This window comes from Pholcus phalangioides, unplaced genomic scaffold, assembly GCF_987345545.1.
Source record: "Pholcus phalangioides strain wild (caught in Gottingen) unplaced genomic scaffold, Ppha-v1.0 ptg000028l_1, whole genome shotgun sequence".
In the NCBI taxonomy this organism is placed as follows: domain Eukaryota; kingdom Metazoa; phylum Arthropoda; class Arachnida; order Araneae; family Pholcidae; genus Pholcus; species Pholcus phalangioides.
Genome location: NW_028301618.1, coordinates 1564273 through 2033055, shown reverse-complemented (window position 1 = coordinate 2033055; position 468783 = coordinate 1564273). Strand labels below are relative to the sequence as shown.

Below are 468783 nucleotides of genomic sequence, written 5' to 3'. Positions count from 1 at the left end.
TGCATGAACATTTCCTAGGTGAGGGGAATTTTCGGTTCGTCTGAAAGGCTCAGTATATTCCAATTGTTAAACCTTCTTCCGAACCCGCATCCGCTCCGTGTGAAAGGCCTCTGAAGTGCGGGCTCCGCATCTGCACATACAAGTTTTGTACATTAGGTTATTCGGAGCTATTCACACGACGCAGATGCTGGTCGAATTCGTCCGCATCTTTGGCTACTTTTTGAAGATGATTTTGCACGGAATATTTTTAATTATTTGCCATAAATGCCCTTAAAACACCATATGAAGGTCCCCGTTCATCAATAGGATGCACCCACATACGTCTATCCCTCCATTTCCTTCTGAGAGATGGAGATATTATAGCAACTTTAACTGCCTTTTGTCCATACTGTACAATTTTATGCAAAAGCCTGTCAACGGCCACTGACGAGACCAAAATTATAAGTCGTTCTGTAATACATTACGAATATTTTTTATTGACTAAATACCTTAATAACTTTTAAATGTACTGTAATTAAATAATTTTTTTAAACTTGAAAAAAAATACTTTTATTAAACAATGTTATCCACGTACGGCGTCCACTTTGGGCCGGATTAAGACGTTTGAAGGCCCCAAGCACTTGAATAGTTTTTTGGTGGTTCCCCCGATACCTACTAGTATATTTTATTCTATATTGAGTCCATAAACTAAAAAAAAAAGTGAAATTTCAGAAGTGACTAAATCTAAGGATCTGATTTCACTTTAAAAGGTTTATGGAAGTTATTTTATAAAAACAGCCAATAAATTTATCGGTCGCATTCGAGCAAATGCAACCGATCAGCTTATTGGTTGCATTTGTAAAAGAATTATAATAAAAATTTTATAGTGTAATCCCGGCCTAAGACAGAATTGTGATGTGAATATTTCTAACACAGCCATTTTGAAAGTCTTCACCCCCTTCCCCCTTTTTTCTACTTTGCAAAGTCTTTGATATTCAGGGCCGCAACTAGGGGGGAGCATTCAGGTCTCGTGCAGTGGACCCGAGTGGGCGCAAATTTCATTCTGAAACACCTCCTTCAACATTACAAGGGTGTCAAAATGCGCGCCTGCCCCGGGTGATATTTCCTGGGATTTTTTTTTTGGAACATCATTGGATGTTATTGGAATTTTTCTTTCATATTTTCCAAAAAGATAATCTTAGATTTTCTTTTTCAAAATCTTTTTTGAAGATATCTTAGGATATTTTTTCCCATCGACTACGTGTGAGGATTGCACTGAAGGCATTATACCCATATTCGATGGGACTCTAGATTAAACTACCAAAGAATGGCTCTAGGCTGCCTATGATGGGCACTGAATCAGAGGTGGAGGAGAAAAATAATTACAAAAATTAGTTTAAAAAAATAGTTTTTATGTACGAATTTCAAACTAAAGATGCGGGCGGCCCGCATCTGGTCTTAGTCGTCCAGTGGACGGTTTCCAAAAGCATTGCCTAAACCAGGGGTTCTCAAACTGTAAGCCGCAAACCTTCATCACCCTGACATTGGGTTTTTCGATTTTTTTCGAGCAAAATTTCGTCAGCAGCTTAGAATATTTCATATCTTCAAAAAGGGTGGTTGATGACGTAAGCAACATTCAAACCCCGCTCACCCCCCCCCCTCGATGCTGACGTAATACTTGAATGACTCCTGTGGGAAAACGCGTATAAGGGTTGATTAGGGAAAGGGGGTGGAAAAACTTTCAGAAACCACTTGATAATCGTTTCTACGGATACAGATGAGTTTTCATCGAAGATGGTCTTGGTCGGAGCGTATAGATGACGTATTTTCGGAGACTTCTATGAAAATGTCCAGTTTTTGAAACGTGGACTCTTGATTTTTCAGCCAAACGCCAGGCCGTCTAAAGACCATCATAGGGTCCCACATCTAGCTAGAAATGCCTCCCTACCAAATAACATGCGTACTCCCGAAAAAAAAAATAAACCAGATCTAATTTTCCTGATTAACTGGAAATCTTTCACCCAAGTCGCAAAAGCCCCCCCCCCATAGGCGGCGATAGACTTGGAAGTCTGGGGGGGGGGCAAGATGATGATGATGACAATTCATATATGCATATATACATTAGATCAGTCGACTCCACGTTTGACGCTGTGGGGGGGGGGGGGGGAGACAATGCCCCCCCCCCCTAGTCGGGTTGCAATTTCAAAGAACAGTTCCACTGAAAGGTGTAATTGACAAAAGTCTGGATCCAATAATCGATGATCCCCGTAACGGTGCCCCGCCAACAACGGGTCACGGAACTTCCCAGGTACCATCCAGTTCATGGCCCGGGGCCTCCCAAAAATAAGATCTCGTTGAAATTTTCGAGAATTTGCCATATAAGGACATCAGAAAAATTACTTGGCCCGGGGGCCCGTGATGCTTTTAAGACGGCCCTGGTACCATCGACTCAATCATATTGCAGCCACAAATCTCAATACGAAAATCAGAAAATAGCGCGACGCCCAATTACATAAGAACGCCAGTCATGCCATCCCCCCTCTTCTTTCCGTAAGATCGTTGAACCATTTACCACGAAAAATGTCTGTGTAAAAAAATTACATGACATACCAGCAACGTGCGTGGGTTCAAGAAACCCCGTATTATTATTTTTCGATACGGGCTATGACTCGGCGCGTCAAGTGAAAAACCCTTGTCTTGAAAGGAAGAAAAGAAATAATAAAACTCTCTACAGTGGGTCGATAGATGGAGTCACGCAAGGATCAGGTATGGCTCCCGTAACGGTTCTTCACCCGAAGGCGTGCTCTGATTTCGCGTTTTTCTGTTTTCCTAATCGTCATTGGAAAGTGTTTATGAAAGTAAAAATCGACTGATCTCGTCTGGAAGATTTACTCCTCGAAAATGCTACGACCAGGCTCTTCAAAACGACCAATTCATGGATGATCAAAGGCGATCTGCAGAATTTTTCTCCAATGGATTTCCTGTGACGAGGTTCTAAGGGTCGATAGATCTCGAGCAAAATGGGGGACGAATTGCAATCGTCGAGCTGTTGACTTTTGAAAAACGGGTAGCAACTGTATCTTCCAACACGCGTAATCGTGAACATTTGTTAATTGCTTGCCTCTGAGGTGACCCTAAGGGTTTAAATGCAACCTAAAAGCAGGCTGAACTAACAAGCCATGTGTGCTTCAAAATTTTAACCTTGGATTATTTAAGAAAGTTCAAAGTCTACCAAGCAAAATGCCGATCGCTAGCGGAACCGAGAAAATGTCTCATCATAAATTTGTGCATCCTGAACTTTCGCGCTGTACACACGTCTTCGTGCGCCGCGACGCGGTACGCAAACCTCTACAACCAACATACGACGGCCTTTTTGAGATATTAAAAAAAAAATGACAAATACATGTTTCTCAAAATTCAGGGAAAAGAAGAAGCGGTATCTCTAGATCGCATTAAGCCTGCCTTTTTTGTCGCCGAAGAGGACAGTCAACATAATGTTGAAGCCCCTGAGTCACCCGTGACCACAACAACTCGCTCCGGGAGACATCTCGTGTCCTACGACACTGGAGGGGGAGTACTGAGGTGACTCAACGGTACATGTAGTCTATCCATAATGTACGTGTGGCGAACTCTTGCACCTGCTTCTTGCTTGCACCTGCTTCTCGCTGGCACCTGCCTAGTCCAGCAAGCGACAAAAGATGAGGACACTCACACACACTCTCTTAACTGTCTCGAGACCAGTCGGTCACATTAACCAGCTCATTATTATATTTAAAAATGTTTAATATTCCTGTGAAACAAATTGTATTAAATTTCAACTTCAAAGTACGCTATTCAAATAATGCGTCTCCTCTATCTTCAACAGATGACGCCATAATAATGACTGAACTTTCGGTATTCTTTTCCAGTGCTTCGATTGCTTGTATAAGATTTACTACTTCGATGACACAAGAAGCTATTTTTGTGTGAGGAATTAGACATCCAGTTCATATTTTGAGGAACTTTCATAAAACAAGCAGTATGCCAGAAATCAAATGAGAAAATTTCATTGTAGAAAGCGAAACTAGGAAATCCGTTATCGAAAAAAAAAATTTGGTTGCGAATTTGGCGACGTGACGTAACTATACTTTGATCATAGTAATCAGGGCCACCCTTAGGGGGTGTGCGACAGGTACGGGACCCGCTCTCACAGTAAATTATTGGAGGATCTTTCACCAATTCTTAAATTATTTCTTCCTTTTAATTCTGGATTGTAATCAATTCTGGAATTATTATTATTTTAATCAATTCTAGAGAAGTATTGTTCTATTGTTCAATCCTAGGATTACTTCTTTCATTAAGTCTGGAATTAATTCTTCCATTAGTTCTCAGCTTTCATCAGTTTTTCAGAATTATATCTTCCTTTTTTTTTTAAATTTCAATTTCGTGCTGCAATTATTGTTTTCACAATTATGTATAATTCATCACTTTCAAAATATCTATAAGTTTCTAGAGAATTGTTTTTCTCATCTGTTTGAAGTTACCTTCTTTAAATGCTGAATTTTCATCAATTCCTGTGTTAATTTGTATTTAATTGTGTGTTTAAAAATTTTTGTAGGAATATTTCTCAGTATTTCCGTATATTCTGGAATAATATATAGATGCTGATCCCCCCCCCCCACTCAAAATATATAAAATCGGGGTAAGGGGGGGGGGTGTCCTGAACATTTTTAGTGCCCCAAAAATAAGGCTTTTGAATAGACGTCATTATCACTTTGAGGGACAAGCACAAGATGTTCACCATAGAAATCAATGTTAAAATTGCCGATTTTAGCATAGAAATGCGGAATTTTACCGTTGAAATACCGAAATTTAGTAGGGTTTTCTGCCACATCAATAATTTTAAAAAGTGAATTGAATTCTTGATTTCCGAAATATTGAGTTCGCTTAGAGATATACGAAGCCCAGGAGTTTGAATATGAAGTAATTAGCCGGACCCCCCTACTTTTGAGTTGGATATCCACACACATGCTTGATTTCAACTTTTTATTTATATCTTCTCAAGTACGAAAATGAAAATTAATGTCTCCGTATTGTCTTATAATATCCAACTGCGTCAATCCATAATCCATATAGGTTAGGATGTTATGAAATTAATTATGAGCCCATCAATTAGATTGAAGAAATTCCGCAGCAAGTCTTTTTTGAAGCATAAACAGGCAAATCGATAACTTGAAGAAAAGTTTCTAGCGCCTATCAAAAAAGAAAGAAAAAACAATTCATTTTTACGTTTCTTTAATTTAGATTTATGTCTTCCATGAGTTGCGCAGGAAGTCGCCATATTGGTTACCTTGTCTACGGTTTGTATGTCCCTCAAGAAACAGGGAGATATCACGTGATCCAAAATAGCCTCATTGGTGAGATGCACTTGGCCCCGCTATTATTTTGGCACCGGGCTCCGCATTTGATAAGGGTGGCTCTGATAGTAATGACAAGTTAGTTGGCTAGCTTGATGTCCCGCTTTAGTTGCAATGAAAAATGGACATTTATAGGTGTTCCTCGTCTGAACTTTCGATAGAGTTCGAAATCTCAGAACCCCATTTTGTGTCTCTGGCAGTAACCAATAGTAGCGGCAGTGACACCCAAACAACGATAGGTAGAAAAATTTGGGGAGAAATGTTTTGTCAGTAAAATTCAGACAATGTATCGGATTAATTAGCAGATAAAACTGTAATTTTTGATGCTTAAATATGGCGTACACAATTGTGAGTTTTCTGGGTCATTCTTGTACATGTCTCACGATTGTGAGAATTTTTGTCTCGAGCCGCCCCTAATTAGCACAGTTACACAGCATTAAAATATCAAGCATTCACCATCTTCACTTCGAAATATAGAAGACAGATGGCAGTACCAACAAAAACACAACTCTGACACCATAAATACGTTGGGAGACACTCATACTATATCAGTACATATATTCCGGCACGTACCAATTCATTATAAAAATAATGTGTACCGGAGCAGTAGTACCATTTGGAGCCGGCACAGCTGGTAGTTGCAAATACTCGCGTAAGAATTCTTTCTTTGAAATACAGGACGGACAAGGGGTCCCGTGTTTGAACAATTTCATTTAAAGACAGTGAAACGTTTATTCAAAATATACGGGACGTGTGCCTGGAAAGTCAAGGAAAATGAAGTCGCAAATTATATCCGATAAAGTTCAGCGGATGCGTCAACGTATTAAAATATGAAAAAAAAAAACACTTCGAAATGCAAACAGAGCAGGGGAAGCGCGGAGAGTATTTATGACTTCTTTTATGAAGTTCGGGGAGAAGGAAGATAAAAACTTTTATCACGAGTCAACATTTTAAACACTATTTTTTTTATTTCTTTTCGTGTTTGTGGCGTTGCGCTTTCCCTTAAATGACCTGCGATCGTCGTCGCTCTATTTGTTTCTTCCGCATTGCCACCACTTTTATATTAAAAGTGGCCTCTGGCGTGAACGAGGTCACAGATGCCGTAACCTCGTCTCTGTTTTTCTCTTCTTGTATTACGATTTCCATATCCCACTTCCCCAGACACGCTTCCGATTACAGTTACACGAAATATTCATTTTGCGGATGTTCATAGGAAGGATTTTTTTAAGATAATCGTGGTTGCAGTTTATATTATTTGAATTTTTTTTTTTTCTCAACCGTAATAAAAATTTATTAAAGTTTTTGACCCGTAAGTATCAGTAATTTACTCTAAATCTATGGAGGGAGTCTTCTGTATATTTTATACTAGTGTTAAGCGATGACCCAGCGATCCGCAGTTTGAGAAATGTTTTTACGATTTTTCCGTTCAATTTGTTTTCGCCAGGCTGCTTCTTCATTAAGCACGATTCGATCTTCCCAAATCAAGTCGATAATGAAGCTGGGGTTTCCTAAGAACGAACAGGTTTTTTTTCTGTACCGCGTGCAACGTGAATCGCCCAGCGCGACACGCCGTCCACTAGCCTATAGGAAAAGCGGTACGACTGTTTTCCTACAGAGCGCAATTCACCTCACGGCAGCGCTTTACGTAGGGGGTGATTGGCCGACTGCTTCTAGAGGAGCCACTGTGGTGGTCGAGTGGTCATAGTGACGGATTCGCTTCGCGAGGTCCCGGGTTCACACCCCACCGTCGCCATAATGATGGTCGGCTGAAGTTGGTTTTCTGTGGTTCCCAACTTCAAGTCGCGAATGCGCGCAAAAAGTCTCGCCACAGAGAGCAACAGCCTACAAACAGTACAAATGTAATTCAATCATAACACATCACTCACTTCACTTCTGAAATATAGATGGCGGCACTGAAAAATTAAACACAGCACTATACACACACACATACCAGGGCCGAATTAACCCATATGTGAAGGCCCTAAACATTCAAGTGATTTTGGTGCCTCTTCTCCCTACTTTTAACCTTAACGCACGCCCCCTCTAATACAAATAGATTTGTTTATAATTTTCTAGCATAAGTATGCAAATTGGTAAGCAGGTATTTTTAGGTGATGCAGTTGGGTTCAGATGAAATAATTTTTTCTGGTGTGTGTGATGCCACGGCTGGGAAGATTAGAGTTCCGGGAAGGCTTCATAACAATTTGATCTGGTTAGAGTTGTGGAGAGAGTGAGTATGCAAATTGTGTGTGGTAGACAGGTATATAGATAGGTAGGGGGCCTCAGAAAAATTTGTTTTACCTGCGGGGGTTAATGCTGTTGAGACGGGCTTAGTTTATGGAAGCAAAACAAAATCTCAATAAAAAAACAGAGCATTTAAGCGAGTTCTTGCTTGAAATTAACTTGGTTTCTCTGCTTTTGTGCCAACCTTAGGGCCGCAACTGGAAACGAAAATTTACTGTCGCTTTTGGAGGTGTGTACCTACATTATTATTTTATCATACTTATGTGTATTTTGGCACAACCCTCGCCCCGTACATTTTAACGTAAAAAGAATAAACTCGACGCCCTCGGGAAACAGACCCTCCCTTGCCTTCTTTTAGTTTCGGCCTTGGTCAACCTTTCGATAAATCTTCAGCTGTACAATCAAGTGTTGTTTCAAAATTTTAGGATTTTCTACTGCGCTAGGACAATTTCTTTTTTTCATTTAAAAAAAATGATCTTTTTTTTGTGGTTCCCCTGATGCCCTAAGCACGTGCTTATTTTGCTTAATGGTTAATCCGGCCCTGCTTTGATCCCTGTAGCCCGACACAAAAGAAATAAAGGAGCATAGTAGAGCGTGGTTTCGATCCACGGACCTCTGGGTCATGGGCCCAGCACGCTTCCACTGCGCCACTCTGCTGTGATAGGGGACCGAAAACTTTATCTTAGCGCTCAATCAGTTAGTTTCATCTTGGGTTCTAACCCAGTGGTTCACGGACCACTGGGTTAGGCTCCTTTCACACGGAGCGGATGCGGACGCGGGTTCCGAAGAAGTTTTAACAATTGGAATATACTGAGCCTTTCACACACAGACGAGCCGAAATTCGCCCGCATCTTCGAAATGTTCATGCGGGTCCGGACGTCGTCCGCATGTGTCAAAACCTAAGTGCGGGCTCCGCCTATCGTCTTGGGGAGAGGACTGGCCCCACTATGTTCTCTCCTGCGTGCTCCTCTGGTCACAAAAGTATGAACTCAAGGATGTCAGTTCACTAGAAAATTTCGCAGCAACGTTTATATAAGAAAGTACGAAAAACTTATCATTTATGCTACGCAACATAACAACATATAAGCAACATAAAGCGGAGAATCAGGATTTTGAAAACTAGGAAATAAGGAGAGTGATTCTTGGATGTTCAATAAATAAATTTTGTTTTTTTGGATTTGGAATAAATATTAATTCATTTATTTTCATGTTTTCTCATAAAAGTGAGCAAAAGCACATTTGGGATACTTGATTGAATAAGATTTTTCTTCAAATCATTTTTAGTAAATTTTATGTAGAATTTTAATCCGTTATATGTGCCAAATAGCCCAATTAATCCTTTGAAGGGCAGACATTTTTCTAAAATACATTGGTGAAAGGTAAACAGGTGGACCCACTATACGACCCCCTCCTCCCTCTCCTCAAAGAAAAGATTTGATATATTTACTCTCATCAGGATATTTTAATTTAGGAAACTGTCTCGCGACATCTTAAATAATCAACATTGCACCCTCCCCCAAGGGGGTTGTGACCAACATTTTGGGAAGCACTGTGTATCAACGTAACAGAGGTGGAGAAAGAAAAATCTTTTCAGATAGTCGTACCTTAAGGGCGGCAAAATATTATTTACCTCAGGTGGCAGAATTTCTAGGACCGGCCCTGTCTACTGTAATTAAGGTCATTCATAATTGTGGTTAGCTATGGCAACCCTAACGATCAAAAGAATCGGAATATGCAATCTTTGGTCGGCATAACCCTATAAAAATTTTAGAAGAGTTCTTTTATAAAACTTGAAAAATGCAACCAATAACCGTCTCGGTTGCAGTCGCTCGAATGTAACCGGTGTGCTAATTCATTGCTTTTTCAAGTTTCATCCAAGAGTTTTATGAGTTTCAAATTGAGTTCAAGTTTTACAAAACTTTTATAGACTGTAATCCCGGCTTTAGAGGGGTTGATATCGTTATTATAGGAATCTCCAGCCACTTTCGACCTATGAAGTTCTGTCAATGAAAATTTTTCCGAATTTCGGATAGGGGGGGTCAACTCGAAACATTTATAAGGCCGGTATTTTAAAGTTCGATGAATCTATCTATATATATAAAATTGATTTTCTGTGTGTGTGTGTGTGTGTGTGTGTGTGTGTATGTATGTTCTCTATACAAATCTACAATTTTAGATCGATCGTCGGAAAATTTTGCATATATACCAAATGGGACCCGACTTGAACGATAGGCTACTTTAAAATTTCGTCAGCCCAGGGCAAATGCCCTAAATGGGCAAAAAACTGTCCGGCTACAATGGGTTTTGGGCCTCAACAATCACTTTCCGAACGTTTACTTTGGTTGCCGTGGTTCCCTAGCAATGCGTTTCAGACGTGTATATGCCTTTACAACGGTTTGTCACTTCTTTAATCCTGTTAGTATATGTATGATAGTTTATGCCTTTATAATGGTTTGCCACATTTTCAATATACTCTCAGTAATGAGGCTTTTTGAATAGACGTCATAATCATCATTAGCATTGCTTTGAGAGTCAGGAAAAGGGTGATCGTCATAGAAATCAGTGCTAAAATTGCCGATTTTACTGTAGAAAATCGGAAATTAGTGGGATTTTCCGCCCCATCAATAATTTTAAAAATTGTATTGAATTCTCGGTATGAAGTAATTAGCCAAACCTATACTTTTGAGTTGGATATTCGAGCAATATCATTGATTTCATTTATATCTTCTTAAGTATGAAAACTAATGTCTCCATATTGTCTCTTTTGATATTTATTTGCATAAATTCATAGGGTTTAGGATATTTTAAAATTAATTATGAGCCCGTGAAAAGTGCATCGAAAAAATTCCACAGCTTTAACTAAGGATTTTTGGAAGCTGGAACAGACAGATAGATAACTTGAAGTTCAGGGGGGGGGGGGATCGAAATACCTGGCGCCCCTTAAAAAAAGAAAAATATATATTCATTTCTACGTTTCTGTGTAAATCTAGATTTGTTTATTTCATGAATCGCGCAGGTCGCCATATTGGTTAACTTGGACACGGTTTGTATGTCCCTCAAGAAAAAGAGAGGGAGATATCACGTGATCCAAAAAAGCCTCATTGAAGAAAACCCGGGCAACGCCGGGTATTATAGCTAGTGTTATTTATAAAACTTGAAAAATTCAACCAATAATCCGGCCGAGAGACTTATTATTAGTTGTTTTTTTCTAGTTTCATAAAATAACTTTTGTGACACTTTTATAGTGTAGGACTAATACCGGCTAAAGGAATTTTTAGCAATTTCACCGACGTTTGGTGAGAATCGGCATGGCCGGATCTTGAATCCTGCAAAATACGCGACTGCAGAAGGCGTCAACTGAAGAGGAACGGTGATTTTTTGTCTAACCAAGATATCGTTCGCATAAGTCGGGTTCTCCTAGGAGCAGGTTTTCTGTGGCGCGTGCAACGTGAATCGCCCAGCGCGACACGCCATCCACTCACCAATAAGCAGCATGGCTGCCTTCCTAAGGGCCGTATTCACCGACATGGTTTAAACCTGTAGTTACAATTTTTGGATAAGAGATCAACATAGATTGGTTAAAACCCTGAATTTAACCAATCCGTGTCGATCTCTCATTAAACAATTGTGACTATAGCTTAAACCATGTCGGTGAATACCGCCTTTAAGAGTGCAATACAGCTCACAACAGCGCATTACGTCGGGGGGTGATTGGCGGACTGCTTCTGGAGGAGTCAAATGCGTCGTGCACCGCATGTTTCACCGACCTTCTTTTCATTTTTGTAGTATTTTCTTTCCCTTCCCTTCAAACCGGAGCATGCAGACGACAGAGTAACTGATGCCAGGGTCATATACTATACAGGGTGGTAACTATCGACCGCCCAATAATTACACACGTGATTCCTTGTGAAAAACTAATAGGGAAAAGTGTTTTCCGTTTTTTGATCTGACTCATAATTAATGAGTTATAACGCTTTAAAAATTGATGACGTCACTTAAAAATCCGGCCAAATTCCCTATGCGGCATGTGTATAACTTGGCGTTTTAGACAATGCTGAAAATGTATTAACCCTGCTATACAGAAAACGAAAGAGATATAAAAACCAGTTCTCAGAAAGCTAGCTTCACAGAGGTTATAGATAAGCGTTAGTCGTTTTGTTTCATTTTCCAGAAAGTACTGCGTCTAACTATTCATTGTTATAATTTCTAATTTGATGGCATTCAGCATACAAGAATATTGTGACATGCACTTTATATTAGGTGAGTGCTACGGATCAGCCTTGCAAGCAGCAAGGTTATACAATGCGAAAGCCTTGTAGACCATAAAGTTATTTTGCGACTGGACCGCCGATTGCGCGAGTCAGGGTGTGTATTAAAACAACCAAACGTAGACGCTGGGCCAGTATTGTCCGTAAGAACACCGATAGATAACGTGTTGTCTGGTTGAATCGGATCCAACGACCGGCAGTCGAGAGATCGCACGAGAATTAAATTCAAGTCACGTAACGATCTTAAACGTTTTGCACGATAAGTTTTTGCATCCGTATCATTACACACGGGTGCAAGCACTTTCATCAGAAGATTATCCGCGAAGGAAAGAATTCTATCAATGGCTGCTTCAACAGCATTCCAATGACAGCACTTTCCTAAATAGGATTCTATGGACTGACGAAGCAACATTTACTCGTGAAGGTGTCTTTAACAGCCATATCTGGGATTTTTCAAATCCATATGCAACACGTCCAAATGCTCATCAGGTTCGTTGGGAATTCATGTTTGGTGTGGAATTATAAACAACAATCTTCTGGGACCATATCTGCGTCCACAACGTCTGATTGCTGAAAACTACCTCGTTTTCTTGAGAGATTGCCTCCCAGACTTCCTTGACGACCTTAATTTGGCTATCTTGCGAAATCTTTGGCTGCAGCATGATGGGGCACCGGCCCATTCCGCATCGAATGTCCAAATCGGTGGATTGACCGCGGTGGCCCAATACAGTGGCCTGCTAGATATCCCCCGACTTAGATCCTTTAGATTTTTTTTATAGGGCCATCTTAAAGCACGTGTGTAGCCATACGCTTGACTCGCAAGAAGACCTCGTAGCTGCCTTGCATGCGGCAGTGACAACAGTGACACCATCCATGCTGGAGCGGGTTCAGCTCTCCATCCCACGCCGTGCTTCTTCATGTATCTCAATGGACGGAGCACAATTTGAGCACTTACTAATGTAAGATGCAATCTTCCTTTTTAGCCACTGTAGTGGTTGAGTGATCATAGTGACGGACTCGCATCACGAGGTCCCGGGTTCAAACCCCACCGTCGCCACAGTGGTGGTCAGCTGTAGTTAGTTTTCTGTGGTTCCTAACTTCGAGGTGCGAATGCGAGCCGATTTCCCGTTAAAAAGTCTCGCAAAAGATAGCAACAGACCTAAAAAACGGTACAAATATTCAATCATTACACCTCACTCACAATTTGAAATATAGATGACAGCATTGAAACGTCAGACACAACGCTAGATACTCAATCAGACTGTCAGGCACACACACACTCACATTCCCGGCAGAACTCACTCGGTAGTAAATTGGCCATAGCGATAGATCGAAGTTTTGTTCGGTTTGAGAGAAAGAAACTTCCTCTTTCCAAACTGACCTTAAAAAAATTTTGAGAGTGATGAAATTATTCTTCAAAGTTGTTTTTTCGAATAATACTGGCTCTAATAACTGCCATAAAACTAAACGTTTGGGAATTAAACGTTGTGATTAAAATATCAAAATTTTAGGCCTGAAAATAAAACATTTTTTATGTTTCCAAGGGAATTTTAATGGTTTTTGGGGTATATTAGGGGGCTGATTTCAAAACTGCTGATGGTTTCGGTACAGTATCAATATTTCTCAATAGTCTGCAGCCACTAATTTTTACGTAGAAATTTTTCTTTCCAATTTTTATTCACTTTCCTATTTTATTCAACACATCATCACATTTATATCATTACCAGACATCAGTGATATTTATGTATTGATATTAACTTTAGTGGGCGCGGTAGCCCAGGTCGATAGGATACTCGCCTAAAAGTTCCAAAGGATGTTTAGAGGTGTCGCGAGTTCGATAGCCGGTTCGTTCTCGACAGAAACTTCCCTGACGCAGGGGTGCAACAGAAACGGCGACATGACCACAGAAAAAGATTACTACCGCAGGGAGTCCCACATCGAGGGGTTAGCGCAATAACCTCTTGGTGAGTATATAAAAAAAGGCTGCCCATAAATTGCCCGGTCTAATTAGCCGTCGTATGCAGAAAATGACCGTGGTGCGACAAAAATGATCAAATGATGATTAAGTTTATAAATGATTCTCTCTCTCTCACACACACACACATATAGTACAGTTCCAATGTGATTTGCATGCTGGCTTATGACCTGAGCGGATCGAGAGCTCGCTGTTGGGAGAGGAGAGGGGGATTCAAAAATACGATTTTTTTATGATATTTGATTATATGATATTTGATTATATTATATGATTATATATGATTTTTATAAAAAATAAAAATAAATAAAATGAGCTAGTCACTGTGAGTATAGGGTGACCATACCTCCTTCATTTTGTCTCGTATTTTCCGGAATAGTCTCGTTATTTCTGTTTTTTTCTCCGTCCCGAATTTTTTTTAAAATAAAAATGTAGTGGTGTTTCCTATTTTTTAGTCAAAGTTTTCTTGAATTTGTTATTTAATCAAAAACGTTGATACAGGTAATTTTCAATGGATTGATTGAATGCAATATTATCATGAAGAAGTTCCGAAAATTTCATGAATTATCGCATTTTGCTTCGCCCCCGGTCCCAATAGACACGCGTTTTGCTTATGGTATTACCATCGAAATTCAACTTTCATTCACCCAAAAACTAGAGCCGATCTGATAAAACCAATGTCAGATTCAGAATCAGTGCTCGAAAAACACCCTAAATCACTGAAAAAAATATCCTTGAGAAATAGAATCAGAGTTGAATTGTGTGAATCAACAGAAAAATTCAAAACCAAAAATTATTTTGAATACGTAAATTCGTAACGTAATAAGTTTGATTAAAAGTTTCTGATTAAATCGTTGTTATTATTTTACTGTTTCCACTAAGTCACACCTTCGTCAAGCTACCATTTTTACATCCCTCGTTGACCGTATTTACAAGTAAGTTTTGATGAAAGTTCAAAAAACTAAAAAAAAAAAAAAAAAAATACTGCCCCTTTATTGATCAACATTGTAATCTGATTAAAACAACAACGTAAAATAATGATCGCGCAGTAAACACGTACGCACTGTATGCACCTTCCCTCAGACTTAATAGTGAAGGTAAAGAAATTGCACATTTTGGCAAAAAAGTATTGATTTGGTTAAAACAATTTTCAAGCAGATCTCATTTGGCTAACATGGTACAAATCTTGCGATAAATTTGCCAACATAGAAGACGAAGCTAACACGTAAGCGATACGTAATAGCAAGGTATTACGTTTTATCACACTACATGGAGAGAAAAAGTGCCAATCGTGAAGGAAGAAGGCCAAACTTGGCTTCTACTGGGATTGAATATTTCAGTTCATTTTTAAGAAGTGACAACCCGCTGCTGGTGGAAAAATGCTTTTTGGTTCGGTGTTTGGCATATAACTGACCATTAGAAAAATGACACGTCACCAAATTTTAAAAGCTTCGTCCGATCGAAAAACGGAAACACTTTTCTATATTAGTTTTTCACAAGGAATCACGTGTGCAATTATTGGGCGGTCGATAGTTACCACCCTGTATAACTGGCCCGAGCTGATGTGCCACGTTAGGAAAACACAAACACATTGCGTGATTACGTAACACGTTTCTGCCGACGCGAAATAATCCAGTTCGGTTCTCGCGGCGCAAAAAGCCTCCTCCTAGGAAAATAAGGCTTTAAGTCGGGTTTTCCTTGGAGCAGGCTTTCTGTGGCACGTGAATCGCCCAGCGCAACATGCCTCGCGCCAGCGCTTCACGTCGGACGTGATTAGCCGACTCCTTCTACAGAAGTCAAATGCGTCTTGCGCCGCGCATTTCGCAGATCTTCTCTTCACTTTTGTGTTGTGCATTCTTTCCGTCTCTCTCTTTCATTGTGCAAAAATATGCGGATGTGCAGACGACAGAACAGATGGTGCGCTACTCTAGAAAAACATGAACGCGTAGCTTGATAAAGTTACACGTTTCTGCTCACGCAAAATGGTCCTATTCGGTTCAAGCGGAGCAAAAAAAAAAAACTTGCTCCTCTCATAAAACCCGGCTTTAACACTTGAAAAATGTCCCGAATATCAGGGGTGTTGCCAGAAATTTCTTTCGGGGGACCACTTTCATTTCGGGGGGGGGGGGGGACCAAAATGATAGAACAATCGATTTGGCCATCTTTTTCGCATTTTTTGGTAATTTTCTGCTATTTCGGGGGGGGGGGGCAGACCTCTAAGCCCCCCCCCCCTCGCTACGCCCTTGCGGAATAGGCTGTGAAAGAATTGGCTATTAATTATCCCAATTCGCCCCTTTTTTTAATCAAATATGCCCCCCCCCTAATCTTAAAGAAATAGAAACTTCACGCACATTATTCGACTGCCACTAATTATAGTTTTCGTCGAAGAAAGATCTAATAAACGCCAACCTTGGTTATAAAGAGACCCCGGTTGTAACGAAACCTCGGTTATGACAACGAAATTCCTTGTAATCTTCCATGCCGTTATAACCGAGTTCGACTATACTTATCCTATCACAATACACGTTTTACCAGCAAATATGCAAAGTTAAAAATCAGAAATCTCTCCTGATTCGCTGAAATATCAGACGCGTGTCAGTACACAGCAACCCCAAACGGCAGATGGTTTCGATCCGTAATTTGGGAACTTATCGCAGTTGGGGTGCCGTTTGGCAGAGTAATATTAGATGAGAAGACGAAAGTCGTTACACCTACAAAGGTTCGATCCCTCCGCGTATTTTTATCTTCAAGTTTTTAATGATTGAATAGGTGAGCCATTAAACAATAATTTTCCTCATTAAATGGCGGTTTATTATACATTAAATTAATTAGATCTTTGTTAATTAATGCTCGAATATTTCTCACTATCCAATGTTTTTTTTTTTAAATGTTGCGGAGAAGAAAAACTTTCTCGTTACCCAAAATCGGATTTCGTTGTTTTCCCAGTGACGTAAGCATGAATAAACAAATGTCTCTCTTTCCGTAATATTGAGACATTTTCATTTCAAAATCATGTTATTATGAGGATAAAATGGATATTATTGGGTATTATGTGTATATGTGATTAAATACGGGTCATTAATAATAGTTAGTCTTAGGGGTTCTAGAAGTTTCTGTGCTAGATAGGGAAAGTGGGGATTAAGGGGTAGTCATCAAAGTGTAAACAAAGGTGCTCTCCGGCACTGTTGTGTTGTATGTGATTATTATATTACAGCTGTTTTGTGTGTGTGTAGATGCTTTATGGTGGGTATTTATTGCTTTGATATGATTGGGGCATATATGGTCTTCCCCACATTATTATTACCCAAAGGTGTATTTACGGTGTTTGCCGCCCTTCTCTCGTTCTTGTTTAATTTTCTTGACCACTTATTCCTCAAATTCGCAACCCTGTGCTATAACCCTTTTTGCTCCCCCCCCCCCCGCACTGCCAGTAAACATGTCTGTGTCCCTAAATCCTTCTTTTGGCCACTCACATGCTTGCATACTTATTTGGTCACCCATGTGCTTGTGGACTCTCAGTCACTCACATGCTTGCTGACTCTTGGTTAATAATGTGCTTGCATATTTTTTTGGTCACTCACTACTTGCATACTCTCTTGGTTACTCCCATGCTTGCACACTGTTTCAGTCACCCATATGCTCACACATGCTCTGAGTCACTGTTTCAGTCACCCATATGCTCACACATGCTCTGAGTCACTCTATCAGCCATTTGCATGCTTGTACATCTAAGTTACTTTTTTTGCTCACTCATGTGTTTGAACACTCTTGCGTTTACTCACATGCTTGCTAGCTCTCCAGGTTACTCTCACTGACATAGGCCCCGGCTCTCTGGGCAGAGGCAGATTCAGGGTTATAAAATTTTGCCACCCTTCTCCCGTTATTTGATAATTTTCTTAGCCACACATTCCTGAAATTCGCTGCCTTGGGCTATAGCCCGCCAAGTCACCCCCTGTAAATACGCAAATGTTACTACCTGCTACTTAGAGATGGGTTTAAGTATTTTGCAGCCCTCTAAAATGTTGTTTTTTTTTCAATCTTTGAGTGGCCAGGTTTGCACAAGAAAAACGTATCAAACTAAAATATTACTATTAGGAGTTTTTATCACCATATAATTTAGTGATAAAAAGCCATTTAGCAGTAAGAAAAAAACCAATAGCACCCACCACCCCGTGAGATTAAATGTGTGGCCCCGGGCACTTAAAGGTAGAGTCTACAATCATGGCCCCTGAAGTACGAGGCTCACAAGGTTCCAACCCCAAACGATTCTTATTTTTTTTATTTTTTCACCCTATTAATTCACAATTGAAGGGCCAGTGGTAAAATCTGTCCTGAGGGCCCAATTTTTCATGTCTTCCCCCCCCCCCCCCGTAGTGAATTTATAGGGAAACCTTTCTCCATTATGGCTTCACATGGGCTGCTTAAATTTCCTCTGGGGACAGAATGGGAACTATATTCTGTTTGGAGTGTCCCGGGAGCCCCACCAAACAGCACAGACTAGGGAAGCACAGCCCACATCTATACGCACCAGAGGCGTCGGAAGTATTTTTGACTTGTGGGTGCTTGACTTGGTCTCTATTCTTTAGATAGGTGATTTTGATTTCTGAATTAATTCTAAAGGTACTCAACCCTGTGCTGCAAGTGAGCTGAGTGATGCTCAAGCAACCTGGTACCGGTCGCCACTGCAGGGTACCACCATGGAACGGCTGTCAGGGCTAGACAATCACTCCCAGTACATAGAACCGCAACTGAATATTCTTTCGGGTGGAGCAAGCATGCCACCTGTTGTTAAAGGGAGAATCCAGTGCTCAGGGTGCCAAATTCACAAACACTTTTATCAATGCCTAAATTTAAAAAATTATACGAATTTCATTCAATGATTAAAATCGTCCCAATTTCATGCATACATTTGTGAAACTTGCCATAAGGGTGCTCCTCTTTTGATGATGCGTACAGGCAGTGCTCGCAACTGGGATGAAGGTTTAAGACCTCTGCTCTAAGTCATGTACGTTTGGGGAGTGCGGGCCACCCCTGTCATAGGTGTGAAACATGTCGGAGGACCACTTAAGTGATCTCGAATGTGCTGCAAACAACTTAGGTGATCTGCACCACAGGTAACTCAAGTGACCTAAAAATGTGCCACGGCCACTTAAGTTAATGGTTCCCGAACTTTTGTCCTCCACCCCCATGGTTTCCTTGCTCTGGTCAACTTTCATCCACAGCTCTCCAGAATAGTCAAACAAAGAACCCGCTCCCTCCAAAGCACTGAATAGGCACACATCGGCTCTTTATAGAACAATGCAACAACAGGTTTTTGACGTTTGGTAGTTTTTGTCTGTTTAAACTTTCCAAAAACCTATTAACGTTACTTTTCAATATAAAAATTCCTGTTGAAAATACACACATATTGATTACATGTAATGTTTGAAGTGACTGTCTTTTATAATATTAAGTATTTATTCTTTGTATAATAATTCTTTATACAGAATTTTTTTAAACAATATATAGGGCATTTTTTCATGTAAAATATATAATTTGAATAGATCATAGCATAAAAGCTGAAGGAAAAACTATGGAACTATTTGTTCTCTAATTCAGCATGATTCTCGACCTTCCAAAATCTCTTCAACTGCTTATACAGTATTTGTGTATTGATATAAACCATCTGTTGTACTCTTTTCATAGCAGATAGGTGTTTAAAAACTTCTTTTACACCGTATATGTGATGTTGATTTCTGTTATTAAATTATCTAGATCAGCGGTTCTCAACCGTTTTTTGACTCGCGGAGCCTGATCCAGTATATAATTTCTATGGCGCAGCCCTGTTTGACTCGAGGAGCCCTTTTCTGTACATATTTTTTATGGCAGAATCTTGTAGGCCTCTTTTATTTATCTATCAAATTTACTGATTTATATTATTTTCCTTGAGTCACCACGAACCCTTGGGGCTCCACGAAGCACCGGTTGAGAACCCCTGATCTAGATAATCTCTGATATTTAAAACGCTATCGTTTTTGTGGATAACATTAGAATATATCTAGCAATAAAAATACTAAATTGTAGAACTAAAATATCCTTTAATTTGGCAGTAACAAATTAAGTGCAAAAGTACGAATGATAACATTCATAAGTTTTTGACTGTTTTAATACTGAGTCAGTTTCTGAGGCCAAAAAAAGTCTAATCCTGTGATCTCCTATATACACATATTTTGAATAAACAGCTCTATTTCGCTTTGTAAATTGAACACTGGTAATCAGTGGTTTAGAGAAAAAAGGGACCATAAAATTATATATTATCTGCTCTAGAATTTGTCTGTTGAAAAAGTCAAAACTTCAAATTGCGATTAATATTTTTTATTTATTGTAATAAATTAGTGTTTAAAAATGAAACGTCATGTACAAAAAAGTAAGTTTCTCATCATGTAAACACTGTGTAATAAAACACTTGTCTGAACAGAGGGGGCATCTTAGGTGTTTCTGACCTCTGGGCAGAGCTGCTGGATTTCACGGCTATCACACGGCTTGTAAATTGCCGGTGTTCATTTACTGCCATCAACTTAGAATAAAAACTTGAAAATAAGAAGAGAAACATTGAGTTTGCTGTTCTTCGTTGCGGCAACTATTTTTAGAAAGGGATTCTAGTCCCCATTTCATCATAAAGCTCTTGCGACATCTCGCCTCCTAAACTCTAGGCTTGTAGCCTATGTGAAAGGTGGTCAAAAACCATCTAAATCTTAACAAGCAAACATGGTGGCCCGTTCACATTGAAAATGTTTTTATACACATGTTTAACTGTAAAACAGCTGGTAGATGATTCAATCACCACAAAAATTTTCTCTATGCATAATTATGCTGACCATATTTCATAGCAGAAATTACAAAAAAATTGGGATCTAATACACTGGAAAGTAGTGGAGATCGCCAGTTTTGGGAAAAAGTATTAATTTGTTGCTGAAAATTGTCAATGGGCAGGAAATTGAGGGCTACTACGCATTTCAGTCAATTAAAATGATTTGACGAATAAAAAAAGTTTAATATAACAAAAATGTCCAGTAAATATCAAAAATGCATGGAAGCATCGGTGAAAAACTGGACATTTGGAATAGTAGGACATGGGTATTGATAACTATAAATACGTGGCTACCAGGTGTACAAGTTTGAAATGCGGATTTTTTTTCAAAAAAAAACCACTTTAAATTCGGAAGAATGATAAAAAGTGCTTTATTCAAAGTATGCTCCATTGCTTGTTATGCATTTCCCCCATCTTTCCTGAAATTTGTGAATATCACGCCAGTAAAAATCTTCCCCTTTTGCTGCGAACCATTCATCGAGCTATTTTTTCACATCTTCATACGAACCACAGCGTTGCTCGGAAAGTGTGTGACCCATCAATGCAAACAAGTGGTAATCGGAAGGAGCCAAGTCTGGTGAGTAAGCAGCATAGGGTAGAACTTCCAGCTTAGTGCTTCCAATGTGCCGCTTTTGCTGTATGTGATGGAGCATTGCACATTGACCATTGATAAGGAGCATTTCACGTTGTCATGGGGCATTGCGATTGGAAACAGCTTGTTGACTAACGCCCAATTGCTCTGCGAGTTGTTTTTGTGTCTGTGTAGTATCATCTTCGTCCAACAATGCTTCCAATTCCACATCTTTTTTTTTGGCGGTTTTCCATGTTCCTTGTCTGCAACATCGAAGTCGCCACTTTTGAAACACTGAAACCATCATTCACACATATCTTGCGATGGAGCATGTTCACCATAAGCTTCTCGAAGTAATCGGTATGATTCAGCAGCAGTTTTCTTCAAATGAAACCAAAAAAATTAATGCTGTCCGCGAATGCTCTTTGTTCAGTATAACTTTCGACATATTGAACACAGCAATACAACACTATGCACACACTTTTCCAATTTATCACTCGTGCGCATCTGACACTTGTTGATGACACAACAAAATGGTGCAGTGTCAAATCTTTATAGCACAAACTGCATTGGTGCACCATCTGTTTTCTGAAATCCGCATTTCATACTTGTACACCTGGTATGTTTTGTGAAATTTGGGTAGTATGGTCACCCAATGTATTCTTATTATGCCCATAACATTTTTTTAACGTTCAATGGTATGTTTGCTGGATTTTAAAGTGAATTTCAGGATTTTTGTAAGAAAGTTTATCGATTTTTACCTTCTCATGGTTGGCAGGTCCGCCTCTAGGTGCTTGTCTTAAGTTTCACGTAGGAAATTTTTATTTCTGAATCTATTCTGAGGACACTCACACACTCAAGTTTCCATTGGTTTCCGAGCACACACAGCATTTAAGACACAGCTGTGTATAAACAATGAGTTTGATTTTATAAAATTCTGTTTGTGGTCGCGGGGCCACATTAGTTTGCAGTGAAGTATTTTTGTATTATTTGTATTTTGTGTTGCTGAAAAGAAACTTTTATATTTCATCGCAGGAGGAAGATATTTCATATTTGAGCTGTGCGACCGTCTGTAAAGAAAATCTTGATTAATGTTCGGCTGACGTAGTTTTCTCGGAACTGACCTTCGAAAAGTCGCTCATGATGGGAGAGTATTACGATGCGCTCGAGATTCCCCGTACAGCCACCCAAACAGAAATTAAACAAGCGTAAGTGTGCGATTAATATGTGCTACTTAGTTACTTTTGAAGCACGAAAATCTGTTCTCAGGGGTTAATTTATATCTTTAATTAGTTTTATATGAAACCTTGAAGTTGTAGAAAGTCTCCTCGATCTCTGCTTTACAAAACTCATATTCACAGAATGCTAATCATCCTGAATGAGACCCCTCCTGAGGATGGTAGGTGCTCTTCCCCAAGGGAATAGACAACCTTGGGGAGCAATCACCTAGCAATTGCAAAAGAAAAAGTCTCTACTTTTTGATATACTTACCTTTGAAAATGTTCCGAAGAATTTGTCTCAATTGTACAATATAAACCAGTTGTGTTCTTGGTTTATTTTTTATTTTCCCAAAAGTTAGGTCATTGGCAATGAAGGGGATGGCAATAAAAAATAACACTTAACATAATTTTCCACTTGAAACATTTTGGCGAGTTAATTTGAGTTGCAAATAAAACAATTTAGATTCTTTCAATAACATAATGCTGTAAATTTAGTGCTAAAAATATCTCGCATCTGTCACAGATAGTCAAGGTACGGCGATTTAAATCAGCTTGATTTAAATCATGATTAAAATCGCAATTTAAATTGTTTTTTCTGTACATAACTTTAATGATATTGAAGTAAGAGTAACCTAGAATGGTATGCATGTCGCTGATATATGGTAAAGTTAGTGATTAAAATAAATATAGAAGATCTTTGGGGGCAAATATAGACTTGAACTTAATCTCTGGATGCAGTGCAGAAAGAAAGTTTCTCTATTTCTAGATTTTGTGCATGGGAAAAATGGCAGAAAATATAGGTTGTTGAACTTAGCTTAACCACACCAAGTATTTTCAATTACAATGTGGCACTAGGGTTCCTCTGATTGAAAAAAAATAAAGAGGAATTATTTTTTGTGTTAATCCTTGAATTCTATGCCCTAATTCCCGATTCAAAATAATACATGCTGTACAGGCATAAATATTGTTAAACTTTAGTTTTTTTTTACTTTTCGTGTTAAAATTTCTAGTTTGCTCTTTTTTTTTTTTAACCAAAATTCATTAAATCCGTGAAAGAATAAAAATGTGTGAACTATATTAAGCAACACCATGTAAGTCAGAAACACATCCATTAATTGTGCAAGAAACAATCTTGTCAATAGAATTTGTTTTATTTGTAAGTCGAGTGAATTGAGATACCTGCAACATATATATGTGTGATACTGAGTTGCCACCACTTCTTGACTTTAATGGGGGGGGGGGGGCTCATGAATAAAAGCACTTTTCTGTATTTAAAAAAATTAATACATTAAGGTAATTGGGGGCTCAATGACAGTTCATGTTATATTAACAAAATTTTTGTGTTCATATTTTTTGCTTGTAGTTCGTTTGTAGTTTATTCATTAATGCTTAATTAAATTTGAGTGATTAGGAGAAAAAAGCAGTCAGGTGATATGAAAATATGCATTCTTAATGATTAACAAGATTTGTTCTAATTAATAAGTGGTCAGTTAATTTTAATCAAAAAATCTGATTTTCTTGATTATTTAAAAAAAAACATGATTTTTTCATACCCTGCAGTTAGTAAATTAGATTGATTTCACCCGATCGACATCTGTCCAAATATAATATTTTTTTTCAAAAAGTCAGTTCACACTGGAATCACCTTCCCGTGGCACCACAGCCACGTCAATCAGCTAGGAAGTCCATGCAGGTCCATATCTCCTTTCCACAGATACCTCAAGTAACATCAGAGCATACTGTTGAATCAGTTCGAAAAGAGGCAGAACAGAGGCAGTCACATATCAGAACTCCATTGCAGTGGAGGCATCGGAAGGATTTTTAGCTAGGACGCTATATTCCTTGATCATCAAAGCAAAATTGGCGGAGCTACCACAAAGGCAAGATTACAGCATACTATTCATTATTGCTTCCTAAGGATCAGAGCACCTTGCTTTCTCTCAGATCATGACCAGGAAAAAAACACAACCCGTATTTAAAGGGAAATTATCTGGGTCTCGCATGGCCTTCCCAACTTTGAAGCACAAATGCGAGCTGATCTCCCTGTTAAAAAGTTTTGCCACAGAGAGCAACAAACCTACAATGATACAATTATTCAATCATTACACTTCACTCATATTTTGAAAAATTGATGGCAGATGGCAGCACTATAACAAACGTTACACAGAAATAAGCTTCACAATACATACACACACATTTCCCAACATGACCCAGGTCTTCAACCACCTGCTAAAATCTCTTCATTCAAACAGAGCGACGGACTATGATCTGGTTAGGAGGAAGAGGAGGTCTCTTATTGCCACAGGTGCCAATCAGCTTCGAGATCACTTTTTCAGCTTCGAATCTACTTTTTTTGAGGACGAGAATAGAGGCTGTTGGCAGAATTTCATTTTTTCCTCAAAGTGAAGTGACTTTTGAAATTTATTTACTGATGTGTGTCTTAATCGTGTGTTTCTAGGTATAGGAAACTTGCACTCAAATGGCATCCAGACAAAAATCTCGATAAAAAAGAAATCGCAGAGAGAAAGTTCAAGGAAATAAGTGAAGCTTATGAAGTTCTCTCCGATGGTGAGTTCTGTATTCAACTTTTTTTTTTGCAAATCACCATAATATACACTGAGTGGACACTTTATTATGACCACTTTGTCAATATTTTGTTGGTTCACCTTTTGCCTTTAATGTAGTGTTGATTCTTCTTGGCATAGACTCTACGAGATGTTGATAGGTTGTTAGTGTATCTGGAAACCATGTGTGATGAATAGCACTTTCCAATGGTGTTAGATTGGACGGTTGTGGATCTAGATGCCTGATGGCTCTTTCAACCTCATCCTACAAATGCTCAATGGGATTGAGATGGGGGGAGGGACACCTAAGCAAAGTAAACTGTCCTTCATGTTCCTTGAACCAATCCTCTACAATATCAGCCTATGGCAGGACAAGTTATCTGGTTGAAAGTAGCCATTACCATTTGGGATAAACCATCTTGGTCAGCAACATTGTTTAGATATTATGTATTTTGCAGATGTTCATGAACACAAATTAGAGCCTCAAAGCATGCCAGGAAAACATTTTTTAAACCACCACATTAGCCTCCATCAGCTTAAAGGGTTGTTGCAATGCACTTTACACCCATGCTTTTTTCCCATTTCTGCCAAATTCTCTCACCCACCCATCTGCATGGTGTAACTAAAAACTAGATTCATCAGACCACATAACTTGTTTCCAATTATCTACTTTCCAATCCTTGCGCTCCTGAGCGAATTCGGGATGGTTTTTTTCTTGTTAGCTGCAGACAGCAACAGTGTTTGAACTGGCCTTTGGCGTCCTTATCCTATATGAAGCCTTGTACGGCAAACACTGCATGCATGCATCTTCTAAGACTATCCTTGATTGAAATCTACTGCACTGTTACCATTCTTTCTACCAATCTTTCACAAGTCGTGGAGACTCCGTTCTGCCCAAGCATTCAACAGCCACAAGTTGCATGTTGAGACCCATTTTTTGTCTGACAGTCTAATCTTTAAACACTTTAACTATAGCTGCTCTTGAATATTTTGCAAATGCAGCGGTTTCGCTTGTACTCACTTTATGGTTCAAATCTTCTACAATTATCCCATGTTTAAAGTCATCAATTCACATTTTTCCTCCCATACAAAATTTTTTTATCTTACTATCCTGGCACTGTAGCAGCAACAGTTTGATACCATAGCTCAAAATTCTGAAGAGGAATGTTTATGAGGCGCACATGTACGACTTAGTAATAGTAATGATTAAGCCACAGCAGGTGATTGCCTGAAAACATTGCTGAAACAGGAAAAATAAATTTAAATAAAAATCTTCGTAATATAAATATAGTTGCCTATAGTATTAAAATACAGCAACCCAAAATTAGGAATTAATTTACCAATGACACTTGGGCAAGGCCGTAACTAGGCGGGTGTAACAGGTGCACCTGCACAGGACCCACTTGGAAGGGGGCCCCAGAATGGGCCTATATTCGCCAGAAGGGGCCTAAATTCAAATTCTTCCACAGGGCACAGGGATGGCTAGATACAGCCCTGCACTTGGGTACTATGCATAATTGCCGGTAAAAGTGATAAAATTAGGGAAATTTATCAAATTTACCAAAATGTTCTGCGATTATGGATAATAACGAGATTTATAATATTTACCTTAACAGGGTGAACGTGACCTGTTCTGCTAAACAAAAGGGGGTGATAGACGACCCCAAGTGGAGCATAAAACATTATAAAAACCCCCTCTAACCATTTTAGTTACTGTGGATAATCGGTTATTGAAGAAAAAATGTATGGAATCTGAAAAAAAACCAAATTGGTGAAGTTTCTGAAAGACCTACACACAAAGTGTGTGTTGTACACACAAAGGCGCGAATGCGAGCCGATCTCCCCGTTAAAAAGTCTCGCCACAGAGAGCAACAGTCCTACAACGGTAAATCATTCAACCATAACACTTCACTCATAGTTAGAAAAACTGGGGGCAGATGACAGCACTACAGATAACAAGCATTACACAGAAACAAACTTTACGTCAGGTTGCACTACACGTACACGCACATTCCCGCATGTACCGATTCGTTGGGGGGTTCCGCGGGGGAGGGGGGTGCATGTGTGGTGTAGCAGTAGTAGGTAGGGCCTCCAAAAAATGGCTCGATGATCCATGATGTTCTTAAGTCAGCCACCTTGTTGGGCAATTTGCCTGTTGTGGCGTTGTATTTGTATTTGTATAAACTGAACACATATTTGGAAAGAGCAGAAAAAATCTCATAAGATAACACCAATTTCACCGGAATATCTGGATTTAATGTGACAAGCTATAAGCACTGAAAGATTGACAAAGTTCGAAATTAAATTGTTACCAAAATTTTTTATTGCTAATTCCACAAACACCATTCTAGCTATAATCAATCAAATTTACCAAAAACTTGTCCATCGCACCATCTTTTGAAAGAGCCTACAATAAACCATATCGGTGATCTAGTTCAGGGGAAATTTAATCTTTTGTCTGCAATACATCACTGAAATCAGCGTTTGTCAAAGTAGACACCTTATAGATTTTGGGGACTGTTTGATTTTTTCCACTTCACCAATCTCTCAGTGCGTGTAGCTCGGCATTAAATCCAGATATCCTGATAAGGTGAGTGTCACTTTATGCGATTTTATGTGCGAAATTTAATTGTTGCTAAAATCTGTAACGGCCAATTCCAAATTTTTGTCATATATCTAATTTGACAAATGCTGATTTCAGTGATGTATTTGCAAACAAAAGTCTGAATTTCTCTTGAACCAGAAAACCGATATGGTTTATTGTAGGCTCTTTCAAAAGCTGGTGTGATGGACAAGTTTTTGGCAAATTTGACTGACTGTAGCTATAAGGATGTTTGCGGAATCAGCCATTAAAAAATTTTGGCAACAATTCAGTTTTAAACTTTGTAATCTTGCAGCTCTTGTAGCTCCCCATTGAATCCAGGTATTTCGATTAAATTGGTGTCACCTTATGGGATTTTTTCTGCTCTTTCCAAATATGTGCTTAGTTTACATGCAGGCCTTTAACAAATTCTTTGACACATTTTTTTCCTATAATCAATTATCCACCATAACTCAAAAACAGTTCAAGGCGTTTTATGGCAAGTTGTTTCATGTTTCACTTGGGCTCATCTATCACCTCCTTTCGTTTGGAACAGCAGGTCACGTTCACCCTCTATACATAAAAGAAAAATGCACTGCCTATAAATATACAGCAAAACCTTCAGTTATCTGAGCTAACATAGACCAGACTTACCGCGGATGATTCAGACCTTAGAGAATTTTGGCATAAAATAAAATGAAAGTCTTGAATGACGGAATTTACATTTTCACAAAAGTTATTTTTAATCACTGTATAGTGCAAGTAAAATGATGAAATGAATATATTGAAGTTACTTAAAATACTTTAACGTATTTACAGTTTACAGCATTTCAAGTATCTCACACAAAAATAGTCTTTCAATGTCTTGTGCCATAGAGCATTATTGAATGCTTGAGGAAGCACCATGGTGTTCTCGAGCAATAGCATAGCTGCCAAATCTCCCGGACTCGCGAAAAATTCTTATATCTCCTAAATTTCAACCGTGGTTGTAAAACGTCCTCACTTTTGGGAGAAAAAAATTCCTAAGGAATTTACCCGGAAAAAATGCTTGCTTTTTTTATGCCCCAAATTATATTCAGTGTAATGTAAATTGTCGCCATTTCATCAAAATCACAAAATATTTCATTTTTTTGGGGGGGGGGGGATGAACAAAGTTTGCCAAAAAGCCAGCATTAATGCAGCCTTTCCACTTCCAAAATTAGAGAGATTTGTATCTGCTTTGCTGACTATATTTCCTGTTGAGTCTGTATATGTCCCATTTTAAGCCAGATGATGTGTTTTTTTTTGTTTGCAAGATTTTATTTGAGAGTTGTAATGACAGGTACTTAAACCTACTGGTTGGCCATGATTGAGGACTTGGCACTAATCAGTGATGGTTTGCATGGTATCACGTTTTTGCAAAGGCAAAAATTCCCTACAATTTTATTTTTATTGAAGAAAAATCTCTATTGTTTTTGAAAATCATTTTTATATTTACTTTTGTGCAGAATTTGGATGCGCGTAAAAACATTCAGAATTCTCATTCTCCAAAGTTGGCAGTTATGCAATAGGCTTAAGATGCTTATCTACTGAAGAGTGGCCTAAGAGTATTTTTCTAAACTGCTATGTTTTTAAAATTTTATTAAACATTATATTTTTGTAAACAGCTTATGAAATTTTGGTCGTTTATTATTTTTATGCAGAGAAGAAGCGCCGGATGTATGATCAGTATGGCAAGGATGGCATGAAGAATGTCGCAAAAAGGCAGAGGAGGTATTACGATAGTTCCCCGTCGATGTTTGATGGTGGCTTTCAACCATTTTTCCAATTTTCATTCCGTGATCCTGAAGAGGTTTTCCGAGAGTTTTTCAAGAATGACCCATTCGAGGACTTCTTTGGAGCATCTGCTAGCCATGCCAGGGGACATCAAAACTGTATGTTGATATGCTGTGTGTTCTCCCCTATTAATTATAAGTCAATGTGCATGCAAAGTGGCCGGACATTTCCTTATTTTAAATGGTTTGAGATGTGTGATTAATGGAGAATAAAAGATTGAAAGCTTTTTTACAAATACACTGAAATGTCGATACAACAATACTATGCAGACCAAGAAAAACTCATTGTAGAGGGATTACCGTTATATCGAGTATCATTGTAGTGAGGTTTCACTGTAGTATTTTTTTTATTTTTAATTTGACTGAATCAGCCCTGATACAAGAAGGGAAAGGCTTACTTCAGGGCTTGACGAATTGAAAAATGGTTTGGGCACCAGCCAAATTTCTTAGAAACCAAGCAGGTTTTTATGGTTTTCTAGAAAAATTAAGAGATCCGCATGTGATTATGTTTCCAGTCATTCCTTTTTTTTTAAACTTAGTGATGCGAGATTTGAATATTAATATTCTCTCATTTTCTTCCAGACTTCACTTGTTAAAAATTTAAAATCGCATTGAACTAGATGCACTTCACAAGCTATTTACATAAATTTCCTTCATTACCGCAATTTTCTGTATAGATTAATGTATGATTTATTTTGCAGCTTCTCCAGGTCAAGAACTGGCAAGTGGTAATTTATTTCCTAATTTTGCCTTCGGATTCGGAAGTATATCGCCATTCTTTGGACCTAGTTCCTTCAATGCAGAGTAAGTACTTGTGTCCTTTGTTTCTGAATTTAATCTGTCTGCTTTGACAAAGTGACTTGTCATAAATCCTCTGATTAAAAGTATGATAAAAATTACTTCTGTGGTAAATGCTGTCGAACCCTGCTTATAAGGAACCTCCTAAAGAATTTTTCTTCCTTGGAACGTTATGGATGGCGGTAGCGATCAACTAATAGCTCGCGAATGACATAGGCCAACAGATGCATGGGCGGAGATATGCCCCCCCCCCCCAGCATCACAGGTGGAGTCGACTGATCTAACGTATATATGAATCGAAATCATCATCGTGCCTCCCCCGCAGACTTCCAAGTCTATCTCCACCTATGACCAGATGGCGACAATGTAGAGAAATATGTCCTCTCCAAAATATGTCCAAGGAAGAAAAATTCTGTTTCCCATAGCTTAGGGGTCAATTTCTATAGTAGCTGCATGTTTTCCTCAATAGATAGCAGCACATTTGTTTTGAATGTGTGGGAAAAAATTTGCTCAAAAAAGAAAACAGCAATGTTTTTCGGCCATGTATTTCTTTAAGTTACATGCCTAACAGGGCATGCAAATGTTTTAGATTTGTCCAGCCCTGATGTACACAAAATAATTTCGAAAATGTACAAGAGAGCTTATGAACTACATACAAAACTAATATACACAAACTGAACGATTTTTCATCAAAACCTATGAGGAGGAAAAAAATCTCATTTTGGTTAACGTTCGTGATTCTGGAACAAATTATCTTCGTTAACTGTGGTATCATTGTTCATGTTTTGTGTTAAATTTTTTTTCTCATTTGCATCTTTTTTTTTGCAAAAACTGTTTTAGTTTCCTGCTTCTAATAATCTGAATAACCTTACAGCTTTGCAAATTTCTCGTCATTCAACAAGAACCTAGCAAAAGGTGGAGGAGGAGGTGGGAGTGCAGGAGGCAATGTCCGGAGAACCTCAACATCTACGAGATTTGTCAACGGCAAAAAGATTGAGACCAGGAAGTGAGTATACATGTGCTGTTATGAGGTGAATTTTTTTTCACTAGCTGCCAAAAAGTTTTGATTTATCTTGGTCTGTGTTTCCCAAAGTGGGTAGTGCCATCCTTTGGGGGGGGGGGGGCAGGTGAAACTACAGATACAACATGGGGATCCTATCGTATCCCATAATTTGCAACGATAGGTATCAAAATTAATGTATCCTTTTATGAAACACTTTCAATGAATTAAGAGTGTCTATGAGGGTGAATGACTGTTCTCAAAGCTCATGGACTTATATCATTATCTGAGCCATTAAGAGAGATTTTTTCTCAATTTCTTTTATGGGAAATGTGACTGCTACTATCTGTATACTGTTGGACTGATGTGGTAGCTTCTCAAATGCAGAAAAATAGGCTGCAAAAAGGTTGCTGCTTATTTTTGAAAGTCTGTAATCTAGTGAATATGGTAGCTTTTGTTAGCGCATATGGGAAAAAAGAAAATTGAAATTACTTGCAACTCAATGAGTTGCTGTCACCAGCAGAACATGAAATTATATTGTACAATTCTTACAGCATAATTACGTTAGGGCCACACTCTCTAGGAACACACGTTCTGGCATGTGGTAATTCATTAGAAATTCTGTAGATGAATGTGTACGAGGTGCATGTACAATTAATTAGTAGTAGTGAGTTGCCGTGTGCAATCCAAATGACAGTCTGTGTAGCCAGCCTAGATAGTCCAGTTTTAACAGAATTTACGTAATCTGGAGAAATTCAAAATTTATTTTTATTTATTTATTTATCATATACAAAACCTGTGCAAGGCCAGTAGGCTCTAACTCCACGGGTGCACAATTCAAACATCAATAAAATTGGAAAGAGACGGCAGGGAGCATCAGTAAAAGCAATAACATAATCATCACACACGAATATATGCAAGAAGAGGAATGCATAAAAGATGACGCTAATATATTTAAAAAAAAAATAAACAAATAAACAATCCTCACATGTAATTCCAAATTAAAATAATCAATAGAACTGATGAAAAAAAAAATTATATAAATAAAATAAGCATATATGCACCAATAAAACCCGACATGAACTAAAATGCACAGCACATTAAAAATGTTGAAAGATCAGAAGCATTGAGAGAGTGACAGAATCTGTGATATGTAGATGAACATACGAGATCTGGTGGTAATCTGTTCCATACTCTTCCAACTCGGCATCAGAAGTTATAAAATTTAGCATTATTTCTGGCAGTTGGAATTTTCATTTGTAATGAATGTCTTCTCAGTGATGGTCTGGGATTGATTTCAAAAAATGGAGTTGGCTGACCAGTATTTACTAAGTTGTGTACAAGTTTGAAGCACAGCTTTAAGTCGGCTTCAAGAGTGGACGCAGAGACATCTGAGCCTTTCCTCGTATGGGCGATGACGCAGACTACAAAACTGTTTGGTAAATGACTTCTGGACCTTTTCGATGAATTTTATATCTTTCACTTTGTACGGAGACCATATTTGCGAACAATACTCCAGGATTGGACATATCAAAATGGTAAATGCGTGCATGAGTGTAGCGGTATTACATTTTCCATACACCTTCCGTAGGACATAAGAAGCACGTCTCGCTTTACACACTATATTCAAATAATGTAAGTCAATTTCCGGTATTGCGAATGGTGATCCCCAAGTCAGTGTAGGAAGTGAACTTCTGGAGCTCTTCACCACCCATCGAGTAGCTTGGATTCATTCTGTATCCCCCTATGTGCATGACACCACTTTTGTTAACGGAAATTGGAAGACGATTGACTACAGTCCAGTTGTGGAGACGTTGGCAGGCAGAATTAAGCTCTGTGTGTTCAGACGTGGGAAAGAATAGTTTAACATCATCAGCAAATTGTACTAGTGGAATTGGATGAGTGTAAAAAGCAATGTCATGCGTGAATAGTACAAGCAACAGTGGACCCAACACAGAGCCCTGAACCACACCGCTAGACACACATTTTTTCCCAGAGAAGCAATCTTCAACACGAACCTGAACAGTTCTAGAGCTCAGATATGACTGCAGTATTCGGCACATCTTTTCTGGCACACCCAAGTTCAATAGCTTTGTGATCAGAAGAGAGCGGTCTATTTTATCGAATGCTTTGTGAAAATCAATAAGCAATATATCAATTTCGGTTTTTTCTTCAAAGGCATTTGTCCAATAGTCGTGGCAAATTCGTTGTTGGATTAATAGTGATAGACCAGGAACAAAACCAAATTGAGATTAGATGGTATAAACCCTGAATTGATAGCAAATGTAAGAAGTTTTTGGACCAGACATCTTTCGAATATTTTAGAAGAAATATCAGTCAATGATACCGGCCTTTTTACCCTCTTTGCTGCAGGAACCATTCACATAATTTATGTTAAAATCCACTGGTTGTCCTCCCCAGGGTGAAAAGGGATGGTTCGCAGGCCATGTGACAACACAAGGCATCACTCTAGGAGGGGACCCAAATCAGAAAAGACAAAAAGCTTTGTTGACCAGAAAAAATGTGGGGGGGGGGGGGAACACACACCAAAAATAGGTCCCACACGGATACAGATTTTTCTAGAGTCTTCCCTCTTATAGGTTAGTTCTGCAGCAGGGAGGGGGATCTAAACCTAATGTGGCCTGCAGAAGGTGCTTGTGAAAACAAGTATCAATCCACACAGCATAAGTACATTATATTGCTCATGCAAGTAATAACCATCTTGCATGTTTTTCCTGTAGATTGAAAATGTTTGTGGGACCCCAATCTACATGCTGCTTATAAACTGTTTTGACAAAATTTGAGGGGTAAAGATGCTCACAGACTTACCAACTTTTTGGGTGTATATCCAGGGTAATCCCAGATTTCATTGCCACCATAAAAAGTACAAATTTGACAAAAATGAAAAAGACATCTACCAGATATCCTGCGATCAAACAAATAAGTCAGTCATCATATTTTCTAAAATATTCCACAGTGAACTATTCTCACGAAGGCGAACAAAATTTCAGAATGGAACACTAGGCTGTATTACACTCCGAGTGCCAGAAAAAAAGTGACTTCAAAACCCTGAATTTGAAGAACCAGATGCACTTAGCTCCCATCACTTACAGAATTTCAAACTTTCTAGAAGGATGTATGCAACTGGAAATTCGCAGTCTCAATATCGTGCAGAGAAAACATCACCATCATTCAGCAGCAGAAGAGAACAAAAAATATATATCTAAACATCAGTTAATCTTGAAAACGTGCTGGTAAAATCTAAACACTTTGTGGTCCTCTGGCATCACCGCCATGGATGACCGTGATCCTGTTATGGGAGGGGGCAAGTAACCATCATGCTGTTTGTTGTTTTCTTCTTGGTTGCGTTCTGGGGGTGGGGGGGGGTGAGTAGTCTGAATCACCTTGTGCTGCTGCCATTGAAGAACCTGAAGTGAGAGGTATTCAAGCCTTTTCTTCATGTGAACATGAAGAACATGGCACAAATTTCTACACTTTGAAACATTGCCAACAAGCACAATTCCTTACTTTTGTCTTGCTGGGAAAACTGGAAAATCTCCAGGACACCCATAGACTCAGCTGAAGATCTTGTTGCGAGAATGTTGTTGCAGAAAAGAACACGTGGTGTAAGGGATGAAAAAAAATAGGAGTCTACTAGAAGGTGAGAAAATACGCCAGTCTTTCATTCGCAGGGAACAAATTCTTGTTGCAAGGAACAAAAAACATAATAGCAGGAGTCTACGAGAAGATGTGTTAGTCTTTCATTCGCCAGTGTGAACTGTGTAACAGCACCCTTGAATGCGGATTTGAGCATTTACTTTGAGTGTGATTTGAATGGGATTGTGCAACAGAAGTTTTTTTTTACTGTTGAAAGGACTATTTTTTTACTGCTTGCTTGGACGATGGTCTGTGTGCTTTTTGACTTTCGGAGTGGAATGTGACTCTACGTTTGGGTACCCTATCAACCCCTCTCATTTTGTCCAAGCAGTTTAAGAACACCCTCTGTATGGGGGGAGGGGGGGTGGTAATGCTGCTTGCTTTTTTTCATTCTTTTGTTGTTTGCTTTGATTTACCCGATTGGTATAGCTGCCAAGTTTCCTGGATTTCTGGTCTATCTCCCGGACTCCCAAAAAATTCTTTTATATCTAAAATTTCACCTGTGATTGTAAAAAATCCCTACATTTAGGGGAAAATGTATTCCCCAAGAATTTAACCAAAGATATATATATAGACAGATATTTATATATATCGATATAAATAATATCTTATATTATTTATATCGACCCCCAATGCTTCATAAACATTGTATAAATTGTCACCATTTCATCAAATCAGAAAAAAAAAAAAAATTATTTTTGGGGAGAAAACAGAAAATTCGCCAACCAGCAAGCATCGATCCGGCCTTTTGAAATCCAAAATCGGCACAATCGCGTTTATCTGCTTTATCCATGTTAAGACTAAAATTTTTTTGTTTGCAAGGTTTGATTTTTGGGTTAAATTACCCAAGGACTCTAACCTACTGGTTGGCCATGGCGATGGCTTGCATGGTGTCACGGTTTTTGCAACAGGAAAATATCCCTAAAATTTCCCTTTTACTAATGAAAAATTCCAAAAATGATTTAAAAGATCCCTTTTACATTTATTTTTGTACAGAATGTTTGGATTCACCCAAAAACCTCCCAAATTCTCATTCTCTAAAGTTGGCAGCTATGCATTGGAATCTTTCATTATTACACAAGCCTGATGGTTGGGCAGTTTTGAAACACTCAAATTAAATTGTACAGACAATCTATTGTCTAAAATGTCTGTCATGGCTGCCCAGTCTCGTGGATTTTCCAGGAGGCTCCTAAATTTCTACTCTTATCTTCCAGACTCCAGAAAAATTCTTATATCTCCTGAATTTGAACTGTGATTGTAAAAAATACCTACTTGTAGAGAAAAAAAAATAAATTAGTCCCAAACTATTTTACCCATAAAAAAAAAAAGGACCATAGCTTTTGTCTTCAACCTTTCAGATGTTGCGGGCCAAATTAAATTTTCACGAAACCCGCAGACCACTAAGCCATACTGTGGTATTCTCGGTTATTAAACAGGGTTCTCTCCCCAAATTTATTGAACACTTTTTTTTACTCTGAGTTTATTTCGTTAATTAAATTTGGATTCTTATTTACTTTCGAATGATTTTCGTTAATTCTTTACAATTAATTCATTCTTTATTTCATTTTAATTGATTATTTTTTTATTAAATCTGAAATTTGCCCGATAAACCCGAAATTATTTTTTCATTCATTTTAAAATTTTAATTTATTATGTAATTTTCTTATGAAAATTCCTAATTTTTTTCCCTTAAGTATTACTTTTAATGATTCTGAAAAATCTCACTCCTTGTAATTCTGAAATTACTCTCAATAATTCAGCAATTATTTCTTTCAGTAATTCTAAAATTATTTCTTTCATTAAAGGATTTTTTTTCGCATTCGGGCTCCCCCACCATTTTAATGTATCAAATGCACGGCTTTACTATTGAATCTGGAAAGTATATCACGGTACTTAAATACAGCAGTATTGATTTTCTGCGGCTGGAGCTCTTTATCATATTTATTTATTTTTGGAATTTATTCATTTTTCTATATAAAGTAGTTACACCTTTGTCACAGTGGTGGTCGGCTGAAGTTTGTTTTCTGCAGTTCCCAACTTTAAGGCAAAAATGTGAGCCGATGCCCTTGTTTAAAAGTCTTGCTACAGAGAGCAACAAGTCTACAACCAGGGTTGGCAAGTTTTTGATTGTTTAAATCACTGATTCCCAACGTGGGCGTTAATGCCCCCTGGGATCCGATGGAATGTTCCAGTGCTGTAACGGGTAATTCAAATTGTCGGCATTATGTCAAATAACAAAAAAACCATAATTTTCGACAGGAAGAGACGAAATTTGCAGCGTCAATTTGGCTTTTCAACATCCGTAATTGGCGAGATGTGTATGCACTCTGACCATATGCCCCATTAAATGTGTATGTCCCGTTTCAGACCTGATGCTGATTTTTTTTGACGTGATTTAATTTGAGAGTAGTAATGAGAGGTAATTAAAATTACTGGTTGGCAATAATCTGCAATATCTTATGTGATGTCACATTTCTGCAAATTGTTTTTAAAAATCCTGTTTACATTTATTTTTGTATTGAATTCGGATCTGCCTGAAAACCTCACAAATTTTCATTCTCAAACGTTGGCAGCTATGGTATGTGCATGTACTCTGATTTTTTTTGTTAGTTTTTATTTTTTGGTTTCTTTACACACTCAACTGATACCGTTCATATTTTTCAGGGTTCTGGAAAACGGTGTGGAGACCACGACGGTATATGAAAATAATGAACTGAAATCGAAGACTGTGAGAAAGCTCCAATAAAATAGGAAAGAGGGAAAAAATACCAGTTCTGGAGAGTAGTGAGGAAAACGGATGAGAGGCCGGAAAAAACTTTTGTGCTTAAATTTTGGATTTACTTTTTGTGTAAATTTGATTATTTTATTTTTGAAAAAAGTCTTGATGTTAGTGATGTTAGTCTCCACGAGTTGTCGCAGAAAGTGAAAAAACCACACAGCAAACAAAGTATGTTTAATTGTCATCCCTGCCGTTATTTTTATCATTTTCATTGGTTTTTTATTTATTAAAATAAGATAAATTTAACCTGCCGCATGATTAGCGTTTTTGCGAGTTGAGATACTTACCACACGAATGCTCTAATTCTGCTGCTATTATATCAAGGAGTTTTTAAAACAAAGGAAACTATCGGGAGCAGGTGGCCACTAATTTATGTACATATCGAGTAAAAGACTAATCAATGTCATTTATATATATATATAATATAGTCTCCTATAAGGCGCATGAATTACATGTTACGGAAAAAGCTGTATAAATTCTTTTGCTGATGGATGTCACGAATTATTTGGTGTTGTAATTTTTATGTATGTTAAGTGTTATTTCTCTCTCGTTCATTCACCCCTTCCCTTTTACCCGTTAACCCAATGACTCTGCAGCCGTTGGTAGGCAAATGTCGTCGTTTCATTCTGTATCGCCTGTTGGAGGAAAACATGGGAAGAAAATTGTGCATTTAGGTGTGTTGTCGGACGTCCCCACCCCTGTTCTCAGGTGTTTTATTGATCGGCTGTCTGATTGGCTGATTTTTTTTCTCTCTTTCTTTGTGATGCAGAATGTTCTCGAATAAAGACTTTTGTGCTGCTAAATCATTGCTTTTAATTGTATTATGTGTCGCTGTGAATGATTTTTGTGTAAATGTTGTGGATGGGAGATAGGTTGTTGGGTGTTTGTGGGAAATGATTAATGTTGCTTCGATATGTCTCTTTTTCGTTTTTTTAATACAAGCCTGTTGCTACTTTAGGCTCACAATTTTGACATAAGCATGGAATGCTAAACACAGTACTGATATAGATTATAGTGTCGTTTTTCTTCTGCATTGTAAAGCCTGTTTGCATGGAAGCATTTTTAGCAATTTACAGCTTGGAGGGAATATTGGCTTTTATTGCAGATGGTTCCAAGGGACTTGATACAATGACCATGAGGAAGCGCCAGGGAAAACTAGTATAGCCACTCTTGGTGAATTTCTTCAAATGCAAAATTGTGAGAAATAACAGATCTTCGATAAGCATCAGTGTGAAGACAGTGTTTTGTTCCATCAGTAACATGTAAGTTTGACAACTGCCCCCTCAAACCAATAAAAATGAAGGCTGTGGACAACTCATCAATAAAATGAAGGCCACAGATGCTTCTTACCAATAAAATGGAAGCAGTGGACCCCTTGCACCAATAAAATGAAAGCTACTGACTTCTCATGCCCATAAAATTAAAGCCACAGACTCCTTGTACCAATATAAAATTAAGGCCACTGGTTTCTCGTACCCATAAAGCTAGGGTCAGGGCCCTCTCTTACAAATAAAACTAAGGTCACTGACCCCTTTTCACTGATAAAATGAAAGCCACAGATACCTCATACCTATAAAATGAAGGCCACAGCCCATCGTACCAATAAAATGAGGGCTACAGACTTATACCAATAAAAAAACGAGGGCCACGGATGACTCCTACAAATGAAGAAAATTATTAAGGTCACTTCCCCCAGAGCAGAATATATGCCAAAATCTTTGACATTACGTCGCAGAACAACAATCTCTAAGAATTTTAAAAACGCTTCTGCAATAGAAAACACTATAAAGAAATATTTACCGCCAGAACATTTTTAGTTAACTGAGCGCTTGTCTCAGAACAACACAAAGTGTTTTGCTTTGGGAGATGTCACTTTTCTGAATAATATTCAGCATACTAAAAACAAAATATATTACATTCACAGACCTTCCCCGAAAGCTTCCTAAGGTGTCAAGAACCACTGCCTTTAACCTGAATACCACAGCTGAATGATACACGAGACAGATTTTTGTGCCTTGTTCAGGCTTAGAAAGTGAAGTCACAAAATTACCGATATAGCAGTTGAAAACAATCGTCTTTAAAGGTCACTTTGCTTAACTTGACCCGCACGTTAATGTATATGCGCCTTTTAAGAATTTACTTTTCCTGATGAATGGAATTCGTGATTCAAAACAAATTTACCTTTCTGAATTTGTCTATTCTATTCTTTTTTTTTCTGATTTTTTCCACCTTCTATGCTTTTTTTAACTGAAAAGCTTTCGTTTTTTTCAATTTTTACCTCCAGATATTTTCCGAGTTTTTGTCCCCCCTTACTTTCCTTTGAATTTGTGTCCTAGTCCAGGCAATTTGTGGATGAACCCTGGCAAAATTGCAACAGAAGCTTTGTAAATTGTTTCTTAATCAGAAATCATTACCAAACAACATATCCAAAATCGGACCACAGGAACATTCCTAAAACCGGATTTCAAAATACTATTTACGTGTGCAAAATTAGGGGTTTACCAAAACAGCTTTTTTCCCCTTCGTGGGGGAAAAAGATTTACACCCTATTAGTGGATTTTCGCGGTTTTTGCTCCTTCCCCATAATCCTTCGTGATTTTTCCCTATTGCCAAGAAAAACAACCCTATTTTTCCGTATTGCGAAGTGAAAGAAACCAATTTTTTTCCGTGCTAGGTTGTGTTTTTCAATACTCTTGAGAGTTTTTTCTTAAATTTTTTGCGCGTTTATAACAACTTAATTTCTTGCATAAATTAGACAATGAAGCAGTGCACTACGTAGCCCCAAGAGACATTGAAATTAATGTAGTTTTAGTGACATTTTTTATTTAGATATTGTTCGCGCATATAGGACGACCTAGGTTTTCGTAGTAGTGAAAATTGAACACAACAACCTCGTCCTGTAGTGAATATAATAAGCGGACAATTTTCCTTGGTATTTTTTCTCGCCTAGCTTTTGGGCTTTCAATGCTCTTTTTATCAGTGTACATGTCTTCCAACACAAAACGTGAACACTTATTCCAGCAGTTGCAATTACATCGTTCTCACGCGTCCGACTGGCTTCATTTGTACGATCTCCTTCATTTGAGACTTTACGTTCTGCTTCATTGTCTAATTTTTGTTCACAAATCACACACATATCAGTATTGTCCATTTTATGCAGGAAATTATTTGTTATAAATACGCGAAAAAACTCAAGAGTATTGAAAAACACAACCTAGCACGAAAAAAACTGGTCTACTTCAAGTGCTCAGGAAATGTGTCCGGACCTCTTAAGCGCTCTGGAACTGTGCTACCGCATCACTCAAGTGATCCGTAATTATGACAGATCACTGTCTGGAAATGTTCCGCGGGTAATTTGACTGATGTAGAACCGCTCTGGGGGGCCGCTTAAGTGCTCCAAAATCGTGCCATATGTCACTCAAGGGTTCTCTAAATGTGCCACGGATCGTTTAAGTGTTCTGGAACTGTGTCGCGGGTTACTTAAGTGATGTCACGGACCTACTTTAGTGATAAAAAAATGCGCCACGGGCCATTTAAATGCTCTGGAATTGTGCCACGGGTCATTTAAGCAATCTGTAAATGTGCCGCTTAGTTAATTTTTACAATAACCTTCACGGCCACATTTGGTCCATGGGTCAAGGATTTACCATATATGGCTAGAAGGGTGGGTCGCAATGAATTCCTTAAAGAGAAATTTTGAGTTAAAAAATTAATTTTTTTTTCTTCTTCTGGGGGGGGGGGGGGGGGAAGGCGAACCAGCCCATATGCTCCCCACTCACGCGTACGCGTTTCCGATCCCACCAATATGTGTTTAGGAGGTAGGGGCAGTGCTGACGAAATTTTGCTGGCAAGGGGGATCAAAAATGGCTAAAAATTTTCTGACGTAATACTTGAACGGACCCAAAGCAGCAAAATACCGCGAAAATCCACCAATAATAACGTGTAAATCTTTGTTTTTCCTTTTCCCCATGAAGGGGGGAAAAAAGCTGTTTTGGTATCCCTAATCTTGCACACGTAAACAGCAATTTCAAATCCGGTTTTGGGAATGTTCCTGTATAATTTGGAAGAGTAATTTCACACTCGTCTTCCAAATTATAAGAGGTATTTTTTTTTTTATCTGTGACTATTGAAGAAAAAATTACCTAAACTTTAGTAGGATTAATTGAGTATTTTTCACTCAACGAAATTTGGAGGAGTAAAATTGAATTTTGATGCGTATTTGTAAACACTTCCTCTATGCCCTTTTTTCTGAATTTTCCGCCCCGTCTTTGCCCCCTTTTCCCTCTTTGAATTCATGTCCTGTGTGCCTTTTTTTCTGAATGTTCGGCCCCGTTTTTTTTGCGATTTCCTCCCTGCAATTTCCGCGATTTTTGGCCCCGTCTTTGCCCTTTTTTTCCTGAATTCATGTCCTCTCTCAAGTAGCATAAAGATATAGATCTATATCGCAAAATTTCAGTTTCCAATATAGATCTATATCGGGCCACGATATCGTTCTGGCTAAAAAAAGGCATAGTCAGAGATAAATAGATCTATATCGTGAATGTGATGTATTCAAATACTTCAAATTTCGGACGATAGATGGCGCCCTTTCATAAGAAATTTTAAAACTGTAGGTGGGAGGGGTGGTTTGAACTTATGCACCCGGAACTCTTTCCATCTCTAACTCCGTATCTCACCAACCCACCACTACAGCACTGGCACTGTCTTTGCCCTTTTTTATCCTCTTTGAATTCATGTCCTCCGTGCCTTTTTTCTGAATTTTTAGCCTCGTTTTTTCCGATTCCCTCTGCAATTTCCGTGATTTTTAGCCCCCGCCCCTTTGCCCTTTTTTTGCCCTCTTTGAATTCATGTCCTCCGTGGCTTTTTTTGAATTTTGTACCCCGTTTTTCTGCTAGCGCCCTTTGTTTTTTTTTCGGTCTCTTTGCATTAATGTCTTCAATTCATTTTTCTGAATTTTTGGCCCCCTTTTTTTTCCAATTTCTCACCTGCAATTTCTTTTTTGTACTACCGCCCTCCTATGCCATATATGCTTGAAAAATGGCCCTTGACACCTCAAACCTAATTTTGTAAAAATGAAATAAGGGGAACATTTTTTTACCGGGTACCCAAGCTGCCCTTGCTAGAGTTTCACGTCATTCAACTGGTTCGCGGCACACTTGGTATAATTCCAGGGTACTTGAGCTGCCCGCGACACATTTCCAGGTCACTCAAGTGACCCTTGACACATTTACACTTGAGTGACTCGCGGCATATTTCCAGTTCACTTAAGTGGCCCGCACACTCCAAAAGGTAGCGTCCGCTTGTGTTATGCCGTTTTCTAAAATTCTTCCGTTTTGGGCCGGGCCGTAACTAGGATTTTTGCCACCCCCCCCCCCCAATTTAAAATTCAATAATTTTGTAATGGTGTTCATTGTTTTCACCTAAAATTCGCAGCCCGGGGCAGTTGCCCCCCGCCTCCTCTAGTGTTCCGGCCCAATCTTTTTTTTTCTATCCAACCTGCCCCCCCCCCCCCGATAGTTTCTGAATTTTGGTCCCCTTTCTATTTGAATTCGTATCCCCCCCCTCCCGTTTCTAAATATATATACAGTGAAACCTTTTTACGGACACCGGCGGGACAAAAACAAATTCGCCCGTAAACGGTTAATGAGACGTTTGAAATGCATACTTTTATTATACAAGGGGGAAATTTTATTATTTGGCCGTTAAAGAGGGGTGACCGCATCGGTGGGGGTGTCATCCATTAAGGGGGGTTTTACTGTATTTGCCTCCCCCCCTCTTTTCTTAATTCTTGTCCTCTTTATAACTGAATTCAAGCTCCGCTTCTCGCTGTTTTTCTGACTTTGTCACAGGGACTGTTCCTCATAAGTTCGGGCCCTGTGCAAATATAAATTTTTGCCCCCCCCCCCATTCCCATATACACTGATTTCCATAAAAATTTGCGCACCAAGAAAGAGTTGTCCGAATGGAACGAAATTTTATATATGTGAGTACAACGTGAATATAAATAAGTGATTACATAATTGGAGCAAAAGAATCATTTGTTACACAGGGGTGGGAACTCTGCGCTGCACTGCGCCGAATCTTGCGCCATCCTGCTCCAATAGTGTGTTTTCGTATTTTTCTGCGCCAAATAGCGAATTTTGCTTCAGTATGTCCGGAATTTCGGAAAGGACGCCAAAAACTTTTTTGTCCCTGTTTGCTGCGAAACGATTCTTTCTGAAAAGAGCGTGTTTTATTCCACTGTATTTCAACTATCGCCTTTATTTAAACTATCGGAGCATCATCGGGCTTTCCATCGACGCATATAACGGGGCGCAGCGCAGTGCGGCACAGGTCGAGAGACACTCAAACCAATAATCAAACGTCATTAAAGATAGGGAAAGAGAAGAGCATCGGTGACTAACTTGGTATGTCCAAACTATCAACCAATAAACTGCTTCCTTCTCACGTGGGAGTAAATCCATCACCCGACAGCAAAGTCAGAATTTTACAGATTAACATGGACCATGCTCGGAAGGCCACAAACCAACTGATGCAAACAGTGGCAGAACTCCGGGTGGACATAATCCTCGTTCAAGAGCCATGGGAAATTAAAGGGGATCCCGATGGCTTGGCAAAAATGGTCCTCTGCTAACCTAAAGGCTGCCATATTTATTCCAAATCCAAATATTAGAGGAGCAACGCTGGCGGTGCACGACCACACGGTTGCAATAAAAATCGGCCTGATGGGGAAAGAGCATATCCTCATCAGCAGCTACTGCTCTCCAATTCAAGACATCACGCCAGCATTGGAGGAAATTTCAACAATATATAGAAAAGCAGGCTCTACACCTACGCATACTGCAATGGACCTGAACGGTAAAAATAGTTATTGGAACTGTAAACGGGAGGACGATAGGGGACAGGCCATCTTGGATATGGTCATAGAGCGAGATCTGTATATCCTCAACGGGGATAACATCAGACCGACATATCAGCTCGGGGACTCAGAAGGATGGCCAGACCTCTCACTAACGAATACGAGACAGGAAAGCCCAACTAATTGGCAGGTAGGGGAAGAGGTCACACAGAGCAGCCACAAGTATCTTCACTGGTGGCTCAATGACGCCCCTCCGGTGGAACACAGAGTAAAGTTTAGTTCCTCCCAGAGAAGACTGAAAATATTTGCTAACAAGTTCGGGAAGCAAGCCACAGACTGGCTAGACAAAATATCAAATTGCAACAACATCGAGCAACTTGAGCATCCCACCACCTCTCTCATGCAGACGTTGAAGTTAATTGGCGAAAGAACACTCCAATCCCAACACAGACTGGCTAATAGAGAGGTGAGGTGGTGGTCACCTAAGCTGGCAGAAGAGAGAAGAAAACTAAGGGCCCTGCACAAAAGATGGGAGAAATCAGCCGATGCGAACAAGGCAGAAGCCCTAACCAAATATAAGAAGCAGAAGGCCATTTACACCAAACAAATGACAGCAGCAAAAACGGACGCATGGCGCGCATTCTGTCATAGTGCAGTCAACCCATTTGGCGCTGTCTACAAGGCTACGGTGAGAAAGTCCACGCTCCCCCCACAAGTGCTACTCCTAGGTGATGGGAAGAAAACGATCCTCGAAGCAGTAGAGGCCCAACTACACACACTATACCCAATAGATGAGAGCGCAGATCTGGCTGAATATATATCTAACGAAGATGAAAATGTTTCTCACATCGCAACCAATGACAATCCGGAACCTAGCATTACTAAAAACGAAATCGAGAGAGCACTAGCGAGAACAGGCAAGAAAGAGTCGCCAGGGCCTGACAAAATAACGATCCCTATGCTGACCATTATACACGAAAAATTTCCAGATATCCTCGATGCCCTATACAACAAATGCCTCAGACTGAATTCAGTGTCTGCGGCTTTTAAAACGGGGCAGGTGTTAATGTTCCTTAAGAATGGCAGATCCCCCGACAACTTGGCCTCGTTCCGGCCCATCACATTGCTGCCACACATGGGCAAGATTCTGGAGCGAATTCTGGTGCAACGTCTCACTTATCACCTCGACAAAGTGAATTTTTTTCACCAGCACCAATATGGCTTTCGCATGGGCCGCTCCACAGAAGAGGCACTCTGTGACCTGCTGGACCCATCGATGGAGCAAAAAGAAGCAACCGCTATGTGGCACTTGTGTCCCTGGACATAAAAGGAGCATTTAATTCACTGAGATTCCCCATTCTCCGAAAGCTCCTAAAATCAATTCCGGCGCCACGTGAAATAACAGCAACTCTGGAGAATCTCCTGTTGGACAGAGTTATAGGCATGGAGACACAAGGACAGTTCGTCTCTCATCACCAGACCAGAGGCTGCCCGCAGGGGTCATGCTCGGGCCCCATGCTATGGAACCTGGTGGCAGATCAACTGCTCAAACGCAATTGGCCGGAAGGAGTGAGAATACAAGCGTATGCAGATGACGTCCTCCTCCTTTTATCGGCCCCGAAAATTAATGGCGTGACGGCTAGAGGGGCGACTGCGATGAAGATAGTCAGTGATTGGTTAACAGAGTACGACTTGGAAATTGCTGCAGACAAGTGCCGGTACATTTGGTTTAGTGAGAAATCCCGTCCCACTATCAAACTGAATGGGGAGCCAATTAGACATTCTGCTACCCTCAAGTGTCTAGGTCTAACCATAGATGGCAAACTAAATTATTTAGCACACATGAAGGAGCAAAAGGCAAAGGCAATGAGGACCCTACAGCGAATGCGGAATGCAGCGGGACCGCAGTGGGGCCTCAAAACAAAATACCGAAGGATTCTCTATACCCAAGTTGCGGTTAAGATAATTACATATGGAGCAGCCGCATGGGGGTCCTCTATGACGGTTAGAACGCAGCGCATGCTGAATTCCGCACAAAGAGGATTTCTCCTGTACATGACTAGATGTTACCGCACGACGTCTACCATGGCAATGCAGGTGCTGGCAGGTACTCCTCCGTTGGCCTTGATCACGCAATTCCTTGCAAAATCCGCCAGACTCACCAGGCTGGGAAGAAACATCACGTCAGCAGGAATACACCTTGACTCAACCAATTATGAAAGAAATGCGATAGGATGGACCCAACACCCTGCCAGTGAGCCCATCGATGCCCAGATAATAACCGATGAGCAACTCGTGGACCCCAAATGCAAAGCAATCTACACAGACGGCTCCCAAACAGCGGACGGCACGGCAGCAGCCCTTATATGGCTGACTGATGGAATCACTACCAATCAATGGGCCGCGAGGCTGCAGGACGGTTGCAGTGTCTTCCAAGCGGAGCTGTGGGCCCTCAAAATGGCTACAGAGCAAGCCATAAAAACAGAGGACAGAATAAGGATTTACACGGATAGCAGAGCTAGCCTGGAAGCAATAAGAGACCCGCTCACACGACACCACAATGCCAGACAGATCCGTAACTACCTGAGCACCAACAGAAATGTCAGTCTGCACTGGGTGCGAGGTCATTCTGGTATCCATGGCAACGAGTTGGTGGATAAGCTCGCCAAGAAAACCACCAAATCTGCTCAGAGCGCAATGTTAATTAAGCTTCCCCCTTCCCATGCCAAAAGACTTCTGACAAGTCACTTATTAAAAATGTGGCAGGAGGACTGGGACGAACCTGAACACCCAGGCAGACTGATTCACGATATCCTACCTCGAGTCGGATGGAGGGCTGTGGGATGGTCCCGAGCGAAAGCCATTTTCTTTACTGGTCATGGACCATTCCCCAGCTACCTCGAGAGATTCAAAATATCTAACAACAACAAATGTATGTGCGGAGAAGTCGGCACACCACTCCACTATGCCACCAGCTGCCCTTACGCAAAAGTCTTCCACCTGATCAAACCAAGGCAAGAGCTGGCGAAGGAGTGGTTTAGGAGGATGAGCCGGCTCGAAAAAGAATCACGAACTCTTGAGAATCTCGTGCGCTATCTCGAAAAAGAGGGCATTGCAAAACTCCACAGGAGGAGAATAGACATAGGCAACCACACAACTAGACCAGAGCAGCCTACGAGAAGATCCAGCAGACTGGCAGCACAGGCAGCAACACGGCACATTGAACAATAAGTGAGCGACCAAGTCACGGCCCAAGAGACCCCCGGGACAAACTGTGATCAGGGCTATGAATGGTTGTGCATAAGGGGAAAAAAAAAAATGTCGGTTTACATAGCGGCATGAAATCTTTATGTATATAATGTATATATCATGTACATATTTTTTTGTCTTGCTTTGTAAATATTTTTTCATAAACAATAAAAAACCCGCATTAGCCCCCCCCCCCGAAAGGGATTCGGCAGTAAATTGTCCCTAGACGATTTGCCGGGGCTATTGTCGGCGAATTGAATTGAATTGGGCTTTCCATCGCGAAACCCCGATAATATCCGTGATCGTGCAACTAAACATGGTTTGCAATGGTCTTTCAGCTTTAAAGCGCAAATGCGAGTCAGTTTCCGTTTTCAAAAAAAAAAAGTCGCCACTGGAAGCAGCAGAGACTACTGTAGTCGATCGTCATTGCGCCAAATCCCGATATTTCGTGAAAAAATTTTTTATTCCGTGAGTAAAAAGAGCACGTCCGCCGAATTACGAATGATAATTTAGAAACTTTGCCGAATAACGCGTTAAATCGCCAATGAATCGCCAATTAATGCCGTATCATGTGCGAAACAGAAAATCTGCTTGCTCCTAGGAACACATGGTTTAACTGAAAAATACGGCTTGTCCAGAAAAAAATATGCCGAATAACGAGTGTTAAATCGCCAATATTGCCAAATAACGAGTGTCAAATCGCCAAATAATGAGTGATGAATCGCCAAACGTGTTGATGCTTCCGAAATTTTCTCCCGTTTTACAACAATTTCTTTCCGAGTTATAAAAAAATTGAAAACTTGCAGAAAATTTTAGCCCATTTTAAGTGCTGCTGTTCCAGACAGCAAATACCGTAGTGCCTGCCCTCAGTAAGCAAAAACCATCTTAAATAGACTGGTGCGAAAAACTTTATGACAGCCGCTCTTTCAAACAAGGTATCAAAAGCCTGAAACACCAAAAACAAGATGATGAAAAGACTTTTCACAACAAAAGATAGTGCAGTTGTTTTATTTTGTAAAGGGGTGGGAGTTAACGAATATATTCTTGTTAGTTTCGCTGCTCCAAATTATAAATATCTACTCCGAATCCTGAATTTGCTGCTCCAAAACCTGAATTTTGCTGCTCCGACTTTATCACTTCCCACCCCTGGTTACAGGAAAACTACAAATGAATGTTGGTTTTAGCACCCTCTAGTTTGAATGCACGATGCGATATGGGGAGGGGGTGGCATTGAGGCATACAGGTCCCTTATGGTGTCCTGCATTATCTCATTCCACAGTTGCTGTACGCGTGCCTCTAGTTCAATCAAATTCCTAGGCTGCCCAACTTGCCGTCCCAAGCGATCCCAGATGAGCTCGATTGGTGACAAATCTGGGGATTGGGCAGGCCAAGGAAGGGTGTTAATGTGGTGGAGGCATTCCTGCGATACCCTTGCTGTGAGTGGTCGGACATTGTCCTGACATGAGTGGCAACACATGTGGCTGAAGTATGTCACGAACGTACCGCTGGGCTGTCGTGGTACCGCGGATGAATATTAGAGGTGACCTGGTGTCGTATGCGACGGCACCCCATACTATCACTCCAGCTGTGCGAGCAGTGTGCCGCCTTATAATGAAGGCGACGGCAGAATTGAGGTGTCCGTCACGAGGTTTCCACACACACGTACACGTTTGTCATCACTGCCCAAATTGAATCTCGATTCGTCGCTGAATACGACCTGGTTCCATTCGATTGCGGTCCAATCCCATCGAGCCATTACCTCTTAGATACAACCTCTGGGAGGTAATGGTCGAGCTCGACACCACTAAAAACGGAGGCGATGGCGAGTGGGCATCATTGATAGCAGGGCCGTAACTGCCCCGGGCGGCAAAATTTAGAAGACGGCAGTTTTAGGTGGGAACAAAGAACGTCATATTACGAAATTATCGAATTCTAAAGTTGTGGGGGCGGCAAAATAATGTTTGCCCCCGGGCGACAAAAATCCTAGTTACGGCCCTGATTGGAAGCACACGTAATGGTCACCGCAATACTAAACGAATGTTCTTCGGCAAGGCGCCTCGCGACGGTACGAACAGACGCAAGGACCAGTAGTGGAACTGCTGCTTTTGCCCGAATAGCAGACAATGATGCAGTTGGCGCTGTGCGTGCTTGTCGAGTGATATAGCGGTCTTCTCGACTATTGGTCTGCCGTGGAGCGTCTTGAGCTTGGCCGTCGTGCATGCGACGGTAAGGTGAAGTCAGATCGGCCTAAGTGGCGGGTTACTCGCCGAGCTGACCACCCGGCTTCCATCATCTCGATGCTTCCTTCCCCCCCTAGAACTCTGACAACTGATCACATTGTCTTCGATGGTGGAATAACGGAGCATCCCTAATGAAAAAGCATCCCTCTGCAACAGACTAAGTACAGGCAAAATTCCTCTACGTACCTTTTTTATACGCTAAGGACAACGAAGTTCAACGCCCTCTGGTGTTAACACACATTGCACAATCACGCTGTGCATCTAATCATTTGCATATCTGCCAGACACATATCTTCATGCCAAGTTTCGTTGCGATCCGACAATTACTTTTTGATGAGCAAATTTTTATGGAAATGAGTGTATATATACAGGGTGGGCAAACATTTTTTCCGTAAAAACTTTAAAAATGAATAAAAACAGGAAAAAAAAAAAAGCCGAAATAAAAAATGGTTTGCAGGGTTAGCATCGCTATGTCACGGGAATTTTTTTAAGACGGGGAAAACAGCCGATAGATGGCGCTGGTACGAGTGACTTCGGTAGAAATATGCAAATGAGACGGTTATAAGAACTTGCGCTCCTAATCCACAATCAGTTCACCGTTGTAAACCGTGTATGTGAACAAGGATGCTGAGTGCGAAGGATAAAGTTTTGTTTGTGAAGTTGTTTTACGTGAACCAGGAACCAGTGACCATTGCCTTGCGTAAATTTCGATTTCAGAAGAATGTAAGGACTGGAAAAGGGGGCTTTTTTTAACAGCGACAGGCCTCATAAAGCTTGTTTAGCGGTTTGAGGAAACTGGAGGCAGGGCCGTCTTAAGAGCATCATGGGCCCCCGGGCCAAGTGATATTTCTGAGGCCCTATCGGGCAAATTCTCGAAAATTTCAACCAGATCTCATTTTTGTGAGGCCCCTTTTCTCTTGAGGCCCCCGGGCCGTGCCCGGGTAGGCCCATGCCTTAAGACGGCACTGACTGGAGGATCGCGTAAGAAAGTCGGACGACCATATTTAAGAAAGGCACGTTCGACGTGTGTTGCAGTCGAAATGGAAGCGCTAGCGTCCGAATCAGCTGCAGGGACCAGCAGTGCTCGTGAACCTGCCAGACTGGGGGGTACCGCCATCCTCGATACGCAATATTCTTAATGGAATTCTTGATCTGTACCCCATACAGATTGCATTCGTGCCATGAACTTTTACCAGCGAATACCGTACAGAAGGAATCATTTGCGAGGTGGGTGTTTCTCCATAATCGAACAGAATCCCACCTGGGTCCTTAACACATTTGGGCAGATGAAGCTCATTTTTCTCTTCATGGCGACGTTAATACCCATAACTGTCGCATCCGGGTGACGTCTAATCGACGTGAGTACCCGCAGAAACCATTGCATTCCCCCAAAAGTGACAGTGCGGCGTGGGTTCACAGGTTCGTTCGTCATAGGACCCTTCTTCTTTGATACGCAGTGCCCAGTAAAGTATATGGGGGAGAAGGGGGAACAGCTAATGCTCAGCGTTATTTAACGCTTCTGCGCGAGAAGGTCGTACCATGTTTGCGTGAAAGAGATACGCTTTCTACCGTCGCGTTTATGCAAGATGGAGCAACTAGTCACACTGCTGCTCCGGTCAAGGCATTCCTGATACAGACGTCCGGGAAAGACGAACTCATTAGCAGGCATTGCAGGTTCCCATGGCCTTCTCGGTCTCCAGATTCGACACCGGCAGACTTCTGGTTACGGGGATATTTGGAATCCCGGGTGTATCGATCCGGTCCATCCAATCGGTCGGAACTGAAAGATGCGATCCGCCGAGAGGTGTCATATATATACATCCGGACCTGCTGCACTCTGGCTTTGCTGGATTTGTGACTCACCTCCTGCAATGTGGTGGTGGTGGTCATGTGTAACACGTATTGCTGTAATAAACGAAAATTTGTGGGCGCTCCCCCCCGTTTCTGCTGCCCATTTCGTACCGAATATACCCCTGGCTCTCTCTGAATCACTACTCTCCAATTTCTGACCACTCGTCGTTTTACGTGATTTTCACCAGTTAGCTTCTTTCGCATTCTCGTGACATTACCCAGAACCCCCTCCCACGGCACCCACAAGTGACCGGGGTGGGGGACTCAAGCCCTGGGACCCGTGACAGTTACCATTGTTATTTTCATGCTATAAATTTACCATAGAAGGGTCTGGGTGCCCTGCTGTAAGATGTGGGGGGGGGCATGATCAATCACTCCCCCCTCCCGGGCTTCACATTCTTACATACCTACGATCCCTTATTATTGATCAAATTAAGTAAAGATCTAACCATAAAAAAAACCAAGAAAGCTGGTAAAGGGCCCTACTCCGGCAGTGTAGGCCGTCCTGGGCTCGAATGCCAGCCCAATGTAACTGTAGGCCGTAAAAAAAAAAAAAGCATATATGTAATTTACTGGTAATACGGGTGGGGTCGGTCTCCATCCCGGTTAATTGGATCGAACCTTATCGGAAGTGTTCGAACCTTTCTATTTATGGGATTTGTTTTGAAAGCGGGAGAGAGAGAGAGAACCATTTGTTAAATGCGTGTGTGGGCGGAATTGAGATAGAGCGGGGAGGCCCCGGGCGCCCCACTCCTCCCGCCTAGCAGTGATGTGTGTGTGTGAGTGCGTGCATCTTGTTATGTATGACCTTCGGTTTCTATTTCCTCCTCAGCTTTGGAGCTAAAAATAAACCGTTTGCAGCTCCCGAGGCACATCCCGGCGCATGCGCGGCTGTGCCCGACTTCCTCGGCACCCTCCCCTCCTCTGTCGTTACACTGGGGCCCCCTCCCCCCTCACGACAAACCGCAGTCTGTAGATTACCATGGTTGGCGAATCATCCCGCTTCTGTGTCGTTTACGTACGTATTAAGGATTTTGGTACCCTGCCGTTTTTTGGTACCCAGACGTTGCCCTTATATTATACAGCAAAGCCTCCAGACTGGAATCTTTGCAGACAGCTCCTCTCTATAGTGAATTTAGGGCGTGAGGAAAAACAAAATTGATTGAGAATCGTCGAGGCCCCGATGACTGGAGTCCTTTCAGCCCCTCTTGTGGGGCCATGTCCTAAGAGTGCCGGGATTAGGGCTCCACACAAGACAAAGGCTGATATGGCTCCATCGGGCCCGGGACGGATATTTTTTTCGCAATATAAATTTTGTATGGAGGGGCTCCCGTGAAAAATATCGCCAGTCTTCTGTGTTCTAGCCCGGTTCCAGAATTTGTGGGGGGGGGGGGCGGCATGGGGAGTACAGGACCCATTACCAGGTTGGAGCTGACAGGACTCCGACCGGGTGGATTTTATCATTTTCGTTATTTTTTACACTACTTTAGATGGGCCTGTGAGAAGCTCTGGCCAGGAGCCCTTAGCAGGGCAGTCATAAGCTTCCGGGCCTCTATAAATGTTGCATGGAGGAGCCCCGTGAAAAATCCTGCTCTAAGGGCTGGTCAAAAATTTCAACTCTTAAGAAGCCCATCTCCAGGATTCCAAGGCCCCCTAAACGTATGTTGTTGGGACATACAAGCGGGGGGGGGGGGGATTCAGCTTTGAAGCCCGGTTTCATGATTTAGGGGCTTAGATCCACGGAAGGGGTGGGGGCATAGAATTGTAAAGAAAAATATAGATGTGGAGAAATAAAACAGATACGTGAAATAATTGAGGAGGGTGGGGGTCCCCTATCAAAGAAATATTAGAATCCCCCCCCCCGGGTTGGGGGCTCCGGTCTGATTGACCTTCTTTATAAAAATATTTATACTATAAATTTATTTATGTATCATTTGAAATGAAGGGTCATGACGGGGTCATTACTCTTATTGTGGGGGGGGGGGGGGGGTCGAACGATTTTTGGGCCTTTGAATACGAAAATGTGTCTATAAAATATTGAAGATTTTGGTGCGCCCCCCCCCCCCCGGCAACAAACCCACCTGTTGTGGATCTGTTGTTCTGTTGTCGCAGCAGAAAAAGGCGGTAAAATTGGTAAAGCTCCAAGGTGGGAAAACATTAATCCCCCCTGCAATTGAGGGTTCCGGGGAGTTTCCGGGAGCACGATCGTGTGTGGCTCGCCACTTTTCTTCATCCAAGTGCCTAAAAATGCCTCGGAAGAATTTATTGAAGAAAAAAACGGGCTTAAAACTGACCCTTGTGGCACCCCTCACGAGAGAAAAAAAAATCACCGAATTCGGTTGTAATCAGCCCCCCACAAGGGCAGAGCCACCCGGGGGCCCTCATATAAGTGAGATCCGGTTAACATTTTTTACACTGAGCTTTTAAATTGGTGGGAAAATAATTTATATCCTGATAGGGGGCCTCAGAAAAATTACTTTGCACGGGTGTGAGGGGCTGACCAGATTCCCCTCCCAAGATTCTATCCTATGTGGCCCTCTACTGTAGGAGGGGAGGGCATGATATAATATACTGTATAATAATAACTATTCCAATTTCGGCACCATTTATTCATTCATCCATTGTCAGGGCTCCATTCCAGGATTTGTACTGGCTCCCTAAAATGGTTCCTGGGAGGAGGGGGGACGAAGGGGCATTGCCCCTCCCAGTATTCATATCATCATCATCCTGCCCCCCCCCCCCAGACTTTAAACCTATGCTAAAATGACGTAAAAAAATAATCTGATTCATCTCGAGGCATGTCCCAATGGTGGGGCTGACAGGGCCCGATACAATTATTATCATTCCTCTATAGAAGGCCTGTGAAAAGTCTGGCTTGGGGGGCCCACGAAGATTCCACGCCAAGGACCAGGGCCGTAACTAGGCTCGGGCAACCGAGGCCCTGAGCCGAATAGAGGGCCCCAAAATAATTTACACTTATTTTGCATAATAATAATAGCCCTTTCAAGAAGGGCCCCAAGGCCAACTCTACCCCAGGGCTCCGAAAAACACACTATGGTCCTGCTCCCAAAAGTGGAGGATCACAGGGTTCCAGCCCTGGGGCTCCCGAAAAAATTATCATAATTTCACTATAGGCTCGTGGCTTGGGGGGGGGGGGTCCCACGAAAGATTCCACGCCAGGGGGGGGGAGGCATGTCTCGAGGGCCCCTGTCAGCTTCCCTCAGGGGAGAACCGTCACACCACCCGCACAACCCTTTTTTTCCCTCTTCAATTAACCTTAAATTATTGATTATTTAATCAAAACTTTCCTAATTTAGGTAGATGGGGGGGGTGGGGGGAGGAGAATGTAATTTCATTTCCGATATCTGGCGACTAAAGACATTCCGGATCTCGCCAAATATCCGTGTGTTTGGCGTGGTAACCCCCGACGCTCTTTACCCTTAAACTCCGGAATCGCACCAGTGCATATCTGTCTATAGTAGTGTTCGTGTCTTGTGTGTGCGGTGAGAGCGCGTTCAGTTCGGGAGAGACATCGAGAGGAGGAGGATGTTGTTTACATTTTCTGCTGCTGTAAAAACTGAGACAGCAGTTTGTCGTCTGCGTGGTTTGGTTTCCCTCGGGAAAAAAAATTTGGTGCCGCGTTTTTTGGTTCCTTCAAGGATCTCTACCTCCGGTGGTGCCGGGAAAAAATTGTGATTAAGATGTGAAAGGGCACTCTTTTTTTGTTTGTTTGACATTTTTTTTTCCAGGGGCACCTTTTCTTAATACTCAGACTTATTGAAAGGATTATGGAAGACATTCATGCGAGTTATTATGGATAAGGTAAGAACAATTTCCAATGTTTATATAATTTCCTAACTGCCTGCAATTGCACTTCCCGATGCGTTGACTTATGGAACCCAGGGCCCCCTTCAGTGATGGGGGGGGGGGGTCCTGGGCTGAGATATGGGGGTGTGCACAGGGCTGCAACTGGGGGTGGGGAGCAGGTGGGAATGGTGCACCGGACCAGAGGAGGCGCAAATTTCACTCTAACTCTCTCCTTCGACATTATAACGGGTTGGGGGGGGGGGGAAATTAAAATGCGTGCTTGCCCCGGCTGACCAAGCAACTAGTTGCGGCACTGGTTTGGACCCGCATGACTCTCACATTCTGCATCATGCTGCACCCGGTGCCGTGAATTCGATATGTGTAAAAACAAAAATGTTCAAAATCGTAACATCAGCAAACCCAGATCAGGTGGGGACCCGGGCTGATCTTTTTCGTGGCCCCCGCATAGTGGACCCACACACGTTTTTTGGGCCTCTCATAGCCCTAGATCTTGCACCAGGGTCCCCCAAATGGACATGATTTTTCGCATCCCAGCCAGATTTTTTGCCTCTTCCCCTATAGTGAATTTACTGTGTGAAAAACAAAATGCGTTAAAAATATCGGCGCGTTGACCTATGAGACCCCTGAACTCCCTCCCCCCCTTCCCATCACGGAAGAGATATTTAATGGTACCTACACGCTTCCGCCAGTGGCTATTTTTTTTCTCGTATCAGCAAACTGGGGCACATGCCCAGGGCCTACAAATTTTCAGGGTCACAAAACTGGCTGGGCAGTCAATTCTGCGTTATAGACAGGGGATATAATTTATATCCCCCGTCAACCCTGCATACGCCACTGACTCGAAAGAGCAATATGTATAAGCGCCCCCCACCCACACGAGTTCATATTTATTTGCCCATTGCCGAACTTATGAGGAACTCTGCGAATACCCCCAGATCCTACATACAGCACTGTGACCATAGGCTTTGATTTTTTTTGTGCATACATTTTACGCCCCCCCCCCCTTTCGTGAAGTTACTGTAATAAACATAACTCTCCCGTTTAGAAGTCCCTCCGTAGAGAGCAACAGGCCTACAACAGTAAACTCACCAATCATTACACTTCACTCATAGTTAGAAAAACTGATGGCAGATGTGCTACACGCATAACAAGCATTACATAAAAACGAACTTCACTCACATTAGGTTCACAACCCGTACACGCACATTCCAACATTAACCAATTCATTAGAAGTTTCGTAGAGGAATATGGACGAGGTGCGTATGTGGTTTATTAGTAGTGCGTTTATGTGCCGATCACCATTCGAAAAAATCGAAACAGGTCCTGCACGAGTTGTTTCGAAATGCTGTTTTGTAGTGAGAAAACTGGTCCTGAACGAGTTCTGCGCTGATCAGCTTCGATTTGTTTCGAAATGATACCGTTATGATGTGAGAAAACCGGTCCTGAACGAGTCGGGTTCTGCGCTAATCAAGTTTTGAGCGAACGAAATGAGTCGAGGGTTTTTGTGACGATCACCATTCGAAAAAAACGAAACAGGTCCTGCACGAGTTGTTTCGAAATGCTGTTTTGTAGTGAGAAAACTGGTCCTGGACGAGTCGAGTTTTGCGCTGATCAGCTTTTGAGCGAACGAAACGAGTCTGGTTTCTTCGAGACGATGACCATTCGAAAAAATCGAAACAGGTCCTGCACGAGTTGTTTCGAAATGATGCTGTTTTGTAGTGAGAAAACTGGTCCTGAACGAGTTCTGCGCTGATCAGCTTCGATTTGTTTCGAAATGATACCGTTATGATGTGAGAAAACCGGTCCTGAACGAGTCGGGTTCTGCGCTAATCAAGTTTTGAGCGAACGAAATGAGTCGAGGGTTTTTGTGACGATCACCATTCGTAAAAAACGAAACAAGTCTTGCACGAGTTGTTTCGAAATGATGCTGTTTTGTAGTGAGAAAACTGGTCCTGGACGAGTCGAGTTTTGCGCTGATCAGCTTTTGAGCGAACGAAACGAGTCTGGTTTCTTCGAGACGATCACCATTCGAAAAAATCGAAACAGGTCCTGCACGAGTTGTTTCGAAATGATGCTGTTTTGTAGTGAGAAAACCGGTCCTGAACGAGTCGGGTTCTGCGCTAATCAAGTTTTGAGCGAACGAAATGAGTCGAGGGTTTTTGTGACGATCACCATTCGAAAAAAACGAAACAGGTCCTGCACGAGTTGTTTCGAAATGCTGTTTTGTAGTGAGAAAACTGGTCCTGGACGAGTCGAGTTTTGCGCTGATCAGCTTTTGAGCGAACGAAACGAGTCTGGTTTCTTCGTGCCGATCACCATTCGAATAATCGGGACAGGTCCTGGACGAGTTGTTTTGAACCGATCATCATTTGAACTGACAAAAAAAACGTGTGTTTAATGAATAAAATTCTTCAGAGCCTATCACATTGTTTGAAAGGGAAAAACGAGTCCTGGCTATAAAGTAGTGGGTGAACAGGACTTGGTCCTAAAGCCTTGAGTTGAACAGCTCCCCCCCCTCCCCTAAATTTTTGCTGATTCCTATGAAAATATGTAAATGAAAAATTTTTAATACGCAAATAAGCCTCAAGGGTTTCCTTTCGCTTCGAATTGTTAAGATGAACTAGGTTCTGGGCTACTGGTTTCAAACTCGTACCCATGGTTCCCCTACAAAGGTATAGCTGACAGGCAGAGGCGTATGCAGGGGGATGGTCAGGGGGTTCGCGCCCCCCCAAGCAGAACAATAATTTAACAAGAAAATTATATATTTCTGTGAAAAAAATTAAATATCGAAAAAAAAATGTTCTTTATACGTTATATTAGCAAATTTCTGTTCAAACAACCCTTTGTTGTTCCACTTCACGGAACACCCAACTTGACTAACTTCTCAAACCGTTAAATTCAATTATAAATGGATAAAAAGAGGTTTACCCCCCATGGCCGTCATTTCAACTTTTTCCGGGGGGGGGGGCAAACTTTTGCCAGGATGGGAGGGACAAAGAGCATGTACTAAAGGTACGCATATATATATGTTTGTATATATATATATACCATTTGTAGTGTATTTTCAAAAGCCGGGGGGGGCAACGGAACCCCCCTGCCTCCCCTAAATGATGGACCTGGGTTTACCATTTACTTTGAGCTTTAGTCTTCAATCACAGAAGACATCACCAAACAAAGCAATCCGTGATGTTCAGCTGTGATGCGTTATTTAAAATCCGCGTATTTACAAGAAATTTTATATATTTTTTTTTGTGATTACATAATTATACCTGCGTACTTCTTTAGGCCTAAGTAGAAAGCCTACAACTTTTTTTTTATTGAAATTCCAACTTTAAAGAGTTGTGTGCCGTAAAGGGTTAAAGGCGGCAACTCAAAATTTCTCGGGAAGACAGTTTCTGTGCACCTAAGCCTTTTGTGCCCCTCCAAAGGTCGATCCTGTGTTGGGCCCTGCTGACAGGGCTCCTGCCCGGGGCCAGAGACAGTTATAATTTTTTCTTGCTTTAAATTCACTATAGAAGGGTCAGGCTTGGGGGCTCGCCAAAGATCCCAGAGGGGGGTGCCCCAGGCCATGAGAAAACTGGTCTTCTGGGGGGGGGGGAGGGGAGGCGCTCCGCCACTAGAAAACTGGTCTTAGTCGGCTTCCCTATACGTTAAAGGTTCCATAGGAATAGTAACGTGGGAGTGTGTCTGGTTTTTCAGGTTTCAGGTCTTAGTCGGCTCGGTAGAGGGGAGGGTTGAACCCCAAATTCCCTTTCTTGCGTAAGCTAGTAAGTGGAAGGCTTTGCGTGTGAGTGATAACTCTAGTAGGTACTGCCATCTATCTACCAAATCGGTTAGAATCAATCAACTCTTTGAACGATGCAGTCCAACATCAATGTGAAGAACAAATTAAAGCAAAAAAAAGAAACACGACTCCCCCATGACGAACACTCCCTGTTTGCGGACAAAATGTTCGGTTCCCCACGTGTGTCCGTTATCGAGAGGCTCTACTGTAGTTAGAGCTATCACGCAAGTGTCCACTTTAAGCCCTCGACTATGAACGGAACCATAAGGGCCCACCAATCAGGAATCCTCAAGGTCTTTATAAGTTGTTTGTTTGTTTTTCGACGGAATGAAGTTGAGTGCGATGTGAATCCTATTTTTGAAGACACTTCTCACATATTTATCTGTCGTGAAGGAGCAGAGAAACAACCAGGACAAGGCCGCGGCAATAAATCATTGGACCGCCATCAACAAACAAATCAAATTCTTTTTTTTGAGAGAGATGCCAAAATCGTGTGACGTATTCTTTTGCCCATGTAGCTCTCGAACAGTGGTTCTCAACCGGGGGGTGCACCCCTTACCGCAAATTAAAATAATAAAAATTTCATTTTCCAATCCTAAAAGTATATGAATCATACCGATATTTTGACGCCCCATCTTCTGACTTCTGCTTACAGAAATGTGTCAAACGAATTTTAACGTTGCAAAAATTTCTTTTTCGATTAGCGATCGTACTTGTTTTCCGTTTTGGTTGAGAAAAAAAATACCATTATTTACTTAAACTGCTTCGTGGTTTGTTCGCATTGGTACCTCGTGTCAGGGCCGTAACTAGGATTTTTGCCGCCCTCACAACTTTAAAATTCGATAATTTTATAGCGGAGTTCTTTGCTAGCACCTAAAACTGCAGCCCGGGGCAATTTCCCCCTGCCTCTCCGCTCTAGTTCTGGCCCTGCCTCGTGTTATCAGCATGTTGTGTTTAGATTTGATACTGTCGTCAACACTCGGGGAAAACGTCACAAAATTCAGCCAAGTGTCAAAGAAACGTTAATTTTGCACTTGTTGCGGCTGGAATCAATAAATGAAGTATTCGATGAATCTTTTTTTCCAAATCTCAAAAAATGTAAAAAAATTGTGTTTTTTTATTGCAGTTTTTGAATTAATTTTCAAAAAAAAAGAAGAAAAAATGGAGCCAAAATTAAATATTAGCCATAGCCGAAAAGATATTAAGCAATAAGTAAAAGAATTCATAGCAATTAATTATTTGGATACAACCTGAATTTTCTATCAGATAATAAAGGTGTTATCCAAGGGGGGTGCGGGAAAGAAAAAAGGTTGGGAAACACACACACACACCGCTCTAGATGAATTTCCACGAATCAAAATTCACAACGTGTCTCTGACATGACGTGAAATCACGTCGCGTCAGTGTAGTGTGTTTTTTGCCTTTAGAATAACGATCCTCTCTGAAAAAGGGGAAAAAATCGACTCATCCAAGACCCGTTTAACCCATTCCAGGACCGCAACAGGAAGGGCGGGAGCAAAGAGGATAATTGCCCCGGGCAGCAAATTTTACACTGTAACGAAAACACCGCAATAAAATCATCAAATTTTACAGTTTTGGAGGCCCAAAATCTTGTTTGCCCTCCTCCCCCTACCCCCAAGAAAAAAAAATCCTAGTTGCGACCCTGACCACGGCTGACTCAACACAAGGCCAACGAAGCTAAAGATCACGTGACTTACAATACTTAACGGGATCCGTACCTGTCTAGGGAATACATTCTCTATAGATACGAATATATATTACCCTGCGTTCATACCCTACGCTGGTAGCGCGTCAGCCGGGAATGTATCACGTGACGAAACACATCGAGTCGGTCATGAGCCAGAGGTTGGACGGATAAAGTCACTTGATCCCTAGCTTCGTTGGCCTTGTATTAAGTTGACCGTGTCCTGACCCATTCGAACGGTGACCAGCGCCATGTGTCCGGGATCCGTTTGTTCCTTCGAATGATAGTCAGTTGGGCACGGTAGCCCAGGCCGATGAGATATCAAAGCCTAAAGTATCAAAGGATGTTTAGAGGTGTCACGAGTTTGATACCAGCTTTGTTCTTGTCAGCAACTTTCCTGACACGGGATACAACAGAAACGGCGACATGACCATAAAAAAAGATTGCTACCGCAGGGAGTCCCACATCGAGGGGTTAGCGCACCAACCTCTCTGTGAGTATATATATATATATATATATATAGAGAGAGAGAGAAAGATTGCCGTTCGGAATCGGCAATAAACTGCATGTCCCGGTCTAATCAGCCTCGTGTGCAGAAAATGACCGTGGTGCGAAAAAAAATGATTAAATGAATGATAGTCAGTTCGTGAATACAAAATTGTCCAGGACCGGTGATCGGTGCGAAACCACTCGCTCAGGACCCGCAATATCCGTTTGAATTCGCTCGAAAAAACTCGACTTATCCAGATTTGGTTTTACTCATTCGAACGGTGTGACTAGCGCGATGTAACTATATTCGTTCAGGATCCGTTTTCTTCCTTCGAGTGATGGACAGTTCGTACATTAAAAAAAAAAAAAATTGTCTAAGATCTGCTTCATCCGCACGAACGATGATCGGTGGTACCGAACAACTCGTCCAGGACTTGCAATATCCGTTTGAATAACGATCCGCTCGAAAAAAAACTCGACTCCTCCGGGACGCGTTTTCTCACCCAAGAATATAAATTAAACATTTAAAACAAATCTTTTCAAGACCCATTCGGATGCAGAATCCGTTTTTTTTTTCTGTTCCGAGGAAGTGGGGAGCGGTTTAATTGTCCCATTTTTTTCAAGAATTCGATTCGTTCAGGACCCGTTTTATTCGTTCTAATGAAGTTTTTAACGGTTCTTTCCGAGCCAATTTCGCCCGTTCCAACGGGGAAAAGTAAATAACTTAAGGTGATTAGTTCGAAACAAGTCGGGGACTCGCTTAAACAGTGACGACTTGGAATAATTCGACTCGTTCAGGAACCGTTCTAACAGCGATCAGCACGTAAGGATCCGGCTCGTCCAAGACCCGTTTTCTTCATTCGAACGGCGAACAATTCAACTTGTTCAGGATACATTATGCCTCAATCGAACGTGATTCATCACTCAGGGTGTACCGGATACTGGTTCGTTGTCAGGAAATGATTTTTTTCCCCCCCGCAAAATATTTTCCCAATTCCGATGGTTGGATCTTGATTGGTTGGGAAGGAACGTGATTACAGACCTTTTTTTTTTTTCCTTCCCAAAATCAATGAAATCCAATGGAAAAGGAAAGAGGTCGACACACACACACACACGTGCACGTACTCACCAAACGATCATTTTTCTCTCGGTACAGGTTCAAGGTCTCTCTAATTTTCACTTTTTTCTCTCTGCTGCTATTGGATTTTTTCGACGATCATCACGTCATGTTCTTAATCACGTGATTATGGGATGATGATCAAATCGTTATTCGTTTCTTTCCAAAAAAATAAAACCTATCGAAATTTTTCTTCATGATTTCACCATTCTTGGAGCGTTTAGATCCAATTTTCCTAAGATCAGATGAAGGCAAGGGCATGGAAAATAATCTTCGAAGCTCACAAAAAGAGATTACATTTGATATGCGACGCTGATAGCTTCAAGTCGAATATTCTTCGGCATATGTGTTGGCATATATGGATGTTGAATAGTGTCCCATATTAACAACCGACCTACATCGACATGCTTTCAATTATCACCTTCAGTACTAAACTGAAGAGCCAAAAAAACTGGTACAGGCATGCGCATGCAAATAAAGAGATATGGAACCAATCAGAGTACCAATCAGAGATATGGGCTTTGGAGCCGAAGGCCCACTCGTGTACCCTTGATGACTGCACGACACAAAGCTTTACGCCTCGCCTGGGCCCGACAACACCGACATTGGACTGCTGAGGACTGGAAACACGTTGCCTGGTCTGACGAGTCTCGGTTCCAATTGCTTCGAGCTGATGGACGTGTACGGGTATGGAGACAACCTCATGAATCCATGGACCCTACATGTCAACAGGGGACTGTTCAAGCTGGTGGAGGCTCTGTGATGGTATGGGGCGTGCGCAATTGGCGTGATATGGGACCCCTGATACGTCTAGATACGACTCTGACAGGTGACAGGTACGTAAGCATTCTGTCTGATCACCTGCACCCATTCATGTGCATTCCGACGGACTTGGACAATTTCGGCAGGACAATGCGACACCCCACACGTCCAGAATTGCTACAAAGTGGAACACTCTTCTGACTTTAGACACTTCCGCTGGCCACCTAAATCCCCAGACATGAACATATCTGGGATGCCTTGCAACGTGCTGTTCAGAAGAGATCTCCACCCCCTCTTACTCCTACGGATTTATGGCCAGCCCTGCAGGATTCATGGTGTCATTTACCTCCGACAGACCAGTCACGACCCAGGCTCTGTCCCTCCCGGGATATAAGCCTTTTACCCTTACGGGTTGGGTCGCGCTGGGGAAAAAATGTCATTTACCTCCAGCACTACTTCAGACATTAGTCGAGTCTATGCCACGTCGTGTTGCGGCACTTCTGCGGGCTCGCGGGGGCCCTACACGATATTAGGCAGGTGTACCAGTTTTTTGGCTCTTCAGTGTATATCGGAGCATGACCAACTTGAAGGGATTCAAAAACCTAGTTCGGTAATTGGTGTACTTGCTGGCTACTTGAACGAGTATCACCGTTCTATGGAAGGAAACTTTATCGAGACGAATCCAGTTCATTGCAATCACCACAAGCCGCAATACCCGACTTACGCAATTTTCTACGATAAATGTCTAGTCCTTGAATTTGAGCCATAAATAAGAGCCTGCCTCTTAGTCCAAAAGATGTTTGGCCTCAACGAGCAGCACACCCAATTCATTATACGCAAAATATTCAACACATTCAAATACAAATACAACGCCACAACAGGCAAAATGCCCAACCAGGTGGCTGATAAAAAGATGCCCATAAAAATATGGATGTCATATATTTCAAAAATATAGCAACCCAATTAAAAATGTAATTAACACAAATTATAAACAATATATACACATGAAAAAATATTATACAATGCCCATAAAGAATAATTATGGTTGTCTTATTCTAAGAATGGATAGCTTCTCGATTTACCCCAACATGTTTATCGTATTTCTTTTTAAACGTGTCAATTGTGTTACAATTTACTACCTCCGGGGGTAAGCTATTCCATTTATTAACAACCCTATTGGAGAAAAATTCCCTGCGACACCATAACCTTGCATTGTCCCTCACCAATCGATACTGGCGTCCCCTTGTAAAAGCAGTCAATTGGCGGTGTACTAAAAGTTCATGGTCCATCCTATCCATCCCATTGAAAATTTTGAACACTTCGATCATATCTCCTCGACACCTACGTTCATCCAATGTAAACATATTCAAAAAATGAAGTCCCTCTTCATAACTCAAGCCCCGTGTGCCAATGAGGACACGCGTAGCTCTTCTCTGCACCCCTTCAACCAAGTCTATGTCCCTCTGTAGGTATGGTCTCCAAAACCTTACAGCATACTCCAGTCCAGGACGAACTAGAACCTCGGAAAAGCGAAAGAATGACTTTAAGAGACCTTTTTGAAAATGAGACCAAGCATTCTATTCGATTTTTTGACCACCGCTGAGCAATGTTCAGAAAACCTAAGTCGCTCGTTAATGAGAATTCCCAAATCGGTGACCCTAGTTGCATTCAGGATAGTGACACCATTCAACTCGTAAGAGAACCGTGGGTTGTTCGAACCAAAATCAGCGACCATGCACTTATCAACACTAAACGTCATGCTCCATTCATTTGCCCATGCTGCAATCCTGTTTAAGTTGGTCTGGAGCAACTCCCTATCGCTTTCATTCCCGATTACACCCATTAGCTTCACATCATCTGCGAATTTGCTAGTAATTCCATCCATACCCTGATCGAGTTTATCGATAAAAAGTGAAAAAAGTATGGGGGCCAAGTACACTTCCCTGAGGGACTCCACTTGTGACGTCTGTCCAACCTGAGAATTCCCCGTTCACCATAACTCGTTGCGACCTATCTCTTAACCACGATTCTATCCAATTCAGCAAGTTGCCCCCAATTCCAAGCTCTTGTAAACGCTTCAAGAGTTTGCCATGTTGGACCCGATCGAATGCCTTCTGGAAATCAAGGTAAACAACGTCTACATTTTTGCTCTTACCCAAAGCCATAGTCACGTGATCATAGAAGCAAAGGAGGTTAGTTACACATGACTTCCCCATCCTGAACCCATGCTGATTATCCGACAATACATTATTCTCGTCCATCCACTTCATAAACTGCCTTTTGATGATAATTTCCAAAATTTTCGAGAGGGAGCTCGTCAAACTCACTGGATGATGATTTGACACCACTTCTCTACTACCCTTCTTAAATATCGGAACAACGATAGCAAGTTTCCAATCTCTTGGGACGATACCCTCAGCAACACTACTCCTGTATATTTGTGCGACTGGCCCCAACAATTCATTAGCACATTCCCTGAGGATCCTGGGATAGATATCATCTGGTCCTGGTTCTTTGCTTGCACATACATTTCTTAGAAGATTTAGGACCTCCACGTCTTCCACTTGAATATCGTTGAGGGTTTTATTACCCCATGCAACACCCGTATATCGAATATCATTATCTCCATTAAAAACCGACGCGAAAAAGTCGTTGAAATATGCCTACATTTACACATGCCTACATAGCTCTCTGCCCTAGAGCCTCCTATCGAGAGGGGGGGGGGAGTTACATGCGAAAGAATATTCACTCAATTTGCCGGTTTCACACTTAGCATTGCAAAGTATTACACAGCTCAGGTGACAGCACCTTCTAAACACATACATGTTGAGCTGGTTGCAAATACAACACAATACTGACACAGACGTAACCTTCGAAACTACTAAGACTCAGTTTTCGAAATTTGCGACACAGACCACTTATTCTATCGAAGAAAACGGGTTCTAAAGAGTCTGGTTCTCTGCACCGATAATCGTTTGAGCGTACAAAACGGGTCCTGGTTGTTACCTTCCGATCAAATAAAACGGATCATTCACGAATCGAATTCTTTTGCACCGATAGCCGTTCGAACTGAAAAAAACAACAGGTTTAGACGATTCGTTATTTTTAGATGGAAGAGAACGAGTCCGCTGAGTCCAATTTTTCCACACCGATAACCGTAAAACCGATAACCTCGGACGAGTCATTTCGAACTTACCCATTATTCTACCGAAGATAACGGGTCGTTAACGAGTTAAGCTCTTTTGCACCGATAACCGGTCGGACAGACAAAACGTGTCTTCGACGAATTGTTATTTTTCGTAAGAAAACGGATCCGTGTAGAGTCCAAATTTTCCCGACCGATGGCCGTTTGAACGCACAAAAAAGCTCCAGGACAAATTGTTATTTTTAGATCGAAGAAAATGGGTCCGTCGAGAGTCTAATTGTTCCGCACGGATGACCGTTTGAACGCATAAAACAGATCCTGGACGAAAATTGTTATTTTTAGATCGAGGAAAACGGGTCCATAATGGAGTCCAATAGTTCCGCACCGATGACCATTTGACCGCATAAAACTGCTCCTGGACGAAAATTTTTATTTTTAGATCGAGGAAAACGGGTCCATAATGGAGTCAAATTGTCCCGCACCGATGACCGTTTCATAAAACAGCTCCTAGAATGACCGTTTGAACGCATAAAACAGCTCCTGGAATGACCGTTTGAACGCATAAAACAGCTCCTGGAATGACCGTTTGAACGCATAAAACAGCTCCTGGAATGACCGTTTGAACGCATAAAACAGCTCCTGGAATGACCGTTTGAACGCATAAAACAGCTCCTGGAATGACCGTTTGAACGCATAAAACAGCTCCTGGAATGACCGTTTGAACGCATAAAACAGCTCCTGGAATGACCGTTTGAACGCATAAAACAGCTCCTGGAATGACCGTTTGAACGCATAAAACAGCTCCTGGAATGACCGTTTGAACGCATAAAACAGCTCCTGGAATGACCGTTTGAACGCATAAAACAGCTCCTGGAATGACCGTTTGAACGCATAAAACAGCTCCTGGAATGACCGTTTGAACGCATAAAACAGCTCCTGGACGAATTGTTATTTTTAGATGGAAGAAAACGGGTCCATATAAGCCCCGTTCACATGGGAAATAGAAAAATCGGGTTTAGAACACGCTTCAAGAATTTTCATTAAAAAAAATGACTGCTCTCCATTTCTTTCTTTACGAAGGAAAAAAGTCCTCAAGCAGGTGCTTGGACTCCAATTCTACCGCAAACTATGCAAATGTGAACGGGGCTTTAAGCCGGGTTTTCCTAGGAGTAGAATTTCTGCGCCGTGGGCAGCGTGAAAACGCCGATTGGTTAAAAACTTAAAATTCAGGTTTTTTTTTACCAATCAGAGTTTTCACGCTGTAGGCGCTGTAGAAACCCGCTTCTAGGAAAACCTGGCTTTAGAGTCCAATTGTTCCGCATCGATGACCGTTTGAACGCATAAAACCGCTCCTGGACGAATTGTTATTTTTAGATCGAAGAAAACGGGTCCGTATAGAGTCCAATTGTTCCGCATTGATAACCGTTTGATGAACATATAAAACAGGTTTTGAACGAGTTTTTATTTTTAGATCTGAAAAAAAAAAAACGGGTTCGTAAAAAATAATCTTTTCGCACCGATAACCGTTCGAACATTACAACGGATCCTAGACGAATAGTTCCGAAGTGATCACGAATGAGAAAAAATACTCTTGGACGAAGCTGGGGTCAATAAACATATCGGGAAAAGATTCGTGGATCGCCGCGCTATTACGAATGAACTTTACCGTAAAGTTGTTTTCACGGCAGATGGCGTCATGCATTGCGGTCGAATCCGACTCCCTCCGGAAGATTTCGACCCGAGAAACTGCCTTTGGAGTTTTGATTATTTGGATCAGCTCCTCTATTGTCAACTCTGGAGGATGTGCATGTGTGTGTGTGTGTATTATGCGTGTGTTTAGGTCGGTCCATGACCTTCCCCTCAATTGTTTTTACTCCTCCCTCTGGGCCACAATTACCACCTATACGAGTAGTTGTCATCACACTATGTTCTTAAACTGTCTCTCTCACTCTCACAAGAGAGGAACTTAATTCCAAGGTCGATTCTTGAAGGAATTATTCTTGTTTCTTCCCGAATTCCCAACACCACGTGACCCAGTTAAGCTAAATATAGCGTTGGAAGACAGCGAGAGAGATAGAGTCTTAGGTAATCTCTTGTGGTGGTGTTGATGATGATGGCTGCTGGTTGGTTCTGTTCTTCGCAGCTGAGATTTAAACACATTCAACCTTCGTCACTTTTCTCTCCTTGCCGTGTCAGTCACATTTTAAGAAACCACGGGGACGTTCCAGAGTTTCATTTTCTTTTCTGGAAGAAGAGGTTGGTGGTGGTGGTGGTCTGGGTGCACATCGTAGCAGCGCGCACATACACAGGCCAGAAGCTTTCTCCTCCTGGCTGCATGTGTGTTGTTGCTACCCGATGTACGTACTATTTTTGTTCTCTCAAAGCACGGGCTTCACTTGTCAACCATGGACTTGCGATGAGGCTGAGTTTCTTGTTTATAAAACGGGAGCCCCACACACACACACACACTGAGGGGGGGGGGGGTTCCTGCTGTATCGGACTTTCTTATTATTACTGTTATAATGGTGGTGTTTATATTTGCCTCAGCGTGTGAAGAAAACAACTTTACTTCAGTTATACCCCCCAAAACCTCAGCACCCAAGTTGTTCTTCGTCTATCACTAAGCATGTGTGATCAGTACAACCTCCTTATTAAAGCTGTGTGGTTCGGGTGATAGATCGTTGTGGCAAAGAGGTGTCCTTCCAGTGACCATACAGTAATTGAAAGGAATAACAAGGATTTTGCGCCTTGCTTTGTTTGCAGTCGATTCGCTAAAATATTGAAAGATTTGCCAAAAGATTGAAAGCGAAATCGAGACGAGCGCGAGCCGGTCGAGCACAAGCAGTGTGTCCTCACTTTTAGATTTCTGTGAAAGGGAATAAATACCCTGACGTAATTTGGCTCTTCGTGGGGGTTAAACGGCAGTAGTTGCCTCAATGCTGATTCAACCCTTCAAGCGGCATCGACGAGATATCTCGCCTCCTTAAAACCCTCTTATTTTAGGATTGACAAGAGCAGATAGCAGATATTTTTTGAAGTGGAATTCTCAATGGAACACTGTCCCCCTACACTCTTTAGTTTGCACTTGCTTAAAATCAGAAGGAGCGAAAACCTGCTTCATTAAAAAAAGATATTTAAATGGGTAACAGTAAACTTTTAAAAGGTTAACAGAAATTCGTGTGAACAGCAAAAAAAGAAGTAACTTCATTGTGTCGATTTACGACAAATGTAGATGTGTACTACATTCCAACTCAGAAATCTACGAGTTATCAGTCATTCGGATACACCAGGAACGTGGAAGTTCGACACTGAGGACCACTAGCTTGCCGGCGTTAGAAACAAGAGATAGAAACCTCCTAACAACACAATGGGGTTCCCTCCCCCCCCCCAAGCCAAGTTATTTTCTAATTCTGGTCTCCACAGTCTCGCTTAACGCTAAGACCTGTTCTAGTCTAAATGGAAGCTGTGTACAAGGAGTGACAAATCTTGTGTTCAATGTGTAACATTATTCAGTATAAAATAGCGGTGACCGCTATTTTTTAAAAAATATTTTCTATGTATCTATCTATATATATAAAATTGATTTTCTGTGTGTGTGTGTGTGTGTGTATGTTCTCTATACAAATCTACAATTTTAGATCGATCGTCGCCAAATATTGCATATATACCAAATGGGACCCGACTTGAACGATAGGCTACTTTAAAATTTCGTCAGCCCAGGGCAAATGCCCCAAACGGGCAAAAAACTGTCCGGCAACAATGGTTTTTGGGCCTCAACAATCACTTTCCGAACGTTTACTTTGGTTACCGTGGTTCCCTAGCAATGCGTTTCAGACGTGTATATGCCTTTACAACGGTTTGTCACTTCTTTAATCCTGTTAGTATATGTATAATAGTTTATGCCTTTGAAATTGTAGGTTTTTATAGAGAAAACACACACACACACACACAAAAATCTTTAAATTTCATGTCGCCGCTGTGGTGGTCGAGTGGTTATAGTGCCGGACTCGTGATGCGAGAATCCGGGTTCGAACCCCACAGTGGTGGTCGGCTGAAGTTGGTTTTCTGTGGTTCCCAACTTCAAGGCGCAAATGCGAGCCGATCTCCCCGTTAAAAAGTCTCGCCACAGAGAGCAGCAGTCCTACAACGGTAAATCATTCAATCATAACACTTCACTCATAGTTAGTAAAACTGGGGGCAGATGACAGCACTACACATAACAAGCATTACACAGAAACAAACTTTACATTAGGTTGCACTACACGTACACGCACGTACCGATTCGTTGGGGGGTTCCGTGGGGGGGGGGGTTGCATGTGTGGTGTAGTAGGTAGGGGCTCGGGGATCAGCCACCTCGTTGGGCAATTTGCCTGTTGTGGCGTTGTATTTGTATTTGTATTTGTATTTATAATGGTTTGCCACATTTTCAATATACTCTCAGTAATGAGGCTTTTTGAATAGACGTCATAATCATCATCAGCATCGCTTTGAGAGTCAGGAAAAGGGTGATCCTCATAGAAATCAGTGCTAAAATTGTCGATTTTACTGTAGAAATGCGGAAATTAGTGGGATTTTCCGCCCCATCAATAATTTTAAAAATTGTATTGAATTCTCGATTTTTGAAATATTCAGTTCGCTTAGGGATATACGAAGCCCAGGAGATTAAATACGAAGTAATTAGCCAAACCTATACTTTTGAGTTGGATCTTCGAGCAATATCATTGATTTCATTTATATCTTCTCAAGTATGAAAATTAATGTCTCCATATTGTCTCTTTTGATATTTATTTGCATAAATTCATGTGGGTTAGGATATTTTAAAATTAGTTACGAGCCCGTGAAAAGTTCATCGAAAAAATTCCACAGCTTTAACTAAGGTTTTTTGGAAGCTGGAACAGACAGATGGATAACTTGAAGTTCGGGGGGGGGGGGTCGAAATACCTAGCGCCCCTTAAAAAAAGAAAAATATACATTCATTTCTACGTTACTGTGTAAATCTATATTTGTTTATTTCATGAATCGCGCAGGTCGCCATATTGGTTAACTTGGACACGGTTTGTATGTCCCTCAAGAAAAAAAGAGGGAGATATCACGTGATCCAAAAAAACCTCATTGAAGAAAACCCAGGCAGCGCCGGGTATTATAGCTAGTTTCTAATAAAATACATTTTCATATTTTATTAGAAAATATTTATATTTAATTTATTCACGTGAAACCCTGGAAGGCATGAATGCATTTACACTCTGGGAATACACACGAAGTGTAATAAAACGATACCAAAAAAAGCAGCCAAATTCAAACGAATTCTGTTACTGAAAATTAAAAATCTATATATATATATATAAAATTGATTGTGTGTGTTCTCTATATAAATCTGCAATTTTAGACTGATCGTCGCCAAATTTTTGCATATATACCAAGCGGGACCGACAGGCCATTTTAAAAGTGGCGAAATGGGCGAAATACTGTGGGGCAACAATGGTTCTTGCGCCTCAACAATCGCTTTTGGAATGTTTATTTTGGTTACCGTGGTTCCCTAGCAATGCGTTTCAGACATTCATATGCCTTTGCAATGGTTTATCATTCCTTTAATGTGATGCCAGTGTTATGTATAAAATAGTTTTTTTGCCTTTATAATGGTTTGTCGTTTTTTCAATCCTCCCTGTAATTGAAGAAAATCCGGGCAGCTCCGGGTATTATAGCTAGTATATAATAAAATTGATTTTTTGTCTGTGTGTGTGCGTTCTCTATATACAAATCTATAATTTTAGATCGATCGTCGCCAAATTTTGCATATATATCGAACGGGGCCTGACTTGAACGATAGGCTACTTTAGAAGTTTGTCAGAGCTGGGCAAAAACCTGTCGGGCAACAATAGTCCGTAAGCCTCAACAATCACTTTCGGAATGTTTACTTTTCATTCACATGCCTTTGCAATGGTTTTTCACTCCTTTAATGATGCCAGTATTATGTATAAAACAGTTTATGCCTTTATAATGGTTTTTGCTACTTTTTCAATCCACCCAGTAATTGAAGAAAACCCGGGCAGCGCCGGGAATTGTAGATAGTATTGAAATAAATAAACGAGTAAAATACTAAAACAAGTAGAAATTAAAAAAGCAAAAAAAAAAAAAAAAGAGATGATTAGGAGGAAAAAAAGTAAAGTGAAAAGCTTAACCCTTACAGCGGCAGTGACGAGATATCTCGCTTAACTTGATGCCTTATGTTTCAGCAATTCTGAGACATCTCGTTTCCTTAAAATCCTGTTATTTCTGGCCCAGATACCGTTGTAAGTTTTCTTCTGCTAACATGTTTTTAATCCGCCCCCAATCGGTCACATCTAACTGCTAGTGGGCGGAGCTAGCTTTTATGCAAAGTTTGATAACAGGAGGAAAAACGGTGGTTTTTTTTTTTGTTTCGCTTTGCTTCTTGGTAGTATAGGAATATGCGTTTAGTATAATAAATAGTTGTTGGGGAAGGTACTTTTTGTCACTTGCACAAAATCGTAAGGAAGCCGAAAATATGGCATACACCCGTGAGGGAGGGGGGGGGGACAGTGATCTGCGCTGTGACTTTTCGCGCGAGCGTTGTTATGGTGTGTTACAACGCGATACTTTGTTAGTTTCTAATGAATACCATCGGGGTTCTGATTCGATTAATCGAGCCTGACATCATGAGGCTCTCCGAGACCGTCCAACCATTTGGGAAAGAGTGCAAACCATCCCAAGGTGGTCTCTCTGGGTGGTCAGCGGTCATGCCTGTCTGTACAAAATCGAAAAAAAAATATTCTTGAAAAAAGATGTGGCATTTTGTGTAGGATTTGGTGATTTCCACTGTGGCAGTTATGATGCGGGTCAGGGAACTTTTCAAAACCACTTTAAAGGGTTTAAAAATAGTTGAAAATATTTAGATAATAAAGAAAGCACTTCATACGGAGCTAGGTCAAGATTTTCGATTACGGGAGTGAAGCCTGCTCATGTGGCTCATACGAGATTTGATGGGAGGCTTTTCCCAGATTCCACTGCACAGTGTCCATACCCGCGAAGAAAAGTGTCCATTCCCTTCTGGCCGTTGGTATTTTTTATTTGGAAGTGATGGTTGGCTCATCTGTCCATAATCTCGAAGAATGGTTCTCCATGTTCCCCAAAAATCTAGCTGCTCGCGATAAGATGAGCCACTCACGTGCCAGGTGTGCGTTTGGTAAAGGAACTCTGTGGCTTTTCGAGGAGTTTTATGTCCTTGATTTAGCTCAACGTCAATGCTCTTAGTAAGAACTCAATGCTTGTGAACAGAGTCGGGCGTCATAAGCAGAGAATGTCAGGTTCCCCGCGGTGTCGTCCAGGGATCAGTTTTAGGCCCGATCTTATTTACTTTGCACAGTTACGATATGGGGGGGGGGGGGGTTATTCAAAAAGTATCCGTCCATAATTTTTCGTGCATGAACCAATGAATTTATGGAGGCGGAGTTTGGTGCACTCATGTAGGCGTTCCTAGTGAGCATGATTGAATTTTTAAATGCCTGCAGAAGCTGCCAGTCACCGGCAGACTGCCGATGAGTGAGGAAGTGTTAATGAGCGCCATCGCGTTTTCGCTTTTGACAAAATGACAAGAAAAACTTGACTGCATTAAATTTTGTGTGGCTCTTGGTGATTCCCGAGTGGAAACGTTCCACAAGATTCAACAGACCTTCACTTCAAAGATGGCCGCACATCAGTGGGGAGTAAAACACGTTCTGGTAGAGGCCCTCAACATCCAGAAATGAGATCGTCATTGACCAAGTGAAGACTCTGGCGATGCAGAGGATCATCGAATCATAATCAGAGAACTTGCAGACGAGGCGGTCATTGGCAATGGATCCGTTCATTCCATTTTGACTGACGATTTGGTCTTCAGGAGAGTCAAAGCCATGCTGACCATCTTCTTTGACTCCAGTGGCGGAGTTCATCACGAGCACACAACCATCACCAAGGAGTACTACAAAGATTTTCTGCTTCGCAACGGGCAACTTAATCACGATTAATGCTGTAGCATTGTTCAAGTTTTACCTGCCAATTTGTCAAAATGGAAAGGCGACACACGTTGCTGACTTGCGTTTCCTCACTCATCGGCAGTCTGCCGGTGACTGGCAGTTTCTACAGGCAGGGATAAAAAAAATTCAACCATGCGCGCATCAAACCACGCCTCCCCAGCTTCACTGGTTCAAGCACGGATTATGGTCGGATACTTTTCGAGCAAACCTTGTATATCGTAGGTGCACAAAGTAAATGATATTCGGCCCTAAAACAGATCCCTAGATAACAACGCTTGGAACTTGGCATTCTCTGCTTTTGACGCTGGTTACGCGAACCTGATGAATTCTCTGTGATAACAGAACCTGTCAGGAAAGCCCATGTCAACAACCAACTCCTGAGTAGCAATTGTAAGTTGACTTTTGTCAAATTCCTTCCGGAAATCGACATGAACAACACCAGTCTCTTTCCCTGAGTCAATGGCACTCGCCCATATATCATCTGGGGGAGAAAATAGATATCTTTCGCGTCATTAGCATGATCAGCATGGTTTTAAAACAAGCGTTGAATGTTGGAATCAGCAGTATCAAAACCCATGATCACAGGCCACCATTAGCAAAGCGTTTCAAATACGCGATGGGTGTATCAGCAGCTAAGATGATAAACGTGTCATAATACCTTTCCAGCTCCAACGTGGTGACCTTCGTTGGCTGAATGAAAGTCGGGGAAATCCATCTGATGGGAGACTGGTAAAGCGGGTTGGTGGGGGGGGGGGGTAATCCATGGATCTGGAAACTCTCGAAATATTCGTAGCTTGAAGCTGTAAAGTCTCAGCTTATTTTTCTGCGCAAACAGACTGGCTGGGATAGAAAGTGGCGGTGATGGAAATGATCAACATCCGGTCTGGCAAGCCCCGAAGTTGCATTTCATCTTCTTCTATGCAGTATATCTATTTTTCCCATCCACCATTGAAGTTGGCAAAGCTCCTGACAGGCTTTCAAGGGCTTCTCTGACTCTGAGACACATTTAAAAAATTTCAGAAAGGGGTAATGGCTGTCATTATATCTTCGTTATCTCTCTCTTTCTCTCTCAGTGAACACATATATTGCATCAGTTGGTGGCAAGAAGAAGAGTCAAGATGATGCTCGTTTTATTTTATTGAATGTTTTTACGTAAGTCCCGCGATGTTTCTATTTTGAAATGTCGCGAGAGACGACGAGTTTATAAATATGCAAAAAAAGAGAGAGAGTGAAACGGACGCCAAACTTTCTTTAATTCTATAGTGAGGAATCAATGGGAATCTTTTTGGATTCGGGCAACAGCAAGAATGAGATGCGTTGATGCTTCTTTTGGCACTCGCTGCGTGCCTTCCTACCTGGATTTTGCCGAGAGAATCTCGATTAAAGTCAAGAGAATTTGGCAAACCATTAGCAGTACCTGGCGTTTTGTCTCCCCGATCTCTCGTTTGGCTCAACAGGGAGTCGGAAATGCGATCGTTCCCCCCCCCCCTGAAATCTTGGATATTCTGAACGTATTTATCTCTATCGTAACTCTTGTAGGTTGAGCGCTGGTAAATATTTTATGTCTTCGGTGTGTTCAATCTTTCTTGCCTAATAGGAGTGTTATATATGCATCATTTGGTCGCAGCTTATTGGCGACAACGCAATTCGCGAGCTTGGAAATAAATGCACGCGCTGTTCGCTTTGGTAGCCATTGTAGTTGGTCGTATATTTCTGTGGCTCTTTGTGTTAATGTTTGTAGAATGAAGCTCGTTTATACTATTGTGTAAGTCGGAATGCACCTTCAGTCTGACCTGTATTATAAATGTCTAGAGAGTGAGAGAGAGAGAGAGAGACATTTCAAGGGGTCGAAAACGCGATCGTCTGGCTGATTTTCCGGACATTCTTGAACATATTTGTCTCTCGTAAGGGGCCGTTCAAGTATTACGTAAGCAAATTTTTTAGCCATTTTTGACTCCCTTCCCCCTCCCCCTTGTCAGCAAAATTTCGTCATCAGTTCTGCCCCTCTGAATCCTAACGCATATTGGGGTGGGATCAGAGACGTACACGGGGGTCGGGGGCTCGTGCCCCCCCCCCCCCCTACGATCAAAAATTTATTTTTTTAACACAAAAAAATTTTTTTTTTTAATTGAAATTTTCGGAAGAGAAAATACCTTTATATGTTATTATAATCAATTTCTGTTAATTTCAATGTTATTTGAAGGCTATGAGCTCAAAATTTATCTTTAATAAATTCGTTGCGACCCTCCCTCTAAGCCATACAATGATAAATCGCATAAAGGTCCTTGGCCCACGGACTAAATATGGCCCTCGGGGGGTTATCTGATGCGGCCTGCCCTCCTCAAACCAACCTAATTTTGTAAAAATGAACTAAGCGGCACATTTACACATCGCTTAAGTGTCCCGTGGTACAATTCCAGAACATTTTAGCGGCCTGCGGCACATTTTCAGATCACTTAAATGACCCGTGACACAGTCCCAGAACACTTGAGCGATCCGTGACACATTTAGGGATCCCTTGAGTGACATGTGAAGTAGTTTTAGAGCACTTAAGTGGCCCCCAGTGCGGTTCTACACCACTCAAGTTACCCGCGGCACATTCTCAGATTATTTGAGTGATCCGCGGCATATAATTACGGATCACTGGAGGGATGCGTATCACAGTTCCAGAGCACTTAAGCATCCCGGATACATTTCCAGATCACTTGGATCCGCGAAACATTTAGAGATCACTAAAGTGGCTCTATAGGGAACTTATCAATGGGAAGGGGGATGTTACTTCAAGTGCCTACAAACTATCGAAATGTTTTTCTCGATTTTGGCGCACCGAGTAAGATGCCATTAAAAATATTTTATATTTTTATAAAATAAAGGGTGGTTGATGACGTAAGCATTATCCAAACCTCCCCCACGTCATCAAAAGTCAGCAAATCGGAAACCCCCCCCCCCTCCCCATCGATGATGACGTGATACTTGAACGGCCCCTAACTGGTAGTATTACAGTTACGGTAAAACCTCTCTTTTGCGGTCACCGGCGGGGAAAAAAAATTCGTTCGTAAAAAGGGGGGGGGGGAGATTGACACTGTTAACCTTTTCAAGAAAATATTTTCTGAAGGGCGGGAGGGGGCGGGGTTTGCATATTTCTCCGTAGTAAAATTGAGAGTATTTTTCCGTATGGTTTGAGTGCGGGGCGTTCGTGTAGAAACTGCGGACGATCAGTATTAGTTGGCAAGCCTGAATTAGACAGCCATTTTTTCCTACGGACCAAAATACAGCAGACGCCGCTTAATGTGATCACACCGGGGGTTTGATAACAAGAACCGATTGATAACTATATCCGACATAAATCCTGGTCGCAGATACATGACCATGTGTTCCATCTCGTCGAACGGGACGTGTGGTAATCGCACTTGAGGTCCCGTTGCAGGGGATTGATTCTTAACCTTTTTCAGCCGTGATCCAAAATCAAAAAAAAAATCTATATATATAAAGTTGATTTTCTATCTGTCTGTCTGTGTGTGTGTTCTCTATACAAATCTACAATTTTAGATCGATAGTCGCCAAATTTTGCATCTATACCAAATGGGACTCGACTTGAACGATAGGCTACTTTAAAATTTCGCCAGAGCAGGGCAAATGCCCCAAATGAGCGAAAAACCGTAGGGCAACAATGGTTTTTTTGGGCCTCAACAATCACTTTCCGAGCGTTTACTTTGGTTACCGTAGTTCCCTAGCAATGTGTTTTAGACGTGGATATGCCTTTATAATGGGTTGCCACATTTTCAATACTCCCAGTAATGAGGTTTTTTTGAATGACGTCATAATGATCATCAGCATCGCTTTGAGGGTCAGGAAAAGGGTGATCCTCATAGAAATCAGTGTTAAAATTGCCGATTTTAATGTAGAAATGCGGAAATTTGGTGGAGATTTCTGTCGAATCAATAAGTTTAAAAATTGTATTGATATCTCGATTTCTGAAATATTGAATTCGCTTAGAGATATACGAAGCCCAGGGGATTAAATATGAAGCCGGACCTACTTTTGAGTTGGGTATCCATGCAATAACATTGATTTTAACTTTTTATTTACATCTTCTCAAGCATGAAAATTAATGTCTCCACGTATTATCTTTTAATGTTCAACTGCATAAATTCACATATAGTTTAGGTTGTTTCAAAATTAATTATGGGCCCGTAAAAAGTACATCGAAGAAATTCCACAGCTTTAATTAAGCATTTTTTGAAGCAGAAATGGATAACTTGAAGTTCGAGATGAGGAATCGAAATACTTAGCACCCTTTAAAAAAAGAAAAAAATACATAATTTATTTTTACGTTTCTTTTCGAATCTAGATTTGTTTCTTTCATGAGTCGCGCAGGAAGTCGTCATATTGGTTAACTTAGACACGGTTTGTATGTCCCTCAAAGAAAGAGGGAGATATCACGTGATCCAAAAAAGCCTCATTGAAGAAAACCCCGGGCAGCATCAGGAATTATATCTAGTAAATAAAATAAAGAATAACGATCAGAGCAAACAAAAAGCGACCCACGGGACTGCTTGTTTTTCGAAATTAGTGAAAATTTATGACAGGGCTGTAAGAGTAGATTTTCACAACCCATCTCGGAAGCCCTGGGAATCAAATTTGTGTAGCGACTCATAGCCCCAAGAACCCTCTGACTGTAAATGGATTTGTACGAACTTCTCAAAAGAGAGACCCTGAGAATCAAGTTTGGGTCGTGACCCATAGCTGGCTGTGAGTGGATTTGTATTTATGACGATTTGTATTTATTGTGAATGGCGGGGGTGACGCTTACATCACGAAGACGGGGAAAAGAACACAAACAAATAAACATACAAAGGAATAAACTAAAATAAACAAGCGTGTAAAGAGAGAGAGAGAGAGAGAGAGTAAAAGGGGGAAATAAAATACACACAACTAATAAAATAGGTGTATGTTAAAATTACATAAAAGAATATAGTGAAAAGTTGAAACCACACAACGACATAAGGGGTCATTCAAGTATTACGTTAGCATCGAGGGGGGGTGGGTTTGGATTTGCTGACTTTTGATGACGAGGGGAGGGGTTTGAAGGTTGCTTACGTCATCAACCACTCCTTTTGAAGATATGAAACATTCTAAGCTGCTGAAGAAATTTTGCTGACAGTGGGGAGGGGGGGGGGTCAGTGTTTTGCTTACTTTTGCTGACAAGGGGGGGGGGTCAAATTGGCTGAAAATCTGCTTACGTAATACTTGAATGACCCCTAACAGAAGGATGTCGTTGATGACCCATTTCGGAAGCCACTGAGTATCAAACTTAAGTGGTGACCCCCATAGATCAAGAATCGACGTCCGAGTGGTTGTAAGATGCTCGTCTACCACCCGAAGGTTGCTGTCACGGTCCCGGGTTCGAACCCAAAAGGGAGGATATAGATAAGGTATTTTCCCTAACGAACTTGAGGCGACCACCGATATTGACAGCATCTTCTCATTTCCAGCCAATCTCATTAATGGCAGTAAATAGCGATATGACCAGAGTTGGTGAAGTAGTAGTAGATCAAGAATCCCTGGCTGTGTAAATAGATTCATACGACCCTTAAACGGCTGTAAACGGATTTGTACGACCCTTCTCGAAAGACCTGGTAAATCAAGTTTGGGTCGTGACCCATATCGCTGTACAATCATTACACTTTACTCAGTTCAATTCTGAAATATAGATGACAGCACTGAAAAATCAGGCACAGCACTAGATACGCACTCAGACTGTTAGGTACACACACACACACACTCTTACACTTCCGGTACAACTCACTAGGTAGTAAATTGCCCATGGGGCGATAGACCTGAGTTGTGCTCGATTAAAAAAAGCACAAGAGACCCTGGGTGTTGGTAGATTTGAACGACCCATCTCGGAAGACCCATGTGTGAAGAACCCCTGGTCTAGTTTGCACCACGAATTACGATACCTTTTCTAATGTACGGTACAGGTTCGATAGAAGTCTTAAACTGTGAACTGAACAACAGAAAGAAACTGACCTGAAGAGGAAAAGGGAATTTTTTTTTTTCTTTTCAATCATGCATTTGCTTCTCACTATAGGAAATCCAGTACAAAAAAAAAGTAGCTTTACGCGTATATGGATCATAACGAATACTACGGCCCGATTACGACATCAAGTAAGGGGTCATTCGAGTATTACTTAAGCAGATTTTCAGCCATTTTTGACCCCCCTCTCCCTCAGCAAAAGTCAGCAAAACACTGACCCCCCTCCCCCCTGTCAGCAAAATTTCGTCAGCAGCTTAGAATATTTCATATCTTCAAAAAGTGGTGGTTGATGACGTAAACAACCTTCAAACCACCCCTCCCCCCTTGTCATCAAACGTCAGCAAATCCGGAACCCCCACCCCACCTCTCGATGCTGACGTAATAGTTGAATGACCCCTAGTCACACATACCGTACAAAATCTTGGGGTGCCAATTCAAGTTTAGACATCATGGGATTTGTAAAGTCCTGCTCATGGGCGGAGATACGGTGATACTCCGCCATAGAAATTATACACTGAAAAGGGCTCCGCGAGTCAAAAAAGGTTGAGAATCGCTGCTCTATAACAATGGTTATCAATTTTCGGAAGACCGCGGGTTGGTTGATTTCTTATTGTGAATCGAGGGCCTGGTCATGTGTGTGCAAAGGACTAACAGAGATAAATGGGTAAAAATGAAACTGAACCATTCACGGACGGTTTGAATGATGTCATTGCCCGGCGGTTGAGAAATACTGCTGTATAGAGCCACATGTAATATCTAAATGTTCCGCGGACGGGGGTGTCACCCAGGGATTCGGGCCACGTGTCACTGAATGTGCCATTCAGTTCATTTATACAAAATTAGTTTTGAGGTGGCGGCCCAGATCAGATAACCCCCATGGCTACATTTGGTCCAGCGGGCCATGGTGGGTTTATCATACATGGCATACATGGCATGTCACAATGAATTTCTTAAAAAGAAATTTTGAGTTCTTAGCTTTCAAATATCATTGCTATTAAGAGAAATTGATTATAATAACATTGATTATATTGATTCAATTGATTATATAACAAATTTTTTTTTTAATTTTTTCAGAAATATTTTTTGAATCAAAAATAAATTTTTGAACGTCTGGGGGGGACACGAGCCCACCCCCCGGTACTGATAATGCGTTTTCCAATATGCGTTAAGAGGTGGGGGGGAATCTAAGAGCTGACAGAATTTTGCTGACAATCGAGGGGGGGGGGGGAGTCGAAAAGGGCTAAAAATCTGCTAACTTAATACTTGAACGGCCCCCCCTAAGTGATTAACGGGTCATGTTTCTTGGCCGAGTTCAATCTTGTTCGGTTGAGCGGAGACTGAAACATAATCGGCCGTATTATTTGGTGGGATTTAAACAACAACAGCAACAATAATATGATCGAGACGTTATTCGCTCCTACAACAATACGTATCAAGACGGAGACGATACGGAGGAAAAACCAGGATCCCTATTTTATTTTGTCACGTGTGTTAATTTGATACGCTTGCAACCTGGAATTTAATTGGAAATGTATTTTGTTACATACCGAGTCGAAATGGACCCTTTTTTCTTTGCTGCGGCTTCATAATAAAAGAAGAAAACATTAATAAATATCAATGGAAAAAACAATAGTTATTTGGGAGAGTTAATAAACATGTTTACGAAAATTCAGAAATATTTTAGATTTTTTTTCTCCAAAAACACACACGAATTGATATTGAGAAAAATGCTATTGCCGAGAAAAAAATATCTGTACTGAATAATATAAAGGAAAATATCTGAACGAAACATGTTTAACCTTAGGGGGCCGTTCAAGTATTACGTCCGCAAGTTTGTGGCCATTTTTGACTCCCCCTCCTCCCCTCCCAGTCAGCAAAACTTCGTCAGCTCTGCCCCCTCGACCTCCTAACGCATATCGGGATCAAAAAAGTACGCAGAGGAGGGGGAAGCACGACTGTGTCGTATGCCCCCCCCCCCCCGACGACCAAAAATTTATTTTTTTGATGCAAAATCAAATATCGGAAGAAAATACCTTTATATGCCCTGGGGCAGCAGCCCCGGGGACGGGCCCACAAACCCGAGGGAGCCCCACCTACTGGCCGATCACCCCCATGCATATGGCATCTTTTCTGGGAATGCCAAAAACAAGAAAAACATTTCGCTAGTTTGGGTTAATCGAATGGGGAGCGGAGCGCGTCTGGTAATTAAGTGAAAAAAAAGTTTTTGGGGCAGCTGAACTAGGTTCCTATATTAAACACAAAGCTTCTACCACCCCCCCCCCTTCCGGGAGCGATATTGCCCACTATGGGAAACACTGGCTTAGAAGGTGAATCGCAGTGAATTCCTTGAAAATAAATTTTGAGTTGTTAGCCTTCAAACAGCATTGAAAACTAACAGAAATTTATTGTATTCTGTTAGTTTTCAATGCTGTTTGAAGGCTAACAACTCAACTTTTCTAAGCCAGTGTTTCCCAAAGTGGGCAATATCGCTCCCGGAAGGGGGGGGGGGTGGCGGTAGAAGCTTTGTGTTTAATATAGGAACCTATGGGTCGGCTTGAGATGGTGGGCGAAGATAAGGATTTTAAAGAAGGGCGGCGATGGAACAAAAAGTTTGGGAAACTATGCTCTAAGCCAGTGGTTCTCAACAGGTGCTCCTCGGAGCCCTTGGGGCTCCTTGTGCACTCTCCAGGGGCTCCGCGGCCGCTCGAAGAAACTAAAAGAATCGGTAAAATTAAAAAAAATAGTTATAAATATTTTTAAATAGTAAAAATAAGCCAGTAACTTTGATGAATAATTTAAAAAAATGGTCTACGGGGCTCCACCATAGAATTCTTTACTTGAAAGGGCTCCGCGAGTGAAAAAGGTTGAGAACCGCTGCTCTAAGCCATACATGCTAAACCCATGGGCCGCGGGCCAGATGTGGCCCGTAACCTCAAATCTAATTTTGTAAAAAGGAACTATAAGTGCCACATTTACAGATCGCTAAAGTGACTCTATAGAGGACTTATCAATACGTAGAACGTAAGTTCAGCTACCCCAAAAACTTTTTTTTTCACTTAATTACCAGACGCGCCCCGCTCCCCATTCGATTAACCCAAACTAGCGAAATGTTTTTCTTGTTTTTGGCATTCCCAGTAAAGATGCCATTGGCATGGGGGTGGGCTGATCGGCCAGTAGGTGGGGCTCCCTCGGGTTTGTGGGCCCGTCCCCGGGGCTGCTGCCGTCGCCCCTTAAGGACACCCTGAAAGACCAGGCTTCGCGCTTGCAGCTATGACTTAGACAGAGGGTCGGGGTGTCGGTAGGGGGCGCTTTCTGGTGACTCACCGACGGGCGCCCGACCCACCCCCCTTTCCTTTGCCATCAAAAGTCAGCAAACTCAAACCCCCTTTCCTCATCGATGCTGACGTAATACTTGAATGACCCCTTATCGATTTTGAAACCTAAGTAAACGGGAAAATAATTGATTAGGAACATGCTTATAACAATTATGGATGTTTTTTTTAGAAAATATTTTCCCTTGATATCATATATACACAGGTAAGGATAATTGAATATATTGTTTCGAAACTTTCTTTTTTGTTTTAAAAGTCGGTTGTCGTAAAATTTAAAGAATTGGTCTCAGAAATTCTTCCTTTTTTTTTTTAAATATCAACGTTATTTTTAATCAATTAATTACGTTAATTATCGAAATTATTTTTACAGAAATTCTAATTAAGAATTATATTCAAGAGAAGAATTTTGAAAAGAATTTCCTTTTGAAAATACAAATTTCAAAAACAGTTGGAATGTTTAGTTTCCTTTCATTACTAGCTGTAATAAACGGCGCTGCCCGGGTTTTCGTCAATTGCCGGGAGGATTGAAAAAGGGACAAACCATTATAAAGGCATTAATTATTGTACATATAGTGACAAACCATTGTAAAGGCATATGCGTGATTGAAACGCATTGCTAGGGAACCACCGTAACCAAAAAAATAGTGATTGTTGGTGCTCAGAAACCATTGTTGCTCGAAAGTTTTCCCGCCTATTTCGGGCATATGCCCAGCTCTGACGAACTTTTGAAGTAGCCTATCGTTCAAGTCGGGTCCGGTTTGGTGTATATGCAAAATTTGGCGACGATTGGTCTAGAATTGTAGATTTGTATAGAAAACATAGAAAGACATAACAGAAAATCAATTATATATATATATATAATATATGGAACGATGGATACAGATAAAAATTATTACGATTGAAATTCAATATCAAATTGCTTTTAAAAAAAAAGATCTTTGACATTTTTCCTATTTATTTCAAAATGGAATTTTCGTTCGAAAACGTCGTAAGTGCAGCCGATTCTTTTCTCCGTTGCGTAGAGACTCTATTGCATGTACTCTACGTATATTCATGTTTGAGATACTCAAATTCCGATTTCGAATTTTCCACTGCAGATTGAGAAACATTCGACTATCGATTAAGAAATATGAATGCATCGATTTTCCATATGCAGTGAGTATCTATATCTATTCAGATATGTTCAGGCATTGATGTCAGATATTAAATTATCGATGTCATGCCAAATACTAATAAAGTATCAATTGAGAAATAACCGAATACACGTGGATTTCAAATACTCAAGTACCGATTTCTAAATGTTCGCGTACTAATTTTAAGTATCAATTTCAGATAATAAATTATCGATGTCAAATAATGTGTCAACTGAGGAATAATTGAATATCGGTTTCAAATACTCACGTATCTATGTATAAATACTGACATCGATTTGCAACTGTAAAGTAGCGATTTGCACCTACAAAGTATCGATCTGCAACTGCAAAGTATCGATCTGCAACTGTGAAGTAGCGATTTGCACCTGCAAAGTATCGATTTGCAACTGTAAAGTAGCGATTTGCACCTGCAAAGTATCGATCTGCAACTGCAAAGTATCGATCTGCAACTGTGAAGTAGCGATTTGCACCTGCAAAGTATCGATTTGCAACTGTAAAGTAGCGATTTGCACCTGCAAAGTATCGATTTGCAACTGTGAAGTAGCGATTTGAACCTACAAAGTATCGATTTGCAACTGTAAAGTATCGATCTGCAACTGCAAAGTATCGATCTGCAACTGTAAAGTAGCGATTTGAACCTACAAAGTATCGATTTGCAACTGTAAAGTATCGATCTGCAACTGCAAAGTATCGATCTGCAACTGTAAAGTAGCGATTTGCACCTGCAAAGTATCGATTTGCAACTGTAAAGTATCGATTTGCAACTGTAAAAAGTATTAATTTAATACTCACGTACAGAAGTCAGAGGCAGCAGGGCTGAGAAATAATCGAATCTTCATTTATTTATTTTTTGCTTTTCGAAATTACTTTTTCCAATTTATTCATTATTTGCCAGTCCGCAATTTTTTTTCTATTTATTTATCATTTACCGGTCCGCAAATTATTTTTTCCTATTTATTCATTATTTTTTTTCCCGTCCGCAAATTATTTTTTCCTATTTATTCATTATTTTTTTTCCCGTCCGCAAATTCTATTATGTATTTATTTAGTTTTTTTGCTGACCAACAAATTATTTCTCCAACTTATCAATTTTTTGTTCCGGTCCGCAATTTATTTCCCCTACTTATTATTATTTTTTTGAACGTCTGCAAATTATTTCTTCAATTTATGTATTTTTTGCCGGTCCGCGAAATAGTTGAGCTACTTTCACCGGTCCCTCGGGTGTAAAAAAAATAAAGATGAAGACCACTCTTAGTATTGAGCATTGATTTGCCTATTAAAGAGGTCTTCAACCTTTTTCTTGTCGCGAGCACTTCCTGTACCCATCATCAAAAAGAGAGCACCCTTAAGGCAAGTTTGACGTACAAATGCACGTAATTTGCACATTATGTATGATAGGAGTGTTGATCAAGTGCTCGCGAGCACGAAATAGAACATGAGCATTGAGCACTCTTGGTGCTTCAGCGAGCACCGTGGTGAAAATGAACCGGTTCTGAACAGCTGGATAAAAAACTCCCGCCCATCTGTGATTCGAACCCTGACTGAAAATGGTCTTTACATACCAGAATCAGAAGATGAGACGCAAGTGACTAGCTCTTAAATCGGTCTATAAGCTGGCTTTAGCTGCAGATGCAGAGCCTTAAGGGGTGTGCGAAGGTGCGGTCGCACCGGGCCCCGCGATTTGGGGAGCCCCCCCCCCCCCTCGTACTTAATGGTAATGACAATTTCTTTCATAAATTCTGAATTTTCATCAATTCCCGAAATCTGCTGATTAAACTAGATAGAAATAATTCGGCCATTACAATATTTCTTTCATTCACTCTGAATTTTCATGAGTGTGCTGGAAAGTTATTTACTTATGTCAATAATTTTTTTCTTATTTTCAATTCATGAAATTCATGAATTTTCATTAGTTCTTTCATCAGGGTCCCAATTTTAATGGATTTGTAATTTTTTTCTTTCATCAATTTAAAGTTTTATTCAGTTCAAAAATTCATTATAATTTCTTTTTTTTTAATTTACATTTCATTGTGTCTATAATTTTTTTCAATGGATAAATGGAACTATAATTTTTTTTTGCATCGCATTCGAGCGAATGTAACCGATGCGCTTATTGGTTGCATTCTTTACGTTTTATAAAAGATATTTTATAAAACTTTTGTAATGTAATTCTCCGGCCGTAGGCTGTTCACCTCTCGTCCAGGGGGGGGGGGCCTGCTTGGGTGTTAACGAAAATGTCAATGAAAATTCAATGATATCATTCATTTATATTTTTGTTTGATAATAAATAATATCAAAACCATCAACATTATATAAGCTGAAGAGCCAAAAAAAAAACTGGTACAGGCATGCGTATGCAAATAAAGAGATACGGAACCAATCAGAGTACGGCGCTGCTGTCGGCAACGCCTACATAACACAACAAGTGTCTGGCATAGTTGTTAGATCGGTTACTGCTGCTACAATGGCAGGTAATCGAGATTTAAGTGAGTTTGAACGTGGTGTTATAGTCGGCGCACGAGAGATGGGACATAGCATCTCCGAGGTAGCGATGAAATTTGGATTTTCACTTACGACCATTTCACGAGTGTACCGCGAATATCGGGAATCCGGTAAAAAATTAAATCTACGACAGACATCGCTGCGGCCGGAAAAAGATCATGCAAGAACGGGACGACTGACGAGAATCATTAAACGTGACAGACGTGCAACCCTTCCGCAAATTGCTGCAGATTTCAATGCTGGGCCATCAACAAGTGTCAGCGTGCGAACCATTCGACGAAACATCATCGATATGGGCTTTCGGAGCCGAAGGACCACTCGTGTACCTTTGATGACTGCACGACATAAAGCTTTACGCCTCGCCTGGGCCCGACAACACCGACATTGGACTGTTGAGGACTGGAAACATGTTGCCTGGTCTGACGAGTCCCGGTTCCAATTGCTTCGAGCTGATGGACGTGTACGGGTATGGAGACAACCTCATGAATCCATGGACCTTACATGTCAACAGGGGACTGTTCAAGCTGGTGGAGGCTCTGTGATGGTATGGGGCGTGTGCAATTGGCGTGATATGGGACCCCTGATACGTCTAGATACGACTCTGACAGGTACATAAGTATCCTGTCTGATCACCTGCATCCATTCATGTCCATTATGACGGACTTGGACAATTTCAGCAGGACAATGCGACACCCCACACGTCCAGAATTGCTACAAAGTGGCTCCAGGAACACTCTTCTGACTTTAGACACTTCCGCTGGCCATCTAAATCCCCAGACATGAACATTATTGAACATATCTGGGATGCCTTGCAACGTGCTGTTCAGAAGAGATCTCCACCCCCTCTTACTCCTACGGATTTATAGACAGCCCTGCAGGATTCATGGTGTCAATTACCTTCAGCACTACTTCAGACATTAGTCGAGTCCATGCCACGTCGTGTTGCGGCACTTCTGCGGGCTCGCGGGGGCCCTATAGGTGGACCAGTTTTTTTGGCTCTTCAGTGTAGTTCAGTACATCCGTAATGTGTTGCAATCACATATTTTAGCTAGGGCTCATTTTCGGGGCTTATATTAGAAGCATCCTGTGAAAAATCATGCTAGGGCTTATTTTTGGGGAAACGTGGTACGTAGGGCAGAGGCGGCCCACGCAATGGTATCAGGAGCGGCACGTGAACGCTTTCCAAAAATTAATGAATTTCTATTCCATTTTTTCAATCAAAGAAATTCTCTCCAACTTTTAAACAACCCTTTTCTTATGAATAATTGTCTTGTAGGGCCGCCAGACTTGTATTTAGTATAGTAGGTACTCTTAAAATAATAATTATGTGTGATGACTTTCTATTCAATGCGTTTCTCTGTTCGGGTTTTCATCTTTGGGTAGAGTTGCTGGACGTCCCGTGTGTACGAGATTCAAAATTGGCCACATGCATTATATAATACAATTACATTCTATATACATGAATTCTTGGAGGTGGGGGGCTAAACCCTCTTACACAGTTTATTGGGGGGGGGGGGGGCAGACACATTGAGTCCTCAGGTTCCTGTGTCTATGCCCAACATGGTGCAGGTAAGATGAACTTTTTTCTACCGATATATACGGTAGAGACACAGTCTGCATTGCGATAATCGAATTTATGATTTCATAACAACAACGTAGTACTCAAAAGAGTGACAAACTTAACATTTCTACGAAAATAGGGGAACAGCCGAACAGTGTTTTTCAGAAACGGGAGAAAATACCCGTGTCCCTTATAATCGGGACACATGGTCTGTTCGTTGAAATCCGTAGAGTGGCACGTCCATCGAAAATAATTTTGATTGTTGCGCGGCTTGGAAAAAGGTTGGCAACCCCGACGTAGGCTTACGCATACGACATGCAATCACAGCAACACGTTCCTATTCGTTAGAGATTCCTCAAGAGGAATGTGTACGAGATACATTCATGTATATGGCTAAGTAGTTGATACTGTATTAGCATGTTAATACAGCAAAGAAAAAAATTTGTCTCCTGGGTTTTTGTTTTCCTTATTGTTATTATGGGGCCATTCAAGTATTGCGTAAGCAGATTTTCAGCCATTTTTGACGCCCCCCCCCCGCTTGTCAGCAAAAGTCAGCAAAACACTGACCCCCCTCCCCCGTCAGCAAAATTTCGTCAGCAGCTTTGAATATTTCATATCATCAAAAAGGGGTGGTTGATGACGTGAGCAACCTTCAAACCCCCCTCCCCCCCTTGTCATCAAAAGTCAGCAAATCCGAAACCCATTCCCCCTCCCCCCTCGAAGCTGACGTAATACTTGAATGACCCCTATACAGTCCGGACATTTACAGCGTATTCGCGTCAGAGTTATAAAACACACATACAGAGGCGATTATATAAATCTTTAAAAACGTGCCAATATCGGAAGATTAATCGATAAATGCAAGAACGATTCTAATCGATGATCTCATCCACACCCACACAATGTAATCTTCCCGATATCGATGACTCGAGGTCAGCTGAACAAATAGACAGCTGGCATTCCATCCACGTACGTGTCGAAGGTTTTGTTTTTCCTGGAAAATGTCCGCCCGTCCAGGAAAGAGCGGGAAAGCCAATACATTTGCATCAATTTCCCACCTTGACCTCGTAATGGCATCAAGAATGTGTAGGTACAGTAAACGTCCGTTATAACGAGTATATCTCGCTATTACGAGTAATTCGCAAGTGATTTTCAAGGAGCTATGTTACAGATACAAAAAAATATTCGCTTATAGCGAGTTATTTATGAATCCCATTCGCTATAACGACGACAGAAATTCTCAGAAAAAGTATGTTTCCCCCCCTTTCTTTAAGAATTACACATAAAATGGACTAAAAAGAGTGGCGTCTCTTTACCCTATTCACAGATGTTTATAAACGGGGCATATCAGTCCCATAGACAAGAAGACCTCACGTGCTGTAACTTACCTTATTATCTATAAGGGAGGTGGCAAAACACTGTCTAAAAAAAATCGGTAGATGTGTTGATTGGGCAGTTCGGGCACGACCTCTGGTTTTAACATCGTTGCTACTTCCTTTGGAAAATCTGTCCTCCCCCCCCCCCTCTCTTTTCTTGGAATCTTCTATAATTAGACACCCAGGGTAACAGGTCAATCATTCTCTCTGCATGAAATGTTATTGGACACATTTATAGTGTGCAACGGATACCAGCGCCGTCTTAACGCATGGGCCCACCTGGGCCTCAAGAGATGAGGGGCCTCAGAAAAATTAGTAGTTGAATTTTTCGGGAATTTGTCATTTAGGGCCTCAGAAAAATCACTCGGCCCGGGGGCCTATGATGCGCTTGAGACGGCCCTGACGGATACTCCAGCTGTAGAAACTGTGCTGCATTCCTTAACGTGCAAAATTTTGGTATATGTATGCATGTCCCCCCCCCCTTCCCACAAGGATGGGGATGACAGGGCTCCAGCCGGGGGGGGGCCCCCTCGACGAATCTTACAATTTTTTTGTTTTTTCACATGTAATAAGTTCACTACTTTGGGGCCCGTTGTCAAAAGTTCCAAGTCTTAATATAAAAACTGATTCTCAAATCGCCTCTCTTAAAAAATCAAATTGCCCGGTTGTGGGGGGCGTAGGTTGCATGTCACCCTGCTCTAGATGCATATTTCAGCGAAAGTAGTTCAAAATAAAGGGGGGAAATTATCAAAAAAAAAAGTGAAGTTCAAAATGAAAGGTAAATTTATCTACAGGGTGGTTACAATTGAAGTTCCCCCCTCCCCGCCCCCCCAAAAAAACTGCTTATCCGCGTACAGCCAGATTTTTAGGTGATCTTAATGAGACCATGGGAGAGATATTTATGAAATAATAAAAATAAAGTTCAATTTCGACCACCAGGTGGGAAAGTGACGCTGTTTTTTTTTTACTGAATTTTTCTTTTTCACATAGACCATATAGCGTACATACCAAGTTTCAATGAAATACGTCCTCCAAAACAGGCGCTACGTAGGCCGAAGTAGTGTCAGTATACCGACTGGTACTACATTGGTCTGAATAGTGTCAGTATACCGACTGGTACTACATTGGTCTGAATAGTGTCAGTATACCGACTGGTACTACATTGGTCTGAATAGTGTCAGTATACCGACTGGTACTACATTGGTCTGAATAGTGTCAGTATACCGACTGGTACTACATTGGTCTGAATAGTGTCAGTATACTGAAACTACTCAGACCTATATAGCGCCCATTCTGCTAGACCTATTCCATTGAAACTTTGTTGGTACATACGCTATATAGACCATGGGAAAATGTAAAATGCAATATAAAAAGCGCCACTTTTTAACCTGGTGATTAAAAAATTGAACTATTTTTTTATTGCATAAATCTCTCTTCCCTGCTCTCATTAAGATATCCTGAAAATTTGGCTGTATTCGGATTAGCAGTTTTTAAGAAAAACTACTCGGAGTACACGGGAACTTCAATTATAATCACCCTGTAGTATGTTTTCCTCCCCATTTATATGTTTCTACAGTGCACAAAAGTTAAAATCCGTTTACAACGAGAAGTCCGACAATTTTCCCCTCTGATTGCGAACTGTCGTTATAACGGCCTCTCGCCGTGTATATTAATAAGGTTAAAAAAAAAACAAAAAAACTTATTTCAGCATTATCGTGAAATTACTATCCGCCATGAAGATGAAGCGTTTATGAATGGATGTTCATGTGCCAAATGCGTCATTGGGGGAGAAAAATAAATGGGGAGAGTGGAAGCCGGAAATTTCATGGAATGTTTGGCTCCGATCCCGTCATTTCAATCAAAATACGTTTTATTATTATTATTATTTCAACCTGTAACGCGTCTTCGTGGTTGTCATGTTGCAATTCAGTTTGAAAATAATTTCGCGTCAAATAATCCCAATGATGCAACAGTTGGCGCGTTCCGATGCCACGTGATGAATGCGAAATTCCAAAATGGAAAAGATAGAGGGGTGTAGGGGGGTTAGTCTGGGGTTTTTTTTAGAGTGAAAATTAGATGGAATAGATTCAGTTCCGTACTCATTCCTTCTGGATGTCAAGAAATAAATCTATCTGAATCGAGTGTAGTTTGGAGGATATTTACGGTCGCAGAAACTCAAAATCCAAAATATACGGTCTCAGTAACTCATAATCCAAATTCAGGGTTTCTAAAAAAATAAAAATTCAAATTTACGGTCTCGGAAACTCAAAATCCAAATTTAGGCCCCTTTCACACGAGCAAAATTGAAATTCGCGCATAAAAACTACTATTTTCTGGGAAATATGAAAGAAAAATTCCAAAAACACATCCAATTGATGTTCCAAAACAAAAGAAAATTCAGGAGATATCAAAGACTTTGCAAAGTAGAAAAAGGGGGAAGGGGTGGAGAGACTTTCAAAATGTCTGTGCTTAGGAATATTCACATCATTATTCTGTCTTGAGCCCGGATTACACTGTAAAAATTTTATAATGGTTCTTTTATCACAAAAAATTAGAAACTTTGCCTGGTTTTAATTTATACAATGTCTTGAAAACGTGGCAATTTTTGTATAAATAGTTCTTTTACAAATGCAACCAATAAGCTGATCGGTTGCATTAGAGCAAATGCAACCGATAAATTTATTAGTTGCTTTTTTCAAGTTTTATAAAATAACTTTCATAAACCTTTTATAGTGAAATCCCATCCTTAGATTAGTCACTTCTGAAATGGAAGTTTTAAATTTTTTTTTAGTTTATAGATTTAATAACGAGTAAAATATACTTGTAGGTATCGGGGGGGACCAAAATTATTCAAGTGCTTGGGGCCTTCAAACGTCTTAATCCGGCCCTGAGTGAACGCCGTACGTGGATAACGTTGTTTAATGAAAGTGTTTAGTTTTAGAAGATAAAAAAATTAAGATTAAAAATTTAAAAAATAAATATTTAAAATAATTTTAAATATTTAAAAAGAAAAAAAATTAAATTTTTAAAATTAAATTTAAAAGTTATTAAAGAATTTAGTCAATTAAATATTCGTAATGAATTACAGAACGGTTTATAATTTTGGACCCGCCAGTGGCCGTTTTGTTGTATAAAATTGCAAAGCATGGACAAAAGACAGTTGAAGTTGCTATATCTCCCTTATTCTCAGAAGGAAACTGAGGGATAGACGTATGTGGGTACATCATACTTGATGAACAGGGACCTTCATATGGTGTTTTTAAGGGTATTTATGGCAAATATACATAATTAAAAAAATTCCGTGAAAAATTATCTTTAAAAAGTAGCCAAAGATGCGGACGAATTCGACCCGTATCCGAGTCGTGTGAATAGCACCGAATAATCTAATGTACAAAACTTGTATGTGCGGTTTGAGGTTTTGACACATGCGGACGACGGACGTCCGGACGATATCCCAGGGCGATATCCCGTTTTTTCGTGAGATATATGGTCAACCTAGGTATTCATCATGTGTGCATTGATACCATTCTACCGGGGAAAACTTTCGTGGGCAGCACGGGCCGCATCCCTAGCGGGGCAGAGCCAGGTCCCTGCCTGGTACTTCCGGGCCGGATGTTGTTCCGGGCCCTGCTTAAATAGATTCAAAGCAGCTAATTTACATTCATTCCCCAGGTGATGAATTGGCGACGCACATGAGGCGCCAAACCCGCCAGGCATCCAACACGTGGAGTTTTTCCTCCCCAAGAGAGAGAAAGTCAGCGAAAAGAGATCAGCACAGATCAGAAAGTGTCTCGCATCGGAACGGATCGTCGTTTCTACTCGTTCTTTTTTGAAGGAAAAGAAAGTAATAACAATAATATAAGTGAAAAGAATGTAGATGTTGTTTGTGCTGTGTTTTGGCGTGTTGTGCGTTTGGAAGCTGTTGTTTTCTTTTAAGTGCGTCGTTGACGTGAAAAAGTAGAAGTGAACAAAAAGGAAACCAACTTTTCGATTTAATTATAGTGGATTTTCGTAAAATTTATTCATAAAGAAGATCTGAAGTGAAATATACATATTAAGGAGAGAAAAAGAAAAAAAGAAGAGGAAGCCATTTTTGATGTGTTTTGTGGAAGTTGTTGTTTTTGTGTCCTTCAAAGGATGGGGTTGGAGTGGAGAGAACCTTTCGGTGAGTACTTTTTTTTCCCCCACAGTTTCAAGCTTCTTCCTCCTCTCCCTGTTGTTTATGTAGTAATTTTTTTTTTCTCCACATTATTGCGCAATAAACAAGTTCTTGTTTATAACCGAGTCGACATCTTGATTGTGCATACACGTGAATGGAATCCATTCCTACAACAATAACAAACAGTTTCAAAATAACTGGAGATTTTTGGAACTAATAATTAAGTTGAACTCACCGGTTCAGGTTTGGTAATACAGTATATACGTGCTTGTAACATAGTGTTTTAAGATTCTGAACGATTGTTCATTGGAGTTCATGAAAGAGGGCTTTAACCCGTTGGCAATTAAAAGGCTGGAGAAACCAACACGTGGCCCTCGGGACCCTGTGAAGAAGGGGGAAAAAAGACCGTGTCAAGTGCGTAAGTGCAGATGTGTGTTATGCTTGAGAAAAGGATAGAGTCAAAATCAGTAATTTGACAAGATACAAAGTCAAGTGGTCAAGTGTTTTAAGACTATATTTCATCAAGCGTTTTCTTCAGAGTGTGCCAAACCCCACAGACCAAATTACAACAGTGTCTTGGCAGTCAAAAAGTGTTCCAGTCCAAAATAAAAGTCGTCATGGAGTTAAAAAAAAAAAAATACATTTTTGATATAAGTAGGTGTCAAGAAATGTATGCGACACTAGCTATAATTTTTCCCTCCATAATACCGGTAGAAGTAAAGAAGTTTCAAACCATTATAAGGGAATGAAATTGTCGAAGACGTATTCTTGGGGAATCACGGTAACCAAAGTAAACATTCCAAATAGCCATAGTTGAGGTCGAGCCATTGTTCACCGACTATTTTTTTGCCCATATCGGGTGTTTTCCAGCACTGAGGAACTTGTAGTGTATCTATCGTTCAAGTGAGGTCCTGCCATGTTTTATACAGTCAAACCTCGTTAATGAGTCACTCTCGGGAGAGCAAAAATATGACTTGGTAAGTAAGCCATAGCTGTGCCAATTCCTGCTTGAGGACAATTGGGACTTCCAGAAAGTGACCCGGTAAGCGGAGTGACGTATTAACCGGGTGACGCACTAATGAGGTTTGACTGTATATGTATACGTAAAATTAGGCGGCGATTGGTCTTTTGTATAGAGAATATACATACACAGAGACACAGAAAATCAATTTTATATATAGTCGAATCCCGTTATAACGAACTCCAAGAGAAGAGAGAAATCACTTCGTTATAACGAAATTTCGTTATAAAAAAATTACAGGTTTATGCATTGTCCCAATAAACTTCCCTAGAGTATTAGAAAAGTGTTCGTTAAAACGAGATTTTCGCTATAACGGTATTCGTAAAAACGGGATTGGACTATATGTAGATTAAATATAGGTGCTAAAAATATATGCAAAATAAATACGTACCGTCAGTGTAAATAAAGTATATTAAATGCGATTAAAAAGTTATATAGAAATTGAGAAACATGATATACAGCCGAATCCCGTTATAACAAACTCCAAGGGACCAGAGAAATGCTTTCGCTATAACGAAATTTCGTTATAAAGGAATTCCAGGTTTTTTGCATTGTTCCTATGAAAACTTGTCGGGGGGGGGGGGAAATTAGAAAAATGTTCGTTAAAACGAGATTTTCGCTATAACGGTATTCGTTAAAACGAGATTCGACTGTGTTACAATTGTACGAATTGATTTACAAAATAAAAAAAAATAGATGCTAAGGTGCAATTTGAAACTTACACAATTACGTATATTGGAAATGATACAAGCCTTTCTCTAACACATTGACTGGTGGGGGTTTTGGCAGAAGTAAAGAACCTAAGGGCGGCTCTGCTCTGTTAATGCGTCTTTTCTTTTTTTTTCAAAGTGCCAGTTTGAATTTCTTGGAGAATGGCCTAAAATGATACAGTCGAATCTCGTTTTAACGAATACCGTTATAGCGAAAATCCCGTTTTGAAGAACACTTTTCTAATCATCCCAGATAAGTTTACATAGGAACAATGCAAAACTTGTAATTCCTTTATAACGAAATTTCGTTATAACGAAGTGATTTCTCCAGTCTCTTGGAGTTCATTATTAACGGGATTCGACTGTATATACACTTTTATACAAAACAATTTTCCATAATTAACAAGTGAAAATGTGCTATAATATTTAAATGACAGATTTAGGGAAAATATATTTAAGAGATGTACAATATATGAAGTGGAACTTTTCTTTTTGGCAAAAATTCGTAGTCCAAAGTCACTGGACAAAAGTCCGAATTATCCAATTAATCTATCTTCACTTGTAAAATGACAACAAATTGCAAACTTAATCATCAACATTCACTTAGTCTGTTACGAAACTGTTTCCCAAATTTTTATAATTTGTAATTATTAATAATTGATCTTAGCTGCTGCTTCATTCTGCATTATTCCACTGTTCTGGAGAGAATCGGCATCACTGCAGAATTTCTTGACCTTGCACAAGGCCTGATATACGGAAAGAGTTCATGACCATCCGTTGCGAAACTGTTTTCCAAATTTTTGCTTATTAATTCTAAATGCTCTATCATGGAAATATAACGTACTTTCATTAACGTATTACAAGTTTGTACTAGCCGATACTTTCCCTACTCTTAAATGACGATAAAAAGATTCAGATTTTCAATGTTGTACACCCTGATCAGAAAAGCATTGTCGGTATTAAGTGGTACACAGTCTCGATGCGCTCTAGGTGAACAATGTTAAACTGAGCATCAACTTATCAAAGAAAGAGTGGAGAAAAACTTAATTTTAAAGCTATTTTATTTGTCTTAGAAGACTGTTTTTGTTTAACAATATGGCCGAGAGAAGCAAAGTCTGACTGCTTGTAGAATTTTTCCAAACTAAATTTGCACATACAAAAATCGATTTTTTTCCCTAACTTCGAATTGTCCAAAACATTCGAAAGAAATTCGAATTAAACAGGAAGAGTCTAAACGTTCAATTAAATAGAAAACTCAAGGGGAGTTCGAAAAAGTTCGAATTATCCAAGATCTACTGCTTTTGGATTGACATCATCATCCTGCCCTCTCCCCCCCACCCAACATCATAATCGTGCCCCCTTTGGGCCTTTAAAGTCGCTCGTCTATGTGCCGGGCCTCAGCTGCATACCACCGTGGTTCCCCGAAAATAATACCCGGTCTTATATTAATTTTTGCTCCAAATAATAGGGCTTATATTAGGGGCATCTTGAAAAACCATGATAAGGCATTTTTTTGGCAGAATATTTCTTTTTTAGTGTATTTTTGAATGATGGTTACACAAAAATCGACAAAAAATTGCGCAATCGCTGAACTTCATAAAACTTTTGGGTGTCGTCGCTTGAATTACACAAGAAGTTCAGTTTATACGTAAGTTTCAAAATCAACCGCGGCGATGTGTTCGTTCGGTCCTCAGCGTAGAACTGTAGCGGTTGTTTACTAATGACAACTGTATTCATTGGGTAGCCAAAATACGTCATATATTGCTTTTTTTAGTTATTGTTAGAAACGACGTGGCAGTAAATCACTGTTATCGAGCGATTATCAGGATGAAACCGTAATGTGTAATGAAGCCCCGAAGAAATTTTCAAGATCTTCAGCAGTGCTCAAAAGTGAATTAGACTGGGTGGATTGAACTGTCTGAGCGGAATGGGTTGCTCCTCCCTTTTCTGTCATACAATCCTTGATCGATCAAACTTCTGACTGCGCCTTTTACGATGTGATTTCAAACAACTTTCTATAATTGTATATTATTGGTGCAGTTGCACTTTGACTTTCAATTGATTCTTCAATTTCATAATTTTAATTACAATACACTGTATGTTACCTTTTACGTATCAATAAATTATGGTTTTGCCAGAGATGTCCGGGTCCCCCCCCCCATTCGGGGTTGAAGTGCTTACGTTCCTTCTTCCGACAGAGCTTGAGCGTCTCACGTTTTCTCCAGAAATTTTCTTCATTTTGCTTTGATAAAAGTCAGTCTCAAATTTTTCTGTTTACGCAGGCGTTCATCTCTCATCCAAGGATGCTGATTGAGTATTAACAACAATTAATTATAGTTTATATTGTAATTTATTTCAAATGCAGTAAAACCCCCTCTTGATGGATACCCCTTTAGGCCCCTTTCACACGGAGCGGATGCGGATGCGGAAGCGGGTCCGCATACCCTTTCACACGAGCACTGAAGATGCGGGTGTTTCGCCCGCATCTTTAGGTTGAAATTCGTGCATAAAAACTATTTTTTCGCAATTTTTGTAATTATTTTTCTCCTTCACCCCTGATTCAGTGGCCATAGGCAGCCTAGAGGCATTCTTTGGTGGTTTAGTCTAGAGCCACATAGAATATGGGAATAAAGATGTCTTAATTCCGATCCTCACAAGTAGTGGATGGGAGAAAATGTCTTCAAATATTTTCAAAACATTTTGAAAAAAAAAATCCGTCTTTCCGGAAAAATATGAAAGAAAAATTCCAAAAACATCCAATGTTCGAAAAATCCAATCCAAAAACATCCAAAACATTCGATGTTCCTAAAAACAAAATTCAGGAGATATCAAAGAATTTGCAAGTAGAAAAAAAGGGGAGGGGTGGGAACGTTCAAAATGTCTGTGCTTAGAAATATTCACATCACAATTCTGTCTTAGGCCGGGATTACAGTATAAAAGTTTTATAAAAGTTAGTTTATAAAACTTGAAAAATGCAACCGATAGGCCGATCAGTTAAGTTCGCTCGAATGTAACAGATGTGTTTATTGGTTACATTTTTCAAGTTTTATAGTGTAATACCAGCCTTAGGCCGGGATTACACTATAAAAGTTTTGTAAAAGCTCTTTGATAAAACGTGAAAAATTCAACCAATATTATCTTATTGGTTGAATTTTTTTAATACAAAATGTGTGTGTGTGTGTGTGTGTGTGTGCACCGGTTGCATTTTCTTGAATGCAACCGATGCGCCTATTGGTTGAATTTTTCAACTTTCATAAAAGTTCTTTTATAAAACATTATAGTATAATCCCGGCCGGATTACACTATAAAAATTTTATAACAATTATTTAAAAAAAAGCAAATAATAAATTTATCGGTTGCATTTGCTCTAATGCAACCGATAAATTTATTAGTTGCTTTTTTCAAGTTTTATAAAATAACTTTCATAAACCTTTTATAGTGAAATCCCATCCTTAGATTAGTCATTTCTGAAATATAAAATTTCATTTTTTAAGTTTATAGACTGAATATCGAGTAAAATAAACTTGTAGGTATCGGGGGAACCACCAAAAATATTCAAGCGCTAGGGTCTTCAAACGTCTTAATCCGGCCATGAGTGAACACCGTACGTGGATAACGTTGTTTAATAAAAGAATTTTTTTTTAAGTTTGAAAAAATTAAAAGATTAAAAATTTAAAAAAATAATAAATATTTAAAAAAATAACAAATATTTAAAATAATATTTCAAATATTTATAATTTTTTAAATAATTTTAAAAATTTAAAAAGAAAAAAATTAATATTTTTAAATTAAATTTAAAAGTTATTAAAGTATTTAGTCAATTAAATATTCGTAATGAACAGAACGGCTTATAATTTTGGTCCCGTCAGTGGCCTTTGTTGGCAGGTTTTATTGTATAAAATTGTGAAATATGGACAAAAGGCAGTTGAAGTTGCTATATCTCAATCTCAGAAGGAAACGAAGGGATACACGTATGTAGGTACATTATATTAATGAGCAGGGACCATCATATGGTGTTTTTAAGGGTATTTATGGCAAATAATTAAAAAAATTCCGTGAAAAATCACCTTCAAAAAGTAGCCAAAGATGCGGACGAATTCTCTCCGCATCCGCATCGTCTGAACAGCTCCGAATAAACCTATTGTCAAAACTTGTATGTGCGGATGCGGAGCCCGCACTTAGGTTTTGACACATGCGGACGACGTCCGGACCCGCATGAACATTTCCTAGGTGCGGAGATTTTTCGGCTCGTCTGAAAGGCGCAGTATATTCCAATTGTTAAAACTTCTTCCGGACCCGCATCCGCATCCGCGTCCGCATCCGCATCCGCTCCGTGTGAAAGGGCCCTTAGATGCGGTCACCCTTCTTTTACGGCAAAGTAATAATTTCCCCCGTATAATAAAATCATGCATTTCAAATTCCCGATTAACGGTCACCACTGTTTCACTTGTCACCGGGAAGCGGTCCCCAAAAGAGAGGTTTTACTGTATTAATTTGAATGAAATCGTTAACATTTTTGTTTGATAATAAATAATACATCATTTTTTATGGTTCAAATAAATCCGTCATGTGTTGCAACGACGTACTAAATGCGTTTGGTTGACTATTTTAACTGAGGCCTATTTTTCCGGGTTGGGCTTATAGTGGGAGAATCCTGAGAAAATCATGCTCGAGGGCTTATTTTCGGGAAAACACAGTAGTCAGTGGGCATTTTGTTGCCGTTCTTGCAAGTGGAAGGGCCGGTGAAAGGGTGGATTAGTCACCCAGGTTTGGTCCGAAGCACCAGCCTCACCTCCTTGTCTGAAGAGGAAAGGCCTCTTAATTATTGAAAACTTTAATTAACTGTGAATTTCCGTTACATCTGAAATCATTTACTTCATTAGCATTCTGGATTTCTAACAAGTCTGAAATGTTTTCTATTCAGTGGTTCTGAAAATTTATTCCCTTCATTTATTTTTTGAATTTGCATTGATTAAGTGTTCTCACGAGTTTTTACCCCGTCTGCTCCTCTATTTTGGTTTCGGTATTTTCAGCGTTTCTTCTCTCCCACACTAAATATTTTTTGGATTCGACTCGGAGGCCTCTGAAAAATATTTGAATCTCGGACCACCTCGTACTCATTAATACGCCACAAGGCATCTGAAGACGCTAACCCAGTGTTTATTCGCCAATACGCGTCAAAATGCGTGATTCACGCATCAAAATTAAATTTTAATCCTCCAAATTTCGTTGAGGAGCGAAAGTATTCATATTTCAGGTAAATTTTTTCTAACACTTATTTTTAACTGATGTGAAAAAAAATATCCCTTAAAATTTTGGAGAAGAGTGAAGTTACTCTTTAAAATTACATTTTCGGATAACATTGAGAGATGTGGGGAATAACTTCGAGCTTCAGACGGCCATTAATTTAATTTTTTGTCATCGATTTTGTGGTTATTGGGAAGCTGGGTCACGTGTAAAGAAAATTTCATGACAGTGAGAGATTGTTCCCAAAAGTAAAGTTTTTCCCGCAAAGCTTTACTTTCCAGAACAATTTTACACTGTCATGAAATTTTGTTTAAAAATAATAACGAAAAAAAATTTCGCGGCAATGTTTGAAAAATTTTGAAGCGTTCAGAAAAAATTTGAAATTTCACTTCGATGAAAAATGGTTCAAAACATAAAATTTTCACAGCAATGAAAAATTATTGAACAAAGAAAAAAATATTTTTCACGGCAATAATAGGCAACCAAAATTGGGAAAGTGAAATTTCGCGACGATGGAAAAAATCTTTCGAAAACTGTTCAAAAAATCAAATATTTATTGCAATGGAAACTTTTTGGAAAGTAAAATTTCACGACAAAACAATGAAAAACTTTTCCCGAAAATAAAATTTCCCGCCAAAACAATGAAAAACCTTATCGGAACAAAATTTCCCGCCAAAACAATGAAAAACTTTATCGAAACAAAATTTCCCGTCAAAACAATGAAAAACTTTTCCCGAAAATAAAATTTCCCGCCAAAACAATGAAAAACTTTATCGAAACAAAATTTCCCGCCAAAACAATGAAAAACTTTTCCCGAAAATAAAATTTCCCGCCAAAACAATGAAAAACTTTTCCCGAAAATAAAATTTCACGACAAAACAATGAAAACTTTATCGGAACAAAATTTCCCGCCAAAACAATGAAAAACTTCATCGAAACAAAATTTCCCGCCAAAACAATGAAAAACTTTTCCCGAAAATAAAATTTCCAGCCAAAACAATGAAAAACTTTATCGAAACAAAATTTCCCGGAAAAACAATGAAAAACTTTCCCCGAAAAGTAAAATTTCACCACAAAACAATGAAAAACTTTATCGGAACAAAATTTCCCGCCAAAACAATGAAAAACTTTATCGAAACAAAATTTCCCGCCAAAACAATGAAAAACTTTTCCCGAAAATAAAATTTCCAGCCAAAACAATGAAAAACTTTATCGAAACAAAATTTCCCGGAAAAACAATGAAAAAATTTCCCCGAAAAGTAAAATTTCACCACAAAACAATGAAAAACTTTATCGGAACAAAATTTCCCGCCAAAACAATGAAAAACTTTATCGAAACAAAATTTCCCGCCAAAACAATGAAAAAATTTCCCCGAAAAGTAAAATTTCACCACAAAACAATGAAAAACTTTTCCCGAAAAGTAAAATTTCCCGCCAAAACAATGAAAAACTTTTCCCGAAAAGTAAAATTTCACCACAAAACAATGAAAAACTTTATCGGAACAAAATTTCCCGCCAAAACAATGAAAAACTTTATCGAAACAAAATTTCCCGCCAAAACAATGAAAAACTTTTCCCGAAAATAAAATTTCCAGCCAAAACAATGAAAAACTTTATCGAAACAAAATTTCCCGGAAAAACAATGAAAAAATTTCCCCGAAAAGTAAAATTTCACCACAAAACAATGAAAAACTTTATCGGAACAAAATTTCCCGCCAAAACAATGAAAAACTTTATCGAAACAAAATTTCCCGCCAAAACAATGAAAAAATTTCCCCGAAAAGTAAAATTTCACCACAAAACAATGAAAAACTTTTCCCGAAAAGTAAAATTTCCCGCCAAAACAATGAAAAACTTTTCCCGAAAAGTAAAATTTCACCACAAAACAATGAAAAACTCTTCCCGAAAAGTGAAATTTTACGACAGTGAAGAAGAATGTGCCAGGAATTTTCAGGAATTCGTGGGAGAAAAAGTGAAGTTTTACAACGGAAACTAAATTCTAAAGAACTGCTGGAATTTTTCCTAGGTAGAAATCACGGTGTTGTAATTTAACGCGATCACATTTCGAGAAATACTGTACTACTGAAATAATTTTTCGCATTGGAAATTAATTATCTTGACATTATTTCGTTACAGTCCAAGATAATTTCTCATGGCAATGAATGTTTGATCCATCTCCAAACTGTTCCGACAATAAAAGTTGAATTTTCCAGAAAAAAGTGGCAATAGAAGAAGTTTCAATTCAAAAAAATAACGCTCTGCTCTGTCTCTGGAGGTGTATGCAACACGTTTGTACGTAAAAATTCAGATCTGTAGATTGTTCTCTCGAGCACTATGCGGCCACTTTTATTATTTGACAACGCATTCGTTTTTTTGACGTCATCATGGAGCGATACCATTCTGTCCTTACGCAATCATATTACGTAAATATGACGAATATAAATGCTTTAAACAAAAAGAAGTGAAAGCGCTCGTCTTTTATTACTCTCTATATATTTTCCCATTGTCTAGTTTGCATGAGGGGGGAAAAATAGTTTTCATAATAATAGAGTCATTTTCTGATTATTATGATTAAATGGTTTAATCAATTTTATTTTAGAGTACCGGAAACATGGCTTCTTAAATTAACCCACGGGCCAGATGTGCGGTATTTTTTCCGCTTGCGGGCCAGAAACTTGTATGACCGCACGATCCATATTTAACGGGACATTCCTGTAATTTCGGTCATCCATGCCAACATTTTTACAAAATGTCCCGTTTTTTTTTCTCCCTCTTGTTTTCAACGAAGCTTACTGAATTTTTGCAATAAAGAATCAAGATTTTTTTTTATGATTTATGATACGACAATTATCACTCTGTCGTATTCATGATTCAAATCTCCCCATATTTGTGAAACATTTACTTTTTTTCTTATGAACGGTTATTCGAATTACATTTTTTTCCATTACATTGCGACTTGGAGTAGGTCTCCAATGTCCGCCATTGGCTATTTCTCAGCAGTTCTAGACATCGTTGGCAACTTGCCTTCGACAATTTTTTTTGGCTTAATTGGCAACTTTACTTGCCTTTGGCCATATTGTAAGACTGTAATTGGCAGCTTTACTTGCCTTTGGCCATATTGTAAGACTGTAATTGACAACTTTACTTCTTCCGACAATTTTTTTGCTTTAATTGGCAACTTTACTTGCTTTGGCAATATTGTAAGACTGTAATTGGTAACTTTACTTGCTTTGGCAATATTGTAAGACTAATTGGCAACTTTACTTGCTTTGACAATATTGTAAGACTGTAATTGGCAACTTTACTTGCGTTTGGCAATACTATGAGACTAATTGGCAACTTCCGGCAATTTTTCAGCTTTTATTGGCAACTTTAATTTGTCAGGTGGTTTTTGGCTATATATCCCGATCTCCCGAATTTTTATGGACGAATTATATGGTCCGCCTGGTAGGTATTTATCGTGTGTGTGTGTGTAATTTACGTACCGGTGCACCTTTCGTGGGCCGGAGGTTATGTGCCCCCGGCGTAGAGGTTTTTTGGGATCTATGAGCGGGAAGTTGTTTTTTTTTTTAAATAATTTCTTTTTTTTTCGTTCTTATTGTACACAGGGTGTCCCATAAATTCGTAAATAGTTTAAAATTTCATAAAAAATGGAGTTGGTACATTTGAATGCGGTTTGTGAATATGTTATTCCCACAGAGGGGATTTTTTTTTTGGAATAGAAAAAAAAATTCGTTACAATTTTTGTCGATAGAGGACGGTGCATGTCAGTCCAGCACGAGTGATTGGACCTGAAGAAACATTCGTAAAGCTGCCGATTGTGGCTGAGGTAAAACCATTTCACCAATAGTACGTTGTCGTTGACAATTTTTCTGCTGCAATTGGCGAATTCGCTTGCATTTGGCAGTTGTTGGCGGCATCCCGTATGGATCAAAAAGTTTCGGCTTTAATTGGCAATTTTATTTGACTATAATTGGCAACTTGCATTTGGCAAATTAATTTTCTTGATTACTTTATCCTTGAATTCGCCACCCTGTGCTATAACCTTTCGGCCTCCCCATTCCCCACTCCTGCAAGTACACTGAGTCTCCAAAGCCACTCTTTTTAGTCATTCACATGCTTGCTCACCTTCCAAGTCACTCTTGCTCACTCACATGCTTGCACAGTGTTTTGATAACTGACATGTTTGCACACTGTTTTGATAACTCACATGTTTGCACACTGTTGTGACAACTCACATGTTTGCACACTGTTTTATAACTCACATGCTTGCACACTGTTTTATAACTCACATGCTTGCACACTGTTGTGGTTAATCACATACACGCTTACGCTCTGTTGGTCACTCTCTGTCCTGGTCCCTCGCGCTGTAGGTTGCTCGTGTGGTCATGCACATGCTTGTTCACGCTCTATGACTCTTTTGCACACTGTTTTGGTCACTCAGATGGTTGCAAAAAGTTTTTGTCATTCACATACTTGTACATACGTTATAAGGTCACTCACTGATTTGGTCCCCCACTCTGTAGGCCATTCACATGCTTGCTCGTGCTGTGCCACTCCCCTGACCTATTCCCTTGCTGACTGGGCAGAGGCGGATTTATTGGAGATTATGCAAATTTTTCGCCGTCTTTTTCCCCCATTATACTAATTTTCTTGGCTACTCATTCCTCGAATCTGCCGCCCCTCTGAACTTGCCATCTTGGGCTATATAGTCCGTTAAACCTCCTCCCCCCACCCGTAAATACGCCACTTCTAGACGGGCCGGAGGTTGTGTACCTCTGACGGGGGTGTGGGGGGGGGGGATGATTTTGATCGGAATTTATTTTTGCCCATGTTATTTTATATATATTATCAATAGAAATAATGATAATATCGTAAAAAGCAACTGTTGTTTACGAAAAAAGAGAAATCACCGTGTGGCACTATGCCATCAACCAATCGCAATTCACCAGAAAGATTGTCGACGTCATCATTGACGTCATATCGATACCAGTTTTTATTTTGCTCCCTTCGTGAAAGAAAGATTAGAGATATGTTTATTATCTCTTTTTATATATATTTTTTTCTGTGTGTGGGAATCATTTCCTTTCCCTTCTATCCGTGGGGTTTTTTTTTTTAAAGTTTATTTTCTTGGTTTTTTTGCTTTTTTTTTCATTCGAGGCATTAATGAATCGGATTTTGGACGTGTGTTTAACAGTTGGAAGAGAAGTTTGTGTAGAGATGAGATGACTTTTCTACGAGATCACTCTCCAAGGTCATACGAGTTTTTTTTCTTTCAATGTTTATTTGGTAGTTTTTTTTTTTTTTTCATTAGCTTGTCTGGCCTGTTTTTTATTTTGTTAATTATGTTGCATATGCTAAAAGAATAAACCCTTTGATGTCTATTGAATCCGGGGATTTAGACTTTCGGTCTTGAAGCGATAATTAAACAGGGTATCCTGTAAGTGCTAGCACGGCCTTTATCTCATCGACCGTCCCGTAGTAGAAGTACGATTCCAATTTATAAAGTGCTCAACGAAGCGTTCAAAAATTACCCTGTAGCAGTTTTGAGAGTGGAAATACAGTGTGTGTCACAAAATAAAGAATCTAAATTCTTATACGGTTCCCCGTGTGCTCGACGGTTCCAACTTCCAGTTTGGAAGTTGTTGTCCTGCCTCTCTTGATGCCAGCAGAAAAAAAAAAATTCCATGTTTCTGAGTGCTATATTCACAGAGATGTTCTCTCGAATTTGAAGAACGAAGGAAATTTGGGAAAGAACAGCGTCAAATGCGGAAAAACCGTATTACCCACACTTAACGCTTTTCTTTCTCGAATTCCTCCGTTTTTCGAATATCTCGGTGAATCTTCCCCTTAAAAACGTGGATTTTCTTTTTTCTTGGCATCAGGAGAGACAGGGCAATAACTTTCTAATTAAGAGTTGGACCGTATAAGAATTTAGATTCTTTATTTTGTGACACACTGTATTTCCACTCCCAAAACTGCTACAGGATAATTTCTGAACGCCTGTCGAGCATTTTTTAAATTGGAATCGTGCCTCTACGACGGACGTTTGCTGAGATAAAGGCCGTGCTAGCACTTCCAGGACACCCCGTATATCATTATTTTCGTTGTTGATGTTTTAGAATTTGGGTTGTTTTTTGTTTGTTCACCCCTCGGAGAAAGTCTTAGTAGATGTTGTTGTCTGGAGAGTAATTTGATGGTTTTTATTTGGAACAAATTCTTATTTATAGTCTATTTTTCGTGGAAGTTTCACTGTTAATTATTATTAATTATTTTCTATCTTGTTGGAATATTTCAGGTACCAACTTGGATTGATAATTTTTTAACAATAAAATTAGTTATTATAGTTTTTGAAAAAGTCAACAGTTACATATTAATTTATTGTTCTTAATAGTACAAGTTGATTGCGAAAAAGTTTCATTATGGATTTTTCGAAACTGTTTTAAGGCCGGAATTACGCCATAAAAAGTTTAATAAAATGTCTTTTATTGAGAACTTGAAAATGCAACCAATAAGAGTATCGGTTACATTCGAGCGAATAAATTGGTGCTTTTCTTTTTCTCTTCAAGTTTTGTAAAAGTTCTTTTATCAAACTTTCATAGTATAATCTTGGCCTATATAATATTGAAAAACAGTTTTACTGAAAGGGGTTTTTTTTTTGGAATATTTTTATTGCAATTTTCTTCGTGAAATGTTTTCAATTTTCATCGGGACACGCTTGCGTATTTTCTTCGGTACGCCTTTGAGATTTTTTTCGGGACATGTTTTGCAATTTTCTTCAGAACTGGTTTAGAATTATGTTTGCAATAACTTTGTTTGAATTTTTTTCGTGATATGCTTGCAATTTCCTACGGTCGCGCAAATTTTTTTGTGATTTTTTTTTTCACGACGTATTTGCAAACATGTCGAGAAGAAAATTGAAATTTTCTTCGGAACATGTTTGCAGTTTTTGGAATATTTTTGCAGTTTTTATTTGGAAAAGTTTTACCGAATTTCTTTTGGAACATATGGGTTGCAAGGTGGTTTTTTGTAGATAGATATTATCTTACTCAATATCATATACTACTTTGGTACAAAAAATCAAGTTTAGTTATCGATGGATGGTAACAAATGTGAGTTTGCGAGCGCATCGGATGTGTAAAGGAAGTGCGTATTCAGAGCCGTCATGCAAACAGGCTAAGAATTTTTTTTTTTTTTTTAACATTTTCAAACATCCATTGTAATCATTCATCGCTCAATAACGGGATAAACTTTTAACTAACATTATGGAAAGTTCCGATAATTTTTTATCACGATATTTGAAATATTTTTCTCATAGTTAAAAAGTTGAGAGCTTCGTTCAATTTCAATATATTTGTATATGTTACTGCCAAAGCCCGAAATTGGCCAATTCGCGGTCACTTCGTGAATTGGCCAATTTCGTTGAATTCGGACCCGGCCAATGTCCGAATTTTGGATATCCGCCGGCCAGTTCGCGTAGTGGCTGGTAAAGCCTGGCCAAAGTCCAAAACAAAAGACATGATTCGGGGATTCATCGTCGAGTTGGCGAATTTATTCGTGATATCATGTCCACGTTAGTTATGGCAACCCATCAAACCGCTGTTTTTTTTTACTCTCGAAAATTAGGGAGAAAAATTATGTTTATATAATGATTTTTTATAGTTTTTCTCTCAAATTTCAATTTTTTTCTCTCGTCACATGGGATCCAATCCAATACAGCTGCTATGTATAGACATTTATCACACGTTGATAAATGTCTTGATATGATACGCGATTGGAAAAATAGTTTTGGCTCTCTCTCCTACCGCGCCGCTTTACATCAGCACATCGAGCTTTGGCCAGGGATTTCCGGCCAATTTTTGAAATAACCGGCCAAAGTCCGAATCATTTGTGTAATTCAGACTTTGGCCAATTCCGTCCTCGTCGCGAATGTGACACCGTTGATTCTGTGACACCGACCTCGTCGCAAGTCTCCGTCGCAGCTGCAAACGTCCGCGAAATGCCGGGTATTTTTTGAAAGGGTTGGACAATCAATGCGCCGCCGTTGTGAAGCGTGCATAGCTGTGGATGGTTAAGAACTTTGAGCACTTGTTGCGAACCTTAACGTGTGCACATACTGTCCCCGTGTGAAGTATCGCTGAATAAAGAGTTTCCTCCAACCATTATTGGCTTGTCGTTTCAGCATCTACGATTATTCTCTAACTGCAGGTTGGGGGGGGTTTCCGGTCATACATTCCTATGCGATTCTGTTTTGTTTTTGTGTTTTTCACCTCCACTAAAAGTTTGTACGTTGAGTTTGAATTACCCTGTATACATGTTACTGCCCAAGACTCAAACTGGCCGATTCGCGACGGGACCGGCCACTTTACGAATTAGCCAATTTTCTTAAATATTGACCCTGCAAATGTCGGGACCGGCCAGTTCGTGAAGTGGCCGGTGATCCCCGGCCAAAGTCCGATAACAAAATACATGATTCTCGATCATCGTCAAGTTGGCGTATTTTTTCGTGATAATTATGTCCAGCCCATCAAACTGCAGTCACGACGCGGTAATAATTATTTCTCTCTCCAAAACTTGGCAGGCAAAAACTATATATATATAATTATTTTATAGATTTTTCTCTCAAATTTCACTTCTCTCTCTCTCTCTTTTCTCTCGTCACATGGAGCTAATCCAATATACAGCTGCTGTATGTAGACGTTGGCGAGGAAAATGAATTTGGCTCCTACCTCTTACATCTGCACATCGAGCTTTGGCCAGCGATCTTCGTCCACTTCGCGTAATGGACAAGAGTTTTGGCCAAAGTTAGAATTGCAGAAATGATTCGGACTTTGGCCAAAACTCTTGGCCAATTCACGAAGTGGCCGGCCCCGTCGTGTATCGGCCTCACTTCGGACTTTGGCAGTGACATATATACACAGTAACATGGTAGTACCCTGGATACTCGACAATAATACGCGGAGCTTCGGCTCGAGAGCGACTGAACAGACTTTCACATAGAGCAAGGGTGCTCAACCTTCTGGAGAGTGTGGGTCACTTCATTGGGTTTGAAAACGTTTCTCGCAGGCCACATAAGTGATCTGTAAATGCTCCGCAGGACGTCCAAGTAATCTGGAAATGTTCCCGGGAAACTTAAATGACCTGGGAATTTGCCACGGTGAATGATCTGAAAATGTGCCGTTCACGTGATCTGGATGTATGCTGCAGGCCATTTAAGTGCACTGAAACTGTACAGCGGGTCACTTAAGTGGTGTTTCATTCGTTGCACCGCGAATCACTTAAGTGATCTAAATATGTGCCGCGGGCCGCTCACGTGCTCTAGAACTGTGTCGCAAATCACCAAAGTGATTTATAAACGCATTACCGGTCATTTAACCCTTTAAGTGACAGATATCTCGTCATATTAGTACTGACAAGGCCAGATATTTCGTAAAGTTGATTTCTCAGTGGAAAAATTTTCCCCCTATTATAGCCCTTAGTTTGCATCTGTTAGAAATCGGAAGAAGCACGCACGCACGCACGCTCACTCACTCACTCACTCTGTGCTGCAGTGCAGGCCGCTCAAGGGATCTGAAACTGCCCAGGTCATTTAAATGATCTGAGAATTTGCCGCGGGCCACTTGAGGAATTTGAAATGTGCCGCGGGCCGCTCAAGTGACCTGAGAATGTTCCCTTGTAACTTAAATGACCCGGGAATTTTGCCACTTGACGAATCTGAAATGTGCCGCGGGCCGCTCAAGTGTTCTCAGATCACTTGAGCGGCCCGCTGCACATTTCAGATTCCTCAAGTGGCGAATTCCCGAGTCATTTTCTCAGATCACTCGAGCGGCCCGCGGCACATTTCAGATTCGTCAAGATCTGAGAAATATGCCTAAGGCCACTTAAGTGCACTGGAACTATACCACGGGTCACTTAATTGACCAGGAATGGGTCGCAGGTGACTTACTTGAGTGATCTATAAATGCGTCTTTCTTACAAAAGCAGGTTCGAGGTCGCGGGCAACGTGACATGACTATAGTTGACTACTCCGAGGGCCATACATTGAGCATATGTGAGTGACACAGAGGAATTCAATCAGCAATGCTTGCTACCTATTGCTGTGGTGTCTGAATTATTCATGAGACCCTCCCGAAAGCGACGTATTTCATAAAGGAAAGAAGTGAAAAGAAGAAAGCACTCGCTTTTCATTCTCGAGAATCGCTTTCTCATTTTAACCTCATAATATAGAATACATACGTCCTCCGTGTTGTTTCCGAGCTGGAAATATAGCGGCAGCTGAAACAGCGATTTTCGGCTGTACAAACAACTCTGACGTCACGGATAGCGATTCCGATGACTTCATTAGAGACTCTTTCTCTCGGAACTACCGTCAACGGTGTGATATCGCCATTTTTGTGTCCTGGCTATATCCGAAACCCTCCAAAAACAACACGGAAAAAGGCGAACTGCCCTGCCCATTGAGGAACTATCCGTAGTGACAACTGTACAAACGTAGCCAAAATGTCCTCGACTGGAAATGGGTGTTTTACCTTGAAGGTATTGGCGGTGTTTATATTGACCGGGGGGGGGGGGGGATTCTGCTTACGTATATATGCCGAGAAATTTTGTTTAAAAAAATAATTCTTTTATTGTGAATGTTGGTGTATTGGTTTGCATCAGGCCTTGACAAATCGGGAAAATATTTAGGCGCCAAGCAAGGGTGTACCCAGGATCTGAATTGGGGGGGAGGGATTCACCGATACTAAATTGATACGTCTATGCTGTGTACCAATTACTGCACTTTAATTTCACTTCTAGGGCCCCTTTGCCCCTCGCTGGGTACGCCCATGGTGCTAAGTATTTTTCCTCCCGACAAAATTGATCCAAAACAGTGTATCCTTTGACTTCTATGTGACGTAGGGACCCTCCTCTTTCCCATGCTAGCAGACAGGCTGACATAATTTCAGAAAATTTTGTGTTCCTGAGACTTCAATTCACACATTAAAAAAAAAAAAAAAATTGCCGCCAACCTCAATTTTGTATTCGCCTAGGCGACCTGACGCCTTTGATTTGTCTAGCCCTAGCTTATACACGGGTCTGTTCCTGGAAAGAGAGGGGAAGAAAATTCAGCCCGAGAGGGTTCGAGATTTACGAGATGGGTCGTTCATTTACAGCCAGGGATTCTTGGGCCAGGGATTCCAGGGATATTGGACACGGCCCAAACTTGATTCGCAGGAGCTTCCTAGATGTGCCCATACAAATCCACTTTACAGCCAGAAATTCTTAAGCTGTGGGTCGCGACCCAAACTTGATTCACAAGGGCTTCCTATATATCGGTCGTACAAATCCACTTGCAGTCCTAGTCCTGTGAATAACGCACTTATTGCGTCGATGATTTCACAGGTTTCTAAAAACAAACGGTCCCATAGGTCACGAAGCTGAGATTTTTATTGGTTTTGGGTCGCGGCTGAAAGAGGTTAAAACCCCCTGAAATAAGGCCTCCTACAAGTCGGACATGTACCAATCGTTCATGCATTCCGGCATGTACCAATTGGTTAGAAATTCCGGTAGAAGAATGTGAATGAAGTGCAAGCGCGGTTAACTATAACTACCAAAACTACAAGTCGGACACAATCACTATGCAAGGTCATCTAATGCCCCTCTTGTGCAAAGGAACCACCCAGGTCCGCAACTGGGAGGGGGGAGCAGACGGGTCTAGTGCCCCGAGCGCCAAACCAGAGGAGGGGGCACAAATTTAACCTTTTAGTTGTTAGATCGGTTACTGCTGCTACAATGGCAGGTTATCGAGATTTAAGTGAGTTTGAACGTGAGTCGGCGCACGAGAGATGGGACATAGCATCTCCGAGGTAGCGATGAAATTTGGATTTTCACGTACGACCATTTCACGAGTGTACCGTGAATATCGGGAATCCGGTAAAAGATCATGCAAGAACGGGACCAACGACGACTGACGAGAATCATTAAACGTGACAGACGTGCAACCCTTCCGCAAATTGCTGCAGATTTCAATGCTGGGCCATCAATAAGTGTCAGCGTGCGAACCATTCAACGAAACATCATCGATATGGGCTTTCGGAGCCGAAGGCCCACTCGTGTACCCTTGATGACTGCACGACACAAAGCTTTACGCCTCACCTGGGCCCGACAACACTGGCATTGGACTGTTGAGGACTGGACCCTACATGACAACAGGGGACTGTTCAAGCTGGTGGAGGCTCTGTGATGGTATGGGGCGTGTGCAGTTGGCGTGATATGGGACCCCTGATACGACTCTGACAGGTGACAGGTACGTAAGCATCCTGTCTGATCACCTGCACCCATTCATGTCCATTGTGCATTCCGACGGACTTGGACAATTTCAGCAGGACAATGCGACACCCCACACGTCCAGAATTGCTACAAAGTGGCTACCGCTGGCCACCAAAATCCCCAGAAATGAACGTTATTGAACATATCTGGGATGCCTTGCAACGTGCTGTTCAGAAGAGATCTCCACCCCCTCTTACTCCTACGGATTTATGGACAGCCCTGCAGGATTCGTGGTGTCATTTACCTCCAGCACTACTTCAGACATTAGTCGAGTCCATGCCACGTCGTGTTGCGGCACTTCTGCGGGCTCGCGGATGCCCTACACGATATTAGTCAGGTGTACCAGTTTTTTTGGCTCTCCCGTGTACAATAGCTTATGCCATTGTCACTTTTTCAATCTGCCCAGCAATTGAAGAAAACCGGGTATTATTAGCTGGTATCTGTTAATTATAATTAATATCTATAATTCGTAAACATGTTATATCTCATAATTGTCGGCAGTAAAGAAATAACCATTAAAATAATTGTTCATAATTTATCCTGTTCAGTCAGAAAAATTCTGGTTTTTTTTCTCCTTCAGTAGGGTTTAATTGAATTATTTTTTATGTACTGGCTTCATCCAAATTTTGCGGGATAAATTCATTTCAGTTTCATAAAGGAAATTTACTAATTGACATTTTTTAGATTGGGGGCCCGTATACACATTTTAATTTTGGTCCCCTCCCAGTAATGATTTTTTGGGCTGGAGGGGGAGTTCAACTATATATCATAAGGAATCTATGAATGAATGCGATATAGTGAATTTATCAGTGACGAATTCCGTACGGAATTTATCTATTACTAGGTGATACCCGGCGACGTTGTCGCCCCGTAAAAAAATTATATATATATACTAGCTATAATACCCGGCGCTGCCTGGGTTTTCTTCAGTGAGGCTTTTTGGATCACGCAATTTCGCCTTCTTTCTTTGAGGGACATACAAACCGTGTCTAAGTTAACCAATATGGCGACTCTTGAAAGAAACAAATCCAGAAACGTAGAAATGAATACATTTTTTTCCTTTTTTAAGGGGCGTTAGGTATTTTGATGCCCCCCCATCCCCCCTGAACTTCAAGTTATCGAGATCTGCCTGTTTTCAGCCTCCAAAAATGCTTAATTAAAGCTGTGGAATGTTTCGATGTACTTTTACGGGTTCATAATTAATTTCAAATAATTAATTAATTTTAATCAAAAGACATTAATTTTCATGCTTGAGAAAATATGAATAAAAAATTGAAAAATCAATATTATTGTACGAATGTCCAACTCAAAAAGCCGGTCCGGCTAATCACTTCATATTTAATCTCCTGGGCTTCGTATATCTCTAAGCGAATTCAAAAATCGAGAATTCTATACAATTTTTAAAATTACTGATGTGGCAGGAAACCCCCACTAAATTTCTGCATTTCTGTATTAAAATCGGCAATTTTACAACTGATTTCCATGAGGTCATCCTTTGCCTGTCCCTCAAAGTGATGCTGATGATGACTCTGACGACTATTGAAAAAGCGGCAAGCCATTGTAAAGGCATAAACACGTCTGAAACGCATTGCTAGGGAACCACGGTAACCAAAGTAAACGTTCCGAAAGTGATTGTTGAGGCCCAAAAACCATTGTTGCCCGACAGTTTTTTTGCCCATTTGGGGCATTTGCCCTACTCTGACGGAATTTTAAAGTAGCCTATCGTTTAAGTCTGGTCCCGTTTGGTATATTTATGCAAAATTTGGTGACGATCGATATAAAATTGTAGATTTGTATAGAGAACATACACACACACACACACACACACACACACACACACACACACACACACACACAGACAGAAAATCAATTTTATATATATAGATAGTTGAATCCCCGAAAAATCATTATTGGGGGAAATACAAAAATAAATAAACAATAGAATTTATTAATATTAGTTTATTAATTATTATAGAATTTATTCCTTTTGTTTGATTATGGCGAAACTTATACTTATAACCGTATATACTAGCATTTTCTCAGACGTGTTAAATTCTGGAGATCTTTGATTCCCTTCTGTGTTGCTAAGGGCCAGCCACTGCGGGCCCAGCCTCGAAACGCCATCATCCATGTGCGTTTTGTGCCATTCGATACCGCAAAGAAGCGAAGACGTAAAACGAAGCCGTTTCTGTTTCTTTCGGTTTTCGTTTCCTCGTTGTTGAAAAGTAAGTCGGGGACAAACTTCTCCCAAACCAACAAGTGGAATGAAAAACTTGAACGTCATCATATTTTCGTCCTTCGAGAAGTTGTTGCTCCGATAACAAACAGAGGCCGTCTTTGTCTGTGTTGGTCTGGGACTAGGAATACACAGCTGTGTTGTTGGGTTTCGGTTGGTGGGAGGGTGGCAATCCACAGTAAGCCGCCCCATGACACATATTAACTCTGCAATGAGCTTTCGTCTCACATACAAGGGGTTCCGTTCTTGTGGAGTGGAGGAAAAGTGACTCGTGAAACGAGAGATGATGATGAAGCCATCGACTGTCGTTTGGTGCATCGTTTCCTCATAAAGAACTGAAAAAAGAAGAAAAAAGAAGCTTTCAAAAATTTCCACGACCACCACGACTTACTTCAAGTGCTTGCTTCCTAGTGCTCTGGGAACGAGCGTATCTACAAACGCACAGAGAAAGGGGAAAAAGAAGCCATTAGTTTTGTACCTGATAATGAGCCGCTTCACCAAATGACTGACGCAACATTTTTTTTTCATCCTTTCCGCACCCCCCCCCCCCCCTTTACCCGTGATTATTCCGAGAAATAGTGCGGTTTTCGTGGTTTGGATCTACCGAAAGAATCTCATTTGCCTAATGTGTCTCCCGATTATAGCATATCTCAAAGAAGAGTCCTATAACCGGATGGGGAGGAAGTGATCGTCATCGAAGCATCACGTGGCGTGTGATGATAGCTTGCGTTTGTCCTGTGCCGAAGATTGGTTTATCAATGGGTGCGTCATCAGGCCGAAGAAGCTGACCACAAACTGTCTTCAGAAACCTGATTGAATGTCTTTTCCTCAAAGGTTAATGGATAGTGCGCATGCGTATTGTGAATATGCAGATGTAGTGTGTTGTTTTCAGGATTACCTGAGCGTTCTATCTGCAAACCATGCTTGGATCCAGGTGGGGGGGGGGGGTGTTCTTTAGAGAAGGAATAAAGACAATATACACTTCCTCTGAGTATATAGGCGATTGTCTCCCCCCCTCTGAAAATGGTGTGTATTCTACATTGATGAATTTACACTTGGGTAATAGGGTGACCATACGTCCCGTATTTCCCGATACACTCCCGATTTTATCCGTTTTTTTCGCTGTCCCGACTTTTTTTTTTTTTGCAAAATTGCCCAGCTAAGTCACGTATTTCCAACGAAGCCAACTTGACTTTTTATGTTTCAAATCAACGATTGAAATTTCCAACTCAGACATTGCATTACGACCACGAACAAGAACATTCATCTCATAGATTTGTCATTGGTTTTTTTTTTAATTCACTGCAATTTGAAGTGGGGCTTCATTTCCCTCGACTGCCGACATACCCGTGATTTTAGCATGCGTTGGCGACTTTTTTGCCAATTATCACCAAAAAATGATGCCAAAAGTAAGCAATGTCCCGTATTTCGAAGCCCAATTTCTTGTATTTTTCTCGAGCGAATATGGTCAGCCTAGTTAATAAGCAATTCATTGAATTATCTGAATTAGATTTTTCCCCAGACGTTTGCAGTTCCCTTAATTAATTTTTAGGGACTGTATAATTTTTATACAGTCGACGCCGCTTATTGAAATCTCTCGGATATTGGTATCACTTTTTCAAAGACGGAACGATAGATATCATAAGACGGGGAAAAAGTCGGTTTTTTTTTCGGGATTTCAGCTTATGTTATGAGTTTTTTTTCCCCGTCGACTTTTTGCGAATTCTGAAGCTAAGGTATAACCAAACTTTTTTTCTTTCCCTGTGAGATATAGTTATCATGCAAGACTATTTATTAGGCTAGAAAGTGTTCTCTCCTCCCTCCCTTGTTGACAAACATTTACGTAATCGGTTTGTAGTAATCGCTGTGATCCATGTACGTCTTCCTTTCTTCCAAACCGGCACAACTCCGGTCTATCGCCATAGACAATTTACTACCTAGTGAGTTCTGCCGGAAATGTAAGTGTGTGTATCCAACAGTCTGAATCAAAGCTGCATTAACTTACAAGCGGCTTTGGTCTGAATGCGTATCTAGTGTTGTCTGGTTTTTCAGCGTTGCCATCTATATTTCAGAAGTGAAGTGAGTGAATTGTAATGATTGGATATTTGTACCGTTTGTAGGCCTGTTGTTCTCTGCGGCGAGACTTTTTAACGGGGAGATCGGCTCGCATTCGCCCCCTTTAAAGTTGGGGACCACAGAAATCAACTTCAGCCGACCACCACTGTGGTCCCAGTGGGGTTTGAACCCCGTGATGCGAGTCCGTCACTATAATGACTCAACCACCAATGGCTCCATGTACGTCTGGGGCTGCTTTTGCTAGGCAATGGTCTTCCTATCGTCATCACGAACTCGCATCACGAGGTCCCTGGTTTGAACCCCTCTGGTGGTCGTAGATTAGTGGATTCAAATTCTTCCTTCCGTTCCTTATCAGTTTCTTTCAAGTTGACCATATTCGAATTTCTTTTCCGAGAGGCTTTCTAAAGGGATCAATTGGATGCACAGTGTTATAACAGCGCAGCCAATTACAGGCTGGCACTGTGACGTCACAAAACTTGCATTCGCGTGCGCAATATACTCTCGTGTAGCCAGGGGGAATGCGCAGTTAAGGGGAAGGTGGTAGCGAAAGATCATAAACTCTCCATAAACAAACCGTCCGACCCCTCCCGCACTTTATTTTCTTACACGACCGAATGTCTATTTACATCTGCCCCACCACCACAACCCATCTGGTTCTCGGGACTTCATCACACAATCAGTTATTCTATTTAATGGGTTTTGAGGAAAAAGAAAGTGTTTCACTTTATGTGACGGATTTTCTTTCCCTCACATACTTTCAGTCTTACGCCGCTATAGAAGTTTCACTTCAAAAAAAGAGCAAAAACAAACAAAAACGAAACGATTAAACATTTCGCAACCAATCATATAGAAAAGAAAAACAGTTGTCACGTTTTACCGAAACCCGTTTACCATATGTCCCATTTGACCAAACGGGTTGCATATAGTTGCCATTCGATTATTGCTATCAAAAAAACCTGAGTCCCGATGTGATCACATTAAGCGGCGTGGGGGGGGGGACTATATAATTTTTTTTTCATTTCATCTATTGCAAACATTCATCACAAATTGTTAACAAAAAGTCCTGATTCCAGACCAAATAATTCACGGAAGTTTTTCATTCAATTTCCTTTCGAATTTCACGCAATTACTGTGTATGAAACTCCTTTCAGAAATGTTAGGTACTTTTATATACAGCGAATTAGCAACTCCAGGAGTGCGTGCGCACCCGGTTAAGAACTACGGTACTAACATAATGAGAAATAATGGTTTTGTCCGGTGAAGTACGGGACGCATAACCAGAGGCGCATTTACGGTTTTGTTACGGGCTGCACGAACTTTGCCGCCCTCCTCCCATTCTAGTTTAATTTTCTTGACTGCTCTTTCCTCGAATTCACCACCCCCTGTGCTAAAACCCGCTCTTGCCTCCCCCCTTCCACTCCTACAAGTAAATCCGTGTGAGTCAATCACTCTGACATGCTCATACACATTTTCACTCTTTTCGTCGTTCACGGGCTTGCACAATGTTTTGGTCACCCTCATGCTTGCGCACACAGTTCCGGTCACTCACATGATTTCAAATTGTTTTGGCCATTCACATGCTTGCACTCAGTTTTGGTCACTCACATACTTGCACACGCTCTAGGTCGCTATTTTGGTTACTGACACAGCTCTTTGCTTTATGTGTCACTCTTGATCATTCACACATTTTCTTTCTCTCTCTTTTGGTCATTCATATGCTTGCACGAACTCTGGGTCACTCATTGACCTGGTCCTTCGCTCTGTAGGCCCTTAACATTCTCGATCACGCTTTGCCACTCTTTCGCTCACTCACAAATCGTGATTGCAAACTGTCTTGGTGACTTTTTCGGGCACTCACTCGCCTAATCTCTAGCTGGCTGTCCAAATTTTGCCACCCTTCTCCTATTCTACTAATTTTCTTGGCCACTCATTCCTTAAACTTGCCGCCCTAGGACAAAGCCGCTAAGGCCCCCCCCCCCCGTAAATACGACACTGCTCATACCTCTCTCTACCATAGGCGTACGTAGGATTTTCTCAAGGGGAGTTCATAATTTTTTCCCTTACGACGGAAAGGGGAGTTTTGCGTTTTGTTTTCTGCAAATTTACATTATAATCTCGGGGGAGGGTCTGCATACGCCAATGCTCTTTACTCCCACTAATTCATCTCCTTCTCTTCTTGAAGTACTTTTGGAGTTGAAAATAATTGACAGGTTAGAAACACGCCGCGAGTACACGATTCAGCATGCGTTGACAATTCTCTCGCACCCTATTTGAATAATAGGGTACGTGTAATTATACGTATTCGGAATCAACAACTCTCTGATGCCATGGAAAAATTTCCCATCCCGCACTCCCTTAAAGTTGTTTTCTCGCACTTCCAGGTGGTGCTGATGCATCTATCTTGCCCGTAAAAAATGTCTGAAACAATTTTACGCACCCCTTGTGTCCTGTATTACGGGACATTCCTGTAATTTTGGTTCCGATTTTTTTTTCGTACTCGATTGTACGATTTGTCTTTTCATCGATGCTTTCATTTGAATTTGCAATATTTACTGAAGTCGTGAATACGCAGCGTTTTTATAATACAGTGTATAAATTTTTTCCGCAGTTTTTATGAGCAATTTTGGTAAAAAGAATTAGTGATTGTGCCTACTCCCGGCAACATTTTTGATGACAACTGGTTATGTCCCGTATTTTACCTTATTTAAGATCCCAGTTTACCGTATAGAATATGGTCAACTGATCATTTGCATATTTTTTTCGTGAAGTACATTATGTTTACTGTGATTTGCAGCAGCCCTTCATTTCCCCCAGTAATTTTAGAAACGATTAGAAAATTGCCTTTAAGGGAATAAATTTATATTTTTTTTGGCAAAATTTAGCCATATCCCGTCCCGTATTTACGATCACAATTTCCCTCATTTTCCTCGATGATGTGAAGCATGAAAGTATATTTTTAATTAAACCCATATGGATTTAATTACAAATATCAATTCCAACGATTAATGAAAAATTCAGTGAGAATTAAATTGGTCTGTCTCTGCGAACCACTCATGCTGTCGTCGTGGACCGCTTCGCTGCCCATTGGTTGAGAAACGCTGATCCACACCAAGGGAAACCTTCAGGAGAGTGCGGGACACTTCGTTGATTAGAAAACGTGCCTTGGGGCCACTTAATGTGATATAGAGCAGCATCGCAGGTTAATTAAGTGGACTGGAACTGTGCCGCAGGTTAATTAAGTGGACTGGAACTGTGCCGCAGGTTAATTAAGTGGACTGGAACTGTGCCACGGGTCACAGATCTGGAAACTGTTAGTATTGTAAAACTACTGCGAGCCAATTAAGTGATACGAAATTATGCCACGTGTGACTCAAGTGATCTGTCAATGTGCCACAGGTCACTCAAGTGATGTGGAACTACACCGAGAGTCACATAAGTGATCTGGAAATGTGTAGTGGATCACTCAAGTGGTCTATAAATTTTCCGCAGGTCACTTGAGTGATATAGGAATATGCCATGGGTCACTTCAGTTATCTGAAAATGTACCGCGTGCGAGGTGAGTGCTCTGGAACTGCACCGCGAGTCACTGAAGTGATCTGGGATCTGGCAATGCCCCACTTAGTTGATTTTAAAAAAAAATTTAGGCGCGAGGTCGCCGGGCCACATCAGATGACTACGAGGGCCACAGGTTGAGCACGTACGATCTATACCAAATGAAGATGCGCACTTCTCAAACATCAGTTGGCTAAGGCCCCTTTCACACGGAGCGGATGCGGATGCGGAAGCGGGTCCGCATACCCTTTCACACGAGCACTGAAGATGCGGGTGTTTCGCCTTAGGTTGAAATTCGTGCATAAAAACTATTTTTTCGCAATTTTTGTAACTGTTTTTCTCCTTCACCCCTGATTCAGTGCCCATATGCAGCCTAGAGGTATTCTTTGGTGGTTTAGTCTAGAGCCACATAGAATATGGGAATAAAGATATCTTCATTCCGATCCTCACAAGTAGTCGATGGGAGAAAATGTCTTCAAATATTTTCAAAAGATTTTGAAAACAAATCTGTCTTTCCGGAAAAATATGAAAGAAAAATTCCAAAAACATCCAATGTTCGAAAAATCCAATCCAAAAACATCCAAAACTAATATGTTTCTAAAAAAAAAATTCGGGAGATATCAAAGAATTTGCAAGTAGAAAAAAAGGGGAGGGGTGGGGACGTTCAAAATGTCTGTGCTTAGAAATATTCACATCACAATTCTGTCTTAGGCCGGGACTACAGTATAAAAGTTAGTTTATAAAACTTGAAAAATGCAACCGATAGGCCGATCAGTTAAGTTCGCTCGAATGTAACAGATGTGTTTATTGATTACATTTTTCAAGTTTTATAGTGTAATACCAGCCTTAGGCCGGGATTACACTATAAAAGTTTTGTAAAAGCTCTTTGATAAAACGTGAAAAATTCAACCAATATTATCTTATTGGTTGAATTTTTTGAATGCAAAATGTGTGTGCGTGTTTATGTGTGTGCACCGGTTGCATTTTCTGGAATGCAACCGATGCGCCTATTGGTTGAATTTTTCAACTTTCATAAAAGTTCTTTTATAAAACTTTATAGTATAATCCCGGCCGGATTACACTATAAAAATTTTATGACAATTATTTAAAAAAAAGCAACTAATAAATTTATTAGTTGCTTTTTTCAAGTTTTATAAAATAACTTTCATAAACCTTTTATAGTGAAATCCCATCCTTAGATTAGTCATTTCTGAAATATAAAATTTCATTTTTTCAAGTTTATAGACTGAATATCGTGTAAAATAAACTTGTAGGTATCGGGGGAACCACCAAAAATATTCAAGTGCTAGGGTCTTCAAACGACTTAATCCGGCCCTGAGTGAACACCGTACGTGGATAACGTTGTTTATAAAAGTATTTTTTTTAAAGTTTAAAAAAATTAACAGATTAAAAATTTAAAAAAATAACAAATATTTAAAATAATATTTCAGATTTTTATATTTTTAAATAATTTAAAAAATTTAGAAAGAAAAAAATTAAAATTTTTAAATTAAATTTAAAAGTTATTAAAGTATGTAGTCAGTTAAATATTCGTAATGCACAGAACGGCTTATCATTTTTGTTCCGTCAGTGGCCGTTGTTGGCAGGTTTTATTGTATAAAATTGTAAAGTATGGACAAAAGGCAGTTAAAGTTGCTATATCTCAATCTCAGAACGAAACAAAGGGATAGACGTATGTAGGTACATTATATTAATGAGCAGGGACCATCATATGGTGTTTTATGATGGTCATTTTATCATTATGGCAAATAATTAAAAAAAATTCCGTGAAAAATCACCTTCAAAAAGTACCCAAAGATGCGGACGAATTCGCTCCGCATCCGCATCGTCTGAATAGCCCCGAATAAACCTATTGTCAAAACTTCTATGTGCGGATGCGGAGCCCGCACTTAGGTTTTGACACATGCGGACGACGTCCGGACCCGCATGAACATTTCCTAGGTGCGGAGATTTTTCGGCTCGTCTGAAAGGCGCAGTATATCCCAATTGTTAAAACTTCTTCCGGACCCGCATCCGCATCCGCTCCGTGTGAAAGGGCCCTAACTCAGTCAAGATGTGGGTTCGTATTCGCTTTCTACATTCGAACTATCACCGACCGGATATTCCTATGCTAAACGCGATGAGATGACAGATCAGTAACAGGACCAGGCTGTATTTCATTTGAGATGGACAGACCAATCATCACCAGCGGGATATGAGTCAGTGTTGCGATCGTGGACACGTTAAGCCTTTCGAAGAAGCATGGAAAAAAGTTCGTGGCCGAGCTCTTTTTTTTATTATTTTTTTTTATGAAGGTTTCCTGAACCCGTCCTCGTCGTAACACCAGAACCCCCTGTTTCGTTTTACTTGTTTACTGCTTTGTGTGGATGAAACTCATTCGAGAGACTTGTTTTTAAGAGTTTTGGATGGGAGCCCAAAAAAGAAAAAGAAAACCCAAGTAAAGACGCGGACGGCACAGCAGCTGCTTGTTTTGCTTCCCCCCCCCCCGTACCAGGAGGAGAATCACATGTGTCTTTGTGTTCGAGGGTTGAAATAAAAATAAAAGAACGCGAGTTTGTAGATTTCAACCAGTTCTTGCAATTTCACTGATGATAGGAGACGAAACAGAGCAAAAAACAAGACCATTGAAGAGAAGAAATCTTTCCAAGAGCAAGCAGCCACGGAATTATCAAGTGTTGGACTGGCTCGAAAGAAAAACCCCATTGCTTTTATTTTTGTAATCGCAACTGTTCTCTCATCTACGTAATAGTTCCTGAACTTGCCACCAGGGAAGCGAGAGGGTCTTCAAATAGCGGGCAGGATAATTAATTTCCAGCCTTGATTTCTCATCAACATGTCAATCGTTTGTCCTTACTTGATTTCCACCTCTTGGTTTTAGGTTTTGAATTTTGATGCTGACTTCCATCGCCTTATGCGTTCTTACGGATAACCAACCTGGGCCTACTTTGTTGCCGATCTTATAATTTTATGCATTCTAATGGGTTATAATACACTGGGAGCTGAAGGTTGTTGCCGGTTACATCATTTTGTGATCCATACTAGATCGACAAAACGGGAGCTACAGGTTGCCGATTCCACCGTTTCATAATTCATACTAGGACGATAAGAACGGAAGCTTCGGGTGGTTTTCGATCAATAATAGACCAAAGAGAACGGGAGCTAAAGGTTAGTTACGACAATCCACTCCAGGAGCGACAGGTTTTCAATCCTATCGTTTTGTGATCCATACGAGACCGACAAGAACGTTAGCTACAGATTATTGATCTCATCGTTTTATGTGATCCTTACCGGACCAAGAATGGGACCTACAGGTTAGGTTACCAAAAGACAATCCAGTCCAGGAGCTACAGGTTGTCGATCCCATGGTTTTGTGATTCCATACCAGATTCACAAGAACGGGAGTTATACACGTTATCGATCCCATCGTTATGTGTTCCTTATGAGACCGACAAGAACAAGAGTTACTACAGGTTGTGTGTGTGTTGATATCCCACCCTTATATAAGAGATTCATACTGGATCGGGAAAAAAAACTGGAAGCTACCGGTTGTCGATCCTATCTTTTTTGCGATCTATACGGATCTAGAAGAACGGGAGCTACATGTTGTCAATCTTATAGTTTTGCCATTCATGCTTTGCTAACAAGAGCGGGAGCTACAGGTTGTCTATCCCATCCTATTATGATCACACGGATCGACAAGACTGGAAGCTACAGGTAGTTGAGCCTATCGTTTTGTGATCCATATGAGACCAATAAGAACGACAGCTACTACAGGTTATTGATCTCATCGTTTTGTTGACAACACAGCGCGAGCTACAGGTTTTCTATCCCAGTGGTTCTCGACCTTTTATTGGGGGGAAAAAGGAAACGGTCAATCACTCTCGGCCCATCAGGGCCCGGCGGTTGCGAAACACTGGTCTATCCCATCGTTTAGCGATCTGTACCAGACCGACAAGAACGAGTGAGCTACAGGTTATCGATCCCATCGTTTTTGCGATCCATACATAGCCCTCGTGTGCAGAAAATGACCGTGGTGCGACAAAAATGATCAAATGATCAATGAGCGATCCATACTAGACTGAGCTACAGGTTGTTGATCCGATCGTTCTGTGATCCTACAGGGCCGCAACTACGGGGGAGCGGGCGGGTCTCGTGCCCCGAGCGCTGGACCCGGGGGGGGGCGCAAATTTCATTCTGAAACCTCTCCTTCAACTTTACAAAAGGGCGTCAAAATGCGCGCTTGCCCCGGGTGACCAAGCACCTTGTTGCGGCCGTGGTGAACCATACCGGTCCGACAAGACGAGAGCTAATGGTTGTTTGTCCCGTTGTTATAAAAAGACCCATTACGGACCGACAAGAACCTACGATTCCATCGTTTTTAGCTGAAGTTAATGAAAGAAATACGTTCAGAAATAATGAGAGATGTCCAGAATTAGTGAGGAAAAAAAAAAAATCATTCAGAATTGAATAAAACCCAGGAATATAAATGAAAATACATAATTATTGGTGTAAGAAATAACTTTAGAATTGAAGGAAACCTTTAATTGATAAAAATTCAAATTTGGATTTGAACTCAACCGTGTGAATCTCATCGTCGCTATTGCGGAGCCGATAGCAGCCAGTTTGATCGCCAATTGATCGGCCTTTTTTTTAAGCACGACTCCACGATCTCTTGATAAAGGTTGAAGAAGCCGTATGAAGACCTGCATGGAGATGGAAATTTCTTTCACCATCAAGATTTCGGCCATGTCTAAGAAGCTGTATCGATGCTGCAGCAATTCACATAGTAGGCAAAATCTTGTTACTGCTAATGAAATTTCCATCTCTTCATGCAAGTCTTCAACTTTTCTGAAATGAGAAAGTGTAGAGTCTAATGTACACCTGCATGACCCGAGAAGTCTTTAGTTCATTGGCCTCTTTTTTTTTTTATACTCCAGCAGCTGAAGACTTACTTCATTTGAAGATGTAAAACGCATTTCGGATCAAGAATTTGCCAACGTCCATCAAACATCATCGATACTTCGGTGGTTTCGTGATACCTGATGTGTTGATCTTATCAAGAGATTGCGGAGTCGTGCTAAAAAAAAGGAATAGGCAGTGCCGTAGTTATTTTCGTGGAAACGTCCCACTCGTGCTTGTACAGTAAATTTATATTAAAATTTCCCTACTATAAAATGCTGCTATGGGGGATCTTAGCTTATGTTTATATACGTCAGCAATGTAAAAAAAAGAAATGATTCACATCTATACTTGACCCAGGCTCTCTAGATGTCGCCTTAGTTGTCCGAGCACGTTTACTTTGCATGTCTTAAGTCCCTTGACCGCAAATTACTGGCTGACCGTTGTTCCTAGAGACATACTTCCAATTAGAAAAAAAAGTATCCAAATACCACGTTGATTTCAGATACGTCATTCATAATGCAAGGGTTGTACAGTTATTAATACAAAACAAAAAAAAAACCGAAAAATTAACTTTCTATATTGATACCCTGTCCGGTAAAAAAACAATTAAATAGATGTCGCCCCGCTTCATCCGAAGTGGCAAGAAAAAGTTTTGAGTGCAATCGACATTCGTTGAGATATACACTGCTGGCCACCCAAATTGCAACACCAAGAAAGACAAGAGATATCGCAACAATATTTATTTTGTAGATAACATGTTGACCAAGCATCAAATGATTAAATTTATAGACTTCTGTGAAGTGTGGTTCCTGCCAAAATCAGTAGCCAGAGTAGCCGCCATTGTTGGAGATCACCGCCGCCACACGCCTCGGCATTGATTCAAAGAGACTTTGGATGTATTCTTGGGGTACAGCAGACCAAGCAGCTTCCACGCGTTGCCAAAATTGATCTGGTGTGGCAGCTGGGGATGTAATCTGGGTCAATCGTTGAGCAACCATGGACCACATGTTTTCTATCGGCGAAAGATCCGGAGAGCGAGCTGGCCAGGGAAGCAATTCAATCTGGCGATTGACGAAGAACCTTTGGACAATGCGTGACACGTGTGGTCGCGCATTATCCTGTTGAAATATGGCTGTGGGCAAGCCCTGAAGGTAAGGAAGGACAACTGGCTCCAACACCTCGGAGATGTAGCGCTGGCTCTTTAAAGTACCGGCAATGCGTACTAGAGGAGTGCGAGAGTGATATCCAATACCGCCCCATACCATAATACCCGGTGCAGGACCAGTGTGGCGGTGCATAACGCAGCTGTTCAGCATCCTCTCTCCACGGTGTCTCCAGACTCGAATCCGACCATCGTGGTGTTGCAGACAGAAGCGTGACTCGTCAGTAAAGAAAATTTCATTCCATTGTACCGTCCACATCCTTCTTTCATCGCACCATTGGCGGCGGAGACGTCTGTGGTTCTGCGTCAAGGGTAGACGAAGCAATGGACGTCTTGCTGACTGACCACTCTGCTGTAAACGGCGTCGAATGGTACGTGCAGACACTGGATGATGCGGTACAGCAGACTGAATGTGCTGTGCTATGGTTCGTGATGGGGCTGAGCGATCCGTCACTGCCATACGCACAATACGCCTGTCATCACGTGAAGTGGTGCACTGAGGTGGATGCGATCGAACACGTCGGTCCGTCGTACCCTCCTGCATCCAACGATCACATATCCGCATTACAGTTGTTTGGTTTCGTCCAACACGACTACCGATTTCCCTGAAAGATAATCCACAATCTCGGTAGGCCACTATCCTTCCTCTGTCGAACTCGGATACTTGATCAAAAGATGATCGCTGTTTTCTACGAGGCATAATTGATCGTTTTTTTGAAAAAACCACAAGAAAAACACAATTGCCGTACTTCAAATCGTCGAAATCTCCAAGCCTTAAATAGCGCTTTGAAGTGGCGCCACAGGCGCGCGTGATGTGCGTCTGCGCTGAAATTCTAATCATTTGCATATCTCACCTCCGCTAATGCATGTTGTAAATTTCATATTATTTGCATGCTTCCTTCAGGGTGTTGCATTTACCGTGGCCAGCAGTGTAGTATATAATCACTGGAAATGACGGGAAAGAACGGCATGAACTAACGGATAAGCTCGCTATGCCGTTCTTTTCCTCATTTTGAATTGAAAAATATCTTAGCTAATATATTACACTTAGAGACGTGGATTTTTTTTTTTGTTGCCGCTGTGGTGGTCGAGTGGTTATAGTGACGGACTCGCGATGCAAGGATCCGGGTTCGAACCCCACAGTGGTGGTCGGCTGAAGTTGGTTTTCTGTGGTTCCCAACTTCAAGGCGCAAATGCGAGCCGATCTCCCCGTTCAAAAGTCTCGCCACAGAGAGCAACAGTCCTACAACGATAAATCATTCAATCATAACACTTCACTCATAGTTAGAAAAACTGGTGGCAGATGGTAGCACTACACATAAAAAACATTACACAGAAACAAACTTTACGTCAGGTTGCACTACACGTACACGCACATTCCCGCATGTACCGATTCGTTGGGGGGGGGGGGTTCATGTGTGGTGTAGGAGTAGTAGGTAGGGGCTCGGGGATCCATGATGTTCTTAAGTCAGCCACCTCGTTGGGCAATTTGCCTGTTGTGGCGTTGTATTTGTATTTGTATTCAGGAGAGACAGAGTAGCCAAATAGAAAAGGTATTATTTTAATTTTAATAACCCTCCCGCAATATGAATGACGGGGCTGGAATTGGATACTTTTTCTAATTGGAAGTATACACCTTCTTTTTTCTTTTTCTTTCTCTCAAACCGAGCACAACTCAGGTCTATCACCATTTATGGGCGATTTACTACCCAGTGAGTTGTACCTGTGTGTGTACCTAACGGTCTGAGTGCATATGTAGTGTTGTGTTTGATTTTTTAGTGCTGTCATCTATATTTCAGAAGGAAAGTGAGTGATGTGTTGTGATTGAATTACATTGGTGCTGTTTGTAGGTCTGTTGCTCTCTGTGGCGAGACTTTTTAACGGGGAGATCGGCTCGCATTCGCGCCTTGAAGTTGGGAACCACAGAAAACCAATTTCAGCCGACGGTGGGGTCCGTCACTATGACCACTCGACCACCATAGCGGTTGGAAGCATACCTGTGGAGATCAACGGTCTGCCAGTAATTACGGCGGCCGAAGGACTTGAGGCATCACCCTGTATATTCGCTACAGTACTATGCGTTGGCCGGGCATTTTCGGCGTCATTATCTTTCGTGCTCTACGCGTTCGTGCTCGATTTTTGTAGATCGTGCTTTGCCTTCATGTATCGCGACATTTTGAGAAAATCCGAAAATTTTGAAACTTTTTCAAATTTACAGCCTTGTATCGTATTAAGTTTTTAAGGTGCAACTCATTTAATATTTAAAGTCTGTAACACATACACTTTTCTTTATAACGGCACTTGGTTCTCGGATCGAATAATTAGTCTCTGAGATGTGATCCCGTTATGGACACTTGCCGTGAATCCGAAAAGTCGAAAATCGTGGATTCGCTTTGCGCGTGCGCAGATCGTGATGTCCGACTACCACGAATGACGCAGCAATACCAACACAAACTTTCATCTTTTTCCTTTAAAACGAGACCAAGATGGTGGCTCTACGTCTATTTTTTTGCCGAGTTATTGAAGTTTGAAATTACTTCGACAGAAACTGGCGCTTATTTGGGCACGATTGCTTCCCCGACACCCCTACATCGATTTTAATGACGTTTTCACGTGAAAAAGCTTATGATTTGTGAACCATCTGCTATTGGCTCTACAATAGTGACTATGGTTGAATTCCTGTTGTAGGTCCACAATTGCTGGAGACTTATCAATTCAATGTCTTGATGCATAAAATTCTTGGTCAAGGCCAAAGATGGCCGCAGTACAATGTGTTCGTACGATATCAGCACGCGTTTTCTCATACTGTCCAAGCGAATGCACATGTTATTTTGCGTTTGCAGTAATGTTCCGTTTTTCTACCAGTAATTTTATGATGGTGTACATCAAAGGTACTCAACCTTTTTGAAGAGTGCGGGCCACTTCATTGATTTTAAATCGTGTCGTGGGCCACTTCATTGATTTTAAATCGTGTCGTGGGCCACACAAGCGGTCTGGGAATGTTTTGTTGGTTATTTGTGAATGTGTTGCGGGTCACTTGAGTGGTCTGGGAATGCGCCGCTGGTCATTAAAGGAATCTGGATATGTGCTTAGTTCATTTTTGAGGTCGGCTGGCCATATCGGATGACTTCGAGCGCCACATTTGTCCCACGGGGCCATGGGTGGTTGAACATGTATGGTTTACATACATAACCAGGAAAGACATAGCACTCATTCGATCAAGTTTATGTAAATTTGCCCGAAAATATTCCGTTCTAAGTGAAATGCTCTAATTTTTTGAAACGACTTTCGTGATCAAGGAAAGAAATTTATTTTCTGGATATTTAAGCCGAGGTGAACGGGAAAAGAAAAACAATCTGGTTTCAACCAGGACACGGACCCAGACCCTCCTGCAAACCGGGCAAGCATGCTACCATCTACACCACTGAAGACACGACCCTGCCTTCCTTATTTCACGCACACTTTCCTTTCCGAGTTCACCTCGGCATAATATCCAGAAAATATTCGTTTCCTCGATACATTGGCTGAGAAAAAGGCCGCCTGTCTCTTTCTCTATACTTTCGTGATGTTATAATGCTTTAAAACAAAGAGGGAAAAAATAATTTGGCATTGTAAGAAGCATTCAATCCATTTTATGCAATTTTTTTTTGCCACCGATATGCTCAAGAAGAACCTCTTAGAAGATAAGAGATGCAAATTATACTGCCGCACTGTGAAAATTTCGGCTTTCCAGCATTTCGTGAACCGCGCTCGTGAATTTCAGCTACGTTCTAATTTTTTGGAAACAAACGTGTACATCTTATTTGAGATGAGAGAAAAGTCTTTTAATCCTTATTTATAAATAAAAAAAATCGATATATTTTTCCAAAAAGAAAGGCATTTCGCTTTCGAATGGGAAGACCGACCCTCCGTGATTGAGCCGTTTCTTCTCTCGCTCGTTGCGTGTCCGATTCCTATTATTAGCCATTTCATTCTTTTTTTTTTGACAATGGTTTCTTTTTAGTTAATATATATTTTTCTTTTATTATTCGGTCGTTTTTTTAATGTCAGGGGTGAGATGACGAACGACACACACACCGTTCAGTTGAGTCCACTTCTTCTTATTCTTGGAATCTCTAAAGTCTTTTGAAGCTGGAGGAGAATGAATGGATCTGAAAAGGTTAGAGTTGAAAATGATTGCCAAGCGTCTTTTTTTTTTTTCTTTTCCTTCTTCTCTCGGGCGGTGGATCGAACATGACACCAGAGACACGACATCACGATCGCTGGTTGGCGTGGATGGTATTTGTAAGAGATGATGGACTCTTTTTTTTATCTCCCCCCACTCCTTTTTTTTTTTACCCTGGGAACTAGGTCAGTGAGATTTTGGGAGAAAGTCTCGGTTAAGCTGAAAATGAAGTCCCGAAGTTTTTATAGCGAGTGGCTAGCCCACGGGGGTCTTAACTTTTTTTTTTTCACCACGACCCAAAATCAACAACATGATCAACTTAGCGACTCATCGATCTATTTTGTAATTGTAAAAGCAAATGCAATAGCAAAGTCTACGTCACTTTTGGAGTTTAGACACTTCCTCGAATTTCTAGAAAAATACAGGGAAAATCGTTCTGAAATTTTCGGTCACGTGAACCCTATGCTTGCACTCACAACATCCAGTGTTTTCGATCAACTCCTGTACGATAAAAAACTGCAAATGATTTGCAACTTTAAAAAAAATATGTTAATACTAATTTTGTGCAGTACTCTCTCTCTCTTGTGTCACTATATGAACCAAGCGTGGATCCAGAGGCGCGGGAGGGGGGGGGTGATAGGGGCGATCGCCCCAACCAAGAGCCGTATGATGCATAGGGGGAAATGTTTTCTGTCCTGTAAAGTACGGGATGATCCGATGCACATACACAATGTGTGTGTGTGTGTGTGAGTGTGAGAGAGAGAGAGAGAGAGAAAAGACTGCGTCCGCTCTTTTCGCAGCTGAAGATACCTGCCTCCATTCCATTCGTAGCTGAAGATGTCTATTTAGGCTTCATTCGCAGCTGAAGATAATCTACCTTGGCTTATTCGCATTCGATTATATCTACCTTGGCTTATTCGCATTCGATGATATCTACCTTGGCTTAATCGCTGCTGAAGATGCTTGCCTCCACCCCGTTCACAGCTAATGCCTTTCGGTCCATTCGAATGTGGTGATGTCTCTTCTGGAAGCTGCTCCGCTTCATTCTTTCCTGCTGCATTCGTAGCTGAAGATGTCTGCCCTCGCTCTACTCAAATCTGAAGTTATCTGGCTCTGCTTCATTCGCAGCTGGTATCTACCTTCAGTACATTCGAATCTGATGATGTCTGCCTTCGGCCCATTCGAATCTGATAATGTCTGCTTCCGCTTCATTCTCAGCTGAAGGTGCTTGCCTCCACTCCATTCACAGCTAAAGATGTTTGCCTTTCGGTCCATTCGAATGTTATGATGCCTCTTCTGAAGCTGCTCCGCTTCATTTTTTCCTGCTTCATTCGTAGCTGAAGATGTCTGCCTTCAGTTAGGCCTGAATTCAGACGGTATTGGGGGTGGGGGAGGGGTGATAGGAACGATCACCTCCCCAATAGCCGAAGAATATGGGGAAAATTTATGTGTCCCTTGAAATGCGGGACGATCAAAATAACTTCACATTTCGCCCCTCCTGTCACATTGTCCTGGATCTGCGCCTGATATGGACAAAGAAGTACATGCGACATTTTTTAGCAAGTGCCAAGGTACCCAGAGGAAACAATCCTCACGTGGACGCCTTCTTACGTCTTGTTATCGGTCGCGCTCTCTCTCGTGTTAAAAGCGGAACTTCCCCCCCCCCAAAAACCGTACGTTATCTACGAAAACCAACAACTGATAATTATGAAAGGCGTTCTTATCTAACTGTTGGGGGAAAAGAAAAAAGAACCTAACAAAACAAACATAGCAGTGGCGTAGAGGAAGACATATTTCCTTGTTTCATGCGAACACGATAATGATAACAACAATAATAATAACAAATAATTTAAGCTCCTTCTTGGGGCTGTAATTGTTATTATCATGTACACGTGGGTTATCTCTATTTCTCTCTGTTTGGAAATGATTTGTGGCATTTCTGTCTTGCGTTCTTTTCTTTCCGTTTGATGCACTTGCTTTAAGATTTTAGGTCCCCGTATCACGTTTTCTTTTTAATTTAATTTTTTGTTAATAATTCCTGTTTGTTAATGTTAGGCTAACGTCTTGGGACAGCCATTGAAGCTAGTTGGAAATTGAAACCCGCACTGTTGGAATATACGTCAGACCGCGAATCAAATTGACGTTGTATGGCTAGCTAATCTGTAGCTCTGTCCACGAACCGCGCCAAATTTGGCGAGTAGACACGCCAGAAATGAATTTTTGAAATCAAATTTATGCCTACGCTATTTCAGGCGTGAATCCTGAGGAAGAGGCAATGGTTGCGATCGCCCCTACGAAGAGCTGTATAATATGGGGGGGGGGGAAATTTGTCTGTCCCCTTAAAATAAGGGATGACGCAATGCACACACTTACACAATAAGTCACTTCTCCAACACTGATGTCTGCATTCACTCCATTTGCAGCGGGAGATGCCTGCTTTAACTTCATTGGAATCTGAAGATGCCTGCCTCCGCTTCATTTGCCATCGAAGATGTCTACCTTCACTCCATTTGAAGCTGGAGAAATGTGTGCCTGCACTCTATTCGCACCTGAAGTTGTCTTCCTTCGCACAGGTGCGAATCCAGAGGGGGGGGGGGGGGAGGATAAGAACGATCGCCCTTTCCAACAGCCGAATAGTATGTTACAATTTTCTGTCCCATATAATACGGGATGATCCAAGGAACTTACACAATTCGTCTCTCCCGACACATCGTCCTGGAACCGCGCCTGCGTTACTTTTTTATAGTATTGACGGGACAGTCGGCCTTTTTATGAAAAACAAAATACCATCGTCGAAAACGAGTTATCCATTTGGCGTTCATATCTCCCAGTTTGTCGATACACAACTGGAACTGCACTAAATTTGGCGAGGAGGCTAAAGAAGATTTAGAAAGCGGAGGGATTTCGAAAGATTTGTGGCCTCCCTTGTTTTTGATAATTCGGACTCAGCTTCAAAGAATAAATTGTGCATTTATAGTTCAACATCGACGGAAACTGCACTAAATTTGGGCACGAAGTCTAAATTTTGACTCTTGTTTTTGTGATGACGGGGGACATCATTTCATGTCCCTAGCTAAAAATAGCTTTACCAATTGACCGGAATCGTGCTAAATTTGGCAGAGATTAACGAAGACGGGCGGAAAAGGGACTTTGGAAGACAATGACAACACTTTACGACGTTATCGTTTGTGACCCCCCCCCCCCCCAGCTCCAAAAAAGCTAAACAAGCTATACATTTGGCGTCCCCAACCGGCTCGATCCATTTACTATATCAAGTTAGGCGACGAAAAGATGTTTCGATTTATTTGTGACGAATTTTAGTTTCTTAAAATTTGGATTTTCAGCACCAAAAAACAGCAAACGAGTTGTCTATTTAGCGTCCTTAACTGGCACGATCAATCTGCTATGCCAAGTTTGGCGACGAGACAAACACGGAAAAAGCTATTTCGATATATCTTTGCGATGGATTTTGGTTTCTGAAAATTTGGACTCTTCAGCACCAAAAAAAAAAAAAAAAAATCCCAAGCAAGTTGTTAATTTGCGTCTAGAACTCCTATGACCCATCTTCTGGAACTTACTAACACCCACAGCCCTGGCCTATCGCCACAGAAGCGATTATCTACACAAACTTCGCCAAATTTGGCAATGAGACTAACGCGCAAGGAAATATTTCGAAAGCTTTATTTTGGCATCTTTTTCGTTATTTATATCTTGGACTCCTCACTTCAAAAAGAAAAAAAAAAGACACCCAATGGAGAGTCATTTATTTGGCGTATGCGATTTCCATTCTTGCCAATAAGACGTGTTTCAGCATTCTAATCGACTCTCGAATTCCAAATTAACTTTTTTTGGCACCGAAGCCAAAACAATAATGAATACTTACTTCCCTGTCAAAATGAAGAGCAATGACTATGCGTTTTATTTTCGTCTTCGTTTCTGATGGCCATTGTTAAAATTTGGCAAGTTTTGATGGGCATTTGGTTGCGATTTTTCTTATATTGATTTTTTTTTTTTCAGAGGGTCTGAGCCTGGGACAGAAACACACGATGGAGATCAACAACCATTTCAGTCACCTGCAGCGGAAAGGTGAGTCTGTTTGCCACCGTTATTGTTTGCCGATCAGTCCATGTTGGCATGTTGATTTCGAACGTGGACATTAATTTGGTGCCTTGTCTTTTTCTCCCGTTCGCAGTCGGCGTGACGTCCGGTGTGTCGTTCGGTTCGACACCGACCCTGTCGGTGGACTCCTGCATCACCTCAGCGACGACCTCGCTCCGGGACCAGCATCTGCAATTCCAGCACCAGCTGCTGCAGCTAAAGCAACAGCAACACATCCAACAGCAGCTGCTGGTTCAGCATTTCCAGCAACAGCAGCAGCAGTTGGCCGAACAGCACCAGAAACAGTTGCAGGAACGCATCAAGGTGACCATTCGCACGTTCATTAAAAAGTGCATTATCTCCGTTATAACGAATGTCTTTGTGTTCTTTTCCAAACGGTTGCAATGAACAGAATGACTGTTGAACATTGGGTAAGGTGGGGACATTGTTGAAAATCATCACAGATACATAGTTAAGAAAATGTCTGTTTCGGTTATCTTACAGCACGATTCATGAAAACATTGCTCAAAATGCTCGAGTCGATGATCATTGTCGAAATTCGAATCCCATTACCTATTGTTGAAATTGGATCCCCATTACCTATTGTTGAAATTGGATCCCCATCACGTATTGTTGAACATGGCCACATTACCTATTGTTGAATTTGTGCTTAATCATCTAATCGCATAAACGTTGTTGCTGTGGAGTGTTATTCGTTGAAATTGAGCCCCATTACTTATTGTTGAAATTGGACCTTCCCTATTACATACTATTGAACACAGGCCACATTATATATTGTTGAGCTTAGGTCCAACAATGTTAATTGTTGAAATCAGGTCCCATTATTGAAGTCGGTTATCTATTTTGAGACTAGGATTATTGATTACTTTTATTTTACTCTTTTGTAAACAACTGCAATTACATAATGGCTGTTTGACCATTTAGCTAGGTGGAGACATTGTTAAAAATCATTACTGATGATTGGCATTGTTTAAAATTTTCTGTCCCGGTTCTTGCAACACAATTCACGAAGTTATTGTTAAAGATGATCGAGTCGGAAACCATTGTTTTGAAATGAGAGTGAGTCCCATTGTTGGATATTCATTGTTGAAATTCGGTCGTATTATATACTGTATTCAAGTTGAAGTAGATTTATATAACTGAATTTGAAATCAATCTAATTTGAAAGCCATTGTTGATATTGGTTTCCCATCCACCGAATTCACCCACGCATTGTTGAACTTACGCTTTATCATTGAATTCAATAAACGTTATCAAACTTTGAAATTATCATTGTTGAAATTTGGTCCTATGAGGTCTTACACCAGAGTCGACTTAGAATTCGGATTCTGTCACCTGATTAGAAAGCCATTGTTGAAATTCGGTTCTTGTCACATTTTTGACTAATAGTTAAAAATCTGACATACATTTTTAAAATTTGGTTTCATCATACTTATTGTTAGAATTGAATTTCATCATTGAATTTAAAAATATTGTTGGGATCAGATTATCCATTGTTGAAATTGGGTCTTATCATATGATTCGAAAACCCATTTTTGTGACAATTCATTGTTGAAATCGAATGCCAATATTAAAGTCGATCGTCCTCTTGTTAAATTTGGAACAAACAATTTGAAGCTATTGTTTTAGAATAAGAAATTCATTGGTGAAATCGATTCTCTTCACTGAAGTTGGTTACTTCTTAATGTCAAACTAGAATTTTATCATTGAGATTAGAAAGCATTGTTAAAGTCAGATATCTGTCCACGAAACCAGGTCGTATCATAGTATTCAAAACCACTGTTGCAATAACCTCCACTGCTGTAGTATTCCATTGTTGAAATCGAATGCTGTTGTTGAAGTCAGTCCATCTGTGTTAAATTTGGATTAAATTAATTAATGCGAAAACCATTGTTGGAATCAGATATCCATACTTGAAATTCGGTCCCATCATCACAAGAAAACCATTAAATATTGGTAGGATATACATTGTTGGAATCGGGTACCATAATTGGAGTCAGTCACCTATTGGATACCATCGATAAATATGAAAACCACTGTTGAGGTTGAAAATTGTAATCTAAAACCCGTTATCTATATCGAATCAAACATTTACTTTGTATTGTTTTAAAAATTTCAACAATACCTGCGTCAGTATTGTTGACTCCTCTATCTTGTCAAATTCTGTCTGTAATACAAGAATTCGGTGTGTGAATTGTGTTATTGTCTTGTTGTTATATTTGATATATCATTCTCATACGTAATCTGGTATGTATATCTATGCATGTAACGCACGCCACTCACATTGTTGCGTAACAATGCAGGAATATCTGGAGCAACAGAGAAAGATCGAAGAAGAGAGGAAAGAAACTCGCGACCAAGAGAGGCTGGAACAGTTGAAGAAGAAAGAGAAGCACGAGCAAAGTACGTATGTTTTGTTGCGCAACGCGATCAACAATCATTATTGTAGCATTTGTTTAAACAATGGAAAATTTGCGATTATATTATTTCTCTATTGTTAGGCGCAGTCGCGTCTTCGGAAGTGAAGCAGAGGCTGCAGGAGTTCGTCTTGAGCAAGAAGCAGAGAGAAGCTGCTGCTGGAGGCAGTGGCGCAACAAAGCCATCACCCGGTTATCACAATTGGTAATGATTACTTTTATGGTTACACTTGTCAGCAATAGCTTCAATTTATGTCAGATATACAAGTCTCTAGAACTCTACCGTGCCAAAATAGGAGGGGGGGGGGGTAGTGATAGAGAACACGCGAAATCAAACAACTTCTGCAGTAGAACCCACACACACACAAGGTTGTAATCTACTTTTTTGGTTTCCTGACACAGGGGTACGACAAAAATGGCGACATGACCGCAGCAAAAATTGCTACCGCAGGGAGTTCCGCATCGAGGGGTTAGCACACCAACCTCTCGACGAGTATAAAAAACAAGCCTGCCGTTCGGAATCGGCAATAAATTGTAGGTCCCGGTCTAATTAGCCCTCGTGTGCAGAAAATGACCGTGGCACGACAAAAATGATCAAATGATCTACTTTTTTGGGGTAATACGTGCACTAAATAACTTCAGGAATCGCCAAAATATGGCAACCCTGCTCACAGCACGAGGACTGACAGGGAAATTTCTTACTTCTAGGGACAGGCAATTACAGAGGGGGGAAAATATTGTCTCTTTTTCTTTTTCTGCGGGTAATAATATGATAATATTGTAAATATTTCTTTCTCTTTCACTAGCGGGGTTAGTGCAAGACCTTTTTTTGGCGCGATTGGCTTAAATTTCATATATTTACATGCGTTAAATAAAAAAAGTCACTCCCCAGCTTCCACTGAAATTTTTTTTTTCTTGCGTTCTTAGATGGATTTATGGTTTTGCCGCCTACGGGCATCACAAATTTTGCCATCCTTCTTCCGCACCTCCAAACTTGTAGCCCTGGGTTATATATATCCTGCCCTTACCATTCGTCAATATCTCTCAATCTCTAAGCCGGGGCCGTCTTAAGAGCATCATGGGCCCCTGGGGCAAGAGAGTTTTTTAAGGCCCTCCATGACAAATTTGCATGCTTACTCTCGAAAATTTCAACCAGATCTCATTTTTGGACCCCCCCCCGACTAGGCGTTAAGACGGCACTGCTCCAAGTCACTCTTTTACTCGTACACATGCATGTTGAACATTCGCGTGATCACTCTTTTGGTGGCTCGTTGACCTGGTTCCTCATTCTCTAGGTCACACTTCTGGTTATTCACATGCTTGACTCGCGTGCTTGCACACTGTTTTGGTGACTCGCGTGCTTGCACGCTGTCTTCGTGACTCACGTGCTTGCACGCTGTCTTCGTGACTCTGTTTTGGTGACTCACGTGCTTGCACGCTGTCTTCGTGACTCTGTTTTGGTGACTCACGTGCTTACACGCTGTCTTCGTGACTCACGTGCTTGCATACTATTTTGGTGACTCACGTGCTTGCACTCTCTAATTCGCTTTCTTGGTCGCACACTGACCTGATCTTCCATTCTTAGGGGTCATTCTTTTGGTCACTCACATGCTTACACACACTCTGTAGATAAAGCTTTTGATAGCTTGTTGATCTAGTCTCTTGATCTCTTGGCAGAGGCTGATTTATGGTTTGCTGCCTTCTCCCATTGATAGTCTGATTTTTTTGTCCATTCGTACCTCAAATTTGCCGCCTCACCGAATTTGCTGCCCTGTGCTATTATCCTTCTTATTTTAGCGATCGAGTTAATATACAGGGATACCCTGCATATAGGTCAGCCAATATATACAGGGCATCCCTGTATATAATCCCTGACCTAATCAAACTTGGTCCAAGTCGCATGGACGTCCAATAATGCATAATGCATCTCATTTGACTAAAACATGATTACCTCATGGCCCGCGTATCAAATGTGGCCCTCGAAGTCATATGATATGGCTCACGGCACTCTTCCGGGTTACTTCAGTGTCTCGGGGAACATTTCCTGATCATTTAAGCTACCAACGGCGCATATCCAGATCACTTAAGCGACCCCACACACACATTCTCAAATCACTTGAACGACCTGCGGCACACCTCCAGTTAACTTCAGTGATCTAGAAATGTGCCGCCAACCACTTAAGCGACACGATTGTATGTGACACGCGCGCGTTGTATGTGAGTGGCACTCACATACAACTTTTGTACATTAGGTTATTCGGAGCTATTCACACGATGCGGGTCGAATTCGTCCGCATCTTTGGCTACTTTTTAAAGCTTATTTTGCACGGAATTTTTTTAATTATGTGCCGTAAACATTCTTAAAAACACCATATGAAGGTCCCCGTTCATCAATAGGATGGACCCACATACGTCTATCCTTCCGTTACCTTCTGAGATGAAGGAGATATTACAGCAACTTCAAAACTGCATTTTGTCCGTATTTCACAATTTTATACAATAAAACCTGCCAACAAGGGCCACTGACGGGACCAATATTACAAGCCCCGTTCTGTTCATTACGAATATTTAATTGACTAAATACTTCAATAACTTTTAAATCTAATCAAAATTTTTTAATTTTTCTTTTTAAAAAATATAAATATTTAGTTATTTTAAATATTTATTTTTCATTTTTTTAATTTTTAATTTTTTAAACTGAAAAAAAAGAAGCTTTTATTAAACCACGTTATTCACGTACGGCGTTCACTGGGTGAAAACAAAATCGGTCTAACGATGCGGGCGAAACGCCCGCAAATATATGTTCGTGTGAAAGGGCATGAGGATTCCGGACTCTCGTCCGCATCCGTTCCGTGTGAAAGGGGCCCTTAGGTTCTGACTTTTATGAGTTCATACACAAAATGGCGAAATTCTGCGCTGAATTGTTTTTTGGCGTTCGCGTGGCAAATAACGGGAATTCGATTGCGACGTAATCGTAATTTCATTTCTATCGATATAATTTTGGTTTTTTTACTATTTTTTTGCAGGCAAAGTGTCCTCGGGAAGTACGACGACGATTTCCCTCTTAGAAAGACAGGTAAATATCGCAATTAGATACTATTATTATCGTATCTTGTGCCATTTAACACCTTTTGATACTAATCGCATGTGCGCGCGAATTATTTTGTTTCCTTAGAACCGTGTGGTTGTTGCGTGCATTTCATTGTTAATCAGAAATTATTCCACTTTTGGATAATTGAGGGGGGAATTAATTATTAATTGAATTAATTTAATTTGCAGAAGTTTAACTAAACACCCCCCCCTCTCTCTCCCCCTCGAAAAATTAAAGAAGGTGGTATTTGCCCTCCCCCAACCTACTTTACGATTAAGGTGTTGCTTTAAACATTAACTCTTGCCATATCACTGTATTGCAATTTAACGCCGTTAACGAGTTGGGTTGGAAATGGAGGGCCATCTATCGGTGGTTGCCTCAAGCTCGTTGGGAGAAAAAATATTTTGCTATATATCTATATAGTATATTCTTACTCCGGTTCAAACACCTGACTGCAACCTTCACGGTGGTAGACGAGCACCTTGCCACTCGAGCGCTCATATTACTCCAACCTGGGAGGCGTTAGAAGCCTCGAATACTACAGCATAGGTTCGCTTTAGATCACACATGCCGAACCCATGGCCCGCTTGAGAAATGTGGCTCTTCCTCCTAGTCATCTGATGTGGCCCGTGATCTCAAATTTAATTTTGTAAAAATGATCAAGTGGTGCATTTACTTATCACTAAGTGACCTGCGACACTGTTCCAGATTACTTAAGCGTCCCGCGGTACATTTACAGGTCCCTTAAGTGACCCATGGTGCAGCTCTAGATCACTCAATCTATCCGCGTCACATTTGTAGATCACTCAAGCCTATAGCAAATTTTTCAGATTACTCAAGTGTCCCACGGCACAATCCCAGATCGTTTGAGCGACCCCGCGACACATTTATTGATCACTTAAGTAACCTGCGGTACTCTTCCAGGAGGGGCCGCGGGACATTTTCAAATCATCGAAGTGGCCCTCACTCTCCTAAAGGTTGAACGCCCTCTCTTTGGATCAAGGGTATTCAACCTTCAGGAGAAACCTTCACTGATTTCAAAACGTGTCGCGGGCCACTTAAATAAATGATCTGGAACCGCGCCGCGGGCTGCTTCAAATGATATGTAAATGTTATAAATGTGCTATGGGCCACTTGAGTGCTTCGAAACTGCTCTGCGGTGATCTATAAGCGTGCCGTGGGTAGTTTCAGTGATCCAGGAATGCACCACGGGACACTCAGGTCACTCAAGCGATCTGTAAATCTACCGCGGGGCTGCTTGAGTGATCTGGGATATGGATGAATCGCATTCCCATTGGAACTGATATGCTGCGGATCCTTCAAGTGATGTGGAACTGCATCGCGGGTCACTTGAATGATCTGGAAATGTGCTACTTGATCATTTTTACAATGTTCAGTTTGAGGTCGTGGGCCACATCAGATGACTCCAAGGGCTACATTTGTCCCGCGGGTCATGGGTTGACACGTATGTAGCTTAGATGAAGACAGTGTAAAACTTCTTCTCTCAAGACATAATCATCTTGTCCAATTCCGAATAGCCAAAACAGGGTGGGAGAGGGGGGGGGAGGAGTCTAACTCTTTTCGTGTCTTGAGCACCGTGTATCATCATCAGCACCCACAGGACAACTCAGATTAAAAATCAGAATTTAAAAAAATGACGATTGATACAGGTATTTTACATGGGAAGGCGAGTACGAATCGGGCATAAGCTTAGAGCACCCTTGAGTATTTCGATCAGCAGTGAGGTGCTCGCGAGCACAATGCTAGTAAAAATCAGTAATACCTGTTATAGATCCTATTTAACCAGAATTTCAGCATGAAACTTCGGAAGCGGCTTGGATATCAGCTTGAGCTTTTTTTTGTATAATTCGGATTAGTGAATCAATTCTGGGAGTGCTCGAGCACCCTCAGGTTCCAGAACCACTTGAGCACATTCCTGTATTGATTTGGATATATCTTCGAATTCGGCTACCCAGTTCGAAATAAAGTCTTGATAGCCAACAACAGTGGGGGGAGAGGGTCTTCAACCAATGAGTTTCGAGCTCATGCTCTTCTGTGCCGTAAGAAGAGCACCCACAGGGCAACTCAAACATGTGCTCGAAGTCGCACTAGCGCAAAGATCATACTGTACAATAGAATGAGACCTGACGGAGGTTGGGGGAGGGGGGGGGGGAGTCCATTGATGGCTCGCGAGCAGTGCTGTTTTAACGCATAATCCCAACCGGGAGGACTTCAAGTGCCGAAAGGTGCCTCGTGACAATGAGATCTGGTCAAAATTTTCGACAGTGAGTATGTAAATTAGTAGGTGTTTCTAAGAAGGTCGTTCCCCCTCCCAGAAAAACAACTTTGCCTCGTGGGGCGTATGTTGGTGTTAACACGGTCCTGCCCCTTAGAACATCCGAGGACCGCATGTGGCCTCATGCCCAAAGGAAGCCTACATGATCAGATCTTGTACTATGATTTTCACGAGTAAGTGTGCAAATATGTAAGCTGTTAAGCTGTTACTTTTCCAGTTAAGCATGGAGCCTCAGAACTTCTCTTTGTCCCGGGATACATGATAATGAGATGGACCTGAATAGAACCCCCCGACACACACACATAAGAAGGAAGCTCACTGAAATCTAACTCAGGGCCGGTAGGCGTGCATCCAGGTTGATATGTTGGTGCGGGGGGGGGGGGAGTTGACTGATTGTGTAGGTTCCTTAGGTTGTCCTGCAGTTTACTGGACAGACCAATTTCCCCCCATATAATTCGATTTTGGGAGAGTTGTGGACAGGAAGGTGAAAAACCACCAATACAGCTCCCTATGTCGGCTGCGAAAGGCACATTGAAAAGTGATATGATTGTTGAGTGGCAACGCAGATGGGACGACGACATAGAGAACCAGGCCGAGTAGTACACGACCCCCCCCCCCCCCCATCCCAACAGTTGGCATTAGAAGCAAAACCTGGAGCAGGACAACACCGATGTTCATGTCAAACCACGGGCAGTTCCCAGTATAATCTCCATCGCTTCAAGATTACTAAAAACAGCAAAAGCCCCTGCGGTGCAGTGGGAGATGCTATGCGTTATATTTGCTCGAAAACTGCTCCCCATGCACACACCGATCGAAGCGTAGTGCTGTGGAAGAAACAGCTGCTTCAAAATACAAACTCAACGAGGAGATTCCTCCACGAACTCCTCAACAAGGGTGTGTAGAATCTTCGATTTCTGCCCAACAAATACGAAGCAATGGAGGGAACAGTGTCCAGCCAGTTGAGCCAAATTGATCAGAGAGACAGCGGCTGAAACAACAGTCTGCTGCCTCAAGCCTTCTTAAGAAAGCAAAGGACTTGGCTGACAGAACTGCGCTGTGTGTGTGTATGTTTTTTACTATTATTATTGTTTCTCTTTTTGATCTCATTGTGAAGTGAAGTGCTGTCGTCATTGTTTATCAATTTTTTTTTGCGATATGTGTTTTATTGTTGTCATGTGAATAATGTATATTTGTCTATGTGGATAATGTAAAAGTATCCGACACCATCCAGCCCCTAACCGATAGCGCCTTAGTGGCGTAGTTATAAGATGCTCGTCTACCACCATGAAGGTTGCCGTCACGGCTCCAGGCTCAAACCCGGGGAAGAATATAGATAAGATACTTTCTCTTTAAGGTGCCATCCAAGTCAGCAGATTTTTAGCCATTTTTGACTCCCCCCCCCCCACGTCAGCAAAAGTAAGCAAAACTCTGACCCCCATCCCCCGGTGTTCGTGAACTTTGCCCATCCTCTCTTACCACATATTAGGATCAGGCGATCTTCAGCCCCATCCCCCACGCTGTACCTGAGTGGGCCTAAAATTGCACATGTCTTAAGACGGCACTGCTTCATCATGGGTTCTGTAAAGTACAGTGATGTGTTAATCAATGTCAAGATTGTTAATTGAAAACAACTATTTGACGGCAATTCCTTCCCATATAGCTATCGAGACAATTTGACGAAATCATTGCGAATGGTGTCTGGTCTTGACTGTAGCGCAAGACGGGCCCACACCACGCGTGGTCAAGGTTTTTGAAGGGAAGTAGTAAATGGGTACACATAAACAAACCAAAGTTGTCATTAGAATATTTCGTATATATTTCCATAAGGGTTGGTTGATGACGTAAGCGTTATTAAAACCCCCTCTTGTCATCGAAAGTCACCAAATCGGAAACCCCTCCCCATTATCGATGCTGACGTAATACTTGAACGACCCCTAACGAGCTTGAGGCAACCACCGGTAGATGGCGCCTTCGTTTCCAGCCCATCTCATTAATGGCAGTGAATTGCAATATAGCAGTGTTTCTCAACCTATGGTCCGCGGACCAGAGGTGGTCCGTGACAGTGGTGTAGGGGGGTTCGTAGGCAGACTTTATAATTCAATTCTAACTGGATGAATTATCTTTTAGATGGAAAATTATTCAATTGTAATTGATATTATAGTATTACCCATATGGATTCGCAAATAAAAATTGTACCTTCATACCTATATTCATCAAGGAAAATGCAGGAAATTGCTATCTTGAATACGGGATATCACTAATTTGTAGCCCCAGAAATGAGGTTCCCAACTTCGAGGTACAAATGCACCGATCTCCCCGTTAAAAAGTCTCGCCGCAGAGAGAGCAACAGGCCTACAACGTTATAATTATTCATTCATTACACTTCACGCTCTATGCGTTGAGGGAAAAACTTATAGTTTAAAAAATTGAGGGCAGCACCCCCATCCTACTTTTTAGTCCAGCGTTTTCCTACTTTTTCTCATTTTTTGAGTGGGAGCCCTGCAAACATTACACAGAAACAAACTTCACGGAAGGTTCACTATACATACGCACACATTCCAACATGTACCAATTCGTTAGAGGTTCCGCAGAGGAATATGGACGAGGTGCATGTCTGGTTCAGTAGTAGTAGTAGTATTGGCAAATTTGCCAATTACTGCAAAAAAAAGGCCAAGGGGTGGAGAAATAAAAGGTTACTACAAATCACAGTAAACAAAAATTTGACGGAATCAAATATCATCTATCTTTTTTGTGAAAGATATATGGCAATCAAACTGATCAAAACTCTTGGCCGATTCGCGAAGTGGCCAGCCCAGTTGACCCAACCAATATGCGAAATTCGGGCTTTCGCCGGCCCTTATATGTCGATCCAAATATATGTATCACTAACGGCCGTATTCACCAACACAGTTTCAACTGCGATCGCAGGTTAAACGATCAGCGATCGACACGGATTGGTTAAAATCCTTAATTTAACCAATCCGTTTCGATCTTCAATCCTTCCACCTGCGATTGCAGTTGAAACTGTGTTGGTGAATACGGCCGTAAGATATCGATATTCAGATTCCTTTGATGGTTAGAGTTGCCATAGCTAACCGTAATAATTATGGTTAGCAATGGCTAATTATAAATGGCCATAATTATCACAAAAAATGCGCCAATGCAGCGATGACTTGAATCATAGGGGGCCGATATATATCGACCCGGTGAAAACCCAAATTTCGGACACTGGCCTGGTCAGCTGGGCTGGCCACTTCACGCGAAGTGGCCAACTTCGGGCTTTGGCTGTAACATTCATCTTAGAAGGGGAAAAATTATAATCATCCCTGGATGATTGAGCACGCTACTATGCTGATCATCCCTGGATAATGGGGGCACGCTGAGGGTTAAGAAACACTGCTCTGCCGTACTGAATATGGAATATGGTCATGCATTAAGACGTGGGTTTTTGGTGAACCCCCCCCCCTCCTTCCCCAAGTGAAGACTTCTAGTGGGTCCCCTAAACTGATTTTCGCAGACGTATAGAAGAGTATAAATGAAACTAAAATTGTGTGTGTCCGTCACAATCCTTAAGAGAGGGAGGGTGGGAATGCATGTAGATATCATAGAAGGCCCAAAGTAAATAAAACTAACTGGATGTAGATGGAGAAGTTTCAGTGTGTTCGCACATTCGAGATTTTTAATAATTATTATTTGTAATGATTGGCATGTTAACATGGTTATTATCGACTAACACGTTATCTAATAGTGTGACCGTTTTGCTTGTTTGTTTGTTTGTTGCACATTTTGCCATTTTGCATCTTGTGTTGTTAACATGAGGCATGTGTCTGTTGCCTGTTTGTTATTGTATATATTAATTAGCATCCGAGCCGAACCTGAAAGTGCGGTCCGTCTTGAAACAGAAAGTGATCGACAGGCGCAGCAGCCCTCTGCTCAAGAGGAAAGACCGAGCCAATCTGCCGACCAAGCGACGACCGGCCATCCCCGGCCACTCTTCAAGTAAAAATTGCTCAAGTCAATACTTAAGTTTGGAGCTTCTTGGAGCTCCAGTCAATATGATATGCATCATATACACAATAAAAATCATGCCAAAAAATTTTAACCGTATACTCACTCCATAGCAAATTTAGATGATTTTCCATGACAGAGAGTAGCTAATTCACGATCTTGGCGCATTTAAGCTTACCCACAGGTCTTTTCCCATCATCCATTAGCTGATCCATGTGATTGTGACCAATGGCTTACTATTCTTTATGTTGTATTAACCCATCTTTGATCTTGAACGTAAATTAGTTTTTTCCGTCGCATTAGTTAATCGTGTTATCAAGGGACAGCATGCGATGTATTGCCATGATTAGAGCCACTAACGCGATCCTCTCCAGTCTCCACCATGTATTAGCTTATCCATGACCTTCTCCACTTCAAGATTGTTTCCATTACATCGTATATGATTTTGTGTGTGTGTGCACAAATTCAGTCTCCACCATTATTATAACCACGATCTTGGCCTATTTATGGATTTTTTCCATCACATTGATTCGTGATCTTGAACGCAAATCATGGTCTTTTACGTCGTTTTAGCTTTTCCTGCATATCAGCGAGCTTAGCCAGTTTACGATCCTCCCCAACATATCCACTCATCCAAGAGATCTTGAAAATAATCAAATAAGTTATATCTTCTCCAGCCTATTAGCTTATCGACGATCTTATCCTTTATTTAAGATCCTTTCCGTCGTATCAATTTATCCACGATCTCGGCGTGTTTACTATCCTTTCCGTCATATCAGCTTATCCACGATCTCGGCTAATTTACGATTCTCCGTCATATCATTCTATCCGAGATCTCGGCCCGTTTATTATCTTGCCCAGCGTATTAGCTTATCCGTGATTTCGGCGAACTTACGATCCTCTCTGTCATATCCGCTCCATTTATCTTGGAAAGTTATTTTTTTTTATTAAAGGTACCATCCTCTCCAGCGTGTTAGCTTATCTTAGATGATCCTGGCCCGTTTACGATCTCTCCAGTAATAAGCTTATCCAGTTCCTTGGAAAGTTTACAATCCTCTCCAGTCGCTTAATATTAGCTAATCCTCGATCTTGACGGATTCACGATCCTCTCGAGCGTTTTTGCTCATCCTCGATCTTGACCAGTTTACGATTCTTTCCATCATATCAGTTTATCCACGATCGTGTCCAGTTTACTGTCCTACCTAGTATATCTACGATCTTGGAAAGTGTTTACTATCATATCCAGCGAATGAGATTACCCACGATCTTGGTCGGGTTTGTGACCCTATCCAGCGTATCAGCTTATTCACGGTGACAAGCTAATGTGCGTTTCCAGCGTAAGCTTATCCGTGATATTTATTTCAATTTACGATCCTCTCTAACATATTAGATCATCCACGATCTTAGCCAAAATTACGATTCTCTGCGGAACATCAATTTATCTACGATCTTGAATAATTTATACACCGTATTATCGTCAATCTTAAATATAATCCGACGATAATTTTTTTCATCTTGGGCCAACTTGGTGGATCTTTTCTGTCATGTTCATTCGTGATCTCCGCCAATTCAAATAATCCTCTCCATCGTATATAAGCTTATCCTTAATATTATTCACGATCATGTATTTCATACAGCCATGTGTGCACCACGCACAACAATTATTTCACGCGAGCCAAGCAATCCATTTCCGCCATGTTGCAGACGTGGTTTAAAAGAATTTGGCATTCTGTTGTTTTCTCCTTGATGCTAATCCGAGTTTTGATTGATGAATGGACATTTAGCATGTGACATGCCCCCAAAAGATTATATGACTGTTAATCCTTATACTAATTCTTTGTATGTATTGAATGATACTGTCGATTAACTGTCAGCGACTGCAGTTTATACATTGATTACATGGCAGTTTTTTTTCCTTCCTCGCAGTAGATGGAGGCAAGAACGACACTCCAGCTTCACCGTCGAGCTCGACCAATCTGCAGTCCATTGCTGGTATCAACGGAAATTCCACAATCCAGGAGGTGAGTTCGTTTCCGAATATCTCAAAAGGGACGACAGTGTCACGAGAAAAATCCTGACAATGCTTATGCAAAATCCATTTTATGTGTCCTGGGGATTGAGGAATGGTGAACTTCACTGCTATGATCAAAACGATAGAGTCTTGATGCTGGTCTCGAGTTTGGCAACACCCCCTCACCCAAGTAACGTTTCATTGCCCCTGAGGTTCGCTTTCAGGAGGGGGGCGGCGGCGGCGACGCTTGCTCTAAATCAGTGTTTCCCAAAGTGGTCGCCTGGTGGGTGACTGAATGGTCCGGGCGGGGAGTGGAACAAGAAGTTTGGGAAACTATGCTCTAAATTATCACCACGCAGAGCTTTTATTCGAATATAGAAATCTCGCGAGAAAAACGAGTTCATGATTCCACAACACATACTATGTCTTATCATGAAAATCCCGCACATCCTTCAGCTGGGCCTCCTAACACCGAACACACCAACTCCGGTCGTATCTCCGTCCAGGAACTCACTACTAAATCCGCGACGTGGATTGAAAATGAAGGCGCTATCTATCGGTGTTTCCCCCTCAGGTTCGGTAGCGAAAGAACTTATCTGTATTCTTCCCCACCGGGGTCGAACCCGCGGACCTTACGGCAGCCTTCATGGTAGTAGTAGTAGACAAGAATCTTACTACTACACCACTCGGGCCACCAAAAAAGATGCCAACATCACGCGGTGTTCCTAGATGGTCAGCGCTCCCGGACCTCCTAGCTTAATTTTCTAGTAAATGTATCGTTTAAGAAACGTTTGTTCGTCTCCAGGTGAACTTCTAGGGAGGGAGAGCGCGCGTGTGTGCAACAGATTATTAAAGAATCTCGGTTTTTTTTAAAGAACTGCTTTCCATTCAAATAATATGATTTTCGAGATAGAAAAATAAGTTGATGATCCAGCACTCCGTCGTGGTCACATCAGGATCTCCTCCTTGTGCTGGGAGGGGGGGGGGGTTGCCCTGCCAGCAAGAACTTCTAGCAGAGAGTGGTGTTATTGTACAAAAAAGTAAAAAGAAGCTCGTCTAATGGAGGGGGGGGGGGTCACACAACCTCCGGCCAGTATGCCAAATGCGACCTGTGAAAGGTGTTTAGTAAAAAAGTATGAATACTCACACACACCATGTATACCTACTAAGCTGACCATATTTCGTTAAGAAAAATTCAAGAAATCCGAATCACCTACTGGTTAGATATAAGTGGCTTTGCCAATTACCGCCAAAAAAAAAGGTGCTAAGCTAAAGTAAAGTTGCCGCTTAACCCCTTTACGTACATGCTTTTGGCAAAAAATTTGGACAATGCAGTTGAACTAGCTGAGATAAATCTCCAAAAAACTGGTATCATTGTTTATACATGGAAAATGAAGGGAAAGACTCGAATATCTCTTTTCCGACCTGGCACCCTCGGCCATGCGGCGATTTTGTCGATCGGACATCACGACAGCAATCCCCCAGTGCTCGAGGATCAGGAGTCCCGGACATCCCCTAATTTCCCAAGGGGCCCTCCCAAATAGGAACTGGAAGCGTTGCAGGCCGCTTTGCGAGTAACATTGAAAATTTGCGAGTCTTACAGTTTTATACATGACTCGAAGCAAAAATAAAAATAGAAATAAAAAACGTAAAAAATAAACACGGAAATTAAAAGACCCAAAACAACAAAATTTCAGCTAAAAGTAAAAATTTAAAACAAAAAATAGAAAAAAAAGTATATCACAAAATAATAAACGAATAGAAAAAAACAAAATTTCAAAAAATGTCAAACAAATAAACATAAAACCAAAAACAAGATTCACACAAAGTATCCGTAGCGAGACGTTAAAAAGAATTCAGGAAAAAGAGAAAAATCCACATGTTTAAAATGTCAAATTCAGAACAAGTTAAAATAATATAATAGCGAAAATCTATAAGAACTCACGTCTCCCCGACATTTTAAAATCCCGTACAACAATAGCAAACACAAAAATTTCATAACCTATCAAATAAAAATATAACGACATAAAATATATATAACAAAAGTATGAAGGGAAAGAGAAAAAGGATGAGAAAAGAGAGCATGTGTATTTTTTTCCCCTCTCCTTACTACCCTTTCCCTGTATGTATGTAATTTTCTTCATGAATGAATAGTTCCGAATGTATTTCTTTCATTTACACCAGTGCTGAGGTATCTCGTCTGTGATCGTTGTGGGCTTGAATTCAAAACACGATTACAGCGTTTTGAGTATAAGCCTCTAACGAAGTTAAGGGATTATAATAAATAAATAAATAAATTATCCGTTCCCAATGGGGGAAAACGAAGTGCTATTCCGAATCTCGGTGGATTGAGATCAACCAAAATTAGATTACAAACATTTTTGTTAAAATTCGGGACTGCCAAAATTATGGGAATAGTACGGAACGTTTTAAAATGAAAAGTCGGGACGGTCTAAATTATGGGACGTTTTGGCCGTCCCGAATTCCTTTTATAAAAATTGAGGGACATTAAAATAAAAAAAGTACGGGACATTTTTTTATAAAAAAAAATTACAAATGGCCAAAATTACGACAAAAAGGGGAAACATTTTTATTTTAAAAAATGGGGACGGCAAATTTACAGGAAAAGCACAGGACATTTTTTATTTTAAAAAAAGGGGACGGCAAATTTACAGGAAAAGCACAGGACATTTTTATTTTAAAAAAAGGGGATGGCAAAATTACAGGAAAAGCACAGGACATTTTTATTTTAAAAAATGGGGACGGCAAATTTACAGGAAAAGCACAGGACATTTTTATTTTAAAAAAAGGGGATGGCAAAATTACAGGAAAAGCACAGGACATTTTTATTTTAAAAAATGGGGACGGCAAATTTACAGGAAAAGCACAGGACATTTTTTATTTTAAAAAAAGGGGACGGCAAATTTACAGGAAAAGCACAGGACATTTTTATTTTAAAAAAAGGGGATGGCAAAATTACAGGAAAAGCACAGGACATTTTTATTTTAAAAAATGGGGACGGCAAATTTACAGGAAAAGCACAGGACATTTTTATTTTAAAAAAAGGGGATGGCAAAATTACAGGAAAAGCACAGGACATTTTTATTTTAAAAAATGGGGACGGCAAATTTACAGGAAAAGCACAGGACATTTTTATTTTAAAAAAAGGGGATGGCAAAATTACAGGAAAAGCACAGGACATTTTTATTTTAAAAAATGGGGACGGCAAATTTACAGGAAAAGCACAGGACATTTTTATTTTAAAAAAAGGGGATGGCAAAATTACAGGAAAAGCACAGGACATTTTTATTTTAAAAAATGGGGACGGCAAATTTACAGGAAAAGCACAGGACATTTTTATTTTAAAAAAAGGGGATGGCAAAATTACAGGAAAAGCACAGGACATTTTTATTTTAAAAAATGGGGACGGCAAATTTACAGGAAAAGCACAGGACATTTTTATTTTAAAAAAAGGGGATGGCAAAATTACAGGAAAAGCACGGGACATTTTTTATTTTAAAAAATGGGGACGGCAAATTTACAGGAAAAGCACGGGACAGCACGGGACATTTTTATTTTAAAAAAAGGGGATGGCAAAATTACAGGAAAAGCACGGGACATTTTTTATTTTAAAAAATGGGGACGGCAAAATTACAGGAAAAGCACAGGACATTTTTATTTTAAAAAATGGGGACGGCAAATTTACAGGAAAAGCACGGGACAGCACGGGACATTTTTATTTTAAAAAAAGGGGACGGCAAATTTACAGGAAAAGCACAGGACATTTTTTATTTTAAAAAAAGGCGACTGCAAAATTACAGGAAAAGCACAGGACATTTTTTATTTTAAAAAATGGGGACGGCGAAATTACAGGAAAAGCACAGGACATTTTTATTTTAAAAAAAGGGGACGGCAAAATTACAGGAAAAGCACAGGACATTTTTATTTTAAAAAATGGGGACGGCAAATTTACAGGAAAAGCACAAGACATTTTTTATTTTAAAAAAAGGGGACGGCAAAATTACAGGAAAAGCACAGGACATTTTTATTTTAAAAAATGGGGACGGCAAATTTACAGGAAAAGCACAGGACATTTTTATTTTAAAAAATGGGGACGGCAAATTTACAGGAAAAGCACGGGACAGCACGGGACATTTTTATTTTAAAAAAAGGGGACGGCAAATTTACAGGAAAAGCACAGGACATTTTTTATTTTAAAAAAAGGGGACGGCAAATTTACAGGAAAAGCACAGGACATTTTTATTTTAAAAAAAGGGGATGGCAAAATTACAGGAAAAGCACAGGACATTTTTATTTTAAAAAATGGGGACGGCAAATTTACAGGAAAAGCACAGGACATTTTTATTTTAAAAAAAGGGGATGGCAAAATTACAGGAAAAGCACGGGACATTTTTTATTTTAAAAAATGGGGACGGCAAAATTACAGGAAAAGCACAGGACATTTTTATTTTAAAAAAAGGGGACGGCAAATTTACAGGAAAAGCACGGGACAGCACGGGACATTTTTATTTTAAAAAAAGGGGATGGCAAAATTACAGGAAAAGCACGGGACATTTTTTATTTTAAAAAATGGGGACGGCAAAATTACAGGAAAAGCACAGGACATTTTTATTTTAAAAAATGGGGACGGCAAATTTACAGGAAAAGCACGGGACAGCACGGGACATTTTTATTTTAAAAAAAGGGGACGGCAAATTTACAGGAAAAGCACAGGACATTTTTTATTTTAAAAAAAGGGGACGGCAAATTTACAGGAAAAGCACAGGACATTTTTATTTTAAAAAAAGGGGATGGCAAAATTACAGGAAAAGCACAGGACATTTTTATTTTAAAAAATGGGGACGGCAAATTTACAGGAAAAGCACAGGACATTTTTATTTTAAAAAAAGGGGATGGCAAAATTACAGGAAAAGCACGGGACATTTTTTATTTTAAAAAATGGGGACGGCAAAATTACAGGAAAAGCACAGGACATTTTTATTTTAAAAAAAGGGGACGGCAAATTTACAGGAAAAGCACGGGACAGCACGGGACATTTTTATTTTAAAAAAAGGGGATGGCAAAATTACAGGAAAAGCACGGGACATTTTTTATTTTAAAAAATGGGGACGGCAAAATTACAGGAAAAGCACAGGACATTTTTATTTTAAAAAATGGGGACGGCAAATTTACAGGAAAAGCACGGGACAGCACGGGACATTTTTATTTTAAAAAAAGGGGACGGCAAATTTACAGGAAAAGCACAGGACATTTTTTATTTTAAAAAAAGGGGACGGCAAATTTACAGGAAAAGCACAGGACATTTTTATTTTAAAAAAAGGGGATGGCAAAATTACAGGAAAAGCACAGGACATTTTTATTTTAAAAACTGGGGACGGCAAATTTACAGGAAAAGCACAGGACATTTTTATTTTAAAAAAAGGGGATGGCAAAATTACAGGAAAAGCACGGGACATTTTTTATTTTAAAAAATGGGGACGGCAAAATTACAGGAAAAGCACAGGACATTTTTATTTTAAAAAAAGGGGATGGCAAATTTACAGGAAAAGCACGGGACAGCACGGGACATTTTTATTTTAAAAAAAGGGGATGGCAAAATTACAGGAAGAGCACGGGACATTTTTTATTTTAAAAAATGGGGACGGCAAAATTACAGGAAAAGCACAGGACATTTTTATTTTAAAAAATGGGGACGGCAAATTTACAGGAAAAGCACGGGACAGCACGGGACATTTTTATTTTAAAAAAAGGGGACGGAATTTACAGGAAAAGCACAGGACATTTTTTATTTCAAAAAAAGGCGACTGCAAAATTACAGGAAAAGCACAGGACATTTTTTATTTTAAAAAATGGGGACGGCGAAATTACAGGAAAAGCACAGGACATTTTTATTTTAAAAAAAGGGGACGGCAAAATTACAGGAAAAGCACAGGACATTTTTTATTTTAAAAAATGGGGACGGCGAAATTACAGGAAAAGCACAGGACATTTTTATTTTAAAAAAAGGGGACGGCAAAATTACAGGAAAAGCACAGTACATTTTTATTTTAAAAAATGGGGACGGCAAATTTACAGGAAAAGCACAAGACATTTTTTATTTTAAAAAAAGGGGACGGCAAAATTACAGGAAAAGCACAGGACATTTTTATTTTAAAAAAAGGCGACTGCAAAATTACAGGAAAAGCACAGGACATTTTTATTTTTAAAAAAGGGAACGGCAAAATTACAGGAAAAATGCGAAACATTTTTACAAAAATAATTCAGGATGCCTAAATTACGGGATAATTTTAAAATAAAAATTCAGGGAAACCAAAATTACTTGACAATTTTAAAATAAATATTAATTCGGGACAGTCAAAGTTACGGAACAAAAGAAATCGGGATGACTAATATTATGGGAAAAGTACGGGACATTTTTATTTAAAAAAAAATTGGGATGACCCATACTTCTGAAATACTAGAAGATATGGGGCATTTTGAAATAAAAAGTCAGGACGATCAAATTTATATGCATTTTGGTCTTCCCGAATTTCTTTTATAAAAATTACAGAACACGTATAGGACATTCGAAAAAAGATGTCAGGAAGGCCAATATTTAGGGACATTTTTATGAAAAAAATCGGAGACGGCCAAAATTACGTAAAAGTACGTGACAGTTTTAAGATAAATATTCGGGACGGCAAAAATTACGGGACAATTAAAAAAACAATTCTTGAAGGCCAAAATTATGGGAAAAAGTGGGTAATTTTTATTTAAAAAAATTAGGGACAGCCAAAATTACGGGAAAGTATGGGCTATTTTAATTTAAATTCAGGACGGCCAAAATTAGGGATATTTCTACGGGGGAAAATAAATCAGGACGGTCGAAATTACGGGAAAAAGAAAAAAAAAAGATTCTCACGAGAGAAAATGGGATTCTTTTGTCTCATTAAAATTAGATTTCACGAACGTCTTGGCCGGAAAAAAAGAAACTCTAGTTCCCACAAAAATAGATGAAAGAAGTGTCCGTGTGGGGCCCCACGGCAATTCCACTTTCTATATTTATCATGCGTCGGGCGGGTTTTAGAAAAAGGAAATAGTAGTGGGCGTGTTGGTGTGGACCCCGTAGTTGGGAAACTATTTTCTGCCCACTTTTAACAAGATTTTATTTTCGTATCTGTATAAAAACAGAGAGAGAGAGAGAGCGAAAGAGCAACAGCCATAAGCTAGTTGTGTTCAGCCATTTCGCCAGTCACTTGGGGGGGGGGGGGGGGGGAGTCGCACGTTAAAAGACTGATATTATTTTTAGGATACGTTTCCGAATTCCGGTTTTGTTTTTATTTTAATTCTCTCTGGGGTTTAAAAGTGGAAGAGGAATAGGAAAAAATAAAGATTGGGGGGAAGCGCTAATAACGAGAAGCCGCCAAAAATAACATCCAAGTGTCAAGAGCTGTCTGGGTCTGTTAAGCAAGAGCCCATCAATGTGTTTGTATATACGTGTGAGCGTCGCCCCAGTTTTCTATTTTCTTTTGGTGGGCGTTTGGCTCCTACGTTTTGGGGATTTATGCGATTTTTGGCGCGTCTTGATTGTTCTTGGACGGGCTGGGGCATGCCGGCCCCCCCCGATCTCCCCCTTCTAGAGTCCCGATAATCCGGCGGGAAAGTGAATCTGTCCCGGATTTTTTACGGGGCAGTAGTGACCACAAAAACACAATATGTCATAACGTCTGACGCACCACGGGGAGGGAAAGAAATTACGGCTGCCCTTCGGTGCGGTCTCACCGTATGGGCCCACCCGGGAGCGGCACGGTCAGAAAAATCACTTTGCCCGGAGGCCCCCTACGATGCTGTTAAGATGGCCCTGCCGCCCTTACCAGGTGCGTGTGTCTCTAAGTGGAAATATAAATTTCTTTAAACATTTCCGGGAAAAACAAAAGAATAATACTCACAAAAATTCATACATTATTACAGATTGTACAGGAATGATGGGAAATTGGCTAAATTATATCTATTTAAATGTAAATTAACGAAAAAATTAATAGCAATTGAACTGAAAAAAACTTTGAATTAATAAAAGGAAATAATTCCAAAAATAATGAAAATTCGGATCTAATGAAATAAATAATCTTAGTACTGGAATGAAAATTTGGAATTGATGAATTAAGGATAAGAAAAATTATTGAAACTAATAATTCTAAAATTAATAAAAATTCAGGTTAATGAAAGATAATTCTAGAATTAATGAAAAGTTCGTATATTCATCTTTGAAGGAAGAGATCCATGAGTCAAAACATCGTCTATACTCGTCTTCGAATAAAGAGATGATGAGTCTAATTTGTATGAGTTTGCGTCTTGTGACGGACGAATCATATAAACTATATCTAATCAGTAAGCATCCATATTTCGTGGGGAGAGAAAACATGAGTCTCAGCTCGTGTTCACCTCTTGTTAGGGGCAAATCACGAGTTTTGTGTGTACAAATGATCAGTGACGCAAGTCCATATTCACGCTCCGAGAGAGATAACTCATTAGTCATATAATTTCATCTTCACTTCTTGGGATTGACAAATCAGTAATTATACCCCACATCGCGAAAATACATGTACATTGTTCGTATCTAGAGCCAGCCTCAGGGGGGTGTGCGTCAGGTGCGATTACATTGGGCGCCGCATTTGCGGTAATAGAAATGAAAAAATACAATATCTAATACATTATTTTTGTAATAAACTGGAACGTTCAGCTTCAACTATTTGATTTTATAATTATTTTTCTCATAAATTCTGAACTTCATTCCATTTTGGGGGTTTTGAACTTTCATCAATTCTGAAATTTTTTCTTTCATTAATTCTGAAATTTTTTCTTTCATTAATTCTGAAATTTTTTCTTTCATTAATTCTGAAATTTTTTCTTTCATTAATTCTGAATTTTTTTTCATTAATTCTGAATTTTTATTAATTGTGAAATTATTTTCTTTCATTAATTCTGGAGTTATAAATTTTCCATCCATTCTGAAAATCTGAATTTTCATCAGTATTCTGGAATTTTTTCTTCCATCAATTCTATGATTTTTTCTTTCATCAATTCTGTGATTTTTTCTTTCATCAAAATTCTTTCATCAATTCTGTGATTTTTTCTTTCATCAATTCTGTGATTTTTTCTTTCATCAATTCTGTGATTTTTTCTTTCATCAATTCTGTGATTTTTTCTTTCATCAATTCTGTGATTTTTTCTTTCATCAAAATTCTTTCATCAATTCTGTGATTTTTTCTTTCATCAATTCTGTGATTTTTTCTTTCATCAATTCTGTGATTTTTTCTTTCATCAATTCTGTGATTTTTTCTTTCATCAATTCTGTGATTTTTTCTTTCATCAATTCTGTGATTTTTTCTTTCATCAAAATTCTTTCATCAATTCTGTGATTTTTTTCCTTCATCAATTCTGTGATTTTTTTCTTCCATCAAAATTCTTTCATTAATTCTGTGATTTTTTCTTCCATCAAAATTCTGTCATCAATTCTGTGATTTTTTCTTTCATCAATTCTGTGATTTTTTCCTTCATCAATTCTGTGATTTTTTCTTTCATCAATTCTGTGATTTTTTTCCTTCATCAATTCTGTGATTTTTTCCTTCATCAATTCTGTGATTTTTTTCTTCATCAATTCTGTGATTTTTTCTTCCATCAAAATTCTTTCATTAATTCTGTGATTTTTTCTTCCATCAAAATTCTGTCATCAATTCTGTGATTTTTTCTTTCATCAAAATTCTTTCATCAATTCTGTGATTTTTTCTTTCATCAATTCTGTGATTTTTTTCCTTCATCAATTCTGTGATTTTTTTCTTCCATCAAAATTCTTTCATTAATTCTGGGATTTTTCCTTCCATCAAAATTCTGTCATCAATTCTGTGATTTTTTCTTTCATCAAAATTCTTTTATCAATTCTGTGATCTTTTCTTTCATCAATTCTGTGATCTTTTCTTTCATCAATTCTGTGATTTTTTTCCTTCATCAATTCTGTGATTTTTTCTTTCATCAAAATTCTTTCATCAATTCTGTGATTTTTTCTTTCATCAATTCTGTGATTTTTTTCCTTCATCAATTCTGTGATTTTTTTCCTTCATCAATTCTGTGATTTTTTTCCTTCATCAATTCTGTGATTTTTTTCCTTCATCAATTCTGTGATTTTTTCTTCCATCAAAATTCTTTCATTAATTCTGTGATTTTTTCTTCCATCAAAATTCTTTCATCAATTCTGTGATTTTTTCTTTCATCAATTCTGTGATTTTTTTCCTTCATCAATTCTGTGATTTTTTTCCTTCATCAATTCTGTGATTTTTTTCCTTCATCAATTCTGTGATTTTTTTTCCTTCATCAATTCTGTGATTTTTTTCCTTCATCAATTCTGTGATTTTTTTCCTTCATCAATTCTGTGATTTTTTTCCTTCATCAATTCTGTGATTTTTTTCCTTCATCAATTCTGTGATTTTTTTCCTTCATCAATTCTGTGATTTTTTCTTCCATCAAAATTCTTTCATTAATTCTGTGATTTTTTCTTCCATCAAAATTCTGTCATCAATTCTGTGATTTTTTCTTTCATCAAAATTCTTTCATCAATTCTGTGATTTTTTCTTTCATCAATTCTGTGATTTTTTTCCTTCATCAATTCTGTGATTTTTTTCCTTCATCAATTCTGTGATTTTTTTCCTTCATCAATTCTGTGATTTTTTTCCTTCATCAATTCTGTGATTTTTTCTTCCATCAAAATTCTTTCATTAATTCTGTGATTTTTTCTTCCATCAAAATTCTGTCATCAATTCTGTGATTTTTTCTTTCATCAAAATTCTTTCATCAATTCTGTGATTTTTTCTTTCATCAATTCTGTGATTTTTTTCCTTCATCAATTCTGTGATTTTTTTCCTTCATCAATTCTGTGATTTTTTTCTTTCATCAATTCTGTGATTTTTTCTTCCATCAAAATTCTTTCATTAATTCTAGGATTTTTTCTTTCATCAAAATTCTTTCATCAATTCTGTAATTTTTTCTTCATAAATTCTGTGATTTTTTCTTTCATCAGTTCTGGGATTTTTTCCGGGATTAAAATCGGAGCGCGAAATTATCAAAACGCGTTCGGTTTCGCTATTATTTTCGCACCAGGCTCCGTGTCTAGTAAGGGCCTTGCCCTGTTCATATCTAAGAGAGTACGAACATTACTGCACGCTGGTTTCCGATTCTGCAGGTCGGCGCCGTTACTGATTGGCAGGGCAGGACTTGGGCAGGTGTGGAGGGTGAGATCGCACCGGGCCGCAAAATATTAGAAGCCGTATGACTGGTTCTTATATTGCATTGATTTCGTATAATATTCTACGATAACTGCTTTTCAAAAGCCAGAACTTGAAATTCTATTGATGAAGAATTTGTCGATTTATTAATAGCGATAGTGAATTCGCGCTCCCCCCCCCCCCCCCCATACATCCTTGAATAGGGTCTTGATTTTTGACCCAGACAGATTTTTTGCTGGCTTATATTGGCCCCAAAGCCAATAACTAAAGCCTTCTAACAGATGCTCCCCAGAGCCCTTCCAGCCTTTTCCCATCAGAAGTGGAGGGGGCGACATAACAGCAAATCGAGAAAAAAGAATCTGCGCTCGTCACACTTTCAGACTTGAAGCGCCAGTCACTCCGATTCAAAATCTTATTTCACGTATTAGACATTATTTTGTTTTGCATGTGTCAAATGTTAACACTAGGCTCCATAACCACATACATGCACTGTCCAGTATGTCCTTGCGTTTAGATGGCGCTGTGCTTTCTGGAACCTCCTCGGAAAGGGTTTTTTTTGACAGATCCGAATTCCAAGACTTTTAGCGCCCAAAAATTAGTTAATCTCTGGGGCCTCTAACCCCCCCTCCCATCCCCCCTATCACATCTCTCTCGTAATATTGAAGAGGACTGCAAAACTGTTCTCGCACCGGGCCGTTAAAAGTCCGGCCCTGAGGATTGGTATCAATCTGGAACGACGCTGACTTGCAGAATCGAAAAACCCGCAGTGAATATTTATCTTCTTTTAAAATTCCTTGTACTGTACTACAGGGCTGGGTATTGTGCATTACTAATGTACTTGTGTCAATAGAATCTTTGAGAAACTTGTAACTGTACTGCAGGAAGTTTAGCATAGCGTCTAAAAATATTAGAAGCCAAACCATTATTCACAAAGTATATGTAAATAATCGCTAAATATTATGCTTTATTTTCATTTAATATTATTTTTTTTAAAGAATGCCCGTATGTACTGTTTAGGGATAGGCAAAATGCATATTTCGAGTAATCACTGTATATAGAATTGTATAGAATTATTGTGAACTCGTACCGTGCATTGCCGCACAGCATCTCGCATTGATATACAATAATGTGTAGACAACTTATAAACATATTGCTCTGTTGAAAAAACCGTGTCATGTAGAGGAAATTGTCGCTCCCGCAAACAGTCACGACAGATATTGTGATCAATGTGTAAATTTTGTAAATTCACTTGTAAATAAAGCGACCTGGAGAACGGCGGACACGGATCGCTGGGGTATGTGGCTGAGGGTGCCGGCGGCGGCTGTTTGGGCTTCTCCTGAGCCTGTCCCGAGGGGGGGGGGGGGGGGCTGCAGGTTCCTCTGGACCATGGCACTACAGTGTCTACACCAGGACTAGTAGGGAAATGCGACGTCTCTCATAGACGCTTTACGGCCCAGAAACGCACATTTCACCACTACTACTAGGACTGCCTAAAAAATACTTGTGAGCGGATTTTTTCAAATTTAATTTCAGTAAGGAGTCAGTCAAGATAATAATTCCTCCTAAATCGAGTGTAAATTTCCGATGCACGTACGCAGTGCACACGTAAATATAGATTTTGCCCCCCCCCCCAGTCCCAATCTCTCCCTCTCTCTCTCTCTCTCTGTGTGTCCAGGATCTATTCTGGGATAAATTGATTCCAAACGCGTCGCCAAGCTAGAGGAAAAAGCACTTGGCGTCTCTCTCTCTGTGTTGTGATAAAATATTCTCGCAACCCCTTTCAAAAGCTATTTCCGTCCATGATCTATTTTCGGTTCGCACTGACGTCATCCAGGGTCTTCGGTAGGCTGTGAGAGAAGACGGGGAGGGGGGGGGGCGGTTCTCAAAAAGCACAAAAACAAAATGGCGGAATTATATTCTCGTCCCTGTGTATGTGTGCGAGCGACTGTGAGTGAGCAGCAGCAGCAGCGAACAGCAAAAATCGAGCGAAAAATAGTCGGAAAGAGGAGTGGGAGGTACGAAATGAAATATGAAGCAAATAGTTGTTTTCTTCTTTTTTTTTTTTAGTTGTGGGTGTTTTTTCGGAAAAGCTAAATTTAGATTCATTATTTTTATTTAGTTTTCTTCTTTTTGAAGGCTCTGTTCGTCCGTGCATGTCTCCTCACTCTCTCTCTCTCCTTGCGTCCCGTTTGAGCTGGGACTTGGTAAACACTGGCAAGGACAAGCATGAGGAGATGGAGAGAGAGACACACACACACACACACACGTTTCTCTCTCTCTCCTTTTATTATTATTATCGGATCCGCGGCACGTATCGATTTTTAGAGGCTTTTACTGAAATTTCTAAAAATAGCCTCGTTTTTTTTTGTCTTTTTTTCAATGTAGACGCGTGTGTTTTGTGTGTGGGAAAAGATGTCCTTTTCTCCACTGGCGTTTTAATGGGGTGGGCGGAAGGTGCCCCCGGGAGGAATTAAGGGCCCCAAAAATTTTAAAAGGCTTTCAATAATTATTTGAAAGCCTTTTATTTTTATTTCTTTAGCCTAATTCTTCTTTCGTTGAATTCTTTTTCTATCAATTCTGGGGTTCTGGAATCACAGTGGAAGTTATTTGGTGACCATATGACCCGCATTTCTCCATAATTTTGGTAGTTTCGATTTTTTAAAACACAAAAATGGCCCTTATTTTCAACAAAACTTACTCGGATTATTATTCTAACCAAAATCAAAGATTGGAATTATTTGCTTAACTCCCGCGTTTTTCCCGGGATATTCCCTTATTTTCACGTGATTTTCACCATCCCGTTTTCTTTTTTGTAAAAATGTCCCGTTTTTTTTTTTCGTGAACTTTCGACAAAACTTACTTGAATTTTTTTTTTTTAATCAAGCACAACTCAGGTCTATCGCCATGGGCAATTTACAACCTAGTGAGTTGTGCCGGAAGTGTGTGTGTGTACCTAAAGGGGCGTATATATTAGCGCGGATCATGCAATGAAAGCATTCACAATTGGTTCTTCAGTTATTTGTATGGTGATTCTTGAGTTGTTTTCACACTGTGTACTCACGAGCGCAGGGCTAGATTAACCATTAATCAAAATAAGCACTTGCTTAAGGCACCAGGAAGAAAGGGGCATCACAAAAAGTTATGAAATGGTTTTTTTCCCCATGTGCAATGTTTTACCAGCATCAAGCATCCTGCAAAAAACCTAGAATTTTCAATTGATGGTATAGTTGAAGACCATCAAAAGGATCGTACAAATGCAGAAAAACTAATAATATTGCAAACTGGAGTTTCAGCTGAATTTATGCTGAGTTTTTGGAGTGATATTTTGTGCAATTTCCATAAAGTAAGTTTGGGCCTTCTCAACAGAATCATAGGGCCCTTTGACAAAATCGATGTTTCCTGAAACCCCCCCTACCTAGCTAAAAATACCTGCATATCAATTTGATACTAATTGTCGCAAATTGTAAACAGATGAGGACTGTGTCTAAGGCCCCCACATTCTAGAGCAGGACCCCTAAGGTGGAGCCTGTGGAGGGCCTCCAGACTAGACTTCTCACGGGCCCCCTTAACATCCTATTTACTGCGAGAAAGAAGAAAAAATGATGATAATCGTCCAGGGCCCCAGGGCTAGAGCCCTGCCATCTGCACTCTTGTGGGGAACCATGGCTGTGTCCGGTAGATACCCACACATTAAGAGTAAGTCAAGTTCTATAGAATAAGGTCACGAACTTAAAAATGCTCAAATCTTTGAGTCATTAGCAGATCAACTGCATGGTTTCGGGGGGGGGGGGGCGATAAATGGGGCACGAATGGGTGATGATGAATCCAGCAGCGTTATCTTATCGTTACCTGCCCGAGCAGGTATTTTCGCCCCCCCCCCCCCCGTGCATAAACCGCACTAGTAAAATAATCCTGAAAACTGAAAACACTGCCGTGTTCCCAGCCTTATGAAATGCGTCAAAAAATCACGGTTTTCTATGTGAATTTTTCATTCCAATATGCTCATATCTTGAAATTTTGCAGAAAAACTTTTTTTCTTTAATTTTTTTTCCCAATTTTTGTGATTATTTTTGTTCTTTACCCCTAATTTGGTGCTTCGTGCATCCGCATAAGTTACACAGCTGACAGCCACCCTTTTGTGGTTTGATCTAGGGCCCCTATAATATGGGTATAAAAATGCCTTAGCATTTCTTTCACTTCTAAGGTAGATCAAACTAACAGATGTAGATTACAACTTGAAAATGTATTAGAAAGAAAAAGTATCCAATAACTGTGGTTTATCTGTGACCATAACTGTGGTTTACCAAAATATAAAGTACCTGTGAATAATTTTGGCCATGCTAAGAATCAGTGGTTGCTTTTTCAAGCCAGTTTATGAAATCCTAACAAGCAGTCGATGGGAGAAAACATCTTAAAACACTTTCAAAAAAGATTTTGAAAAAATCTGAAAATCTAAGGTCTGTCTTTTTGTAGTAAATATGAAAGAAAAATTCCAAAAACTTCCAAAGATGTTACAAAAAAGAAAATAGAAACTTGAAGATATTATCAGACTCTGTAAGTAGGGAAAAAAAGGAGAGGGGGGGGGGAATACTTTCAATATCCGTGCTTGGAAATATTCACATTATAATTCTGCCTTTTAAGATCAGTTACTTCTGAAACATAAAATTTCATTTTTTTTATTTATAAATTCGAGTAAAATATAATTTGAGGGACCGGGGAGGGGCACCAAAAAAATCATTCAAGTGCTTAGGGCCTTCAAACATTTTAATCTGGCCCTACGATTCGAACTGCTGCAGGGGCATGGGGGCCTTGCTCCCCAGCGTCAAAGGTGGAGTCAACTGATCTAATGTATGTATGAATTGACATCATCATGCCCCCCCCCAGACTTCCAAGTCTATCTCCGCCTATGTGCAGAGGGGAGGGGGGGGGGGAGCTGCGTTGAATGATCTAAAGGGCTAGTGTATAGGCTCCTTAGCAATTTTGAGTGCCTATGTAGTGTTGTGCCTGATTTTTCAGTGCTGCCATCTATGTTTCAGAAGTGAAGTGAGTGAAGTGTAACGACTGAATACTTGTACTGTTTGTAGGCCTATTGTTCTCTGTGGTGAGACTTTTAATTGCGAGATTATATGGAATTATTTTCTGGATTAAAAAAAAAATTATAATTATGATTTCATGCATGGGGCCCCACTTAGGTGGGGTTGATAGGGCCTGGGACAATTACCATCATTTTTTGGTTTTTCATGTCAAATTTTCTATAGAAGGGCCTGTAAAAAAGTTTGGCTTGGGGGGGGGGGGCTACCAAAGATCCTAGCCTAAAGGGCCCCTACTCCAGGATTTTGGGGCCATGATTACATGTTTTATGTTGTGGCTAAAGCCTCAGCCAGCCAGTTGACCCGGCCAATGTCCAAATTTTTGGCTTCCTCTGCCCTCCTCCTAATCTACTAATTGCCACACATCCTGAAATTTGGTTCTCCTCTGAACTTGCTGACCTGGGCTATAGCCCGCTAAGTGCCCCCCCCCCCCCATAAATACGGCTCTGGTCTTATTCAAATGCAGTGAATTAAGATTATACTTTTTTGTGATTTTTGCAAAATAAGTCATAGATGATATATTTTCTTGATTTTATTTTATTTTTTTCAGGAAAGTCCAACGTCACATTTCAACCCTCTCATCAATCAAGGAAGCATCACAGATTTCACACTGTATTCATCGCCATCATTACCTAATATTTCTTTGGGAAGGCCTCCTGTGTCAAGTTCTGGGGTAACTATGATCATTACTTTGTCTCTTTTTCTAGGGTTACCAGCCATTTCATGTCTCAACCCTGCTTTGTTTCAAATGTGTCAAAAACCTGCTAAGATTTATACAACCTCTGACAATAAAGTTCAGTGAATAGTCCTGTAACATTAACGTAGATGAAATGTTAACGAAATTTACCTTACTGTCCTTCGAAATAGTCACCTCCCATTACTATGCACCGCTGAGATCTCCTATACATGTCCTGGAAACTTTGCAAGAAGTCTTCTTTTGGGATGGAGTTCAAAAGCCTCGCCACGTTTCGTTGGATGTCAGGAATGTCGTCAAATCTCTTTCCTTTCAAAGCGAGTTTGAGTCGTGGGAATAGGAAAAAGTCTGGAGGATTGGGATGTGGCGAGTATGGTGGATGTTCAATTCGCACCACCCCCTTTTTTGACAGGAACTGTTTGATGATATTGGCTGTGTGAGGGCGAGCATTGTCGTGAACAAGAAACCATGAACCTTGTGCGTACTGAGGTCGTACCATGCGTAGAGGTTTCGTGAAACGGGTCAGAATTTCAATGTTTTCGTCACTGACGGAGGTCGCCGGTCTTCCGCTACAGGGGTTGTCAGAAACACTTTCCCGGCCTTCTCTAAAACGGGTGAACCACTCGTAAACACACTTCATGGACAGTGCTTGATCTTCATAAACACGTACCAGCATCTCGTGAGTTTCTTTCGGTGTCTTGCCAAGCTTAAAACAAAACTTTAAATTGATCTTTTGTTCGTTCATTTTCCTGTTCTCAGTTAAGAACCAATGCACTAAACAAGCAATTTGTAAAACAAGTCTTTCCCGGAACACAAACGACGCTCAACTGAACAACGGTGGCGGCAGATGGTCAACACCTGCCACTACGCATGTGCAGTGTTTTGCTTCACCAGTGTTGCCAGATCGGCCGTTCTCACTTCATTCACCGAACTTTATTGTCAGAAGTTGTATGATGATATGTATTGATATGATGCTTTAGGGAAACTCCTGCAACTTATTCTTAGTGTAAAAGTATGAATAACCAAGTTTGACTATGATATGGTATGTTTACTGGCATTTACATGATGCAATTTTTTACCAATTGAAGCTGTATCTAAACGTGCAAATCAATGCTTTGGGTGTATAAAGTCCCGCCAGCTCTGCTTTGATTGAAAATACTCTTTAAAAACTCCAGATTTATACGACCTGAGCTAAGACATTTTTAGGTGACAATAAATGAGTTTAATTAGTGCATTGACAGATGCTGCGCAAGAATTTTTATATGGAATAAAATTTTGGGCGGATCAGAAAATTTAAAACATCAAAGTAGGTATTTTTTCTCAGTAAATATATAATTCAACACATAAAACACTTTAATCTACATATAAAAGTATATGTTTTATTATTTAACATATCTATCAGGTTAACAAAAAATATTTGACACCATTGACTGTAAGTTTTTGATTGTTTTAATACTGAGTTTGTTTCTGAGGACAAAAATCAGACCCTCTCTGATCTCCTATCACACATATTTCGAATAAACAGCTTTATTTTACTAAGTAAATTGAACACAGGTAATCAGTAGTTTAGATAGAGTGGACCATAAAATTATATATTATCAGTTCTAGACTCTTTTTATGTCAAAAAATTGAAAATTGCAAATTATAATTGATATTTTGTTTTAACTATTGTCATAAAATTCATGTTTAAAAATAAAACACCGTAATCTGTGGAAAAGTACGTTTTTCATCATGTTACATACCTAATGAATTTAAAACATTCAAAAGCATCCATTCGGTTTTCAAGGGTTGAGACAATTTAAACCAGTTTTTGACATCAAAAACCCGACCCTGATTTCAACCATAGACCAGCTTGCTCCAGGATAATATTTGGAACGGGGGGGGGGGGACAGTCCGAAAAATCGCCCTGGAAGAACACAAGAGGAACATCCATTCTAAGAATACCATTCTCACCAACAACTAATGTCAGGGTCATAACTAGGCTGGTTCAACTGGGTCACTGCCCCGAATAAAGGCCCCCCCCCCCCACAAAAGAAGTTTAAATTTGTTTTGCCTAATAAATAAGTTTTTCGAGCGGCCTAAGAAGAAAAAGTCTGGCCCGGCCCCCCCCCCCCCCTAGAAGGTGCACTACGGCCCTGACTAATGTTTTATACTGAAGTAGGGAGGGGTGTTGTTTCTTCCATTCAGAAATGAAGAAAATATGAACAACACAATCTGATTCCTGTGGCAAAAGTAGTGCTCCCAAAATAAAAAAAAACCTTCTGAGAGCAGAGAAAGAAAACCTCTCGCCTAGCTATTTGCTCTTTCTTATTTGCATTATTTGCATTATTTGTTCTTTTCTTTTTGCTTTTTTAGAGGTTCTGTTGCAGTTAAGGTTACTAGGTTTGAAAACTGAGATAGGAAGATGCCTGCGCATGTGCACTCTTAGAAACGTCACTTTTCCCAACAGATTTCGCCACTATTCTGACCAATAAAACTGGCCACAACAATCATTTTTACCAACTGAAACAGAACCGCTAGAAAAAAAAACAAAAACTGAAAAAAATTCTTTGAATTCCGATTGCTATTGGAAAAAAATTTTCCTAAGAAAAATAAAATAAAAATAATTCCAGCAACCCCCCGAGAAGGAGGACGAAAGGGCAAATTTTCCAAAAAATAAGGGGAAAGAAGGATGTGTGGTAAAACCCTAGTTTTAGTAGAGAAATTATTGTGGTGCTATCTGTTGTGGAAATCGGGAAAAGCGACCTTACAAAAAGTGTGTGGGGCGAGTGCCCTCCTTTCTTGGATTTCAAATCTGGTAATAACTTTATATTCTTTTCCCATATCCTCATGTCAGCGATAACTGAAAAATAATAATTTTGTTAAATTTAAATGTTACAAATAATTTTCTTTTTGTTGATGCATAATTGATTTTTTCTTTCAGGATTTAACCAAGGCCGCCTCAGCTGGATCTGAAGCGCAAGCGAGAGAAATGGTTGCCTCAAGACTTGGCATGCCTTTGACAGGAAACATGTTGCATTCACTGGCGTTTTATCCAGCATTGCCCGGTGAGAATAACATTGCGTCCCCAGAGATGGATTGCAAATGTTTATGCTTTCATTCCCACTGATAAAGAATAAATACTATGTGTACCGAAAATTTGCTCATATTCCTGAACAGGAAAATGTCTGTATTGTTCGATATTAAAACTATGTACATTGTAAACTCAGGATATAACATGCTAATCCCAGAAGCGTATTTACAATTTTGCGACCTGTGGGAGTACCCAAATTTTGCCGCCCTTCTCTCATTCTAGTTTAATTTCCTTGGCCACTAATTCCTCAAATTCGTTGCCCTGTGCTATAAATCACTTAGCCCCCCCCCTCCCCCTATAAATATGCCTGTGTCCCTAAGTCCTTCTTTTGGTCACTCACACGTTTCCGTACTCTTTTGGTCACTCACATGCTTTCATACTGTTTTGGTCACTCCCATGTTCACACACTTTCTAAGTTACTCTCATGCTCACACAATCCCTAGCTCACTCTTTTGGCCACTCACATGCTTGCACACTGTTTTGGTCATTCACATGCTTGCAAACTCTCTATGTCACTCACTGACCTAGTCTCTTGTTCTCTGGGCAAAGCGGATCTCTGGTTGTAAAATTTTGTCACCCTTCTCCCATTATGTACAAATTTTCTTGGCCACTCATTACTAAAATTTGCACCCCCCCCCGGAACTTCCCACCCTGGGATGTATCCCACTGAGCCCCCTGTTAATATTCGATTGGCTGATCCACTGTGGATTAAAAAAAAGTTTAGTGTATTAATCAATACAACAGAGACACAATTCCTCTTTCCGAGTAAACCATGCACAGTAGCGTGATGCATTGAATGGAGATGTTGCAGCCTTTCTTTAACCTTTGATATGTTGTAAGCCAGAAAAGTAGAATCTTTCTCTACTGTCGCCATCTGGGCTGTATTTGCTGAAGGTGAATGGAAACTGCACCGTCTCCATTCAATGCACCAAGCCGGGGGCATCAACCGGGGGGGAATTGCCACAAAATTATTGAATTTCGAAATTGTGGGGGGAGGGCAAAATCCTAGTTACGGCCAGGCATCACGCTACCATGAATGATAAGGGTGACTGTTCAGCAAGGGGTTCAAAATGCGTGCTTTATTCTAAATAGGATTTTTCTTGATAAATTATTATTTGGCCGTTAAGAGGGCTTTCACTCCCCCCCCCCCTGCATATATTTTTCATTTTCACATGAATATTTATTTCATACATTTTTTTCTCATTTTAACAGTTGTTGATGGTGATTTCACTCCACCAACAAGTCCAGGTTATCTTCAGCATCAGTCCCCTCTGCTTTCGAATCTACACCGAGGATATCCTGGTACTTCTATAACAGATGCTCAAGTTGCTCATGCTCGGATACATAGGTGAGTAACATTTACATTTGCTCATGTCACGGCCACCCCCTCCCTCACAAAGGTGAGGCTGACAGGGCTCCACCCTGGAAGCCTGCAATGATTCTTATCATTTTTTTTCACACTGTAAATTCACTATAGTGGGGCCCTACCACAGTATGTGGAGGGCCATAACCGATGTTAATATGTTTACGCAGATGTTCTTCTATGTTGAGCAAGGCATGAAAACTATTAGGGAATTGATTCCTAAGTAAGTTAGTCCAGATCAATGAGACATTCCATGAAATAGGGGGTGTACTACCGGGGTAGCTCTAGATTACAGTTTCTCAACCTTTTTTGTTCCATCGCCCCCCCCCCCCAACGCAATCTAACCCATAGGATCCTATGTTAAATCCGTAGCTTCTACCGTCCCCGTGGAACATTCCATCGCCCACGCTGGGAATCACTGCTCTAGATCATCTGCTGCCTTGGTGCAAAATCTCGTACAGCCCCTACGAAGACCGAAGACCTTGGTGGGAGACTGAAAGGGCTTCAGCTAAGAGGACTTTGAGAAGACATCGGATTTTTTTACCCATCTTAAGCCCCACAAAATGGTTAGATAAAAATGTACTTGACCATACGTCCTGCATTTAAAGAAACTGTCCCTTTTTTTTGGTCCAGAATTATTTTATTGTTCTTAGTTATGCCATGTAACCTTTTCCACGTTACAGTTCTTATTGATGAGCCATCATATTTTCCTTCCTTTTAGGATTGACTTTTTAATTAATCTAAATTTTTTCAATAGAGTTGAACCTTATTAACAGCAAAATATCTACTCCAAGGTGCCCAGGGCAGAAACTAGGGGAGTGTGAGGGGTCTCTGCTGTTCCAAGTCCTGGACAAGTGAGAACCCAAATTCTTTCTTCGCCCTTATTTCACCAATCCCAAAAAATTACTGGGGGGGGGGGGGGCCTGACAGGGCTCCAGCCCAGAGGCCCTGAGATGATTCCCATCATTCTGTCTTTCACACTTTAAATTTGCTATAAAGTAGCTCGTAAAAAAATCTGACCTGGGGAGCTCACCAAAGATCCCAGCCATGGGGTGCCGCAGCTGCAAAATGTGGTGGCTGTGGTTAAACTAAAATGCTCATTTGCCCAGTTGGATAGAGTTCATTTTTGTTTCTGGTACTACTGCATCAGGCCTCATCTATTCCCTCAAGTTTTCTCAACATTTTGGTTGTCAAGCTATGGCTCAAGATAGCGACAGCATGTAGTGTCGTGTGAATTTTTATTTACTCCAAAAAAATTTTTAAATCCACATGTCTACGCAAGAAGCTTAGGTTGCTGCCCCTTATAATCTGCCACCCGGATACACCACATCCCTTGATGTTTCAAATGCTCTCAAAGCCAAAATCACATGGATTGAGGTCTGAGGATCTGGAAGGCCACGCATCAGGAAAGTGCCGGTTTCTTCTGTAAAATGGCTTTTATGAACATTCTTAACATACCCTGCAATGTTTGAAGGAGCTCCGTCTTGCATAAAGATTGTGTGTGTGTGTGTGTGGGGGGGGGGGCACTGACGTGTTTGCAGAGGCGGAAAATTGTGTATTACTGTATATTACAGGTTTTCTGCCTACCCTGCCCCTACATGTATTATACAGGTTTTCAAAGTAAAACGCCATCTGGCGGTCAATATTTGGAACTAATTTCATTTCTCACTGAAGAAGAAATTCCCATGCCTTTATTAAGTCATCCACAAAATTTTATGATTTTCTGATGACTGGTTTCGGCTGTAAGCAGCTTTGAAAGAGGGTGCTACAATTATGGATAATTAGTCCTGTATTTGGTTTTTTTATAAAAAATTATAATTTAGATAAATTAATCAACATAAATTAATTAATTTGATCTCTTCAGAACAATCCATCGTCCTTTGGGAAGAACCCAATCAGCACCTCTGCCCTTAGGACATCCGATGCTACAGCCGCAAGGTCTTCTTCTCACTCAGCAACAGAATGAGCAATTCGTTCGTGAAAAGAGATTACTTTGTGACCAGCAGACGCAACACAATCTTCTGAAACAGGTAAGGTTAGGAAAACAAAATTAATTGATATGAACTGCATTAAATACTGTTCATTTGAACTTGAAATTCAATGAATCAGATGATTGCAACTGTTTTATTCATTGAATCATGGAAATCAGTGGAGTCTGAAATGTTTGGAACTTGTGGGTGCTCGTCTTTATCTTTACATAGGAAAATTTGATTCCTGAATCAATTCAGTGGGTGCTCAGACCCATATCATAAATCATGGTGGGTGCTTGAGCACCCACAGCACCCCTGGTTCTGACGCCACTGATGGAAATGGTATTTCCTAAGGCAAGTACAGAGATACCAACTCTTCTTTATTTTGTGCTGGCCCTTCAGCACATCAGGCAGACAGTATTAACGAGAGCCAGCAGCAAAAATCAGGTAGAGAACGTCGAGGAAGAGACTGAGGCAGCCATGGCACAAGAAATGAAGGAGGAGTCTGGCCAGCCGGAAGTTATAGACCTCACAGATGGAAGGACTAAAGATCTTGACTCGTCAAGGCAGCATACTGAGAGGGAAATACCTTATCACCAGAGGGAGCTTATTTCAAGACATACATTGCATATCGGAGATGGTGAGTTAGTGAATTTGTTTGTTTTTCTTACTGTAAAAGTTGCTTTGAGTGTACTGTAATTTTCTGTATGTAGCCTGTGGAAGAAAGAACACTCGCAGAATTGAAAAAAAAAAATTGATATAAAGGCCCCCCCCCCCCACTTGGAGATTTTCACAGATAAACTTCAAGATTTGATGTGAATGTGTTCATGTAGGGCTGTTTTAGGCCATGGCCTTGAGAAACACTGCTCTAGGTCACTCTTGGTTGTTCACTGACCTGGTCTGTTGCTCTCTAGGTCACTCACATACATGCTCATGTACTCTCTAGGTAACTATTTTGGTCACTGACCTAGTCCTTTGCTCCCTAGGCAGGGACAGATTTATAGGTTCACTGCCTGTGGGCCAAGGCCTGAACCAGAAGGTGGAGGGCAATTGCCCCGGACGGAAAAATTTAATGGGCTGCAAACTTTTGGTGGGAACTATAAAACGCTATAAAATTACTGAATTTTAAGCAAATTTATTCAGATTTTATGCAGCAAAATCATGTTTTCTTCGAGTGGTAAAATAACAATATTTCTAGTTACGGCCCTGCTGTGGGCTATACAAATTTTGCTGCCTTTCTCCCATTCTACTAATTTTCTTGACCACTCATTCCTGAAATTTGCACCCGCCTCTGAACTCTCTGCTCTGGACTATTGCATGCTAATCCCCCTACTTTAAATATGCCCTGCCGGCCACCTCACAAAAATTATTTGAGGTGAAGCAGGGGGCTCAAATACCCTCACACGTGTTCTGGTGCTTATACTCTTTGAAGTTCCTGCGGCTTTTCTCCCAGAAGAAAAAAAAAGAATGTTTTTCTCCAATGAAAATTTCAAACTCGTGAATAATTAATTTACAGTGTTTATCACTTTTTATGCAATGTTACTTTGACAAATAAAGTTAATGCGCATTTGAATACTTTCAGTCGGTTGCCAGCTTAAAGTATGTAAGAAATGAAAATTTTTCGAGAGGTGGGGTTGGGTGTTGGGAAGGGAGGAATGGAAACAACTATTTTTACCATTGAATTACACTTTAAGTAATTGGATCTCCTTCAAGCCCTCGAGGTGAAATTATATTTAATAGCATCCCAGACTTTGCCGCTGATCTTCATGATTGCCTTTGGACCCATTAAATATTAATTTTCTAATCTTGTTTATGTTTGGTTTTGGTCTGAATCAAAGCATTTTGTTAAGTTTTTTTTTTTTGGTTAAGTGCGTTTATGCATTTTCCCACTTAGAGAAAAATTTTTGATTGTGGAAAGAGTTCTGTGTAATGGAAAATCAAGTTTTGCAGAGCGTGTACATTCACGTGTACAGCTGAGAACAACAATTTATTTTCGTTATTGATGTCTCCAGGCTCTCTCTACAAAAGTGTTGCCTTTTACTGTCGTAAAAGCTGGAAAATTTTTTCTATAAAGTTACAGTGGCAGAATGTTAAAAAAACTTCGAAACTTACTGCATTCATAGCTAATGAAATTCTATTTTCTCGAATGTTTGATTCCTCTCATACTGTTAAAAGCTATCTTACTTTATATGGGACTTGAAATCCGATGATGATTAAAAATGTTTTTCGTCAGTTTTAAATCAATTTGGTTAATTTTACCGATTCCATTATACCAGTTTTACCGATCTGTTACAAGCCCTACGGGCACTTAAATTCATTTTGAGAGATCAACATTTTACATGTATATTAATCATGTAATGACGTATATAAGTATCTTATGCTGTGATGAAACTTTGTGAATTACAGTGATTGTTACAGCAGTTGAGAAAGAGGCTTGGTAACAAACAGCCTAGAGACATTTGAGGTGTCTCTCTTACTTCACCTGATGAGGTGTGAAACGTTTGCATTTTAAAGTTTCGAGACGATTCTTGTATATTTGCAAAATTTTCATACTTTCCCCCCTTGCAAAGAGGATTCCCACAGTATGCTGGACTTTAAATATGCAAGAGCTGCATACATTAAAAAAACTCATGAGGATGGCAGCTTGTGTGCAGTTGTGCATACATGTTGAAATGAGTTCATGATGAAATCCTAGCGGGGCAGTTTTAACCCCATCATGGGCTATGCTACCGTCTGCATCGTTGGTGAATGCATGTTTCGTTGTTTTGAACATGAATATGTTTTGTATCGAATAGTGGTTAAAACTCTTAAATAAGCTGAATTATTCAATTCTCACCCTTTATATTTTAGTTTCAGATGTCTCACGAAATAGAAGACTACAATGTTCAAGGGTCTGTCCAGCCAAAATTTGCGTCCATTTTCTGGACCCTCCACATAATTCTGGATATGAAAAACTGACCCTTCACACAATTCTGGAACTGAAAAATGGACTTTCACAAAATACAAATTAATGATACCAAAATTTGGCATTTCGTTTCTTTTGTGATAAATAATGAACAAGATTATTTCGCTTCCCACAAAATTACTTATTTTTGTGAAAAGAGTTATAGATTTTGAGGGGGAAAAAAAGGATAATTTTCACAAAAACGGGACTCTACAAAAAAGTCTGGGCAGATCTCTGGTGTTGATTCTGGATTTACGTCTTCACTAATTTTGAAATTGATTCTTTCATTAATATCTGAATTTTCATTTTATTCCAAATCTGAATTAACTCTGGAATTACAGTGAAACCTTGATGTAACTTTTCTGACCCAGAAAAATATTGTTATATCGAGAGGGAATATTATCATCACATCACACATGCGCTACCAAATTCATATGCTGTTTTTCATATCTGTTCTAAGTCGCCATTGTTAGTACTGCAGAAAATTTGAAAAAAAAACCAACAACAAATATTTCAAATAACATAAATAAATCAGTAACTTTGATGAATGAATAAAAGATAGGTCTACAGGGCTCCGCCATAGAAATTATAGACCAGAAAAGACTCTGTGAGTCAAAAAAGGTTGAGAACCACTGCATTGGACGATAGGTTTGAAAAAAGACTAAACAAGATTAGAAAAATTACCATTGAAGAGGGATTTATCGTTATATATAGTATCATTGTAGCGAGGTTTGACTGCACTTCATTTATTAATTTCAAAGTTTCATCAGTTCTGAGCCATTAATTAACTCCTCAATTATTGGTCGAAATCAGATATAGAAGGGGGAAAACGGTATTAGAGACAAATATGGAAATTGATTTAGTTATTGTTTGCAGCATATAAATAATTTGTTAAAATGTAGACCATTATTATGTCAATGCAAGGTCAGAGATTCAGAATTGATTTTCAGGTGATCATATAAAAACTACGTATTGCGGAATGACTAATACACAGCTTCAGGAATTTTATTCAGATTTAATAGCGCTGTTTAACATTGTTGCTCAATTTCTTTCATTTCCTCCTAGGTCCTACACTTATGACTAGGCATCACATAGCTCGTCCTCTGTCTCGAGCATTGTCAAGTCCATTAGTCGCTCTGAGTCCTACTGGTAGCCCACAAGAGAACACAGTTCCTGTTTCTCAGCACACATTCACTACAGGTATTTTGCTATGATTGCTGGAAAATTTCTATGTGCTTGATCATAGTTTTGTTTCAGGAATATAAAGTTAACAAAGAAAAAATTTGTTTTCCAGGCCAAGTGCCGTTTGGTAAACGATGTGATGAAACTCTTTTAAGTGAACTTTATTATTGTGTGCTTAATTTTTACTCTATTTTTACCGACAGGCTTGGTGTATGATAGTTTAATGTTGAAGCATCAGTGTGTATGCGGTAACAATTCCCATCATCCAGAGCATGGTGGACGCCTCCAGAGTGTCTGGGCCAGGCTCCAAGAAACTGGATTGGCTGCTAGGTGTGAGGTAAGAAAGCTCATTTCGAGGCTCTTGTTTAAGGTTTCTTTTGCAATTTGATATTCCATATGCTGCAGCCAATGTGCGTGTTCAGAGTTTTGTTCTCTCTATGAAGTTGTTGTGAAATTGTCGCCACATTAAGTTTATGCTAAAATGAATGGGTCTCAATGAATCTAACTTTGTAAAAGGTTAAAACGTTGTCTTGTGAGGTTGTCAACCTTGTAAAAGGTTGTCTAGGAAAACAACCTTATAACATACCTTAAGAATTACTACATACATGCATCAACTGTGTGACCATATTATTTTTTTACCTATCTGCCAAAAAGCTTGCAACGCCTATGTCATAGATACCCAACCCATGGCCCGCAGGCCAAATGTGGCCCTCTGAGTCATCTGTTGTGGTCCATGACTTCAAATATAATTTTATGAAAATAAACTAAGCGTTGATAAACTACTATCAACCTTCACACAGATCACACTGGTGACCCATGGCCAGATCACCGCAGCACAGTTCTAGAGTACTTAAGCAACCCACAGCACATTTACACATCACTCAAGTGATCCGCAGTGCTCTTGCACATCAGTTAAGTGCCAATGGCACATTTTGAAATTCCTTGAATAACTTGGAGCATATTTTGAGATTACTGTGGCACAGTTCCAGAGCACTTAAGTAACTGCTCATAGCACTTAATTGACCTGCAGCAGCATATTTGTAGATCGCTTATGTAACCTGTGGCACTGCTTCAGATCACTCAATTAAGTGGCCCGCGACATGTTTTCAAATAATTGAATTGCCCTACACTCTCCAATATTGCTTGAACTACCCTTGGCTTGTCCTTTGTGTTTTTTGAACAAAAATCAACTATCTCCAAGAACTATCTGCTGGTAATCTAGTAGTCCCCATAGTATTTCAAATAATCTAGTGCACCCCTCAGAGTGCAAATTATGTTTCTTGTGTGTGGCAACATGCCTTTTTTGTTTACTTTTTTTTGTTGTATCTTTGTCTTTCGCTGTCTTGATAAAATTGATTGCAGTTATGATGCCCTGTGCTCAAGTTAGTGAGTCTGCATGAATTCTCCTGTGAATGAATATATTAGAAAAATGGAAGCCGCTAGAGTTTCAAGTTATCATATACAGCCACTAACTAAAGAAAATTATGATACCTGGAAAGTTCAGGCTTTACTGATTAAAAGTAAACTGGGATTATGTGAATGGGAAAATCGAAGAACCAGCTGAAGATGAGGAGGAGAGACAAAAATGGCTTGAAAAAGATCTGGAGGCAAGATCTGATCATTATTGCTTATCATCAGCCCTACAGAACTGAAACAAGTAAAAAATTGTGCTACATCCAAAGATGTATGAGATACGCTAAAAGGTAATCTATCAAAGTTCTGGTCCTGCAAGAAAAGCAACTTTGTTAAAGAAATCTATACTATTCAAGACGCAAGAGAAAGATGGTGCAAGGGAGCATCTTAATACATTTATGGTCACTCTAGACAAATTGATAGATATGAATGTTACAATCCTTGATGACCTGCTGTCTATAATGATGTTATATAGTCTTCCAGAATCATTCGAGAACTTTCGGGTTGTAATAGAATCCAGAGATAAATTGCCGCTATCATAAGAACTGGATGAATGAACGGCAGAACTTTGCCACTGGACTTATTCCGTTGCCGAGATCTCTTCCAGCCCAGCTTCGTGGCAGAGTCTGGAACACTTTATTTTGTGTCAAAAAAAAAAACGTACAAAATTTTTACAACATATTTTCCCCCGGACAATTGGGTACTGTTGCGATTAACAAATTTTGTGATTACTAAAGCCCGGATTATATGCACTAAAAAAGTGGCGAAATATGCTCTAAAAATATGTAAATATGCACTTAAAACTGTCATGCACTTAAAACTGTCATGCACTAAAATGCACTAAAAATACCAAAATATGCACCAAAAATGCCAGAATATGCAATTAAAAATACCAAAATACTCAATGAAAATTGCGAAAAATGTGGAAAATCCCAAAAATGTGCATAAAAAACATATCTGGAAAATTAAAAAAATTCCAGGATATGTATCAAAACCGAGAAAATATGCATTAAAAATCATGCAGAAAAAGACGTTTTTAAAAACGAATATTTTCTATTTCTTAGTGCACACATATCGGGATTACACTATAAAAGTTTGATAAAGTACTTTTATAAAACTTGAAAAATACAACCAATATGCGTATCGGCTACATTCGAGATTTTAAAAAAAGTGATCAAGCTTAAATAAACCATAAAAAATATGCACTTATTCTGAAAATACTTTGATTTTATGCATTTATATGCATTAATACTAAAAAAGGACAAAATATGCAAATGCATATGCACATATGCATTTGCATATAATCCGGGCTCTAGTGATTACAGACAAGATGGGATTGGGAGTTGGAGAAAAGTTTCGGGGTTTAGTTAAGACGGATGAATGTACACATATTAGGGTGGAGGTATGTTTTAAAAGAAATTGAGGCCCCCCCCCCCCCATGCCATCTCATCTGTTATCTTACACTTGCCATATTATATATACACAGGATACAAAAAGAAAAAGAAATGAGAATCTTATTGTGAAATAAAAGAATCCATCGTAGCAAGTCATCTCTCTCGCTTAACACCTTATTGGTGAGCAAATGGGTTTGATAACTTGTGGACTAGAAAACAGCATCAGTTTTATTGGGTTGAGTTGTTCACTCGCTCCGGTGGATTTAATGAAAATATACAAAATAGATGTATTGTGTGGGGAATATATACAATTAGGGATCACCAATGTCATCTTGCTTAGCACCTTATTCGGTGAGCAACATGAATATGACAATATGAGTATGCACGTGTGTTGTGGCTATCAGAAGACCTGAAAATCAAGATGTGTTGAGAGCTCACCTCGGCATCATATCCAGAAAAAGTGTCTTTCCTTCATTTATTGTGTAATATTAAGATGTATACTAATTAAATTGCATTTCAACTATTCAGAATTAATTCTGAGCATTCCGCAAGCTTTTTCTGGCAAATATTTGAAGGTTTTCATTTATAAAGCTGCATATTCGCCCATATGCTAAGAAATCAAATGTCTAATATTTCTCTTCTTTTTTCAGAGGGTGAGATCTCGGAAAGCCACGCTGGAGGAGATTCAGTCATGCCATAGGTATGTCCGATTTCACTACGAGTAATGAGAGTGAAATCATCTACCCAAACAATCTAAAATGTTTTTTTCATAGTGTGAATGGCAGTTATTGAAATAACTGGAACAATGATTATCTCTTCTAGTGAAGCATATACCCTATTGTTTGGAACCAATCCATTGAATCGGCAGAAGTTGGATGTCAACAAACTGGGTAAGAAATGTATTTGACATACGCCATGGAGAATATTTTTCTTAAAGCATTTAAAAATTATTTTGGATGATATTGCATGCCAACATTTGTGGACCAGCATCTTTATGCCAATCCTATGTTGCAATCTGCATTGCAAAACATTCCGAATGGAAAAAATTGTTTGTTTTTGTGAACAGAATAATATGTTACGGTAAATGTGATAAATCTGTTATTATACATAGCAATCAGTTAATATGCATACTTACCAATCGTTTTGATGAATTTATCACTCTTCCCGGCAAATATGCATAATACCCAAGTGTTGTTGGTAAATTTGACAAACACTGAAAACATCACTTTCAGAGAGATAGGTGGCCTTTTTTTGAGCCAAATATATCAAGGAAACAAATATTTTCTGGATTTTATGCCGAGGTGAACTCGGAAAGAAAAGTCATCTGGTCTCCGTCGGGACTCGAACCCCAGGCCCTCTTGCATTTCGGGCAAGCATGCTACCATCTACACCACTGGAGACATGACCCTGCCATCCTTATTTCATGCACTGTGGTGTGAAGCGCTGAAGTAGAGGCATTAGTAGCCCATCTCTCTTAACTTCAGCAAATACCCACCAGGTGGGACAGAAGAGATTGTCACTTTTATCGGCAATTACGCATAATAACCAACTATCATTGATAAATTTGATAAATACTTGCAATTTATTGCCTTTATCCTGTGACTATACATAAATACTCTAGTGTAACTGGTAAATTTTATAAATGTGAAAAAATTCCAAATGAGTCTAGTATATGATGACATTTACCATAACATATATTATAAGGACAAAACATATCATCCCCTGTGGGCCAAAAATATGAATGCTCAAATTTCCAATGTTTGGGAAATGACGTTTGAATGTTTACTCTACCCATGTCACTCAATGGATGTTATTTTTCTAAAATGTTTTGTAATGTGTTTGAATAAGGCATACGCATGCCCGTTTCTGATAAAATAGTTCAGTTCTGGTAAAATAAGTGATCCAACTAGCTGATAAACCCAAAAAGCAAAAATTTTTGCACATTCATGTATGTCTCTGGCATAAGAGAGATGATATAAATACAGTGATACCAGACTTATGTCAGCAATGCTTTCCAAGACCCAGAGGCATATGCAGGGAGGGGCACGGGGGCGGGCATGCCCATTCCAAGATGATCAAAAACCGGAAATATTCTTAATTGTTATTGTAAAATAATTTAAGTATCATAATTTCATATATTATAATTTCTATTAATTTAAAATGCCTTTTCAAGATTAAGAAACTGAAAATTCTGTGCATGAAATTCTTGGTGGCCCCTCCACCCAAACCTGCTGACACCTATGGCCTAAGTAAAAATAAATGTTTCCACTGTTAAATTGTTTAAGAAATAAGACAACTAAGATTTTTGTGAAATCTAATGACCGTATTCGATTGTACTTTATGACAACAGCACCAATTCATGCCAAAAAAGTGACACGTTATGGCTGAAATTACATTTTTGGGGCAAAATAAAGAAATACCACTACTTTGCCATACACGTACCTCTTAAACATTCTTCTGAGGAATTTCTAACGAATTAGTTACACACAGGAACATGTTGTGTATGTGTATAGCATAGCCCTAATGCATTTATGTTGTCAGAGTTATGCTTGTTTTGTGTTATACCAGTGTTGCCATCTGTCTTCTATATAATAAAGAAACATTACAAATCTGCATAGCGAACTCATGGCCTCCACATCCTAAAGCAGGGCCTCTAGGCTGGGATCTTTTACGGGTCCCTTTGTGATAAATTTATAGCGTGAAAAAACAAAAACAAAAAAGAAAATATTCCCGGGCCCCAGGAGCCTTGTCAGCAAGAGCATAGCGGGGGGGGGGGGGGGACTTGGGGGTCTGCCCCCTCCCGAAATGTGAGAAAATGACCGAAAAAGGGAAAAAGATGGGGCCAAATCTATTGTTCTATCACTGGTCCCCCCCCCCCAAAATGAAAGTGGTCCCCCTCCCCGAACGAAATTTCTGGCTACGCCCCTGCTTGTCAGCCCACCCCTTGTGGGGGCCATGAGCAAACTAAAACGTTTTTCATGAAAGAATGTTGAACATGAAAAATATGTGATGAATATTTTATTCAGTCATAATTATCATTTATTTTATGTAATTTATAAGCAATTAGCTATAATACCTGCTGCTATTCGAGTTTTCTTCAATTACTGGGAGAATTGAAAAAGTGACAAAACATTATGAAGGAATGTGTGTGAACTACGATACATAATATTTTGCAGCATTAAAGAAGTTACAAACCATTGTAAAGGCATATACATGTCTGAAACATATTGCTAGGGAACCAGGGTAACCAAAGTAAACATGCCAAAAATGATTGTTGAGGCCCGGTAACCATTGTTGCCTGACGGTTTCTCACACACACAGGGCCGTCATTTCAACTTTTTCCGGGGGGGGGGGAGGGGGCAAAGAACATGTACTCAATGTATTTATAATTATATATATATATTTGTATATATATATATATACCATTTTTTTAGTGTATTTTCAAAGCCCCCCTGACCAGGGGCGTAGCCAGAAATTTCGTTCGGGGGGGGGACCACTTTCATTTCGGGGAGGGACCAAAGTGACAGAACAATGGATTTGGCCATCTTTTTCCCTTTTGTCGGTCATTTTCTCACATTTCGGGGGGGGGGGGGGCAGCCCCCCTCGCTACGGCCTTGCCCCTGACCCCCCCAAATGGTGGGCCTGGTTTCTCACCAATTTCGGACATTTGCCGGCTTTGACAAACTTTTAAAGTAGCATATCATTCAATCTGGGCCTTGTTTAGTATATATGTGAAATTTGGCGACGATCGATCTAAAATTGTAGGTTTTTATAGAGAAAACACACACACACACACACAAAAATCTTTAAATTTCATGTCGCCGCTGTGGTGGTCGAGTGGTTATAGTGCCGGACTCGTGATGCGAGAATCCGGGTTCGAACCCCACAGTGGTGGTCGGCTGAAGTTGGTTTTCTGTGGTTCCCAACTTCAAGGCGCAAATGCGAGCCGATCTCCCCGTTAAAAAGTCTCGCCACAGAGAGCAACAGTCCTACAACGGTAAATCATTCAACCATAACACTTCACTCATAGTTAGTAAAACTGGGGGCAGATGACAGCACTACACATAACAAGCATTACACAGAAACAAACTTTACGTCAGGTTGCACTACACGTACACGCACATTCCCGCATGTACCGATTCGTTGGGGGGTTCCGCGGGGGGGGGGATGTGGTGTAGCAGTAGTAGGTAGGGGCTCGGGGATCCATGATGTTCTTAAGTCAGCCACCTCGTTGGGCAATTTGCCTGTTGTGGCGTTGTATTTGTATTTGTATTTGTATGTAAAGCATAGGCAGAGATAGACTTGAAAATATATATGCAGGTCATATGGTCACCCCCATTTTTTTTTATCTATTTGTCTTTACTGTGACTCTTGCATTGAAAAATTTCCCTTTTGAGAACATGACATTTAAAGCTTTTAAGCTTTGCTCAAAGTGAGTTTTAATTGAAGAAATGTATTTTTAGGATAAGACAATGTAAATCGGGTCATATCAGTTTTTGTGAATGAATCTACTTATTTTTATGAGCAGGGCTGCAACTGGAGCAGAACAGGTGGATCTGGCATTTCAAGCACCAGACTGGGGGGGGGGGGTGTCTAATTCACTCTTTTACTGCTCCTTCTACATTGCACAGGGCACCTGCTGACAAAGTATCTAGTTGCGGCCAATTGTATGAGCAACACAATAATTCTTTGCATGGGAGTTCCGTTCCTGATTGCTGTTTCTTTTTTTGCAGCTGATCTTCCTATAAAGAATTTCATGATGCTCCCATGTGGTGGCATAGGTGTGGATTCTGACACCACTTGGAATGAGTTGCACACTGCCAGTGCTGCAAGAATGGCTACCGGATGTGTTATAGAGCTTGCGTTTAAAGTTGCTACTGGTGAAATTAAGGTTGGTTTTATTTTATGATTGATTTATTATTCGTGTTAAATATTAGGATTTGGCCAAAGCTAAAGTGCATTTTATCATCCAATATATGTGTGTGTAAAGAAACAACATCATCTGATGGGAAGATAATGAAACAAAAACATTTACCATCATTCAAATTTGCTTTAACACTATAGATAGCCGAAATCGTAAGCAATATTAAATTGTATTTATCTCATAATTCAATTCATCGGCATCTGGGTATGATTTTTTTTGTGTGTCAATTCTATTGACATACATAACTGGATTCTGGGTTTCATTCGAAAAGTTGAATATGTTATGTGAGTATTGCATAATGTCTTTAATAAATTAACAACATTGTTTTTCTTTTGTTTTCAGAACGGCTTTGCTGTTGTTAGACCTCCGGGACATCATGCAGAGCATCAACAAGCTATGTGAGTTCTGTTTAATGATTCATTGATAATCTGATAATTGTTCTTGTATGCGAAGAAATTCAAATTTCTGTGTACCTCAAAAAAAATTACTTGTTTAACACTAGAACAGCTAGATTTTAGACTCACCTAAAGCTGCTGTTGGGGGTCAACTTGACCCCCCCCCCCATAAGTAATTAAATCGCTATTAAAAGCAACTGTTGTTTGTTTGATGAATGGTGTTGAAATGACAACATACAGTAAGACCTCGTTATAACGTCGACCTATTTTAATGTCACCCCACATATAACGGCCAGTATTCGAAAGTTCTTCTAGAATAATTGTCAAAAAGTTTTACTCATTATTAAATCACAATGCAGTCATTTTTATTTGCTGTCTAGAGGTGATGTTCTACCGAGTCCTGACTGTATAATATTCAGTTTCACAATGTGCTTTTGCTTGAGTGCAAGTCATAATAGAGCAAAAAATGGCAATATGACTCACCACATATTATAAATTAGTATGTGTCTCAAAGTGAAATCATTCTCGTGAACATGAACTATGAATGAACCCACAATATGTTCTAAAGTTCATTAGACATCACCATAAGTTGAGCACTATGCGGGCTTGACAGTGACAGCAACACATTTGCTACAAATTGGGGTTTCTAGCATCCTTTGCAGCTGTCAGAAATCTTACTGTGTCTCTTTCACAGTTGAAGGCACATTCATTTCGTTTTTTGGTGTGTTCGATAATTGGAGGGCATTTGTTGCGCAAAACACCAACACAAAAAGAAATCATCTGCATGAAACTGTGGAGCTTGAGGATTCCTTAAAAATTATGTAAGCTTGAAGTGTGACAATGCCAAGGATGTAGTAAAATACATGAACAGATCACCTATAAGTTCGGCATCTTGTAAAGCATCTTGTTGCATCTCATCTGCTACATCTGTGCCACATTTAGTGATATTGTAATAAAAGGCAGTTTCACAGTGTTCAGTTTTTTTGTTTTTTTCGCCCTGTTATCTGCAGACACATTCATGTGCAAGGTGCTAAGAATTGTGACATTCTTTTCGCTCTTGCACCTATATATCATGGGTGTGTTGTTTGCATTTCTCAGTGCAACAGGACAATATTGTGGCATTGAAGTACCACGTGCAATTGTGGTTTTCTTCATAGAAGTGAAATAATTGTCAGTTGTGACAGTGCGTCCGGACTTTAGATTGTGCATTGATTGTTTTCTATTTATCTTTGCCCACATACGGATAGCCATTCAAGTCATATCACAACTGTTGCTAATCAGAACTTGATGCCAAACTTGTGGCTGCTTATTTGCCCTGTATTGGATTAATTTGTATCGTTATTTACATGGCAACGATTGCTCATCAATGGCTATTTTTGGTCCAGGACTATGCACTAATAACTGGTTTCCCGTCAGCTTGCACCAAATGTCTGAAGCTAGAGCAAATCTGTTAGTAGCGAGGCAGTCAGTTCTGACGTTTTGGACATCAATTCTTAAGATATTTCATGATTTCACTGTACCAATTGTGTGACATTTTTTCTTCGAACACAGGTGGTCCCCAATACGTGTTTCACAAATCTTCTACAGATATTTACTTCAAAATCCATCGTTTTTCTTATGGGGGTCGAAATGACCCCCGTTGGCTGTTCTAGGTATTCCTATGATTATTAAATTTAATAATTAACAGAAATATAAAAATTTGTCACAGTATTCCCTGACGTAATTTCAGAAAAGTAAAAAAATACCAGCTTCGATGTTCTATTGTGTGTTGAGATAACACGGGAAATTAGAAAAAAGGGTCAAAATGACCTCAACGGGCGCTTCTAGTGTTGAAAAAAGTTTAATAACTAGAGTCAAAACAGCTGTTGTTGATCAATTTGTAAAAAGAATAGTAACCACACGCCATAACTACAGATGTTTGTAATTAACTCTTAGAGATGCATTCCAGAGAGAGAGATTTCTTCTTAAAACCCTCTCATTTTTGTAATCCCAAGTCTAGCTAGCTCTGTGCAGAGAGCTTTGTGTGATAACACGTTTCCTCCCCCTCTTCTCCCCCCTTCCTATTAATCAGCTACCAGTAGGCAGAGTCCGCTTTTGCATTCAAAATTAGATGACAGTAGAGAGAAAATTGTTCGAGCACTTGTCAGAAGACGAATGCAATTGTGGCAATTGCCAATTACATGAAGGTCGCCAAGACCAAACTGGCAGAAGGAGAGTCCCTTCAGAGAACCGGAGACAAACACGCATGCTCTCCTCCTAGTTTGTGTATATAGAATTATTATTAATCGGAATAAATTTAATATGTGAAAGTAAAATGTTGTCTTAAAAATGTTTGCATAAATGACCGCATCCTTCATACAACATGAACAATAGAACAATATTGTATGGGAAGTAAATGAAGCACCTATGCCATGTAATCTGATATTTTACATCCATCATCAATTGTCAATTGAATCTGAGATGAAATAAAATTCTCTGTAAAAAAATTATATATATATATATATATCTGTGTGTGTGTAATTTTTTTTGTTTTGTTGACAGGGGCTTTTGTTTCTTCAATTCACTGGCCATTGCAGCGAAGCAGCTACAGCAGAGATTGAAGATTGAGAAAATTCTAATTCTGGACTGGGTATGTTTGAACAAGACATTTCCCTGGATTAATTAAGTAGGTTTTTTTTTTTTTAAATAACGATTTAAATTTTTGTGTGATAATAATTATTTAATTTTTTTTTGCACAGGATGTTCACCATGGCAATGGACTTCAGCAAATGTTTTATGCCAATCCTAACGTCTTGTACATTTCCCTTCATCGCCACGATGATGGAAACTTCTTCCCGGGGACTGGAGCTCCAGAAGAGGTTCATATTTTATTTTCATTTCTTATCGATTTTATTTTGGTTGCCTATTTGCTGATTTAATTTTGGGGTGATGATTGGCTCGGGGTGGTGAAGATGGAATGATTCACAGTCACAAAAGTTGATATAAGTTTATTAATACTAAAATTAGTGTATGGACTGTTCAAAGAAAATTTTTATGTTCTTGCTGATGTTTCGTAACTTTCATTCATGTACAAAATTCCTACATGAGAATATGCTGTTTCATGGAAATCAATTCTGTAGTAGACTTATACGGTGAAATCCCCTGTTTAATGATTTTCAAGGAACTAGGGTAAATTACAAAGGTTTTCACCCCTAGTTCATGCAAAGATCAATCCAGAAAATAGAATTCATCTGGCCTTATGGGGAATCGAACCCACATTCTTTCACTTGCTGGGTGAGTGCCCCCAGACCACTAGACTACAAAGCCAACAAATTCTCTTTCCTTAGAGCTTGCGTATGCTGCTGAACGGGGCCATACATGGGCAGCCAGACCTAACTCAGGCCAAAGCTCACAATTTCTGACAATGCCATTAGATGGCGACTTATCCGAAGATGATATCACTCTCTGCTATTAGTAAAAAGGTTTCAACCGCTGATTGATGCAAAGGTAAATCCAGGAAAGAAAATTTTCGAGAAATCAAAGCTTTTGCTTTAAGGCCTGTCTGTCCATGTAGGGCCCTGTTCAGTGCAGTCACTAGGGCACTCACTTAGCAAGTGAGAGGACATGAGTTCGGTACCCTGCAAAGCCAGTTGAATTTTCTTTTTTATATTTATCTTCGCATCAACCAGCTGTCGAAACCTTCATAGCAATAGCGGAGAGGAACATTGTTTTCGAATAGAGTAAATTATCATTATATAGATGAAATCTAATGTAATGAGCATTATTGGTGCAGAAATTTCTTAAATCAATGAATAGTTTGCTATAAAAAAATAGTCATTATCATGGGAATTTCACTGTAGCTATTTTTCAATTAATTTTACAGGTTGGAATTGAGGATGGCATAGGATTCAACATCAACATTGCTTGGACAGGTTCGCTTTCATCACCTTTGGGCGATGCTGAGTACATGGCTGCTTTCAGGTAAGACACACATGCAATAAAAACTAAATGATATGTATCACGCAAACTAACAACGCAAAAAAATTTACAAAAATTTAACATTTCATCAGATTTAAAAGTTAGATGGCAGCATTTTCTCTGAACATGTTGAACGCACATCTCAGGCATAAACCATACCATATCTGTGAGGCTTACCATCATAACACTTTCCAACATGCTCTGCTATTCATGCCATCACTCAGAGGAATGATTTACAAGAAGCATGTGTATGATTGTTAATATAGTAGGATTTAAAAGTGCATGTGTGTGATCTGAAAGTTTTGGGACTTGCTGTTTGTTGCCTTATTATGCCTTACCTCAAACAGTTTAACATACTAATGCACAATTCCAGTAAAACCCCTCATATGCGGTCACCCCTCTTTTAATCTTTTATAATGATTTACATGTGTATAATAAAAGTATACTTTTAAAACCCCTGATTAATGGGCATCCCTCTTATACAGACAATTTTTTTTTTTTGTCCCACCGATGTCTGCAAAAGAGAGGTTTTACTGTATCTTCAGAATGTCCAGACTCTGCCATAAAGCTGGGCTATAAGAGATCTCTGCAACAGGATAAGTCCAGTGGCAAAGTTCTGGCATTCATTCATTCATCTTCAAAATGATCTCCTTTGATAATGATGCATTTTTAACTGATGAAGTTTTCACAGCCATTGTCTGATGAAAGTTAGCTTTTTTGGTGTTTGAAGGTTGTTTGTATGAGAGAGGTCAACCCCTAGAATTCCTTAAATAGGAGTTTATTTTATTGGATGTTTGATTGCATACGTACAAAAACTTTTAACAATTCACTGAATCAGAAAATTTGTTAAACAGGAGTTCAGTATGTCAGGGTACGATCATAAAATTTATCAAGTGGGAATTCATTATGGAAGCTATTTCTGGGATGTTCGGAAAAATTTGTTAACTCAGAGTTCATTACATTCAGTTCAGACTCTGGGCCACAAGTACAGTCATCTAAATAATAAAACTTATCATGATAATGGGACCGATTTATCATATTTACCAATATAAAATGGTGATTATGCATAATAACTGACAAACGTGATGAATTTAGTATGATTTATCATGTTTAACAATGATACTTGGATATTATGCAATATCGCTGGTAAAAAGTGATAAATTTATCAAACTTACCAAAATGGTCATCAATTATGCATAATAACCGGATTTAACACATTTACCCTAACATGGACATAACATTCATAAGCGGAAAAAGGCTCCTCAAAGGGGGAAGGCTGAATCACAGAGGTGTATAAAGAGGGGGGGGGGCGAATGCCCAACTCCGCTCTCCCCCCTGCATCCACCCATGTGGACATGACTTTTGGATCCTTTTATATAATAGTAAGTAGTAAAGACTTGATATGAAAATTTTCATCTTGAATAAATTATGGCTGATAATGCTAGAGCTTGTACAGCTTCCAGAAGCATTGCTGCATGTCATCTCTTGCACCCATTCGTAATGCCACCTGCAATGCTGCTTTCGCCCCAACTGATGATAGAAATTCATATCTTGCTGATTTTTCTTACCCAGTGAAAACAAGTGAACCATAAAGTAAATACCACCAGAGACCAATATACCATTGTAGAAGAATACTATTTTATATTTTGCCATATTTCATCAGAAATGGCCTGAGTGGCAAAATAGTGAATTCCGCACTCCCGCAAATGACATTACATGCCTTAATGCAGAAGTCCATTCATCAAAATTGCCAAGAGATGTGCGACGAAGTAGATAATTTCACCTTCTGAAATAGTACATCAGTCCATAATAGTGCTTACTTTATGGTTTGTTTCCATTAGTTAAATGAAATCCTCAACGATTTCATTTGGTGTCAGCCGAAATGGGGCCAAAGCAGCATGGCAGGAAGCATTATGGATGGTGGCAAAATATGATTTTCAACAATTTTCTAGAACCCATACAAGCCCTAACAAATGTATCAATGAAATTTGGCATTTCAGGCTTGAAGGCTATCATTAGTATGACTTTGATTACAACAAACTCATATCAAACAAAGATTATGATTATACCCTAAAAAACTGAACTCTCATTAAACAAATGAAAAACATATTAAATACAATACAAATAATACACATAAATTTCAAGTATTTATAAAATTTACCAACAACACTTGAGTGTCATGTACAATCTACGTATATAAAATTGATTCTGTCTGCGTGCGTGTTCTCTATAAAAATCTACAATTTTAGATTGATTGTCACCAAATTTTGCATGTATATCAAACAGGGCCCGGATTGAATGATAGGCTACTTTAAAAGTTCGTTAGAGCTGGACGAGTGCCCAAAATGGACAAAAAACTGTTGGGCAACAATGGTTCCTGGGCCTCACCAATCACTTTCGTAATGTTTACTTTGGTTATCGTTGTTCCCTAGCAATATGTTTCAGACATGTTTATGCCTTTATAATGGTTTATCACTTTTTCAATCCTCCCAGTAATTGAAGAAAACCCGGGCAGCACCGGGCATTATAGATAGTCACCTATGAAAGCGATAATTTTTTAGCATTTATCAAATTTACCAATGACACTTTGGTATTATGCATATAAATTGGAGTACACTTGGGTATGGGCATAATCTCTGGTTGAAGTGATAAATTTACCAAACTTATCAAGATTGGTAATTATACATTATAACCAACTATTATGCATGGTAACCAATTTATCAAATTTTCCGTAATATCCATATTATCAAATTTTCCGTAATATCCATATTATCAAATTCTGTAATCAAAATAACTAATTCCCATCACTTTCTACTTTGAATCTCTGGTGAATTTTCGAAATATATGACTTGATTGCTGGCCATAAATGTGTGGCCGTTTTATTTTTACTCAAACAAATTTATTCATATTTAGAATAATTTACAATCAATTAAACTGTTTTTTTTTCTTCAAAAGATATATTCTTCCTTTTTTTTGGTTTTTTGCAGATCGATAGTCCTACCCGTTATCAGAGATTTTGATCCAGAGATTATACTAGTTGCAGCTGGCTTTGATGCAGCACATGGTCATCCTGCGCCCCTGGGAGGATACAGAGTTTCACCTGCATGTATGTCAGACCTATATTTTATGAATGGGCAAATGAGATTCACATTGAAGGTTAGATTAATGGGGCTCTGGAGACGTGAAGGTCTTGATGTATGGGCTCACCAGGGCAATGTTCAGTTGCCTTGCAGTGCATTAGCACAGCGTTTTTCAACCTGGTTCCATATGGCCCACTTGCAGTCCTGAGATACTCCTAGGGGCCACCGGTGAAAATCAAGTTGAGGGGGGGGGGGTGAGCCATAACAGCAGTGCCGTCTTAACGCAGGGGCCCACCTGCGCACCTCAAGAGAAGAGGGAGCCTCACAAAAATGAGAACTAATTGAAATTTTTGAGAATTTTTCAGGTAGGGCCTAAGAAAAACCAATTGGCCTGGGGCCCATGACGCCCTGCATGACAGGCTGCTAAGGGGCCCACAAAGTATTGGGAAATAAAATCTGATATGAAGAAATTAAGCTTCAAGTACAGTGTGGCGGAGGAAAAATGTGACTGCTTCCAAATGAAGTGGAAGTGTCCATAGAGCCAATGCCATGGCCCCCACATCCTGGAGCGGGGCCCTAGGCTGAAATCTTTTGCAGGCACCCCGGTTAGGTTTTTCACGGGCTCCTTCTGTAGTTAATTTATAGCGTGAAAAAGGAAAAAATGATGAGAACTGTCCTGGGCCCCAGGGCTAGAGCCCTGTCAGCCGCCCCTATGGGGGGGGGGACATGGTCAATGCTGTCCCAACATATGCAACCACTCAGGCGCAGCACTGAGCCTTGTGTAGGTAGGCTTCACTATAACGAGATTTGATACAATTTTTTTATAGAATGTATGTAAATTTGTACACAAGTATTCCCAGAAAGGTAGGGGAGGCCACCGATGCTGCTAAAACGGCCCTGCATAGAGCCAGAGGACCATCTTTGAACATGGGCCAATCTAGGTATAGCTATTTTATCAGTTCGGGAACCTACACGATGAGCTCTGGTACCATGATCTGTGAGAATAAGTAAATACTTAAGCTGTTCTTTTTGCCCGAGAGCCCAGATGACACTGTGTAGAACATCCCTTCCCCCCCAAAACAAAACCCTCACTGAATCGGGGGGGGGGGGCTGACCTTACTTATGAAATTCTTTGTCAATATCAGTTTGTTCAAAAAATCAATTCAATAATAAGAAGGGCCTTACTCTTTTATGAGGAGGGGGGTCCCTGGATAAGACGGGGTGGGGGGGGGCATAGGAAAAAAATATGGTCCAAAGGGAGCCACAGGCACACAAAAAAGTTTAAGAAGCACTGCATTAGAGGCCTTTGTGTTTTTGTTATTGCTTCCCCCTCCCCCACCCCAGGAAAAAATCCACCCTGGAAACTTCTTGAAAACGTACCCTGAAACCCTATCTATTATAATCATATGGTATGGGCATTCGTTGTATTTTTGAATTATTTTGACACCCATCAGGGCTTGGTAGCATACCTTTGAATATTTGATTGAGCAACTTGTTTAATTGACTTTTTTTTGGAAATCAGATTTAAATTTAGAAAATATGAAAGTTTTTATACATGATTTTTCTGCATTTTAGGTTTCGGTCACATGACTAAACAACTTCTCAGTTTTGCTAAGGGTAAAGTCGTAATGGCGTTGGAAGGAGGGTATGTTCCACTCTGTAGATTCACTGTTTTTGTATTTGATCAAAAATTCTATGTTTGAAAAATGAAATTTCTTACTGACACCATGTTGAGAGGAATATCACACAGAATTTTTTTGTTGCTTAAAGGTACGATTTGCCATCGATATGTGAATGCACCCAACAGTGTGTGGCTGCACTACTTGGGGAAGAAGTTCCACCATTCAAGGAAGAAGAAGCCAAAAGAAATCCTTGTCAATCAGCTATTGATGTTCTACAAAAAACTATTTCCATTCAAGGTTTGTATTGTATTTATTTGTTCGAGGCACATTCAGCTGCAAATAAGTTTTTCAAAGATTCTGTGCTACAATGCTGTGGTCGCTCTGATGGCCTGCGCACCTAGGTCACAGTTCCTTCAAATATTTTAGCATGTATCAAACATTCCAATTTATTTATTTATACAATAATGTTGGCCAAAGCCTATATGTGAGAATGCAATTGATGGTGACTGAAAAATGTTAAAAAGTATTTGAAATTATAAATGCTGTGGGTGAATCAATGACAGTGGCAGGGAGTAAGTTCCTGTTAGCTATGTTATGTATAAGCTGAGCAATAACCCCGTCCGATCCCGTAAGATATGCGGTTCAATCCTGTAGACCGGAGGACGCTATAGTAAGCCTTAAGCCTGCCCAGCCAAAAGGCCAGAAGGCGCTTTCGTCTTTATAGATCAAATAAAACTAATCTAAAGGACAACCCCTCTCTCCCCTAATCTACATTTCTCCTCCTCTTGACTTGGTTTCCCCAAGCGCCTTTATTCTATTTAAATTTAACAGAAATTTATAATAACTCCACAAGTTACATTCCATTAGAGAGGAAGTCTGTTAATAACATAGGCCTACATACATTGAGTTAGTATACAGTGAACATATTTACATTATATACAAGTCTACCAACCATCCCCCTATACCTCATAGTTAATGTTTACTTTCAATCTTCTTAGTTCACGTAAGAACACACCACACCTATTAGAGCTGTTCCTATGTCCTGTCTGCAAGTTCAACTTTCTCGACACATTAAGTGGGTGACAGTTACTGCATTTTGTCTTCTCCTTACAAGAAGCCTCCTTGTGATCTTCACCATCAAAGTTTCTACAAATCTCCTTTCTCGAACATTTTTTAGCTATTTATCCATACCCACCACATCAAAAGCACTGTAGCGGCTTCAAATACTCACAAACAGTGCACTGCATCCATCCAAGACAAAAGTTTCCCTTTTGCAATGCCTCATTAAATGTCTTAGGGTCAACTTCGACTACCCAGTTCATTCCTCTCCTTGATTGGAACCATGTCACAATCTTTCTTCTACTTTCATGTCCTTCTCCTGTCAAAATTAGGCCAATTAAGTGAAAAATGATTGAGTGCAAGGATTCTGCTCACAACCGTTGATCTTAACTGATGTAAAAGTTTACAAAGTTTATCAACTTTTTTATACTAGTTCAGATTCTTAGTTTTATACACAGATATGCCAAACACCAGTATAAATCCATCAGTGACATTGTTTGAAAATATACAAATTTTTTTGTCTTTTTGCAGGAACGCACTGGCCATGCATAAAGAGATTTGCACATACGATAGGGATGTCTATACTCGAGGTTAATCACAAAGAGAAGGAGGTCGAAACAGTGACAGCACTGGCATCGCTGTCAGTAGCAGTACCTCATTGCCATGTCCAGTAAGTTGAAGGTTTTGTTTTTTATATAATAAATATAAATTTGGTATAAATGTGATGAATCTGGAGATTATGCATAATATATATATATATATTATGCATAATCTCCAGATTCATCACATTTATACCAATATATATATATATATATTATGCATAATCATTCAGTGAAAAAAAAGTTGTTCTTTCTCTTGTTGATGGCCCTTTCTCCCTTTTTGCTTGTTTTTAACAGTAGCTTCGCGGCTGGTGTAACTACCAAAGAAACTGGAACGGTGGTACACTAAACGTGATGTAGAACTACTTACATGAAGGCATCTGATTGGCCTTATTGGCAGTGGCCATTTTTTCTGGTACATAGGCTTGGCTTTAAAAACTCTGTCCAAGCTTTAAACATTTCTTGTTTACAGTCAATCACTATGAAAGGAGATGGTTTTACACGACTGTTTCTTATAACTTCTATCCATCCCTCTGGAATCTCGACATAGGATGTTTGTTTAAGACACAACATAAATACCACAGCTGCTAATGATCCATCCAATGGCTTCTCTGGTAGTTGAATTTTCCCAATGACTTCATCTAAGGCCTTCCCAATGACTTCATGAAATCGTCATAGAAACGTAATACATATTTTACCCTATATTTCCATAATGTCCAGGCTCTTTTGCCACTCAATGGGGGCGTGAAGAGCTTACGTTTGTTCTTGCCACAGAGCCTGGGTGTCTCGCGGTTTTTCCAGTTTCTAATAATCTGATACCAAAAACAGAAATAATTGTTTAAATCAATTGTTTGTCCATTAACATAATGTTATAATAAAGAAAATCTAGTTCTTGCTGATTTCATAAATTATTTGTCATTTTAGGAAACCTGAAACCTCTCCAGTAGCTGAAGAAGATACTGAAGAACCAATGGAAGAAGATTCGGAGAAATAATGTTTTCAATAAAGAATGATGAGAAGAAAATGAAGTGAACACATAAAAAGAGCCCGACTGTGTTGATGCTGTGAACATTCGCACAAAGTAGTGCTATAGACATGTTTTACATGATCGACATCATGTTTTTATTCATAATCATATCATTTTTCACTTTTTTTTTCTGTTTTCGCAAATAAAGGGAAGAAAAGTGAAATTTTCCTTTTTCTTCCCCTTGGAAGAAGAGAATCCGCCATAATATTGAGTTGTTTTATTTCCTGATTTCTTCATGAAAAAAAATGGTATGAGAAAATTGTGAAAAGTCGACGTTTGTTCTTTTGTGAAGGTGCATTCCAAAGATATATCGCGATATCCTAACTTTTTATTTTCTTTAGAGAACATTATGTATAAATTGTACATGAAAATCAGTTTTATTGCTGAAAAAATTTTCTTTTCTCCATATTTTTCAGTGCATTTACGATTTCAAGTTCCTTCTTTTTATTATTATTTGAGTGTTGGAAGAAAATTTACTTTTCACTTAAAGGATTTATCGATGAATTATGTAAATATGTTAGATATATATTTCGATTTGAAGAGAGTGAGAGAAAGGCTTATATATATGATTGTTGGAAATGAAAATTGATTGAGAGAATATATCAGTTATGTGTATATGTAAAGTGAAAAATACGGTGGAAATATGAGTTTCATTTTGATGTTGCGATTGGGTTAAGTACTCTGATAATTAACGGGGACAATATAAACCTGAATGTTTTCTGCTGTTAGAGTTGATATTAATAGTGCTGTGAAGACCATTATTCACTGCTGAAATAAATTTATTGCTATAAAACTGCCACTAGGTAGCATAAACGGTTTGAAGCTTCGAGCAAAACTGATTTTATAAAACAGCCATGTGATGATTTTGATGGACGCGTTTTTTTGCGGTAGCATGCTCGTCTGAAATAGTCTCATTCAGAGAGACCTAAAACTCCCAGAGATTTTCTTAGCTATGGATATGTGCAATTTATTATAAATTTTATCACAATCAAATTGAGACCAGTGAAATTCAAAAGACAGATGCGTCTTTCGAATGTAATCCATATCATAATTATGACACGATTACATTCTTGGAAGGAACCAATGAAAAAGAGGCAGGGGGGGGGGGGGGAGAGAATGAAATTTCTATCACATTTCAACACACAATTGGTACTGCCCTCTGAGAAAAAATATAACCATTATCATGCTGACTGGGGGGAATTCCTCTTGGGTTAGTTTCCAAATCTTAACTCCCGCTCATTGGAAAAAATACATTTTTTCAAATTAAATGCTGTAGTCAGAAATAGTGACATCAGAGCCAGGGGTGCTGTGAGTGCTCAATCAACCCCAGAGTTGATTAATGAATGAAAATTTCCTATATGAAACTCAAGACAGGCTCCCAGAGGTTCGAAATACTTCACTGCTGATGCTTCTGCTGTTGTAGGGATCTACCAACATCCTGGGTCTCCTGGCAGAGTTGTTTTCGGTCCTGTACTTTACTGGATGTAACAGCTTACATAGAGAGAAAGATGTCACTCTCTGATACTCGTATCAAGTCTAGATAACTGGAAATGAGCAGAGATAAATTTTTGGAAAGATAATTCAAGGGGTCTCTCTGCCGAGAATCAATCTCTGGTCCTTTGCAATCCAGGTGAATGTGCCAGACCAGTGGTTCTCGATCTGGCACCATATGGCTCCCTTGTGGTCTTAGGATACTCTAATAGGGTCACGGGTGAAAATCAAGGGGAAGGGGAGTCCTGACAGGTAGTTAAGAGGCTGCAGAGAGTGGTAGGAAAAAATTCAGATGTGAAGAAATACAAATGCAATGCCACTACAGGCAACAATGCCCAACGAGGTGGCTGAGAAAAAGATGCCTATAACAAGGAAAAGGTATGGCTACTTTCAGAATTCCAGCACAACTGCCAACGCAACAGGGCCATCTTAACATATGGGCTCATTCGGGCGTGGTGGAGACCTTGAAATGGTCTTACGTAGAAATATGATAAAAGGAAGCTCTCTGAACTTTAGCTGAGGGGTGTGTGCTGAGGCTTGCCTTATTTATAGAAGTTTCGTAAACCACAAATTTATTTTGAAAAGATTGATTCAGTAAGATGGGGAAGGGGTGAGACGAAAGTAAGGTCCGGGGGGGGGGGGCAACTGCCAAAAAAGGTGAAGAAACACTGGTATATACAATATAAAATGGCCATTTCCTGTTATTGTTCTGCTCTCGAATGTATTTTAAGACGGAAAGGAAATGCGTGTGGTTTTCCTGTGAAGTTGCGTTTGTTTTTCCCATTATCACTTGTGGATTTCTAATCAAAATTTTGTTGATCACAGAGAATATAATATGAAGAATGAAGTCATTTTAAATACATGTAGAGGGTTGTTGTTATTGGAGAGGTATTTTTTTAAAAAAAAGGAAGTACATCGTTCCGATGGCATGTGAATGTAAAAATACATAGTAGAGCTTGTAAAAACATGTTGCTCGCTTTACCTTTTCTTTTTTGTTGTTTTTTAAACGCTTATAGTCACGTGTGTTGTTGTGAAATGTGATGCCATATTTTGAATTTGTTGAACGTGTCTGTTGTTGTTTGTGTGTAAATATCAGTTGGTTTGGCCACATTAATGTTCGTAATTTCATGGGAATAATCCCTACATTCAATTATGCATGTTCTTTGCTTGTAACGTGTTTGCTATTCATTGAGGGTGCTGCCAGCTAAGAACCTGTCTAATATTTGAAAAGAAAGTCTAACTTATCATGATTATGAATTGTTTATTTTCAGGTAAAATCACAGTGTCATAACAATTCACGTTCACACGGCCTGCGCTGAGAGCAACATGAATGTAGGGATTTTGCATGGAAAAACTATGCTTTCTCTTTTGTCTGCTTACTGTCCCGTTTCAAAATCTTGTGCAAATTTTAGTGTCGTGATGTGATTCGTGACTCGATTAGTCTTGAGCTTGGCTTTATTCGTGAAGCATTCTAATCAAAAATATATATATATTATTGAATTATAAATGAAAGATAAATCGAGAAAGACATTGTAAATACTGTGCGTTATGTTCTTGTTTGATTTTTCACATTTTTTGCTGAAACGAGGACTAGAGTGTTTTTCCTTTCCAAGGACGAAGGTTACGCTTACATAAGAATAAGACAGCATTTCTTTGTTAGATTCCCCCCCCCCCCTTGTTGTATAATTATACTTTCAATGTTCATGCTGAGAGTGTCAAGTTTTTTTTCCATGTACATAGATTGTATTTTGAACATCAAATGTGTATCCCGAAATCGAGAGGAAAATAATTAGTGTTTCCCCCAAACACACAATCTCGGTTGTGAGAATCAAAGGAGCGTTTTCGGTGCTAATTGTTACCATTATTATTATTATTTCGTTAATTTGAAAAACACGGCCATCATCTTGTTACTTGTAATGTGCGCATTTTCTTGTGACTAAGCAAAAAAAAAAAGCATGTGTTAACCTTGTGATGTGTGTCTAGTGCTCTGGAAACCAAAAAATGAAAATACATTTATGAACTGTTCCAAAAACTATCGACTCATTATTTGATTGATTTTTGTGTAATTGTGAAAGCGTACTGTAGAAAAAGTACAGGGTAATTGCAAATAAACTGACACTACCCCCAGTAGCACACCGATACAGAACGATGTAGAAATTTCGATACAGTTCGACGTCATTACAGATATAGTTCGACGTAGAAATGTCATGCATTTGTCTACGTAGTTTGACATAGAGAAATTTGGACTATTTCAAAAGAGATTAATTATCAAACAAGATATTCTCCTTCGAAACAAAATGCTGTAAAAATTAGAGTAAAGTTATTTTAGAGGAAAAAAGATATTTCGGCGTTTATTGAGCGGATACATTTTTACTATGGCGTTCGATATGGGACACGTAAAAATTTCCTATCTCTCCGACGCCGGACTGGTATCGATACGATATCCTAACGATATCATTGTGCTACTGCGGTACTCAGACATATGTAGCGCCCATTACGATGGAGGTATTTCGATGAAACTGGGTACATAGGGTATATGGACCATCCATTATTCCATAAGGGGTCATTCAAGTATTTCGTCAGCATCGTGGGGAGGGGGGTTTGAAGGTTGCTTACGTCATCAACCACCCCTTTTTGAAGATATGAAATATTCTAAGCTGCTGACGGAATTTCGCTCACGGGGGGGGGGGGGGGGGTCAAAAATGGCTGAAAATCTGCTTACGTAATACTTGAATGGCCCCTAATCGATATCCGCCATGTCTCAAACGGTTCGATCTAGTACAGGGTTGGTAGAGTGTTTCATGTTCCTCTTGGGCTGGGCTCGTCTCTATTACTCTTTTTCGTTTGGCAGAACAGGTCATGTTCACCCTGTATAGTATGGACTGGGGGGGGGGGGGGGAAGGAAGATTCAATAAAAAATAGTTCAATTTTTGACCACCAGGTGAAAAAGTGGAGTGTTTTATCGCAGTTATCTTTTTCCTCCATGGTTCAAATAACGTATATTCCAAGTTTCAATGCAATACGTCAACGACAATGGATGCTACATATAGGTTGGAGTGAGGCATCTTGATAAGCTATTTAAAGTGGCTATAGGTCGGAATAGTGTCAGTGTAATTGGTGAAACTTGGTGTATACGTTATTTGGATTCGGTGCCACTTTTCCACCTGGTAGTTAAAAATTGAACTTTTTTTATTGAATCTTTCTTTTCCGCCATGGTCCGCGTATATTCTATATACCAAGTTTCGTCAGAATGTGCGCCACATACGGTTATAGCCATTATATAAGGGTATCATTATACAGTCGCCTTACATACGGTCTAACTAGTAATAGTTTATTTGTAACCACCCAGCAGGAATGTTCCGGGAAATACGGGACGTATGGTCACCGGATGTAGAAAGGTGAAAGAAGTTTAGATAATGTAACCAGAAACTTTATTCACAGAAATTTTTACAGGTACAAGTAATGACCGTGGCTTTAAAAGCCTGAAAATATCACAAAAATCCAAACATTCCTTGTGCTCCATGATTGGTTGGTTGAATTATGACGTAATACTTCAATTGGGGGGTTGCCTGACGTCCGAAAACTTCAACCTCGTCGCAATTCCTCCTCGTAGAGTTTTTGTATTTCGTCTTTGTAGATGAAGAAATAACTCGGCGTCCTCATTTTCTGTAAGAAAAATGATGAAAAGCAAATTGATTAACGTACATGTGCTGGCTCCCAAGGAAATGGCCGCGGCTTGAAATCAGTGTATTCCGGGCTTTTTCTAACGATTTCAAAAACAAACTTTATTCAAACTTAGAACATTAACATTCGTATTCTCAATACTACTTTACACTCCACCATTTCTAAATCGATTCTCCTCTCTATTACTGTTCGAATTAACGTTCTCAAACAGTAGCTCGTTACTCGAGCACAAAGTCATGATACATCTTTTCCTTTTCAGCAGTTGCCTAATAGCTTCCGTTCCTACACATGTACCTCGTACGCATTCTTCTGCGGAATTTCTAACGAATTGGTTACATGTATGTGTGTGTGGCCCGCTAACGTATTTATGTCGTCAGAGTTGCGCGTGTTTCGTGTTCTTGCTGGTGCAGCCATTTGCCTTCTATATTTTCAAGTGATGGTAAATGCTTATATTTTCATGTTATGTAAATATCATGTTGTGGGTCCGCCTGCTCTCTTCGAAGAGACATTTTCAAACGGGAAACCGGTCCGCAATCGCGCCACATGCGGAAGTCGCCAAGTTGGCGCATTAAGTAATTTCTGCCTTCGTGGTTCTTTTTATGCATTAAGTTAGAACTCCTGTATATGAAGTCGTCTTACATTAAGTATCATGGACTCGAAATGCAGGGAAAAAAAAACTCACCACGTCCCTGACGGTCCTGACAGCTCCAGCTTGGACGAGCATCTTTGCAATTTGCTCGACCCGTCGCATCGCCATAGCGTAGTGAAGTGGCGTCCTTCCCAGCTGAGAACAACACAAAAATAACTGGGTATTCCATACACAAAAAGCATTACAATCTGACAAACTTCAAGAACTCGTACACTGAAATCTGGGAAGTTTGACAAGAGCCTCCAACATAATATGACGCGCAAAATAGATTATCAGACATATTTAAAGATAACGTTAAAAAAGTGGTGATATTCTGGCAGCAGTTTGTGGGACAGGCAACAAAATTTACTTCGGGAGTTGCTAGTACGAAATCTCACCAGAAGATGGCGCCGAGCAAATATTAATGGACAATAACTGAAAATATCACTATATGCTTTTTTTGAAAACCGTCATTCCACTTCAGGCCACCCTACATTATATGACATTACATGATATGCATTGTTTAGATATCATTTTGGACCATTGTTGGGAAGCACTTGATGTAAGCATGGCTACAAGGTAGAAACTATAATTTAACACCAATGGTATCATCAATCAACCAAAACGATTGCTCAAGGATGTGTAGACCTACTACAATGCTGGAACGAGACGAATACTTACGTTGTCGGCGACGTGCACAGCAGACGAATTCGCCGTCACGAGTGCCTCGATGACGTCCAAATGCTCATAGAGGACTGCGATGTGCAGGGCACACCTCGCCTTGTCGTTCTTGGCCGTGACCAGGGTAGAGTCCTTTTTGACGAGTCTGCTGACACCATCCAGGGAACTGTTCTTGATGAAAGTGTGAAGCTCGTCCCGAAGTTTCTGCAAGGAATAAAACAAAGCTTCTGAGGTGACTCAACGGTACACGTAACCTATCCAATAATGTACGTGTGGCGAACTCTTGCACCTGCCTAGTCCAGCGAGCGACAAAAGATATAAGGGCACTCACACTCGCTCTATTAACTGTCTCGAGACCAGTCGGTCGCATTAACCAGCTCGTTATTATATTAAAAAATGTTTAATATTCCTGCGAAATAAATTGTATTAAATTTCAACTTCAAAGTACACTATCAAAGATGCGTCAGTGGTGACCCTTATAACTTTAAACTCATGCAACCTAAAAACAAGCTGAACTAACAAGCCAAGTGTGCTTCAAAATTTTAACTTTGGATTATTCAAGTTCAAAATCTACCGAGCAAAATGCCGATCGCTAGCGGAACCGAGAAAATGTGTCATCATGAATTTGTGCATTTATTTCCTCTCTGGATTGAAAGCTAAAAAAGGCGGGAAACTCTGCTCTGCCGAATACAAAGATACAAGAACGTATACGAGGTTAGTGTGTTATATTTCTTCTTTTCGCGAGCATCCGCATTCATATTTTTCATAAATATGTCGGTAGATAACGCTGATCCTCCGCAAGTCAGTCGTGTCGCGTTACGAATCCCCCCCCCCCTTTTTGGAAACAAAATATAAGATTATGGTTTTTTCATGTCGAATCAGTTTTCGTTATGTCAGGCATCACACAAGACGAAACAAAATTCGCTAGTTTAGTTGCGTCGGTTGATTCAGGCACACTTTTAGTTACGTGAGTGATTTACTCTATCGACCCCCCTGACACAAACAAAGACGAAGCTCTGAAAGAAAGGCTCATAGCCGAGTTCGCTGACTCCGAAAGTCGGGAAATAAAAAAATTGCTCAGTGACCTACAATGAGGGGATAAAAAAACCACCATTTTTGCTGCGAGAATTGGCAAAAGATAAATTATCAGTATCAGTTAAAGGTATACGACAGACAAACAAATTGTAGTTACTTGATTGATACAGGAAGTGATGTTTCGTGTATACCACCACGAAAAGGTGCTCATGGAGCCACCCACCCGTCCGATACTTTTTTGCAGCCAACTATTCCAAAATAAAAACATATAGCACAACCCTTTTACACCTTTCCTTGGGCTTGCGTAGATCATTCAAATGGAACTTTGTGATTGCTGAGGTATCTGTACCCATAATAGGCGCTGATTTCCTACAACACTTCGACCTAAAAAGGAAACGGCTCATAGATTCTACTCCTAATCTCAGCATTGGAGGTGATACCAAGCCTTGCTCTCAAGCCGCGGTGAAAACAATAGACGGATTTTCTCCATATCACGACCTCCTGAGAAAATATCAAGATATCACAAATCCGACAATCAATTTTAAGGAACTTAAACATACTACGTAGCATCATATCCAAAAGACAGGACCACCTGTTCATTGTAAAGTCAGACGACAGCATCTTAAAACATCTGATTTAGTCAAAAAAGAATTTGAATACATGTTACAAATAGGCATTTGTAGACCATCAAAGAGCCTCTGGGCATCACCCTTACACGTCGTGGATAAGCCAGCTGGTGGTATACGTCCGGTGAGAGATTATAGTGATCCGATGCTTGTAGTGACGACATAAAACGTAATGAAAACTTAACGATTTAATATACGAAAGAAACATAACGAGGAGGATGACACGTGTATACAAATCGGTGGTATAATTCCAACTGGCATTTTTCTTTTTTTTTACAATCACCAGGAGCGTGAGGAGGGCGCGCCATCTATACAGATAAGAACGCACTACAGCACTCCCCCTCCAGTCGAAGACGAAACATTTAAGAGAAGACAATTTGAATAATAATCATACAAATAATAAAAAAATTGCAATATATATATATATACCATACATAATTACGAATCATATAGCTAATTTCGAAGGGTCAATACGAAATCGCACTCTTCGGCCAGACCTGGAAATGTACTGATTTTTGAACGTGTCACATAAATTATTATTTAACATAAAACATGGCTTAAGGCGATCTATGGATACATTTTTATGATTGCCATTAATGTTCAACATAAAATACTTATCAGTTCTTGAAATAACTTCAAATGGTCCGGTGTATGGTTGTTGTAGAGGTTTGCGTACACAGTCTTGTCGGACGAATACTGATGGAGAAGTTAGCAAGTCTGTCGAGACGAAGGGCTTAGACGAATTGTGATGAGAGGTTGGTACTGGTCTCACACGGGAGAAATGGTCTCTCAGTCTCTGCAAGAAGTCATATCGAGGTAGGACGTCTCGCTCATCCGAGTGCCGGAAGAGTTCACCAGGAAGGCGTAGGGCTGTGCCGTATACCAACTCAGCGGTTGATACTTGGAGGTCTTCTTTGATGCTGGAACGTAACCCCAACAGGACTGTAGGTAGAACCTCTGTCCAGTGCTCGTTACCTTTGAGGACACACATCAGAGAGGCTTTGAGATCGCGGTGGAATCTCTCAACCTGGCCGTTACACTTTGGATTGTAGGCAGTGGTGCGGGATTTTTCGATGCCGCACAGCCGTGCAAGAGAGCGAAATAGATCACTCTCAAACTGACGACCTTGATCTGTGGTCAACTTTTCAGGAACGCCAAACCGACACACCCAGGTAGAAAAGAATGTCTCAGCTGTAGTTTCAGCGGTTTGGTTAGACATTGGTACCGCTTCGGGCCACCGTGTGTACCGATCAACGCACGTCAAGAGATACGTGTATCCTTTAGAGGGAGGCAAGGGTCCGACAATGTCCAGATGAACGTGTGCAAAACGAGAATCAGGAACCTGGAAAGAGCCTAAAGGAGACTTGGTATGTTTGATAACCTTCGACTTCTGGCAAGCGATGCAAGTACGACACCAATCTTTGCAGTCTCTCGCAATCGATTTCCAAATAAATCGTTTGCGTACCATACCTAGAGTGGCTTTTATCCCAGGATGGGACAGATTATGCACAGAGTCGAACGCTAGACGTCGCATTGAAACGGGTACATACGGGCGTATATCGTCAGTAGACACATCGCAGTAGATATTAACACCGGAGATATCGAAGCGTTTTAGCTGAAGCCCAGTTTCACTTTGAAGCAAGGTATGCAATTCATCATCATCTGCCTGCGCCCGTGCCAATTCTGCATAATCGATTGTACAAGGAGTGTGGATTTCACAAATTCTTGAGAAAGCATCAGCTATGACATTACTATCCCCAGGCAAATATCGTAAATCTGTCGAAAACTGACTAATATATTCAAGATGTCTAAGTTGCCGGGGAGAACATTTATCGTTACGTTGTTTGAAGGCATACGTGAGAGGACGATGATCACTGAAAATTATGAAGTTGCGTCCCTCCAAAATGTGCTTGAAATGCTTAACAGCCGAATATATTGCTAAGAGCTCTCTGTCATATGTACTGTACTTTTTTTCAGTCGAACTGAGCTTGCGTGAAAAAAATGACAATGGTTGGGTTTTGTTTCCTATTTGCTGTTGAAGGACTGCACCCAATGAAGTGTCGGAAGCATCAGCAGTCAAAAACAATTTTGCATTCGGAACAGGATGGGCGAGAAGTGCAGCGTTGGCAATTGATTGCTTGCATGACAAAAAAGCGGACTTGGCCTCCTCAGACCAAACTATTTCAGTTTTATCTTTTTTTATCTTGCTTTTTGCTAATTCATGCAAAGGAGCTTGCACCCTGGCGGCATCTTTAAGGAATCTGTGATAGAAATTTACAATTGCCAAAAAACGCTTCAATTCAGTCACTGTTGATGGCAATGGATAATCGAGCAATGTTTGTACTCGATCTGGTAAAGGTGCAATCCCATCGGGAGAAACAAGAAAACCCAGAAAATTAATTTGACGTTGACCGAATACACATTTAGATGGATTGATCACGATACCATAGTCATTTAGTCTTTGAAAAACACGTTTTAAGTCAGCTTCATGAGATTTTTCGTCAATGGAAGCGATTAACAAATCATCGAGATATGCGTAACAACAATCTAAGTCACGAAATGCTTCGTCAATAAAACGCTGAAACGTTTGAGCTGCATTTTTCAGGCCGAAGCACATATAAACATATTCGTATAGCCCAATGGGCGTAATTATGGCGGTTTTGGGAATGGCTTTAGGATTGATTGGTATTTGGTGATATGCTTTTATTAAATCGATTTTTGAAAAAATCTTTTTACCACTCAAGTTGATGGAAAAATCCTGTATATTTGGAAGCGGGTATCTATCTGGGATGGTTATTGCATTGAGTCCGCGGAAGTCCCCACAAATTCTCCATTCGTTGCTTTTTTTGGGTACAAGATGGATGGGACTCGACCAAGGGCTTTTTGAGGGCCGAATTATACCTTGTTGCAACAGTTCATTGAATTGTTTTTTAACAGCTGCAAGTTTTTCAGAAGACAATCTTCTAGCTTTTGCGAAAACCGGTGGTCCCGTAGTTTCGATGAAGTGCATGACAGAGTGTTTCTTTGGAACTGCATTTAGAACTGAGCTGGTAAGCTGAGGAAATTTGGCTAATATGCGGTGGTATGGAGAATCACCAGAGATCGGCGTTAAACCAAAAGAGCCGTTTTGGGATTCTAAACCATTCACTGATAGCGATGTTTCGTTATCGATCAAACGAGAATTTTTAACATCTATAAGCAAACCAAATCTTTCCAAAAAGTCGGCTCCAATAATGGGATGTGAAACATCTGCCACAGTGAAAACGAAAGGAAAGTCCCTCCTTAGTCCAAGATTCAGAACTAGATTTTTGTTGCCAAACGTTTGGATTTCGGATCCATTTGCAGCATACAGTGAGAGTTTGTGAGGTTTTGTCAAGTTAGTCAGGCGTTTCGGAAAACAACTGATTGATGCGCCAGTGTCAATTAGAAATCGGAAACCCGTATTAACGTCGATGACAAATAGGCGACTATGGAGAAGGCTTTCGTCAGCTGTCGCCGAAACAGACGAGCCCACTAGTTTTCCTGAAACTGACATGGAGGAATACATTTATGAGCTTTTTCTCCAAACTGCTCATGGTACCAGCAAAGCCTTCCGTTTTTCAAAGCATCGCCGAATTTATTTCGGCTACGAGATTGAGATCGTTTGCGATAACCGCGAGATGGTCTAGGAGATCGCGAAAGCCTTTCAAATGATTGCCGTAGCGAAGCAATTTCGTTTTTCAAATCATCAAACTCTGAAGTGTGAGACACAGCTGAAGTATTAGATGACACATTAGAAACCTCACATATTTTGTCGGCTATTTTCGCTAACATAATTAACGGTTCACTAGAAGCTTGTAATATTTGTTGGGAGTGCAAAGGTAATCTCTGCATCCAGAGATTTCTCAAAATGTCACTTTCCATTTTACCCTCAGCTAACGTTTGCATTTCGTGCAAAAGCTGGGACGGGCGTTTGTCGCCTAGTTGAAGCTCCTGGAGTAACATTCGCAATTTGGAAGATTCTGATTGTTGAAACTGCTCCAGCACGCGAGTTTTGAGAGTCTCGTACATGTGCTGTTGGGGAGGATTGCGAACGATATTAGAAACATAGTTCAAAACTTTGCAATCAAGAGCTCCTACAACGGCGTGAAATTTAGTTTCATCGGCGGTTATGCCTGCCGTTTTGAATTGTGACTCAATTTGAAGAAACCAAATCTCTGGATTTGCTTCCCAGAACGGAGGGGCTCGAAAGGCAACACGTGAAACTTCAGCTGATGCAATAGGTTGAGCCATGACAAATGCAAGTATGGAGACCGGCAAATCGAGAGTAGAAAGTTTATTCCTCACCTTGAATTTCCAGGAACGTCTCTATATTGGGTAGAAACGAGTAGACTTGGCTTGAAAAAAAAATATATATAGTATATCCAAAAGACTAGGAGATTAGACAAGTTTCATCTTTGAAGAGCGTACGAACGGAAAGCGCAAGGCGCGAAAACGAAATTTAAACGATGGAGAAATTAACTTCAATGTCCAAAATCAGATGCGTCCTATAGGTCACCAGTGATCCTATGCTTGTAGTGACGACATAAAACGTAATGAAAACTTAACGATTTAATATACGAAAGAAACATAACGAGGAGGATGACACGTGTATACAAATCGGTGGTATAATTCCAACTGGCATTTTTCTTTTTTTTTACAATCACCAGGAGCGTGAGGAGGGCGCGCCATCTATACAGATAAGAACGCACTACAATAGGAAGCTAAATGCTCAGACAGTCCCTGACAGGTACCCTATACCCCACTTACAAGATTTTTCTCACGCGCTTTATGACAAGAAAATATTTTCTAAACTAGATATTTCTCGAGCTTACCACGCAATTCCAGTACGTGAAGAAGATATTTCTAAAACTGCAGTTATCACACCATTTGGGCTGTACGAGTTCCCATTCCTAAATTTTGGACTCTGCAATGCAGCTCAGACGTTCCAAAGATTCATGGATGAGGTTTTAAGAGACCTAGATTTTTTGCTTTGTTTATATTGATGACATTCTAGTTTTTCCTAAGGACGCTGACGGACACCTTCGTCACTCGGAGTTGCTATTCAATCGCTTAAACGAATATGGTATCAAACTTAATGCCTCTTAATGCGAGTTAGGCCTTAAAGAATTGACATTCTTGGGTCATGTAATAAATGAAAAGGGCATCAAGCCCTTGCCTGAAAAGGTTCAGGCCATTTTAGAATACCATAAACCTAGCAATTTGAAAGGATTGAGGCGGTTCTTAGGACTGGTAAATTTCTACAGAAGGTTCCTGCCACGAGCAGCGGAAAAACAAAATGTCTTGACAGAATTTTAAAGGGCTCAACTAAAAATTCTAATCACAAAATGGATTGGTCCGACGAGGCTTCTACAGCTTTCGAGGACTGTAAACATCAATTAGCCGAAGCTGTACTTTTAGTACACCCATCTCCAACAGCTCAATTGGTCATGAGCGTTGATGCTTCAAATGTAGCCATAGGGGGAGCCTTGAATCAAGTGGGAAAGACATTAGAACCCCCTGGTTTTTCCCTCGGCTGAAAAAAATTATAGCGCTTATGATAGAGAATTATTGCTATATTTGCTAGCATAAGTTATTTTAGATATATGTTGGAAGCTCAACAATTTAGCATCCTAACTGATCACAAATCGTTAATATATACATTTCGCCAAAAATCGGAAAAATTATCACCGAGGCAAAACAGACAGTTAGAATACATTTCCCAATTTACGACTGACATACGACTGATCATATTAAGGGATCAGAAAATTCGGTTGCGGATGCTCTATCGCGAATTGAGGAAATTACAACGCCATGTTCTATCAATTACACAGAAATAGCGGAAGCTCAAGAAACAGATGCGGAGCTAATGAACTTGTTATCGACACAAACTTCATTGGACTTGAAAACAGTGACACCACTCGACTCTGACCGGGAACTGTATTGTGATGTCTCTTCCGGGAAAGTCAGACCTTACGTTCCAAAGAACTTCCGTTACCAGGTTTTCCAGGCGGTGCACAACTTATCACACCCAGGAACCCGAGCCACTACCAAACTGGTCACAGACCGATTCGTCTGGTCCTCGGTAAATAAAGATGTCACCAGATGGGTCAGGTTTTGTATTCAGAAAGTGGAAGCTCGCAGACATACAACCAGCAGTTTCGGTTCATTTGAACTTACAACCGAACGCTTTGAACACGTCCATCTTGACATTATTGGTCCGCTTCCAGAACCACAAGGATTTTCTTATGCACTCACTATGGTGGATCGCTTTACTCGCTGGCCAGAAGTGTCACCGATCGTGGACGTTACTGCTGAGACTGTGGCGAAGGCACTCCTGTCGGTATGGATATCACAATTCGGATGTCCCAAGCGCATCACAACGGATAGAGGACGCCAGTTTGAGTCTTCGTTATTCAAAGAGTTATCAAACCTCTTGGGTGTTCAAATATTACGGACAACATCCTTCGATCCCAAAGCAAACGGCATGATTGAATGCCTACATCGTTCGTTGAAGGCCGCAATCAAGTGCCAGAATACGAACAGATGGGTCGATGTACTACCAACAGTTTTGTTGGGTTTCCGATCAACTTTTTGACATGACCTCAGTGCAACGTGCGCGGAATTGGTATAGCGACTTCCTGGTGATTTCCTCGCACCACAAAGAACTGAAGCAGCTCAGCCGTCTACATTGGTCTCCAGACCACGTGATGGCGTGCAGCGGTTGACTCCGGTACCAGCAAGTTCCCACGGGGGGGGGGGGGGGGAAAGTTTTTTGCGCATCCTGAACTTTCGCGCTGTACACACACACGTCCTCGACGCTTTACGCAAACCTCTACAAGCAACATACGACGGCCTTTTTGAGATATAAAAAAAAAAATGACAAATACATGTTTCTCAAAATTAAGGGAAAAGAAGAAGCGGTATCGCTAGATCGCATTAAGCCTGCCTTTTTTGTCGCCGAAGAGGACAGTCAACATAATGTTGAACCCTGAGTCACCCGTGACCACAACAACTCGCTCCGGGAGACGCGTGCGTTTCCCAAGACATCTCGTGTCCTACGACACTGGAGGGGGAGTACTGAGGTGACTCAACGGTACACGTAACCTATTCAATAATGTACGTGTGGCGAACTCTTGCACCTGCTTCTTGCTTGCACCTGCATAGTCCAGCAAGCGACAAAAGATATAAGGACACTCACACTCACTCTCTTAACTGTCTCGAGACCAGTCGGTCGCATTAACCTGCTCGTTATTATATTAAAAAATATTTAATATTCCGGCGAAATAAATTGTATTAAATTTTTCAACTTCAAAGTACGCTATCAAAGATGCGTCACTTCTATACGAACGTCCGGTTTTTCGATGACGACTACGGTGTTCAGCACGGATTATTAAACAACTTACTATGAAATCAGCGACGTCCTTCAGCAGCGCTATGGCCCCGACGAGCTCTTTCTGTTGCAGGACTGTGGTGACGTCGCGACCCTGGTCGTCGGTCACATTCACGAGGTGGTCGTAGCCTTCGTGGGCCAGCATCTGTATGATCGCGGCCCTCTGCTGCAGGAACGCGTCGAAGACGTACCGGTCGATGGCCTGGACGTTGTCGTGCTGGCCGGAATCCTTGGCGACGTCTCGGCACGTCTTGTAGGAGTTGTCCCTCTCGGCCAGCAGGGCTTCCGCCTGCGTCAGCAAAGCGTAGAAGCTGCCGTTTGGATGCAGCCTGGACGCCGCGAAGTGCAATACGGTCTGGCCTTCCTCGTCCTATGTTTGAGTAGATAGTAATTATTAATTGACAAATCGCTATAATTTTCAAGGAGGCAGGCTGCCATCGTTCAGAGGAATATCCATTCACTCACCTTCATCTTCGTGTGGTCATCGAAGTCCACGTCCTCTTCGTCGTCGTATTGGAGACCAGCTCCGAGGTCATCGTCGTCGTCGCCAGCCAGTAAGGCCAGGGGGTCTCTGGGCTCATTCTCTCGGCTGGAATTGGAAAAAGAACAACGCTATTCAGAGGTTGAAAAAGAATATCTATGCGTCAAGAATATCTATCAGATGAGACCATTGGCTTCTATTTACGCCGCGAACCACCCGAGACATAGCGTGAAACTGTTTCGTTACGAATGTGGGCCGCGAGCCTGGTTGGTGTCCGGACCAGAAGAGGTATGAAAACCAGAGTAATATGATTAGATTTGTCTCAATAGGATCCATCCGTAGACATGAAAAAACTCGGGTAGATTCTGAATACTTCGTGAAAGTAAATGATGAGAGTGTGAGTTCTTAAACGATCTCGTGACGCAACTGTTAGTGAATGTACCCAGTATCGTCAGAAGATTTAAAATGCTGCTTTTTTAACATTTTTTGGCCCCCCTTGGACCATGTTTTCTTCTCGTGGTTCCCCCCCCCCCCCCACCCTCATCCAGGAGCAACTTCAGATTCACATAAAGCAAAGACTTTCAGCTGTGAATGGAGTGGGCGCAGACATCTTCACACACAGCTGTGAATGGAACAGAGGCAGGTATCTTCAACCGCGAATGAAGCCTAGGCAGACAACTTCAGATTCGAATGACGCCAAAGTAGACATCTTTAGCTGCGAATGGAGCCGAGGCAGATATTTTCAGCTGCGAATGAAGAGTGTGGGCAAGCGGATCTACAGGGCGATGTGTCTGAGAAGCGACTTATTGTGCACGCTCATACCGGATCATCACGTATTTTACGGGACAGAAAAATTTCCCCCTGTATTTTTCGGCTGTTGGAAGGGGCGGTCTCCCCCCCCCCCCCCTCGCCCACCTCTGCATCCACGCTTAGTTCAGAGGAAGCGCGATTCGACGATAGAAATTAATAGAAAAATTTACGGCAGTATTACCTGGAACGTCGATCCAAGTCTTCGCCATCGAATGGATTCTGTTGATCTACTTCAGGTAGTTCTTGGTTTCCATCAGGCTTCTCTGCTTCTTCGTCGTTACCATCTTCCAAGCTCTCTTCGAGTTTCTAGGAAAAATCGTTCAAATGGTTAGACACAGCCAAGTCAAAACATTTGAATCATACCCATGACCCACAGACCAAATGTTGGCAGCGGAATCATCTGATGGGGACCCTCGACCTCAAACCTGTAAAAGAGAACTGAGCGGCACATTACCAGATCACTTAAATGACACGCAGGGCCGGATCTGGAATCCTGCTGACTGCGCGGCCGCAGAAGGCGCAAACCGAAAGGGGGGGGGGGAGGGCGATTTTTTCATTACCAAAATATTATTCGCTTACTTTTGAGAAATGTCCAGAACCAGCCCCCCGATGACACGGGGCTCTGTTTTACATCATTCAAATGGCTCGAGGCACATCTCCAGTTCACTTAAGTAGCCCGCAACACATCGCAAGATCACTTACCCGTGACGCATTATCAAACCAATGAAGTGGCCCACCCACACTGAAGCTAGGGTGCTCAACCTTTTGGAGAGTGCGGGCAACTTCATTGGTTTGCAAACGTGCCGCGAGCAACTTATGCGATCTGTAAATGCGCCACGGTCCACTTAAGAGCCTTGGAATAATGCCGCGGGCCACTCAAGTGATACATGAATATGCCGTGGATCCCTCAGGGGGATCTAAAAATATGCCACTCAGTTCTATTTTACGAAATTATGTTCGAGGTCGTGAATCACATCAGACAAATCCGAGGGCCACATTTGGCCACACGGGCCAAGGGTTGAGCATTTAAGAAGACCTGGCCAATGAAATATTGTCCAGTTCACACTCACCTTTTCCACTCGAGGCGTAGGCTCCCTTTCCCGACTGTTGATCGAAGCGTATCTGTATAGCCAGGCCGCCAAATAACCGACAGGGTCCGCCGGACGTTTCTGCGCGACGCTGGTCAGTCCCTTGATCAGGGCGTCGCCGAGGACGCTGGCCAGGTAAGCACTGTCCTTGTTGTGCCGATCGAACAGATTCTGATAAATGGCTTCGGGGTCCAAGTGGGTCGGAGACTGGATGCCACGCTCAGAGGAATCTTCCTCGTGGAGCGGTTCCGGCTCGGCCTCATCCTCCTGCTGGTGGCCATCGTCGTCATCATCGTGGTCATCTTCGAAGTCGTCTTGTACCGGCGAAGATGAAAGAAAAGATGACCTTCCTGTGGGAAAAAAACGGATAGAAATGTATTTTTCTTAAGTGTGGCTAGATCGCGAAATGGTTGAACAATTTGCGTCCGGACCAAGTTATTTAGAGGCGTTTGATACCAAACACGACGGGGTTACGACGAGCGGTTCCCGAGTTATCACAAAAACACATATCTCGGAAACGAGCGACCCGGCGACCATCGGACCTTTTCTAAACGAATGCTGGCATGCACTTCAAGGGGTTTGACACCAAACACGCCGGGGTTAAGAGAAGTGCTTCCCGAGTAATCTGGCTTAAACGACCTGAATCACGTTTCCAAGTGGGGTGTAATGTGATAGGCCTCCTCGTGGTGCACTCTGGGTGACGCCAAAACTATCACACGTCATTGTCATCGCTTTTTGTGCTCATATACTTCACCTTCAATAGCCCAAATTACATGTTTATTTCTACACATCTTGCAGTACATGTCTTGCGTCTCGTTTTGTCCTGTACATGTTTGTCTTCTGTGTCCAATCCCTCGTTGTGGGCCCCGCTCAGGCGGGGAGGGGTCCTCCCGGATGGGGCATCGCTTCTAGCGTATGCTCCATCCGGGACGCTGTCTACCTGCGTGTTTGCCGTGCGTGGAGACCCGTAAGGCTGGAGATGGGGATCCTGGTTATCCTGATGCGCTAGCTTTGGCCTCGGATTCAGCCGAAACGGGAGGCTTGGATTAGCCCCGTCCAGGTCAATCGGCTGTGGTCGCCTCGGTGGCTGAAGGGGTTACACTACTGGGCAGGTAGAGGGGCCGGGCCTGCCGGACGTCGTTGAGGTTTGTTGGTGCTGCTTCACGACGATCTTGGATCTTGAACAAGTCTGCTCGCCTGTTTCGGTGGTGTATAGCTCTCACCTAACCTGACGTTGCTATTCACCTTTACGTGGGCGCGTCCCCTCGGAGGGCTCCATGGTGGGCATGGTGGGTGAGAGTGGAACAATACCCATTCAAATATGGGAAAAACAAAAAATGCACCAAAACGTCAAAGAACTGCACTTGGTGAAACAATTGTTACAGAAACCGCTTCTTCAAATTTATCTACTGTCTCATTCTTCTTCTTGCACAGTTCTGATAACGATAAACAGCTGTCAAAAGTATCGCCATTCTTGATAGATAAAGCTCCCTATGGCGCAGTTGGAACTTTAAAATCAGTGAAGGCTCTTCGTTCAGGAGACCTTCTCATCGAAACCAACACTCCCAGACAAGCCGCACTCATTCAAAAGCTCACATCTCTCGGAGACATTCCCATAACAGTCAAAATCCATCCCACGCTGAATCATTCACGTGGCGTCATCTCAGGCCCTAACTTAATTAACATGGATGAAGATGAACTAACCCAGGAGCTGGCGTCTCAAGGCGTAACATCTGCCAAACATATCATGAGCCGCAAAGATGGCAATCTAGCTCCATCACGAAATATAATTCTGACATTTTCATCCCCCAACATTGCCGAAAGATGTCAAAATCGGTTATTATAACCTCCATATCCGGCCATACATACCTAACCCTGTAAGATGCTTCAACTGCCAAAAAATTCGGTCACTCACGAATGGCGTGCCGTGGTCAACCCACCTGCGCAAAGTGCGGTGAGAGGGACCACATTTCGGACAACTGCACTTCAACATCATTCAAGTGCGTCAATTGCGGTGGCAATCACCCCGCATTTGACAGGAAATGTCCGAAATGGAATGAAGATCCAGAAGATCAAGGTCCTTAATAACGTCTCATATATTGAAGCACGCCGTCGTGTAATCCCTAACCAAACTCCAATAGCTAGTACATCATACTCTAATATGGTAACGAATCCATCAACAGCTAATAAGACTAACAATGTCACCAAAGCATCCGTAACAACTCAGACCGAACCCATAGCTGATACATCCACTCAAACATCATCTAACCAACCATGTAATAGTTGTGGCTGCTGTTGCTCTGCTGGATTACGGAAGGAGTCCACCACCTCCGAAGAAGCGGGAAAAGCAACAGCGAACACATTCAAGGTAACTACAGGTACTAAGCCAAAAATCAATGCTGGAAATAAATCTAAAATAAAACTATTCAAGACCGGATATTCGAGAAAAGCCATTCAGAGAGCAAAGAAGAACCCTACAGTACAAAACATGTCACTGCTTGATGACAAATCAATAGGGGACATGGATCTCGATAATCCGCCAGAATCCGGTGGTACTCGCCGGAAATTAGACCGAAATAAGTTCAAAGACCTTGAACCGTCTACATCCATTTGAAATTTATGGATAACATAATTCAATGGAACATTCGTGGTCTTAGATCCAATTACGAAGATCTAAAGGATTTAATCAATCGTTATCATCCTGTCTGCGTGGCACTCCAGGAAACTTTCACGAAGCCCTCGGAGACATGGAACATTAGGCGACATTCCCTGTTTCGTATTGACTACGATGACGGGAGTAGAGCCTGCCGCGGTGTTGCTCTGCTGGCTCCACATCATGTGTCGTCGCTCGTTCTAACGCTGCGCACGAACCTGCAAGCCATCGCGGTGGAAATCTCTACAGGCCTAAGAGCTACCATCTGTTCCATTTATTTGCCACCAAATGACACCATCTTACAGAGAGATCTAGAAGAACTGATTGATCAATTACCACCACCATTTTTTCTTCTCGGAGACTTCAATGCACATAACATGATTTGGGGTTCTAACAGCAACACCCCTCGTGGGGAAATGGTTGAACGACTGTTAGATGACATGGACCTTACCATCATGAATGATGGCAGTTTCACTCATTTCCATGCCCCAAACAATAGTTTCACTGCAATAGATTTATCAGTATGCTCACCTTCACTCTTGCCCAACTGGTCCTGGTCGGTTGATCCAGACCTCCACGGGAGCAATCATTTCCCTCTAGTGGTTAAGTGCCTTGATCGACGCCATAGCATACCTGAAGGACCTCCTCGGTGGAAGCTTGTGGCAGCCCGATGGGCCGAGTTCACGGTCAAGGCAGAAATCACGGAGGATATGGTTTCGCAACCCGACGTCGACCACTGTGTCGACCTTGTGACCAGTTGTATTATCTTTGCAGCAAATGAAACAATACCCAAAGTCTCCTCGAAACTTTCTAGATTTCCTAAACCTTGGTGGAACCACGAATGTAATGTCACTATTAAAGCTCAAAAGAAAGCATGGAGTAGGTTCCGGCGGTATCCTACCCGTGAGAACAAGTTGGCATTTTTAAAAGCAAAGGTGATAGCGAGAAGGACCAGGCGCCAGGCTCAACGTGAGTCCTGGCAAAAGTTCACGACGGGAATCAACTCATCAACTTCATCCAAAATCATTTGGGACCGGATCCGAAAAATCAATGGTCATTATCAGTCTCATCCTATCACCATTTTAAATATCAATGGCACTATCATCAGCGATGTGAGGGATGTTGCGGACACCATCGCCGCCCATTTCGCCGCTGTTTCAAGCGATGCGAATTATCCCCCATCGTTTCATCGCATTAAATCATCGGCCGAACGCACATCGTATACCTTCCGGCCTTCTACACCGGAAGGGTACAACTCATTGTTCACCCTTCATGAACTGACAACGGCCTTGCAGCGAAGTCCTGACTCAGCTGTAGGGCCCGATGCCATTCATTCCCAAGTTATCACAAAAACACATATCTCCGTAACGAGTGAACCGGCGACCATCGGACATTTTCTAAACGAATGCTGCTATGCGTTTTAAAGGGTTTGACACCAAACACGACGGGTTACGACAAGCGGTTCCCGAGTAATCACAAAAACACATATCTCGGAAACGAGCGACCCGGCGACCATCGGACCTTTTCTAAACGAATGCTGCTATGCGTTTTAAAGGGTTTGACACCAAACACGATGGGGTTACAACAAGCGCTTCCAAAGTAATTACAAAACCACATATCTCGGGAACGAGCGACCCGGTGACCATCGGACCTTTTCTAAACGAATTCTGGTATGCACTTTAAAGGGTTTGACACCAAACACGATGAGGTTACGACAAGCGCTTCCCGAGTAATCACAAAAACACATATCTCGGAAACGAGCGACCCGGCGACCATCGGACATTTTGTAAACAAATGCTGGTATGCACTTTAAAGGGTTTGACACCAAACACAATGTGGTTACAACAAGCGCTTACAAAGTAATTACAAAACCACATATCTCGGGAACGAGCGACCCGGTGACCATCGGACCTTTTCTAAACGAATTCTGGTATGCACTTTAAAGGGTTTGACACCAAACACGATGAGGTTACGACAAGCGCTTCCCGAGTAATCACAAAAACACATATCTCAGAAACGAGCGACCCGGCGACCATCGGACCTCTTCTAAACGAATGCTTGTATGCACTTTGAAGGGTTTGACACCAAAGACGATGGGGTTACGACAAGCGGTTCCCGAGTAATCACAAAATATCTCGGAAACGAGCGACCCGGCGACCATCGGACCTCTTCTAAACGAATGCTTGTATGCACTTTAAAGGGTTTGACACCAAACACGATGGGGTTACGACAAGCGGTTCGCGAGTAATCACAAAAACACATATCTCGGAAACGAGCGACCCGGCGACCATCGGACCTTTTCTAAACGAATGCTGGTATGCACTTTAAAGGGTTTGACATCAAACACGATGAGGTTACGACAAGCGCATCCCGAGTAATCACAAAAACACATATCTCAGAAACGAGCGACCCGGAGACCATCGGACCTTTTCTAAACGAATTCTGGTATGCACTTTAAAGGGTTTCACACCAAACACGATGGGGTTACGACAAGCAGTTCCCGAGTAATCAGAAAAACACATATCTCGGAAACGAGCGACCCGGCGACCATCGGACCTCTTCTAAACGAATGCTTGTATGCACTTTAAAGGGTTTGACACCAAACACGATGGGGTTACGACAAGCGGTTCGCGAGTAATCATAAAAAAACATATCTCGGAAACGAGCGACCCGGCGACCATCGGACCTCTTCTAAACGAATGCTTGTATGCACTTTAAAGGGTTTGACACCAAACACGATGGGGTTACGACAAGCGGTTCCGGAGTAATCAGAAAAACATATATCTCGGAAACGAGCGACCCGGCGACCATCGGACCTCTTCTAAACGAATGCTTGTATGCACTTTAAAGGGTTTGACACCAAACACGACGGGGTTACGACAAGCGGTTCCCGAATAATCACAAAAACACATATCTCGGAAACGAGCGACCCGGCGACCATCGGACCTCTTCTAAACGAATGCTGGAATGCACTTTAAAGGGTTTGACACCAAACACGATGGGGTTACGACAAGCGGTTCCCGAGTAATCAGAAAAACACATAACTCGGAAACGAGCGACCCGGCGACCATCGGACCATTTCTAAACGAATGCTGGTATGAACTTTAAAGGGTTTGACACCAAACACGACGGGGTTACGACAAGCGGTTCCCGAATAATCACAAAAACACATATCTCAGAAACGAGCGACCCGGCGACCATCGGACCATTTCTAAACGAATGCTGGTATGTACTTTAAAGGGTTTGACACCAAACACAACGGGGTTACGACAAGCGGTTCCCGAGTAATCACAAAAACACATATCTCGGAAACGAGCGACCCGGCGACCATTGGACCATTTCTAAACGAATGCTGGTATGTACTTTAAAGGGTTTGACACCAAACACGATGGGGTTACGACAAGTGGTTCCCGAGTAATCAAAAAAACACATATCTCAGAAACGAGCGACCCAACGACCATCGGACCATTTCTAAACGAATGCTGGTATGTACTTTAAAGGGTTTGACACCAAACACAACGGGGTTACGACAAGCGGTTCCCGAATTATCACAAAAACACACATCTCGGAAACGAGCGACCCGGCGACCATCGGACCATTTCTAAACGAATGCTGGTATGAACTTTAAAGGGTTTGACACCAAACACGACGGGGTTACGACAAGCGGTTCCCGAATAATCACAAAAACACATATCTCAGAAACGAGCGACCCGGCGACCATCGGACCTCTTCTAAACGAATGCTTGTATGCACTTTAAAGGGTTTGACACCAAACACGATGGGGTTACGACAAGCGGTTCGCGAGTAATCACAAAAACACATATCTCGGAAACGAGCGACCCGGCGACCATCGGACCTTTTCTAAACGAATGCTGGTATGCACTTTAAAGGGTTTGACATCAAACACGATGAGGTTACGACAAGCGCATCCCGAGTAATCACAAAAACACATATCTCAGAAACGAGCGACCCGGAGACCATCGGACCTTTTCTAAACGAATTCTGGTATGCACTTTAAAGGGTTTCACACCAAACACGATGGGGTTACGACAAGCAGTTCCCGAGTAATCAGAAAAACACATATCTCGGAAACGAGCGACCCGGCGACCATCGGACCTCTTCTAAACGAATGCTTGTATGCACTTTAAAGGGTTTGACACCAAACACGATGGGGTTACGACAAGCGGTTCGCGAGTAAACATAAAAAAACATATCTCGGAAACGAGCGACCCGGCGACCATCGGACCTCTTCTAAACGAATGCTTGTATGCACTTTAAAGGGTTTGACACCAAACACGATGGGGTTACGACAAGCGGTTCCGGAGTAATCAGAAAAACATATATCTCGGAAACGAGCGACCCGGCGACCATCGGACCTCTTCTAAACGAATGCTTGTATGCACTTTAAAGGGTTTGACACCAAACACGACGGGGTTACGACAAGCGGTTCCCGAATAATCACAAAAACACATATCTCGGAAACGAGCGACCCGGCGACCATCGGACCTCTTCTAAACGAATGCTGGAATGCACTTTAAAGGGTTTGACACCAAACACGATGGGGTTACGACAAGCGGTTCCCGAGTAATCAGAAAAACACATAACTCGGAAACGAGCGACCCGGCGACCATCGGACCATTTCTAAACGAATGCTGGTATGAACTTTAAAGGGTTTGACACCAAACACGACGGGGTTACGACAAGCGGTTCCCGAATAATCACAAAAACACATATCTCAGAAACGAGCGACCCGGCGACCATCGGACCATTTCTAAACGAATGCTGGTATGTACTTTAAAGGGTTTGACACCAAACACAACGGGGTTACGACAAGCGGTTCCCGAGTAATCACAAAAACACATATCTCGGAAACGAGCGACCCGGCGACCATTGGACCATTTCTAAACGAATGCTGGTATGTACTTTAAAGGGTTTGACACCAAACACGATGGGGTTACGACAAGTGGTTCCCGAGTAATCAAAAAAACACATATCTCAGAAACGAGCGACCCAACGACCATCGGACCATTTCTAAACGAATGCTGGTATGTACTTTAAAGGGTTTGACACCAAACACAACGGGGTTACGACAAGCGGTTCCCGAATTATCACAAAAACACACATCTCGGAAACGAGCGACCCGGCGACCATCGGACCTCTTCTAAACGAATGCTTGTATGCACTTTAGAGGGTTTGACACCAAACACGATGGGGTTACGACAAGCGGTTCGCGAGTAATCACAAAAACACATAACTCGGAAACGAGCGACCCGGCGACCATCGGACCTCTTCTAAACGAATGCTTGTATGCACATTGAAGGGTTTGACACCAAAGACGATGGGGTTACGACAAGCGGTTCCCGAGTAATCACAAAAACACATATCTCGGAAACGAGCGACCCGGCGACCATCGGACCTCTTCTAAACGAATGCTTGTATGCACTTTAAAGGGTTTGATATCAAACACGATGAGGTTACGACAAGCGCATCCCGAGTAATCAGAAAAACACATATCTCGGAAACGAGCGACCCGGCAACCATCGGACCTCTTCTAAACGAATGCTTGTATGCACTTTAAAGGGTTTGACACCAAACACGATGGGGTTACGAAAAGCGGTTCGCGAGTAATCACAAAAACACATATCTCGGAAACGAGCGACCCGGCGACCATCGGACCTCTTCTAAACGAATGCTTGTATGCACTTTAAAGGGTTTGACACCAAACACGACGGGGTTACGATAAGCGGTTCGCGAGTAATCACAAAAACACATATCTCGGAAACGAGCGACCCGGCGACCATCGGACCTCTTCTAAACGAATGCTTGTATGCACTTTAAAGGGTTTGACACCAAACACGACGGGGTTACGACAAGCGGTTCCCGAGTAATCACAAAAACACATATCTCGGAAACGAGCGACCCGGCGACCATCGGACCATTTCTAAACGAATGCTGGTATGTACTTTAAAGGGTTTGACACCAAACACGATGGGGTTACGACAAGTGGTTCCCGAGTAATCAAAAAAACACATATCTCAGAAACGAGCGACCCAACGACCATCGGACCATTTCTAAACGAATGCTGGTATGTACTTTAAAGGGTTTGACACCAAACACAACGGGGTTACGACAAGCGGTTCCCGAATTATCACAAAAACACACATCTCGGAAACGAGCGACCCGGCGACCATCGGACCTCTTCTAAACGAATGCTTGTATGCACTTTAGAGGGTTTGACACCAAACACGATGGGGTTACGACAAGCGGTTCGCGAGTAATCACAAAAACACATAACTCGGAAACGAGCGACCCGGCGACCATCGGACCTCTTCTAAACGAATGCTTGTATGCACATTGAAGGGTTTGACACCAAAGACGATGGGGTTACGACAAGCGGTTCCCGAGTAATCACAAAAACACATATCTCGGAAACGAGCGACCCGGCGACCATCGGACCTCTTCTAAACGAATGCTTGTATGCACTTTAAAGGGTTTGACATCAAACACGATGAGGTTACGACAAGCGCATCCCGAGTAATCAGAAAAACACATATCTCGGAAACGAGCGACCCGGCAACCATCGGACCTCTTCTAAACGAATGCTTGTATGCACTTTAAAGGGTTTGACACCAAACACGATGGGGTTACGATAAGCGGTTCGCGAGTAATCACAAAAACACATATCTCGGAAACGAGCGACCCGGCGACCATCGGACCTCTTCTAAACGAATGCTTGTATGCACTTTAAAGGGTTTGACACCAAACACGACGGGGTTACGATAAGCGGTTCGCGAGTAATCACAAAAACACATATCTCGGAAACGAGCGACCCGGCAACCATCGGACCTCTTCTAAACGAATGCTTGTATGCACTTTAAAGGGTTTGACATCAAACACGATGAGGTTACGACAAGCGCATCCCGAGTAATCAGAAAAACACATATCTCGGAAACGAGCGACCCGGCGACCATCGGACCTCTTCTAAACGAATGCTTGTATGCACTTTAAAGGGTTTGACACCAAACACGATGGGGTTACGATAAGCGGTTCGCGAGTAATCACAAAAACACATATCTCGGAAACGAGCGACCCGGCGACCATCGGACCTCTTCTAAACGAATGCTTGTATGCACTTTAAAGGGTTTGACACCAAACACGACGGGGTTACGATAAGCGGTTCGCGAGTAATCACAAAAACACATATCTCGGAAACGAGCGACCCGGCGACCATCGGACCTCTTCTAAACGAATGCTTGTATGCACTTTAAAGGGTTTGACACCAAACACGACAGGGTTACGACAAGCGGTTCCCGAATAATCACAAAAACACATATCACGGAAACGAGCGACCCGGCGAACATCGGACCTTTTCTAAACGAATGCTGGTATGCACTTTGATGGGTTTGACACCAAACACGATGGGGTTACGACAAGCGGTTCCCGAGTAATCACAAAAACACATATCTCGGAAACGAGCGACCCGGCGACCATCGGACCTTTTCTAAACGAATGCTGGTATGCACTTTAAAGGGTTTGACATCAAACACGATGAGGTTACGACAAGCGCATCCCGAGTAATCACAAAAACACATATCTCAGAAACGAGCGACCCGGAGACCATCGGACCTTTTCTAAACGAATTCTGGTATGCACTTTGAAGGGTTTGACACCAAACACGATGGGGTTACGACAAGCAGTTCCCGAGTAATCAGAAAAACACATATCTCGGAAACGAGCGACCCGGCGACCATCGGACCTCTTCTAAACGAATGCTTGTATGCACTTTAAAGGGTTTGACACCAAACACGATGGGGTTACGACAAGCGGTTCGCGAGTAATCATAAAAAAACATATCTCGGAAACGAGCGACCCGGCGACCATCGGACCTCTTCTAAACGAATGCTTGTATGCACTTTAAAGGGTTTGACACCAAACACGATGGGGTTACGACAAGCGGTTCCGGAGTAATCAGAAAAACATATATCTCGGAAACGAGCGACCCGGCGACCATCGGACCTCTTCTAAACGAATGCTTGTATGCACTTTAAAGGGTTTGACACCAAACACGACGGGGTTACGACAAGCGGTTCCCGAATAATCACAAAAACACATATCTCGGAAACGAGCGACCCGGCGACCATCGGACCTCTTCTAAACGAATGCTGGAATGCACTTTAAAGGGTTTGACACCAAACACGATGGGGTTACGACAAGCGGTTCCCGAGTAATCAGAAAAACACATAACTCGGAAACGAGCGACCCGGCGACCATCGGACCATTTCTAAACGAATGCTTGTATGCACTTTAAAGGGTTTGACACCAAACACGACGGGGTTACGACAAGCGGTTCCCGAATAATCACAAAAACACATATCTCAGAAACGAGCGACCCGGCGACCATCGGACCATTTCTAAACGAATGCTGGTATGTACTTTAAAGGGTTTGACACCAAACACAACGGGGTTACGACAAGCGGTTCCCGAGTAATCACAAAAACACATATCTCGGAAACGAGCGACCCGGCGACCATCGGACCATTTCTAAACGAATGCTGGTATGTACTTTAAAGGGTTTGACACCAAACACAACGGGGTTACGACAAGCGGTTCCCGAATTATCACAAAAACACACATCTCGGAAACGAGCGACCCGGCGACCATCGGACCTCTTCTAAACGAATGCTTGTATGCACTTTAGAGGGTTTGACACCAAACACGATGGGGTTACGACAAGCGGTTCCCGAATAATCACAAAAACACATATCTCAGAAACGAGCGACCCGGCGACCATCGGACCATTTCTAAACGAATGCTGGTATGTACTTTAAAGGGTTTGACACCAAACACAACGGGGTTACGACAAGCGGTTCCCGAGTAATCACAAAAACACATATCTCGGAAACGAGCGACCCGGCGACCATCGGACCATTTCTAAACGAATGCTTGTATGCACTTTAAAGGGTTTGACACCAAACACGACGGGGTTACGACAAGCGGTTCCCGAATAATCACAAAAACACATATCTCAGAAACGAGCGACCCGGCGACCATCGGACCATTTCTAAACGAATGCTGGTATGTACTTTAAAGGGTTTGACACCAAACACAACGGGGTTACGACAAGCGGTTCCCGAGTAATCACAAAAACACATATCTCGGAAACGAGCGACCCGGCGACCATCGGACCATTTCTAAACGAATGCTGGTATGTACTTTAAAGGGTTTGACACCAAACACGATGGGGTTACGACAAGTGGTTCCCGAGTAATCAAAAAAACACATATCTCAGAAACGAGCGACCCAACGACCATCGGACCATTTCTAAACGAATGCTGGTATGTACTTTAAAGGGTTTGACACCAAACACAACGGGGTTACGACAAGCGGTTCCCGAATTATCACAAAAACACACATCTCGGAAACGAGCGACCCGGCGACCATCGGACCTCTTCTAAACGAATGCTTGTATGCACTTTAGAGGGTTTGACACCAAACACGATGGGGTTACGACAAGCGGTTCGCGAGTAATCACAAAAACACATAACTCGGAAACGAGCGACCCGGCGACCATCGGACCTCTTCTAAACGAATGCTTGTATGCACTTTAAAGGGTTTGACACCAAACACGATGGGGTTACGAAAAGCGGTTCGCGAGTAATCACAAAAACACATATCTCGGAAACGAGCGACCCGGCGACCATCGGACCTCTTCTAAACGAATGCTTGTATGCACTTTAAAGGGTTTGACACCAAACACGACGGGGTTACGATAAGCGGTTCGCGAGTAATCACAAAAACACATATCTCGGAAACGAGCGACCCGGCGACCATCGGACCTCTTCTAAACGAATGCTGGTATGTACTTTAAAGGGTTTGACACCAAACACGATGGGGTTACGACAAGTGGTTCCCGAGTAATAAAAAAAACACATATCTCAGAAACGAGCGACCCAACGACCATCGGACCATTTCTAAACGAATGCTGGTATGTACTTTAAAGGGTTTGACACCAAACACAACGGGGTTACGACAAGCGGTTCCCGAATTATCACAAAAACACACATCTCGGAAACGAGCGACCCGGCGACCATCGGACCTCTTCTAAACGAATGCTTGTATGCACTTTAGAGGGTTTGACACCAAACACGATGGGGTTACGACAAGCGGTTCGCGAGTAATCACAAAAACACATAACTCGGAAACGAGCGACCCGGCGACCATCGGACCTCTTCTAAACGAATGCTTGTATGCACATTGAAGGGTTTGACACCAAAGACGATGGGGTTACGACAAGCGGTTCCCGAGTAATCACAAAAACACATATCTCGGAAACGAGCGACCCGGCGACCATCGGACCTCTTCTAAACGAATGCTTGTATGCACTTTAAAGGGTTTGACATCAAACACGATGAGGTTACGACAAGCGCATCCCGAGTAATCAGAAAAACACATATCTCGGAAACGAGCGACCCGGCAACCATCGGACCTCTTCTAAACGAATGCTTGTATGCACTTTAAAGGGTTTGACACCAAACACGACGGGGTTACGAAAAGCGGTTCGCGAGTAATCACAAAAACACATATCTCGGAAACGAGCGACCCGGCGACCATCGGACCTCTTCTAAACGAATGCTTGTATGCACTTTAAAGGGTTTGACACCAAACACGACGGGGTTACGATAAGCGGTTCGCGAGTAATCACAAAAACACATATCTCGGAAACGAGCGACCCGGCGACCATCGGACCATTTCTAAACGAATGCTGGTATGTACTTTAAAGGGTTTGACACCAAACACGATGGGGTTACGACAAGTGGTTCCCGAGTAATCAAAAAAACACATATCTCAGAAACGAGCGACCCAACGACCATCGGACCATTTCTAAACGAATGCTGGTATGTACTTTAAAGGGTTTGACACCAAACACAACGGGGTTACGACAAGCGGTTCCCGAATTATCACAAAAACACACATCTCGGAAACGAGCGACCCGGCGACCATCGGACCTCTTCTAAACGAATGCTTGTATGCACTTTAGAGGGTTTGACACCAAACACGATGGGGTTACGACAAGCGGTTCGCGAGTAATCACAAAAACACATAACTCGGAAACGAGCGACCCGGCGACCATCGGACCTCTTCTAAACGAATGCTTGTATGCACATTGAAGGGTTTGACACCAAAGACGATGGGGTTACGACAAGCGGTTCCCGAGTAATCACAAAAACACATATCTCGGAAACGAGCGACCCGGCGACCATCGGACCTCTTCTAAACGAATGCTTGTATGCACTTTAAAGGGTTTGACATCAAACACGATGAGGTTACGACAAGCGCATCCCGAGTAATCAGAAAAACACATATCTCGGAAACGAGCGACCCGGCAACCATCGGACCTCTTCTAAACGAATGCTTGTATGCACTTTAAAGGGTTTGACACCAAACACGACGGGGTTACGATAAGCGGTTCGCGAGTAATCACAAAAACACATATCTAGGAAACGAGCGACCCGGCAACCATCGGACCTCTTCTAAACGAATGCTTGTATGCACTTTAAAGGGTTTGACATCAAACACGATGAGGTTACGACAAGCGCATCCCGAGTAATCAGAAAAACACATATCTCGGAAACGAGCGACCCGGCGACCATCGGACCTCTTCTAAACGAATGCTTGTATGCACTTTAAAGGGTTTGACACCAAACACGATGGGGTTACGATAAGCGGTTCGCGAGTAATCACAAAAACACATATCTCGGAAACGAGCGACCCGGCGACCATCGGACCTCTTCTAAACGAATGCTTGTATGCACTTTAAAGGGTTTGACACCAAACACGACGGGGTTACGATAAGCGGTTCGCGAGTAATCACAAAAACACATATCTCGGAAACGAGCGACCCGGCGACCATCGGACCTCTTCTAAACGAATGCTTGTATGCACTTTAAAGGGTTTGACACCAAACACGACGGGGTTACGACAAGCGGTTCCCGAATAATCACAAAAACACATATCACGGAAACGAGCGACCCGGCGAACATCGGACCTTTTCTAAACGAATGCTGGTATGCACTTTGATGGGTTTGACACCAAACACGATGGGGTTACGACAAGCGGTTCCCGAGTAATCACAAAAACACATATCTCGGAAACGAGCGACCCGGCGACCATCGGACCTTTTCTAAACGAATGCTGGTATGCACTTTAAAGGGTTTGACATCAAACACGATGAGGTTACGACAAGCGCATCCCGAGTAATCACAAAAACACATATCTCAGAAACGAGCGACCCGGAGACCATCAGACCTTTTCTAAACGAATTCTGGTATGCACTTTAAAGGGTTTGACACCAAACACGATGGGGTTACGACAAGCAGTTCCCGAGTAATCAGAAAAACACATATCTCGGAAACGAGCGACCCGGCGACCATCGGACCTCTTCTAAACGAATGCTTGTATGCACTTTAAAGGGTTTGACACCAAACACGATGGGGTTACGACAAGCGGTTCGCGAGTAATCATAAAAAAACATATCTCGGAAACGAGCGACCCGGCGACCATCGGACCTCTTCTAAACGAATGCTTGTATGCACTTTAAAGGGTTTGACACCAAACACGATGGGGTTACGACAAGCGGTTCCGGAGTAATCAGAAAAACATATATCTCGGAAACGAGCGACCCGGCGACCATCGGACCTCTTCTAAACGAATGCTTGTATGCACTTTAAAGGGTTTGACACCAAACACGACGGGGTTACGACAAGCGGTTCCCGAATAATCACAAAAACACATATCTCGGAAACGAGCGACCCGGCGACCATCGGACCATTTCTAAACGAATGCTGGTATGTACTTTAAAGGGTTTGACACCAAACACGATGGGGTTACGACAAGTGGTTCCCGAGTAATCAAAAAAACACATATCTCAGAAACGAGCGACCCAACGACCATCGGACCATTTCTAAACGAATGCTGGTATGTACTTTAAAGGGTTTGACACCAAACACAACGGGGTTACGACAAGCGGTTCCCGAATTATCACAAAAACACACATCTCGGAAACGAGCGACCCGGCGACCATCGGACCTCTTCTAAACGAATGCTTGTATGCACTTTAGAGGGTTTGACACCAAACACGATGGGGTTACGACAAGCGGTTCGCGAGTAATCACAAAAACACATAACTCGGAAACGAGCGACCCGGCGACCATCGGACCTCTTCTAAACGAATGCTTGTATGCACATTGAAGGGTTTGACACCAAAGACGATGGGGTTACGACAAGCGGTTCCCGAGTAATCACAAAAACACATATCTCGGAAACGAGCGACCCAGCGACCATCGGACCTCTTCTAAACGAATGCTTGTATGCACTTTAAAGGGTTTGACATCAAACACGATGAGGTTACGACAAGCGCATCCCGAGTAATCAGAAAAACACATATCTCGGAAACGAGCGACCCGGCAACCATCGGACCTCTTCTAAACGAATGCTTGTATGCACTTTAAAGGGTTTGACACCAAACACGATGGGGTTACGATAAGCGGTTCGCGAGTAATCACAAAAACACATATCTCGGAAACGAGCGACCCGGCGACCATCGGACCTCTTCTAAACGAATGCTTGTATGCACTTTAAAGGGTTTGACACCAAACACGACGGGGTTACGATAAGCGGTTCGCGAGTAATCACAAAAACACATATCTCGGAAACGAGCGACCCGGCAACCATCGGACCTCTTCTAAACGAATGCTTGTATGCACTTTAAAGGGTTTGACATCAAACACGATGAGGTTACGACAAGCGCATCCCGAGTAATCAGAAAAACACATATCTCGGAAACGAGCGACCCGGCGACCATCGGACCTCTTCTAAACGAATGCTTGTATGCACTTTAAAGGGTTTGACACCAAACACGATGGGGTTACGATAAGCGGTTCGCGAGTAATCACAAAAACACATATCTCGGAAACGAGCGACCCGGCGACCATCGGACCTCTTCTAAACGAATGCTTGTATGCACTTTAAAGGGTTTGACACCAAACACGACGGGGTTACGATAAGCGGTTCGCGAGTAATCACAAAAACACATATCTCGGAAACGAGCGACCCGGCGACCATCGGACCTCTTCTAAACGAATGCTTGTATGCACTTTAAAGGGTTTGACACCAAACACGACGGGGTTACGACAAGCGGTTCCCGAATAATCACAAAAACACATATCACGGAAACGAGCGACCCGGCGAACATCGGACCTTTTCTAAACGAATGCTGGTATGCACTTTGATGGGTTTGACACCAAACACGATGGGGTTACGACAAGCGGTTCCCGAGTAATCACAAAAACACATATCTCGGAAACGAGCGACCCGGCGACCATCGGACCTTTTCTAAACGAATGCTGGTATGCACTTTAAAGGGTTTGACATCAAACACGATGAGGTTACGACAAGCGCATCCCGAGTAATCACAAAAACACATATCTCAGAAACGAGCGACCCGGAGACCATCAGACCTTTTCTAAACGAATTCTGGTATGCACTTTAAAGGGTTTGACACCAAACACGATGGGGTTACGACAAGCAGTTCCCGAGTAATCAGAAAAACACATATCTCGGAAACGAGCGACCCGGCGACCATCGGACCTCTTCTAAACGAATGCTTGTATGCACTTTAAAGGGTTTGACACCAAACACGACGGGGTTACGACAAGCGGTTCCCGAATAATCACAAAAACACATATCTCGGAAACGAGCGACCCGGCGACCATCGGACCTCTTCCAAACGAATGCTGGTATGCACTTTAAAGGGTTTGACACCAAACACAACGGGGTTACGACAAGCGGTTCCCGAGTAATCACAAAAACACATATCTCGGAAACGAGCGACCCGGCGACCATCGGACCATTTCTAAACGAATGCTGGTATGTACTTTAAAGGGTTTGACACCAAACACGATGGGGTTACGACAAGTGGTTCCCGAGTAATCAAAAAAACACATATCTCAGAAACGAGCGACCCAACGACCATCGGACCATTTCTAAACGAATGCTGGTATGTACTTTAAAGGGTTTGACACCAAACACAACGGGGTTACGACAAGCGGTTCCCGAATTATCACAAAAACACACATCTCGGAAACGAGCGACCCGGCGACCATCGGACCTCTTCTAAACGAATGCTTGTATGCACTTTAGAGGGTTTGACACCAAACACGATGGGGTTACGACAAGCGGTTCGCGAGTAATCACAAAAACACATAACTCGGAAACGAGCGACCCGGCGACCATCGGACCTCTTCTAAACGAATGCTGGTATGTACTTTAAAGGGTTTGACACCAAACACGACGTGGTTACGACAAGTGGTTCCCGAGTAATCAAAAAAACACATATCTCAGAAACGAGCGACCCGACGACCATCGGACCATTTCTAAACGAATGCTGGTATGAACTTTAAAGGGTTTGACACCAAACACGACGGGGTTACGACAAGCGGTTCCCGAATAATCACAAAAACACATATCTCAGAAACGAGCGACCCGGCGACCATCGGGCCATTTCTAAACGAATGCTGGTATGTACTTTAAAGGGTTTGACACCAAACACGATGGGGTTACGACAAGCGGTTCGCGAGTAATCACAAAAACACATATCTCGGAAACGAGCGACCCGGCGACCATCGGACCTTTTCTAAACGAATGCTGGTATGCACTTTAAAGGGTTTGACACCAAACACGATGGGGTTATGACAAGCGGTTCCCGAGTAATAAGAAAAACACATATCTCGGAAACGAGCGACCCGGCGACCATCGGACCTCTTCTAAACGAATGCTTGTATACACTTTGAAGGGTTTGACACCAAAGACGATGGGGTTACGACAAGCGGTTCCCGAATAATCACAAAAACACATATCTCGGAAACGAGCGACCCGGCGACCATCGGACCTCTTCTAAACGAATGCTTGTATACACTTTAAATTGTTTGACACCAAACACGATGGGGTTACGACAAGCGGTTCCCGAGTAATCACAAAAACACATATCTCGGAAACGAGCGACCCGGCGACCATCGGACCTCTTCTAAACGAATGCTTGTATACACTTTGAAGGGTTTGACACCAAAGACGATGGGGTTACGACAAGCGGTTCCCGAATAATCACAAAAACACATATCTCGGAAACGAGCGACCCGGCGACCATCGGACCTCTTCTAAAGGAATGCTTGTATACACTTTAAAGGGTTTGACACCAAACACGACGGGGTTACGACAAGCGGTTCCGGAATAATCACAAAAACACATATCTCGGAAACGAGCGACCCGGCGACCATCGGACCATTTCTAGACGAATGCTGGTATGCACTTTAAAGGGTTTGACACCAAACTCGACGGGGTTACGACAAGCGGTTCCCGAGTAATCACAAAAACACATATCTCAGAAACGAGCGACCCGGCGACCATCGGACCATTTCTAAACGAATGCTGGTATGCACTTTCAAGGGTTTGACACCAAACACGACGGGGTTACGACAAGCGGTTCCCGAGTAATCACAAAAACACATATCTCAGAAACGAGCGACCCGGCGACCATCGGACCATTTCTAAACGAATTCTGGTATGCACTTTAAAGGGTTTGACACCAAACAGGACGGGGTTACGACAAGCGGTTTTCGAGTAATCACAAAAACACATATCTCAGAAACGAGCGACCCGGCGACCACCGGACCTTTTCTAAACGAATGCTGGTATGCACTTTTAAGGGTTTGACACCAAACTCGACGGGGTTACGACAAGCGGTTCCGGAATAATCACAAAAACACATATCTCGGAAACGAGCGACCCGGCGACCATCGGACCTCTTCTAAACGAATGCTTGTATACACTTTGAAGGGTTTGACACCAAAGACGATGGGGTTACGACAAGCGGTTCCCGAATAATCACAAAAACACATATCTCGGAAACGAGCGACCCGGCGACCATCGGACCTCTTCTAAACGAATGCTTGTATACACTTTAAATTGTTTGACACCAAACACGATGGGGTTACGACAAGCGGTTCCCGAGTAATCACAAAAACACATATCTCGGAAACGAGCGACCCGGCGACCATCGGACCTCTTCTAAACGAATGCTTGTATACACTTTGAAGGGTTTGACACCAAAGACGATGGGGTTACGACAAGCGGTTCCCGAATAATCACAAAAACACATATCTCGGAAACGAGCGACCCGGCGACCATCGGACCTCTTCTAAAGGAATGCTTGTATACACTTTAAAGGGTTTGACACCAAACACGACGGGGTTACGACAAGCGGTTCCGGAATAATCACAAAAACACATATCTCGGAAACGAGCGACCCGGCGACCATCGGACCATTTCTAGACGAATGCTGGTATGCACTTTAAAGGGTTTGACACCAAACTCGACGGGGTTACGACAAGCGGTTCCCGAGTAATCACAAAAACACATATCTCAGAAACGAGCGACCCGGCGACCATCGGACCATTTCTAAACGAATGCTGGTATGCACTTTCAAGGGTTTGACACCAAACACGACGGGGTTACGACAAGCGGTTCCGGAATAATCACAAAAACACATATCTCGGAAACGAGCGACCCGGCGACCATCGGACCTCTTCTAAAGGAATGCTTGTATACACTTTAAAGGGTTTGACACCAAACACGACGGGGTTACGACAAGCGGTTCCGGAATAATCACAAAAACACATATCTCGGAAACGAGCGACCCGGCGACCATCGGACCATTTCTAGACGAATGCTGGTATGCACTTTAAAGGGTTTGACACCAAACTCGACGGGGTTACGACAAGCGGTTCCCGAGTAATCACAAAAACACATATCTCAGAAACGAGCGACCCGGCGACCATCGGACCATTTCTAAACGAATGCTGGTATGCACTTTCAAGGGTTTGACACCAAACACGACGGGGTTACGACAAGCGGTTCCCGAGTAATCACAAAAACACATATCTCAGAAACGAGCGACCCGGCGACCATCGGACCATTTCTAAACGAATTCTGGTATGCACTTTAAAGGGTTTGACACCAAACAGGACGGGGTTACGACAAGCGGTTTTCGAGTAATCACAAAAACACATATCTCAGAAACGAGCGACCCGGCGACCACCGGACCTTTTCTAAACGAATGCTTGTATGCACTTTAAAGGGTTTGACACCAAACACGACGGGGTTACGACAAGCGGTTCCGGAATAATCACAAAAACACATATCTCGGAAACGAGCGACCCGGCGACCATCGGACCTCTTCTAAACGAATGCTTGTATACACTTTGAAGGGTTTGACACCAAAGACGATGGGGTTACGACAAGCGGTTCCCGAATAATCACAAAAACACATATCTCGGAAACGAGCGACCCGGCGACCATCGGACCTCTTCTAAACGAATGCTTGTATACACTTTAAATTGTTTGACACCAAACACGATGGGGTTACGACAAGCGGTTCCCGAGTAATCACAAAAACACATATCTCGGAAACGAGCGACCCGGCGACCATCGGACCTCTTCTAAACGAATGCTTGTATACACTTTGAAGGGTTTGACACCAAAGACGATGGGGTTACGACAAGCGGTTCCCGAATAATCACAAAAACACATATCTCGGAAACGAGCGACCCGGCGACCATCGGACCTCTTCTAAAGGAATGCTTGTATACACTTTAAAGGGTTTGACACCAAACACGACGGGGTTACGACAAGCGGTTCCGGAATAATCACAAAAACACATATCTCGGAAACGAGCGACCCGGCGACCATCGGACCATTTCTAGACGAATGCTGGTATGCACTTTAAAGGGTTTGACACCAAACTCGACGGGGTTACGACAAGCGGTTCCCGAGTAATCACAAAAACACATATCTCAGAAACGAGCGACCCGGCGACCATCGGACCATTTCTAAACGAATGCTGGTATGCACTTTCAAGGGTTTGACACCAAACACGACGGGGTTACGACAAGCGGTTCCCGAGTAATCACAAAAACACATATCTCAGAAACGAGCGACCCGGCGACCATCGGACCATTTCTAAACGAATTCTGGTATGCACTTTAAAGGGTTTGACACCAAACAGGACGGGGTTACGACAAGCGGTTTTCGAGTAATCACAAAAACACATATCTCAGAAACGAGCGACCCGGCGACCACCGGACCTTTTCTAAACGAATGCTGGTATGCACTTTTAAGGGTTTGACACCAAACTCGACGGGGTTACGACAAGCGGTTCCCGAATAATCACAAAAACACATATCTCAGAAACGAGCGACCCGGCGACCATCGGACCATTTCTAAACGAATGCTGGTATGCACTTTAAAGGGTTTGACACCAAACACGACGGGGTTACGACAAGCGGTTCCCGAGTAATCACAAAACCACATATCTCAGAAACGAGCGACCCGGCGACCATCGGACCATTTCTAAACGAATGCTGGTATGAACTTTAAAGGGTTTGACACCAAACACGACGGGGTTACGACAAGCGGTTCCCGAATAATCACAAAAACACATATCTCAGAAACGAGCGACCCGGCGACCACCGGACCTTTTCTAAACGAATGCTGGTATGCACTTTAAAGGGTTTGACACCAAACACGATGGGGTTACGACAAGCGGTTCCCGAGTAATCAGAAAAACACATATCTCGGAAACGAGCGACCCGGCGACCTCTTCTAAACGAATGCTTGTATGCACTTTAAAGGGTTTGACACCAAACACGATGGGGTTACGACAAGCGGTTCCCGAGTAATCACAAAAACACATATCTCAGAAACGAGCGACCCGGCGACCATCGGACCATTTCTAAACGAATTCTGGTATGCACTTTAAAGTGTTTGACACCAAACACGATGGGGTTACGACAAGCGGTTCCAGAGTAATCAGAAAAACACATATCTCGGAAACGAGCGACCCGGCGACCTCTTCTAAACGAATGCTTGTATGCACTTTAAAGGGTTTGACTTCAAACAGGACGGGGTTACGACAAGCGGTTTCCGAGTAATCACAAAAACACATATCTCAGAAACGAGCGACCCGGCGACCACCGGACCTTTTCTAAACGAATGCTGGTATGCACTTTAAAGTGTTTGACACCAAACACGATGGGGTTACGACAAGCGGTTCCAGAGTAATCAGAAAAACACATATCTCGGAAACGAGCGACCCGGCGACCTCTTCTAAACGAATGCTTGTATGCACTTTAAAGGGTTTGACACCAAACACGATGGGGTTACGACAAGCGGTTCGCGAGTAATCACAAAAACACATATCTCGGAAACGAGCGACCCGGCGACCATCGGACCTCTTCTAAACGAATGATTGTATGCACTTTAAAGGGTTCGACACCAAACACGATGGGGTTATGACAAGTGGTTCCCGAGTAATAAGAAAAACACATATCTCGGAAACGAGCGACCCGGCGACCATCGGTCCTCTTCTAAACGAATGCTTGTATGCACTTTAAAGGGTTTGACACCAAACACGATGGGGTTACGATAAGCGGTTCGCGAGTAATCACAAAAACACATATCTCGGAAACGAGCGACCCGGCGACCATCGGACCTCTTCTAAACGAATGCTTGTATGCACTTTAAAGGGTTTGACACCAAACACGACGGGGTTACGATAAGCGGTTCGCGAGTAATCACAAAAACACATATCTCGGAAACGAGCGACCCGGCAACCATCGGACCTCTTCTAAACGAATGCTTGTATGCACTTTAAAGGGTTTGACATCAAACACGATGAGGTTACGACAAGCGCATCCCGAGTAATCAGAAAAACACATATCTCGGAAACGAGCGACCCGGCGACCATCGGACCTCTTCTAAACGAATGCTTGTATGCACTTTAAAGGGTTTGACACCAAACACGATGGGGTTACGATAAGCGGTTCGCGAGTAATCACAAAAACACATATCTCGGAAACGAGCGACCCGGCGACCATCGGACCTCTTCTAAACGAATGCTTGTATGCACTTTAAAGGGTTTGACACCAAACACGACGGGGTTACGATAAGCGGTTCGCGAGTAATCACAAAAACACATATCTCGGAAACGAGCGACCCGGCGACCATCGGACCTCTTCTAAACGAATGCTTGTATGCACTTTAAAGGGTTTGACACCAAACACGACGGGGTTACGACAAGCGGTTCCCGAATAATCACAAAAACACATATCACGGAAACGAGCGACCCGGCGAACATCGGACCTTTTCTAAACGAATGCTGGTATGCACTTTAAAGGGTTTGACATCAAACACGATGAGGTTACGACAAGCGCATCCCGAGTAATCACAAAAACACATATCTCAGAAACGAGCGACCCGGAGACCATCAGACCTTTTCTAAACGAATTCTGGTATGCACTTTAAAGGGTTTGACACCAAACACGATGGGGTTACGACAAGCAGTTCCCGAGTAATCAGAAAAACACATATCTCGGAAACGAGCGACCCGGCGACCATCGGACCTCTTCTAAACGAATGCTTGTATGCACTTTAAAGGGTTTGACACCAAACACGATGGGGTTACGATAAGCGGTTCGCGAGTAATCACAAAAACACATATCTCGGAAACGAGCGACCCGGCGACCATCGGACCTCTTCTAAACGAATGCTTGTATGCACTTTAAAGGGTTTGACACCAAACACGACGGGGTTACGATAAGCGGTTCGCGAGTAATCACAAAAACACATATCTCGGAAACGAGCGACCCGGCGACCATCGGACCTCTTCTAAACGAATGCTTGTATGCACTTTAAAGGGTTTGACACCAAACACGACGGGGTTACGACAAGCGGTTCCCGAATAATCACAAAAACACATATCACGGAAACGAGCGACCCGGCGAACATCGGACCTTTTCTAAACGAATGCTGGTATGCACTTTGATGGGTTTGACACCAAACACGATGGGGTTACGACAAGCGGTTCCCGAGTAATCACAAAAACACATATCTCGGAAACGAGCGACCCGGCGACCATCGGACCTTTTCTAAACGAATGCTGGTATGCACTTTAAAGGGTTTGACATCAAACACGATGAGGTTACGACAAGCGCATCCCGAGTAATCACAAAAACACATATCTCAGAAACGAGCGACCCGGAGACCATCAGACCTTTTCTAAACGAATTCTGGTATGCACTTTAAAGGGTTTGACACCAAACACGATGGGGTTACGACAAGCAGTTCCCGAGTAATCAGAAAAACACATATCTCGGAAACGAGCGACCCGGCGACCATCGGACCTCTTCTAAACGAATGCTTGTATGCACTTTAAAGGGTTTGACACCAAACACGATGGGGTTACGATAAGCGGTTCGCGAGTAATCACAAAAACACATATCTCGGAAACGAGCGACCCGGCGACCATCGGACCTCTTCTAAACGAATGCTTGTATGCACTTTAAAGGGTTTGACACCAAACACGACGGGGTTACGATAAGCGGTTCGCGAGTAATCACAAAAACACATATCTCGGAAACGAGCGACCCGGCGACCATCGGACCTCTTCTAAACGAATGCTTGTATGCACTTTAAAGGGTTTGACACCAAACACGACGGGGTTACGACAAGCGGTTCCCGAATAATCACAAAAACACATATCACGGAAACGAGCGACCCGGCGAACATCGGACCTTTTCTAAACGAATGCTGGTATGCACTTTGATGGGTTTGACACCAAACACGATGGGGTTACGACAAGCGGTTCCCGAGTAATCACAAAAACACATATCTCGGAAACGAGCGACCCGGCGACCATCGGACCTTTTCTAAACGAATGCTGGTATGCACTTTAAAGGGTTTGACATCAAACACGATGAGGTTACGACAAGCGCATCCCGAGTAATCACAAAAACACATATCTCAGAAACGAGCGACCCGGAGACCATCAGACCTTTTCTAAACGAATTCTGGTATGCACTTTAAAGGGTTTGACACCAAACACGATGGGGTTACGACAAGCAGTTCCCGAGTAATCATAAAAACACATATCTCGGAAACGAGCGACCCGGCGACCATCGGACCTCTTCTAAACGAATGCTTGTATGCACTTTAAAGGGTTTGACACCAAACACGATGGGGTTACGACAAGCGGTTCGCGAGTAATCATAAAAAAACATATCTCGGAAACGAGCGACCCGGCGACCATCGGACCTCTTCTAAACGAATGCTTGTATGCACTTTAAAGGGTTTGACACCAAACACGATGGGGTTACGACAAGCGGTTCCGGAGTAATCAGAAAAACATATATCTCGGAAACGAGCGACCCGGCGACCATCGGACCTCTTCTAAACGAATGCTTGTATGCACTTTAAAGGGTTTGACACCAAACACGACGGGGTTACGACAAGCGGTTCCCGAATAATCACAAAAACACATATCTCGGAAACGAGCGACCCGGCGACCATCGGACCATTTCTAAACGAATGCTGGTATGTACTTTAAAGGGTTTGACACCAAACACGATGGGGTTACGACAAGTGGTTCCCGAGTAATCAAAAAAACACATATCTCAGAAACGAGCGACCCAACGACCATCGGACCATTTCTAAACGAATGCTGGTATGTACTTTAAAGGGTTTGACACCAAACACAACGGGGTTACGACAAGCGGTTCCCGAATTATCACAAAAACACACATCTCGGAAACGAGCGACCCGGCGACCATCGGACCTCTTCTAAACGAATGCTTGTATGCACTTTAGAGGGTTTGACACCAAACACGATGGGGTTACGACAAGCGGTTCGCGAGTAATCACAAAAACACATAACTCGGAAACGAGCGACCCGGCGACCATCGGACCTCTTCTAAACGAATGCTTGTATGCACATTGAAGGGTTTGACACCAAAGACGATGGGGTTACGACAAGCGGTTCCCGAGTAATCACAAAAACACATATCTCGGAAACGAGCGACCCGGCGACCATCGGACCTCTTCTAAACGAATGCTTGTATGCACTTTAAAGGGTTTGACATCAAACACGATGAGGTTACGACAAGCGCATCCCGAGTAATCAGAAAAACACATATCTCGGAAACGAGCGACCCGGCAACCATCGGACCTCTTCTAAACGAATGCTTGTATGCACTTTAAAGGGTTTGACATCAAACACGATGAGGTTACGACAAGCGCATCCCGAGTAATCAGAAAAACACATATCTCGGAAACGAGCGACCCGGCGACCATCGGACCTCTTCTAAACGAATGCTTGTATGCACTTTAAAGGGTTTGACACCAAACACGATGGGGTTACGATAAGCGGTTCGCGAGTAATCACAAAAACACATATCTCGGAAACGAGCGACCCGGCGACCATCGGACCTCTTCTAAACGAATGCTTGTATGCACTTTAAAGGGTTTGACACCAAACACGACGGGGTTACGATAAGCGGTTCGCGAGTAATCACAAAAACACATATCTCGGAAACGAGCGACCCGGCGACCATCGGACCTCTTCTAAACGAATGCTTGTATGCACTTTAAAGGGTTTGACACCAAACACGACGGGGTTACGATAAGCGGTTCGCGAGTAATCACAAAAACACATATCTCGGAAACGAGCGACCCGGCGACCATCGGACCTCTTCTAAACGAATGCTTGTATGCACTTTAAAGGGTTTGACACCAAACACGATGGGGTTACGACAAGCGGTTCGCGAGTAATCACAAAAACACATAACTCGGAAACGAGCGACCCGGCGACCATCGGACCTCTTCTAAACGAATGCTTGTATGCACATTGAAGGGTTTGACACCAAAGACGATGGGGTTACGACAAGCGGTTCCCGAGTAATCACAAAAACACATATCTCGGAAACGAGCGACCCGGCGACCATCGGACCTCTTCTAAACGAATGCTTGTATGCACTTTAAAGGGTTTGACATCAAACACGATGAGGTTACGACAAGCGCATCCCGAGTAATCAGAAAAACACATATCTCGGAAACGAGCGACCCGGCAACCATCGGACCTCTTCTAAACGAATGCTTGTATGCACTTTAAAGGGTTTGACACCAAACACGATGGGGTTACGATAAGCGGTTCGCGAGTAATCAGAAAAACACATATCTCGGAAACGAGCGACCCGGCAACCATCGGACCTCTTCTAAACGAATGCTTGTATGCACTTTAAAGGGTTTGACACCAAACACGATGGGGTTACGATAAGCGGTTCGCGAGTAATCACAAAAACACATATCTCGGGAACGAGCGACCCGGCAACCATCGGACCTCTTCTAAACGAATGCTTGTATGCACTTTAAAGGGTTTGACACCAAACACGATGGGGTTACGATAAGCGGTTCGCGAGTAATCACAAAAACACATATCTCGGAAACGAGCGACCCGGCGACCATCGGACCTCTTCTAAACGAATGCTTGTATGCACTTTAAAGGGTTTGACACCAAACACGACGGGGTTACGATAAGCGGTTCGCGAGTAATCACAAAAACACATATCTCGGAAACGAGCGACCCGGCAACCATCGGACCTCTTCTAAACGAATGCTTGTATGCACTTTAAAGGGTTTGACATCAAACACGATGAGGTTACGACAAGCGCATCCCGAGTAATCAGAAAAACACATATCTCGGAAACGAGCGACCCGGCGACCATCGGACCTCTTCTAAACGAATGCTTGTATGCACTTTAAAGGGTTTGACACCAAACACGATGGGGTTACGATAAGCGGTTCGCGAGTAATCACAAAAACACATATCTCGGAAACGAGCGACCCGGCGACCATCGGACCTCTTCTAAACGAATGCTTGTATGCACTTTAAAGGGTTTGACACCAAACACGACGGGGTTACGATAAGCGGTTCGCGAGTAATCACAAAAACACATATCTCGGAAACGAGCGACCCGGCGACCATCGGACCTCTTCTAAACGAATGCTTGTATGCACTTTAAAGGGTTTGACACCAAACACGACGGGGTTACGATAAGCGGTTCGCGAGTAATCACAAAAACACATATCTCGGAAACGAGCGACCCGGCGACCATCGGACCTCTTCTAAACGAATGCTTGTATGCACTTTAAAGGGTTTGACACCAAACACGATGGGGTTACGACAAGCGGTTCGCGAGTAATCACAAAAACACATAACTCGGAAACGAGCGACCCGGCGACCATCGGACCTCTTCTAAACGAATGCTTGTATGCACATTGAAGGGTTTGACACCAAAGACGATGGGGTTACGACAAGCGGTTCCCGAGTAATCACAAAAACACATATCTCGGAAACGAGCGACCCGGCGACCATCGGACCTCTTCTAAACGAATGCTTGTATGCACTTTAAAGGGTTTGACATCAAACACGATGAGGTTACGACAAGCGCATCCCGAGTAATCAGAAAAACACATATCTCGGAAACGAGCGACCCGGCAACCATCGGACCTCTTCTAAACGAATGCTTGTATGCACTTTAAAGGGTTTGACACCAAACACGATGGGGTTACGATAAGCGGTTCGCGAGTAATCACAAAAACACATATCTCGGAAACGAGCGACCCGGCGACCATCGGACCTCTTCTAAACGAATGCTTGTATGCACTTTAAAGGGTTTGACACCAAACACGACGGGGTTACGATAAGCGGTTCGCGAGTAATCACAAAAACACATATCTCGGAAACGAGCGACCCGGCAACCATCGGACCTCTTCTAAACGAATGCTTGTATGCACTTTAAAGGGTTTGACATCAAACACGATGAGGTTACGACAAGCGCATCCCGAGTAATCAGAAAAACACATATCTCGGAAACGAGCGACCCGGCGACCATCGGACCTCTTCTAAACGAATGCTTGTATGCACTTTAAAGGGTTTGACACCAAACACGATGGGGTTACGATAAGCGGTTCGCGAGTAATCACAAAAACACATATCTCGGAAACGAGCGACCCGGCGACCATCGGACCTCTTCTAAACGAATGCTTGTATGCACTTTAAAGGGTTTGACACCAAACACGACGGGGTTACGATAAGCGGTTCCCGAATAATCACAAAAACACATATCTCAGAAACGAGCGACCCGGCGACCACCGGACCTTTTCTAAACGAATGCTGGTATGCACTTTAAAGGGTTTGACACCAAACACGATGGGGTTACGACAAGCGGTTCCCGAGTAATCAGAAAAACACATATCTCGGAAACGAGCGACCCGGCGACCTCTTCTAAACGAATGCTTGTATGCACTTTAAAGGGTTTGACACCAAACACGATGGGGTTACGACAAGCGGTTCCCGAGTAATCACAAAAACACATATCTCAGAAACGAGCGACCCGGCGACCATCGGACCATCTCTAAACGAATTCTGGTATGCACTTTAAAGGGTTTGACTTCAAACAGGACGGGGTTACGACAAGCGGTTTCCGAGTAATCACAAAAACACATATCTCAGAAACGAGCGACCCGGCGACCACCGGACCTTTTCTAAACGAATGCTGGTATGCACTTTAAAGTGTTTGACACCAAACACGATGGGGTTACGACAAGCGGTTCCAGAGTAATCAGAAAAACACATATCTCGGAAACGAGCGACCCGGCGACCTCTTCTAAACGAATGCTTGTATGCACTTTAAATGGTTTGACACCAAACACGATGGGGTTACGACAAGCGGTTCGCGAGTAATCACAAAAACACATATCTCGGAAACGAGCGACCCGGCGACCATCGGACCTCTTCTAAACGAATGATTGTATGCACTTTAAAGGGTTCGACACCAAACACGATGGGGTTATGACAAGTGGTTCCCGAGTAATAAGAAAAACACATATCTCGGAAACGAGCGACCCGGCGACCATCGGTCCTCTTCTAAACGAATGCTTGTATGCACTTTAAAGGGTTTGACACCAAAGACGATGGGGTTACGATAAGCGGTTCGCGAGTAATCACAAAAACACATATCTCGGAAACGAGCGACCCGGCGACCATCGGACCTCTTCTAAACGAATGCTTGTATGCACTTTAAAGGGTTTGACACCAAACACGACGGGGTTACGATAAGCGGTTCGCGAGTAATCACAAAAACACATATCTCGGAAACGAGCGACCCGGCAACCATCGGACCTCTTCTAAACGAATGCTTGTATGCACTTTAAAGGGTTTGACATCAAACACGATGAGGTTACGACAAGCGCATCCCGAGTAATCAGAAAAACACATATCTCGGAAACGAGCGACCCGGCGACCATCGGACCTCTTCTAAACGAATGCTTGTATGCACTTTAAAGGGTTTGACACCAAACACGATGGGGTTACGATAAGCGGTTCGCGAGTAATCACAAAAACACATATCTCGGAAACGAGCGACCCGGCGACCATCGGACCTCTTCTAAACGAATGCTTGTATGCACTTTAAAGGGTTTGACACCAAACACGACGGGGTTACGATAAGCGGTTCGCGAGTAATCACAAAAACACATATCTCGGAAACGAGCGACCCGGCGACCATCGGACCTCTTCTAAACGAATGCTTGTATGCACTTTAAAGGGTTTGACACCAAACACGACGGGGTTACGACAAGCGGTTCCCGAATAATCACAAAAACACATATCACGGAAACGAGCGACCCGGCGAACATCGGACCTTTTCTAAACGAATGCTGGTATGCACTTTGATGGGTTTGACACCAAACACGATGGGGTTACGACAAGCGGTTCCCGAGTAATCACAAAAACACATATCTCGGAAACGAGCGACCCGGCGACCATCGGACCTTTTCTAAACGAATGCTGGTATGCACTTTAAAGGGTTTGACATCAAACACGATGAGGTTACGACAAGCGCATCCCGAGTAATCACAAAAACACATATCTCAGAAACGAGCGACCCGGAGACCATCAGACCTTTTCTAAACGAATTCTGGTATGCACTTTAAAGGGTTTGACACCAAACACGATGGGGTTACGACAAGCAGTTCCCGAGTAATCAGAAAAACACATATCTCGGAAACGAGCGACCCGGCGACCATCGGACCTCTTCTAAACGAATGCTTGTATGCACTTTAAAGGGTTTGACACCAAACACGATGGGGTTACGACAAGCGGTTCGCGAGTAATCATAAAAAAACATATCTCGGAAACGAGCGACCCGGCGACCATCGGACCTCTTCTAAACGAATGCTTGTATGCACTTTAAAGGGTTTGACACCAAACACGATGGGGTTACGACAAGCGGTTCCGGAGTAATCAGAAAAACATATATCTCGGAAACGAGCGACCCGGCGACCATCGGACCTCTTCTAAACGAATGCTTGTATGCACTTTAAAGGGTTTGACACCAAACACGACGGGGTTACGACAAGCGGTTCCCGAATAATCACAAAAACACATATCTCGGAAACGAGCGACCCGGCGACCATCGGACCATTTCTAAACGAATGCTGGTATGTACTTTAAAGGGTTTGACACCAAACACGATGGGGTTACGACAAGTGGTTCCCGAGTAATCAAAAAAACACATATCTCAGAAACGAGCGACCCAACGACCATCGGACCATTTCTAAACGAATGCTGGTATGTACTTTAAAGGGTTTGACACCAAACACAACGGGGTTACGACAAGCGGTTCCCGAATTATCACAAAAACACACATCTCGGAAACGAGCGACCCGGCGACCATCGGACCTCTTCTAAACGAATGCTTGTATGCACTTTAGAGGGTTTGACACCAAACACGATGGGGTTACGACAAGCGGTTCGCGAGTAATCACAAAAACACATAACTCGGAAACGAGCGACCCGGCGACCATCGGACCTTTTCTAAACGAATGCTTGTATGCACATTGAAGGGTTTGACACCAAAGACGATGGGGTTACGACAAGCGGTTCCCGAGTAATCACAAAAACACATATCTCGGAAACGAGCGACCCGGCGACCATCGGACCTCTTCTAAACGAATGCTTGTATGCACTTTAAAGGGTTTGACATCAAACACGATGAGGTTACGACAAGCGCATCCCGAGTAATCAGAAAAACACATATCTCGGAAACGAGCGACCCGGCAACCATCGGACCTCTTCTAAACGAATGCTTGTATGCACTTTAAAGGGTTTGACACCAAACACGATGGGGTTACGATAAGCGGTTCGCGAGTAATCACAAAAACACATATCTCGGAAACGAGCGACCCGGCGACCATCGGACCTCTTCTAAACGAATGCTTGTATGCACTTTAAAGGGTTTGACACCAAACACGACGGGGTTACGATAAGCGGTTCGCGAGTAATCACAAAAACACATATCTCGGAAACGAGCGACCCGGCAACCATCGGACCTCTTCTAAACGAATGCTTGTATGCACTTTAAAGGGTTTGACATCAAACACGATGAGGTTACGACAAGCGCATCCCGAGTAATCAGAAAAACACATATCTCGGAAACGAGCGACCCGGCGACCATCGGACCTCTTCTAAACGAATGCTTGTATGCACTTTAAAGGGTTTGACACCAAACACGATGGGGTTACGATAAGCGGTTCGCGAGTAATCACAAAAACACATATCTCGGAAACGAGCGACCCGGCGACCATCGGACCTCTTCTAAACGAATGCTTGTATGCACTTTAAAGGGTTTGACACCAAACACGACGGGGTTACGATAAGCGGTTCGCGAGTAATCACAAAAACACATATCTCGGAAACGAGCGACCCGGCGACCATCGGACCTCTTCTAAACGAATGCTTGTATGCACTTTAAAGGGTTTGACACCAAACACGACGGGGTTACGATAAGCGGTTCGCGAGTAATCACAAAAACACATATCTCGGAAACGAGCGACCCGGCGACCATCGGACCTCTTCTAAACGAATGCTTGTATGCACTTTAAAGGGTTTGACACCAAACACGATGGGGTTACGATAAGCGGTTCGCGAGTAATCACAAAAACACATATCTCGGAAACGAGCGACCCGGCGACCATCGGACCTCTTCTAAACGAATGCTTGTATGCACATTGAAGGGTTTGACACCAAAGACGATGGGGTTACGACAAGCGGTTCCCGAGTAATCACAAAAACACATATCTCGGAAACGAGCGACCCGGCGACCATCGGACCTCTTCTAAACGAATGCTTGTATGCACTTTAAAGGGTTTGACATCAAACACGATGAGGTTACGACAAGCGCATCCCGAGTAATCAGAAAAACACATATCTCGGAAACGAGCGACCCGGCAACCATCGGACCTCTTCTAAACGAATGCTTGTATGCACTTTAAAGGGTTTGACACCAAACACGATGGGGTTACGATAAGCGGTTCGCGAGTAATCACAAAAACACATATCTCGGAAACGAGCGACCCGGCGACCATCGGACCTCTTCTAAACGAATGCTTGTATGCACTTTAAAGGGTTTGACACCAAACACGACGGGGTTACGATAAGCGGTTCGCGAGTAATCACAAAAACACATATCTCGGAAACGAGCGACCCGGCAACCATCGGACCTCTTCTAAACGAATGCTTGTATGCACTTTAAAGGGTTTGACATCAAACACGATGAGGTTACGACAAGCGCATCCCGAGTAATCAGAAAAACACATATCTCGGAAACGAGCGACCCGGCGACCATCGGACCTCTTCTAAACGAATGCTTGTATGCACTTTAAAGGGTTTGACACCAAACACGATGGGGTTACGATAAGCGGTTCGCGAGTAATCACAAAAACACATATCTCGGAAACGAGCGACCCGGCGACCATCGGACCTCTTCTAAACGAATGCTTGTATGCACTTTAAAGGGTTTGACACCAAACACGACGGGGTTACGATAAGCGGTTCGCGAGTAATCACAAAAACACATATCTCGGAAACGAGCGACCCGGCGACCATCGGACCTCTTCTAAACGAATGCTTGTATGCACTTTAAAGGGTTTGACACCAAACACGACGGGGTTACGACAAGCGGTTCCCGAATAATCACAAAAACACATATCACGGAAACGAGCGACCCGGCGACCATCGGACCTCTTCTAAACGAATGCTTGTATGCACTTTAAAGGGTTTGACATCAAACACGATGAGGTTACGACAAGCGCATCCCGAGTAATCAGAAAAACACATATCTCGGAAACGAGCGACCCGGCGACCATCGGACCTCTTCTAAACGAATGCTTGTATGCACTTTAAAGGGTTTGACACCAAACACGATGGGGTTACGATAAGCGGTTCGCGAGTAATCACAAAAACACATATCTCGGAAACGAGCGACCCGGCGACCATCGGACCTCTTCTAAACGAATGCTTGTATGCACTTTAAAGGGTTTGACATCAAACACGATGAGGTTACGACAAGCGCATCCCGAGTAATCAGAAAAACACATATCTCGGAAACGAGCGACCCGGCGACCATCGGACCTCTTCTAAACGAATGCTTGTATGCACTTTAAAGGGTTTGACACCAAACACGATGGGGTTACGATAAGCGGTTCGCGAGTAATCACAAAAACACATATCTCGGAAACGAGCGACCCGGCGACCATCGGACCTCTTCTAAACGAATGCTTGTATGCACTTTAAAGGGTTTGACACCAAACACGACGGGGTTACGATAAGCGGTTCGCGAGTAATCACAAAAACACATATCTCGGAAACGAGCGACCCGGCAACCATCGGACCTCTTCTAAACGAATGCTTGTATGCACTTTAAAGGGTTTGACATCAAACACGATGAGGTTACGACAAGCGCATCCCGAGTAATCAGAAAAACACATATCTCGGAAACGAGCGACCCGGCGACCATCGGACCTCTTCTAAACGAATGCTTGTATGCACTTTAAAGGGTTTGACACCAAACACGATGGGGTTACGATAAGCGGTTCGCGAGTAATCACAAAAACACATATCTCGGAAACGAGCGACCCGGCGACCATCGGACCTCTTCTAAACGAATGCTTGTATGCACTTTAAAGGGTTTGACACCAAACACGACGGGGTTACGATAAGCGGTTCGCGAGTAATCACAAAAACACATATCTCGGAAACGAGCGACCCGGCGACCATCGGACCTCTTCTAAACGAATGCTTGTATGCACTTTAAAGGGTTTGACACCAAACACGACGGGGTTACGACAAGCGGTTCCCGAATAATCACAAAAACACATATCACGGAAACGAGCGACCCGGCGAACATCGGACCTTTTCTAAACGAATGCTGGTATGCACTTTGATGGGTTTGACACCAAACACGATGGGGTTACGACAAGCGGTTCCCGAGTAATCACAAAAACACATATCTCGGAAACGAGCGACCCGGCGACCATCGGACCTTTTCTAAACGAATGCTGGTATGCACTTTAAAGGGTTTGACATCAAACACGATGAGGTTACGACAAGCGCATCCCGAGTAATCACAAAAACACATATCTCAGAAACGAGCGACCCGGAGACCATCAGACCTTTTCTAAACGAATTCTGGTATGCACTTTAAAGGGTTTGACGCCAAACACGATGGGGTTACGACAAGCAGTTCCCGAGTAATCAGAAAAACACATATCTCGGAAACGAGCGACCCGGCGACCATCGGACCTCTTCTAAACGAATGCTTGTATGCACTTTAAAGGGTTTGACACCAAACACGATGGGGTTACGACAAGCGGTTCGCGAGTAATCATAAAAAAACATATCTCGGAAACGAGCGACCCGGCGACCATCGGACCTCTTCTAAACGAATGCTTGTATGCACTTTAAAGGGTTTGACACCAAACACGATGGGGTTACGACAAGCGGTTCCGGAGTAATCAGAAAAACATATATCTCGGAAACGAGCGACCCGGCGACCATCGGACCTCTTCTAAACGAATGCTTGTATGCACTTTAAAGGGTTTGACACCAAACACGACGGGGTTACGACAAGCGGTTCCCGAATAATCACAAAAACACATATCTCGGAAACGAGCGACCCGGCGACCATCGGACCTCTTCTAAACGAATGCTGGTATGCACTTTAAAGGGTTTGACACCAAACACGATGGGGTTACGACAAGCGGTTCCCGAGTAATCAGAAAAACACATAACTCGGAAACGAGCGACCCGGCGACCATCGGACCATTTCCAAACGAATGCTGGTATGAACTTTAAAGGGTTTGACACCAAACACGACGGGGTTACGACAAGCGGTTCCCGAATAATCACAAAAACACATATCTCAGAAACGAGCGACCCGGCGACCATCGGACCATTTCTAAACGAATGCTGGTATGCACTTTCAAGGGTTTGACACCAAACACGACGGGGTTACGACAAGCGGTTCCGGAATAATCACAAAAACACATATCTCGGAAACGAGCGACCCGGCGACCATCGGACCTCTTCTAAACGAATGCTTGTATACACTTTAAATTGTTTGACACCAAACACGAAGGGGTTACGACAAGCGGTTCCCGAGTAATCACAAAAACACATATCTCGGAAACGAGCGACCCGGCGACCATCGGACCTCTTCTAAACGAATGCTTGTATACACTTTGAAGGGTTTGACACCAAAGACGATGGGGTTACGACAAGCGGTTCCCGAATAATCACAAAAACACATATCTCGGAAACGAGCGACCCGGCGACCATCGGACCTCTTCTAAAGGAATGCTTGTATACACTTTAAAGGGTTTGACACCAAACACGACGGGGTTACGACAAGCGGTTCCGGAATAATCACAAAAACACATATCTCGGAAACGAGCGACCCGGCGACCATCGGACCATTTCTAGACGAATGCTGGTATGCACTTTCAAGGGTTTGACACCAAACACGACGGGGTTACGACAAGCGGTTCCCGAATAATCACAAAAACACATATCTCGGAAACGAGCGACCCGGCGACCATCGGACCTCTTCTAAAGGAATGCTTGTATACACTTTAAAGGGTTTGACACCAAACACGACGGGGTTACGACAAGCGGTTCCGGAATAATCACAAAAACACATATCTCGCAAACAAGCGACCCGGCGACCATCGGACCATTTCTAGACGAATGCTGGTATGCACTTTAAAGGGTTTGACACCAAACTCGACGGGGTTACGACAAGCGGTTCCCGAGTAATCACAAAAACACATATCTCAGAAACGAGCGACCCGGCGACCATCGGACCATTTCTAAACGAATGCTGGTATGCACTTTCAAGGGTTTGACACCAAACACGACGGGGTTACGACAAGCGGTTCCCGAGTAATCACAAAAACACATATCTCAGAAACGAGCGACCCGGCGACCATCGGACCATTTCTAAACGAATTCTGGTATGCCTCTTAAAGGGTTTGACACCAAACAGGACGGGGTTACGACAAGCGGTTTTCGAGTAATCACAAAAACACATATCTCAGAAACGAGCGACCCGGCGACCACCGGACCTTTTCTAAACGAATGCTGGTATGCACTTTTAAGGGTTTGACACCAAACTCGACGGGGTTACGACAAGCGGTTCCCGAATAATCACAAAAACACATATCTCAGAAACGAGCGACCCGGCGACCATCGGACCATTTCTAAACGAATGCTGGTATGCACTTTAAAGGGTTTGACACCAAACACGACGGGGTTACGACAAGCGGTTCCCGAGTAATCACAAAACCACATATCTCAGAAACGAGCGACCCGGCGACCATCGGACCATTTCTAAACGAATGCTGGTATGAACTTTAAAGGGTTTGACACCAAACACGACGGGGTTACGACAAGCGGTTCCCGAATAATCACAAAAACACATATCTCAGAAACGAGCGACCCGGCGACCACCGGACCTTTTCTAAACGAATGCTGGTATGCACTTTAAAGGGTTTGACACCAAACACGATGGGGTTACGACAAGCGGTTCCAGAGTAATCAGAAAAACACATATCTCGGAAACGAGCGACCCGGCGACCTCTTCTAAACGAATGCTTGTATGCACTTTAAAGGGTTTGACACCAAACACGATGGGGTTACGACAAGCGGTTCCCGAGTAATCACAAAAACACATATCTCAGAAACGAGCGACCCGGCGACCATCGGACCATTTCTAAACGAATTCTGGTATGCACTTTAAAGGGTTTGACTTCAAACAGGACGGGGTTACGACAAGCGGTTTCCGAGTAATCACAAAAACACATATCTCAGAAACGAGCGACCCGGCGACCACCGGACCTTTTCTAAACGAATGCTGGTATGCACTTTAAAGTGTTTGACACCAAACACGATGGGGTTACGACAAGCGGTTCCAGAGTAATCAGAAAAACACATATCTCGGAAACGAGCGACCCGGCGACCTCTTCTAAACGAATGCTTGTATGCACTTTAAAGGGTTTGACACCAAACACGATGGGGTTACGACAAGCGGTTCGCGAGTAATCACAAAAACACATATCTCGGAAACGAGCGACCCGGCGACCATCGGACCTCTTCTAAACGAATGATTGTATGCACTTTAAAGGGTTCGACACCAAACACGATGGGGTTATGACAAGTGGTTCCCGAGTAATAAGAAAAACACATATCTCGGAAACGAGCGACCCGGCGACCATCGGTCCTCTTCTAAACGAATGCTTGTATGCACTTTAAAGGGTTTGACACCAAACACGACGGGGTTACGACAAGCGGTTCCGGAATAATCACAAAAACACATATCTCGGAAACGAGCGACCCGGCGACCATCTGACCTTTTCTAAACGAATGCTGGTATGCACTTTAAATTGTTTGACACCAAACACGATGGGGTTACGACAAGCGGTTCCCGAGTAATCAGAAAAACACATATCTCGGAAACGAGCGACCCGGCGACCATCGGACCTCTTCTAAACGAAAGCTTGTATACACTTTAAAGGGTTTGACACCAAACACGACGCGGTTACGACAAGCGGTTCCGGAATAATCACAAAAACACATATCTCGAAAACGAGCGACCCGGCGACCATCGGACCATTTCTAGACGAATGCTGGTATGCACTTTAAAGGGTTTGACACCAAACTCGACGGGGTTACGACAAGCGGTTCCCGAGTAATCACAAAAACACATATCTCGGAAACGAGCGACCCGGCGACCATCGGACCTCTTCTAAACGAATGATTGTATGCACTTTAAAGGGTTCGACACCAAACACGATGGGGTTATGACAAGTGGTTCCCGAGTAATAAGAAAAACACATATCTCGGAAACGAGCGACCCGGCGACCATCGGTCCTCTTCTAAACGAATGCTTGTATGCACTTTGAAGGGTTTGACACCAAAGACGATGGGGTTACGACAAGCGGTTCCGGAATAATCACAAAAACACATATCTCGGAAACGAGCGACCCGGCGACCATCTGACCTTTTCTAAACGAATGCTGGTATGCACTTTAAATTGTTTGACACCAAACACGATGGGGTTACGACAAGCGGTTCCCGAATAATCACAAAAACACATATCTCGGAAACGAGCGACCCGGCGACCATCGGACCTCTTCTAAACGAATGCTTGTATACACTTTAAAGGGTTTGACACCAAACACGACGGGGTTACGACAAGCGGTTCCGGAATAATCACAAAAACACATATCTCGAAAACGAGCGACCCGGCGACCATCGGACCATTTCTAGACGAATGCTGGTATGCACTTTAAAGGGTTTGACACCAAACTCGACGGGGTTACGACAAGCGGTTCCCGAGTAATCACAAAAACACATATCTCAGAAACGAGCGACCCGGCGACCATCGGACCATTTCTAAACGAATGCTGGTATGCACTTTGAAGGGTTTGACACCAAACACGACGGGGTTACGACAAGCGGTTCCCGAGTAATCACAAAAACACATATCTCAGAAACGAGCGACCCGGTGACCATCGGACCATTTCTAAACGAATGCTGGTATGCACTTTCAAGGGTTTGACACCAAACACGACGGGGTTACGACAAGCCGTTCCCGAGTAATCACAAAAACACATATCTCAGAAACGAGCGACCCGGCGACCATCGGACCATTTCTAAACGAATTCTGGTATGCACTTTAAAGGGTTTGACTTCAAACAGGACGGGGTTACGACAAGCGGTTTCCGAGTAATCACAAAAACACATATCTCAGAAACGAGCGACCCGGCGACCACCGGACCTTTTCTAAACGAATGCTGGTATGCACTTTTAAGGGTTTGATACCAAACTCGACGGGGTTACGACAAGCGGTTCCCGAGTAATCACAAAAACACATATCTCAGAAACGAGCGACCCGGCGACCATCGGACCATTTCTAAACGAATTCTGGTATGCACTTTAAAGGGTTTGACTTCAAACAGGACGGGGTTACGACAAGCGGTTTCCGAGTAATCACAAAAACACATATCTCAGAAACGAGCGACCCGGCGACCACCGGACCTTTTCTAAACGAATGCTGGTATGCACTTTTAAGGGTTTGACACCAAACTCGACGGGGTTACGACAAGCGGTTCCCGAGTAATCACAAAAACACATATCTCAGAAACGAGCGACCCGGCGACCATCGGACCATTTCTAAACGAATTCTGGTATGCACTTTAAAGGGTTTGACACCAAACAGGACGGGGTTACGACAAGCGGTTTCCGAGTAATCACAAAAACACATATCTCAGAAACGAGCGACCCGGCGACCACCGGACCTTTTCTCAACGAATGCTGGTATGCACTTTTAAGGGTTTGACACCAAACTCGACGGGGTTACGACAAGCGGTTCCCGAATAATCACAAAAACACTTATCTCAGAAACGAGCGACCCGGTGACCATCGGACCATTTCTACACGAATGCTGGTATGCACTTTAAAGGGTTTGACACCAAACACGACGGGGTTACGACAAGCGGTTCCCGAGTAATCACAAAAACACATATCTCAGAAACGAGCGACCCGGCGACCATCGGACCATTTCTAAACGAATTCTGGTATGCACTTTAAAGGGTTTGACTTCAAACAGGACGGGGTTACGACAAGCGGTTTCCGAGTAATCACAAAAACACATATCTCAGAAACGAGCGACCCGGCGACCATCGGACCATTTCTAAACGAATGCTGGTATGCACTTTCAAGGGTTTGACACCAAACACGACGGGGTTACGACAAGCGGTTCCCGAGTAATCACAAAAACACATATCTCAGAAACGAGCGACCCGGCGACCATCGGACCATTTCTAAACGAATTCTGGTATGCACTTTAAAGGGTTTGACACCAAACAGGACGGGGTTACGACAAGCGGTTTTCGAGTAATCACAAAAACACATATCTCAGAAACGAGCGACCCGGCGACCACCGGACCTTTTCTAAACGAATGCTGGTATGCACTTTTAAGGGTTTGACACCAATCTCGACGGGGTTACGACAAGCGGTTCCCGAATAATCACAAAAACACATATCTCAGAAACGAGCGACCCGGCGACCATCGGACCATTTCTAAACGAATGCTGGTATGCACTTTAAAGGGTTTGACACCAAACACGACGGGGTTACGACAAGCGGTTCCCGAGTAATCACAAAACCACATATCTCAGAAACGAGCGACCCGGCGACCATCGGACCATTTCTAAACGAATGCTGGTATGAACTTTAAAGGGTTTGACACCAAACACGACGGGGTTACGACAAGCGGTTCCCGAATAATCACAAAAACACATATCTCAGAAACGAGCGACCCGGCGACCACCGGACCTTTTCTAAACGAATGCTGGTATGCACTTTAAAGGGTTTGACACCAAACACGATGGGGTTACGACAAGCGGTTCCCGAGTAATCAGAAAAACACATATCTCGGAAACGAGCGACCCGGCGACCTCTTCTAAACGAATGCTTGTATGCACTTTAAAGGGTTTGACACCAAACACGATGGGGTTACGACAAGCGGTTCCCGAGTAATCACAAAAACACATATCTCAGAAACGAGCGACCCGGCGACCATCGGACCATTTCTAAACGAATTCTGGTATGCACTTTAAAGGGTTTGACTTCAAACAGGACGGGGTTACGACAAGCGGTTTCCGAGTAATCACAAAAACACATATCTCAGAAACGAGCGACCCGGCGACCACCGGACCTTTTCTAAACGAATGCTGGTATGCACTTTAAAGTGTTTGACACCAAACACGATGGGGTTACGACAAGCGGTTCCAGAGTAATCAGAAAAACACATATCTCGGAAACGAGCGACCCGGCGACCTCTTCTAAACGAATGCTTGTATGCACTTTAAAGGGTTTGACACCAAACACGATGGGGTTACGACAAGCGGTTCGCGAGTAATCACAAAAACACATATCTCGGAAACGAGCGACCCGGCGACCATCGGACCTCTTCTAAACGAATGATTGTATGCACTTTAAAGGGTTCGACACCAAACACGATGGGGTTATGACAAGTGGTTCCCGAGTAATAAGAAAAACACATATCTCGGAAACGAGCGACCCGGCGACCATCGGACCTCTTCTAAACGAATGATTGTATGCACTTTAAAGGGTTCGACACCAAACACGATGGGGTTATGACAAGTGGTTCCCGAGTAATAAGAAAAACACATATCTCGGAAACGAGCGACCCGGCGACCATCGGTCCTCTTCTAAACGAATGCTTGTATGCACTTTGAAGGGTTTGACACCAAAGACGATGGGGTTACGACAAGCGGTTCCGGAATAATCACAAAAACACATATCTCGGAAACGAGCGACCCGGCGACCATCTGACCTTTTCTAAACGAATGCTGGTATGCACTTTAAATTGTTTGACACCAAACACGATGGGGTTACGACAAGCGGTTCCCGAATAATCACAAAAACACATATCTCGGAAACGAGCGACCCGGCGACCATCGGACCTCTTCTAAACGAATGCTTGTATACACTTTAAAGGGTTTGACACCAAACACGACGGGGTTACGACAAGCGGTTCCGGAATAATCACAAAAACACATATCTCGAAAACGAGCGACCCGGCGACCATCGGACCATTTCTAGACGAATGCTGGTATGCACTTTAAAGGGTTTGACACCAAACTCGACGGGGTTACGACAAGCCGTTCCCGAGTTATCACAAAAACACATATCTCAGAAACGAGCGACCCGGCGACCATCGGACCATTTCTAAACGAATTCTGGTATGCACTTTAAAGGGTTTGACTTCAAACAGGACGGGGTTACGACAAGCGGTTTCCGAGTAATCACAAAAACACATATCTCAGAAACGAGCGACCCGGCGACCACCGGACCTTTTCTAAACGAATGCTGGTATGCACTTTTAAGGGTTTGATACCAAACTCGACGGGGTTACGACAAGCGGTTCCCGAGTAATCACAAAAACACATATCTCAGAAACGAGCGACCCGGCGACCATCGGACCATTTCTAAACGAATTCTGGTATGCACTTTAAAGGGTTTGACTTCAAACAGGACGGGGTTACGACAAGCGGTTTCCGAGTAATCACAAAAACACATATCTCAGAAACGAGCGACCCGGCGACCACCGGACCTTTTCTAAACGAATGCTGGTATGCACTTTTAAGGGTTTGACACCAAACTCGACGGGGTTACGACAAGCGGTTCCCGAGTAATCACAAAAACACATATCTCAGAAACGAGCGACCCGGCGACCATCGGACCATTTCTAAACGAATTCTGGTATGCACTTTAAAGGGTTTGACACCAAACAGGACGGGGTTACGACAAGCGGTTTCCGAGTAATCACAAAAACACATATCTCAGAAACGAGCGACCCGGCGACCACCGGACCTTTTCTCAACGAATGCTGGTATGCACTTTTAAGGGTTTGACACCAAACTCGACGGGGTTACGACAAGCGGTTCCCGAATAATCACAAAAACACTTATCTCAGAAACGAGCGACCCGGTGACCATCGGACCATTTCTACACGAATGCTGGTATGCACTTTAAAGGGTTTGACACCAAACACGACGGGGTTACGACAAGCGGTTCCCGAGTAATCACAAAAACACATATCTCAGAAACGAGCGACCCGGCGACCATCGGACCATTTCTAAACGAATTCTGGTATGCACTTTAAAGGGTTTGACTTCAAACAGGACGGGGTTACGACAAGCGGTTTCCGAGTAATCACAAAAACACATATCTCAGAAACGAGCGACCCGGCGACCATCGGACCATTTCTAAACGAATGCTGGTATGCACTTTCAAGGGTTTGACACCAAACACGACGGGGTTACGACAAGCGGTTCCCGAGTAATCACAAAAACACATATCTCAGAAACGAGCGACCCGGCGACCATCGGACCATTTCTAAACGAATTCTGGTATGCACTTTAAAGGGTTTGACACCAAACAGGACGGGGTTACGACAAGCGGTTTTCGAGTAATCACAAAAACACATATCTCAGAAACGAGCGACCCGGCGACCACCGGACCTTTTCTAAACGAATGCTGGTATGCACTTTTAAGGGTTTGACACCAATCTCGACGGGGTTACGACAAGCGGTTCCCGAATAATCACAAAAACACATATCTCAGAAACGAGCGACCCGGCGACCATCGGACCATTTCTAAACGAATGCTGGTATGCACTTTAAAGGGTTTGACACCAAACACGACGGGGTTACGACAAGCGGTTCCCGAGTAATCACAAAACCACATATCTCAGAAACGAGCGACCCGGCGACCATCGGACCATTTCTAAACGAATGCTGGTATGAACTTTAAAGGGTTTGACACCAAACACGACGGGGTTACGACAAGCGGTTCCCGAATAATCACAAAAACACATATCTCAGAAACGAGCGACCCGGCGACCACCGGACCTTTTCTAAACGAATGCTGGTATGCACTTTAAAGGGTTTGACACCAAACACGATGGGGTTACGACAAGCGGTTCCCGAGTAATCAGAAAAACACATATCTCGGAAACGAGCGACCCGGCGACCTCTTCTAAACGAATGCTTGTATGCACTTTAAAGGGTTTGACACCAAACACGATGGGGTTACGACAAGCGGTTCCCGAGTAATCACAAAAACACATATCTCAGAAACGAGCGACCCGGCGACCATCGGACCATTTCTAAACGAATTCTGGTATGCACTTTAAAGGGTTTGACTTCAAACAGGACGGGGTTACGACAAGCGGTTTCCGAGTAATCACAAAAACACATATCTCAGAAACGAGCGACCCGGCGACCACCGGACCTTTTCTAAACGAATGCTGGTATGCACTTTAAAGTGTTTGACACCAAACACGATGGGGTTACGACAAGCGGTTCCAGAGTAATCAGAAAAACACATATCTCGGAAACGAGCGACCCGGCGACCTCTTCTAAACGAATGCTTGTATGCACTTTAAAGGGTTTGACACCAAACACGATGGGGTTACGACAAGCGGTTCGCGAGTAATCACAAAAACACATATCTCGGAAACGAGCGACCCGGCGACCATCGGACCTCTTCTAAACGAATGATTGTATGCACTTTAAAGGGTTCGACACCAAACACGATGGGGTTATGACAAGTGGTTCCCGAGTAATAAGAAAAACACATATCTCGGAAACGAGCGACCCGGCGACCATCGGTCCTCTTCTAAACGAATGCTTGTATGCACTTTAAAGGGTTTGACACCAAACACGACGGGGTTACGACAAGCGGTACCGGAATAATCACAAAAACACATATCTCGGAAACGAGCGACCCGGCGACCATCTGACCTTTTCTAAACGAATGCTGGTATGCACTTTAAATTGTTTGACACCAAACACGATGGGGTTACGACAAGCGGTTCCCGAGTAATCAGAAAAACACATATCTCGGAAACGAGCGACCCGGCGACCATCGGACCTCTTCTAAACGAAAGCTTGTATACACTTTAAAGGGTTTGACACCAAACACGACGGGGTTACGACAAGCGGTTCCGGAATAATCACAAAAACACATATCTCGAAAACGAGCGACCCGGCGACCATCGGACCATTTCTAGACGAATGCTGGTATGCACTTTAAAGGGTTTGACACCAAACTCGACGGGGTTACGACAAGCGGTTCCCGAGTAATCACAAAAACACATATCTTGGAAACGAGCGACCCGGCGACCATCGGACCTCTTCTAAACGAATGATTGTATGCACTTTAAAGGGTTCGACACCAAACACGATGGGGTTATGACAAGTGGTTCCCGAGTAATAAGAAAAACACATATCTCGGAAACGAGCGACCCGGCGACCATCGGTCCTCTTCTAAACGAATGCTTGTATGCACTTTGAAGGGTTTGACACCAAAGACGATGGGGTTACGACAAGCGGTTCCGGAATAATCACAAAAACACATATCTCGGAAACGAGCGACCCGGCGACCATCTGACCTTTTCTAAACGAATGCTGGTATGCACTTTAAATTGTTTGACACCAAACACGATGGGGTTACGACAAGCGGTTCCCGAATAATCACAAAAACACATATCTCGGAAACGAGCGACCCGGCGACCATCGGACCTCTTCTAAACGAATGCTTGTATACACTTTAAAGGGTTTGACACCAAACACGACGGGGTTACGACAAGCGGTTCCGGAATAATCACAAAAACACATATCTCGAAAACGAGCGACCCGGCGACCATCGGACCATTTCTAGACGAATGCTGGTATGCACTTTAAAGGGTTTGACACCAAACTCGACGGGGTTACGACAAGCGGTTCCCGAGTAATCACAAAAACACATATCTCAGAAACGAGCGACCCGGCGACCATCGGACCATTTCTAAACGAATGCTGGTATGCACTTTGAAGGGTTTGACACCAAACACGACGGGGTTACGACAAGCGGTTCCCGAGTAATCACAAAAACACATATCTCAGAAACGAGCGACCCGGTGACCATCGGACCATTTCTAAACGAATGCTGGTATGCACTTTCAAGGGTTTGACACCAAACACGACGGGGTTACGACAAGCCGTTCCCGAGTAATCACAAAAACACATATCTCAGAAACGAGCGACCCGGCGACCATCGGACCATTTCTAAACGAATTCTGGTATGCACTTTAAAGGGTTTGACTTCAAACAGGACGGGGTTACGACAAGCGGTTTCCGAGTAATCACAAAAACACATATCTCAGAAACGAGCGACCCGGCGACCACCGGACCTTTTCTAAACGAATGCTGGTATGCACTTTTAAGGGTTTGATACCAAACTCGACGGGGTTACGACAAGCGGTTCCCGAGTAATCACAAAAACACATATCTCAGAAACGAGCGACCCGGCGACCATCGGACCATTTCTAAACGAATTCTGGTATGCACTTTAAAGGGTTTGACTTCAAACAGGACGGGGTTACGACAAGCGGTTTCCGAGTAATCACAAAAACACATATCTCAGAAACGAGCGACCCGGCGACCACCGGACCTTTTCTAAACGAATGCTGGTATGCACTTTTAAGGGTTTGACACCAAACACGACGGGGTTACGACAAGCGGTTCCCGAGTAATCACAAAAACACATATCTTGGAAACGAGCGACCCGGCGACCATCGGACCTCTTCTAAACGAATGATTGTATGCACTTTAAAGGGTTCGACACCAAACACGATGGGGTTATGACAAGTGGTTCCCGAGTAATCACAAAAACACATATCTCAGAAACGAGCGACCCGGCGACCACCGGACCTTTTCTAAACGAATGCTGGTATGCACTTTTAAGGGTTTGATACCAAACTCGACGGGGTTACGACAAGCGGTTCCCGAGTAATCACAAAAACACATATCTCAGAAACGAGCGACCCGGCGACCATCGGACCATTTCTAAACGAATTCTGGTATGCACTTTAAAGGGTTTGACTTCAAACAGGACGGGGTTACGACAAGCGGTTTCCGAGTAATCACAAAAACACATATCTCAGAAACGAGCGACCCGGTGACCATCGGACCATTTCTAAACGAATGCTGGTATGCACTTTCAAGGGTTTGACACCAAACACGACGGGGTTACGACAAGCCGTTCCCGAGTAATCACAAAAACACATATCTCAGAAACGAGCGACCCGGCGACCATCGGACCATTTCTAAACGAATTCTGGTATGCACTTTAAAGGGTTTGACTTCAAACAGGACGGGGTTACGACAAGCGGTTTCCGAGTAATCACAAAAACACATATCTCAGAAACGAGCGACCCGGCGACCACCGGACCTTTTCTAAACGAATGCTGGTATGCACTTTTAAGGGTTTGATACCAAACTCGACGGGGTTACGACAAGCGGTTCCCGAGTAATCACAAAAACACATATCTCAGAAACGAGCGATCCGGCGACCATCGGACCATTTCTAAACGAATTCTGGTATGCACTTTAAAGGGTTTGACTTCAAACAGGACGGGGTTACGACAAGCGGTTTCCGAGTAATCACAAAAACACATATCTCAGAAACGAGCGACCCGGCGACCACCGGACCTTTTCTAAACGAATGCTGGTATGCACTTTAAAGGGTTTGACACCAAACTCGACGGGGTTACGACAAGCGGTTCCCGAGTAATCACAAAAACACATATCTTGGAAACGAGCGACCCGGCGACCATCGGACCTCTTCTAAACGAATGATTGTATGCACTTTAAAGGGTTCGACACCAAACACGATGGGGTTATGACAAGTGGTTCCCGAGTAATAAGAAAAACACATATCTCGGAAACGAGCGACCCGGCGACCATCGGTCCTCTTCTAAACGAATGCTTGTATGCACTTTGAAGGGTTTGACACCAAAGACGATGGGGTTACGACAAGCGGTTCCGGAATAATCACAAAAACACATATCTCGGAAACGAGCGACCCGGCGACCATCTGACCTTTTCTAAACGAATGCTGGTATGCACTTTAAATTGTTTGACACCAAACACGATGGGGTTACGACAAGCGGTTCCGGAATAATCACAAAAACACATATCTCGAAAACGAGCGACCCGGCGACCATCGGACCATTTCTAGACGAATGCTGGTATGCACTTTAAAGGGTTTGACACCAAACTCGACGGGGTTACGACAAGCGGTTCCCGAGTAATCACAAAAACACATATCTCAGAAACGAGCGACCCGGCGACCATCGGACCATTTCTAAACGAATGCTGGTATGCACTTTGAAGGGTTTGACACCAAACACGACGGGGTTACGACAAGCGGTTCCCGAGTAATCACAAAAACACATATCTCAGAAACGAGCGACCCGGTGACCATCGGACCATTTCTAAACGAATGCTGGTATGCACTTTCAAGGGTTTGACACCAAACACGACGGGGTTACGACAAGCCGTTCCCGAGTAATCACAAAAACACATATCTCAGAAACGAGCGACCCGGCGACCATCGGACCATTTCTAAACGAATTCTGGTATGCACTTTAAAGGGTTTGACTTCAAACAGGACGGGGTTACGACAAGCGGTTTCCGAGTAATCACAAAAACACATATCTCAGAAACGAGCGACCCGGCGACCACCGGACCTTTTCTAAACGAATGCTGGTATGCACTTTTAAGGGTTTGATACCAAACTCGACGGGGTTACGACAAGCGGTTCCCGAGTAATCACAAAAACACATATCTCAGAAACGAGCGACCCGGCGACCATCGGACCATTTCTAAACGAATTCTGGTATGCACTTTAAAGGGTTTGACTTCAAACAGGACGGGGTTACGACAAGCGGTTTCCGAGTAATCACAAAAACACATATCTCAGAAACGAGCGACCCGGCGACCACCGGACCTTTTCTAAACGAATGCTGGTATGCACTTTTAAGGGTTTGACACCAAACTCGACGGGGTTACGACAAGCGGTTCCCGAGTAATCACAAAAACACATATCTCAGAAACGAGCGACCCGGCGACCATCGGACCATTTCTAAACGAATTCTGGTATGCACTTTAAAGGGTTTGACACCAAACAGGACGGGGTTACGACAAGCGGTTTCCGAGTAATCACAAAAACACATATCTCAGAAACGAGCGACCCGGCGACCACCGGACCTTTTCTAAACGAATGCTGGTATGCACTTTTAAGGGTTTGACACCAAACTCGACGGGGTTACGACAAGCGGTTCCCGAATAATCACAAAAACACTTATCTCAGAAACGAGCGACCCGGCGACCATCGGACCATTTCTAAACGAATGCTGGTATGCACTTTAAAGGGTTTGACACCAAACACGACGGGGTTACGACAAGCGGTTCCCGAGTAATCACAAAAACACATATCTCAGAAACGAGCGACCCGGCGACCACCGGACCTTTTCTAAACGAATGCTTGTATGCACTTTAAAGGGTTTGACACCAAACACGATGGGGTTACGACAAGCGGTTCGCGAGTAATCAGAAAAACACATATCTCGGAAACGAGCGACCCGGCGACCATATCACTTTTTGTAAACGAATGCTGGTATGCACTTTGAAGGGTTTGACACCAAACACGACGGGGTTACGACAAGCCGTTCCCGAATAATCACAAAAACACATATCTCGGAAACGAGCGACCCGGCGACCATCGGACCTCTTCTAAACGAATGCTTGTATGCACTTTAGAGGGTTTGACACCATACACGACGGGGTTACGACAAGGCTTCCCGAGTAATCACAAAAACACATATCTCAGGAAGGAGCGACCCGGTGACCATCGGACCTCTTCTAAACGAATGCTTGTATGCACTTTAAAGGGTTTGACACCAAACACGATGGGGTTACGACAAGCGGTTCGCGAGTAATCAGAAAAACACATATCTCGGAAACGAGCGACCCGGCGACCATATCACTTTTTGTAAACGAATGCTGGTATGCACTTTGAAGGGTTTGACACCATACACGACGGGGTTACGACAAGGCTTCCCGAGTAATCACAAAAACACATATCTAAGGAAGGAGCGACCCGGTGACCATCGGACTTTTTGTAAACGAATGCTGGTATGCACTTTGAAGGGTTGGACACCATACACGACGGGGTTACGACAAGGCTTCCCGAGTAATCACAAAAACACATATCTCAGGAAGGAGCGACCCGGTAACCATCGGGCCTCTTCTAAACGAATGCTTGTATGCACTTTAAAGGGTTTGACACCAAACACAACGGGGTTACGACAAGCGGTTCCCGAATAATCACAAAAACACATATCTCGGAAACGAGCGACCCGGCGACCATCGGACCTCTTCTAAACGAATGCTTGTATGCACTTTGAAGGGTTTGACACCAAAGACGATAGGGTTACGACAAGCGGTTCCCGAGTAATCACAAAAACAGATATCTTGGAAACGAGCGACCCGGCAACCATCGGACCTCTTCTAAACGAATGCTTGTATGCACTTTGAAGGGTTTGACACCATACACGACGGGGTTACGACAAGGCTTCCCGAGTAATCACAAAAACACATATCTAAGGAAGGAGCGACCCGGTGACCATCGGACTTTTTGTAAACGAATGCTGGTATGCACTTTGAAGGGTTGGACACCATACACGACGGGGTTACGACAAGGCTTCCCGAGTAATCACAAAAACACATATCTCAGAAACGAGCGACCCGGCGACCATCGGACCATTTCTAAACGAATTCTGGTATGCACTTTAAAGGGTTTGACTTCAAACAGGACGGGGTTACGACAAGCGGTTTCCGAGTAATCACAAAAACACATATCTCAGAAACGAGCGACCCGGCGACCACCGGACCTTTTCTAAACGAATGCTGGTATGCACTTTAAAGGGTTTGACACCAAACTCGACGGGGTTACGACAAGCGGTTCCCGAGTAATCACAAAAACACATATCTTGGAAACGAGCGACCCGGCGACCATCGGACCTCTTCTAAACGAATGATTGTATGCACTTTAAAGGGTTCGACACCAAACACGATGGGGTTATGACAAGTGGTTCCCGAGTAATAAGAAAAACACATATCTCGGAAACGAGCGACCCGGCGACCATCGGTCCTCTTCTAAACGAATGCTTGTATGCACTTTGAAGGGTTTGACACCAAAGACGATGGGGTTACGACAAGCGGTTCCGGAATAATCACAAAAACACATATCTCGGAAACGAGCGACCCGGCGACCATCTGACCTTTTCTAAACGAATGCTGGTATGCACTTTAAATTGTTTGACACCAAACACGATGGGGTTACGACAAGCGGTTCCCGAATAATCACAAAAACACATATCTCGGAAACGAGCGACCCGGCGACCATCGGACCTCTTCTAAACGAATGCTTGTATACACTTTAAAGGGTTTGACACCAAACACGACGGGGTTACGACAAGCGGTTCCGGAATAATCACAAAAACACATATCTCGAAAACGAGCGACCCGGCGACCATCGGACCATTTCTAGACGAATGCTGGTATGCACTTTAAAGGGTTTGACACCAAACTCGACGGGGTTACGACAAGCGGTTCCCGAGTAATCACAAAAACACATATCTCAGAAACGAGCGACCCGGCGACCATCGGACCATTTCTAAACGAATGCTGGTATGCACTTTGAAGGGTTTGACACCAAACACGACGGGGTTACGACAAGCGGTTCCCGAGTAATCACAAAAACACATATCTCAGAAACGAGCGACCCGGTGACCATCGGACCATTTCTAAACGAATGCTGGTATGCACTTTCAAGGGTTTGACACCAAACACGACGGGGTTACGACAAGCCGTTCCCGAGTAATCACAAAAACACATATCTCAGAAACGAGCGACCCGGCGACCATCGGACCATTTCTAAACGAATTCTGGTATGCACTTTAAAGGGTTTGACTTCAAACAGGACGGGGTTACGACAAGCGGTTTCCGAGTAATCACAAAAACACATATCTCAGAAACGAGCGACCCGGCGACCACCGGACCTTTTCTAAACGAATGCTGGTATGCACTTTTAAGGGTTTGATACCAAACTCGACGGGGTTACGACAAGCGGTTCCCGAGTAATCACAAAAACACATATCTCAGAAACGAGCGACCCGGCGACCATCGGACCATTTCTAAACGAATTCTGGTATGCACTTTAAAGGGTTTGACTTCAAACAGGACGGGGTTACGACAAGCGGTTTCCGAGTAATCACAAAAACACATATCTCAGAAACGAGCGACCCGGCGACCACCGGACCTTTTCTAAACGAATGCTGGTATGCACTTTTAAGGGTTTGACACCAAACTCGACGGGGTTACGACAAGCGGTTCCCGAGTAATCACAAAAACACATATCTCAGAAACGAGCGACCCGGCGACCATCGGACCATTTCTAAACGAATTCTGGTATGCACTTTAAAGGGTTTGACACCAAACAGGACGGGGTTACGACAAGCGGTTTCCGAGTAATCACAAAAACACATATCTCAGAAACGAGCGACCCGGCGACCACCGGACCTTTTCTAAACGAATGCTGGTATGCACTTTTAAGGGTTTGACACCAAACTCGACGGGGTTACGACAAGCGGTTCCCGAATAATCACAAAAACACTTATCTCAGAAACGAGCGACCCGGCGACCATCGGACCATTTCTAAACGAATGCTGGTATGCACTTTAAAGGGTTTGACACCAAACACGACGGGGTTACGACAAGCGGTTCCCGAGTAATCACAAAAACACATATCTCAGAAACGAGCGACCCGGCGACCACCGGACCTTTTCTAAACGAATGCTTGTATGCACTTTAAAGGGTTTGACACCAAACACGATGGGGTTACGACAAGCGGTTCGCGAGTAATCAGAAAAACACATATCTCGGAAACGAGCGACCCGGCGACCATATCACTTTTTGTAAACGAATGCTGGTATGCACTTTGAAGGGTTTGACACCAAACACGACGGGGTTACGACAAGCCGTTCCCGAATAATCACAAAAACACATATCTCGGAAACGAGCGACCCGGCGACCATCGGACCTCTTCTAAACGAATGCTTGTATGCACTTTAGAGGGTTTGACACCATACACGACGGGGTTACGACAAGGCTTCCCGAGTAATCACAAAAACACATATCTCAGGAAGGAGCGACCCGGTGACCATCGGACCTCTTCTAAACGAATGCTTGTATGCACTTTAAAGGGTTTGACACCAAACACGATGGGGTTACGACAAGCGGTTCGCGAGTAATCAGAAAAACACATATCTCGGAAACGAGCGACCCGGCGACCATATCACTTTTTGTAAACGAATGCTGGTATGCACTTTGAAGGGTTTGACACCATACACGACGGGGTTACGACAAGGCTTCCCGAGTAATCACAAAAACACATATCTAAGGAAGGAGCGACCCGGTGACCATCGGACTTTTTGTAAACGAATGCTGGTATGCACTTTGAAGGGTTGGACACCATACACGACGGGGTTACGACAAGGCTTCCCGAGTAATCACAAAAACACATATCTCAGGAAGGAGCGACCCGGTAACCATCGGGCCTCTTCTAAACGAATGCTTGTATGCACTTTAAAGGGTTTGACACCAAACACAACGGGGTTACGACAAGCGGTTCCCGAATAATCACAAAAACACATATCTCGGAAACGAGCGACCCGGCGACCATCGGACCTCTTCTAAACGAATGCTTGTATGCACTTTGAAGGGTTTGACACCAAAGACGATAGGGTTACGACAAGCGGTTCCCGAGTAATCACAAAAACAGATATCTTGGAAACGAGCGACCCGGCAACCATCGGACCTCTTCTAAACGAATGCTTGTATGCACTTTGAAGGGTTTGACACCATACACGACGGGGTTACGACAAGGCTTCCCGAGTAATCACAAAAACACATATCTAAGGAAGGAGCGACCCGGTGACCATCGGACTTTTTGTAAACGAATGCTGGTATGCACTTTGAAGGGTTGGACACCATACACGACGGGGTTACGACAAGGCTTCCCGAGTAATCACAAAAACACATATCTAAGGAAGGAGCGACCCGGTGACCATCGGACCTTTTCTAAACGAATGCTGGTGTGCACTTTAAAGGGTTTGACACCAAACACGATGGGGTTATGACTAGCGGTCGCCGAGTTATCACAAAAACACATATCTCGGAAACGAGCGACCCGGCGACCATCGGACCTCTTCTAAACGAATGCTTGTATGCACTTTAAAGGGTTTGACACCAAAGACGATGGGGTTACGACAAGCGGTTCTCGAGTAATCACAAAAACACATATCTCGGAAACGAGCGACCCGGCAACCATCGGACCTTTTCTAAACGAATGCTGGTATGCACTTTAAAGGGTTTGACACCAAACACGACGGGGTTACGACAAGCGCTTCCCGAGTAACCACAAAAACATATATATCGGAAACGAGCGACCCGGCGACCATCGGACCTTTTCTAAACGAATGCTGGTGTGCACTTTAAAGGGTTTGACACCAAACACGATGGGGTTATGACTAGCGGTCGCCGAGTTATCACAAAAACACATATCTCGGAAACGAGCGACCCGGCGACCATCGGACCTCTTCTAAACGAATGCTTGTATGCATTTTAAAGGGTTTGACACCAAACACGACGGGGTTACGACAAGCCGTTCCCGAGTAATCACAAAAACACATATCTCAGAAACGAGCGACCCGGCGACCATCGGACCATTTCTAAACGAATTCTGGTATGCACTTTAAAGGGTTTGACACCAAACAGGACGGGGTTACGACAAGCGGTTTCCGAGTAATCAGAAAAACACATATCTCGGAAACGAGCGACCCGGCGACCATCGGACCTCTTCTAAACGAAAGCTTGTATACACTTTAAAGGGTTTGACACCAAACACGACGGGGTTACGACAAGCGGTTCCGGAATAATCACAAAAACACATATCTCGAAAACGAGCGACCCGGCGACCATCGGACCATTTCTAGACGAATGCTGGTATGCACTTTAAAGTGTTTGACACCAAACTCGACGGGGTTACGACAAGCGGTTCCCGAGTAATCACAAAAACACATATCTTGGAAACGAGCGACCCGGCGACCATCGGACCTCTTCTAAACGAATGATTGTATGCACTTTAAAGGGTTCGACACCAAACACGATGGGGTTATGACAAGTGGTTCCCGAGTAATAAGAAAAACACATATCTCGGAAACGAGCGACCCGGCGACCATCGGTCCTCTTCTAAACGAATGCTTGTATGCACTTTGAAGGGTTTGACACCAAAGACGATGGGGTTACGACAAGCGGTTCCGGAATAATCACAAAAACACATATCTCGGAAACGAGCGACCCGGCGACCATCTGACCTTTTCTAAACGAATGCTGGTATGCACTTTAAATTGTTTGACACCAAACACGATGGGGTTACGACAAGCGGTTCCCGAATAATCACAAAAACACATATCTCGGAAACGAGCGACCCGGCGACCATCGGACCTCTTCTAAACGAATGCTTGTATACACTTTAAAGGGTTTGACACCAAACACGACGGGGTTACGACAAGCGGTTCCGGAATAATCACAAAAACACATATCTCGAAAACGAGCGACCCGGCGACCATCGGACCATTTCTAGACGAATGCTGGTATGCACTTTAAAGGGTTTGACACCAAACTCGACGGGGTTACGACAAGCGGTTCCCGAGTAATCACAAAAACACATATCTCAGAAACGAGCGACCCGGCGACCATCGGACCATTTCTAAACGAATGCTGGTATGCACTTTGAAGGGTTTGACACCAAACACGACGGGGTTACGACAAGCGGTTCCCGAGTAATCACAAAAACACATATCTCAGAAACGAGCGACCCGGTGACCATCGGACCATTTCTAAACGAATGCTGGTATGCACTTTCAAGGGTTTGACACCAAACACGACGGGGTTACGACAAGCCGTTCCCGAGTAATCACAAAAACACATATCTCAGAAACGAGCGACCCGGCGACCATCGGACCATTTCTAAACGAATTCTGGTATGCACTTTAAAGGGTTTGACTTCAAACAGGACGGGGTTACGACAAGCGGTTTCCGAGTAATCACAAAAACACATATCTCAGAAACGAGCGACCCGGCGACCACCGGACCTTTTCTAAACGAATGCTGGTATTCACTTTTAAGGGTTTGATACCAAACTCGACGGGGTTACGACAAGCGGTTCCCGAGTAATCACAAAAACACATATCTCAGAAACGAGCGACCCGGCGACCATCGGACCATTTCTAAACGAATTCTGGTATGCACTTTAAAGGGTTTGACTTCAAACAGGACGGGGTTACGACAAGCGGTTTCCGAGTAATCACAAAAACACATATCTCAGAAACGAGCGACCCGGCGACCACCGGACCTTTTCTAAACGAATGCTGGTATGCACTTTTAAGGGTTTGACACCAAACTCGACGGGGTTACGACAAGCGGTTCCCGAGTAATCACAAAAACACATATCTCAGAAACGAGCGACCCGGCGACCATCGGACCATTTCTAAACGAATTCTGGTATGCACTTTAAAGGGTTTGACACCAAACAGGACGGGGTTACGACAAGCGGTTTCCGAGTAATCACAAAAACACATATCTCAGAAACGAGCGACCCGGCGACCACCGGACCTTTTCTAAACGAATGCTGGTATGCACTTTTAAGGGTTTGACACCAAACTCGACGGGGTTACGACAAGCGGTTCCCGAATAATCACAAAAACACTTATCTCAGAAACGAGCGACCCGGCGACCATCGGACCATTTCTAAACGAATGCTGGTATGCACTTTAAAGGGTTTGACACCAAACACGACGGGGTTACGACAAGCGGTTCCCGAGTAATCACAAAAACACATATCTCAGAAACGAGCGACCCGGCGACCACCGGACCTTTTCTAAACGAATGCTTGTATGCACTTTAAAGGGTTTGACACCAAACACGATGGGGTTACGACAAGCGGTTCGCGAGTAATCAGAAAAACACATATCTCGGAAACGAGCGACCCGGCGACCATATCACTTTTTGTAAACGAATGCTGGTATGCACTTTGAAGGGTTTGACACCAAACACGACGGGGTTACGACAAGCCGTTCCCGAATAATCACAAAAACACATATCTCGGAAACGAGCGACCCGTCGACCATCGGACCTCTTCTAAACGAATGCTTGTATGCACTTTAGAGGGTTTGACACCATACACGACGGGGTTACGACAAGGCTTCCCGAGTAATCACAAAAACACATATCTCAGGAAGGAGCGACCCGGTGACCATCGGACCTCTTCTAAACGAATGCTTGTATGCACTTTAAAGGGTTTGACACCAAACACGATGGGGTTACGACAAGCGGTTCGCGAGTAATCAGAAAAACACATATCTCGGAAACGAGCGACCCGGCGACCATATCACTTTTTGTAAACGAATGCTGGTATGCACTTTGAAGGGTTTGACACCATACACGACGGGGTTACGACAAGGCTTCCCGAGTAATCACAAAAACACATATCTAAGGAAGGAGCGACCCGGTGACCATCGGACTTTTTGTAAACGAATGCTGGTATGCACTTTGAAGGGTTGGACACCATACACGACGGGGTTACGACAAGGCTTCCCGAGTAATCACAAAAACACATATCTCAGGAAGGAGCGACCCGGTAACCATCGGGCCTCTTCTAAACGAATGCTTGTATGCACTTTAAAGGGTTTGACACCAAACACAACGGGGTTACGACAAGCGGTTCCCGAATAATCACAAAAACACATATCTCGGAAACGAGCGACCCGGCGACCATCGGACCTCTTCTAAACGAATGCTTGTATGCATTTTGAAGGGTTTGACACCAAAGACGATAGGGTTACGACAAGCGGTTCCCGAGTAATCACAAAAACAGATATCTTGGAAACGAGCGACCCGGCAACCATCGGACCTCTTCTAAACGAATGCTTGTATGCACTTTGAAGGGTTTGACACCATACACGACGGGGTTACGACAAGGCTTCCCGAGTAATCACAAAAACACATATCTAAGGAAGGAGCGACCCGGTGACCATCGGACTTTTTGTAAACGAATGCTGGTATGCACTTTGAAGGGTTGGACACCATACACGACGGGGTTACGACAAGGCTTCCCGAGTAATCACAAAAACACATATCTAAGGAAGGAGCGACCCGGTGACCATCGGACCTTTTCTAAACGAATGCTGGTGTGCACTTTAAAGGGTTTGACACCAAACACGATGGGGTTATGACTAGCGGTCGCCGAGTTATCACAAAAACACATATCTCGGAAACGAGCGACCCGGCGACCATCGGACCTCTTCTAAACGAATGCTTGTATGCACTTTAAAGGGTTTGACACCAAAGACGATGGGGTTACGACAAGCGGTTCTCGAGTAATCACAAAAACACATATCTCGGAAACGAGCGACCCGGCAACCATCGGACCTTTTCTAAACGAATGCTGGTATGCACTTTAAAGGGTTTGACACCAAACACGACGGGGTTACGACAAGCGCTTCCCGAGTAACCGCAAAAACATATATATCGGAAACGAGCGACCCGGCGACCATCGGACCTTTTCTAAACGAATGCTGGTGTGCACTTTAAAGGGTTTGACACCAAACACGATGGGGTTATGACTAGCGGTCGCCGAGTTATCACAAAAACACATATCTCGGAAACGAGCGACCCGGCGACCATCGGACCTCTTCTAAACGAATGCTTGTATGCATTTTAAAGGGTTTGACACCAAACAGGACGGGGTTACGACAAGCGGTTTCCGAGTAATCACAAAAACACATATCTCAGAAACGAGCGACCCGGCGACCACCGGACCTTTTCTAAACGAATGCTGGTATGCCATTTTAAGGGTTTGACACCAAACTCGACGGGGTTACGACAAGCGGTTCCCGAATAATCACAAAAACACTTATCTCAGAAACGAGCGACCCGGCGACCATCGGACCATTTCTAAACGAATGCTGGTATGCACTTTAAATGGTTTGACACCAAACACGACGGGGTTACGACAAGCGGTTCCCGAGTAATCACAAAAACACATATCTCAGAAACGAGCGACCCGGCGACCATCGGACCATTTCTAAACGAATTCTGGTATGCACTTTAAAGGGTTTGACACCAAACACGATGGGGTTACGACAAGCGGTTCCCGAGTAATCAGAAAAACACATATCTCGGAAACGAGCGACCCGGCGACCTCTTCTAAACGAATGCTTGTATGCACTTTAAAGGGTTTGACACCAAACACGATGGGGTTACGACAAGCGGTTCGCGAGTAATCAGAAAAACACATATCTCAATAAGGAGCGACCTGGTGACCATCGGACCTTTTGTAAACGAATGCTTGTATGCACTTTAGAGGGTTTGACACCATACACGACGGGGTTACGACAAGTCTTCCCGAGTAATCACAAAAACACATATCTCAGGAAGGAGCGACCCGGTGACCATCGGACCTCTTCTAAACGAATGCTTGTATGCACTTTAAAGGGTTTGACACCAAACACGATGGGGTTACGACAAGCGGTTCGCGAGTAATCAGAAAAACACATATCTCGGAAACGAGCGACCCGGCGACCATATCACTTTTTGTAAACGAATGCTGGTATGCACTTTGAAGGGTTTGACACCAAACACGACGGGGTTACGACAAGCCGTTCCCGAATAATCACAAAAACACATATCTCGGAAACGAGCGACCCGGCGACCATCGGACCTCTTCTAAACGAATGCTTGTATGCACTTTAGAGGGTTTGACACCATACACGACGGGGTTACGACAAGGCTTCCCGAGTAATCACAAAAACACATATCTCAGGAAGGAGCGACCCGGTGACCATCGGACCTCTTCTAAACGAATGCTTGTATGCACTTTAAAGGGTTTGACACCAAACACGATGGGGTTACGACAAGCGGTTCGCGAGTAATCAGAAAAACACATATCTCGGAAACGAGCGACCCGGCGACCATATCACTTTTTGTAAACGAATGCTGGTATGCACTTTGAAGGGTTGGACACCATACACGACGGGGTTACGACAAGGCTTCCCGAGTAATCACAAAAACACATATCTCAGGAAGGAGCGACCCGGTAACCATCGGGCCTCTTCTAAACGAATGCTTGTATGCACTTTAAAGGGTTTGACACCAAACACAACGGGGTTACGACAAGCGGTTCCCGAATAATCACAAAAACACATATCTCGGAAACGAGCGACCCGGCGACCATCGGACCTCTTCTAAACGAATGCTTGTATGCACTTTGAAGGGTTTGACACCAAAGACGATGGGGTTACGACAAGCGGTTCCCGAGTAATCACAAAAACAGATATCTAAGGAAGGACCGACCCGGTGACCATCGGACCTTTTCTAAACGAATGCTGGTGTGCACTTTAAAGGGTTTGACACCAAACACGATGGGGTTATGACTAGCGGTCGCCGAGTTATCACAAAAACACATATCTCGGAAACGAGCGACCCGGCGACCATCGGACCTCTTCTAAACGAATGCTTGTATGCACTTTAAAGGGTTTGACACCAAAGACGATGGGGTTACGACAAGCGGTTCTCGAGTAATCACAAAAACACATATCTCGGAAACGAGCGACCCGGCAACCATCGGACCTTTTCTAAACGAATGCTGGTATGCACTTTAAAGGGTTTGACACCAAACACGACGGGGTTACGACAAGCGCTTCCCGAGTAACCACAAAAACATATATATCGGAAACGAGCGACCCGGCGACCATCGGACCTTTTCTAAACGAATGCTGGTGTGCACTTTAAAGGGTTTGACACCAAACACGATGGGGTTATGACTAGCGTTCGCCGAGTTATCACAAAAACACATATCTCGGAAACGAGCGACCCGGCGACCATCGGACCTCTTCTAAACGAATGCTTGTATGCATTTTAAAGGGTTTGACACCAAACACGACGGGGTTACGACAAGCCGTTCCCGAGTAATCACAAAAACACATATCTCAGAAACGAGCGACCCGGCGACCATCGGACCATTTCTAAACGAATTCTGGTATGCACTTTAAAGGGTTTGACACCAAACAGGACGGGGTTACGACAAGCGGTTTCCGAGTAATCACAAAAACACATATCTCAGAAACGAGCGACCCGGCGACCACCGGACCTTTTCTAAACGAATGCTGGTATGCCATTTTAAGGGTTTGACACCAAACTCGACGGGGTTACGACAAGCGGTTCCCGAATAATCACAAAAACACTTATCTCAGAAACGAGCGACCCGGCGACCATCGGACCATTTCTAAACGAATGCTGGTATGCACTTTAAATGGTTTGACACCAAACACGACGGGGTTACGACAAGCGGTTCCCGAGTAATCACAAAAACACATATCTCAGAAACGAGCGACCCGGCGACCATCGGACCATTTCTAAACGAATTCTGGTATGCACTTTAAAGGGTTTGACTTCAAACAGGACGGGGTTACGACAAGCGGTTTCCGAGTAATCACAAAAACACATATCTCAGAAACGAGCGACCCGGCGACCACCGGACCTTTTCTAAACGAATGCTGGTATGCACTTTAAAGGGTTTGACACCAAACACGATGGGGTTACGACAAGCGGTTCCCGAGTAATCAGAAAAACACATATCTCGGAAACGAGCGACCCGGCGACCTCTTCTAAACGAATGCTTGTATGCACTTTAAAGGGTTTGACACCAAACACGATGGGGTTACGACAAGCGGTTCGCGAGTAATCAGAAAAACACATATCTCAATAAGGAGCGACCCGGTGACCATCGGACCTTTTGTAAACGAATGCTTGTATGCACTTTAGAGGGTTTGACACCATACACGACGGGGTTACGACAAGGCTTCCCGAGTAATCACAAAAACACATATCTCAGGAAGGAGCGACCCGGTGACCATCGGACCTCTTCTAAACGAATGCTTGTATGCACTTTAAAGGGTTTGACACCAAACACGATGGGGTATACGACAAGCGATTCGCGAGTAATCAGAAAAACACATATCTCGGAAACGAGCGACCCGGCGACCATATCACTTTTTGTAAACGAATGCTGGTATGCACTTTGAAGGGTTTGACACCATACACGACGGGGTTACGACAAGGCTTCCCGAGTAATCACAAAAACACATATCTAAGGAAGGAGCGACCCGGTGACCATCGGACTTTTTGTAAACGAATGCTGGTATGCACTTTGAAGGGTTGGACACCATACACGACGGGGTTACGACAAGGCTTCCCGAGTAATCACAAAAACACATATCTCAGGAAGGAGCGACCCGGTGACCATCGGGCCTCTTCTAAACGAATGCTTGTATGCACTTTAAAGGGTTTGACACCAAACACAACGGGGTTACGACAAGCGGTTCCCGAATAATCACAAAAACACATATCTCGGAAACGAGCGACCCGGCGACCATCGGACCTCTTCTAAACGAATGCTTGTATGCACTTTGAAGGGTTTGACACCAAAGACGATGGGGTTACGACAATCGCTTCCCGAATAATCACAAAAACACTTATCTCGGAAACGAGCGACCCGGCGACCATCGGACCTTTTCTAAACGAATTCCGGTATGCACTTTAAAGGGTTCGACACCAAAGACGATGGGGTTACGACAAGCGGTTCCCGAGTAACCACAAAAACATATATATCGGAAACGAGCGACCCGGCGACCATCGGACCTTTTCTAAACGAATGCTAGTATGCACTTTAAAGGGTTTGACACCAAAGACGATGGGGTTACGACAATCGCTTCCCGAATAATCACAAAAACACTTATCTCGGAAACGAGCGACCCGGCGACCATCGGACCTTTTCTAAACGAATTCCGGTATGCACTTTAAAGGGTTCGACACCAAAGACGATGGGGTTACGACAAGCGGTTCCCGAGTAATCACAAAAACACTTATCTCGGAAACGAGCGACCCGGCGACCATCGGACCTTTTCCAAACGAATTCTGGTATGCACTTTAAAGGGTTTGACACCAAACACGATGGGGTTACGACAAGCGGTTCCCGAGTAATCACAAAAACACATATCTCGAAAACGAGTGACCCGGCGACCATCGGACCTTTTCTAAACGAATGCTGGTATGCACTTTAAAGGGTTCGACACCAAAGACGATGGGGTTACGACAATCGCTTCCCGAATAATCATAAAACCACATATCTCGAAAACGAGCGACCCGGCGACCATCGGACCTTTTCTAAACGAATGCTGGTATGCACTTTACAGGGTTCGACACCAAAGACGATGGGGTTACGACAATCGCTTCCCGAATAATCACAAAAACACTTATCTCGGAAACGAGCGACCCGGCGACCATCGGACCTTTTCTAAACGAATTGTGGTATGCACTTTAAAGGGTTTGACACCAAAGACGATGGGGTGACGACAAGCGGTTCCCGAGTAATCAGAAAAACACATATCTCGGAAACGAGCGACCCGGCGGCCATCGGACCTTTTCTAAACGAATGCTGGTATGCAGTTTAAAGGGTTTGACACCAAAGACGATGGGGTTACGACAAGCGGTTCCCGAGTAATCATAAAAACACATATCTCGAAAACGAGCGACCCGGCAACCATCGGACCTTTTCTAAACGAATGCTGGTATGCACTTTAAAGGGTTTGACACCAAACACGACGGGGTTACGACAAGCGCTTCCCGAGTAACCACAAAAACATATATATCGGAAACGAGCGACCCGGCGACCATCGGACCTTTTCTAAACGAATGCTGGTGTGCACTTTAAAGGGTTTGACACCAAACACGATGGGGTTATGACTAGCGTTCGCCGAGTTATCACAAAAACACATATCTCGGAAACGAGCGACCCGGCGACCATCGGACCTCTTCTAAACGAATGCTTGTATGCAGTTTAAAGGGTTTGACACCAAAGACGATGGGGTTACGACAAGCGGTTCCCGAGTAATCATAAAAACACATATCTCGAAAACGAGCGACCCGGCAACCATCGGACCTTTTCTAAACGAATGCTGGTATGCACTTTAAAGGGTTTGACACCAAACACGACGGGGTTACGACAAGCGCTTCCCGAGTAACCACAAAAACATATATATCGGAAACGAGCGACCCGGCGACCATCGGACCTTTTCTAAACGAATGCTGGTGTGCACTTTAAAGGGTTTGACACCAAACACGATGGGGTTATGACTAGCGTTCGCCGAGTTATCACAAAAACACATATCTCGGAAACGAGCGACCCGGCGACCATCGGACCTCTTCTAAACGAATGCTTGTATGCATTTTAAAGGGTTTGACACCAAACACGACGGGGTTACGACAAGCCGTTCCCGAGTAATCACAAAAACACATATCTCAGAAACGAGCGACCCGGCGACCATCGGACCATTTCTAAACGAATTCTGGTATGCACTTTAAAGGGTTTGACACCAAACAGGACGGGGTTACGACAAGCGGTTTCCGAGTAATCACAAAAACACATATCTCAGAAACGAGCGACCCGGCGACCACCGGACCTTTTCTAAACGAATGCTGGTATGCCATTTTAAGGGTTTGACACCAAACTCGACGGGGTTACGACAAGCGGTTCCCGAATAATCACAAAAACACTTATCTCAGAAACGAGCGACCCGGCGACCATCGGACCATTTCTAAACGAATGCTGGTATGCACTTTAAATGGTTTGACACCAAACACGACGGGGTTACGACAAGCGGTTCCCGAGTAATCACAAAAACACATATCTCAGAAACGAGCGACCCGGCGACCATCGGACCATTTCTAAACGAATTCTGGTATGCACTTTAAAGGGTTTGACTTCAAACAGGACGGGGTTACGACAAGCGGTTTCCGAGTAATCACAAAAACACATATCTCAGAAACGAGCGACCCGGCGACCACCGGACCTTTTCTAAACGAATGCTGGTATGCACTTTAAAGGGTTTGACACCAAACACGATGGGGTTACGACAAGCGGTTCCCGAGTAATCAGAAAAACACATATCTCGGAAACGAGCGACCCGGCGACCTCTTCTAAACGAATGCTTGTATGCACTTTAAAGGGTTTGACACCAAACACGATGGGGTTACGACAAGCGGTTCGCGAGTAATCAGAAAAACACATATCTCAATAAGGAGCGACCCGGTGACCATCGGACCTTTTGTAAACGAATGCTTGTATGCACTTTAGAGGGTTTGACACCATACACGACGGGGTTACGACAAGGCTTCCCGAGTAATCACAAAAACACATATCTCAGGAAGGAGCGACCCGGTGACCATCGGACCTCTTCTAAACGAATGCTGGTATGCACTTTAAAGGGTTTGACACCAAACACGATGGGGTTTACGACAAGCGATTCGCGAGTAATCAGAAAAACACATATCTCGGAAACGAGCGACCCGGCGACCATATCACTTTTTGTAAACGAATGCTGGTATGCACTTTGAAGGGTTTGACACCATACACGACGGGGTTACGACAAGGCTTCCCGAGTAATCACAAAAACACATATCTAAGGAAGGAGCGACCCGGTGACCATCGGACTTTTTGTAAACGAATGCTGGTATGCACTTTGAAGGGTTGGACACCATACACGACGGGGTTACGACAAGGCTTCCCGAGTAATCACAAAAACACATATCTCAGGAAGGAGCGACCCGGTGACCATCGGGCCTCTTCTAAACGAATGCTTGTATGCACTTTAAAGGGTTTGACACCAAACACAACGGGGTTACGACAAGCGGTTCCCGAATAATCACAAAAACACATATCTCGGAAACGAGCGACCCGGCGACCATCGGACCTCTTCTAAACGAATGCTTGTATGCACTTTGAAGGGTTTGACACCAAAGACGATGGGGTTACGACAATCGCTTCCCGAATAATCACAAAAACACTTATCTCGGAAACGAGCGACCCGGCGACCATCGGACCTTTTCTAAACGAATTCCGGTATGCACTTTAAAGGGTTCGACACCAAAGACGATGGGGTTACGACAAGCGGTTCCCGAGTAACCACAAAAACATATATATCGGAAACGAGCGACCCGGCGACCATCGGACCTTTTCTAAACGAATGCTAGTATGCACTTTAAAGGGTTTGACACCAAAGACGATGGGGTTACGACAATCGCTTCCCGAATAATCACAAAAACACTTATCTCGGAAACGAGCGACCCGGCGACCATCGGACCTTTTCTAAACGAATTCCGGTATGCACTTTAAAGGGTTCGACACCAAAGACGATGGGGTTACGACAAGCGGTTCCCGAGTAATCACAAAAACACTTATCTCGGAAACGAGCGACCCGGCGACCATCGGACCTTTTCCAAACGAATTCTGGTATGCACTTTAAAGGGTTTGACACCAAACACGATGGGGTTACGACAAGCGGTTCCCGAGTAATCACAAAAACACATATCTCGAAAACGAGTGACCCGGCGACCATCGGACCTTTTCTAAACGAATGCTGGTATGCACTTTAAAGGGTTCGACACCAAAGACGATGGGGTTACGACAATCGCTTCCCGAATAATCATAAAACCACATATCTCGAAAACGAGCGACCCGGCGACCATCGGACCTTTTCTAAACGAATGCTGGTATGCACTTTACAGGGTTCGACACCAAAGACGATGGGGTTACGACAATCGCTTCCCGAATAATCACAAAAACACTTATCTCGGAAACGAGCGACCCGGCGACCATCGGACCTTTTCTAAACGAATTGTGGTATGCACTTTAAAGGGTTTGACACCAAAGACGATGGGGTGACGACAAGCGGTTCCCGAGTAATCAGAAAAACACATATCTCGGAAACGAGCGACCCGGCGGCCATCGGACCTTTTCTAAACGAATGCTGGTATGCAGTTTAAAGGGTTTGACACCAAAGACGATGGGGTTACGACAAGCGGTTCCCGAGTAATCATAAAAACACATATCTCGAAAACGAGCGACCCGGCGACCATCGGACCTTTTCTAAACGAATGCTGGTATGCACTTTAAAGGGTTTGACACCAAACACGATGGGGTTACGACAAGCGGTTCCCCAGTAATCACAAAAACACATATCTCGGAAACGAGCGACCCGGCGACCATCGGACCTTTTCTAAACGAATGCTAGTATGCACTTTAAACGGTTTGACACCAAACACGATGGGGTTACGACAAGCGGTTCCCGAGTAATCACAAAAACACTTATCTCGGAAACGAGCGACCCGGCGACCATCGGACCTTTTCCAAACGAATTCTGGTATGCACTTTAAAGGGTTTGACACCAAAGACGATGGGGTTACGACAAGCGGTTCCCGAGTAATCACAAAAACACTTATCTCGGAAACGAGCGACCCGGCGACCATCGGACCTTTTCTAAACGAATGCTAGTATGCACTTTAAAGGGTTTGACACCAAACACGATGGGGTTACGACAAGCGGTTCCCGAGTAATCACAAAAACACTTATTTCGGAAACGAGCGACCCGGCGACCATCGGACGTTTTCTAAACGAATTCTGGTATGCAATTTAAAGGGTTTGACACCAAAGACGATGGGGTTACGACAAGCGGTTCCCGAGTAATCACAAAAACACTTATCTCGGAAACGAGCGACCCGGTGACCATCGGACCTTTTCTAAACGAATTCTGGTATGCACTTTAAAGGGTTTGACACCAAAGACGATGGGGTTACGACAAGCGGTTCCCGAGTAATCACAAAAACACTTATTTCGGAAACGAGCGACCCGGCGACCATCGGACGTTTTCTAAACGAATTCTGGTATGCAATTTAAAGGGTTTGACACCAAAGACGATGGGGTTACGACAAGCGGTTCCCGAGTAATCACAAAAACACTTATCTCGGAAACGAGCGACCCGGCGACCATCGGACCTTTTCTAAACGAATGCTAGTATGCACTTTAAAGGGTTTGACACCAAACACGATGGGGTTACGACAAGCGGTTGCCGAGTAATCACAAAAACACATATCTCGAAAACGAGCGACCCGGCGACCATCGGACCTTTTCTAAACGAATTCTGGTATGCACTTTAAAGGGTTTGACACCAAACACGATGGGGTTACGACAAGCGGTTGCCGAGTAATCACAAAAACACATATCTCGAAAACGAGCGACCCGGCGACCATCGGACCTTTTCCAAACGAATTCTGGTATGCACTTTAAAGGGTTTGACACCAAAGACGATGGGGTTACAACAAGCGGTTGCCGAGTAATCACAAAAACACATATCTCGAAAACGAGCGACCCGGCGACCATCGGACCTTTTCTAAACGAATTCTGGTATGCACTTTAAAAGGTTTGACACCAAACACGATGGGGTTACGACAAGCGGTTGCCGAGTAATCACAAAAACACATATCTCGAAAACGAGCGACCCGGCGACCATCGGACCTTTTCCAAACGAATTCTGGTATGCACTTTAAAGGGTTTGACACCAAAGACGATGGGGTTACGACAAGCGGTTCCCGAGTAATCACAAAAACACTTATCTCGGAAACGAGCGACCCGGCGACCATCGGACCTTTTCTAAACGAATTCTGGTATGCACTTTAAAGGGTTTGACACCAAACACGATGGGGTTACGACAAGCGGTTCCCGAGTAATCACAAAAACACATATCTCGAAAACGAGCGACCCGGCGACCATCGGACCTTTTCCAAACGAATGCTAGTATGCACTTTAAAGGGTTTCACACCAAACACGATGGGGTTACGACAAGCGGTTCCCGAGTAATCACAAAAACACATATCTCGAAAACGAGCTTCCCGGCGACCATCGGACCTTTTCCAAACGAATGCTAGTATGCACTTTAAAGGGTTTCACACCAAACACGATGGGGTTACGACAAGCGGTTCCCGAGTAATCACAAAAACACTTATCTCGGAAACGAGCGACCCGGCGACCATCGGACCTTTTCTAAACGAATTCTGGTATGCAATTTAAAGGGTTTGACACCAAAGACGATGGGGTTACGACAAGCGGTTCCCGAGTAATCACAAAAACACTTATCTCGGAAACGAGCGACCCGGCGACCATCGGACCTTTTCTAAACGAATTCTGGTATGCACTTTAAAGGGTTCGACACCAAACACGATGGGGTTACGACAAGCGGTTCCCGAGTAATCACAAAAACACATATCTCGAAAACGAGCGACCCGGCGACCATCGGACCTTTTCCAAACGAATGCTAGTATGCACTTTAAAGGGTTTGACACCAAAGACGATGGGGTTACGACAAGCGGTTCCCGAGTAATCACAAAAACACTTATCTCGGAAACGAGCGACCCGGTGACCATCGGACCTTTTCTAAACGAATTCTGGTATGCACTTTAAAGGGTTTGACACCAAAGACGATGGGGTTACGACAAGCGGTTCCCGAGTAATCACAAAAACACTTATTTCGGAAACGAGCGACCCGGCGGCCATCGGACGTTTTCTAAACGAATTCTGGTATGCAATTTAAAGGGTTTGACACCAAAGACGATGGGGTTACGACAAGCGGTTCCCGAGTAATCACAAAAACACTTATCTCGGAAACGAGCGACCCGGCGACCATCGGACCTTTTCTAAACGAATGCTAGTATGCACTTTAAAGGGTTTGACACCAAACACGATGGGGTTACGACAAGCGGTTGCCGAGTAATCACAAAAACACATATCTCGAAAACGAGCGACCCGGCGACCATCGGACCTTTTCTAAACGAATTCTGGTATGCACTTTAAAGGGTTTGACACCAAACACGATGGGGTTACGACAAGCGGTTGCCGAGTAATCACAAAAACACATATCTCGAAAACGAGCGACCCGGCGACCATCGGACCTTTTCCAAACGAATTCTGGTATGCACTTTAAAGGGTTTGACACCAAAGACGATGGGGTTACGACAAGCGGTTGCCGAGTAATCACAAAAACACATATCTCGAAAACGAGCGACCCGGCGACCATCGGACCTTTTCTAAACGAATTCTGGTATGCACTTTAAAGGGTTTGACACCAAACACGATGGGGTTACGACAACCGGTTGCCGAGTAATCACAAAAACACATATCTCGAAAACGAGCGACCCGGCGACCATCGGACCTTTTCCAAACGAATTCTGGTATGCACTTTAAAGGGTTTGACACCAAAGACGATGGGGTTACGACAAGCGGTTCCCGAGTAATCACAAAAACACTTATCTCGGAAACGAGCGACCCGGCGACCATCGGACCTTTTCTAAACGAATTCTGGTATGCACTTTAAAGGGTTTGACACCAAACACGATGGGGTTACGACAAGCGGTTCCCGAGTAATCACAAAAACACATATCTCGAAAACGAGCGACCCGGCGACCATCGGACCTTTTCCAAACGAATGCTAGTATGCACTTTAAAGGGTTTCACACCAAACACGATGAAGTTACGACAAGCGGTTCCCGAGTAATCACAAAAACACATATCTCGAAAACGAGCGATCCGGCGACCATCGGACCTTTTCTAAACGAATTCTGGTATGCACTTTAAAGGGTTCGACACCAAAGACGATGGGGTTACGACAAGCGGTTCCCGAGTAATCACAAAAACACTTATCTCGGAAACGAGCGACCCGGCGACCATCGGACCTTTTCTAAACGAATTCTGGTATGCACTTTAAAGGGTTTGACACCAAAGACGATGGGGTTACGACAAGCGGATCCCGAGTAATCACAAAAACACTTATCTCGGAAACGAGCGACCCGGCGACCATCGGACCTTTTCTAAACGAATTCTGGTATGCACTTTAAAGGGTTCGACACCAAAGACGATGGGGTTACGACAAGCGGTTCCCGAGTAATCACAAAAACACTTATCTCGGAAACGAGCGACCCGGCGACCATCGGACCTTTTCTAAACGAATTCTGGTATGCACTTTAAAGGGTTCGACACCAAACACGATGGGGTTACGACAAGCGGTTCCCGAGTAATCACAAAAACACATATCTCGAAAACGAGCGACCCGGCGACCATCGGACCTTTTCCAAACGAATGCTAGTATGCACTTTAAAGGGTTTCACACCAAACACGATGGGGTTACGACAAGCGGTTCCCGAGTAATCACAAAAACACTTATCTCGGAAACGAGCGACCCGGCGACCATCGGACCTTTTCTAAACGAATTCTGGTATGCACTTTAAAGGGTTCGACACCAAACACGATGGGGTTACGACAAGCGGTTCCCGAGTAATCACAAAAACACATATCTCGAAAACGAGCGATCCGGCGACCATCGGACCTTTTCTAAACGAATTCTGGTATGCACTTTAAAGGGTTCGACACCAAAGACGATGGGGTTACGACAATCGCTTCCCGAATAATCACAAAAACACTTATCTCGGAAACGAGCGACCCGGCGACCATCGGACCTTTTCTAAACGAATGCTGGTATGCACTTTAAAGGGTTCGACACCAAAGACGATGGGGTTACGACAATCGCTTCCCGAATAATCACAAAAACACTTATCTCGGAAACGAGCGACCCGGCGACCATCGGACCTTTTCTAAACGAATTCTGGTATGCACTTTAAAGGGTTCGACACCAAAGACGATGGGGTTACGACAAGCGGTTCCCGAGTAATCACAAAAACACTTATCTCGGAAACGAGCGACCCGGCGACCATCGGACCTTTTCTAAACGAATTCTGGTATGCACTTTAAAGGGTTCGACACCAAACACGATGGGGTTACGACAAGCGGTTCCCGAGTAATCACAAAAACACATATCTCGAAAACGAGCGATCCGGCGACCATCGGACCTTTTCTAAACGAATTCTGGTATGCACTTTAAAGGGTTCGACACCAAAGACGATGGGGTTACGACAATCGCTTCCCGAATAATCACAAAAACACTTATCTCGGAAACGAGCGACCCGGCGACCATCGGACCTTTTCTAAACGAATGCTGGTATGCACTTTAAAGGGTTCGACACCAAAGACGATGGGGTTACGACAATCGCTTCCCGAATAATCACAAAAACACTTATCTCGGAAACGAGCGACCCGGCGACCATCGGACCTTTTCTAAACGAATTGTGGTATGCACTTTAAAGGGTTTGACACCAAAGACGATGGGGTGACGACAAGCGGTTCCCGAGTAATCAGAAAAACACATATCTCGGAAACGAGCGACCCGGCGGCCATCGGACCTTTTCTAAACGAATGCTGGTATGCAGTTTAAAGGGTTTGACACCAAAGACGATGGGGTTACGACAAGCGGTTTCCAAGTAATAACAAAAACACTTATCTCGGAAACGAGCGACCCGGCGACCATCGGACCTTTTCTAAACGAATTCTGGTATGCACTTTAAAGGGTTCGACACCAAAGACGATGGGGTTACGACAAGCGGTTCCCGAGTAATCACAAAAACACTTATCTCGGAAACGAGCGACCCGGCGACCATCGGACCTTTTCTAAACGAATTCTGGTATGCACTTTAAAGGGTTCGACACCAAAGACGATGGGGTTACGACAAGCGGTTCCCGAGTAATCACAAAAACACTTATTTCGGAAACGAGCGACCCGGCGACCATCGGACCTTTTCTAAACGAATTCTGGTATGCACTTTAAAGGGTTTGACACCAAACACGATGGGGTTACGACAAGCGGTTCCCGAGTAATCACAAAAACACATATCTCGAAAACGAGTGACCCGGCGACTATCGGACCTTTTCTAAACGAATGCTGGTATGCACTTTAAAGGGTTCGACACCAAAGACGATGGGGTTACGACAATCGCTTCCCGAATAATCACAAAAACACTTATCTCGGAAACGAGCGACCCGGCGACCATCGGACCTTTTCTAAACGAATGCTGGTATGCACTTTAAAGGGTTCGACACCAAAGACGATGGGGTTACGACAATCGCTTCCCGAATAATCACAAAAACACTTATCTCGGAAACGAGCGACCCGGCGACCATCGGACCTTTTCTAAACGAATTGTGGTATGCACTTTAAAGGGTTTGACACCAAAGACGATGGGGTGACGACAAGCGGTTCCCGAGTAATCAGAAAAACACATATCTCGGAAACGAGCGACCCGGCGGCCATCGGACCTTTTCTAAACGAATGCTGGTATGCAGTTTAAAGGGTTTGACACCAAAGACGATGGGGTTACGACAAGCGGTTCCCGAGTAATCATAAAAACACATATCTCGAAAACGAGCGACCCGGCAACCATCGGACCTTTTCTAAACGAATGCTGGTATGCACTTTAAAGGGTTTGACACCAAACACGACGGGGTTACGACAAGCGCTTCCCGAGTAACCACAAAAACATATATATCGGAAACGAGCGACCCGGCGACCATCGGACCTTTTCTAAACGAATGCTGGTGTGCACTTTAAAGGGTTTGACACCAAACACGATGGGGTTATGACTAGCGTTCGCCGAGTTATCACAAAAACACATATCTCGGAAACGAGCGACCCGGCGACCATCGGACCTCTTCTAAACGAATGCTTGTATGCAGTTTAAAGGGTTTGACACCAAAGACGATGGGGTTACGACAAGCGGTTCCCGAGTAATCATAAAAACACATATCTCGAAAACGAGCGACCCGGCAACCATCGGACCTTTTCTAAACGAATGCTGGTATGCACTTTAAAGGGTTTGACACCAAACACGACGGGGTTACGACAAGCGCTTCCCGAGTAACCACAAAAACATATATATCGGAAACGAGCGACCCGGCGACCATCGGACCTTTTCTAAACGAATGCTGGTGTGCACTTTAAAGGGTTTGACACCAAACACGATGGGGTTATGACTAGCGTTCGCCGAGTTATCACAAAAACACATATCTCGGAAACGAGCGACCCGGCGACCATCGGACCTCTTCTAAACGAATGCTTGTATGCATTTTAAAGGGTTTGACACCAAACACGACGGGGTTACGACAAGCCGTTCCCGAGTAATCACAAAAACACATATCTCAGAAACGAGCGACCCGGCGACCATCGGACCATTTCTAAACGAATTCTGGTATGCACTTTAAAGGGTTTGACACCAAACAGGACGGGGTTACGACAAGCGGTTTCCGAGTAATCACAAAAACACATATCTCAGAAACGAGCGACCCGGCGACCACCGGACCTTTTCTAAACGAATGCTGGTATGCCATTTTAAGGGTTTGACACCAAACTCGACGGGGTTACGACAAGCGGTTCCCGAATAATCACAAAAACACTTATCTCAGAAACGAGCGACCCGGCGACCATCGGACCATTTCTAAACGAATGCTGGTATGCACTTTAAATGGTTTGACACCAAACACGACGGGGTTACGACAAGCGGTTCCCGAGTAATCACAAAAACACATATCTCAGAAACGAGCGACCCGGCGACCATCGGACCATTTCTAAACGAATTCTGGTATGCACTTTAAAGGGTTTGACTTCAAACAGGACGGGGTTACGACAAGCGGTTTCCGAGTAATCACAAAAACACATATCTCAGAAACGAGCGACCCGGCGACCACCGGACCTTTTCTAAACGAATGCTGGTATGCACTTTAAAGGGTTTGACACCAAACACGATGGGGTTACGACAAGCGGTTCCCGAGTAATCAGAAAAACACATATCTCGGAAACGAGCGACCCGGCGACCTCTTCTAAACGAATGCTTGTATGCACTTTAAAGGGTTTGACACCAAACACGATGGGGTTACGACAAGCGGTTCGCGAGTAATCAGAAAAACACATATCTCAATAAGGAGCGACCCGGTGACCATCGGACCTTTTGTAAACGAATGCTTGTATGCACTTTAGAGGGTTTGACACCATACACGACGGGGTTACGACAAGGCTTCCCGAGTAATCACAAAAACACATATCTCAGGAAGGAGCGACCCGGTGACCATCGGACCTCTTCTAAACGAATGCTGGTATGCACTTTAAAGGGTTTGACACCAAACACGATGGGGTTTACGACAAGCGATTCGCGAGTAATCAGAAAAACACATATCTCGGAAACGAGCGACCCGGCGACCATATCACTTTTTGTAAACGAATGCTGGTATGCACTTTGAAGGGTTTGACACCATACACGACGGGGTTACGACAAGGCTTCCCGAGTAATCACAAAAACACATATCTAAGGAAGGAGCGACCCGGTGACCATCGGACTTTTTGTAAACGAATGCTGGTATGCACTTTGAAGGGTTGGACACCATACACGACGGGGTTACGACAAGGCTTCCCGAGTAATCACAAAAACACATATCTCAGGAAGGAGCGACCCGGTGACCATCGGGCCTCTTCTAAACGAATGCTTGTATGCACTTTAAAGGGTTTGACACCAAACACAACGGGGTTACGACAAGCGGTTCCCGAATAATCACAAAAACACATATCTCGGAAACGAGCGACCCGGCGACCATCGGACCTCTTCTAAACGAATGCTTGTATGCACTTTGAAGGGTTTGACACCAAAGACGATGGGGTTACGACAATCGCTTCCCGAATAATCACAAAAACACTTATCTCGGAAACGAGCGACCCGGCGACCATCGGACCTTTTCTAAACGAATTCCGGTATGCACTTTAAAGGGTTCGACACCAAAGACGATGGGGTTACGACAAGCGGTTCCCGAGTAACCACAAAAACATATATATCGGAAACGAGCGACCCGGCGACCATCGGACCTTTTCTAAACGAATGCTAGTATGCACTTTAAAGGGTTTGACACCAAAGACGATGGGGTTACGACAATCGCTTCCCGAATAATCACAAAAACACTTATCTCGGAAACGAGCGACCCGGCGACCATCGGACCTTTTCTAAACGAATTCCGGTATGCACTTTAAAGGGTTCGACACCAAAGACGATGGGGTTACGACAAGCGGTTCCCGAGTAATCACAAAAACACTTATCTCGGAAACGAGCGACCCGGCGACCATCGGACCTTTTCCAAACGAATTCTGGTATGCACTTTAAAGGGTTTGACACCAAACACGATGGGGTTACGACAAGCGGTTCCCGAGTAATCACAAAAACACATATCTCGAAAACGAGTGACCCGGCGACCATCGGACCTTTTCTAAACGAATGCTGGTATGCACTTTAAAGGGTTCGACACCAAAGACGATGGGGTTACGACAATCGCTTCCCGAATAATCATAAAACCACATATCTCGAAAACGAGCGACCCGGCGACCATCGGACCTTTTCTAAACGAATGCTGGTATGCACTTTACAGGGTTCGACACCAAAGACGATGGGGTTACGACAATCGCTTCCCGAATAATCACAAAAACACTTATCTCGGAAACGAGCGACCCGGCGACCATCGGACCTTTTCTAAACGAATTGTGGTATGCACTTTAAAGGGTTTGACACCAAAGACGATGGGGTGACGACAAGCGGTTCCCGAGTAATCAGAAAAACACATATCTCGGAAACGAGCGACCCGGCGGCCATCGGACCTTTTCTAAACGAATGCTGGTATGCAGTTTAAAGGGTTTGACACCAAAGACGATGGGGTTACGACAAGCGGTTCCCGAGTAATCATAAAAACACATATCTCGAAAACGAGCGACCCGGCGACCATCGGACCTTTTCTAAACGAATGCTGGTATGCACTTTAAAGGGTTTGACACCAAACACGATGGGGTTACGACAAGCGGTTCCCGAGTAATCACAAAAACACATATCTCGGAAACGAGCGACCCGGCGACCATCGGACCTTTTCTAAACGAATGCTAGTATGCACTTTAAACGGTTTGACACCAAACACGATGGGGTTACGACAAGCGGTTCCCGAGTAATCACAAAAACACTTATCTCGGAAACGAGCGACCCGGCGACCATCGGACCTTTTCCAAACGAATTCTGGTATGCACTTTAAAGGGTTTGACACCAAAGACGATGGGGTTACGACAAGCGGTTCCCGAGTAATCACAAAAACACTTATCTCGGAAACGAGCGACCCGGCGACCATCGGACCTTTTCTAAACGAATGCTAGTATGCACTTTAAAGGGTTTGACACCAAACACGATGGGGTTACGACAAGCGGTTCCCGAGTAATCACAAAAACACTTATTTCGGAAACGAGCGACCCGGCGACCATCGGACGTTTTCTAAACGAATTCTGGTATGCAATTTAAAGGGTTTGACACCAAAGACGATGGGGTTACGACAAGCGGTTCCCGAGTAATCACAAAAACACTTATCTCGGAAACGAGCGACCCGGTGACCATCGGACCTTTTCTAAACGAATTCTGGTATGCACTTTAAAGGGTTTGACACCAAAGACGATGGGGTTACGACAAGCGGTTCCCGAGTAATCACAAAAACACTTATTTCGGAAACGAGCGACCCGGCGACCATCGGACGTTTTCTAAACGAATTCTGGTATGCAATTTAAAGGGTTTGACACCAAAGACGATGGGGTTACGACAAGCGGTTCCCGAGTAATCACAAAAACACTTATCTCGGAAACGAGCGACCCGGCGACCATCGGACCTTTTCTAAACGAATGCTAGTATGCACTTTAAAGGGTTTGACACCAAACACGATGGGGTTACGACAAGCGGTTGCCGAGTAATCACAAAAACACATATCTCGAAAACGAGCGACCCGGCGACCATCGGACCTTTTCTAAACGAATTCTGGTATGCACTTTAAAGGGTTTGACACCAAACACGATGGGGTTACGACAAGCGGTTGCCGAGTAATCACAAAAACACATATCTCGAAAACGAGCGACCCGGCGACCATCGGACCTTTTCCAAACGAATTCTGGTATGCACTTTAAAGGGTTTGACACCAAAGACGATGGGGTTACAACAAGCGGTTGCCGAGTAATCACAAAAACACATATCTCGAAAACGAGCGACCCGGCGACCATCGGACCTTTTCTAAACGAATTCTGGTATGCACTTTAAAAGGTTTGACACCAAACACGATGGGGTTACGACAAGCGGTTGCCGAGTAATCACAAAAACACATATCTCGAAAACGAGCGACCCGGCGACCATCGGACCTTTTCCAAACGAATTCTGGTATGCACTTTAAAGGGTTTGACACCAAAGACGATGGGGTTACGACAAGCGGTTCCCGAGTAATCACAAAAACACTTATCTCGGAAACGAGCGACCCGGCGACCATCGGACCTTTTCTAAACGAATTCTGGTATGCACTTTAAAGGGTTTGACACCAAACACGATGGGGTTACGACAAGCGGTTCCCGAGTAATCACAAAAACACATATCTCGAAAACGAGCGACCCGGCGACCATCGGACCTTTTCCAAACGAATGCTAGTATGCACTTTAAAGGGTTTCACACCAAACACGATGGGGTTACGACAAGCGGTTCCCGAGTAATCACAAAAACACATATCTCGAAAACGAGCGACCCGGCGACCATCGGACCTTTTCCAAACGAATGCTAGTATGCACTTTAAAGGGTTTCACACCAAACACGATGGGGTTACGACAAGCGGTTCCCGAGTAATCACAAAAACACTTATCTCGGAAACGAGCGACCCGGTGACCATCGGACCTTTTCTAAACGAATTCTGGTATGCACTTTAAAGGGTTCGACACCAAAGACGATGGGGTTACGACAAGCGGTTCCCGAGTAATCACAAAAACACTTATCTCGGAAACGAGCGACCCGGCGACCATCGGACCTTTTCTAAACGAATTCTGGTATGCAATTTAAAGGGTTTGACACCAAAGACGATGGGGTTACGACAAGCGGTTCCCGAGTAATCACAAAAACACTTATCTCGGAAACGAGCGACCCGGCGACCATCGGACCTTTTCTAAACGAATTCTGGTATGCACTTTAAAGGGTTCGACACCAAAGACGATGGGGTTACGACAAGCGGTTCCCGAGTAATCACAAAAACACTTATCTCGGAAACGAGCGACCCGGTGACCATCGGACCTTTTCTAAACGAATTCTGGTATGCACTTTAAAGGGTTCGACACCAAAGACGATGGGGTTACGACAAGCGGTTCCCGAGTAATCACAAAAACACTTATCTCGGAAACGAGCGACCCGGCGACCATCGGACCTTTTCTAAACGAATTCTGGTATGCAATTTAAAGGGTTTGACACCAAAGACGATGGGGTTACGACAAGCGGTTCCCGAGTAATCACAAAAACACTTATCTCGGAAACGAGCGACCCGGCGACCATCGGACCTTTTCTAAACGAATTCTGGTATGCACTTTAAAGGGTTCGACACCAAACACGATGGGGTTACGACAAGCGGTTCCCGAGTAATCACAAAAACACATATCTCGAAAACGAGCGACCCGGCGACCATCGGACCTTTTCCAAACGAATGCTAGTATGCACTTTAAAGGGTTTGACACCAAAGACGATGGGGTTACGACAAGCGGTTCCCGAGTAATCACAAAAACACTTATCTCGGAAACGAGCGACCCGGTGACCATCGGACCTTTTCTAAACGAATTCTGGTATGCACTTTAAAGGGTTTGACACCAAAGACGATGGGGTTACGACAAGCGGTTCCCGAGTAATCACAAAAACACTTATTTCGGAAACGAGCGACCCGGCGGCCATCGGACGTTTTCTAAACGAATTCTGGTATGCAATTTAAAGGGTTTGACACCAAAGACGATGGGGTTACGACAAGCGGTTCCCGAGTAATCACAAAAACACTTATCTCGGAAACGAGCGACCCGGCGACCATCGGACCTTTTCTAAACGAATGCTAGTATGCACTTTAAAGGGTTTGACACCAAACACGATGGGGTTACGACAAGCGGTTGCCGAGTAATCACAAAAACACATATCTCGAAAACGAGCGACCCGGCGACCATCGGACCTTTTCTAAACGAATTCTGGTATGCACTTTAAAGGGTTTGACACCAAACACGATGGGGTTACGACAAGCGGTTGCCGAGTAATCACAAAAACACATATCTCGAAAACGAGCGACCCGGCGACCATCGGACCTTTTCCAAACGAATTCTGGTATGCACTTTAAAGGGTTTGACACCAAAGACGATGGGGTTACGACAAGCGGTTGCCGAGTAATCACAAAAACACATATCTCGAAAACGAGCGACCCGGCGACCATCGGACCTTTTCCAAACGAATTCTGGTATGCACTTTAAAGGGTTTGACACCAAAGACGATGGGGTTACGACAAGCGGTTCCCGAGTAATCACAAAAACACTTATCTCGGAAACGAGCGACCCGGCGACCATCGGACCTTTTCTAAACGAATTCTGGTATGCACTTTAAAGGGTTTGACACCAAACACGATGGGGTTACGACAAGCGGTTCCCGAGTAATCACAAAAACACATATCTCGAAAACGAGCGACCCGGCGACCATCGGACCTTTTCCAAACGAATGCTAGTATGCACTTTAAAGGGTTTCACACCAAACACGATGAAGTTACGACAAGCGGTTCCCGAGTAATCACAAAAACACATATCTCGAAAACGAGCGATCCGGCGACCATCGGACCTTTTCTAAACGAATTCTGGTATGCACTTTAAAGGGTTCGACACCAAAGACGATGGGGTTACGACAAGCGGTTCCCGAGTAATCACAAAAACACTTATCTCGGAAACGAGCGACCCGGCGACCATCGGACCTTTTCTAAACGAATTCTGGTATGCACTTTAAAGGGTTTGACACCAAAGACGATGGGGTTACGACAAGCGGATCCCGAGTAATCACAAAAACACTTATCTCGGAAACGAGCGACCCGGCGACCATCGGACCTTTTCTAAACGAATTCTGGTATGCACTTTAAAGGGTTCGACACCAAAGACGATGGGGTTACGACAAGCGGTTCCCGAGTAATCACAAAAACACTTATCTCGGAAACGAGCGACCCGGCGACCATCGGACCTTTTCTAAACGAATTCTGGTATGCACTTTAAAGGGTTCGACACCAAACACGATGGGGTTACGACAAGCGGTTCCCGAGTAATCACAAAAACACATATCTCGAAAACGAGCGACCCGGCGACCATCGGACCTTTTCCAAACGAATGCTAGTATGCACTTTAAAGGGTTTCACACCAAACACGATGGGGTTACGACAAGCGGTTCCCGAGTAATCACAAAAACACTTATCTCGGAAACGAGCGACCCGGCGACCATCGGACCTTTTCTAAACGAATTCTGGTATGCACTTTAAAGGGTTCGACACCAAACACGATGGGGTTACGACAAGCGGTTCCCGAGTAATCACAAAAACACATATCTCGAAAACGAGCGATCCGGCGACCATCGGACCTTTTCTAAACGAATTCTGGTATGCACTTTAAAGGGTTCGACACCAAAGACGATGGGGTTACGACAATCGCTTCCCGAATAATCACAAAAACACTTATCTCGGAAACGAGCGACCCGGCGACCATCGGACCTTTTCTAAACGAATGCTGGTATGCACTTTAAAGGGTTCGACACCAAAGACGATGGGGTTACGACAATCGCTTCCCGAATAATCACAAAAACACTTATCTCGGAAACGAGCGACCCGGCGACCATCGGACCTTTTCTAAACGAATTCTGGTATGCACTTTAAAGGGTTCGACACCAAAGACGATGGGGTTACGACAAGCGGTTCCCGAGTAATCACAAAAACACTTATCTCGGAAACGAGCGACCCGGCGACCATCGGACCTTTTCTAAACGAATTCTGGTATGCACTTTAAAGGGTTCGACACCAAACACGATGGGGTTACGACAAGCGGTTCCCGAGTAATCACAAAAACACATATCTCGAAAACGAGCGATCCGGCGACCATCGGACCTTTTCTAAACGAATTCTGGTATGCACTTTAAAGGGTTCGACACCAAAGACGATGGGGTTACGACAATCGCTTCCCGAATAATCACAAAAACACTTATCTCGGAAACGAGCGACCCGGCGACCATCGGACCTTTTCTAAACGAATGCTGGTATGCACTTTAAAGGGTTCGACACCAAAGACGATGGGGTTACGACAATCGCTTCCCGAATAATCACAAAAACACTTATCTCGGAAACGAGCGACCCGGCGACCATCGGACCTTTTCTAAACGAATTGTGGTATGCACTTTAAAGGGTTTGACACCAAAGACGATGGGGTGACGACAAGCGGTTCCCGAGTAATCAGAAAAACACATATCTCGGAAACGAGCGACCCGGCGGCCATCGGACCTTTTCTAAACGAATGCTGGTATGCAGTTTAAAGGGTTTGACACCAAAGACGATGGGGTTACGACAAGCGGTTTCCAAGTAATAACAAAAACACTTATCTCGGAAACGAGCGACCCGGCGACCATCGGACCTTTTCTAAACGAATTCTGGTATGCACTTTAAAGGGTTCGACACCAAAGACGATGGGGTTACGACAAGCGGTTCCCGAGTAATCACAAAAACACTTATCTCGGAAACGAGCGACCCGGCGACCATCGGACCTTTTCTAAACGAATTCTGGTATGCACTTTAAAGGGTTCGACACCAAAGACGATGGGGTTACGACAAGCGGTTCCCGAGTAATCACAAAAACACTTATTTCGGAAACGAGCGACCCGGCGACCATCGGACCTTTTCTAAACGAATTCTGGTATGCACTTTAAAGGGTTTGACACCAAACACGATGGGGTTACGACAAGCGGTTCCCGAGTAATCACAAAAACACATATCTCGAAAACGAGTGACCCGGCGACTATCGGACCTTTTCTAAACGAATGCTGGTATGCACTTTAAAGGGTTCGACACCAAAGACGATGGGGTTACGACAATCGCTTCCCGAATAATCACAAAAACACTTATCTCGGAAACGAGCGACCCGGCGACCATCGGACCTTTTCTAAACGAATGCTGGTATGCACTTTAAAGGGTTCGACACCAAAGACGATGGGGTTACGACAATCGCTTCCCGAATAATCACAAAAACACTTATCTCGGAAACGAGCGACCCGGCGACCATCGGACCTTTTCTAAACGAATTGTGGTATGCACTTTAAAGGGTTTGACACCAAAGACGATGGGGTGACGACAAGCGGTTCCCGAGTAATCAGAAAAACACATATCTCGGAAACGAGCGACCCGGCGGCCATCGGACCTTTTCTAAACGAATGCTGGTATGCAGTTTAAAGGGTTTGACACCAAAGACGATGGGGTTACGACAAGCGGTTTCCAAGTAATAACAAAAACACTTATCTCGGAAACGAGCGACCCGGCGACCATCGGACCTTTTCTAAACGAATTGTGGTATGCACTTTGAAGGGTTTGACACCAAAGACGATGGGGTTACGACAAGCGGTTTCCAAGTAATAACAAAAACACTTATCTCGGAAACGAGCGACCCGGCGACCATCGGACCTTTTCTAAACGAATTCTGGTATGCACTTTAAAGGGTTTGACACCAAACACGATGGGGTTACAACAAGCGGTTCCCGAGTAATCACAAAAACACTTATCTCGGAAACGAGCGACCCGGCGACCATCGGACCTTTTCTAAACGAATTTTGGTATGCACTTTAAAGGGTTTGACACCAAACAACACGATGGGGTTACGACAAGCGGTTCCCGAGTAATCACAAAAATACATATCTCGGAAACGAGCGACCCGGCGACCATCGGACCTTTTCTAAACGAATGCTAGTATGCACTTTAAACGGTTTGACACCAAACACGATGGGGTTACGACAAGCGGTTCCCGAGTAATCACAAAAACACTTATCTCGGAAACGAGCGACCCGGCGACCATCGGACCTTTTCCAAACGAATTCTGGTATGCACTTTAAAGGGTTTGACACCAAAGACGATGGGGTTACGACAAGCGGTTCCCGAGTAATCACAAAAACACTTATCTCGGAAACGAGCGACCCGGCGACCATCGGACCTTTTCTAAACGAATGCTAGTATGCACTTTAAAGGGTTTGACACCAAACACGATGGGGTTACGACAAGCGGTTCCCGAGTAATCACAAAAACACTTATTTCGGAAACGAGCGACCCGGCGACCATCGGACGTTTTCTAAACGAATTCTGGTATGCAATTTAAAGGGTTTGACACCAAAGACGATGGGGTTACGACAAGCGGTTCCCGAGTAATCACAAAAACACTTATCTCGGAAACGAGCGACCCGGCGACCATCGGACCTTTTCTAAACGAATTGTGGTATGCATTTTAAAGGGTTTGACACCAAAGACGATGGGGTTACGACAAGCGGTTCCCGAGTAATCACAAAAACACTTATCTCGGAAACGAGCGACCCGGCGACCATCGGACCTTTTCTAAACGAATTCTGGTATGCACTTTAAAGGGTTTGACACCAAACACGATGGGGTTACGACAAGCGGTTCCCGAGTAATCACAAAAACACATATCTCGAAAACGAGCGACCCGGCGACCATCGGACCTTTTTCAAACGAATTCTGGTATGCAATTTAAAGGGTTTGACACCAAAGACGATGGGGTTACGACAAGCGGTTCCCGAGTAATCACAAAAACACATATCTCGAAAACGAGCGACCCGGCGACCATCGGACCTTTTTCAAACGAATTCTGGTATGCAATTTAAAGGGTTTGACACCAAACACGATGGGGTTACGACAAGCGGTTGCCGAGTAATCACAAAAACACATATCTCGAAAACGAGCGACCCGGCGACCATCGGACCTTTTCTAAACGAATTCTGGTATGCACTTTAAAGGGTTTGACACCAAACACGATGGGGTTACGACAAGCGGTTCCCGAGTAATCACAAAAACACATATCTCGAAAACGAGCGACCCGGCGACCATCGGACGTTTTCTAAACGAATTCTGGTATGCAATTTAAAGGGTTTGATACCAAAGACGATGGGGTTACGACAAGCGGTTCCCGAGTAATCACAAAAACACTTATCTCGGAAACGAGCGACCCGGCGACCATCGGACCTTTTCTAAACGAATTGTGGTATGCACTTTGAAGGGTTTGACACCAAAGACGATGGGGTTACGACAAGCGGTTCCCGAGTAATCACAAAAACACTTACCTCGGAAACGAGCGACCCGGCGACCATCGGACCTTTTCTAAACGAATGCTAGTATGCACTTTAAAGGGTTTGACACCAAACACGATGGGGTTACGACAAGCGGTTGCCGAGTAATCACAAAAACACATATCTCGAAAACGAGCGACCCGGCGACCATCGGACCTTTTCTAAACGAATTCTGGTATGCACTTTAAAGGGTTTGACACCAAAGACGATGGGGTTACGACAAGCGGTTCCCGAGTAATCACAAAAACACTTATCTCGGAAACGAGCGACCCGGCGACCATCGGACCTTTTCTAAACGAATGCTAGTATGCACTTTAAAGGGTTTGACACCAAACACGATGGGGTTACGACAAGCGGTTGCCGAGTAATCACAAAAACACATATCTCGAAAACGAGCGACCCGGCGACCATCGGACCTTTTCTAAACGAATTCTGGTATGCACTTTAAAGGGTTTGACACCAAACACGATGGGGTTACGACAAGCGGTTCCCGAGTAATCACAAAAACACATATCTCGAAAACGAGCGACCCGGCGACCATCGGACGTTTTCTAAACGAATTGTGGTATGCAATTTAAAGGGTTTGACACCAAAGACGATGGGGTTACGACAAGCGGTTCCCGAGTAATCACAAAAACACTTATCTCGGAAACGAGTGACCCGGCGACCATCGGACTTTTTCTAAGCGCTATTGTTGACTGGAACAATGTTCCACCAAATATTGTATATTGCACCACGATTTCCGCATCCTCTTGTGCATGAATCGGCCAATCAATATTGAATAAATAAATATACAGGGCGATCGTAAGGGTTTCCTCACACGAGGATACTAAAGTCTAGCAACTGATACGAGACTCGGTATCCAGAAGATGAACACGCATATTTCTACGTAGCTCCTGACACGGGGATATTGGCGTATTGGCGATAAAATATCCTATCTACGGAGTCAATTGGCGACTTGCACGCTACTCGAACGCCAAAATTCATTCTTTCATATTTGGGACTAGCTTCTTAGGGCTATCTTGTTCGATGGGAAGGGGAATACGCGTGGGATTTATGGTATTTTTGACAAGAAATTCTCCCTGATGCAGGCCCCTATAATGTCACCGCAACTGGAATGCGTGTCTCTGCGTGTGCGAATTTGACTTTACGGGTTATTAGCAGTCACTCATCAGCACTCACAGGTAATCAATTATTCATTCTTGGTCTCTTCCCTAATTCCGAATGCGAAGGAATCCGATTCCCTAATAAGATTGTGTAGTTTATGATGAATGTCGTTTTCAGTGTACGGATGTACCCATGGTCCCCACAAGGGTGGGGCTGACAAGGACCCGGGACAATTACTATTGTTTTTTCACGCTATAGATTCAAGCCCGTGAAAAGACTGGCTTAGGTGGCCCTGCTCAAGGATGGGGGGGGGGGGACCACGTGGATGCACAACAATATTCATAATGTACAGGGAGATTAGCGGGTGAACTAAACACCACCACGTCGTTTTTGCTGCTTTTCCCGGGCCGGGCTTCGAGATTTTTCTGTTGTCACTTCTCTAGGGAGCTCTGGGTCAACATGGCGATCCTTTAATACGGAAAAGATGCTTCAATAGGCAAAATCTTTCGCCAAATTCAAGTTATGATTGGAGAAATGTTCGAAGCAAAAGGAAAGCGCTACCATAAATTTCAAGGTGGACGGTTATATTCGACATGAACTTGTCGAATCAAAGCAAACCACGCCAACGTTCTTTTGACAAAATAACCCCACCCGGGTTGTACTTTCGAGATACGTTCTCTACGGTGACATCGCGTGTCAAAAACGTATGTCCCGGACTGATACACCGCTGATATTCATAAAGTCATTTCACACGTGAAGCATCATCTACTCAAGAAGGTTTTCAACGGAAAGGAAGAATAGAGAGGACGTGGATTCGATTCCCCGCAAGTGCAGTTGAATTTTCTCTCTCCCGCGTAAATTCATCTCCGCATCAGCCCGCTATTGAAAACCTTTCGTATACTTTGCGCATTAATGGAATTACGTCACCCCTCTCTGTCAGTTAAACACTTCATTTTTGCTCAACGGACTTGCGTTACAACCACTCCCCCTATCCACAAATACCAAAACCACGCAGTGCCGCTCGTCTCGAGTTCTTATTAGTTTCGTGTAAGTTTCATTTTAGGCAAACCATGTTGACTACAACATGAATAGTATCAGTAAACAAGAGTCCATTGAATCGCGTTCAAACGAATGTAAGGTTTTTCCAGAAGAACATCCTCACCAAAAACGTTAGCACGTCCATAGAGAGTGTGTTTTGGGAAAAAACATTAACGAATCAAATAAAGGCTCCAGAGACAAATTTCAAGGAAAAAAAAAAAGTTATTTATTATTTCTTCTTCCATGTTGATCAAGTATGTACAGTATCATATATACATACAAAATGAATATCGTTAATTTTACATACAGGTCCAATCATCAGCGTCCCGTAATGTCACCTCGACTGGAGAATGCGTGTAAATATTTCCCGTGTACGGGGGTCACACGATGTGCCATCCCGTTAATGGACCAATGGACTCTTGTTTAAAGACACTGAACGAACAAAATCAATATTGAATACATATTGGTTTTCTTTTTAGAGTTTTGACTGCAGTCGTCGCTCGGTAAAAAGAATCATTAATGGAAAATGGCCTCAAGGATACGGGACTCGACAATTTTGCCTGTGAAAGTGTTCACAAAGCAATAATAACTTCACCGGCAAAGAGGCTTGAAGCAGATGATCCGGTACTTTTCCCGTCGATTAATCGTTATCTCTAGAATCGGGATCAGTAAGAGCGGTCACTTACACGATAGGAAAATGCTTTGAACAAGAGTCCACCGTAATTACAACCATTCACGCTACGCAGCATTGCTAAAGTTGTTCGTTCAGAACCCGAATGAAATCCGGTTCGTGTACTGTACGTGAACACACACAGTATAACCTACGGGGTGATTCCATAATTCCCCTTTACCGCATTTTACTGGTGTACCGTTGATCCTAGAGGCGTACTTCCAATTAGAAAAAGTATCCTAATAGCGTGTAGGCCTGAGACACCTCAGATACATCATTCTTAATGCAAGGGGTTGTGTAGTTATTAAAATATGAAAAATAACTTTTTATACGGACACCCTGTCCTTAAAAATCCAATTAGAAAGAGCTTGACTTGTCTCTCCTAATGACAACAAAAAGAAAATCACGCGTTTCCAAGTGCGATATTCACTGAGAGATTTAAGTTCAAAAATCGAAGGAAAGTTGAGAAAGAACAGCATAAATAGCGGGGGGGGGGGTGGAAAGAGTTGTCAGTTAGTGTTTATGCTGTTCTTTCCCAACTTTTCTCCGACCTTCGAAATCGAATACCTTAGGGAGTATTGCACGTAGAAACATGGAATTTTTTTTGTTGGCGTCAGGTCAGGGCAACAACTTTCTGATTGTGTCTGTATAAATTTTATTTTATTTTAGTTTTTAATACCTATACAATTCCTTGCAACATGAACCACTACACGTTATTTGGAAACTTTTCCTAATTGGAAGAATGTCTCTAGGATCAATAGTTTGCCAGTAAAATGCGGCAATGGGGAATTATGGAATAACCCGCTGTATACAGGGGTGTGTGTGTGCAAGAAAGTCTCCCCCCTCCCTCCCGACGCAGGATAACTTACACGAATGAACGAACGGCAGAACTTCCCCACAGGCCTTATCCCGTTCCCGAGACTTCTTCCAGCCCGGCTTAGGGACAGAGTCTAGAACACTCTCGGTGCGGTGAGGAGATAACTTGCAGAAGGAAGGAGCCGAAGATATGCAAGTCGTATAGCCGTACAGTAATATGATTACGCCCTGTTAACTCGGAGCGTGAAATGTTAATTGGTGGAGGGGAGGGGGAGACACTGGCCGTTGTCACTTGAGTTGTATATCTGTAACTCTGGGCTTGTGAGATTCCCGGAGGTCAAACTGAGTTTCCTATGCACTCTGTATCGAAAAGGTTGTTGGAAATTCGTCAGGAAAACAAGAGGGAAGACGTATCAGATATCAATGGATATCATTTCCGTCACTACTTCGTGTGAACATGCCTCCAATGACATGGCTGATTTTGGTTATGAAGTGTCACAACATGAAATGATTTCATAAAATTGTCTTAAATTACTGTTCAGGATGTTCCACGGAAGTCAAAAACGACACCAAAGACATCCGTGGAGCTGTTTACACATGGCAAAAAATCTGCCATAATGACAGGCAGCATGCATAATAATGATAATGCCCAAGGTGAAATTCGGAAAGTCCCTAGACTTGGATATTCTTTTATGCAAGTGTTCATGGGTTCTTCGTGAGAAGTACCGATACAAAAAAACGCCTGTAATCCCCTATTTTCACTGCGATATGGTCGATGCTGCGGGAGAGACTGACTGGTCAGTTCTGCCCTAAAAGTTTAAAGGTTTGGTACACCTCATGAAGAACAACTCAACTGTTGAGTTGACGTCACTAAAGAGTACCCACGACGGAGAGCCTTTTCAGGTTATTAAAAGATGATGGAGATTCATATATTGTGAATTTATACACACTCCTTATAATATCAGTTATTAATTTTCACGGGGTGCCATCTAGTGAGCGGATCGAGAGTTTAAGGTCCATCCAAATCAATCAATCGATTAGTCAGTCAATCACTCACGTTGGTTCGTGTCGTCTGTAGGAGGCCGTTGCCAGATATTGACTTGGGCGGGTCTCTTCTGGTCGGGGTCTGGTATCCTGTAGCTTTCCAGCAGATCCCGGATCGTCAGCGCTCCCGGGTGAGTCAGGTAGTATTGGGCTGTGTGGTCAGCCTGAGAAAGAAAAGGTGTATGCATCACATGTATGGCGAAATTGTTTGCTTCAAACAATTTTGCCCTACATGGCTATCATAGAGCATCTTAATTCTTTAAGCCCCTTAGGGCGTGAGCTTTGAGAAATGGAAGCCAAATTTATAATAAATCTACATAAAAGTCATGGCTTAAATATCACATTTGCGCCTGCAGATGGTGAAAACTAGATAGGGAGGGTATGTAATGCAAAATCCACATTGTGGCACCTCAAGAGACTCATGATGGTACGAGATTGTTTGAAGTTCATGAAAAGTGGGCATTAAGTAACGTGGTCAAAAGCCCAAGCTACTAGGTTGTGGTTTTTTTCCGGAGTAATTCTTGAAATGGCCATCCACGATCACCAAAAAACCGGCCAAAGTCAAAATTAGCTTTATATTTTCATACATTTCGAGCTCTGATCATGTGACTTGGCTTAAGGTAGAAGTGACCAGGCATTGAATCTTGAAGTCACCAAGAATCCGCTTCGTTTTGGTCTAGCTTAGGGGGTTCTTAACCTTTTTCAGTCGCGACTCAAAATCAACAAGATCAGATCAACTTCGTGATCTATGGGCTGTTTGTTTCTTGAAATTAGTGGAACCAGTGACTTAATAATGGTATTTATAACAGGATTGCAAGTGGATTTGTACGACTCATTTCGGAAGCTCCCGCGAATCTAGTTCAGGTCGTTACCTATAGTTCAAGAATCACTGGCTACAAATGAACTTTGGCTATAAATGAATCTCGGAAGGTTCTGCGAATCAAGTTTGGGTCGTGACCAGACTCGAAAGGATTCTTGACTCAGGGACTTCAGGAATTCTTACTTCAAGAATCCCTGGCTGTAAGTGGATTTGAACGATCATCTCGGAAGCTCCGGCGACCCAAGTTCGGGATCGCGACCGTTAGGTTATGAGCCTTTGGTCTAGCTGTTCCGTGAAATAGCTGGTTCCGTTCTGACTTCGGTTAGAACCACGTGGCAAAGCCCAAAAATTCTAGCCTCTTGAGCTTTTACTTAAAAAATTCTATAAAATTCATTTATCGTTGGAAGATTGGGATTGGCTGGCCGAAGATCGAACAACTCGTATATTCAGTGTGTATATGCTACGGTAAATGTGATAAATCTGGTTATTATGTATAATCGGCCTATCGTATAAGTTTGACAAATTTATCACTTTCACCGGCGATTATGCATAACACCTATACGTCGTTGGGGGGGGGGGGGGGGGTAAACACAAATAAATTCATCACATTTGCCAGACATTATGCATAATCGCCATTTCGTACTGGTAGATACGATAAATCGGTCCCATTGCCGTGATTAGATTATAGTACGTACTTGTGAGTCAGAGTAAGAACCGGATATAATGAACTCTGATTTAATGAATTTTTCCGAACATCCCCGAAATAACTCCTTTTTTCGTCGAATTCTGAAATGAGACCTAGATATAACGAACTGTAATTTAACTAATTTTACGATAGCACCCGGATTCAATGAACACCTATTTGAAAAAAATTACAATCTTGCCCGGCTATAATGAAAACTACAGCCGGGACTTCAGTTAGCGAGTTGTTCGGCTAACGAGCAATTCGCATAACGAGCAAAACATATTGGAGAAATTTAGATTCGATTAACGAGCGATGGTTCGCATTACGAGCAAAAAATCTGCGCTTTGTTTATTCGTTTTATCACAACTGAGCTGATGGTTTTTTGCTTTCGTCCGCACACGTGCTATGGAATTGTGGGTAATATTCTCCCCTAAAGTCTCCGGTAAACGTGCCTCACTCGGAAAAATTAACACACGTGCGAGTGTGAATATCTACGATAAGAAACTAGAGATAGCTATGCGTACATGCGCATGAAGTTTTCTTCAAGTTCTGCTTGGAGAAAACTGTAAGCTGATTTGCATTACTGAACGTGACTTCGAGGGGAGCTAGCTCGTGAGTAGGAGTCACTGCTTGTCGAATAGATTGTGTGCTTGGAGAAGACCATGGACTGGAGGTCCATGAGGATGGCATTCAAGAACTAGTGGTGAGAAATGTCTAGGAGTGTTGACGGTGGATGAAGTGATGGATCTCTTTCGCATGCACCAGTCAGTGCCGTCTTAACGCATGGAGCCCACCCGGGCACGGCTCGGGGCCTCAAGAGAAGAGGGCCCCCCACAAAAAATGAGATGTTGTTGAAATTTTCTAGAATTAATCAGGTGGGGCTTCAGAAAAATCACTTGGCCCCGGGGGCCCATGATGCTCTTAAGACGGCCCTGGCACCAGTAAGAGTCTAAGGAAGAAAAAAGTAAGGAGAAGTCCCTCTCTTTCACATAAAATGAGATCAGAGATATGTGTAGAAATGCGGGAATCTGTGCAAAATACTCTGTAGAAAAGAACCACCCAAATAAAGCTCTATAGCAGTGTGCGAGCAACGAATCTCTCCAACAAACACTGCAATTTCCAATTTCCCAGAAATCCTTTCTAGTACTACGTAAATTAAGAGATTCATCTGGTTGGGGGGGGGGGGAGGCCCATGGCTTAGGATCTATAAGCCTTCTTCCTCCCCTGGGAAGGGAGTTAATTATTGAAGGGGGGTAGCGTTCATGTCTTCTGAAGGGCACTAATAGTTGGAGTTATTCGAGTTCGAAACGAACTTGTGCTGACCCCTGAACTATGAGTCCTGTCTCGGACCTCATATTTAAGGATCAGGGGATCATAAGCCAAGTAAGAAACTAGGTCCCAGAGCATCAATTCACCCCGGGAAGAAGGGCATGATGCTGTTGGGTGGGTCCCTTTGCTGACTATAAAATAGGAAAATGAAGCAAAAACAGTCTGTAAATCGTCCTAAACGATAGTCCTCCTCTTTCTCGTCGTTTAGAGTAAGTTAATAGTCAATAATGTTTGTAAATATTATCGTATTGTGTGTTTATTTATGACGCTATTTATATTATGTATAGTTTATTGTATTATGCATTATTATTATTATTGTGTTTAATTATTGATTGAATGCCGTTTTTATTAGTCATTTTTATGTGAATCGTGGAACGAATTATGCGAGTTTCCATTATTTCCTATGGGGAAGTTTGATTCGAATAGCGAGCTATTCGGATGACGAGCACGTTGGTGGAACAAATTACGCTCGTTAACCGATGTTCCACTGTATTTAAAAAATTTGAATGCACCCCGGTATAACGAACTCTCATTTTAAAAAAATACAATTTCGTTCCAAAAAAAAAGTTTTTGTATGTACAGTCAGACCCTTATATAACTAACCCCCATTTGACGAATTCCACTACAGGGTCTCCATATAATGACTTCTCATTCAACAAATTTTTCGATTGTTTCCCGTTATAATGGACTCTCATTTGAGAAATTCCGCGATTGTATCCCGGTATTACGCATGGTTTTATAAAATAACCATTAGGAATATTTTTTTTTTTTAGCATTTATGAAATTTACGAACCACACTTGGGTGTTACACATAATCACCGGTAAAAGTGATAGTTTTTATAGTATTTATCAAATTTACAAACTACACGTTGGTATTACACATAATCACTGGTAAAAATAATAATTTCCTCAGATTTATAAAATTTACCAACGACACTTGGGTATTATGCATAATCACCGGCAGGAATGATAATTTTTTGTACATTTATCAAATTTACCAACGACACTCGGGAATAATGTACAATCATCGGTAATAGTGATAATTTTTTTAGCATTTACCAAATTAAATAATGGAGCATAGGGAATAGCTATTCAGAAAAATGACTAGGTATTCAGTGACTTGACCTTGGACATTAACACCATACGCAGGCCAATTGAGACATTGCTAAGGTCAAATTTACCTTGTCCACTATGGTCTCATCAGCACCAGATCTTTTCAGCATCCTGTACAGATTTCCTCCATCCCTGACCACAGCGGCGTAATGCAGAGGAGTCCTACCTTCCTGCAATGGCGTAGGCAAATGAATAATTAGTCAATCAATTCAAGAAACGCACTGCAACGATATAAGTTCCAACAGAAAAAAATTAGGAAGTTGGCAGCCTTACATTATCCGGGCCGTCAAGCGCCTCGGGGAAGTTGTTGACAATGTACTGAACGATGTCTGTGTGACCATGTAGTACGGCCAGGTGGAGCGGACTAGCACCCAGGTGATCTCTACTGAGCGCGAAACGCTTCCTCGTCAGGATGGACTCGACCTCTCCGATATTGCCCCGGATTATGGCATCGTGGACACCGCGGATCCTGGCCTGTCGCAACAACAAGGAAGCCAACTGTCAGAAGGGCTGAAGGTCCCCAATTATGTACGCATTCCGAAACATGAAGCACAATAAATGAACACTCACCATGTATGTTGGTACCAGATCCAGGAACTCTTGTACTTGTTGGTCATCGGATGTCCTGCCAACCAGACGATCACCTTGTCCGGCGATCACGACGTGCTCCAGCCTCAGTAGGTCCTTGTCGTTTATCCACAGGTCAATAAGCTCGTTCAATCGATCACCTTAAGGCGAGAAAAGTCCGTTATCAATCATTAGGTTGGGCCCAGGGCCAGCTCAGTATATGAGGTCATTCAGGGACCTAATGACAAGGAGATCTGGTACTACGGTTTTTAGAGAGTATGCAGATTTGTGAGCCGGTACTCCCAGACAGGTAAAAACTTAGATCCTATAACTTCGCTTCTACCCGAGGAGGAGGTACTCATGATGCTTTTGTGTTGGCCCTGGGTATAGTCTCTAAAATTTATCGAAACTTGATTGGACATTGATTTCCTGTAAAACAGTTTTCACTGCTGCACATTTTCTATTGCTGAAAAGCCATCTTTACAGTACTCTAAATATTTTGTTTTATTATCATTGTATTGCGGGTACGGCCTCTACCTCCTTAGGGTCACATAGGCCGGGATATTTTGTAGTTCCTTCCAAGCCAGGGTTTTTCACTACCTTTCTACCAGTAAAACACAAAAAAATAGATCAATCTACTATCCAGCCCTATGGCTGGAGATCTATAAGCTCCTTTCCTTCCCATGGGGGGGGGGGCATTATTATGGGGTGGGGGGTTGTATTCATGTCCTCTAAACAGCTCTGGTTCATAATTATTGCGGTAGTAACGGCTGAAGGTATTCCAATTCATATCGAACTAGTACTGATCTAAAATACTAAGGTCAGCCTGGGACCGCATAATAAGGGGGAAGGAGGAATCAGGTACAAGTCCGTAAATTTAGTGAAGATACTTTAAGCCACGTAAAAAAATAGGTCCCAGAGCATCAATTCAATCCAGGAAGAAAGGCATTATGCTGTTTTTATGAAGGGGCCCTGGGTTGACTGTAAAATATAATACGTAAAAATAGTTGTATAAAATATAACAATGGTCTATAGAGCCTGGGCGGTGCACGGTATGAAATGTGAAAATGTGTAAAATAGAATCATTCTTGAAACTTCATTATGATTCGATCATCAAGCCGAACTGTTAAACTGTTTTCACTGCACAGTGATTCGTACTGCTAGAAAGCCATCTTTACAGAGCCTCAAACAATTTCTGTTTTTGTCCTTAATCATCATAGTATAGTATGCAGGGGCCCGTAAATCCCAAAGCAGGGTCACCTAGGCCCTCCCACCAAGCTAAGATTTTCCATGACTTTCTTTCTAGTACTCCGTAAATAAAGAGATTCATCTGGTTGGGGGGGGGGGGGGGTGGGAGGCCCATGGCCTAGGATCTATAAGCCTCCTTCCTCCCCTGGGAAGGGTGTTAATTATTGAAGGGGGGTTGCATTCATGTCTTCTGGAGGGCACTAATAGTTGGAGTTATTTGAGTTCAAAACGAACCAATGCTGACCTGAACTATGAGTCCTGCCTCGGACCTCATATTAAAGGATCAGGGATCATAAGCCAAGTAAGAAACTAGGTCCCAGAGCATCAGTTCACCCCGGGAAGAAGGGCATGATGCTGTTGGGTGGGTCCCTTTGTTGACTAAAAAATTGAATCTTGAAACTTCATTACTATTAGAACATCAATTCTCCTGTAACACTGTTTTCACTGCAGTATGGTTCACACGGCTCTAAAGGCTCTTTTACAGGACCCAGAATATTTTCTGTTCTTGTCTGTAATCGCAATTCTATTGCAGGCATTCCCCCCCCCCCCACCCACAACCCAGGGTAGGCACCAAGCCAGATCTTTGAGAGCCCCCTACACTGAGCTGTAGAAGCGTACTCGCGTCTCCTAAATAATCCAGCTTTAGTCATTGCGGCACTAACAGTTGATTGAACGTGTTAAAGTGTTTGAACTGCTGCGGTACTGACCTGAACTGCTGCGTCTGGTACCGGCAGAGCTTTTGGCATCGGCGGCGTTGTCTTGTGGCGTTTGCTCGTTCTCCTTGTTGTCGTCGGGCTGCCTCTGGTCACTACTTTGGTTTGTGGGGTCCTCTCCCGCAGTGCCGAGGTTTTCCGCTTCTCCTCCATCTCCTTCTTTTTGTTCCTGTTCATTGGTCTCTGGGACGCCGCCATCGTCGAAATCGTCAACTTCTTCCTCTTGGTTGTGCTCCTGAAAATATGATTGAAACTCAAACTTCATCACCATGATCTACAATCACTTTCCGACTTACAGACCTGAAAACGAACGAAACATTTGACACTATTTGGCAAAACTCAGATCCATCTCGGCGACAATTGGCAAACATGTTCCAATCAGACCTCTACAGTGGCCCATTCGACAAAATCATGTACCAGATTTAATTGCCACTCGGGCCTCTGAGCACCTAAAGCTACTGGCGCATACACAAGGGAGGCCCATGCGTTGAGACGGCCCTGCCACGAACGGAAAAAAAAAATACGTAGGTTCATTCTTGGTTGACAGAATTTGGTTTATGCTTACCAAATTGGCGCGATCTCGATTTATGAACGATTCTCGGACCGAAACTTGTTCGTAAGTCGGGAGTAGCTATATTACTGTCGAGTTGGTCTTTACATGGAACCAAATTTTTTACGCCAAAAACTTCTCGCAACAGGGTGGCCGAAGCTTTTAAGGTGTGACGAAGTCAGTTTCGGAGCCGTCAAGTCGTTCGATGGATTTATATAACAGGGTGGTCATAAAATAACTTTGACAATATACGCCCACCCCCTCTACCCCTAGCGGATGAAAATCTGAATGAAACTCGAGCGACGAATTGCATCAACGAATGAAACTCGAGATATAGGTGTTTCAAAGTATGCGCTCCAGAGTGAAGAAGAAAACATAACCCTGGTTCTCCCGGTTAAGGTTGCAGCAACCAAATTTCGAAAAATTTAAATGGCAACACTTACTTTCATGCATTGCAAAATGAGCTGCGCAGTGAAAAACCAGGAATGTGCGTTGGAACGGCACCTGCAGCATGATAAACGCCGGCGCTACATGCTGAAAAAGAAATGTGTGGAAACAACTAGTGTGCACACAGATGACAGGACTGCCGCAGGAAGTCTATATCCGAGAGGTTAGCGCACCAACCCATTGGTGAGAGATCTCGTTTCTTTGTCTGCGTCCTGCACCGGCGTTTATGGTACTACAGGCACCATTCTTCACTGCGCCGATCACTTGGCAATGCATGAAAGTGAGTGTTGCCATTTCAATTATTCGAAATTTTGTTGCTGTGACCGTAACCCCTTAAGGTACGTTTTCCCTCTTCATTCTCGAGTGCATACTTCGAGAAGCATCTTCATCTCGAATTTCATTCGCGTTTGTCGAATTTTGCGGCCGCTAGGGGGCTCGTGTACCGGCAAAGTTATTCTATGCCCACTCTGTATACAGTGGCGTCTTAACGGGTGAGCAAATGGGGATCTTAAGGTCCACAAATCTTTAGGGGGTTTTCACTAAAAGCTCCGAATTTTTTCTGTCTCATTAATTTGAAATTTTGAAATTTTTTCTTCCAATAATTCTGATAATTTTCTATTTCATTAACATTGAACTTTCATTAATTTTTGAACAATTTCTTAAATTCCTTTTGAACTTTTTTTGAAACTCTTATTTTATGAACACCCTGTATTTAAATTTGAGATGATTCCCCCCACTTACATTATGATTGGGAACGTTGGGTGAATCATCACAAATCAGTCACAGGTCTCACCTCATTTTCTGGATCGCCAGGATTGTCTGTGATCCCATCTCCCGGATTGGCATCCTCGTTCTCCCTGTCGGCTTCTTCGATCGTTTCCGTGACGGGCTCCGTGACCACGGGTTCGGTGCTCGGGTCGTCGAGCTTTTCCGGGGTGCTCTCCTCTCCCGGAGTGTCCCGTTCCTTGATCCCTTCGGGTACCTTGGCCAGTTCCAGTGACGTCTTTCTCTTGACTCTCTTCTTCCTGAGGTACTGCGGGACTACTTTCGGCTTGTCCCCGTTCGTCGCCTTGTCGTCCGGTTTGGAACTGTCCGGTGGGGCCGGTGGGTCATCCGACGCAGATGGGTTCGGTGGTTTGGCTGCGTTACTTGGCTTGCTGGAGGAGCTCATGTAGAACTCTGCTGTTCGGCCTTTCTGTTGGGGTTCAAAAAAGAGGAAACACGTCAATGGAGTTCTTACGAGTGCTTAGATAGACGCGCGAATCTGAATGATCTTTTTTTTTTAGAGTTTCGTCAGTATCTTACCTGATCCAGTATCATCGGATCACTTCCTGCAGCGAGGAGTATCGTGTACAGGTACTGGTTCTTCTTCTGCCCGGCGACGTGCAGTGGGGTGCGACCATACTGAAAGATAAATACGGAGATATGCTGAAGAATTGCCAATTCCAATATGTGAATAGAAGGGGGAATAACGCGTGTTTGGTTTAATATGACGGCTAGTGAGGATTCAAAATGGCGTTGATAATCGAGAGGGTGCAGATTCGTTTGGTAACGGTTTCTGATGCGAATCCATTCGTCAAGAGGGTCCACTCTACTGGTACTCAGCACCAGCCAGGATATTAAATATGTTTTTGGTCTGAGCCTTGGCTGGCTTAATTTTACAGTTATGCTTTTGTCAAGCTTCAGCAAGTGGTGAACTACGACATCCACAATATTTCAGTCATATTGGGCGTCGGAAGTGTGTCACTATTGGTGTCGGAAGGGTTTTGAACCCCTGTGGGTGCTCGTTTTGAGGTTTATTTAAGAAATTTTGATTTCTGAGTCAATTCTGGGAGGGGGTGCTCGTGCAACCTCGGCTAAAACACCACTCACTTCAGCTACCCGGAAGGCCGGATAGGATGTGAACTATCAAGAATCAACAAGCAATCACCTGCGACGTTCACACTTCCTCAGACACACGTAAGGCTGGAAAAACCTTACGAGCCTTGAACATTAAAGCATCAGTACGAACTCAAGTGTGACGTCTACATTACTTCAGATGCCGTAAAGCTTTGGCCGGAAGGGATCCAAAAGTTCAAGCATTGCCTAGCAGTCAACTGCAAAGAACCCAAACAGTCAAGCACCAGCAAAAAAGCCAACCACGAGACGTCCACACTACTTCAGCTACCCGTCAGGCATTGGCTGGAAGGATTCGAACGGTCAAGCATCAGTAGGAAGTCAACTGCGAGACGTCCACACTACTTCAACTAATAATAAGGCTTTGACCGGAAAAGATCAGAACGGCCACGTATCAGCAAGCAGTCAACTGTGCCGTCCACAGCACTTTAGCTAACCGCAAAACCTTTGGCAAGAAAACAAGACTCTTCGCCTACCATGAGTTTTGTTGAAGTATCCACAACACATGCTTGGAACCCCACCCCCAACTTACTCGTCTGGTTTGCATTGCTCGTCTCGTGATTCCATCCGCATCCGACATCTCGGTCTGTCAGTACAGCAAATCATACGAGTAGTGTAGGCCAACCTATATGACTACCATTGATGATTGCACCATGTTTCACGTTCGGTAACTTTCGCCGGACAGAACTTGATATCTACTCAAACAAGTCTCATATAATGTCATCGATCGATTAGTCGGATGAGAGACCGACTGGTGGTCTATCCTGGTTGCTAAGTGGCTTGTCGATACGACCCAGATGTTTGAACGTTCGGATCCTTTCTAGCCAAATCCTCATGGGTAGCTGAAATGGTGTGGACGTAGCAGTTGACTGTTTGCTGCAGTTTGACTGTGCAGATCATTTCCGGCCAAAGCCTTAAGGACAGTTAATTGAAGTAGTGTGGAGGTCAAGGTTGACTGCTTGTTGATGTTTGGCCATTCGGATCCTTTCCAGCCTAAGCCTTCCGAGCATCTGAAGTAGGTGGACGTCGCTGTTGACTGCTCGCTGATGGTTTACAGTTCAGATCCTTCCCAGCCAAAGCCTTCCGGGCATCTGAAGTTGGAGGATGTAGCAGTTGACTGCTTGCTAATGATTGACCGTTCGGATCCTTTCCTTTCCGGCCTAAGCCTTAGGGGCAGCTGAAGTAGGTGGAAGTAGCAGTTGACTACTACTAAACCAGACATGCACCTCGTCTATATTCCTCTGTGGACCTTCTAACGAATTGGTACATGTTTGAATGTGTGTACGTATAGTGAACCTTCCGTGAAGTTTGTTTCTGTGTAATATTTGTTATGTGTAGTGCTGCCATCTGCCATCAATTTTCCAACTATGCATGAAGTGTAATGATTGAATAATATATCGTTGTTGGCATGTTGCTCTCTGCGGCGAGACTTTTTAACGGGGTGATTGGCTCACATTTGTGCCTCAAAGTTGGAAACCACAGAAAACAAACTTCAGCCGACCACCACTGTGGTGATGGTGGGGTTAAAACCCGAGTTCTCTTGATGCGAGTCCGTCAGTATGACCACTCGAGCCCCACAGTGGCTGGCAGCAGTTGGCTACTACTAAAATACACATGTACCTCGTTCATGTTCCTCAGCGAACCTTCTAACGAATTGGTACATGTTGGAATGTGCGTGTCCGTGTTGTGAACCTAACGTGAAGCTTGTTTCTGTGTAATGCTTGTTATAGTGCTGCCATCTACCACATATTCTTCGAACTATGAATGAAGTGTAATGTTTGATGATTGGTAGCAGTTGAGTGCCTGCTGATGTTTGACAGTTCCGATCTTTTAGGAAGTGGCGATAAGAACTGTTTCCGGACGAAACTATAAACCGTGAGTTATGGTGATTTCAGTAAGCGGTCAATGGGCAGTTACAAAGATTCAGTATCGACTTACCCTGTCTTTTATGTTCAAAAGCACCGGGTACCTCGTGACGAGAAAATTGACGAGGTCAACCTGGTTGTTGATGACGGCATGATGGATCACCGTCGACCCAGTATCATTCCTAGACTTCAGAAACTTATTGTTCGACAGGATGAATTCGTCGACTGTGGTGGCGTCGCCACACGCCGCAGCTTCGAAAAAGTTCTCCAGCTGAGTCTGAAAAATGACAAGAAAACCGGAAAAGTCATTTCAATAACACGTCGGTGGTTCCGTAATCAATTATCCAGGAAAGAGAGAAGCCAAAAAATACTTTACCAAGTAACTCGGCACCGTCTTGAGATATTGCCGGACCTCCTCTTGCCACGAGGTGCGTCCGATGAGGTGTTTTCCGTATCCGTCTTGGACGAACTCCTTCAGGTGCTCCACGTCGCCGTTTTGGATCCATCCGTTCACGCGGTCCAACATGATTTGCGGTAAGGAACCTGTTCCAGCTGTTGACGAGTCAAAAAAAAAACCAGATCAAGAAAACTTTTTAGAACCAGTGTGATGTGACCAATCAAAAAACAGAATAACTTTGCCCGACAGTTCATGCGACGCCACCACAGTCGACGAATTCATCCTGTCCAACAACAAGTCTCTGAAGTCGAAGAATGAACTAATAGAAGAGCATTGACAACGTGATGGGGGACAAATAACAATTCACAAAACACCGGCATATGTTTCGGCACTCATGGGTGCCGTTATCAAGGTGGAAAAACAAACATGTTCTGTTCCAGCGAAAAACGTGGTCAGAATGAGAGAGCGTCTGTGGTGGTAAAAGTTGTTTTTACGTGACCATACGCCCGTTTTTTCCGGGACAGTCCCAGTTTTTTCTGTTTTTTTGGCTGTCCGACTTTTTTTGCAAGAAAAGGATTTTCCCGGTTTTTCAAATATTTTCCACGAAGCTAACTTGGCTTTTATTCTTCAAATCAACGATTAATATTATCTTCCCAACTCACAAATTACATCACGATAATTACGACTACAAATAAGAATATTTAGTTCACATACTTGTCATGGTTTTTTAAATTCACTGCAATTTGAAGTGGTGCTTCATTTTACTCGATTGGTCTCTTTACCGTAATTTTAGCATGAGTTCGTGACTTTGCTTACATTTGGCATTATTTTTGGCGATGTCCCGTATTTCAAGCCCGATTTCACGTATTTTTCCTCGAGAAAATATGGTCAGCCTATGTTTCCTTCACTTCAGCATTTTTATCCTCAGTTTCGACGTCATAGTTGTTGCCTTTTGTTGTTAGTGACGTCATATGTCCAGCTTGGCCCCTTCGAGTTATTCTCAAAATGATTTTTTTTTTTTTTCAAAATGAAAATGTGGAGTAGGGCAATCGAATGGAGGGCGTTTATTTTGTGTCATTTACTGATTGTTCTTGAAAAGACTTTATGTAAGTACCCTCAAAGAAGCCTAAAAAGAAATTTTGATCGAACTTTTTAGATTATCTTAGCCTTTGGAGAATTAAATTTGTGGTCTTCACTCCAGCAGTGTAAAGCTATTGTGGATTTATGGACCTTGGATCACATAAGAGGAATTAAGAGGTCCATAAGTCCACAATAGCTTTACACTGCTGCAGTAAAGACCACAAATTTAATTTTCAAGAGGCTAAGGTAATTCAAAAAGTTCGATCACCATTTCTTTCAGACTTCGTCGAGGGTACTTACATAAAGCTTTTCAAGAGGGAGCTAAGCTGGACATACGACGTCACTAACAACAAAAGGCAACAACTATGACGTCAAAACTGAGAATAAAAATACTGAAGTGAAGGAAACAACTCTGATCACCACAGACGCTCTCTCATTCTGACCGCGTTTTTCGTTGGGAAAGGACGTGTTATTTTTTCCACCTTGGTAACTGCACCCATGAGCGTCAAAACATATGTTGGTGTTTTGTAAATTGTTATTTGTCCTCATCACGTTGTCAATACTCTTCTAAGAGATGGTGTGGTTATTTGATTGGGTGGACAGTTTTATTTTTTCTGGAGACGCTGGCTCCGAATCTTACCTAATGACTTCTTCATCATCCTTTGACCAGGTGGAGGTTCCGACTTGCTGCGGTTTCTCTTGTTAGCTTCCGCCAGAGGCAGTTGGGCTAACTTGTTCGGTATTGGCACGTGATGGGTCCTGTAGTACTCGGCGGACCGGCCTTGCTGTAACGACAGGATTCTTTCACAGTTAAAACGCAATATATATATCAAGAGTATCGATGAGTCCAACACTACGGACGTCCATACTTACGTTATCCCTGATCCGGTGATCGGCACCAGCTTCCATTAGCAATCGGTGAGACTCGGATGTGTTACCCCTGGACATTGCAGCGGCGTAATGCAGCGCTGTCCGACCTTCCTGTGACACCAAACGAAACAAAAATTTTCACAATCTATCAAGTCTTTATTCTAAGAGGCAAGTTGACATGGTGATTATTAACTTTGTACCTTGTCTTTGGCGTTGACAGTCTCCGGGAACCTGTCTATGAGGAATCTCAGCGTCTCGACCTTGTCCATCAGGACCGCCCTGTGTATCGGCGCCATCCCCAGGGCGTCTTTGGCGAGGACCATGTGGTCTTTCTTGTCGAGGTGCTGCTGCAGCTCCTCGATGTCGTTGTTGGAGACGGCCGTGTGGATGGCCTCGATCTTCTTGATCATCATGGGGACGTGGTCGCTGAGGTAAATCTGCAGGTGCGGGATGTTGGTCTTCTGGCTCGCGACTTTGTCACCGTAGCCTTCCAGGATCGCGTCCTCGAGCTTCTCGACGTCTTCTTCGTTTATCCACTTCTTGATGTTCGCCGAGTTTATCTCGAGTCCTGACAATCGAAAGGATCACATCAATCAGAAAATTATGGACCACGTTGATCAGCCAAAACATCAAACCTACTCGCGCGTCATGGGTTTACGGAAATTTCGCCTCCGACATTTCCTCCCCAGTACATTTCAGCCAAGGAAATTTCGCCCCCTGATATTTTGCCGGCCCTGACCGTGTGAGTGACCATATCAGTGACCAAATGAATGCATGAGTGACCGCATTAGTGAACAAGTGGGTGGGTGAGTAACCATCATATGAGTTACCAAGTGAGTGGGTAAGTAATCATATGAGTTTGCAAGTGAGTGGGTAAGTAATCATATGAGTTTGCAAGTGAGCGGCCGTTCTGGTGATCAAGTTATTGGCCAGATGAGTGATCATATGGGTGGCAGTATGAGTGCACATACTGTCACCCATACAGCCATTCACTTGACCAGTCATACGATTACTCACTTGATCATTCATACGGTCACTCACTTGGGTACTAATACGATCACTCGCATACTCACTTAGTCACTCACTCACGTTCTGGTAGGCCCTCAACATCTGGAAATGAGATCGCCATTGCAGGATCGTTGAATCACGATCAGGAAACTTGCAGACGAGGCGAGCATTAGCAATGGATCCGTTCATTCTTTTTAACTAACGATTCGTGCTTCAGGAGAGAATCTCAGCCAAAGCTGCCAACGATCGAGCAGAAGCAACTGGAGATGGCACAGGGCATACTAAAGTACGTACTGCACACAGCACAACCATCACCAAGTAGTACTGCAAATAGGTTTTTTGTCGCAATTGGCAGCTCCATCACGATTAATGCAGTGTCATTATTCAAGTTTTTCCTGCCGTTTTGTTAAAACAAAGATGCTACGGTGCTCACTTACACTTCCTCGCTCATCGGCGTTCTGCCGATGACTGGTAGCTTCTGCAGGCAAGAAAAAATTCAAGCATGCGCACAAGGGTTCTCTACATACGTGCACCAAACCACGGTTCCCTAACTTTATTGGTTTACTCACGAAAATTATGGTCGGATACCTTTTGAACATACTTCGTATAGTAGAAGATATGCCTTATCGCGTCAAGGCTCTTTTTACAAACTCCAAAAGCTTATTCTATGGGGAAGGTGGTTATAATGTTTTGGCTGACCAGTCTACATATGTCGGAATACTTTGTTATCTGCACTAAGCACATACATACTTTTTAGTTTCGGTGGTGGCAGCAGAGGCTGGCTGCGGAAAAGTGTGCGTCTCGGGAGCTTGAAAGACATCTGGGAACTGTCTTCGGCCATTAGGTCACCATTTGTGGCTCCACCAACTCCTTCGTCGAGCGGCTTAAAACAAAAGAAAAAAAGGCTATTGGTCACAGAGGCTAATTCTTCCGATGTCCAAACAATAGTGTGCGAAAAATTCACTGACAGCAATTCACCGCCACGTGATTCACCGAAAGAAAAATTTACGGCTGCGAAAATTCACCGACGCGACAATACACCGCTAGGAAAAGTCATCGACATGTTTACATAGTGAGTGAGTAAGTAAGCAAGAGAGTGAGAGGATGAGCAGGTGAGTGAGTAATAAAGTGAGTGACCGGACGAGCAGGTGAGTGAGCTAGTGAGTGAGTATGTTCCTCGCTCAGGAATTTACGACACATTATACTTTGTACAGAGATACGTACAAGATTGCGCAACATGATCACACATTTCAGACAATAGGAAAAGTCGCGTTTTTCAAAACGTGCCTCTGAGCCACTGAGGGCCCCTTGGCGGATATCAGGCGATAGAGTTTGACCAATAAGAAGAGTTCCTGCCGACTTGGTGTGAACACACGACAAAGTTTTCGTCAGAGATTGATGGGTTTTACATGGGGAAATGAACTGACTCTCTCGGCCTGGGTGAAGGGTAAAGATGGATCCGACGATATCGTCCAGGGATGCATATCCGAAAATGGGTGTGACCAAGTAAGTTTTTGTTTCGTTGTGAGAGTGCAGGTATTATCTAAATTAACGTATTAATAATTGTGGTATTCAGTTATTGGTAGTATGATGTAACATGATCGAAGTAGTATGATGTAACATGCTTATCAAGAAAACATAAAATAAACTCGACATAATGTTGTAAACGAAACTGAGTATCATAATTTAGATGTAAAGCAAGTTAGTGAGCAGATGAACGAATGAGCGAGTGAGTGAAGAAATTGGTAAATAAGCAAGTGAGTAGATGAATGAGAAAGTGAGTAAACAGATAAACGAGTGTGTAGGTGAGCAAATTAGAGAGAGTGTGAGCAGGTGAGACAATTAGCAAGTGAGTAAACAGGTGAGCGAGTGAGTGAGTCACTCATAGGGTCTCTCACTCGCTCACTTATGTGCTATCTCATTCACTAACACATTCGGTCACTTAACTGCTCACACATTCACTCGGTCATTCACTGGTGACGAACTGTTGTCGATGAATTGTTGTAGGTGAATTTTTGTGTCTGTGAATTGCGTGGCGGCGAATTGTTGTCAGCGAATTTTGCGTAAATCCCAAGCAATATCGATTCCCTTTGTACTTACGACGTCGCCATTCTTGACGATTTCGGCAGCATCGAACACAAAGTGTGACCTCGGCGGGTACGGGGACTCTGAAAGTAAGAACAAAAGGAGACATTAAGGTAATCTTTTACGATGGACAGTCATCATCAAGGTCACATCATTCGAATAACAGAAAAGGGGCACCAACTTCTCTTTGGTGATGCGAGTTTCATGCGGTTCGTGTTGTTGGCCATGTAGTTGGCGTTTGCGCGTTGGCTTTGCTTGATCAGTTGCTCCAGGTGAAGGTGCTCTGGAAACTGCAGGTAGTATTCGGCTGTTTTACCCCTCTGGAAACAAAAATCACCATTTACTGCACGGTACTTTCCTGTTAAGGGGTCTTATACCTTTTAAACCATCAAAGAATCAAATTTTTTTACGTGTCTATCAGATACTAGAGTTCATTCTACATGGTAATACACTCATTGCCATAAAAGTTTGCGCACCCAGAAGAAGTCGTCAAAATGAAACGAAATTTTACACATGTAAGTACTACGTTGATATAAGTAAGTGATTAGAAAATCCAAGAAAAAGGATAATTTATTGCAGAAAAAAGTACAGATGAACAGAAGTTTTAGTACTCTGTTGGACCCCCCCTCTAGGCGCGAATGCACGATGCGATACGAGCGGGCATTGAGGCATACAAGTTCCGTATGATGTCCTGAGACATCTCGTTCCACAGTTGCTGTAAATGCGCCTCTAGTTCGACCAACCTCGTAGGGTGTCCAACTTGCCGTCCCAAATGATCCCAGATATGCTCGATTGGTGACAAATCTGGGGATAGAGCAGGCCAGGGAAGGGTGGTAATGTGGCGGAGGCAGTCTTGTGACATCCTTGCTGTGTGTGGCCTAGCATTGTCTTGTTGAAAAATGGCTCCTGGGAGCCCTGCCATGAGTGGCAACACATGTGGCTGAAGGATGTTATGGACGTACCGCTGGGCTGTCATTGTGCCATGGATCAATATCAGGGGTGACCGTGTATCGTAAGCAATGGCACCCCATACCATGACACCAGCTGTGGGAGCGGTGTGTCGCTGTAAAGCGAAGGCAGGATTGAAGCGTTCACCACGAGGCCTCCACACACGAACACGATTGTCATCACTGCCCAAGTTGAATCTCGATTCGTCGCTGAAGACGACCTGGTTCCATTCCGTTGCAGTCCAATCCCGTCGTGCTCGACACCACTCCAAACGGAGGCGTTGGTGGGTGGGTGTGATTGGCAGCACACGTAATGGGCACCGCGATACCAGATGTCCTTCAGCCAGGCGCCTTGCGATGGTTCGGGAAGACACAGGGGCCCGTAGTGAAGCTGCTGCCTGTGTCTGGATAGCGGCCAATGAGGCAATTGGCTCTACACGTGCGTTTCGGATGATGTGACGGTCTTCTCGACGACTGGTCTGTCGAGGGCGTCCTGAACCTGGTCGCCGTGTAAATGGCGTCTCTTCTGTCCACTGGTCCCAACACCTCCTCACAGTTAAATCAGAACGGCCTAGTTGACGAGCTACTCGCCGAGCTGACCACCCAGCTTCCATCATCCCGATGATTCTTCCCTATCGAACTCTGACAACTGCTCATATGGTCTTCGACGGCGGCGTAACGGCATGTCTACCTCAGCATTTCCTTTGCACACGATTAAATACACTCCAGCAAGCTCTGCTTACCTGTTTTATACTCCAAGGAGAACGAAGTTCAACGCCCTCTAGTGGCAATGCGCAATCACGCTGCATTTCTAATCATTTGCATATCTGCCCGACATGTACCTTCAGGCCAACTTTCGTTTTGATCCCACAATTATTTCTTGGTGCGCAAATTTTTATGGCAATGAGTGTATATTGAAAACGGCATGTAACAATTCCATTTATAACTCGAGTTATGTTAAAAAATAAAAATGTAAGCATCACATATTGATTTAAAAGGGACCTGTAAAAATTTTCCATTGTCCTTTTTAGTTATTTTTTTAATTTATTTTGAATTTTGTACAGCTTTTATTATGGCATGCATGACGTTGTTGATATTCGACCGTATGTGAAGAGTATTTTTCCCAACCGATTGAAGCAAACAACTCTGACGATTTGAGCGGTTTTTTTATTAGTTTGATCTTTGTTGCGTCGAGCTTATATTACTGGAGAGTATGACGTCAGTGGTCTCCGCCTTGGCAGTGCTGAGAACGGTGTCAGAGATGCAGAGCTGATGGCGAAACTTTGCTGACAAGGGAGGGAGTAGGGGGTCAGCGTTTTGCTGACTTTTACATTTGCTCACGTAATATTTGAAAGGCCCCAAAATGACATTTTTGATTCTCGCGTGCGTGACAAAAACTAATCAACTAATTTACTTGAAATTTTACAGTGCTATAAGTGATGAAAATGAGCCAAAATATTTCAGATATTTCCATAAATACTTGACTTATAATTAAAAAAAAAATTGTTTGCATATTTTTAAATTTTTAATTAAAATTTAATTTTGAATATCATTGAGTTGATAGATTTCAAATATTTTGGTTCATTTTCATAAATTAATTGATCTCTTCATTTTGAAAATCTGTTTTTATTTCGTTAAAGTGATATCAACTCATTAAATCCTGCGATGATACATTTTCGCATTTTATGTTTTTGCTAAATTTTAAAATTTTATTTAAAAAATAATAAAGATATCAAGTCACTTGAAACGGCAAATCACACTTCATATATGACGAAATGTAATTACCAAGTTTCAGATTATATCGGTTATTAAATAATATTTTTAATGTAATTTCTAATAAAGCATACTTTTGGAGTAAAATCTTCATGTTAAAGGGTATAAGACCCCTTAAAGTGGCTCCAGTTTCAACAGTTTAATATTTGCGAGCAAAAGCGCCAAATATGGTAACCCGTGACAACGCGTCACGTGTTCCTAGGCTATGACGTCATAGACCGTTAGCGGAATAAAATTAACTATCGCGCCAAGATGAGCCGCTTTTTAACTGAATAGTACCCAATTAACTAACGATTTCGTTTTAATTTTGTCATGACGGCTCGTTGCTCACGCTGTCGAGCGGGGGGAGGGGGCGCGGGAGCGACGATCTCTTGAGCTAATCAATTTAAACATAATCACTGAAGTGAGTGCTGTGGCCGCTTCCTGAGGTCACGTATTACGGGGGGTCAAACCCCGTATCCCCATCTCACCACGTTCGTGGTTGGGGGATGACCCCCTCCAAACCCCCCTCCTACTAATTTAGCTGTTAAAAATGGTGAAATTCCTTGAGGAACATCCTGGGAAGATAAGGGATCCGTCTCCTCCAGCTCCTGCAACTCCGGTACCAGCACCTCCGTTAAGGAGATCGCAGCGTCTTCACCCTGACAGTGCGCTGGTGGCACTATTTGAAGGCGGGGCGCAGGATGAATCATAAATCTATAATCAAGTGTCCCGGAGATATTTTAAAGACCTTCAACTGTGACCAAAAGCGAATTGGACAGAGTGTACTGAACTGCCCGAGCGCAATGGGGTGCTCCGCCTTTCTGTCAAACAACCCTCCCTCGATCAATCAAATTTATTTATTTATTTAATTTAATCAAATTTCTGATTGCGCCTTTGCGCGATATCGTTTCATACAACTTTCCATGATTATTTATTATCCGTGCCCGTTGCACTTTGACTTTAACTTGATTAATTTGATTCTTCGTTTTAGATAATTTTTAATTTCTTTTCACTATACGTAATCTTTGACGTATCAATAAATAATGGTTTTGCCGGAGATGCCCTGGACCTCCCCCGTTCTGGGGGGGGGGGGAAGGCCCGAAGAGCTTACGTTGCTTCTTGCGACAGAGCCTGGGTGTCTCGCGGTTTCTCCAGTTTCTCCAGTTAATATTATGTGTTAATAAATCTATATATATAAAATTGATTCTCTCTCTCTCTGTGTGCGTGTGTGCGTGTGTGTGTATGTTCTCTATACAAATCTACAATTTTAGATCGATCGTCGTCAAATTTTGCTTATAGACCAAATGGGACCCGACTTGAACGATAGGCTACTTTAAAATGTCGTCAGAGCGAGGCAAATGCCCCAAACGGGCAAAAAAACTGTCGGGCAACAATGGTTTTTGGGCCTCAACAATCACTTTCTGAACGTTTACTTTGGTTACCGTGGTTCCCTAGCCATGCGTTTCAGACGTGTATATGCCTTTACAACGGTTTGTCACTTCTTTAATCCTGTTAGTATATGTATAATAGTTTATGCCTTTATAATGGTTTGCCACTTTTTCAATCCTCCCAGTAATGAGGCTTTTCGAATAGACGCCATCATCAGCATCACTTTGAGATTCAGAGAAAGGGTGATCCTCATAGAAATCAGTGTTGAAATTGCCGATTTTACTGTAGAAATGCGGAAATTTGGTGGGGTTTTCCGCCCCCATCAATAATTTTAAAAATTGTATTGAATTCTCGATTTTTGAAATATTGAGTTTCGCTTAGAGATATACGAAGCCCAGGAGATTAAATATGAAGTAATTAGCTGGACCTATACTTTTGAGTTGGATATTCGAGCAATATCATTGATTTCATTTATATCTTCTCAAGTATGAAAATTAATGTCTCCATATTGTCTCTTTTGATATTTATTTGCATAAATTCATGTGGGTTAGGATATTTTAAAAGTAGTTATGAGCCCGTGAAAAGTGCATCGAAAAAATTCCACAGCTTTAATTAAGCATTTTTTGAAAGCAAAAACAGGCAGAGATGAATAACTTGAAGTTTAGGGGATGGAGGTTAATCGAAATACCTAGCGCCCCTTAAAAAAAGGAAAATATATATTCATTTCTACGTTTCTGTAAATCTAGATTTGTTTATTTCATGAATCGCGCAGGAAGTCGCCATATTGGTTAACTTGGACACGGTTTATATGTCCCTCAAGAAAAAGAGAGGTAGATATCACGTGATCCAAAAAAGCCTCATTGAAGAAACCCGGGTAGCGCCGGGTATTATAGCTAGTTATAATTAAAAAGTATAATCTATAATTTATTTAAATATAATCAAAATAAATTATAAATCATAATTAAAAATATTGCGGTGTTAATATCATTGATTTTAGCTCGTGATTGTCATGGGAAAAGAAAAATTCCGTTATTCTGATGGTCAATGCCGTCCATAGCGAAATCGATGCCTGTTTGGTTAAGGTTTACGCCTGTTTGGTTAAGGTTTACGCCTGTTACAGGCGTACTATTTCTGCCGTTTTCGCACCAACAGAGCCTTTCTCGCCAAAATTCATCTTTCGCGCCAAGAGGAGCCGATTTAACTGAATAGTACCTACTACACTACTGGCCATTAAAATTGTAACAACAAATGCCAAACTGGAATTTACTAATGGTTGAAACCAGAGGTAATTTGGAACCGTGGGACAGCTACATGATCGTAAAAATTTGTTAAAAATTAATCAAATTTACCAACGACGCTTAAGTATAATGCATATTCTCTGGTAAAAGTGATAGATTTATCAATTTTACCAACACAATTGGTAAGTACGCGCAATAACAGTTTATTATAAGTAATTACCGATTTATCACATTTATTTACCATGATATGTATACACCCTAATGGCCTTATCCTTTCGGGTCCCTCCGCCTAACCCTCCTTTCTCCTCCACTCAAATTATAATTTTACAACCTCCCTCTAACTGCGATTTGATAGGATGAAAATGGACCCAGTGCGTATCATAGAACCTCACACGTAGCTTTTTTGCCTCTAATTTTGCCTTCATATACCCACGGCCCCCTTACTTTAGATATCGTTTACCTCCAGCTCCCGGGCCCAAATGGTCATGTATCTGCGTCACTGCCATGGCAGTAAAGGCTTGTTGCCCGCTGGAAGCTCCTATGAGCGATAGCAAGTCGCGTGTATGCGTATACGACTGCCTTGCTACTGGTGGTCAGAAATTGAACTACTTTTTTATTGCATAAATCTCTCTCCCATGCCGGTTCTGCATTAAGATATCCTGAAAACTAGGCTGTGTTCGGATGAATAGTTTTTTTGAGAAAAACTGCTCTATCCAGGCCACTAGATGGCAGCAGCATAGTATTGGCGAGCGGCCGTCACATTGGGTGGCTGCGCGCGCAACTCAGTATCATTTTAGTGACCAAACGGACAACACGCGGCTCATGCCATTTGTCCCGCATAAACGTTTCAATAAAATTAAAATGTTAATTGTAGCTTGAATTGCCCCTTTATGTATCGATGGTTCGCTCAGCGGAATATGCAGTTATAGTTACCCTGAATTCACCTGAAAGTCTCGCCACAAGGTCGTGAACATACTCAGAGGGTGAAATCACTCATTATTTTGGTATTAAACTCTAAAAAAAAGAATACATTGACTGATGACTTACGTAGTCGAGGCACAGCGGGTTGGCACCGATGCTGACAAGCATGTTGTACATTTCGTGGCTGTCTTTGAGGGCGGCCGCGTAATGGACCGGTGTCCGGCCATCCTGCAAACGATCAACATGGTTAGATAAGCCAGAGCCAATCGTAGAGACTAGTCCAGGCAATTTGTGGATGAACCCCGGAAAATTGCGACAGAATTTTTCAATTTGTTCAAACAGTGAATTGTTTCTCAATCGTAAATCATTAATAAACAACATATCCAAAATCAGGCAAAATCGGACCATAAAGGAATATTCCCAAAAAACGGGATTTTAAAATCCTGTTTACGTGTTGTATCCTGTTACGCCATTCCTAAAACAGGATTTTAAAATCCTGTTTTAGGAATGTTCCTGTGGTCTGATTTTGGATATGTTTTTCAGTAATGATTTCTGATTAAGAAACAATTTACAAAGCTTCTGTTGCAATTTTGCCGGGGTTAAGGCTATTTCTTTTCTTATTTTGCCTGGACTAGACAGACACATCCCTTAATTATTAGAATTACACGATAGTACCACTACTCAGTGTCACAGTTTCAAGGCTGGGAATGAGAACTTACCAGGTCTTTAGCGTCCTTGGCGAGCGGGAAACTGAACGCGATGTACTGGGCCACGTCGAAGTGCCCGTACATGACGGCCTTGTGCAGTGGCGTAGCTCCCAGAGGGTCGCGTGCGATGGCGAACTTCTTGCGGTCCAGCAGCGTCTGCACGTCCCGAAGCCTCCCGCGGGTGGCGGCCCGGTGAATGTCGTAGATCCTTTCCTGCGAAGACAACACCAAGCAATTAGAAAATGCTTGACAGAAGACTCCTAGGACCGTCAAATAATGTAATATTTACCATGTATACAGGTACCATCTGTAAAAAGTCTTGCACGACCAGATTCGGTGCAGACTCTCCTAACAGTTTGTCGCCGTGGCCCTGTATGACCAGGTCTTCAAGGGCTTCGAGGGAACAGTTGTTGAGCATCTCGCGGATCTGTACTCTGGTGCCGGCTGGTTCTGCCAAAGACACGGAACAAAGACATTTTCATTTGATGGACACCTCGGATAGCATCCATCGCTACAAGAATTTACAGTTTGAGGCGTCAACTTACTGGCTGACATCCCGTTTCCGACTGGCGGTGCGACTTTGAGAGACGATCCATTGACATGTTGCAGTCTGGATCTACTCGTCGTTGTCGTTTCTTTCTGGCTCCTTCCGGTGCTTTCTCTCAGGATCTGCAGGTTCATCTCGTCCTGTGCTTGTCTGTAATAATCTGCACGGTTGCCGTACTGGAAAAAACAAAAACAAAATCGCCATTATTTCCAGAGAAAAGTCTTTCAACCATGAAAAGACACTTTACCACGCCCCTTGGCAATTCTCAAGGGTTGCAAATTCCTTGTTTCAACTATGCCAAACTAGGTGTCATGTCATTGTTGGAACACCAAAGATGCAAAAAATTGAGGGAGGGAGGAAAAGAATCATAAGTGATAATGATGAAGTGGTCACAAAAAAAGCGTTCAAGTCCCTTGACGTATATGCAGAGTCTAGTGACTATTTGTTGTAGGAGGACCACTTGGCAGCGTCCATGGAGTTTACAGAATTTATTTTAGCTCCCGCTCCCCCCCCTCCCCACTGCTATTCTGAAACAAAACTGTCGTTTCACTCGCCAAAGTTTATGATAGGATAGCATTCCCGCTGCAGATCGTCACTGCGCCAAATCATGATGAACAATCCATTCATTTGGCCAGTAAATGGAAGATCAAATTCACTAAAATAACGAGTGTGTCTGCGATGACGTCACCAAAACAGCGCATCAATATGGCTACTATAACTTTTTTTGTCTGGTCAACCTAATTTCAACGATTAAGCTAACGGATCCCCGAAGCTGATCGTACTGACTGGCCATCATTCTTGAAAAGAATCGCGTGTACGCTCCTAGACGCGTTTAGATTGGTGACCAATGACCGTCATCTTAAAAAATAACTGAATGAACGCCAGGGGCTCTGCCACAGGACTTATCCCGTTGCCGAGATCTCTTCCAGCCCAGCTTCGTGGCAGAGTCTGGAACAAAGTGAGTGCACCTAACAGTCTGAGTGTGTAGCTAGATATTTATGTTTGATATTTTAGTGCTGCCATCTGCACTTCAAATTGTGAGTGAAGTGTAATGATTGAATATTTGTTACGTTGCAGGCCTGTTGCTCTCGGTGGCGAGACTTTTTAACGGGGAGATCGGCTCGCATTCACGCCTTGAAGTTGGAAACCACAGAAAACCAACTTCAGCCGACCACCACTGTGGCGGTTCGAACCCGGATCCTCGCGATGCGAGTCCGTCACTATAACCACTCGACCACCACAGCGGCCTTAAAAAAATAACTGTATGTATGCTCCTAGACGATTTAAGATTTGTGACCAATGACCGCCATCCTGAAAAAAAGTTGCATTCACGCTCCTAGATGCGTTGAAGTTGGCGATTAAAGACCGTCATCTTCAAAAATAACTGCATGATCGCTCACTTGGACATGTGAACTTTAGTGTCCAATGGCCTTCATCCTCGAAAACATTTTCAGGTCGCTCTTAGACACGTTAAGGTTAGTATCTAATGGTCATCATCCTCGAAAATAATTGTAGGATCACTCCTAGGCACGTGAAGGCTAATGCCCAATGGCCTTTATCCTCTATAAAAAAATGCAGGTTCACCCTTAGGAACATGAAAGTTGGTTTCCACTTACGGTCCTCTTCGGGAAAAGTTACAGGTTCTCCCCCAGGCATGTGAAGGTGTCCAATGGCGTTCATATTCGAGAAATAATTACAGGGCTAATATTGGACACGTGAAGGTTGGTGTCTCTCGAGCAGCCTTCATCTTCAAAAAGTTAGACATGTGAAGTTTAGTGTCCAATGGTCATCATCTTCGAAAATAATAGCAAGACGCTCCTAGACAAGTGAGGACCAGTCAATGCCTTCTTAACGCATGGGCCCGGGGGCCTCAAGGGAAGAGGGGCCTCACAAAAATGAGATCCGGTTGAAATTTTCTAGGATTTACCGGGTAGGGCCTCCAAAAAACCACTTGGCCCGGGGGCCCATGATACTCTTAAGACGGCCCTGGGGCCAGTATTTAATGATCACCATCCTCGAAAATAATTGCAGGTCACTCTTGAACACATGAAAGTTAGTGTCTAATGGTCATCAACCTCGAAAATAATAGCAGGGTATGGTAGCAAGATATTCGCCTAAAGTCCATGTCAGAAAACTTTACTGACACAGGGTACCACGGAAACAGCGACATGACCACAGAAAAAGATTACTACAGCAGGAAGTCCCACATCGATGGGTTAGCGCACCAATCTGTCGGTGAGTATAGAAACGGCTGCCGTTCGTAATCGGCAATAAATTGTAGGTTCCAGTCTAATTAGCCCTCGTGTGCAGAAAATGACCGTGGTGCGACAAAAATGATCAAATGAAAATAATAGCAAGATGCTTCTAGACAAGTGAAAGTCAGTGTCTAATGGTCACCATCCTCGAAAATAATTGTAGGGTTACTCCTAGGCACATGGAGGACAATGGTCTTCATCCTCGATAAAAAACAAATGCAGGTTCTTCCCTAGGAACGTGAAGTTTGGTGACCACTGACGTTCATTTTCTGGAAAAGCTGCAGGTCGACCCCCCTCACGAGGGCATTGACCATGGCCCTCGCAAAAAATAACGTGGCATATTCACTCTCTAGGCACCTGTAGGTTGCTGACCACTGTCCGTAGCGGATCCCTTCCCGAAAACCTTTGATCACTCCATCAGCTTGACGAACGCTACAGACGCAGGTGCTTGAACTCGATCACGCAAATCAATGGAAACCTCCCCTGTCTAATCATCGTTGATTCATCCACCATCTGTTTCTTTGTGCACGGATATATTAAAAACGGACATTTCCAAGGAACGGTCATTTACGGCTCGCGTGTTGGGGGGCCTTTATTCGATCCATCCTCAAAAGAAATGGTCAAAGACCCGCCATTCTTCGAAACAAAAAGGAAATAAAAACGGCGAATTCCTTCTTTTTTGACGCAAGGCGCGGTCATTTCGTGACGGGAAGTTTTTGGTCATTTCTTGTCGCATCCGGTTACACTCTCATAACCGGAAGCCAACGCCGAAACTCGCCATGATTTGATTGGCGGCGGCCTGCGATGACGTACGCGGAAACCAATCAACTCCAGACACGGGTTTCGTGTGCCCTAATTTCAGTCTTGATACCAGTCCGCGCACGATTTACCTGAGTGGCAGTCCTAATAAACAGAATGCTACGGCCACGCGCGGATTTATGGTTTTGTTGCCTTTCCCTCATTCCAGTCCACCTTTCTTGACTACCTACCCTCATTCCACTAATTCGCCGCCCTGGGCTATAGTCCGCTTAGCTTCCCTGCGTTTGTAAATACGTCTCTGCCTCTAAGTCACTCTTTTTGTCACTCATATGCGTACACACTCTCCAAGTCACTCTTTTTGGTCGTTCACTGACCTGATCCATCGCTCTTTAGGTAAATCCTATGCTTCCATACTCTCCAAATCATTCTTTTACTTGCTCACTGACCTGGTCCTTTGCTCTCTAGGTTTTTTTTCTCGCTCATATGCTAAGAAACTCTCTAGGTCACTCTTGTGGTCGTTCCCTGACGTGATCCCGAGCTTTTGAAGTCAGTCTTTTGATCTTTCACCGAGCTAGTCCATCACTCTCTAGGTCACTCTTTTTGTCACACCCATGTTTACACTCCCTTATTCTATCAGTCTCTCCTTTGATCACTCACTGACCTGTCTCTCTCTACCTAGATCACTCTTTTGGTGGTTCACATGTCTGCACACTCTCTAGGTCACTCTAGCACCACTCACCAAACTGGTCTCTTGCTCTTTGGACACTCAAATTCCCGCAAACTTTCTAGGTCACTCTTTTGATCACTCACTGACAGTAAACTTTCCCCCGTCTACTTCTTATCGGTCGTAGGTCCTCGGCGGTACTTCTACTGCGATTCAGCGATTTTTGCGGCGAAATAACTGGGCTCTAGACTCCCAAAAGAAGAAAACAACACTTTATTTCATTTATTATCCAACATCCCCAACGAAACCGTCACGTCTCTTCCATACAAACTTCCACACTCATCTCTCTTTCTCCGAATGTCTCAATGCGTTCTCTTTTCTTTCTCTCGCGACTTCAGTTTTCTCCAAGCTCTTTTCTCCTGAGCCTTACGCTGGCCTTGTCCGTAGCTCTCTATACAAAGGCAGATTTATAGTGGGCTATAGAAATTTTGTAGCCCTTCCTCAAATTATAATAATTTGCTTGATCGCTCATTCCTCATATTTGCTGCCCGTTCGAACTTCCCGCCCTGGGCCCACTAAGCCCTTCCCCACTAAATACGCTTCTGGCCACGGAAAATATCCAATGTCCAAAGTAACCGGCCATTTCACTTATGTCCCTCTTTGGGACAGAGTGGGAGCCATGTTCTGGTTTGGTGGTGGTGGTGGCCATGTTTCGGAAAACAGCCATGTTTCAGGTACATGAAATGGCAATAAGTAACGTGAGTTCTTACGACATCTGTGGCTTTCACGTCGGCTCCATGGTCCAATAATATTCCGAATATCTCTCCACCGTCTGGTAGCACAGCGGCGTAATGAAGTGGCGTCCTTCCTCGCTGTAAAAGAGAAAAAAAAGTGGCTAAAGCCGAGTCCACACCCGCAGTACACAAAATCTACCATTAAAATCACGTGTGTTGTCCACCTCAAAACAGGTTTACCATTTTCCGCTGCGGAATTCTGAGGGTGGTGGATTCGACTTCATATACTTATATGTCCGGTCGAAGACAAGCAAGTGACTAATGAGAAACAAATGGTTCCAACTCACGTGATCTCTGGCGTGCACCACGCTTGGGTATTTCTGCAACAGGTAGTCGATGACCTGCTTCTGTGAGAAGAGCACCGCCTTGTGCATGGGGCTGGCACCCGTGTGGTCCCGGCAGAACGCCAGTTTCTTGCGGTCGATCAGGTGCTGTACCTCGCGCAGGTTGCCCACGCTGACCGCTCGATGGATCTCGTCGATCTTGTTCTGCAAGAGAGATAGGAGTAGGTGTAATGCCGGGTCCACGTCCGACATTAATTCGAATTTCGTGGCGCATTTTGTGGTGTGGCTACGCAAAGTAGACCATTGAAATCATCCGCGATGAGCCGGAGCGGAAAATGATAAACATGTTTTGGTGCGTGACTAGCACAGCGCGAGGGATTTTAATGGTCTGTTTTGCGTAGCCACACCTCCTGAAATGGTTTTTGTGACCTGCTACTCTTTTCGTTAATTCTGAAGTTATTATTGGATTGAATGGTGAATGGTCAATGAGAGCCGATTGTAAAAAATCGCTGGACCAAGGAAGCCGATTGTAATGATCACCAGAAAGCAAGAAAGCCTCTTCGTAAATGATCGTCAGCGCGACGGTGCAGCTAAAAAAGTAGTCATTAGGGAAGAGGTTTTCAACCTGCTTCTAGTCGCGAGCACTGCCTGTACCCATCACCAAGAGAAGAGCACCCTTACGGCAAGTTCGACCGTACGAATGCATGGAATCAGGATGATTTCAATCCTTGAATGCAATTTGTACAAGGTGTTTAATTAGAGCGTTGATAAAATGCTCGCGAGCACCAAATCGGGCACGAGCATCGAGAACTGCGGGTGCTTGAAAGAGCACCGGGTTGAAGATGCCTGCACTAGGGCAACGGAGCAGCTCGTAAAACATCGCTAGACCAAGGAAGCCGCTTGTAATGATACCAGGAGGCAAAGAAGCCGCTTAGTGAATGATTTTCAGGGCAAGGGAGCAGGTTATAAGTCATCGCTAAAGCAAAAGAGCCGCCTTAAAATATCACTAGTCCAGGAAGCCGGTTGTAAAAATATCGCTATCAGCCGCTTGTAATGATCACCGGGAGGCAAGAGCCACTTGTTCCTATCACTAAAAGGCGAAAAAGCCGCTTAGTAAATGACAGCCAGGGCAAGGAAGCAGCTAATAAAACATCGCCAGGACAAGAGAGTCGCTTGTAAAACATCGCTAGACCAAGAAGGCCGTTTGTAATGAATACTAAAATTTGAGGGAGCCACTTGTTCTTATTAGTAAAAGGCATTGAGCCGTTTGTTTTTATCACCAAAAGGCAAGGAAGCTGTTTAGTGAATTATCGTCGGGGAGAGGAGAGCTGCTATTAAATAATCGGTAGGGCAAGAGAGCCGCTCGTTATAAGCACCAGAAGACAAGGGAGTCACTTGTAATAATAACCAGAAGGCAAGGAACCTCCTTGGTGAATGATCGTCAGGCCAAGAAACCGTTTCTAAACGACCGTCAGGGCAAGGGAGCAGATAGTGAATCATCGCTATGGTAAGCGAGTCACTCGATTGCTAGCCTAAAGAAGCCGCTTTTAATGATCAGTAGAAGTCAAGGAAGCCGCTTTCAATGATCAATAAAATTCGAGGGAGCTGCTTGTTTTTATCAGTAAAAGGCAAGGGAGCCGTTTATTCTTATCACTAAAAGGCAAGGAAGCGCCTCGGTGAATGATTGTCAGGGCGGCAAGGAGTCGTTTCTAAAAGATCGTCAGGGAAAGAAAACAGTTGATAAATTATTGCTGGGGTAAGGCCCTCCTCACACGGGGAAACTAAAATCGAGCTCGAGTTGCTTCAACTTGAGAGTTGAGTTGACCAGAACGAGTCGAGTTGCCCGTTCTCCCTCACACGGCGCTACTAAAAAAATATTCAAAGCCCGGGAAACTGAGTAAAAACAGCACAGTCTATTAGTTTTCCTTCTTATCTTCCGGTACAATCTTGTTAACCGGGATAGGAAAAATCGAAACAAATAAATAAGAAATATAATTTCTATTATATGTGAAATTGCTACAGTAAATTGCTCACGGGTAAATACGAAATTTCATTATTTAAATTGATATCATTTTGAAATGACAATAAAATGGTAAAAATTAGATAATTTTTTAGTATAATTTCATTTCATTTGGAAAAAAAATCGTCTGTTTTTCCCTCTATAAATGTGCCTTTCAGTACCTATATATGTTGGATTTAATATATTTTTATTGTTTATTAGTTAAAATATTGTCACGCAGAATTTGAAGTAGTTTCATGAGATGAAACGACGAAAGATGGTTCCCAGAGGCAAAAAATAAACTATAGGCAAAACTAGAGACAAACAACACATGAATTGTTGTTTATGTTTCAGGGAATGATTATCCCCGAATACTCCCACACACAGATGTGCGCGTACGTGACCTAGATTACAGATATTCCAAGCAAGGGGGAAAATCAGGGACCATCCCTATGGAACACGTGCTTGTTTAGGTACATGTAAAAGTAGACAGTATTTTGAAATTTTCTGCAGGTTCTTATCCAGGGCCGTCTTAAGAACAACATGGGGGCTCCCAGCCATGTATTTTTTTTTCTGAGATCATACTTGGCAAATTCATTTGGTTATTCCTGAAATTTTTTACCAGATATAATTTTTGTGATGCTTCATCTTCTTTTGAAATCGCCCTCGCGGGGGAGTGCCCGGATGGGCCCATGTGTTTACCACGGACCCGTCATCTAGGGGATCGGGGGCTATTGCCCCCCCGGCTTTCAAAAATACACTATAAATAGTATATATGCGTACATACAGTGAGTATATGTTCTTTGCCCCCCCCCCCCGAAAAAAGTTGAAATGACAGTCCTGGTTTACCATTTCATTCAGTGGCGTCAGAGCTAGGGGTGCAAGCTCAAGCACCCACGGTAATTTGTGGCATGGATCCGAGCACCCCAGAATTGATTAAGAAATTAAACTTTCCGATATAAAACTAAAGACGAGCACCCACAGTTTCGAAACAATTCCGACCGACGCCCCTGATTTCATTATAATTTCAAAATAATATCAGTTTAAATAAAGAAATCATGTACCTGTGAAACCTGTGAACTGAAATTCTGAAGAAATTTCATTATATCCTTTCAACTGATAATTTATTATATATATACTCTGGATTGTTTTTCAATATGAGTCCAAACTCGCATGACGAAAATATGAAGGAATGCCAAAGGCAGTTTCTCTAGTTTCTTCAACAAAAGTTGGCGGCGACTAGCATGTCAGTCGCCAAGTGACCGAGTCGCGTTCGATATTTCGTCGCCAAGACGCTAATTTCCTCGTGTGAGGGCGTCTAGAGCGATATACGTACTGGTCTTCGGGAAACGGTTTCTCTTATCAGTTGCCGAACTTTAGTTTCCCCGTGTGAGGAGGGCCTTAGAGAGCTGCTTGTAAAAGATTGCTAGCGTAAGGCAACTGCTTGTAATGATCAATAGCAGGCAATTGAGCCGCTTGAAATAATCAACAGAAGGCAAGGAAGTCGCTTAAAATAATCATCGAAAGCAAGAGAGCCGGTTATAAAAGATCACCAGTCTCCCTCTCTCTGCCAGTCTGTTCTTGGCGACCATCATGTTATTGGTGATCGCCACAAGATCATCAACTCGGAGGAGCCACTTGTAATGATCACTATGGCCAGGAAGCCGCGGACAAATGATTCCAGGGCAAGTTTGTTGCCAGTGAATGATCACCAGAACGACTGTCGAAGAAGAAGCCCTTTATAAATGTTCGCCAAGGAATAGAGGATGCCGATAAATGACGCCAAGGCAAGAGAGCCGCTGGTAAAAGATCTCGTCAGCGCAAAGCAGCCACTGGTAAGTAACGTCAGGGGAAAGAGAGCCGTTTACGAATGTTGGTTAGGGCAAGAGAGTCGCTTGTAAACGGTAAGCGCTACGACAAGAGACGGAAGATTGGAGGAACTCACCTGGAACAAAGGCACTTGGCGAAGAAACCTGTTGACCTGAGGGATCCTTGACGTCTTGCCGTACAGCTGGTCACCGTATCCATCTAGCACGACCTGCTCCAGTTTCTCCAGAGCTCCAAGTTTCAACCACAAGCTGATCGGGTCCTCTGTCACCGCTGCCATCTGGCGGCGGATTATTGCGTTACGGTCTCTCTTCGTGGAGATTGGAGATTAACCCATTGTGAGATCCGGCAACAGAGCAATCAAGTTAAGTCGGAGTCGGTGAAAGGATAGTTCTGCAAAGTGTTAAAAATTATTATTGTTGGGAGTCGGTAAAAAAAAAGGTGATATGTGAAATAAATTGTGACCATTGTTAAAATGAGTAACCGATATTTCGAAAATAATCGTGAAATTCTTTAAAAATAAATTATGACTATTGTTAGAAATTGCACCTCCATTGTTAGAAAATAATTACATTTCTATTTTTAGAAACGAATTACATCTTCATTGTTAGAGATAAATTAAATTAATTAATTATATCTTCATTGTTAGAGATAAATTAAATTAATTAATTATATCTTCATTGTTAGAGATAAATTAAATTAATTAATTACATCTCCATTGTTAGAAATGAATTACATCTCCATTGTTAGAAATGAATTGAATTAGTTAATTACACCTCCATTGTTAGGAATGAATTGCTACGTTTTAGAAAGGAATGACGTCTTATTGTTAAGAATAAATTACATTGTTATAAATAAATCGAATTAAATTAATCATTACTCTCCATTGTTAGAAATTAATTATATCTTTATTGTTAGAAATTAATTATATCTTTATTGTTAGAAATTAATTATATCTTTATTGTTAGAAATTAATTATATCTTTATTGTTAGAAATTAATTATATCTTTATTGTTAGAAATTAATTATATGTTTATTGTTAAAAATGAATTAAATTTAATTCATTAATTAATTTCATCTTCATTGTTAGAAATGAATTATATCTCTATTGTTAGAAATGAATTATATCTCTATTGTTAGAAATGAATTAAATTTAATTCATTAATTAATTTCATCTTCATTGTTAGAAATGAATTATATCTCTATTGTTTTAATTTAACTTCATTTTTAACAGTGGTGATTTAGAAAATTAATCAATTAATTCAATTCATTAAATCTTTATAATGAAGATGAAACTAATTAATTAATTCAATTCATTTCTAACAATGGAAAGTAATTCCTTTCCAAAAACGGAGATGTTTTTAACAATAAAGATATAATCCATTTCTAACAATGGAGGTGTAATAAGTTAATTAATTTAATTAGATTCATTTATAACAATGGCAAAGTAATTAACTAATCCATTTATTTCTAACAGTACGATGTCATTCCTTTCTAAATCGCTATTGTTAGAAATGAATCAAATTAAATTAAATAATTACACCTCCATTGTTAGCAATGAATTAAATTTCCATTGTTGGAAATGAATCTTGTTCATTGTTAAAATATCTACTCACATTTAATAAATCACGTGACTTTTGTAGGAAAGAACTATTCAAAATTATATGTAACAACGGTTGTTGATAAATGAGTCATGGTTTAATAACCATGGAAATATTGACCATTGTTGGAGAAATAAATCGTGATAATTGTTGGAATTCACAGATGCCGATTGTTGAAGAATGATTTATAATCTAGCTTTGTCAGAAAAGTTCATTCATAATGTGTGACCATTTTTTGAAAAAAATTTTATACTCTATCTGACAATTGTCAGAAATATTATACACAATCTTTATAACAATTGTCATAAAAATCGTTAATGATCCGATTTCGTGAAAAATCACTCTTCTTGTAAACCATTCGATGTATATCTGACCCTTGTTAGAACAGGGATCCGTAATTTACATGACCATTGTTATCAAAATCATACATTGTGACTGACCACTGTAAAAAAATCTTTCATCATCTATGCGATCATTGTTAGCGAAATCTTCCTCGATTTATGTGATCATTGTTAGCGAAATCTTCCTCGATTTATGTGATCATTGTTAGCGAAATCTTCCTGGATTTATGTGACCATTACTGGAAAAATTATTCACATTCAGACCGAATCTGCAAAAAATAGCAACTAGGATTGTTAAAACTACTCATTATCATTGTTAAAAACACAAGTTGAAGATCATTAATGATTGGAAATTAATTATAATTGGCTTATTAAAATAACCATTGTTAGGTAAAACTACCAAAGCTACCAATGAATCACCTGTAAAAAACATCATTCATACCGATTGTTAAGAAATCGCTTATAATATAACCATTGTCTACCAAAAAACATTTTTGAAAAAAAACCTCATCCATATTCATTGTTAAGAAACCATTTGAACTGTAAGAAAAAACAAAAAATACAACGATTATTAAAAATCAGTAAAAGTATAACCATTGTTGAAAAATCACTAGAAGTATAGCCATTGCTTAAATAGCTCTAGAAGTACAACCATTGCAAGAAATTCACAATAATTAACTTGTTAAAAAATGCCAGTCATACCCATTGTTGAGAAATCACATTAGATATAACAATTGTTGTAAAAGTCACCTATAAAACTTGTACAAAATGTCACCCGTGCCCATCGTTAAGAAATCACTAAATATAATCGTTCTTGAGAAATCACTTAAAATGTAATCATTGTTAGAATAATCACTTAAAATGTAATCATTGTTAGAATAATCACTTAAAATGTAATCATTGTTAGAATAATCACTTAAAATGTAACTATTGTTAGAAAAATAACTTAAAATATAACCATTGTTAGAAAAAAAACTTATCGAACATGGTCAAGCAAACACAATGGTACGCTCATACATCTAACCCTCACCAATAACTTAAATTCAACCATTGTTGGAGACGTCGCTGGGATTTCCCTTTGGTCATTAAAAAAAAACAATTGTTGTTTTTGAGACTTTGTTGAAAAACAAAAACGCACCACTATTGATTTTCATTGCAATACGAATCGAAATTAATCCCGGAAGTTCTCTTTTGTCATCCACCGGAATAATGACATTCTTTTGTTTGATTCGCGGAAAGGTTCGAATGAGAGAAACGACAACAATGACACAATAAAAACTGAGAACAATAGCTTTGTTCGCGTTCAAAAAACGTTGCGTGAGGAAGACAACACGTGTCCGTGACGTTTCGTTTTCCATTCACTGTGAAATCCAATAGGCGGAGCCCAAACGTCAAGACGTCAGTCATCTTGGATTCATTGTTGAATGTCGCCATTCTTTATTCTACACGAGTGTTTCCTTTATGCCCCCTCCCCCAGTAATGAGACTGACAAGACTGTAGCCTTGGGAGGGGGGGGGGAATCTTATTGTTACTGTTATGTTATTTTTATTCTATGAAAAAAATCTGGTAGTATTGTATCTTTCCCACAGGAACAATCACAAAATTTAGCTAAAAACGGTCTCAATAACCAGTTTTGATTCCATAACAAGTTGGCGACTTTTTTCATCGCCAAAATCCGATTCAGTATGGAATGTGGTAACCCGTAAGGAATTGCAACGCTGTGACGTCATTAATCATAAATGGAGAAATGAACGCACCAGATTGTTACGTTAATTTGCAATTTCCGGAGAGTTTTTCAGTAAAACCAATAATTCAAAACTGACAATCATTTTTCGCAACAGAACAAACACGTCATTGTCATCCGACTGCTCATTTTATCAAACTTTTGCTTTCATAAACATTGTCATTAAGAATGGTTGCAAAACGAATAGCTATTCTTGAGAGAGTTCGCAATTGTTACACGATGCTTTGTTATGAATTTTTTTTTAAATTAACAGTTTGGGGAATATTGTTTGCAACATAACATGCAACTGTTTATAACATACGTAACACTATTATGATGTGATGATTTGTTACACAATTGACAAACTCATGAGTGAATAAACAACTAACCATTGTTCGTAACAAAACAAACTATTGTTCGTAACAGAATATACCATTACTACGGATTACCACACAGGATATACCATTTATGATTATTAGCGTCACCAAGAGTCTTTGTGCCCTACCCGGAGTCTTTGGGCTGGGATCTTTAGCGAGCCCTAGACCAGATTTTCACGGGTTCCTCTATAGCGAATTTATAGTGGAAAAAGAAGAAGTAACATCCTGAGCCCCTGGTCTGGCATCCTGTCAGCCCGCAACCTTGCAAGTGCCATGACATTGAATCCATGCCCTCCCCCCATTAAAACAACTGTATTGAAAAAAATAGAATTTATAAGACGGAGCTATAGGGCTGGAGTCTTGGTAGGCCCCCTTCAGTAGATGGGACCCATGATCGAATTCTCTCGTTCTTTGGCGAGATTTTATAACCTAAATTCACCTTTATGATCTCATGTTGTTATTGGTGACATTACTTCCCGGTATCTGTGATTTGGATAAATAGGCGATTTCTACGGGCTACATCGACGTAAATCACCCGTTTCGTTCTAGCGAAGTATTTTATTTGCTATCTAGTATTGTGTTGTGCATACTGGCGTACGTGAGTAGAGTTTTTCCTGGTTTGTTTTTTTTTCTCATGATTTTACAATCGACAAATACTGAGTCATTGCTAAAAATGTCAAAGATGGGGACACACGGCAAAATTCGAGCTCACCTACGGCGGTGCATCAAGTCAAGCCCCCACTTGCTTGCGTACGACAGTGCAGGCAGGTCCACCTCTGAATAAGGGGTACGGGGGACGTACAAACTATTTCTTCTTTGACGAGTTTTCGTGACCTAAATTTTAGGGTCTTGTGGTGTTATTGGCGGCACTTTTTGCTCAATCTAACATTAACTTCTTCGTACCTGTGATTTGGCTCAGCTGGCAATTTTCTATGTACTACGTCGGCGTAAATCTCGTTCGTTCTACTGTGAGTAACTGACCATATGGGCAGCGAAAGTGTTAAACATTTCTCGAGATTATTTTCGAAACTCTGTGTTGGAAAGGTTTACCACACGGAATACTCATTACAATTCATATTTCAAGTTTATAATGGTTATTAATCATGAATCTTGGCCATAGAAAAGGTAAATGTAATCAATGTTTATGGTCTCTCCCACATTTACAGGTCATTACTTGTTCCAAGATTTTCTTCTTGCATGTTGTCGTTAGTGATCGCCGTTGCCGTGGTCAGTTTTCAGACGTCGAAAAATCGATGCTTCCGTGAGAAGAATGACCTTTCCGTATGTGTCATTTGGAGTTCTGTAAATGTCCACGATGTCGTGCAGGGAAAATGACAATTACAGAAAGAGAAATCGATTGGACTTGATATGATACCAGTTGCGTTTCCCGTGTTTTACCTGTTGGATAGTTTTGCATTGAGGTTGACCGAATCTTGTTTCGGACGGATATTGGATAGCAAGCTTTCAATTTTATGATAGAGCCTCATAACAACTCAAGAATAGAACCCCCCACGGAGTACCTTGTGGGAGCCGACGGGACCAAAAATAAAAAGGCACAAAATGAATTTATGAAACCATTGTTGGAAAATCATAGGAACAGAAAGAAATAATGAAATTATCTTCGGAAAATCGCAAGCACAAAAATAAATGAAGAAATTATTGTAGGAAAATCGCACGTACGAAAAGAAGTAAAGAAGCTATCTTTGGAAAGTTGCAGGCTCAAAAAAAAAAAGAAGTGAAGAAATTATCCTTGGAAAATCACTATTTTTTTGAAAATCACAGGCGAAGAAAGAAAGAAATACAATAATTCTAGAAATATAAGAATCGTAATAAAGAAAAATAATAATCACAGGCCCAGACAGAAATAAAGAAATTATTGTTGGAAAAATTACAGGCACAAAAATAAAGAAATTATCTTTGGGAAATCGCAGGCACAGAAAGAAATGGAGAAATTATTGTGTTATTAAACCACAGGGATAAAAAGAAATGGAGAAATTATTGTGGATAAAATCTCAAGGACACAAACAAAAATAAAGAAACTATTGTTGGAAAAAAAACAGGCACGAAAAGAAACAAAGAAATTATTGTCAGAAAATCACAGGCATAAAAACAAATAAATAAAAAATTATGTTGGAAAATCACAAGCGTACAAAGAGAAATGAAGAAATTATTGTTGGAAAATCACAGGCGCAAAGAGAAATGAAGAAATTATTGTTGGAAAATCACAGGCGCAAAGAGAAATGAAGAAATTATTGTTGGAAAATCACAGGCGCAAAGAGAAATGAAGAAATTATTGTTGGAAAATCACAGGCGCAAAGAGAAATGAAGAAATTATTGTTGGAAAATCACAGGCGCAAAGAGAAATGAAGAAATTATTGTTGGAAAATCACAGGCGCAAAGAGAAATGAAGAAATTATTGTTGGAAAATCACAGGCGCAAAGAGAAATGAAGAAATTATTGTTGGAAAATCACAGGCGCAAAGAGAAATGAAGAAATTATTGTTGGAAAATCACAGGCGCAAAGAGAAATGAAGAAATTATTGTTGGAAAATCACAGGCGCAAAGAGAAATGAAGAAATTATTGTTGGAAAATCACAGGCGCAAAGAGAAATGAAGAAATTTTTTTTTTTTTTTTTTTTTTTTTTTTTTTTAATTGGACAAAACAGAACACGTTACAAAATACATAAGAAAGACAGATGACAAAACAAAATACATAATAAATAAACAAAAATGGACAAATGGACATACATATACACCCACTCTGTGACCCTCAAGGGACTACTTGTCCTTCCAGAAGGTCGAATAATTTGTAATACTATATTTCTATTTTTCAAGCAACCTTCATTATTGTTCTATTATCATAAACAAAAAAAAACATTAGTAATTTATGATCGTGTGCACGCACAATAATTGGATTTTTAAAACATCAAAAAAATATGTTGAAAATATTTAAAATTAAAACTAAAAATACATCTTGTTCGTAGTATTATCTCTTCAAATTTTGTTTAGTGTTCATGAAAATTGTTGAAAATATAGATATTTATGATAGATATCTCTATGCACAAAAATTAAACACGTATTGTAAAAGTCTGTATTAGTAAATATTTCTATTGTATTATAGTTTCAAACACAATGCTCTTTGCAAAATCAAAAATATTATAATTCAATCTTTTATTAGTATAATTAGCAGTTTGGTATTTATTTAATACCTTTGGAGCAGTGTAACTAAAACTTTTTTTGAATAGAGTTTTATTTGTTTTTGGCACTTGATATTCCATACTTAACCTACTTGAAGATCTGTTTCGATTCATTATTAACCATTCTTCATTTGCTATAACAAATTTTATTATTCTGTATATATAGTTTTGTCTTATGGATAATGCATGGCGCTCAGTTTTGTTTTGGTTAGTGGGATTAGTTTTTATTGTGAATCTGATTTTATTATATATATTATCTAATTTATTTATGTTAGTATAATATGCACCTCCCCAGGCACAGATTCCATACGTTACAATTGAATATATCCATGCATAAAATATATCTTTAAAAAATTTTTCATCTATTGCATTTTTAAGTCTATATAATACCGCTGCAAAAGTTCGAATTCTTTTAGTTATTTTTCCACAATGCAAATTCCATTTTAGGTCGTCCTGTATTATTATGCCCAGATAATTGTAGTCGAAAACTCTGTTTATTTCTTGGCAGTTACAGTATGATATACTATGACTAGGGGAATGGTTATGAATTTTTATATGTATATTATTAAAATTATTTATGTTTTTTGTCTTTAAGCAAAAATATTTAGTTTTTTTTTTGAAGAAATTATTGTTGGAAAATCACAGGCGCAAAGAGAAATGAAGAAATTATTGTTGGAAAATCACAGGCGCAAAGAGAAATGAAGAAATTATTGTTGGAAAATCACAGGCGCAAAGAGAAATGAAGAAATTATTGTTGGAAAATCACAGGCGCAAAGAGAAATGAAGAAATTATTGTTGGAAAATCACAGGCGCAAAGAGAAATGAAGAAATTATTGTTGGAAAATCACAGGCGCAAAGAGAAATGAAGAAATTATTGTTGGAAAATCAAAGGCGCAAAGAGAAATGAAGAAATTATTGTTGGAAAATCACAGGCGCAAAGAGAAATGAAGAAATTATTGTTGGAAAATCACAGGCGCAAAGAGAAATGAAGAAATTATTGTTGGAAAATCACAGGCGCAAAGAGAAATGAAGAAATTATTGTTGGAAAATCACAGGCGCAAAGAGAAATGAAGAAATTATTGTTGGAAAATCACAGGCGCAAAGAGAAATGAAGAAATTATTGTTGGAAAATCACAGGCGCAAAGAGAAATGAAGAAATTATTGTTGGAAAATCACAGGCGCAAAGAGAAATGAAGAAATTATTGTTGGAAAATCACAGGCGCAAAGAGAAATGAAGAAATTATTGTTGGAAAATCACAGGCGCAAAGAGAAATGAAGAAATTATTGTTGGAAAATCAAAGGCGCAAAGAGAAATGAAGAAATTATTGTTGGAAAATCACAGGCGCAAAGAGAAATGAAGAAATTATTGTTGGAAAATCACAGGTGCAAAAAAGAAATTGTTGTTTGAAAGCAACAAGCACAGATCATTAGAAAATTCTCAACACTGAAACTATTGTTGGAAAATCACAAGCCCAAAGAGAAATAAAGAAATTTTTGTTGGAAAATCGCAGGAACAAAAAAAAAAGCAATGAAGTTGTTGTTGGAAAAATCGCAGGCACCAAAAGAAATAAACTACTGTGTTGAAAAATCACAAACGCAAGAAGAAGTAAAGAAGCCATTGTTGGGAAAATCTCAGGCGCAAAGAGAGATAAAGAAATTATTAGTGAAAAATCTCGGAGGCACAAAAAGAAAAAAAAACTATTGTTGGAAAATCGCAGGAGCAAGGAGAAGTAAAGAAGCCATTGTTGGAAAAATATCGCGTAAAAACGAATCAAGAAATTGTCGATGTAAAATCACAGACACAAAAAAAAAGAATTGTTGAAAAGCAACACAAGCACAGAAATAATCAATTACAGTCATAGAAATACATTATTGTTTGAAATCATCATTGAAATTACCATTAAAAAATTACCAACATCGAAACTGTTGTTGGAAAATCATTGGTATGAATAGAAAGTATAGTTGAAATAATCACTGTGTGTGGGCATGGTAAGAAAGTACCGTAATGGTTAAAACTCTGTGGCAAAGAAACAAAGTATTGTTGCGAAATCACCCTGAAGGAATGTAGTGTTGTAAAAAAACACCATCACAGGAACTATTGCCGGAGAATGCGGTCGTAGAGCACTGTTGTAATATATATTTTTTTTCGACATAAACATTGTCAAAGATTGCTTTGCTTTTAAAAGGCATTCATAGGGAAAGCATTGTTAATATATTTTTTCTGGAGCATTGTTTGTGAAATCAGTACTCCTTAGAAGCATTGTTTAGAAGAAAAACACCCTGTTTATTGGAATCAAGTTTGAAAATTCCATTAACCGAAAAAGTATTGACGAACATCTGATCTCAGAAAGGCATTGTTGAAAAATCTCTCTGAGTTGGAAGTATTGTTGAAGAGTTCCCATAAGAATTTAATAAAAACTTATAAGGAATATCGAAAACTGTTAGACACGGGTCGTTTTTTGAAACATTATTAACAAATCCGTCTTTTACAATTGTTCAAAATCTTTGAGTCATTGTTGGAAATAAACCTGTCATTTCTTTTACATGGATGCAGCCATTTTAACTTTTTTTTAAATGAATCTTTTGTTACAATACAGGATTCAAATCTTGGGAACGAACTAAGAATGAGTATTATTGTGGATCAGACACTGCTTAACAATCCAAACTCCCTCAGGTGGTCACACCGGTCATTATACGTAGCCATCATCATCATCATCATCATCTCTCGATCGATTTGATTGCATGCGTAACACCATTGTCGAGAAGAGAATCGTCTGCTTTCTTTGGTTTTATCTCCGTCTCGGCCATCTTTATTAATGATATAAAATGACCATTTCCTTTGTTTTGACTTTCTTAAGTACAGTACTTCTGAAATGGGCGGAGCCAGAGCGGGAGTGGCCAATGTCCGATTTGTGGGTCACGCCCACTCTCTTGATGGCCTTTTCCATTTACCTTAATGTCCAGATGGTGTCCACTATTTTATGGAAATGGAAAGAGATATATTGTTGGAAAGTCACCAGCCAAGAGAAACAAAGCACACTGTGTTGAATAAATACTCTGCCAAATACATCAAAACTAGCATTGAAATGTATTTTTGGGGCTCATTGGTATAAAAACAAAGTACTGTTGAAAAACTATTGTCGTAGAAATGATGTATTGTTAGAAATTCCCTTTGGAAAAATCTATAAAAGTATCCATATCATGAAAGTATTGTTAAAAATCTAAACTCGTAGGAAGTATAGTTAGAAAATCACTGATAGAGAAGCATTTTTCTTTTGATACAGAAAGTATTGTTGAAAAATCACCATAATTGAAAGTATTGTTGAAAAATCACCATAATTGAAACTATTGTTGAAAAATCACCATAATTGAAACTATTGTTGAAAAATCACCATAATTGAAACTATTGTTGAAAAATCACCATAATTGAAACTATTGTTAGAAACTCACTGGTATTGAAAGTACTGATGGAAATCATTGGAAGCTAGAGAGAGAGAGAGAGAGAAAGTTATATTACTAGAACATCAAAATGAAAGATGGAATATATTGTTCGAAACAAACAACGCGAAATAGTAAATTATTGTTGGAAACTCACCAGCAGAGAAACAAAGCATCGTTCGAAAATCACTGGATATGAAATAAAGTACTGTTGAAAAACTTAGCGTGAGTGTGTGAATAATGTATTGTTGGAAATAATTGACATGAAAACCAAGTACCGTTGGCATTTAAAACAATGCATTGTTGGAAAGCCATTTTCAAAAAAATTGTTAGAATAGGCGGGGTCTGTATACTATTGTTGAGCTTCCGTCGTTTTTCTCGCCAGACAAGCCAAGAGAAGACGCCAACAAATTTGACAATTTGATGGGAATTTGAATCCTCTAGAGGTGTTTATAGATCGTGGAAAACACCTTTCAATGTCTTCGGGGATTTGTAGAAGAATTGGTCAACGTTCATCAGAGGCTTCCGCCAATCCTGGTTAACGTCCATCAGAGTCTTCCACTAATGCTGGTCAACGTTCATCAGAGGCTTCCGCCAATCCTGGTTAACGTCCATCAGAGTCTTCCACTAATGCTGGTCAACGTTCATCAGAGGCTTCCGCCAATCCTGGTTAACGTCCATCAGAGTCTTCCACTAATGCTGGTCAACGTTCATCAGAGGCTTCCGCCAATCCTGGTTAACGTCCATCAGAGTCTTCCACTAATGCTGGTCAACGTTCATCAGAGGCTTCCGCCAATCCTGGTTAACGTCCATCAGAGTCTTCCACTAATGCTGGTCAACGTTCATCAGAGGCTTCCGCCAATTCTGGTCAACGTGCATCAGAGTCTTTCGTCAGTCCTGGTCATGTCCATCAGAAGCTTTTACACAACCTAGTTATCGTCAGTAAATCATTGTCTTGATGAACATCCATCAGGGACTTCCACAGATCTTGGCCAACGTCTATTCATTGCTTTGACAGATCTTAATTAGCGCCAGTGAACGTTCGTCAGATATTGTAGAGATGCTAGTTAACACCCAACAGAGGTCTTCACTGATCCAAGTGGAGGTGATTCCAATTTGCTAATTACTGCTAAACTTGTTGCAGGATGTGGAAATAAAGGGCTGCTACAAATCGCAGTTGACAAAAACAAATAGTATTTGACGAAAAAACGGGACAAATGAAAAAAACAAGCGAAAATTACAGGTATGTCCCGTAATACGGGACAACGAGTGATCCGTCAATTTATTTCAGATATTTTGTTTCCAAAAAGGTTGAGAAACACTGGTTTAAATGCTCGACTGGGTGTGCATATTCCTATGATGAAAACGACCTCAACTTGATCCATAAAAATCCGAATAAGGAAAACACTATCCGGGATAATAATCGCATCGATTATCGCATTATGTAATGGGGTCACTGGAAAATAGGTCTTGACGCTTCTCTCGTTTTCGTTTCCTCTCGGAATGGTCATTATTTATGCCGGACCATCCTCTTCTCGTGATCGAGCCGAGAAGAAAAGGGCGTCTCAATTTATTATTCCGTCCAACGTCTAATCGATTTTGACCGACTGGGTCTTACTTGTAGGTCATCGCAAATTAGGACGCGGGTCATTTCTTTTAGCCCGGAGAGGCTCTAAGTTTTTACTTTGGCACATACTCGTACAATAATTTCTTAATAAGATAATGAGAGGTTTTCTATATACATTGACGAGTTCACGCTTTTGTAGGCTTGCTTGTACTGCCATCTGTCGAACGTTTATGACCGCCATCTATACTCTGAATTTCATCCTCTCAAGTCTCTAATATTTGCTTTTAATAGACACACAAAGTTTGGAATCTGGAGTTATCAGTTTCAAGAATTCAATAACATATAACGTGTTCACTCAGACTTCAGAGGTCTCCGGAGCCTAGGGTCCTTAAAACCTCATCGATCTCTATAACCTCACACCTCTCAGAAGTTGATAAATCCTCATAGATCTCTAGAGCCTAAGAAAATGAGACTGCATAAGTCTATGAGAGTATGCATAGCCTTTAGGCGCCTCTCTCAGCTAAGCAGTGCAGCGTACAAGTTCTGCACGGTAGCCTGTAGGTGGAACTCACCCCACGCGGCACAGCATACAAGCTCTATACCTGCTTACACGGCTCACATACAAGCTGTAGCCTGTAGGCGCCTCTCTCAGCTAAGGAGTGCAACAAGTTCTACACGGCAGCTTGTAGGCACCACACCCCCAAGCGGCACAGAATCCAAGCTCTACAGGGTAGCGTGTAAGCGCCACTTTCAGCTAACCCGGATCAGCGAGGAAACATCACCGCGGTCTTCATTCCTCACCTTCAACACCAAGGAGTGCTGTAGGAAATCGTCACGCGGAAAAACAGATTCAAGATTATATCGCCAAATGTGACTTTACGAAATTTATCTGCAAGATCACCATTCATTTACTAGTCATTTTTAATTTATCAATTTTCGATGCGATTATGACCGAAGTTTGATTTATAAATAAACGCTAGATGCATCCATCCCTTGGGAACGCCTTGAAATCTGCAAAAGATGTATGGAGTGATGTAATTGGTCTTATTGTGGGGGGGGGGCGCTCTCATGACACCACAAGAGGCGACCCACACTTGTCTGAGTCATGGTGGACATGGGAGATTTATTGAGCCTAAAACCGTGACCTGGAGACTAAAACTGCGTGACCCGGAGACTTCTGAGAGGATTCGCCAACTCATTGCGCTACATAATGAGGCTTTACAGACACTCGGCCTTTGAGGATTCATCAATTTTTATACAAATACAAATACAACGCCACAACAGGCAAACTGCCCAACGAGGTGGCTGACTTAAGAACATCATGGATCCCCGAGCCATTTTTTGGAGGCCCTACCTACTACTGCTACACCACACATGCACCCTCCCCTCGCGGAACCCCCCAACGAACCCCCAATGAATCGGTACATGCGGGAATGTGCGTGTACGTGTAGTGCAACCTGACGTAAAGTTTGTTTCTGTGTAATGCTTGTTATGTGTAGTGCTGTCATCTGCCCCCAGTTTTTCTAACTATGAGTGAAGCTTGGGAGAAAAGGGGAGGGGTTTATGCAGTCCGGTGATGTTCCAGGAATCCTAGGCCTTGGAGTCCTACGAGAATTCATCACTTCAAAATGGGAAGAAGGGTTTATGCAGACGAATGACGCTTCAGAGACCCTGTGGGTTTTGTGAGGATTTTTCAACTCATGAAGGAACTTATGAGGATTCGTCTAATCGAAAGATGCCTCCGCAACTCAATAATTGTTTGCAGACCCTTTAGCTATGGAAACCTGTGAGGATTCAACAACTCAGAATGGGAGGGAAGGATCTATAGAAACCAATGATGCCTAAGAGACCCTAGGCTCTGTAAGGATTTCTCCACTCATAAGTGAACCTGTGAGGATTCATCTAATCAAAAGATGCCTTCGCAACCCAATAAGTGTTTGCAGACCCCAGGCTTTGGAAGACCCGTGAGGATTTATCAAGTCAAAGAAAGGTCTTTGCAGCTTAGTGAGGCTTTACTGACCTTAGACTTCAGAGACCTGTGAAAATTCCTCAATTTTTAAGGGGTCTTTAAAACCCAATAACACTTTAGAGAACCCTAGGCTCTAGAAACCTGTGAGGGTTCATTTACTCATGAAGGATCTTTTACTGCACGGTGATATTTTAGGGACCCTAGGCTCTGGAGATTTGTGGGGGGTTCATCTACTCATAAGAGAGGTTTTTGCACCTTAATTAGGCTTTAGAGGCATTTATCGTACATGGTGCACCCGGAGCAGATTAACATTAAGGACTCTGAATTTAAACATTTAATTGGCTCCTAAGAGCCTCAAGGTCCCAGTTACGTGTAGTCAAAGCCCTGCCATCACTCGATTGTTGTAACTTTCTCAGTGTCATATGATGAGGCCTAATTAAACATGGAAGAAGTAACAGGACCCAGACAGTTCCAACTAAAAGATTCAATTTTAAAGGGCCTTAAAATTTAAACCCAGACCTAGTTTTTGGGCCTGTAATCAGATTTATGCATGATGCAAGATTTGGGATCACGCTAGGCATTTCACCCCACGGTTAGTTTAATTTCAATGGATTTTTATTTTCTCATGCCTGAATTCGAGACCGAGCTTGTAGAGAATTACCAAATAAAAACTTCGAACTGGGCCGAAATGGCCTATGAATGCTTAGAGAAATCATTAAGGCATATAACAGATTTTTTTCGCTAAACTTACCCTAAAACTTTATCCGTAAAAGAAAACTCGAAATAGGCCGTAAAAAGTAGCTCTCCCACTCCACTGGGAGTCTTTGGAAGGACTCCTCATTTCTCAGGACTCCACAGAGCCCTGAAAGCGAATCGCCACAAAGTGCAGGGCCGGACTTGAGCAGGACCGAAAAGTACGGCCTCACCGAGCCTCAAAATATTAGGGCCTTAAAACTAGAGATTAATTACATTAATTTATACATACGCTGCCATGTTGAAAGTGTCTTAGGCCTCATTAACATAAATACGGATGAAAGTCGCTCCCCCGCCACCTTCTACAGGTAAAGGCGTTCGACGGCCTCTCGAAGACAAGGATTTCAACGGGGCACCTGCATCGGCATTCAATTGAATTTATACAGAAAAACAATTTCTAAAAACTTATTTTTTGATTGAGAGCCCTGGGCTCTCAGCTTCTTCCCTGGTTAGGCCAGGCAGGACATGCATATCATTATTGTAAAAGGGTAGTGCCCGTCTTAACGCATATGCCCACCCGGTACGGCCCAGGAGGTTCAGTTGTACAGCCGGGTTTCAAGGCTATCAAATCTTTATGCATATGATGTCATGTTGTGTAGGTATGTCCTAGGCCTGATTAAAAAACACGGGGAATGGGGTGTTTTGACGGATTTTTAAGGCAAAAATTTAACGAAGGCGCCCCAATTTATTTTCTAGTAAATATATATAACGAAATGCTTAAAAAAATTACTTTTGTTGAGGGGACCTAGGCTAGAGCCCTGCCGGCTTCTCCCTCGGTTAGGCCAAAAACGACACGTACAAAATATTATGTATCAGCAGTGCAGTCTTGCAGCAATCAGCAGTGCAGCAACGCATAGGAGCCCCCCCCCCCCCCCCAGTACGGCCCAAGAGACTGAACTGCAAAGGAAGACTTCATGATTATGAGAGCTTTATGGACATGATGCCTTGTTGGAAATGTGTTTTGCGCCTATTTAACAAGTACAAAAACAGATGGAGGCCCTTTGGGGGGGGGGGGGATTCAAAAATTGTAGTGCCCCCCCCCCCCCAATCGATTTTCTATACGGCGAAATAATTTTGAAAAATTATTCGGTTATCTCGGTTAGAGCGCCCTGCCAGCTTCTCCTTTGGTTAGGCCAAGAAGGGCATGCTTTTGTAAAACTTTTGGAAAAGCAACGTCGTATTTATGATAAGCGCATGCTGTACTGCCTGGGAGGCTCAATTGCATAACAGGGCTTCGTAATTATTAGATACGGTACCATGATTCTCGAAAGTATGTAAAATGGTGATTTTCCAGCCACGCAGGCATAAGGGTGGCTCATAAGGGTCTTGAGGCGGCGTTTTAGAGTGTGGAGGGGGGCCTTATGCCTGCCCTTTATAGAAAGGTTGTACTGTAAAAGGCAGCGACCGATACGACACAGGAGGCTCAGTTACATAGGGGCTTCAAATACAAATACAAATACAACGCCACAACAGGCAAATTGCCCAACGAGGTGGCTGGCTTAAGAACATCATGGATCCCCGAGCCCCTACCTACTACTGCTACACCACACATGCACCCCCCCGGAACCCCCCAACGAATCGGTACATGCGGGAATGTGCGTGTACGTGTAGTGCAACCTGACGTAAAGTTTTGTTTCTGTGTAATGCTTGTTATGTGTAGTGCTGTCATCTGCCCCCAGTTTTACTAACTATGAGTGAAGTGTTATGATTGAATGATTTATCGTTGTAGGACTGTTGCTCTCTGTGGCGAGACTTTTTTAACGGGGAGATCGGCTCGCATTTGCGCCTTGAAGTTGGGAACCACAGAAAACCAACTTCAGCCGACCACCACTGTGGGGTTCGAACCCGGATCCTCGCATCACGAGTCCGGCATTATAACCACTCGACCACCACAGCGGCCATGATCTTTATGGATATAAATACGTTGAAAATACGTCTTTAGCCTAACTAACAAATGCAAATGGGAGGGGGGCCCTCCAGTTATGAGGGGGGGGAGCTACGTAGATTTTCTAGTGAATCTACTTAAAAAAGCAAAGCACAGCGAAATAATTTCAAAAAAAGGATTCTTGATTGAGGGCACTAGGCATTGGGCGTCTTAACGCATACAACACGGCTCGAGAGGCTCAGCTGAATAAAAGGGCCTATTGATTATGAGATCGGATACAATGATTCTTGAAAGTAAGTATGCAAAATGGTGATTCTAGCTGGCAAGACGGGGATCCTCACGGCACATAAGGGTCTTGAGACGTAACTTCGGAGGGGGGGGGGGCCTTGTGCCGACCCTTTAGGGGGGGGCCGTATCGTAGAAGGCAGTGACGGATACTACCCGGGTAGCTCGGTCTCATGATTATAAGAGCTTTATAGATATATGTTGGAAATATTTATTTATCCTAACTAACAAACGCAAATGGGGGCCCTCTAGCTTATGAGTTTCTTTTTGACGGGCTTCCAAGACATAAATTTTAGCGCGCCCCCCCCCCCCACATCGATTTTTTAGTGAATCTATATAAAAGAGCAAAGCATAACGAAATAATTTTGAAAAAGAATTTTTGATTTAGGGCACTGGGCTATATTGAAAGCATTAGGCGTATTAATGCATAGGCCAACCCGGCACGGCTCTAATGGCTCGGTTAAATACGAGGGCTTGAAGATTAGAGATCTGGTATCGTGATTCTTGAAAGTAAGTATGGGAAAATGGTGATTCCAGCCAGGCAAGACGGGGACGGGGGTCCTGGCGGCCCATAAGGGTCTTTAGAGGAGCCGTAAAAGGCAGCGCCGATACGAGCCGGGAGCCTCAGTTGTATAGCAGGGCCTCATGATTATAAAGTTCTTTATAAATACGGTATGTTGAAAATATGTCTTGAGCCTAATTAACAAACAAAGATGGGGCCCCTCTAGCTAATAGGTTTTAGACGGACTTCCAAGACATGGATTTTAGTGGAGGCCCCCTACATCGATTTTCTAATAAATCTATATAAAAGGGCAAAGCAAAAAACAATTTTTTTTATTTAGGGAACTACGCTAGGCACTAGGCATCTTAAAGCCCACATGGTACGGCCCGGGAGACTCAGTTAAATAGGAGGGCTTAATGATTATGAGATCTGGTATCGTGATTCTCAAAAGTTGTAATGTAAAATGATGATTCCAGCTAGGCAGGCGAGGGGCCGTGGACCCCTACAAGAGGGTCTTGAGACAGCCCTTAGTTAAAATGAACGGTATAAAAAGAATAGCGATATAGACTCACCACTTCCGGGATTACCCAGGCTTGTCGATTGACCACCAGTTCATAAATTGTGTCCGGTAATGGCCAAGAGGAGCAACACGTCCGCAATGAGAAGGGGATAAAAATCACACGTGGGTTCTGTCCGTGGCACCTTCGCGACGATGGCACATGTGCCACATGACCATCTTTTTCAAATATGTACAAAACAGATAGGCCTAACTTGCGTTCCACAAGTTCAAACGGCAGGGCCTACCGGGTATCAACTGTTTTGCATCCGATAGTAAAAAAAGGAGGGATTATCGCTGACCATGTCCGGTTCGCGTGGCGAGCGGGACCCGAATGGAGGAAGTTGTTGACAAAGTCCTTAGGCGTTGCCATGGTGAACTTATAGCTGAAAAATACACAAATGGTCAAGTAGCGACACGCGCGTCGGGTGTGACGTCACAGGTAATGTCCACTCGTTTGTGTTTTTAGGCCTTTCTCCCAGTCTTGACCGCTCTCACAGTATTAATTACTCTCTCCGAGGAGGGGGGGGGGGCGAGCGATCCATCAATTCTTACCCTGATTATGACGTCTCTCTTTCCAGCAAGGAATCCATGTGCATCCTTGGATCTCTGAAAGCCAGATGGACTCGTGAATTGCTCAACAGGTACCAGAGATTGTGTGGAATCTTTTGAGGGAGGGTCACATGCACTTTAACATGGGCGAAAAACTATGCTATAGTTGCTATAGTTAAAATATCATTAAAAATACTGTTATTATCATTAAAATACTGCCGGTATAAAACTTTAGTACAAGTACAAAGATATTTCAGTGTTTTTAGTACAAATACAACGCCACAACAGGCAAATTGCCCAACGAGGTGGCTGACTTACATCATGGATCCCCGAGCCATTTTTTGGAGGCCCTACCTACTACTGCTACACCACACATGCACCCCGCCCGCGGAACCCCCAACGAATCGGTACATGCGGGAATGTGCGTGTACGTGTAGTGAAACCTGACGTGAAGTTTTTTTTGTTTCTCTGTAATGCTTGTTATGTGTAGTGCTGCCATCTGCCACCAGTTTTTCTAACTATGAGTGAAATGTTATGATTGAATGATTTATCGTTGTAGGACTGTTGCTCTCTGTGGCGAGACTTTTTAACGGGGAGACCGGCTCGCATTTGCGCCTTGTAGTTGGGAACCACAGAAAACCAACTTCAGCCGACCACCACTGTGGGGTTCGAACCCGGATCCTCGCATCGCGAGTCCGTCACTATAACCACTCGACCACCACAGCGGCACATACAGTAGCCACCGCTTATAAGAATCAAATTGGCAAAATCAAAACCAAACGCTGTTTTAACATAGAAAAATCATCGGTTATAAGAATCAGATTTCCGCTTATAAGAATCAAAAAAAAAAATTCCCATTCAAAAACTGCCACCGCTCATCCCAGTAGTGGGAACTTTTAGAATATTTTCGATTATTCACAAGGTTACTTTGAAGATTATTTATTGTCACTTTTTTTTTACCTTTGTAATAAAACTAGGCTGACCATATTTCCTCGAGAGAAATACGGGAAATTGGGATTCCAAATACGGGAAAATACGCGGCATTGCCAATTATCGCCAAGAATGAAGCCAAAAGTGAATAAAGTTGCCAAATATTGCTGAAATTACGGAAAAATTGCAATGGCGGGAAATTGAGAAATTCAGCAAATCGCAGTGGATAAAAACGAATTCCACGAAATAAAACGTTCGCAAGATTAATTAATTATTTATAGTTGTAATTATCATAATATAATTTATGAGTTGAAAAAGAATTTCAATCTTTGATTTCAACAAAGAATAAAAATCCAAGTAGGCGACATGTAAAAAACAGGAAAAACCGGGACACTTTTGCCAAAAAGTCGGGACTGGCAAAAAAAAGGAAAAAACCGGGACTGTCCCGGGAAATACGGGACGTATGGTCAACCTAAATAAACCCTACCCCCCATATTGACTGTAGCCTTCCTCCCCCCCCACCCCCAAAGAGTAAGGATTACAGCTTCGTAAGCCCCGTTCACATGCGTGAGATTGGAGGGTCGCTTTAGTGATAATTACCGGCATGACAACCTTTTTCCCCACGCAGGGAAAAAAAAGGGGGGGGGGGGGAGAAGCTCATCACACAAAAAAACCCATATTTCTTGGGGCGGATTGGTGGTCGACACCGACCTTCTCTCCCATAATCCTTTGCGCCGCGAAAACTACCGTAAGCTCCTTCGTCAGCCATCTTGAATCAACCACTTCCGTTCAACCCACGTAACCAGTGACGACTTCCGGAAGTGGGGGATTATACCGGTATAAACGGTCATGTGAATGGTGTGTAGCGAAAATCCCCATTACGGGGAACATACCGGGATGGTAACCGGAAAAGTAACAGCAAAATTTTCCGGATATAAGAATCAACCGCTTATAGGAATCAAAATCGCTGAACAAAACATGATTCTTATAGGCGTTGACTACTGTATCTCTAATCAAAATCGCTGAACAGAACATGATTCTTATAAGCGGTGGATATAATACTGTATCTCTAATACCAAATTTTTAAAAAATTTTCAAAAAAAAACCCATTAAAAACAGCTTGCGCGCATGATGACATCACATCACGTGACATGACATCAATGTGACCATACAATATTGAAATTAAAATGAAGGAAACGGTTCATATTTCATAAAATGAACTTAAAGATTCATTCATAAATATTTGATTTATAAAAAAAATAAATGAATTCACTCTTTTTTGTGAAATTTTGAAAATTTAAATTTCAAATTAAATTTTAAATAATTTAAAAAATGTGTCAATGAAATTTCAATCTAATGTTTTAGTTCATTTTATGAAAAATGAACTAATTTCAACATTGTATGGTCATGTCATGTCATGTCTTCATGCGCTCAAGCTGTTTTTAATGTATTTCTTTGAAATTACACTATAAGCCGGGATTACACTATAAAAGTTTGACAAAATTACTTTTATAAAATTTGAAAAAATGCCACCAACAAGATTATTGGTTACATTCTAGAAAATTCAATCGATGATCTTATTGGTAGTATTTTTCAAGTTTTATAAAAGGACTTTTATCAATCTTTTATAGTGTAATCCCGGCCTTAGAGATATGTAAAGTTTTATACTGGTATAGGATAGCATATTTGATCAAAAATACGCGAAAAAGTTTCTAATAAATCAATGGTTAAATAGTGTTTTTAATGGTATTTTTAACTTTTTCCCATAGGGTGTGTGACCCCCTTAAGGTTGAGAATTGGAATTTATGTTGATCCGGGAAGGATCGGAAACTCAAAAATCTTCCCAATATCGTAATCCCGAAAACACTTAACGATATGGGATTTCCAATAACCAAAAATTCTTAACAAACCGGAAAGCCTGACAGTATCAAAATCCTTACAAGTGGAAATTCTGATAATATCGGAATCTCAACAAGCTAAAATACTGCCAGGATCGGGATTCTCACCAGCCGAGAAATTCTGAAAAAAATCTGAATATTTGAATCCTAACAAGCTCAAAATCCTGACAATATGGGAATTCCGAAAAGTGAAGATCCAAACAATACCGCAATGTCCAAAACTGAAAATCTTGACAGTATCGGAACATCGGCAGACCAAAATACTGACAAGATACGATTCTTGGCTAGGACAAAACCTTGACAAGATCGTATTCTTGACAAGACAAGAGCCTGAGAATATCGGAATTCCGAAAAGCGAAGATCCCGACAATATCAGAATCCCCAAAAAGTGAAGATCCCGACAATATTGGAATCTCGAAAAGTGAAAATCATGACAATATCGGAATCTCGACAGGAACACAATGCTACTAAAATCAGAAAATCTGGATTCCCCAAGCGAAAGTCCAGTCAACATTGGAATATTGGGAATGTCGGGTTTGGTATTTTCCCGCAGCTAAAGACCCTCGACATTTCCATAATAGCCAAAACTCCAGAAAATCCTAAATCCTAATAGTCCAATATACGTGTATACCGTGTGAGGTAAAATATCGCCCACAAATCACCGAAAAGAATATTCACCGACAAAACATTTACCCACAAAGTTTGGAATGGTGAATGAGTGAACGAGCAGATTAATTTCTGTGCAAGTGAAAAATGATTGATCAAGTGAGTCAGGGTGTTTGTGAGTGAGCAGGTGAGTGAGTCACTCATGCAATATGCCTGTCACTCCCTCATTCTCTTAATAACTCGGTAACTCAACCACTCAATCTGTCACTATCGCTTACTCACTTGGTCTCTCATTCGGTCGTTCATATGGTCATTCATACGATTAACCACTCATTCGGTCATTCATACGATTAACCACTCATTCGGTCATTCATACGATTAACCACTCATTCGGTCATTCATACGATTAACCACTCATTCGGTCATTCACACTCTCTCATACGCCAATCATACGATTACTCAATCTCTCACTCACTCGGCCATTAATGTACTCGCTCATACGGTCGATCGTACGATTACTTATTGAGTACTACCTAATCAGCTCGCATTAATATTGAATAGAATATACTCGCCCGAACATGTATAAAGTTACTCGCTCACCCACTCGGTCACTCACTCACTAGCTTATTTACTAGATCCAAGGTTCACAAACTGTGCTGCACCAAGGATTTCTTATTGCTCCTCGAAAAGATTAAAAACGGGCGCGGTAGCCCAGGTAAGATACTCGATCAATAAGATACTCGCCTGAAGTACCAAAGCATGTTGAGACACCTCTAAACATGCTTTGGTACTTCAGGCGAGTATCTTATTTACTTGCGAGCGCTGTGTATACTTTCCTGACACAGCGCTACAACAGAAACAGCGATATGACCACAGAAAAAGATTGCTACCGCAGGGAGTCCCCCCCCCCCCCCCATCAAGTGGTAAGTTTGCGCACCAACCTCTCGATGAGTATAAAAAAGGGCTGTCGTTCGGATGCGGCAATAAATTGTAGGTCCCGGTCTAATTAGCCCTCGTTTCAAGAAAATAACCGCGTTGCGGCAAAAATGATCAAATATGATGAAAAATGAAAGAATTTTTTCTTTAAACCTCCATACGATTCAATGAAGCACACGGCGAATAGCATCACAGAGACCACTCTATCGCGAGATGTACATAGCACGAAAACCCCACTATCGTGAAATGTATGCATCATAATTACCACGGGAACCATACTGTATCTATTGCGAGATGCACATAGGAGAAGGACCACGGCAACGACAATCTAAGACAAGATGTGCAGATCAGGAGGACCACGGTAATTATTATCTATATATGACAAGATGTGCAGATCAGGAGGACCACGGTAATTATTATCTATACATGACAAGATGTGCAGATCAGGGGGACCACGGTAACCACTATCTAAAAATGACAAGATGTGCAGATTAGAAGGACCACGGTAACCACAATCTATATGACAAGATGTGCAGATCAAGAGGACCACGGAAACCATACTGTATCTATTGCGAGATGCACATAGGAGAAGGACCACGGCAACGACAATCTAAGACAAGATGTGCAGATCAGGAGGACCACGGTAATTATTATCTATATATGACAAGATGTGCAGATCAGGAGGACCACGGTAATTATTATCTATATATGACAAAATGTGCAGATCAGGAGGACCACGGAAACCACTATCTATATGACAAGATGTGCAGATCAGAAGGACCACGGAAACCACTATCTATATGACAAGATGCGCAGATCAGGAGAACCACAGAAACCACTATCTGTGTGAAAAGATGTGCAGATCAGAAAAACCACAGCAACCACTATCTACATATGACAAGATGTGCAGATCAGGGGGACCACGGTAACCACTATCTATATATGACCAGATGTGCAGATCAGAAGGACCACGGTAACCACAGTCTATATGACAAGATGTGCAGATCAGGTCTTACAAGATGTAAGACCACGGTAATTATTATCTATATATGACAAGATGCGCAGATCAGAAGGACCACTGAAACCACTATCTGCATGACAAGAGGTGCAGATCAGGAGGACCACAGTAACTACTATCTATATATGAACAGATGTGCAGATCATTAGGACCACGGAAACCACTATCTGCATGACAAGATGTGCAGATCAGAAGGACCACAGCAACCACTATCTACATATGGCAAGATGTGCAGATCAGGGGGACCACAGTAACTACTATCTATATATGACCAGGTGTGCAGATCATTAGGACCACGGAAACCACTATCTGCATGACGAGATGTGCAGATGAGGAGGACCACAGCAACCACTATCTACATATGGCAAGATGTGCAGATCAGGGGGACCACAGTAACTACTATCTATATATGACCAGATGTGCAGATCATTAGGACCACGGAAACCACTATCTGCATGACGAGATGTGCAGATGAGGAGGACCACAGCAACCACTATCTACAAATGCAAGATGTGCAGATCAGGGGGACCACGATAACTACTATCTATATATGACCAGATGTGCAGATCAGAAGAACCACGGTAACCACAATCTATATGACAAGATGTGCAGATCAGGAGGGCCACGGATACCACTATCTATATATGACAAGATGTGTAGATCAGAAGGACCACAGCAACCACTATCTATATATGACAAGATTTGCAGATCAGAAGGACCACGGTAATTAATATCTATATATGACAAGATGTGCAGATCAGAAAGACCACAGTAACCATACTCTATCGCGAGACTTTTACGCTCTTGCAAAATGATCTTGTCAACGTGAGATCGCGTAAAGCGGAGGATACCCATCACACAAAAAGGGGACATGGAAGCAGAGGGTGCATAGAAAATGGGAGTAGAATTTTACATAACTGAAGGACTGGAATCCGTAAGAAAATGAAGATCAATCTGAAGTGCTTCTCAGCAACTCTCAGCGGCTTTCGTAGGTTATTTTAGGGTGGTGGAGGAGATGGCAGAAAATCTGAATAGATGATGATGCGAACTTCGAAAGCAGTTATGGGGCTGCGTGTCAGTGGATAGCAGTGTGAGGCAGCACATGAGATAGTTCCAAGTGACGAAGTTATTAATGTCGGTCTTGCGCTAACAAAGTGCGTACTGAACTGCAGGCCGATCATTTCTAAGGGTCGGATAGCGTCTGCCGCAAACTAGTGCGGATGTGACCCTCCTGCCCGAGAACGAAAGTAGTTGCCGGTTAGGCATGCTTATGAACATAAGTGACTGTGCAGGTGAGGGATTTCCCGGCCTTCATCCCTGGAACGAAATTACGAACCCGCACGCCGGCGGCTGTTCAAGCCCTTTAAAGCAGAACGAAAATTCGAACGGGGTCTATGCAGGGCCTTCAGAGCGGGAGTGCAATCCCGGACGGGAGCGGCTTTCGAAACCCTTCAATCTAGGGAACTAGAGTGACGCCTAGTCTTTTTCACTCTTACGTATTCTTAGGTTACCGTGGGGCTCTGTAGGTTTATTTTAGGGAAACCTCGTTCAAATGCCGTTTCGAGAAACCACGAAAATTGGAAGAATTTTAAACTTTGACAATTTTTCGAAAAAGATGCATTAAATAGATAAGAACCAACCTAAACAGATGTTTTCAGTGTTCTTTCAATGCATGTAAATATACAGGGTGATAAGCGAATAAACCCTTATTTCAAAATTAAATATCTCTACAACAAAGATCAATAGAATTATGCGGTAAACGGTACGTTTACCGCATAATTCTGTACAGAAATTTCGAAAATTTAGTTTTTTTTTAATTTTTTAAAATTTAAAAAAAAACTAAATTTTCGAAATTTCTGTACAACATTCTTACAGTTTTGCTCATAAACGTACAGCTCCAACCCGCGGAAAAACCGGTTTGGAGGTGTGGCTGGCATAACGCTGGTTATTTCAATAGTCGATCTTGTGTAGTTACCCCAACCCTAAAAAGAAACAGATTTTGCTCGACTCGTTGCCGGTGTGAACCTGGTTTCAAGCTTTCTATGGACGTGCCCTAGCGGGGTCCACTCGTCTTACTTTCCTTAACGTGCATGAAGACGACCCTGTCACATTTCCTGGAGCCCTGTCTAATTCAGGGGGGACTGAGACTATATACACATAATCAAGAGCATGGATGCCTAACCTTCTCACTCCGCGTGCCAGATATGCGGTATTTCTGCCGTTCACGGGCCGGAAACTTGTATGACCATATGAACTACTGTACTTTACAGGAAATTCCCGTAACTTTGGGCAGTCCCAACTTTTTTTATAAAAAAAAAATGTCCCGTTTTTTTCCCTTAGTTTCAACGAGACCTACCCGAGTTTTTGAAAGCAAACATTGAGATAATTTTCATAAATAGTATCGTGACCATAATAAATTATAGTCATGTGAATTTAGTCAACTCACATTATTTATCAAACATATATAGGCTGACTCGAGAAAAAAGTACGAGGAATTGGTATTCCAAGTACGGGAAAATACGAAGCCATAATATATAATTTGGCGATGATTGGCGAAAATACATCGCCAATTATCGCCAAAAAATGATGCCGAAGGTAATGCAAAGTTGCCGACCGTGAGAGGAGATTTCATAAATCATTGAAAAACCACCAATGACGGGAAATGAAGCATTAAATCCACTTAACTGAAAATTTCAGCGGATTAGAAGGAATTCCACGAAATGAAACGTTTAGAACATGACAAATATGGATTCGGTATGACGTATCACGCATGGATCCCGATGAATATTCTTGTTCGTAATTGCGATTGCCATAAGTTATCATTAATTATCATGAGTAGGCTTCGTTAAAAATACGTGAAAAACGGGACATTTTTACCCGTTACGACGTGCACTATTTTCGGTCGTTGGTGATTTTACAGTGCATTTTTACGATAACTGACAACTTTATTTGCATTTTTTTTTTTTGGCAATAGTTGGCGATGTGTGGAACTCAATTTCTCACATTTTTTTATGAATGAAATATGGCCAGCCTGGGCATTTATCGTGTATGTTCTCATACTTTCCTACCGGAACACCTTTCGTGGGCTAGATGGAACCCCTTTGACGGGCCACATCTGGCCCGCGGGCTGGATGTGCTCCTAGACGGCCACAAAACCGTTTTTGTACCAGGCCATTTAATTCCAACACGGTACTTTGTTATGTAGCGGCACCCCACCCTCGACTTCCGAATTCCTGCGTAATAATTGGTTGAGGGTTGGTGGGGGAGGGAACACCCCCCTCATCTGAAGACTGGACGGCTCGAGCATGTGGTACATGAATCATGTAATACCTAGTTCCGAAGGCTCGTCAGACACTAATTGCCATACACATAAAAACACATCGATGGGCAGGCCACATGACTGAATCTTCCCGAACCACTGACACGTTAACCGTTTTGATCGGCTTCCAGCTTCTCCGGTTGCGCGCCCCCCCCCCTAATTTGTTGCATGGCCAGAGCCGTAATGACCACTATATATCTTGCCTTCACTTGATTATAAATTCAATAGCCGGAAATACATATGCATGTTTTGAGGGGGGGATCTGGTCATTTAATGACGATGGCAATAAAAGGAGAGAGTAAAATGGAGAAAATGAAACGCCCAATTCCCTGACGATGGCGGCGGCCACGGGGCTTATCTCTCCCCCCCCCCCACCCTCGTCGTGACAAGCTGGCCATTGGTCACTAAAAGGGTCAACGACTTTTCGTGAAAATTCCCATCTCCTCCCTCCACACCCCCCCCCCCTTCTTTCCCCACTCTACTGGACATTGGGCAGCTCTGTGCCAGAGAAAGCGTTATCGGCCATGCGGAAAAAAAACTGCTACTACCGCCTCAGGTAACCGGAAGCCCCAATACCGAGGAAAATTAATGGGGCGCCCCGATCTTTTCCTATTTTTCCCGGGTTTTCTTTTTTTCAAGCCGACGCGGGGGTCTCTGATGGAATGTAATAAAAGTGTGAAATGATTACATTGTTGTACATCAGCGTTGTCAACAGTGCTCCGAAGAGTTTGCTTCCTTTTTTTTTTTAATCAATTAATTGCGTGTACACAGTCGAGACGCGTCACTGTGACCTTCTTTGCTGTGTTTTTACGTAATGAAATAGGACACTTGTCGCGAGCTGGGATTGGGTCGAATATATCGTGAGGATGAAGGGGGTTGTCTGGTAGTACTCTGAAAGAGATAGTGAACGTTTGGTGCTATGGGAGCGATGTTTATCTTCTAGTGCTCTGAAATAAGACGGTCAACGTCTGCTGCTCTGAAAGTGGTGGTCACCTTCTGGTACTCTGAGAGGGCTGGTCGCCTTTTAGTACTCTGAGAGGGATGGTTAACTTCTGGTAATCTGAAAATGACGGTTATAACGTCTGCTGCTTTGAAATTGAAGGTCACCTTCTGGTACCCTGAATGCGATGGTTAACGTCTGGTACTCTGACAACGACGGTTAACTTCTGGTGCTCTAAAATAAGACGGTCAAGGGTAGGTAGTACTCTTAGGTTCACAACACAGTTTGGCTCCTGTCTTCTTCGAGAACAACTGCTAAAATCTTTTCATTGAGAGAGCGGTGGGCCATGATCTGGTTAGGAGGAAGAGGATAGATAGATGGAATCGCTCACAACCCTGGACTGATGCAAAGCACCTTACTTCCGTTACCTCAAAAGAGGCAGAGGTGTGTCGGAAGAGGAGGTGTTGAGAAAGCGGCAGCCAACTTCTGGTACTCTGAGAGTGATGATCAACGCCTGCGGATATGAAAGTGGCGGTGACCTTGTGGTACCCCGAGAGTCATAGTTAACTTCTGTAATCTGGAGGATGATGGTTTTCTTATGAGAGCGATGGTACTCGGATAGCGACGGTCAACGTCTGCTTCTTTGAAAGTGGCGGCCACCTTCCGGTACGATGAGAGCGATGGTTAACTTCTGGTGCTCTGAAAACGATGGTTAACTTGTAGTACGCCAAAAGCGACAGTCAATGTCTGAAAGTGATGGTTAACCTCCGTTAGTTTAACAACGATGGTCAACTTATTAACTCTTTAGTCGACGGTCTTCTTCTGGTATTATTATGGCGATGGCAAACTCTTTGAAGACTACGGTCACCTTTCGGTACTTGGAAAACTACGGTGAATTTCTGTGACTAGTTTGATGCGCGATGAAGACTAAGACTATCCAGTAGGAATGATTCAAGCTAGTCATTTATTTTTCGTAGATGGCTAGTTCTGTCCATGGCTGATAGATAGTCATAATTTTCTTTCTAAAATAACGAATTATAGCGTGTCTTATCGCCGCAGGTTTCACCGATGCTTCCCAGTGACGCGAACTCACCACTTGGACCATTCCCTTTAAGTGGCGTGTATCGGTATCTCCATCAACTCTTCTGAGGTGACTATTGACTTTTTCACCGACGTTTCAAGACCATTACTCAGCTATCATAATGAATGAATGAATGAACTGATCTGCCGACCTTAGGGTCATCCGTTCGTATCGGTTGAATTATTCGAAATCGGGGTTTTCGTGCCTCGTGGTGATCGTCACCGATGTCTAAGCGCGAGGAAATTAATGTCACCGACGGCTGTGAGTGTCATCTCACGCTACAAGAATAATGCTTTCTCGGGGGCGGATATGAATATGAAGACGCTTTCTACGCAATTTGGGCGCGTTGCCAGTTCACTACGAAAAGGCATTCCGATGTTTTTGCCTTCCCATCTCCTCAAGGACGAATAAGATTGATGACAGACCAAACTTAGCTCACACTTGTGCCCCCCGTTGCGATCATTCCAAAAGCAATCGAATCCGAAATACGTGATCTGAATCAGTAAATTCTAAGTGTTGGATTTCTATACCCACAAGGTGCTTGCGGTACTGTTTTCTGTCCGCTATTCGCACCACGCGCTCTCTGTAGATCGGTTCGAAACTCGGTTGTATTCGGAGGTGCAGAGTGATCTGTTACACATACCAAATATGCTCTATAGCAGGGCGTAAGACCTCTGGCCCGCGAGTCAAATGCGGCCCGTGTAAAAGATGTTCCAGTAAAAAATATAAACAGTAAAAGGCTGATCCATATTTCCGTCATGGAAAATGCGGATTATGTACGCCAATTATTACCAAAAAAAAAAAAAGATTGTCAAATTGAAATACGGTTGCTAATTATAGTCAAAAAATTGCCGACTGGAAGTTAAGTTGCTAATTATCACCAGAGAAATTGTAAAGGGTAAGTAGAGTTGCTAATTATGGCCAATAAAGGTCCCAAAGGGATGTAAAAAAGCTAGTTATAGAGCCAAAAAGAATTGTCAAGGGGAAATGAAGTTGCCGATTATAATAACAATAAAATTGTCGAAGAGAAGTAAAGTTCTTAAGTTATGGCCAAAGAAATTTTCAAAGGCAAAGGAGAAAGAGCCGAGATAGAGTCTGAATTGAATTATAGGACGATTTCGAAATTAGTTACAAAGTTCGTAAACAGATGGCACTGTAGACTGAAAAACAAAAATACGGAATTTTCGAAATACCGGCTGAAACTCTTTTGGTCACACATGCTTGCACACTTCCTTGTCAATCTTTTGGTCACTAACTTACTTAATCCCCTGCTCTTCAGGTCACTAACTTACTTAATCCCCTGCTCTTCAGGTCACTCACTGACCGAATCCCTCGCTTTCTAGGTCACTCTTTTTGTCGCTCCCATGTTGTTCACAACTGTCTAAGTCACTCACTGATTTGGTCCCTCGCTCTCTAGGTCACTCCCATGCTCAGACACACTCTCTAGTTCACTATTTTGGTATCTCACTGACCCAGTTCCTCCCTTTCTATGTCACTTTACTGGTGGTCATTCTCATGCATGCACACTGTTTTTGTCACACATAATTTCACACTTTTTTGCTCACGTGAGTGAGAAATCACACAAACTCCAAGTCCCACTTTTTGTACCTCATCGACCCTTTCTCTCTCGGTAACTCATGTGCTTGTGAACTCTCGAGGTCACTCTTTCGTTCGCTCACTGGCCTGGTCCCTTGCTCTCTGGGTCAGTGGTTCTCAAACTTTCGAAGCGCAGGACGTGGTTGATTTCTTTTCAATGACTGGAAGGCCTGGCCATACACCCGACCAATAAGTAACAAATGGGAACAAAATGGAAAAGTGAAATCACTGACAGCCTGGTTTGACTGATGTCAGGGTTCGGTATCGGGCCACGCGGCGCGGCCGTTCAGAAACATTCCTCTAGATCACTCATACACTTGCACACAATTTTGGTCGTTCGCTGGCTCTTGCTCTCCAGATCATTCTGGTGCTTTCAAACACTCCAGGTACTCGTTTGGCTAACGTAGTTCTAACTAACAGAGTCACTTACCTAGTCCCCCACTCTTCAGGTAGAATTTATGGTCTTACCGCCTATGGGCAATACAAATTATGCCAATTTTCTTGACCGCTCACTCCTCTGAACTTGCCACCAGGCCTGCTGGCACCCCTCCCCCTTTCTACTGTTAATATGCCTCTGACTTCTTCCAGTGACTACCTTCAGCTAACTTTGTTCCAGCATGCAATTTCACACACACACACACGTATGTGTGTATATTTTGTATTTCTCTATACAAATCTACAATTTTAGATCGATCGACGCCAAATTTTGCATATATACCGAATGGGACCTGACTTGAACGATAGGCTACTTTAAAATTTCGTCAGAGCAGGGCAAATGCCCCAAATGGGCAAACACTGTCGGGCAACAATAGTTTTTGGGCCTCAACAATCACTTTCCGAAAGTTTACTTTGGTTACCGTGGTTCCCTAGCAATGCGTTTCAGACGTGTATATGCCTTTACAATGGTTTGCCACTTCTTCAATGTTGCCAGTATTATATATAATAATTTATTCCTTTATAACAGTTTGCCACTTTTTCAATCCTCCCAGTAATGAGAGCTTTTTGAATAGACGTCAGAATCATAATCAGCATCCCTTTAAGGGTCAGGCAAAGGGTGATTCTCACAGAAATCAATGTTGAAATTGCCCATTATTCTGTAGAAATGCTGAAATTTAGTGTGGGTTTTCCGCCACAACAATAATTTTAAAAATTGTATTGAATTCTCGATTTTTGAAATATTCAGTTCGCTTAAAAGCCCAGAAAATTAAATATGGAGCCGGACGTACTTTTGAGTTGGATATCCATGCAATAACATTGATTTCAACTTTGTATTTAAATCTTCTCAAGCATGAAAATTAATGTCTCCGTATTGTCTTTTGATATTGAACTGCATAAATTCCTATAGTTTAGAATGTTTTAAAATTAATTATAGGCCCGTAAAAAGGACATCGAAAAATTTGCACAGTTTTGATTAAGCATTTTTTGAAGCAGAAACAGGCAGAGATGGGTAACTTGAAGTTCAAGGGGTGAGGGGAGAATCGAAATACCCAGCGCCCCCTTAAAAAAGGAAAAAAAAATATTAATTTCTACGTTTCTTTGTTTGGATTTGTTTCTTTCATGAGTCGCGCAGGAAGTCGCCATATTGGTTAACATGGACACCGTTTGTACGTCCCTCAAAGAAAGAAGGGAGAAATCACGTGATCCAAAAAGGTCTCAATGAAGAAACAGAGCGCCGGGTATTTATAGCTAGTGTTGGATATAGATGATGACTTCCCCCACCCCCAGTTAGGATCTGGTACCACCAGCCATGATCTGAGTAGCCAAGGAGACGGTGCGATAACCACTCAACTCGTGTTGCGCATTTTGAATAATAATGATTATACCTTGTTGACGATTCTGTGGTTTGATGATGACATCAGAATCGTTGGTCTCGTTCACTTTTCGGGTGAAAAGTTAATTTAACGTCCCTGTTTTTTTCTATCCGGAAAAATTCCCGGAAACCATTCAATATATTCCGGGAACTCTCCCAGTAATATATATATTTCTACTTGTGAGTAATCGAATGATGATGACAGGTGTCACAAAGGAAAACGAGACATTCGAGACATAAAAATGGATTTTATTCCATTGATTAATTTTGTTTTTCTTCTTTTCCCGCTCCCAATTCCACAACTAGGTGTGACAAATGGTCGTATCGAACGGCTCTAAATTTTCCCGAAGAGTTCAACGCCTTTCTATATCAGTCATCCATCAAGTCCTCGTGACGAGCACCTCTCACCTGGCACATCAATATTTTTGTTTTTAATATCATTATCAACAGTGCGATAGAGAAACATCCTTACTGAGAGAGGGAAATTTTGAAAATTTGCCCCGTTAATGTCCGATTCCTATAAAAAGGCGATACTCGTGCCACCTGACGGCTGCGATCTCTAACTCTAGTGTGATTCTGCGCCGTTAGATCGCAGCATCAGTTGCATATACTTATTTTCTTTCTTTCAAACCGAGCACAACTCGGGTCTATCACCATTTATGGGCGATTTACTACCTTGTGAGTTGTGCCGGAGGTGTAACTGTGTGTGTACCTACCAGTCTGAGTGCATGTGTAGTGTTGTGTTTCATATTTCAGTGCTGCCATCTATATTTCAAAAGTGAAGTGAGTGATGTGTTATGATTAAATTTGTGGTATTTGTAGATCTGTTGCTCGCAGTGGCGAGACTTTTTAACGGGGAGATCGGCTCGCACTCGTGCCTTGAAGTTGGGAACCACAGAAAACGAACTTCAGCCGACCACTACTATGGCGACGGTGGGGTTCGAACCCGTGTCCTCGCACCGTCACTATGACCACTCGACCACCATAGCGGCATGCTTATTTTCTGAACCGAGGACCATATTTCATCTGGAAAAATGTGGGAAATGAACATCTCTTTAATGAGCAGGCTGACCATATTTCCTAGAGGAAATACGGGAAACTGAGGTTCAAAAACATACAGGAAAACACGGGACATCATCAATTATCGTCCAAAAATTATGCCAAAAGTAAACAAAATTGCCAAATATTGCATATTGGCAACTCGCCGAAAAATCGCCGATGGCGGTAAAGGAAGGACTACTGAAAATATTGCTATGGATCAAAATGAACTCCACGAAATAAAACGTTAGTAATGATGGGCCATTCAATGGGTAAGGGTTTTTGAATTTTTTGACTTTTGATAACAAAAGGGAGGGGGTTTCAATGATGCTTACGTCATCAACCACCCTTCAAAAAATGGCATCTTCTCTGAGAATGCCGAAAAATTTAAAAAAAACCCTCCTAGTTTGTGGGCACCTGAACTAACATTTTTCCCCTATTGATAATGATAAGTCTTCTATAGACCTTCTTCTCTGATAGAACTCTAGATATTACCTTCTCCCCTCCTCCAACGTCCTGCCTTACCTGTAGAGGGGAGGAACTGTTTTCGCCCGCTCAGCGCGTTGTCCTTGAATGATTTGCTGGACTCCCGTGCATAAGCGGATACATGCTCTTCGAACGGGAGCGATGCGGTTCATCGAGGGTGTATGGTGATCGGGGATATTTTCTACTTTCGCCCTGCCGCCTATGCTAATCATGCAATATTTCTTTATTGTCTGTTCACCCCCCTCCCTCTGTACCGCCTCTGTACCTGTATGATGTGGACGAGATAACCAGAGCTGCGATGATTTACGGGACAAGCAAAGAAACTACTACAGTACCCGTGAAAACAATTTTCTTGTACCGCAAATAGTCTGTACGTGGGGGATATTAAAAAAGGAAGCAAGCGTTTGTTGTATCTCTTTACTATTCCCCCTGAAACACATGATCACGCGGGGGGTGTGCTCCAACCTTGCACCTGGCAAAAAAATTGGCAATCACTGGTTAGCACCAGACGGATCCGCAATAATTCCATTAATCTCATTGATTGCCAAATAGAAAGGAATTAATTCAAATTACTCAAATGGTTCTCTATAAGCAACCGTCTTGCCATTGATTGTGATCATAGAGCTTATATTACTGGAGGGAGTATGACGTCAGCGGTCTCCGCCTTGGCAGTGATGAGAACGGTGTCCCCCAACATCTTTCGTCGGAAGATCACGTGACTCGGTGCAAACAAACACGATCCCTCATAGAGATCAATGTTGAAAATGCTGATTTTAGCATAGAAATGCGGAAATTTAGTGGGGGTTTTCCGCCGCATCAATAATTTTAAAAATTGAATTGAATTTTCGATTTTCGAAATATTGAGTTCGCTTAGAAATACGAAGCCTAGAAAATTAAATATAAAATAATGAGCCCGACCTACTTTTGAGGTGGATGTCCATGCAATAACATTAATTTCAGCTTTTTATTTACACTGAAGAGCCACAAAAACTGGTACACCTGCCTAATATCGTGTAGGGAGCACGCAGAAGTGCCGCAACACGACGTGGCATGGACTCGACTAATGTCTGAAGTAGTGCTGGAGGTAAATGACACCATGAATCCTGCAGGGCTGGCCAAAAATCCGTAGGAGTAAGAGGGGGTGGAGATCTCTTCTGAACAGCACGTTGCAAGGCATCCCAGATATGTTCAATAACGTTCATGTCTGGGGATTTTGATGGCCAGCGGAATAGTCTAAAGTCAGAAGAGTGTTCCTGGAGCCACTTTGTAGCAATTCTGGACGTGTGGGGTGTCGCATAGTCCTACTGAAATTGTCCAAGTCCGTCGGAATGCACAATGGACGTGAATGGGTGCAGGTGATCAGATAGGATGCTTACGTACCTGTCACCTGTCAGAGTCGTATCAAGACGTATGAGGGGTCCCATATCACGCCAACTGCACAGGCCCCATACCATCACAGAGCCTCCACCAGCTTGAACAGTCCCCTGTTGACATGTAGGGTCCATGGATTCATGAGGTTGTCTCCATACCCGTATACGTCCATCAGCTCGAAGCAATCGGAACCGAGACTCGTCAGACCAGGCAACGTGTTTCCAGTCCTCAACAGTCCGATGTCGGTGTTGTCGGGCCTAGGCGAGGCTTTGTGTCGTGCAGTCATCAAGGGTACACGAGTGGGCCATCGGCTTCGAAAGCCCATATCGGTGATGTTTCGTTGAATGGTTCGCACGCTGACACTTGTTGATGGCCCAGCATTGAAATCTGCAGCAATTTGCGGAAGGGTTGCACGTCTGTCACGTTTAATGATTCTCGTCAGTCGTCCCGTTCTTGCATGATCTTTTTCCGGCCGCAGCGATGTCGTAGATTTAATTTTGTACCGGATTCCCGATATTCACGGTACAATCGTGAAATGGTCGTACGTGAAAATCCAAATCTCATCGCTACCTCGGAGATGCTATGTCCCATCTCTCGTGCGCCGACTATAACACCACGTTCAAACTCACTTAAATCTCAATAATCTGCCATTGTAGCAGCAGTAACCGATCTAACAACTATGCCAGACACTTGTTGTGTTTTTTTTTTTAAACCGAGCACAACTCAGGTCTATCGCCATAGGCAATTTTCTACCTAGTGAGTTGTGCCGGAAGTGTAATTGTGTGTACCTAACAGTCTGAGTGCGTATCTGAGCGTGAAATGAGTGATGTGTCGTGACTGAATATTTGTACTGTTTGTAGGTCTGTTACTCTCTGTGGCGAGACTTTTCAATGGGGAGATCGGCTCGCATTTGCGCCTCGAAGTTGGGAACCACAGAAAACCAACTTCAGCCGACCACCACTGTGGCGACGGTGGGGCTCGAACCCGGGTCCCCGCGATGCGAGTCCGTCACTATGACCACTCGACCACCACAGCGGCACTTGTTGTGTTATATAGGCGTTGCCGACCGCAACGCCATACTCTGATTGGTTCCATATCTCTTTATTTGCATACGCATGCCTGTACCAGTTTTTTTGGCTCTTCAGTTTATATCTTCTCAAGCACGAAAATGAGAATTAATGTCTCCGTATCGTCTTATATTATCATCAATCCATACAGTATAGGGAGTTTTGAAATTAATTATGTGTGGGCCCCCATAGAAATTACATTGAAGAAATTCCGCAGCTTTGATCAAGCATTTTTTTGAAGCAAAAGCAGGCAGATCGATTCATTTCTATGTTTCTTTAATTTAGATTTGTTCCTTTTGATGAGTCGCATGTGCCATTCCTTTCATGAGAGCAATTAAAGATAATTCCAGAATTAATGAAAGAGATACTTTCAGCATTGACGGAATTGATAATTTCGAAATTAATGAAAGTCATAATTCCGGCATCAATGATAGATAATTCCAGAATAAATGAAAGAAAAATTCTAGTTTTAATGAACCAGATTTCAGTTCCAAAATAATTCAAGAATTAATGAAGGAAAATTCAAGAATTGATGAAAGAAATTTTTCAGCATTAATGAAAGAAATTATTCCGGTATTAATAAAAAATAAATAATTCTATATTTTTTCATCTTTAGATGAGCTCCCAAATCCTTTTTTTAATCTTTAAAACGCAACATTAAGAGACCGAACTGTACATTTCTATGGGCAAACGAACTTTGTATTCACCGAGTCACGTGGTTTCCTTGCATTTGATGTCTACGCCGTCGTGGCGGCTTGATGCTCCCTCCAGTAAATATAATCTCGATGATTGTGATCAACATCTCACTGGAACGTAGAGAAACCATGATGAGGAAGACGAGCGCTCAATGCTCGGTACTTCGCACCAACTAGCAAACGGCGACCGTTGCTGTGCACCTCTCCTGAAAAAGACCGGAAAAAAGTCTGCAAGACGGCAAATGCCGTCGTAGGCGCAACCATTGCGTACGGCAGCGACGGCAAATGCCGTCGCAACCAGTTGACTGGTTAAAGCTTAACTTAAGCCAGTAGTTAATGAATTTGAAACACGAGCTACGAATAAGTCTGGACGAACAAAATTACGTGAAAATACGGGACGTATGGTCACATTTCTACACTTTTTTTTATTTTATCTTTTGGGCGACAATTTTTCAGAAATTTTTCCTGACTTTAAAGTGCTTATTTCCCGTATTTTCCTCGGTGAAACAGCGTCACCTATCCATTTTCGACGATGCTTTCCTATGTGATTATGATTCCTAACGATGTTCTCTACCTCCCCTAAAGGGCGCGGTAGGGTCAAGGTCGATAAGATACTCGCCTAAAGTACCAAGGGATGTTTATAGGTATCGCGAGTTCGGTACCCGGTTCGTCCTTGTCAGAAAACTTCCCTGACACGGGGGTACAACAGAAACAGCGACATGGCCGCAGAAAAAATTGCTACCCCCATCGAGGGGTTAGCGCACCAACCTCTTGATGAGTATAAAAAACAAGCCTGCCGTTCAGAATCGGCAATAGATTGTAGGTCCCGCTCTAATTAGCCCTCGTGTGCAGAAAATGACCGTGGTGCGACAAAAATGATCCAATGACTTCCCCTAAAAGTTTGTACGTTGAGTTTTGAGTCACCCTGTGTACGGTATAGGGTCACCCATATCATTACTATAAAGTAAACCAAGCAGTTTTGCTCAACCTTTAGGAGTGTGCGAGCCGTTTCATCGCTTTTAAAATGTTGTCGAAACCATTTAAGTGATCTGGAACAGCGCCGCAGGTTCGTTCAGTGATGTGTCAATGTCCCGCGGATCACTCAAGTAAAGTGCAACTGTGTCGCTGGTCACTCAAGTGATCTGTAAACATGCCGCGGATAACTTACGCGATCTGTAAATGTGCCACGGTCCGCTTAAGTTCTGTGGAACTATATCGCAGTTCACTTTTGTTTGCCGTTTCTTCTTCATATCATCAAGTATGTTGGAGTTGCAAAGACATTGGGTTTACGTTTTACCCAGGGCCGTCATTTCAACTTTTTCCAGGAGGCGGGGGCAAAGAACGTGTACTCTGAATGTATTTATAATTTAATATATATATACCATTTTTAGTGTATTTTCAAAAGCCAGGGGCCCTGACCCGCCCAAATGACGAGCCTGGCTTTACCCGAGGACACACGTGATGCCCTTAGAATGACACTTATCATGCCCCCCCCCCCCGTCATACCAGAGCAGGGCGTCTAGGCTGAAATTTTTAACAGACACCAAACCAGGATCTCTCACGCCCTTCATTATCGCCTCTGAAATAAATTTATCACGTAAAACAAAAAAAAAAACAACCGGACTTATCCCGGGTCGTCCCCGTCGAGCGTGGGAGTGGCAATGCCCTGGCTATACATTTTCACTGTACGGCAGTGTTTCTCAAAGTGTGCATTGCCAAACTTTGTCAGGGAAGTCTCGCGGAGGGCTGGAGATATTGATTTGTGATCCTATTTTTTGAAGTGGTTCTTTAAGAGTCAAAATATCTACTAAACTGTTTCAGGGAGTCGTAGGTGAACAAGGGAGCCAAGGATAACAGAAGTTTGAGAACCACTGCTAGACGGTAATATAAATGTCTATGGTCGTCTCTGAAGTGTCATGTATTACCTACCTCTCCATGCACTGCCTAATAGACAAAATTACAGTCATTACTCGAACTTGTGCGAGTTGCCAGAAGTTTATTGGGGGACCTCGAAATAATTTTGTGATCGGAAATAATTGGTCATTCCTAGACTGGCCATATTTGCTCGAGGAAAATATGGGAAATTTGGCTTCCAAATACGGGAAAATTCAGGACATCGCTAATTGTCGCCAAAAATGATTTCAAAAGTAAACAAAGTTGCCAACTCTTGCTAAAATCACAGAGAAGTTGCCAATCGCAGGAAATGAAGCTATACTGCAAATTGCAGTCAATTGAAAAAAAAACCGATACACATATACAAATAATTATACAAATACAACGCCACAACAGGCAAATTGCCCAACGAGGTGGCTGACTTGAGAACATCATGGATCCCCGAGCCATTTTTTGGAGGCCCTACCTACTACTGCTACACCACACATACACCCCCCCCCCCGCGGAACCCCCCAACTAACCCCCAACGAATCGGTACATGCGGGAATGTGCGTGTACGTGTAGTGCAACCTGACGTAAAGTTTGTTTCTGTGTAATGCTTGTTATGTGTAGTGCTGTCATCTGCCCCCAGTTTTTCTAACTATGAGTGAAGTGTTATGGTTGAATGATTTACCGTTGTAGGACTGTTGCTCTCTGTGGCGAGACTTTTTAACGGGGAGATCGGCTCGCATTTGCGCCTTGAAGTTGGGAACCACAGAAAACCAACTTCAGCCGACCGCCACTGTGGGGTTCGAACCCGGTAAGATGAATGTTCTTTATTTTTTAAAACACAAAAAAAGTGATTTTTTTTTGTGTTTTTCTTGTATTTGCCTTATTCGTTGGCATCTTCTTAATATTCTTGGGCAGAGTTGACCAACTCTTCCACGAATATTCTTATTTGTAGTCGTGATTATCATAATGCAATTTCAGAGTTGGGAAGATAATTTTAATGGCTGGTTTGGAGAATAAATTTGAGAAAAAAAAAATCAAGTTTGCTTCGCTAAAAATGCGTGAAAAACCGGGTCATTTTTGAAAAAAAATCGGGACAACTAGAAAGACAGAAAAAACCCGAACTGTCCCAGGAAATACGGGACATATTTTCACACTAGTCATACCAAAAAAAAAAATACAACTTTTTTTTACCGAAATTCGGTCTGAATCTCATGGAAAAATTATATTAGTGTTTCCTACACAGAAGACTGAGTAAGTAAGATTAAATAATTCCGGTAAATAATGTTCAGGTTCATAATTATTACGAGCATTTCATAGGCAAACATCTCAATGTGCAAAAAAAAAATTACTTTGTCATCACCGCGTTAGTTGTCTTAAATTTCCATACTAGATGGAAGCACCAGCACTATAGATCCAGCAGCAGAAAATTTCTCTTCGGCTGTCGTCTGCTTTTTTTTCAAGATCCTTTGCATTAACGTCTCCTCATCAGCCGAAAAATTAACCGAACTTGCTATCCAGTTCAGTTTGTGGGCTTTACTTGTAGGGAACTCAAAAGAATGAAAAACTCTGCTTTATTGATGTGAACTCTATCATCACCGCTTTAATCGTTTTTAATTCGAATAGTAGATGGCAGCACAAATACTATATATTGAACAACGAAAAGTCTTTTCAACTTGGTCGTCTGCTTTTCTTACTTCGGGCATCTCCTCAACTACCATAAAATTAACCGAACTTGCTATCCAGTTCAGTTTGTCAGCTTTGCTTGTGAGGAACTGAACTGAATGAAAAATTATGCTTTCTTGATCCGTACTTGATAATCACTGCATGAGTCGTCTTTAATTTTGAAACTAGATGGCGGCACGAACACTACAAATCAAAGAGCATGAAATTTCTCTTCAGTTGTCCTGTTTTTTTTTAAGACAAAGCCATAATTAGGAGAATCTCGTTCATTCTGAAATAGTTTTTTCACTGATTTATGAATTTCATTAATTCTGAAATTATTTCTTCATTGATTATGTATTTCATAATTGGGAAATCTCGCTACAACGATACTCGATATGACGGTAAATCTCGCTACAACGATACTCGATGTAACGGTAAATCTCTCTACAACGATATTTTTTTCAAATCTTGTCTGAAAATGCCTATAGTCTAATGTTAAACTAACCTTCTTGATATAAAGATATAATCCCCTTAAAACGATATTTTTTCTTCGTCAGCAGAGTATCGTTATATGAAAGTTTCCCTGTAGTTCCGAAATTACTTTTTTATCCATCAAATATGGCTTACAGGAAGTGCCGTCTCAGCGCAAGGGCCCACCCAGGCACGGCCCGGGGACCTCAAGAGAAGAGGGGGGGGGCTCAAAAAAATGAGAAATAGTTAAATTTTTTTCGAGAATTTCCCAGGTTGGGCCTCAGAAGAAAATGACTTGGCCCAGGAGCCCATCATGCTCTTAAGACAGCCCTGCTTACAGGCCTGGCACCAGGATGTGTGGGGCATGAGTCAATTATATACTGAAATTTAATCCGATGATGCAGCCCTTTGTTACTTGCTCAAGTTCCGGCCCTGGGTATATTACGTTTGTAGTGTACAATAAGCTACCTATTGTATTAATAACGTTTGTTCTGGTGCAACCTGCGGCATCTCCTAGAGAACTATAAGTAAAACCTATAGGATATGCGGCTGGCAATGCGACCATCAGAGTCATATACCGTGGCTCACTACCTCAAACCTAATTTTGTAAAAATGAACTAGGCAGGACATTTACAGATCACTTAAGTTACCCGCGGCACGGAACCAGAGCACTTAAACAGCCCGCGGTGCAGTTCCATATCTCTTAAGCGGCCCACGCCACATTTCCTCATAGCTAAAAGTGCCACCCCACAGATCCTGGATCACTTAAGTGATCCGGAATTATTTACGGACCACTTGAGTGACCCTTGGCAAAGTTCCAGAACAGAGTGATCCGCGTTGCAGCTCTACATCACTCAAATTACTCTCGGCACAGTTACAGATAGCTCAAGTGACCCGTTTGCATATTTATAGATCATTTGAGTGCCCTGCAGCAAAGTTTCAGAACACTTAAACGGCCCTCATAACATTTCTACATGATTTAAGTGGCCCACGGCACAGTTCCACATCATTCAAGTGGTCCATACAGCATTTCTACATGACTTGAATGGCTCACGGCATAGTTCTATATCACTCAAACAGCCCGTATAACATTTCTACATCACTCAAGAGGCCCACGGCAAAGCTCCACACAACTCAAGTGGCCCAAGCAACATTTCTACATGGCTCAAGTGGCCCACGTAACATTTATACTGAACTTAAGTGGCTCGCGAGTAGTACTCTCGCGGCACAGATCCACATCACTCAAGCTGCCGACGTAGCGTTTGTATATCATTTAAAGGAGCCGCGGCACACTCCCAGATCATTTAAATGACGTGTGGAACAGTTCCAGAGCCCTTAAGCGGCCCGCAGTCCATCTCCAGTTCGCTCAAGTGATCCGTGGGACATTCACAGATAACTTGAGTGGCCCGCGGTGCATCTGCATATCACTCAAATATCCCCAGGGCATATTTATATATGATTTACGCGACCTACTACACACTTCCAGAGCACCCAAGTGGCCCGCGATGCAGCCTGGCATGACTTATCTTACCCCCGGGCACATTTCCAAATCGCTCAACAGGCCCACGCCCCGTAAAAATCATTACTTAAGTGACCCGCGGCACCAGATCAACTAAGTGACCCGTGACACATTTAGAGATCATTTAAGCGGCCTCTGAGGCATGTTTTCACACCACGGAAGCGGCACGCACTCTCCTAAAGTTTGAACGCCCTTAACCTATGAGGTCGTGACCCAGCGCTGGTATTTCAGAGTATAGGCCACTGCAAAGATATGTTGGCGTGCAAAAAGTATCAAAAAATCACCAGAAGCGTCAAGAGTTTCAAATCGTTTTTTGATGCATTTTTTTTACATTTATTATCAGAAAAAGAAATTAAAAGCTCCCAAAAAATGCAAATCAGCACATATTCAAAAATATCGTTTGCGCACGCGTACACACACACACACACACACACACGTGGGTGCAATCTTGTCTTTTGTCCAATGACATCATTCAACATGACCGGCAACATTTAGAAAAAAGGCAATCAATCGATGACCATCAATCACAATTTCCGTTCAGTTTTTTCGTTGAACTCGAGATTCGCTCTTTGCTTTAGTAACGAAATACATACAGATGGAGAAATTGGCGTCTTTGAACCTATTTCAAGAGTGCGTTTGGCACCAAAATCCGATTCTTCAATAATTTGGCGCCTCCCCGACCACGGACGATGACATCATCGCCATGAACCCAGTTGTCATCATGACTCATTGATCAAGGATTCCCCCCCAATTATTGAGCGGGGCACGCCGAAACGCTGACCATTCGAATCCGGCGCTCATTTAGCTTGTCAGACTGATTTGTGCGTCAATTTGGCGCTCATTTATCTGATCGGTCTGATTTATTTGTCAATTTAGAGCTCATTTAGCTTGATCGGCCGGATTTTTTTTTTGTCAACTTGGTGCTCATTTAGCTGACCAGGACTAATTTTTTGTCTATTTGGCGCTTATTTAGATCATCGGTATGATTTTTTTGTCAATTTGGCGCTTATTTAGATCATCGGTATGATTTTTTTTGTCAATTTTGTGCTCATTGATCTCAGCATCTCAGCGGTATCATTTTTTTATGTCAATTTGGCGCTCATTTAGCTGATCAGTCTGTTTTTTAATCAATTTGGCGCTATTTTTCCCTCGATATAAGACACAGTCTTCCGATTTGGCGGTAATTTTGGCCAGTTCTTAGAAAAATTAGACCACCATTATATCTAGTTTGGCATCATTTGGATTATTACTATATGCGCTTGAATTTTTTACAAAGTCAGTTTGGCATGGTTTTTAGCTGATCATTAATTACATTGTCGAAGTTGATTTATTTCGCATTGGAATTTATTTAGCTGATCATCATTGTGTATATGCAGTCGAATTCTTTTTCAGGTGATCATATATGCGGTCTGATTTCCTTCATAGAATTTCTTTTAGCCGATCATCACTATTGTTTGAGGTCTGACTTTTCTCACATTAGAATTTATTTTATATTATTACATTAATTGTATAGATATATTAATTTATAGAGCACATTATTTGCGGTGTAACTTTCTCACAATGGATCGTTTTAGCCGATAATCGCTATTTGCGGTCTAATGATTTCAAATTGAATTTTTTTAGCATATCATCGCAATATAAGGTCTGATTTCTTCCTAATTGAAATTTTTCAGCCGATCATCACAATGTAAAGTCTGATATTTTTCATACTGGATTTTTTAGCCGATCATAGTTACTTGCGGTCTGATTATTTTCCCCAATTGAATTTTTTTAGCCGATCATTATTTACGGTCTAATTTTTTTTCCAGTTGGATTTTTATTTTTAGCCGATCATCATTAGTTGCTGTCTCATTTTTTTTTTCAACTGAATGTTCTGGCCGATCATCACAATGTAAGGTCGGATATTTCTCACACTGGAATTTTCAAGCCGATCATCATCTCACTTGCGGTCGGATTTTTCCCAATTAAATATTTTTAGCAGATCATCGCAATATAAGGTCTGATTTCTTTATAATTGAAATTTTTTAGCCTATCATCACAATGTAAGGCTTGATATTTTTCATGCTGGAATTTTTTAGCCGATCATCATTTTACTTGCGGTCCGATTTTTTTTCCATTTGAATTTTTTTCAGCCGATCATTATTCACTGTCTAATTTTTTTTTATTTTTAGCCGATCATCATTAGTTGCTGTCTCATTTTTTTTCTCAACTGAATGTTCTGGCCGATCATCATAATGTAAGGTCGGATATTTCTCACACTGGAATTTTCAGGCCGATCATCATCTCACTTGCTTGCGGTCTGATTTTTTTTTCCAATTGAATTTTTTTTAGCCGATCATCCTTATTTGCGGTCTGATTCCTCCCAATTAAATTTTTTTAGCAGATCATCGCAATATAAGGTCTGATTTCTTTATAATTGAAATTTTTTAGCCTATCATCACAATGTAAGGCTTGATATTTTTCATACTGGAATTTTTTAGCCGATCATCATTATTGCGGTCTGATTTTTTTCCCCCAATTAAATTTTTTTAGCAGATCATCGCAATATAGGGTGGGATTTATTTCTGATTGAAATTTTTCAGCCGATCATCTCATTGTAAGGTCTGATATTTTTCATACTGGAATTTTTTAGCCGATCATCATTATTTATGGTCTGATTTTTTCCCAATTTAATTTTTTTAGCCGATTCTCGCATTATGAGGTACGATTTTCTTCACACTGGAGTTTTCTAGCAGATCACGATTATTTGCTGCCTGACTTTATTCTCACATTTGAAATTTTTTAGTCGATCGGCATCACAGCATAAGGCCTGACTTCTTTCCAATTGATTTTTATCTAGCTGATCACATAATTGCTTGATATCTGAGTTTTTTTGCTAATTGAATGTTATTTAACCGAGCATCATTATTTGTGCGCTCTGAATTTTTAACTATAGAATCTTTTAGCCGATCATCATTATTCGTGGTCTTTTCCACAATGGAACTTTATTGCCGATAATCTTTATTTGCGGTCTTTTTTTTTTCACAAGCTGGTCATTATTGTCAGCGGAAATTTTTTTAGCCGATTATTATCGATCACTATTTGGGGTCTGGTTTTCTTTTTCACCTAATAGAATTTTTTAGCCGATCACGTATCACAACTTAAGGTCTAATTCTTTCCCCAATGGAAATTTTTAGCCAATCATCAATCACTCTATTTGCGATCTGACTTTTTTTAGCCGATCATCACTATATGGTTTTCTTCGCATTGGGATTTTTTAAACGCTCATCATTATTTATGGTCAGATATTTTTCAGTTCATACGGTATGACGTTTTTCCAGCTGATAGTCATTATTTAAGAGGTCGGATTTTTTCCAGTTATTTACTCTGTGTAATCAATTACTTCCCAATTTAGTGCTGTTTTCAGCCCGTCATTGCAGGCTTTGAAGATAATGAATTAGATGATCTATTTTGCGACAAGTGAATTTCTGGCTCTCCCGTGTTTTTTGGACGGCAAATACACTCTTGGCACTTCAAAACGCACGTATTTCTCAGGACATTCAACACAGAACGTGGAGGTCTGAGAACCGGGACTCGAACCTCATAATAACTGTATATAATAAAGTTCACAATCGCACTTTGTTGTTATTGTTTGTTCGTGTTCATGTACAGATGTTGCGTCGCATGCTGTGGCCGACGTAATGGAGTTTGTCCGGTACAGAACTGTGACGCTTGTGATTCGAAACCTGCGGAAAGAAAAGACCATTAAGAGACGTGTAAATTTCAGCGTCATCAACACGTAGTTAGCGTTACTCGCCAACTAACAAAGATTCAAAATTCCACTTTGGCGATAAATTCATAGACGCAGTGGTGGCACATGGCAATACATTTTCCTTTTCACACTCTTTTTTTCGATTATCACCATTTACGATCGGATTTTTTATAAATGGATATTTTTAGGACGATCATCATAGTATAGTATAGTATAGAAACGAGCACGCCCAGGCTCTGTCGCTTTCGCGATATAAGCTCATTGATCGTGAGATCGTGGGCGTGCCGGAAAAAAAACTCAAGCCGGCCGGGACCAACATCCACACCCCCACACCCAGGGCAAATCACCGCTCGACAAGCCAGGACAGTACCGCGGGCGCAATCCCCCCTCAGCCCCGCCGACGCGGCCCACAACGCCCCGCGAAGGGAGACTCCCGACCATGACGATCATCATACGCAGCCTGACTTTTTCACCATTGAGACTTTTTGGCCGATCATTACATTTACAGTCTTATTTTTCACAATTGAATTTTTTAGCCGATCATCACTTTTGCGGTCTGATTTTTTTTATAACTGAATCTTTTTAGCCGATCTTATGCTGCTTGATTTTCCAGACTGGGACTTTTTATCCGATCACTATTATTTGAGGTCTGATTTTTTTATGACTGGAATTTTTTTAGCCGATCATCATATGCGGTCTGGTTTTTTTTTCGCATTAAAATTTTTTAGCCCATCATCACTATTTAATGTTTTTCACATTCAGGTTTTTAGCCGGTCATCACTATTTAATGTTTTTCACATTCAGGTTTTTAGCCGGTCATCACTATTTAATGTTTTTCACATTCAGGTTTTTAGCCGGTCATCACTATTTACGGTCTGACCAACATTTACCCATCATTATTTACAGACTGTTTTTTTTTCATTGAATTTATTTTAGCTTATTATTATATGTAATCTAACGTTTTCACATTGGAATTTATTAGCCGATCATCACTATTTACTTGCACTAGCCTGGAGAACGAAAGATTTCGGCCGCTGTGGTGGTCGAGTGGTTATAGTGACGGACTCGCGATGCGAGGATCCGGGTTCGAACCCCACAGTGGTGGTCGGCTGAAGTTGGTTTTCTGTGGTTCCCAACTTCAAGGCGCAAATGCGAGCCGATCTCCCCGTTAAAAAGTCTCGCCACAGAGGGCACAACAGTCCTACAACGATAAATCATTCAATCATAACACTTCACTCATAGTTAGAAAAACTGGTGGCAGATGGCAGCACTACACATAACAAGCATGACAGGGAAACAAAAAACTTCACGTCAGGTTTCACTACACGTACACGCACATTCCCGCATGTACCGATTCGTAGGGGGTTTTCACCGACTGATTTTTTTTCTCATTGAAATTTATAAGCCAACCATCACTATTGGTCTCAATTATCACCATCGCACTTGGTTTTAACTTTTTCCGATCATCAATCACTAAATTTTATTTGCCTCGCAATATTTAGTGATCATCAAGCACTATATGTGGTATTAATTTTTTTTTTCACATTGCATTTCATAAGCCAATCATCACTGCATCCTAGACATCTTTACATTTCAGATATCGAAGAAAACTTACGTTTTCGAGTAATTTGTTGACTATCTCCGAGAATAGAGGCCTGTTCTGAGGTGTCTGTGACCAACATTTACGAATCAGGGACTGGAAGACAAGACATGGGGAAAACTATTTTAACATAGGATTCATCGAAAGTAATCGAATCATTAGATTTCGTGATACGATACCGGGAAAAAGTAAGTATTGAGTAAAAACCTTACCTTAAGGCCGTTGATGAACCGGAAATGTTCAAGGCTGGCCCTTTTACCCGTTGCTATTTTCCATATCACAGCATGAACGGGTTGATCATGGAATGGGAAACGTTCCGCGAGTAACTCGTACAACAACGAACTGCAAAAAGAAGAGCAACAGAATTGCATTCCCATCATACGATCATGTTCTAAATTTTCGGGCCGTTTCGTACCAAGTTCTTCGCTGAGGTATAGTTATATGATTGGATAGATTACGTTACCATTCAAGCTTATCCAATCTTATTACGTATGATTGGATACAAAATACAAATACGCGCGTAAAAAACACCAAAGCGGTGTAAAAAAAGCATTAAAGCAAGCGCTAAAGCAGCTGTCAAAAATCATCAAAGAAGAACTAGAAAGCATAGAAGAACTAAAGCAGCACCAAAAGTATTGAAGCCGCGCCAAGAAGCGTAAAGCAAGCAAGTACTTGAGCAGTGTCAAAAACATTAAAGCACGCATTAGAGCAGCACCAAAACAGTGTCAAAAGCATTAAAGACCAAAACATTAAAGAAAGCACTAAAAAGCAGGACCAAAACATTAAAGAAAGCACTAAAAAGCAGGACCAAAACATTAAAGAAAGCACTAAAAAGCAGGACCAAAACATTGCCAAAAAGCATTAAAGCAAGCAGACACTAAAGCAGTATGCCAAGAAGCATTAAAGAAAACCAAAAAGCAACAAGTAAAACAAGCACTAAATCCTTGAAGCAAGCAAGCAAGCATCGCCGAAAAAGCATCACGCTAAAAATTCTTAAAAAGAAGAACCAAAACTCATTAAAGAGCCAAAAATCATTCGCGGAGAACCAATGAGCATTAAAGCTAACACTAAAGCTGTACCAAAAACAGTGCCATAAAAGAACCAAAGCAGCGTCGAAAAGCATTAAAGAACCAAAGCAGCGCCAAACAGCATTAAAGAACTAAAACACAATAAAGCAAGCGCTAAAATTAGCACCAAAACAACGCCAGAAAAGAACAAAAGTAGCACCAAAAACAAAAAAAAGTACTGAAACAAGTGCCAACGCAGCACCAAAAAAGAACCAAAGGAAATCGTTCAACGATTTCAGATTCCGAGGCTGGCTCTTAAATGGCTCTAAAAAAAACACCTAGTAGTTAGCTTTTCCCCGAAAATTTACTTGCATAAATAACGTTTAATATCTTAACCTTACATCCGGGTTGTTAGTAAATAAGAAATGGCGTTATACGATTCGTTTAGACTTTTTATGATCGTCAAAATGGGACTAAACTTAAAAAATTTGGCCTCATTCATTCGGATACAGACTTACAATAACTTTCTTGGCACGAAACGACCTTTCTGGAAGCCAAAGATAAGAATTCAAAATGGAGCCTGACTTACCCGAAGGCAAATACATCCGAAGACTGCGTAAAGGTAGCTGTAGGATATATCCTAGGAGGTTCTATTTGCAGCGTCCTCATCAGTTCGGGGCTGATGTATGTCAACTGACCACGTGGGATGCAACCTCTGTCATTCCTTCGAGTCAAAAGACAAAGATGACGTTAAAAAATAACATACATTCCACTGGTCTCTCTCTCCCTCTCTCTCTACACTAGTATTCACATGTATAAAAATAGCACGTGACTGACCTGTCTAGATTCCTGTCGGACATGGCATGGTCCATCATGCACAGTTTGACCCGACTCTCGAGAAAGACGTTCTTGGAGTTGAGCTTCCTGTGGGTTATGCCCTTCGCGTGGAGGTAGCCCATGCCCTAGAAAGGAAACGACAAATTCTTAATTCTTTCAAAGCTAATTCGATTTCAGTTCTTGCGTGTATCTCAATACAACAACAATCGACGCTATTCTATAACATTTTTACGTCATTTCAAAAGTTGGCATGGACTTAATACAGCCATACCTAGGTTTTCGTCGATAATCCGTCCGAAAACAATCGACGAAATCCGAAACCGACGCACAAGAAAGCTGTTCAAAGAGGTATGTTTTTGCCGCCCCTTTAAGATTTGCCTAAAATGGGGCAAGGCATTGTCATTAAACAAGTTGCAGACACGGTCTGCAACAGCTTCGTCTGGATGATTTGCCTAAAATGGGGCAAGGCATTGTCATTAAACAAGTTGCAGACACGGTCTGCAACAGCTTCGTCTGGATGATTTTTCTGCACAAACCTCTGTACCTTATTCCAAGTGGAGAGATGTCCTTAATCTCTGAAGAAGGCACATTCTCCCTTGTTTCTTCCTCGAACTTATCATGGATGGCCACCTCCCGTTTATGCGGCCGATTTCAGTAATCATCGTATTTTTCAATGATTGCCTTCTTCATCTCGAACGTGTTCTTGGCTGTCTTCTTCTTCGAGAGGCTGCTGGCTCTGGAAACTTTCTTTGGTCCCACGGAAATGTTTGGCGGGACGCGCGGAACTGATGCTTACACAACGAGAAACAGCAACCACACTGAGCAGGAGAACGAAAATTAGCAGTGAGGTCACGTGGGGCAAGCCGACGAAATCCGAGGCAACCGACGAAAACCCAAATTTTGTCGCGGAAAAGAAATCGGCGAAAACCTAAACCGACAATAACCGAAGTTAGCGAAACCCAAGATATTACTGTACATGTGTTTCAGAGATTTTACGCGGGACACCAATGACGAGGGAAGGCATCGAAGAGGGACGTTATTGAAGCCCCCACTATAGCTATTTGATTGAGTGCAGACTGAAAAAAGTCTTAATTGAAAGAGAAGATTCAAATGTGAGCTTTAGAGAAAGGATTTGAGACTTCGAAAGGGGGGAACTCACAAGTCTGTCTTTAAGAAGTGATCCAAGTCTAGGCTGAACTTGAAGAAGGGATTTGAGCTCTCACACTGAAAATAAAGGGCATTCAATCTGTATTTAAGAGGGGATTCAAATCTGAGTTGAGGGGGAGGGGGGGGGGCTTAGCGGGCGAATTCGGGAAAGGAGTAATCAAGAAAATTAGTAGAATGGAGAAGGGCAGCAAAGTTTATACGGACCACAAGCGGTAAAACCGTAAATCCTTCTCTGCCTAGAGAGCGAGGGACTAGGTCAGTAAGTAAACAAACGATTCACCTAAATAGTTTGCAAGCATGTGAATGACCAAAAGAGTGACCTAGAGATCAATGGGCTAACTTGATGAGTGACCTAGTGCAAGCATGTGAGTGACTTAGGGAGTGTGCAAGAAACCAAAAGAGTAAGGGATCAGATCATAGGCACCGGAACCTAGGGGCTGAGGCAATTTTGAGACCCCCCCCCCCCACCAATAAATTTTTATAAGAGGGCTGAGGTGGGCTGAGCCCCAATAATTTCTGAAAAAACAATATAATGCATCTTCCCTCTCCTGCGTACCCGCTTAAGTCCCGCATATACGGGACGACCAGCAACTTTCAGCCCTCCCAATGTTTCCTTCATGTCGGCACCTCTGGATCAGATCAATTAGTGGCGTAGAGAGTTTGTAAGCGCGTGAGTGAAGTAATGAGTGACCTACAGCGTGTGTACTGAACTGGCACTTAGTCTGGATTAAACTGACATAAGGAGTAGACTAAAAAAACGGGAAATTCAAATCTGTCTTTACGACGTGATTTAAGTCTAAATCGAAAGGCCCGATTGTCCCTGACCTAAGTCCTAGCTGTAGGCACGGAGCCTGGTCCTTTGGTTGTTGCCCCCCTCAATAGCAGCATCACCCTCACCTGAGAGAAGCCCAGTAGGGTGCCCACGAACCCGAGCGACGGCCAAAGTCACCGCCGGCCACACCAACGCAACCTGGTCCCAGAAGTACCGAGGTCATTTTATTGAAACCAGAAATTAAATAAATCTTACATGGGCGACAGCGCCTTTCAACTTTTTTCGTTTGAAATTCTGATATATAGGCCAATTAATATACAAGTTCCTAGGCCGATATTCTTGTTAGTCATTTCTTGTCAGTCACTATCTTGGCTGGGTAGCCCGTCGTTTACGCGTGGCCAGCCCAGGTGCTGGGCCACTTTTCTTATTCTCAGCCACGTACCTTGGCTGTGTGGCTCGGGTGAGCCCTGTCTTCTGTGCGTGGCCCGCCCAGGCGCTGGGCCACTTCTGCTCAGTCACGGATACAATACACCTTGTGCGCAATTCTTCAAATCTAAACTGAAAGACACGTGATTTAATTCTAGATCAGGGGAGAAACAAATTCTTTAAAAGGTGCTGCCACCTATGTTTTTTTTCGGAAACGGAGAGCGTGCAGTATTTAGCAATTAATCGTATTACGTAACTTTGGCTGTTCAGAGTCTTTGTCAAAAATTCTTTTGGCCAAGGTGACAGATCAGTTTGGTTTCTTATTACCAGCGTCCACATATGTTTGGACGTGATTAGGGTGCGAACATACAGTGCACGTTGGTTTACGATTCTGCAAATCGGCGCCGTTGCTGATTGGTTAGAAACATGAATTTCAAGTTTTCACGTTTTTAAACCAGTCCGTAACGGCGCCGACTCTCGTAATCGGAAACCTTGGGTTTTGTAAGCCCGCAGATGGTTCACTTGGACCAGGCCCGGGAGTAAAAATTTCATTCTGGTCTGGTCTGGTAATTGGAAACCAGCGTGCACCTATGTTCGTCCCCTTAGATACGACACGAAACGTACACAGGCTGCCTGCAAGAATCATAACATTTGCGTTAGAAAGAATGATGGAGGGTACTCTCCACGTACCTGAGCGATCTGCCTGGCAATGTTCAGCTTCGAATGGAACGGCAGCCTGTTTCTCTTCAGATGCACGTATTCGTATAGCGTCGGACCTTTCCTCATGCTGTAATTACGGAAGAAAAAGAATATATAAGCACCTACATCTGGCTCCTACAACTAATTTCAACGGCTTCGACGCAAAGACGGCGGAAACAACTACCCGAGAGTATGGTGGTCCACTCACCTCGTAATGACGGCCAGTCTCGGTGGCTTGATGCAGGCTCCCATGAACAAGACGATGTTCTCGTGCCTGATCATTCCCATCTGGTGGACGTCGTCGAGGAACTTCTTGACCTGTCCGTCTCCGGTGTCCCTGATGGTGTATATGAGGACTTCGCCGTACCACCGTCCCCTGCAATGGACGAAACAGAGCAAGGAATGATTAGGACATTGTGCGGTAAAACGCCAACGGTTGATATCTAAATCAAATGGAAATGCCACGCGTCCATTGTCCAAAGAATGAGAAAACGGTGGAATTTTGTAATATGTGAAGTTATGTTCTCTGAATGACTCACTTGAAAATGTCACCGTGCCGTCCGTGGCGCACTCTGTCGGCGAATTCCAGGTCATCGTAGGGTATACTCCATTCTTTCAAGGCTTCTTCTCTTCGGGGAGATTCCAAGCTTCAACAAAAAGATGATGGTTATTGAGAAAAAACGTTTTTGCGAAACAAATTATTACATGGATGCAGGGGTGCCTTAAGCGAGGGTGCAAAGAGTGCGGCGCACCCGGGCGGCACCCTCGCTTAAACTCATTTAGTTAAGACCTGCACTTGTGGGGTCACGTCCCCTTTTTCACAATTTATCTCAACAATTCCTGACAGGAAATACTACCTTTTTCCAAAAAAAATACGCCCTTTCATCTCGGATTCAGCACCCCTCCAGAGCGGACAGGAAACCACTTTCTTCGATTTTTTCGGCAGGTGAAACTTTCTCACCCCCCCCCCCCTTAAGAGGCACCCCGTGAGGCCGCAATGGGTCGTATGGGCAAAAAGCCGCCCCTGTACTCTATCGCGAGGAGGCAAGATTGCGTTTTGGTTCCCTCACCAAGTATTTGTTCCAGGATAGTCAAATGAAAGCAAAGGAAAAATCCGGCTTTTCGCTTATCCGGTCCCTGGAGTCTCCTTTGAAAACAATTTTGTTAATAAAGATAACCTCGTTACACATCATCTGTAAAGGATAAGTGATGATGATGATGCTCACCAAACTAAGTGCCGTTTCAAGGCTCAAGTTATCTGACATTATTAAGAACGGTAAAATAATTCTGGAACAAAAAGTAGAAAAAAAAATTTTTTTCTTCTTCAAAAGCGGGACGAATGGTCACGAATATATTTTACACGATTAACATTGATAACATTGGTGTGCGGCTTTCTTCTGGAAAAAAAAAATCAGGTTTATCTCGAGGTCCCCTTCACTGAAGCCCTGTCAGTCTCCCGCCAGGATCACCCATTAGGGACGACATCATGTGATGCTTCGCACCCAGGCAGTAGGTAAGCTCGAGCCGCCCCTGCCTGGATGTCTATTTTCAGAACTTTCAACAGTAAATGATTTCAGTTCGTATGCTGAGCGTGTGGTGTGTTGCAAATGACAGTTCTGTTTATAAGCTTTAAAATGAGACCGTGCTCAGCTCTGTGGCTAGAACTGGAGCCGAGCAATCGCCAGTATGGAATTTAGAGATGAACCAATCTTTAACTGTTTGCCGTTCCGGTAGATGGCGGGTATGTGAGAAGTATAAATTGCATCAGAATGTCTAATTACCTCAATGACGAAGACACATCTTCACTCGCTTCGACGTATTCGCCCTCGTCTGATGTCTCTTCTGGAAAATTGAAAAGGAACTGTTATACGCATGCGCGTTTACATAGTGCAACTATGGATATGTAGGGTTAATGTGGTATGTCCAAGGGCGTAGCCAGGGGGGGGACTTAGGGGTCTGGTCCCCCCCCCCCCCGAAATGTGAGAAAATGACAGAAAAAAGGGAAAAAGATGGCCAAATCCATTGTTCTGTCACTTTGGTCCCCCCCCGAAATGAAAGTGGTCCCCCCCCCCGAACGAAATTTCTGGCTACGCCCCTGGGTATGTCTATGCAGTACAGTCAAAACCCTCTCTTAACGGACACTCGTCAGATGTGGTCAAACCTCTTTTACGGATAAATTATAATTTCCCCTTGTACGATAAAAATGTGCGTCTCAAACTCCTGATTAACGGTCACCCCATTTTACGGACGAATGTTTTTTTGTCCCGCCAGTGACCGCAAAAGAGAGGTTTACTGTATATGTCAGTAGACATTTTGGGTTAGAGAGTAGCTCTATATCGCTCTAGTTAAGTTAGTAACGTACTCACCAGAGATGGTTCCTGCTTTCCCAGCCGGCGGCCAGGTGGCGCACAGGCTCTCGTTGCTGAATCCGTGGCTCTCGATGCTTAAGGTCTTTGCTTTGGTTATGATGGGTGGCGGCTTGCTCAGCTTCAACGTCTTCGACGTCGTTGTTGCTGCCGCTGCAGCGGTTTTGTTCGCATTCGCCGTCGGAGTTCCCTCCCGGAAACTCCCCCCCTCGGAAGAACAGTTCACACCAAAAGTCCAGCCGGAGCATTCCGGAAGTAGCACTTGCTTCGATGACGCCAACTTCTGCCGAGTTGGTTCTCGTTGGCGAACGAAGTCCACCTGGTTGTTCTTGGGTTGGCTTCTTCTCGCACAGGAAGACGGTTCTGGAGCTATCGGGCTCGTTCCCCTCGCGCTGTGGGACATGAAAAATTGAGATTGGGGGTTAGTGCGAGGAGGATTCAGATTTTTATTGTAGGTTGTGTGACACCAGAGTCGCCCTTACAGGCACCGGGGCCCCGCGTCGTCAGTTCTGAATTTCCATTCGTGCTGGAATTATTTCCTTCATTCATTCTTCTTATTTTTATGATTCATAAATGCTAAATTTTCATGAGTTCTCAGATGAATTAATTCATTAGGTCCTTTTAGGTACTTGCATTAGGTCCTTTTAGGTTCATTAATAACTTTTATGTTCTTTCATTAACTAATTTTTAGGTCGTTTCAGGTTCTTTCATTTTAGGTCCTTATAGGTTCTTTCATTTTAGGTCCTTATAGGTTCTTTCATTTTAGGTCCTTATAGGTTCTTTCATTTTAGGTCCTTATAGGTTCTTTCATTAATTACTTTTAGATTCTTTCATTAGGTTATTTTAGATTCTTTCATTAGGTTCTTCCAGGTTTTATCATTAGGTTCTTTTAGATTTTTTCATTAGGTTCTTTAGGTTCTTTCATTAGTTTCTTTCAGGTTTTTTCATTAGGTTCTTTTAGATTTTTTCATTAGGTTCTTTTAGGTTCTTTTATTTTTTACGTCTTCTTTCATTGAGTCTTTTTAGGTCCTTCAGGTTCTTTCATTAAGTCCTTCAGTTCTTTCATTAAGTCCTTCAGGTTCTTTCGTTAGGTCCTTTAGGTTTTTTCATTTTTTAAGTCTTTTTAGGTTCTTTCATTTTTTTTATGTCCTTCATTTTTTTCCTTCATGTTCTTCCATTTTTTAGTCCTTTTAGGTTCTTTTGTTTTAAGTCCTTTTAAGTTTTTTCGTTTCAGGTCCTTTTAGGTTATTTCATTGGGTCCTTTTAGGTTCTCCGATTAGGTCCTCTCATTAAGAGGTTTTTCGTATGAATAATTTTCCAGCATTTCCGTAAATTCTGCAATGTGTGAATATTTAAAAGCCGGTCCCCCCCCCCACAGAGTATTACAATTTCGTGGCTAGGTGGGGGCCCCGAAATTGTCTCCGCACCGGGCCCCGCGTCTGATAAGGGCGGCCCTGGTGTCTCCACAGTTCGACAAGACCGACACATTCTCACCTGGACGCATCGTATCTCTCGTCTGCTGGAACGCTGTCGTTGCTGAAGGTCGGCGTGCCGTGAGGCGTCGCGTACTCGGTGCTAGAAGAGACGCTACTCCGTGGCGAGGAGACTGCAGAATCGCTCCTGATGGCCATCGATCTGAATAGCCGTCTCTGTTTGACAACGGGCCCGCTCGTGGACGCCGACCTGGCACTGGAGAACCGGTGTCTTTGCAGGGGATAGTACTGCTGCTGCTGTTGGTTAGGTACGGGCTGGTTCAAACCTCCGTGGTATAATTGCCTGAAACCAAAAAAAAAAAAAAAAGAAAAGGTAATGGGATCAACAGTTGCGCATATCTAATCACTGAGATCGATGACGATGGGATGTGGTCATTCATCTCTGTGAGATTTGTGTTGCCAACCCACGCTTTGAAGATTCGATTTCGAGATGACCATTAATAATCTTCCCGCTGACGTCTAATCAACGTTGTAGATGATGGGACGTCGGTTAAAGTCTGATGTTGGCTTGGATGTCATCAAGATTAGATGAGATTCTGAGATGAAGTTTTGAGATGATTATCAGCTCATCTCCGATTGATCGCCATCTATAGTCGAGAATCGATGCATCACGTAATGCGATCATTTCCAGACAGGCCGGGCCATTCGATGCTCAGATGATTTACGAAAACTTCACCGCCAAGCAATTTATTGATAAGAAAATTCATCATTGGGAACTCACTGAAAGGAAATTCCCCAGTGAGTGAGTGAGCGACTGAGTAATTAAGCAAGTGAGTGACCGAATGAGATGGTCAATGAGCTAGCGAAAAAGTTAATAAATGATGAGTATGAATGGCCGAGTGAGTGAGCGACCGTCTAAGTTATCAAGTGATTGCTTGAGTGACTAATCGAATAAGTGAGTGACCGTATTAGTAATCGAGTGAGTAGGAAAGTGAGCGATCGAGTGACCGTATTAGTAATCGAGTGAGTAGGAAAGTGAGCGATCGAGTGACCGTATTAGTGAATGAGCGAGTGAGAGATTGAGCGAGGCAGTGACCGTATGCGTGACCAAGTGAGTGAGTGACCGTATGATTGACCAAGAGAATGGGTGCGTGTGATGGAGTGAGTGGGTGTGTGTGTGACGGTGTGAGTGACCAAATGGGTGGGTGAGTGACCGTACGAGTGACTCACTCGCTTTCTGATACACTTGTTCATTTTCTCACTAACTAACTCCTTGACTCATTTGCTCACTGGCTCACTCAGTTAGTCATCCACTCACTCACTATGTCACTTTGTCGGTGAGTTTTCGTAGCGGTGACAATGTTTCTTTCGGTGAATTTTCCCAGCAGCGAATTTTTTTCGGTGAATTTTCCAGCACACTACGCTAGCTGACCACCACTTAAACTCTTCAGCCGTATTAGAATAGTAAGAAAATATGATTATACTCCGTACCTTTGATAGTTCTTGGTGCTTTTCAGCAAAGCTTTGAGTTTCTTCTTGGCTTCCTTGTCGTCGAGTTTGGGATGTAGGCCGAACCTGCCCTTGACGTGTTTCTCCAAGGCTGCAGGGTTATTCTTGTAGTTCAGCTCCTTGGCCTTACGCCTGTGTGACAGCCACCGGATGATCCTTAGCAGGCCGGTCATCGCCGCTCCGGCAGAACCAGGATCACGACCGGACTGGTTCGGGACGTTGAAGTCGTAGTCGTAGGAAGAGTCGGACATTGTCCGGTACTTGGTGGTGGTAGTGGTGGTGGTGGTGCTCGGGTGACAGTACGAGTCTCGGCGAGGTTGGAGAGGTTGGTGATGGTGGTGACGATGGTCAGGGTCGTGGAGCCTCTCGTCCACATCTTCTGCGGCTGCGCAGAAAAAAAAGCAAAAAGTACGTAAAATTAAGTGCTTAAAATAAATTGAAGTATCGCATTATTATCAAAATGACTAAGGCCTATTTCAAGGCTTCAAATGACCAGCATTTGGTCAAGGCCAAGGTCTTCTCGCAAGACTTTTTAACCCTTTTCAGCCGTGACCCAAAATCAACAACACGAACAGTTTCACGATCCATGGAAATGCTTGTTTTTCAAACCAGTGACGCAATAAATGCATTCAAGACAGGACTGTGAGTGAATTTGTACGACTCACCTAGGAAGCCCATGCGAATCAAGTTTTGGTCGTGACCTGCATAGCTCAAGAATTCCCGACTCTAAGTGGATTTGTACGACTCACCTAGGAAGCCCATGCAGCTCAAGAATCCCGACTGTAAGTGGATTTGTACGACTCATCTAGTAAGCCCATGCGAATCAAGTTTTGGTCGTGACCCGCATAGCTCAAGAATTCCCGACTCTAAGTGGATTTGTACGACTCACCTAGGAAGCCCATGCGAATCAAGTTTTGGTCGTGACCTGCATAGCTCAAGAATTCCCGACTCTAAGTGGATTTGTACGACTCACCTAGGAAGCCCATGCAGCTCAAGAATCCCGACTGTAAGTGGATTTGTACGACTCATCTAGTAAGCCCATGCGAATCAAGTTTTGGTCGTGACCCGCATAGCTCAAGAATTCCCGACTCTAAGTGGATTTGTACGACTCACCTAGGAAGCCCATGCGAATCAAGTTTTGGTCGTGACCTGCATAGCTCAAGAATTCCCGACTCTAAGTGGATTTGTACGACTCACCTAGGAAGCCCATGCGAATCAAGTTTTGGTCGTGACCTGCATAGCTCAAGAATTCCCGACTCTAAGTGGATTTGTACGACTCACCTAGGAAGCCCATGCAGCTCAAGAATCCCGACTGTAAGTGGATTTGTACGACTCATCTAGTAAGCCCATGCGAATCAAGTTTTGGTCGTGACCTGCATAGCTCAAGAATTCCCGACTCTAAGTGGATTTGTACGACTTAGAGTAGTTTGTCAAGGCTTGGAGTAGTAACATTCGGAGTTGGTTAATGCCCAACGCGAAAATGAGAGTTGTTAAAGATCTCGAACAAAGTTTCGAGTTGGCGAATGGTTCGCGAACAATTCAGAGATGGTCAAAGACTCGCACAAAATTTGGAGTTGCCCAGAAAACGTATAGAATGCAAAGTTAGCCAAGGCCTCAATCAAAAATTTAGAGGTGGTCAAAGTTGTGGCGACAGCGTCCACCACTGGATGGCGCTGCCCGCGAAAAGAGTGCGCCTGCGCGATGGTGGAACTGGATTTGGGTTTTCGCCGCTCAAATGAGGCAGTCACGCGGTCCGCTCGTTCTTGTAGGTTGTGTAAATTTAATTATGTAATAAATGTTTAATATCTTTGAATTGCAGAGGGAAGTGTTCGTATTCAATTGCCGCTGTGGTGGTCGAGTGGTTATAGTGACGGACTCGCGATGCGAGGATCCGGGTTCGAACCCCACAGTGGTGGTCGGCCGAAGTTGGTTTTCTGTGGTTCCCAACTTCAAGGCGCAAATGCGAGCCGATCTCCCCGTTAAAAAGTCTCGCCACAGAGTGGGAGCAACAGTCCTACAACGATAAATCATTCAATCATAACACTTCACTCATAGTTAGAAAAACTGGTGGCAGATGGCAGCACTACACATAGCAAGCATTAGAGAGAAACAAAAAAAAACTTCACGTCAGGTTTCACTACCCGTACACACACATTCCCGCATGTACCGATTCGTTGGGGGGGGGGGTGCATGTGAGGTGTAGCAGTAGTAGGTAGGGCCTCCAAAAAATGGCTCGGGGATCCATGATGTTCTTAAGTCAGCCACCTCGTTGGGCAATTTGCCTGTTGTGGCGTTGTATCTGTATTCATCCGTCACATTCCTTCTACAAAGTACACACAAAATCAAGAGAGTTGGTCAAGGATTTACTTGTAACTGGGAGTTGACGAAATCTGAAGTAGATCAAGGCTTCACGCACAATTCAGAGTAGGTTAAAAAAATTCAGAGTTTATCAAAGGAAAAGTAGAAATTTTGGAGTTAATTAAGGGCTTCGTTTTCAAAATTTGGAGTTGGTCTGTCTCGGAGAAAATCAAGAGTTGTGGTCAAGGATTTACACACGGAATTCAGAGTTGGCAAAAGATCAAACTAGGTTTGAAGTAGGTCAAGACCTCTCACAGAAATAAAGTAGCAGAGAAGGCAACTATAGTTCAAGAAAATTTGGAGTTGGTCAAAGCCTCCCTATAAATTCAGAGTTAGTCAAGATAAATCACAATTTTCGGAGTTGGTCAACACCTCACTCAAAACTCCGAGTTGGTGCAGAATTCACCCACATTTCGGAGTTGGCAGAGGCTTGAACAAGATTTTAAGAAGGTCAAGACCCAAAAGAGTGATTTATAGAGAATGTATGAGCATGGGATTGACCAAACAAGTGACTTAGACACACACAGGGGTATTTACAGGAGTGGAGAAAACCAAGTGAGTTGATGCACAGGGCGGCGAATTCGAGAAATGAGTGGGTCGAGAAAATCGAACCAGAATGTTCGAAGGGCGACAAAAATTCGTGGCGTAGCCCACAGTCTCAAAACTTCGCAGTTGTTTTTAGGACACCCTGTTCATCCTGACACCGATTCCGTAAATATTTAGACGCCGGCATTCTCCTCCTGCGGCCATCACAGAGAATATTCCGCAATATGCCAAATTCTTAAAATCCGATAACTTCCGAGAAATCCCCACCTTTCATCTTAAAAATAATAAACACGGCGTGGGGGTGGATGGGGGCCCAAAGATCTTGAAGAGGGGAAAAGATCCATTCCGCATCCGGGACCTTTTCCGCTCTCCGTCCCCAACGCAACGGCAACAAGTTGCGCAGTGACCCCTGACCTTTCCCGCGGCCCGTTCCACAAAGGCTCATCTCATCATTGAGAGTTTGTGAGAGCGCGTGTGTGGCATCCAATAATAATTAAGGTCGTCTCCGGGATTTTGGGATCCGCACCGGAAGGATCCGTCCGTGGGATTTTCACAGTTTATTATATGGATTTGTTTTCATAATATCTGGGTAAAGAGTAGCAAGGGACGCAGAAAATTGACGGAACGTGCGATTTTCGCCGACACACAAACACACACACATGGTATAAATAGCCTCGAACCCGACTGTTATGTTACTTTAACTCGTATATACACATCCTTTATCTGGCGGAAACCAGACGAACCGGAAATATATAAGACCCTTGCCGGTGCTAATAATAGTCACTCGGTGACGTCTTTTTACGCCGCCAGTGACGTCAACTGGATACGTTACTGAAAATATACGTTAGTGTTCCTTTTTTGTGTGTGTGGTTATCCTCGAGGGAACTTCGGATTGTGCCCTCAGAGTCAAGTAGTTTTTCCTCGACCTTCCTCCTGGGATCTACCGGGTGCTTCAAAACTGTAACAAGTTTTGTGGTTGTCGATTTTTCGTCCCACGTTGCCCCGTTGCAGCTAACTTTTCACCCTGGTGGTTTCATTGTGCCAAAGTCTCCTGCCCCTGTGGGATGCGGCTTATTTGGTCTAGAGATCATTTATGCACTGTCGTGGTGTTTAATTTGTACGAGTCCCTCTTGCCTTAGATGTCGTTTATCCGCGGTTTGGTCACCCTTGTGACCATTTACACACGTCTCCCTTGTCCTAGAGGTTTCTTCTTTTTTATGTCTCTTTTGCCACGAGCGTCATTTATTAGCGTTTTCCTTGCCCTACTGGCTGATTAAATGTCTTTCTTGCCCTAGTGATCATTTAAACGTCTCTCTTTCCTCGGCGCCTTGTCCCTTGCCCGAGGGACCATTTTAACTTTCTTTGCCCTAGTAGTCATATATGTACTTCTCTTCTTGTTTATTGACCATTTAAAAGTCTCCCTCGCCCGTGTATCATCTACCTGCAGTTCCTTTGCCCTAATATTCATACCTATCTCTCTTTTTTCCCTAATGATCATGTACACGTCTTCAGCGATCGTTCATACAAGAATCCCTTACCCTAGCAGTCATTTATCCGGAATTCTCTTGCCCTAGTGACCATTTATACCACACTAGGAAGTATATATAAGAGCCTTTAGGCGCTAATAATAGCCACTCCGGCTGGTTTCATCCGTGGTTTCCTTAACCCAGCAATCATTTATCTACGTGTCTCTCACCCTAGAGTTCATTTTCCCGAGGCTCTCTCACCATAGAGGTAATTTTTCCGGTGGTTCCCTTGCCGTAGCGGTCATTTATCCGCTTCTCTATCTCTCTCTCGCCCAGGAGGTCAATTTTCCATGGTTTCCTCGCCCTAGTGATCGGCCATCTATGACTTCCTTAACTCCAGCAATCATTTAACCTCCCTTTTTTACGCGGTTTCTCTGCCCTAGAAAACTTCTGCGGTTTCCCAAAGTGAATACTGCAGCATTTATCCCCGGTTTCCATCCCCTAGCGGTAATTTACCCTTGGTTTCCACGCCCTAGCGGTAATTTATTCTGGGTTTATTTGCCCTAGTGATCATTTGTCTCCATTTCTCCCACCCAGGAAATTATTTTTCCCAAGCCTTTTCGCCTCCAGAAGTCATTTAAAGCGGTTTCCACGCCCTAGTGAAAAAAAAACGCCCTGACGGTTTTCACGCCCCAATTTATCCATTTATCCGTTGTTTTTTTTCCGCCCAATAGGTAATTTTTCCCAAGCTCTCTCGTCGTAGTGGTGATTTTTTTCCCCAGTGGTTCCCTTGCCATAGCGGTCATTTACCCACGTCTTTCTCTCGACCTAGAGGTAATTTTTCGGTGGTTTCCACGCCGTAGTGGTTATTCATATGCGTTTTTCTTAACCGCAGCGATCATTTAATCTCTCTTTCCTATCTCTAGTGGTCATTTATTCGCCATTTCCATGCCCCAGTGATTACTTGTCAATGATTTCCGTGCCCTAACGGTCTTTCATTCTGGGCTTCCTCACCCTAGTGGTCATTTAATCACGGTTTTCTTGCCCCAACTCATCTATTGGCGCTCTCTTGTACTGGTTATTTATCCGTATCTCTCTTGCCCAACCGATAATTTGTCCCAGCCTTTCTTGCCTAAGAAGTGGCTTTTCCGTGGGTTCCACAATCTAGCAGTCATTTATCTGCATCTCTCTTTGCCCAGAAGTAATTTTTCCATAGTATCTGCTCCCTAACGGTCATTTATCTGCGCTTTCCCTAAACCCCAACGATCATTTATTCTCCCTAGTGACCATTACCACGCGATTTCATAGCCCAGCGTTTATTTTTCAACAGTTTCACCGCCCTTCATTTACACACGCGTCTTCTTTGTTGAAATGACCATTGGTCCAAGTTTCCCTTGTCACAGTCATCATTCACAGCAGGTCCTTGCCCTAGTGCCCATTTAAACGTCTCTATCACACTAGTGACCTCTTAGCGTCGTTTGCTCTCTGCAGTGATCATTCGTCCAGGGACTCCTCGCCGTAGCGGTCATTTTATCTGCGTCTCTCTCTCTCTCACCCAAGAGGTGAATTCTACGCGGTTTTGACGCACCAGTGGTTGTTTGAACGTGATTTTCCCGCCTTGGTGGTCGTTTTCATGCCCCAGCGGTCGTTTTTATCCACGGTTCGAAGCAACACCCTTGAGATGTTTGGCAGAAACTCCGATTCCGCAATGGATCAGTTTGAGCGCCACTGGTTTATGGCAGTAGCCACGCCTTCATTCAATCTACTACGTAGGCCTGAAGGATGATTTTCTTTCTTTCTGTCAAAACCGAGCACAACTCAGGTTTATCACTATGGGCACTTTACTACCTAGTGAGTTGTGATGCCATCTATATTTCAAATGTTTTTCAGAGCTGCCACCTATATTTCAAAAGTGAAGTGAGTGAAGTGTAATGATTGAATATTTGTACCGTATGTGGGCCTGTTGCCCTCTGTGGCGGGACTTTTTAAAGCGGGATGGTCGTTTGGTTTATAAGTCAAAAGCTGTCCCTAGTTTTCCTAGGAAATCAGCTGCCAGTACTGATGATTAAAAGGTTGTAATTATTTTTGAGGAAGATAGGTGGCGCTCACACAAGAAAAGACGTACGATGGCTGCAGTAGGGCTTCAGTGCAGATTAACATATGGGCTCAGGAATTTGTTTTCTTTCTGATAAACCGAGATGGTGCGGGACTTGGATGTCATAATGTCGATGGCTTTTCATGGCGGGGGGGGGGGGGTGGCATGGCGTCACACCAGTCAAGAACCGAGTAAGGTGGCGCTCACACAAGAAAAGACGTACGATGGCTGCAGTGGGGCTTCAGTGCAGATTAACATATGGGCTCAGGAATTTGATTTCTTTCTGATAAACCGAGATGGTGCGGGACTTGGATGTCATAATGTCGATGGCTTTTCATGGCGGAAGGGGGGGCATGACGTCACACCAGTCAAGAACCGAGTATTTTGCATTCGCTCGAGTTGTTTGACACTCAAGGTTCATTTCTCGTTGATATCGATGTCCGGAATCGATCCGTTGAAGGTGAAAAAAACGGTTGGCCATGTTCCAAGAGCCCGAGTCGGAACCGCTACTGGACACTCACCCAGCTAACTGTGATATAATGCTCCTTTTCTACGACTAATCGAACTGCGTCACATGCATGAGTGACCCAGGGATTATTCACGGGTCACCAACTGCCTTTCACAAAACGGCCGACCATTTTCTAGTGTTCTGGCGGTCATTTAGATCCATTGGACATACGGGGGGGGGGGATGACCGTTATCGATAGGAATTACATTGCGCAATGGATAGAATCGTTCAGAGGTCAAACTGAGTAAAAAAAATTGTGGGAAATCAGGACTTACCGACAGGACTTGTCCCACAAGAGTTGGCCGAATTCGTGTTCTTGACGTAGATGTGGTCAGCGTCCCCGTAACAGTGTTTGTGTGCTACTAGCCTGTGAAAAAATAAGGTCATTATTCATTACACATGAAGGTGATTGCAAAATTAGGGGTTGAGAGCATTGGGAATTCAGTCGTCGTGGTCACTCACCCGCACGTCCTGCACTTCATCATTGAAAAGTAGAGCACCTTTTGGCAGCTGGAGCACCGTCTGGGTTTAGGAAGGCTGCCTGTAAACCTGCCGGAGAAGAAAAATTGCGAAAGTTCAATTTCCAGTAAAATGTTTTCACTGCAGAGTGACTCCTGACGCTAAGAGGACTACCTATAGGGAAAGGTAGAATTGGTAGAATAGCATTGAACGTAGGCCTGACGAGCTGGTTTCTCCGTTAAAGTCTTAAGAAAAGAGTCTTAAATCCCAAAAACATCTAAAAATAAATCTATTTTGACATTATATTCAGTCACTGACAACTTTAAAACTAGGTGGCAGTGCACTACTTCAGCTGCGCTAATATTAATTTGTCAAGGCATCACGTACTATCAGGAGGTGCAAGGCTTTGTACAAAATTCAGGATCAAGGAAAATTAAAAAAAAATTATAATTACCAAGGCCTCCCAAAATTTTAGTTGGTTAAAGCTTCATTCATAATGCAGAGGTTGCCATGGTCTTGCACAAAATTAGTAGGAGTTGTTAATGCTTCGCAGAAAATTTCACTGCTTTGCACAAAACTTCGTACAATACCCAGAGAAAGGTAAAATTCTCGCTCAAAAACTGGTCAAAGCCTTCTACGAAATGTAGATTCGTAGATTCAATCAGGGCCTGGCAAAAATTGGGAGTTGTTCAAGGCTGCGTGCAAGATTTAGAGTCAAAAGCCTCGCAGAAAAGTCTGAAGTTGGTCAAGACTCAAGACTTCAACAAAATTTGTGCTTATCAAAGCCTTTTAAAAATGCAAAGGTTACCAGGATATTGCCAAAATTGCACAATTATTGAAAGCAGCTTTTGAAGCTCAGATCAAGGTCTTGCACATCATTGGGAGTTTTTATAAACCTGGCACGAAATTAATAAAATTTGAACACCGTATGAAATTCAGGGTCAAGGAAAAGCAAAAAAAAAAAAATTGTTGTCAAGACCTAAAACATTTTAGTTTTTTGAAGCTTCATTCATAATTCAGAGGTTTTCAGGCCCTCGCATTAAATAACGAGTTATTCAAAGCGTCTCATAAAATGCGGAGTTGTTCAACGCCTTGCATAAAATCACGAATTGTTCAAAACCCCGCGTAAAATCAGGGGTTATTCAAAGCCTCGTATAAAACCAGGAACTATTCAGAGCCTTGCATAAATCCAAAAGTTGTTCAAAGCCTTTAATAAAACCAGGAGTTGTTCAAAGCGCATAAAATCAGTATTTCAAAGCCTCGCATAAAATTTCTGTTTATTCAAAGCCTAACATAAAATTTCTGTTTATTCAAAGCCTAACATAAAATTTCTGTTTATTCAAAGCCTAACATAGAATTTCTGTTATTCAAAGCCTCGCATGAAATTAGGATTTGTTCAAAAGGCCTCGCACAAAATATTCAGAGTTAGTGGAAACCTCATATAAAATGTATAGGTGATTGTGGCGCAAAATTGGGAGTTGTCCAAAGCAGCTGTTCAAGTCCAAATCAGGACCTTGCACATAATTGGAAGTTATTCGACAATCGGGAGGTGTTCATAATTTTGTACAAAGTCCAGATACGGTCGGAGTGTTGAAAGATTTGGTGAAGGACTTACAAATTTGAGTTAGTTAAAGTCTCAAATAAAATGATTTTATCATTCAAAAATGAAGCAAAAAGTGTATTAATATAAATATTTAAATATATACTTTATTAATATAATAATAAATAATAATATAATAAATTAATTTTAATCAAAATTCTTCGAAAAATGAGCGCGATAACTTCCCTAATTTTTTTTCCCCGTTTTAATTGTTTAAATCAACAAATGAATTCAATTTGTATTGATTTTTCAAATAAATGTTGATTTGTTATTTTATTTTAATTAATGTAATTTCTTTTCCTGAAAAATTCTTTTGGGGAGTCAGATAACAACCCCCCAACATCTTTTCAGCTAATATAGTATTTTACGGTTTTGTATGGCAGGCAGGGTTAGTTAGGATAAATAATATAAATTATCTTAATTAAATTAATCAATTATCGGGACTTCTCTCTTGTGAATTACAAATAAGTAGTTTCCTGTGCATGAATGCATCAATGAAAGTATGGGGCAGTAGCGAGATCAATCAAGACTTACTCCGTTTAGCGGGTCACTCCGCATACAGGGAGTTTACTCTCCCAAAGGGGGATTTGACTGTATTCTCAACAAACCCATACCCTCCGGCACAGTTCCCGAACAGTGCTCTCTCTCTCTCTCTCTCAACACCACATTCTTTCAAGTTATGACACTCTAAAATCCCAAATCTAGTACAATTCCGCGAAGAAATGGGTATAAAAAATTATTCCTTGCAATATCAGTTTATGGAGGAAAAAATGCAATTAAAAAGAGGATTCTCATTAGAAAAATCCCCACATCGTTGGAAATCCCTATTTCCTACATAACTGTACCCTTCCAGCATAAAAAGTCATCACTGTCCCTAAACGGTGCTCTTTCTCTCTCTCACACACACACACACACACACACACACAAAACCGCATCCATTCAATAAAAAAAATTCATGAAATCTCAAATCTTGAACAATTCCATGGAAAGAAGTCTGTAAAACGTCATTCCCTGCAGCAGCAGTCTTCATGCAGAAAAGCTGCAATTTAATCGGGGATTTCACGTTCAAAGCACCCCCCCCCCCTCCTCATTAGAAACCATATGACCTACATAACCCCCCTACACATAACTTACATAATCCCTACATGACCTACATAACCCCTAGTTTAATGAGTCATCACAGTACTCAAACATTTAAAAATCTAAAATCTACGACAATTTTACATTAAAACGCCTGTAAAACATTATTCCCAGCAATATTAATCTTTATGCAGACAAACCACCATCAAAAGGGGGGGATTCTCATCAGAAAAATCCTTATTGGCCAGAACCCATACTACCCACATAGCCATACCTTCCAACACGAAAAGTCATCACAGTACTCAAACGGTGCTCTCTCTCCTCTCTCTCTCAACACCGCATTAATTCAATTCATAAATTTCATAAAATCTTAAATCTAGGACAATTCCACGGTAAAAACGCCTGTGAAACATCATTCCCTGCAATATCAGTCTTTATGCAGAAAAGCCACCATTAAAGGAGAATTATCGTTAGCAAATCCAAAAAAAGGGCAAAATCCAGACATTATCGATGCCGTTGAGCACATTTAGATAAAAGAAGAAATTCTTAACCTTAAAGAGGATGCTAGAAAAGCGATAAACTTCCGCAATCCGCAAAGATTTTTCCGCGAAAATGTCTTTCTTTGTCTGCTCTCTTTCTGTTTTTCCTTATTTTTAGAAAAAACCTTTACCCAGAAATAAAATAAATCCCAGAAGACCGGAAATAAAAATACCAAAAATAGAGAGGAATACATTCCATAAAAGAAAGAGGTGGGAAAAGGGAATAGTTTCTGTGACCAAAATACCCAATAGATTATTCCGGGACTAACAGAAAGTATATCCCAGTTCATAGAAATTCCATGTCCTCTTTTCCTCTTCCCTGTATAACCGATACATACCACGGCTGTGAAAACAGCTTTAGGGGTGAGAAAGGAGAAAGAAAAAAGATTTTCGTCGGAAGCGAAATACCAAGAAAAACGGGTAAGGATACCACGAAAAACTCTTCTTTCCCGTTTTTTTTTTTTACGGGACATTTTGAGGTCGTTTGTGGAATGGAGGTGATTTCTCACGCTTTCTATACTCAACAAAAAAAAAACCATTTAAATCTGAGACTCATTTATTTAGATTTCGTTCTAGAACCTTCGAAATTTTACACTCCCATAATATACAAAAATATTCAAAATTATTTCTTTTTTCCCGGATGGAATTGGACTCCGTGTTGAGTTATTTTTCCGAGTTTTAACTTGTTGTCAAAAAATATGAGAATACGAATTTTTTTTTTTTTTTTTTTTAAATTTTAGTTTCGTTCCTAACAGGTTTCGGAGACGAACGCGCGTGTTATTGATGGAGTTGTTTACTTCTTCGGGGTCTGTTGTCTATTTTCGACGCATTACTACTACGATGTATCTTGCGATCGGTAAGAAAACATCTCCTCCAATTTCCCGTGTGAGTTTTGGCGTCTCGTAACTATTCCATACACGAACAATATTTTCAGAAAATGGAAACCTGCTCCTCGGAAAAAATGGGGATTTTCTTTCCGGAAAGCTGTGCCGAGAACTGCGTTTGAAAGTAACGGAATTCACTTGAAAATTTACACTTATGTCCTCGATTTTTCTTTCCCCGCGTTTGAAAGCAACACAAAAAGAACTAAGTGCATACGGGACTCTCCATCAAATATAATGGTTCACTATTTTCATCATGATTTTTCCTCTCGTATTGTAGTTCATTTGACTTCCGTTCAAAAGTTACAGAACTTTCATTCAAAATTTACGCACCCGCGCGCACCCATACACTCAGCGAAAGCACTTATTCGAAAGTTTGTGTAACTTCATTACAAATTTGAAAGGATAGAAGAGACTGAAAAACAATTTCCGCGGAAATCTAAACCTAAATTTACTAAAACCTACTTCATAACTTACCAGAATTTAATTCGAAATTTACAAGGGTCTTTTCGATTTTTTTTTTACCGCAATACAATTCAAAATTTACGTTGAGAACTTGAAAAAATTCACCAGAACCTAATTGGGAACAATATGTAAGCACCTTTTTGGAAATTTACCGAAAGCTAACACAAAATTTACAGAACTTACTTTATAACTTAACCAGAGTCTAATTTAAACTTTACAGCGATCTCTTTGGAAATTTTTACCAGGATCTGATTCTAAATTAAAATCTTTTATGTTAGGGCCTATACGAAATTCACCAGAACTTGTCCCTGCTGTACGCTGTTCCGAACAGTACAAAAAGTATAATGTCCGGATCAACATGACCCGAATAGTTTGTTTTCACTTGAACGTATGTTTATTATTGCAAAATACCGAGATATCCGAACGTTTGAAACAATTATACGAGGTCTTTATAATTAAAGTTCCACTTTGAAATGGCCATAAAAGGAAAACTACCGGACAAAATGTTATCAAACTTGGTAATAGTTTACAGAAGGTCATGGGATTCCCTTCTCCGCCAAAAAAAGTTCAAAAACTCACCACCAGCAGGGAATGGCACTGTATGCAAGATTGTTAAACGTTGAGACGTGAAGACATCGGTTCAAAATGTTTTTAATCGTTTCTAAAACGTGTTGCAAAGCATGTTCAACATGGCGTCCACCATTTTCTGTTGAATCGTATCACTGAGTTCTCAACAGTAGCTCTTAGCATATCAGGATTGATTATAATTTTTGTTAATTGCATTTTTAACTGGGTTGCTATATTTTTTTTTGGAAATATATGGCATCCATATTTTTATGGGCATCTTTTTCTCAGCCACCTCGTTGGGCATTTTGCCTGTTGTGGCGTTGTATTTGTATATTTGTATAGGAGGAATGTTACGGACATGTCGGTGTATCGCACTTAAGGGTTGAGATCTGAGTGACCGGGGTGGCCAAGAAATAGGGAAGTGTCGGTTCACATATCCGGTCATCCGTGAAATGGTGCTGAAGTAACTTTGACACATGTACCAATGTGAGGTGGAGCACTGTCCTGCATAAAAATCGTAGAGTATAGAATGCCACGTTGCTGAAGTTCAGGTACCACGAAACGTCTTAACATCGACTGTAAGCATACAGCGCCATTCCCCGCTGGTGGTAAGTTTTTTAACTATTTTTGTCCGCGGAAAATTGAATCCCATGCCCTCCTGTAAACTATTACCAAGTTTGATAGCATTTTGTCCAATAATTTTCCTTTTACGGCCATTTCACACAAAGTGGAACTTTAATTATAAAGACCCTGTACATAAATACAAATACAACGCCACAACATGAATGAACACCAGGGTCTCTGCCACCGGACTTATCACGTTGCCGAGATCTCTTCCAGCCCAGCTTCGTGGCAGAGTCTGGAACAAAGTGAGTGTGTACACCTAACAGTCTGAGTGTGTAGCTAGTGTTGTGTATGATATTTCAGTGCTGCCATCTATACTTCAAATTGTGAGTGAAGTGTAATGATTGAATATTTGTAACGTTGTAGGCCTGTTGCTCTCTGCGACGAGACTTTTTAACGGGGAGATCGGCTCGCATTCGCGCCTTGAAGTTGGGAATCACAGAAAACCAACTTCAGCCGACCACCACTGTAGGGTTCGAACCCGGATCCTCGCATCGCGAGTCCGTCACTATAACCACTCGACCACCACAGAGGCACAACGTCACAACAGGCAAAATGCCCAACGAGGTGGCTGAGAAAAAGATGCCCATAAAAATATGGATGTCATATATTTCAAAAATATAGCAACCCAATTAAAAATGCAATTAATAAAAATTATAAACAATATACACACATGATAAAATATTATACAATGCCCATAAAGAATACTTATGGTTGTCTTATTCTAAGAATGGAATAGAGCTTCTCGATTTACCCCAACATGTTTATCGTATTTCTTTTTAAACGTGTCAATTGTGTTACAATTTACTACCTCCGGGGGTAAGCTATTCCATTTACTAACAACCCTATTAGAGAAAAATTCCCTGCGGCACCATAACCTCGCATTGTCCCTCACCAATCGATACTGGTGTCCCCTTGTAAAAGCAGTCGATTGGCGGTGCTATCCATAGCAGTCCATCCTATCCATCCCATTGAAAATTTTGAACACTCCGATCATATCTCCTCGACTCCTGCGTTCATCCAATGTAAACATATTCAAAAAATGAAGTCTCTCTTCATAAATGCAGAAAATGTTTTTTTAATTTAGTCATTAAATTTTTACTTTGAATTGCGTTGATTAGTTGCAATTAGGGAGAGATTGCGTAGATAATAGAAATTTCTTATGACCTGCTGCTTTGCTACAAAATAAAATTGTTTGTGTTCAAATCATTCTGAAGATTTCAAAAGACATTTTGCTGCAGCCTGTAACTATTATGCTTTTTGTCATTTGCTTCTCAGCGAAGTAGATGTACTGAAATCCTAACGCGTGAAAACTTACGATATTACTTATATTACTTTGAAATTTAATTCCGAAATACACTCATTAGCCTTCCGGGTATATTTTTTATATTTACAGCTTGATTTTGAATTCAGAGCAAACCTCTTTTTCTGTGCATGATTTATGCACTTTGTTCGTAAAAAACCGGTTTGTTCATCGCACCCCCCCCCCCTTCAGGTTCGCGGATAACGTGAGTAATCTTTATCTTGAAAAGAGATGACCTCTCAAAGAATACAAAAGTGGAAGAGGTGACCGGTCATCATTCACTGAAAAAAGAAGGTCGTTGAACAAAGCGATAAGGAATAGTAAAAAGAGGGAGTTGAATCTAGGTTGGCAGATAACATTGGCTCCGACCCAAAATCGTTTTTCAGGTAAGACAATAATGGATGTAAGCAGACAGTTGTACCCCCCCTTTCGATAGGAGGGTCTGCGGTAGAGAGCAATGTAAGCAGGTGTAGTGTTTTTAATTAATTTTTCGCGTCGGTCTTTAACTCTTTTCCAGCCGTTTTTCCCCCTTAAAATAGACTCGTCCAAGTTTTGACTTATCTTTATTCCTCTTGTTATTCTTTTTGTCTTCACCCCCCCCCCCCTGTATGAGACTTAGGGCCGTTTTTCACGGAGCGGATGCGGACGCGGGTCCGGAAGAAGTTTTAACAATTGGTATATACGGAGCCTTTCAGACGATGCGGAATGCGCCCGCAACTTTGAAGTGTTCGTGCGGGTCCGGATGGCGTCCGCATGTGTCAAAACCTAAGTGCGGGCTCCGCATCCGCACATACAAGTTTTGACAATTGGGTTATTCGGATCTATTCACACGATGCGGATGAGGAGCGAATTCGTCCGCATCTTTCGCTACTTTTTAAAGATGATTTTGCACGGAATTTTTTTAATCATTTGCCACAAATACCCTTAAAAACACCTTATGAAGGTCCCTGTTCATCAATAGGATGCACCCCCCCCCCACATACGTCTATCCCTCCGTTTCCTTCTGAGATATTATAGCAACTTCAACTTCCTTTTGTCCATACTTTACAATTTTATACAATAAAACCTGTCAACAACGGCCACTGACGGGACCATGAAAATGTAGCCGATATTGGGAAGTGACCAAATAATGACTTAAATTTTTGGTTTTTTGGTTTTTTTAAATTTTTAATCTCTTAATTTTTTTCAACTTTAAAAATAAATACTTTTATTAAACAACGTTATCCACGTACGGCGTCCACTCAGGGCCGGATTAAGACGTTTGAAAGCCCCAAGCACTTCAATGGTTTTTTGGTGGTTCCCCCGATACCTAGAAGTATATTTTACTCTATATTGAGTCCATAAACTAAAAAACAAAAGTGAAATTTCAGACCTAACTAATCTAAGGATGGGATTTCACTCTAAAAGGTTTATTAAAGTTATTTTATAAAACTTGAAAAAAGCAACCAATGAATTTATCGGTCGCATTTGCTCGAATGCAACCGATCAGCTTATTGGTTGCATTTGTAAAGGAATTAATTATTATAAAATTTTTATACAAATACAAATACAACGCCACAACAGGCAAAATGCCCAACGAGGTGGCTGATAAAAAGATGCCCATAAAAATATGGATGTCATATGTTTCGAAAATACAGCAACCCCATTAAAAATGCAATTAACACAAATTATAAACAATATATACACATGATAAAATATTATACAATGCCCATAAAGAATACTTATGGTTGTCTTATTCTAAGAATGGATAGCTTCTCGATTTACCCCAACATGTTTATCGTATTTCTTTTTAAACGTGTCAATTGTGTTACAATTTACTACCTCCGGGGGTAAGCTATTCCATTTATTAACAACCCTATTAGAGAAAAATTCCCTGCGACACCATAACCTTGCATTGTCCCTCACCAATCGATACTGGTGTCCCCTTGTAAAAGCAGTCGATTGGCGGTGTACTAAAAGTTCATGGTCCATCCTATCCATCCCATTGAAAATTTTGAACACTTCGATCATATCTCCTCGACACCTGCGTTCATCCAATGTAAACATATTCAAAAAATGAAGTCTCTCTTCATAACTCAAGCCCTGTGTGCCAATAAGGACACGCGTAGCTCTTCTCTGCACCCCTTCAATCAAGTCTATGTCCCTCTGTAGGTATGGTCTCCAAAACCTTACCGCATACTCCAGTCCAGGACGAACTAAGCCTCGAAAAAGCGGAAGAATGACTTTAGGAGAACGCGAAGAGACCTTTTTGAAAATGAGACCAAGCATTCTATTCGCTTTTTTGACAACCGCTGAACAATGTTCAGAAAACTTAAGTCGCTCGTCAATGAGAATTCCCAAATCGGTGACTCTAGTTGCATCCGGGATAGTGACACCATTCAACTCGTAAGAGAACCGTGGGTTGTTCGAACCAAAATGAGCGACCATGCACTTATCTACGCTAAACGTCATGCTCCATTCATTTGCCCATGCTGCAATCTTGTCTAAGTTGGTCTGGAGCAACTCCCTATCGCTTTCATTCCCGATTACCCCCATTAGCTTCACATCATCTGCGAATTTGCTAGTAATTCCATCGATACCCTGATCGAGTTTGTCGATAAAAAGTGAAAAAAGTATGGGGCCAAGGACACTTCCCTGAGGAACTCCACTTGTGACGTCTGTCCAACAAGAGAATTCCCCGTTCACCATAACTCGTTGCGACCTATCTCTTAACCACGATTCTATCCAATTCAGCAAGTTGCCCCCTATTCCAATCTCGTGTAAACGCTTCAAGAGTTTGCCATGTTGGACCCGATCGAATGCCTTCTGGAAATCAAGGTAAACAACGTCGACATTTTTGCTCTTACCCAAAGCCTTAGTCACGTAATCATAGAAGCAAAGGAGGTTAGTTACACATGACTTCCCCTTCCTGAACCCATGCTGATTATCCGACAATACATTATTCTCGTCTATCCACTTCACAAACTGCCTTTTGATGATAATTTCCAAAATTTTCGAGAGGGAGCTCGTCAAACTCACTGGACGATAATTAGACACCACTTCTCTACTACCCTTCTTAAATATCGGAACAACGTTAGCCAGTTTCCAATCTCTCGGGACGATACCCTCAGCAACACTACTCCTGTATATCTGTGCGACTGGCCCCAACAATTCATTAGCACCTTCCCTGAGAACCCTGGGATAGATATCATCTGGTCCTGGTGCTTTGCTTGCGCATACATTTCTTAGAAGATTTAGGACCTCCACGTTGTGTTGCATGGGGTAATAAAACCCTCAACGATATTCAAGTAGAAGTACTTGAATATCGTTGAGGGTTTTATTACCCCATGCAACACCCGTATATCGAATATCATTATCTCCATTAAAAACCGACGCGAAAAAGTCATTGAAAGCACTACACATGCCTACATTGCTCTCTACCTTAGAGCCTCCTATCGAGAGGGGACCAACTGTCCCCTTACATCCGTTATTGACGTATCGAAAAAATGATTTTGGGTCAGAGCCAATGTTATCTGCCAACCTAGATTCAACTTCCTTTTTACTATCCCTTATCGCTTTCTTCAACAGTCTTCTTTTATCAGTAAACAATGATAGGTCACCCCGTCCACATTTATACTCTCTGAATGCTCTTTTCTTTTCAAGATAAAGGTTCCGCACGCTATCTGTGAACCATAGAGGGTGTGATGTACAAACACGCTTTTTTCGAACAAAGGGTATGACGTCGTGCAAAACAGAGGACAGCTTCGTACTAAATTCTTCCCATTGACTTACCACCCCTACTGATTCCAACCGGTCTTTGAAAACTTCCGCTAACCTTCTTCTCAAAACATCAAAGTTAGTTCTCCGAAAACAAGGAACCAGTCTTTTGTTATCAACCTTACCCGAGGAAAAGTTACAGTGAAATCTGACGATACGATGATCACTGGAAGAAAACTCTTCCCCCACCGAAACATGTTCAACTAGATCCTCAGAACTAGTAAGAACTAAATCCAAAATAGCAGTACCCCTTGTGGCTTCTGATACATGCTGATACAAAAAATTATCGAGCACCAACTTAAGAAAGTCTCTTTCATACTGATTTCCAGATGAAAGGTTCTCCCAATCAATACCCGGGTAATTGAAATCCCCTAGTATGAGAACCCTCTGTCGCTTACACATGTAGGAAATTTCATCATGCATTTTGGCAATGTAGTTTTGATCCCTATTCGGTGGATTGTAACAAACCCCAACAATAAGCTTATGAGCTCTTTTGCTCTCAAGTTCAACCCATATGGTTTCAATATCACTTCTCTGCACGTTACACTCTCTAGCCTTCAAACAGGATTTCACGTATATCAACACTCCACCCCCTTTCCTATCAGATCTATTTCTCAAAAAAGTATCGTATCCTGAGATGTGTAAGAAAGATTCATCCCCATCGTTTGCCCAAGATTCTGTAATGGCTATAAGATCCAAGCCCTCCACAACTATCATAGTTTCTAAAAAATCTTTCTTATTACCCAAGCTCCTGGCATTTATTAACACACATTTTAATTTGCCCGGTGGTTTGTTGTCAATCGAGAAGCCATCCAAGTCAGAGGTGGGTAATTTCAAGTCAGTACTGTTGTGATTATCATTAACTAACCCGCATTCCCGACTACGTGGTCTGGGAGTAAAAAACCTGACCTAAGACTATCGTAAACCTCCCAGACCCCTCTCTTATTTAGATGGATCCCATCCGAACGAAGCCACCTATCGGTAAATGCGGGAAGCTCCAAGAACGTGACCCCAAGTGAGGAGCAAATGTCCTTCAGGCCTATATTAAATTGGTGGATCCTACTCCTATATCCCCTACTACCCCTTGGCAGCACTGGAATCACTGCCACATCTGAACCCCCCTCCCTAGCGGATAATAGTAAATCCCGGTATTCTGACAGAGACTCACTAATATTCGCTCCTACCTGATTTGTTCCCACCCACAGAATCACCCGCAAGGGCAGCTTTCGGCGATGAAAAAGGGCTCGAACGTTGCCAATCTTCCCCCCAGGAAGACAACAGCGCTCGAAACCCCGAAAATCCCTACACACTCGGTTCCCAAGTTCCCTAACCATAGAATCGCCGATGATTAAACCCCTATCACTATCCCCCTCTACCTCATCCACGACCACCCATTCGCCCTCTAAAATGTCGTTGTTCGTGGAGATTGCTTCTTCATCAACAGGTGGCTCGACGACCAGAGGCTCCGTTGTAACCGGGCCCTCTAGCACACTAACTTTTTCCCGTAAAGCTTCGACCTCGAGTTCCAGCCTTTTCCTATACAAGCACCCTTTACAATTGAAACTATCAGCTACTATACCCCTAGACCAGGGAAACCTCCCGTCGCAAGCTCTACACAACACTAGTCGAGGTCGAGGCATACTAACACTATTGCTAAAGCTAGATAATAATAATAATACTTAAAAATAGGAAAATGAGAAACGTTTACTGGAAATTAAAATAATGTAAAATACATTACCATGCAAAATATACGTAAGAGATTATACGAAAGAATTACGTAAAGTAGAATGCTCAGCACTAAATCACGAAGAATAAAATAAATATGTATATAAAGAATACACACCACCCTCTAAAAAAAAGTATTAAGCTACGAAGTACAATTTATACTTATTAGAATTAGCTAACTATCTCAAAACACTAACACTACAACAATAGGCCCAAATGGAAGGAAAACAAAATTATTGAGAGTACCCGGGAAAAAGTATACACTGTTTGCTAACACTAACGTCCAAAAACCTACGAACTTATATCAAAGAAGCGAGCGAACCTGGCGAAAAAACAACGAAAATGAAATGCGAACGAGAAAAATAAATTTAAGTCGATCGAAAATACACAACGAAAATTAACAAAAAATGAGAGCAATATAATAATAAAAAAAAACCACTTATCTTACAATCCAACGTGCGCTGAAAGAACGTGCGCGAAGAAAAACACAAAGAACGACACAAAGTGGCGCACTGGAGTGACGGATAATCCTTCGGTATTCACCCGGCAACGGTTTCGGATAAAACTTCTTCTATTGGTCGGTGAGCGGAGCGCGATAATAGCACGTCCGTTCCCAACGACGGCGAAGACGAGAATGGAGTGAATTATAGTGTAATCCGTGCTTAAAACAGAACTGTGATGTGAATATTTCTAAGCACAGACATTTTGAAAGTCTCTCCACCCCTCCCCCCTTTTTCCACTTTGCAAAGTCCTTGGTAACTCCTGAATGTTTTTTGTTTTGGAACATCAATTGGATGTGTTTTTGGAATTTTTCTTTCATATTTTTCCGAAAAGATCTTAGATTTTCTTTTTCAAAATCTTTTGAAAATATCTTGGGATATTTTCTCCCATATCGACTACTTGTGAGGATCGAACTGAAGGCATCTTCATACCCATATTCTATGGGGCTCTAGATTAAGCCACCAAAGAATGGCGCTAGGCTGCCTATGAGCACTGAATCAGGGGTGAAAGAGGAAAATAATTAGCAAAAATTGCGAAAAAAGTAGTTTTTATGCACAAATTTCAAACTAAGAGCTCACTGGACTGAGCGACTCGCGGAGAAAACCGTGAATAAAATTTAAAAAAAAAATTAAATACTTTTATTAAACAACGCGCTATCCACGTATGGCATTTACTGGGTGAAAACAAAATCAGTCTAAAGACGTGGGCGATCTTCAGTGCTCGTGTGAAAGGGCATTCGGATCCGGACCCGCGTCCGCTCCATGTGAAAGGGGGCCTTAGGGTTGTTCGTCAGGTTTCCACCTCTTAGGAGACTTTTCATTTTCTTCCCTACCCTTCACAAACTTAAAACACACGCCTCGGCCGTTTTTTAACTTTACAGAGTTATCAGTGAAGGTCATGAGGGGGTTCAAATGTTACACTGGAAAAATCATCGCCGAGCAATTTTCTGATTATTAAATTCACGCGAGTAACAGCTGTAACACAAATTCTTTAGAAGTTCCGAAGAGGAATGTGGACGAGGTGCATGTGTCGTTTAGTAGCTGGTTCATATATATATATAAAGTATATATAATGTACAAGGATGACGTCACTCTCCGCTGCCATACGAAGGTTTTTAACAACTGGCTGTCGTGAAGATATATTTCGGAAAGAGAGAAAATTCAGCTGCCCCTGGGGGGGAATCGAACCCACGTCCTTTCACTTTCCGGGTGAACGCCCTAGACCACTAGACTACAGAGGCACCGAATCTCTCAATCTTTCCTTGGAGCTCGTGTACACTGAAAGGGACCGTACATGGACGGCCGGACCAGACTCAGGCCAAGCTCACAACTGCTGACGCTGCCACCAGATGGCGACTTATACAAGGATGACGTCACTCTCCGCTACCATACGAAGGTTTTTAACAACTGGCTGTTGTGAGCTTGGCCTGAGTCTGGTCCGGCCGACCATGTACGGTCCCTTTCAGTGTACGCGAGCTCCAAGGAAAGATTGAGAGATTTCGGTGCCTCTGTAGTCTAGTGGTCTAGGGCGTTCACGAGGAAAGTGAAAGGATGTGGGTTCGATTCCCCGCAGGGGCAGTTGAATTTTCTCTCTTTCCAAAATATATCTTCGCAACAGCCAGTTGTTAAAAACCTTCGTATATATAATGTACTAGCTATAATACCCGGCGCTGTGTACGGGTTTTCTTCAATTACTGGGAGGATTGAAAAAGTGACAAACCATTATAAAGGAATGAGCTATTGTACATAATACTGGCAGAATTACAGAAGTGGCAAACCATTGTAAAGGCATATGCCATGTCTGGAACGCATTTCGAGGGAACCAAAGTAAACGTTCCGAAAGTGAGTTTTGAGGCCCAGGCACCATTGCATACAGTTTCTTTGCCTATTTTGGGGCATTCGTCCAGCTGTGGCAAACTTTTAAAGTAGCCTATCGTGCAATTCGGGCCCTGTTTTGGTATATGTGCAACATTTGGCTACGATCGGTCTAAAATTGCAGATTTGTCTAGAGAACATAACACGCACGAGCACACAGAAAATCAATTTGTGTATGTGTGTGGTGTGTGTGCGCGCGCTATCTATATATCGCGAATCTAGATCTATCGTCACCAAATTTTGCATATACACCAAACGGGATTTGACTTGAACGATAGGCTACTTTAAAAGTTCGTCAGAGCTGAGCAAATGCCCGAAACGGTTGAAAAGCTGTCGGGCAACAATGGTTTCTGGGCCTCAACAATCACTTTCGGAATGTTTACTTCGGTTGTCGTGGTTCCCTAACAATGCGTTTCCGACGTGCAAATGTCTTTACAATGGCTTGTCACTTCTTTGATGCTGCAAAGTGTTACGAATAATAGTTCATTTCTTTATAATGGTTTGTCACTTTTTCCATCCTCTTAGTGATTGAAGAAAACGCGGGCAGCACCGGGTATTATAGCTCCCCAGCGCGACCCAACCCGCAAGGGTAAAAGGCTTATATCCCGGGAGGGACAGAGCCTGGGTCGTGACTGTTCTGTCGGGTATTACAGCTGAGGGCCCGAATTGAATGATAGGCTACTTTGAAAGTTTGTCACATCTGGGCAAATGGGCAAAAAAACTGTCGGGCAACAATGGTTTCTGAATCTCCCAACAATCACTTCCGGAATGTTTACTTTGGTTACCACGTTTCCCAATAATGCGTTTTCAGACCTGCATAGCATATGCCTTTACAATGGCTTGTCACTTCTTTAATGCTGCTAGTATAATAGTATTAGCAATAGTATTATTATCGTATAATAGTTTATTCCTTTAATAATGGTTTGTCACTTTTCCAATAATCGCAGTAATTGAAGAAAACCCGGGCAGCGCGTAAAAACGAAAATGCCCCAAGGGGTCTCCAACGCATGACCCGTGGGCCAAAAATGGGGCCCTCGCCAGCTTTTTTTTTTTAACGTGGCCCGCTGACCATTTTACGAAAGTACCTAGTTTATATCGAAAGTGCCTTAGTTATAGTCAAAGCCCACTGGATACTGAGAAGAACCCTATACTGAGGTATTTATAACCCTGAGGCGTTGCCTAATCCGGGCCCCAAACACTTTTGGGGGACACCCCCCCCCCCACACACTTTTGATTTTTCATATATTTCGGGGAAGGAAAATTCAGGGCGTTCGAAAAGATGTAAATAATTATTAGATAATAACTAAATATAAAAGAAATAATTTTATAATTATTTCCAAAATACAGTCAAACCTCGTTAATGAGTCACTCTTGGGAGAGCAAAAATATGACTTAGTAAGCGGAGTGACTCGTTAAACGGAGTAAGCCATAGCTGCGCCAATCCCTGCCTGAGGACAATTGGGACTTCCAAAAAATGACCCGGTAAGCGGAGTGACGTGTTAACCGGGTGACACACTAACGAGGTTTGATTGTATCTCTGATATAATTCCCGCGAGAAATGGCACCGGCATCATTGAAAAAAAAAATGATAATTTCACAATTATCACTTTAAGGGGAAGAATTATTGAAAGAAATTATTATTATTATTCAGAAATAATTCCATAATCACTTTCGAAATTAATTTCAGAATCGTCGGAGAGAAGGAATTATTTCATAATTGGTGTAAGTGATTTCATAATCGCATAATATAGACGGGGGGGGGAAATAATTTATAATTGGTGAGGGGAAATAATTCTGGAATTATTGGAAAATTATTAATTAATTAATTAATTAATTAAAAAAATATTTTCAGAATTTAAAAAAAGAAATCTTCTATAATTTGTTGGGGGGGGGGGCGTTGTCTAATTCGGGGCCCTGTGTAGTTCGGGGCCCGTCAGCCTATCCGTTTAGACGCCGCTGTACAATATGTTATCCTTTGTGAGTGTGTATGCCATCTTATAATTCTAGATGCCGCTATGTGACCTAATGGCCCCACGGGCTCCATGGGAAGTTTTATTTTGTCCTGCAATGTCTGTGTGGGAAGGTTGAGGGCCCCCTCCCCCCCCCCCTTGCCCTATATTTTGATCTACAAATATATCGCTTAAATTTGTGCGGCCGTAGGAAGATGACCATGTTGAAACAGTGTGCAAGCATGTGGATGACCAGAAAGATTGACCCCCGAGAGTTTGCGAGCCTGTGAGTGACCAAAAGATTGACCCAGAGAGTTTGCGAGCATGTGAGTGACCGAAAGATTGACCCCCGAGAGTTTGCGAGTATATGAGTGACCAAAAGATTGATCCAGAGAGTTTGCGAGCATGTGAGTGACCAAAAGATTGACCCAGAGAGTTTGCGAGCATGTGAGTGACCAAAAGATTGACCCCGAGAGTTTGCGAGTATATGAGTGACCAAAAGATTGACCCAGAGAGTTTGCGAGCATATGAATGACCAAAAGACCTGTAACCCACAGGCGTCAAAACCCTAGATGCGCCCCTGGGCATCATGACACATCAATGATGCACAGCGTTTCTCAACCAGGGCTACGCGGAACCCTGGGCTTCTCAGACACATGATTCCGCGAGAAAAACACTGACACGGAATATCAACGGTGAATAGTTATGGTGATGTTCTGGGGCAGTGGCTCTTGAAGAGGGGTTTGCGGACCCCCCCCCCCCCGGGAGGTCCATGGATTTTCCGAACAATATAGAATACATTAAAATAACAATGAATAGAGTGACTACGACTGAAAGAGGGGGGGGGAGGTCCCAAGATATGCGACTAAAGGGTCCCTGAGAAAGTGCTGTTTAATCAACACTGTTCTAGGGTGAATGGATTCCCTAGAACAAGGGTGCTTAACCTTGAAGAGAAAGCGGACCACTTCACTGGTTTGAAAATGGGTCGCGAGCCACTTGAGTGATCTATAAATGTGCCGCGGATCAGTAAAGTGGTCTGGGAATGTGCCGCGAGCCGTTTAAGTCACAGGGAAATGTGGAATAAGCCGTTTGAGTGGTGTAGAACTGTGCCTCGAGTAACTTTAGTGATGTGGAACTGCGACGGGGTCACTTGTGAGTGCTCTGGAGCAGTGCCGCAGGTCACTTAAGTGATCCATCAATATGCTGCGAGTCATTAGAGATGTCTTTAAAGGTGCCACGGGTCAACAATAAAGTCATGTAGAAATGTGACGTTAGCCGTTTGAGTGATGTGGAACTGTGCCGTGGGTGCCTTAAGCAATGTGGAACTGCACCGCAGGCCACTTGAGTGGGGTGGAACTACACCGCAGGTCACTTAAGTGATATGTAAATATGCCACGAGTCACTTGAGTTTGTGCCGAGGGTCGTTTAAGTCATGTAGAAATGTGGCATGGGGCGCTCAAGTGATGAGGAACTGTTCCGCAGGTCACTTAAGTGATCTATAAATATGCTCGAGTCATTCCAGTTATATATAAATGTGCCGCGGGTCAATTAAGCCATGTGTAAATATGGCAGGGGTCGCTTAAGTGACGTGGAACTGTGCCTCGGGTAACTTAAGAGATGTGGAACTGCATCGCAGGCTACTTGAGTGCTCTGTAACTATGCCAGAGGTCACTTGAGTGATCTGTAAGTATGCCGCGAGTCGCTTTAGCGATCTGTAAGTATGCCGCGAGTCACTTGAGTTATCTGTTAATGGGCCGCGGGCTGCTTTAGTCATGTAAAAATGTGTCTTGGACCGCTTTAGTACTCTGTAACTGTGACGCATGCCGCTTGAGTGGTGCGAAACTTCACCGCAGGTTACTCGAGTGCTCCGTGACTGTGCCGCAGGTCACTCAAGTGGCCTGTGAATGTGTCGCGGGTCACAAAATTCACCCGCGGGTCGATCAAGTCATGCAGAAAGGTGGCGTGGGACATTAAGTGATGAGTAACTGTGCCGCGGGTTAACTGAGTGATGCGGAACTGCACCGCGGGCCATTTGAGTGCTGTAGGGTGAAAAAAAATCTGTAGATATGCCGCTGGAGTCGCTTGAGTTATCCGCGAATGTGCCACGGGGCCACTCGAGTGATCGCTCACGCAGAATGCGCTCGATGTAATATCGACTATTCTCATGAATACACGCTTACGACAAGCGAGCACGACCGCCAGTGCATGTTTTGAGACAGTACGAAGCATGCAAATAAACGAGGACAGTAACGTGCAGAATTAAAGAGACCGAGCCACGCATACCTTTGCTTGATGTCGTCCATGCTGCTTGTAGTCTTCAACGTCCTCCTCAACAGGCACATCGACTGAAGTATCACAATGTGTCGCGTAGCACCAGAACGGTTGCAGCAGCAGCAACAAATTGCATACCACCGACGAGCGACGCGACGAATTCAAAAAAATCAGATGGGTGAGCGTCAGATCACCCTTCTGGAGTTCTCAAGTCCCAAGCTTGCAATCAGTCGCAATCCGATGCCCAGCGACCGCAGGTCGGGGGATGTTGCATGTTATTGCATGTTAACACCCCGATGTTTTCAGCAATCGGCGTGTGGCTCGGGAATCGATTGAAATTGTTGCAAAATTCGGCAACCAGATGGTTTTTTCTCCAGTGGCTCGACGGGAAGGTCTTCCTCTAGCCTTCGTGCTGCTGTTTTTGGAGCTCGGAACCATTTCCCAACGGTTTATGAGTCGCTCGGAGAAGTATGGTTACCCTGTTCTCCTGCCCCGCGATGACGAAACTTGGCTCTGGCCGTCTCTCCTTCTCCCGCCCCAACCTCCAGGAACTCGGAACCCGATCGCGCCAAATCCAGCCAAATGGCGAGGGGGGCAAAAGAAAAGACCGCGCGAATGGAACCGTTCGTCAAGTTGTTTCCTCTGCAATATGACTCTTGAGACAGTTAAGCTGCTTCTACGGGGTCCGGTTTGTGATAGAAACGAATTACTGGTTACCCCCTCCCCCCCGACGCCTAGGGCAGACAGCCATACGTGGCCCCGAGAGACTATCTTCACGGTTCCCGGCTAGGGCTGGTCTTCGTAGGGCTGGGGGTTGCTCAACATTTTTGGAGAGTACGGGTCACTTTATTGGCTTTTTTTTTTAAACGTGCCGCGCGCGTTTAAACCTTAAAACTGTGCTACCGGTCACTAATCACCTGGAAATGGGCCGTGGGCCGCTTAAATGATCTCGAAATATGCCTCAGGGGCCCACTTAAGTGATCAATATGAAAACCAGAGAACACACCAACACATTCACGAGAGCCACGTAACAGGAGGAATACATATCACTGGAACTGTGCTGCGGATCACTTGAGTGATGTGGGTATGTGCCGCGGGCCACTTAAATGATGTAGAACCTTACCGCGGGGTCACCCAAATGATCTGCGAATGTGCCGCGATTCACTTGATTGATCTGTAAATGCGCCGCAGGACCACTCAAGAGATCTGAAACAGTGCCGCGGGTCACTTACGTTATCTGGAAATATTCCGCAGGCCGGGAAATTAATTTAAAACTATACAGTGGGTGACTTCAGCGACGTGAACTGCACCGCGGGTCACTTAATGATCTATAAATGTGCCGCGAGTGTCTTAAGTGATCTAGAAATGCACCGCAGGCCACTCAAGTGGTCTGAAACTGTACCGCAGGACCACTCAAGTGATCTGAAACTGTGTCACGGGTCACTTAAGATATATCTGGAAATATACCGCAGACCATTTACGGATAAGCTAGTGAGTGAGTGGCCCTGTGAGTGACCAAGTGAGTGGGTTAATTAAGAAGTGATTAAATGAGGGATCTTATGATGAGTGAAGAAGTAGCCACGTGAGTGTGTCAAGAGGAGTGACCGTATGAATGACTTACTCACTTGCTCATTTGTTCACCTACTCACTCACTCATTCGATCACCTGCTCACTCATGAGTAAATGACTGCTCGATCAAATAAATGACCATCACTGATTTGGTCACTCACTTAATCACTCACAGTGTCAGTGCGAAATGTCCAACTCACTCACTCATCAATCACTCACCCGGTCATTCACTAGGTATTCACTTGGTCACTCACACGATCACCCACTTGGTTGTTCATACGGTCACTCACACTATCGCCTCTTGGTCATTCATACGGTCACTCACCCACTCACTTGGTCACATAAATGGTCATTCATACGGTCACTCACACTGTCACCACTTGGCCATTCATACGGTCACTCGCCCACTCACTTGGTCACATAAATGGTTATTCACTCACTAAATCACTTGGTCACTCACAGTCACTCACCCACTAACTCATACAGTCACTTGTATATGGTCCCACTCACTTGGTCACTCCTATAGTCACTCACTTGGACCCTCATACTTACTTCGTGACTTGTCTGATCACTCCCTTCTCACCTGATCACATAGTCACTCACACAGTCACTCACGTGATCCCTTATGTGATCACTCACTTCTGCCTCACCTGTTCACTTATACGATCACTCACTTGATCACTTATGTAGTCACTCACTTCTGTCTCACCTGGGCACTTACACGGTCAATAGCTTGGGCATGTGAATGTCAGCGACGAAACGTCGGGGAAAAGTTTCCGTAAATCTGTGATACCCCGGGTCATGCCTGGGCCCCCCCCCATGCGTTAAGATGGCCCTGGCAACAGCAGATATTAATAGAAACTATCTCTTTCGCCAACAAAGTTATCTCTTGTTGAAGCCAATAAAAAAAAGAGGAAAAAATACTTTCCCCAAGTTGGATTGGCGAGAGTAATTCGAAGCCAATCTCAAGATTCAGTCGCCAAACATAGTATCCAAGTAGCCTTCCTTCCTTCCCCTCCGTTCACGCTCTTCTCGGCATATCTTTCCGAGAAGGATTCGTTAGGATTCGGCGCAAAACGAGTCGAGTCGCCCCCGTCCCATCGCCCCTCCTCCCACAAGCAATAACTGGAACAACGGCAACAACAAAGGAACATGAGAAATATCTCCGGGAGCCCCCACGCCCCCCCCCCATCCCCATCCATTCCTCGCGCCGCTGCATTGATCCGAAAAATGACGTCACCAGCTCCTCTTCCCAGGGCAGAGGTTCCTCTCCGGGGGGTGCGCGCGCAGGGTCTCTCTCTCTCTCTCTCTCACAGGAGGATGGATCATCGTCGAGCCCGTTACTGGGAATGTCCCGATCCCGGGATCTGGGTCTTGACGATCCATCACGTAAATGTTTCATCGCAGAAATTCATGTAAGCACATGATCGGGGAGAGGGCATTGAGGGGGCGAGTTTTTTCCCCCCAGGAGCCATTGCGATCATTCTATGGAAGGAATACGAGATTGATGTACATGGTAGGTACTGCCATCTATTGTATGACGAATTTAGTAAGAGTGGCATGGCCCCACATCCTAGAGCCGGGGGCCCTGTAGAATGAAAAATTTTCTGGCCCCCCAAGCCAGACTTTGCATGGGCCCTTATATAATGAATTTAAAGCATGAAAAAACAAAACAAAAATTTTTGTAATTGTCCTGGGCCCCGGGGCTGGGACCCCGTCAGCCCTTGTGGGGGGGGGGGCAATCGAGAGTGGTATTGTATCTGAACAGGAACCCCCCCCCCACTCCCCGCCACAGGTCTTCTCAGTATTTTTTCATCATCTCTGGCAGGGCCTGATTTCCTTGTTGGGCCAGCGGGACCCCCCCCCCCCATAATCATGGATCCCCACAAATGGGGGGCTGACAGGACTCCCATCTAGTGGCCTTCCCCAGATAAACTTATGTAGTCCACAGGTGATATATATAAAAAACCATACATCCGCCTCTGCCTAGTAGGTGAGTTACTATAGATCAATGAGTGATCAAACGAGTGACCTACAGATTTCGCAAGCATCGCAGTAAAAAAAAAAGGCGTAAAAGCACACTAGTGATCAAAATAGTGACCTAAAGAGTGTGTGTGTGTGTGTGTGAGGGGCATGGGAGTAATGAAAAGAATGACCTCCCTGGAGCGCGCTCAACGCCCCATGTCAGGGCTGTCCATTGCACGGTCTCGTTTGACGTACAGGGTGGGCAAAGAGTCCGTAGAAACTTTAAAAATGAATAAAAACTGACAAAAATAACCGAAATGAAAAACGATTTGCAGGGTTAGCATCGCTAGGTCACGGGAAATTTTTTTCAAGACAGGAAGAAAACTCAAAAACATCCGATAGGTGGCGCTGGTACGAGAGCAACTTCGGTGGTGATATGAAAATGAGACGGTTATGAGAACTTGAGCTCCTAATCCACAACCGGTTCACCGTTGTAAACCGTGTATGTGGACCTGCTGCACTCTGCCGTTGTTGGATTTGCGACTCGCCTGCAATGTGCTATATATACCCTGTGGTGGTAGTGGTCATGTGGAACACATATACTACTACTACTAAACCACACATGTACCTCGTTCATATTCCTCTAACGAATTGGTACATGAGGGGAATGTGTGTGCACGTGTAGTGAAACCTGACGCAAAGTTTGTTTCTGTGTAATGCTTGTTATGTGTAGTGCTGCCATCTGCCACCAGTTTTTCTAAATACGAGTGAAGTGTAATGATTGAATAATTAATCGTTGTAGGTAGGCCTGTTGCTCTCTGTGGCGAGACTTTTTAATGGGGGAGATCGGCTCGCATTTGCGCCTCGAAGTTGGGAACCACAGGAAACCAACTTCAGCCGACCACCACTCGGGCGACGGTGGGGTTCGAACCCGGATCCTCGAGTCCGTCATTATGACCACTCGACCACCACAGCGGCGAACACATATACTGCTATAATAAACGATTTGGAGGCAATTTGTTTGTTATTTGCTTATCTTTCCTTTAGGTGGAAAAAGTGAGCTTGGCGCGCACGGTTACGCGAAACTTCGTTTTAGCGGGCCGCAAAGCTGTTTTCGCACTGGGCCGCAAAATACTCAAGTCCGCCCCGGCCGTATCTCGAACATATCTAAAGGCTGGTCACTTCCTTGCTCTGGGACTGGATGAATGGGATGGTGTGCCACGGTGATCTGGGAATGTACCTCGGATCACTTAAGATATCTGGAACTGTACTGCCAGCAGCATATTCTCAAATCACCCGCGGCTCACTTTTATGTATCACGCAAGTGGCTTAAATGGCCCTTAATGTATTTTCAGATCACTTACAAGGTCTGTGGTGCAGTTCCACATTACTTAAGTGATCCCCGACATATTTACGGATCACTTGAGTGACTAGCGGCTCATTTCCAGTGCACCTAAGTGGTCTGCAGCATATTTTCAGGTCACCCACGGCGCATTAATAGATCACACTCACGGTGATCATTCTCACTTGAGCGGCTTGTGGTATATTTCCAGATCACGTAAATGACCCGTGGCACATTTACAGACCACTTAAGTGACCCTCGGCACAGTTCCAGATCGCTCAACCGGACCGCAGCACTTTGAGCCACTTCTAGATCACTTAAGTGACATGCTGCACTGTCCCAGATAACTTAGTTAAGTGGCCCGCGCCACGTTTTCAACCGAACGAAGTGGCCCGCACTCTCCGGAAGGTTGAGCACCCTCGGTCTAGAATGTTTGTATAGTTTCTGAGGGGGGATCCGGTGCATGAACTCCTTCAACGGATTATTCAGAACGTGTTCAATCTGACGACGACTTAATCCGTTCGGATTAACACACACGACGTCGACGACACATTTCGGTTTTTAAGGATCGCTCGCATCGGAATGTGTGTCACGGGATTACGGATTCCAGGATTTTCTTCCCGAAATTTTTCCGGGAATTTGCAAAAAAGAGGGATTCCGTGAACTTTTTTTTTGCGATTACAGAAGGTTGCCCTTGTTCCGATGGGTCTTGTGTGTGTGCTTCCGGGTATACATTCCTCCTTCCGGTGATTATGAACATAATCACTAAACAAGCGTTCTGGTATGAATGACCTTTCCTCTGCCTATTTTTCTGTTGTCCGGGAAATACACAATTATATTAGTTACGGTAAGCGCGATAAACACGCGGTTATTATGCGTAACCGCCAAGACGATTCCAAGTATGCATAATAACCGAATCATTACATTTACCGTAATATATCCGAGGGTGATGTCACTCTCCGCTACCCATACGAAGGTTTTGAACAGCTGGCTGATGGGAAGATGTATTTTGGACAGAGAGAAAATTCAACTGCCCCTACGGGGAATCGAACCCACGTCCGATTGTATGTAATTTAATCGTAAATTTACAATGTTTGGCGTTGTAGGAAGATGAGAGTTCGTGAGGGGTCCTTATATATCCTGGAGCCGTAACTAGAAACGAAAACATACATATATGTACTCGTATATTTACATGTATATATTACAGTGTCGAGTTTTGTTTTAAAGCGGTCCTAAAGCCCTTGTAGGCATAAAGGGGCGTGAAATAAAATGTCAGTGTTAATGAAAATGTACTCTGTCGCACGGGGGTCCAGTGTTCATTTTGGCGCGCTCTCAATTTCGAACCAAAAAACGCTAAACTTTCAGCGCCCCCCCCCCCCACAATATCCTCGTTGTCGCATGGAAATGAATCTTTTGTCTACCCATAGTGTGTCCAAGACTTTTCACGGTCTCTGTATTTATCATGTAAAAGTGTCCTTCAACCAACAGTCTGCCTGGCCCCTTGGGTTGAGAAGGGCCCGATCTCATTAATCTGATGCTGCACCCAGACACACCATGCTAGCAAAATCTGAACATTGCAAAAGGGCACGAAAATGCGCTCTTGCCCAGGATCGAGAAACTAGTTGCGGCCATGGCTTTAAACCACTCAAAGACAGCTCTGAATGCATGCTACGGTACATCACTATTACTACTAAACCACACACGCACCACGTCCACATTCCTCTGCGAAACTTCTGAATTCGTACATGTTGTGAACCTAACGTGAAGTTTGTTTTTGTGTAATGTGCTTGTTATGTGTAGTGCTGCCATCTGCCATCAATTTCTTTAAACTATGCATGAAGTTAATGATTGAATAATTTTAACGTTGCAGGCCTGTCGGTTTCTGTGGGGAGACTTTTTATCTCTATGTGTTATTGCAATACCAAGTTATCTCGCTATATAATAATCGTAATAACAACAATAATAATTGATAACGACAGCATAAATTTCTTTATCATCACAACGAAATGGAATCAGGACGGCATTTCAAAAAAAGAAATCGTATAATTTATTACATATCTAGTCCAGTTACACACTTGGCAAATGACATTAACTATCATTATTTTATCATCGTCACCATCATATTATTACATATCGTCGCACAATTCTTCCATACACTAATCAGGCATCCGTACGTCACAAATTATTTTTTACAAAACCTAATTATCATGTAAGTTCAGCATTATACATGTTAGAGATTTTTTTTTTTCAACACTAAAATGCTTTCTCGGTCAACTCTAAATAGTCAAAAATCAAAATATCGAACAACATGCACACATGAACACACACAAAAAATAAAATATAGAAGTTTTGTCACAATAATGAGTATTTTAGACGCAGCATTTTCAATCCACTCACTAAAAAATGGCGTAATGACAATTTTTTGAGTAGTATTTTTGTGGCTAATAACTCGCAGCAGAGTTTAAAAAGAACGAGAATAAGGACTGTGGGAGAAATTTTGAAAGATTAAATGTATGTTTCAAATGTACGCTATCCTTATGAGTTGGGTCATTAAAGACACGTGTTCCTCATACTACTATGTTCAAAAAGTTCCGAAACTTATTTCATTATGGAAGAATGAACACAGACAGAACCTGTTTATTTGGTGTTTCATTCGAAGCAACTACCTGTGCAATTATGTGTTTTTTGCCATTGTTCATACAAAGATGTAAATGTGGATTACACGTCTTTTTTTGGTGTATCCTGCAGTGCCTTCATTGCTGCTTGCTGCACTTCTTCGGAATCTGAGAATCATTGCTCCTTAAGCGAATTCTATATCTGAAGGAAATCAATCAATCAATCAATCATATATATTGCTGTCCCGCCCCTAGAGGCATACAGCGGGATATCTGAAGGAAAAAGGGAAAATTCAAGTTTAGCAAAATCAGGGGGAAAAGATGGTTGTGGGAGTATAAGAATGTGATGTTTTGGTAATCTGACACCTGGAGAGACCTGTGAGCAGGCGCATTATCGTGATGGAGCACCCATGACTTGGCCTTCCAAAGATCTGGTCGCTTGCATATGACCAAATCATACAGATGCTTAAGGACTCACGGGTCTCTTTGAATGTCGAATTACCTGTGAAAGCCGGTAAAGCATTGTAAGGGGAAATGATTATCGCGTTCGGAAGAAGTGCAGAGAACAGCGATGAAGGCACTGCAGGATGTGGCAAAAAATGTGTAACTACTCAGGGTAGTTACTTCAAAGGAAACACCAAATAAACAGGTTCTATCCGTATTGGAACTTTTTGAACATTAATAATACAAGGATGCAGCTCTGCATTTAAATGCTAGACAGACCTAATTCAACGATAACTATGATCTCTCAACGCAGGATCGTCAAAAAGAGCTCTTCATTCTGAGGTTATTAACAACCTGGTGTTTTTTAAAACTTTTTATACTATAAATATAATAGAAAAATCAAAGCATGGGAGGGGTTCGGCTAAAGTCTCAGCCTGGCTGCCCACTAAAAATATTGGCCTAGGCGTAAGTCTTTTGCCATCTTAGGCTGATAACTTTTCCAATGCGAGAAAATTAGCAGCACAGGGGTGAAGGTACCATCCTTACCGATTGGAGTCTTTCTTGATGCATATTTGTGGTGCTTTACAGAAATTTCCCCCTGCCTGATCATTTAAGTGACAAAGTGAGTGGCCATGTGACTGTATGAGTCAGTGACTATTATTGAGTCATTAAGACTGACCAAGTGAGTCAGCAAAGTGACAGTATGAGTGACCATATGACTGACTAAGTGACTGTATGGACGACCAAGTGAATGAGCGAGTTACCGATTGAAGGAGTGAGTGAGCAAGTGAGTGTGGGTGACCACATTTGAGTGACAGTATGTGACCACTTGAGAGACCGAATGTCGTCATTAACTTGATCAGGAAAACTGCCTCCCACTTTCTCACTTGGTTACACACACGGTCACTCATATGACACTGCACTTGGTCACTAACTTGATCACTATTATGTTCACTCATAAACTCACTTGATCATTCATATGGTCATTCAATCAACCATACAGTCACTCACACTTACTCAAACGTTCACTAATACAGTCAATCACACACTCACTCGGTAACTCACACAGTCAGTCAGTTACTCATACGGTCAATCACTCTCATATGGTTACTCACCCAATCACTTGGTCACTCACCCAGTAAGCCACTTGTTCACTCAGTCAGTCACTCGAAAGATCAGGACAGGTGAAATTTCCAGGGCAAAATTCCCGGATCCCATTTTTGACTACCACTTTGCCCAAGAACCTAGCTCAAGAATGTGGGAAGGGGCCTCTCGATTCCAAAAATACATCCCACCCAATAAAGGATTTGATTTCTGCCACCAGATCATTGAGCAGCTTGAGGCATGCTGACCAAAAAAAAGAGGGAAATGATAAGCGAACATCATTGCCATACATTTTCGTTTCTCTCACAATCGAGAAACAGCTAGAAATTTTGATCTTTCTCACATCTGATCAGCTATCTAAAGCTATCTATCATCACCAATGTGTTTTCGGCACTCAAACATGCCACAAAATTCATTATAACCATTTAAAAACAATAGATATTTCAAACAAATATTAAATACTATAGTTTTAAAAAGCAAATAAGAAAATTGTCTCTGGTTCACACGTTTCGACCCTGTAACGAAGAGCCTCTTTCAGAACATTGTGGGTATGAAACAACGAAGAAATAAAGAAGAAAAGGCGGGGGAGTTTCTGTCCACCGTTCCGGGTGAGAGTCCATTCTTTTTAATATTGAATAAACTAATAACTGACCGCACATCAACTCTAGTCATATATCGCCATACTGCAATTTCCAACCGATGGAGTCGGGTGGGAAATAAACACACCATCTATACAAGTGACTGTCTCAGGCTCTGTGGAACTCGTTTTTGATGGCCCCCCCCCCCCCCCGATCAAGCCTGTGGACCCTGATGGTAGCATTCACTGTGATAGATCAGCATCTCACAGCACTATTCAGGCGCATAAAAATGATCTGATATATATTGAATGAGCTGGATTGGTTGTCAAGAGCGAATCTGGAGAGTGCCATCTGTTGGAGCATATGAAAAGGCAGTGTTTGCTGTGGTCGATGAACAACTTGGCTGATGATGATACCGGCACCATATTTTTTCCCATCATTCATTAAATTAATGAAAACCCCTCCACAAAGGACAAACCTTTGATTCTGTCATTGATACACTGTTGGTAACATTGTTGGCATCAATCACACAGTTTTGAAAATGAAAAAAAAAGCAACTTATAATTCTGACCTGAATTTTCTAGAGAGATGTTACATCAGAAACTACAACAATTGAACAACCTCATGAACAATGGAAGAAATATACCACTGATATCATCATCATCAGCCTGGTCAAACCTCATCGATCACAGCACACACACAACACACAATTTGTTTTCATATACTTCAACAGATGGCTTTCCCCCCCCCCCCCAATTCACTCTTGACAACCAATCCAACTCCTCATCCAATATAAAAGGCAAAGAACTCTCGCCTATAATTGTGGACTGAAACTCCCTCGCGCCTCCTTTCAACGACTTAATTTCTCTGTTGTTTCATACCATGATAATGTGGAGGTGGTTCTCCGAAACATGCGAACTAGTGACAGAAAATCTGCATATTCATCTTGAAAACGTGTATTATTCTTTGAATCAAAATAAGGCAAAAAGTATCTTCTTGTTTCCCGATTATTTCTCGAGGCAGTAAAATCACTCAATACTGACAGACTAATAATGAAATACCAACGCATGCAACAGCAAAAAAAAAAAATGAAAATAAGATGTATAAAACGCACACAAGTTAATTCATATAGACAGCGATACCAATTTTGATTCCGCTTATTTACAATGTCATATAATACATACCATACTAAAGGTTCCATAACCAGACTGAGTATTAGCGTAGCGCAGATCAAATAAAACCATGTTCACACATACGAATAGCTAAACTAGCGGCAATCGCTATAAGGCACTGTTAGTTTCGCAGCAATGGCCCGCCTATACATGCTCGCCTGTTTTAACAAAACATGGCTTCAAAAAAAAAAAATGAATAAAATAAAATTTTGACCGAACATGGACTTATAAAGGAACATGCAACAAAAAAATGCAGCAGTCGATCTCAAAACGTGTACATAATAATCTGATATATGTCTCAATAATGACACGAATCGAAACTAAGCATAGTGACTCTCTATTAATGCATAAATAATATATATTAAATGCATTTGGCAAAATTCTGAATTTGAAAAGTTTTTTTCTTTTTTAACATGTTAACTGGCGACCTATAGAAATAAACATTATAGGACCAATTTCTTAGCTCGCCAATAAGTCAATGCTCGCTACTACTGCTGAATCCCATTTTAACGAATAATAAAATATGATTGGGTATTTCAAGGAAATCTGCTAGCCACTAAAGACGGGATTATACTATAAAAGTTTTATAAAAGTACTTTTATCAAACTTTTATAGGTAATCCCAGCCTAAGCCATATATGATCAACACATTACCCCTAATCCTAATTTTATGAAATGAACTAAGTGGCACATTTGTAAATCACTTAAGTGACCCACTGCACACCTCCAGATCATTTAACCCATTTGCATCATATGCGCATATATGCGTGGAAATTTCCTGGCGATTATTACCAAAGCGCATATATGTACGCTAGTTTTTTATGCTTAAGAACAAAACACTAGAGCGCATAGCCATAGCACGCATGCACACAGTCGTGGGCGGAGATACGGGGGGCATGGGTGGGTAATCATCGTGCCCCCCAGCTATAATGACCGTGCCCCCCTCAGACTTCCAAGTCTATCTCCGCTTATGCACGCAGTTAGTGAAAGTGATGATTGCAAATGGATTAAAGTATTTTTCCGGGTAAAAGCAATAATAAAAAACTGATAAAAATGGAGGAGTTTGATTCAAATGGTAGTGAAGAAGTAATTAGACCTACAAAACATAGACGTATTATTGCGATATCTTCTGACAATGACGATAGTGATCAAAGTGTAAGTAATTTTGAAATATTTCTAACTTTATACAATAAAAAAAATTTGGTGATATAGGCCAATTTTCCACTTTCTCAAATGATGCAAATGGGTTAAGGAACCTCTGGCATATTCACAGATCACTTCAGTGAACTGTGGCACAGTTCCAGAGCACTCAAGTGCCCTGTGGCACATTTACAGATTACTTAAGTCACTCGCTGTGCAATTCCACATCACCTGAGTGGCCCACAGCACACCTCCAAATCACTTATAAAACTCATTGCGGAATGCTCACAGATCGCTTCAGTGACCCGCGGCACAATTCTAGAGCACTTAAGTGACCCATGGCATATTTCCACATGATTTAAGTAGCCCACAACACACTTATCACTTAAAAGTGGTCCACAATGCTTTAAAGCGAATAAAGTGGCCGGCACTTTACTAGAGTATGAGCACTCCTGCACTAAGCTATATTAAACAAATGTTATCAAAGGGCTGCAGAGGTCATGAGTTTTTCATGTTCTAGCTGGCGCTGCCATCTGTTTTCCATATTTTTAAAAGAAGATATATCTTTTTTTTTTTTAAATTATGCAAATGCCATGTTGAAGGTCTGCCTGCTCTCTGTGGAGATAATTTTTTCAAATGGGAAATTTTGGCTCGCATTCAAAGCATCAAAGTTGAAAAATTGCAAATGACCAACCACTGCCGTGCCCCCACCCACAAAGGAGTTGGAACCTGGATCCATGCGATGACCACATTAGGACCATTGCCTGGAAGTTGCGCACTCCCTGCTTCAGAAGAATATCATTCTACGTTGTTCAGTTTTCATTCAGCAAACGTTCGAGTGTAGTAGTGTTTTTCCCAAGTGACAGGTTATGGGTGGGCCCAGAAGATTGGGTAAAAACCCAGTAAAAAGTTGTGATAAAAGTACCCAGATGATCAGTACAAGATTAGCTGACTAATAACTAAACATAGAACAATGCAATAAATAGTTCGCAACTTCTTAAAAAAAACCCTCGCAATTATATGGTGCCAGTAAACAGACAAATGAGCAATGATTCATTGGTAAGCAATTCCGGAAGTTTCGTTTCTTGGACTGACCTCAAATTCAAAAAAAAAAAAATTCAATACTGAACGGCATCAGTTAAAGAAACTTTTCTACTTTGTCAATTTTCAAATAAGCCATACAAATAATGAATGATAATAATGATCATTAAAATCACCTCAACCCGGCATGGATGTCCACGTGGAACAAAATGATAATAAATGCTATGAAGTGAATAGAAGACATCTACGTTTTGACAATCTATGTTTCATACCACTTCTCTGCCAATTGTCCGATGACTGAATTTTTTTTTTTTTTTTTTTGTGGGACAAAAAAAAAAAGACAATCTCCTTTTGATACCGTCTTATATTTGGATCCGTGATGAAATTTTTCCCGCACGACAATGGATCTTAATCATATCCCAACTCAAGTACTTTATCAGCTTAACATCTAAGCAGTATATTCCAAAAGGATGCACGGCTGGGTTCACATTGGACCGATACAATAAGTGATATAAACAAATATATACAATCAGTGTAACTGCAGCATTCATGCAGATTGGTCAAAAACCTGAATTTCAGGTTTTTTTAACCTATCCGCGTCTATATCACGGATCGTGTTGTTGTATCGGTTCAGTATAGAGCCAACCCGAGAGTTCTGCGAGATAATCTTTTAATATTTTTGGTAGTTATCTATATTTTCTGAAATCCCACCCAAACTGTTCAATGAAATGTGTTAATAATATTCAGCATAATGGTGATATTTAAAACATTCAAGGGCAGATATTCGAAAAACCGCTATCTCTGTAATTTGGACAGCTTCAATTATTGACAAGAAATGCGGCACACACATACAAACAAATGGCATACAATTACTAGCCCTCTCCCAATACACGAGCACACAAATTTTGATATAAGGAGTCCCAACTTCCAGGTACATTTTTAGAGCTTCAAGACAGTGCTAGAGCCAGCACCAGAAATTGCTTATGGCAACAAATCACATGACTTTTTTTCTGTTTATATATTATTGAATGAGGATATATAAGAACTCACGGACACACAAATGCTGCCCCACAATATTTTTTGTATATTTTAGAGTCCACCCCCGAAGAAGTGCACTTGATATCAGAGAGAAAAAAAAGGTTTAGGACGTGCCAAAATGAACGACAAGCTCTTCCTGGTGATGAACTCTGAGGTCCTGCAATGACTGGTAGACATCGTTGAACGAGTCACACACCTGGAAGACAAAAAAAATCTCATGTACATTGTGCGTTAAATATCAGAAGATTGCACCTTATAATAAAACAATCAATTTTTCAAATAACTGAAACATAGTCTCACCATCTTCAGATCGGCTAGAGACAGCGGCGATTCGCTGAGCACTTTTTCAGGCTGAGGAAAATCTTTCAATAATAAAACATGCTCCTTTGATGACGTCTGGATCTTCATATTGGGGAGTTTCTGCTGGTAGTGCTTGATTCTGTCCATGTACTCCTTCCTTTCCAGATGAGCAGGGATGGCCGAAACATCGATAATATCACTAGTGGACAATGGGGAAAAAAACAAATTTCAATATCCATAATGCAGTAGTTACTATCACCGAAAAAAAAAACCAGTAATTTTTCCCCTGAGTTACAATGAACTTTTCGTTGATTGACAAATCATATCATCCAACAAAACGCTCAAATTTTGGTACAGTATTTCACTCTCCCGAACCATGTAGCCATAGAAACCCACATAAGTCACAATGGTTTTAAGAAGAAGGACGAAATTAATCTGTCATCTATTGCATGAAAAGAAGGAAATAAAGATCAGTGGAAATGTCCTTACAAAAGGTTCATTTGTAACATTCACCGAAGCGATATGATGTGAATTTGATAGTGTGAAACATCTTAACAATACTCAAGGGCCAGAGAAAAGTATTTTTGTAAAGAAGTTATCGCTGTAAGTGGAATAAATCAACAATATGAAAAATGCATCGGGACCAGAGAGTAATTCATCGTATATAGGTAATTATTATTGCAGAGGGTATCGTTATACAAGATTTTCCCTGTAACTGGGTTGTGTTTCAACTTTCTGAAATACAATTTGTGACAGCCAAGGAAAGACTTCATTCATGCTGTCACAAAATAAAATAAAATACTGTTGCTTCTTTTAAGCCTTAAATCATATAATTAATTAAAATGAACTTTTTCTTCTTTTTTTCACAGACAGTGTGGTTTACAAACAAGTGTAATGTCAAAGGGGTTATTTGCAAGACAGCCAAACTTTACAAACAATACCTTTTTCAATGAAATGCCTGTCCCATTTGTGACTCTGAGTTGGAGGAGCCATATAGAACAGTGTTTTTCAACGTGGGCGATAGAATAGTCCAGGAGGGTGATAGAAGCTACAGGCATAACATAGGGTCCTATGGGTTAGCGTGCATTGGGGGCGGTAGAAGGATAAACATTTCTGAAGAAGGCGGCGATGGAACAAAAAAGGTTGGGAAACTGATATAAAACAAACCTTGGCCACCCAAGCAGTCCTTTGAGATCCTTCTGAAATATAGATGGCAGCACTAAAAAATCAAACACCACACTACATACGCACACAGTTACACATTTGACTGAAAGTAGTCAGTGAATTAAAATGGCATTCACAGGCAAACAAAAAGCTTTCCGTGTGCTAGAATTTGCAAAATTGTAGTCAAGCCCACGTGTGTATGGGGCCATTTGTTTTTTAATGCAGCGAACTTTTACCATTGTAGTGTACCTGGATATGCTACAATTACAGGAACATTGTGATGACTTCATCTTTTTTAAAAAGATGGAGCTTCCCCCACCCCCATTTCCTGCGGAATGTACGTGAGTACCTTAATGCTGAATTGCCCCATTGTTGGATTGGACAAGTTTCCGAAGATTAACGTTCTTCTTCTGCTCACCGGACTAAACACCATGCTACTTTTCCTTGTGGGGCTATGTCAAAGATCTTGTGTTCGAACCCCCCCCCCCCCTGCTGCATGATTTAGCAGAACTACGTGGACAGACACACATACTGTCTATACTGTGCATCGTGCCATGTTGTGGAGAGTATGGCAAGAACTGGATTATATAATTGATTTATATCCTGTGAGCAAGGGTTCACACATTGAACACCTGTAAGGTCTGTAAATAAACTTGAACTGTTTCTGTATACAGTACAAGGCTCCCCTCCACTGCACTAGCACATTCAAAAAAAAAATATTTTTTTTTAATTCGACACTTTTGTCCACAACAGCAAGTAACTCTCATTATAAGGAGTATTTTACTATATTTTTATTTATTTCTGCTAATGATAAAGGAACTTCATATAGTTCCGAAACGCTTATAGCTGTGGTTTCTTTTTGCAATTTTGGGTCAACTAATGTTGGCTGTTCAATTGTATTATCTAACCCAAAAGGTATAATTCGTTTCTACTCACCATGCAGTTTGTTGTAAAATCCTATTCAGCTGAGACTGTTCATTTCCCATTTGATTCGATGGCGCTTCCACATAAAAGTCGCCACTGAGAAAAGAAAAACAAAACAATACAGACATTAAAAGGACAATGTAAATTAAACAGAATGAGAATCATATAACGGATTAGGTCTCAAACAGGGTATCTCGATTTAATCATTTAATTTGTTTCTAATCACTGATTTAATCCTTTAGGTCTATGGGATAATAATTTCCCATCACTAATAATTAAAGCAATAATTGAAATTTATTCTTTTTTTCTTGTGAAGTTGTATGAAGCTGGGAATGCTGTTCATAGATGGAAGTATTTTATTGACATAAGATATATTCCCGCCTATAATTAAAGTTTTTTCATGAAAGTGGTTCTCTCGTTACCAGTACTTAGCAGGATATCGTCATTCTGTTTAGTTTGCACTCAAATTTTCCTAATTGAAAAAGCAGTGACTTATTTAAAAGGCATGTAACCAGTTTCATTGTAAATCAATGTATAATTTTGTATTAAAAATTTCTCGATAATGTCAAAAATCTTGCTCACAAGAGAATTTTGAAATAATAACAACAGTTTTAATTCTACATTTTTTTTTTTTTTTTTTTTTTTTTGGTCAGCAATGTGTCAATTTATTAATTTTTTTCTTTTTCGAATTATTGAATGTGTAAGTCTTATAAATTGCACTTTTTATTTTGTTCAAAGATCGAACAGGTAACTATTTTCATAACCCATAACCATTAGAAACCCGTAAGTCAATTACGGTTCTGTTTGATTTAAGCAAATGAATTGATATGCACATTTTGCAGCAAAAAACGCCTTTGTTATGTACCGTTACATGGAGTTTGTAAGAAAAAAAATAATACAGATAGATGGCTTGTGATCAAAAATAAATTGCGTCTTTCAGATGTAAGATTATATATACCAATTTGTATTGATAAATACAGGTGCTGTGCATTCTGCAGCACAAAGGCCAAAGAAAAAAAAGGAGCAATATGATTTGTAAGAAATATATGGCTTTATGTAAAATTTGTTTTGCTGCTTTTTGCAGCTTCTAAGTCTGATATTCATTAATTATTATTTGTACATTCAGTTTTTTTTCCTCTCATATTTTATACTGAAGAATAAGGTAATTTCATATATCAATTTGATTTTAAATAAAATTTTGTTTCATTCACTTGATTTTTCCATATAGATGCAAAGTGGGAAATTATTATCTCCTCGCTCACTCGATGTAGCATGTTGTGCAAAAGGGGCAGTAAGATAATAATTTCCCACCCCCTAATTTGCATAATATCAATGATATTCATAAAATTTCTACAGTAGCGGGATCTTATATATCCACTGACATAGAACTAGACAAAAAAAGGATTAAAATCTGTGCCTTAGTCTTTTGCCCTATAAAGAGTTAAATAAGATAATTTTGATATTTCGAACAATTTAGAATAATATAATTTTTTTTTAACTTGTGTGATGTAATACAAGTAAATAAGAGGTAGTAAGATTCATATTTTGATTATTTATACATTAATTAATACAAATACAACGCCACAACAGGAAAAATGCCCAACGAGGTGGCTGAGAAAAAGATGCCCATAATAAATATGGATGTCATATTTCTAAAAAACAGCAACCCAATTAAAAATGTAATTACGAACAATGTATATACATGATGAAATATTATACAATGCCCATAAGAATACTTATGGTTGTCTTATTTTAAGTATGGATAGCTTCTCAATTTACCCCAATAATTAATATTTCAATTAATATTAATGAATATTTCAATAAATGTGATAAAGATTTTTTGTTTGGGTGAAGAGTTAGGTTGATAGAATCAATTCCGTTTTTCTCAAGATTAGAAGAAAGAGAGAATTTCTGAAGGCTATTCCAATAACTTTATTTTCCATGGAGAAAATGAAGGCCTTAAAGAGAGTGTTAACTGCATGAACAGATGTTCATTGGAGTGCAATTTGCTACAGGCTTCGTAGAAGTAGGCACTATCTGTGGGGAATAATTGTTAGAAAAGTTTATGGTTTTTGCAGTGATGTCTTATAAAGGTTTTTCTCCAGAATATTTACGCATAAATTTATTAAATCAATGATTGTTAGTTACATAATATGACTATGTCCTTCAGGGGATTTTCTTTTTATAAATTTCAATACGGTTTTAAATTATTTATTCTTAGATGGCATTGGTATGATGAATGAGATTTTTAGTAGCTTAGTATGATAATGGGATTTTTTTTTAAAAAAGCAAGATCTCTAGAGCTTAATATAATCTATAAGTTAAAACGAGAACTATAACTGCTATGAAAACTATTTAATACCCCCTAATAAATTGACATTTCAAACTTAGAATAAGAAATGATTAAATATAGAACTTCAGAAAATCTGATTCAAATAAAAAACTGAATTTATTTGATTTCTCTTAAAAAAATAATAATGATTTTTATCAACTCTGGATTTAATAAAAAAAATCAGCAGATATTTTGTAACAATAATTTTCCCTCTATGCGTATATAAATACACGTCAGTTCCATGTATGTGACTATGCACTTAATTTATTATTTATCAAGTTCAATGTTGTCCAAAAAATCAAGTTGATCTGATTTCCATACTCAAAAAGTACGCTTTATAATTTAATATTGTTCAGTCATATTTTTAAAAACAATATTTAAACCACTGTCAGCAAAATAAAAATTAGATTGTTTTATTCTGCACTAGCAAAAACTCCCTGAGCTTCTTGGGTTTTCTTCAATTACTGGGAGGATTGAGAAAGTGACAAAAACCATTATGAAGGCACATAAACTATATATATTATACATAATACTGGCATCATTAAAGAAGTGACAAATCATTGTAAAAAGGCATACATGCATGTCTGAAATGCATTGTTTGAGAACCACAGTAACCAAAGTAACCATAACCACAGTAAACATCCAGAAAGTGATTGTTGGGGGCCCATGTACCATTGTAACATGAACCATTGTTGCCCGACCGTTTTTGCCCATTCGCCCTGCTCTGAAAAACTTTTAAAGTAGCCTATGGTTCAATCCTGGTCCTGTTTGGTATGTATGAAAAATTTGGCGTTGATCAGTCTAAAATTGTAGATTTGTATAAAGGACAAACATACATACTTTCAAATATATATATATTGATTTTCTGTGTGTGTTCTTTATACAAATCCACAGGAACCATTTTAGACTGATCGTTGCAAAAAATTTTGCATGTATGCCAAACAGGACCCAACTTGAATGATAGGCAACTTTAAAAGTTCCTCACAGCTACGCAAATACCCAAAACAGGCGAAAAACTGTCGGGCAACAATGATTTCTGGGCCTCAACAATCACTTTTGGAATGTTTACTTTAGTTGTCATGGTTCTCTAGCAATGCATATGATTTTATAATGGTTTGCTATTCCTTTAATGCTGTGAGTATTATGTATAATAGTTTATGCCTTTATAATGTTTTGTCACTTTTTAAATCCTCACAGTAATTGAAGAAAACCTGGGCGGCACTGGGTATTATAGCCAGCATGTATATTAGGGTGGAACGAAAAAGGGTGTTTTTTCACTTTTTTTAGGAAGTTGATGTTGCCTTAGTATTCAAAAGATGCCTTTCAAGGTTTTAAGACGTTATACCAAAATCTAGGAAAATATTTTGATATCTTGAGGTTCCTCACAGACCCTAAAGGTTGAGCAAAAATACTTTTCTAAGTGCACATTATGAAAATCTTTTTAAACATTATATATATATTTATATACATTATAAACATTATTTATATAAAGGGTTTATATAAGTAAACCATTTTTGTGGGGGTGGGGACAAAACTATAACCATGTTCCAAATTATAAAAACAAAAAAAAAACATAGTTTGACGTTATAGGTGTAAGGAGAATGCCTCTAGTGCTTCCTCTGTTATCACACTGTTATTACATTTCACTTTTTTGCAAAATAGTCCGCTTTTTTTTTCAAATGATGGAAGAGTACTCCTTGATTTTATTCCAGCTTGAATGAAGCCTTTATGACTCTCGGTTGTTGATACAGCAAGAGATGCTTCAGTTACGACTCGTACTCATTGTTCAACTGCTTATGTGTGACACGGAAAATTCGGTATAGATGGAAAAGCAGGTTCAGATAATTTTTTGTGGGTCCATTTCCTGATTTTTTATAACAGGTGGTTCAATCACTCGCACTTGATCCCATGCAATTAGTTCCGAATAGTGCTTAGCAGAAAAGTTTATTTTCGGAACATGGAATGTACAGATTTCTGCTTCTGATAATCCTTCATTTCTAATTTTCAGAATTCTCTTGATTCCCAGTTCTTTACCCTTATCATTTCCACAAGATATCTCTGATCTGCACTTAAATCACTGTTGTCACTGTCCATTATCAGAAGGTTATTAGAGATTGGTTTAAATTTCACAATAGGTAATCTTTCACAATTTTCCAAAATCACCTTGAAGCCCGTGTGGACTGATGGAACATCCATCTAGACGCTTCGCAAGATCTCTTAGAGGTAACTCATGAAAGTGAAAAAGACAAATAAGCCATTCCAAGGGATAGCCTATTTCTTTCTCTATTAATCTGATAACATCATTTTTATAACCAGTATTGGCAACAGTTCCGTCGCATCCGATCGCCATCAATTCTTTCGTATCAAAAAAGTCCTACTTCAAAAAGTCTAGGATTGATGACTTTATATCCCTTGCTCTACTGCTTCTTGGAGTTGTGTGACAGAGATAAATTGACTGGGGGTTCCTGCAATATAGTTATATGTTCTTCAGATATGGTTCTATATTATATGGAAAGAATCACCTTCTTTGACATTAGCTAAGGTTTTGTCTTTTCGACCATCAAAATATATTCCTTGTACATTTTGTTCTAGGAATTTTATCTTGCAAAAAACTTTCTGTGGTGCTCTTTCACTCCTTATTTTCATCCGGTCTATTGTCATATTTGGCTTCTTTATCGTCAATAACCCAACATCTTCCAGCACTGCATTCGCAATAATTGCAACTGATCCGTCAGACACACCAGTTCTATCTCAAGCAAGAGGAACATTTGATAATTTAGTTGTCATCTGTGAGGATGATGGCAGAACTTGAAAAGCAAATGAAGTACTTGTGTCGGCACTGATTGATGGACTAGCTTCAGGTACTGGTAGATGGAAATGCTAACTTCAACAGCAAACTGTGTTTTGACTCATATAGATCACTTTCCTCAGAATCGTTGGATATAGATGAGTTTTCAGTGGTTGATGAACTAGTTTCCGTCGTTTCTTCTTGAGATGACTTCAAACGGGATACCATTTTCATTTTCCTTTGTTCATTGTTTTTCAATTTCTTCGTTCTTAGGACATCTACTCGACCAATCGCCATCTTGCGTGTACTTCTTTGATCTTCCAAGAAATCTCGCTCTAAATTTGGGACCTTTCTCAGCTTATCACACTTAAAGTCTTCAGAATCGCATTTGCTTGCTGCAATGTCGAACAATTTTCGTGCTTAGCACTGGAAAGATTTCAAGTTCAACTTGAAAGTTTGAGAATCTTTCCTTGCTTTCATATTTTTCTGAAGATTCTTGTATTTACAGTAAGTCTGAAAATTTTGCATATTTGTTGGTGGGAAACCGTAAGAATTGAAGCAGTTTTCCAAATAGTTTCCTATCTTTGGCACGATAATTTCAAGAATGTCTGCAATAGCTGGATCTTTTCTTGATTGTTGTGCCTTCATATTGTGTTGAGTCACCAAATAACAAAGAATAGCGTCGCCATAGGTGGGCAAGACCCGAGAATCCAACTCTTTAGGATTTCCTAAAATGTCACAACAATAAAAGCTTCTGGTCGTCATTTTGACTGCTATACATCTTCTCAGTTAAAGGGTAAGATTGCAAATGAATACTGAAAACGAGGGAAAAACATCGAGGTCACTGAATGAATCACGTGTTCAGGGGAATAGGAAAGCCTCCTCCACGGTGTGATGTTACAGAATTCCACACGTGCGTAAAAGTTAAGGAGCGATGAGGAACCTCAAGAAATTTGAATTTTGGGGAAAAAAATTAGGAATGGCATTTCTTCACATAAAGGCATATTTTAAATTCTATTACAATGGCAATTTCGAATTATTTTTTTTTTTCGTTCCACCCTAATGTATATGCCTTTACAATTGTTTATTTCTCTGCCACCTTGTTGGGCATTTTGCCTGTTGTGGCGTTGTATTTGTAATGATGTCAGCACACAAGAGGAAAACCCGGGCAGCATCGGGTATTACAGCTAGCTTATATATCAGATACATCAATTATTTTAGGTGAAAATTAAAAAAAAAATGAAGAAACCTCATTTAAATTTTTTAAAAATCATAATTTTTATCAACTCTGGTCTCAAACAAAATTTATGAACGATAAAACAAACAATAATTTACAGTGAAAACAGCAATACCTATATATCGGTCTACTATAGCTGTTGCTGACAGGATTCCCAAGCAGCGTGGTCCTTTCCGTCGGTTCGCCAGCCTGAAGGGAACAAGGGAACATAGAAAAATTATATAATGGTAATTCACAATCGAACCAAACTGAAACAATGTCAGGGAATGGGAAGTATAAAATTTTAATAGAATCATTTTTCTACTTTTTTTAAATTAAATTCTACTTTCTTCCCCGTCATTCCCTGTTTACTCGCTGTTGGAAAATATTACGATTTCAACCTATACAATGGAACAAACACATCCTCTTCCATTTTTTTTACGCAGCTTCCAGTAACCCAAACCTACGCAAAAGATAGAATTCAGTAAAAAAAATAGTAAGCACATTCAATACAAATCTGGAGAATAAATCAATTCTCGACTTTCCTCCTAGTCACCCCAAATTTTTCCTGCACTTAGCCCAGTGTTTTTCAGCTTGATCTATAGTCCCCCAACCGAGATGAGACTTGGTTACGTTTTCCGATGATTTTATTCAATTTTTATTTGTTCGTTTCGCATTATGTTTTGATTGTATAAAAATTATTGCTGTAAATATAAAAAATGTGTTTATCTTACAGAAGTCATGTTTTATTTTAAAAAAATTAATAGGCGTATTTCTGATCATTTTTCATGTTATTTCGGGCATTTTTTGAACTGGGACAAATTTTTTTGGGGGAATTGGATTCAGAAATGTTTATAAACAATTACTGGAGTAAAGGAAGATGTCGCCACCGCTGTGAAGAATGCTATTGCCGGAGTGAAGGTAGACATAGCTTCCGTTGAAGGTAGAGTGGACAGTATGGCCGAGGAGATGAACTCTGTCACTGAACATGTGATTGCAATCGATGAGAAGCTCTCAAACAGAATACAAGACCTGGAAGAGAAAATTCAGGAGTCTACGTTCTTCCTGGAAGCTCACCAGGTCCCTGCCAGCCATAGCTGCCAGTATACCCTTGCTTGGGGGTGGCCTGGATGTGCCCTTATAAATTTCTCTGAGAGGGGAAAAAAATGGCCAAGTGTTGTGTCGAAATGTAATTTAAAAATTTTCATAGGTGCCAATTCACAGACTTGAGAAATCTGTAGTTTATCACGGGTATCTGTAGTTATCACGACATATTTCACATCAAAGAGAACATGTCGCACAGATAAGAGGGAAAACTAAGGGATCTTTTTTTATGATTGCATCCAGTGACCATATATAGTTTTTCTCAGGATGCATTTTTCACGATCCTACTATTTTAGCAATAACGGGCAACTTTGCTTGCTTTTGGTATCATATTTGGCAACAGTTACTGATTCTTTGTACTTGAAATCGTGATTCCTCATATTTTTCCTAAGAAAATGGGATCAGCGTGGAATTGCAAGAACTGAAAGAGTAATTTCTTTAGGGATTTTCCATTTGAATGAACACAATTTGAAGACTTTTAGAGATTTTTCTATGAAGATACGAAAACTCAGAAGGCTTCTGGGTAAATCGGAAGCATTGCATAGGCGGAGATAGACTTGGAAGTCTGGGGGGGGGGGGCACGATCATGATGATGATGTCAATTCATATATACATTACATTAGATCAATCAACTTCCCTTTGACGCTGGGGGGGGGGGGCTTCCCCCCCCCCCCCGCATCTCCGCCCATGAAGCATTGGCACCTATGAACTTTGCATTTTATTTAGCCTTGGGTTTTTCAGCCAGACGGGGTGCACACTCCTTCCTTTGTCTTCTTTTTCTGCAGAATAATGAATATCTGCTGTTGTCCTATAACCCTCAGCAGCATTCCTTGCCATTCTCTTGTATACTCTTTGACTTCAGCTTTGACCTTCACCTCTGGCCATACTAAAGGTAGAGACTTTATTTTTGGGCCAATGAAGGAGATCTTTTCTTTTTCGAAGGAGTCCAAGTGTCCTCCTTTGGTCTGGGGTTTTTCCTGGGTCGCAGCTGTAAAAAAAAACATGCTCATGAGATTTAAGCTCTCTGGAGCTAGTATACCCTTGCTTTTGGGCACATCTTATCGACTATAGTGTCTAAGTGCCCATAATTCTCAGAAAAAGTGTTTTTTGGAACGAGGACGTGAGCTAGAAAGTCGAGCGTGTGGGTGCCTACGATCCTCGCCAAAGCTGAAAACAATCTGAGTGGCCCACGACTTAATGGCTTCCTCTTGGAAGCTAACCTTGACTACTTAAACTGTCTGTAACTTTTCCCCTTTCTGTCGTATCCGCTTACTATTGTCATCAGGCATGAAATGAATAGCTTACTTGAATTTGTATGCTCTGCTAAACGATATTTATGTTTATGTCAGTACAGTATTTTCTTGCCATGCCCCCCCCCCCCCCCCCCCCCGTAATATGAGGTGCAAGATACAATTAAATAGAATTTTCAGATTGAAAATTGATTGGTTATTTATGTGGCCTCGTGTCTCCCTACCGTTTCCATAATTTCATAATTTAAGGAGCCTGGGTAGAGTTTTCGTGCACACTTTCACCCACCTTCATCACTGCTACCCCTCAACGTGAATTTTAAAATTAATTAGTAATTTCATTAATCCAAATAACTCTATAACATAAGGTAGGGAAGAGAGTATAAGCCGCTTTTTTAATGGAATTAACATTGCTTAGTATGTTCCTACTTCAAAGGCATTTAAGGGTCACCTAGCAGTTACCCGATTGAGCGAAAAATTTTTGCAATTTTTTTGATTGAAACAAGACTGCGGGGGAAGCTAAAGTTTTAAAAAGTTGAAAAATAAGGGCGGGTATGTACAGTTCTTCGTATCACCATTATAAAGCCCTTGGGGATTGAGGGAAGGGAGTGGGGAAATAAGAGCTTACCCGGAAGAAACTTCATTTTAATTGTACTCACCTGTGACTTGTCATCTTCAACAGAGAAACAACAACTGAAAGCGCCGCAGAATTTCTTCATCTGAACAGAAATGACAATTGTTATGAGTGAGATTATCAAGTTGCACATGAAAATATTTGCAACTATAAATACTGATTATCTAAAAGGTGAAAAGAAAAACTAATATTTCATACGCAATTTTTTGACATTTTGCACACATTTTTCCTCGTGACCATGAAAAAAAAGAGAGGGAAAATATGTATGGCAAATTTTTTTTTTTGTTTGCACGGGTTAAACCAAAATGGCTGGTTAATATACATAACCAGAGTCGGTCCTGAAAATTTTGCCGCCCTTTTGGATACAGCTGTCTGAAAAGAGTTTTTCTTTCTTCACGTATATCATCCCACTACAGTGGTTTCCAAAGTGTGGGCTGCGACCTCCTTGGGAGGGGTGAGTTACATTGATAACTTAGGGCAGTAGTTCTCAAACCGCTGTCACCCTTGGCTCCCTTCCCATGAAAATGTTTATCTGTGGCTCCAAAAAATAGTTTAAATAAGAACAACTTCAAAGCACTAAATAGGCAATCATCAATGTCAACAGTTCATCGCGATGTCCTTTACAAATGTTGGTAACACCCCTAAGAGCTGTGGCGCACACTTTGAGGAAACACTGGTCTAATCATATAGAAAAGGCGCAGATGATAAATAACCAAAAAACTTAAGGTGGTGTTTGTCTGAGACAAATTTGCAGCTCAAATAATGTTGACGTTTCAGGTGATATTTTGGGCTGTGAAATTACAGTAGGGGAAAACAAGCGGGTCAAAACAAGAAAAACATATTATTCAAAAATAATATGTTTTTCTTGTTTTGAAGCGTCATGAAGAACGATGCAGAAAAATGACAAAGCTAGTGGCTTTTTGTGGCACCTTGTCTGCAAGAAGAGGAGCCAGTGTGCCTGACGGTTCCAATAACAGAATGAAGGAGAACAAATATAGTCATACAACACTGGTTCTCAAATATTACGCAGCTTCTCTCGTCCCCTAGTCAACGTTCATCTATGGCTTTATTCTACTAATATTTATTCGGATTTATGACGTTACACATTTTAATGCATGTGGCCAGACCGGATACTCCAAGTGCAGGAGAGGCTTCGTAATAATGAAATTTCGTTAAGATTTTCAAGATTATGCATGTAAATTAGTAAACAATCATTCCTAATCCTACCGGCTGGGGGAGTCTTAGAAAAACCAATTTGCCTGGAGGAATCCCCTCCCGATTCTCTTAAGACTGCCTTGCCCACAGAACCATGTGAGAACATTCATTCACCACATCTCCATTTGGTATCCTGTCCACCATACTTCGTGACAATTGTTTGGGTAATCAAACTCGGGACACTTCAGATCCTTCTTTAGCACTAAATGTGAGAGCCTTATTGAGCTATGCTGAAGAGGTCCTAAATCACCTGCCCCTGATCACTATTGTCATCAAAAAGACAAAAAAGGTATCGTTTCACGATTAACTACTGTGAAATACTGTCATTTATGGAAGAAACATCAGTGACTATCGTTACAATCGTCTATTCTGAAATGGAAAGTCAATCATTCAATAATACTACTACTAAACCACATATGCACCTCATTCATATTCCTTTGCAGAACCTCTAATTGGTACATGTTGGAACATGCACACACGTGTAGTGAAACCCGACGTGAAGTTTGTTTCTGTGTAATGCTCGTTATGTGCAGTGCTGCCATCTGCCACCAGCTTTTCTAACTATGAGTGAAGTGTACTGATTGAATAATTTATCATTGTAGACTTGTTGCTCTCTGTGACGAGGCACTTTTTAATGGGGAGATCATCACGGGGAACTTTTTAACGGGGAGATCATCATGGGGAGCTTTTTAATGGGGAGATCAAAGTCGGGAACCACAGGAAACCAACTTCAGCCGACCACCACTGCGGTGACGGAGGGAATCATTCAATATGGTTTTCCTGCTTTCCTATTCGATAGTTTCTTTTCTCGTTATTTTAGTGACAACCATACTCACTCACTTTATTTAACATTAATGATATTATTGTGTAATAGAGGGAACCTCCATCATAACACGTTTCTTTATCTTAGATCCTTTTCTCAGCTCCAATATGGATCAACGTGGATTCACAAATCTAACTTACGCCAAAATCTTCGCCATCGAAGCCAAAGCAACCCGTTCAATTAGAAATAGCGCTAACATTGGTCCAAAAATACAGATAATGATAACAATAACGATAATTAAAGGATAGATCTAATCAGCATGTACATGTTCGCATCAATGACGTTATCATAGAAATGAAAGCATTCGCCGAAATGAACGGAATTTACTCAGACCTGAGCAACGAGAAACAACTTCGTGCGCGTTGCTTCTGTGTCAACTCGAAATTAAAATAATATTTAAAAAAACAAAATTTCCCACAAATCACGCCTTTAATTTACACAAAACAACATCAGTTACGGTCGGCCTTGACATCGGGAAAAGAATTTCAGACGATCAAAACACTAGCGGCTAAAAATCCGACATTCCCTACTGAACTCGACCAATCACAGAGGAGCGGGAATGAGTTACTCTCGAACCGTAAATTTAGCGGCGTAAACACTGTAAGAGAAGTGTAAACAACAGATTGAAACCTTCCGAGCTGGAGAAGAAAAGTTAAAATAGTTCCATAATAATCGTAACTATAGACCGTTCAAGTATTACTTAAGCAAAGTTTTATGGGTTTTTACCCCTCCCCAACCCCAAAAATCAAGTAAACTGGACCAAAACCTTCTAGATTAGTACCGTTATTAACCAAGGGGGCTGCCCTCCCCATTCTCGAGAGAGATGCGGGTGGGGGATATAATAATATATTGTATTATGTATACCCCCCCCCCTCGTGACCTCCAAGAAATGAAAATTGAATTTAAAAATTTAAATTCAAATAATTTTAATGAAATATTGTATAAAAATATCTGTACTGTTTTCATTAATTTCTGTAAATTTAAAATGTTTTTTGAAAGCTTGTGATGAGAGGAAATATTTTACCCTGTATTCCCCCCCCTTAAAGGTAGGTCCTGTGTAAGGCCCCGGGCCCTCTTTACTTCTCTTGTTGATCTGAAGCAACCTAGTAGAATAGATCGGGATTTCAGGACATTGCACTGCTGAGGTGAGCACCTCTACCAATCAACAAAACAACCATCAATTGCCATTGTGCTTTATAATATTTTACTAGCATCTTGTGTGCCAGTAAAACTAAAAATATATTTTTTTGATTCCTTAATAGTGCATGTACATTTTGAATGCCCAGAAAAGCATCGATCAAGTTGGTTTCGAAACCCCTTTCATCTAAACAATCTTCAATGCATGGTTTGCTGAGCTGTTTACTAATACGTGTAGCATATCTAAGTGCCCTGTGAGTTTCATTTCATTAAAATGTCAAATGTGGTCAAAATCTGGTCCAAGTACTGATGCATCATTTTCCAAATCACATATCAATGCTTTGATTTAAAGGATGAAAAATGATTCTATTAAAAATCTATATCAGTGCGATGAATGCTCAATTAACAGGAAATTTTTGATAATCATGTCTTTAGTAGTACGAGATACTGTATTAGATTTGGTTGGAAATGAGGACAGGCGGGTCTGGTGCCTTGGGTGCTGAACCAGAAAGGGCACCAAATTCACTCTCTACATGCAAGGGGCGCCAAAATTCCAGCTTGCCCTGGGTGAAAAAGTATCTAGTTGCAGCTCTGAATGAGAAAACAGTACTGTATGAAGAAATTCGCTCCAGAATCACTTTTGTTTGTTGAAACACAATTTCCCATAAGTTTCTATGGAATATTGTTTGATTTATTCCAGGTATGGCTCAAAATTTAAAATACCAAGTTTGTTTTTTAAAATACCAAGGAATGTTATAAAGACGATAAAAACTGACCAAACGCTGAAATGAATAGCTTTGAGAGCTATAAATGAGAATTTATAGGAGTGTAAGATACAGATCTCTTTATTTTAAACTATGCACACAAACACCAGCTTTATTCTACTTAACACAGTCGAGTGTGTAGGTGTCCCCCATCCATTTGTGTTTTGGTACATGTGGAGAAAAGATTACAAAAAAGGGGATGTGAGTAAATCTTCGAGTGACATTCTGACAATGATTGGCTTAAATTCATCTCATGATGCAGCTGATTTATGTCATTGCTTGCATTTGTATCAAAGAAAATGTTCATTAATCGCATCTGTTAGCCAAGGTACTGTAGTTATATATCCTTGATAAACTGATATATTCAATTTTCTTCAAACCCGATTTGAATAAAGCCATGCCAATATGTTCTCATCCAAATGCTTAGATAATCTTCATTCCAATCATTCCTTTCCTTACTATTAAAAGAAAATATAAAACCCTATTTTTCCCTATTGGTGCTTACGTAATATTTGAACGGTTGTGAGAATAATAGAAATGTACAAATAATTATACACAGTGAGAGGGAAAAAAAATTTTGAACACAAAATTTTTTATTGTCATATGTTATTGAATGATGTTTAACATAAATAAACAAAGTTGCACACACTATGTCATAGTCTCAAAGGCAATTAAAAATAAACACGATTTTATATATTTTGAAATTTAAATTTTTTTTTTTTAATTGCTGCTTGTATTTCCATAGATTGAAAATGCTATTTTTCAAAGTATTCTGTAATACTGTGCAGATGTACGTGGTGTTTTGAATTTTTATACATTATAGAATAAGCAATTTCCTGATATAGCACAGAGGATCAGACCATCAAAATCAATATGAGATCACAGACATTCTATAACATGGAAGATAAACATTATATTTGTTTATCTACTGTATATATAACTGTAGAATAAACAATTATTCTAACAGCCGAGAGGATAAGGCCATCAATAAGACATTGCAGACACGATTCTACAATATTAAAAATAAACATGATCATGAATTAAATTTTTAATATTATAGACCATGTTGCTTTGCCCAAAGAGACCTTTTTTACCCTTTCAGCGGCAATCCTGAGATATCTTGTCAAACCTGATCTGCTTTATTTCTGTCACCCCGAAATATTTTGTCTTCTATAAAAATGCAATGAAACTGTTTTTACAATAAAACATGTTTTCCATTCCTCTCCAACCAATGAACTGTCAGTGGGCAGAGTTAGCTATTGTTCTAGGTTAGATAAGAAGAAGAAGCGAGAAAAAAAAAAGAGAAATATATGCTCAATATATAAATAATACAAAAAGGGTTCTCTTCATAGAAAGCCACACATGTAATGGCAAGGTTTTGCAATTTCAAATGTGGCAATTATAATGCTGATCAGGAAAATTTCAAAAACCACTTAAAGGGTTAAATGGGAGTTTGGCTTAGATTTGCACCTTAAAATTGAAAAACCAACTTGAGCTGACCATCCCAAACAGTGGGGCTAAAACAACTTTTAATAACTTACCACTAATCATGAGCTAATCCCAAGATATTGGTCTGAGGATGTGTTGTATCCACAGTGTGTACCAAGTCAAGAAAAACCTTAAGGGTTGTGGAAATGATTAGTTTTCTAAATTCAAAAGTCATAAGCTTGTCACAAAAGTTCAGCGATACAAGCAGGAATTGTAGTAAACCACTTTGAAAGTGCTCGAATGTTAATGAATTTAGACAGCTTTATTTATTAATTTTTTTTTTTTTGGTTCCTTTTTTTTTTCCACATTGAATAAATCATGGAAACGGCATGCGCGAAGAGACTTAGACATTGTAAATTCTATTTTATTTCATCCCAAAGATTTCTTTAATTCTATTGATTCATATTCAAAAGGGGTTGACAGAAATTAAACATATAGTTAATTACACGAAAGCATAGGCGTACATAGAATTTTCTCAAGGAGAGGATTTTCAGATTTTTTATCTTTCTTTGCAGGAAAGTATACTTACTGTAGAAAATATAATTACAAGAAAATGTACTTAATATGCAGGAAAAATAAGAACAGAAAGGTACATGTAATGTAGGAAAAGTAATTACAGGAAAATACACAATGTAGGAAAAATAAAAAAAATATACGTAATGTAGGAAAAATAATAACAGGAAAATGTATTTAATGCAGGAAAAATAAAAACAGAATTATACACAATGTAGAAAAAATAATTATAAAAGAAAAATCAATTAACCTCAAATACATAAACCCAAACCAACAGGAAATTGATGAAAAAAGAGAACTATAAGTATTTGTACTTGTATGTAGAAAATATTGATGGAAAAAAATAAAAATGAGAGCCAGAAAAAAATGAGAAAAGAGCGCAGAATATTACAAAATTACGAGAACGCGCTTGCGCATTGTAAGTTCCGAACAGTTTCCGAAGTCCAGACAGTTTCCGAAGTATTGTAAACGAAGTAACGACCGGTTCGAGAGTAACTCGCTCCCGCTCCTCTGTGATTGGCCAAGTTCACCAGGGAATGTCGGATTTTTAGCCGCTAGTATCAAAACAACTGGAAAAATACGCTGTTGACCAAATGACTTGTTTTTTTTACGGGCATCAGAGAATGACCATATTTTCTCGAGAAAAATATGTGTAGGACGCGTGTGTGTGACGTCACGACCGACAGCTCTGATTCCAAACAAACATAAAGCCGGGTTTTCCTAGGAGAAGGTTTCCTGTCCAACGCGCGACGTGAATCATCCAGCGCGACGCGCCATCCACTCACCAGTATGAAAAGCAGTATGGCTGTTTTAATACAGAGCGTAATACGGCTCACAACAGCGCTTTACGTCGGGCGTGATTGGCAGACTGCTTCTGTAGGAGTCAAATGCGTCGTGCGTTCTGCCGATGTTCTCTTCACTCTTGTGTGTTTTCTTTTCCTTCCCTTCAAACCGGAGCATACAGACGACAGAATAGCTGATGCCAAGGCCGTATACTATAATATAGCCGCCCTGATCAGGATGCGTCTCGCTAGGAGAACACACACGCGTAGCGTGATTATGTAACACGTTTCTGTCGGCACGAAATAGTCTAATTCAGTTCACGCTGCGCAACAAACCTATTCCTAGGAAAACCCGGCTTTAAGCAGGTTACCTGCACCGTGTGCAGCGTAAAAACGCTGATTGGTTAAAAAACGTGAATTTCAGGTTTTTTAACCAATCAGCTATTTCACGCTGCACGCACCGTAGAAAACCTTTTCCTAGGAAAACCCGGCTTTAGCTGGGCGAAATTATAAAGAAAAACGCCATATATAGGGGCCGTTCAAGTATTACGTCATCATCGATGGGGGGGGGGTCTCGATTTGCTGACTTTTGACAAGGGGGGGGGGGTTGGAAAATGCTTACGTCACCAACCACCCTTTATGAAGATATGAAATACAGTCGAATCCCGTTATAAGGAACTCCAAGAGACCGGCGAAATCAATTCGTTATACAAGATATACTGAAGACTGGATGTTGTGAAGATATTTATTATTTTAGATGTTAATTTTTTCCTTCCTTAAAAAATTAACATCTAAAATAATAAATATCTTCACAACATCCAGTCTTCTGCATATCTTGTATTAACAAGTGGAGAGCGACATTCATGTCATACAATTCGTTATAAAGAAATTTCGTTATAAAGGAATTTCAGGTTGTTTGAATTGTTCCTATGTAAACTTATTTGAGGAATTAGAAAAGTGTTCGCTAAAACGAGATTTTCGCTATAACGGTATTCGTTAAAACGGGATTCGACTGTATTTTTAATGGCATCTTACTCGGTGCGCAAAAACGAGAAAAACCTTTCGATAGTTTGTAGGCACTTGAAGTAACATTCCCCCCCCCCCTATTGGTAAGTGTCCTTCAGAGCCACTTTAGTGATCTCTAAAACTTTCGCGGATCCAAGTGATCTGGAAATGTGTCCGGGCCGCTTAAGTGCTTTGGAATTGTGTCACGCAATCACTCAAGTGATCCGTAATTATATGCAGTGGATCACTTAAATAATTTGAGAATGTGCCACGGGTAACTTGAGTGATGTAGAACCGCATTTTGGGCCACTTAAGTGCTTTAAAACTACGTCACATGTCACTCAAGGGATCTCTAAATGTGTCACGGATCACTTAAGTGTTCTGGAACTGTGTCCCGGGTCATTTAAGTGATCTGAAAATGTGCTCCGGGCGGCTTAAATGTTCTGGAATTGTACCACGGGGCACTTGATCGATCTGGAAATGTGCCGCTTAGTTCATTTTTACAAAATTAGGTTTGAGGAGGGCAGGCCGCATCAGATAACCTCCAGATCAATATGCATTAGGATTCAGAGGGGCAGAGCTGATGACGAAATTTTGCTGACAAGGGGAGGAAGGGGGGTTCAAAAATAGCTAAAAATTTGCTTACGTAATACCTTACGACGTAGGTGGGTCTCTGTTTAAATTATTTTTCTAAAAAAATATGATCAAATAAGACATGCGAGCTCTTGAAATGGAAAGTTCAGATGAAGATTATTCATCACTAGCTATAATACCCGGAAACATGTTGCTAACTTGTATAACGACGAAAATGAAAGAAAAACATTTTGCGAACTTGCACAATTGCCAAAATGGTAGAGGAATGCTGATTTGTATAATTACAAAAATGCCGGAGATAAATCTCGATGATAAATATAGATTATACCCTGTAATCTAAATGATAAGGATTTTGGCCGAATGCCTAGCTGTAATAACCGGCGCTGCCCGGGTTTTCTTTAATTAGGTTTTTTGGATCACGTGATATCTCTCTCTTTCTTTGAGGGACATACAAACCGTGCCTAAATTAACCAATATGGCAACTTGCTGCGCGGCTCATGAAATGAACATATCTAGATTTAAAGAAACGTAGAAATGAATATATTTTGTCCCCTTTTTTTAAGGGACGCTAGGTATTTCGATTCCCTCCTCACCCCTTGAACTTCAAGTTATCCATCTCTGCCTGTTTCTGCTTTCAAAAGTGCTTAATTAAATCTGTGGAATTTATTCGATGTACTTTACGGGCCCATAATTAATTTTAAAACATTCTAAACTATATGGATTTATGCAGTTGAATATCAAAAGGCAATACGGAGGCATTAATTTTCATGCTTGAGAAGATATAAATGAAAAGTTGAAATCAATGTTATTTTGTATGAATATTCAACTCAAAAGTAGGTCCGGCAAATTACATCCGGATGCCCTTCATATTTAATCTCCTGGGCTTCGTATATCTCTAAGCGAGCGTAGAATCAAGCAAATTATAAAACTTTATCACATTTTTCCGAGCCATATTTGAGAAGAAACCCGATAAAAAAAAAAATATGATATAGTCGAATCCCGTTATAACGAACTCCAAGAGATCGGAGCTAGAGATCACTTTGCTATAACGAAATTTCGTTGTAAAATAATTCCAGGTTTATAACATTGTTCCTTTGTCAACTTATCTGGGGGTTTGGAGAGTGTTCGTTTTAAAACGAGAAATTTTTGGCTATAAAGGAATTCGTAAAACGTGATTCGACTGTAGATACTAAAGTGAAAACTAATCGCAACTTCGCTTAGGCCAGGGGCCCCCGGTCACACTTTTTACGGGACCTCCTATACTTAATTTACAGCGTGAAAAACCAAAAAACGATGAGAAATGTCCCGGGTCCCAGGGCTAGAGCCCTGTCAGCCCCATCCTTGGGTTGGGGGGGGGGGTGGTCATGGCCAGCGGCCCGCCGACCATTGTGAGAAATTAGCTACCTTACATAGAAAAAAGATTAAATTCCAAAAAGAAGGAAAAGTTTAAAAAACTCTGACTGCTGAACTCTACTGCTGTATTCAGTTAGAACTGTGAGATGCTTTCCAGACATGGGCGGAGATACGGGGGGACATTGCCCTCCCCCCCCCCCCAGCGTCAAAGGTGGAGTTTACTGATCTAATGTACATATGTATGTATATATAAATTGACATCATCATCATCTTGCCCCCCCCCCCCAGACTTCCAAGTCTATCTCCGCCTATGTTTCCAGAATCAATATTAATGCATTTGAAATATTAAAGGGAGAACTCTATGATTTTATATAGGTTACGTATTTCGAGAGGCCAAACTCTGCATCTAAAAGGGATACGTAATTACATAAAATGTATAAAAAAACGCCTCAATGAAATAAATAATTTTTAGAAGAACTGAAAAAATAACAATTTTAGTATTAATGGAAAAATAGTCATAGAATTACTGAAAGAGAGCAATAATTGCAAAACTACTGATAGAAATCAGAGCCGCTGTGGTGGTCGAGTGGTCATAGTGACGGACTCGCATCGCGAGGATCCGGGTTCGAACCCCACCGGCGCCACAGTGGTGGTCGGCTGAAGTTGGTTTTCTGTGGTTCCCAAACTTCAAGGTGCGAATGCGAGCCGACCTCCCCGTTAAAAAGTCTCGCCACAGAGAGCAACAGGCCTACAACGTTGCAAATATTCAATCATTACACCTCACTCACAATTTAAAAGCATAGATGGCAGCACTGAAATATCAGACACAACACTAGCTACACTCAGACTGTTAGGTGCATTCACGTTGTTCCAGACTCTGCCACGAAGCCGGGCTGGAAGAGATATCGGCAACGGGATAAGTCCGGTGGCAGAGACCCTGGCGTTCATTCATTCATGATAGAAATCAGAATTGTTAAAAGTAATAAATCACGAGAACGTTAAAGAGTTATTGAAAGAAATAAGTTCATAATTGATGAAGATAATGAATAAAAGAAATAATCGATCAAAAAGAGTTCATTATAATTAATGAAAGGAAGTTATTTGAAAATAAATGAAAAATTCAAATTTATATAATGAAATAAATATATTCAGAGCACAATTAGGCCAAATGCACGCGAACGGATAGCGTGCGATAAATAAAAAGCTTTCATAGCTAATTAGAGAGCAATTATCATTATATTTTTAACACTGCATGTTCACAAGAGTTTGAAGTTTCTATTCCAAAAGCTCACGAGTCTTATTTAATTATATTTCTTGTTAGAAAAATAATTTAAACAAAGACTCGCCCCTACGTCGTTTTCCTTTATAATCTGGCCCAGCTCACGTTTGTTTGGAATCAGCGCTGCCGGTCGTGACGTCACCACTAGTGCGCACTATTGAGATCCACATTTATATATACAGTCGAATCCCGTTATAGCGAACTCCAAGAAACCGGAGAAATCACTTCGTTAAAATGAAATTTCGTTATAAAGGAATTCCGTGTTCTTGCATTGTTCTTATGTAAACTTATCTGAAGGATTAGAAAAGTGTTCGTTAAAACGGGAATTGCGCTATAACGGTATTTGTTAAAACGGGATCCGACTGTATATAAAAAAATCTCATATAATTTATGAATTTCAACATGTGCGCTAATTTGCTTAATCAACAATCAATATGGTGACCATACATCCCGTGTTTTCGGAACATCCACCATCAGATTTCTTTTAAGCCGGGTTTTCTTAGGAGTAAAACTTTTGCGCCATATGCAGCGTGAAAACACTGATTGGTTGAAAAACGTGAATTTCGGGTTTTTAACCAATCAGCGATTTAGCGATTTCACGCTGAGCTGAACGCTGTAGAAAATATTTTCCTAGGAAAATCAGGCTGAATCAGCGTTTTCACGCTGCGCGCGCTGTAGAAACCTACTCCTAGGAAAACCGGGCTTTAGTAAAAATGTCCCGTTTTTTCCAACGAAGCCAACTTTCATCTCATATTCGGTATTTGCATATTAAACGTTTTATTTCGTAGAATTAATTTTGGTCCACTGCAATTTCCAGTGTAGTGCTTTATTTCTTGCCATTGGCAATTTTTCAGTATTTAAACAGTAGTTGGCAACTTTACTGCGTTTTGGTGGTATTGGCAATTTTTTTTTTCTCGCGAAAATAAGGCCAATCCACCGATAATAGCCACAAAAATTGTAAAAGGCAAGTAAATCCACCAATGGTTAGAAATAAGGGGCTATTGCAAGTCGCAACGGGTCAAATGTTCATTTATTAAAACAACTTCACTTTTGATATAAAGGGGAAAAACATTTCACAAATGATACAAAAAAATTGCTTCCTTCCAGTTACATATAGGTAATTACTAGGGTGCCCATACGTCCCGTATTTCCCGGGACAGTACCGGTATTTTCTGTTTTTTTGGTCGTCCCGACTTTTTGGCAAAAGTGTTCCGGTTTTTCCCGTATTTTACACAAAGCCTACTTGAATATTTACTCTTTATTGAAGTCAAAGATTGAAATTATTTTTCAACTCATAAATTATTTTATGATGATTACAACTATAAAAGAGAATATTAATCTCCCACATTCGTCTTGGTGAACGGTTTCCTTCGTGGAATTCATTTTAATTCACTTCAATTTGCAATAGTGGTTCATTTCTCGCCATTTTGATTTTCCGTAATTTCAACAATATTTGGCAACTTTGTTCGGTTTTGGCGATAATTGGCGATGTCCCGTATTTTCCCGTATTTGGAATCTTAATGTCCCGTATTTCTCTCGAGGAAATATGGTCAGCCTAGTAATTACAGAAGACAAAATCGTTTCCTCTTTCTCTAACGGTATTATTGTATTCACATATGACTATAATTAATTATGGTAGAGTTATTTTTAAATATGACTCTAAGTCACAAAAGTAATCATGCTTTTTAAAGTTCAAGGAAGCCTTATTCGAAATTTAAAAAAAAAAAGAAGTCATTTTATTTTTAAACAAAAATTGGGATGGCCAAACTTACGGAAATGCCCCGTAAAATACGTCATATGGTCTGTACATATAAAAGTCTCTAACCCGTCGACTAAAAAGGTCGGGCAACCCTGATGCATGGTAATGCAACTTACTCTAGAGGAGAATGTCGGTGTCCGAGAACTATACCGTTAAAACGAGTTTTAATACAAAATGGCAGACAAACAGAACCCAGGGAACAGAACATTTATTCGGATAATAAATTACATCACTAAAGAAGTCACCAAAATACAGCGTCATGGGGAACAATAACAAAAAAAAGCTTCCGGTTATAGGCAACTAATATATGAAGCCTTGTCTCTCCTCTAACTAACTGTGTGCGGAAAATACACTGCTGGCCACCGTAAATGCAACACCCTGAAGGAAGCATGCAAATAATATGAAATTTACAACATGCATTAGCGGAGGTGAGATATGCAAATGATTAGAATTTCAGCGCAGACGCACATCACGCGCGCCTGTGGCGCCACTTCAAAGCGCTATTTAAGGTTTGGAGATTTCGACGATTTGAAGTACGGCAATTGTGTTTTTCTTGTGGTTTTTTCAAAAAAACGATCAATTATGCCTCGTAGAAAACAGCGATCATCTTTTGATCAAGTATCCGAGTTCGACAGAGGAAGGATAGTGGCCTACCGAGGTTGTGGATTATCTTTCAGGGAAATCGGTAGTCGTGTTGGACGAAACCAAACAACTGCAATGCGGATATGTGATCGTTGGATGCAGGAGGGTACGACGGACCGACGTGCTCGATCGCATCCACCTCAGTGCACCACTTCACGTGATGACAGGCGTAGTGTGCGTATGGCAGTGACGGATCGCTCAGCCACATCACGAACCATAGCACAGCACATTCAGTCTTTACCGCATCATCTAGTGTCTGCGCGTACCATTCGACGCCGTTTACAGCAGAGTGGTCAGTCCGCAAGACGTCCATTGCTTCGTCTATCCTTGACGCAGAACCACAGACGTCTCCGCCGCCAATGGTGCGATGAAAGAAGGATGTGGACGGCACAATGGAATGAAATTGTCTTTACTGACGAGTCACGCTTCTGTCCGCAACACCACGATGGTCGGATTCGAGTCTGGAGACACCGTGGAGAGAGGATGCTGAACAGCTGCGTTATGCACCGCCACACTGGTCCTGCACCGGGTATTATGGTATGGGGTGGTATTGGATATCACTCTCGCACTCCTCTAGTACGCATTGCCGGTACTTTAAAAAGCCAGCGCTACATCTCCGAGGTGGTGGAGCCAGTTGTCCTTCCTTACCTTCAGGGCTTGCCCACAGCCATATTTCAACAGGATAATGCGCGACCACACGTGGCACGCATTGTCCAAAGGTTCTTCGTCAATCGCCAGATTGAATTGCTTCCCTGGCCAGCTCGCTCTCCGGATCTTTCGCCAATAGAAAACATGTGGTCCGTGGTTGCTCAACGATTGACCCAGATTACATCCCCAGCTGTCACACCAGATCAACTTTGGCAACTCGTGGAAGCTGCTTGGTCTGCTGTACCCCAAGAACACATCCAAAGTCTCTTTGAATCAATGCCGAGGCGTGTGGCAGCGTGATCTCCAACAATGGCGGCTACTCTGGCTACTGATTTTGGCAGGAACCACACTTCACAGAAGTCTATAAATTTAATCATTTGATGCTTGGTCAACATGTTATCTACAAAATAAATATTGTTGCGATATCTCTTGTCTTTCTTGGTGTTGCAATTTGGGTGGCCAGCAGTGCACTTTCCTCTCACTTATCTACTCTCAAAGATATACTAGGACCTCCCCTACTTTTGGTGCTTATCGCCTTGATTTCAACTTTATGACGTAAGAGGTCTTCGCAGTGCTGAGAACGTCGTCACATGACTCGGTGAAAACACACACAATTCCCCGTTATTTCCATATGACGTAAAGAGGAGTTTAAAGCAATAAATGAAAGAAATAATTTAAGCATCGATGAGATAATTCCAAAATTAATGAAAGAGATAATTCCAGCATTAATGAAAGAGATAATTCCAGCATTAATGAAAGAGATAATTCCAGCATTAATGAAAAATAATTCCGGAATTAATGAAAGATAATTCCGGAATTAATGAAAGATAATTCCGGAATTAATGAAAGATAATTCCGGAATTAATGAAAGATAATTCCGGAATTAATGAAAGATAATTCCAGAATTAATAAAAGAGATAGTTTCAGCATTGATAAAAGAGATAGTTTCAGCATTGATAAAAGAGATAGTTTCAGCATTGATAAAAAAAAGTGATAATTCCGAAATTAATGAAAGTGATAATTCCGAAATTAATGAAAGTGATAATTCCGAAATTAATGAAAGTGATAATTCCGAAATTAATGAAAGTGATAATTCCGAAATTAATGAAAGTGATAATTCCGAAATTAATGAAAGTGATAATTCCGAAATTAATGAAAGTGATTATTCCGAAATTAATGAAAGTGATAATTCCGAAATTAATGAAAGTAACAATTCAAAAATTAATGAGTGATAATTTCAGAATAACAAAAAATAATTCCAGAATTAATGAAAGATAATTTCAACATTGATGAAAGTGATAATTCCAAAATAAATAAAAGCGATAATTCCAGCATTAATGAAAGGTAATTCCAGAATTAATGAAAGAGACGATTCAGTATTGATGAAAGAGATAATTCCGTAATTAATGAAAGAGATAAATCCGTAATTAATGAAAGAAAAATTCTAGTTTTATGAAAGGTAATTGCAGTACCAAAATAAATGAAAGTGATAATTACAGCATTAATGAAAGATAATTCTGGAATTAATGAAAGATAATTCTGGAATTAATGAAAGATAATTCCACCATTAATTAAAGATAATTCCACCATTAATTAAAGATAATTCCAAAATTTCACTGGTTCCATGGGTCGCGAAACTGATCTTGTTGTTGATTTTAGGTCACGGCAGAAAAAGCTCAAAAACACCTTTTATACGGTATTGGCATTTAAAAAGACCAAAAAAACACGGCCAACAGGGCCCTCAAGTACACAGGGGGGGCCCCTCGTTGTAATTAAATTTGGAACTAGGAGTAGATAGCGTAGGACGGGTTGTACTTCCAGTAAGGTTACGAGGGTGAGGGAGAACATCACTTTACGAAGCGGGAAGACGGTATTTCCCTACGGGCAAGTGGGGCATTTGCCCTGGGTCACTCTAGTATCTTATAGAGTTAAGCCCCCCCCCCTCCCCCACAGAGAGCTTAAAAAAAATTCGGATGTGAAGAAATGGACCTTTTACGGAAAATACGGTAGGAAAAATTTGTGACTGCTTTTAGAATCCACAAAGACCAATTCCCTCATTAATTTGTTCATTTTGCTCATTCATTCACCGGACGGTGATTTTTCTCATTCACTCACTGTCTTGCGTACTTACACACTGATTTCCTCATTTATTCACTTACGTATTCACTTGCCCACTGATTTGCTCTTGCACTCACTCATATGCTCATACTCACTATGCCACACTTGCTCACAAACTTACTCATTTACTCGCTATGCCACGCTTGCTCAAAAACTTGCTCATTCCCTCATTCATTTGCTCATCCATTCAGTTATTTGTTCACTTGCATACCTAACCATCTTACTCATTCACTCATTTTTATGCTTACTTGCTCACAACCATACTTATTCACTCATTCCTATGCTCACTTGCTTACTAACTTTCTCATTCACTCACTTCTGTGCTCACTTGCTCACAAACTTACCCATTCCCTCATTCCTTTGTTCACTCATTCATTTGTTCGCTTCGTTATTCACTCATTCATTTGTTAGCTTGTATACTGATTTACTTATTCACTCATTCCCATACCCACTAATTCCCTTATTCACTATCTTCTGTGCTCACTTTCTAATTGATTTTCTCGATCATCCCTATGTTCACTTGTTCACTGATTTTCTCGATCATCCCTATGTTCACTTGTTCACTGATTTTCTCGATCATCCCTATGTTCACTTGTTCACTGATTTGCTCATTCACTCCGGTGTCCACTTGTTCACTGATTTTCTCATTCACTCCTGTGTTCACTTCCTCACTGATTTGTTCATTCACTCCTGTGTTCACTTCCTCACTGATTTGTTCATTCACTCCTGTGTTCACTTCCTCACTGATTTGTTCATTCACTCCTGTGTTCACTTCCTCACTGATTTGTTCATTCACTCATCCCTGTGCTCACTAATTTGATCTTTCACCCACTCTTATGCCTCACTTGCTCAAAAACGTGCTCATTTCTTCATTCATTTTTCAATTTGCTCATTCAGTCACTGATTGGTTCACTTGCACACTGATTTTCTCATTCATTCACTTCTGTGCTCACTGGTTTGCTCATTCACTCACTCCCATGCGTACTTGCACACTGATTTGCTCATTCACTCGCTCCTATGCTCACCTGCTCATGAATTGCCCATTCAATTACTCCTATGCTCACTTACTCATGATTTGCCCATTCACTCACTCCGATGCTCATTAGTTTGCTGTGATGGATGTGTGTGCATATACAACACCCCCTATAGATAAGAAAGCCTCCACAATGCTGACATCACAACTAGTGACGTAGCCAGGTGGAGGCTGAAGGAAGACGAAGCAACCATGTTTGCACGTGTTTTTATTCGTTGGTGTTAGTGTTTTTACGTAGTACGTATGTAGACGACGTTTCGAAATTTGTTTTTGTGTGTTATATTCCTTTTTAATTAATCATCCCTCGTGGATGCCAAGAGACGGAGAGGCTTCTCTTATTTTAATTTACTGAAAAATAAGATCGATCATCAAAGGCTGGCTTCTATAATCAAGGAACGACATCAGTGCCGAAAGTTTTCGAGTAAGTATTTTTATTGGATCTATTTTTATCTCCACCAGTGAAAATTATGACATTATTTAAAATGAATAAAACAAAATATCTATGTTTTAAGTAGTGGAAATATTGTGGGATTTTATATAATTTGCGGAATAGGATTATACAATATATTTGTGTGTAAATTTTGCCTAAATCTATCCTGGCAAAACTACATTCATGCTGCATAGAAATAATTATTTGTTTTAAAATAAGGTGAGAACTTGATAATGATAACCTGTGAACCAAAAAAAATGTACATATATTGTTGTAGAGGGATTATCATTATATTGAGAGGCATCAGTTTAGCACTAGAATATAAACATTTCCAAACAAGACTTGAAAAACATCGTTGTAGAGGAATTCATCGTTATATCGAGTATCGTTGTAACGGGATTTCACTAATTAATTTCTCAAAACTACTTCGATTCTAAAGTACATTGTATATATAAAATTCGGTAGAGTTGGCTAGAAAGATAGTCATTTAGCAACTGTATTGAATATTGTATTAATTTTTGGTTTTCATCAACTTATTTATCAACTTATACTAAACAATTATTATCTTGTAGTCCCCTTGTATACCGGCTTTTAAGTCTAACTGCTTTTAATCTAATAAAGGGAAGAACTTATTTCATATAAATGAATTAGTGTTTAGTCATGCTTAGGCTGACCATATTTCCTCGAGAGAAATACGGGACATTGGGATTCCAAATACGGGACATCGCCAATTATCGCCAAAAATGACGCCAAAACCGAACAAAGTCGCCAAATATTGTTGAAATAACAGAGAAATCACAATGGCGGGAAATGCAGCATTACTGCTAATTGCAGTGGATCAAAATGAATTCCACGAAAAAAAAATTTTCACTAAGACAAATGTGGGAGATTCATATACTCATTTATAATTGCAGTTATCATAATATAATTTATAAATTGAAAATAATTTCAATCTTTGACTTCAATAAAGAATAAAAATTCAAGTAGGCTTCGTGCAAAATACGGGAAAAACCGGGACACTTTTGCTAAAAAGTCGGGACAGCCAAAAAAACAGAAACTACCGGGACTGTCCCGGG

General features: G+C 41.9%; 6 protein-coding genes and 1 non-coding gene across 10 annotated transcripts; 3 read left to right on the top strand and 4 right to left on the bottom strand.

Moving 5' to 3' along the window:
* Positions 1 to 16479: 16479 nt before the first annotated feature.
* mrj (DnaJ heat shock protein family (Hsp40) member B6 mrj) lies at positions 16480 to 38496 on the top strand. Its single transcript, XM_089252093.1, has 7 exons — positions 16480 to 16628; positions 22316 to 22488; positions 24959 to 25068; positions 29328 to 29558; positions 30161 to 30263; positions 31132 to 31263; positions 37579 to 38496. Exons 2-7 carry the CDS (start codon positions 22421 to 22423, stop codon positions 37658 to 37660), a joined length of 726 nt encoding a protein of 241 aa, XP_089108219.1. The 5' UTR covers positions 16480 to 16628; positions 22316 to 22420; the 3' UTR covers positions 37661 to 38496.
* Positions 38497 to 45995: 7499 nt separating this feature from the next.
* On the top strand, positions 45996 to 47783 carry LOC149067725 (uncharacterized). Its single transcript, XM_089252359.1, has one exon. It carries the CDS (start codon positions 45996 to 45998, stop codon positions 47781 to 47783), a length of 1788 nt encoding a protein of 595 aa, XP_089108485.1.
* Positions 47784 to 55363: 7580 nt separating this feature from the next.
* On the top strand, positions 55364 to 197484 carry HDAC4 (histone deacetylase 4). 4 transcript variants are annotated; one of them, XM_089252238.1, is made up of 27 exons: positions 55574 to 55714; positions 136295 to 136363; positions 136470 to 136699; positions 138700 to 138799; positions 138898 to 139018; positions 141840 to 141889; positions 148062 to 148199; positions 150135 to 150229; positions 167136 to 167258; positions 170203 to 170326; positions 171565 to 171700; positions 173580 to 173745; positions 174088 to 174325; positions 177695 to 177829; positions 178015 to 178148; positions 181269 to 181318; positions 181441 to 181508; positions 185352 to 185509; positions 185885 to 185940; positions 188479 to 188566; positions 188676 to 188795; positions 189800 to 189897; positions 192882 to 193000; positions 194550 to 194619; positions 194745 to 194893; positions 196187 to 196325; positions 197179 to 197484. In XM_089252238.1, the coding sequence occupies exons 2-27, from the start codon at positions 136324 to 136326 to the stop codon at positions 197246 to 197248; spliced, it is 3015 nt and encodes a 1004-aa protein (XP_089108364.1). In that variant the 5' UTR covers positions 55574 to 55714; positions 136295 to 136323; the 3' UTR covers positions 197249 to 197484. The 4 variants fall into 4 exon arrangements, with proteins under 4 accessions (XP_089108366.1, XP_089108364.1, XP_089108363.1 ...); XM_089252237.1 differs by lacking the exon at positions 55574 to 55714 and adding an exon at positions 94707 to 94882; XM_089252240.1 differs by lacking the exon at positions 148062 to 148199 and having other exon boundaries at positions 55364 to 55714; positions 197179 to 197394.
* Positions 197485 to 202228: 4744 nt separating this feature from the next.
* On the bottom strand, positions 202229 to 357706 carry LOC149067723 (uncharacterized). The gene is made up of 30 exons (XM_089252114.1): positions 357412 to 357706; positions 339321 to 339595; positions 335380 to 335580; positions 335069 to 335170; positions 330619 to 330796; positions 330363 to 330523; positions 330086 to 330286; positions 329493 to 329594; positions 323298 to 323436; positions 323132 to 323199; positions 321782 to 321914; positions 320224 to 320591; positions 320027 to 320134; positions 319794 to 319938; positions 318053 to 318228; positions 317750 to 317953; positions 315221 to 315319; positions 314709 to 315110; positions 312913 to 313153; positions 310961 to 311118; positions 310664 to 310864; positions 310459 to 310560; positions 306457 to 306607; positions 215199 to 215566; positions 214310 to 214434; positions 213303 to 213426; positions 212851 to 213207; positions 203766 to 203969; positions 203139 to 203240; positions 202229 to 202438 (listed from the first exon to the last, which is right to left on the bottom strand). Exons 2-30 carry the CDS (start codon positions 339480 to 339482, stop codon positions 202358 to 202360), a joined length of 5163 nt encoding a protein of 1720 aa, XP_089108240.1. The 5' UTR covers positions 339483 to 339595; positions 357412 to 357706; the 3' UTR covers positions 202229 to 202357.
* A 26381-nt stretch (positions 357707 to 384087) lies between these two features.
* Positions 384088 to 424886, bottom strand: LOC149067721 (uncharacterized). The gene is made up of 15 exons (XM_089252212.1): positions 424421 to 424886; positions 405277 to 405363; positions 405090 to 405181; positions 397824 to 398226; positions 396394 to 396675; positions 394900 to 395291; positions 394315 to 394375; positions 393073 to 393180; positions 392742 to 392909; positions 392525 to 392621; positions 389470 to 389594; positions 389222 to 389356; positions 387838 to 387967; positions 387641 to 387721; positions 384088 to 385999 (listed from the first exon to the last, which is right to left on the bottom strand). The coding sequence occupies exons 1-15, from the start codon at positions 424477 to 424479 to the stop codon at positions 385916 to 385918; spliced, it is 2304 nt and encodes a 767-aa protein (XP_089108338.1). The 5' UTR covers positions 424480 to 424886; the 3' UTR covers positions 384088 to 385915.
* TRNAS-GGA (transfer RNA serine (anticodon GGA)) lies at positions 419480 to 419554 on the bottom strand. The gene has a single exon. It is a non-coding gene; the product is annotated as a tRNA-Ser (tRNA).
* A 12032-nt stretch (positions 424887 to 436918) lies between the features above and the next one.
* Positions 436919 to 452632, bottom strand: Lamtor1 (Late endosomal/lysosomal adaptor, MAPK and MTOR activator 1). The gene is made up of 6 exons (XM_089252302.1): positions 452496 to 452632; positions 450150 to 450209; positions 447276 to 447349; positions 440816 to 440899; positions 438716 to 438914; positions 436919 to 438611 (listed from the first exon to the last, which is right to left on the bottom strand). Exons 2-6 carry the CDS (start codon positions 450207 to 450209, stop codon positions 438519 to 438521), a joined length of 510 nt encoding a protein of 169 aa, XP_089108428.1. The 5' UTR covers positions 452496 to 452632; the 3' UTR covers positions 436919 to 438518.
* Between the last annotated feature and the right edge of the window lie 16151 nt (positions 452633 to 468783).

What these genes read in the sequence shown, in the direction of transcription:
- LOC149067721 (XM_089252212.1), bottom strand. Translation starts at nt 424,479, where the DNA reads ATGTGCCTGTTGAGGAGGACGTTGAAGACTACAAGCAGCATGGACGAC. An exon ending in AGCACCAAGAACTATCAAAG is followed by an intron (nt 396,676 to 397,823) that starts GTACGGAGTATA and finishes TTTTGGTTTCAG; the next exon opens with GCAATTATACCACGGAGGTT. An exon ending in GAGAGATACGATGCGTCCAG is followed by an intron (nt 395,292 to 396,393) that starts GTGAGAATGTGT and finishes CATGTCCCACAG; the next exon opens with CGCGAGGGGAACGAGCCCGA.
- LOC149067725 (XM_089252359.1), top strand. Translation starts at nt 45,996, where the DNA reads ATGGAGACACAAGGACAGTTCGTCTCTCATCACCAGACCAGAGGCTGC.
- mrj (XM_089252093.1), top strand. Translation starts at nt 22,421, where the DNA reads ATGATGGGAGAGTATTACGATGCGCTCGAGATTCCCCGTACAGCCACC. An exon ending in TGCCAGGGGACATCAAAACT is followed by an intron (nt 29,559 to 30,160) that starts GTATGTTGATAT and finishes TTTATTTTGCAG; the next exon opens with CTTCTCCAGGTCAAGAACTG. An exon ending in AAAAAGATTGAGACCAGGAA is followed by an intron (nt 31,264 to 37,578) that starts GTGAGTATACAT and finishes CATATTTTTCAG; the next exon opens with GGTTCTGGAAAACGGTGTGG.
- LOC149067723 (XM_089252114.1), bottom strand. Translation starts at nt 339,482, where the DNA reads ATGGCAGCGGTGACAGAGGACCCGATCAGCTTGTGGTTGAAACTTGGA. An exon ending in CGGAAACGGGATGTCAGCCA is followed by an intron (nt 330,524 to 330,618) that starts GTAAGTTGACGC and finishes TGTCTTTGGCAG; the next exon opens with AACCAGCCGGCACCAGAGTA. An exon ending in CCAAGGACGCTAAAGACCTG is followed by an intron (nt 329,595 to 330,085) that starts GTAAGTTCTCAT and finishes GATCGTTTGCAG; the next exon opens with GATGGCCGGACACCGGTCCA.
- HDAC4 (XM_089252237.1), top strand. Translation starts at nt 94,855, where the DNA reads ATGGGGTTGGAGTGGAGAGAACCTTTCG. An exon ending in GTTTTATCCAGCATTGCCCG is followed by an intron (nt 170,327 to 171,564) that starts GTGAGAATAACA and finishes TCATTTTAACAG; the next exon opens with TTGTTGATGGTGATTTCACT. An exon ending in GTAATGGCGTTGGAAGGAGG is followed by an intron (nt 194,620 to 194,744) that starts GTATGTTCCACT and finishes TGTTGCTTAAAG; the next exon opens with GTACGATTTGCCATCGATAT.
- Lamtor1 (XM_089252302.1), bottom strand. Translation starts at nt 450,209, where the DNA reads ATGAAGAAATTCTGCGGCGCTTTCAGTTGTTGTTTCTCTGTTGAAGAT. An exon ending in TATAGTAGACCGATATATAG is followed by an intron (nt 440,900 to 447,275) that starts GTATTGCTGTTT and finishes TTCTTTTCTCAG; the next exon opens with TGGCGACTTTTATGTGGAAG. An exon ending in ATTTTACAACAAACTGCATG is followed by an intron (nt 438,915 to 440,815) that starts GTGAGTAGAAAC and finishes ATTGTCCACTAG; the next exon opens with TGATATTATCGATGTTTCGG.